This window comes from Rhinopithecus roxellana, chromosome 15, assembly GCF_007565055.1.
Source record: "Rhinopithecus roxellana isolate Shanxi Qingling chromosome 15, ASM756505v1, whole genome shotgun sequence".
NCBI lineage: Eukaryota > Metazoa > Chordata > Mammalia > Primates > Cercopithecidae > Rhinopithecus > Rhinopithecus roxellana.
In genome coordinates this window covers 11,127,047-11,679,817 of record NC_044563.1, presented here as the reverse complement: position 1 = coordinate 11,679,817, position 552,771 = coordinate 11,127,047, and the positions used below count along the sequence as shown (strand labels likewise).

Here is a 552,771-nt window from a genome sequence, read left to right as displayed (position 1 = left end):
TCGGCTCAATGCAACCTCCACCTCCCAAGTATCTGGGATTACAGGCATGTGTCACCACACCCAGCTAATTTTTGTATTTTCAGTAGAGACGGGGTTTCACCACGTTGGCCATGCTGATCTTGAACTCCTGACCTCAGTGATCTGCCCACCTTGGCCTCCCAAAGTGCTGAGATTACAGGCGTGAGCCACTGAGTCCAGCCTAAACTTCCAGTCTTGCTCCTTCTAGACTCCTGACTCACTAGCTAAGCCACTGTCCATGAGTCCATGTACCTTCTTTCCTCAAGCCACTTCTCTCTTCACACAAGGTAGATGACCAGGTGCATTGCTGACCGCCTGCCACTGTCTTTGAGGACCACCCTGGGAGGCTGTGGTGCAGCAGCCACCCGCGTTCAGCTCACAGAAACACGTCCGCTAGGGTGAGACTGCAGCCTATCTCTGCTGGTCACAGGGAAACACCCCAGGATGTGAGCTGAGGGGAGGCCTTGGTGCCACATGGCTAGAGGCAGGGGGTCTGGACCACATAGCTGCCGCCTTGGGGAACTTTGGGAGCCCAGTCCCTGATGTACCACTTGTACCTCATGATGGATGCCTGGCCTTGTGATTTGGTGACTCATCTGCTCATGGTGAAAAGCTGTGTCCACTTGATCACTTGACGTCCCCTGGTCAGATGCTCAGTTTCTCCCAGTGCTTAGGGACACATCCAGAGCCCTTCTCTGCTGCAGATGGCACGGCGTTGTTCCAGCACCCTCGGGGTCTGCGCTGTGGCTTTCCTATTGGGGCCTGCCAGGGACACCACATGGTGACCCTCTCCACTACAGACACCCCGTGTAGCATGGGGCCTGCAGAGTCACGTGTCCCAAGCACAGTTGCTCATAGAACTGCAGCTCCAAGCTAGCAGCCTTCTGTGTCACTCAAGAAACAGGCCAAAACTAGACTCCCAAGTGCTGAGTGTGCCACCTCCAAACTCAAAGAGTCCTGCCAGAAGTCGCGCCTCCTTCCATGTGGTAGGAAGGACAGGTGCAGTAACCACCCTTTACCTTGCAGGAGATAGCCCGGCATGGCCAGACCACTGGCCCCATCAAACCCCCACAGCGTGGCAGCCCCTGAGCCTTCCCATTTACCCCTTATCCTCCTCCCACACATATTCTACCAAAGCTTCCAAGGAACCTGCTGCTTCTTGCTCTGCAGGTCTGGTTAACAAGATGGTGCTCCTCATACTGACCGATGTGGTGGCCTGGAGGCTGCCCCAGTGGGCTGGGTCCCTTCAGACTATGTTGTGATAGAGAACAGGAAAATTGACGTAGCCCTGGGGTAAGGCTGTGAATGTACACAGCTGCATTCTATATCTCCATGATGACCTTACCCAGCTCCAGCGAACATGCTCCTTATTTGCAAGGACAAGGCAGGAGAATCATTTGAGCCCAGGAGTTCAGTAGGGAGACCCCATCTCTACAAAAAGTACAAAAATTAGCCAAGCATGGTGGCATACGCCTGTAGTCCCAGCTACTCAGGAGGCTGAGACAGGAGGATCTATTAAGCCCGGGAGGTCAGGGCTGCAGTGAGCCAGGATTGTGCAGCTGCACTCCAGTAGCCTGGGCAACACAGCGAGATCCTGTCTCTGGAAAAAAAAAAAAAAAGATACACTTGGGGAGACCACTCTGTTAAATTCGTGGTTCCCCAATGCCACAATGCATCAATGCATATGATTTTTGCAGGGGCCACACTGGTGCATTCAATAGAGTTATGACAAAGACCCCTCCTTCTGCATTCTTTTTTTTGTTTTGTTTTGTTTTTTTTGAGATGGAGTCTCACTCTGTCTCCCAGGCTGGAGTGCAGTGGCACGATCTCGGCACTGCAAGCTCCGCCTCCCAGGTTCAGGCCATTCTCCTGCCTCAGCCTCCCGAGTAGCTGGGACTACAGGCGCCCGCCACCTCGCCCAGCTAATTTTTTTTTTTTTTTTTTTTTTTTGTATTTTCAGTAGAGACGGGGTTTCACCATGTTAGCCAGGATGGTCTCAATCTCCTGACCTCGTGATCCACCCGCCTTGGCCTCCCAAAGTGCTGGGATTACAGGCGTGAGCCACCGCGCCTGGCCCCTTCTGCATTCTTAAGTCTCTGAAGATGGCACTAATCTCCATCCTTCCTCCGCAAATTAGATATTGACTGTGTCATCCTCTCTGGGGCAGTGGGGAGGGGGATGCAGGAGAAAGGCAGTTTCAGGGGCTTCCATTGGGCCTAATGCCGCAGCTCACATGCTATAGGTCAAGGAACCAACATGAAGGCTCTCCCACCTGCCAGGAATTTCTACTCCATTTACACATTCAGGAGCTTGGAGAATGACCACATGGTACGTCTCTGGACACACTGGAGGCCTATTGTGAGATGGACCTAGGCCAGGACTCCATTTATTACCTGGTTCCTATTACATCTTTACGGTTAACATGATGGCCTTTGGGTCCCTGGGTGTCAACGTCAATCTGAACCCTATATCCAAAAGTCCCTGAAAGATCTGGGAAATCCCCTGGAGATGCCACACAGCATCCCCTTGCCACACGGCAGTGAGCTGACAGCCTCCATCATGGGTGACAGTGTTTGAGCCAAGGTCATGCTGCCCCAGGCAGCTCCCAGCAGTGACTACCTGCAGCAGGGGTAGGAGGCATTCCTTCCCTACGTGGGACTCCTCTTTGAGCGATCTTCGTTCCAGAGCCTCTGCTGGGCTGGCCAGACTCCCTCCAAGCTGCACTGCAGTCGGAGGCTTTTTCTACCCAATCCTCCTTCCTTCCCCATCTCCTCTCACAGGTGTCAGACCCTCCTCACAGCCTGAAAGTCCCCAGCACCCTTGTGCTCCCTCCTTTACCTGTTACAGGTGCTACCTCCATAAATCCCCTGCTTTTCTAACTCCATCCACCCGATTCCCACAGGACCAGAGCTAGCCACGCCCTCTCCCCAGTGTACAGCTGCCAGAGAAAATGGCTAAGTTCCCTGTTATGTGTTGGATCACGCCCCCACCATTCCCCCCGGTACTGGGGAAATCCTGATCCCTAGGACCGTAAATGAGACCTCATTTGCAAATAGAGTCTTTGCAGATGATCAAGCTAAGATGAGGTTATTAGGATAGGCCCGAATTCATTATGACTGTGTCCTTATAAAAAGGGGAAATTGGAGGTGGGAGGGTCACTTGAGGCCAGAAGTTCAAGGCCAGCCTGGGCAACACAGCAAGATCCCATCTCTAAATTTTTTTTAAAATTTGGCTGTCATGGTGGTGCACACCTATAGTCCAGCTACTCAGCAGGCTGAGATGGGAGGGTCGCTTGAACCCATGAAGTCAAGGCTACAGTAAGCCATGATCACGCCACTGCACTCCATTCTGGAGTATAGACAGTGCGAGACCGTCTTAAAAACAAAATAATGGGTGGGGCAAGGAGAGAATTTGGACACAGAGACAAGTAAGCACATGGCCAGAACATCATGGGAAGATGAAAGCAGAGGGTGATGCATCTCTAAACCAGGGAGCGCCTCCAAGACTGCCAGGGAGCTAGAAGAAAGGCAGCGCAGACACCCCTCATGGCCCTCATAAGGAGCCAGCCCTACTGATGCCTTGATTTTGGACTTCCGGCCTCCAGAACTGTGGGACTGGGCATTTCTTTTTTTTTTTTTTTTTTTTTTTTAGACAGAGTCTCGCTCTGTCACCCAGGCTGGAGTGCAGTGGCACGATCTTGGCTCACTGCAAGCTCTGCCTCCCGGGTTCACGCCATTCTCCTGCCTCAGCCTCCCGAGTAGCTGGGACTACAGGCGCCGCCACCGTGCCTGGCGAATTTGTTGTTGTTGTTGTTGTATTTTTAGTAGAGATGGGTTTTCACCATGTTAAGCCAGGATGGTCTCGATCTCCTGACCTTGTGATCCACCAGCCTCAGCTTCCCAAAGTGCTGCGATTACAGGCGTGAGCCACTGCGCCCGGCCAGGACAATGCATTTCTATTGTTTAAGCCACTCAGTCTGGGGCAGGTTTTGAGAACAAGTTCAGGTCTGGAAACAGCAGGGGATCATTCCTTTCTGTTGGGGCATCCGGCCTTGGCCTTCTGTTCATCCATTCTTGGTTGCTTTTCATTCTATTTGTTGAACAAAACCCTTGCTGGCTGCCTAGACACCTTCCCCCTGGAAACGCTATGTCCTATGAGCCATTTCCATAGGCCGGGCAGGGCAGCTCCCCCATGGCTATCCCAACCCTGCTGTCCATTCTGATCCTCTTGTTTGTGACAGACAGTTAAGTGTTGCCCTTTGACCTGTGCTACTCGGGAATCCAGCCATCCCTGTGGCTATGGGAGAGCTCAGATCCATGGCAGCCCACCCCTGCCAGGCCCAGGCCACTGAGGGCAACCCCCGCAGGGCTGCTCAGCAACGCCCATGTCTCCTTGACAGCTCAGACCTTATCATTTGGATAAAGAGCTGGAACCTCCCAAAGAACTTGGCCAGCTGGTGGGTTTTCCACCCTGTTCCGTGGTGAGCAGGTCTGTGCAAATCTACCTGCAAAGACCAAGGGAACTGAGAGGCTGAAGAAAGAGGCTGATAAATCCAGTTTCTTGTAAAGAAATATTTAATAGGGACTTAGGAACAGAAGTGATGTTCCGGGCAGCCACAAAATGGTAGATCCCCACATCTGCCCTGCAGAAAGTACTTTTATAGCAAGGTTTTAGGGTAAAACGTGTGCAGGTGGCCATGTCTCCGACTTCACTGCAAAACTCATATCTACTTGGGGAGTGGGTCAGCTAAGCATCTTTACAAAGGGTTATGTATTGTACAGGCATTGTTTAAAGAGCTTACTGCAGAGTACCCTGGTATGTGGGGGTGAAACATGCATCATCATATGGCGGTTTTAAGATGGCATCACTCTTGTCATGCTGTTTTCCTGTACAATCTACAACAGAAGAGCCATTCTGGCTTGTCCACTTCTCTGAGACTTTGCATACCTTCCTCCAAGGCTGTTTTGTCATCTCCACTTCATCGTCTATGCACTATCACTTCTTCCAAGCTTTCAAGAACCCTCTCAAGTGCCAGGCACTGTGGCTCACACCTGTAATCCCAGCGCTTTGGGAGGCCGAGGCGGACAGATCACTTGAGGTCAGGAGTTCGAGACCAGACTGGCCACCATGGCAAAACCCCACCTCTACTAAAAAAAAATACATTAGCTGGGCATGGTGGTGCATGTCTGTAATCCCAGGTACTCGGGAGGCTGAGACAGGAGGATCACTTGAACCTGGGAGGTGGAGGTTGCAGAGCCAAGATTGCACCACTTTACTCCAGCCTGGGCGACAGAGAGAGATTCTGTCTCAAAAAGAAAAAGGAAAAAGAACCCTCCCAAGCAACATATCAGAATCATCTTTCCCAGGGCCTTTTTAGGGGTTAGGAGTCTTTCTGTACTAATTAAGTCTCCAGTCTCCAGCTTCTACGCAGCCTCCCTTGATCCAGAACCTTCAGAGTCCACATCTAGGAATATTCTCCAGACCCGGCTGGTCCCTGCTGGCTTGCTCCCGCCACTCCTCTGCTTTCTAATCCCTGGCTTGCTCCCGCCACTCCTCTGCTTTCTAATCCCTCTTGGTCCCTGGCATGCGAAGCACATCCTTGGTCAGGTCATGCTGAGATCTGATCCCAGCTTTGAACCTGGTGGTCAGGAGGGGAGGTGGGGACAGACGCTGGAGAAAGAATGCCTTGTCTTGTAAAGTACCTTCCCTTAGTTTCTGCATGGTCTTTAAGTAAGAGGACCTCTGTCTTCCAACAGAGGGAATGGGCCACTTCTGCAGGCCAGAAGGTACAGGAGAATCTGGTGGTTCAATGTCTCAAGAGTGTCTCCCCAGATAGTCCATCTCAGATATCAGGGACCCCACCCTCCCCCTCAGGGCCCTGACTTTGGAGAAGGGACTTCTCTGGGCTGGAAATTTGGCCTTCTCTGAAGTCCTGCACCTTGTCTTCTGCCCTCTGACCCCTGGCTGTAGAAGAGAAGCATTTCCTTAAATTCTGCCAAGGAATCCTGACTTCACTTTACATTGGTGATCCCTGGCCCTGAACTTGTCATTTTCCCTCTTCTAAGTGTCAGTAGTGTTCAGTGACAGCCTCCCCACTCCACGGCCTTCTCACAGCTATTTTCCCATCTGTCTCTTAACACCAGTGATATTGCACGAGCTGGGCATCCCCATCCACCTGAGTCCTGTCCCAGGTGACCACAGGCGGAACCTGAGCAGCTGCTCTGCCACCTCGTGCCAAGGGCCTCCTGCAACAGACTCCAGTCACCAGGGGCCAGCGGGGCAGCCTCCTGCAGCATCCCGTCTTTGGGGCCAGCTTCCTGGGGCCCCTCCTAGTGCTCCCTGCCTTCAGCTGTCTGAAAGCAGAGCCCAAGACAGGGATTTACTAGGAGAAGGCTCATCGAGACAAGCCCCCCAGGACGTGAGGGCAGAGGGGCGGGGAAGGAGAAGGGGCTCGGTAAAGGCGTGGTGCCAGGGTAAATACAGCTCTGGCAGATCTGCAGGGGGCCCTGGGGTTTTGACTGTACCCCAGAGGTATCGCCATCTAGAGGCAGGCGAGGGAACAGCCTTTTGTACAGCTAGCGGTGGGCTGTGGGCGTCTCCTGAACCTACCAGGGGTTGTGGCTCCATTGGCTGAGGATGCTTCTCCAGGGAAGGAGGCAGGGAGCCCGGGAAGCGGGGTGGGGTCGCGACACCGACAGTAGCTGCCAGACCAGCCATGCTGTGCTCAGCTCCCTCAGGCTGTCACTCATCAATCACCATGTCACTATCTCTGGGGCATGTCAGTCACCATCAACGACGTGTCCCCCAAGTTGCAGAGAATGCAAATCCAGCCCTGCAAGAGGCTCTGTTGGCCCTCTCCACATGGGCTTGAGGTCAGGGGTGGGGGCACGTTCGGACTGCCCTCCAGCCTCTCTGAAGAAGATACACCAAGTTCCGGCTCCAGCTCTCCGGCCTCTTTGGTAGCTGGGCGGGTGGCCATCCAGGAGGCCCATTCTCCATGCCCAGCTTGGCAAGGCTTCTCGGGACGCCGGACTCGCTGCCCCTGTTTTCTTATAACTTCGGCCCAAAGGGACCCAGAGTCTGAGGTTAACACCCTGTCATCCCAGCGTGAGTGGCGCCTGACTCCAGCTCTCGACTCCCCCGCCTCCTATCCCCTGCCTCCCCCGCCTCCTATCCCCTGCACTGGGCTCACCCTGCACTCCCACCTGCAAATCAGCAGAGCAGAGGCCAGCGCTCCCGACACCCAGCACCACCCAGAGCTTGGCAGGGGGAGCTGAATGGCTGGGAGCGCCATCTAGTGGGTGCCAGGGGCGAGTCCCTGAAAGGGAGTGGAGAGCCAGGACTGGGGCAGGGCAGGGTGGTGTCCCAGGGAGGGCTGGGGCCCAGGCACTGGACAGCAGAGGACGTAAAGGGAGAGGCATGGGACAGCGAGGAGCCAGGGTGCTTCTGGGATGCATGAGACCCACCCCGGCCTGCCCCTGCCCTGGTAAGCAGGTGAGTCGGCTCACGCAGGACTCACCACGTCCAGTCTGTCTCCTCTCCAGACTCTTGGGAAAGTGTCACTTAAAATCCATATGGGCTTGGTGTTTACTTCATTCCAAGGAAAGGGGTAAGGAAAAATTCAGAAAAAGGGAGAGGGTCTCCCTGCTCCACAGTGGCAGGCAGGGGCATAGTGACATTTACCCCCTCCCCGCACCTGGCCTTGAACGTGGCAGGAAAGAGAACTGAGCCACCTGTCACCCAGAGGGGGAGGGGGAAGGTCAGAACTCCAGCCTTCCCACAGCAAACACGCCTGCCGAGCAGGAAGCAAGCGGGCTCCAGGCAGTGCAGACATGTGCGCTCAAACGGATGTTAACAGTCTGGAAGAAACTGACCTGGCTGTTAATAGAAGCTCTCTCGTGGGGAAGGGGCAGAAGACAGAGCTTTCACTTCTCAGTTCATACACTTCCCCAAAATGTGGTGGGATCATGAGGAAACTGCACTTTCAGTTTTGACCTCTTTTTGTATTTTTTGAGTTAAAATGCAATTGGGAACAATGGGGCGTTAAGTGCCTTGGTGTGGAAGGCTGCAGCATCACCAGTGAAATGCTGCATCAGACCTGGATAGGATCCACCCTCGACTCAGGGCTGTGCAGACTGGGACCCAGATCCCGCGCTGTGGGAACGGAGCCCTGCTCCACTGTTTACATGTTGTCTCTGGCTGCGGCCTCGCTGTGACAGCAGAGTTGAGGAATTGCCACAGAGACTGTTACGGCCCACAAAGCCTAAAATATTTACTCTCTGGCTCTTTATGGAAAAAGTTTGCCAACTATCAAATTGCAAGAAATACAGGGACCGGGGAGCCTGCTCAACAAAGCTAAGGGGACGTGACTAGCAAAATCCAGACCATGGGCAACCATAGGACAAAGCACCAGTTTCTTCAATACATAATTTGCAACAGCAACCTGCTTACCAGAGGCCAGGAAAGGGAGGGGGAAAGGAGGGGATGAAGAAAGGCTGATGAATGGGTACAAATGCTTAGATAGAAGAAATAACATCTGGTGTTCAATAGATCAGTAGGGTGACATTAATCAATTGCACACCTCAAAATTGCTAGAAAAGAATAATCCTAATGCTCCTGGTGCAAGGAAAAGATAAACATTTAAGAGGATGGACATCCCAATTACCCTGATTTGATTATATGAATGTATCCAATTATCATTCGCATCCCAAAACTAGATACAGCTAGTGTATTTCAACTTTTATAAAGAAAAGAAAATGGGCAGGGTCCGAGGGCTCACGCCTGTAATCCCAGCATTTTGGGAGGCTGAGGTGGGCAGATCACTTGAGGTCAGGAGTTCCAGACCAGCCTGGCCAACATGGTGAAACTCCTTCTCTACTAAAAACACAAAAATTAGCCGGATGTGGTGGTGTGCGCCTGTAATCCCAGCTGCTCTGGAGGCTGAGGCAGGAGAATCACTTGAACCTGGGAGGCAGAGGTTGCAGTGAACAAGACTCCATCGAAAAGAAAAGAAAAGAGAAAAGACAAGACAGAGGGAGCCCATAGATTTAAAAGAGGCTGAGCAGTGACAGATAATAGAAGTGTGGATGGTAAGAAAATAAAGTCTCATTTTTCATGGTAGCAAGTGAGATCTCAAATCCGAGATCAGCAAGTGAAGAAAATCAGTAATTAAGAGTAGAAGCCATTTCACTTAGAAATGGAGGTTTAAGAAAAAGATGAGGCCAGGCACGGTGGCTCATGCCTGTTATCCCAGAACTTTGGGAGGCCGGGGCAGGTGGATTACCTGAGGTCAGGAATTCAAGACCAGCCTGACCAACATGGTGAAACCCCATCTCTACTAAAAATACAAAACCTAGCCAGGCGTGGTGGCGGGCACCTGTATTCTCAGCTACTCAGGAGGCTGAGGCAGGAGAATCGCCTGAACCCGGGAGGCGGAGGTTGCAGTGAGCCGAGATCGCACCATTGCACTCCAGCCTGAGCAACAAGAGCAAAACTCCATCTCCAAAAAAAAAAGAAAGAGAAAGATGAAACATCTACTCAAAAACTGAAAGTGGGTGCCCCTAATGAGGGGGTTTCGGGAATCAGAGAAATGGAGCAGAGAACTCTTTTTTATTTATATAATTTTAAGCCTAGTGGTAGTGTTTGAATTTTTTAACTATGTATGTGTTTAAACAAAATATTTAAATATTAATATTTGAATCCAATAACAACTTAAAATTTTTTAATTGAATTGAATATATGTATAATCTTGGATTAAGGAAAGCCTTTTTAAACATGACCTGAGGCCGGGCACTTTGGAAGGCCAAAGTGGGCAGATCACTTGAGGTCAAGAGTCGAAACCAGCCTGGCCAACCAACATGGTGAAACTCCATCTCTATTAAAAATACAAAAATTAGCCAGGTGTGGTGGTGGGCGTCTGTAATCCCACCTACTCAGGAGGCTGAGGCAGGAGAATCACTTCAACCCACGAGGCGGAGGTTGCAGTGAGCCGTGATTGCACCACTGTACTCCAGCCTAGGCAAAAAAGCAAGACTCCGTCTCAAAAATAAATAAATAAATATAAATAAATCAAAAAATAAACATGACCTGAAAACTAGAAACTAAATAGTTGATCTATGTGGCTGCATGAGAATCTCAAACTTCTCTCTGAGAAAGCTATTATATATTATATATATAATATATATATAAAACTATACAACTATATATATATGTAGTTGAAAGACTACTGACAACTGGAAAAAAGATTTGTAACAGATAATACAGATGAAGGGCTAATAAGATCGGTTTTTTCTCACAAGCAACAGAAACTGACCTTAGTTGACTTAAGCAGAAAAGAAATGAATATCAAGTATCACCACAGACTCTCTGGCTGGCAAGAGAACCAGGCTTGCAGACCTCTCACACAGGAACAGAAATTGTGCTCCAGCTGGTCCAGTAAAGACACCATGGCCATCTTTTTACTGTGTCCTGGGCGCTGCCACGGGTCAGCTGTCATTGCTTTCACTGTCTCTGGAATCAAGTATGCACGGCTTCTGCTACTTCTGGCCAGTAGCTTTCAATTTCATTTCTGAGGCAAGAGCCTCTGAATGGCCGATCCTCAATCGTAGGCCTACAGCCTGCAAGGGAGACTGGAAAAGTGGACCCCTGGCATCTTCCGCTTCCATATCAGAAGTCAGTGAACTCCCCAAACATGGCAGACAAACAGGCACAGGACATGAAGAGGCAACGGACAAAACAAGTGTGGATTTAGCCAATAAATATATAAAATGCTGTTCAGCCGCACTAATATAGCAGCTGCTTGTGGTTGCCTACTCTGAATCAATTCCCACCTTCTTCCTGCTGGCAGACCCTCATGTGGTTTGGATATCAATCCCACCTGCCAGTGACTCAGTGGGAAGCATGCACCCAGTTCTCATCAATGAGCTGGCTAGGCAGGTCTGCCAGGGGACTTCCAGGAAAGACTTCTGTATTAGTCAGCATAGGTTAGCTGCTATAACAAGCATGCTCCAAACCTGTAGTTTAACACAAGTTTATCTCTTGCTCATGCAAGTCCAATACTAATGTCCTTGGTTGGGTGCTTCTCCCATGCAGTTTTCTGGCATTGCAGTGACTTTGAAACCTGAGATCCCTCCATCGTGGAGCCCCGCCATCCTCAACATGTGGCCTTCCAGGTCACAGCACATAGGAATGCCACGGAAGGAGCACATGTTCCTTCTGCTCACATTTGATTGGCTAGAACAGGTCACATGGCCACAGGGACCTAGCCAGCTACAGGAGAAGCTGGGAACTGTAGTTTGTGTCAGGAAGAAAATGAACCAGATTTAGCTGGGCAAGGTGACTCACACCTGTAATCCCAACATTTTGGGTGGCCGAGGCAGGAGGATCACTTGAACCCAGGAGTTCAAGACCAACCTGGGAAACATAGCAAGACCTCATTTCTATTTAAAAAATAAAAAATAAAAAAGATTAGCCAGGCATGATGGAGTACACCTGTAGTCCTAGCCACTCAGGAGGCTGAGGTGGGAGGATGGCTTGAGCCCAGGAGGTCGAAGCCATAGTGAACCAAGATCATGCCACTGCACTCCAGCCTAGGTGACAGAGTGAGACCCTATCTCAAAAAAACCAAAAACAAGAAAAGAAAGAAAGAAAGGATGGAAGAGAGGGAGGGAGAGAGGAAAGGGGAGGGAGGTAGGGGGAGGGAGGGAAAGGAGGGAGGAGGGAGGAAGGAAGGAAGGCCTTCTTGTTCAGGGAAGCGTCAGCCCCTCCCCAGCTCTTCACTTCTTCACGGTCTCCGTAATGCGTCTTGCTTGCGTCTTCCGTCACCCTTCCACTCCCCCCCACCCCCTCACTCCCTCCCGCCTCCGACCGCCCCTCCCGTCCTCTCCCTCCTTCCTTGGCTTCGCCGTGCTGGTGCCTCCTGCCGTCCTCCGGTCCTCTGTCCCGCCCTCCGCATCCACTCCCGCCTCCCTCCCGCCCTCCCTCCCTCCCTCCCTCCTCCCTCCCGCGCTCGCCCGCAACCTTTCGCTCCTCGCTCGCCTCGCGCCCCTCTTGACCACCCTTCCCACATTCCTAAAGCCCGGCTCATCACGAAGCCCTTCCGTCCTTCCGCCCTGCCCTCCCTGCCGCTCCACTCCTCCCTCCCTCCTCCCCAAGAAAAGAAAGAAAGAAAGAAAGAAAAGAAAAGAAAAGAAAAATAAATGAGTCCGATTTAGTGGACACTGAGCGCTGTCCTTGCCACAGTTCCCCTCTGGTAACCACATATTCATTTGGCTCTTCCTTCCACATAAAGGACCCACTCCTTGACTGGGTTCTGATCTTCCTCTCTATGCAAAACTTTTCTTGGCTTTCTGCACCCCACTGGCTCTTTCTGCATCCACCAACTTGGCCACATCTGACACAGGCACTGGGGTCGTGGCTTCTTTGGGGTCCATATAGCTTTTGCCACTGGCCTTCTGCTCCTGCAGCTACAACGTGAGAGTACAAATGGCCCTCCCCAGGCACATCTTGGTGAAGGGTCTCAGTGTGGCCCGGTGGCTTGCCCCCTGCCCATGTCTTCTACTCCCTGCGGGTTTGAGCCAGCTGTCAGGCTTCTGTCACTCCACCTGCATAGAAGCCAAGGAAATCGTTGCTTTGGGCAGGCAGGAAAAGGAACCACCTGGCCGGACCAGGGCCTCCTCTGCACGCAACACACAGCAAGAAGGCTTCCGAGAGCTCGGCACACACACAATTTCCAGAATTAAAAAATCAATCCAGGGCATGAAGGGAGGAAAGATATGCTAGAGAACAAAAGCTGCATTCTGGCAGATCAGATGGAAGAGCTCACTCATGACGTCAGACACAAACACAGAGAAACGAAGGCAAGAATCAAAAGGTAAGAGGCTGAAGAATCAGATCTAGACCCTAAATTGTAAGGAATAGTGTTTCTAAAAGAAGAGAAAGGAACAAAAGGAGATGTAGTAATTTAAGAAATAATAGAGTAGAAGAGAGACGTGAATCTTGTGATCTGAAAGGACTCCAGGCAGCAGCAATGAATAAAAAATACACACCTGGTGAGACGTCTGAGCTCCAGGATAAAGAGAAGTCTTCGGAGCTTCCAGCCAGAAAGGGCCCTGCGACAACAGAGAGGCAGACTTCTCATTTGCATCCCTGGAAGTGAGAAGGGAGAGAACCAATTTGCCAACTAGTGAGAAAAGGCAGCAGACCAGGAAAAGAAACCAAGGGAAACAGACCAGAAAACCCTCTAACAAGTTGAAAATCAAATTGGAACAAAAGTCTCAAAAGAGTGGAAGACAGAACACGAGAAATAGCAGCCAACACCAAAGCGTGTTTGAGTTACATTTCCATGGATGACAATGTGCCTGAGAAATATCATGTAATTAAAGGAGGGATGATTGAAAGGCAGGAAACATACTATAGGACAAAATGTATGGCCAGGTGCGGTGGCTCATGCCTGTAATCCCAACACTCTGGGAGGCCAGGATGGGTGGGTCACCTGAGGTCTGGAGTTCAAGACTAGCCCGGCCAACATGACAAAACCCCGTCTCTACCAAAAATATAAAAATTAGCTGGGCATGGTGGCAGACACCTGTAATCCCAGCTACTCAGGATGCTGATGCAGGAGAATCTCTTGAACCCGGGAGGTGGAGGTTGCAGTGAGTTGAGATTGCACCACTGCACTCCAGCCTGGGCAACAGAGCAAGACTCCATCTCAAAAAACAAAAAGGAGAGAAAATATAATAATAAATGGGCTGAGACTGGAACTAAACATTCTCAGCACATCTGCAAAACTCAGAGGTCGAGTTGGGGGCAGCAGCAAGGGAGTGAGGGAAGGGAAGTAAAAGTTCTAGGCTTCTCTTTTGGGGTGGTGTGGGCAGAGCAGCCAAGTGAAACCTTAGGAGGTTGGGTAGTTTAAATAGTTAACTTGGATAGTAAGAGAGAATTCGAGGTTTAAATAAGGTTATTTAAAAGATGCAAATGTGGAGGGTGGTGAGGACCCAAGGTCCCAGGGCAGAGGCAGCATCCAGCTTCATCTGCTGGGTTAAGCCATGCAGTCCTGGAGTCCATGGTTATGGCAGCTGCATTCTGACTCCTGGTCCAGCAGGGATGGTGTGGCCCTGGGACAGCCTCTGGAATGGTGGTGGGCTGAGTCCTCAGGTTCCCAGCTGTGCCAGAAATAGCAATTCCCTTTCAGGCCAATTCTGAGGTGGCAATCAGTCACTCCTGAAAGCTCAGCGCCACACCTCCTCCTCCAGCTGTTCTAAGCATTGTGTGAGCACCCAATTCCTGGATGAATCTCTCTCTGCTTCCACTGGGTGATTTCTGTTACAAATAGTAACCATAAAATAAGATGAAAAGGATAAAAACAAGTATATCAATTGTCACAATAAATGTGAATGGGTTAAATTCCCCTTTTAACTTGCAAGTTCTAATTGGGGAAGAAAGAAGGAAGGAAAGAAAGAAAGGGAGGGAAGGAGAGAAGAAGGAAGGGAGGGAGAGAAGGAGGGAAGAGAGGGAGGGAGGGACGTATCGAGAAAATCCCATTATATACAACTACTTTGGAAAACCATTTTCTCTCTCTATTACTAAAGCTAGATATACGTCCACCCTATGATCCAGCAGTTCCACTCCTAGGCAAATATCCAAGAGGAATGAGTGCATATTTCCCACCAAAAGACATGTACAAGAATGTTCATAGCAGTGTTACTTAATAGAGCCCCAAACTAGAAACCACCCAAACATCCATCAATGGTGGAACGGATACATAATGATGTATTAATGCAATGGACTACTACAGAACCAGGAAAAAAAGAGCAAACTGCTGCTACACACAGTAATACGGAGGAATCTCACTAACAGTAGAAGAAAATAGGCAGACACGAAAGAGCACATCCTGTGGGATTCGGTGGCGATGAAGTTCCGCAACAGACAGTAGAACATACAATGGCAATAGAAGTCAGAATGAAGCTTCCCTCTGGGAGGGGCATGAGAGGCCTGCCTGGGGGCAAGGCATGTCCTAGGCCTTGATGCGGGTGTTGGCTGCACGGGCATGGGTGTGGTCACCCACAATCAAGTTATCCTCTTAAGAGTGATGCATTTTGCACACTGTGCTAGAGTTGTACCTCAATAAATGTTTCATTCCAGTCATGCCATTTATAGAAAGATAAATCTAAAACAAAATGAAAGGAAATACTGAAAAGGAACTGACTTGCTGGAGAAAATAGAAACCCCTGAAGGAATACCTTTCAAGACCAAATATAACCTCCTTTTGTTACCTGCTCTTTTTCTGCTCTCTGTGGGAGTCAGCAGTGCTTCCTGGGGGCAAGAAGGGGACATCAAAGCCCCCCAGGCCTCCATCCCCGGCCTCCTCCCTGCCTCAACCCATAGAAAACCTGCTTCCCTCCCTCCTGGACAGAAGACAGTCTACATTCCTCCATCGGATATTGAGTAGGCACCCACTGCATGCACCACACTGCACTGCTAGGGCCTTTTCCTCCTACCCCTACGCACAGAAATCCTGGCTTGAATTCTTGCTAATATGTCACTTGGGCTACTGGAACCTCTCCCCCAGAGATGGCTTTCAACAGGGTCCCAGGACCATTCAGGAAGGGTCCTGTCCCCATGAGTCAGCCACTGCAAAAAGGCACTCACCTAAAACAGACTGTTTCCATCCCTGTAGGCATGGGGTGGGGGGGGTTGGGGGGGCCGAAGTCCCAACTCGCCACCTCCTACTGCGTCCACACCCTTGCTGTGGCCTTGTCATGGGCAGTGGATACTTCCCTGCTCCTTGACTTTGAGGTTGTTCATGGGATTTGCTTTGACCAATGGCACATAAGCAAAAGTGACCACCTGCCAGGTGCCAAGAAGCCTCGTATGTTCTACTCTGAAAGAAGCATGCCCCAGCTGAGCCACTTGTCCTAGGAGGATGAGAGACCCATGGAGCTGCACTGCCCCCCTGAGCCACAGACCAGCAGGGAAAAGTGGAGCTGCCTGAGCTGCCCCAGCCAGAAGCCTGCACCAGCCAAGCTCCAACCAATCCACAAAATCATGAGAACAATCACCATTGTTCTAAGCCACTGAGTATGGGGACCATTTGTTACATGATGCTGTTGTCCAGTAGCTAACTGATACATCCCATCACCTGAGAAATGTGTGATTCGGACCACATGAGGGGCACAACACCATGACAACTATTCAGAGGAGGGAGAGATCAATGTGGAAGAATCAAGAAGCTTCCTGAGCCAGGTGCAGTGGCTCATGCCTGTAATCTCAACACTTTGGGAAGCCAAGGCAGGCAGATCACTTGAGCTCAGGAGTTCAAGACCAGCCTGGGCAACATAGTGAGACCCCAACTCTACAAAAAAAAAGTACAAAAAATTAGCCAGGCATAGTGGTGCATGCCTGTAGTCCCAGTTACTCAGGAGGCTGAGATGGGAGGATTGCTTGAGCCCAGGAGATGGAGGCTACAGTGAGCCGAAATTGCGCCATTGCACTCTAGCCTGGGCAACAGAGCAAGACCCATCTCGAAAAACTTTTTTCTAAAACAGCTTCGTGGAGGAGGCCTCCTGTTGCACGTCAGGTGCCATGTAAGAGGCTCGTGCTTATGTGCATCAGCATCCCTGTGGGTAAGAGCCATTGCGCTGGCCCCGCTGAGGTCCCTCATCCTCACATGGCAGCTGAAGCTCAGCCGTCCTCACCAGGGTGCCGACTGCACCCTGCCCCTCCCTCCTGGCCCAGGCCTCTCCTCTGCACACCTTCCTGGCCCTTTCCAGCACTGCAGTTTGAGACCCCTGCAGCCCTGCAGGGAGTGACTATCTGTCCCTTTCAGGGAGGACAGGTTTGGTGCTGGAGAATTCGCAGCTTCCCAAGGCTGTCCACCCACATTCCAGAGAGACAGGATCACTGAAACCATGGAACAGGTGAAATTGCCGAGGAAGCCCCTGGAGACAAGAGAGCCAAGGACAGAACCTACGGGGAGACATCAAGCGGAGGAAGTGAGCCCCAGCCCCCAGGAGAGAGAGAAAACGTTCCAGAGGCCATGAGGAGGCCTCGTTTCCAGATGCTGCGAAGGGACTAGGAGAGGAGCCTCCCCCCAGCGCTGGGCAGCGGGAGAGCAACGTGACCTTTGAGAATTCTGCTTCCCCAGCACAACAGGGCGAGAAGCCGGCTCCAAAGGGCTTTCTTCAAAGACTAGCACAAGCCCCTGAGGGCTCTGCTGATTGGACACATTTCGCAGCCTGGTCCAAGGCCGCTGATGGTGTGTGCCCTCCCAGACAATACCAAAAACATGGTCTCCATTCTCTCCAGAAAAATTGGGCTAAAATTGCGCTGTTTCCTCTTTTTTTCCCTAGGTCACTGTATTCTGCTTCACTCCACATTCTTCTGTATAAAAGAGACCAAAGCTTATGAACAGGGTTGGGAGATGTCCCAAGGAAAAAATACTTCAAAGCACTTTGGTTTCTCTAGCTGTGGAATGGTTGCTCCCTGGCCACCTGGGTCCATCAGTTCCTTTCTGGGAAAGACACAGGGGAATTGGCCAAAATCCTGCTCAGACCCGTCCAGTCCCACCTCTGCCCCAGATACCAGAGCCCCTGGGGCAGCGGGGACATCAGTGGACTCACATTGCCCAATGCAGCCACTGTGCAGAGCCAAATTCGTGTTCCAGAAGTTGTTAAAATATCCTCAGAAAACAACAAAGATGGCCGGGCGTGGTGGCTCACACCTGTCATCCCAGCACTTTGGAAGGCCGAGAGGGTAGATCTCTTGAGGCCAAGAGTTCCAGACCAGCCTGGCCAATATGGTGAAACTCCGTCTCTACTAAAAATACAAAAATTAGCCGGGCATAGTGGCGCATGCCTATGGTCCCAGCTACTTGGGAGGCTGAGGCAAGAGAATTGCTTGAACCCAGGAGGCAGAGGTTGCAGTGAGCCTAGATTGCACCACTGCACTCTGCACTCCAGCCTGGGCGACAGAGCGAGACTCCCTCTCAAAAAAAAAAAAAAAAAGAGGCTAGGTGCAGTTGCTCATGACTGTAATCCCAGCACTTTGGGAGGCCCAGGCAGGCCGATCACTTGAGGCCAGGAGTTCTAGACCAGCCTGGCCAACATGGTGAAACCCCATCTCTACTAAAAATACAAAAATTAGCCGGGTGTGGTGGCGGGCACCTGTAATCCCAGCTACTCGGGAGACTGAGGCAGGAGAATTGCTTGAATGCAGGAGGCAGAGGTTGCGGTGAGCTGAGACCGCACCACTGCACTCCAGCCTAGACAACAGAGCGAGGCTCCGTCTCAAAAAAAAAAAAGAAAGAAAAGAAAAGAAAAACAGAAGAGAAAACAACAAAGGCACTCCCATGTTGTGAAATCACCCCTCCATACCCTGTGGGTGTCCCTGGCCTCCCGCCTCTCCCTGTCTCCTCTCTCCTCTCTTTCCTCTCCTCTCTTTCCCATCCTTCTAACTTTATATCACAAAAGGGCAAAAACAGGGCTCATCTCTAAGGGCAGGGGAGACTGAGAAATGGACCCTTTGGGGGCAGCATTCCCCTCTGGAGGCAGGAGGAACAGGACGGTCCACCTGGCAACACTCACAGGCTAGAGAATTTTGCTCTTTGACAAAAACAGCCCTGCTTGCTCCACAGTGGCCTGGGGCTGAAGGTCCTCACCTGGCATTTGTGTTGCCTTCTGTCAATCACCTCAGGGCCAGGGTGCAGCATTTAGGATGCTCTCAAGAATGCAGAAAAAATGTAACCAAAACAACCAGAGGTGAGGCATGATCAGACATGTCATCAAAGCCACGCTCTTTCTGTCTCTCTGCACAGTCCTCCTGCCGTCAAACCTCTGTGGTCATGTGGTGGTCACCAGCAGCAGCTGGCTGCCTGGCTCCTTGATCACGATTAGTGGGGGAGAGGGTCAGTGGTGTGTAGGTAAGCCAGCTCTTTGGAGTGGGGACGGGTGTGATGAAAGGCTCTAATTTATAGCATGTGCCATGTTCTGTGGTATAAACACTCTCCCCATGGCTGATTTTTTTTTTTTTTTTTTTTTTTTTTTTTTTTTTTGAGACTGAGTATTGCTGTGTTGCCCAGGCTGGAGTGCAGTGGCATAATCTCAGCTCACTGCAACTTCCCCCTCCCCAGTTCAAATGATTCTTCTGTCTCAGCCTCCCGAGTAGTTGGGATTATAGGCGCCCGCCACCACACCCGGCTAATTTTTGTATTTTCAGTACAGACAGGGTTTCACCATGTTGGCCAGGCTGGTCTCAAACTCCTGACCTCAGGTGATCCGCCAGCCTCAGCCTCTCAGGGTGCTGGGATTATGGGTGTGAGCCACTGTGCCTGGCCACCCCATGGCTGATTTCAAGCCACTAATCTGACTACATAGTGGGGAGGAGAGGCACACACTAGATGCCCACACAGCTCTGGCACAGAAATCCCATGGGACAGAGGACAGCATCACATGGATTGTTTACACCCATCAGGGCCCATCCCTGGAGGCTGTGTCAATTCCCTCCAACTTTTTTTTTTTTCTTTTTTTTTTTTTGAGACGGAGTCTCGCTGTGTTGCCCAGGCTGGAGTGCAGTGGCCGGATCTCAGCTCACTGCAAGCTCCGCCTCCCGGGTTCCCACCATTCTCCCGCCTCAGCCTTCGAGTAGCTGGGACTACAGGCGCCCGCCACCGCGCCCGGCTAATTTTTTGTATTTTTAGTAGAGACGGGGTTTCACCGTGTTAGCCAGGAGGGTCTCGATCTCCTGACCTCGTGATCCGCCCACCTCGGCCTCCCAAAGTGCTGGGATTACAGGCTTGAGCCACCGCGCCCGGCCCCTCCAACTTATTTTAACGAGGGCAGGAGGAGGGAGGAGAGGTGTCAGGAGAGGCAGCAGTGAGGGTCACAACCCAGTCCTCTCATCTTCCTTGCATTTCCTTCACAACATTCCTGCCCAGCCGGCCTCTTGCAGTTTCCAGCAACTACCCTAACACTGAGCCCAAAGACCAGACCCCACTCAGGGCAGTGGGCAGTGGCTGATTCCTGGCTTGGAGACAATGAACCATGAGGCTGACAGCCAAGGAGACCTCAGGGATACCTGGAATAGCAAAAGCCAGCATCCCATAGAAGGCCCCAGAAACCCCTTCCAGGGCCTTTGTCATGCCTGTGTGGTGGGCAGCCTGCCTGCCTGACAATAGCCACAGCCATTGTCCAATGCAGTCCCAGCCTGGCCACCCCCAGGCAAACAGGGGACAGCCGGGGACACTCACTCTGCACTAGCTTGGGGTCTCTTGGTCTACCTCTAGAACCCACTGAAGAGGGGAAGACGGTGCAAGGCCGGAGAGAACAGCCCTGCATCCCTGAGCACCTCTGTCCTAGTTCACGACCATGTTGTCAGATGACGCATTTTTCTTACAAGTCCAGAGCTTTGGGAAACCAGACAGAGAGCTTTGTAAGAGGTGGACACACCTACCCGAAGTTGGAGGCTCCTGCACCTGCGCCGGGGAGAGGATGGTGGATCTGAAAGGTGCCCCCTCCGCCGCCCGCTTCCTGGCCCAGAGCCACATGGTAGGCTCTCAGTGATGCTTCCCACATCGTCTGTGCAGAAAACCTGTTTCTCTTTGCTGCCAGCAAAGCTAATTGCTGAGTTAATTGTCAATGTGTTGTTAGGTGAAAAAGAGCAAGTTATAAAACTGTATGTATAGTTTGACATTATTCTCAAAGAAATGTATGTATGTATGTTCGTGTGTGTTCTGCATGTGTATGCATGCATGTGTTCATGTGTATACGTGCATGTGTGTGATGGAGGAGTGTCTCTCTGTGCGAATATAAATGGACATAGAAAACAAGAATAGAGGCCAGGCATGGTGGCTCACACCTGCAATCCCAGCACTTTGGGAGGGCAAGGTGGTTGGATCACCTGAGGTCGGGAATTCGAGACCAGCCTGGCCAACATGGCAAAACCCTGTCTCCACTAAAAATACAAAAATTAGCCGGGTGTGGCGGCACACCCCTGTAATCCCAGCTACTCGGGAGGCTGAACCAGGAGAATCGCTTGAACTCGGGAGAAAGAGGTTGCAGTGAGCCGAGATCATACCACTGTACTCCAGTCTGGGTGACAGAACAAGACTATCTCAAAAAGAAACAATAATAACAAAAAAAAGAATAAAGAAAAGAAAACAAGAATAGAACAGGAGTGCTCACCGGGAACAATTTTGCTCCCCACCCCAGGCGACATTTGGTAATGTCTGGAGACATTTCTGGCTGTCACAGCTCAGGAGGAAGGTGCTTCTGGCATCTAGAGGGTAGAGGCTAGGGATGTTGCTAACCACCCAGCAGTGTACAAGACAGCCCCGCAGCAGAGAACCGGCTGGCCCCAAGTGCCAATGTTGCCAAGGTTGACAGACCCTAATCTAAGCAATTGCCCCAAAGGAAGGAGTCACCCGGGAATCATTAAAAAAGTAAAATCTTAGCCCTTCCCCAGGTCTACTGACTCAGACACTCAGGACGGGGCCAGGAAATCTGTGTCTTTAACAAGCCCTCCAGGTGATTCTAATGCGTGCTCCGGTCGGAGAGCCACTAGTCTAAGAATAGACATCTTTTATCTCTGAATAGGGGCACAGTGACTTTTATGTTTTTCTTTTTCTCTATATTTTCTAACATCTCTGTTTTAGAAATCACTGCATATTACCCTTGTGATCAGAGAAAATATAATCTAAGGTCTTAATGAATCTGTGACAGTGAAGTTTCCTTGTTAACTGGGAAGAGAACAGAAGTTTCCCAGACCAGCATGTTAATCCTGGCTCCATTTAGGAAAATAGCTATGTGACCTTGAATGAGTAAGGTGGGCAGAGCCTCAGCTGCCTTACCTGTGAAATGGGGATTACAATGCTCCCTGCCTCGCAAGGTTCTTGGAGGGATGTGTTGAAATCCCAGGCAAAAGCACCCAGTGCTGCTCTGAGTTCCTGAGAGGTGGCCAGTAGGTCCATCCAAGCCCACCTTGGGCAGAGGTGATCTTGCCCTGATGTGAGCCAGGCTCAGCATGGACAAGGACCTCCCGGGCCCATCCTGGACCCCTCTCCTTCTAACCAGAGCTCACACGGCACAATCATTGTGGGGAATGGTGTTCCCTCCCCACGTTCGTAAGAGCTTGGTTTGCTTAAGCAACACCTCCTAAATGTTCACACATATCCAGCCATTGTTTCTGATGAACGGGACACTGTGTTCAGGGGTATTTCCTCCATGCATCCATTAAACCAGATGCTGTCAGATACTATTACAGAACAAATGAAGTCTGTCCCACACTGGGGAGAATGCCAAAGACAGCACCAGCTCCACTGCCCAGGCAGCGACTGCATTGAGCACTTCTATGAACATGTACGACCGACCACGTCTAGACCAGCCCCACCCAAAGCCAGTCCAGCCAATCACAACTCAGATCTGCCCTGAGTGCCCCAGGTTGGGGTGGGGGACAAGGGGTCCCACACACAATCAGGACTCAGGCACCAGCCTGGAGTAGGACTCCTCCATCCTTTATGCCTTATGGGTCACCCAACAAATTCAGGTGCACAGTTGGAGGTAAATAATAAAACAACGAGGCTGTTCTCATTGCCAGAGCAACTCCCAGCAGGACGGGGCTTGGCAAGGGACGAATGTCTGAATCAGTTCTGCAGTTAGATGGCAGGCGGCACTTTGCATAACCCTGGACAAGTGGCTCGACCTTGCTGGGCCTCCATCCCTACATCTGTGAACCGGGATGAAGGGCAAGCCCATTGAGGGAGCTCTTGCGAGAATCTGTGAGGTCACCGGCCTGCAGCGCCGAGCAGCCCTCAGTCTGTCCTGCACATAGTAAGTGCTCATTAAATGGTGGCTCTCGGCCGGGCACAGTGGCTCACGCCTGTAATCCCAGCACTTTGGGAGGCCAAGGCGGGTGAATCACCTGAGGTCAGGAGTTCAAAACCAGCCTGGCCAACATGGTGAAACCCCGTCTTGACTAAAAATACAAAAATTAGCTGGGTATGGTGGTGCATGCCTGTGGTCCCAGCTACTCAGGAGGCTGAGGCAGGAGAATCGCTTGAACTCAGGAGGCAGAGGTGCAGTGAGCCAAGATCGTGCCACTGCACTCAAGGCTGGGCGACAGAGCAAGACTCCATCTCAATCAATCAATCAATAAATAAAAATAAATAAATACTGGCTCTTAACTGCCCCAGGCAGCTCTCGCACCACGTCCAGGCTCGCTCTGGAGTCACCTCTAATCGTTAGACACAGGGTCTTTGTTCATTTTCCCTCTGAAGGATTTGGAATTCAGGGCACCATCCCCCCACCCTGGGACAAGACAGGGTCCTCAGATTCAATGTTGTCACAGATGAAGGCCCAGGACACAACTCTGAGCAAAGTCATCCTGTCCCTTGGAGCTCCTGGGGAGACAGCTTTACATGCAGCCCTCAGCCCAGAACTAGGCACTCCTCGTGGCCCGAGGAAATTTGGGGTAAGGGGTCTGTCTTTGAGAGGAAGGGGTGAGGATCTACAGGCCCTGGAGAGGGAGCCAGTGTGAGGGTGGAAGCAGCCACCCCACAGGGTCTCACACCCTTTGCCTCCCCTGAGGACCCATTTTAGTGCCTGCCCAAGCATCTGAGCTGGCTTAGAAAGTGACAGCATCTGGCTTTTAGCAAGAGAAAGAAACAGTGATCCTCAGAGGGCCTGATGATTACCTGGTGGTTTCCTTGGAAACCAAGTCTCCTGTTCACCTTCCACCTCTTATCTGTCTTCCTCTTTCTCTCCTACCTTGATCTGGGCCAAGAATCCAAGAAGGGTCAGATCACCACTTTCAAAGCAGAGTAGGCCATCCATGAAAAGGAGAGAATCCCATAATTTCCCCATCTTTCATCTAGGGACCATATCTCAGGGTAACCAAGCAAATAAATGTGAGAGGAATGATGGAATTAAAAATTCATTTTTGTAACTTCTAATAAAGTGATCGATTCAGGCAATGGTTAAAACATGTCAGGGAAAAAAATTGATTGGTGTTCCCAGTTAGTAACGAGCCATCCCTAAATATGGTAACTAATGACAACAATTTCATATTACCTCTCACATTCAGAGTTGACTGAATATGAGCTGACAGGGCTCAGCTGGGCAGATCTCACCTGGGGCCTCTCATACAGTTGGAGTCAAATGGCAGCTGGGACTGGGGTGATTTGAAAACTCAGCTGGACAGGATACCCAGGATGTCTTCAGCAGTCTGGTGTTGGTACCTCGGCTGACACTGCAGGAGGCAGCAGGGGCTGGCAGGTCTCTGTCTTTCTCTCTCTCTCTCTCTCTCTCTCTCTCTCTCTCTCTCTCTCTCTCTCTCTCTCTCTGTCTATCTCTCTCTTTATGTGCCTCTCCCCATGGTTAGCTTGGGTTTCCTCACATCATGGCGGTACAGAATGGTCTCACTCCTTCCATGGCAGCCAGCTTCACCCAGAGTGCCTGTTCTGAAAGACTGGAGACTTTCAGAGGACAAGGCTTCTATGACCCAGCCTCAGAAATCACACAAGGTCACTTCACCACACCCTAGTGGGCAAAAGAGAGTCAGCCAGCCAGCCCAGATTCAGCCCCGGGGAGGAGACTACCTAAGGGTGAGAACACTGGGAGGCACATTCGTTGGGGACCATCTTTGAAGATAAGCTACAAGACAAGGAACTTTACCAAGGACGGGCAGAGCTGTCACCCTCTGAACCCACAGGTCCTTTTGACCATCACAAAAAGAGAAACAAGCCGACCAGACATGCCCCCGATAAGACAATGAGAAGCACCCAGAACTACCCATGTCCTGTTCTTGGGGAAAGAAAAGGTGAACCTCATTCTCATTGAGCCTCTAATACTGACATCCACTTACAGGAAGCATAGGGGAGGGAGGTGAGTCCAACGCCATGAGGAAGCAGACAGAGGAGTCCAGGATGTGAAGCAAACCTAAGGAGAAATAGCCAGGTTTCTACAATAAGTCAATTCCATTAAATTTATAAAAGGAAGGGTGAGGATCAGCCCAAGAGTGGAAGGACCTTAAGAAACTTAAGGACCTGGGCAGGTGCTGTGGCTCATGCCTGTAATCCCAGCACTTTGGAGGCCAAGGCTAGAGGATCACTTGAGCCCAGGAGTTTGAAAACAGCCTGGGCAACATAGCAAGGCCTCATCTTTACAGAAAAATTTAAAATTCCCCAGGTGTGGCAGCACTTGCCTGGCTACAAGTCCCAGCTACTTGTGAGGCTGAGAGAGGAGGATCCCTTGAGGCCAGGAGTTGGAGGTGGCAGTGACCCATGATCGCACCACTGCACTCCAGCCTAGGTGACAGAGCGAGACTCTGTTTCCAAAAAAAATAAATAAATAACAGACCTAATGACCAAACACTGCACGTGAGTCTTTTTGGAATCCAGATTCCAACAGTATAAAAACCCCATTTTAGGGCCAACAGGGACATTTGATTATGGACCGGGTATAAGATGGCCCCAAGGGGTTAATATTGACTTTGTTAGCTGTGATTATGGCTTCGTGGTTACGTAAGAAAATATCTTTTTTTCAGAGGAAGATACAAAGGTGAAGCCACATGATGATTGAGATTTTATTTTAAATACTCCAGCAGAAAGAAACAGGAGAAAGAAAGAGGAGGTAGTGGAGCAATGTGGCCACATCGTTCTCATCATCTAATCTGGGGGACTGATGGGTATATAGGGCTTCATTGTTCCGTTCTCTCCACTCGTGTGTGTGTTTGAAATAGTTTGTAATAAAAAGAAATGTTTTAAAGGGGAGCCTTGGAGAAGAAGCCTTTTATCCCCTACTGCTCCTGACAGCATGGCCTCGCGCTGAAATCATTTGTCACCGTAAAGCTCAGCTGCCCAGACCTCGTCAAGCACAAATGCAGCTTTTCAAAGTCACCTTTCATGAAGCCAGAGGCCACGTTTCTAAGCTGTCGGCGGCCACCCCTCCTATTGTGAACTAGGGTCTCTGCTAAGCGAAATGGCAGATTTTAGCTCCCAAAGAACAGCGGGCCCTCCCGCCGACTCAGGATCACACATCCCCTGGGTCTGTCCCCATTGTGGGGTCGACATCGGCATCAAGCAGACCCTGCAGGCCACACGCTATATCAGGGAAGGCTTAAAGCAGACAGAGGGAAGGAGGTCATATGCATGGCACATACGAGTCCACATGTTCACACCTCCTGAAACACACACTGGTGGGAGAGGGAGAGAGAGAGAAGGTGAAGGTGGCTTTGGGGGATTCATTGGCTGTGGTCAGTCACCTCCTTCAGGCTGGATGTTGCTTCTTCCTCTGTAAAAAGAGGGGGCCAGAACAGTGGTCCCTCACCTCCTGGCTGACCCAGGAGAGACGTCTCAATGTAGATTTGGAACCCTGCCTGTTTTTGAAATTCCCTGGTGATTCCAAGGTTACGGTTGGTTGTAGATCAGCTGTTGGGGGCTCCAGGGCCTAAGTCCACGGAGTCTGGGCCCCGGTGGAGCTCAGATGGGATGACTCAGACCTCTCCTGGGAGAGAAACCAGTGGAGAGGGCCGATTGCCAGCCTGGTGATCAGAAGCCCAGGCCCAGCCCCGGCCAAGCAGAGCCACCATTTCTCAGGGCCTCATCCGCAAACCAGGAGTCGGTCACAAGGCTGGACCAAGGTGCCTACCTCTGACGTTCCGCAAATGGTAGAGGGTGAGAAGTAACATACCGAACCCCTGTTCGCCCCACCGTGGCTGAGCCTCAGTGCCTTTGGGTGGCTGGCTCGGCCTCTGACACCAACACGCGGCAATGCACAGCAACTTTGAGTGAGTTTGATTTCTGATGGTCAGGCCTGAAGCTTATATCTGCTTTCCAAGGAGAGCCCAGGCTGAGCCAGTGTCTCCTCTGGGAGATGTCATCTGAGCCCCGGGTCTCGCCTGAGCACACAAGAGACAGAGCTTTACAAGGGAGACACGTGAGATCAAAGTGTGACAAACGCTGAGGGGACAAATGATGCCTGTGTTTGGCTGCAGCAAGGGTACGGGCCCTGCCTGGGCTGCCCTTGGCCCCAGAAAACCTCGGGACCTACTACATAATCAAACAATGCAACCTAAGTGGACCTGCCAAAATGAACCCAAGTTGCATTCTTTCCCGTAACTAACCAGGCTACAGAATCTAATGTACCGGTCTACCTTCTAGTTGGGTGGTGACTAGGGGACATCCTTGTGCACACACATCTAGATGCACACAGAGTTCAATCGAAAGATGCCAAGCCACACTACAGACAAACCAGGGGCCCTGCCCACCCTCACCTGACTGGGCCCACCTTCTAGGGACTGCCCCTGTCCTTCACCAGGAAGGAGGGAGAGACCATCTACAGACTGGCCGAGACCTGAACCAGCAATCCATATATTGTGTCATACCACGAGCTGGTGACATCACTGGGAGGAAGCTCACAGGAGCCAGAATATTCTTAAAACATTCCTATTTCTAAAATAAAAAATACTCCTTCCTAACAGAAGTTCTTTCAATGTGGCAGGATTATAGGAGATGTTTCTTCTTTTTCTTTTTTCTTTCTTTCTTTTTTTTTGGCTTAACTACATTTTCTACTCTTTCTACAACAATCATGGAGAGCTGTTTCCATAGAGACTTCAGCACTACCATTTGGCGCCAGATAATTCTTTGCTGCAGGGGGGATGCTCTGTGCATCGCGGGGTATTTAGCAGTGTCTGGGCTCTTCCTGTTGGTAGTCAACCGCATGCCCTTGGTGGTGACACCAAAGATGTCTCCAAACATGGCCAAAGGTCCCCAGGGAGGTAAAATCACCCCCAGCTGAAAGCCACTGGCCTGAAGAATGGCTGCTGAGGCCGAGGGTGAATAGCCGGAGGTGGAGGCAGCCGGGAGGGTGAGGACGAGAGTGAGCAGGTACTTAGTGCTTCCCCAGAGCCAGGCACCACACTCCACACTTCCCAGGCATCGCTCATCTGACCCTCACGAGCACTCAGTGGGGAGGGCCTCTCATCGTCCCCATTCTAAGGAGGCCAAAGTCATAAGACTATTAAGAAAGAACATCATGAAAATCAAAAGGAGAGAGATTCAAGGAGGAGTCATCAGCAGCTAAAGTATAAGGAGCTCTTTCAAATAAATATAAAAGGTATACCAGCAAATTAGTAACTTAGGTGAAATGAACAAATCCTAGAACAAGCTTGTCCAGTCTGCAGCCCAACACAAATCTGTAAGCTTTCTGAAAACATTATGAGATTTCTTTGCCATTTTTTTTAGCTCATCAGCTATCGTCAATGCTAGTGTATCTTATGTGTGCCCCAAGACGATGCTGCTTCTTCCAGCATGGATCAGGGAAGCCAAAAGATCGGACACCCCTGTCCTAGAAAGACACAAACTACAGAAACTGACTCTAGAAGAAACAGAAAATCTGAATACATTGATGACAAGTAAAAAGATTGGATTGATAATAAGAAAACTATCCACAAAGAAAAGCCCAGGCCAAGAAGCCTGCATGGGTGAATTCCACCAAACATTTAAGGAATTACTACCAACTCTTCACAAACTCTGCCAAAATGTAAAGAAGAAAGAACACTTACCAACTCAGTTTGAGGCCACTATTACCCTGATACCAAAACTAGACAAAAACATCCTAAGAAATGAGAACTACAGACCAATATTTCTTGTAAATACAGATGTGAAAATTCTCCAGAAAACACTAGCAAAAGAAATCCAGCAACATATAAAAAGTGCCAGGTGTAGTGGCTCATGCCTGTAATTCCAGCACTTTGCGAGGCTGAGACAGGAGAATCTCTTGAACCCAGGAGTTCAAGACCAGACTGGGTAATAGAGTGAGACCCTACCGCTACAAAAAAAATTTAAAAATTAGCCAAGCATTGTGGCACATGCCTGTAGCCCCAGCTACTTGGGAGGCTGAGGTGGGAGATTTGCCTGAGCCGCTAGGTCAAGGTTGCAGTGAGTTGTGATCATGCCAAGGTACTCCAGCCTGGGCAACAGAGCAAGACCCTGACTCAAAAAAAGAAAGAAGAAAAGAAAGGAAAAGAAAAAAGAAAAGAGGCCTGGGGTGGTGGCTCAAGCCTATAATCCTAGCACTTTGGGAGGCCGAGACAGACGGATCACGAGGTCAGGAGATTGAGACCATCCTGGCTAACATGGTGAAATCCCGTCTCTACTAAAAAAAAAAAACAAAAACAAAAACAAACAAACAAACAAAAAAACTAGCCGGGCAAGGTGGCGGCGCCTGTAGTCCCAGCTACTCGGGAGGCTGAGGCAGGAGAATGGCATAAACCCGGGAGGCGGAGCTGAGATCCGGCCACTGCACTCCAGCCTGAGCGACAGAGCAAGACTCTGTCTCAAAAAAAAAAAGAAAGAAAGAAAGAAAAAAAAAAAAAAGTAAAGAAAAGAAAAGAAAAGAAAGGAAGGAAGGAAAGGAAAGAAAGAAAGAGGATTATACATCATAACCACGTGATGAAAGGTTGTTTTAACACCTGAACAAAAATTAATGCAAGTCACCCTTTTAGTAAAATAAAGGACAAAATCCCATTATCATCTCAATAGACACAGAAAAACTCATTGACCAAATTACCACCTCTTTATGAAAAAAGCATTCAACAAACTAAAAATAAAAGGGAGTTTCTTCAACCTAATAAAGGGTATCTATGAAAAATCCACAGCTAACATCATTTTGTTTTTGTTTTTGTTTTTGTTTTTGTTTTTGTTTTTGAGACAGAGTTTCACTCTGTCACCCAGGCTGGAGTGCAGTGGTGCGATCACAGTTCACTGCAGCCTCCACCTGCCACACTCAGGTTATTCTCCCATCTCAGCCTCCCGAGTAGCTGTGACTGCAGGTGAGCACCACCATGCCAGCTTATCTTTTGTATTTTTTGTAGGGACGAGGTTTCACCATGTTGTTAAGCTGACATTTAATGGTGAAAGACTGAAAGCTTTCTCCCTAAGATCAGGAACAAGGCAAGAATGCCTGCTTCCACCACTCCAATTCAATGTTGTACTGGAGTTCTAACCAGGGCAATTAGACAAGAAAATGAAATTTAAATCCCTGGTGGTCTAGTGGTTTGAGAAAAAAAATGAAATAAAAGCCATATATATACAGAAAAAAAGAAATAAAACTATCTCTATTTGCAGATGACATGATCTTGTATATTATTTAAGCCTAAGGAATCCACTAGGCCGGGTGTGGTGGCTCACACTTGTAATCCCAGCACTTTGAGAGGCCAAGGTGGGAGGATTACCTGAAGTCAGGAGTTCAAGACTAGCCTGGCCAACATGGCAAAACCCTGTCTCTACTAAAAATACAAAAATTAGCCAAGCATGGTGACAAGCGTCTAAAATCCCAGCTACTCGGGAGGCTGAGGCAGGAGAATCACTTGAACCTGGGTGCTGAGGTTGCAATGAGCCAAGATCACACCACTTCACTCCAGCCTAGGTGAAAGAGTGAAACTCTGTCTCAAAAAAAAAAAAAGGAATCCACTAAAAAAACGTTACTAGAATTAACAAACAAGTTCAGCACAGTTGCAGGATACATGATCGATATATAAGAACCAACCCAAGCACAGTGGGCCGCGTCTGTAATCCCAGCTGAGGGAGGCTAAGGCAGGATTGCTTGAGGCCAGGAGTTCCAGATCAGCCTGGGTAACAACATAGTGAGACCCCCATCTCTAAAAATAAAAAATATGTATATAAGCCAATTGTATTTCTACATACTTGCAGTGGACATTACAAAATGAAATTTAGAAGCCAGGCATGGTGGCTCATGCCTGTAATCCTAACACTTCTGGAGGCCTAGGCAGATGGATTGCCTGAGTTCAGGAGTTCAAGACCAGCCTGGGCAACATGGTGAAACCCCACCTCTACCAAAATACTAAAAACAAACAAACAAACAAAAAAAGCCAGATGTGGTGGCAGGTGCCTGTAGTCCCAGCTACTTGGGAGGCTAGGGCAGGAGAATTGCCTAAACTTGGGAGGCGGAGGTTGCAGTAAGCTGACATCACACCACAGCACTCCAGCTTATGTGACAGAGTGATACTCAAAAAAAAAAAAAAAAAAAAAGGGAAGAAAGAAAGAAATTTAAAAAGAAGCTTCATTTACAATAGTATCAAAAAGAATTTAAAATTTCAGAATAAATTTAGCAAAAGAAGTACAAAACTTATACATTTCCATACATGTATATCACCTAGAAATCAAGGTGTGAATAGACAGTGACAGGTTGCAATTATTGAGCACCTACTGTGTGCGAAGCCTGTGCTTGGCACCAGATACATATTTTCTAGTGTAATTCTGTAGCACCCCTGGGGTTAGTGTTTTTACAGATCCACTGACTTTCTCAAAAAGCCCTGGGGCCAGATGTGTTTCAGAAATCTGATTTCTTCACATTTTAGAAAGAGAATGTGATGCATACACACTGTGCATTATATAACATCCCCCAGTGGGCCTGGGGCACTACCCTGTGATCAAACATGTTAATATTTTCACAGTGAGATGTATGAATATTCACACTGAGTGGAATAAATAAAGGCCGAGGCAGCTTCTCAGCAGCTCAGGTAATGTTTTGCAGAGCTGAATCTAACCATGTCTGTTTGCTGGGGAGGATCTGCCTTCACCTCCTCCACCGACCCCTCTCTACGCATACTCTGGAAACTTCCGCCACCTCAATTTCCCACTTCCGTCTTTCCATATAAAACCTGTCTTTGGCCGGGAATGGTGGCTCACGCCTGTAATCCCAACACTTTGGGAGGCCGAGGCAGGCAGATCATGAGGTCAGGAGTTTGAGAGCAGCCTGGCCAACACAATGAAACCCCGTCTCTACTAAAAATACAAAAAATTAGCCGGGCACTGTGGCACGCACCTGTAGACCCAGCTACGTGGGAGGCTGAGGCAGGAAAATCGCGTGAACCCAGGAGGTGGAGGTTGCAGTGAGCCGAGATCGCACCATTGGACTCTAGCCTGGGCAACAAGAGTGAAAACTCCATCTCAAAAAGAAAAAGAAAAAGGAGGAAATACCCACTTATCATCTACCTCAGGAAAAAGGCTCTGATCTCCTAACCTGTTCAAGGTTTCGCCTCTTCTGGGAAAACAAAGGGCCAGACGTGGCAGGGCAGATTCTGTTTTGAGTCCGAGACCTGCCATCGATATCCTGTTCCAGAATCTGTGTGCATCCCGTTGCCTGTTATTTCCAAAAACTTCTTCCTTGGATGCTTTGAGAGAATCCCCTCTGAATCCCAGCGTGAGCCTCGTCTACCTATGCTGGGTGCCTCTTCAGAGGCTGCTTAATGCCTTCATTCAACAAATATTTATTAAACAACTATGACATGCCAGGAATTCTTCCAGGCACTAGGACTGCAGCTACGAATAAAACAGACAGCACTTCTGCCCATGTGAGCTTGAATTCTAATGGAGTGAGAGATAGCAAGGAAATAGATGTATGATATAATGTCAGGTGGTGAAAAGCACTGCGAAGAAAAATAAAGCAGAGTCAGTGTATAAAGAATGGGGACGCTTTTTTTTTGAGACAGAGTCTCACTGTCTCATCCAGGCTGGAGTGCAGTGACACAATCTCGGCTCACTGCCACCTCCGCCTCCCGGGGTCAAGAGATTCTCCTGCCTCAGCCTCCCAAGTAGCGGGTATTATAGGCATGTGCCACTACACCCGGCTAATTGTATTTTAGTAGAGATGGGGTTTCACCATGTTGCCCACGGTGGTCTCCAACTCCTGAGCTCGGACAGTCCGCCTGCCTCAGCCTCCCAAAATGTTGGATTACAAGCGTGAGCCATGGCGCCCAACCTAGGGCCCTATATTAGATTGTCACAGATGGCCTGTCTGAAGAGGTGATATTTAAGTGGCAACCTGAACTAAAGGAGAGCAGCAAGCCATGAAGATATCTGACAAACAGAAAAGAACACTCCAATGCCCTAAGTAGGAAATGGGCTTGAGGAAAGGGGAGAAACTGGGGCACAAAAGAGTCAAGCAATTCTGGTATTTAGCCAGAACTTCACCTGTTTCTTGTTGTTTGTTTCTTTGAAACCAGATTTCCACTCCTAGGGAGGAGTGCAGTGGCATGATCATGGCTCATTGCAGCCCTGACCTTCCAGGTTCAAGCAATCCTCCTGCCTCATTTTTTTATTTCTTTGTGGAGTTGAGGTCTCACTATGTTGCCCAAGCTGGTCTCAAACTCCTGGGCTCAAGTGATCCTCCTGCCTCGGCCTCCTAATGTGCTGGGATTACAGGTATGAACCACTGTGCTCGGCCAGGAACTTCAACTGTTAATTGAAGCCAAGTGGCCTTAGAGGGTGTTGCAGATGAGGACTTCAAGGAAAATGGAGAAAGTATGATTGGAAACTGGAGGAGAGAAAATTATTATTGTTATAGAGTCTGAAAGTTTAGCAGCACTGTTATCTGTAGTAATGTGGAAAGTAGAAAATGTACTTAATGGGCTAGGTGATCTTGTTAGGGAGATTTCCAGGTCGAGTATTGGAAGTGCCACTTCACTTCTTCCTGTTTTAGTAAAATGAGATAGAAGAGAAATAAACTAAAGGAAGAACTGTTCAACATAAAGGTGCCAGGACTTTCTGGCTCTGAAAATGCCCATCTTCTATAGATGGCAAACAATGCGAAATTTAAGAAACAGTTTCTGGGGAAAGATCAAATCCAGGACAATATCAGGAAAACATAGGCTGACGACGAAGCTAGAGGAGTGACTATAAACCCTTTTATTATCTCATCAGAAAATGTAAAGGGTGCTTCAGAGAATCATTCATAATAAGGTTCCCAGGAAATTTAAAGATATTCCTCAACAGCCGGGCGCGGTGGCTCAAGCCTGTAATCCCAGCACTTTGGGAGGCCGAGACAGGCGGATCATGAGGTCAGGAGATCGAGACCATCCTGGCTAACACAGTGAAACCCCGTCTCTACTAAAAATACAAAAAACTAGCCAGGCGAGGTGGCAGGCGCCTGTAGTCCCAGCTACTTGGGAGGCTGAGGCAGGAGAATGGCATAAACCCCAGGGGTGGAGTTTACAGTGAGCTGAGATCCGGTCACCGCACTCCAGCCTGGGTGACAGAGCGAGACTCCATCTCAGAAAAAAAAAAGATATTCCTCAGCAGTGTCAGCAGAATGCCAAGGTAGAGACAGGCTTATCTCAAAGAGACTTGTTAAATAGAGCAAACCTCAAAAAGATTCATAGGGGACCCAAAAGGGCTTTACAAGAGTTGTACTGGCAGAAGCACTGCTAGTTTGGACTGAAAGAAACAGGCACAATACAAAATAAAGATAAGACTTTGGATTTCTTTTCTATAGGTAAGAAGAAAGCTGCGACAACCAATCATCTGCTAAGATAAGCCACCTTTCATGAAAAAGAAAAGATGACTCAGCTTCTAGACAAAGCCAGCAGTCCCTAGGGCAGAGCCAAGAGCCAAGGCGAATTATTTCCAGCCCTTAAGTCCTAATGAAGTAACTTCCAATGTGTGGTCTGCTAGATTTAAGAATTGCTGTATACTAATGACTCCTGTATGCCTCCTTTTATTTTTTTCTAAACAGGACTTCACTATGTTGCTCAGGCTGGCCTTGAACTCCTGGGCTTAAGTGGTCCTCCTGCCTCTGCCTCCCGAGTAGCTGGGACTACAGGCATGCACCACCACAACCAGCTCTATGTACCTCTCTTCTCAAATTGGGAATGTCTATAATGGTTATCTTATGCTTCTTACACTGTTGTATGTTGCAGGGTGCGGGGATACAGATAACTGCCTCTTTAGTTCACATGTCTTCAGATCAAGCAAAACTATTCTCAAGAGCTATACTTGAGGAGCCTTATCTGAGAAGCCTCATCTCTACCTGATTTGGGTGATGAGATTCTGGACTTTGAGCTTTAATAAGATGAGACTTTTGGAGGCTGTGGGAGGAGGTAAGAGGATTCACATGTGGAAAGGATATAATTTATTGGGGGCCAGAGGGTGAGCTATGATGGACTGCCTCCTACATGGCCCCATATGATATCCTCTCCTGGTGCTTACACTGTTATTTAGTCCCTTCCGACACTGAATAGAGAAGACCTGTGTAGCCAATATGATATTGTAGAAATGATGGTGTGTGGCTTCTGAAGCTTTAAAGCCACATTGTGGCTTCTGTCTTGTTCTTTCCAAGATTACTTACTCTGGAGGAATTCAGCTGCCATATTGTGAGGACACTCAAGCAGCCCTGTATATAAGCCACATGGTAAGGAACTAAGGCCTCCTGCTAACAGCCAGTCCCAATTCCCCATCTATGTCAGTGACTCATCCTGGAATCAGGGCCTCTTGGCAGTGCAGCCTATAAATGGCTGCAGCTCTGACCAATAACTTGGCTACAATCTCATGAGAAACCTCAAATCTGAGCCATCCTGCTAAGCAAACCACTCCAGAATTACTGCCCCACAGAAACTATGTGAGATAATAAATGTTTATTGTTGCTTTAAGCCACTAAGCTTTTTAATAATTTTTTTTAATACAGACGAGGTCTTGCTCCATTGCCCAGGCTGGTCTCGAACTCCTGAACTCAAGCCATCCTCCCAACTCAGTCTCCCAAAGTGCTGGAATTACAGGTGTGAGCCACCACTCCCAGCCTGTTTTTTAATAATTTGTTGTGCAGCAACAGATAACTAATACAAATGGTCATCCATTCTTTATTTAAATCCTTCCAGGATCAGAGAATTCATCTATTCATTCATTCAACAGTTTAATAACTGTTGGTATCTACTCTGTTCTGGCCAAATAGTCACCACCCTTCCCTGTGGGAGCATGGTACCTCCCTAAGCCCATCAAGTCTGAAGACATACTTGATCATGTGATTTTCCATGGCCAATAAAATGTGAACAGAGGGATGTAAGCCACTTCTGAGCAGAGGCTTTAAAGTCATTTCTCAGTTCTGCTATCACTGTTTTTCCTGTGCCTCAGAAAAAGCAGTTTCATAGCTGATCTTTCAGCCTGAATCCTGGAATGAAAAAAACATAGAACAGGCTCACAGCTACTGTAGGCAATGTGCAACATTAACAAGAACAGCCCTTTTTGTTATAATTATTATAAGCCACTGAGTTTGGTACCTGTTTGTTACTTGGCATAACCAAGCAAAAGCTGACTGATACAGTCACACTGCATCCAGACCTGGTGGGATGACTTTTTTATCTGAGTCTTCTTTATCCTGGCTTTTCTCCTCAGAATGCTTCCTGGTTCCTAACTGTTTCTCAAAAATGTGCCTCCCAGGGTCAACATGATGGAGTCTGATCGGCCCAGGGCATGTTGGCCTTCCTTTCCAAGACCTGAGTGTCAAACACTCATAACATGGCTCCTTGAGACTTGGGAAACTTTGCTGCCTGGCAACCTTACAGTCTGGAACACAGAGCTTCCCACATATAGCTAGAGAAGAATGCCTCCAGGGACCAAAATGACATCATGAGTCCACATTCTAAAGCTTGAGAACTTGACCCTGAGGACAGATTCTAACCTCCTTAGAACCTAATTAGGCTTCCCAACCTGCAATCTAATGAGCTTGGTGATGTGGCTACCAAGTTTACAGCAGATTCGAAGGTATGAATTAAAGAGAAATCAAAATGCCAGGCAACCCAGCAGAATCGAGGAAACAAACAAGAGTTGGCTGAGCGCCAAACGGTGTCAGGCACGACCCATTTCACGACCATCTGTAAAATAGGTATTAATGTGCCCATTTTACAGGAGAGGAAACTGAGGCTCAGAGAGGTCACTAATTTGACAAAGGTCACAAGCTTGTCAGTAAGGATTCAAATGGGCATATGGTAGACACGATATGAACTGCAGTTCCTGGTGCTGATTTTGGCACTGGTGCTGGTTGTAGGGAAAGCAGAGCCAGTGGGGAGGGAGAAAACCATGAGATGGGAGGGTAGGGGGAGATTTTCAGTGGAACAAGGTCCCAGGTGGAGAAGAGATGAGCCCTGGGGTATGGAAGAGTGGGGTACAGGGGAGGAGGGAGCACCTGAGAGCCCAGGGAACCCTGGAAAACCATCCCCACCTCAGAGAGGGACTTCCTTAGGGCAGGCTGTCCCTCGCTGTTCTCCCCAGAAGGCCAAGCCCTAGCCTGGGCAACATGACCTGGCTACTGCACCGCACTTCCTCCCCAGGCTCACACAGCGCCGGGCTCTCACAAGACCATTTGTTGAGCTCTAGGAGTCCGGACCGATTGGCACATACGTATGTGCCAATCAACATCCAGTGCCAGGTTTATTGCTGCCAAGCCAGAATGGAGACTGCTTATGCCTGTGGAATTGAACTTGCCAGTGCCAGCCCAGGCACAAGAGCTAGACAACTGCCCCTGGTGGGGGCTGCCACTTGGAAGAGAGCAGAGGTGCAACTGGCAGACAGGAGGGCCCAAGAGAGCAGCTAGTGATCCCTCACTCGGGACCCTGCTTCTGTCCAAGATTGCCTGAGTCCCATTTCCCCCCGAGGAGGCACAGAGAGAGCCCCAGTCATTCCTTCACCCGTTCTCTCCAGGGGAGGCCAAGAGGCTGCACATTCCCCTCAGGACAGACAAGTGTCCAGCCCAGCACTGCATGTGGGCACAGACAGGAGGAGGGGCTGGGGCACCAGCACTCTCCATGCAGACACCTGACTAAGACCAGGACCACCTGGCATTTTGGAAATCTTGATGAACACCTTCTCAGGGTTTATCTAAATTATTCTTTTAACTTTTATTGTGGTGAAATATGTATAACATAAAATTTGTCATTTTAGCTATTCTTAAGTATACAGTCCAGTGACATTAAGTACCTTGTTGTGTGACCATTACCACCACTCAGCTCCAGAACTTTTTCAACTTCCCAACCAAAACTCCACACTAACCCCCATTTCCCCCTCCCCCAGCCCCTGGCACCCACCATTCCACTCTCTGACTCTATGCATCTCACTCCAGCTACCTCCTATAAGTGGAATCCTACAGTATCTGTCCTTTTGTAACTGACTCGTTGCACTTAGCATGAGATCCTGAATGTCCGTCCATGTGTAGCCTGTGTCTGAATTTCCTTCCTTTTTAACGCTGAGCAATATTCCACTGTATGGATAGACCACATTTTGCTTAGCCATTCATCTGTTGATATGGCTTGGCTGTGTCCCCACCTAAATCTCATCATGAATTGTAGCTCCCATAATTCCCACTTGTGGGAGGGACTCAGTGGGGGAATAGTTGAATCATGGGGGCAGTTTCCTCTGTGCTGTTCTTGTGGTAGTGAATAAGTCTCATGAGATCTGATGGTTTTACAAGAGGAAACCTCTTTTGCTTCATTCTCATTTCTCTCTCTTCCCTGCCACCATGTAAGACATGACTTTGCTCCTCCTTGCCTTCCGCCATGATTGTGAGGCCTCCCCAGCCATGAGGAACTGTGAGTCAATTAAACCTCTTTCCTTTATAAGTTAACCAGTCTTAATTAGCTGGGCGTGGTGGCAGGCACCTGTAATCCCAGCTACTCAGGAGGCTGAGGCAGAAGAATTGCTTGAACCCGGGAGGCAGAGGTTGCAGTGAGCCAAGATTGCGCTGTTGTACTCCAGCCTGGGCAACAAGAGCAAAACTCCATCTCAAAAAAAAAAAAAAAGTTAACCAGTCTCGGGTATGTGTTTATCAGCAGCTTGAAAACTGACTAATACATCTGTCAATGGACATCTGCGTTGTTTCCACCCCTTGACTATTGTGAAGAATGCTGCTAGGAACATGGGTGTACAAATCTCTTCAATGCCTTGTTTTCCATTGTTTTAGGTATATACCCAGAAATGGAATTACTGTATTATATGGTAGTTTTATGTTTAATTATTTAAACATACTATACCACTTTCCAAAGCAAGTTCATCATTTTACACTTTACCCTGCAGGGCACACAGGTACCAATGTCTCCACATCCACGCCAACATGTGCTGTTTTTTTTTTATTGTAGGTGTCTGACTGGGTGTGAAGTGGTATCTGGCTGGGTTTTGATCTGTGTCCTAACTATTAGTGATGCTGGGCATCTTTTCATGTGCTTTCATGTTTTTCTTTGGAGAAATGTCTATTCAAGTCTTTTGCCCATTCTTTCATTTGTTTGTTTTTCATTGTTGAGTTGTAGGAGTTCCTTATACATTTTGGATATTAACTCCCTCTCAGGCTGGGCGCAGTGGCTCACACCTGTAAACCTAGCACTTTGGGAGGCTGAGGTGTGTGGATCACCTGAGATCAGGAGTTCAAGACCAGCCTGGCCAACATGGTGAAACCCCGTCTCTACTAAAATTACAAAAGTTACTTGGGTGTGGTGGCGCTACTCAGGAGTCTGAGGCAAGAGAATCACTTTAACCTGGGAGCCAGAGGTTGCAGTGAGCCAAGATCATGCCACTGCACTCTAGCCTGGGTGACAGAGCAAGACTCTGTCTCAAAAAAAAAAAAAAAAATGGTGTCTGTTGATGCACAAAAGTTTTTAATATTAACGAAGTTCTATTTATCTATTTTCTTCTTTTGTTGCCTGTGCTTTTGGTATCAAAACCAAGAAGTCATTGTGAAATTCAATGTCATGCAGCTTTTCCCCTATGTTTTCTTCTAAGAGTTTTATAGTTTTAGCTCTATGTTTAGGTCTTTGATTCATTTTAAGTTAATTTTTGTCTATGGTGTAAGGTGAGGGTTCAAATTCATTATTTTGCATGTGGATATCCAATTTCTCAGCACCAATTGTTGAGTAAATCATTCTCTGTTTTTCTTTTTTTGAGATGGAATCTTGCTCTGTCACACAGGCCGGAGTGCAGTGGCACTCACTGCAACCTCCACCTCCCGGGTTCAAGCAATCCTCCTACCTCAGCCTCCCGAGTAGCTAGGATTATGGATGTGCAATACCATACCCAGCTAAATTTTGTATTTTTAATAGAGATAGAGTTTCACCATGTTGGCCAGGCTGGTCTAGAACTCCTGACCTTAAGTGATCCACTCACCTTGGCCTCCCAAAGTGCTGGGATTATAGGCATGAGCCACCGTGCCCACCCTCATTCTTTATAATTTACTTAAATACAGATAAACACAAAAGCTATGATTATTGTTCTTACAGAACTATAAGCCAATACAAATTAAACACAAAACAAACGACCAGTAAAATTCAAACAGCACCAAATTAACATAATTGATGATGTCATTTTGCTAAAACTAAGTCCCCCATTACTCAGCAGTGGCCCAGTGGGTTTGGTGGGTTGTTCCACCAGGATTCTCCATTGGAACCATGGCCTGAATGCAGTTGTTCATAGTAGCCTGCCTCTGTTCTGCTGAGACAAACACAAGCACCTGTGACCACAAACCCACATGGCAGTGTGTACTCACAACTGTGACCACGAACCCACATGGCAGTGTGCAGTCACACCTGTGATCATGAGCCCACATGGCAGTGTGCACTCACACATGTGTGACCACGAACCGACATGGCAGTGTGCACTCACATCTGAGATCATGAACCCACATGGCAGTGTGCATTCATACATATGTGACCAGGAACCCACATGGCAATGTGCACTCACACCTGTGATCACGAACTCACATGGCAGTGTGTACTCACAACTATGACCATGAACTCACATGGCAGCATGCACTCACACCTGTGAACATGAACCCACATGGCAGTGTGTACTTACACTTGTGGTCATGAACCCACATGGCAGTGTGCACTCACACATGTGTGACCATGAACCCACATTGTAGTGTGCTCTCACACCTGTGAACATGAACCCACATGGCAGTGTGCACTCACACCTGTGATCATGAATCCACATAGCAGTGTGCACCCACACCTGTGATCATGCACCCACATGGCAGTGTGCACCCACACCTGTGATCATGAACCCACATGGCAGTGTGCACCCACACCTGCGATCATGCACCCACATGGCAGTGTGCACTCACACGCATAACCAGGAACCCACATGGCAGCATGCACCTACACCTGTGATCATGAACCCACATGGTAATGTGCACTCACACATGCGTGACCAGGAACCCACGTGGCAGTGTGCACTCACACCTGTGGACATGAACCCCCATGGCAGTGTGCACTGACACCTCTGACCACAAATCCACATGGCAGTGTGCACTCACACCTCTGATCACCAGCCCACATGGCAGTGTGCACTGACACGTGTGATCACGAACCCATGTGGCAGTGCACACTCATATGTAGTCATCCGGGTGGACCAGCATCAAGCATTTAAGTTATCAGTGACATGAAACTCCCAAAATTATTCTTGTAAGGGAATTGAGGGTATTCAAAATATGCCTGAGGCCCTCGGGGAGCCCAGGTTAGAAAGCTTGAGTTAGGTAGATGTAACACACAGGCCTTCTAGAATGAATTAGGCTCTCGGTGGCTTTTCCACAGAGTTAAAGGGTTCCGTTTACAAATGTAAACAATTGTCCTTCCGGTTACATAGCTACACCCTGCAGGTTATGTGTGCTTAAGACTATTTTTTCAACATCTTGATTCCTGAGCTATTTTTTCAACATTTTGATTCCTGAGCTAACCTCAAATGGGCCACAGTAGTGCTTCCCAGCAAGCATGCTGCACCCCTGGGCCCATGCCCTCCTCCCACCTCCTCCCCTCCCCTCAGACCCCTATCTTCCTCCCCTACTCCCCTTGGAGCTGGTGACCTTGCATCCTTTTAATCCAAGAACTTCCTCCACCCCCACCAGCACACCTGCCCCTCCCCCAGGCTCCAGGGCATTGGGAGGTGGGTCTAGCACGTCTCCCGCTCCAAGAGTTTAATCACGTTTCTCCTCTCCACTCAGGCATCCCGTCAGCTCTCTGTCCTCCCCACTTACATCTTAAACTCTCTTCATCTCTCTTCTTTTTCAAATGCCATCTTATTTCCCTTCTTCCCTTGACAGCAAGGGCCCCAAAGCCCCTCTGAAGAACAGTCTCTCCCATCTTTCCACTCCCACCCTTCCTGTCCTCTCGCAAAGCCCACTCAAGGCAGGCTTGCAGCCCAAACTGCCCTTGTCAAGGTCACCTCGCGCTGCCAAGTCAGCTGTCAGCCTTGTTGTACTCAATCACCAGAGCACGGGACCCAGGTGCTCACCCTCCCTTCCTTGAAACGCTCCCTCCAGGGCCTCCAGGGGCCTTGTGCCACCTGGTCTTCCCCCCACTCCTGCCCCGTCTTCCTCCTCATGGCCCAGCCTCTACTTGAGTGTGCCCGACTCACGCTTGCACCTTGTGGATCACATGAAAGCTCACACCTCTAGCCCAGGCCTCCCCTGAACCCCTGAGTCACAGCCAACCACAGTTGTGTTACAGGAAAGGGGTCCTGATCCAAAGCCCAAGAGAAGGTTCTTGGATCTCATGCAAGAAAGAATTCAGGGCGAGTCCGTAAAGTGAAAGCAAGTTTATTAAGAAAGTAGAGGAATAGGCCAGGTGCAGTGGCTCACACCTATAATCCCAGCATTTTGGGAGACTGAGGTAGGCAGATCACCTGAAGTCAGGGGTTTGAGACCAGCCTGGCCAACATGGTGAAACCCCATCTCTACTGAAAATACAAAAAGTAGGTCGGGAGCAGTGGCTCATGTCTGTAATCCCAGCACTTTGGGAGGCTGAGACGGGCGGATCACCTGAGGTCAGGAGTGTGAGACCAGCCTGACCAACATGTTAAAATCGGTTTCTAATAAAAATACAAAAAATTAGCCAGGCATGGTGGCACGCACCTGTAGTCCCAGATACTCGGGAGGCTGAGGCAGAAGAATCACTTGAACCCAGGTGGCGGAGGTTGCAATGAACCGAGATTGTGCCACTGCACTCCAGCCTGGCCAACAGAGTGAGACTCCATCTCAAAAAACAAGAAAAAAAAAAAAAAAAGAAAAGAAAAAATAGCCAGGCATGGTGGCAGGTGCCTGTAATCCCAGCTACTCAGGAGACTGAGGCAGGAGAATCACTTAAATCTGGGAGATAGATGTTGCAGTGAGCCAAGATTGCGCCACTGCACTCCAGCCCGGGCAACAGAGCGAGACTCCATCTCACAAAACAAAAAAGTAGAGGAATAAAAAAATGGCTACTCTATAGACAGAGCAGCCCCAACAGCTGCTGGTTGCCTATTTTTATGGTTATTTCTTGATGATCTGCTAAATAAGGGGTGGATTATTCATGCCTCCCCTTTTTAGACCATGTAGGGTAACTTCCCAACATTACCATGGCATCTGTAAACTGTCATGGCCCTGATGGGAGTGTAGCAGTGAGGACAACCAGAGGTCACTGTTGTGGTCATCTTGTTTTTGGTGGGTTTTAGCTGGCTTCTTTACTGCAACCTGTTTTATCAGCAAGGTCTTTAGGACCTGTATCTTGTGCTGACCCCTTATCTCATTCTGTGACTTAGAGTGCCTTGACCATCTGGGAATGCAGCTCAGCAGGTTTCAGCCTCATTTTACGTGGCTCCTATTCAAGACGGAGTCGCTCTGCTTCACATGCCTCCAACAGTTGGACGTCTCCACCTGGGGACATCAAACTCAGCCTGTCAAACCAACCTCCTCTCCCACCACATTCCCTGTCTTGTTTCTTCACAGCTCCATCCTTCCTCTGGTTGCTCAGGTTAAGCCCCTTGGTTCCACAAATGGCCAAGAAGCACATGAAAAGATGCTCACCATCATTAGTCATTAGGGACGTACAAATCTAACCCTCAACAAGATACCACCACCCACCCTCCAGGATGGCTATAATTTTAAAAAATCACACACAAACAATGGCAAGTGTTGGCAGGGGATGTGGAGAAAGGGGAACCTTTGTATATGGCTGGTGGGAATGTCAAATGGTACTGCTGCTGTGGAGAACATTTTAGCTGTTCCTCGCAAAGTTAAGCATGGAATTACTATACCGTCCTGCAGTTTTACTCCTGTGTATACATACCCCAAAGAATTGAAAACAGGTGTTCAGGCCAGGCGCAGTGGCTTAAGCCTGTAACCCTAGCACTTTGGGAGGCTGAGGTAGGGCAATCACTTGAGCCTAGAAGTTCGAGACCAGCCTGGGCAACATGGCAAAACCCTGTCTCTACAAAAAATTACAAAACTAGCCAGGTGTGGTGGCACATGTCCACGGTTTCAGCTACTCGAAAGGCTGAAGTAAAAGAATTACTTCAGGGCCAGGCTCGATGGCTCACGCCTGTAATCCCAGCACTTTGGGCGGCTAAGGTGGCCAGATCACCTGAGGTCAAGAGTTCGAGACCAGCCTGACCAACCTAGAGAAACCCCCGTCTCTATTAAAAATACAAAATTAGCCGGGAGTGGTGGCACATGCCCATAATCCCAGCTACTTGGGAGGCTGAAGCAGGAGAATCTCTTGAACCTGGGAGGCGGAGGTTGTGATGAGCCAAAATCATGCCATTGCACTCCAGCCTGGGCAACAGGAATAAAACTCAAAAAAAAAAAAAAAAGAATCACTTGGGTCAGGAGCTGGAGGCAGTGAGCCGAGATGATGCTACCGCACTCCACCCTGTGCATCAGAGAGAGACCCTGTCTCAAAATAAATAAGTAAATAAAGGGGTAAAGAACAGGTGTTCAAACAGAAACTTGTACATAAATGTTCATAGCAGCACTATTCACAGTAGCTAAAGCATGGAAACGACACCAGTCTCCATGGATAGATGAATGACTGAAATGTGGTCTAGCCATACAGTGGAACATTATTCAGCCTTAAAAAGGAAGGAAATTGACACATGCTACCACATAGGTGAACTTTGAAGACGTTATGCTAAGTGATTTACCAGAATAGGTAAATCCATAGAGATAGGAAGCAGATTCGTGGTTGTTGGGGGCTCCGGGAGAGGGAAGGAGTGACTGTGTAATGCATACAAAGTTTTCCTTTCGGGGTGATGGAAATGTTTGAGGATGAGGCAGAGGTGATGATTGAACAACACTGTGAATGTACTAAATACCTCTGAATACACTCTAAAATGGCTAAATTAGTATTATGTGAATTTTACCTGAATAAATAAACCAACCAATCAGCCTTGGCGCCTCCTTGGCTTCTCTCCCACTCCCACACATCCCACCTGTCAGTCAATCCCATCAGCTCTGCACTCAAAATATATACAAATATACCCAGAATCTAGGTTGGATGCGGTGACTGACACCTGTAATCCCAACATTTTAGGAGGCCAAGGCGGGTGGATCACCTGAGGTCAGACCAGCCTGGCCAACATGGTAAAACCCTGTCTCTACTAAAAATACAAAAATTAGCAGAGCATGGTGGCAGGCGCCTATAATCCCAGGTACTTGCGAGTCTGAGGCAGAAGAATTGTTTGAAATCGAGAGGCAGAGGTTGCAGTGAGCCAAGATCACGCCACTGCACTCCAGCCTGGGCGACAGGGCAAGGCTCCGTCTCAAAAACAATAAATAAAATTAAAAACGTTTAAATATATATATATACACGCACACACACACACACACAGAATCTGTCACTTCTCACCACCTCGCTGCCTCCACACCAGTCTTAGCCACTATCACCTCCCAACAGAGGACAACAGGAGCCTGCTGACCAGCCTCCCAATCCAGTTCTGACCCTCAGAGTCCTGCACTCGTTGAGGCAGCCAGGGGTATCCTGTTAAATTGCAAGTCAGGTCCCATCTCCCGCCCTGCCCCTACCCTAAACCTCCCCAAGTAGCATTGCATTATGGTCAAAGCCAAAGTCCTTCCGACAACCCACTAGGCCACTGTGTTCCCCCACCCTGTCCCCACTGTGATCCTGGGTTCCCTCCCTCTGGCCACCCACTGGCCTTGGGCTGCCCCCACACACCTGCTACCCCCAGCTCTTTGTGGGGGCTCCTGTCCTGACATCTGTGGGCTTACTGCTCACTTCCTCATGCCTTTAGGCCTTCTTGGCTGTTCCTTCCTGAAGTTTCAGCTTCCACCCCAGCACTCCCACCCCTTCCTTGATGTAGTATTGCCTGGCATACGGCATATTTTATTCCTTAGGCTTCTATCTATGGACTGACTCCTACCCCAAAATATAAGCTCCATGAGGGTGGGACTTTTCCCTTTTTTGTTCTTTGCTGTGTCCTCATTGTGTGGGACTGTGCCCAGCATAGAGAACATGCCTAAGAAATATCTGACAAATGAATGGATTCCAATTCACTTAAGCCCATGTATTTGTATTTGCTTTGCAGAGGCGGCTGTGTATGTATGCGTGTGTGCGTGTGTGCGTGTGTGCGTGTGTGCGTGTGCGCGTGTGCGCGTGTGCGCGTGTGCGCGTGTGCGTGTGTGCGTGTGTGAGTGTGCGTGTGTGCGTGTGTGCGTGTGTGCGTGTGCGAGTGTGCGAGTGTGTGCGTGTGTGCGAGTGTGTGCGTGTGCGCGTGTGCGCGCGTGTGTGCGTGTGTGCGAGTGTGCGCGTGTGCGCGTGTGCGCGTGTGTGCGAGTGTGTGCGAGTGTGTGCGTGTGCGCGTGTGTGCGTGTGTGCGTGTGTGAGTGTGTGCGTGTGTGCGTGTGTGCGTGTGTGCGTGTGCGTGTGTGAGTGTGCGCGTGTGCGTGTGTGAGTGTGCGCGTGTGCGTGTGTGCGTGTGTGCGTGTGTGAGTGTGTGCGTGTGTGCGTGTGTGCGTGTGTGCGTGCGTGCGTGTGTGCGTGTGTGCGTGTGTGCACGCATGCATGTGTCAGACAGGCGTCCATGGCGATAGGAAACCAATAATGCAAAGACAACTCAGAACATCTGCTGGCATGGAGGCGAGGCTGCATGGAAGGATCCAGATCGGATCGGATGGGAGTGTCCCATTCAGGACACGGGTCACTCAAAACCACACACTTCAGACTTGGGGAATATTCTATGCCAGTCACATCTGTTTACAATACGTGGGGCATCTCCTGTGGAGGAAGTTGGTAGTCTCATCCTGAGATAGGCAGAGCCCAGCGTGGAAGTGAGAGCCTTCATCTGGGATGAGGCAGCAGGAAGCAGGGAGGGGACACACTGGGGGACGTCCCGTGGGGCCAGGCAGTGTCGACCCAGCTCTGGCATAGCCTGAGAGTCCTCACTTCCTCAGATTTCACACCCTGGGCACCTCCACCTCGCCTGCCTCCCCTTGACCCCGACCCCATGACCAGAGCTTTCTTCTGCTTAATGCCCAGGAGTGCTATCTGCATGAACCAAGCTAAGGTGTCAATCTCGTTTCAGAACCACAGCACAGATCCCCATAAAAGTCATCTTTATGGACAGATATTTCATGGCGGCAGCTGGAGAAGGCTCACGTTTCTTAGGCAGCTGGTGCAGAGCCAGGAGAGCTAATCATGAGCTCTGCCAGTCCCAGGATGTAGGCTGTGGCTGGCGGCTTGGCTCTCTTATATCAAACTCTCAAGAGTCACAGGGCAGCAGCATTGGCCCCTCCCAAGTCATTCCAGATGGGATTTAAGGTGGCTTAATGAGCATTCATAAAATACAGCAAGAGAACATAAATTGAAAAGGGTGTGCAAGAAGAAATCAAATAAATGGGAACTACGTGAAATGAGCCAGAGACAGGAGGGAGGGGAAAGAACAGGGGGGAGGGGGAGGAACAGGGAGGGGCCCCCTAAGCCAGCTGGAAAGTGTGGCAAGGACAGAGCAGATTCTTGAGGGGTGCGCAGGAGTTTCCTAGGCCAGGATGGAGAGGAAGGACCTGTAGGCAGAAGATTGGTGTGTGCAAAGGAACCAGAGAGAGAAGGACGCGGGGAGGGGAGGGGGGTGCCGGGAGGAGGGAGAGGAAGCTCCGTGGTTGTGGGGGATAGCGAGGGGGGTGGGGAAACGAACTGTTTCCTGCAAATGCCTCAGCCATACTTGAGAGGATTCCCACTCCCCTGCCCACTCACAAAGTCCTGGTGCCCGTGGCCGGGCTGCCCAGGCCTTCATTCCCTGAGCTCCCAAGAGTGCAGTGATTTATCCAATGTGGAGCTCCGGGAGTCCGGCTGTACCCGGAGGTAGTGGGGTCGGGGCGGAGGGACGGAGGGGCGGAGGGGCGCGAGCACTGCAAGGAAAGGCCAGGGCCTGCTCTCTGCTCTCTCCTCTCTCTGGACCTGCCTGAGCCCTAGGGGCACGGTCTGCACCATCTGCCTGTGAAGAGGAGCGCTTGATTCAGAGTGGCCCGCAGAGACCCTGGGTCCGATGATCCAGAAGTCTGACATGGAGCTTCTGTTAATTAGCCGCAACCCTCCCCTGGGTCCTGGAGTCTGTTCTCAGGTGACCATGGAGGAGGCGATGCTGAGTGATCAACACTTCGGATCTCCAATTGTCAGTGCAATGACCAAGAAGGCCTTGGAGAATGTTAAAGAAACAATTATTCCATGACATTGGTAAAGCATGGCCAGGCCAACTTCATCCAGGACCATGGAGATTGATACAGGGACCACTACAACACGGTCTTGCAGTCCGGGAGCGAGATTAGGCTCCACTCTCAATATAGCACAGGAAAGTAGGAATATATAGCCAAGGAGTGTGGGGGTCAGTGGATGGAAAATTACCAAGGGGTAGGCGAGATTCTGCTTACACCGACCTAACAGGGTTCTTGCTGACACAGGCCAGTGTTCTTTCGCTAAAACTGGATTTTGTGTGTGTGTGTGTGAGATGGAATCTCACTCTGTTGCCCAGGCTGAGGTGCAGCGGCACGATCTCGGCTCACTGCAACCTCCACCTCCCGGGTTCAAGTGATTCTCCTGCCTCAGCCTCCCAAGTAGCTGGGATTACAGGCGCGTACCACCTTGCCTAACTAATTGTTGTATTTTTTTTGGTGGAGACGGGGTTTCACCATGCTACCCAAGCTGGTCTCTGACTTCTGACCTCAAGTGATCCACCTACCTCGGGCTCTTAGAGTGCTGGGATTACAGGTGTGAGCCACCACGCCCAGCCTAGAACTGCCTTTTACAAGGAAGTGCGCAGATGGGCCTGGCAGAAGATTCAGAAGCCTGACAAAAGTTTGGCCAAGCAAAGAATCTTTATCTGTAACTCTCATTCAATGACCAAGACGCCCTTTAGGAGCTCTTGGAAGAGCCTTCATGATGGGGTGAGTATCCTTATATGAAGAGACAGGGGCCAGGTGCAGTGGCTCACACCTGTACTCCCAACACTTTGGGAGGCCATGGTGGGACAATCACTTCAGCCCAGGAGTTCGAGACCAGCCTGGGCAAGGTGGCAAGACCCTATCTCTACGAAAAAAAATTTTTAATTAGCCTGGCGTGGTCATGTGCACCTAGCCATTTGGAGGCTGAGGTAGGCTCACTAGAGGCTGGAGGTTGAGGCAGCAGTGAGCTGTGATCTTGCCACCACTGCACGCAAGCCTGGGCAACAGAACGAGATCCTATCTCAAAAAACAAAAACAAACCTTGGAAGGACTGGCTTTTGGGGCTCTGAGGACTATGAGAAAGGATCAGGGTTTCTGGCCACCCACAGGTCTTGAGTTTGTGCAGGAGGCGACTGGCTTTTATCGCAGTTGCAGCTGATATTGAAGGGTGTGCCACAGCAGATGGAGTGACAGAAAAACAAAGAAGAATTTAGGAAAACACACACAGACACACACACAGAGACACACACAGAGACACATACACAGACACACACACATTCACACACACAGACACACATGCAGACACACACAGAGACACACATTCACACACAGAGACACACAGACACACACAGATACACACACAGAGACACACACAGACATACACTCACACACACACAGATACACACAGAGACACACACACATACACTGACACGCAGATACACAGAGACACAGAGACACACAGAGACACATACAGACACACACAGACACACACACAGAGACACACAGACACACACAGACACATGCTGAGACAGAGACACATACACAGACACACACAGAGACACATACACAGAGACACACACACAGAGACATATACACAGACACACAGATACACACAGACACACACAGAGATGCACACATACACACACACACACGGAGACATGCAAAGACACACACACAGAGACATGCACACACAGACAGACCCACACACAGGCACACACAGACATACACACTCACACACATAGACACAGACACAGAGACACACACATACACAGACAGAAAGACATATACACAGATACACACAGACACACACAGACAGACATATACACAGACAGACACACAGAGACACACAGAGACACACAGACATAGACAGACATATACACAGACACACACACAGACACATTCACACACAGACACACACAGAGACACACAGACACACACAGAGACACATTCACACACACAGACACACACAGAGACACATACACAGACACATACACAGAGACACACACACACAGTGACACAGAGACACACACACAGACACACACAGAGACACACACACACAATGACACACAGACACATACACAGAGACACACACACAGAGACACATTTACAGACAGATACACACAGACACACACACAGACACACAGACACATACACAGAGACACACACAGAGATACAGACACACACAGAGACACAGACACAGAGACATATTCACACACAGATACACACACACAGAGATGCACACATACACAGACACACACAGACACACACACACAGACATGTACACACAGACATGCACACACAGACATGCACATAAACACACAGAGACACAGACACACACATACACACTCACACACATAGACACAGAGACACACACACAGACAGACACACAGACATATACACAGACACACAGTGACACACAGACACATACACACAGACACACGTACTCACACAGAGACAGACACACATATTCACACACACAGACACACACACATATACACACACAGAAACACACACTCCCACACATAGACTCACACACACAGACACAGACACACACAGGGGAAGGGTTTCATCTTAGGATGAGTCAAGGCTTGTCCAGGAGCTCACACTCCACAAGCGCAGCAGGCCCCTCAGCCGAGACCCGGTCCAGGCTCGGTGCGCGGGGCTTTTGTGGGGCCCCGGGCCCTGGGAGTCCACTGCGGAGTTTTGCTCATGCGTTTGCTTTCCCTCGTCACTCAATTTCTGAGCCAGCTCAGCAAACCTGGAGTTTAAATTGCAAGAGCCCCAAGGGTTCAACTCTGACCTTTGGCAGGGACAGGATTTACCCTGAAGCCCATGGGCCCTTCTCCTGAGCCGGCCCTTCCAGAGGCCAGGAATTCCAGGTGGAGCTAGGTTTTGTGACCCCTGAGCCTAATGGAATGGAGGTGGGGAGCTCTTTAGTGAAAGGATGCCAGGCTGGGTGCGGTGGGCCTGTAATCCCAGCACTTTGGGAGGCTGAGGCAGCCGGATCACCTGAGGTCAGGAGTTCGGGACCAGCATGGCCAACATGGAGAAACCTTGTCTCTACTAAAAATACAAAATTAGCCGGGTGTGGTGGCTCATGCCTGTAATCCCAGCTACTTGGGAAGCTGAGGCAGGAGAAACACTTGAACCCAGGAGGCAGAGGTTGTGTTGAGCCGAGATTGCACCATTGCACTCCAGCCTGGGTAACAAGAGCAAAACTCCATCTCAGGAAAAAAAAAAGAATTTTAGGGGAGTAGGGGACACAGAGATTCAGTCCATAGAGGTGTGACAATACATATGAAATATTGCAACCAGAAATGCTCAGCCAAGCCCTAATGTCCCAAGTCTTATTAGGGGTCAATCATAGAGGCATGTGGCACCCACGTGACTGACCTTAACTATTTCATCTCCAGCCCTAGCTTGAGTCAGACTGATACAGCCTGGTCCAGGGCCCCAAGTGAAAAATCACGGGCATTCCCATAAATAACATTGCTAACATAAACTGTCTCAGTGGCCCAAGGCCCCAGGTGAAAAAACACCCTGTCAGGCAGGATATTCCAAGGGTTCAGAGTTTATCTCCCAGGGACCAGGCAAGGGGCAGTCCTCTCTTTGGAATGTGCAGGGTTTGGGCGGCCCAGGCCTGTTGAGTTAACCCCTTACTCCACAGGGCCTCTGCTGTATACATGGCATTATGCAGAGTTAGATTCCAAAGCAGGAGGCAAAAATCACGTGGAATCAGTGACCCTTGAAAAATCCCTCTGGAAGACGCTATTTTGGAGTCCTCATCTCTCAGGAAGTCCAGCACAGCTGGGCTTCCCTCCAGGGCTGCAGCTGGCTTGCACTGAGGCTGCATTATGTGGAAAACGTGGTCTGCAAATCCTCCACTGGCACTCAGCTGTGACATGCTGGCCCTGGGGTCACCCTAGGGAGCCGCATCCCGGAGGGACCTCTCCTGCCCACTCCAGGAGGCCCATTGAGGGGCCTGCCTCCAACAGGAGCTCAGCAATATGTAAATGATTCTTTCTCCTTTTTCCACCAGCTACATTTAATACAATCTGCATAAGCTAAATGTGTATTTGATTCAACTCCTTTCCGGGGAATGAGTCTTCCTCTTGGGGTGAAGTCAAGAATAATGATCACAGTGAACACTCAGTGGGTGCTTGCTTTGTGACGGAGACATTTCTCAGCATTCTGTGGGTTAGCCCATCAAATCCTCACACCCTGCCTCTGAGATAGGGTAATCTATTACATGCATTTTGTGATGACGAGACTGAGATGTGGAGACCTTAAATAATGTGTGCAGGCCAGGTGTGATGGCTCACACCTGTAATCTCAGCACTATGGGAGGCCAAGGCAGGAGGGTCACTTGAGCCCAGGAGTTCAAGATCAGCCCAGGCAACATAGTGAGACTCCTTGTCTAAAAAAAAAAAAAAAAAAAAAAAAATTAGCTGACCGTGGTGGCATGCCCCTATACTATCAGCTACTTGGGAGTCTGAGGTGGGAGAATCACTTGAGCCCAAGAGGTCAAAGCTGCGTGAGCCATGATGGTGCCGCTGAACTCTAGCCTAGGCAACAGAGCAAAACCCTATCTCAAAAAAAGTAAATAAATAAGTAACGTGCCCAAAGTCCCACAGCTAGTTGGTGGAAGGGGCCGCAGTTTTAACCTAGGCAGTCCAGCTCTGGGCTCTGCCTCTCTCTTTTTTTTTTTTTTTTTTTTTTGAGACAGAGTTTCATTTTTTGTTGCCCAGGCTGAAGTGCAATGGTGCGATCTCCGCTCACCGCAACCTCCGCCTGCCGGGTTCAAGTGAGTCTCATGCCTCAACCTCCTGAGTAGCTGGGATTACAGGCATTCACCACCACCCCCGGCTAATTTTGTATTTTTAGTGGAGACGGGGTTTCTCCATGTTGGTCAGGCTGGTCTCGAACTCCTGACCTCAGGTGATCCTCCTACCTCGGCCTCCCAAAGTGCTGGGATTACAGGTGTGAGTCACCGCGACAAGCCGGGCTCTGCCTCTTAACCACTATCTTCTTCTGCCTCTAAAAGGCAAATTAGCAGAATTATTGTAAACCCGAAAGCTAAGAAGGAGATGTGAATGCGTTCCGGCAGGACGCCGTCACTAGCTACTAGCTATGCATACAGACTCAAGCAGAAATGGAATTGGCTCAAAAACAGATCTTACACCCAGAACAGGAGCTGGGAGAAAGTGACTGAAAAATGGCCGGGCGTCGTGGCTCACGCCTGTAATCCCAACACTTTGGGAGGCTGAAGCGAGAGGATCACCTGAGGTCAGGCATTTGAGACCAGCCTAGCCAACATGGTGAAACCCTGTCTCTACTAAAAATACAAAAATTAGCCAGGCGTGGTGGCAGGCACCTGTAGTCCTAGCTACTCGGGAGGCTGAGCCACGAGAATCGCTTGAACCCAGGAGGTGGAGGTTGCAGTGAGCCGAGATAGCGCCACTACACTCCAACTTGGGCGACAGAGTGAGACTTTGTCTCAAAAAGAAAAAAAAAAAGAAGAAAGTGATGGAGAAATTAAGGAAGTCATCCTGGCTGAACCGGAGGAAGAGGAGAATTCCCTTAGGAGAAGGGTTGGGCCCTTAGAGGTCAGGGGAGGCAGGTAGGAATGGGGGCAAGGGATATTTTACCATCCCACCCTCCTAAGTGCCCTGGCAGAGGGAACTAGGAGAAGGAAGCCTTCTTTTGTTGTCACTGGATTGGGGAGGTGACTTGGAGATGAGAAATCTAACAGGGATAACTAGAACACCTCCAGAGTCAGCTGGAATGGACCACCCAGGAGATTCCAGGGCAGGTGCTCCTCAAAAGCCTCCCTCCTCCTGTCATTGTGGCGGGCCCTCCTTTAAGGAGCTGGAGACCCCAGGAGTGGATACAGAAAACTTGGCAGAAGTGAGAACGGTCCAGAAAGATAATCACAGAACAGACTGGACCCTGAATTTCATGGTGACCCTGTGATGTTAGGTGGGGAGGCAGGAGCAGCCTGAGCCCTGAGGCGATGTGCCTGGTCCATCCTAGGAGCTGGGGGTTCAGATCCAAGCAGCACTCTGGGTGCAGTCACGACTGGCTTAGATGTTGCGCAGAGAGAAGGTTTTGGGCTGAGGTTGGGGAGGGCTTTTTGGAACAACAGGTACTTTGGGCAAAATCAGACTCAATGATTTTATCTTTCTCATTATGAGGAATCCACAGGGCAGAATCTGCAATGATCCAGGTCTATATCAGGCATGGTCCCATCAGGAGACAGAAACCATGTGTTGTGTTAACAGAGGAAATTTAATATAAAGAATTATTAACTAGGCACTGGAAAACTAAAAATGCAAAAAAAGAGAACTCTAATGGGAGAAACTTCCAGGAAGTTACACACACACCCAGGGCTGGAGGAATAAATAAGGGACTGAAATTATGAAAACATGGAAGCCTGGAATGCAGACCTCTAAGGAGCAGACAGAGTCAGCAGGTGCTGATGTCTCCAGAGGGGTGTGATGGGGCTGGTCTGCCTGCTGGAAAAACTGCAAACTGGATCCAGCAGCTACTGCAGGAAGGAACTGTCACTGCCATGATGAAGAAGCTGTGTGAGGGTGATGCCCACAGGAAGCAGACAGAAAGGAGCAAGAACCTTCATCTTGTTCTAGCCTCAAAGCTGCTCTTTATTTTTATTTTTATTTTATTTATTTATTTATTTTGAGACAGAGTTTCGCTCTTGTTGCTCAGGCTGGAGTGCAATGGCACAATCTTGCCTCACCACAATCTCCACCTCCCGGGTTCAAGCGATTCTCCTGCCTCAGCCTCCCAAGTAGCTGGGATTGCAGGCATGTGCCACTATGTCCGGCTAATTTGTGTTATTTTTAGTAGAGATGGGGTTTCACCATGTTGGCCATGCTGGTCTCGAACTCCTGACCTCAGGTGATTTGCCCACCTCAGCATCCTAAAGTGCTGAGATTACAGACGTGAGCCACCACGCCCGGCCAAAGTTGTTCTTTCTAACATCCCCTATTGTCAGAGCCCAGCAGGGAAACAGCAGGCAAAGCAGAAATATCGTTTGCAGAATTCCGACTCCATCATCACAACACAGAGTATAGAAGGCTGGGCTGGAAGCTGGAAGACCATAACTTGAAAACTGGCAAATTCTACCCCTTTGGCTACTCTGCATTCGTGCACACCCCTCTGCACATATTTTTGGAGTTCTGTACAACAACCAAAATAACTCTGTGTCGCTACATAACAAGATGAAACTATCCTTCATACAAAGAAAGACATTCTCACTCTGTGTTAGTCTGCTCAGGCTGCCATAACAAAATGCCACAGACTGGGTGGCTTAAACAACAGCAATTTATTTTCTCAGAGTTCTGTAGGCCAGAAGTCCAAGATCAAGGTACTGTCAGGTTGATTTTTGGTGGGATGAAGCCTCTTCCTGGCTTATAGACCTTCTCACCATGTCCTCACGTGGCCTTTCCTCGGTGTGTACAAGGAGAGTGAGGTTGGGGGGAGATCTGAGTCTCTTCCTTTTATTATAAGGACACTAGTTCTATAGGATTCGGGCTCACCCTATGACCTCATTTAACCTTGATCACCTCCCTAAAGACACCATCTTCAAATGTCTTCATTAGGAATTAGGGCTTCGGCCGGGCGCGGTGGCTCAAGCCTGTAATCCCAGCACTTTGGGAGGCCGAGACGGGCGGATCACGAGGTCAAGAGATCGAGACCATCCTGGCTAACACGGTGAAACCCCGTCGCTACTAAAAATGCAAAAAAATTAGCCGGGCGTGGCGGCGAGCGCTTGTAGTCCCACCTACTTGGGAGGCTGAGGCAGGAGAATGGCGTGAACCCAGGAGGCGGAGCTTGCAGTGAGCCGAGATTGCGCCACTGCACTCCAGCCTGGGCGACTGAGCGAGACTCCGTCTCAAAAAAAAAAAAAAAAAGAATTAGAGCTTCGGCATATGAATTTTGGGGAGACACAGCTCAATCCATGACGCACCATCCCCCCAAAATGAGAAGATGCGAAGTTCCAACAGTCACTGGGTTCATCCTGGGAGATAAACACACCATCCGCCTTCGGGACGCATTAGTTCCTCCTGAGTCAGTCACCATCTTTTCTGAAAATTCTACCGAAAGACTAAATCATAAAGTTAAAAATTGTAAAGCTTACATAAAATAATATAATCACATGATGTAATGATAAAATAAAAGGAGGAAGAGGAGGGGAGGAAATATGCCTCACACAGCAGGAACCCCCTTTCCCCTTGGTGTTGGGACCATTAATCCCAGTCAGCAGACTAACCCTGTCTTTTGCCTATTGATCCAGTGACTGAGAACCCCAGAATGACCAGGTGGCCATCTCAACTTTTTTTTTTTATTTTGAGACGGAGTTTCGCTCTTGTTGCCCAGGCTGGAGTGCAATGGCACAATCTCGGCTCACTGCAACCTCCACCTCCTAGGTTCAAGCGATTCTCTTGCCTCAGCTTCTCAAGTAGCTGGGATTACAGGCATGCGCCACCATGCTCGGCTAATTTTGTATTTTTAGTAGAGACGGGGTTTCTCCATGGTGGTCAGGCTGGTCTCAAACTCCCAACCTCAAGTGATCTGCCCACCTCAGCCTCCCAAAGTGCTGGGATTACAGGCGTGAGCCATCGCGCCCAACCCATCTCAACTTTTGATTCAATAAAACAATGGCATTCCCTGGGGGAAGCATTCTCTCCTTGGGAACTAAGATTTCCAAACCAGTGGGGTTCAAAGTTGCTGGGAGGAGAGAAAAAAATCTATGATTAGGATATTAGTTCTAATGAGAGAAGCCACTCTCATTCCATCCCTTGATTCCTGGACCATGTATTCTGACCATGGAGAAGCAACAACAACATAAATTGATCAGTGATTCAAAGCATATATCTGTCTCCTGTAGAACAGAACTCCCTCCTTTCGGGGAGTCGTCTCCCAACTGACGATGACTTACTGAAGTAAGTCTTCGCTGAGCTACTCCCCCATCCCATGAAGCCAGCTGCTTCTGGGTGATGGAATATTTGGTAAGACCAGAGACCCTCATGACCATAAAGCTATTGCCACACTTCTGTTGTCATGAAATGAATTCCTTGATCAGAAGCAATGTTGTACCGTGATGGTAAATAAGACTCACAAAGTCCACGGGTGATGATGCCGGCAGAGGCATTATGAGCAGGGATGGCAAACACATGTCCAAAGTATGAGTCTCTTCCAGTGAAAACAAATCTCCATCCCCTCCATAATAGAAAGGGTTCGAGTAATCAACCTGCTACCAAGCTGCCTGGTCCCCTGGATGCACCATATCAGGGACTCAGTGTCGGTCTCTGCTCTTGGCAGTCTGGGCATTCAGCAGTAGCGTAATCTGGGAGCCCTGGTGCCGGGAAGTATACATTCGCTGCTGAACCCCTGCATAAGCTCCATCTCTGCCACCGTGGCCACGTTGAACGTGGATACAATGAGCAAGCACTGGGCTGGCTGGGGAAAGAGGATAACTGACATCCACAGAGAAATTCTCCTTCACCCTCTCATTATTGTGTCCACCTGGCTCTGAAGAGCTCCTCTGCAGGGGGTGCCCGCATCCACATTGGAAACCAACATCTTTGCATTCTGCGCCCATTCTCAGCACTCCACGTATTTCCTACCCACACTGCATGTCACCATCTTTCAATTCTGTTTTTCCCAAATCCCTGACCATTCAGCTAAGCCAGGGGTTAGCAAACATTTTCTATCAAATTTACAAATGTTTTAGGCTTTGTGGACCATTTGTTCTCTGTTTCAACTATGCAACTCTGCTGTTGTCGCATGAAAGCAGCACAAAAAGCAAATACATGGGCGTGGCTGTGTGCCAAAAACACCTTTTATTTACAAAATCAGAGGGTGGCCAGACTTGACCTGAGGGCTATGGTTTGCCAACTTCTGAGCTAAACCATTAGCAACTGCCCGTGAATGACTGTAGATCCAGATCCTCTGTCAGTCCAAAGTGGGAGCCCTAGAGTCCTGATTGAATATGTCTTTCAATGTCCTTCAGAGCAACCCCTGAATGAGGCTGTCATACCACAGGCACCCACTTCCAGTCAATGCCAGGATATGATGCAAAAATCACCTATAAACCAAACCGAACAAGTCTTCTCAATCACACATCCCTAAGGCCATAGGTGGGGATCAGAGTGTCCAAGGAGTCTGAGCCACCTGCTCCTGCAACTTACCTGTGCCTGAGCACATTCCCGCTTGAGGATAGATTGCTGCTGCACCGGCTGACCTCAGGGCTTGGTGGGTCTGATAACACCCAATTTCCACTGGACACCTTGGATACTGAGGTGTTCAGGGAGATCTCACCTCCAGGACTGGGGCCCTCATTCCCCAACTGCCAAGATGGTTCACAGCTGAGTCACCCTCTGGCCCTGGCCTTCAGCAGCAGGGAGCTGCCAACAGATGTGACCCCACCCTGGAGGAAGCCTACTTCCAATGGCTCGTCAAAGTAGGGGTGCAATGGCTTAGCTCTCTTGCCTGAATCTGGGATATCGCTGAAGAGCTGACCCAGTTCCAGAGCTCCCCAGGGAATTAGCTAGCCCTCTGTTGCCACTTCATCATAGTTCAACATTTCCGTCTTCCCAATTCCATCTCCTTCACTCCCTTATGGGTGTTATGTCCAAGAGTATTTCCCAATAAACCCCTTGCCCACAAATCTTCACCTCCAGGTATGTTTCATGGAAACCCAACCTTCTGAAACAGATGCTCAGGTCATTGATGTCCAGCATTCAGTCCCTACCAGGACACAGCTGTAAGCCAGGAAGTGTTTCTTGTGTTTTGTTTGTTTGTTTGTTTGCTTTAGTTTTTGTTTTTTGAGATGGAGTTTCTTTCTTCTTACCCAGGCTGAAGTGCAATGGCGCAATCTTGACTCACTGCAACCTCCGCCTCTCAGGGTCAAGTGAGTCTCCTACCTCAGCCTCTTGAGTAGCTGGAATTATAGGCATGCGTCACCACACCCTGCTAATTTTTTTGTGTGTTTTTAGTAGAAACGGGGTTTCTTTATGGTGATCAGGTTGGTCTCAAACTCCCAACCTCAAGTGATCCACTCACCTTAGCCTCCCAAAGTGCTGGGATTACAGGCGTGAGCCACCGTGCCCAACCCAGGAACTGTTTCTGTAAAGGAGAATACTCTGTTGCAGAAGAGGGCATGGACTTGAATCAGAACCCTGGAGGCCTGCACAGTGATCCTCTTCCTGACACTTGCCAGCAGCCCATGCTTGACAGCAGCATCCCTGTCCACAAGCACATTCTGAGCATCATCAGTCTGTGGCGTCACAAGGCCCAAAGGAAGAGCACTTGCTGTGCAGGCAGGACTGGCTGCACAGTCTTCTCTTGATTTGGTCCCCACTCAAAACTGGCACCTACTGCATTATTATTATTGAGGGAGTGGGTTTGTTATTGAGGGAGTGAGTTTGCCCCCTCCTGCCCTTTCTCGCTCACTCTTTGCCCTTATTCCATGTTATGACGCAGCAAGAAGGCCCTTGCCATATGCTGGCCCCTTGATCTTAGACTTTCCAGCCTCCAGAACCGTAAGCCAATACATTTCTGAACAAATGGGCTGGAGTAAAACTCTCAAATGTGATGTATGCAAACCTCCATTATTTTTGTGGTAGATGGTCCAGATGCAGCAACATATCCTTCACCTTGAAGGGGATATCTTGACATGCTTCAGGTCATTGGTGCCCCATAAACCTCCCTGAGGTGACAGACCCATGAATTTTTATGGGGTTCATTTCCCCCATCTCATTTTCATTTGTCTTACTAATGTACATGAAAAGTACTTGCTACTTCTTGCTCCTCAGGCCCTGTCTTGGTCCATTTTGTGCTGTTAAAACAGAATCCCACAGACTGGATAATTCATAATGATCAGAAATGTATTGACTTATGATTCTGGAGGCTGGAAAGCCTGAGATCAAGGGACCAGCATCTGGGAAGGGCCTTCTTGCTGCGTCTTAACATGGTAGAAGATCAAAGAGAGAGGGAGAGAGGGCAAGAAAGGGCGAACTCACCCCCTCAATAACAAACCCACTCTCTCAATAATAGCATTAGCCCATTCATGAGGGTGGGGCCCTCATGACCTAAACACCTCTTAAAGGTCTCACCTCCCAATACCATCCCAGTGGCAATTAAATTTCGACATGAGCTTCGGAGGGGATAGACATTGAGATCATAGCAGGCCCAATCAGCATAATGCTTCCCAAGTCATGTTCTGTGGAATGCAGAGAACAAGATCTCTGCCAACTACACTGTGGCAGAAAGTGGAAGGGTTGACGTGGCCCTGAGGCAAGACTGTGAAGGTGACAGATAAAAGCAAACAGATTTTGGTGGTCCTTGAAAACTGCTATAGAGAAAAAATACCTGGATGGGTCAAAAGCTTCATAGCAGGTGCTGGGGTATGCTGTTTTGCACCAGGGAAGATACTGCACCTAGAGCTGCAGCTGCAGCTGGAGTCACCACCTGGCTACGTTTCCAGCAACACACAGTCCTCTAGGACCCAGGACCCTTCCACCTTCTGCACAGATCAAACAGACATGTGAATGGGCTGTGCTAGGAATCACCTCCCTTGCCAACCTCACGTCTTTCCCGGCTGTGTAATCTCAGAGCAGCTGCCCAGGAATTTGCATTGCTCTGACTTCCTAGCTCAGAGGGAGGGGAAACTCCAGGGGCTCCCACATGGCCCTTCTTATCTTCATGGCTCTTTCTTTGCAGGTCAGAGAGCCCAAGTGGAGATTCTGCCTGTTGCCAGAAACGCCTACTCCAACTGTACATTCAGGAACTGGGGAAATAAGCATGGGGTAAGTTCATGGACCTGATGGGTCCACAGTGATTAAAATTTGGGCCCAAAACTCCATTTATCACTGGACCACCATGAGTGCTACCTTAACTGTGGTCTACAGTAAATAAAAGAGAAAAAGGGTCGGGCATGGTGGCTCACACCTGTAATCCCAGCACTTCGGGAGGTCAAAGTGGGCAAATCACTTGAGGTCAGGAGTTTGAGACCAGCCTGGTCAACATGGTGAAACCCTGTCTTTACTAAAAATACAAAAATTAGCTGGGTGTGATAGTGGGCACCTGTCATCCCAGCTACTCAGGAGGCTGAGGCAGGAGAATCACTTGAACCCAGGAGGTGGAGTCTGCAGTGAGCCGAGATCACGCCATTGCACTCCAGCCTTAGCCATAGAGTGAGACTCTGTCTCAAAAAAAAAAAAAAGGGAGAAAAAGAAGAGAGAAAGACTCCACCATTCCACCATACAGCAGACAGTGTAAGACTATGTATCAAAGAAAAGGAAAGGACCAATATGAGGTTTTGTTTGTTTGTTTGTTTGTTTGTTTGTTTGTTTTTGAAATGGAGTTTCGCTCTTTCACCCAGGCTAGAGTGCAGTGGCACGATCTCGGCTCACTGCAACCTCCGCCTTCCGGGTTCAAGTGATTCTCTTGCCTCAGCCTCCCAAGTAGCTGAGATGACAGGTGCCCGCCACCACGCCCGGCTAATTTTTGTATTTTTAGTAGAGATGGGGTTTCACCATGTTGGCCAGGCTGTTCTCGAACTCATGACCTCGCGATCTGCCCACCTCGGCCTCCAAAGTGCTGGGATTACAGGCATGAGCCACCGCGCCCGGCCTTATATGGGTTTTCATGTTTAAAAAACTTAGCTGGGGCTGGGCATGGCGGCTCATATTCGTAATCCCAGCATTTTGGGAGGCCAAGACAAAAGAATTAACATAGTGAAACCCCTCCTCTACAAAAAATGTAAACATTAGGCAGGCATGGTGGTGCACGCTTGTGGTCCCAGCTACTTGGGAGGCTGTAGTGGAAGGATCACCTGAGCCCAGGGAGGTCCAGGTTGTAGTAAGGCAAAGACTGCATCACTGAACTCCATCCTGGGCAACAGAATAAGACCCTGACTCCAAGAAAAAGTAAAAGAAAAAAAAACCTAGCTGGACCCCTGGAAAAGCCTTGTTTTCCATCTGGCTGCTACAACCATTGGGGAATTTTAAGATGCTGATGCAGGCCCCTCCACTGCTCTCACCCCAGATCAATTCATCAGGATCCCTGGAGTGGGGTCTGAGCATCGGTAGACTTGCGATTCCAATGAGCTGCTACGGTTGGGAACCTCGGCTGGGGAGGAATCATGGATGGAAATAAACGCCGGAAGCCTGACCCACTGCTGCAGAGACAGAGTGGCAGAAAGGAGGGCTTCTATTGCCGCTCTAAAAATAAGTCCTAGGAAATTCAAAAGCCCCTGGGAAAAGACACACTGCTGCCCTGGCCCTCTGGGGCACAGGCGTCTGAAGCACTCGCAGCTGCTTTGGATCAGGAATATTCCACGGTGACTCTGCAGCGGAGACACCTCGTGTCTGAGGCCCCTTGGTGGGGGATGCTTAGGCCCCGGGAATTCCTGAGCAACTGCTGAGACTTCACAGCCCAGAGCTAAAAGCCCCCTGCAGATCTCGCTGAGAGGGAGAAGCTTAGAGGGCAGAGCAGGATACTGCCGGAACTGCGGAGAATCAAGGATGCAGCTCTGAGAAGGGCCTGCTGGAGGAGTGGGAAACTCACCAAAATTAAGAGCCTTTGAATAAGCAGGAGGAGCACAAGGTTGGGGAGGGGCGGGGAGCCCTATGTCAGGGCTATGGGAGTGACTTCACTGCAAACGTTAAGTGACCCAAGAAGAAAACTGTCCCCCCCGCTGCTCTCAGAGGAAGCTGTGAGTCTGGGTGGATACGGGCAGCAGGGGACACAGTTTGCCTCTTATTGGGCAATTTCCACCAGTGGAGTTTCAATTCCTGGGTCATGGATTCTCATCTCCTGGTGAAGTGCAACATCAGTCCTCTTGTCGCTGGTGCGTTCTGCCTGCATCCTTGCTCCAGCTAAGCCAGCTCCTCTAGGCCTGTGGCTGCCCACCACAGTGGGCTCTGGGCTGGACTCTGGACCATGCGTTGCTGGGTTTGCTGCTGTGATGATGGAGGTCCTGCTTTTGTCTGTCTGATGTTTATACTTTGTGGGTGCGGAGTGTGATAGGAACATCTCATATGTGCCAGGGACTGGCTCTTTGGAAAAGTCAGTGCAGGTTAGAAACATAGACTGTGGCCGGGCACAGTGGCTCATGCCTGTAATCTCAGCACTTTGGGAGACCAAGGTGGGCAGATCACTTGATTTGAGGTCAGGAGTTCGAGATCAGCCTGGCCAACATGGTGAAACCCCGTCTTTACTAAAAATACAAACATTAGCCAGGCGTGGTGGTGCATGCCTGTAGTCCCGGCTATTCCCGAGACTGAGGTACGGGAATCACTTGAACACTGGAGACAGAGGTTGCAGTGAGCCGAGATCATGCCACTGCACTCCAGGACTGTATCGAGTTCACTCCAAAAGTGGAGAAGAGCCATCCGGGCTGCAACTGCCACCAAGGGAAGCCAGATTGCAGCCAAGTGGGGCCCCTCAGCTAAGGCCGAGCATGATAAGACCCTGCAAAGGAAGGGGTCTTGACTTGAATTCATCTGGACTTTGCCTTAGAAGGAGAAGGGTATTGCATTTTTGGACTTTAATCATGGGGGCTCCTATTTACATTGCAGTGTCTTATGTTGCAGGTTTTGATGTGGTTCTCAATGTTCAAACCCCACTGAGAGTTATATTACACAGTGTTTGACCTAATTTGAGACAGGAAATGGAATAAGAAATGAATTTTCTTCCTAGGGTGTCACACAGCTGTAGCTGTTAGGAATGTCTCTGGATGCAATGAAGAGAAAATCTGCATACCAGAGGCTGAAGCAGTAAGAGGCAGCAGCATGGGTATGGGCCATTCTAGGTTTGGGGAAATAGTTCAGAGATGTTATCCAGGAGCCAAGTCCACTTTTATTGGCCTTTTATTGGGAAGAAAGGAGTGTTCCTCTCATCAAGAAGGAAAGTGTTTCCCAGAAGCACCCCCTCCTCCCCACAGCTATTCATATCTCTTTGGCTAGAACCACATCACACAGCCATCCCCAGTTGCATCAGAGACTGGGAAGGTGAGTATCAGATGGAAATCCTACTGTCAGGACCCAGGTTGAGCATGCTGCCTCCCCACACGAAACCAGGCTTCTGCTGGCAAGAAAGATACAAGATCACCGGCCACTGTGGTTATTGACATGCTGTGGTGTCATCTTCCAAAAACTGACAAGGGCCAGGTGAGGTGGCACACATCTGTAATCCCAACATCTTGGAGGCTGAGGCAAGAGGATCACTTGAGGCCAGGACTTTGACACTAGCCTGGGCGACATAGCAAGACCCCCATCTCTACAAAAAATAAAAATAAAAGATTTAATTAAAAAAAAATAGCTGGGCATAGTGTCATGCACTTGCAGTCCTAGCTACTCAGGAGGCTGAGGCTGAGGAACTCCTGAGCCCTGAGTTCAAGGCTGCAGTGAGCTGATTGCTTCACTGCACTCCCTCCTAGGTGACACAGCTAGACCCAGTCTCTTTTAAAAATGACAACAACAACAACAACAACAAAATTACAAAGAATTCAACAATTTAAAAATACAGCCCAAGGTAACCTACAGAATGGGAAGAAATATTTGCAAATCATGTATCTGGTAAGAGATTAATATCCAGAATATAGAAATAACTCCTGCACTCAATGAAAACACAAAAATCCAGAACTTAGAAAGTGTTCAAAGGGGGCTAGGCATGGTAGTTCATGCCTGTAATCCCAACACTTTGGGAGGCTGAGGCGAGAGGATCACCTGAGGTCAGCAGTTCGAGACCAGCCTGGCCAATACGGCAAAACGCTGTCTCTACTAAAAATACAAAAAAATTAGCTGGGCATGGTGGCAGGCACCTGTAATCCCAATTACTTGGGAGGCGAAGGAAGGAGAATCTCCTGAACCTGGGGAGCAGAAGTTGCAGTGAGTCGAGATCATGCCACTTCACTCCAGCCTGGGCTAAAGAGCGAAGCTCCATCAAAAAAAAAAAAAAAAAAAAAACAGAAAGAAAGTGTGCAAAAGACTTAAATAAAAATTTATCCTGGCTGGGCACAGCCGGGCACAACTACTCAGGAGGCCGAGGCAGAAGAATCACTTGAACCCTGGAGGCAGAGGTTGCAGTGAGCCAAGACTGTGTCACTGCACTCCAGCCTGGGCAACAGAGCAAGACCCTGTCTCTAAAATAGAGAGAGAGGCTGGATGCAGAGACTCACACCTGTAATCCCAGCACTTTGGGGGGCCAAGGCAGGTGGATCACCTGAGGTCAGGAGTTCGAGACGAACCAGACCAACACGGTGAAACCCTGTCTCTACTAAAAATACAAAAATTAGCCAGGTATGATGGCGCACGCCTGTAATCCCAACTACTCGGGAGGCTGAGGCAGGAGAATGACTTGAACCCGGGAGGTGGAGGTTGCAGTGAGCTGAGATCAGGCCACTGCACTCCAGCCTGGGCAACAGAGTGAGACTCCACCTCAAAAAAATAAAAAGAATTAGGGACAGTGTCAAGTCCGTCCACTCTGGCCGCAGTGTCCAACTTCAGGGACAGTAGTGGCTTCTGGAGCACAGAGCCAGAGGCCGCAGTGGGGCCAGGCATGGCACCCTGTGTTCAGTGGTGGCAGCGGCCGATCGCTCCTGTGGCCTGACTTTGCCTTGGGTTCTGGGAGCTGCACCCTGTTTCTGTGGTTCTCCAGCCTTCCAGGTACCTCCAGAATCCCTTCCAGCCCCCAAGGATAAAGTTATGTGCCCCCATCTCATGTGCTCCCTGGAACCACTTCTCTCGCAGCCTCATCAGCTAAAGTCTTTGTCCCCACACCACATGAGCACCCACTGAGGGCAGGGACCAAGCTTCATCTTGTTCACTCCTCTATCCCTGGGCCCAGCTCCAGCCTTACACACAGAGAAAGTTCTCATTGTCAATGAACACCTGGCTCTTCGGAAACAGAAACAGAACCAGAACCAGGAAAAGACTGATCCAAAGTCCACTGCAGAGATTGAGCTCCCCCAGCCCCAACAGGGCCCCGCACTGCAGAGGCCTAGGGAACAACCCCAGAAGGGAAATCAGGAACCGGCCTGGGAATGGAATGTCCTAGATCTGCCTGAGATCAGGACCCTCCTTCCCTTTCCAGCATGCAGTGACCTGCAAGACTCACACAGAGGAGCAAGTCCTGGGACCATTCTCCCTCCTACCAAGAAACCCTAAGAGGCAAAGCTGCAGCAACTGCTTCAGAAGGACAGGCTGAGTGGCCGGGCGTGGTAGCTCAGGCCTATAATCCCAGCACGAGGCGGGTGGATCACCTGAGGTCGGGAGTTCAAGACCAGCCCGGAAACATGGTGAAACTCCGTCTCTACTAAAAATACAAAAATTAGCTGGGCGTGATAGCGGGTGCCTATAATCCCAGTTATATGGGAGCCGAGCCTGAGGCAGGAGAATCACTTGAACCTGGGAGGCGGAGTTTGCAGAGGAGAGATCACACCACTGTACTCTCCAGAGCCTGGGCAATAGAATGAGACTCCATCTCAGGAAAAAAAAAAAAAAAAAAAAAAAAGGACAGGCTGAGCTCCGAGTTCCCTGGCTTCTGAGGAGAGAGCAAGGGGCCTGCCCAGAGCTGAGTGACCCAGGATGATGGGTGCAAGGGAAGATGACCTCCCTGCAAATTAATGAGGCAGCTTTCTGTTCATAAACCACCTCCCATGACAAGCCTGACCTGTTCCCAAGATAATCTGCAGGTTCAGAGCAAGCCAGATCCAGAACAGTTTCCAAACTACATTCCAGGGAACCCCAGTACTCTACAGGTGTTCCTGGGTGTGCCATGGAGAGCCCTGAATTAAACACACATCACAATGCAGGGCTCCCCAGAGCATTTAATGCGCTGAAGCCCTTGATGACTTTCCAAGAGGCAGCACAGTACATGGCTGATGACACCCTTTTGCTGAGCATCTATCATAATCTTATAACCTCCTTGAGCTCCAAGGAACATAGCTTGCAAATGCTGCTGTGGGCAGCACCCCACTACCTTCCACTGAGAAACTGAGGTCCCATCTCTTAAGTCTCACTCTCACCCTCTGCTGGGGGCAGTGGGGAGCCAGCCTGTCCTCCCCTCGTGGGGCTCTGCACACACAGCACACGCCTCCCTCCGGGGAAAGGAGTGCCAGGGAACTTCTGGGCCTGATGAGCCAAAATACAGACTTGGAGTGTGAATTGGCCAAGCCACTGCCTCCTCCCTAGGAGTCCCTTCCTTTGGCACCTGCCGCCTTATCTACGGAGAGGCCACCGTGGCACAGAGCCCCAGGCTCCGTGGGGGACTACTGATCTTCACCCACCTCTGGGCCAAGTCCACTCTCTCTTTTTTTTTTTTTTTATTATTATTTTTTTTTGAGACAGAGTCTTGCTCTGCCACCCAGGCTGCAGTGCAGTGGTGCAATCTCAGCTCACCACAACCCCCGCCCATGGGTTCATGCGATTTTCCTGCCTCAGCTTCCCGAGTAGCTGGGACTATTGGCATGGGCCACCACATTCAGCTAATCTTTGTATTCTTTTAGTAGACATGGGGTTTCACCCTGTTGGCCAGACTGGTCTCGAACTCCTGACCTCAAGTCATCCACCTGCCTTGGCCTCCCAAAGTGCTGGGATTACAGGTGTGAGCCACCACACCCGGCCCCAAGTCTACTCTCATTCTTGCCCTACGTCCTGCGGGCCACAGGACAACCTTCGGTAGTAAGCACTGAAGGTTGGTAAATGAACAACCTCAGCCCCTTGGAAGTCCCAAGAGATCCCAGCTCCTTCCCCTGCCTTGTCACCGCACCTGAAGAATGGTGGTGTGTGGTGGAAGGAGCACAGCCCTGCTCCAGGCTGTCAGCTACCTGCATGCCCCCTCTGCTGGAGCCCTGGGCCTCTCTGCTGGGCCAGTGTCCACATCCCACCCCACAGCCAGGCCAGGCTTCCTTAGAAGCTCCCCATCGCTGAGCCCACTTCCTCTGCCAGTTACACATATCACCCAGATGGGGTGATTTCTTATGGCAGAACACTTCGTGAACTGACACACCATTGAACTGAGCTGATGACTCCCGTGACTATGTATCCTTAGTCCCTGAAATGGTTTGGCTGTGTCCCCACCCAAATCTCATCTTGAACTGCAGTTTCCATAATTCCCACGTGTAGTGGGAGGGACCTGGTAATTGAATCATGGGAGTGGTTACCCCCATGCTGTTCTCGTAATAGTGAGTGAGTTCTCATGAGATCTGATGGTTTTATCAGGGGCTTTCCATCTTTGCTCATTCTTTTCTCTCCTGCTGCCCTGTGAAGAAGGATGTGTTTGCTTTCCCTTCTCCCATGATTTTAAGTTTCCTGAGGCCTCCCCAGCTCTGGGAACTGTGAGTCAATTAAACCTCTTTTCTTTGTAAATTACGCAGTCTTGGGTATGTCTTTATCGGCAGTATGAGAACGGACTAATACAGTACCAATACCTTTTCCTGATTCACTCATGGCACCTGAAGATGGGAGGAAGTAGCACAGACACAGCCATAATTTCCAGCCCCTCTATGAACTGCATGCTGAGCCTTGGACATGAAGATTCTCTTTCTTGGCTCTGGATGGTGTCAAGAAACAAAATGATAAAGGGAGATGCAGCCTGGCTAAAAGAGAGTCCGGCAGTAGGGTGGACTTCAGGGTTACTTCGATCCAGCAGCTCAGCTGTGCCCTCAGGACTTGACTTCTTTCCTCTCTCCTCTGTCATCCATACCCTCAGCTGGACCCTGAGGTACAGTCCCCTTGGGGTGACAGGCTGGCTGCCAGCCACCATTAGGGCTAGGTGCTTCCTCATCTGTGACCAGCAGAAATGGGTGAGCATCTACCCCAGCATCCATGCATTCCAGCAACTGACCTAGAGCAAGCTTGAAGGGACCAGAAAGCACAGTGGGAGGAACAGGAACTGGGTAAGCTACACACACTACACAAAATCACAGATCAAAGCCACTTGGTCCTGGGCCAGGCTCAGAGTCCATGCTCAAACATCAGCTACCACTTTTATTCTATGTAAGCCAATATTTGGCCTAATAATAAGCCCATCTTCCCTTGAGGCTAACAGTTTAAGGGGTGGTGAGATGACATAAGAAGACACCTGGAGGTTAAATTTTGCTCTCATGTAAAAAGAAGTCTGGAGGTAACCAGCCCAGGGTTGATACAGCAGCTTCATGGCCACCAGTGACCCAGGCTTATTCTATCTTGCTCTCTGCCGTCATTAACATGAGGCTCCCAACCTTGGGGCTACCTCATGATCCCAAAATGGCTACTGTAGCTCCAGACATCACATCCACACTTCAGGCAGCAGAGAGTAGAAAGGGGAAAGGGGAAAGGACATGCCTCTCAGCTTAGTCAGCCTCCTTTGGAGAGCTTTCCCAGAAACCATACTCAATAACCTTTGCTAGCATCTTATAGGCCTATTTCTGAAAGGTTAGGAAATGTGGTGTTATAAAAAGCCCATTGACACACCCAGCACTATAGCTTTATAGCTTTTATGTTGCTAAGGAAGCTAAGGAAGACAGGAGTATGGAAAATACCAGCCTCGGCCATACTTTTTGTTGTTGTTGTTGTTGAGACAGAGTCTCGCTCTGCCGCCCAGGCTGGAGTGCAGTGGCACGATCTCGGCTCACTGCAAACTCCACCTCCCGAGTTCAAGTGATTCTCCTGCCTCAGCCTCTAGAGTAGCTGAGATAACAGGCATGCACCACTGTGCCTGGCTACTTTTTGTATTTTTGGTAGAGACAAGATTACACATGTTAGCCAGGCTGGTATCGAACTCCTGGCCTCAAGTGATCCGCCCATCTTGGTCTCCCAAAATACCAGTATTACAGGCATGAGCCACTGCACCTGGCAAGCAATACTTTCTAGAGAGTTGAATAAAACTAAGAGGATAGGGCCCCAAACTAATTTCTCACCTGGATTATTGTGGAGAATAATACAACAGTGATTATGACACCAAAAAAGAGGAGGCAAAGTACCAGGTGTTCTCAGCCCATTCTACACCTAAGATGCAGCACTGTTTTGTGGTGCTTACCTTAACAAATCTGATATCATATTCCACTGCTGACAGCTGGTGGTCTACTGGGACCTCAGAGTCTTCATCTCTTGAGTGTTCACACAATTGATTCCTCCTCTTCCGTCTTTCATTTGTGTTCTTTGCTTTTTCTCCTTGAAACAGTTTAATTTCATGGGCTGCATGATGACGTTTGGGACAATGAGGGACCGTATATTCCGTGGTGGTCCCATAGGATTATAATGGAGGCTGGCTGTGGTGGCTTACGCCTATAATCCCGGCACTTTGGGAAGCTGAGGTGGCCAGATCCCTTCAGGCCAGGAGTTCGATACCAGCCTGGCTAACATGGTTGAGACTTGGGAGGCTGAGGCAGGAGGATTGCTTGAAGCTAGGAGCTTGACTCCAGCCTGGGCAACATAGCAAGAGCCTGTTTGTATTCTTTAAAAAAAAAAGGGGGGGGGGGAGAAAGAAAAGAAAAATAACAAAAATAAAAGATTATAAGGGAGCTGAAAAAATTTTATCATCTAGTGATGTCATAGCCATCATAGCATCATAGTGCAATGTGCCACCTTTCCTATGATTAGATATGTTTAGATACACAAATACCATTATATTCCAATTGCCTCCACTACTCAGCACTTCCTGCCATACAGGTTTGTGGCGTAGGAGCGATCAGCTGTACCATCTAGCTGTGTCGTGGGCTACCCATCCAGGTTTGTGTAAGTGCACTCTGATGGTCACACAATGATGAAATCACCTAACGATGCGTTTCTCAGAACATGTCCCCATGGCTAAGTGACTCATGGCTGTATTCTGGAATCTTGTCATTCCAGACCACAGTCTTCACATTGAGATACCAAATTGTGGATCAGAATGGAAAGCTAGGCTATGATGAGGGACACCACGTTGTCACATAACTGACGTGATTTATTTCACAAAGACAGCAAATGGAGCTGCCATGCTACCTCCAGCAAAGGGAGCCCGGGGCTGGTGTCTGTGGAGCTCCAGGCTCTGCAGAGTCGGAGCGAGAACCAGATCCTTGGGGCAAAGAGAGCTAAAACGGGCAGAGGAAAGCGAAGCACCACACATCTGCTAGAAAGAAATGTTTCTCAGGCAGGAGATAACCTTGAGAGGCAGCATAACCGCTTAACCACTGTGGTTAAGGGCTTAGTTCTGAAGCAGGGAGGCCTGGGCTCTAGGGCCAACACCCGTGGATGCCTTTGTGTGACCTTGGACAATTTATTTTCACTCTGTAAGCCTCATTTTCTTCATCCACAAAATGGAAATAATTGCAGGTGATGATAATGTAGAACCTGTTCGTGAAAGAAAATTGTAGACAGTGCTGGGCCCGGTGCCTGGCTCCTGGTACAGGGAAGGATTCAATAATAACATTAGCCATGACTATTAGGGATCTAACAACAGCAGCAGCAGGGATCCTATGTGTGACCTTCTACCTGTGTGGCACAGGGCCTGTCACATCATGAGTCTCAATAAATGGGCTCAACATCATCGCTACTCTTGTTGTTATTAAAGGAAACAGCCAGAAAGTGCTTCCTCTTTTCACAAGCAACCACAGACACTTTCTCTGGACTTGACTCACTTGGGCAAGAAGAACCTTCCGGGCTGAGCTTCCAAGCCCCAGCCAGGGGAGATGCAGGGCACGGAAGGCCCTGCTGAGGCAGATTGGAGAGCTCAGAGCTGCAGAGTCTGTTTGGCGTCTGCAGCTCTCTCGGTGGAGAAACGCCTGCCCCCGCTAAGCAGTCAGTGCCCGCCTGGCCTGACTGGCTCCCAGGCAGCTTCTCCCCACCTCCCCTCTGTGTCCAGCATGCTCCCAGCAGCCTGCCTTGTGACAGGTCTACAGGGACATCTGTTGGTGAGCAGGCCCTGCCAGACACCTGTTGACCCCCGCTGGGCAGAAAAAATAACACAGAGAGGCTCTGAGGACCGGGGTATGGCATGGTGGGAGTAGGGGATATAGCACATACCCCTTACTCTGTAGAATACCAGCTTTCCACTAAAGTGGGTGATGGCAGGGAATTCTGTCAGAGAATACTGGTTTTTGAGAGCTCCTAGCATAAAATTGGATCTGTGTCCCTATGGAAAATTCCACATTACAGAAAGCGTGGCCCAGGGAGGCAGAAAGCCTCGGCTGGGCATCACAGGAATTCGTTTTGCCAGTTGGCAGCCCTGTGGCTCTGGCTAAGTCCCTTCCCCTCTGTGCCTCGGTCTCCCCATTAGGAAAGTTCAGGAGGTTCATGAGGTCTGTGGCTCCATATCTTGAATATACACCTGGGAAGGTTGTTTTTTGTTTGTTTGTTTGTTTTTGAGACAGAGTCTTGCTCTGCCACCCAGGCTGAAGTGCAGTGGTACAATCATAGCGCACTGTAACTTTGAACTCCTGGCCTCAAGCAATCCTCCCGCCTCAGCCTCCCAAAGTACTGGGATTACAGGAACGAGTCACTGCACATGACCCTGGGAAGCTTTTTCAAAAGCAGATTCCCAGACCCCACTCCCTGAAATTCTGATTCAGCCAGTTACAGGGGGCCCAGAAACCTGCCTGAGGCTCCTCCCAGAGGACCCCACTCCCTGGTTGCCTCTCAACCTGCAGTTTCAGGCATCCCAGAGTGTCCCACTGTCTCCCAGACCCCAGGGAGAATCAGAAAGAGTGGGGGCACCGCGGGGAGCAGGCAGGAGGGAGGAGTCGCAGAGGCCCTGGCCTGGTGACTGCTGTCTTCAAACCTCCCAGAGCAAACTCACAGAGCCGGCCCAGGCCCCGCCCACCTTCGGCCCAGTGCTATGGGGGAAGCTGTCAGATGCCAGCATCGGTGTGAGGTGCACTTATGGCAATTGCCATCCCTGCATTCCCTGCTGAAAAGTCCTGACCTCTGAGGTTTTCAGGAATCTGAAAGGAAAGGCTTCTTTCCATGAAAATGTGCCGAAAGACCACTGCACTCCTGCACGTACGCGCCGTCCTGTGGGAGCCAGCCTGAGTCGGCCTGGCTTGGATGGCAGCAACCTCCATGCCCCACCCATCCCAGGGGCCCTCCTGCCCTCTGCCTAGGAGGTGTTCCAAGTGCTTTACTTGGTGTGCATTACTTGGCCTTATCTTTGCAAAGCCACGAGGCAGCCAACGTTATTGCCCCGTTTCATGGATAAGGTTACTAAGGCACAGAGAGGGTCGGTAATTTGCCCAAGGTCACCTAGCTAAGAATTGATGGAGGCCGGGTGCGGTGGCTCAAGCCTGTAATCCCAGCACTTTGGGAGGCCGAGACGGGCGGATCACGAGGTCAGGAGATCGAGACCATCCTGGCTAACATGGTGAAACCCCGTCTCTACTAAAAAAAAAAATACAAAAAACTAGCCGGGCGAGGTGGCGAGCGCCTGTAGTCCCAGCTACTCCGGAGGCTGAGGCAGGAGAATGGCGTGAACCCGGGAGGCGGAGCTTGCAGTGAGCTGAGATCCGGCCACTGCACTCCAGCCCGGGCGACAGGGCGAGACTCCGTCTCAAAAAAAAAAAAAAAAAAAAAAAAAGAATTGATGGAGATGGGCTTCACACTCCGTCAGGGAAGCTCCTGAGGCTAAGCTTTGAGACCGGCTTCATCTTCTAGCTTAGAGATATATTCACTACTTTTTGCAGTAGAGCCCTTTTCAATGTAACAAAATCTGTCAAATGTAACAGAATCTTACATTTGACCCCAGCATAAAAAACAGATCAAAGCGGCCGGCCAAGTGCGGTGGCTCACGCCTGTAATCCCAGCACTGTGGAAGGCCGAGGTGGGCGGATCACAAGGTCAGGAGATCGAGACCACAGTGAAACCTTGTCTCTACTAAAAATACAAAGAAAATTAGCCGGGCGCGGTGCCGGGCACCTGTAGTCCCAGCTACTCAGGAGGCTGAGGCAGGAGAATGGCGTGAACCCGGGAGGCAGAGCTTGCAGTGAGCCGAGATCGCGCCACTGCACTCCAGCCTGGGGGACAGAGCGAGACTCCGTCTCAAAAAAAAAAAGAAAGAAAGAAACAGATGAAAGCAAAGCCACTCTGGTTAAAGGGGAGGGACTATCCAGCCATCCTGCCTCCCCTTGCCCTGCTCATGGAGGCCTCCTCAGAGCACCAGGGTTCTGCAGAACTGAGTCTAAGAGTCAACAAAGAAGTCATGGCTCAGAGAGGGAGTGTGCCTTGCCCAAGGCCACACAGCCTGCAGGTGGCAGAGCTGTTGTGACACAGGCAGCATCCAGAGAAACACGGGATGTGCGGGGCAGCCTGGGAAATGGGCCCTGCTCACCTAGCCAGCCCACACGGAGCACCTAGATGGGGAGAGGAGAGCACTGATGGTCCGGGTTGACCCCAGGCAGGGGGCTTAACTGGGGTTGCTAGAGAATGGCTGAATCTACAAGTATATTTATTTGTTCACTCAACAAACATCACCTGAGACCTACCATGTGCCAGGTATGATGTGGCACCAAGGATACAATGGTGAATGATGTGGACAGTCTTGTCCCTCCCCACCATGCTCATATCACAGATGGAGAGACTGATAATTAAACAATACAGCAGGCTGGGTGTGGTGGCTTATGCCTGTAATCCCAGCACTTTGGGAGCACTAAGCAGGTGGATCACCTGAGGTCAGGAGTTTGAGACCAGCCTGGCCAACACAGTGAAACCCCATCTCTACTAAAAATACAAAAATTAGCCAGGCGTGGTGGTGGACACCTGTAGTCCCAGCTAGCTGGGAGGCTGAGGCAGCAGAATCCCTTGAACCTGAGAGGTTGCCGTGAGCTGAGATCATGCCAGTGCACTCCCGCCTGGGTGACAGAGTAAGACCCTGTCTCCAAAAGAAGAAAAGACAATGACAGCAACACAGAGGGATGGCTGCTTCGAAGGGAACTGCTGCCTACTGAGGGCACACAGAGTCAAGGCTTGTAGGCTAGTGGAGTGGTCAGGAGGGGCTGCTCTGAGAAACAAGGCCATCCGAGCATTAACGGATGACATGGCATCAGCCTGGCCAAGAGAAGAGGAAAGCGTGCACCACAGAGGGAACGGCACGTGCAAAGAATGAGCACAATGCATTTGAGGACCTGGAAGAGGTTTGATTTGGCCAGAGCAGAGCCCATGGCAGGAGATGGTGAGAAAGGGGACTGGAGAGGTAACAGGGGCCAGGCTGCATGGGTTGTGGAAAGAGGCGCGGGCTTTATCCTGCAGAAGTTGAATGATTAGATATGTGTGGCTCTCATGGTTTTAACTCCCCTGGCTTCTGTATGGAGGACCGTATGGAGGAGGGGTGGGAGATGCTTGGAAGATCGTTCATAGGGAATAGTGGTGTCCAGAGAAGACACGATGGTGATTTGACGTGATGATCACGGGAAGGAGAAGAATGGACGATCTGCCAACATCCATCCCTTTCTTCGCCTCCTCTGCATTGAGGGAGAGAGGTGAGGGGGGTAGGTGATAAGTCTGGCCAATGACATGGCCAGCAGTGATAGACATCACTTCCAGAATATCCCCACACTCTCCTTCACCCCCATCTCCCTGGGATGGTAATGCTCCCAAGGTAAGCCTGGGAGCCTCAGGCCAAGTCCCTAGAGCCTGCATCCGAGAGCCCCTGGCTCCCTTTGCCCCATTGGACTGCAGCAGGAGGGACCTACCACGCCTCTCTGCCCTGAGACAATCCTTATCTCTGGAGGAAGAAGAAGGATGGATGGGGAGGAATCTACAACCACTCCCCCATTAGCGATGCTCATGCATGCGTACATGCCTGATCGTTCTTTGAGCTCTTCGTCTGTTTTTCATTTGTTTGTTTTTTCTCTATTTCCCCCTTTTCCTTAAACCACGGCCCATTCAAACAGGTAGCACTTGCCTTAGGGGAGGCAGGTGTTAGGTAAAAACACCTATGGGTTCTGGGTCACGCCTGTCAACCCAGCACTTTGGGAGGCTGAGGCAAGCGGATCACGAGGTCAGGAGATCGAGACCATCCTGGCCAACATGGTGAAACCCCGTCTCTACTAAAATACAAAAAGTTAGCTGGGCGTGGTGGTGTGCGCCTGTAGTCCCAGCGACTCGGGAGGCTGAGGCAGGGGAATTGCTTGAACCCGGGAGGCAGAGGTCTCAGTAAGCCGAGATCGCACCACTGCACTCTAGCCTGGTGACAGAGACACGGTCTCCAAAAAAAAAAAAAAAAAAAAAAAAAAAAAAAAAAAAACCTATGGGTCTTCTTAACTTTTGTCCTCCAAAATTCTTTGTCTTGGAGAAAAAGGAGAGCCAGGCTTGGGCATCCTGAGAGCAGAGATTCCTGCCTCTACTCAGGAGACTGCCAAGAGAAAGCCTGGGCCCCGGGGAGGAACTATGCTGGGGCCTCTCAACAGGGGGCCCGCTAATGGCTTCCCCAGGGTCTCTTGCCCCAAGCGTGCCATGGAAGGATCTTGCGGGCTTCGGAGGCTGGGGTGTGGACGTGTCAGAAGTTCCTGTGTGCACCCATGATGGGGGCCCCCCGACCCCTACTTGCTGCTCTGGTCCCTCAGAGGTCTCTGCTGCTGTGACAGGGCCCTGAGCAGGGCAGGAGATTCCCCAGGAAGGTTGGAAGCCTCTTGTTCTCTGCCAGTTCAGCCAAGGTCTTGATGTCAGAAACACTGCTGAGTGGTTAAAAACAAGTGACGGGAGGGGGTGGCTCACACCTGTAATCCCAGCACTTTGGGAGGCCAAAGCGGGCAGATCACTTGAGGTCAGGAGTTTGAGACCAGCCTGGCCAACATAGTGAAACCTCATCTCTACTAAAAATACAAAAATTAGTTGCATGTGGTGGTGCACACTTGTAATTCCAGCTACTTGACAGGTTGAGGCAGGAGGATCGCTTGAACCCAGGAGGCGGAGGTTGCAGTGAACTGAGATCGTGCCATTGCACTCTAGTCTGGGCAACAAAGTAAGACTCTGTCTCAAAAAAAAAAAAAAAAGTGATTTTTCTTGCACACCTGAGTCGGTGCCCTGAGCTTCTTACACGTTACACAACAGTTATTAGGGATATCCTCCCTCGGTGACATCTGAGGGCAGCTGCGTAGGGCAGGGTCTTCCCCACAGCAGAGCCGAGCACCCCTCCTGGGAAGGCTCAGCTTTGGGGAGGAAGGGTTTCCCTTTCCAAGCAGGCCAGGGACTCCCCACACACATCCCAGGCCGCGACTGCCCTGGAGATAAAGTCACAAGCCAGCCTCAGAGTTACCTCCCAGCTCCAGTCCCCCCAGCCTAGTCCTGCGGTGCTCCTCCCCACAGCCCTTCTTTCCGCATTCACAGGCGAAGCAAGATTCCTGGAGACGAGTTCCCGCCTGGCCCTGGTTCTGTCACCGCTCCCCTGACAGCCCCCACATGCCCACAGCGTCACCAGCACATCACTCCATGGTCAGTGGGGTCAGTGGCCGCCCGTGCCTGCCCCCGGCTCCCCTCTGCAGCCTCCGGGCCGGCCCACCCAGCGCAGAGAGTCAGGGCTTCCTGGTGGGGTCTGAGTGCCACGTCCCCCCACTACAATACAGCCCCAGTAAGGAACAGGGTCTCCGTGGAGGGGAATCAACTGGAAGAACGAAGTGTTTACTTCAGAGCTTCTACCATGGCGCTGTGTGCTTCCCTCAGAGAGCAACACACACACACTCACACACTCACACACACACACGTTCACACATGTGCATTCACACACTCAAACACACTGACACACACTGACACACACTAACACACACTCATACACACATTCAACACATTGACACACATTCACACACATACACTGACACACACACTGACACACAGACACACACTGACACATTCTTATGCACACTCACACATTCACACACACACTCATGCTCACACACTGTCACATGCTCACACACAATCACACTCAACATAGGCTTTGCTCACTCACACTTATATGTCCACACACGGTCACACATGTTCACACATACACTCCATCACACAAAACACACAGGCTTTGTTCACACACATTCATACACATTCACACTTACACATGCAAACACAATCTTCACAGCACGCACCTGCATACACACCCACACACTTGTGCTTACACAGTTACACTTCCACACTCATCCACATTCTCACACTCACATGCGCTCACGTACACACACTCCCGTACACCCGCACACTCGTGCATTCACACTCACATGCTCCCTAGCATCCCACATTCACTCGTACGTCTTCACACGCTCACATGGACACACAGGTTCTCACACACAATCTCACACTGACACACGTATTTACTCACATACACACATTCACATACATAAGAGTGTGCTCCCACCCCCATCCTGGCCGCTGATGTCGGAAGGGGAAGGCCAGCTGCCCAGGGAAGGGGGACCGGGAGGGAGGGAAGAGCATCGCCCTCTCTTGCCTGGACATGGGTCCCTTCCTGAGCAAGCCTGAGTTGGTCTCAATTTTCCTGGGTTCTCCTAATAACTTTTTGGTAAGCTGCCTTTTGTGGGGGAATCCCAGCACGCCATGCACTTTGCCAAGGGTTTGGCCATGCACCCGTCAGCAATTCCAGCGGCTGTTGTTCTATCCCCACTTCACTCCAGAGGCCACAGAGACTCGAGGCCACGGAGACTGAAGCCCAAGTGGCTTTGGTCACGACTGCACAGCTGAGAGGGGAAGAGCCCTTGTATGAAGCCACTGGGCGGCTCAGCTCTTGGTTCTGCAAAGCTTCTTTGCTGCCCAGCTCTCCTGCCCTCAAGCACGCCCACTCCCTGGGGGGGCCTTCAGCACATCCCTGGAGTCACTGTCTCCCTCCCCCATGCAGACTGTGCCCCGGCCCATGCCCGCAGAGACAAAGGTCAGATCCACAACTTCTGTCCTTCGTTCCCTGTTCATGGTCCACAGCACCCTCCACCACCATCATGGGCCCAGTGGGGCTGCAGGGGGACTGCAGGGCAGGAAAGGGAGAGCATCCGCTCCCGCATCAGCCTCCAGGAGCTCCGCCAAGAAAAATGAGGGCAAGGACACACTCCGCTGGCGAGGCCTGCCATTTCATTTTAAAGTAGACAGTGCTTCCTGGATCTTGCCCGTGCTGCTGCAAGTCATATAAAACGATAGGATCTTTCTGAAGGGCAGTGTGGTCACATATATCAAAGACCTTTAAAATGTGCATGCAGGGGTACATCCTTTAGCCTATTAACTCCACTTCTAGGAAAAGTATCCTAAGGAAATATTTGAACAGGTGAGCAAAGACGGAGGTACAAGGATGTTCACTGAAGCACTGTTTAAAATAGCAAGGAGCTATAGCCAAAAATAGAAACAATCTAAATAAATCATAGCATACCCATACAATGAAGCACTCTACGGCTACAAAGAATAATTGTAAAATATGGTCATTGACATAGAAAGATATTCACAATCTATTTTGTACTTTAGACAGGCTATAATAACCTATTTACATTTTGATGCCGTTTCAACTAAAAATCTGTATCAATAAAGAAAATTCTAGGCCAGGCATGGTGGCTTACACCTGTAATCCCAACACTCTGGGAGTCCGAGGTGGGAGGATCACTTGAGTCCAGGAGTTCGAGACCAGCCTGGACAACATAGTGAGACCCCATCTCTACAAAAAAACAAACAAACAAAAAAATCGAAAAATGAGGTGGGAGAATTGCTTCAGCCCAGGGGGTTGAAGCTGCAATGAACTATGATCATGTCACTGCACTACTGTCTGGGTGACAGAGTGAGACCCTGCCTCAAAAAGAAAAAAAAAGAAAGAAAAACTTAGAAATGAATGTATCAGACCAGGTGAAGTGGCTCACGCTTGTAAGTGGCATTTTGGGAGACCAACGTGGGTGGATCACCTGAGATCAGGAGTTCCAGACCAGCCTGGCCAACGTGGTGAAACCCCGTCCTTACTAATAATACAAAAATTAGCCTGGTGGTACATTGCACACCTGTAATCCCAGCTACCTGGGAAGCTGAGGCAGGAGAATTGCTCAAACCTGGGAGTGGGAGGTTGCAGTGAGCTGAGATTCTGCCACTGTACTCCAGCCTGAGTGACACAGCAAGACTCCATCTCAAAAAAATAATAATAATAATAAATGATGCATCAAAATATTAACTAACACAGATTATCTATGGAGAGTAATGCCATGAGTGATTTTTTGAAATCTCCTTTGTATTTACTGATTTTTTCTAAAATTAACATTTAATTTATATGAATTGTTACTTACACATACAAATTATTATATATTTGTTCGACTACACATAAATATTCCTGGAAAACTACACAATAACACATTAGCTCCCTCTGGCAACAACAGAAGGTTCGTGGCTGAGGTCAGCATGTGGAAGAACATTTTTCACTATGTACTTTTATGGATCCTTTGAATTTTGAATCCTATGAATATGTATATTATATATATATATATATATATTTTTTTTTTTTTTTTTTTTTTTGAGGCAAGCTCTCATCTCACTATGGTGTCCAGGCTGGTCTGGAACTCCTGGGCTCAAGGGATTCTCCCTCCTTGGCCTCCCACAGTGCTGGGATTATAGGAGTGAACCTCCACACTCGGCCAAATTTATCATCTTTTCACAAATACAAATACAAACTAAATTTAAATTTTAAAGCAAAATAAAAGTTTTTTTTTTTTTTGAGATGGAGTCTCACTCTGTTACCCAGGCTGGAGTGCAGTGGCACCATCTCTGCTCACTGTAACCTCCGCCTCCCGGGTTCAAGCGATTCCCCTCCCTCAGCCTCCTGAGTAGACGGGATTACAGGCCGGTGCCACCACACCCAGCTAATTTTTGTATTTTTAGGTAGAGACAGGGTTTTGCCATGACTGGGCTGATCTTGAACTCCTGACCTCAAGTGATCCGCCCGCCTCTGCCTCCCAAAGTGCTGGAATTACAGGCATGAGCCACCACACCTGGCCAAAAATAAAAGATTTAAGGGGCATCTTTGAAATTTCACAAAGCCCGTTTTTGTGCAGCAGTGACCATGGAAGGAGACTGTTTATATCAGAGTCACAAACTCAAATGCCTAGATGGTCCAGAGAGATGAATGCGGGACAGAGCTGGTGTAATAATAGGGAGTGGTGGGGACTGCAGCAACCTGGAAAGCAGAGGCCCTGTCTGTGGTGGTAGCTGATTCTACTCCAGCTGACTAGACCATGCAGGAAGACTGCCCCAGGGCCAGCCCTTCCAGCTCATCAGTAGAAGCCTAACATCTAGGATTCCATATGCTTTTCCTCATTTTAGGCCAGGCGCGGTGGCTAATGCCTGTAGTCCCAACATTTTGGGAAGCAGATCACTTGAGCTCAGGAGTTCAAGACCAGCCTGGACAACTTGGTGAAACCCCATCTCTACAAAAATACAAAATTAGCCAGGCATGGTGGCGCATGCCTGTAATCCCAGCTACTTGGGTGGCTCAGGTTGGAGGATCACTTGGGCCCAGAAGGTTGAAGCTATAGTGAGCCGAGATTGCACCACTACATTCAAGCGTGGACAACATAGTAAAACACTGTCTCAAAAATTTAAAAAAGTGCTGACCCCAAAAATGAGTTTCTATAGGCCAGGCACAGGCCAGTTTGCAATCTCTACATTCATATGGAATATTTTTGTTTACACCCCCAAAGTAGTTTAGGGAGAAGTAACTTGCTTAGAGTCAAACAGTGACTCTAGAACTTTGAGATCCTCAGCCTCCCTAGTAGCTGGGATTACATGCATGCGCCACCATGCCTGGCTAATTTTTTTATTTTTAGTAGCGACAGGCTTTCACCATGTTGGCCAGGCTGGTCTCGAACTCTTGACCTCAGGTGATCCTCCCACCTCGGCCTCCTAAAGTGCTGGGATTACAGGCATGAGCCACTGTGTCTGGCCAGAACTTTAGTTCTAACAGTAGTTATTAATAGTTAACAGCAGGCCAGGAGCGGTGTCTCATGACTGTAATCCCAGCACTTTGGGAGGCCAAGGGGGGAGGATCACCTAAGGTCAGGAGTTTGAGACCAGCCTGACCAACATAGAGAAACCCCATCTCTACTAAAAATACAAAATTAGCCAGGCATGGAGGCGCATGCCTGTAATCCCAGCTACTTGGGAGGCTGAGGCAGAAATGCTTGAACCCAGGAGGGGGAGGTTGTGGTGAGCCAAGATCACGCCATTGCACTCCAGCCTGCGCAACCAGAGCAAAACTCCGTCTCAAAAAAAAAAAAAAGTTGACAGTGATTTGGAGGGAGCGAGAGGTTTACAGGGCTGTCGGACCCTTTCGGGGGCACCAACATTTTATCAGAGCAGGAAGCCCAAGCCTGCTCACTGAGGACATTTGAAGAGTGCAGTGGAAACAGAAGCCCAGTGCAGGAGGGTGAGCTCTCCTGGCTCCCCTGGAAGAGCCAGCCTTCATGTTAGGCAAGGCTGGTCAGCAGCCAAAGTCAAGGTACAGAAGCAGGGAGCCAGACCTAAGACCTTGAGCACTGGTCTCTGGCCTCCCTACCTCCCTGCCTGTGCCCACCGTGTCCCCTTCCACTCTGCCAGTTTACACCCTGGCCAGCCTGCAGCTCAGTCACATCTATCTCCCACCCGCAGGCTCCCTGACCACACAGAGAAGAGGCAGGATTCAAATAAAGGCTGGCTCATTCCTCTAAGTCCCTGCTCTTTCCAGCCCAGCATCCTCCCTTCTCTGGGTTACTGCATCCTCTGAACCCGTTTCTTCACCCCTGAAATGAGGCTAAGTACTCCAGAGGCTGAAGCAGAAGGATCGCTTGAGCCCAAGAGTTTGAGGCTGCAGTGAGCTATGATGGCACCACTGCATTCCAGCTGGGGCAACAGAGCAAGACCCCATCTCTAAAAGCTAAATGAGGCAAAGCATGGTGGCTCACACCTGTAATCCCATCATTTTGGGAGGCTGAGGCGGGCGGATCACCTGAGGTCAGCAGTTTGAGACCAGCCTGCCCAACATGGTGAAACCTCGTCTCTACTAAAAATACAAAATTAGCCAGTTGTGGTGGTGAGTGCCTGTAATCCCACCTACTCGGGAGGCTGAGGCAAGTGAATCACTTGAACCCAGGAGGCAGAGGTTGCAGTGAACTGAGATCACACCCCTGCACTCTAGCCTTGGGCAACAGAGCCAGACTCCGTCTCAAAAAAAAAAAATTCTTTTTTAAATAAAAGCTTTATTAATTAATTAATAGGAAGAAATGAGGCTAAGGATACCTCTTTCATAAGGTGACTATGAGTTACATGGAATGAGAGGTGAAGAAATTGAAGATGAGAGACTATTTTGCATCTACCCAATTAGCAAAGGTTTTGAAATGGTAATACTCAGTGCTTGTGAGTATCTGATGAAATGGGACGCTTTCATTTCCTTCAGTGAGATTCCCACCTAGAGTGCTCAGAAGGGTCCCTACACGTTGGAAGAGATAAGCAAATCTCAATAAATTCCTGGTGACTGAGTGACCACACTCTTACATCTGTTAATTCTCTAGTTCCTCTTTCCAACAAATAGGGAAGGCTGAGGGTGTTAAGTGACTTACTAAAGTCACACACACAGCTGGTAACACAGGAGTCAGAATTAGAGCCTCAGAATTTCTTCTGTCCTCCGAGGTCCTTGTCCTGGGCCCCTTCCTGTTCTCTCAGACCACCAGGATGGGACACAGCTGGCGCCCACATACCCGCCCTTTCCACTCCCCTGGGGCCCCACCTGCCCACAAGGCCTGCCTGGTTCGCCTCTCCTGGGCACCTCTGGGTCCCAGGCCAGATCCCCAGGCCTCCCGGGGACAGGAGGGGAAAGTCCACGTGAGATGATCTCACAGGGTAGTCACAGGGAGAGAAACGATGGGGAGGCGGGGCAGGGTGGGGTCCAGGCAGACCCTGGGGTGGGAGCTGTCAGAACATCCCCATGTGTGGACAAAAGGCCCTGACCTGTGGTGCCAGCAAAGGTGCTCAGGCCACACCGCCCTATGGCTACACACACGCACCCACACACCCCGCAAGGATCACACAGGGAGGAATCTCAGACACTCCCTGAGGGGAATCAAGCTCTGATCCCAGTGAGGGCCCTAATGAGTGGGGCTGCTTCGCTCACTCCCACCTTCACTGACCACCCAGCCGGGTTCAAGGTACTTCCCTCCAGGGCCCACCCCTCCCCTACTCTCCACCCAATGAGCCTCCAGAGGGGAGGCCATGATCCAGATCTAAGCCAATCAGCACACTGCCTCCCTGGCCACAGTGATTGGTTCAGTGTGGGCACATGACCTCAGTGGCTCCAATCAGAGCACAGCTCAGGACTTCCCTTGGGAATCATGAAACCGCTTCCTTCTCCAGATTTCTGTCTGGGGCCCCTGGAGTGCCTGGCCCCTGTCTTGGGTCCATAAGGAGAGTCCTGCAGACTGGACCACCACCAAGAAAACGATAAAAAGCCGAGACTCGGCAGCTGAGTCCCGATCATGTGCTTCAGTCTGGATTAGGTCTTGCCTGAAGCTATCGAGAAGCTGCGTTGTTACAAGAGCCCCTCAAAACCCTGTGTTTTGCTTAAGCAAGTTTGGGTTGGGTTTTGTCTTACAGACAGTCCCCGACTGACTTATGCTTGACACAAATTATTCAACCTACGATGAGTAATCCCATCGTAAGTCAGGAAGCTCCTTACCATTTATGTTTTCTACTGAAAGCCTATCGCTTTGGCACCATGGTAAAGTTGAAAGCCAGTAAATCAAACGATCCTAAGTCGGGCACCGTCTGCTGTGTTGCAGACATTAAATGTATTTTCGGCTTTCAGCATTTTCTATTTAAGTTGGGTTTATCGGGATGTAGTTCAACCCTCAGTCAAGCAGCAGCTGTATTTACGACCAAGAGAATCCTAAATGATACCCAGCAGAGCTGTCCGGACATACACCCAGGATGAGAGTTGCGCCCTCCTGCTCATAGCAAAAGTCAAGGAACAAAGAATATCTTCGTGCCCAGAAGAGTCTGCCTGTCCCTCCCCACTGAGGTCCCAAACTCCATGTCTGCCCAGAATCTCTGCTCTAGACACCCACACGAACGAGAACACACAGATGCCACACACAGCACTGGGTGGACTTTTATTTTAAAGTCAAAGGCACAGCCTGGATGGGCTGAGGCAGTGACCATGGATGCCCAGCCCAGACCCCCAAGGCCCCACCCCCAGCCAGGAGTAGCTGTGCCAAAGGGGAGGGGGTGGGTGAGAAGAGGGCCTCCTCTTTTGGGGGCCACCTATCTCCTTCCTTAGCCCCAACAGGGGAGAAGCAGGTGACATAAAATGAGGCAGAAATGCTTCAGGGGGTCCCCCAGGGCCCCTCCTTCAGTCCCCCCAACACAGGTCTTTGGTGGACGTAATTGCACGGACAGTCCATAAAGTGACAGTTGAGGGGTGCCCCTCCCAGGAACGGGGCCTCAGGGGAGAACAGGGGAGGGGGTCCCAGTTTAGGAGTTAGCACTCCTAACTCAGTGCTTAGAAGTGGGGGAGGGGCCCTTTCCTGTTGGAGCAGTCCCCCTGGAGGGGCCTTCTGCCCAGAAGAGGCAGTGTCGTGGGATAGGGCCCCCCAAACCCCACTCCCCAGCAGGCCCCCCCTTCCCTGCATTTCTATCTGGTAAGACATAAAAAATTCTCTGCTTATAAAAATACTTCTGCTCTTTCTGGGAGTGGGGTGGGGTAGGAGAGGGAAGGACAGTCCCTTGGGGATCAGGTCGGCCGCTGGCAGAGGCCTCCGGGAATGAGCCGAGCTCCCAGGTCACAGCCCCTATAAGGGAAGGGGGTCACAGTGGCGGGGATTAGGAGGGGGGCAGGGGGCCGTTGGCTCGGCGAGGGGCCCCCTTGGCGGCGGTGGGGGCTCGACCCGGGGCGGCTGGTGCGGGGGAGCCGCGGCGGGAGGCGGTGGCGCTCCGCAGCTTCTGCTTCCGCCGCTTGGCCAGGGGTGCGTTCTCCACGCTCTTCAGGAAGAAGCCCTCCCGCTTGCCCCGGTTGAACGCCTGGTAGAAAGGAAGGGGTGATCACGTGCCCCCACCTCCGCCTGACCCCGGCTTCCAGATCTGACTTTGACCCCCATTCCCAGACCCTGCCTCCAGCCGCCTAAGTCAAGGCCTAGGCCGACAGGGCCTTGGCCTCCAGACCGACCAGAGGCCGGATTCGGTTCACCTGACGGAGTCTCGCTCTGGCGCCCAGGCTGGAGTGCAGCTGCGTAATCTCAGCTCACTGCAACCTCCGCCTCCTGGGTTCAAGAGATTCTCCCGACTCAGCCTCTGAGTAGCTGGGATTACAGGCGCGCGCCACCACGCCAGGCTAATTTTTGTATTTTTAGTAGAGACGGGGTTTCACCATGTTGTTCAAGCGGGTCTCGAACTCCTGACCTCCTGATCCGCCCGCCTCAGCCTCCCAAAGCGTTGGGATTACACGCGTGAGCCACCGCGCCCAGCCGCACCTCCCCTTTCTGGGCTCCGATGGCCCCGCCTCCCCAGACCCCACCTCTCGAGGCTCCGCCCACCCCTTCAACGGACCCCGCCCCTTACCATGAAGGTGGCGTTGAGACCGGAGCGCACTGCGGGCCCAGAGGACTCTAGCACGTCGGGCGTCCGGAGCGGGGGCGAGGAGCGCGCGCTGCCGTCCTGCAGCCACGAGCTGTCCCGCAGTCCCTCGAGCTTCAGCCGCTTGGCGGGGTCCACAGTCAGGAGCCCTGGAGGCGGGGCAAGGAAGTGTGGGAGGAGCCTGGCGTAGAGGCTGAGCCCCAGAGAGATGGTAACAGCTCCACTCTCCTCCCCTACCCATCCCCAACCAGGACACCTGACCCAGTGACCATCTCTGTCCAGCGTCCCCCTCCCCAACCATGATCTGTGACCTCCAGCTCCGCACCTCGGACCAGCTCCTTGGCTTCCTCGGATACGCCCTGCCAGGCCTCCCCGTCAAGGGAGAAGCGCCCCTCGCGGATTTTGCACATGATCTCAGCCGCCTGGCTCTGCCCGCCCTGGCCAGAGGCCCCCTGGAAGGGGACCTGCCCCGACAGCATCATGTACTAGGAGGGGTGAAGGGAAGGTGAGACCGGCCCAGGCTGCAGGGCCGAGGCTGACCCCTCAGCTCCCACAGAACCACTCACCCTCCCCATTAGGAGCACGCGTGGTGAACCTTGACTTCTAACCCCCAATACCCGGATGTTCCGACTCTAGCACCAGAGCAACCCTGCCTCTGTATTTGAACCACCCCGATCCCAGCCTCAGACGAAACCCAGCCGCCCCCACCAAGATGACCCCTATCCCCTCCCTCATACTGCTCCACATCAGGAAGACGACAGAGTGACCCTGACCCCGCCTCGAGGACCGCGTCCCATACCAGAATGACGCCCAGGCTCCACAGGTCGCAGGACTCGTCGTAGCCCTGCTGAGCCAGCAGCTCGGGGGCAGCGTACTGCAGCGTGAAGCAGGGCGTCTGCATGGGCACCCCGGGACTCTGCGGCCGCAGCCGCGCGAACCCGAAGTCGATGATCTTCACCGGGGCCCCGGGCGTGTCGTCGGCGTACAGAATGTTCTGCGAGGGCGGCGGGGTGGTGGTCAGAGGCAGCCCTGGACGCCACAGCCCCGCCCCGCCGCCGAGGCCGCTTGCCCACCTCCGGCTTGAGGTCGCGGTGCACCACGCCTGCCTCCTCGTGCATGAAGCTCACGGCCGACACGAGGCTGCGCAGGATCTGGCTCGCTTCCGACTCACTGAAGTGCCGCTTCTTGCGGATGTGCTCCAGCAGCTCCCCACCCCGCAGTAGCTCCAGAACCAGGTACGTGTGCAGCTGCGGGCGGCGTGGCGGGCCACGGTCACTACCTGCCCACGACGGTGGGCCCCCTCCCACCACCCAGGCTCCGTCCCCGGCCCTCAAGCCCTGCCCAAGTTCAAGCACCCCCTCCTCAAAATCCTTTTTCTTTCTTTCTTTTTTTTTTTTTTTTGGAGACAGTCTCGCTTTGTTGCCCAGGCTGGAGTGCAGTGGCACGATCTCGGCTCACTGTAACCTCTGCCTCCCGGGTTCAAGCGATTCTCGTGCCTCAGCCTCCTAAGTAGCTGGGATTACAGGCGCATGCCACCGCGTCCGGCTAATTTTTGTATTTTTCTCGGTGTTCCCAGGCTGGTCTCGAACTCCTGACCTCAAGTGATCCGCCCACGTCCGCCTCCCAAAGTGCTGGGATCACAGGCGTGAGCCATCGCGCCCAGCCAAGGTCCCTTTTCCCCATCCTCAGCTCCGCCTTCCTGTCCTTAGGCCCTACTCCCCTCAAATTCCACTTCCTGCGCCTCCCTGGTCCCTTCGGGCCCCGAATCAAACGCTAGGCCCCTCCCAATTTGCCCCTAGATCCCGCCCATAGTGCCCCCAAGCCCCGCCGTCTGCCCCTTTTCTCTCCGCCCTCCCCAGCCGGAAGCCATCACCTGGTCGTGATGCACCTCGTGCAGATTCACCACGTTGGGATGTGACTGGCACAGGCGCAGGGCAGCCACTTCGCGCTGCGTATTCGCCTCCAGCCTGGGGGACGCAGAAGGAGTTACGGTCGCCGTGCCTCGGCCCCGCCCCCGGGACGGCGCTCTGCCACCCCACCCCCCTACCCACGCCTGGGCCCTCCCACCTGCGACTGAGGATCTTGACTGCGAACTCCTGGCCGCTCTGGCGCTGGCGGCAGCGGCGACACACAGAGAAGCTGCCCTGGCCCAGCGCAGGCTCCCGCAGGTCCAGCTCATACTGCTGGAAGAAGGGCGAGTCCTGGAGGCAGAGGTGAAGGGGGCGTGTCAGAGGTCCCACCTGGTAGCCCCGCGGCCCCGCCACGCCCCATGTCGCAGAGGCTTGGGACCTCACAGAGTTCACGCTGCGGGCACCAGTTGGATCTAGGCCTAGAGTCCCCCCGGCCTAGGCTCCTCCTAAAACCAATTTCCCCCAGCCCAGCCCAGCCCACCTGCATCATAGCGCTCCTGGCCACCGCTGCCCGACCTGGCGGGTCTCCAGCACCAGGCGCTTCCAGCACATCGGTCATCACCGCATTGTTGTGGTCGAAGAGGATGGAGGGTGCCACAAAGGAGTATCCCTGCAGGGCGGGAGTCAGGGGGATGGGCATGGGGGTTGGGGGTGCAGGTGAGGAGACTCTGGTGGGGAACCAGGCAGAGGCAAGACCCTGGACAAGGGGGCAGTGGCGGGTGTTCCAGTTGCATCCTGGTACACATAGGATATGTGGACACATTTTATTCCATCTGGTTTTATAATCAGTTGGAGCCATGTCTGTCCCCACCAGCCTGTGACCCCAACTTTCTCATCAGAGTGACCACCTATTCCTCCCCAGGTGCCAAGGGCTGAAGGTCCTGAAAGGACCATTGAATGTATTCAAAGTGTGGCCTGAATTGACGCTTAGCCTATGACAATCCAACTCTATCCGCTGAGGAAAACAACCTTTATTCCTCCCTTTCAAGCCAGACTTTGGCTTCTTCTGCAAGGGGAGCTACTGAAGAAATGCAAAAAGAAACCAGAGTTAATTCTTTGCTTTTCCTAAAGATCCATGTCCTGGCAATTTGAGAAGCTTTCAAGGGTCATTTTAATTGTGTGTGGTGGCCGGGCGCGGTGGCTCATGCCTGTAATCCCAGCACTTTGGGAGGCTGAGGCAGGTAGATCACCTGAGGTCAGGAGTTTGAGACCAGCCTGACCAACATGGAGAAACCCCATCTCTACTAATAATACAAAAATTAGCCAGGCGTGGTGGCACATGCCTGTAATCTCAGCCACTCAGGAGGCTGAGGCACGTAGAATCGCTTGAACCCGGGAAGTAGAGGTTGCGGTGAGCCAGTATCATGCCATTGCACTCTAGGCTGGGCAACAAGAGTGAAACTCCGTCTCAAAAAAAATGATAATAATAATTATCTGGGTGTGGTGGCACTTGCCTATAGTCCTAGCTGTTGGGCAGGCTGAGGTGGGAGGATCACTCAAGTCCAGGAGTTCAAGATTGCAGTGAGCCATGGTTGCCCAACTGCACTCCAACCTGGGCAACAGAACAAGATCCTGTCTCTAAAAAAATTACTTAATTAATTAATTTTAAAAATAATTTTAAAAATAAACTATGTGTCATTTTCTCCTAAAAATGTAGTGTCCAGATCCGTACGTGGAATATTTTAGGCACTCACTACACATTTTTGAATCATTAAATGAATGAATGAAAGTACCTACCAATTCACAAGAAAGAACTTTCTCATGAGGGCTGTGAGACAATGGAATGGAATGTGGACATTCAAGCACAGAGTTGTCAATTTTAAGAGCTTCAGAGAAGGGACTTATCCAGCCATACTTGGTCTGTCTATTAAACAAACCATACGGGTTTATTTAGTGATAATGATATGATCATTATGGCAACATGATAAACTGCACAGAAGGAGGTGCTGTCCACAGAGGACTGCAGCACAGAGAAAGGGTGACTGACCCCCTGGGCCAGGTGAGCAGACAAAGAGGCCTAAAAGAGATTAGAAGCTTGCCAGATAGACTACTGTAGGGAATGTACTCCAGGTAGCAAGAATAGCATGTGCAAAGGCACAGAGGTGTATTCTGGAACCTCTGAGCAGTTCGATCATGCCCTCCAGAGCATCAAGTAGGAAAATGATGAGAACTGAGGCTAAGGTTCTAAGCAAGGACCACATCATGAAGGGCCTCAATGCCAAGCAAAGGGAGTTTGGACTTGTCCAAAAGGTGTAAGCTTCTAAAATTCAGTGGAGGGGGCTGGGCATGGTGGTTCACGCCTCTAATCCCAGCACTTTGGGAGGCTGAGGCGGGCAGACCACAAGGTCGAAAGATCAAGACCATCCAGGCCAACATGGTGAAACCCTGTCTCTACTAAAAATACAAAAATTAGCTGGGCGTGGTGGTGGGCGCCTGTAGTCCCAACTACTCAGGAGGCTGAGGCAGGAGAATCGCTTGAACCCAGGAGGCGGAGATTGCAGTGAGCCGAGATCCAGCCACTGCACTCTAGCCTGGCGACAGACTGAGACTCCGTCTCAAAAAAATAAAAAATAAATCAGTGGAGGGGACCTGTCCCTCCAGGAGTGTACCATGCTATGCCAAGGGCGTGCAAAGCCACAATATCAACATGTGTCTCCTCCTAGGTGTCCACATAAGCAGGTGAAGATCTCTTTTTTCTTTGTTTTGTTTTTTTTGAGACAGAGTTTTACTCTGTCACCCAGCCTGGAATGCAATGGTGCGATCTCGGCTCACTACAACCTCCGCCTCCCAGGTTCAAGCGATTCTGCCACCTCAGCCTCCCGAGTAGCTGGGATTACATGCACCCACCACCCACATCCAGCTAATTTTTGTATTTTTAGTAGAGGTGGGGTTTCACCATGTTGGCCAGGCTGGTCTTGAACTCCTGACCTGAGGTGATCTGCCCACGTCAGCCTCCCAAAGTGCTGGGATTACAGGTGTGAGCCACCTCACCCAGCTGCAAGTGAATAAATTTAAACAATATTTTTACATAACAATAAAGAGATGATGGAATAGAAGGGAAATTAACAGAAGGTTTAAAGATAAATCATGAACTATCAAACACACATCCTGCCCTGGTGGTCTCTGTGACTGACAACCCTAGGTCCCCTTTACGTGGAGACATCTAGGGGAGACGTTGAGTCCCAATCAGGACACAAGGCCTAGGCAGTGTCCTCGGGTCAGCCAGGGCTGAGGCAGACTGCGACATCTCATCTCTCCTGCATCTGGGTTCCATGAGTTTATCCTCACCTGAAAGATGCGGGGGTCCCCAGGTGGGGGGCTGCCAGGGGGTGAGTAGACAGGCTCCAGCCGAGTGAATTCCTCTGCAAAGTTGCCCACATCCAGCTCTGAGCGGATTTGGGGCCGGAATGGGGCTGGAATCTTCCTGGCAGCCAGAGCAGCCCAATCTAGGCCCTGAGGGAAGGGAATCAGAGATTAGGTGTCAAAGGTCAGGAACGAGAAACTCCCTTCACTCAGCCCACCCTCACTGGGCAGTTCCTCCATGAGGCAAGGGCCCACTGGCATTTGGGGTGGGCAGCTATTCCTCCTCCCTCCCTGGCTTCTTTCTCCCTCTGGTAATACAATCCCTGTTCCTCTTAGAGAACCACCATTCTACCACACTCAGTCAGTTCTGGAACTTTTAATAGAATTGGTGTGAAAAGGTTGGGTGTGGTGGCTCATGCCTATAATCCCAGGATTTTGGGAGGCTGAGGAGGCTGGATCACCTGAGGTCAGGAGTCCAAGACCAGCCTGGTTAACATGGTGAAACCCCATCTCTACTAAAAATACAAAAAAAAAAAAAAATTACTGGGCATGGTGGTGCCCACCTGTAATCCCAGCTACTTGGGAGGCTGAGGCAGGAGAATCACTTGAACTCAGGAAGCAGAGGTTGCAGTGAGCCAAGATAGCGCCACTGCACTCCAGCCTGGGTGACAAGAGTGAAAACCCCATTTCAAAAAAAAAGGAGAGTTGGTGTGAAAAAACAAACAAATCTCTTTCTCCTACTGCACTTAAATCTAAAACGATGTGGCCTGGAACTGCTGGGGACCCTGTCAGGGTTAGATGAAGTCCCCATGCAGAAAAGCAGAACCAAGGGCCATAGTTTCAGCACCTGGACATGCTTAAGTCAGATCACTTTCCCTTGGCCTTTTCACTTATGGGAGCCAAAACATGCCCTTTTATGTTTAAGCTAATGTGGCAGAACCTGTGGATTGCCTGCTCAATATCCATTCTCCCTATCTTCCTTAGTACCATAGCCCCAGCTTTATTCCAGGAACCAATATACACAATTAAAAGAATATTTTACAAATTTGCTTGCAGTTAGGGGTGACCAAAACTTATCAGCAAAAATTATTACATAGGATTCCAGGGAAAGATCCTCAAGAGGGAGGTTGCTAGTTGGCAAGTGCCCGTTTTGCCCCTTCTCCTTCCTCCTGCTCCCTACCTGGGAGACAGCTTAGAGGGCAAGAGCTCCAGCAACCATGTTGGACCATGAAGCAACCCCAGGGATAGAAGCTACTTGCTAAGAATTTAAAAAAAAAAAAAAAAAAAAAAAAAAAAAAAAAAAAATTTTAAAGAAAAAGAAGAGTTTGGATTCCCGAAGACAATGTGGCACTGTGAAGACACCACAGCAGCCCTGGTCTGCTAATCTGGGCTTCTTTTATGTGAGAAGAAAAATAAGTAAGTCACTTATTTATAAGTAAGTATAATAAAAGGTTTAGTTATAAGTAAACCTCTTAGGTCACTCTGTTCATTCTGATCTCTGTTGCTAGCACCAAACTTGATTCCAACGGATATCACCATTTTGAGGTGGACTTTTTGTCACTGTAGCCAAGGTGACTGACTCAAGTTGGAAGGCCCCAGTTCTACCACCAAGGATCTGAGCACTGCTATCACCAAAGAAGCTGTCCAAGAAAAGGCAGAAGGAGGTCAGGTGCGGTGGCTCACGTCTGTAATCCCAGCACTTTGGGAGACCAAGGTGGGTGGATCATGAGGCCAGGAGTTTGAAACCAACCTGGCCAACGTGGTGAATCCCTAACTCTACTAAAAATACAAAAATTAGCTGGCCACGATGGTGTGCATCTGTAATCCCAGCTACTCGGGAGGCTGAGGCAGGAGAATCACTTGAACCAGGGAGGCAGAGGTTGCAGTAAGCCGAGATCATGCCACTGCACTCTCGGCGATAGAGTGAGACTCTGTCTCCAAAAAAGAAAAGAAAAAGAAAAGGCAGAAAGAGGGAAACACCCCTGCCACACATCAGGCCTTGAAGACCTTGGGGCCTCTCCTGTATTACTGGTCAACCCACTCCAGCATCTGGCGCAGCACCCAGCATAGGCGAAGGGTAGGCTTGAGGAATTCACTGAAAGAAACCAACACTGCTCAGATGCTTTCCCCACCCCCAACTCCCCACCCTGTGCAAAGGGACATCTTCACCTCAAAGACATAGATTCCTGTCTAAGAAATCGTCTCAGGCCGGGCGCGGTGGCTCAAGCCTGTAATCCCAGCACTTTGGGAGGCCGAGACGGGCGGATCACAAGGTCAGGAGATCGAGACCATCCTGGCTAATACGGTGAAACCCCGTCTCTACTAAAGAATACAAAAAACTAGCCGGGCGATGAGGCGGGCGCCTGTAGTCCCAGCTACTTGGGAGGCGGAGGCAGGAGAATGGCGTAAACCCGGGAGGCAGAGCTTGCAGTGAGCTGAGATCCGGCCACTGCACTCCAGCCTGGGCGACCGAGCCAGACTCCGTCTCAAAAAAAAAAAAAAAAAAAAAGAAATCATCTCAGGCAGGCCCTCCCAAGGCTTAGAAGGTTCAAAGAGACGGCACTCAAAGTATGAGTAACACAGTACCTGGCCCACAATAAGTGCCCAGAAATGGGTGCTTTTGTTTAGATGTCAGACGAGTGGCAAATCTGATGCCTACACTTAAGCAGAAGACCATTAAGGACAGGCATTCAAGCCACCCAGCCTTGGGTTGAATCTGAGCTCCATCACTTCCTGGACAAAGTACTTAACTGTTTGGAGCCTCAGCTTCCTCATCTGTAAAGATGGGGACAAGAATCAAGGTGGTTATCCCTTGTCCCCAAAGCAGGGCACTGTGGCTCACACCTGTAATCCCAGCACTTTGGGAGGCTGAGGCAGGTGGATCACTTGAGGTCAGGAGTTCAAGACCAGCCTGGCCAAAATGGTGAAACCCCATCTCTACTAAAAATATAAAAATTAGCCACTCGTGGTGACATGTGCCTGTAATCCCAACTACTTGGGAGGCTGAGACAGCAGGATCGCTTGAACTCGTGAAGTGGAGGTTGCAGTAAGCCAAGATCGCACCACTGCACTCCAGCCCCGGAGACAAAGTGAAACTCCATCTAAAAAATAAGAATCAGGTAGTTGTGAGGGTGAAATGTGTTCATGTCTATAAAGGGCCGACACACAGTAGGTGTTCACTGTTACAAAGTTCTGCTGGGCGATGACGCTGGCCAGGCCCAGCCCCTGAGTCAGAGCATTCTCACACGGCCAGATTCACTCTGCACTGTACTCTAACGTGTGTGCTCCTAACAAGTGAGCAAACACCCATGTGTGCTGACCAACCATCCATCTGAATGACAGGCACACAGACTGCACAGGGACAGGGATAAAGAACAAAATGCCTGGGTGGGTGCTAAAAGCCATAAGTGTGGGTTTTAGTACTGATCTGGGCCAGCAGGAGATCTATCTAGAGCCAAGGTCTGTTCCCAGCTCGGCACCATTTACTGTGCCATCTGGGGCAGGTCACCTGCCTTCTCTGGGTCTGTCCAATGAAAGGACCAACCAATCCATTCTCAAATCCCTGAGAGTCCCAACAGCCAATGAACCTAGAATCCTTTCTTTCAGGAATGCATCTGCCAAGTTTCAGTGGGGAGGGATGTGAAGAGAAACCTAGCTTACACACACTTGCTTTCTTTCTCTGGGGGGATTTCCAAATAAAGTGAAACTGGCCAGGCACAACCTCAACCTGGAACAGCAGCCCCACCTGGGTATGCATCAGGGGTGTGGGGCCCTGAGTCAGGAGCCTCACCTGGAAGAAGGGGTGGTTCCGGACTTCCTGTGCCCCCTGGGGCCCCGCGCCCAATCGCTTCTTGGGATCCTTGCAAAGCAGCCGCTGCAGCAGGTCCTGCGCCACGGGCCCGATCCGAGGGGGGAAGGGAGGGGAGCACTTCAGGATCCGTCTGGGAGGATTGGGGGGGCGTCAGGGGCAGCAAGCCCCCCCCCACAGTGCTGCCCAGGCAGGCCCTGCAGCCCCCTGGCCGCCCTCCACGTCCAGCTCTACTCACCGAGACACCTCAGCCTGTGTGTTCCTCTCACCCTCCAGGGTGAAGGGCGAGGCCCCGGTCAGCAGCTCGAAGAGCAAGATACCCAGGCTCCACCAGTCCACAGCCTGTGGGTGGAGCCAGGGTAAGAGCCTGCGTCTCCCCTGCCTCACACCCCCTCTTTCCACCTCCCCCAGCCCCACTTCCCTGCCAACCCACCTTGCCATGCCCCGTCTTGCTACGGATGATTTCCGGGGCCATGTACTCAATGGTGCCGCAGAAGGAGAAGGTCCGCTCTTTCTGGGAGGGCAAGAGGTCCTGTTTAGATGGCCAAGCTTCTCCTGTGCTCCAGCGCCCCACAAGGCCCAGAGTAAGACTCGCTCAACTTGTGAGGTTGGAGAGTTGAGCTGTGGAAACTTCTTGGAGCTATTCACTTCTGCAGCCCCAGAGTGCAGGCCCAGAGCAGGAAAAGGCAGGAAGGAGGATCGAATGGGGCACTGCAGGCAGAGACAACCTCCACTCACCTCCTCCGTCAGGAACTCCTTGCTCAGCCCGAAGTCCGTGAGGACAATGTGGCCCTCAGAGTCCAGCAGCACATTCTCCAGTTTCAGGTCTCGGTAAATGATGCCGAGCTGGTAGGAGCAAGAGGGGTGCTGAGGCCTCCTCCCCCAAACCCTCCCCAGCTCCTGCAGCTCCTGGCCCTGCTCAGGATAAGGAGACCCCCCACCCCAGAGAAGGTCATCTGCCTGTAGAGGGGGGTCTTCAGGGCAGAGCCACTGAATAAAAAAGGCCATTTAAGATATAAAGCAAAGAAGGAGGGCCCCGTGGGACAGGCCCCGAGGTCCCAGGGAGAGGAAAGTCTGCGTGAAGAGCCCCATTTCAAGGAGGCCTTTGGAGCCAGGCCATGAGGTTTCCATTTGAGGAAGTTCTGTGAATGCAGCCCTGAGTTCCCTGAAAAAGGAAAGCCCCTTCGAGGAGGTGCCGGGGAGGGGACCCCATCAGGCAGCGATGAGGCTTCTTGTAAGGGGTCCTGGGGAAGTAGCTCCAGTTCCCACCGAGCTCGCCACTGGCCCCCCAGGAAGCCCAGGGGGAAGCCTGAGGCTGCCCTGCCTGCAGATTCCTTCGAAGGCCCAGACCCAGTTCCCATGGCAACAGCCTGTGACCAGGTCTTCACCCACCTTGTGCAGGTGTTCCAGGGCCAGCACGATCTCACCCCCATACACGCGCACCTCAGCTTCCTTGAAGTACTGGCGCTGGTAGAGGTGGGTGAACATCTCCCCTCCGCTCACATAGTCTGGGAGGTGCAGCGGAAGTTAGGAAGCAGCCCCATCAGGTGGCCTCGCCTGCCCCCAGCCACACCACCCCCGTTGGGATGTGGCGTGCGCTCACCCAGGATGAGGTGCAGCTTGGCATCCGTCTGGAAAGCGTAGTGCAGCGTGACCAGGAAGGGCGCCTGGCGCACCAGCTCCAGCACGGAGCGCTCCGTGCGCGTATGCTCCTGCGTCTTGGCGCGCTGCACCAGCGCCGCCTTGCGCAGCACCTTCATGGCGTACAGCTTCCCCGCGTCGTGCCCGCCCGCCTTCCGCACCAGGAACACCTTGCCGTAGGCTGTGGGAGCAGCGAGTGGGTGGAGGGTAGGCTGTGAGCGGGAGATTGGTGCAGGCTTGGGGGGTGAGGGCGATGCCAACCCAGGAGGGTGTGCAAATTAGGCGAAGGAGCTGGGGCAAGAGGCAGGTGTGCAAAAAGCTGGCAGAGCCTTCTAAGGAAAGGGTGTGCACACCCCAGGAGGGTGCCCAGCAAAACCAGGGAAAGGATGTGCAAACCAGGCTGGAGAGCATGCAACTCCAGGGGGCCTGCTTCGAGGCGTGGGGGCGGGGCATGTGCAAATCTGCGAGAGATCAGATGGATGTGAAAAGATGCCAGTGCAAGGAAGGGAGGCAGAGGTGTGCACCTGGCTGGGGAAGAGATGCGCAAACCAGCGCTGGGGCGTTTGCAAAATGTGGGAGGGGGATCCCATATTGAAAGAAAGGGAGGAGCTATGCAAATAACTTGAGAGGGGTGCAAGTCCCCCTCCCCAAGGTGTTGGCAAATCCAGGGGGGCATGCACGCACAGGACCGTGGAGGGAGGAGTGATGTCAACGTGGAGTGTCCTGGAAGTGGGAATGCAAACCCTGGCAAGGCAGGGCGGGGCAGGCAAGGCAGGCTGTGCCGGGAAAGGGTGGGGGGCCTGCTCAGTGGCCTGGCCCAGGCCCAGGAGTGAGCAGGCAGGAGGTCAGGGGCACCGCGCCTGGGACGCCTGCCCGGTGGATGGGGGTCCTCACCTCCCGTGCCCAGCACCTTGAGCAGCTCGAAGTTCTCCACGCTCACCTTCTCCTCGTGCCCGGTCAGGTTGGCTGTGGGCACAGGGGGTGAATGAACCCAGCCGGTCCATGACCCGTCCCGGCCCGCCCAGGGCAGCCGCAGTCAGGCCCCACACCCACCTTCTGTGATCCGCAGCTCCACGGCGCAGCTCTCATCCTCGTCTTCGTCCCCCATGGCGGGCGGGTCGCTGGGGCCCGCGCGGCTCGGGCTCCGGGCGGCGCCGGTTACATGGCGGCTCCGGCCGGGGCGGGCGCTTCCTGGTGCCGCCTCCGGGGCCGAGGCGGGCGCCGGCACCGCCTCCCGGCTCCCCGCCCTGTGCGGCCTGAGTCAGGCGGCTGGAACGTGACAGCGCCGGGCTGCCGGTGGGCGGCCGGCTGGGGACGCCCTGTCTCCCGAGCCCCCCGGCCAGGCCTTAGGGCCGTGCGCTCCGGGACCTTACTCGACTCTCCGGGGACCTGGAAACACCCTGTGGGAGTCATCCCTGAGCCCGTGGGTAACCTGGAGCCTCTGGGGCATTTGCCCCCAAGACAGGGGTCTGCCTGGGAATGCCGGCTGCAGCCAGTGGCTGGAGGACACCAGGAGTCTGTGCCCCAAGATGGGGGGCGAGGTGTCTGGTGCTGCGCAGGCTGAGAAGGGGTCTGGATCCTGGAAGTCACTCAGCTCTCAGGCAGTGGGGCCTGCCCTACTCCACCTTCCTGGGGGTGGCCACCAGGGTCCCACTCCCCAGCGGACTGGCCTTTGCAAAGAGGAGCCTCATCACCAAGAGGGGGCTGGAGCCAAGCCTGGGACCGCATGGCAAGGAAGAGTGGCCAGTTTTCTGACCCACTCTCTGTAGAGGGGACCTGCAGAAGCACATCAGCCCCGAGCCACCATGCAGAGCCCACCAGGTGCCATGCGCACCTCATGTGTGCTGCCCCTGTTGTCTCCTAACCTGATGCAGTACCCAGCTTAGAGCCCTGAGTAGGCCTCAAGAAGAGATGTCAGTGCCACACGGGGTTGCCCCCTCTCCCCATGAGGCCCAGGGCCCCTGCTGACTGGTCCTCCTGAGCCTCTGCTCCCTCTTCTTCTTCTTGCCTTCCCCTTCCTGACCACCAATGGGGCCACCTAGCAAAGTGGGACAACCATGAGGCCCCAGGCCCTGAGACCAGTGGGGAGGGGCTCTCTGCTCTTCTGCCAGCTGGAGAGGCCAGGATGTCCACCCCACGCCGTGTCCTGTGAAGCCCTGGCTGAGAGGAGGAGGGACTCAGGCTGCTGCAGCTCACACCTGGGAGGCTGGACGAGCCGCCTCTCCCAGCTCTGCATCCCCCAAGTTCAGGCTGCCTCATCTCAGCCCAGGGCAGCCCCACCCTCCCCTGGGTGGCCCCAGGTACCCTGACTCACATCCTGCACCCTAGCCTAATTGCCCCCCTTCTCAGGCATCATGCTAGAGGCCCTGGTTAGAGAGCCAGCGTCCCTCCCACCTCTTGTGGCAGCCCCTGGCATTAAGTGATGCCCCGCCAGGCTGTGAACTGCCCCCCACCCCTTAGCCCAGATCTTAGACTCCAATCCCTGCTGGCTACCCAGGATGTCATCCCCTCTCCACTTCACCAGGACATTCGGGCTTTGGCCAGCCGGACTGGCCAAGCCCCTGGAGAAAGGCCTGTGTCGCCCTGTCCAGGCAGGGGCCTTCTGCCCACAGACCCCCGCCAACCAGGAGGACCAGGGCGGCATGTGTTCCTGGTGCCCCGAGGTACCCAATGCAGCCAACAGACAGAGCAAGACTCAGAAGGCTGCAGTTCAGCTTTATTCTCATGCCCCTCGTGTCCAGCTGAGGCTCAAGATCAGCCCAGGCCACAATCTCCTGGCACTGGGACTCAGCTCCCTGCCTGGACTGGGCAGGGGGCTCTACTCCTGCCAGCCTCCTTCAGCTGGGGGATCCCCCAGAGACCGCTGCCTCAGCGGGAGCCACCTGGAAGAGCCAGAATCCCGGCCTAGAGCCACTCGTGAGGACCAGCTGTCCCCCATGTCCACACACTTGTCCCAGCTCCACCTCCGGGCCCCGGCACTGACCATGGAGGATCTCCAGGCCCAGGCCTCCTTGTCCAAGGACTCCCCTTGGGGGCCCTGGCTCCCTGAGCTCTTGGGCTGCCTGGGGCCCCCGCTGACACTCCAGCGGCAAGCGGGCTGTACTCCCGATCCTGCTGTCCCCATGGTGTCACTGGCTGAGGGACGGGGTGAGGGGACGTTTCTCCGGTTCCTGTACCTCGGGGCCTAGAGGGAAAGGCTCAGCTCAGACCCGCCTCCCTCAGGAGGACTCCCAGAGTCCCAGGAGGCCTACAGGCTCGAGCACCTTCTGCCCACCCCGACCTGCCAATACCCACCGCTTCCAGCTGCACCATGCCTGCTGTTCCCTCAGTGGCTCCCTCTGCCCAGAATGGTGTTCTCAGGTGTGTCCACACGATAAACTCTCCCCTCAAGTCTTTGCTCCAACTTCACCTCCTCTCTGAGGCCCACCCCAGCACCCTAGTTACTAAAACTCCAATTAGCCTGCCCAGAGTTCCTGAGCTCCTGACCCCTCCCCTGCTCTCCTTTCTTCCCAGAGCATTAGCGCCTCCTGATGGTCCATGGGGTCTAGGGCTGAGCTGCCCTGGGTGAGCTGAGCAGGTGAGATGGGGCTGGCCTGTGACGTGCTTCAAAGACCTACTATGTTTTTTGTTTTTTGTTTTTGAGACAGTCTCACTCTGTCACCAAGGCTGGAGTGCAATGGCGTGATCTTGGCTCACTGCACCCTCCGCCTCCCAGGTTCAAGCGATTCTCCTGCCTCAGCCCCCTGAGTAGGTGGGATTACAGGCATGGGACACCATGCCTGACTAATTTTTGTATTTTTAGCAAAGACAGAGTTCCACCATGTTGGCTAGGCTGGTTTCTAACTTCTGGCCTCAAGTGATCTGCCTGCCTTGGCCTCCCAAACTGCCAAAGACTTATTATGAAAAAAATCACATCTGGCCGGGTGCAGTGGCTCACACCTATAATCCCAGCACTTTGGGAGGCCGAAGAGGGCAGATCATCTGAGGTCCCTGCGGTCAAGAGTTCGAGACCAGCCTGACCAACATAGTGAAACCCCGTCTCTACTAAAATAATAATAATACAAAATTAGCCTGGTGTGGTGGCCCATGCCTGTAATCCCAGCTACTCGAGAGGCTGAAGCAGGAGAATCGTTTGAACCTGGGAGGCGGAGGTTGCAGTGAGCCAAAGAGTGAAACTCCATCTCAAAAAAAAAAAAATCATGTCTAATAGCACATTCGTGATTTTTACACTGGCTACATGCTGAAATGGTAATAGTGTAGGCATATTGAGTTAAATGTTATTAAAATCCATTTTTGGCCGGGCGCGGTGGCTCAAGCCTGTAATCCCAGCACTTTGGGAGGCTGAGACGGGCGGATCACGAGGTCAGGAGATCGAGACCATCCTGGCTAACACGGTGAAACCCATCTCTACTAAAATAAATAAAATAAAATAAAATCCATTTTATCTGTCTCTTTTCACTTTTTCTGGTGAGCCTACTGGAAAAGTTAAAATTATGAGGTGGTTCACACCGTATTTCTAGTGGACAGGGCTGTTGTAGATAATAATTATTTTTAGGCAAATTGTTTACTACTATCTGCCTCTTCACACCAGAATGTTCCCTGCTGTGTCCCCTGCCAGCACGTCACCTGGCACTTGGTAAAGGATCATTGTCAAATAACAGAATGGATGAATTCTGCCAGGGGTCCCAGGCAGGACAAAGAACGCTGCTCCTTCCTCAGGCCCCCACTCACCCTCTCGGTTGGCATCTGTTTCGTGCTCCTGGAGGGTCTCAGCGGAGTTCTCCCATCCCACACCAGGTCCTGGGAGGCACAAGGCAACCACTGGACCCAGGGCCAGGGCGGAAGTGGACAGAGCTTGCAGAAGACACAGGGGACAAGAAGGAAGCCTCCTCCCCCAAGGAGCTGGTGGGTCCACAAAGAGTTGGGGGGCTGGCTGGGACAGTGACCCTTGTCCCTCACCTTTGCTGTGGGAGATGGGCGCCCCCAGGGGGCCTGGACGGCGCTGTCGGAATCGTTGCCTAGGGGTGTCCCCAGGGCTGAATGACTCAGAGCTTCGGCCCACAGGGAACCTTGAGCTGAGTTTCCGCCGCTGCCCGCCTGCCAAGGTCTCATCCTGCAGGCAGAGGGAGCTCTGGGCCCGGCGCATGGGTGCCGGGGAAGGGAACCCTGCAAGAGGCACAGGCAGGGAGGGGGTCAGAGGAGGGGAGGGGGGACTGAGGCTCATGCAGGGAGGGGGTCAGAGGAGGGGAGGGGGGCTGAGGCTCATGCAGGGAGGAGGTCAGAGAAGGGGGGCTGAGTCTCATGCAGGAACTGGGTCAGAGGAGGGGAAGGGGGCTGAGGCTCATGCAGGGAGGAGGTCAGAGAAGGGGGGCTGAGGCTCATGCAGGAACTGGGTCAGAGGAGGGGAAGGGGGCTGAGGCTCATGTAGGGAGGGGGTCAGAGGAGCAGGGGCCTGGGTGGAGTGGAGGGGCCAATGGGTGAAGCTGCCCAGGGCCAGGGAGAGGAGGTGCAGAGGGGGGGTAGGAGCCAGGCAAATGAGGGGGCAGCAGGACGCTGGCCCTGTGCTGGCCTTGACACTAACTCACTGCATGACCTTGGGCAAGGAGCTTCCCCTCCCGGGGCCTCAGTCTCCTCATCTGCAGTCTAGGATCAATGACCTCTCCCTAGAGTCCTCTGCACCTCCCAGATCCTGGGCTCCTCTGCGGATGGGGCAGGCTGGGTGGGGGATAGCACAGGCAGGAGAGAGGTGTGGGCCAAGGGTGACCCTGCAGGGCCCAGGGCAAAGAGCCCCTGGTGGCATCAGGGCAGGCTGAGCAGGCCTCAGGGAAGGCCAATGGGGTCATGCATGCAGGCCAGGCAGTGAAGCAGGTGCCAAGGTGGGGGCAGAGGATGTGGGGCAGGGACCATCCTGGCCACCTGACCCCCAGACCCACCTGTCCCATCTGCCTCCCTGCCCTCAGGAAGCTCGGTCTCCGGGGGGCCCCCCAGGCTCTCGGTGCTGCCAGCCCCATCGGCCCCCAGGCGCAGCCCCCCAGGGGGGCCCCCCTCCCGCCGGGGCCGCATCAGCCTCTTCACCTTGTCTGCCAGCCAGCTGCCCTTCCTGGGGGCAAGAGGGCACAAGATGGGATCAGGACAGGGAGGAGGGAGGGAGCAAAGGGTGTCCTGGGGATGGCAAAGGCCAGGTAGACCTTCATGGGGCCTGGACCTGAGCTGGGCCTGGGGTCAGAAGCCAGTTCAGGAGCAGAGGTTAGCAGGATGTCCAGCCTGAGGGAGGTGACAGGGCTGCTCACTTGGTCCGGGGCAGGGGCCCAGGCTCCAGCACGCGGTATTGGTCCATGATCTTCTCCACGAGCTTCTGCTTCTCTCGGCGCAGGGCATTAAGCTGTTCCCTGGCAGGAGTGAGAAGGGAGAGGTGGGTGTGAGGCCCAGGGAAGCCAAGGCAGTAGTAAGGCACAGGCTGCAGCGAGGACGCACTGGTCCCGTGCCACAGATCGGACTGACCTGGAAGGTCAGCTCCAACCCAGTCCCTAGGCCCTCACTGGGATCTCCCCAGGAACGCCCAGAGGGGATGCAGGCCCTACCCTGCTCCCAGTCGGCCCACTCACAGGTACTCCCGCTGCTCGCGGTGCAAGTGGTCCCGGCTCTCCAGGCTGCGCTCCAGGAGCTCCCTGTTCTCCCGGCTCAGGGCCTGCACTTCAGTCAGCAGCTGCCGGTTCTCCTCTTCCTGGGCACTCCGCAGCTGTGTCAATAACTGGCAGGAGGGCAACATGGGTCAGGGGGTGGGACCCAGCTCAGGACCACCTGGGTATAGGCTTCCTGCTCCCCCACACACACCCACACCCCCGCCGGCCCCCCAGCCACACCTCACACTGCGTGGTCAGCCGGCAGGCGCTCAGGTCCAGCTGCTGGTTGGACTCGCGCAGCTGCTGGCTCTGCATCTCCAGCTGTGCCCGCTCCAGCTCCAGCCGCGCCAGCCGGCCCCGTAGCTCCCCGCGTTCACCCTGAAGTTCACCCCGCTCCCGAGACACCTCTGCCAGCAGCAGCTGAGCCCTTGGGAGGCAAGGAGAGCTGTTCTCCAAGGGACCTGGGTCCTCAGTCCAAGTGCTGGCCAGAGGAGTTATGCCAGGGAGGGAAGGCCAGGCAGGACCCCACCCCCCAAACCCACTTTCGGGATGGGGCCATTGAGAGCTGCTAGGGGCTGTGGCAGGGCCCGCACCTGTCATGCTCGCTCTGAAGCCTCCGCAGCTCCTCCTCCAGGCCCCGCTGCCGATGCCCATCCTGCATCAGGCGTTCACGCTCTGCCAGTAGGGCCACCTCCTGTGCCTCCACGCTGGCCCGCTGGGCCTGCAGCTGCTCATGCCTGGGATGGACAAGGGGCTAAGAGGGCTGCGTGAACCTATGGCCACCACAAGCAGCCAGATGGACTATCTGGGCCCAGAGGAGGTCTGTCACCTCCTAAGCATAGGTCCCCCAGGGAAAGCCATTGGGCAGAAAGCCATGCCAGGTGCCCACCACTCCCAACAGGTGAGCCCCACGGGGAGCCCAGCTCAGAAGTGTGGGGAGCACAACAGTGGCAGGGGTATCACAGAGCGGAGATGGAGGTGCTTCCTGATGGGAGTCAGACCTGCCAAGGGGAGTCTTCTCTGCCAGATAGGGGGTGCCAGGGGAGGAGCTGGGCATTTGGTGATGCTCACCTGCCCTGCAGCTCCCGGTGGGCCAACTCCAGTGCCCGCATGTTGGCCTTGAGGTCTCGGTGCCGCACCAGCAGTCCCTCTAGCTCGGCCTCCTGCCGCCGCTGCAGCTGTGCCAGGGCCTCGTGGTCCCGAAGCAGGGCCTGCTGCTGCCCGCGGGTCTCCTCCTGGGACCGCCGCGCTGACCGCACCTCCTCCTCCAGCACCTCCAGCTTCCGATGCAGCTCCTGGCCCTTAATCTCCAGCACAGACTTCTCGGCCTGGGATAGAGGAGGGAAGCAGAAGCTGCTGGGGAGGAACCCCTGGCTGGAAATCGGGTGAAAGGTCAGGGGCTAAGGGCAGAGGGTAGGGCCCAAGACAAGGAGAGAGCTGTGGAGGAGGCAGAGGGCTGGGGGCACAGCAGGCAGCACAAACCCCAGCCAGAGGCTGATGGCGAGCAGGGGAGAGGCGGCAGAGGCTGGCTGGGCCAGGCTGTCCGGGAGGGGCACAGGGCAGAATGGGACTAATGGTTCCCTGTGGAGGGGAGGGCTGGGACGGTGAGAGGGCAGGGGACACGGGTGCAGATGTGGGGGCTGGCGGCAGGTAGGAGGAGACAGCGGCAGGGAGGATGGTGCACAGTGGTGGCTGGGGTCAGAGGACAAGGATACATGAAACTGGAGAAGAGGTGGGGCAGCTGGCTGGGAGCTGGGATAGAAAAAGGCCACAGGACGATCCAAAAGGGGCAGGAGGGGGCAGTACATGGGCAGGGATGGGCACCCGGGTGACCACCCACCTGCAGGCGGCTGCTGTGCTCCTGCGCCCGCTGGCTCTGCAGCAGCAGCTCCTGGGCACGGCCCTGCAGGCTCCCCAGCTGCCCCTCCAGGTGCTGCAGCTGCCCCTGCAAAGCTGCCTTCTCTGCCACCAGTGTTGCATTCTGCCCAGAAGTGGGGGTTAGTGGTAGCCAGGTGGCGGGGGCACCCCCAGTGCCTACCACAGGCCCACGCTCACACGGCACGGGGCACCTCCCCAGGGCTCACACTGCACCAGGCACCCCCTGCCCAGGGCTCACTGTGGCCCACACTCACACTGCGTTCCACCTCAATAAGTCGCACATTCTGGGTCTCCATCAGCTGAGGCTCCACATGCTCTTTGGGCCCCAGCCCCGCCGGGCCCTGGCGCAGCTGCAAGGAGAGTCCCTGGGAAGTCATGCAGGGCAGCGGCTTGGGGATGCCGCAAGGACCTGCGCTTATGGGCCTGTCCTGCCAGCAGCATTTAGCCGGGGACACCCTGCCCCAATCTCATGCCTTCCCTTGGATCCCACAAGTCCCTGCTCCTGGTTCCTGAAGCTCCACCGTCTCCACCCTGCCCTTCTCAACTTTTCTCTGTCTGCGGCAGAGCCTTCTTCTCATAGCACCTCTCCATCCCACTACTCCTCTAAGCCTCTTGGGTTTTCGGTTTTTGTTTTTGTTTTTGTTTTGAGACAGTCTCGCTCTGTAGCCCAGGCTGGAGTACAGTGGTGTGACCTCAGCTCACTGCAACCTCTGCCTCCCGGGTTCAAGCAATTCTCCTGCCTCAGCCTCCCAAGTAGCTGGGACTACAGATGTGGGCCACCTCGCCCAGCTAATTTTTGGGTTTTTTTGTTTTTGTTTTTTGTGGGGTTTTTTTGAGATGGAGTCTCACTCTGTCGCCCGGGCTGGAGTGCAGTGGTACGATCTCGGCTCACTACAACCTCTGCCTCCCAGGTTCAAGCAATTCCCCTGCCTCGGCGTCCCAAGTAGCTGGGACTACAGGCATCCGCCAACATGCCCAGCTAATTGTGTGTGTGTGTGTGTGTGTGTGTGTGTGTGTGTGTGTGTAGTAGAGATGGGGTTTCACGGTGTTCATCAGGATGGTCTCGACCTCCTGACCTCGTGATCCATCTGCCTCGGCCTCCCAAAGTGCTGGGATTACAGGCTTGAGCCACCACGCCTGGCCTGGTTTTTGTATTTTTAGTAGAGATGGGGTTTCACCATATTGATCACACTGGTCTCGAACTCCTGACCTCAGGTGATCCATCCGCCTTGGCCTCCCAAAGTGCTAGGATTACAGGCGTGAGCTGCTGCACGGGGCCTCCTCTAAGCCTGTGTTTCAACCCCACCTTCTCCACAAAACCTCCCCTGATTGACTCACATGCACCTGCTGGGTACCTTGCTGGGTGGCACCCTCCCAAGCCCCTTTATGGCCTCCTCACAGCCCCTGGCACCTAGTTATTGTCACCTGTTTTCTTGCCTCTATCCTCCCTGGACTGCGAGCTCCCTGAGGATGGCGGCCTGGGATTGGGCCCCACCACCCCACCCTCCGTACGGAGCCCACACACAGCCCAGGCAGCAGAAACCATAACTGGCTTCCTTGATGCCAAGCACTGAGCTCCCTAGGCAGTGGGGAACCCTGGGTGAGAGAGGCGGAGCAGTCATCCACAGCAGAAGTTCTGTCCATGTGCAGAATGGGGGAAATGAGACCCCAGGTAAGTCAACACGGCCACCTGACTCCCAGCACAGTGCTCCCTCCAACAGGCCCCACATGGGGAGTGAGGCAAGTAGCTAGCCAAGAATCCAGGGGCAGCACACGCGACCCTGGCGTCTGCTCATGGGATGGAGGGCGGGGTGGCATGGCCCCCAGCTCCCAGGCCAGCAGGCGTCACCTGGAACAGCTCCTCTTCCAGCTGCAGGGCCCTGGTCTTGAGCTCCATCAGCGCCTCCTCCTTGCTGGTCGCCGCTGCCTGCAGCTCAGCTTCCAGCCGCTGCTCCAAGCCCTGGTACCTGCCAGAAGAATCCTTGGTACCCAGCCCCACCCCACACTCACCCCACCACACCCCTGCCTCCCTCACTTTTCCCCTCAGCCCTGTCCCCACCTCTGGTGCTGGCTTTCCTGTTCTCGCAGAAATTCCTGGCGCTCCAGAGCTGCGTGCTCCAGTTCACGCTGCAGATGCTCCAGCCGGGCCCCCAGCTCCTTGCCCCGCACCACAGCTTTCTCCAGCTCCTGAGGGCAGGCAGAGCAGGCTCAGGGCAAGGGGGCAGGGGACAGCCGGAGACAGAGGCCTGAGAGTCAAGAGAGCTGCCTTTCTGTCCTTGACCTGCCATCCTGGGCACGTATCGTTAGCCCTTTGGGCTCTACTTTCCCATCTACAAAATGGGAGCAAAGTCTGGTGCCCTCGAAATTGGGCATGAAAGAGTTGGGGTTCGTAAGCCTGGCAGGGCATGAGGGATACCCCTGGGCCAGGAGTCAGTGACACATGTTGGGCAAGTGCCGTCACCTCTCTGAGCCCATGGTTCTTCATGTGCGCAGTGAAAGGTGGACGCGCCCTGTGGGCTGCCACCCCAGCCATGTGACAGCTAGACAGCTAGAGAGGCTCAGCAGAGGCGGGTCTGGTGAGAGACCTTGGCTACAGGGAAAAGGTCACAGAGGACTGGCGGGACAGGAACTCGGGAGTTGACAGTGGGGCTGGGGGGGGCGCCAGGATGCTGCCAGCCAGGTGACCTGTGGCCTTTGGCAGTTGGGCTGCACCACTTTGGAAGGAGATGGGAGGCCCATTCTGGCCTGTGGGCCCCAGAGGGAGGGAGACCAAACCATTCTGCCACGTGGGGGGCCTGGCAGGATGAAGCTTCAGGGACAGCGCCCATGACCAGTTGCCAGCCAAATCCTGCCTCAGAATACAAGCCTATAAGCCTTGCCACTGAAAACTACCTTCCTGGATTAATAACCATACCTAGGCCTTGCCCGGGGGGCACTGCACCTCCTGACACCCTTGGCCACCACCTCTCCCTGAAAAACTACAAGTCCCATGAGGCACTGCTGCCTGTCTGGCTGGCAGCCACTAGCGAAAGTACTGGGGTAGGAGGCACAGTGACTAGAACCTCCCGCCCAGCCCCTGCCCTAACCTCCTCCGGGCCCTGGCCACAGCCCTCCTAGGGCCCCCTCCCCCCAGCCTGGGAGGCTTCCCCACCCAGTGGACAACCTGAGAGGCTCCTGGTTCCCTGACCTTCCCCTGGCCAGCCACCTTCTCCTGCTCTCACAAAATTCCCCCTTTGTCCCCAGCTTCCCCCACCCTCTCAGTCCTTGGAGCTGGCTCTTCTAGCCCGCCAGCCCTACCCTACCTTCACTGCCTACCTGCTGGCATTCCCTCCCACAGAACAGGTTCATTCTAGGTGCCAGGCATTGCCCCAAGCTCCCTACGCTGATTATCTTACAGGATCCTGTGAGGCAGGTACAATTTTTTTTTTTTTTTTTTTTTTTGAGAAGGAGTCTTGCTCTGTCACCCGGACTGGACTGCAGTGGCACGATCTTGGCTCACTGCAACCTCTCCCTCCTGGGTTCAAGCAATTCTCCTGCCTCAGCCTCCCAAGTAGCTGGGATTACAGGTGTGTGCCACCACACCTGACTAATTTTGTATTTTTAGTAGGGTCGGGTTTTCGCCATGTTGGCCAGGCTTGTCTCAAACTCCTGACCTCTGGTCATCTGCCTGCCTCAGCCTCCCAAAGTGCTGGGATTACAGGTGTGAGCCACCATGCCCAGCCAAAGCAGGTACAATTTTTATTCCAGTTTTACAGGCGAGAAAACTGAGACTCAGAGAGGTTAAGTAACTTGCCCCAAGCCACACAGCTGGAAAGTAGGCAAGTCGCCAGGCCAGACAGCATCTCAGCCACACCCCACAGAGTGGACCCCAGAGACGGTCTCTCACTTTCCCTCACATTCACCAGAACCACCTTACCCTGGGCCTGTCTTGCACAACACCTGACCCCACGTCTACCCATCCTCATAAGGGGTCTCTGAGCAAATTACTCTTCCTCCCTGAATTTCAGGGTCCTTGTCTGTACAGAAATGGGACTGGAAACTGCCTGTGCAGGAGGACTCAGTTCCTACCTGTGTTGCAATCTCACAGGTCCCCTAGCACTGGGGTCCATTGGCCCAAACACCCTTCCTGGCGCCTTTCCACATGCAGACCTGACCATTTTGCTCACTTTGCCCATTGGGGAACCTTCAGTGGCTGCACAGTCCCCCATGGCAAAAGCCCTAGCTCCTTCCTTAGCTTGGAAGGAAGCTGAAGCCATGCCCAAACACTGGAGTGCTAGCTTCCTGGTCACTGCTGTGTGCCCAGAGCCTGGTACAGGGCCAGGCACCAAGAATATGCCCATAAACATGTTTAAATGAATAAGTAAAAGTGTGTCAGCTGGATGTGGTGGCTCACGCCTGTAATCCCAGCACTTTGGGAGGCCAAGGTGGGCGGATCACCTGAGGTCAAGAGATCAAGACCATCCTGGTCAACACGGTGAAACCCTGTCTCTACTAAGAATTTAAAAAATTAGCTGGGCGTGGTGGCGCACACCTGTAGACCCAGCTACTTGGGAGGCTGAGGCAGAAAAGTCTCTTGAACCTGGGAGATGGAGGTTGCGGTGAGCCAAGATCGCGCCTCCAGCCTGGTGACAGAGCGAGACTCCATCTCAAAAAAAAAAAAAAAAAAAGGAAACTAGCTGGGCCAACATGATGAAACCCCGTCTCTACTAAAAATACAAAAATTAGCCAGGCATGGTGGTGTGTGCCTGTAGTCCCAGCTACTCAAGAGGCTGAGGCAGGAGAATCTCTTCAACTTGAGAGGCGGAGGTTGCAATGAGCAGAGATCGCCCCACTGCACTCTAGCCTGGGCAACAGAGTGAGACTCCGTCTCAAACAGAAAAAAGTGTCCAGTCCTTCTCTCACCCCCGCTCCCATGCCGCCCTAGTCAGCTTCCTCTGCCACTTACACCACGACCACTGCCTCCTGATAACCCCAAGCTCCCCTGTCCACCAAGGTGACCCTCCTCAAGCCTAGCCCCACACAGTTCTGCCCTGGCTTTCCCTGCCTGGGGAGGGAGGACTAACACATTCAAAGCTGGCCCTCATCTCCCCTGCCTCTTGAGCCCTGAGCATTCTTCTTTTGTTGTTGTTTCATTGGATGGTGTTTGTTTGTTTGTTTGTTTTGAGACAGCGTCTCGCTCTGTCGCCCAGGCTGGAGTACAGTGGCACAATCTCAGCTCACTGCAACCTCCGCCTCCCGGGTTCAAGCAATTCTCCTGCCTCAGCCTCCCAAGTAACTGAGATTACAGGTGCCTGCCACCACGCCGGGCTGATTTTTGTATTTTTAGTAGAGATGGGGTTTTGCCATGTTGGCCAGGCTGTTATTGAACTCCTGACCTCAAGTCATCCACCCGCCTCAGCCTCCCAAAGTGCTGGGATTACAGGTGTGAGCCACCACACCTGGCCCCTGAGCATCTTTAATGCCTTTGTCTTTGCACATGCCATTCCCTCTGGACAAAATGTCCTCCCCACCTAGTGATATTGTGGTCACTCCTCCTAAAGCCTCCTTGCCTCCACTTGGGCATCAGCTCACCCTCCCATGGGCTCTTGTAGCACTTGGCTCTGAATAAACAGTGCTTGAACACTTACAACACACCCTTGCCGGCATGAACCTTTACAGCTACTGTCTCTCAAGGTCCTCCCTAAGACAGGCCCAGCTGGCCAGGAATAGTACCCCTGTTTTACAGGAGGAGGACTGGAGTGGAGGTGAGTTGACTGCTGCAGCCAGACAGCCAAGATGTGCACTAGGCAATCTCACCCCCTCCCACAGCACCCCCATCACACAGTGGACATGGCTCTGTGCCCCAAGCCAGGCACACCTTTGGAAGGCAGGGTTGGTCTTGGCCTTTCTATCTCCAGCCCCAGCTTGGTGCTGGGCACCCACCGAACAGCTGCTGAAGGAATCAGTAACTCCCAATAGCCTGGAACCCTGTTTCCCAACCGCGGCTGTGAGCCCCAACCTGACCTACCGCCTGGAGGGCCTCCTTCTCCCGGCGCTCCCTCTCAGCCTCCTCCAGGTGCTGGCGGCCCTCGCTCTCCAGCGCCTGCATCCGTTCCTCGGCGGCCTCCGACTGGGCCCGCAGCCTGGACCCCTCACGCTCCCACTGCCTCCGCTCCCGGCCCGCTGATGCCAGCGCCTCCACCAGCGCCTCCCGTTCCTGGGACGCAGCCTCCAGCTCCCGGCCGGCAGCCTCCACTGCCTCCCGCAGCCGGGCTTGCTCCCAGGCCTGGGCCTCTGCCTCCCGGTGGGCCTCGGCCTCTGCTCTTCGCGCTTGGGCCAGCTCCTTGGAGAGGCGGGCAGCCTCCATGTCTTGGGCCTCCAGCTTGCGGGCCTGGGCTTCCAGCTCAGCTCCAAGGGCCTCAGCCTTTCTCCTCAGCTGTGCCACCTCCTTCCTGAGCGCCTCCTGCTCTGCGACACCACTGGCCAGGCTCTCCCCCGTGACTGGGCCCTCCCAGGCCTGGATCTCAAGAGCTCCTTCTGACTTCTGCTGTGGTTTTTGCCAGGCTGGGTTCCCGACCATCCCCTCCAGCCTCTGGTCATGCTCTCTGGCCTCTGTTTGTCCCGTGGCCAGGTCCAGGCCCTGGTTTGGGCCCTCCTGCTCCTCCAGCTGCACAGAGCTGGGCTCCGAAGGCCTTGGCTTGTGCTCAGGGTCCTCCTGTCTCAACCCCCCGGCCTCAGGCACCAACTCACCTTGGGGAGCCTCTCTTCCCTCGGTCTCTCCTCCCAGCAACTGTGGGGCCTGAATTTTGGTCCCTGGACCCTGAGGTGGGGCCACAGAGGCAGGGCTCTGGAGAAAGGATCTACAGCCAGCCTTCTCTGGGGACTCCTGTGTCTCCACAGGAGAGTCTGACTCTTGGGGGGACCAGTCTGAGGCCTGGGGGTCCACAGTAGCTGCCTGAAGGGGACTCTCTGCCTCCTGTGGGTCCGAATCAGGTGCCTGGGGACACTCAGCTGACCCCTTGAGCACTGAGTCTGATGCTGGGGAAGCCAAGTTCAAGGACTGGGGGCCTCCATCCCTTGCCTTCTGAGCCAAGCCCTGGGGACTGTGGTCGGAGGCCACAGGAGTCTGGGGAGCCTCCTCCAGCACCGGAAGCACAGGGTCGTCTCTCGGTACCTCCAGCAGGGGGTGCTGAGGGCATAGGAGAGGGACAGTCAGACGCAGAGAGGGACTAGGGGAAGGGCCAGCCAGGACCATGGGGAGGGGACTCACCTGGCCCCCTGGCTGCCCCTGAAGCACCTGAAGCAGCCCCCGAAGCTCCAGGTTCTCTCTCTCGAGGGTCCGAAGCCGCCCAGCCTCTGCCTCCCTCACCTCATCTTGCAGCGAGGGGGCTGCTCCCGGCAGGGGTGCTGAGGATGACAGATGAGGTCAGGACCCCTCCCTTACTGCCTGGCTCCTCACATACACATCCCAGAGGCTTGGGAAAAGGGAGGAAGTCAGAGGCTCTCCCCAGTACACCTGCTGGAAAGCACAGGCAGCCCCCGCCCCAACCCCTCCGCTGGGGTCCCTCACCCTCCCCAGGGGATCCTGGGGGCGGCTCCAAGCTCCGCTGCAGCTCCAGCTCCAGCTCCACATTCTCCTCAGCCAGCTGGTCCACCTGATGCCGCAGAGAGTCCAGTTCCTGGGGGTGAGGGTAGGGTCAGACAAGCCCTCCACACCATGGCCAGGCCGAGTGTGTAGGTCGGAGGGTCACTAGAGGTCACCAAGAGCAGAAGTGGCAGGAATCACTAGGGACCCCCAGGGAATCAATGGGGCCATGGGGTGATGGGGCAACCCAGCTGGGATCACTCTGGCGACCTCACCGCATGGGCCTCGCCCAGCCGGGTCCGCAGCAGCAGGTTCTCGCGCTGGGTCTCGTGCAGCCGGGCGCAGCGCTCTCGGGCAGCCTCCAGCTGCTCTTCCAGCAGCGCCTTGGAGGCCTCCAGCACCCCTGAGAGCACCCGCTCCTCCTGGTGGGAGAGCAGGGAGAACCGGTAGCCATGCAGCTCCCATGCACTCCAGGGCCTGAGGGTTCCAAACTCCTTCCCCTCGATCTGTCACAGACCCTGCCTCCCTCCCACACCGTGCACCCCATCAGTCTCTAGGCCCCGCCACTCCCTTCCATCTTCTCTCCCAGGTTTCTCCAGGTACTTTCTCCCCCACCCCTGGCCCCGCCCTTTGTGCAGGCCCCGCCCTTCTGTCCATGCCCCGCCCCTCCTCCCCAGGAACCGCCTTCCTTCCAAGGCTGCCTCTCCCCTCCACCTGCCCCATCCTCCGGAGGCCCTTTTCTAGACGCCTCCTCCCTGAATTTGTCCTCACCCATTTCTCCACCCGTGACTGTCCCCTCCAGAGAATCTGCCTGTCTCCTCTCGGGACCCAATCTCGCTCCTCCTCCTGGCCCGCCCCCTTGCGCACGCCCTGCCCCGCGGCCCCGCCTCCGCCTCACCTCCAGCTGGCTCCTGCAGGCCTCAGCCTCCTGCAGCCGCTCTCTGCAGCGCCGCAGCTCCTCCTGCAGGCGGGGCAGGCGGCCGGCCCGTTCCCGCAGAGCCTCTGCCTCCTCGCGGTACAGCTCGGCCCGCTTGGCCTGTCCCGACAGCGCCTGGGCCTGGGCCAGACGGTGTGGAGCTGGGAACAGCCAGCCGCGGGCCAGAGGGATTAGAGACGGGAAGGAGCCGGGTTGGGAGGGAAGCAATAGGACCGGGTGCGAGGAGGTTAGGGAATGCCGCGGTGGCGGGGAGCATATGAGCGCACCTCCTGGCGGAGCCTTCTTATTTCGACCTCCAAACCCTGCACCTCGGCCTGGGAGTCTAGCAGCAACTCGGCCTTCTCTTCCCTGGAGGGAAGGGGAGGCTGGAGAGGGTCTAGGGGCCCACAACTCCCAGCCCTTCCCAAGCCTGGCCCCTCCCGTAGCCAACAGGGCTAGGGTCCCATCCAGGCTTAATCTGCCCCTCTCCACTCATTCCCCTTCCCAGGCTGCGCACACTCACAGCTCCTGCCGCAGACGCCGCAGCTGAGCCTTGGCGTTGGCCAGCTGCAGAGCCAGATGGTGCGAGGGGCCCTCGGCGGGAGCCCTAGAGGGAGCCTCAGGCCTCAAGCCGAGGGGTTCTCGCTCCAGCAGCAGTTCAGCCAGCCGCTGTAGGTCAGGGGTCAAGGGTCAGGACTAACTTATCCAATGCCTCTGCACATCGACCCCCAACCACAATACCAGACATGGGGTTGTGGTCTGGGGTCTTGTGCCATCTGGTTGTGACAGCCCCGATGGCCCAAGACCTCAGACCACAACCCCATGCCTGGGCCCCAAACTTCCATCTCCCTTGCACAACCGGCTCCCTGATGGTCCTCCAGTTTCCCAACCTGAGTCCACGATGCCCCCGCTGCCCCTACCTGGGCCCCCAGGTCACGCTCCCGCGCCAGCCTCGACAGTGTCCCCATCAGGCTCCGGGACAGCATCTCCAGCTCGGCAGGTGTCAGCTCCCCAGGCTCCGGCCCAGACAGTGCCAGCACCACGCCGGTCCCCGGCTGGGTCACCTGGGGCGCAAGGAGAACAGTTCAGTGGAAGACGCGGAGCGGCAAGGGCGTCCCAGGCGCCATACCAGTCTGGGCTGCAGACCCGTCTCAGTACCTCCTGGATGGCAGCGGCCAGCTCACTCTGGACCTCGAGACTGAGGCCCTGGATGTGGCGGATGAAGAGTTCCCGGTGCTCACACTGAGGGGCAACAGGAAGGGGAGCTGGTGCAGGATCTCCCTCCTCTGCCGCCAAAGCTCGACCCTAGCCTTTCCTTCCCACCGCCAGCTCACCTGTACTGACGCTCCCAACAGTAGCCGAAGAACGCCTTCCAGCTGCTCCACCGCTTCTTCTGCAGGGCACATGCCACAAGGGGTTAACTGGGGCGGGGAAGGTAGAGGAGTGTGGGGGCAGAGGCAGGAGGGGGTGGACGGGAAGAGCACCTGAGAGGGGGTCAAACCCCAATGTCTGGAGGTCTGGGGGTGGCGACAGGATCAGCAGCTGGAGCTCCTCCTGGAGGCAGAGGGGCAGACTATATGAGGGGCCTTCCCGAAGGCTTCCCCTCCGGTCTTCACCTTTCCCTCGAGACCCCTTACCTGGTAGAAGTCCCTTAGTCGGCTCCACAGGTGGCTCAGGTTCCACACTCTCCAGGCAGCAGGTCCGTCAAGGCCTCTGAGCATCCGAGGTCCCCCTCGGGAGCTGGGGGCACTATGGGCGGGAGGTGGAATCGAGGACCCGCCTCCCGTCAACAGGCCCCGCCCACTGCCCATCAGGCTCCGCCCACCCACTTCCCCTCCCCTAGGATCCTTCCCCGCCACCTCCCCGGCCCCATGCCCCTTACATGATGCCCAGCACCCGGAGGAGCAGGGCCCCATCGCTGAGGCGCAGGAACCTCTTCTCCAGCCAAAGGGGCGGCTCTTCCTCCTCTTCCTCTTCTTCCCCCTCCGACTCCTCCGCCTCCCCGACCAGCCCGGCCAGTCCTAGCGCCTGTGAGGAGCCCAGAGGGGTCGGCCGACCAGCAGAGTGAACCCTGAGCCCCTCCGACCTGCCCCAGTGAGCCCAAGCACCCCGTCTCACCAGTCCTCTGAGTGCCTCTGGCCCCTCTTCCCTCACTACAGCCTCCCCCGACCAGATCTCCATCCCCCACATTTGAACCCAACCCTCCCCCAGCCAGCCCCAACACCAGCCCCTGGCTGGGGCTCACTTCCCCTCCCCAGCCCGCTGCCACCTGCCCCCTCACCCAGGTAGCCAGACTCCCACTCAGGAAGTCTCTGAGCCTGGGCCCCTTGCCTCCCTCCATGCCCGGGTCAGGGTGCCTGTCTCGCTGTGGCAGCTGCACCTGCCCTGAGAGGAAGAGGAAGTCCCCGAGTGGGGGATCCCGGGGCCAGCCACAGACACCCTGTGCAGCTTCCTCCTTCCGGGTGCCGGCGGGCCTGGGCAGTCTGAGTCCTACCTCAGCCCCCACCTCACCTCCCTGCATCCTCCCAGCATCTCCCCAGGGCTAGCCCAGAAGTCGGCGGTGGAAGGCCCACAGCTCCCCTGGCTCCATGGACAATGGCGGAACAGCGCTTCACCTCTCTGGGCCTTGTTTTCTCAAACTGAAACTGGAGAGGATGACCCCAGCCTGGGGCCTCAAAAGGGCTCTGGGCCTTGCATGGTGAGTCTGGGCACCCACACACCCATCTTCCCAAATGCCAGGCTTCACTCACTACAGCGTCCTTTCTTTTCCCTTCAGTGTTTCTCAAACTTATCCAAACCACATCCCCAGCCTGAGAGGTCTGGTTCAGATGCTCCTCCAAGAAGCCTCCTCTGAACCCCAGACAGAAGGGAGCATCACTCCTGTGACCTCACCCCAGCCCATCCTCTATACACTCGAGACTGTTGTAGCCATAGTAGGTGCTATGAAGGGGAGGGGATCTGACCTTGGCAGGATGATCAGGGAAGGTATCCTGGAGGAGGCATGAGATCAGGGATGGCTGGCTTAACAGAGCAAAGTGGAAAGGAAGGGAGGGTATTCCAGGCAACAGGAACAGAATGTGCAACTGTTCTGAGGCAGCTGGAAGTATGGTCAGCATAAAGATTGGAAATTATGCACGTTTTATCTATTCCAAGATGCTTAATGTTCACATTTTACTTTATTTTTTTTTAAGAGACAGAGTCTCAATCTGTGACTTAAACTGGAGTGCAGTTACAAGATCACAACTCACTGTAACTTCAGCCTCCTGGGCTTAAGCAATCCTCCTACTTCAGCCTCCTGAGCACTGGGACTACAGGTGTGTGCCACCACACCTGGCTAATTATTTTGCTTGTATTTTGTAGAGAGAGTCTCGCTATGTTGGCTGGGCTGGTCTCGAGCTCCTAGGCTCAAGTGATCCTCCCGCCTTGGCCTCCTGAAGTGCTGAGATGACAGGGCGTGAGCTGCCACACACAGTCCCCATTCTACATCTCTGAAGTGAGTTTACCTGGTACAGTTGCTGTCTGGCTAGCTGCAGTCCCAACATTACTGTCAGGACCCACACCTCAAAAGCGCCAGCATCAAATCCTTCAGAATAGTGTCAGCAGCTTGGAAGAAATCCTAGAGCAAGTGGAGCCCTTTTTAGCCCTGGGACCCAAATGGTGGGAATCCCCAGGGGAAGGGAACCAGGCTTGTCAGTGTATCAGTGACACTGCCTTTTGCCTTTTTTTTTTTTTTTTTTTTTGAGATGGGAGTCTCGCTGTCTCCCAGGCTGGAGTGCAGTGGCATGATCTTGGCTCACTGCAAGCTCCGCCTCCCGGGTTCACGCCATTCTCCCGCCTCAGCCTCCCAAGTAGCTAGGACTACAGGCACCCGCTACCATGCCCGGCTGATTTTTTGTATTTTTAGTAGAGACAGGGTTTCACCACGTAAGCCAGGATGGTCTCGATCTCCTGACCTCGTGATCCGCCCACCTTGGCCTCACAAAGTGCCAGAATTACAGGCGTGAGCCACCGCGCATAGCCTTTTTTTTTTTTTTTTTTTTGAGACAGAGTCTTGCTCTGCCTGTCACCCAGGCTGGAGTGCAGTGGTGCAATCAATCTTGGGTCACTGCAACCTCCGTCTCCCAGGTTCAAGTGATTCTCCTGCCTCAGTCACTCAAGTAGCTGGGATTACAGGCACCTGCCACCACACCCAGATACTTTTTTGTATTTTTAATACAGACGGGGGTTTCACCATGTTGGCCAGGCTGGTCTCGAACTCCTGACCTCAGGCAATCTGTCCGCCTCAGCCTCCCAAAGTGCTGGGATTACAGGAGTGAGCCACCATGCCTGGCCTGTCAGTGACACTCCCAAAACAGAGTGAAAAGTCGGCTCCATTTCCTCTGCACAGTTGCAAAACTGGCTTAAGAGTTCCTGGGCCGGGCGCGGTGGCTCAAGCCTGTAATCCCAGCACTTTGGAGGCCGAGACGGGCGGATCACGAGGTCAGGAGATCGAGACCATCCTGGCTAACATGGTGAAACCCCGTCTCTACTAAAAAATACAAAAAACTAGCCGGGCGTGGTGGCGGGCACCTGTAGTCCCAGCTACTCAGGAGGCTGAGGCAGGAGAATGGTGTGAACCCGGGAGGCGGAGCTTGCAGTGAGCTGAGATCCGGCCACTGCACTCCAGCCTGGGCGACAGAGCGAGACTCCGTCTCAAAAAAAAAAAAAAAAAGAGGTCCTGGCTGTTTTATGGCTGTTTTATGGAATGTTTGGAGCAGTACTGCTCTCCGTAGAACTCTCAAGGGCTCAGAGAAGGAGGTGGCAGGGAGACACAGACATCACGACTCTCAGACCAAAAATGATTCACACGAGTCGGACTCTAAATGTGAAGGAGTTTTCTGAACACGGTAACCAATTTATTTTGCTTCTATTATCCTTTTTATGTGTGCATGAGAATTACATATGATGAGAATCTACATTTAAGTCAAACAGAGCTCTTTCGGGAAATATAAAAGAAAAATTCTAGTGATGAAAGAACCTTGGGACATTGTTAACTGGCAGCATTCTTTTCTCTTAGTGACATTTTTATAATCGATGACATCTTAGTTTTTTTTGTTTTTTGTTTTGAGACAGGATCTCTGTTACCCAGGCTGGAGTGCAGTGATGCAATCACAACTCACTGCAGCCTCAACCTCCCTGGCTCAAGGGATCCTCCCACCTCATCCTCCTCAGTATCTGGGACCACAGACATCCACCATCCACCCAACTAATTTTTATATTTTTTGTAAAGATGGGGTTTCACCATGTTGCCCAGGCTGGTCTTGAACTCCTGGTCTCAAGCAATCTGCTTGCCTTGACCTCCCAAAGTGCTGGGATTGCAGGCGTGCACCACCACGTCTGGTCAACATCTTAGATTTGATGAAATATGGCATAATAATGACATCACAACAAACATGGGCTTCCCTTGAGCTAGGCATGGTTATAAGTGCTTTATACTTACTACCTTGTTGGCTCTGGACTAGTCTATGAAATAAGGACTATGGATTATCTCCATTTTATAGAGGAGGAAACAGAGAGGTTAAGTAACTTGCCTAAGGTCACACAGCTTTTAAGTGGCAGAGCCAACTAAAAGAAGGCAGTGGGGCAAGAGTGCAAGGAGCAAGGGGCACCCATGGTCAAGGTGAGCTGGGTTTGACCAGCCCACAGGAAACCGCACAGGATTGGTAGCAGAGGAGCACAGCCAGCTGTTCAGCCCTTTTGAAATTCCTCTGGAAATGGGAGTGATCCTCTCACAGAGTTGTTGCCAGAATTCCAGGCGCTGATGCCCAGCACAAGCCTTCATTAAATGTCCCTGGGGTGATTATTATCATTAATTAATAAATTAATTTTTATTTATTTATTTATTTATTTTGAGATGGAGTCTCGCCCTGTTGCCCAGGCTGGAGTGCAGTGGAGCAATCTCAGCTCACTGCAACCTCTATCTCCTGGGTTCAAGCAATTCTTCTGCCTCAGCTCCCCACAGAGCTGGGATTATAGGCATGCGCCACCGTGCCTGGCTAATTTTTGTATTTTTTTTAGTAGAGACAAGGTTTCATCATGTTGGCCAGGCGGGTCTCAAACTCCCGACCTTAGGTGATCTACCCACCTCAGCCTCCCAAAGTGCTGGGATTACAGGTGTGAGCTACCACACCCAGCCTGATTATTATCTTTAGTATTAATAATATCAAGGATTAAGGCCAGGCGCGGTGGCTCACACCTATAATCCCAGCAGTTTGGGAGGCTGAGGCCGGGGGGATCACCTGAGGTCAAGAGTTCAAGACCAACCTGACCAACATGGAGAAACCCCGTCTCTACTAAAAACACAAAATTAGCCGGGCATGGAGGCGCATGCCTGTAATCCCAGCTACTTGGCAGGCTGAGGCAGAAATGCTTGAACCCAGGAGGGGGAGGTTGTGGTGAGCCGAGATCACGCCATTGCACTCCAGCCTGCGCAACCAGAGCAAAACTCCGTCTCAAAAAAAAAAAAAAAAGGGAGAGAAAGAGATCATGTCCTTTGCAGGACATGGATGGAGCTGGAGGCCATTATTCTTAGCAAACTAATGTAGGAACAGGAAACTAAACATTGCATGTTGTCCCTTATAAGTGGTAGTTAAATGATGAGAACACACGGACACAAAGACGGGAACAACACACACTGGTGCCTACTTGAGGGTGGAGGGTGGGAGGAGGGAGAGGAGCAGGAAAAATAACTATTGGGTACTGGGCTTAATACCTGGGTAACAAAATAATCTGTACAACCAACCCCCGTGACATGAGTTTTTCTATATAACAAAGCTGCACGTGTACCCTTGAACCTAAACATGTAAGTTTTTTTTAATTCTATACCCGGCCAGGCACAGTGGCTCACACCTGTAATCCCTGCACTTTGGGAGGCCGAGGTGGGCGGATCACCTGAGGTCAGGAGTTTGAGACCAGCCTGGCCAATATGGTGAAACCCCGTCTCTACTAAAAATACAAAAATTAGCCAGGCATGGTGGTGATGGGTGCCTATAGTCCCTGGGGAGGCTGAGGCATGAGGATTCCTTGAACTCAGAGGAGGAGACTGCAGTGAGCCGAGATCAGGTCACTATATTCCAGCCTGGGGGACAAGAGCGAAACTCCGTCTCAAAAAAAAAAAAAAAAAGGCCGGGCGCGGTGGCTCAAGCCTGTAATCCCAGCACTTTGGGAGGCCGAGACGGGCGGATCACGAGGTCAGCAGATCGAGACTATCCTGGCGAACACGGTGAAACCCCGTCTCTACTAAAAAATACAAAAAAAACTAGCCGGGCAAGTTGGCGGGCGCCTGTAGTCCCAGCTACTCGGGAGGCTGAGGCAGGAGAATGGCGTAAACCCGGGAGGCGGAGCTTGCAGTGAGCTGAGATCCGGCCACTGCACTCCAGCCTGGGCAACAGAGCGAGACTCCGTCTCAAAAAAAAAAAAAAAAAAACTATACTGAATTAAAAATACTAACCCTTCCTGAATTTTATTACTTTTTTTAATTTTACTTTTTTTTTTTTTTTGGGGGGGGGGGAGACGGAGTCTCACTCACTCTATTGCCCAGGCTGGAGTACAGTGGTGTGATCTCAGCTTACTGCAGTCTCCACCTCTGGGTTCAAGCAATTCTAATGCCTCAGCCTCCCCAGGGACTACAGGCACCCATCACTACCACGCCTGGCTAATTTTTGTATTTTTTGTAGAGATAGGGTTTTCACCATATTGGCCAGGCTGGTCTCAAACTCCTGACCTCAAGTGACTCAGCCTCCCAATGTTCTGCGATTACAGGCATGAGTCACACCTGACCTAACCCTTCCTGAATTTTAATAAATTATTTTATAATATTAAAATAATAATAATATCAAGCATCTGTCCACTCAGCAAAACTTGTTCCTATTTGCATACCCACCTACTCACAGGCATCCCTCAGGAGCACCTGTGCTGTGCGTGCCCAGCAGCTCCCTCAGGGCTAGCCAAGTGTGGTGACAAGGGCTCACCTCCTGGTGACTGAGGGCCTCTGTCTTGCTCAACATCTGAGTCACACCCTTCCTCGGGCCTCTGGGGCAGGGCTGTGTCTCTATTGCTTTCACATTCTGTCACTCCAGACAAGCCTGGCTGAACCTCCATCTGGTTATCTGACTTGACTCAGCTGAGTCAGGCAGAGAGAGTCTGTGGGGAGGAGGGGGAGGCGGGAGAGGGGCTTCATCAGCTCATCAGCTGACACTGAGATCCGGGGATTCCAAGGCTCAATTAGGTGTTCAGGGATGTTCTCAAAAGGGTGGAAGTGATCCCTTTACTTTGGACTTTTCCCTTAAAATTTTTTTTCAGATACATACACATGATCAAAAATGTCAAGAATGAGACCAGGCGTGGTGGCTCATGCCTGTAATCCAAGAATCTTGGGAGGCCGAGGCAGGAGGATCACTTGAGCCTGGAGACCAGCCTGGACAATATAGCAATACTCCATCTGTGCAAAAAGCTAAAAATTAACTGGGCATGGTGGTGCGTGCCTATGGTCCCAGCTACTCGGGAGGCTGAGGTGGGAGGATCCCTTGAGCCAGGAAGGTCAAGGCTGCAGTGAGTTGTGATCACACCACTGCACTCCAGCTTGGGTGACAGAGCAAGATCCTGTCTCAAGAAAAAAACCATGTCAGCCCGGCGCTGTGGCTCACACCTGTAATCCCAGCACTTTGGGAGGCCAAGGTGGGCAGATCACCTGAGGCCAGGAGTTCGAGACCAGCCTGACCAACATAGAGAAATCCTGTCTCTACTAAAAATACAAAAATTAGCCAGGCATGGTGGCGCATGCCTGTACTCCTAGCTACTCGGGAACCTGAGGCAGGAGAATCACTTGAACCCAGGAGGCAGAGGTTGCAGTGAGCCGAGATGGTGCCATTGCATTCCAGCCTGGGCAACAAGAGTGAAACTCCGTCTCAAAAAAGAAAGAAAAAGAAAAACAATGTCAAGAGTACATCGAGGCCGGGTGCCGTGGCTCACGCCTGTAATCCCAGCACTTTGGGAAGCTGAGGCGGGCAGATCACCTAAGGTCAGGAGTTCGAGACCAGTCTGGCCAACATGGAGAAACCCGGTTTCTACTAAAAAATACAAAAATTAGCCAGGCATGATGGCAGGCGCCTACATGTAATCGCAGGCAGGAAGCTGAGGCATGAGAATCGCTTGAACCTGGGAGTTGGAGGTTGCAGTGAGCCGAGATTGCTCCCCTGCACTCCAGCCTGGAGGATAAAGCAAGACTCTGTCTCCAAAAAAAAAAAGTACATAAGAGTATAGAGAAAAAAATTTGTCTCCCATCCCTTCACCAGGTCCCCATCCCCTGTCCAAAGGCAATTTCTTGTGTCCTTCCTGAGGATACAAATGGCTGCATGTGTGAGCCTGTAACAAGTGGCTGCAACCACATATACAGCCACACACCTTCCTTGCTTCACAATATATTTTGCAGTCCATCTCATTTCTGTGCAGAACCTTGACCTTTTTAACAGCTGTGTAGTATTTTACCACCTTGCTATCTCGTCATCATTTAAATAGCCTTCTGCTGACAGATATTTTAAATGTTTGCATATTTTGCTATGACTACAGTGGCATAATGACTGGTTTTCTCAGATATCTCTTCCTTGAAGCTTTTAAGGGGGCTCAGTGTCAGCTGGGCACGGTGGCTCACGCCTGTATCTCAGCACTTTGGGAGGCCGGAGCGGGTGGATCATTTGAGGTCAGGAGTTTGAGACCAGCCTAGGCAACATGGTGAAACCCTGTCTCTACTGAAAATACAAAAATTAGCCGGGCATGTTGGTACACGCCTATAATCCCAGCTACTCTGGAGGCTGAGGCAGAAGAATTGCTTGAATCTGGGAGGCGGAAGTTGCAGTGAGCCAAGATCGTGCCACTGCACTCTAGCCTGGACAACAGAGCGAGACTGTGTCTCAAAAAAAAAAAAAAAAAAAAGGTAGTGTGGGAGGGCTCATTGTCCACTGCTGCCCAGCATGGGGACCCCAGAGGTGGGCAAGAAGCTGAGAAAGACAAACAGAGGGACAGCACAGTCAACCTCTGTTTCCTCCCCAGGGAATCGGCTTCTCCATCCACGCAGGCAGGTCTGGGAAGGACTCCATCTCCCAGTCGTCTTTTAGGCTCTAGTTTTTGGGGTTTTTTTGTTTTATTTTGGTTTTTGAGATGGAGTTTCGCTCTTGTCACCCAGGTTGGAGTGCAATGGCGCGATCGCGGCTCACTGCAACCTCTGCCTCCCAGGTTCAAGTGATTCTCCTGTCTCAGCCTCCCGAGTAGCTGGGATTACATGCATGTGCCACCACACCCGGCTAATTTTTGTATTTTTAGTAGAGACAGGGGTTTCACCATGTTGGCTAGGCTGGTCTGGAGCTCCTGACCTCAGGTGATCCACCCACTTCAGTTTCCCAAAGTGCTGGGATTACAGGTGTGAGCTACCGCTCCTGGCCTGGGTTCGAATATTTTAGCTAGCTCTGGTTCAGTCTCAAAGGCTAGAAGCAAGAGGACTCTGGGATTTGGGTGGAAGGGGAAGCCAGGGAGGCCAGGGCAGGTGGGGGCCCAGATCCAGCAAGAGCCCTGAGCCAACCAGAGTCAGGTCAGAGTGAAGCTTTCTCCCTGCTGGAGGCAGCCCTGGAGCTCCGCCTGGCACCCCAGCGGCCTGGCTAGGGCCCAGCTCTCTAAGTACGTGATTCAGGGCCCCAGGATCAAAAAACAAAAAACAGCCTCCAAAGCCTTCTGGGCAGCTGACCCTCTGGTGCTAGGTCTTCAGGGTACCCCTCCTCCCCACCCAAGTGTCTGAGAAAGGGTCGTCTCCCCACCCACCACTTGAGGGTGAAATAGTGGAGTCAGAGTTAGCAGTAATGCCCAAGGGAGTGGTCCCAAAGAGCTACCCAGGTGGCAGGAAGCAGTGGGAAGCCAGAGCCAGGAAGGGTGGGGCCCAGGGCCATCTGCCCAGTGCCCGTCCAGGTGCCCCGTGACTCAGAGTGCAGCCCGCAGGGCCTAGGGTCACACAACTTTAGAGTGAGGTCCAGCCCCGCCCCCACTACCTGACACCAGGCCGGCTCTCCCTTCCTTTTCTCCCCGGGCACTCCCATGCTCCGGGGGGCACTTGCTGTGTCTCGCCCTATGCCTCCAAGCCATGCTGGGATGCAGGCCCGAATCCTCCTCCAGGGGGCATCCACCCAGCACTCAAGGAGTCATTCAGACACTGCCTGGCTCTGGGCCATGCCCGGCTTAAAGCTCTCCAGTGGCTTCTCCCTGTGCTTTGACTCAGCGACTCACCATGACCTTCAAGGCCCTGAAGAGGGGGCCCCTCACCACCCTGATCTCATCCTTCCTCCTCCCCTCCACTCTGGCCATGCTGGTTCCTCAATCGCTCTGCTCCACTCGGCACCTTTGCATCGACCGCTCGGCCTGGAGCTCAACATATCTGAGTCACACCCTCCCCAACTTCCCACACACATTCACACATGCTCACAAACTCCCACATTCACACATGCTCACACACACGCACATTCACACATGCTCACACACACATTCACACATGGTCACACACATGCACATTCACACATGCTCACACACGCACATTCACACATGCTCACACACCCACATGCACATTCACACATGCTCACACACACGCACATTCACACATGCTCACACTCACATGCACATTCACACATGCTCACACACGCACATTCACACATGCTCACACTCACATGCACATTCACACATGCTTACACACTCCCACATTCACACATGCTCACACGTGCACATTCACACATGCTCACACACACAGTCACACATGTTCACACACTCACACATTCACATATACTCACACACGCACATTCACACATGCTCACACACACACATTCAAACATGCTTACACACTCCCACATCACACATGTTCACACACTCACACATTCACATACTCACACACGCACATTCACATGCTCACACACATTCACATGCTCGCACATTCACACACGCTCATACATTCACACATGCTCACACAGGCACATTCACACATGCTCACATTCACAGATGCTCACACACGCACATTCACACATGCTCACACGCACATTCACGCATGCTCACACACACGCACATTCACGCATGCTCACACACATTCACTCATGGTCACACACATTCACACATGCTCACACACTCGCACATTCACACATACACATATTCACACATGGTCACACACACTCAGACACACTCTCGCACACACACACACCCATACGCTCACACACACTTGCATGGTCACATACACACTTGCTCACTCACACATGCTTGCACGCTCACACACATTCACACACTAACAGTCACACACACAGTCACACACAGTCACACATGCTCACACACACTCTCACATGCTCTCACATGCATTCACACTCAGACTCACACGCACACACACACCACACACACACACACCCTTTCCAAGACTGGCCCCTTATCCCGTAGTGGTCTCTCAACTGTCCATTTCTCAGAAAAGTCCTTTCATGACCTGGCATAGTAGCTCACACCTGTAATCCCAGCACTTTGTGAGGCTTGGGCAAGAGGATCGCTTGAGCCCAGGGGTTCAAGACCAACTTGAGCAACATGGTGAGACCTCATCTCTACAAAAATCCAAAAATTAGCCTCACATGATGGATCACACCTGTCGTCCCAGCAACAAGGGAAGTTGAGGCAGAAGGATCACTTGAGCCCAGGAGTTCAAGGCTGCAGTGAGCTGTGATCACACCACTGCACTCCAGCCTGGGTGACAAAGTAAGACCCTGTCTCAAAAAAAAAAAAAAAAGAAAAAGAAAAGAAAAGAAAGCCGGGTGCGGTGGCTCACGCCTGTAATCCCAGCACTTTGGGAGGCCAAGGCGGGTGGATCACAAGGTCAGGAGATCGAGACCATCCTGGCTAACACAGTGAAACCCTGTCTCTACTAAAAATACAAAACATTAGCCGGGTGTGGTGGCAGGTGCCTGTAGTCCCAGCTACACAGGAGGCTGAGGCAGGAGAATGGCCTGAACTCGGGAGGCAGAGCTTGCAGTGAGCCACGATCGCGCCACTGCACTCCAGCCTGGGCAACAGAGTGAGACTCCATCTCAAAAAAAAAAAAAGAAAAGAAAAGAAAGAGAGAAAAGAACAGTCCTTTCTCTCATAAAGCAGCCCCCATCCTCTTCCCACAGCAGGGTTCCACTCTGTGGCCACCCAGCACCTTCGCATGCTTGCTTTGCCTGCTCCCCTCTCAAGTGGAAGCCATCATAGGCTCACTCATGACTGCAGTGCAGACAGCGCAGTGCTGAGCCCACTGGGTCCATGAGAGCACCACCGTCCACTGCCCGCTGATCTGTGCTGGGCTCCATTCTAAGCACTTCCCACATCTCAATCACTTAATCCCCTCCTCAGCTGTAAAATACAGGAACTATTGGTTATCCCCATTTTACAACGAAAAAATTGATGCCCAGAGAGGTTAAGTCACTTGCTTAAGGCCGCACAGCCAGGAAGTGGTGAAGCCAAGATACTTAAGGCATAATTTTTTTTTTTTTATGTTTTTGAACAAATGAACTCTTATTTCAGAGGCCAGGAAAGTGCAGCTCAGAAGGGAATGGGGGCAAGTGGGGCAGCTGAGGCTGAAATCTCAGTCCTCCTCTGGCGCTAAGAGCTCACGGTCTCCCAGCCCCACTCTACCCACAACCCCACCCCACCCTCCACCCCCTGCTCCCCGCCACCTCCTCCACTCCATTCCTTTGTGTTTTGTTTTGTTTTTGGAGACAGAGTCTTGCTCTTACCCAGGCTGGAGTGCAGTGGCCGGATCTCGGCTCACTGCAACCTCTGCCTCCCGGGTTCAAGCGATTCTTCTGCCTCAGCCTCCCACATAGCTGGGATTACAGGCATGCACCACCACGCCTGGCTAATTTTGTGTTTTTAGTAGAGACAGGGTTTCTCCATGTTGGTCAGACTGGTCTCGAACTCCCAACCTCAGGTGATCCACCTGCCTCGGCCTCCCAAAGTGCTGGGATTACAGGCGTGAGCCATTGCACCTGCCTCCACTCCACTCCTTGTTGCTGTCAGGTGTGACAGCAAGGCTAGAGCCCAGCACCCAATTAGGAAACAAGGTGGAAACCCAGGGCCAAGTCCCGTGGCTGCCGGTTGCCCTCGTAATTAAAGACACACACATTAAAGACAGCTCCGAGGTGTCATTAAACATCCATTAAACTGGCAAAAATAAATCTAAAAGGTAAAACTCAACTCTAGTTGGCAACTGCAGTAGAGAACACAGCACAGGTCACAGGTGGTTCAGAAGCAACAGCCCTTGCACCTGGCTCCCTGTCCCTGCCCTGAATTGCTCCATGTGGGAATTGGACCACAACTGGTCGCTTCATCAAAGATAGATTTGCCAAATTGGCATACAATTCACATGTCATAAAATTCACTCTCTAAAAGCGTACAAGTCAGCATGGTCTCAGAATTTCCTGAGACTAATAAAACCACCCCAGCCCTTAGACCCAGCACTCCGGCGTTTGGGAATAAGCCCTGTAGAAGGAGCCCAAGAGGAAACAAAAATAGAAATGTGTCCACAGCTGGAAGCTGCCCCAGCCAAACACTGGAAATACCCAGCTCTCCACCAAGAGAACCCACGCGAGCTGCAGCTTGCAGGCAATGTCCCATCTCCATCCTCACCACTGCTCAGCCCAGACCTCCTTCATCTTCCTGGCCATGCACGGCATATTCGCTGCTGTGTCCCCAGAGCCTGGCATGGTGCCTGGTGCAGAGATGATTTTCAGCAAAGAGCCATTGAAGAGAAGATACCTACGTGACTGCGAGGAGACAGAGGCGAGCAAGCGGAACCTCTGAACACCTGATTGGGCCACTCATAATGACATGAGAATTGCAATGCTCAGAGGAGAGAAGCAGCTTCTTTTGGTGAGAAGTCACTGAGATTAAAGATCTGTCTTAGGGTCAGGCATAGTGTCTCATGCCTGTAATCCCAGCACTTTGGGAGGCCAAGGCAGGAGGATCACTTGAAGTCAGGAGTTCAAGTCAGCCTGGCCAACATGGCAAAACCCCATCTCTACTAAAAATACAAAAAATTAGCTGGACGTGGTGGCGGGTGCCTGTAATCCCAGGTACTTGAGAGACTGAGGCAGGAGAATCACTTGAACCCAGGAGGAGGAGGTTTCAGTGACCCAAGATTGCACCACTGCACTCCAGCCTGGGCAACAGAGAGAGACTTTGTCGCAAAAAAAAAAAAAAAAAAAAAGACAAAACAAAGATCTGTCTTAGGGCCAGGACTAGTGTCTCATGCCTGTAATCCCAGCACTTTGGGAAGCCAAGGCAGGAGGATCACTTAAGCAGAGGAGTTTGAGACCAGCCCGAGCAACATAGAGAGACTGTCTCTACCAAAAAAAAAATAAAATCAGAAATTATCTGAGCATGGTGGTTCATGCCTGTAGTCCCAGTTACCAGGGAGACTGAGGCAGGAAGATCCCTTGAACCCAGGAGGTAGAGGCTGGTAGTGAGCCAAGATTGTGCCACTGGACTCCAGCCTGGGTGACAGAGTGAGACCTATGTCAAAAAAAAAAAAAAAAAAGGTCCGCCTTTGCCTTAGTGGTGATGGTTGCGTAACTTGAATATGTTAAAAACCACCAACTTGTATACTTTTAAAAACAAAATAGAGACAAGGTCTCATTATATTGCCCAGACTGGTCTCAAACTCCTGGACTCAAGTAAGTACCCCCCTTGCCCTCACAAAGTGCTAGGATTACAGGCATGAGCCACCATGCCTTGCCTTTGTACAATTTTACAGGCTGAATTTTATGTGAATTGTATGTCAATTTGGCAAATCTATCTTTGATGAAGCCTAACCGTGTGGCTCAGTTCCCACAGAAACTAATTCAAGAAAGGGACAGGGAACCAGGAAAGAGGGCTGTTGTCCTCAGCAGTGAAACTTGGGACCCCGAAGGCTAGAGTGTCTTGGGCAGGGGCATCCCAGCGGGGAATATTGTCTGGTAGATGCTGAAGAGGGGAGCAATTGGAGGACCCACAACTGGGAATCAGGGTGACTTTGGTGACCCAGGTTGCAGAGAATGGGAACAGAGGCTTGGAGAGAAGTCACTGGGGAGATGAGGGGACCACACAGGGATCTGGACCAGTTTCATATTAACCATGCCCTTCCAAGGCTGATGGGAAAGGCAGGGAAGTGAACATCTCCTGGGAGGCATGGAGCCTTCAAAGTTTCCTCTTCTCAGAGGTGATCCTCGTGTGGCCCACACTGCTTGCTGTCCACCCAATATCCTTTCTCTCTCTCTCCCTGACTAACAAAACTCATAATTTTTAATTTAGACACATGGCACCCTGGAATGAAGTTGATACTTCTCAGCTTCCCTTGCAGCTAGTATGACCATGTGACTAAGTTCTGTCCAGTGAGATGTAAGTGGAAGGGATATACAGCAGCTTCCAGCAAAAGCTTCTTGACAGACAGCTGGCATGGGCCTTTTATCTTCTGTTCTTCATTTCCTCTTTCCTGCATACTGGACGATGAATGTGATGGCTGGAACTCAAGCAGCCACAGTGGATCATAAGGTAAAGACACATGTTTAAAATGGCAGAGCAGCAAGACAGAAGGAAAAATCACACAGCTAGCATACTAGCTCAACCTGTCTCTAGTGCATACCTGTGAGCTAAGCCTTCGGTTTTGTTGTTGTTGTTGTGTTGTTTTGTTTTGTTTTGAGACAGAGTTTTGCTCTTGTTGCCCAGGCTGGAGTGCAATGGCACAATCTCCGCTCACTGCAACCTCCACCTCCCAGGTTCAAGCAATTCTCCTGTCTCAGCCTCCTGAGTAGCTGGGATTACAAGCATGCACCACCACGCCCTGCTAGTTTTGTATTTTTAGTAGAGGGATTTCTCCATGTTGGTCAGGTTGGTCTCGAACTCCAGACTTAGGGTGATCTGCCCAACTCTGCCTCCCAAAGTGCTGGGATTATAGGTGTGAGCTACCATGCCTGGCCTTCAATTCTTTACTCCTTCCCAAAACATGTGTTGAGTATTATCTGTGTTCCCCACCCTGAGCAGGGCTCCTTACCTGTGTTAAGTAAAAAGACATGGTTCCCAATTCCAGGAGTGAGAGTTGATGATACAAATATAATCACCTGGCAGGCCAGTATGCATGCTCGTTAACACCAAGAATCTGTGCCTTCCCATAGATGTCACCCGAACTTCTCCGGAAGTTATACCCATGCACACATTGCACTCTCTGCTGTCACTTCTCAATGCCTGTGTCACCAAACCCCAACCATGCCCAGTAGAGTGTGTCCCTTTGAGGCTAGCAGCCTCCACTCCCCCTGATCACAGCACCTTCATGGCTGCAGCCCAAGCCTGGTCTAGGCCAGGGACACTAGGACCTCTCCAACCTTTTCTTTGTCTCAGAAACCCAGACTTGACTCCCTTAGGGCCTATTGAAGCCTCCCGATAGGCCAGGCTCGGTGGCTCACACCTATAATCACAGCACTTTGGGAGGCCGAGGCGGGCGGATCACGATGCCAGGAGTTTGAGACCAGCCTGGCCAACATAGTGAAACCCCGTCTCTATTAAAAAATACAAAAATTGGCCGGGCGCGGTGGCTCAAGCCTGTAATCCCAGCACTTTGGGAGGCCGAGACGGGCGGATCACGAGGTCAGGAGATCGAGACCATCCTGGCTAACACGGTGAAACCCCGTCTCTACTAAAAAAATACAAAAAACTAGCCGGGCGATGTGGCGGGCGCCTGCAGTCCCAGCTACTCGGGAGGCTGAGGCAGGAGAATGGCGTAAACCCAGGAGGCGGAGCTTGCAGTGAGCTGAGATCCGGCCACTGCACTCCAGCCTGGGCGGCAGAGCAAGACTCCGTCTCAAAAAAAAAATCAAAAAAAAAAAAGAAAAAAAACTAGCCGGGCGCGGTGGTGGGCGCCTGTAGTCCCAGCTACTCCGGAGGCTGAGGCAGGAGAATGGCGTAAACCCGCGAGGCGGAGCTTGCAGTGAGCTGAGATCCGGCCACTGCACTCCAGCCTGGCCACAGAGCGAGACTCCGTCTCAAAAAAAAAAAAAAAAAAAAAAAAAAAATTAGCTGGGCGTGGTGGCGGGCGCCTGTAGTCCCAGCTACTCAGGAGGCTGAGGCACGAGAATCGCTTGAACCCGGGAAGCGGAGGTCGTAGTGAGCCGAGATCCACTGCACTCCAGCCTGGCCACAGACTGAGACTCTGTCTCTTTCTTTTTTTTTTTGAGACGGAGTCTTGCTCTGTAGCTCAGGCTGAAATGCAATGGCGCCATCTCGGCTCACTGCAAGCTCCGCCTCCCGGGTTCACGCCATTCTCCTGCCTCAGCCTCCCGGACTCTGTCTCAAAAAAAAAAAAAAGAAAAAAGAAAAAAAGAAAACTTCCCCTAGTGACGTCTTCCCAGCTCCTTAACCTGTGAGGCTTCAGGCACCGGACAATGTATGGAGAACCCCTGGGGTCTGCAGACAACAGGTAATAAGCAGGGTCATTATCCCCATGCTACTGATGAGGAAACTGAGACTCGGAGAGGCACGGTCACAGGAATCACGAATGACAGGACTGGGATTTGACCTGTCTTAACTCCCAGCTCCTTCCCTACAGAGAGACAGGCTGCATGGTAGAGAATGGAGATCTTTATCTTTCTTTTTTCTTTCTTTTTTTTTTTTTTTTTTTTTTTTGAGACAGGGTCTCACTCTGTCGCCCAGGCTGAACTGCAATGGCGCAATCTTGGCTCACTGCAAGCTCTGTCTCCCAGGTTCAAGTGATTCTCCTGCCTCAGCCTCCCGAGTAGCTGGGACTACAGGCATGGCGTCACCATGCCTGGCTAATTTTGTTTTTTTAGTAGAGACAGGGTTTCACCACGTTGGTCAGGCTGGTCTTGAACTCCTGACTTCAGGTGATCCGCCCACCTCATCCTCTCAAAGTGCTGGGATTACAGGCGTGAGCCACCATGCCCGGCCTGATTTTTATCTTTCAAATAACCTTTTATTGAGCTTTTCTTTTTTTTTTTTTTTTTGGCAGGGTCTTGCTGTATTACCCAGGCTGGAGTGCAGTGGCATCATCATAGCTCACTGCAGTCTTGGCCTCCTCGGCTCAAGTGATTTTCCCACCTCAGCCTCTGGAGTAGCTAGAACTACAGACATGTGCCACTACACCCGCCTAATTATTTTATTTTTTTGGTAGAGACGGAGTGTCACTAATTTATTTATTTATTTATTTATTTATTTATTTATTTATTTATTTATTTTGAGACAGAGTTTTGTTCTTGTTGCCCAGGCTGGAGTGCAATGGTGCGATCTTGGCTCACCGCAACCTCCGCCTCCTGGGTTCAAGCGATACTCCTGCCTCAGCCTCCCACAAAGCTGGGATTACAGGCATGAGCCACTATGCCTGGCTAATTTTGTATTTTTAGTAGAGACGGGGTTTCTCCATGTTGGTCAGGCTGGTCTCGAACTCCCAACCCCAGGTGATCCACCGACCTCAGCCTCCCAAAGGGCTGGGATTATAGGCTTGAGCCACCACACCTGGCCTATTTTTATTTTTTTAGAGACAAGGTCTCGCTCTGTCACCCAGGCTGGAGGGGCAGTGGCACAATTATAGCTCACTACAGAGTCCAACTCCTGGTGTCAAGCGATCCTCCCGCCTCAGCCTCCTGAGTAGCTAGGACCACAGGCACGCACTACAACTTATTTATTCTTTTTTTTTTTTTTTTTTTGAGACGGAGTCTCGCTCTGTCGCCCGGGCTGGAGTGCAGTGGCCGGATCTCAGCTCACTGCAAGCTCCGCCTCCCGGGTTCACACCATTCTCCTGCCTCAGCCTCCCGAGTAGCTGGGACTACAGGTGCCTGGCACCTCGCCCGGCTAGTTTTTTGTATTTTTTAGTAGAGATGGGGTTTCACTGTGTTAGCCAGGATGGTCTCGATCTCCTGACCTTGTGATCCGCCCATCTCGGCCTCCCAAAGTGCTGGGATTACAGGCTTGAGCCACCGCGCCCAGCAACTTATTTATTTATTCATTTATTTAGTAGGGACGGTGTCTTGCTATGTAGTCCAAGCTGGTCTCAAACTGGCCTAAAGCAATGCTTCCACCTCAGCTGCCAGAGGAACTGGCATTATAGGCCTGAGCCACTGCAACCAGCCAGTTTGTTATTTTAATGTAAATTCTCAATAAACAACTCAAGAACTCTCTTGTCCTTTTAAAATCCATTTCTACTACTGCTAATCCGAGTGTATATTCAGGGCAACTTGAATGTGTGCTCCTGGGATGCAATCCTCAAGCTTGGCCCAAATAAAGTCTCTGCTGATATTAATTTTGCCTAGGCTTCTTCCTATTAGGTCAACACTCTTAAGGCTCATGTGGGGGTCTGTTCAGCTGCGTTTCAAAGGGACTCTAGACCCAGGAAGGCCCAGAACCACTGATGCTGAGTAACACCCTTGGCCTTCTGGGTCTGAGTTGCTATGGCCTTGGGCATGCTAGGACAGGCAAGTGAGTTTCACTGGGGCATGTGCTGGGTGGATGTTTCAGGTTCTTTTCTTTTTTCTTTTTCTTTTTCTTTTTTTTCGAGACAGAGTCTTGCTCTGTCTCCCAGGCTGGCATGCAGTGGCGTGATCTTGGCTCACTGCAACCTCCACCTCCCAGGTTCAAGCAATTATCCTGCCTCAGCCTCCCTCCCCAGTAGCTGGGATTATAGACATGTGCCACCATGCCCGGGTAATTTTTGTATTTTTAGTAGAGATGGGATTTCACCATGTTGGACAGGCTGGTCTTGAACTCCTGACCTAAAATGATCCACCTGCCTTGATCCTAAAGTGCTGGGATTACAGGTGTAAGCCACCGCACCTGGCCTATTATGTTTTTTTAACTTTGGTCTTTTGGCCACCAAGAGCCCAGGAAGGCCACACGCACAGCTCTGCCAGATGCAGCCCAGGTGTCCACTCTGGTCCAGGACACCATGGCCTGGTCTGCCCTTATCCCCAGGCCTGAAGCCGCACCTGTCCACCCTGGAGACAGCTATGCAAGATTCTTTTGCCAGGTGCTGTTTAATCTTGGGCCCTCCAGGGCCTGGAGCAGCTCCCAGGGCCAGTCCTCCCTGCCCCCACCCAAGGACGTCCTCACCCCAGCAAGCTCAGCCACATGCTCAGCAGTCAGGGCCACTGAGGCCACAGCCCCGCCGCGACCCACACCAGGCTGTCCTAGAGGGCCACCCCAGCCCTGGAAGCCCCCTCAACCCTTCCTAGAGGCCCAGCCAGTGGCAATGGACCCTGGAGGGGACACTTCCTCTAGAGGCCTTTCTTGGCCTCAGCCAGCCCAGATAAAAACCCAGGAGCAGAGGAAACAGAGGCAGCGGAGTGACAGAGACGGAGCTGGGCTTCCCTGATAACAGGGAGCTGCCTGGGTAGCACGAGGCTGCAGGAACGAGAAACGGGGTGCACAGCCAGTGGGGTGGGCTATTTGCCACCACCGCCCCCTATTTATTGATGGAGACACTCATTAGCTCACAGGAAGCTCCACGTCTGTTTTCTCATTTGTATGATGAGAGAGAATAAAGAGGTGGTATCAGGGAAAGATAGGGGCTTTGTGCCATGCGTGTCCACGAGGACAACACTGCCGGGGTCCAACCCCACCATTCTTTCAGACTTGAACCCTTCCTGGGTGCACCCTCATCCCAGGGAGAGCTCAGGTCACCTTAGGACCGTCTGATGGACAGGGAGAGGGGCTCTGGCACAGCACTTGCTCAGTCCAGGAGGGCTCCCTGGGGGAAGAGGCTACGTGAGCTGTGGAGGGGAGAAGACGCTGGTGAGGTCTGACCAGTGGTGACTGGGTATGAGGGGCCTTGAGTGGGGAGGCCAGCAGGGTACTCCCGAGTTTAGCAGGAAAGGAGAGGCAGGCAGGTTACCAGGGTGGCTAGAGGTGCAGTCAGCCTCCTTCCCTGCCCCTACCCGGGACCCCTGAAGGGGTGGCAGGTTGTGGGAGAGAACCATGGTGACAGAGGTTGGTGGGCAGTGCGACTCGGGCAGGCTGGACTCCTGCAACCCTGGGCAGGGAGGCCAGCTCCCCTCCTACTGTCTGTTCTCACAGACGTGACCACAAGCACCCAGCCCCTCCACCTTCAGCGAGCGGCTGCCTGGATGCACCCTCCCTCCCAACACGTCCCCACCCCCACCTCCTGGGCATTGCTCTCATCATGGGTCCTGCTCTCTGCTGCCCATCTGGTGCCTCTCCTAGCCTCCCCGCTTGGGGGCTGCACCGGTAGCCCATGGCCAAGGTCACTGTAGGGTGGAAGGCAAGCTGCTCGTCAGCTTCAGGGGCCCCACTGACCTCCAGGCATCCTCTCTTGTCCCCGACATTCCCCCTACTCCCACTACCCATCTTGCTGTGGCAGCATGGGACTGTCCCACCCTCCACCCCTACGGCTATGGGGCTCACCCCTAGGATGATGGGGCTCCGACTCCCACTTGAGTTGCCACTCCCACTGCCTCAAGGGTCATTTGTTCTATGAGGCCCTGCTTTGACCTTCTCCCTGACCTCTCAAGAGTGTGGCCTGCCCAAGTCAGCAGTGGGGGCTGACCCCTGGGGACCACGAAGCAAGAAGTGCCCAGGAACCAGGTACTGATGTGGTTCATGGCAGGGCAGCTCCACATGGTGATGGAATCCGGACTCCCTGTAGGTGGCTGAGAGGCAGCAGCACTCCACACCTCACCTATTCTTGTGAGGGCTGTTACGACACCTGGGGCAGGCAGGCAGCATCGCACAGGACACAGAGGCCCCCTAGACTCCACGCAGCGGGGCCTCACCATCACACATGTGGCTTTCCAGCGCCAAGGGGCAGAGGCCCAGGAGCTGGAGGGCCTGCCATGGCAATGGCCCCCATCCCCACACCCTGCTGGCGTCCCCGCTCAAGGCCCCTCATACCCAGTCACCACTGGTCAGACCTCACCAGCGTCTTCTCCCCTCCACAGCTCACCTAGACTCTTCCCCCAGGGAGCCCTCCTGGACTGAGCAAGTGCTGTGCCAGAGCCCCTCTCCCTGTCCATCAGACGGTCCTAAGGTGACCTGAGCTCTCCCTGGGATGAGGGTGCACCCAGGAGGGGTTCAAGTCTGAAAGAATGGTGGGGCTGGGCCCCGGCAGGAATGCTGGGAGCCAGGGTTCCCACCATGGGGTTTCCAGACAAAATGGCATCAGTCAGCACCCAGAGAGCAGGTAGAAAGGCCACACTGTGTGCCACGCGGTATCGGCCGGGCCTTGCCCTCTGTGCTGCCTCTGTGGGGACTGCTGCTTCCCTTCCTCTTCAGATTGCTGGCTCCCTCTCAATGCTCAGTAACACCTCCCTCGAGGCCGGGTGCGGTGGCTCACACCTGTAATCCCAGTACTTTGGGAGGTGGAGGCGGGTGATCACCTGAGGTCAGGAGTTCAAGACCAGCCTGGCCAACATGGTGAAACCCCATCTCTACCAAAAATACAAAAACTTAGTCCGGCGTGGTGGCAGACACCTGTAATCCCAACTACTGGGGAGTCTGAGGCAGGAAAATCGCTTGAACTTGGGAGGCGGAGGTTGTGGTGAGCCGAGATCATGCCACTGCACTCCAGCCTGGGTGACAGAGTGAAACTGTCTCAAAAAAAAAACATTTCCCTTGAAAGGCCCTCCCTAGTTTCCCCTTAATTAAGCCAGGATCCTCTACATTCTCCCTTTCAGCCCATCTGCACCCTCACCGCTCTCACCCAGTCTGTGATGATGCCAGAATGCCTGGCACTCAGCAAAACAGCCATTCATAACCAAGGAGATGGACACAAACTGCAAGTGTTTATTGCAGAAATCTGGCCAAGGTTCCAACTGCAGGGTCCCGGCACAGGGCTGGGCAGGTGAGATAGGGAGAGGTGGAGGACGCAATCTGGCCCAGGGCCTCAGAGCTGTGAGATGATGCTGGGTGCCAGACTGCAGGTGAGGCCTGTGCCATCTGGTTCCACATTCAGGGCCTTCACTATGCCATCCTGTACCACCATGGAGAACCTGCCGGAAAGAAGGGCCCGGCCAGCTGCATCAGCCTGGGCTTGGAGGCTGGGCATAGAGACAGGCGGTGAAGAGCCAGGGACCCAAGAGAACTCCAGAGAGGACTCCCCGACAGAGGACTCTCCCCACAGAGGACTCTCCCCACAGATGACTCCCACACAGACGACTCTCCCCACAGAGGACTCTCCCCACAGAGGACTCCCACACAGACGACTCTCTCCACAGAGGACTCTCTCCACAGAGGACTCTCCCCACAGAGGACTCACACACAGACGACTCTCTCCACAGAGGACTCCCCCACAGACGACTCTCTCCACAGAGGACTCCCCCACAGACGACTCTCTCCACAGAGGACTCCCCCACAGACGACTCTCTCCACAGACGACTCTCTCCACAGAGGACTCCCCCACAGACGACTCTCCCCACAGACGACTCTCTCCACAGACGACTCTCCCCACAGACGACTCTCTCCACAGAGGACTCCCCCACAGACGACTCTCCCCACAGAGGACTCTCCCCACAGACGACTCTCCCCACAGAGGACTCTCCCCACAGAGGACTCCCCCACAGACGACTCTCTCCACAGAGGACTCTCTCCACAGAGGACTCTCCCACAGAGGACTCTCCCCACAGAGGACTCTCCCACAGAGGACTCTCCCACAGAGGACTCCCCCCACAGAGGACTCTCCAGACAGAGGACTCTCCCCCCAGGGGACTCTCTCCACAGACGACTCTCCCCACAGACGACTCTCCCCACAGAGGACTCTCCCCACAGAGGACTCTCTCCACAGAGGACTCTCCCCACAGGGGACTCTCCCCCCAGGGGACTCTCTCCACAGACGACTCTCCCCACAGACGACTCTCCCCACAGAGGACTCTCCCCACAGGGGACTCTCTCCAAGAGGACTCTCCCCACAGGGGACTTTCCCCCACAGAGGACTCTCCACTTTTACCTCTTGAGACGTCGATTCCCAAAGATGGACACTAACGAATCATCTAGTAATAAGTCTGTCTCCTAAGAAGAGACAGAGAAAAGTATCAGCAATCCCTGAAGACGCCAAGGGCCCCCACTGCTCCCCACACGACCATGTCCCTGTGGTGGTCAGGGGAACACTCACCTTCCCAAAGGCCCCAGTGGGATCAGCCAGGAGCCGAACCTGCAGAGAAAGTAAAGGTCACAAGAAGAATATCCTACCTGGCCCTGACTCCCTGCAGGCCCCACACCTCACCTTGCCTTCCGCCTTGTGGGCTCGGCCCCACTCGCCAGTCACAAAGGCATCATTAACACTCAGACAGGCCAACACCTGGACTCCCTTGGCCTTCAGAGCCTCAGCCTGCTCCACAAACCCTGGTAGGTGGGTCTGGGGAAGGGGAACAAAGGGTTGGCAAAGTGATAACTGCATCTGCCCCCCAGCCCACCCTTCATCTCCAGGCACTCCTCACTGCTCTGCCTCAACACCTCTGATCAGACAATGAGAGCTGTCTAAACCACTCTATTTTCTTTTTGCCTTGGCCACTAGGAAGCTCAGAATGAAACCTAATGCCTTATGGTCCAGACGTGAACTTTCCATGGGCAGAACTATGTCTTAGTTATCTGAGTTCCAAGCACCTTCCAAAGTGCCTGTCATTTAGCAGGACCAACAGGGGTGTTGGATTTAATTGCAATATGTTTTTCTTCAGCATTCCTGGTACTGTTCCCTTTTTGCAGTCTCTATTTTTTTTTTTTTTTTTTTTTTTTTTTTTTTGAGACGTAGTCTCACTGTTTCGCCCAGGCTGGAGTGCAGTAGCACAATCTCCACTCACTGCAACCTCCGCCTCCTGGGTTCAAGCAATTCTCTGCCTCAGCCTCCCCAGTAGCTGGGATTACAGGCACTCGCCACCATGCCCAGCTGATTTTTTTGTATTTTTAGTAGAGACAGGGTTTCATCATCTTGGCCAGGCTGCTTTTGAACTCCTGACCTCGTGATCCACCAGCCTTGGCCTCCCAAAGTGCTGGGATTACAGGCGTGAGCCACTGCGTCCAGCTCTACTTGTTTTCTGATGGCACTGAAATGCGTTTTAGGAGTCCTGTCAGGACTATGTGGAGGACTTAAGAGCAACACAAAAGATCCCAGGTCCTGATCTTCAGAAGGGGAAGGGCCTCACCTTGGAACATCCAGGGGTGAAGGCCCCAGGAACTCCAAACAGCACACCCTTCTTGCCTTTGAACAGCTCTGCCAGGTTCACCTTGTTCCCTGGCTCCCCTTCAAACACCTCCACTGCAGGGATGGCATCTCCCACCTAGAGGGAAGGACTCCAAGGTAAGGGGGGTGAGGGAGCGGGGCAAACCATAGGCAGGAAGGTGAACAGAGAGCCTGGCAGCTGGGCCTGCAAGAGCCAGGGCTGAAACCCAGCAGGATGCTCCAGCCCTGTCAGAGTTTCCAAGGGCCCTCCCTGCCCGCTCACACCGGGTTACCCCATTTCCTCTAGGTTTCAAGATGGCCCTGCTCCTTTTAAGGGGCCATTGGTGACAACAGAGAAAGGGAGGGAAGGCTTCCCCTAGTGTCACAAAGGGTTGCATAACATGCTGTCTGTTACAGGAAAGGAGTGGGATTAAAATGGGCAGGGGCTAGAGGGCTGTATTTGGGGTGAGGAGGTGTCCCTGACAACATGGAGGGAGAGGATCTTGGCCAGGTCTGAGGGTCCCACCCTCAAGAGGAGGAAGAGGGAGGGCAGCAGCAGGTGGAACGCTGGGGGAGGTTGTCCAGGCCCCTACACCCAGGAGCGGTAGAACAAAAGAAGGAATCTTTTGAAGGGGGAAGGATCCGTCCCTGGAGTGCGTGAGGGCTTCATGGGGCCAGAGTGGGTAGGGAGAGAGAGTCTGAGGTGGTGGAGTCTCTGAGGAGCCCAAAGATTGGGAGCAGGATGAAGTAGAAAGGGAATGGGGTCTCACACGGTTTGGGAGGAGAAGGGGGAAGGTCCAAGACCCCGGGGACAGTTCCAGGAGGTGAGTGAAAGAGGAGGCAGAAAGGTGGGAATTCGCCATTGGAGGAGGGAGGTCGGAGCGGGCTGGGGGAAGCCCCGGCGGGGGCGCTAAGGGACAGCTGTTTCAGAAGATAGGGGAAATCAGGCCGGGCGCGGTGGCTCACACCTGTCATGCTAGCACTTCGGGAGGCCGAGGCGGGCGGTTCACCTGAGGTCAGGAGTTCCAGACCAGTCTGAACAACAGGGTGAAACCCCGTCTCTACTAAAAATACAGTAGCCAGCCGTGGTGGCTCCCACCTGTAGTCCCACCTACTCAGGAGGCTGAGGCAGTAGAATCGCTTCAACCCGGGAGGCGGAGGTTGCAATAAGCAGAGATTGCGACACTGCACTCCAGCCTGGGCGACACAGAGACTCCATCTCAAAAAAAAAAAAAAAAAAATGCCTCGGAACTGTCCCGGGAGGTGAGGTCCCCACGATTGGCGAGAAGGGTGGGCAGCCACGAGGGCCTTCTGAAGGGATGAGCGGCGCGGCCGGCGGGGAGGGGTCTGGCAGGCAGGAAATAAAGCGATACTCCCAGACCAGCGCGACGGGGGTTGGCATGGGGGTAGTGGGGGATGTCAGGCCCGGCCGGGCCAGCGGTCACCTTGATCGGGGCCATGGCTGCAGCGGCTCTGCTGAAACTGCGGACCCCGCCAGACGCCCACCCTCCTTCACTTCGCCGTCTTGCTGCTGCTGTCGCTGCCACAGACTGACCGGCGGACCCACCGAGTATATAGCTCGCTGAGCGTCTTAGGACGCACACGACAGCTAGTCCCATACCCGCCCTACGACCACTTCCACTCCGCCCCCTAGCTGGGGCCACCGCAGCAGGCGGGGCACGCCTGGAGGCACTGCTGCGACACCCTGCGTAAGGCGGACCTGGGCCGCCTCCACTGCGCAGGCGCGAGCGGCCACGCGTATAACAGAGCTTTGGGGACCCTCGCCTCATTTGCATCGGGGGCTGGACAGCAGACGCAATTACAAATTGGGCAGAGCTTTCGGCAGTGGGGCAGCTAATTTGCATATAAGAATGAGGTGCCGCTCGGCTTCCACGGGTCTAATTTACAGATAGGGCAGTATTTCTGACCCTTAACCGAAAGCGGGGTACAGAAGACGACGGTGTTAGGCGCCTGTGTAGGAGTAAAACATGTTTATTTTGCATTCAACGAGAGCCCCTGCATTGCAGCTATTTTGCATATTATTTGCATCTTACGACGGATTTGTGCCGAAAAAAAAAAAAAGCTGGGCGTGCGCTGTAGGAACCGCCTGCTGAGACGCTTCCGGTAGTGGCGCGTGACCCGACAGGTCTTTCACTTACCTAGCTCAGCTCCCGCAAGCACAAGAATTTCCAGTAAGTTCGCCACTTCCGGTTCTCCTGGCCATCCAATAGCATCGAGTGGAGCATCCCCGGAAGTGACGAAGCGGAGGACGCCCTCTTTCCGGTTCCGGCCTGGCGAGAGCCCGTTCGGCGATATGAAACTGCTCACCCACAATCTGCTGAGCTCGCATGTGCGGGGGGTGGGGTCCCGTGGCTTCCCCCTGCGCCTTCAGGTACCACGGCGGGCTTCCCTTTTCGGGCGGGATGGTGGGCCGGGGTCCAGTGCTTGCCTAAACTCCTCCGTCCTGCCAGGCCACTGAGGTCCGTATCTGCCCTGTGGAGTTCAACCCCAACTTCGTGGCGCGTATGATACCTAAGGTGGAGTGGGCGGCGTTCCTGGAGGCGGCCGATAATGTGAGGATCGTTACCCCGCCTGAGCATATCCCGGGGAGTGCGGGGCGGGCACACCTCAGCCGGGCTGAGGCGGGAGTTCGGGATGCCCGGAGATAATTTCACCTCTTGCCCACAGTTGCGCCTGATCCAGGTGCCTAAAGGGCCGGTTGAGGGGTATGAGGAGAATGAAGAGTTTCTGAGGACCATGCACCATCTGCTGCTGGAGGTGAGAAGCGGCCCATCACTTCCTTCCTGGGCCACCTGCCTCCCTCACTGAGGCTGCCAGTGCTCAGCCCTGTCCCTCCCGCCCACAGGTGGAAGTGATAGAGGGCACCCTGCAGTGCCCGGAGTCTGGACGTATGTTCCCCATCAGCCGCGGGATCCCCAACATGCTGCTGAGTGAAGAGGAAACTGAGAGTTGATTGTGCCAGGCGCCAGTTTTTCTTGTTATGACTAATATTTTTGTTGATGTATACTCTGTTTCCGAATTCTGCCGTGTGTATCCCCAACCCTTGACCCAATGACACCAAACACACAGTGTTCTTGAGCTCGACATTATATATTTTTTTCTCATTAAAGGTTCAAAACCAAAAGCGGTTTCTCTTTGCAGCAAATATACATTAAAATAGAGTCTCTGTACAGCCAAGGGCTCTGGGCCCTGGCTTGCCCCATGTCCCTGCGCCTCCCTGGCCAAACCCAAAAATAAATATAGTGTTATTGCTCTGCAGGGCATAGAGGCAGTGCTCTCCTACCCCCTGAGGAGGTTGGGTGGGAGCTGATGGGGAAGCCCTGGCCACCCCAGTGGTCAAGGGGCTGGAGCCTGCTTGGAGTTATTGCTTCAAGGGGGGGCACTAATGCCCAATGCAAATGATGAGAGGAGGAGCGAAGGGGTATGGGCCTTTGCTCTCCAAGTCCCACTCTGCTCTGAAGAGGGGGTAGGATTAAGCAGCAGCAAAAGCATCACCCACTGGGAGACTGTGGCCTCCATCCCCTTCCCTCCCTGAGATAGGCTTCTGCCTCCCACACATCCCCTGCAGCCCCCTATGGCTTCCGCAAGGCCCCCTACACTCTGGGGGCACGTTATGGCTTGCAAGGGGCAGCACTGTGCCCAGAGCCTGGACACAACGTTCCCAGCTTCTGACACCCCCTAGGAGGGGGGAGGGGAGGGCGTGGGGCCTGTTCCCAGGGGCTGATGGCATTGCCCTGGCCTTGCCAGCAGGCTGTGGCACTGCCCAGACCCCAGCTCCGCCCCAGCCCTTGGGGCTGACCCCATGCTAGGCAGGTCCTGCCAGAACCCCCACCAGGACCACCCCTTGCCTCAGTCCATCATGGCCTCGAGCATTTCCAAGAAGAGCTTGTGCATGGGCACCTTGCCTTCCAGCTTCACCCCATAGAAATGGGCCAGCACTTTGCCTGCTGTCTGGCGGAGGAGCGGTAGCGTGAGCAGCAGCCTGCCCGCCCTCCGCCGCTCAGCACCCCCTCCGGGGCCAGCCCGGCCGGCTTCGTACTCCAGCAGGGCCTCGTGCAGAGCTTCTCGCAGCTGCTCCACAGCCTCAGCATCTTCGATGTGCACAGAGTCTGCAAGAAGAGAGGAGCGTGGTATTGGCCTGGGCTATCTCTGGCAAGGGCACTTCCCACATCTTGAACACTGATGGATGGGGTCTAAGGAAGAGCCAAATGAGGATTTGTTGATTGGCTGATTGAGCGGCACCACTCTGCTCCAGCACGTGGGCCAGGACCCCACCTTTTCTCTCTCAACTGTGGCCACCTTGTACCCTCCCCACCTTCCCTCCCACTAAACTTGACCTTTCTGCATTGGCATGGCACTAGGGCTCAAAATCCTGTGTGCAGTTTGGAGCCTGCACTTGGCTTGCTTTTTGAGTTTGAGCAAATCATTGTTCTTCCCTAAGCCTCAGTTTTCCTTATCTGCAAAATGGGACTGTGTCACCATCACTGAGTTAAAAACCTGAAGACCTTACGGAGACACCTGTCCGTGCCAGCTCCAGACTCACCTGAATTGGCAAGGGCCAGGGCCTTCAGTAGAACGTACTCCTCTCGCTCCAGCCGCAGGGCCTGCAGCCGTCGCACCAGTTGCAGCAGGGCAGCCCCCAGTTCCCCCAGGCCAGCTGCCCGTGCCCCTTCTTCATCCAGGACTAAGTCCTCAGCAAAGGCCAGCTCATCCTGCAGTGGCAGTGAGCGCTGGGCCACACCCAGCACCAGTACCTCCATCCACACGCTCTGCAGTACTGACATCTGGTCAGACAGCGACAGCGATGAGAAACCTAGGGGGCAGTGGGGAGCGGGCCTGACTGAGCAAGCGCACCAGAGCCGGGCCTGTTCAGGGCAGCCCCAGGTCACCTGGGCCCTTTACCTGGGATGCTCTTGGCCCAGCTGATGGTGACCACAATCTCTCGGTCAAAGAGGTCACAGAGGGTAGCCACGGCTGGGAGGTGCCCATCAGGGCCCGCAGGGTCAGGCATGGCATAGAGCTTCTCAGGCTCAACCACCAGCAGATGAGACACCAGTGCATTCACTGGGGCTGCGGTGACAATTAGAGGACAAGAGTCAAGCCTCAAGGGGTCAAGCATCTTCCCAGAGTCGCTCCCCCTGTGGCCTTCCTCAGTAGCAGCTGGCCAGCGACTTCCCTCCGGGAAGAGCGCTGTCTCCCAGGGAAAGCCTGTGTGTTTGTGGACAGGCTGTGAGTGCTGGAAAATCGTCCCTATTCCACGTCCTACTATTTTTCCCAATGCAGGAAAAGGCATTTTCACACGTCTTGGGGAAATGAGTGAGTGAAGAGACGAAGGGGAAATACAGGTCCCAGTGCCAAAGGTAACTATGATGCCACACATAGGCCTCCCGTGTCCTAGCCCCAGGGACCCACAGTGCTCTCACCTGTCTTCCGGGGGCCGCCAGCGACTGCCAGGGGCCCAGCAGGGAAGGGGCCCGGGAAGGGCAGTGGGTCCACCTCTGGTCGCCGCTTGTACTTCTGCCGCCCACCCCGGACGCGGTCCAGGCGCACTCCTTGAATTGTAGGACAGATAGGACCATGACTGCGGTGCTGTGGGCAGGGTGGGGTTGCTCTCCAGAGTTGTCCTCCCCCAGTCCACTCACCAGAACTCCCAGGCCTCGCGCCCATCCAGCCCGGGCCCCCCACTCCCCCAGCCCTCGCCCAGCCCCTGCCCAGCGCTCACCCTCCTTGAGCATGCCCACCCGCAGGCACTTGGTGAAGCGGCAGGCCTGGCAGGCCTTGCGTCTCCGCTTGGTGATCTCACACTCGTTGGAGGCCGGACAGCTGTACTCGATGCTCCCTGCCAGGAAGAGGCAGGGCTCCAGAAGCGGCCTCCCAGGGTCGGGAGGGGACCCAGCTGACAGGAGAACCCTGACTCTCCCCGGGCAAGCACAGGTCTGGGGGTACGGGGAGGAAAGGGAGAGCAGGCAGCCATAAGCGGGCAGGGAGGGGAGTGGTTGCTGGGCGGGGAGACCCTGCCTGGATGAGGGAGGAGCTGGAACAGGCAGCGGGGCTGCATCTCGGCCCCAAGCCTCATCTCTGGACCACACAGCCTTCATCTGCTGACATCAAAGCCACAAGGACCTCTGCGTTGCTAAATCCAGTTGTCAATTCTCAGTCCTCATGTTACTTGGCCTAAAAGAAGGATCTAAGGCCGTTGATCACCTCCTGCTGAAACACTTAAAACACTTTCTTCTTTTGCTTCTAGGACACCATACACTGTGGTTTTCCTCCCACTGCACCAGTCACTTTGTGGTTTCTGTGCATCTTCCCAAGCTCTTCCATCCAGACTACCAGGGTTGTCCTTGGAGTTCATCTCCAATCCCATGGCGATCTTCTCCAGCTGTGGGGCTCTCATGTTTCTACCTCTAGCCTGGACCTGCTGTGAGCTCCAGACCCATCTCTCCAGCTGCCTCCTTGACATCCTGCATGTCTAGAAGGCATCTCGGACCGAACACAGCCTACGTGGACTCCACGTGTTCACTTGCCCATGAAGAAACCTGGGCAGAATCTCTGGTTCCTAGCCACCGACACATTCTGGTGGGCTTTACCTCCCCCTAGGTCCAGAATCCACCTCCTGCTCCTGGCAACTACTTCCACCTTTGACCCGATAGTCACTGTCACCCCACCCCTCGCTGGCCTCCTGCTCTGTCCCTGCTTGCTCCAGTCTCTTCTCAACACAGCAGCCAAGAGGGTTCTATTAAGCCTCCATCACATCATGTACCTCCTCTTCTCAAAACCCTCCAGGGATTTCCCTTCTCTGAGTCCAAGCCAAAGCAAACCCACGTCCTCCCAGGCCTATGCCCCTGCTCCTTGCCACCTTTTGACCTCTGCTCCTTGTTCTCGCCTCCTCCATGTTCCTCCAACAGGTTCTGAAGTTCACACAGGCTCCCTCACCTCCCTCCGCTCACTGTCACTTTGGAGGTCCTCAGCACTAGTAACGTGGGGCTGGCGGCCCTCCTGGCCTCACAAGGACCAAATGACACAGCTAGACAGCAGGCCAGCGGCACATTTCTCCTCACGGTGCGTTTTCTCCTACCCCCTACTTGGGCTTCTACACTCAGCTCAAGACACCATGGCCGGGCGCAGTGGCTCACACCTGTAATCCCAGCACTTTGGGAGGCCAAGGCAGTCGGATCACCTGAGGTCAGGAGTTCGAGACCAGCCTGGCCAACATGGTAAAACCCTGTCTCTACTAAAAGTACAAAAATTAGCCTGGTGTGGTAGTGGGCACCTGTAATCCCAGCTACTCAAGAGGCTGAGGCAGGAGAATCGCTTGAATCTGGGAGGCAGAGGTTGCAGTGAGCCGAGATCATGCCACTGCACTCCAGCCTGGGTGACACAGCGAGACTCCATCTCAAAAAAAAAAACTAGCTGGGCATGGTGGTGTATGTCTGTAATCCCAGTTACTCGGGAGGCTGAGGCAGGAGAATTGCTTGAACCTGGGAGGTGGAGGGCGCAGTGAGCCGAGATCGTGCCATTGCACTCCAGCCTGGACAACCAGAGCGAAACTCTGTCTCAAACAAAAGGCCAGGCTCCGCAGCGGCTTACGCTTATAATCCCAGCACTTGGGGAGGCCAAGTCAGGTGGATCACAAGGTCAGGAGTTCGAGACCAGCCTGACCAACGTGGTGAAACCCCGTCTCTACTAAAAATACAAAAATTAGCTGGGCGTGGTGGCGTGTGCCTGTGGTCCCAGCTACTTGGGAGGCTGAGGCAGAAGAATCGCTTGAACCCAGGAGGCGGAGGTTGCAGTGAGCTGAGATCGTACCACTGCACTCCAGCCTGGGCAACAGAGCGAGACTCCATCTAAAAAAAAAAAAAAAGAGGCCGGACGCGGTGGCTCACGCCTGTAATCCCAGCACTTTGGGAGGCTGAGGTGGGCGGATCATGAGGTCAGGAGATCGAGACCATCCTGGCTAACATGGTGAAACCCCGTCTCTACTAAAAATACACAAAAATTAGCCGGGCATGGTGGCGGGCGCCTGTAGTCCCAGCTACTCCGGGAGTGTGAGGCAGGAGAATGGCGTGAACCTGGGAGGCGGAGCTTGCAGTGAGCCGAGATCACGCCACTGGACTCCAGCCTGGGTGACAGAGCAAGACTTCGTCTCAGAAAAAAAAAAAAAAAAAAAAAGACAAGCCCTCTGGAGCCTCAGAACCAGCACCTCCCCTTCCTGCACATACCACAGCTGTAATAAGACAAGTCTATGCCACTCACTGTTGCCCAGCTCTCCCCTCTGCCAGGAGGAAAAGTGCCTGAGGGCAGAAACAGCCCTGCTTCAGCCCCAGCTGTGTCCCCAAGGCCTGGAACACTGCCCAGGACAGAAAAGCATAGGTCTGTGCTGAGCAGGGACTCTGGCTACCACATACCTTTATGACCTTGGGCAAGTCCTATACCTAACCCCTTGAACCCTCAGTTTCCCAGCTGTAAAAGTGCCCCAAATTAAAGGGGATAATATAGGCAAAACATCTAGCATGGTTCATAACACCTAAGTGCTCAATATACAATTCCTATTCACAGCCAGCACGCAATAAATATTTGTCAAGAGTCAACATACAGTGAGGGGCCCCAGGGTAGGTAAGAGACATCTGCACTCTGGCCTGCTGGCTCACTGGTCTTCAGAGCGGGAAGGGTGCACAGAGTTTTAGATCAGTGAATTTTGGCCAAGTTAAAACTTGCTGGATTGGCTGGGCGCAGTGGCTCACACCTATAATCCCAGCACTTTTGGAGTCTGAGAAGGACAGATCACCTGAGGTCAGGAGTTTGAGACCAGCTTGGCCAACATGGTGACACCCCATTCCTACTAAAAACACAAAAATTAGCCGGGCATGGTGGCAGGTGCCTGTAATCCCAGCTACTTCGGAGACTGAGGCAGGCCAACGGCTTGAACCCGGGAGGCAGAGGTTACAGTGAGCCACGACCGTGGGCACTCCAGCCTGGACAAGAGCAAAACTCCATCTCAAAAAAAAAAAAAAAAAAAAAACTGGCTGGAATGTCACAATCAGTCATTCGGCGTCTGTCCAAAGTTTGGTGTTACTAGTAATAAGCAGAGGCAGCAGTCTAACATTGAGGAGCTCAGCTCTGGACCTATACTGACCCACGCTCAAATCCTGGTTCTGCCATTTCCTAGTTGTGAGACTTCAACAAAGCTTCAAATACCTCTTAGTCTCAGTTATAACAGTACTGACGCCTTAGAGGGTTGCTGTGGGGACTAACTGAGATCATAAAAGAACACAGTACCTAGCACAAGGTAAGCACTCAAGACTTTTTTTTTTTTTTTGAGACGGACTCTCACCCTGTCGCCCAGGCTGGGAGTGCAGTGACATGATCTTGGCTCACTCCAACCTCCGCCTCCTGGGTTCCAGCGATTCTCCTGCCTCAGCCTCCTGAGTAGCTGGGACTACAGGTACCCACCACCACGCCTGACTAATTTTTATATTTTTAGTAGAGACAGGGTTTCACCATGTTGGCCAGGCTGGTCTCGAACTCCTGACCTTATTATCCTCCCATCTCAGCCTCTGAAAGTGCTGGGATTAAAGGCAGGAGCCACCATGCCTGGCCTTTTTTTTTTTTTTTATTATACGTATTATAGCCCCCCAAGTAACCAATGGTTACATAAAAGCAGAAATAACAGAGATAATAGGTGCTTCCCAGGCAATGCTTACGTCAGCATCTTGCTCATTCCCCCAAATTCTGATAAGCTTTCCTGAGTGAGAAAAAAAATTAGTGACTTTTAAGAGCAGAGATGCCTGCCTTTTTTTTTTTTTTTTTTTTTTTTTTTGAGACGTGAGTCTCACTCTGTTGCCCAGGCTAGAGTGCTGTGGCACAATCTCAGCTCACTGCAACCTCTGCCTCCCAGGTTCAAGCGATTCTCCTGCCTCAGCCTCCCAAGTAGCTGGGATTACAGGCACTCACCACCACACCCGGCTAATTTTTGTATTTTTAGTAGAGACGGGGTTTCACCATGTTGGTCAGGCTAGTCTCGAACTCCTGACCTCATGATCTGCCCGCCTTGGACTCCCAAAGTGCTGGAAGTGCTGGGATTACAGACCATGAGCCACCAAGCCCAACATTTTTTTTTTTTTTGAGACGGAATCTCGCTCTGTCACCCAGGCTGGAGTGCAGTGGTGTGATCTTGGCTCACTGTAACCTCCGCCTCCTGGGTTCAAGCAATTCTCCTGCCTCAGCCTCTCAAGTAGCTGGGATTACAGCTGCGAGCCACCATGCCTAGCTAATTTTTTGCATTTTTAGTAGAGATGGGGTTTCACCACGCTGGCCAGGCTGGTCTCAATCTCCTGACCTCAGGTGATCCACCCACCTTGGCCTCCCAAAGTGCTGGGATTATAGGTGTGAGCAACCATGTCCAGTCTCGCCTGTTAGTCTTTTTAAAGTTGGGTGCTAAACTATGATGCAGCCCCTCTCAAGCACTGATAAAAATCTGCCTTGTTTTGGGAGGCCAAGGTAGGTGGATCATTTGAGGTCAGGAGTTCAAGACCAGCCTGGCTAACATGGTTAAACGTTGTCTCTCCGAAAAATACAAAAATTGGCTGGGCGCGGTGGCTCACGTCTATAATCCCAGCACTTTGGGAGGCCAAGGCAGACGGATCACAAGGTCAGGAGATCGAGACCATCCTGGCTAACATGGTGAAACCCCATCTCTACTACAAATACAAAAAAAAAATTAGCCGGGCGTGGTGGTGGGCGCCTGTAGTCCCAGCTACTCGGGAGGCTGAGGCAGGACAATGGTGTGAACCCGGGAGGCGGAGCTTGCAGTGAGCCGAGATTGTGACACCGCACTCCAGCCTGGGTGATAGAGCAAGACTCTGTCTCAAAAAAAAAAGTACAAAAATTAGCTGGGCGTGGTGGTGCACACCTGTAGTACCAGCTACTCAAGAGGCTGAGGCAGGAGAATCTCTTGAACCCGGAGGCAGAGGTTGCAGTGAGCAGAGATCACGCCACTGTACTCTAGCCTGAGCAACAGAGTGAGACTCTGTCTAAAAAAAAAAAAAAAAAAAAGAAAATTTAAAATCTGCCTTGTGTTGGTGCTGCTTTGGGAAAATTAAGAAAAAGGGGACATGTTCTATGCTGGGGAGAGGTCAGAAGCTGCCAGAAGCAAGAACAAAGCTTAGGAACAGAGGCTGCCTTGGACTCTTTCAGAGCCACTATAGAAGGTGCTGGGCCTAGAGTACCCAGGTGGTACCCTGAGCTCACTCACATCCACTGCAATGCATCAGTACACCCAGTGCGTTTACCATACTTCTCAGGGAAAGGGTGTCTCTGGGAGGTAGAGACCCTGGAAACACCACATTGCCAGCCTCAAGCGGTGCCTCAGCCATCTGGGGGCCTACTGTACCCAGAGGGTGCAGGGCAAAGGGCAGGGGAGTGGGCTGGGGGCTCACCCTGGATGGTCCTCTTGAAGAAGGCTTTGCAGGCCTCACAGGATGCCACACCGTAGTGATAGCCAGAGGCCACGTCCCCACAGACCAGGCAGAGGCGCTTGGGCAGGGAGCTGAGCACCAGCTTCCCACCGCCCTGCTCGCCAGGCCCAGCCCCCTCCCCATCCTCCTCTTCCTTATGGCCTGGGAGGCAGCGGGTGGGAGCTGGACCAGGGGCCAGTGCCACAGGAGGCTCGGTCTCCGTCTCTGAAGAACCCTTTGGGCTGTCGGGGCTGGCCGGCTCTGCCTTGATGTAGAGAGGCTCAATGCCCACCACCTGGCTGGACATGGCGCTGGTCACCTGCAGGGAGAGACCCGTAGGTTCGTAGGGAGGTACTGGGATGGGGGATGGGAGACACCCTGCCACACGGGTTGCCCAACCTCGGGCCTAGGGACAGGCTTCCAGGCCCAGCAAGGGGGGAGGAATGGGGGCAGAGTCCAAGGAAGGACTGCCCAGTAACACTGCCCCCCTCCCAGCTGTTGCCATGGAAACAGAGTCTTCAGGGCCAGTAACTGACAGCCGGTCTCTCCCTTGGGAACCTAGGGGAGGCTTAGAAAGGCCCTACTCCCACCCAGGCCAGGGAGCAGGGTAACCGTAGCCCCCAGGCAACCTTCAACCCCACCTGGAATCCCTAGACAGGAGCAGGATACTTCCCAGTTTTCTCCAGATGTTGGGGGGACCTCTGAGACCCTGCCCTCGTGTGGATATTCTGCATTGGAGAGCGGGCACTGAAGCCCAGACCCAACGCCAGTGGACGTGCTCACACCGAGTTCACACACTCCACTCACGGAGGTGCTCAGGGGCCCCACAAGCCCACGCAGGCTCGCTCTCTGCTGGGGGTTTTCACACTCGCACCAGCCTTCCCAAACCCGTGCTCACTCCTGCTCACACTGTGCTCACATACTTCTCCTGGAGCGCACACCCCATCCGCGAACTCAATCAAGGCTCATGATCACACACACTCTCACTAGGTCCCCACATCCACAAGCACAGGCACGGACTCATGAAAACACCTCCAGAGCTTTTCACACCTGACACGCGGCTGCCCTCCTGCCCCAGCATGCCGATTCCAGGCACACGGCGGGTGCCGCTCCACCTCCTCGAGACCGGCCTGCAGGTCCACTCTTACACTCGCGCTGTCGCAGAGGCCGCCACCTCCCGGGGCGCCGCGTTCCACCCCCCCAACCTGCGCACACCTTTGGGAAGTTGCCTAAAGTTGCTATGCCTCCCCACCCCGCCCGCGGGAGACCTCTACCAGGTTATCAGGAAGTAAGTGGGGAGAGCCAAGAAGGAGGAAGTTCTCCCCCTGACGGTGCGATGACCTTTGACCCAGAGAGGAGGGTGGCCCCAGGCCCCTTCGAGCGCCCCCACGTGGTCTTCAGAGCCCCTTCCCCGACACAGAGCCCTCCCAGTCCACCACCCGGGCCAGCCCCAGGGACTTCGGCAAGTGCGGGATTGAACCCTGCCCCGGGGCGGGCCGGATCGGAGGCCCAATCCTGACCCGGGTCAGGACCCGCAGCCAGAGCCAGATCCTGCCCCAGGCCGGCCCACCAGGACTCGGACGCCGGATCCCGCCTGAACCCTGACCAGTCCAGCCATCGACTGGGTCCCAACCGTGGCCCGGACTGGCTCCAGAGCTGGACCCCGCCTGCAGCCCGCCCCGCCCGCCTCCCTGCCGCGCTCGCACATGGCCCCCGCGCCCCGCCCGCCCACCCCCGCGGCAGCGCTCCCCTCCGCCCCCGGACCTGGGGCTCCGACAGGGCGTTCGGGCAGGCATGGGGGCCGAGCGGCCCGGAGTGCCAGGGTGAGCCGGGGGCCGCGGGCGGCCCCTCCTCCGCCGCCTCCTCGGGCCGTACCGCCCCACCGCGCCGCGTCCCCTCACTCGGCGGCGCCGCCGGCTGCTTGTAGGACACAAAAGGACATCGCGGCCGCTTCCTACTCTGCTTCCTCCAGCTGACAGCGGGGGCGGGGCCGGCCGTGCGCATGCAAAGCAGGGGGCGGGGCCCAGGGTCCTATGCTAATCAGACCAGCGGGGCGGGCGGCGCCTGCGCGCCCGTACGAATCGGGGCGGAGCCGGCAGCGCCAGTGGGCGGACCTTCGCGCAAGTCCCGCCCCGCTGCCCGCCGAGCCACTGCGGCGCACATGCGTACGCGGCCCCTGGGAGGGGCGGGGCCGGAGACGCGGAGAGCTAGGGGATTAGAGTCGGGAGCCAGTGGGGCCAGAAGCGCTCTTTCGTAACGGAGGAGGCGGGGCGCGCTGCGCGCGCGAGGAGTGGGCGAGGCGGTGCAGACTGCAACCGCGGAGCGGAGAGACCACTTACATATGAAAACGCAAGGGCGGGACGAGTGGAGAGGCTGGACCTGCTACCTATGCTTGAGGGGCGGAGCCTAGCGCGCCGTCGCGAGGCAGGTGGTGCTGCCCCCTTCCCCCTACCCCTTCCCCCAAAGCGACACCAACTGGGCACTCGAACCGTAGACCCAGTGGTCCCACAGAGCTGTGGAACTCGGGGTGGGTGAAGCCGACTTAAAACATGCAAGAAGCCCTGGATTGCGAGTCCCGGAAGGTAGGGCCGATAGGGCCCGGACGGAGAAAGCTCAAGGTCACTGCGGTGACCGAATGAAGGTCACGGGGAAGGGCGGGGCCACGTGCGTCCGCCTCACGCAGGCTGCCATGCACTGACTCACGGACCATGCATAGACTCTTTTATTTCTTTAAGACTCAAATTCCACTCGGATGGGTTCGGGCTTGGGTCTGGGGACCGGACAGGTACAGGGCTGGTTTGGGTCGCTGCTCGAGCCCAAGGTGGCGTTTTTAATTCACGTACAGCCTCTTGCTCCGGCGCTTCTTGAGCCCCTCGATGTATCGCTGCAGCTCCTTAGTCAGGAAGTGGTCCCTGCCGATCCCTAACTGGTAGCCTAGGAGGAGGGCAGAGCTCGGCTCAGGGTAGTGAGCAACCGAAAGGTCTCCCCACCAGCGGGCGCCCCATATGTAGTTCGAGGAACCGCAAATGATTCGGGGTAGCAGCAGCGCAGGGCACTCAGGTCTGTGTTAGCCTGGGGAACTTTGCATCTCTAAGGGTGCTGAGTGTTAAGGTCAAGGCTAGGGAAGACGTTGCAGGCCTGAACTAGGGCGGTGGTAGCGAGCAGTTTGGCCACCTTCTGGACCAGCCACCCGCTCTAAGCCATCAGCTGGCCCTTTATCACCACTGGGCTTTCCTACCCCAGCAGCAGGAATTCACCCACATAATCCACTGTCCAAAGGCTCTCCAACCAGAGGGAGTCGAGGCCACACCAAGGCCGTTATCCCACTGGGCAGGTGGAGAAACAGCCACAGAAAAGCCTCCCTCAGCTAGAGAGGGCCTGCACTCAGCCTGGAGCCCAGGCCTCTGCCCATCACCACATGTGCCCCACTGGTTCTTCCTGTGCCCAGTCCCTCAGCTTTTAACTTTTATGGGGCCCTTGGAAAACACTTGTGAGTGCCAAGGGCATCTGACAAGACATAAGGCACCCTGAAACCCCACCCCTTGGGCCCCAGCCCTGCAAAATCCACCAGAATCTGTCGTGGTAGCTCTTGGGGGTTGGCGGGGAGCTCACTCCGGAGGGCTTTGGTGAGGATTTCCAGAGCTTCATTCTCCATGAGTTCCATCAGGGGCAGCGGCAGCTGGAGAAGCAGCAAGAGGCTTAGGTGTCCAGGGGACTTCATCTCTGCCCACAGCTGAAATGCTCCCACCTGCTCCCTGTGGCCCCCAAACCCCCAACCAGCCTACCTGCCCCTCCACCCTACCAACCACCCCCAACTTTCATATCCTATCAGCAACCCCCAACTTGCCTATCCCCTACCCCACTGAAACTCCCAGTCTCCCCAGCCCCTCCAACCCTGCTCTGCTGCTCTGCCCAGTAGGCTCGATGGGGCGTGTGCTTCGCAATATTGAGCGATGACATTGAGGAAGACTTTTCTGGGAGAAGAGAAAAAATGGTCAGTCATCTGCAGACTCCTGGGCCTTCCCTGGAGCAGAGGAGATGGGTAGGCACCGTGTGAGAGGGAATGGCCTTCAGAGACCAGCTCCTGGTGCAACCAAAAGGTCTCCCCACCAGCGGGCGCCACATATGTGGGGTCAGCATGGGACAGAGGTTACAACCCTGGGCTTTAGAGCCCCACCCACCTGGTTCCAGTTCTGACTGCCCCACAATGTGACACTTAGGACTAGTGACTGACACTCTGACCCTTAAGTTCTTCATCAGTAAAATGGGGTAATAAAAATAGCTCTTGGCCGAGTGGTGGGTCATGCCTGTAATCCCAACACTTTGGAAGGCCAAGGTGGGCAGATCACAAGGTCAGGAGTTTAAGACCAGCCTGGCCAATACGATGAAACACCATCTCTACTACAAATACAAAAATTAGCTGGGCATAGTGGCAGGCGCCTGTAATCACAGCTACTCAGGAGGCTGAGGCAGGAGAATTGCTTGAACTGGGGAGGCAGAAGTTGCAGTAAGCCGAGATCACGCCATTGCACTCCAGCATGGGCAACAGAGTGAGACCCCAACTCAAAAGAAAAGAAAAGAAAAGAAAATAGCTCTTTATGCAGGTTGTGCAGTTTGAAGGTGACAATCCAGTTTGAAGGTGACAATCCAGGGGAAGCCCCGTGCCTGGCACACAGCAAGTGCTCAATATGTGACCATTGTTACACTGTTATTGGTTCTGACTCTCTGATGAAGTGGTTTGAGAGGGTGCCAGACAGTGTCCAGCGTGTAGTAGAGGCTTAGAAATTGTAACCAGCAACTGACTAATGGAAAGACATACACCTCCTCAACCAGCGCAAATCGTAAGACAAGGCGGGATGATTCCATTAAAAACCCAGGTCTCGCTGGGCATGGTGGCTCACACTTGTAATCCCAATACTTTGGGAATCCGAGGCAGGAGGATCACTTGAGCCCAGGAGTTTGAGACCAGCCGGGGCAACATGGCGAAATTTTCTCTACAAAAAAATAAAAAATTAGCTGAGCAGAGTGGTGCTGGCCTGTCCTCCCAGCTCGGGGTGGTGGGGGTGGCTGAGGTTGGAGGATCCCTTGAGCCTAGGAGTTTGAGGCTGCAGTGAGCTATGATCACAACACTGCACTCCAGCCTGGGTGACAAAGCAGGACGCCTTCTCTAAAAAACAAACAAAGTCCGGGTGCAGTGACTCAAGCCTGTAATTCCAGCACTTTGGGAGGCCGAGGCTGGCAGATCACTTGAGGTCAGGAGTTTGAGACCAGCCTGGCCAACATGGTGAAACTCCCTCTCTACTAAAAATACAGGCCGGGCGCGGTGGCTCAAGCCTGTAATCCCAGCACTTTGGGAGGCCGAGATGGGCGGATCACAAGGTCAGGAGATCGAGACCATCCTGGCGAACACAGTGAAACCCCGTCTCTACTAAAAATACAAAAAACTAGCCGGGCGAGGTGGCGGGCGCCTGTAGTCCCAGCTACTTGGGAGGCTGAGGCAGGAGAATGGCGGGAACCCGGGAGGCGGAGCTTGCAGTGAGCTGAGATCTGGCCACTGCACTCCAGCCTGGGCGACAGAGCGAGACTCCGCCTCAAAAAAAAAAACAAAAAAAAAAAAAAAAAAACAAAAATTAGCCGCACGTGGTGGCGCACGCCTGTAATCTCAGCTATTCGGGAGGCGGAGGTTGCAGTAAGCAGAGACTGTGCCATTGCACTCCAATCTGGGCGACACAGCGAGGCTCTGTCTGAAAAAAAAAAAAGAAAAATAAAAAAAGGTGCGAAGCGGGAGGATCACTTGAACTGCAGTGAGCTATAATCGCACCACTGCACTCCATCCAGCCTGGGCTACAGAGCGACATCCTGTCTCCAAAACAAAACAAGAAAACCCCGCAGGTCCTACCGCGGGATCTTTGCTCAATTTATTTGGTGCGTCCTTCCCCGGACTCTGCGCGCCACGACTGAAAGGCCTGTTACAACGCCTGCCCGGGAGGGGGCGCTCCAAGAGTGCCTGGCGGATTTAAAGGGCGAAGGATTCGCGCTGGCGCCTCTCCCAGGGAATCCTAGAAACTTGGATCCCATCAGCTTCCCCCAATTTTACAGCTCCAGAAATTGAGTCCCCGGATAGCTTATTGCCCCGCGGGCGCCCACGGCCTGGCGAGGCCACACTGACCGGCCTCGATCTGGGATGCGGTGTCCTTCTCCCCCAGATTGATTTCCATGGAGCTGCCGCTGTGCAACTCTAGCTCCACCAGCGCGTGCTCGTCCAGTTCCTCCGGCTTGTGGCTGGCCTTGTCCCCTTCGTCCAACGAGCGGCTCCCCGGGCTGTACCACCCGCGGGTCTCGCTAATGCTGCGGCCCTCCGCGTCGAAGCCCTCGCAGACCTCGGAGAGCGGCATGTTCAGCTGTGCCTGGGACAGCGTGGTCCTGGTCCACAGGTCCCGAATGTCGCTGTGCACGCTCTCCTTGTCCGAGTCATGGCGGTCGGAAGACTTGAGCGACACCTGTGGGCCACATACAAGGAGGGAGCCAAGGGTCGCAGGTGGCTGGAGCGGGAAGGAAGAGCAGGCTGGGGATCTGAGCCGGGTCCGGGCGGGGATCCCGTAGAGCGTGGGGTTGGTTGGGTGGGGGCTGCGGGAAGCCAAGGCTGAGTAAGAAATCGCGCCAGGGACCCGAGTCGGACCAAAGGTGGGTTGGGAGCGGACAGAGTAAGGGGTCCGGGGAGAGGTCTTACTTTCGAAGGCTTTTCCTCCATGGTTCTGCCCCAACGGACCCAGACGCCACAGGCCTCGGGACGAGAAGGGGGTCAACGCTCCAGGAAGGGGGCAGGGCAGGGCCTCTCGCGCCGGGAGAGTTCAAACGACAGCCCGCCACGCGAGATGCCATCCTCTCTCCCCTGCTTCTCCACCCCCCGCACCCCACCCCCCAAAGTGTGTGCAGAGGCTGGAGACGCACAGCCCATCCCGGCTGATCCCCACGCCGGACCCTACCCAGCCGCCTCCAGGCAGAGACACGGGCCTGAGCCCAGCCGAGAGGGCGGAGAATTGACCGATCTGGGTGCCCGGGGACCCTCGGCCTGGGGGCCACGGGAGGCCAGATGTGCCCCCGCGGTGACCCGAGGAAAGCACTTCCACACTCACTCGCGTCCGGGAGCGTCACGCCCGCAGCGGTGCAGACCGTTTTCATTTATTGATGCAGGCTTTGAGGCACAGTCGTGAGGTGCTGTGAGGGACACGCCCGCCCGGGTCAGCGACACAGAAAGCCGTGGGGGGTCTGGAGATGGATGGAAGTGAGGAAAGGGCCGGGGCCGGGGGACGGCGGAGAGGCAACCGTAGCCTCCTCCCCAGACTTCAGTCTCGTGGAAAGAGGGCTCTTTGGTCAAACAAGCCAAGCATGCCGGGGAAAGCAGGAACGAAGCCCTTGAGAGGCCCGGGCCGGGGATCCTGCCCCTACACCGGCACGTCTTTGTCTCGGGGACGCCCGGGGCCGCGGGGCCGCACGGGCTTCCTGGGGGGATTGGGGCGGCGGCGACCTCGCGGCGCACGGGGCAGCGGGCAGCCGCGCTCGCTCTGCGTGTCCGAGGACTCGTCGATGAAGGCCAGGTTCTCGCTGGGATAATCCAGGGCCGAGGCCGTGGGCGGGGAAGGCGGGTGAGCCTTCTCCGGGGGCGAAGGGGATCGGGGCCTGCCCAGCGGCTGCGCTGGACAGGGCGGTGGAGGCAGCAGTGGCCGCTCCTTCTCTGGCGGCGGGGCAGCGGGCCCGGCTCGCTGGGTCACGCGCGCGGTCACCGTGCCAGTCCAGCTGGCAGCCTGCGCCGTGAGGCCGCCCATCTGCACGGAGAGGGAAAGCAGCCCTCGACTAGAGGTCCTAGACTCCCTCCGCGACCCCCCAGGAACCTGCCCCTTCACCAGCAGGCATCAACCCCCAACCCTCTTTTCTGCCTGGTCCTCTAGCTTCAGCCAGCCCCAAAGATGGAAGGGCTCCTCCGCTGGGTGCTCCCAAAAAGGTGGCAAAATACAAATTGCCCGGCTAAATGTGAATTTCCGAGAAACAACAAATAAATTTTAGTATAACTATATCTCGTGCAATATTTGGGACATGCATATATATATATATATTTTTTTTTTTTTTTTTTTTTTTTTGAGAGGAGTCTAGCTCAGTTATCCAGGCTGGAGTGCAGTGGCAGATCTTGGCTCACTGCAACCTCTGCCTCCCCAGTTCAAGCAGTTCTCCTGCCTCAGCCTTCCAAGTAGCTGGGATTACAGGAGCCTGCCACCACGCCCAGCTAAGTTTTGTATTTTTAGCGGGGTTTTACTGTGTTGGCTAGGCTGGTCTCGAACTCCTGACCTCGTGATCCAACCGCCTCAGCCTCCCAAAGTGCTGGGATTACAAACGTGAGCCACCGCGCCCGGCCAAATTAAAATTTCATTTATTTGAAATTCAAATTTAACTGAGTTTTGTTTTTTTGTTTTGTTTTATTTGTTTGTTTGTTTGTGAGACCAGGGCTTACTCTGTTGCCCAGGCTGGAGTGCAGTGGTACAATCATGACCCACTGCAGCCTCAACCTCCCCTGGCTCAAGTGATCCTCCCATCTCAGCCTCCCGAGTAGCTGGGACTACAGGCACACACCACCATGCAGGGCTAATTTTTGTGTATTTTCTAGAGGCGGGGTCTCACTATGTTGCCCAGGCTGGCTTTCTGCATTTTTATTTGCTAAATCTGGCAATCCTAACCATGAGAGCAGAGGTGGTGAAGTTACCCACAAACATACCCCTCTGTTCCCTGCGAGGCACACACAGAGGCTCACTCAGCCCCTGCCTCAGGAGCCCACACCCTGGATAGGAGACAGCCTGCTCAACCCCCTGCTAGGGAACAGCACATTTGCACCACAGTGCACAGACATACTGCCAACCCTGGGCGCCTACCTCTGCCCGAGTGCGGCGGGACACTACTCGCAGCCAGTTCCCGATGGTGGTGAGCACTGAGGCGAAGTAAGCCAGGCCGAGCAGGATCCAGAACCACACCAGCGGCTGATACGCTGGGGAGTCCTGCCTGGGGTCCGCACCTGGGATACCACCAGGAAAGGCAGAAAAGAGCCGGATTGTGGGGCAAGCCTGTGAGCTCCAGTTCAGTGTCCCCCTCCCAGCTCCTGGAGAGGACCTGCCCTCCCTAGGGCAATGGGTATGTGCTTGAGTGTGTGAGTGCAGGCAGGAAAATGAGTGGTGTGCATGAGTTGAAAGTGTACAAGATCAAAGCATGCAAGAAGGGGCGCTCCTGTGCAAGAATGTGACACATGCGAGGGGTGTGTTTAATACATGTGTGAGCATGCATGGGACTCAAGCATACAAGAATGTGAGTGTGCATAAGGCGCTGGTGTGTGTGCAAGGCTGTGATGGTGCATTCCATGATGGAGGCAGGGGTTAGAGCAACCACATGGGATTTGGAGGGAAAGGCGGGAGTGCAGAGCCCCTGATCAGGAATAAAGTAGATGGGAAAGTGCAGCACAAGAAGGGCAGCCTCACCGGCCACATAGTCACCGAAGCCCACGGTGGTAAGCGTCACTATGACAAAGTAGATGGCCTCCAGCTTGCTCCAGTCCTCCATATAGCAGAACACGAACGTGGGCGTGAGGACAAAGAGCAGGCAGCCGACCAGTAGGAAGAGCATCGCTGACAGCACTCTTACTAGCTCCGGTGGCACGTGCCACTTCTGCGGGGAGGGGCAGTAGACAGGACCCAGGAGACACCAACAATTCCCACTCCCATATTCTCCACTCCCGCCCCCAGGAGCCTGTGGGAGAGGCTTAGGGTCAGCAGGCGGGTGGGGGGGGCATTCATGTGCCAGGGACATGGGGAAGGGTAGCTGGAGGCCAGCACAAGGGCAGGCAGGGCATGGAGCAGCTCACCAAGAAGATGGCTTCAATGTGACCGATACCACGGCGCAGGGAGGAGCCCAGTCGGTCCCCAACCCCTGCCAGTAGGATCCCAAACAGCGGAATCCCCACCAGTGCATAAAAGATGCAGAAGAGGCGCCCAGCATCTGTGTGCAGGGCCACATTGCCATAGCCTGGGCAGAGGGGCAATGCAGGAAGTCTAGGGGCCGCCTGGGACCCCTCCGTCTCCCTGCACCTTCCCCCATGAGGAAGCTCCTTGCCCTTCCCCCACATGCCAATCCCCTCCCCCACCGATGGTGGTGATGATGGTCCCTGAGAAAAAGAAGGCGCTGCCCAGGTCCCAGGCTGAGTGGCTGCTGTTACTGGTCGAGTTGGTTTCTGGGTCCGCACCCCCTCCCAGGGCATCAGCCACCTCCTGCAGGATAAGGTGTAGAAGGAGGAGCTTCAGTTCTTCCCACCTGTCTAGGCCAACTTGTGGCCCCTCCAGTCTCTAGGGTGGCTCCCTCCCTGCTCCTCCCTGTTCTCCCCTTCTCTCTGGTCTCCCAGGAGGCAGTCCCTTACAGCAGAAGATGCAAACTGGGTCTAGTCTACCTGCAGGCAAGTTTGTTTGACCTCTACAATGTCTGAGAAGCATTTTTGGTATCTGGCCCCTAACTTCAGACAACAAATTTCCACTTTTACCATGGTTAGGAGCAGACCTGGGACCAGATTGCCTGGCTTCAAATGTTTATGCTATGGGACCTTGGGCAAGTTAACTCTCTGGCCTCAGCTTCTGCATGTCTCAAGTGGGAATGATAATGACAGCATCTGCCACCCAGATTTTTTGTGAACTTGCAACAAAGTAAGCACTGACTGTTAAGTTCCCAAGCAGTGACCACACCCTGTGTTTCTAGCTTTCCAAACCCACGACTCCCATTGCACCTATGGAAGCTGAATTTGAGTCCCTTTCCTTAGAAAATCTCATGAAAGCTAGGGCCTTTCTCTCCAGGAAGGTTTATGTGCCACAAAATTTTGCTTCCAATTTTTAGAAGGTTTATATGCACACACAAAAACACACACATCTCAACCCTGCCGAAGTCCAAGCCAAACCCTGTGCTGCAGTGTAAATAATATTGATTGAGCACCTCTCAATAAGTATTACTATTTTTTTAAGGCTAGTAAAATGAAGCAGTGGGAGTGAAGAAGGAACCAAGAAATCTGTAACTGGTTGTGATTAATTAGTTGTAAACAACACCACTGTACTCAGACCAGCCAATACATATTATTAAATGAACGTAATGTCCCTATTTAGATGTCTCCCTCTCGCCAGCATGCAGGTCCCACGGGCAGGGACTATTTTGAGAGTGCCTGCCCTAGGTGAGAGGAAGTCAAAGAGACTCTTCCCAAGCAGCAGTGTCAAGGCACAAGAATGGTGTCTGTGGGGCATATCATAAAGCACTTCTTCTCTCCCTGACTGCAGTCCTCATTAGCAAGACTCAGTCCCAACTAATCTTCCTAAAGTGGCTGCTCAGCGCCCTCCATGGCTCCCCACTCCTTGCAGGCCTAAACTCCCCAGCCCAGCATTGAAGCCCTTTTTACAAACTGGTCCCCACCTCCCTTCCCCTAGTCTTGTCCCTGGGACTCCAATTTGGCACCCCATGTTACAGCAACCTTCCCCCCAGATTTTCTGAGATGATTGCATTTCCTGTAATAATTTTTAATAAAAGCAAGAAGTGAAAGAGCTAATTAAAAGTGATTTAATGTGTATTTTGCAACCCTTTTCCAATAAATTCACGACTTAAGGGAAAAATCCTGTGTCATCCTGTGTGTTCTAATTTTGGCTTCAAATGACTAGGCATCTGCTAACTCCAGGTTCTGCAAAATGCTCCGGAACTTTCCAGCTTCCACGCCTTTGCCCATGCTGTCTTTCCACATGGGCATCTCTTGCCCCTCATCTCTACTCTCTACCTCTCTCACCTGGTGTGTTTCAATCACCAGGTCATCCCTCAGGCCGCTGCCATCTCCCTCCTGGTCCCCAGCACCTAGCTTAAGGCCTAGCACAATTGGTGCTTAACAGAAAGAAGGAAACTTCCTTTCCACTGAATCCTACAGTGATCTGTCTGACCATGGATCTCTCCCCTCCCCTAGATGTGATGCCCTCCAAGGCATACCCTGTGTCTGATCCACCCCAGTATCCCCTTGGCGTATAACACTACAGCATCTAGCACACAGTAGGTGCACAATAGCTGCACAACTAATTCAGGGAGTGAATCCTACTGTGAAAGAGAAATAAAGTGGCTGTCACCCACCCTTCTCAGTCCTGCCTCTCCTTTTCTTCCTTTTTCTTATCCAGGAAAAAAGCAGTTCCATTGTGAAGACAAACTAGGTCAGATTCCCTCCCTGCCTCCCTCCCTCTGCCCTGTGGTCTGGCCAGACACATTCTTCTCAGGCCTCTCTGAGCCTCCACTGGCATTCTGGAAGTGTCAGAGACGATGTCAGGTGGTCTGTGTCCTGACCCCACCCCACACACATCTCTGCCCTGAGTCCTGCTGCCTTGAGAATCAGCTGGAACACTGAGGCCTCCGTGCCAGTGGCCCCTCCCTCCACAAAGAACAGGCAGGGAACAAAGGGTACTCTTCAATTTCAAGTAATAGACATTAATTTATTAAAGCTAGATCTTCATTTTTTTGTATGACAGTGACTCTGAAATCAGAGAAAGCAACAGAGGTGCCTGCCTGACTGTACCTCAGAAGGCTGCAGCCCAAAACTTTCTTGAGTCTACGGTTGGCGTCTGACCAGAAGTGCCTCAGGGAACCCTGACGCACCCCCCTTCTCCCCACATGGTAAGCATGCATCCTAGGGGGAAGGGGCACCTGACCTGCCATCCCTGGTGGCATGGATCCTGGAACCCTCCCAAATCACCTGCACATGCTCATATGCACACTTTTCCAGGGGGAGGGGGTGTGCTCACTGTGTTCTTGGGTTTTTCTAAGACACATGACTCCAAAAAAAGTATGGGAACCGGTGTAGGTAGGGTTGCCAGATTTTAGCAAACAAAAATATTGCATGCGATGGAATTGTATTAAAAAGGCATTTGTGGCCGGGCGCGGTGGCTCAAGCCTGTAATCCCCAGCACTTTGGGAGGCCGAGACGGGCGGATCACGAGGTCAGGAGATGGAGACCATCCTGGCTAACATGGTGAAACCCCGTCTCTACTAAAAATACAAAAAACTAGCCGGGCGAGGTGGCGGCGCCTGTAGTCCCAGCTACTCAGGAGGCTGAGGCAGGAGAATGGCGTGAACCCGGGAGGCGGAGCTTGCAGTGAGCTGAGATCTGGCCACTGCACTCCAGCCTGGGTGACAGAGCGAGACTCCGTCTCAAAAACAAAAACAAACAAACAAACAAAAAAAGGCATTTGTGGGCCAGGCGTGGTGCCTCATGCCTCATGCCTGCAATCCCAGCACTTTGGGAGGCCGGGGTGGGTGGATCACTTGAGGTCAGGAGTTTGAGACCAGCCTGGCCAACATGGTGAAATCCCATCTCTACTAAAAATACAAAAATTAGCCAGGCGTGGTGATGCATTGCATCTCTGTAATCCCAGCTGCTTGGGAGGCTGAGGCAGGAGAATCACTTGAATCTGGGAGGCTGAGGTTACTGTGAGCTGAGATCACACCACTGTACTCCAGCCTAGGTGACACAGGGAGACTCCGTCTCAAAAAAAAAAAAAAAAAAAAAAGGGCATTTGTGGTTTAACTGTAATTCACATTTAAATGAGAGTCTTGGATTTTATGTGGCAATCTAAACCGGTGAGTGAGACCTGTGCAAATGTAACATAGCCCTTGTGCTATGGCCATTCATTCATTCATTTTCCCCTCATCCCACCACCATCACACCCTGAAGGACACTATCTAGGTTCACAGTCCTGGGCCAGGCTCTCCAAGGAAAACAAATGACCCCACTGTTGCCCTATTGAAAACACAGAGACCTGGACCCCAGCCTCTGTCCCACAGCCTCCGGCTGCACCCCGTCCTCAGGGATACTGATCTGAAAGCAGCACCGGCACAGGGCCTCACTGGCACGCAGCTAGTGCCAGGGGTGATGGGTGACAGCTGAAGGGCTGAGGCCCACCCACGCACCTTGATGAGGAGGCCCAGCTCCTGGTCGCTCACACACGGATGGGCCCTCAGGAACTTCTCTCGGACCTCCCCCAGCTCCCTCTGGGCCTGCTGCTCGTGGGGCTGCTCCAGGGCCCGGAACACCAGGGCACCAGACACCAAGTAGAGCAAGACCAGCGCCAGCAGGGCCAGGAGCGTGGTGCTGCGCATGGCGCGCCCAGGCGCCGGGCCAGCTCCACTGCCCGCCTGGAGGGGCCGGGCAGGGGGCTCCTGGGGAGCTGTCGTCACTGCGGGCAAAACCAGGGATGCTGGGGTCACTGAGCTGGCCTGACATCCACACCCTTCTCCTCGATCCCCTACACACCCAAAGATCCATAAAGCCCCTAGCCGCACTGTCCACAGATATCCCTCTGACTGAACACACCCAGTCCCCCTCCTATCTCCAGCCTTCCCCTTACCTCCGCTGCCCCTGTCGGGGACCACCGGGTGAGGAAAGAGAGGAGGGCACCGGGAAGGAAAAGGAAGGCGAGTGGGAGGCCGAAAGAGAACCTAAGCCTGGCTGGGGGAAGCGGGGCGAGTGAGGAAATGTGGGGGGTGTGGGGTGGTGTGGGGAACTGGCCCTCGAGGAGGAGGCTGAGGGGGGCTCAGAGACGTCCGAAGGGAAACCCGGAGGAGAGGCCGGACCGCATAGGGCGGGGACAGGGGAATGGTGGGTCCCGGCTCGCCCGCTGCGGCTGCGACAGCATCTCCGCGGCTTCTCCGTCCCCTCTCGCCTCGCCCTGCTTCCCGGCTGGCCCTCCAGGGTGCCCCCGCGCCCCGCCGGGCTTTCGAGGAACCCAGGGGTGAGTCCCGCACCCAGGCGAGGAGGGGTGCGGGGGACGCCCAGTTCCCGGAAAAAGCAGGGCGGGGGTCCGCAAAGGCCACACGGGGGGGGGGGCAGTCCCCGGGACAGCTGTCAGTCCCCCACAGCGGGCGGCGGCGCCCACGCGCACACACGCCCCGGCACGCGCCGCCACGCGCGGGCACAAAGACCCGCGCGCCCACGCTCCACCCCGAGGCTGCAGCGCCGCACCGCCCCGCTGCACGCACGCACCCCACCTGCACACTCCGCAGACGCCCCGGCATCCCCGGCCCCCATGGGCGTGCCGGCCGCGCCAGGGCACCCAGAGCCCACGCACATGTATGCGGACCCTCGCGTGCACACGCCAGACCGCAGGGCAACCGCGCAGCGCCCGCAGCTCGCTCCCACCGCCTCCCCCGCGTCCCCACAGCTACGCCTCGGAGCGTGGCGGGCAGCGGGACTGGCGGCCACACCACTCCCTGAGGTGCCCACGAGTGGGAGGTGGGCACCCCGCCTGGCCAGTCGCCCCCGGGGCGCCCCTGCCCCGGAGTCCTGCCCGCACACCGGAGCCCGCCCCACACTTACTGTCGGCCCTGCTGCGGCTGCGGCTGAGGCCCGGGTTCCAGCACGGCCTCGCCGATGCCGACTGGGCCGCGGAGGCGGCAGGGGCGGAGCGGGCGGCCGCTGGGGCTGGGACCCCCCTGCCGCCGGCAGAAGCCCCCCTCCTCCCGCGGTTAACCCCTCCGGCGCCGCGCTTCCCTCCTTGCAGCGCCCTCGCCGCCGGCGCCGCCCCAAGCCCTTTACCTGCGGCCGCCCGGCTCCCCAATGCTGGCCAGCCCCGGGAGGTGGGTGGCAGAGGAGCCGGAGAGGGGTTGCAGCTGGGGCCAGCCTTCTAGCCTTGGACCGGAGCCCAATGTGGCCAGCGGCAGGGCCCCGACCTGGGCATCAGCTGGCCCACCTCTCTGGACAGGCAACACGCTAATCTGGCATCTCCCAGGCCCATTACTGGATCGGGAAGGGCCCGCAACTCTCCGCCCCTGGGGACAGCCTGGCCCTTGGGCTCAGTACTCATGAGGGAGGGGCTCCGCGGGACAAAGGGGTGGGGGAAACCCGGTGGGGTCACCTGGAATTGGCCGACATGGAGGTTGGGACCCACCTCTGGGGAGTCGCTGCTGGAACGCCTCCTGCCCTCACTCCAGTTTTGGCCTTCTACCTGCTCCCGGGCTATCCCTCCAGGGTGCTCCCAGCCCCAGCTTTTGGTTCTCACTTCCGTGACCAGAAATCAGCCCCAGAAAGGCTGTGGCTGGAGCTGCCTGCAGATCCCAGCATGGCACTGGTGCCAGCATCCGCTCTCCCACTGCCTGAACACCCAGGCCCTGGCTGGTCCTGAACTTGCCCTGCCCTGTTCTCACCCGCTTGACAACCTGTGACCTCTCCAAAGACCCTCTGGTGCCTGCTGGGGTCCTCAGCCCTCATGCTGGATGGCTTTCAGCCTGGGCTTTGAGGCTGACCACCCCCTACTGGTAGGGAACCTGGACAGGTTACCAAACTCTGGAGTGTCCCTGTTCCCACTTACAGAAAAGGGGTGATTAATCATCACTTCGGGGTGCTGTTCTGGGCATTAAGGAGGCCAGTGTTTAGAAATCCTCAAAACAGAGCCTGGCACACACAATAAAGTGCCCCACAAACGTTAGCAGTTTTCCTTTCCACAAAAAGTGATTGTCCAGCTTCAAGCTGATTCTCTGAGTCTCAGATGCCCTCTCTGGAGGCCCTGAGGGTCTGGTGCCCACGATGGTCCCAAGTAAAGGGTTTTGAAGCAGGCCCAGTGATAAGCCAAGGGAACTCTGAAAAGCTGGGACAACCACCTATGTGGCAGGGGACAGACCCTCCAGTAAAGGACTCCTAGCCATCAGACAGACCTGCCAGGACCATGGGAGCAGAGAGCAATGACTATGCTGCTAAGGACAGTGGAGAAGAGGGCCACTGGGAGGGCACAGCTAGGGGACCACCTGTACATCTGGGCAAACCCACACCCTGGTAGGAAGATAGGGGCTGCTCAGTCACCACGCCAACTCCCTGGCAAGCCCTGGACTAACTCCTGGCTCCTAAAGACCAGGTTGGGGTGGTGATAGGTAAACAGGGCCTCCAGAAAGTCTAATCCATTGGGGTTAAGACTCAGTAGCTGCCAGGCATGGTACCTCATGCCTGTAATCCCAGCACTTTGGGAGGCTGAGGTGGGTGGATTGCTTGAGCCCAGGAGTTCGAGACCAGCCTGGGCAACATGGTGAAACCCCACCTCTAAAATAAAAAATTAAAAAATTAGGCAGGCTGAGGCAGGAGGATTGCTTGAGCCTGGTTGGTTGAGGCTGCAGTGGGCCATGATCGTGCCACTACACTCCAGTCTGAGTGACAGACCCTGTCTCGAAGAAAAAAAAAAAAAAACCAAAAAAATCCTCAGTAGCCACATAACCACAGTAATGTGGGGCTGTGGGGCCTAGCAGAGGGGCCACATCCCTTGACCAGGAGACAGAAGGCTTCCTAAAGATAGTGACAGTCGCCAGGCGCGGTGGCTCAAGCCTGTAATCCCAGCACTTTGGGAGGCCGAGACGGGCGGATCACGAGGTCAGGAGATCGAGACCATCCTGGCTAACACGGTGAAACCCCGTCTCTACTAAAAAAATACGAAAAAACTAGCCGGGCGATGTGGCGGGCGCCTGTAGTCCCAACTACTCGGGAGGCTGAGGCAGGAGAATGGCGTGAACCCGGGAGGCGGAGCTTGCAGTGAGCTGAGATCAGGCCACTGCACTCCAGCCTGGGCGACAGAGCGAGACTCCGTCTCAAAAAAAAAAAAAGATAGTGACAGTTGATGCAGGTCTTGAGGAAAGAGTAGGAACTGTTCAAGTGGAGAGGGAGCTGGAGTTAGTGGGGCAATTCTGGGCCAGCAGAGCTTTGAGAACAAAGGCCTGTGTGGTCTCCTTCCCTTGCAAACTGCAGGCCCCTCCTCTCCCAGCCCACCAGCCTTGATGGGGTAAGTGGCCCCTGCCCAGCCTAGCAGCCCACTTCAAGGGCCACTGTCTGTTCAGCCTTAGGCCAAACAGGCAAAAGTGACAGGAACACAAGGCAGATGACAGACAGATGAACAACTGTGGGGCGCAGACACTGTTTATTGAGTGGCAGGCACAGGAGAGGTAGCTGGCTCCAGTGTGGAAGCGGAGGTGGCAGGTCATGCCAGGGTGCTGTGGGCATCTGGCAGCCAGGGCCACGCCCCCATCCTAGGGGGATGGCACAAGCTCACTATGACAGGAGCAGCAAGGAGCTGGCCAGAGGAGGGGGCAGCCACGACCCCCAGGATCCTGGGCAAGAAGTGGCAAACTTGGCACGGGGCCTAGGGTGAGGGGGACTGGGGCCTGGGTATTCTGTGGGGGAGGGAAGGGGATCACGTCTGTGGGGTGGAGTAGAGACTGTGGTGGTGGCCGCCTGGTCCTGGCACCTGGGAGAAGAGCAGAGGAGTGGTCTTCGTCTGGCTGCCCCCATACCAGCCCGGCTCACGCCCGATGGCGCCATACCAGCTCCCAGAGCCTAGACTGCCTGACATACTGCAGCAGAGAAACAGGGTCAGTCTCAAGACAGTGACCAGGGTCACAGTCACAAGAGCTGCAGGAGGAACAGAGGCTTAGAACAGAATCCCTGTGACCTAGACCTTCGGGGCCCAGAGCAAAGTACATCTCTAGGCAAGGGATGGAGGCTTTAGCCATAGGAACCCAGGGGACCTCACCTAGTACAGATGTGGAAGCAAAGGCCATGGCAGGGGTGGAAGGGCAAGACCCGACTCTCTCAATCCCCTATAGCTCGATGGAGCCAAGTGGGTGGAGGGGGGCAGGGGTACTGAGGCAGTGCCACGGCTCCTACCTGGTGCTCTCACCCCGGCTGTGCTCCCAGGAGCAGCCCTCATCTTCACAGTGCCCAGCCCGGTCAAAGAAGTAGGACCGGGAGGCAAAGACCTGCCCATTGAGGATGTGGCTGGTGCTCTGGGGGAGGAAGCCATCATCGATACTTACTCCTGTCCCTCACTGTTCTCCCAGCCCATCCCCAGATGCCAACCCAGGATTCCCTCTCCACTGGCCCCACAGGGGAGGGTGCAGACCCTTACCAGGTCCTGTGGGGGCCGGTGTACCCGGAAGAAGCCCACCAGAAGGGTGGTGGGCAGCAGCTCCCACACGAAGAGGATGAGGCCAAATACCAGGTAGCCTTTGTTCCCCAGGTCATTCACCAGGTCCGCCTGTGGGAAGGCAGGGGCTGGTGCCAGTCTGCAGTCACGCCAAGGGGGCAGTGGGACAGGGCCCAGGCCAGCTGGGGCCAAGGTGCCACAGCTACTAAGGAGGTGGCAGACATGCGTATGCCCACCTGATCAGACACATTGTACCAGTCGTAATCGAAGGTGTCCAGCCGGCTCTGGGGGGCCAAGGCCAGTGCTGTCAGGTTGTAGCAGGCCCGGCTGGCATAGAGCAGGACCATAGCTCCACCCATTGCGGCCGCCTGGCACACACTGGTCCCCTGGCACAGGTAACAACAGAGGACCCTCAGGGAGAGAAGGCTCCCAGCTTCCTCTACACCCTGAGAACCGCTGCCCAGAGATCCCAAAGGACACCTGGGCATCAGTGCTGCGGCCCTACCTTGGCCTCCAGGTAGATGCTAGTGGAGGGGGCCCGCCTGGCGACGAGGCAGAGGCAGGCAGCAAGAGACAGCGCACAGATGACGAACAGGGAGTCGCTCACCAGGACGCGGACAAGCAGCAGGGCCCAGGGCTGTGCCCGGCGTCGATGGGAGAGCACAGCACACAGCACGTTCACCAGCAGAAAGAGCAGTGAGGCCCCCACAAAGGCCCCTCGGACAGCCAGCCTGCAGCCACAGCACAGTCAGCCCGGGCCCTCAACAGCCCTCAGCACTCACCACCTGCCCCACCTCCTGCAGGAAACCCCAATGTCCACAGAACTCAGGGCATCCAGTCTGAGCCCTGTTCCTCCATTCTTACAGATAGAGAAACTGAGGCTCAAAGAGGTCAGAAGGTGACTGACAGCCATGGTACCTCGGAAGGGGCACCAACTGGAGTCAGAAGTCTCCGTCTGAGCCCCAGCTCTGCGACCTTGATCCTGATGCCTTACCTGGCTGGGCCTCAGTTTCTTCATCTCTCAAGGGAGGAGAGTAGCCTCTCAGGGAAATTGTACAAATGAAAGATGGCTGGGAAAGCTCTTTATAAACCGTAAGACACTGTGCAAATGACGAGGGCATTGCGGCCCCAGGTCACCCAGGAGTGCATATGGCTTTGGTGCTTCCATGGGCTGGAGCCTCCAGCTCACCCTCCATGGTGGATGCCACTGGGTTCCTCTCCCTCACACTACCACAACCATTCCTATTCTTGTGCCTTGCAGATCTGCAAAGCCTCTGCTGAGCCATCTGCGCCAGGTGCTTTAATTTTTCCAAGCTCTTCCACAGACATTCCCTGGGTTGTCTTTGTCTCAGCCCTGACAGGTGGGAAGGGATCTACATGGGACTGTCCCCTGCCCCGACCTGGAGGTTGAGCCCACCAGTGTCCCGAGTACTTACAAGCCTCGGCTCATCTCCGGCCGACGCTTCGCCTTGGCCTTGAACACCACCTAGGAGCAGAGATGCCCTTCACTCCTGTGGGTCCTTGAGGCTTGCCACCTCCCACCCCCCACCCGGGACCACAGTTGGTTACCTGGGCAAAGTAGAGGTTCATAAGCGTCAAGGTGAAGAACTGCAGGCAGACGGGGCAGCAGTAGAGAAGCCAGAAGGGCAAGGGCCCCAGGCGGTTGGCGCGGGGAGTATCTCGGAAGTAGAAGGAGAAGAGGGTGGTACGCAAGGCAGCCCAGAGCAGACAGAGGGCCAGGAACACCGTCTGATAGCTGAGACGCTTGTGCCCGTACAGAAGCACCAGCCAGAGCTGGGCATAGACGGAGAAGAAGAGCAGGGCATACAGGGTGGTGTAGGCAGCCGTCAGCCCCAGGGTCACAGCAGGTGGCAGCGCAGGCACCAGCCCGGCAGCAGGCACCAGGCCAGACAGGTTACTCTCCATGTCAGGGAGGGAGGCCTGAATCCCGGAGACAGAGAAGGAGGGGCTGTCGGCAGGGCCAGGGAAATAAATACGGAAGGGTGGGAATTGCAGGATGCAGAGAGGGAGATGGGGCGCTGAGAAGGAAAGAAGTTGTGGCTGACAGGCCCCTCCTCCTCAACAGAGAGACCCTTGCCCTTGGAGAACACTGGCAGCCTGGGCCCCAGGCCCCTCACTCAGGCGCATGGAAGGGCAGTCTCTTCTCTCCAGGGCAGACCGGGTGGGGGTTGGGGGTGTCTCCTCCCTGGGCCTACCCCAGAGCCAGGGATGGGGGGATGCAGAGGCCCAAGGAGAGGAGTCCCTGGCCTCGGTCGCTCGTGTCGTCCTGGCTGGAGGGGGAGAGCCAGCCGATGCCCGTCGGGTCAGGGCAGCGGCCGCTGCAGGGGGCGCCCAATGCCCCGCTCTCCCCCTCCCCAAGCTGGGGGAGGCTCTCTCTCCTCCAATAATGCGGATGGGGAGGGCCTCTGCCTTCTGTCCTCGTAATTCTCGAAAGCTGTCCCCCGCCCCACCCCACCCCACCGCGTCCACTCTCCAGCCTCAAGGGGCGGGAGGAGGCGGATGCCAGGTCCTCAGGCCGCTGATGGGAGAGCCGGCTCAGGTCGTGGGGACCCGGGGCTCCGGCTCCCCGGCTCCCGCTGCTCCGCCCCCTCCTGCGCCTGCGCGGGCGCTGTTCGCTACGCAAATTGCGCAGGGGCCTGGCCGGCTCCGCAGTCCAGCGCCGCACCCGGCGTGAAACCGTACGAGAATTGGCGCGAGCTGCGCCGCTGGCGGGCGCCCGGGGTTACGGGAGGCGGCTGGAGGGCGGCCGAATTGCGGGGGCCGTGCCGCATCAGGGGGTCCCCGGGTGGGCTGTGCCCGGGCGGCCCGCCTTAACTTGTATGGGGGGGCCGCCAGTTCCCACGCTCCTCTCTCCTATACCCAAATCGGGGTTGTGCCACCCAGCCGGGGGCGGCAACGGATTCCCGTCCCTCGGTCTCTGAAGAAAACTTCCGCCCATAGCCAAGATGGCCCCCGGGCCCCGCCCCCGGGCCTGAACCCGCGGAGCCCCGAATCCCCAGCGCGGGCCCGCCCCCCGCCCCGGCGCGCCGGCGGCCCTGCTCACCTGGCCGGCCGCCTGCCAGGCGTGAAGCCCCCACGGACCCTACGGTCCACCCTCACCGGGTCCCCGGCCCTCCTCCCACGCCCGGGCAGCCATCCCAGCCAGGGAGGAGGTTCCTGTCCTTATCTCCAGTGCCCCCGAGGTGGCGCGGGAGGTGTCCCCCGAGGCGGGCGGCGCGAAGCTTCCACGCCTGGGAGGAGGAGCGGGGAGCGGGACTTTCCGACCGGGCACCCAGTCCAGGCGGAACGGTAACAATAGCAACAATAATCGCATCCGACGGCTGAGCTTCAGTTGTGGCTGTGCCAAGCGCCTTCGCCCGCAGTAATCACTCCCTTCACAAAGTTTTCACTGGCTCCTGGGGGAGCTGTCACTATCCCCACTTCACTGGGGGAAACTAAGGTCCAGAGGGGCTGAAGGACTTGTTGGCAGAAGTGGGTCTCCAGGTTTCAAATGGGGACCCCAGAGAATCCCTCTCCTGCTCCCACACACGTCCAAGGTGTGAGGCAGCGAGGATGTGAGCACCAGGGCCGCAGGAGGGAGAAAAAAGGCTGCGGGAGAGGAGCCGTAGGTCCGAAGGGGGGGCGGGGCCGGGCCGGGTTGACCCCGCCTCTGGACCTACCCGAGTGACGTTCCGAGAGGTGATTGGGCCAGGTCGCTGACAGTTCCCGTTGCCTAAGCAACTAGGGCCGGGAGCCCGGGGTGCAGGAGGGAGGCGGCAGGCCCCGGGTTAGGGGCCTCGAGATCGGGCTTGGGGTGAGACCTGTGCGCCGTCACCACGGGTGGGGCGGGGCCTGGGTAGGGGCCTGGGTCCACCAGGGTTCTGAGGGGAGATTGAGGCCCTAAGCCGACAGCATCAGCTCCCTGCCAGGCCAGACCCAGCAGACAGATGAGGGCCCAGGAGGCCTGGCGGGCCTGGGGGCCCTAGGGTGGGAGAGGGAGCCAAGGGTACCTGCCTCTGCCTTCCAGGGCCACCGTTGGCCCCAGCTGTGCCTTGACTACTTAACATCTTGTCCTCATAGCCCAGAGCATGTTCCAGATCCCAGAGTTTGAGCCTAGTGAGCAGGAAGACTCCAGCTCTGCAGAGAGGGGCCTGGGCCCCAGCCCGGCAGGGGACAGGCCCTCAGACTCCGGCAAGCATCATCGCCAGGCCCCAGGCCTCCTGTGGGACGCCAGTCACCAGCAGGAGCAGCCAACCAGCAGCAGCCATCATGGAGGTAAGTACCCCACCACCTCCACCTGCCGGGTCACCTCACCCCCAGCCCACAGTCTCCCTGCATCCCAGTTGTATCCACGGGCGCTGAAGGCTTTGGGTCAGTCCCCAACCTCTCAGAGCCCCAGTTTCCTCTTTTGTAAAACAGAGCAGTTTGGCCGGGCGCGGTGGCTCAAGCCTGTAATCCCAGCACTTTGGGAGGCCGAGACGGGCGGATCACAAGGTCAGGAGATCGAGACCATCCTGGCTAACACGGTGAAACCCCGTCTCTACTAAAAAATATAAAAAACTGGCCGGGCGAGGTGGCGGGCGCTTGTAGTCCCAGCTACTTGGGAGGCTGAGGCAGGAGAATGGCGTAAACCCGGGAGGCGGAGCTTGCAGTGAGCTGAGATCCGGCCACTGCACTCCAGCCTGGGTGACAGAGCGAGACTCCGTCTCAAAAAAAAAAAAAAAACAGAGCAATTAATAACCACCATTGTAGGACTGTTGAGTTAATTAGCAGGAACATATAGGATGCACTTGATTACAGAGCTGGTGCACATTAAAGCTAAAAAATGGTAGCTGCCAGGCATGGTGGATCACACCTGTAATCCCAGCACTTTGGGAGGCCAAGGCAGGAGGATCGCTTGAGCCCAGAAGTTCAAAGCCAGCCTGGGTGACTTAGGGAGACTCCATCTCTTAAAATATATATATATGGCAGCTATTAGTGTGGGGCCAGGACAGAAATCAGTGACAGGCAGGCAGGCAGTGATCTGAAAAGGAAATGGGGCCTACCTGAGGCCATACCTGCCTGGCGTTTCTTTCCTTAGAAGGTGGAGGCTGGAAGACTCCTTGGTGCCCTGCCCCAGGCTACATGCTTTCCCTGGGATTGGGCCTTCCAGCTCCCAGATGTGTTCTTTCTTGCCCCGTGGCTTGCACCCACAGCAGGCGTGTCCTGGCACAAAGGCCAGGGGTAGGTGACCTCAAGGGGCAGACGGTCCTCCCAGACAGCAGGGCTGTGTGGGGTGGGAAGCACGGGCTCCAAGATGGAAGGATAGACACTGGGGTTCAGGGCCCATTTCTCAGTAGGCTCCACCACCCCTGTGCCCAGCACTGGCCTTGGCACCTGGAACAACAACATATATCTTCTGAACACAAAAACCAGGTCAAGCCGGGTGGGGTGGCCCATGTCTGTAGTCCCAGCAACTCAGGAGACTGGCTTGAGCCCAGGAATTCAAGACCAACCTGGGCAACATAGCCAGACCCCATCTCTAAAAATAGAAAACTAGGTCATGTCACTCTGGCACTGAAGCTTAAACGACCTCCTCCCCATTTTCAGGATTAAGAAGGCTTAAGAGGCCTCCTTCCCCTCCCTCTCTTATGCACAAACACACACACTCGATTCTCTCAGATTGGATCCCATAGCTTGCTTTCTTTTGTTGTTGTTGTTGTTTTGTTTGTTTTGAGATAGGGTCTCACTCTATCACCCAGGAGGGAGTACAGAGGTGTGATCTCAGCTCACTGCAGCCTGGAACTTCCGGGCTTAAGCAATCCTCCCACCTTACCCTCCCAAGTAACTGGGAATACAGGTGTGTGGACCACACCTAGTTAATTTATTTATTTTATTTATTTTTTTTTTTTGAGACGGAGTCTGGCTCTGTCGCCCAGGCTGGAGTGCGGTGGCCGGATCTCAGCTCACTGCAAGCTCCGCCTCCCAGGTTTACGCCATTCTCCTGCCTCCGCCTCCCAAGTAGCTGGGACTACAGGCGCCCGCCTCGTCGCCCGGCTAGTTTTTTGTATTCTTTAGTAGAGATGGGGTTTCACGGTGTTAGCCAGGATGGTCTCGATCTCCTGACCTTGTGATCCGCCCGTCTCGGCCTCCCAAAGTGCTGGGATTACAGGCTTGAGCCACCGTGCCCGGCCTAGTTAATTTATTTTTAACTTTTTCTTTTTTTTTGAGACGGAGTCTCACTCTGCCACCCAGGCTGGAGTGCAGTGGTGCAATCTCGGCTCACTGCAACCTCTGCCTTCTGGGTTCCAGCAATTCTCCTGCCTCAGTCTCTCAGGTAGCTGGGACTACAGGCATGTGTCACCATGCCCGGCTAATTTTTTGTATTTTTAGTAGAGATAGGGTTTCACCGTGTTAGCCAGGGTGGTCTCTATCTCCTGACCTCGTGATCCACCCGCCTCAGCCTCCCAAAGTGTTGGAATTACAGGCGTGAGCCACCACGCCCGGCATTTTTCATGTTTTCATTAGAGATGAGGGCAGGGACGGGTCTCCTTTTGTTGCCCAGGCAGGTCTCAAACTCCTGGGCTCCAACAATCCTCCTGCCTCAGCCTCCAGAACAGCTGGGACCACAGGTGCATGCTGCCACACCAGCTCATTTTTTATTTTTTGTAGAGATGGGGTCTTGCTTTGTTGCCCAGCCTGGTCTCGAATTCCTGGGCCCAAGCGATCCTCTCATCTTGGTCTCCCAGAGTGTGGGATTACTGGCGTGAGCCACCATGCTCGGCCTCCACAGCTTTCTTTAACTTCCTGAGCTTGCACTTGGCTGTTTTTCTGCTCACAAACTCCCCCTGCTCTCTGCCCCCCACCACACACACTCAGCATTGACTCGTGTCTCAGAGTGAGTGTTCACCATGTGACACAGGTTGTTCCAGTTGCTAGGGGGACCTCGGTGAACCCAAGCATCAGGAATCCTTGCCTTCGTGGAGCTTACATTCTAGTGACGTGGTGGGTCCATAAGCAAACAAGCACAAAAGTGCATCCTATCATAGATGAGAAGATTTGTATGGGGGCAGCATGTAAGAGTTAAGAGAAGCTGGGCGCGGAGGCTCACACCTGTAATTCCAACACTGTGGGAGGCCGAGGCGGGCGGATCACAAGATCAAGACATGGAGACCATCCTGGCCAACATGGTGAAGCCCCATCTCTACTAAAAATACAAAAATTAGCCAAGCATGGTGGCACGCACCTGTAGTCCCAGCTACTCAGGAGGCTGAGGCAGGATAATCGCTTGAACCCGGGTGGCGGAGGTTGCAGTGAGCCAAGATTGCACCACTGCATTCTAGCCTGGCGACACAGTGAGACTCCGTCTCAAAAAAGAAAAAAAAGAGAGTTAAGAGAATCCAGAGTCACAGGGCTGGGGGAGTGATAGTAGCAGAGGTGGTCAGCACTCACTTGGTGAGAAGCACCACCGGAACCAAGGCCACAGGGATGATGGGAAGAGAGTTCCAGGCAGAGGGAAGGGCAGATGCTAAGGCCCTGAGGGCAACACCTGCTCCCAGCTAGGGTGGGCCTAGGGGAGGGGGTTAGGAAAGAGTCTTTGGAGACCTAAAGTTGGAGGTCATTGTAAGGACTCTGACTTTGCCTTTGGGTGAAAACCTGGAAAGGCTTTGAACAGAGGCAGCGTGGTCAGATTTAGACATTCAGAGAGTCACCAGGGAGGTAGTAAAAAGTAGCTGGCCTCTGGATTTATTTTTAAAGCAGAACTGGCAGGATCTGCTGATGGACTGGATGTGGGGTGTGAGGGAAACAGAGGAACCAGGATGATGCCAAGGAATTTTTTTTTTTTTTTTTTTTTTTGTGAGACTGAGTCTCGATCTGTGGCGCAGGCAGGCTGGGGTGCAGTGGCCGGATCTCGGCTCACTGCAAGCTCCGCCTCCTGGGTTCACGCCATTCTCCTGCCTCAGCCTCCCGAGTAGCTGGGACTACAGGCGCCTGCCACCCCGCCCGGCTGATTTTTTGTATTTTTAATAGAGACAGGGTTTCACCGTGTTAGCCAGGATGGTCTCGATCTCCTGACCTCGTGATCCGCCCATCTCGGCCTCCCAAAGTGCTGGGATTACAGGCTTGAGCCACAGCGCCCGGCCAGATGCCAAGGAATTTTTAAAAAATTATTAGGCTGGGAGTGGTCTGGCCCGGCCCAGACTGTCTTAAAAAAAAAAAAAAAAAAAAAAAAAAAAAAAAAGGGCCGGGCGCGGTGGCTCAAGCTTGTAATCCCAGCACTTTGGGAGGCCGAGACGGGTGGATCACGAGGTCAGAAGATCGAGACCATCCTGGCCAACAAGGTGAAACCCCGTCTCTACTAAAAAAATACAAAAAACTAGCCGGGCGAGGTGGCGGGCTCCTGTAGTCCCAGCTACTCGGGAGGCTGAGGCAGGAGAATGGCGTAAACCCAGGAGGCGGAGCTTGCAGTGAGCTGAGATCCGGCCACTGCACTCCAGCCTGGGCAACAGAGTGAGACTCCGTCTCAAAAAAAAAAAAAAAATTATTGTTGGCTGGGCGCGGTGGCTCATGCCTGTAATCCCAGCACGTCGGGAGGCCGAGGTGGGCGGATCACTTGAGTTCAGGAGTTCAAGAGAGCCTGGCCAACTTGGTGAAACCCTGTCTCTACTACAAATACACAAATTAGCCAGATGTGGTGGTGGACAACTGTAATCCCAGCTACCTGGAAGGCTGAGGCAGGAGAATCACTTGAACCCAGGAGGTGGAGGTTGCAGTGAGCTGAAATTGTGCCACTGCACTCCAGCCTGGGTGACAGAGCAAGATTCCATCTCAAAAAACAAAAAATAAATAAAAATAAAATAAATTATTATTAATTTTAGAGACAAGGTCTTGCTATGTTGGCCAGGCTGGTCTTGAACTCCTGGCCCCAAGTGATCTTGGCCTCCCAAAGTGCTGGGATTACAGGCATAAGCCCCAGTGCCCAGCCAACACCAAGGAATCTGGCTTGAGCATCCAGTAAGATGAAGTTGCTTTTAATAGAGAAGAAACACTGAAGGGTGGGGAAGGATCTGGAAGCCACCCTAGAGGGTGGGCTAGAGGTGGCTTTTTTTTTTTTTTTTTTTGGAATGGAGTCTTGCTGGGATTACAGGCATGTGCCACCATGCCCAGCTAATTTTTCTATTTTTAGTAAAGACAGGGTTTCACCATGTTGACCAGGCTGGTCTCAAACTCCTGACCTCATGATTCACCTGCCTGGGCCTCCCGAAGTGCTGGGATTACAGGCGTGAGCCACCACGCCCGGCCACTAGAGGTGGATTTTAAGCATCTGGTGGGATTTTTAGCAGGGTGCTAGTGGGAGCTAGCCGGGAGTTGGAGTCAGTCAGAGTTGTGCTTGTCTCAGCCCAGTTAGGGGTAGGGGCTTCAGGTGTGTGCAAAGGAAGGAAGGGTAGGTGTGGGGTCCGAGCTGGCTGAGCTTCAGGGAAAGTAGCAAGCCCTGGGAAGCCGCAGCATGATTGGAGTTGGGGTCCCAGGGGCATGATCCACACAGGTCGGGTCAGCTGGTGGGAAGCTTGGGATGGAGTTATTTGATGGTGACAAGGCCTAGGTTATGTCCCTGGGAGTGAGTCTGAGGGGAGAGCGGGACAAGATCGTGGTAGAAGGAGTACCAAGGTGCAGAAAGGAGACGGGGTGCTGGTGGGGCGGCAGAGGACAGGAGTCACATTCGGCACTGGCCAGGGACTTGACCCAGGAGCAGGGCATGGGAGGGACCTGCAAGGTAATAAGGAGCAAAGTGGGCGACACCTCCCCCCAGCCCCAGCTGCAGACCTGCAGGAAAGAGGGCTGTGGGAGAAGACAACTGCTAGGTGAGGACAGAACTGGATTTCTGAACATTTTGATGTAGTTTTCAGTGTCTCCAAAAGCAAGTGATTTCCCAGAAGAGATCAGCAAGTGCCAGTGCCCTGCCAGAGCCACAGGGCATCTGCCCCTCTACCTGCGCAGAGCAGCTCACACTTGGTTTGGTCACTCTTCACAGCCCCTGCCACCAGGCCCCTGCTGGAGGCTGAGGTGCCCCAGGGCAGGGACCGCAGCCACCTTGTGCTGTGACAGCCTACACAGCCCAGTGTCTGAAACAGGTGTGGACAGTGGAGAGGCAGAGAGAAGCAGCCCAGTGCTAGCCCCTGGGCCAGACTGCAGGTTCAAATGTGGCTCTGTCCTTCCTAGCAGGTTGAGCTTGAGCAGGTTAATTAACTCCATCTACCTGAGTTTCCTCATCTGTAAGCGGGAATAGAACTAGTCCGACCTCGCAGGGGTATAGCAAGGACCTGATGACTTAATACAGGAAAAGTGCTTGGAAACAGTGCCTGGCACAGAGGAGGGGCTAAGTGTTTGCTGCTCTTATTATTAGTACTGACATTGTTATTACTTTATATATATTTTTATTATATATATATTTATATATATGTAAATATAGATACAATTTTTTTTTCCCCCGAGATGGAGTCTCGCTCTGTTGCCCAGGCTGGAGTGCAGGGGTGCAATCTCGCCTCGCAGCAACTTCTACTTTCCAAGTTCAGGTGATTTTCTTGCCTCAGCCTCCTGAGTAGCTGAGACTACAGGCGCACACCACCACACCCAGCTAATTTTTTTGTATATTTTATTAGAGATGAGGTTTCGCCACCTTGGCCAGGCTGGTTTCTCACTCCTGACCTCAAGTGATCCTCCTGCCTTGGCCTCCCAAAGTGCTAGCCACCACACCCAGTCAGTAATTTTTTTTTTTTTTTTTTTTTTTGAGACTGAGTTGAGCTATGTCGCCCAGGCTGGAGAGTGCAGTGGCATAATCTCGGCTCACTGCAGCCCCCGCCTCCTGGATTCAAGCAATTCTCCTGCCTCAGCCTCCCAAGTAGCTGGGATTACAGGCGCCCACCACCACACCTGGCTAATTTTTTGTATTTTTTTTTAGTACAGACGGGGTTTCACTGTGTTAGCCAGGATGGTCTGTATCTCCTGACCTCGTGATCCGCCCACCTCGGCCTCCCAAAGTGCTGGAATTACAGGCATGAGCCATCGCGCCCAGCCCAGTATTTTATATATTTATAAAGCCTCGAATTTCTGGGCTCCAGCCATCCTCCCACCTCAGCTTCCTAAGTAGCTGGGACTACAGGTGCACGCCACCATGCCTGGCTAATTTTTTATTTTAATTTTTGTAGAAACAAGGGTCTTTCTATGTTGCTCAGGCTGGTCTCAAACTCCTGGCCTCAAGCAGTCCTTTTGCCTTGGCCTCCCAAAGTGTTGGGATTACAGGCATGAACCACCACATTGGGCCTACATTTTAAAATTGTGGACAAAAATCCAAAGAACTATATTTTGTAACATGTGAACATTCTATGAAATTCAAATTTCCAGGTCCCTAAAGAAAGTGTTAGTGGAGCACAGCAAGGTGCAGTGTATTCATTTACACATTGATTATGGTCTCCTTTCAGCTCTGGCCACAAAACTGAGTGGTTGTCACAGAGACCACGTGGCCCACTGAACCCCCTTTATAGAAAACATTTCCAGCTAACAGGAAAAGGGAAAAGAAAGTGAACAAACATTTACCAGCCGTCCTTAGTAGCTCGTGCCTGTAATCTCAGCACTTCGAGAGGCCGAGGCAGGAAGATCACTTGAGCTCAGGAGTTCAAGACCATCCTGGGCAAGATGGCAAGACCCTGTCTCTAAAAATGTTTTTAAATTAAAAAATTAGGCCGGGCGCAGTGGCTCAAGCCTGTAATCCCAGCACTTTGGGAGGCCGAGATGGGCGGATCACGAGGTCAGGAGATCGAGACCACCCTGGCTAACATGGTGAAACCCCGTCTCTACTAAAAAAAAAATACAAAAAACTAGCCGGGCGAGGTGGCGGGCGCCTGTAGTCCCAGCTACTCGGGAGGCGGAGGCAGGAGAATGGCGTAAACCCGGGAGGCGGAGCTTGCAGTGAGCTGAGATCCAGCGACTGCACTCCAGCCCGGGCGACAGAGCGAGACTCCGTCTAAAAAAAAAAAAAAAAAATTAGCTGGGCATGGTGGTGCCTGTAGTCCAACCTACTCAGGAGGCTGAGGTGGGAAGATTAATTGAGCTTAGGATTTTGAGGCTGCAGTGAGCTGATATCGTGCCACTGCACTCCAGACTGGGTGACAGAGACCCTGTCACTGTTTTTTAAAAAGAAAAAGGAAACATTTGCCAACTTTAGAGTGCTTTCTGATTTTATCAGCTCTGAGCAAGGTTGGGGATTGTTCTCTGCAGGCCTGAAGGGGCTTCTGTCCTGGAAGGGCTAATGTCAAGGCCGAAGCCTGCAGGTGCCAGAGGCTGACAGGCTGCAAGTGTCTGCCCAGGGTGGGGTGGCAGCACTGGCCACCGTGACGTCAGCCTCCCCCGGCAGCAGATTGTGTGTGGTCGGTATGTGGTTGGGGCAGGATCCAAACCCAGCCCTGCCTGATGGCAGGGCTTCACTGCTCCAAACGGTCTAGAACACCACTGTTTTAATTAAGTGTGCAATTCAGCGTGCAAGAGTGTTGTAATTAAGTGTGCCCCTGTTTCCTCATCTGTAAAACAGGGAGAGCTTGGTATTATCCTGCTTAGGAATCTGAGGACTCTGAAAATCCCAGTGCAAGGATGCTCGCGGAAGCATCAGCAGGGATGTCTGCCCCAGCCACTGACTCAGAAGCCCAACTCGCAGAGAATGTAAAGCTGGAGGTGCTATGCTGGGGCCTGGGGCACTTCTAGCCACAGCCACCATCCCCCGCTTCCACACCCCAGCCCCGGGCCAGGCTCTAGATGGATGGCAAGAGTGGGCAGGCCTGGGCACCCACCCACGCTGGCACCCAAGGAGAAGCCACACCCCCTTCCTACCCCAGAGAAGGGAGAGGCTGGCCCAGGCCCTGCCCCAGCCCTCCCCTTCCCCCAGGGAATTCACAGGGTTTTTTTCCCCGTAAATAGGACACTTTTTAAAAATTCAATTTAGGGCTGGGCATGGTGGCTCACGCCTGTAATCCCAGAACTTTGGGGGGCCGAGGCACATGAATCGCCTGAGGTCAGGAGTTCAAGACCAGCCCCACCAACATGGTGAAACCCCATCTCTACTAAAAATACAAAAATTACCCAGGCATGGTGGCAGGCGCCTGTAATCCCAGCTACTCAGGAGGCTGAGGCAGGAGAATCATTTGAACCCGGTGAGCAGAGGTTGCAGTGAGCCAAGATCACATCACTGCACTCCAGCCTGGGTGACAAAGCAAGGCTCCCTCTAAAGAAAAAATACATACATATATATATACACACACACATACACACAAAAAAAAATATATACACACATATGTATACACACACAAATATATATATATATATTTGTACTTACATATATATAATTCAATTTACACAAATGGGTGTCATCTTGATAACAACTGGCTTGGCATTGCTAAGTCCATGAATTTGGTGAGAAACTCCCACCCCATAGGACAGGCTCCTGGCAGAACTGGTGCTAGCAGAACACCCAAGGGAGCCTTCCCCAGCCTAGGCCTCCAAGGCAGCCCACGGTACAGCTGGGAGGAGCCTGGGGCATGACAGCTAAGCACACAGCCCCTGAAGCCACATTGGTTGGGTTGGGATCCCAGCTGTGCTACCTACTAGCTCTGTGACCGTGGGCAACTTACTTAAGCTCTCTGCCTTAGTTTCTTCCTCTGTAAAAAGGCAACCATGAGGAACCTCCCTGATAGGGTGTGGCGAGGATCAAATGAATGAATACACAGGGAGGGCTTCCGACCATCCACCATACCTGGCCAGTGTCTTCTGCTTGTTCCGATCCCTGGGCAGGGGGTGGTGCCCAGGCCAAGTGCCTGGGTGCAAGTCACTCACCTTCCACCTGTGGGGCCTTGTGTCCGGCAAGCGCAGTGGTCCTGTGGCCCCACTCAGAGCTAGTGGAGGAGAACAGCTGCTGTTTTCTGCGTATTTAGGTGGCTAAGCAGGCTGTCCCAGTCACATGGCCTCAGGCAAGTTCCTAACCTCTGCCTCTGTTTCCTCATCTATACAACAGGGAGAGCTGGGTATTCCCCTCACTGGGACTCTCAGAGGCCTCAGGCTGTGAGGGGCAGGTAGGGGGCTCTCCTGCTCTCATTTGTTGTCACGGTGGTCCTGGCAGATAGGAAACTGCCTCCATTTCACAGAAGACACTGGGGCCCCAAAGGGTTGGAGAATGGGCCAAGGTCAGAGCAGGAATTTGACCAGGGCCCAGCCCACGTAGCTGACCTCTGCTCCACATCCACCACCCCACGGAACTGGAAATTACTCTGCAGACGGGCCTGTTCCGTCAGTGTCCCTTCTGTTCCTGGCTCTCCTGCCCCTATCCAAAATCCTTCAGCCTTCCAAAGTGCTGAGATTACAGGCATGAGCCGCCACATCCAGCTCTCATCTGTCATCTTTACTCCTGACCTAGTATGCCTCTCCCTACTGCCACCTCACTCCTCTAGGGTCTTAAGGAATCCCCACCTGACCTGGGGGCAGCTCCGGGCTTTGGCGATGCTCAGAATGGCCAGGCACTCCGATCACACCTTATCTTACCCTAGGCCTTTCCGGATTCCATCCTCTTGTTCCTTTCCTTGCTTTTTTTGTTGTTGTTGTTGAAACAAAGTCTCACTGTGACTCTCAGGCTGGAATGCAATGGCGAGATCTCAGCTCACTGCAACCTCTGCCTCCCAGGTTCAAGCGATTCTTGTGCCTCAACCTCCCTAGTAGCTGGGAATACAGGCCCACGCCACCATGCCTGGCTAATTTCTTTTTTCTTTCTTTTTTTTTTTTTGAGACAGAGTCTTGCTCTGCCACCCAGGCTAGAGTGCAGTGGTACAGTCTCGGCTCACTGCAACCTCTGCCTCCCAGGTTCAAGTGATTCTCCTGCCTCAGCCTCCTAAGTAGCTGGGATTACAGGCTCACGCCACCACACTCGGCTTATTTTTGTATTTTTAATAGAGACGGGGTTTCACCATGTTGGTCAGGCTGGTATTGAACTCCTGACCTCGTGATCCACCTGCCTCAGGGTCCCAAAGTGCTGGGATTACAGGCGTGAGCCACCACACCTGGCCTTTTTTTGTGTGTGTGTGTATTTTTAGTAGAGATGGGATTTTGCCATGTTGGTCAGGCTGATCTCGAATTCCTGGCCTCAAGTGATCCACCTGCCTCAGCCTCCCAAAGTGTTGGGATTACTGGCGTGAGCCACTGCGTCCACTTGCTTGCTTTCTTTTTCTTTTTTTTTTTTTGGCGATGGAGTTTCGTTCTTGTTGCCCAGGCTGGAGTGCAGTGGCTCTATCTCGGATCACTGCAAGCTCCGCCTCCCGGGTTCACGCCATTCTCCTGCCTCAGCCTCCTGAGTAGCTGGGACTACAGGCGCCAGCCACCGTGCTCGGCTAATTTTTTGTATTTTTAGTAGAGACGGGGTTTCACCGTGGTCTCGATCTCCTGACCTTGTGATCCACCCGCCTCGGCCTCCCAAAGTGCTGAGATTACAGGCGTGAGCCACCGCACCCGGCCGTTTGTTTCTTTTTTGTTTTTTGTTTTTGAGATGGAGTTTCACTCTTGTTGCCCAGGCTGGAGCGCAATGGCACGATCTCGGCTCACCGCAACCTCCACCTCCCAGGTTCAAGCGATTCTCCTGCCTCAGCCTCCCTAGTAGCTGGGATTATAGTCATGTGCCACCACGTCCCCCTAATTTTGTATTTTTAGTAAAGACAGGGTTTCTCCATGTTGGTTAGGCTGGTCTTAAACTCCCGACCTCAGGTGATCCGCCCACCTCGGCCTCCCAAAGTGCTGGGATTACAGGCGTGAACCACCGCACCCGGCCAATTTTTTTGTATTTTTAGTAGAGATGGGGTTTCGCCGTGTTAGCTAGGATGGCCTCGATCTCCTGACCTTGTGATCCACCTGCCTCGGCCTCCCAAAGTGCTGGGATTAAAGGCATGAGCCACTGCGCCCAGCCGCCTACCTGCTTTCTTAGTCATGTGTCACATTTATGTGTCCTAGCTGGGACCCCTGGAGGCCCTGCACTGGCCCACAGGCCCTGTATCAGGTCCTCTGAGGGGAGAAGAGACATTCTGATGGTTATCCCCCACTTTCAGTTCCTGGCCTGTAATTTACCATCTCCAAAGAGCCTCCCTGACAGACATACTTTTCCATAAACACCAAGTATGTTTCCTACCTGCCTCTATTTTTTTTTTTTTTTTTTTTTTTTGAGACGGGTGCAGTGGCGTGATCTCGGCTCACTGTAACCTCTGCTGCCCAGGTTCAAGCGATTCTCCTGCCTCAGCCTCCCGAGTAGCTGGGATTACAGGCACCTGCCACCCCGCCTGGCTAATTTTTTTGTATCTTTAGTAGAGACGGGGTTTTACCATCTTGGTCAGGCTGGTCTTGAACTCCTGACCTCGTGATCCCTCCACCTCAGTCTCCCAGTGTTGGGATTACAGGCGTAAGCCGCCACACCCAGCCCCCCACCTGCTTCTCACTCTGTCATTGTGCTCTGCGTGTTTGCTCCGGGGAGTGGTTCCAAGTCTTTATCAGTCTGGGTAGAAGAGTGGAGTTGGCAGCAGTCGGGAGATGGCATGGAGCACAGTTCAAATAGACCATAGTAGGCGGGCCTCTGAATAATAACCCATAGTGTATTTGCAGCCTACAAAGCACTTTCTTTTTTCTTTTGTCATTATTATTATTATTATTATTATTATTAGAGACAGAGTCTCACTCTGCCGCCCAGGCTGGAGTGCAGTGGCACAATCTCGGCTCACTGCAACCTCCACCCACTGGGTTCAAGCGATTCTCCTGCTTCAGCCTCCTGTGGAGCTGGGACTACAGGCGTGAACCACCACACCTAACTAATTTTTGTATTTTTAGTAGAGACAGGGTTTCACCAGAGTTTGAGGCCAGGATGGTCTCGAACTCCTGACCTCAGGTGATCCACTCGCCTTGGCCTCCCAAAGTGCTGGGATTACTGGCATGAGCCACCGCCCATCTGGCCTTCTTTTATTATTATTTTTATTTATTTATTTATTTTTTTGAGACAGAGTCTCGCTCTGTCGCCCAGGCTGGAGTGCAGTGGCGCTATCTCCGCTCACTGCAAGCTCCACCTCCTGGGTTCACACCATTCTCCTGCCTCAGCCTCCTGCAGAGCTGGGACTACAGGCATGCACCACTACGCTCGGCTAATTTTTTTTGTATTTTTAGTAGAGACGGGGTTTCACCATGTTAGCCAGGGTGGTTTCGATCTGACCGTGTGATCCACCCACCTCGACCTCCCAAAGTGCTGGGATTACAGACATGAGCCACCGCGCCCGGCCTATAATTTTTTTAAATTAGTAGAGATGGGGTTTTGCGATGTTGCCTAGGCCAGTCTCAAACTCCTGAACTCAAGCAATCTGCCTGCCTCGGCCTCCCAAAGTGCTGGGATTACAGGCGTGAGGAATCACACCCAGCCACAAAGCACTTTCACATTTTTTTATTTTATGTGACCTTTACACAATCACTGGGAGTCAGGGCTAGGATTATCCCCTCATAAAGGTGAGGACATAGGCTCAGAGAGTCAAAGGCTGAATAGACAAGGGGAGACACAGAGCTCCACTGATAATCACTGGACTCTGGATTCCACCAAGCCTTTGGAACCTTCCAGCCTCAGGCCTCCACAGCTTCACAGAAACTGGGCAAGTCTCACCTCTCTAAGCTTCTGTCTTCTCACCTAAGCACGTTTAGTACTCACCTCCCAGGGTGGTTAGGAGGATAATGAGGGAATGTCTTGGCCTACACGTAAGTGCACCATCAATGGTACCTAAAAACGTCAACAGTTCCAGACACTGTCTCCAAAGAAGGCTCTGGGGGGATGCAGACATGTAGCGGACAGGTTCTTGTTCTCCAGGGGCTTTGCAGGTCCCTTGCAGAGGAGGCGTTCAATCCTGCCAGCTGTGGCAGGAAACTTTCCTATCCAAGGGATTGGCTTCCTCTGATGTAGAATAGACACTATGAAATAGCTACCAACCCAGGGCTTGCCAGGAGGCCCCATGAAGGTCTTGCACTAATGGTATGTCTGTCTTTTTTTTTTTCTTTTGAGACGGATTCTTACTCTGTCACCCAGGCTGGAGTGCAGTGGCACGATCTCAGCTCACTGCAACCTCTGCCTCCCGGGTTCAAGCGATTCTCCTGCCTCAGCCTCCCAAGTAGCTGGGACTACAGGCATGCGCCACTATGCCCAGCTAACTTTTGTGTTTTGAGTAGAGACGGGGTTTCACCATGTTGGCCAGGATGGTCTCGATCCCCTGACCTCATGATGTAACTAGTATTTCTTATGCCCTTATTTTGTGCCGGGCACAGGGCCTCACCCATTATTGGCACTCAGTAAGGATTCGTGGGATTAATGAAAAGTTAATCTGAATCTTCACCAAAGGCCCCAGAGCTTCCCTCGAAGGGACTGGGGCTCCGAGAGGTGGACTGTGATGCGCCCCTGGAAGACCTACGAGTGGGCCTGCAGAGCTGATGGGGAGGGTTCAGGCAGGGCCGGGGACTTAGAGGAGCTGAGATTAACGTCGCCCCCTACCCACTGACCCTCTGCAGGCGCTGGGGCTGTGGAGACCCGGAGTCGCCACAGCTCCTACCCCGCGGGGACGGAGGAGGACGAAGGGATGGAGGAGGAGCCCAGCCCCTTTCGGGGCCGCTCGCGCTCCGCGCCCCCTAACCTCTGGGCAGCACAGCGATATGGCCGCGAGCTCCGGAGGATGAGTGACGAGTTTGTGGACTCCTTTAAGGTGAGCGCCGGTCCCCAGCGTGCCAGGACCTGCAGTCCCAGGCCGCCCCGCGCCGGTCTGTCCCTTCCTTGTCCCAGGGCACGTCCGGATCTGGAGTCCCACGATCCCTCCCCAACGCCGTCCTGTCCCTTCCTAGCTCCATAGCATTCTGGGATTTGTAGTCACAAGACCTCCCCCTAACCCCCCCCGCCCCAGCTCTTCCCTTCCGAGTCCCAGGACATCCCCCGCCTGGTGGTTGGTTGTGGAGGGGTGTGTCGGGGGGGCGGTGTGTGTGTGTGTGTGTGTGTGTGTGTGTGTGTGTGTGTGTGTGTCACAGGGCATGCTGGGACCTGTAGTCTACCTCCCACTCCAGGCCAAAGCTCTTGGATTCCCCGAATTCTTGGAAGACTAGGCATGCTGGTATTTGTGCTCCTTGCTGGCACCTGTGCGCTCTGTCGCCCAGGCTGGAGTGCAGTGGTGCGATCACGCCTCATCGCAGCCTGGAACTCCTGGCCTCAAAGGATCCTCCCGCCTCAACCTCCCAAAGTGCTGGGATTACAGGCGCTCACCACCACTCCCGGCGTTTTGATTCTTGAATTGCGGTCCCATTTCTGGGTGCTAGGTCTCCAGCTCCGGCTTTTCCATTTAGGGCCCTAGGCATCCTCTCTTCCCGTCCCCGGCACGGAGTTCCTGGGATCTAACCAGTTCCCATTCCTGGGGGCCCATGTGTCCTCCCGAGCGTCCCTGACCACCTGGCGTGGAGCCTCCTGGGAGTTGTGGCCTTCATTATTTCCCCCCGATCTCACTTAGAGGAAGGCTCACGGAAGTGGAGAGCCTGGCACCAGCTGCCATGGTAATCTAATTCATGTAACCCTTTTCTCCCCCAACCCGGAAGGGACTTCCTCGCCCGAAGAGCGCGGGTACAGCGACGCAGATGCGGCAAAGCTCCAGCTGGACGCGAGTCTTCCAGTCCTGGTGGGATCGGAACTTGGGCAGGGGAAGCTCCGCCCCCTCCCAGTGACCTTCGCTCCACGCCCCGAAACTCCACCCGCTCTCACGGTCCTGGTCGGCCATCTTGGATATGGGCGGAAGTGCTTCCTCAGGCCTTATGCAAAAAGAGGATCCGTGCTGCCTCTTTCGGTGGGAGGGCCGACCCAGAGTCCCTTCCGGTGCATGTGAAGCCACGGAAGGCTGGGTCCCATCGGAAGTTTTGGGTTTTCCGCCCATAGCCGCCGGAAGTGGCTCGGGGCCCCGCCCTCCGGCCCCGGGCTACCCCCCAAGTGCCTGCGCCAAGTCGTGAACCAGGCTTAACCGTTGTGTCACCCGGACCCGAGTCCCCGCGATGTCCCGCGGGCCGCGCTCACTACTAAATGTTAATAAAGCCCGCGTCTGTGCCGCCGAGGCTTTTCTGTGCGTCGACTGGGGCCCCGCAGGCCGGGGTAGTGCTCTCACGGATACTTTCAAAAGAGGCCGCTGCCTTACGAGGGATATAGGCTTTGCCTGACATCCGCGACAGAGACGGAAGGGGTCGCGGCAGTTCGCGAGACAGGGCTGTGAGGCCCAGGTCTAAGTCCCCAGCACGCGCACTGGGACCGTAGCGCTGCCGGCCGCCGGATCTCGCGCTTTGTAAACCGTGCCGTGGCCCCCCAGGGAGGGTCACTCGCTCCTATTTGGGTCAGCCCTTGCCAGCAGCTGCTGTATGGCCGGCCCGGGGGCCTGGCAGACCGCGCGGGGCGGGAGGGAGCGGCGGAGCCAGGCTGGCAGCTGCCCGGTCGCTGGAAACCGAGGCTTCACGCGGAGACCCGGACAGAGCGGGGGCTCCGTACCAGAAAGATTTATTGGCGCCCCCTGTAATCCGAGCCGATGCTTCGTGCTAGGCACAGAGATCCGTGGCGAGACGGCCCTGCTTGCGGAAGCTCCCGAGGGCCCGAAGTCGGCAGGGCAGTCAGAGGGCTTCAGGGAGGAGGCGGCTAGAGCTGCTATCTGAAGGTGAGGGTTATCCCTCCCGGCGCAGGGACGAGTGGACCCATGGAAGGACAGGGGAGCAGTAGAGGCCAGGCTTCTGAGGGGCTGGAATGTTACACCCGGGAGTTAGCAATTTAGCTGGTGTCCCTCAGTAGACACCAGCTAGAGTCAGGAAGATGGGAGTTGGCTGCGGAGGAGCCTGGATACGGAATACACTGGAGTGAGCAGAACTAGGGGATAGGGCAGGGCCCCACAGCAGAAGTGATGAAGTCTGTGGCCACTGCACTGACCCTGAAGGAGGAGGGCCCTCCTCCGGAGCCTGTTTCCCTGGCCTCCCCACCCCATCTGTTTGCCTGAGGCTGCAGCAAAAACAAAGCAAAGAAGATACTCAATTGGCAGGAGATAAGCCCAGATAAGAGGCCTCCTTCCCCTGGAGGAGGGATGCAGGCGGGCAGCCTAGGAAGAGCCAGGAAGCTGGGAGAGGCCTTGAAGAGGTGCCAAGCCGACCCTGCTGCGAGCCCAGCCCCGCCCTCGAGCCCGCACTGTGGGCTCGCCGCCATTTTTCGCTGGTCTTGAGGCATGGGACAGGTCCAGGCTGGCTGAAGACAGTCCACCACGGAGGGTCCAGGCCCGCCCTGCCTCCAGGTCAGAACATCTTGATTTAGCTGTGGCCTGGCACACGAGAGATGGCTCCGGGCCTCAGTCTCCTCATCTGTAAAATAGGCATAACATCTCCCTCACAGGGATGAGGGGATGCTGGGTGGCCCAGCCCCTGCGTGTCTGTGAATGTCCACTTCCCTTCCCCCAGGGTGACAGGCAGGCCTACTGCCCACCTATCTCTGAAGACCCGGGTCCCCTGGTGTTGGGCAGGTTCTGAGCTGCCCTGCTCCACCCTGGCTGATCCATCACCCGATAGAGTCAACTGCTTGTCGGGGGCCCAGAGCAGCCCGGGCGGAAGATGCTAGGCGTTTGGGTCATATCAGGCCACAGGAAGTGGGGCAGGGAAGGCTTCCTGAAGCAGAGGCCTGAGCCTCAGCGAAGAGAGAACAGGGAGCGCCTCGGAGAGATGAAAGTCGTGGGGATGGGGGAACAGGAACAGGGAAGCTCAGCAGACTCAGCAGGGCAGGCTCAGGTTCAACCCAGCAGTCCTTGGCTGGAGGCGTGCCCTCAACCCCACCAAACGCCCAAAGCCCATTTTACAGACGAGGAAACGTAGGCCCAGAGTCCTCTCACCCCAAATCACACTGCACACAGGGTCCCTGAAATCCACTTTTATTCATGTAAAAACAATCCCCAAAGAATAGAGAAAAAATGTGACACCTACTTCCTGAAGCTCTAGCAGCTCTCCCAGGGAAGGGAGGAGACACTGCTACCTCCAGGTGTGGGTGTCACGGGGAGCAAAGCCCTGACCAGGGCCCTAACCTAAGACTGAGGGCAGGAAGGAGGGGCCCCGGGAGGATGAAGGGAGTTAGCGCAGGTACTTGCCCCAGGTTTAAAAAAATAAAATTTCTAGATAAAAAGTTAAAAAAAAAAAAAAAGCATTAGTGTTGCTGCCTGCCCTCCACCCAGCGCCCACCCTGGCCCTGTGGCCACCTCTTGCTCAGCCAGTTCAGAGCTGTGTGTTCTCCTCCTGGCTCTCCGAGTCAGCGCCCGACAGGTGCCCGCTGCTCCCAGGTGCGTGACCGTTGCTGGCACAGGCCACCAGAAGCCCATCCCCCAGCCCCTCCGGCATCTCGCCCAGCAGGCTCCTGCGGATCTCCTGGGGGAGCCTCGCCCGCTGCTCCTGACACTCCTGGGCCAGCTGGGCCAGCAGCTGTGGGAGGAGGACGGGCATCACAGGCGAGGCCTGGCTGCCTTGCACCCCATCTGCCCGCCTGTTCGCCCATGGCCTCACCTTGGGCTCCTCTTCTGCCAGCTGTTGCAGGACCTGCTGCTGCCCAGCCACAAGACGGTCATGCCGCTGCTTCTGGGCCTCCTCCAGCTACAGGGGTGGGCAAGGGCTCAGCTGAGGGGCCCTGAGGGGCTAGGGCCTTGAGGCTCTAGCTGGGTATAGAAGTCAGGTGGGCGAGGCCAGGCGCAGTGGCTCACACCTGTAATCCCAGCACTTTGGGAGGCCGAGGTGGGCAGATCACCTGAGGTCAGGAGTTCCAGACCAGCCTGGCCAACATGGTGAAACCCCATCTCTACTAAAAATACAAAAATTAGCCAGGCGTGGTGGCGGACGCCTGTAATCCCAGCTACTCGGGAGGCTGAGGCAAGAGAACTGCTTGAACCCAAGAGGCAGAGGTTGCAGTGAGCCAAGATCGCACCACTGCACTCCAGCCTGGGTGACAGAGCGAGACTCCGTCTCAAAGAAAAATAAAAAAAGAAGTCAGGTGGGTGAAGGCTCCCAGGGTGATGTATCAGGGTTGTGAAAGGACCAGGCCCAAGGATACCAAAGCCAGAGGCACTGGTGCAGACAGTTGGCTTTGGGTATGATGCGGGTACCCTGGGGCTGTTGGGCACTCGAGAAAGGCTCTAGAAGAACCTTGAGGGCAACGTGGCACCAGGCCAGGCACGGAGATGGGTGTCTGATGAGTGAAGGAAGGGACGTGGGGTAGGGTGGCCCAGGAGCCCGACTCACCCGACGGATGGAGTTGACTGACTCAGTGATGTGCCGACGGTTAATCTCCGTCAGTTCCCTGCACAGGAGCAATGCAGGATGGCTCGGGGCCCAGACACCCACCCTGCCTCCCCAGTACCCAGATGGCCCCCGGCCCCGGTGCCCTTACGCCTCCTTCTTATGCTTATCCCTCGTCTTGGCCTCCGAGATGCTGTTATGGCGCTTTCTGTCCAGAATCTTCTGCAGTTCCTTCTTCTCCCTTGAGAAGCCGGCAGGGGAAAAGGAGGGGTCAGCGGCAGAAGCACAGACTCTGCCTTCCTTCTGGTATTAGAAGTCCCCAGCCCTTCCCATAGACCATCCTAGGCCTTCACCTCTCGTTCATCTCTTTCAGCCTCTTGAACTGAGTTGTGTTTGCATCAAGGACGACCTCCCTGAGCCGCTGCAGAGCCTATGGACACAGGGAGCCGACAGGTGACGCCGGGCTGATGACCAGTCTATCCAGGAGGCTTTCCCTGGCCACTGCAGGCCCCTACCTGTCTCAGATGCTCCAGCCTCCGCTGGGCCTCTGCGTCCACCTGGGCCTCCCGCAGCTCCAGCAGGCTCTGCACCTGTCTGTTCTGGAACTCCTGATACCGCTTTGCCTCGTCCTCCCCCTCCTTCGTGTCCTCCACATCAGCGGCCCCGCCTCTGTGAGGAGAACCCCTCTGGGTGATGCTTGGGTCCGTCACATGAACTGGGATGGGGAGGGTGTGGGGGGGGGCGCACATCCCGGCAAGAGATGGCAGACACCACCCCATGGGGCCAGGTCTGTTATGTAAACCAGGAGGCCTGTTAGCTCCACACAAGTGATGGGAGCCTGTTTGGGCAACATGCTCCTTATGGGCTTCAAAAGAGATGTCACTCCCTGGGGACCACGGAGGTGCCTGGCGTGGAAAGCCTCCCCCGTCCTTGCACCCAAACCCTCCTCCCTGGGGGTCAAGGAGCGGCTCTTGCCATCTCTCCATGCCCACCGACCCCCATGTTCACTTCAGTGCACCCAGCACACATAGCACACAGGCGGCCCAGACACTCACAGGGCACCTGGCCGCAGCCGGCACCTGCCCTCAGCCTGTGCCTGAGCCAGGCCATCCAGCAGGCGGCGGGTGAGGGTGACTGCCTTCCGCTGATGCTTCTTGCGCAGCTCCCGCAGGTCTCGCTCTTGCCGGCTCTGGAGCTTGACCAGAGCCTTGTGACCTCGGAGCTCATCCAGCGGGGTGGGGGCCACCTCTGGGAGTGGCAGAGCAAAGGTAGGCAGGGGGTGGGGGAAACTGCAAGGCAGCCCCCCGCCTCCAGGTACACCGCCCCCTACCTGAGAGGATGCTGGCGATGAGATCGTCACGCTGCCCTAGGGAGCAGAGGCCCTGTGAGGAGCTGAAGGACAGGGTGGTGGGGCACCTCCCCGCAGCCCACCCCTGACCCAAGCTGCTCCTTACCTGGGCTGCTGAGGGAGGTGCTGGTAGGGGAGGTGGTGGGGCCAGGGGGCCGGCGGGGGGAGGCATCCAGTGGGCTAGGGGTGGGGTTTGGGGACAGCTGAGACCCCAGCTGCTGAGACTGGGTGTCCTGGCACATCTCTTGGCCAGCCTGAGCCTACAGGGAGAAAGGAGAATGCTCTTTCCAGAAATGCTGTTCCCTCCAGACCCTTCTGTCCTCTACCACCTCCCAGGGCCCCTAGCACCCCTGTCAGCTTCCCTTAGTCCAAGCCACTGCTGGGCTGCTCTGTAACAGGAGGCTGTCTGCATGAAAAGAGCTATAAATCAAGCCTTTCTAAACCCCTTTTCCACATGAGCTATGGGGAAGATAACATAATGCCAGCCCACTGCATGCACTCAGGAACACCCAGATTGTTCTGGAAAGGCCTGGCCCAGCCCCAAGCCTCCTCTCCTCCCTGCCTGTGTCCCCCAGCCTTGCCTACAGTCGCTCATTTTCCGTGCTGCTCAGCTCCTGATTAAATCAACAGAGGACTCCACCAACCGCAGAGTGGGTACCAGCCTCTCCGCTAACAGCTCTGGGCAGCCCTAATTGCAGTCATCTCTCCCCGCCTGCCTGCCACAGGCCCCGGGGGGACTGGGTCTGGAAGCACAGGTGAACCTCTGAGCCTGACCCCTCCCCACGGAAGCCACTGCCCTCCTCATGGCTCCCAGGACACCACATATGAACAGCTTCTGTGGCTTCGCACTGCCCTGACAAAGTGAGTGGGACCCCTGTACCCCCACTCTGAGCCTGTATGGAGCTGGAGGAATTCCAGCCCAGGTCTGACCTGAAGGCATCCTGAATGCAAATGGGTGGTTTTCATCTCCTCAAAATCCCAGGGCTGCCAAGCCTATTGCACTAGAGAGACCAGAAGCCTCCTCACATGGCCACAGCAGTCACGTCCAGTGGCCCCCTGGGTCACAGTGAGCCTGAGCCCTGCCGTGCCCCGGCTCACCTCACTCTCCCCAATGAGGGCGGCCAGCTGCCGGGCCCTCTGGTCCATCAGGCTGACGTGCTTAATGGGGTTGATCAGGGCCTCCGCGTAGTCTGCGGGGAGGCAGAAGGCCAGGGTCTCAGAGACAGAGCCCCCAGGCCACCCCCACCCGCCAGCTCTGGTCACAATGAGGAATTCCAGAGCTTGTCCTTGGATCTGGGGATCTGTTCCCCACTCAGTCAGGGCCATCCAGCTCAGCAACTCCCAGGCCCTGGGGATGGCCCTTGTCCCTCACACTCCCTGGCCAGGCCGGCCCTGCCCAACCCCAGCTCACCCTGGTGGTCATCAGGAATGTAGTCCGAGGCTTCAGTGTAGATGAGCAGGGCCGGAAGGCACAGCGGCTGGTTGGCCTCGTTCCGCAGGCAGACGTAGTGGTAACCTGGGTGGGCAGGAAGGCAAGGTTGGCTTGCTGGGCCAGGCGGGGGCCCTACCCACTGCCCGCTGTGCTTCCCAGAGTCCACCAAGGCCTCACCAGAGCGGATGGCAGAGACAGGCAGGATCCGGTGCCCTACAAATTTACCCCCCTCCTCAAAGGCTGCGATGCGAAGTGAAGCCAGCGTAGGCAGCACCACCTGTGGGCCAGACTGGAGCTGAGCCATGGGGCTGACCCTGAGCCACCATGGCTACCAGACCACAGCTAACCACAGCCATCAAAGCCTAACAGAGCAGACCTTCAGACAGGCTGGCCTACTGACCATCAGTCACCATTGCCACTAAGCTGATGGCTGACCCCAACTCCATGGCCTGGCCTAATGGATGACTATAGCCATCAGGACCCTGAGGCAAGATGACAGGCAGCCAGGCCCCTTCAGGGCCCCCACAGACAGTTCTGGTCATCGCCAGTTTAGAAACGGGAGCGAGCCATGAGCAGGAAACCAAGAACGCATGCGCCTAGGTTGGGAGCAGAGGCCGCATCCATGCAGGGCCGTGCAGGGTGCGGAAGAGCGGATATGAGCTTGGGGTTGTGACCTCAGCTCCTGCCTCGGAGACGGGGCAGGCTGCGTTCACTCCTCGAAGGGGACACAAGACCTCTGGCTGACACCCCCAACCCCATCTCACCTTCTCACCCTGGTGTCTTACCCTGAGGAGGGCAGGGAGCCTGACGCTCGGACAGGCAGGTCCTGGGGGACCCATGGTGCCCCCCACTTTCTGATCCCCAGTCGCCAACAGTGTACTTGGTTTTTGTTCTCCCACCTGAGAACCGGGGCGGTCTGTGCTGGATCTGCCCTGTGCCTGAGCAGGTGCGGGGGCCAGGCTCACCTTGGGGAAGTCAAAGGGCTCCTCATCCCACACGGGGTTGAACGAGTTCCCCTGAGAGGTCCGGGTGCGGTACTTGCGCCGCGTGTCAACAGGGAGGCCAAACATGTCCACCTCCACGTAGATGCCCACCTTCCTGTCGGATAGGAACTGCCCCGAGATCACCTGGGGGGTGGGCCAAGGAAGGTGAGGCAGATGCTGAGCGTCCTGCCCCCAGGACATCCCTGGCCTGAGCACCCCCAGGCCCCACCTTGACCCGCAAGGCATTGGCCACGATGCCATCCACGATGACCTCAGTGAAGGGGTCGAAGGATTTGTCAGGCCGCCGCATGAACTCCGGCTTCAGCAGGTACCCGCTGCGCCCGTTGTACTCAAAAACGCCCGCGTTGAGCTGCATCGCCACATCTGGGGTGCCATGGGCCAGTTGAGCAGGGCCAGGGATCAGGCAGGGCGGTGCCATGTAGGGGACGGGAGACCATCAGGTCAGATGGTATCCAAGGTCCAGGGCCAGGGGTGGGCTCAAATGGCATCAGGGTCCGGATCCAGGACAGATCAGACAGGGGAGGGGTCTGGCATCAGCCAAGGGCAGAGGCGGGTGAGTCAGGGGCTGGGTTCCCCTGGGATCTGGGATTAGATAGGGTCAGAGGTCTGTTCAGGCAAGACCAGCAGGATCATGGGTCAGAAGTCAGTAAGACTGAGGGTCGGGATCAAGATGGGGGGTCAGGGCTCACCAAGGGTCTGGAAGTTGAGCGCAACAAGCTGGCACCCTACGTTCCAGAAGAGCTGGGGCATGTAGTTGGAAGAGTCCACACGGGTGCCCTTGGGGTAGATGCGGCTGAGCTGCTGCTTGTTGTATCTGAGGTTGGTGGTCAGGGGCCACACAGGTGCCAAGGCCCACCCCATCAGCCTTCACCTCCAGCCTCAGCCAGGTGCTCCTGTGACCCCCACACCCGGCCTCCATTTCTCAGCCTAGCCATGCCCCCTGAGACTGCCTGGACCTGCCCAAGCCACAGGCCAGGGTGCAGGAGAGCCGCCAGAGGGCCAGCACCCTGTGCAGATGGCACACGTGGGGACAGAACACCGCAGCTGGCCTCCAAGCGCCCCACTCTGGCCTGCCCGCCCACAGCACCTTCAAAGGATACTCCACAAACTCCATGGGACTCTTGGTCAGTTGCTCCATGGCCTTGGTCTCCACGAAGGACGACATCTCGAAGCATTTGTTCCTCTCTTGGGGTGAGCCAAGAGACGGCATCAGACCTGGCAGGGCTGAGCTGGGCAAGCTCCCATGGCTGCCACCCACCCCTACTCACTTCGAGCAGCCTCAAAGGACTTGAACTTGACAGGCTCGATGTAGTTGACAAGCGTGGACATCTCCTCAGTGGCATTCACCTCGCTGCTGGCCGTGCCCTGTGGGCCCCAACCCAGGGTCAGCAGTGCCACTCCCGCCACAGCTGGCCATTCCCTCACTGCCCCCCATGAAGGAGGTGCTGACCCTCTTCCCACCACTATCCACGCACTGCTGGTGGTGCCAACAATCTTCTTCCTGGGGTCTCACTGATGCGCCCTGGACACCACCCGGCTCAAGCAATTTTCCTGCCTCAGCCTCCCAAGTAGCTGGGTTTACAGGCGCCTGCCACCTTGCCTGGCTAATTTATGTATTTTTAGTAGAGATGGGGTTTCACCATGTTGGCCAGGCTGGTCTTGAACCTCCCGACCTCAGGTGACTCGCCCACCTCAGCCTCCCAAAGTGCTGGGATTACAGGTGTGAGCCATCTCGCCCAGCACATATAGTTGTTACAATTATCATTACTTTTACTGAATCATTTGGGAGTAAATTACAGACATCATGACCCTTTACCCATAAATACTTCAGCATATATGGACATTCTCTTATATAACTCCAATACAATAATTAAATCCAGGAAACAAAACATTGACATATTATCTAATATGTAGTTCATCTTTAAATTTCACTAACTGCCCTAGTAATTGTCTTTATAGCAATGTCTTTTTTTTTTTTTTTTTTTTTTTGAGACAGAGTCTCCTTTTGTAGCCCAGGCTACAAAATCATAGCAATGGCGCGATCTCAGCTCACTGCAAGCTCCACCTCCCAGGTTCAAGGGATTCTCGTACCTCAGCCTGCCGAGTAGCTGGGATTACAGGTGTGAGCCCATGGCTCAGACTGATTTTTTCTATACCACTCCTCACAGCTACTCAATGCTCCCCATGACAACGCTCCCCGCTCCTGCACCCCCGGCCCTGCCCTAGGACCTTTGCACATGCTGTCCCCCTTCCTGAGCTCTGCCAGCCCCACCTCCCTGCCCAGGGCTGCCCTCTGCCAGTTCTGTGCCCTAACTCGCACCTCCCAGGCCACATCACCAGGAGAACTGTATGCTTGTTTCCATTCCTGATGACTGAAGACCCCTCCTCCCACCTTCACTCACACCCACACTGAGCCCCAGGAGGCGGGGTGATGTCGGTCTTGGTGGTCAGACCCTCAGCCCCCAGTGGCGGTAATAAACTGCTTGGGAGGTAAATAGATGCTACCTCCCCGACCTGCCCGCCCTCTGGGCCTGACCTCATCTGTGGTCGGCTTTTTGGGGTCTGTCTGCTCCTCCTCTTCCTCATCTTCCTCCTCATCCTCACGGTCAGCAGGTCCAAGAGCATAGGGGCCCCGGTTCAGGCCCTCCTCGCCCAGAGACTTCCGAGGCTCTAGGCTGGGCTTCTCAAGCCCCCCCTCCTCCCCGTTGCTCAGGCCTGGGCAGCTGTCAGAGCTGGGCGACCCTGCAGAGGACAGGGCCACAAGGTCAGGGGTCAGGACCACATAGCTGCTTAGGAAGCCTGGAGGGGTTTTTCCCAGTAAGTACAGGTGACTCAGTGGGGAATTCAAGGGGTACTCTCAGAGAAGTGTGGCTTGGGGAGAAGCCAAGAGGTCAGGGGTCAGACAGTATTAAACCCAGTAGTGGTTGAGAGGGATCATAGGTCAAAGGTAAAGGTCTGGGGTGATATTCAGCAGGGATAGGGTGGTTCAGTAGGGTGAGAAGTCAGGAAGTAGGGTACCACAGCCTTAATAGCCGGGTAAGAGATGACACAGAGGGGTTACAGGTCACGGGTAAGCCAGAGCCATGTCTAAGGAGGGGGCATAGTGAGGTGAATCGTCAGGGGTAAGAGGTCAGAGGTCAGCTGAAATGATAACTAACTGGGCAGGTGGACTCAATGCAGCTCGGTGAAGCATGCACCTGAGGTCAGGGGTCAGAGGCCCCACACCAGCCGACAGGTGGTGAGGAGAGAGGCCAGTTGTGGGAACAGGTGCACAGCGAGGCAGGAGGATGGGCTGGGGGTCTGGGGTGAAGTGTCATGGTGCCGAGAGCATGAGGCCAGAGGCTGGGGTCAGGTCAGGGTGGCGGGCCAGGCTGGGGCCCTACCAAGCTGCGGGGAGGAGGGCTCAGTGGCAGCGGAGCTCTCGCTCAGGGCTGAATTGCTCTGCTCCAGCGGCCGCTTGCGCCCAGCGCTGTCTGGGCCACCTGTGCTGGGTCTGTGCCGCTTCTTGTTCTTCACCAGGATACGGCCCATCAGGTCCTGGGGGCTGGGCAGGGGAACACCTGGGGCCAGCTGGGCAGGCATGGACGAGTCAGGGCCCTGGACCAGGTCCGCAGCACCCTGGCCCGCATACCCCCACCCTCGCTCTGAGCCCCCGTACCGGGTACTTGTCCAGAGGATCGATGAGTAGCGCATCTCCAAAAATGGAGCGGCAGTACTCAGCCATCTTTGCCTGCTGCTTTGCCCTGCGGAGCCGAGGTCAGAGGTCAGAGGTCCCTAGGGGAAGCTGGGGTCTACAGGACAGGTCAGTGGCGGTTCACAGGGTTGGAGGTCCCTGAGCAGTCCAACAGCGCTGAGGTGGGAGGGCTGTCCCTGGGTCCATGGGGTTTCATGCCAGGGGCTCACTCACGAGTCCACGTGGTTCTCGAAGGAGAGGATGACGGGGTAGGGCGAGGTCTTGAAGGCAGTCTCGGCAATGGCCTCCAGCACGTCGCGCAGAGGCACCTCCGTGGTCATGGTGAAGCCATGGGTGATGAAGGGTTCCTCCTCGGGCGGCCGTCCTTTCCACACATCCAGCTCCACACAGCGGCAGCCCCACAGCAGCACCTGGCGGTACATCTCCACCGACGAGGTCCCGGCCAGCTGCCCAGCTGGGGGCAAGGCTCTGTCACCAAGGCCGCCCACCAGCCCAGCTCCTCACCATCCCGGCCCCACGTGGAACCAGGCCATGCTGGATTTGCAGAGGGCTCTCCATCTCTCAGATAGATACCCACCACCTAACCATCCCACCAGCGTGAGCTGAGGGAGTCATCCCTGAGGCTCACTGTAGCTCCTCACTCACTCAACAATCGCCCCCTCTCCTCCCTCCCTCCACCCATCTCAGCCCTGGCACAGCTCACACCACTTCCTGTGTGGAAGACTCCAGGCCTCCCTGCCTCCAATCCAATCTCTCTGTCCTTTTTTTTTTTGAGACCGAATCTCACTCTGTCGCCCAGGCTGGAGTGTGGTGGCACGACCTCGGCTCACTGCAACCTCCGCCTCCCTGGTTCAAGCGATTCTCCTGCCTTAGCCTCCCGAGTAGCTGGGATTACAGGCGCCCACCACTATGCCTCGCTAATTTTGGTATTTTTAGTAGAGACAGGGTTTCACCACGTTGGCCAGGCTGGTCTCAAACTCCTGACCTCAGGTGATCCTGACCTCAGCCTCTCAAAGTGTTGGGATTACAGGCGTGAGTCACTGCACCTGGCCTGAATCCAATCTCTATAGAGTACCTGGCATCATCCTTCTAAGAACATATCATATCAGGTCACATCACCTCTTCTGCTTCACCCTCCAAAAAGCCTCTCCCTCCCACTCAGGATGAATCCAAGTGCCTCTGGGCCCCTGGGCTTAGCCATGCCTTGCTCTGCCTCTCTTAACAGGCACCTATCCCCAGCACTCTGCCCCCTCCAGCTTCCTTTCTGCTTTTTTAAAAAATTATTATTTATTTAATTTTTTTTTGAGAAAGGGTCTCACTCTGTCACCCAGGCTGGAGTGCAGTGGTGCAATCACAGCTTACTCCTGCCTCAACTTTCCCAGAACCAAGGGATACTTCCACCTCAGCCTCCCAAGCAGCTGGGACCACAGGCATGCACCACAATACCCAGCTAATTTTTTTTTTTTTTTTTTTTTTGAGACGGAGTCTCGCTCTGTCGCCCAGGCTGGAGTGCAGTGGCCGGATCTCAGCTCACTGCAAGCTCCGCCTCCCGGGTTTACGCCATTCTCCTGCCTCAGCCTCCCGAGTAGCTGGGACTATAGGCGCCCGCCACCTCGCCCGGCTAGTTTTTTGTATTTTTTAGTAGAGACGAGGTTTCACCATGTTCGCCAGGATGGTCTCCATCTCCTGACCTCGTGATCCGCCCGTCTCGGCCTCCCAAAGTGCTGGGATTACAGGCTTGAGCCACCGCGCCCGGCCAATACCCAGCTAATTTTTAAAAAATTATTTGTAGAGATGGGGTCATGCTATGTTGCCAAGGCTGGTCTCAAAACCTGGGCTCAAGTGATCTACCTGCCTTAGCTCCCCAAAGTTCTGGGATTACAGGCATGAGTCACCACACCCAACCCCCTTCCAGCCTCTCAAAAGCACCCTGCAGGCCGGGCGCGGTGGCTCATGCCTGTAATCCCAGCGCTTTGGGAGGCCGAGGCAGGCAGATCACCTGAGGTTGAGAGTTTGACAGCAGCCTGATCAACATGGAGAAATCCGTCTCTACTAAAAATACAAAATGAGCCGGGCATGGTGGCGCATGTCTGTAATCCCAGCTACTTGGGAGGCTGAGGCAGGAGAATCACTTGAACTTGGGAGGCAGAGGTTGCGGTGAGCCGAGATCGTGCCATTGCACTCCAGCCTGGGCAACAAGAGCGAAACTCCGTCTCAAAACAAAAAAAATGCACCCTGCAGTCTCTCCTGCTGCAGGCCCTAACACAAGCCATTCCAGTCCTTCCCTGGTAAAGCCACCATGAGGCACACTCCCGCAGAGAGGCCCCCCTGCTCAGGGCCGCTGCCTGTTCCCTGCCTGCATCCTCAGCACTGGCCGATGAATGAGCAAATGGGCCAAAAGGACCGTGCCCCAGGAGGAGTGGGGCAATGCAAGGGTTACAGGGCAGAGGCCATGGGCCCCACCCTTGCTCCCCGCTCACCAGTGAGATAGGTGTTATGCGAGGAGTTGATGAAGTAGGCACTCAGCGGCTGGGTCATGTCGGTGCTCAGATCCAGGGCTTCCAGGGGCAGGATGCCATTCTCCTCGCCTCCCAGGTAGCGGCTAAAGCCCTCCATGGACATCTGGTCTGGGGTGGGAGGGGATCAGCAGGGTCAGCTGGGGCCCCACCTGCCCCCACCCACCTGCACCCTGGCCAGCTCACCTCGCTCCAGAAACTGCTGGTTGGGCTCATACTTTTCGATGAGCAGTCGGGCCTGGGAGGGCCGCAGCGGCGGGTACAGCACTTCGTTGAGTCTCGGGTCGCGTTGCTTCTGGTTGATGAAGTCCATGAGCTGCTCCAGTGTCAGGTATGGCTTGCCCTTGGCGCCTCTGGAGGGGGCAGGAAGCCGGGTGAGGATGGAGCCTTGCAGGGCTCCCATCCCCTCACCAAGCCCTTGCCCTGGGCAAAGGAGTCAGAAGGCCTGCCCCTGGGTCTGGCACCCAGTGAGTGGGACTCTGGGTGAGTCATGGCCAACCTCTGGGCCTCAGTTTCCCCCTTCACTCTCCTGACCACTCAGGATTGTCAAGGCAGCAGACTACTGGGCACTAGCAATGGCCAGGGCTGAGGAACTACCAAGTGGTCAGCCCACCACCCCTTGCTTCCAGACCTCACAGCACACCTGAGCCTTGGACCCCATTGCAGAGTGGGCTGATTAAACCAACCCTGGTACAGGGTTAGCCCAGAGCTACCTGTAACTGAGGGGCAGAAATAGCCGCTCTGAGCACAGGCACATCATCGACAGGTTCTCCCCGGGCACCCACCCGCCCCCGGCGCTCCAGGACCCGGCCCACCAGTTTCCCCTCTCCCCATTGAGCTAGAGGCGCGCTAAGCAGAAGCCAAGCACAGAGCATAGGGGCTGGGAGGCAGGCTGGGCCCTGCTCACATCTCCAGCAGGATCTTGTCAATGTCCGGCCGCAGACACAGCTTGTTCAGGAACCGCTCAAAGATTTCCAAGGAAAACTCATCAGGCCGGATGGACTCACTCTGGAGGTCGAGGAGTGTGGGGTGAGAGGCCAGGGGCAGCCAGCCCCGGAAGGGTGGGTGCCCACCATGACACCCCACCCCGCCCCTGCCCCCACCCCACATACCCGGTTGAAATTGAGGCCACAGGATTCCAGCGCAGTCTCCACCCGCTTCTTGTCTGCTGAGAACATCTTCAGGATGCTGATGCGGGCAGGAGGGGTTCAGGGTCAGTGGAAGACAAAGGCTACCAAGGTCAGGACAGAAGGAAGGTGCTGGGGGAAGGGATGCTCACTTCTTGACGGGGATCCGACCATCCTGGTTCACCTGCAGCTTCAGCTTTGTGTATCTGGGGAGGCAGGTGAAGAGGTCACACCCTGAAAACGGCCACGTGAACCCCCCAGCTCCCCCTCAGGTGGCCTGGGGCTCACGCTTTGCGCAGGAAGGTGTTCCGGGAGGCATTCTGAGCCAGGATGTTCATAGCCAGCTTGAACAGCTCCTCGGACCAGACCTGGGGGGCCAGTATACACGGGGAGGCGGTGAATGGGGGACAGAGGGGCTGCCCAGCCACAACCCAGGTCCACAACTATCTCTGGTACACAGAAGGTCACAGAGCAGCCTAGAACACAGCAGGTGTTCGGTAAGTGACGGCCAACTCACAGAATAAGACAGTGACTCCCCGCTTGTCCCCTTGGTGCCAGCCCACCTTGGCTGTGTCATCCTGCACGGCCATGAAGTTCAAGAACACTGTGTTCACCGGGTCTGGCCCAGACACCACCGTCATCAGCTTCTCCTCCAGCCGGGCATCGGGACCCCCAAAGCCCAGAACTTCCCGGATCTTGGGGTCCTGAGTAGGTGACAGCGAAGGGTGAGGAGGGGCTCCCAGGCCTCACAGCCTCGCTGTGGTCTTCACTCCCAGGTTCCATCACTCACCTTGGGCAGGCGGGCGTACCGGCCTGTCCGTGTGTCCCTGATGGAACTGATGTCCAGTGTGTCCACCTCCTGGGGGGAACCAGATACCGGGTTGGGTATGAGAGGCTGTAGGGCGACAGCCAGGAGCCTCCAAGCTCCCTACCCAGGCCAGGGAGTGGCCAGCCCCTGGCTATAGCCCCAGCCTCAGCTCCTGCCCTGAGCACTTCCTGTCTGGGCAGCAGTGGGAGAGGTCAGCCTGCAGCGGGGCCCCACCCCCACGGGCAGGGCAGGGGTCTGGGACAGGGGCCCTTGGCCTGAGCGAGCTGCACCAGCGCCCCCCCTCACCATGTTGGGGCCTGTCCAGTACAAGAAGAAGCCACTGGGGTCCACACGCAGGGTCACCAGGTTCCGACTGGAGGTCTCCTGGGGTCAGCACAGGGCAGCAGGGGTCAGGGAGTGAGGCCTGTGGTGCAGGCCTGGCCCTGGGGGCTCTCCCATCATGCACCCCAGAGTTCCTGCCCGTGAGCTAAGACGAAACCTCATCCAGTCCACAGGTCCTGTGTGGCTGCCTGTGGCCCTCAGAACAAAGCCAAGGTCCTAGGTGTGACGTTCAGTGTCACACCTGGAAGGGCTCCCCAGCCCCCATCCTGGGCTCCGTTTCCCCAGAAGTGCTGAGATCTCTGTGACGGTGACAGCCCCCCTAATTCACCCCACTACGGAATGTTTAAGGCATGAAAGTGAGAAGTCTGACTCCCACTGCCCTTCTGCGTCCCTTGGGATACTACGATGACCCCCCTGGTCTGCCTCAAAGTCCATTATTCACCTTACCGCATCTGCCGGGGTCCTCACAGCCTCAAAGCTCATCCCCATCTTACAGAAGAACAGTCCCCCTAGAAGGCGACTCACCCTACTCTCAGGACAGGGCAGTGAGCTCTTCCTCCCTCAAACAGCCCTGCAGCTGGCAGGGGGCAGGGAAGTGCATGCCAGCACCATTTTCTGAGAAGGGCCCGGTCCCTGGCAAACTCCCAGGGCCACCCCGTGTGACTCAGGACCAGCAGCCAGAGGGGCTGTTCTCCAGGGCTTAGACTCAGCCAGGGCCAGAGTGACCAAGTGGCTACAGGTAGAACTCTCCTATTCCAGGCTCTTCCAGCCAGAAAAGGACCCCACCTCATGTTGGGCACCACCCCTAAACAGCTGCTCAGTGTCTGGTGGACAATACTGTCATTATCAATACATCTCATATACACACGTCGCCCCTACTGCACACCAGGTACAGTTCTATGCACCTAGCACCTTCAAGCACACGAAGGCCTCCTAACCAGCCTAAGAGACGTGCTGTTGTCACTCCCATTTTACAGATGAGGACACTTAGTTACAGGTACACTTCGTAGCCTGCCCGAGGTCATCGGAGCCAGGCCTTGCTTGCAGGCAGTGTGGTTGCAGCGTCCTGTGACCTGGGAAGCAGGGAGCGGAGACTCCCAGCTCCTGGCCTCAGCCACACCCCATTGTGGGGCCTGGGATAAGTCTCTGCTTTCCAGACCTCAGTTTCCTTTTCTGGAGAATGGGGATTGCAGCAGCCCCACCCATGGCAGGCTTTGCTTACAAAGTATGGGTGTTCATCTGGGAACAGAAGGGACAGAAGGCCCCAAAACTTTGCGGATGCATAGGCCTCCCCACTTCAGTGTGCTGACACCCAGCCCCCAGCCCCTCTCGGGATTCCCAACCCTACCTTGGGTCTGAGGCCCCCCAGTGGTGTGCAGAGGAGGGAGAGGAGTCTATGGGTACTGCCCCTAGGGTTTCCCCCCTACCTCTCCCCAGAGGTCTGGCTCTCAAAGGCAGCCCAGGCCCCCTGCTCTCCTGCCCCAAGCCTCTGTCAGCACCCCCACCCCACCCCCAGGGCCCTCTCCCTGTTCCCACTTCCTTATTTGGGTTTATCACAGTGGAAGGAAAAGAAGAAACTTTTCCCTTCAGGCCAGCCTGGGGGGAGGGGTCTCCCCCGGCCTCTGGGGCACCCAAGCACCCCTCCTCACACACCTGCCGCTTCGGGCCACGCCCCCATCTCCTCCCCCCAGCTCCCACGCCTACCCCGGGGCCCCACCCAGCCGGAAAAGAGCCCAGAGTCTTCCAGGCCCGTGCCTGACCGGGAAGGAGCCGCGAGGAAGCTCAGGCCGGCCGGGTGGAGGCCCTGGGGAAGGAGAGGCCCAGGGGGCAGAAGAGGGGACCCAGGATGGGGATGGGCAGCCGAAGGTGGGGACACGGGCATTTGGGAAGCACCAGGGGCAGGACAGGGAAAGGGGGGCCAGGATGTATTGGGGTTCAAGATCCCAAGCCTAAGGAGTGGGAAATAAAGTTGCCAGGGGTGGAGGAACTTGGGGGGCAAGGTCTCCCCTAGGGGGTGACTGGGTGCTCCCACCTGAGCAGGGAGCTGAACTGGGATTCAGAAGCAGGGCGAAGGGGTGCCAACCAGAATAGGGGGAAAAATGATGAATGGACGAGGACTGTTCAGGCAGGGCACCGGGGAGAGTAGGGACGCCCTGGCACACACCCAGAATGAGGATGCCCCAAGCCAGCCTGGAGGTCAGGGTCCTGCAGCCGGGGAGTCTAGTGCTGAGCAGAGGTCTGGGGACCAGGCCAGGATCGGGGAAACAGAATTAGTCTGGCAGGGTGTGGCGGGAAGGGCGAATGAAAACGGGGGAACGGGATTTATTGGGGTTCAAAGTCTCTGCGCCAAGGAGTGGAGCCCAATTTTCCAGAGCTGAGAGACTGGGAGTTGGGGGGACAAAGTCTTCATTACGGAGACGATCGGGGACTTAAGTTTCCGGGGCGCCGCCAGGCTGGGATGAGGGTGGCGCCACGGGCAGGCGAAGCTGGGGTAGGGGTCCCCAGCGACTGGTCGAGCTTGACAGAAAGAGTCCCGGGATCTGGGCGGAGCAGGGGCCCGCGCGCTTACCTCGTCCCATTTGATGAACTTACTCCCGCGCCGCAGGGTCTCCACCACGGTGGGCGGCTCCAGCTGCAGCGCGTGGACGCCGGGCTGGGCGCCCGCCATGGCCGGGCCAGGGGCGGGTCGGGGACCCACGGAGCCCTGACGGGGACTGACGGCGCCGCTGCTCCCACCACCCGGCCCGCTTCGACCCCGCGGCGTCAGTACCCGCTCGCCCGCGCGCCAGTCTGTCCCGGACCGACCAGAGACCCGGCGGGGCCCGGGCGGGGCGGGGCGGGGACGGGGCGGGGCCTTCCTGGCCCCGCCCCCTCCCACCGCGTCGGACCCTCCCGCCCCGCGTCGGCTCCCCCTGGCGGCCGGGGCGGCAACTGCAGCCGGAGCAGGGATTGGGGCAGGGGCACGCCAACCGGTCGGGGGCTTTGCTGCGTGGCTCAGCAGGACCTGATTCTTCAGGCCTATGGTGGAAGGAGGGTGCTGGGGGCCGAAGTGGCTGTTGGGGAGCAGCTGCAGGGACTGGGTGTAGAGGGCGCTGCTTAAGGCGGTCCGGGATCAGCCCACTGAGGTTTCTGAGCGACGGGGGCTGCAATACCAGAGGAGGGCTGGACTTGGGCCGGGGGTCGCCGCAGAGCCCTGTCGCCCACCCTCTTCTGCCGCACTTAGCTGAATGCAGGAAAAGCTTCTCCCGCCCCCCTCTGCCCTGGCTTCGCCTCACCCACTCTTCTGCTGCGCAGTCCCCCCTCCCTGGGAGCACTTAGCCGGCTAATGGGCCTCCCGCCGGCAGGCGCCCCTCCCCCGTCCCTGGCCCAGGGAGGCCGGGCGCCTGCCACCTCCTTTGAGGACCCAAGCATCCTGGTCTTCGAGAGTGGGCCCTAGAACAGCCCCCTTCTTGTTGCCGCAGACTCCCATGACTGGAGCCTGACTGTGAGCCTCTTGGCTGGGAACCGCGGGGGGGACGCTGTTGTCTGCCTAGAGGGGTCAGAAGCTTTGTGGGTGTCCCCAGACAGGAGGGTTGAGGAGGGGCTCTGCAGTGCCTGGCCCACAGCAGGTGCCCTGAAATCTGCGTTCCAGGGATGGGAGCGGGGAAGGCGCATGGGCAATGGGATGGGTGGGGGCTGCAGCCCCTCCCGCAGGGCTTGGCTGGTGGGGGGGGTTCCTGCCTGGGGGCCCCTGTGGGAGCCCCCCCAATACAGAGGCAGTAACAGCAGCAGGTTTAAAGTAGAACTCATCCAGAGGGGCCAGCCAAGTCACCTAGAAACCCAGAAAGAGATGCAGCTGGCTCTGGGGGAGGAGGGGTCAGTGGAGGAGGCGCTCCCCTGCAGGCCCCTTTGCCCCAGGCTCTGAGACCCCCACAAGGAGCCCTGCCTGGCCCTGGCCTTCCTCCACACCCCACCAAGTTCTCCATCAACTCTAACCTAGCAGATCTCCTAGCTCTCAGCCCTGGCCTTGTGGGGTGTGATTACGATCTCCACTTGAGGCCCAGAGAGGGGAAGGGACTTGCCCAAGGTCACACGGCTTCTTAGGAGGATTTCAACCCTCCCACTTCCTGCGGCCCAGGAGCCTCTAGACCTCATTGGGAAAACAGAGCCATGCCAGGTGGAGCTTGGCCTCTGCCCTCACAGGCTGGAGTTCAAGTCAGGCTCTTGCTAGCAGCCTCTTGCTAGTGGCAGAACCTAGTCTCTCTAGGTGCCTCAGTCACCTTGTCCAGAACCTAAAGGTTGTTAGATACATAAGCAAATGGGTGGGAGATGCCAACTTGACATGAGTGGCTGGAAGCTGTGGGGACACCAGGGAGGGAGCAAAGGGCATAGGTCACCTCTGGGGCAGGGGAACCTCCAGCCTGTGCCAGGGCTAGCAAAGCCTGGAGCCAAGGCCTTAGCTTAGGGAGTCTCAGCTGTGGGCCCTAGGCCTTGGGCAAGGGTACTTTAGAGAAGCATTGGGCGGCAGCTCCTTGGGGAAAAAAACAGGATAGGCACCTGTTTCCTGGGCTTAAGCCTCTCTCCTCCCCCAACCCTGTGTCTCTGGAGGCCAGGATAGCCCCCATTACAAGGCTCCTTCCTTCCCAGACACTTCCATCCTTGGTAACGGTAATAGGGTTTCTCAGCAGGCAGTAATGGTGAAGGCAGGAAGCCTTTCCGGACTCTACCCTTGATTAAGGAGCGGTCTTGACCCACAGGACCCTCCCCAGAGCCTCTGCTTCAATGATGCACTCTAATGGAGGGGGGGCTGGGGCCCTGGGAGGGTAGGGCTGAGGAGGCCACAGCCTGAGGCTAGAAGGAGGAGGAGCAGTGGTACACTCCAGTCCCAGTAGGGCTCAGGCAGGAGGGCCCGGGCTGGGCACGGGTCCCAACCACAAGAGGTCAGGACCGCAAGCCCCGTGAAGAGGCTCTGGGCAGGTAAATCACTTGCAAACAGCCTCCCGGCCCATGGGGCAGAGCCAGGATTTGAACCCAGTTCTTCTACCCCAAGACTAAGGTTCTGTGGCCCAGCTTCCAAGCAGGTGGCAGGCCAGCATGCCCACCTGCACCAAGTCGTCTTGGGTGGATAGCCATGGGAACTGGACAGGAATCTGGGTGTGCCTGGGCATGGCACAGGAGGGGGAAAGAGGGAGAGTCAGGAAGAATGCCTGACCTGTGGACATAGCCGGAGACCTTCACACCAACCCTGAGGGAGGACAGACAGAAAGGTCAGTGCTCAGGGTCACAGCATCTTGGGGGCAGAGCTAGGGCTGGAGGTCCTCATGGCCCGCAGGCCCCACCTCCACAGAAGTTGTTGGGCATTAGGGGCTGCTTGAGGGTTTTCCCCTTTAATCCGTGTGCACCCGCAAGGTGCAAACAATGCTTGGATTCAGAGGAAGCTGGCCTGGCCTGGTGGGGTGTGGTGGGAAATTTGGACTGGGGTCAAGTGATCCTCCTGTCAGGCCAGGCTTAGGGCAGGAGGCCAGGCCACAGACGGGCCTCCCGGTGGAGAGGGTGGATCCTGTCTAATCCGCAAGAGCGAGGGTCAGCCCTTCCTCGGGTCCCAGACTGGCTGAAGGGAGGCTGAGGTCAGAGGAGGGGAACAGGAAGGGGAGGGGTCAGCTCACTCTACCCTTCCCTGAACTGAGCCCTGTGAGCCCATCGCCCTTACAATGCCCAGCCTCAGTCTTCTCTTTGTCTCTTCTCTCTGACTGTAGGGCAAAGGAGGAGCCCAACGTCCTGGGTTGGAGTTTGGATGCAGCCCCAGCTGTGTGACCCCAGGGCCAATCCCAATCCATCTCTGAACCCCACCCACTGCAGAGGGCTTCCCCCCACAACATCCAAAGAGTGTCTGTGAGGGGCTGGAGCAGAAACATTGCCTCTCAGATCCAAGACCCTGTTTCGGATGGCACAAGGTGAGCCTGCCTTCCACAGAAACATCCCCCGGAAGCTGCGCAGCCTTACTGGGTGGTGTCTACAGGGAGGCGAGAAGGTTGAGTAGACTTCGTGTCAGGGGGTTTGAGCTACACAGCCTGGGTTCAAAGTCTCATCTCCCGTTTTATCTAGAAGTGCGACTTAATTAACCTCTGTGGTGTAGTAATTGAACTTTCCACGAATTTTCCTATTTAATCTTTGTTACAACCTTCTGAGGAAATGCAGGCACAGAGGAAGCCATTCATTCTTTCAAAATCATTTGTTCAACCAATGCGGCGACCTACTATGAGTGTGACATAGTTCTAGGTGCTGGGGTTCAGCGGGAACCAGATAATTTGCCTAATAGCAGTGGATTTGAAGACCATTCAAGCCCGGTGGCACCAGCAGGCCATGTCCAAGCAGGGCTCAGCCCCGCGGAACTCACAATCTAAAAGTGGGAGACAGACAATAAACGAATGAATGAGGCCATTTAAAGATGCAGAAAATCAAATAGAGGAGGGAACGGGATGCGCCGTCCACTTATAGGAGGTAAGCCAGGGCTATGTGAAGGACCGAGGAGCCGCAGGGCTGGGGTGCGGAAGCCGCGGCACGGCCCCCTCGGCGGAGCCGACTGGGCGGCGGTCCGGACTCACGCTTGTAGGGGCAGCCGCGATTATCGCCTTTATTATTATGAGTCCCGGCCCCCGCACTGCCCAGCTCTTTGCGCCTTAGTTTCCCCCTCTGTGCACACACGGGTCGCGGGGCGCAGAGGAGGCCCCAAACAACTTTGCGCTTCCCGGCCTGGCCGCACAGCGGGGGAGGGGCGGTGCCGGGCGCGGACTCCGTTTCCCACAATCCCGAGCCCCGCGCCATCTTGCCGGTGGGCGGTGGCTGCCCGGGGTCGGCCGTTTGGGCCGGCCGGGTGCCACCGCTCACCCCCCAGCCCCGGCTTCCTCCGTTGGGGGCGTGGGACCTGCTAGTCAGAGTCTAGGGACCCGGACAGCTCCTGCCCGCCTTCTCCACTCCTACTTTCCCGGGAGCCCAGTCCACGTGTCGGTCCGTGCGGAGCAGCCCGTTTGCCCCTCGCTGGCCGAGGGCTGGAGGACCTGAACATCGGGGACCGCAGCGTCTCCTCACCAGACTACCTGTCTGCACATGATGTCCACTCCCCTGCATTCTCAGATGGCTCCTATTCTCAAATGGCCTCAATGAGGATAGAATGAGGAAGGGTCCAATGAGGACTAGGGTCCTGGCGTGAGCGCAAATCGTCGTCCTGAGCGCTTAGAACGCCTGGGTTTGGGACTGGAAGGTTGCATTTGGGGGTGATACGGACAGCTAGGCCACCCCCTGCCGAATAGACCCTCCCCTACCCCTGCCTGGGGGCGGAGTAGGGGAGAGGGGCCCGTAGAGGGGCTGGCCCTTTAAGGGGGTGTGGTCGGGGGGCGGAGGAAGAGCTAGACAGAGAAAGCGCTTCGGCGGCGGCAGCTCGGGCGGCGGCCGCGGGGGACAAAGGGCGGGCGGATCGGCGGGGAGGGGGCGGGGCGCGGCCAGGCCAGGCCCGGGGGCTCCGCATGCTGCAGCTGCCCCCGGGCGCCCCCGCCGCCGCCCTCGCCGCGGAGCCGCGCGGAGCTGAGCCGGCGAGCTAACCCGAGCCAGCCGGCGGGCGTCCCGGAGGCGGCGGCGCAGGGAGGGGCCCAACGCGCGCACGTGGCCCCGGCGGCCGCCATGGCGGACAGCGGCACGGCGGGGGGCGCGGCGTTGGCGGCCCCGGCCCCCGGGCCGGGCAGTGGCGGCCCAGGACCACGCGTCTACTTTCAGAGCCCCCCCGGGGCCGCAGGAGAGGGCCCGGGTGGCGCGGACGATGAGGGCCCAGTGAGGCGCCAAGGGAAGGTCACCGTCAAGTATGACCGCAAGGAACTACGGAAGCGCCTCAACCTAGAGGAGTGGATCCTGGAGCAGCTTACGCGCCTCTACGACTGCCAGGTGTGTTCCCACCCCGCGCCGACACCCCAAAATCGGTCTCGAGCCGGTCTGCCTGGGAGCCCCACTATGAGCTTTCCTGTCACCGGAGTCAAAGGGCGCTCTACTTCCCTGCGCGCTCCCCTCCCCTCTGCACCCCCTGCCCCCAATATATACTCTTTCTTCCCTGACCTAAGTCACTTCTATCTTCTCCGCTGCCTCGGACCCTGGCCCCCATTATGCCACTCCCCAGGTCCTGCTTAGTGTCCTCCAGAAACCTCAAGGGGTGGTCTGGGCCTTGGGCAAGAGGCAAGGGGGCTAGTCTGGGCTGGCAGCGGCAGGAGGTCTCACCGCCTAGTGCCCAGTGGCTTAGACTGTGGTTACACGGCGCTGGTCTGGTAGGTGACTGGGGCTGCGCTGTTCTGTGGGCTAGCCTGGAGCTCCATCTTGGCGTGCGTGCAGGCTAGCCCGCTTTCTGGGCTCTGCTTCTCCACCCCCATGACTCCCTGGTTGTTCAGACGGTGACTCAGGCCCCGGGGGGCAGGGTGGAGGAGTGGGCTTGCCCGGTGCTGCCTGCCTACCCTAGCCCAGCCCTGGAATGCAGCTGACTACAAACAGGATAGGGGCTTCCTGGGGAGGGTGGGGCAGGGTGGTGGGCACCCCCTCCCTCACCAAAGCATGGGCTCTTTGTTTCCTCTTTGCCAGGCCTGGGTCCTTCCCAGTGACCCCTCAGCCTTCACTTCCTCCTCGCTCCCGGGGAGCTGTGACAGGTGTTTGGGGGAGGGGAGGGGGTATGATAAGCTGGGACAGCTGCACCCACCGGTGCTCTGGTGAGATGGGGGGCCCGGATGTTGGGGAGACACATCTGCTGGGTTCCTGGCCCAAGGTCCCCAGCCCTGGTTGTCTGGCCTTGTCTGGCACCCCCGGTGCCCACTGGCAGGGACAGGAAGCTCCCCCCCCACCCCGCTTTGGGCAGTTTGCCTTGGCACGGGCCTGATCTGTTTTCCTCCTCAGAGCAGCTGCCGTTGTGTCTGCTGGGCAGAGGGCCGGGTTCCTCAGAGGTAGGCAGGGGCCTCAACCCCTCTCCAACTCAGGCCCATGTCTCTCCCTCCTCCCCCACCCCCACCCCAGGAAGAAGAGATCCCAGAACTGGAGATTGATGTGGATGAGCTTCTGGACATGGAGAGTGATGATGCCCGGGCTGCCAGGGTCAAGGTGAGGGGGCTGAGGGGCAGCGGGTAGCCTGAGGCACTGCCCTGGGAAAGCGAGGCTGTGGAGCCAGGCCCTCAAGCCTCAGCTCCTGCCTCAGCGGAATGGGGCCAATGCCTAGCTGTGAGGTGGTTGTGGCATCTCCTGTGCCTCCGGGTGGCCCCAGTCCCTTGGAAGTCAGTAAAGGTGAGCTCCAGGCCCCCACTCCCGAGGACTCACTTATCCTTCCTCCCCCATCCCCTGCTAGGAGCTGCTGGTTGACTGTTACAAACCCACAGAGGTAAGAGATTTCCCCGGGTGGGGGGGGGGCGGAGTGGGGTGAGGGGAGCCTGGCTCCTGTCCTCTAGGGGTTTGGTCTCCTTAATGTTTATCCTCCCACCCAGGCCTTCATCTCTGGCCTGCTGGACAAGATCCGGGGCATGCAGAAGCTGAGCACACCCCAGAAGAAGTGAGGGTCCCCGACCCAGGCGAACGGTGGCTCCCACAGGACAATCGCTGCCCCCCGACCTCGTAGCAACAGCAATACCGGGGGACCCTGCGGCCAGGCCTGGTGCCATGAGCAGGGCTCCTCGTGCCCCTGGCCCAGGGGTCTCTTCCCCTGCCCCCTCAGTTTTCCACTTTTGGGGTTTTTTATTGTTATTAAACTGATGGGACTTTTTGTGTTTTTATATTGACTCTGCAGCGCGGGCCCGTTAATAAAGCTAGGAGATGCCTTTGGTGCAGCTAACAGGCTCGGCTGGTCTCTTAGGGGGCACCCTGCTCTGTGACTTCTGCCAGCTCAGCTTCTCCCCAGGTGACCACAGGCCTTCCTGAGGGCCATGTAGCCATGACGATAGCCCAGTGCTAGCTCCCAGACCAGGAGCTGGAAGTGGCTGGGGAGCTGTGGGGAGCAGTGCTATTGCTGCTGGCAGGCAGGAACACTCCTTTTTCTCTGGGCAAGGGCCACCATGTCCATTGAGCCTAGATCCCCAAGGCTCCACAGTCAGGAAAAGAGAAGGTGGTGGGGTATGCCGGAGCTGAGGTCTCTGAGTCTCTCGGGGCCCACAAACACACACAGGCTTACTCCTTGGGCTTTTAAGGTTTTTTTTTGTTTTTTTTTCCCCCGGAACAGTCTGGTCCCTGATGGGGGCCTCTCCCCCTACCCTTCCCCAGTCTGGTTACAGCTCAGATCGTCGCTCGATTTTGAGCAGCTCCACCTCGAACACCAGGGTTGCACCACCTGTAGGGGAGAAGGGGAGTCAAAAGGCCAACCAGGGCCACAGGGAGGTGGGCTGGCTGCAGGTGATGGGGGGCATCAAAAGGTTTACTACCTGGAATCTTTGGGGGAGCTCCCCGCTCTCCATACCCTGTTGAAGATGCACAAAGAAACAGTCAGTGATGGCCAAGCTCCCTTCCAGCTTGGGCAAAGGGAGGGTGTTCTGCCCCTCTCAGCAAGAAGGCCAGAAATGGAGAAGGATAATGCAGATGGGAAGGGGGTGCCAAAGGCCTGGCAAGGGCAGAGTTGGGCCGCTACAGCTGAGTGCTTCAAGGATCTTGCCCTGTACTCACTGCTAGACAGCCAAACTTGGAGAAGGCATGTATTGTCATGAATGGATATGGTGAAGACCAATGAAAGGCTGAAGCAGCTTTCACCCTTCCTAGTCACACACCCCAGCCTGCTCTGCACCCTCAGGAGGGGCCTCTTACCCAGCTCGGACGGGATCACCAGCTTGCGCTTCTCCCCCTCACACATCCTGCAGGAAGACAGATGCTCAGCCCATGGCAGCACCCAGGGCCCCTGTCTTGTATTCTTGGGGCTTGCCTCCCACAGCTTACCTCCTGGGCGGTGGCCATGCATGCCCCCGCTCCCAAGCCCATTCCCCTATGACTCACCCCAGCAGCCCCTGGTCCCAGCCCTTGATGACCTGGCCTGTGCCAAGGGAGAAGACAAAGGGCTGGTTCTGGGGCAGGCTGCTGTCAAACTCTGTCCCATCTTCCAGCTTCCCCTGTGGGACCATGAGAAGGCCAGTGAGGAAGAGGGGACCACCCCTGACAACCCCCTCCCTCAGCTGCTTTCCCCATCAAGCTGGCCCCCACAGCACTGGTGGTCAGTGCTTTTTGTTTTTTTGAGATGGAGTCTCTTGCCATGGCTGGAGTGCGGTGGCATGATCTCGCCTCACTGCAGCCTCTGCCTCCCGGGTTCAACCAATTCTCCCACCTCAGCCTCCCAAGTAGCTGGGATTATAGGCGTCTGCCACCACGCCCGGCTAATTTTGTATTTTCAGTAGAGAAAATTTCATCATGAGGCCAAGCTGGTCTCAAATTCCTGACCTGCCTCGGCCTCCCAAAGTGCTGGGATTACTGGGGTGAGCCACTGTGCCCGGCTGGTCATAGTTCTTTAAGAGGACAGAGCCTTGGGCAGCTCACAGTATACTGTCACTGCCTGCTGGTGCCCACCTGGGCAGTAGGCAAGGGCAAGTCAGAACCATGGAAACTAGCTTAGAGGGGAGAGGGGACTTGCCCAAGGTCATCTACCTGGCTGATGGAGAACCAGACTCCCAAGCACTTTCCGGTCCTCGGAAGCCCCATCCACTCCCAAAAGGCCCGCCCATCCCACTCACCGTGTAGTGCATGTGCAGGACATCCCCTTTACGCGATTTGATGGGACAGTGGTCCACCCGCTTCTTGACCCCGATCTGCAGCTTCCTTTTGCCCTCGGCCCCCGTGGCCGTGGCCACGGCGCTCAGGCAGATGGACAGTACTGTCAGGACCCGGACCCAGCTCAGCCTCATGTTTCTGTGGGCACAGACCCCGACCGACCGACTGAAGGTGGGGGAGGGCAGGGAGAATATGGAACACGGGTAGGTAACAGAAGGGTTCCACCACCACTGTATCTTGCTTGCCCCGGGGAATCCCCTTTGTCCCGGGTCACCGCCCTCTCCCCCGGGCTCCGGGGCCACACTTACCAGTCCAGTGAGAAGGGGGCTTGGCCGAGGACCCCAGCAGCGGGGGGAGGGGGTCAGGGGAGGCCACAGCAGCCAGGGCCCCGCCCCTTTGCTCACCCCCATACCTTCCCTCCCTCCCGGTCCCCACCTCCGCTCTTCAGTTCCCGCCTGTCCCTTTGCGTAAAGTCCAGACCCTATCTGGCTGCACTGCAGTTGCCCCGACTGGGCGGTCCCACTCACGCCACACCCAGCTGCCCCCGGCCCAGCACACCAACACCTCTGCGGCCGCTGCCGGGGGCCGGCCCCGAGGCACCCACACATCCCCGCTGGGTGGCTCCGAGGAGCCCGGGTCCTCGGGAGATATCCCCCAGCCTGGTCCTGTGCCTCCGCCCGGGGCGCCGCCCCAACTCTGAGCCCTTGGGGGTCTCCGGGGCACCCAGACTGGCCCTGTGTCTGCTGGCCGCCGAGCCCGCTCCACCCACACCACCTCTCCCGGTGGAGTTCTCGGCCTACCGCGTCCCCAAGCCCGGCCACCACGGAGACCACCCCCGCGAGGACGCCCGGGGCCATTACTCGGGCCAGGCTCCTCCCTTGACTCCTTGGCACCGCCCTTCGAAGGATGCGGTGCCGCCCCTGTGCCTGCAACCCCGCCTTCGACAGAACTAGACCCTTTTTCCGGAGCCGGAGCCACGCCACTCACCGGCTGAAGCCCCGCCCCCAGCGCCTGCGCTCCGTCCCCCTCTGCTTCCGACCCCGAGGCTCCGCCTTTCACCTCCTCCAGCTCCTCCTTCAAGAGCCAGGCTCCGTCCCCCGACCTTCCTAGCTCCGCCCCCTGCCGCCAGGCTCCGCCTTCCACTGGCACCAGCTCGGAGGTCCCACCCGTCCCGGTTCCACGTCCCGCCCCGAGTCCCAGGGCTCCGCCCCGTGCGGCGTGAGAACCCTCCCCCTGCGGCATCTCCGGACAGCTCCGGCCCCCACCCCCAATTTCCTCGTCACCTAGCTCTCGTTGACACTCGGAGCCCGGTCCGCTCCTGCCCGGCCTGATCCAGCCTGCCCTCTTGCACCCCGGCTCCCCCCAGCCCGGGCTGTGGCCCCCGCTCACCTCCTCGCCGCGCCCCCGGAGTCAACCCCGGTGGTGCTGCCGCCTCTGCGCAGGCGCGTCCTTGTCGCTACCAGGCCGGGCCACGCCGCCCTCCCTCATTGGGCCGTGCGAAACCCGCGGCCACACGCCCGCTGGCGCGGGTCTTTCCCTAGCCCCGCCCCCACAACGCCGCTGCCTGCGTCACTTCCGGCGGAGCGGTAGTCTGTGCGGTTAGGTGAAAGTGACTTCCGAAAAGGCAGGAGGCACTTCCGGCCGAGGTGATAGTAAGGTCAGGCCGGCGTGGGTTCCCGGAGGGGGTCTTGAGGCGCCATTTCAAGTAGCCTCCAGCCTCTCCCACAGCACTCGTTTTCCCAGGCCTCATCATAGCCCACAGCCCTCAGTCGCTGTGGAAAGAGCCTGGGCTTCACAGTGACCCTCAGGTTTGAATTACGGGTCGGCTATGTGCTTGGTGGAATTTGTCATCCAACACAGGCGTGTAACACGGGCTTGATGACACCCAGCCCACGGGATCCCTGCAGGACCGAGATGATGTTCAGTGCCAAGCCCTGGCTTCCAGCCAATGCTCCCGCCCACGTCTCTCTCCCAGGAGCCAGGCTTACCCTCTACCTGTGCAGCTGGGCTGTGACTCATGACTGGAATGATCTGGCTGGGCCTGTTTCCCCACCAGACTTATTTTCAGGCGCCCCAGCAGCCACCAAACATCTGTCAACTGAAGTAATGAACCTGCGGTTGAGAGGCAGCTAAACCTAGGTTGAAGGTTAGGGAGACAGCTGATTGGAGGTCAAATCCCCCGGCCAATTAGCCTTTCTGAGCGTATTTCCTCAATTGTAAAAGGAAGACAATCATGATGCTGACCTCAGAATTAAGGAGGAAGTGAGGAGGTGCATGTGAAGCATTGTGCATGTCTCGTGGGGCTGACTGGGCTCTGGAGGTGGAGGTGGTAGCTCTGGAGCCCTAACCCTCCTCTGCCTCATGCTAATTGACCTGTGGCATGTCTAGTAACATCATGACTGAGAAAATGATTTGAAAGTAGTAATCGCGGCCGGGCGCGGTGGCTCAAGCCTGTAATCCCAGCACTTTGGGAGGCCGAGATGGGCGGATCACGAGGTCAGGAGATCCAGACCATCCTGGCTAACACGGTGAAACCCCGTCTCTACTAAAAAATACAAAAAACTAGCCGGGCGAGGTGGCGGACGCCTGTAGTCCCAGCTACTCGGGAGGCTGAGGCAGGAGAAGCGTAAACCCGGGAGGTGGAGCTTGCAGTGAGCTGAGATCCGGCCACTGCACTCCAGCCGGGGTGACAGAGCAAGACCCCGTCTCAAAAAAAAAAAAAAAAAAAAAAAAGAAAGTAGTAATTGCTGTCAGGAATTGTCTGCTGGTTCAACCCACTCCTGCTTTAGGCCCACTAAAATCATACCCACATGCTCTGACCCAACACCTCAGAGAAAGCCTCCATTAGGGTGGCTGCACCTCCCCTCCCGGTAGCTGCCCAGTTGAGTTAACTCTGCCCCTGAATGTCCTGCCTCAGCAGGCAAAGCACTGGTGCCCAAGGTTGGCCTTTCATCCACCGCAAACCACTCAGCCCTGGGCACTGGAGGCTGCAGGCAGAAGGGTGGGGGCTGGGCTTGGGCTGGGATAGACAAGTCAGGAGAATCTCAGGCAGCAACTAGTGAAGGGAGCTGCAGGGTGTGAGGGAGGTGAGGGTGGAGAAAACCGTGTGGGTTGGGCGGGTGTGGTGGCTCATACCTTTAATCTCAGCACTTTGGGAGGCTGAGGCAGGTGGATCACCTGAGGTCAGGAGTTCCAGACCAGCCTGGCCAACACGGTGAAACCCATCTCTACTAAAAATACAAAACTTAGCTGGGCGTGGTGGTGGGCACCTGTAATCCCAACTACTTGGGAGACTGAGGCAAGAGAATCGCTTGAACCCAGGAGGTGGAGGTTGCAGTGAGGGGAGATCGCACCATTGCACTCCAGCCTGGGCGACAGAGTGAGATTCTGTTAAAAAAAAGAAAAAGAAAAAAGAAAAAAAAAAAAAAAACTGTGTGGGTTGGTTTGAGGGGAGCCTGCCGCCCAAACCAGGCCCACCAGCCCCAGACCTTTGGTGCTTCCCTTTCAGGGAAGTGGGAGTGAAGTTAAGACAGGGCAGGTACCGGGGCTTTAGATTCAAGCTGCAGGGAACAAAAAGCAGCAGATGCTGAAAGTGCTGCCTGGCAGGAAGAACAAGTGTTTTTTTTCTATTATGTAAAGATAGTCTCAAACTTCTCTGAGACCCAAGGACGCCAACCATAGCAATCTTCTGTTCCCTCTATGTGCACATGTGGAAACTGCTGCTCAGAGAGGCAGGGGTAGTGACAAGCAGGTCACTCAGCAGATCTGGGTCCTACCCCAGGCTCTCTGGCCACAGAAAGTCGTCTCCTTCCAGAAAAGAACCCCGGTGAAGAGCAGGAGGGCAGGCTGTTGACTGGGCTCTCCCTGACTCCCATGCCTGGCAATAACATGAAAGTGATGAATACCTAATTCTGGCCCTGCCTGGGATCTGCTGTGGAGCCTTAGTCCTCATTTCTTCCATCTGCACGACGAGGGAGCAAGACAAGCTTTAGATTTAGTGATGCAGACACTCATGCCCAAACCAGCCAGCCTGGACAGTGAAAAACAGTGACACAGGCAGGGACAGCTCCTTCCATCTCTTTTATCAGGGTTGGGGGATCACAGTTCTTGTACCAAAGCCCAAATCCTATTATGCAGAGATTTGGGTCTTCTTAGTGAGGGGAGGAAGAGCCAGTTGTAAGATGCTTACTTGCACAGAGTGGTTAGAAACTGAGACAGTACCTCATTCTCCCCTGAGCTGGTATATGACCCCTCTTGCTGCCTCCCAGTCTCCTCTTCCAACTCTGTCCTGTTTGATGATGGCCTCAGGGAGACAAGGGATGGCAGAAGAACCCTCTGAGAGGCCCAGGTCCTGGAGCAGCTTCTGACTGGGCTGAGGTCTTGGGGGTTTGGCTGTTTTTTACCAGGCTCCTCTTTGTCCCCCCACTGGGATATAGCCTCTCAGGCAAGTCACCCCGCTGAGTCTGAAAAGCCATGTGTCACCTTCGCAGCTTCCGGCACCTGAGGAGGGAGGAAGTGATCTGTTCATGCTGGCTGGAGCGCAGCCCCAGCCCTGGACTCACGTGTGCCTCGGGCCCACTAAGATCACAACCTGAGGGTCCTGCCGCACCACTCGGCCCTGGGCACTGGAGGCTGCAGGGGGAAGGAGGAACCTTCTGTGAAGGCCATCCCCTCCTGACACTCCTCGGGAGCCCCCACTGGCCCGGCCAATATGATGTCACCCCATGGCCTCACTGCAGGAGAGGGGTGGTGAGAAATACATCAGATAAGGGTGCACGAGGGTTCCGCTATGTCCTCTCGAAGCCCATAGGTAGGGAGATGTCTACCACAGGGGCTTCTGGGAAGGCCCGAACTGCAAGCTGGAAAAGCTGTATCCCACATTTCTACCCCAGGCAGATGTCACCTCCTCCAAGAGCTCTTTGACCTCTGAAAGATGAGGCCAGGTGCCCCTCACCACAGCCCTTGACATCCTCTGCTGGCATCGTCCCTCCTGTATCTGACTCCTGAGTTAGAATGTTGGACTTGCTTACACAGCTCCAGGTGCCAGCAGCTGCTTGGTAAATATTTGTTCAACACATTCAACAGTTTCTCCTTTCCTGGCCCTCCTCCTACTGGCAGGCTCACCCTGGACCTGCTCCAGGACAGGACCTTGGTGCCTTCCCAAACAAACACCACCCTACAGACACCTCACCTGCAGGTGTCTGGGTTGAGCTCTAAGCCCCGCCCTTGGCAACGGAGGAAGCTGCGGCGTCGACAGCGGCAGCGGCAGGTCCGGGGGTCAGGGCGCTGGTGGCGCTGGGTGCAGCGTGGGCAGAGGGTCCTGGGGCTGGAGTGGGATGGGTGATGTCAGCTGGGGAGGGTGCTCCGGGGGCAGAGTCCCAGCCCGGAACAGAGCGGGGCTGGGGACGGTGGTGGGGAGTGGCAGCCCTAGGGAGGAGAAGCGACATGTCTGGGGTGGGAAGGAAGAGTCTTCCCTAGAGCTGGGGTCGGGACAGAGAACACAGGCTTGGGGAGCAGAGGAAAAGAGCGGGGGACAGGTGGGAGGAGAAAGAGGGGCAACACCTTCCGGACTCACTCGTACTCCCCCTGCCCCCACTCAGCTGGAGTCCAAAAGACTCACCTGTCCGGCTTCAGAGCACTGTCCTTTTTTTTAGGTCTGAAAAGTAAGAGAGATAGACACAAAGAGGAGGAAGATCAGGAAATCCCAGCATCCTACTCTCTCTCTCTCTCTCTCTCTTTGACGCTGAGTTTCCCTATTTTTTTTTTTTTTTTTTTTTTTTGAGACGGAGTCTTGCTCTGTCGCCCAGGCTGGAGTGCAATGGCCGGATCTCAGCTCACTGCAAGCTCCGCCTCCCGGGATTACGCCATTCTCCTGCCTCAGCCTCCCTAGTAGCTGGGACTACAGGCGCCCGCCACCACACCCGGCTAGTTTTTTGTATTTTTTAGTAGAGACGGGGTTTTACCATGTTAGCCAGGATGGTCTCGATCTCCTGACCTCGTCATCCGCCCGTCTCGGCCTCCCAAAGTGCTGGGATTACAGGCTTGAGCCACCGCGCCCGGCCGAGTTTCCCTATTCTTGCCCAGGCTGGAGTGCAGTGGCACGGTCTCGGCTCACTGCAACCTCCGCCTCCTGGGTTCAACCTATTCTCCTGTCTCAGCCTCCCAAGTAGCTCGGATTACAGGCACCCGCCACCACACCCAGCTAATTTTTGTATTTTTTTTTTTAGTAGAGATGGGGTTTCACCATCTTAGTCAGGCTGGTCTTGAACTCCTTACCTCAGATGATCTGCCTGCCTGGGCCTCCCAAAGTGCTGGGATTATAGGTGTGAGCCACTGACCCAAGCATCCTACTTTGTTGCCCCAGATCCAAGGCCTACCCTTGGCTCTACTCTTAGGAACCTGGTCCCCAGTTCTGTGGACCACCATACCCAGCACCCCCCAAGCCTGGCCTCTGTGAGCTCAGAATTTGGGCCTGGCTGGCACCTGCATTCACACTGGCTGTGTTCTTCCAGGGACATCTCCCCCAGCTGACTGCTCGGGTACCGGATCATGAGGATCTGTGCTCAGGAGAAGAACAGGGGGGACAGTGAGGGAGAGAGAGAAAGGGGATGCTCTAAGGCTGGAGGGAGAAAAGCTCACCCAACAGCCAGGAGGCTGGCCACCAGCCCTCCCCCCAACCGTACCTCCTGTGCCTCAGTCTCCAGGCTGCCCCAGCCCCAGAGCCAGCCAGCATCCACCCTGCCTGCTGCTCCACCTGCCCAGTACCTGCATCCCCTGCCCACTGCCCCACCTGCCCAGTGCCTGCATCCCCTGCCCGCTGCCCCACCTGCCCAGTGCCTGCATCCCCTGCCCGCTGCCCCACCTGCCCAGTGCCTGCATCCCCTGCCCGCTGCCCCATATGCCCAGTACCTGCATCCGGACTTGGTGCTGCCCAGTGGGCACACACTCCAGACCATCGTCAGGGCAGCAGCCACCACAACGCTGCACGGTCACGCAGCTGGGCACCAGCTGTTTGGCCACGGTGCCCATGAGCTCCACAGTCAGGGGCACCACCACCTCCCGGGGCTGGCAGGTAGCGCGAGTATATACATCTATCCATGACACCACTGGGAGCAGACCGGTAGGGGTTAAGTCCTCACTGTTTTTCCTGCAGCTGCTCCCAGCAGCTGTCCCCCCTAGTCCCCAGGTCACAGCTACCCTCCACTAGCCCTCCCCACTCTGCCCTCATAACCTGTCTTCCCCTGCCCTGTTTATCCAGATCCCAGTAACCCCACTGCCTCAATTTCCTCCTCTGTGAAATGGGTAGAATAACAGTTTGCATATTCTAGGGGAGTTATACAAGATGATGGACACCAGGCACCTGGAATCAGGGCCTATGACAAACCCTCTTAGTGCTGGCTAGTGCCGAGTTTTTATGAGTTTTACCTTTCTTCTGGTGGCCAGGGGCATCAGGCTGGGAGACAGGGGCCTGTGGGAGATAAAGACCTGTACCCAAGGTACACTTTAGGAGGGTCTGTCCCTGTCGCCATCCCTGGGGCTTTGCCCTTGCATCAGGAGGCTTCACCACCTCTCTGACATCTTTCCAGATTGCGCTGTTCCTGTGGCCACTGCTCTAGCTTTACCTGTCCTTTCCTGGCCACCCAGGACCTGCCCTGGCCCAAAACACAACAGGTGCTCCAGCGGCCGCGTCAAATCTCCAGGCCGCAGAACCGAGCATGTTTGGGGACTGCATGCAGATCAGGAGCGCACAGTGGGCGCCGAAGTAGGTCCTGTGGGCACTGAGGGAGCCCCGCCCCCGGCGGTGCCCAGGGGACGGGGTGGGGCGGAGGAGTGGCCCCAGACTGGGGCTGGCGGGCCAGCGGGGAGGGGCACCTCCCAGGGGATGCACGCGCCGGGCCCCCGAGACGCCCGCGTCCAAGGCCGGACCCCGCAGATCCCCCCAGCCGAGGCCGCGGGTCGCCTCCTTACTTCCGCCAACCTTGAGAGAGGGCACGGCGGGCTGGCGGGCGCGCTGTCGGGCCGCACGTACCTGGGCGGGGGCCAGCTGCAGGAGCGCGGCGAGCAGCAGGCGGCGGAGCAGGGGGCTCATGGTGCCCGCGGGGGCCGCCCGCCGGGGGCGCCCGCATCGCCCTAGCCCGGCGGGGCGGGAGGCGGTGGCAGCCAGAGCCCCATGGCGCGGGCCCGGGCGCGGCGGGCGGGGGCCGGGCGCGGTGGGCGGCTCCTCCGCGGCCCCCTCCCGAGCCCTGGATGCAGGCAGCGCAGCGCAGAGCAGCAGAGGCGGCCGGAGGAGCCGGGCGGGTGGGTGGCCGGTGGCGGCGGGCGGCGGCGGCGGGGACGGCGGGGGCAGCGGGGGGCCGGGCCCGGGCTGGCGGGCGGGCGGCTCATGTGACCCAGACACGCGCTCCCCACCGGGCCGTGGGGCGGGGGCGGGGCGGCGGGGTGGGGGGGGCGAGGCCGCCGGCGGGGCCCGCCTCCTCCACACACCCCCTCCCGCCTCCCGCCGCGGCAGGGGAAAGGGGACGCACCGCCCAGGGGGCCGGGCTCCCGGGTCGCCGCAGCCACTATCCAGAGGGCGGGGCGCTGCCCCTCGGCGAGGCCGGGGCAGGGGGGCGCCGGGCCTGAAGGAGGGAGCCGCACACTAGCTCTGTGAATCACTTTATTGCGCGCGTTTTGGGAAGCGGGCAGTCCAGGGAAGGAAGCAAGGCGGGAATGCACTGCAGGCTCTATCCAGGTGAGCCCCTCAGGGGCCGGCGCCCGGGGGCACGATCTCCGGGACTTGGGTTGGCTCCGGTGGTGGCGGCTGCTGCTGCCTTTGCCGTTGTCGCTCCTGCTGAAGGCTGGCTCTGTTGGCCCTGGAGGAGAGGGCACTTGGGTGGTTGGGATAGGGATCCCCAAGTGTGGTGCCGGGACAGGGAGCAGGGGCAGAAGAGAGCAGGGACAGACCTGGCCCGCGCCCGCGCCCGCGCTTCGTTGTACATGGCTGTGATGATCCGATCCTTTTCATCCATGAAGTTAAGGTGCATCTGCTTCACCTTCCTGCAATGTGTCACAATTAACCCTGGGACTCGAATTCCTGTTGTCCCTGAAGTCCTGCCCCCTTCCACCCCACTCTAGGGGCCTCACAGCTTTTTAACCCACACAGGGTTAGGGACCTCAGCTTAACCCTGCCTGTGATAGGTAGGGAGGGCTCAGAGTGGCCCTGGCTTGTCTAGGGTCCAATGGCATCCGAAGTCCCTGGCCACTTCGAGGTGTTACAGCAGCTGTGGACATGGGGGTGCTCCTCCCAGAAGACTAGAAAGGGTATGCATCTAACTCCATCACTGAACTAGGCAGGCTGCTAGCAGTGGGCACTGGCCTTTAGGTATCTGCTATCGAAAATCGGCTTCGTGGCTAGGCACGGTGGCTCACGCCAGTAATCCCTGTACTTTGGGAGGTCGAGGTGCGTGGATCATATGAGGTCAGGAGTTTGAGACCAGCCTGGCCAATATGGTGAAGCCCCATCTCTACTAAAAATACAAAACAATTAGCCAGGCATGGTGGTGGGCGCCTGTAGTCCCAGCTACTTGGGAGGCTGAGACAGAAACAGAAGAACTGCTTGAACCCAGGAGGCAAAGGTGAGGTTGCAATGAGCCAAGATCACACCACTGTACTCCAGTCTGGAGGACAGAGTGAGACTCCACCTCAAAAAAAAAAAAAAAAAAAAAAAAAAGCCGGGCGCGGTGGCTCACGCCTGTAATCCCAGCACTTTGGGAGGCCGAGGCGGGCGGATCAGGAGGTCAGGAGATCGAGACCATCCTGGCTAACACAGTGAAACCCCGTCTCTACTGAAAAAAAAAATACAAAAAATTAGCCGGGCGTGGTGGCGGGCGCCTGTAGTCCCAGCTACTGGGGAGGCTGAGGCAGGAGAATGGCATAAACCCGGGAGGCGGAGCTTGTAGTGAGCCGAGATGGCGCCACTGCACTCCAGCCTGGGCGACACAGCGAGACTCCATCTCAAAAAAAAAAAAAAAAAAAAAAAAAAAAATGGCCGGGCGCGGTGGCTCAAGCCTGTAATCCCAGCACTTTGGGAGGCCGAGACGGGCGGATCACGGGGTCAGGAGATCGATACCATCCTGGCTAACACGGTGAAACCCCGTCTCTACTAAAAAATACAGAAAACTAGCCGGGCGAGGTGGCGGGCGCCTGTAGTCCCAGCTACTCGGGAGGCTGAGGCAGTTGAATGGCGTAAACCCGGGAGGCGGAGCTTGCAGTGAGCTGAGATCCGGCCACTGCACTCCAGCCTGGGCGACAGAGCGAAACTCCGTCTCAAAAAAATAAAAATAAAAAAAAAATAAAAAATAAATAAATAAAAAATAAAAAGTGTAAATGACAGCGTTAGCTCTTAGTGCAGCACTGTCTTTACTAAGTAAGGAGAGGCTCCAGAGACCGATTTCAAGCAACTCTTAGCTTGAGAGACACAATAGTACGGGACACGAGGTGCTGTGGAGGACTGGCTGACCACACTGGAATTCACCCACCCTCCTGCCCTCTGCCCATCACCCCGGGGAGAACAGGCATCACCTGAAGGCAATGTAGTGCAGGCCCATGCCTGCCAGCATGAGGAGGAGGCAGTACCCCAGCACTTGCTTGTTTTGTTTGTGTTGCTGCTGCCTCGACTGGGGCCCCTGTGGCCTCACGCTATGAAACTGGGACCAGTACTGTGCGTTGGGGGGTGCCCAGGAGCTGCTGGGAGGCAGAGGAAGGGACATTGTGGAAATGAGCCTCCCCAAGAGACCTGGGGGTGGGGCAAGTTGAGGGCAGGATTACTGTACCTGTGTGTTTGGCAGGCAGACTTGTCATAGGCTGTGGTTCGTGGAGACTTTGGGGGACCACCTGAGCAGAGCTGGTCATCATAGCTTCGGCGGCTCTGCTCACGGCTGAGCACACGGTATGCCTCACTCAGCTCCACAAAGCGGCTGTGCAGGCTTGGGTTCCCAGGGTCCCGGTCCGGGTGCAGCTGGTGTGGGGCAGGACTCCCCTTATCTCCCTTTGCCTGTCCCTCCCCAGGACCCATGCTGATGACATCCACCCACACCAGGGCTCCAGTCATACCCAGAAGCCCTGCCTGGTCAGTGACCCTCACTCAGGCATGCCCACTCCTCAGAAGGCCAGAGAGCATGGACTCCTGCCTCCTCCTGCGTTCAAGCCCTCCCCACCTGCCAGCCCCCTGCATTCACCATATGCCCCGGTCCAGGTTTCTTAAGAGCAGGCAGGCAGGTCAAGAAAACCAAGCCCAGCCCATCAGACAGGACCCCTGGCTCCTGCCCACAGCTTTCCCCTACCCTTGAGCACCCACCACTCCCTATGAGGGCTGAAAAAATGTGGCACCAGCCAGAGATGCAGGTCTACTCCTGGGAATTTGAAGCACACCCCCACTGGCTCAGAGTTCCTGCTCCCCCTCCCCACCTTAGGGGTACTGGTACCTCTTTCGACTTGGAGAAGAAAGCTCGTTTAACTTCCTCAGTGCTGGCACCAGGATGCACCCCCAATAGTTCATAATAATTACTGGGGCTGGACCTGTGGACAGAGTCGCAAACTGCAGGGGCTGAGGGAACCCAGAAGCTAGCTCTGCCCTGCCCTTCCCAGCCCCTCCCTGGGCTACACCCTTCAACTCAGCCACCAGGAGTTGAGAAGGCTGAAACAGATCCCAGGACAAACCTGTCTCCAGATCAGCCCTCCCTGTGGAGTGTTTCAGGCACAGTGCAGGTCAGGATTTCTCAAAGTGGAGTCCAAAAACTTGTTGGAAAAATACTGATTCCTGACCAGGTGTGGTGGCTCACGCCTGTAATTCCAGCACTTTGGGAGGCCGAGGCGGGCGGATCACCTGAGGTCAGGAGTTCAAGACCAGCCTGACTAACATGGAGAAACCCTGTCTCTCCTAAAAATACAAAATTAGCTGGCTGTGGCGGCGCATGCCCCTAATCCCAGCTACTCCGGAGGCTGAGGCAGGAGAATCGCTTGAACCCGGGAGGCGGAGGCTGCAGTGAGCCGAGGTTGTGCCCAGCAGAGATGGTGCCATTTGCACTCCAGCCTGGGCAACAAGAGCGAAACTCCGTCTCCAAAAAAAAAGATAAAAGAAAAAGAAATAAAAAACTGATTCCTGAGCCCTACTCAGTTGATTCCTCCAGTTCAGAATCTCCAGAGCAGAGCCGAGGAATCTGGATTTTTGTACCCGACACCTCCCCATCTCCCACCTCCCACAGAGGGTTATGCACAGTGATGTTTGAAAACCACTAGAGCTGTGGTAAGAGCGTTGGGTTTAACCTGGACTCAAACTCCTCTTCTGCCGCTTAAATCGGTGTATGACCTTGGGGGTCTTCTCTATCTCTGATCCTCAGCAGGGAAGGCGACGGTTACCTGAGACAAACCTGGGAGCCTCCTGACACGGAGTAGAGACCACAACTATCTCAGCACATAGGGCAAACAGAAACCCACTGAACAACCGGCCTGGCCCCCCGCGCCCAACTCACCGCTGCCCGGCGGCCGCTCCGAGGAGCCGGGAGGGAGGGCTGCGGGGCCACAGCCGGCACAGGCGCAGGAGTAGTAGTAAGGGCGGCATGGCGGCAGGCGGGCAACCGGGAAAGGAGGCTACCAAGAGCGCACTGGGACCAGGATGGGGCTAGACTTCAAGCACCCGGGGACAGAGAGAAGAGGCCCGGCCCGGTGTTCTGCGAAGGAAAACTGAAGCAGACCCGGGGAGGGGGCGGTTCTTGCCCAGGACCAGCCCCGCGTGTTCTTGGACCTGCCCTTTTCCCTCACCCGGGCATCCGCAGCCCTTCTCAGCGCTGGCTTCGGGGTCTAGCCAACCAGCCAGGTACTCCGAAACCCCATTCCCACTCAGGGAGCTTGTGGACGGGCGAAGGAGGGGCCACAACCAGGCCCCGCCCCCGCTGCTCAAGGACCCGGGGCCGTCGCCATTTCCTGCGTCTATTCAGGCCCCGCCCTCGCACTCTCATTGGCGTGGATGCCAAGACCACGTCCACCAGGCAGGAAAAAAAATCGGTGGAGACCCCGCCCCTACATGTCTATTGGCCTTTGGGGCCTCCGGTCCCCCAGCCTGCGGACTCGCCGGACAGGCGCGAGCGCCCACCTGGGGACCGGGCGGGACAGAGCCCGCTCTCTGAGGCTTTGCGACGCTTTCGGCCCGGCCACCGTCTCTCCGTTCCGCTGTTGCTCCCCATTGCAGCGAGGCATATCTTAAGAGCTGCTTCGCCCCGGAGCCTCTCAGGAGGCAGCTAAGGGAGCCACAGCTGTTATCCTCTGCTTGTAGAGGAGGACACTGAGGCTGGGCGTTTTTTCCCCCCCAGGTCACTTGTCCTGCCTTACGCACTCAGGGCCCACTGTTCCTCTCTGTCACAGAAATAGCAGATGCCAACGGAATCCAAGAATTAAGTCCTTTATTATCTTCAGAGCGGTGGGAGTAGGGCTGGGGACCCTAGGGCTGCTCCGGTGGGACTTCCCTGAACCCGGTTGTAGAGGATGATGGCGCCTTTGGCAGAGGGGCAGAGTTCAGCCCACATCTCCGCCTCCTGCAATCTCCGCACGTTCTGTGGGGAGACAACAAGACCCAGGCATTCAAGCTTGCCACATCTCCTGCCAGGGCTGTGCCCAGAATTCCTGAGCCTCAGAGACCTCTGCACTGTCCTTAGGGAGGCATGTTAAGGGGCTGAACAGGTTCCTGGACCTTTCCCTTGCACTAAGGGCAAATCTTGTGCCTCTGGAGGGAATTGTGACCCAGCCAACACCTCCCCTACAAGATAATGCATTGCCAGGCCTCTGCAGGCTCCAGCCCTGGCCTCCAAGCAAGATGGTTTGTCACTCTGCACCTGTGTCTCCACAAAGATGATTCCTGTAGACTCGTGGGCCTCGGGTCCCCCACTCAGGTAGTGCTTTCTCACCTGCTCAGAAGTCAGGCTGCACCTGGACAAGAACACAGGGTGGCTTAGTGGGTGACCAGCCCCTGCGGGGTCCCTGTGGAGCCACAGCTGCCTCAGCCCACTCCTCACCACCCACCTCCCCAAGACCCAGGATCATGTACCCAAGCCCACTCACTGGACATAGAACTCGGCACTGGCTCGGCCAGCACTGGTCTCGTTTCGGGCGATGCCCAACAGCAGGGGCTGGCTCAGGGTGAGCAGCGGCAGGTTCACCTGCGGTGGAGGGGGGAGGGGGGAGGTCCCCCCTATCAATCCCACTGCCCACATCCCTGCCCCTCTCAATGAAAAACAGCCTGTTGCCTGTGTACAGCACTTTACAGCCTGTAGATCAAGGGCCTGGCATCACAGAATGTCAGATGATGGGCATGTGTGTTTTACAGGTACACCAAAACCAAAGAGATTGAACACGTTGCCCAAGGTCACCCAAGAGAAGTCAATTTAGTGACTGGGACTCCCACTTACTCCTTTTTCCGTTTTTTTTTTTTTTTTTTTTTTTTGAGATGGAGTCTTGCTCTGTCGTCCAGGCTGGAGTACAGTGGCGCCATCTCAGCTCACTGCAACCTCTGCCTCCCAGGTTAAAGTGATTCTCCTGCCTCAGCCTCCTGAGTAGCTGGGATTACAGGTGCACGCCACCATGCCCGGCTAGTTTTTGTATTTTTAGTAGAGATGGGGTTTCTCCATGTTGCCCAGGCTGGTCTCGAACTCCTGACCTCAGATGATCCACTGGCCTCGGCCTCCCAAAGTGCTGGGATTACAGGTGTGAGCCACCACGCCCTGCCACACTTACTCCTTTTTCAACAAACTTGGGGAGTAGGTAAGATATTTATCATTGTTTCCATTGAAAAGAAGAATCCTTGGCCGGGCAAGGCATGATAATCACTTGAACCCAGGAGGCAAAGTTTGCAGTGAGCCGATATGGCACCACTGCACTCAGCCTGGGCAACAGAGCAAGACTCTGTCTCAAAAAGAAAAAAGAAAAGAAAAGAAGAGGAATCCGCTGGGCACAGTGGCTCACATCTGTAATCCCAGCATTTTCGGAGGTTGAGGCAGGCAGATCACGAGGTCAGGAGATCGAGACCATCCTGGCTAACATGGTGAAACCCTGTCTCTACTAAAAATATGAAAAAAATTAGCCAGGCATGGTGGCGGGCACCTGTAGTCCCAGCTACTCGGGAGGCTGAGGCAAGAGAATGGTGTGAACCTGGGAGGCGGAACTTGCAGTGAGCTGAGATTGTGCTACTGCACTCCAGCCTGGGCGACAAGAGCAAGACTCTAAAAAATAGAAAAGAAAAGAAGAAGAATCCAAGGCAGAGAGTACTGCGGGCTAGAATTCCACTCCTAGTATGCCTAGCTGCAAAGCCAACTTCTTCTATCATTGCTGACCAAATGCCTGCAGGCCTCCCGCCAGCCCAGATCTGTAGAATTCTGGCAAGTCCTAACCCCTCCCTTCATGTCTACCACCCTGTCCAGGTCAACCTCACTCACCTCATCACAGATCTCCTGAAGGACACTGGAAAAGAGCTCACGTACCACCAGCTCCCCAGCGAGGTCCTGGTGCTGGGGGCTGTCACCAGGGCACAGGGCCTGTGAGAGGTCAGGCTCAGCTCCTGCTCCCCACCTCTTCCCCCTGCCCCATCTCAGGACCAGCAAGCCTATACCTGCTGGCCCTAAGGGCCTGATGTGGCACAGTGTAAGAGAGTTAGTGATCCTGAGTCTGGTGTCCTTTTCCTGGCAGACAACCAGAGATCCAGCTTCAAAGGGGACACACAGGGGTCAGGGGTCGGGTAGGGCATCTTCTTCCTGTGTCCAGTTTTTCCCCCCTGTGTTTTCTAGTTTCTCACAGGACTGGGGCAGGGGTCAGTGGGGAGGCAGCTGGACTGCCCTGAGCAAACTTTCAGAGAAACACCAGGCCAATTTTCCCTTTAAGGAATGAGGAACCCAAAGCTGGGAGGATTGGGAGGGTGGAGAGCTGCAGCTCCTTTGAGCTGTCTGGGTCTTTGTGCCCAGCCTGGCATCTCACCTGAGGCTCTGGGTGCCCACCAGGCACATCCACCAGCCCAGGGGCCTCAGCCACCTGCCGGGAGCGGCGCAGGAAGACAAGGAAGTCATCGGCCGTGGCTAGTGCTGCGCCCACCCCCAGTGGGTCCGCCAGATAGGCCTGCGTGTCACCCCAGTCGGTGGCTCCCTGCTGTCGCAGCCAGGCAGCTGAGCTAGACCAGTTGGTGCCCAGGAAGTCTCGGTAGGAAGTAAGGCCCACGCGCAGAAGCAGCTGTGGCCCCCGAGGGCCAATGGGCGCCAGGGTGGCTGAGTGCAGGCGGAACTTGGGGGCGTTGAAGAGCCAGGGTTGGGCCTTTAGCCGGGTCTCCCAGATGGCAGTGATGGCCTCGTCCCCACCTGGCAGTGGGCGTCGGTCGTGGGCGGGGCTCAGCTCGGCCTGTACTTGCTCCCGGGGCAGGCCCCCGCCAGGGCACTGCAGCAGCAGGGTCACCTCAGGATCCATGATCTGGACGGGGCAGCTCTGGGGGAGGATAGAGCCAGGCCTGTCACCCAGGGGGGCCACTACCACTCCTGGGCTGCGCAGCTGGCCCCGTCTGTCGCAGACCTCCTGAGGGTACCCGCAGCCCTTCTCCACCCCCCTGACCACTCCCTGGGCAGTAAAGCTCCAGTTCTTCCCGCAGGAGCCCCGAGTCCCGCAGGGTGTCCGGGACGCCCGGGCATCCCTACCATCCGGAGGTCTTGGGTTCAGGCGCCCCCAAATGCCCATGCCCCTCAAACCCAGGGGTCTGCCTCCGACTCGGGACGCGCGGGGACCCCTTTCCAGGGCCCAGAAGCTCCAGCCTCCAGCCGGAGATCCCCGGCCTCCAGTTCACGCAGGCCCCGCCCCTTCCCCGAAGCGGAAGTGCCCGCCCCCTTCCCCCGCGGCTTTTCATTGGCGGGCCCGCCGCCCGCCCCGCCGGGGTCAAGGAGGGTGGAGGTTTGTCCCCGCAGCCCCGACACTTCCGCCCCATCAGTCTGCACGTCGGCCCTGCCTCCCAGACCACCTTGCGGGGGGGCACCAGTGATCTGGAGTGTGGGGCTCGGCCTCCCTGCGCTGCTGGCTGACGGTGTGACCTTGGGCAAGTCTGGCCTGCTGGGCCTTAGTTTCCCTCTCTGCAGCAGAGCATGGGGGTGGTGAACTTAATGAGCCGTATACTCCCACCCAGCGCTCACTTCCTGAGGCTTTGTGACTTTCTGGGAGGGGTGGGGACGTGGGAGGGGCCTTAAAGCAGTACCCCCTCGTCACTGCTCCCCACAGGTCTTGGCCATGAACTCCTCAGGAGGAGAAAGGCAGGAAGCAGCAGGGTCCAGGGGTAGAAGGGCCCCCAGATCCCGGGAACAGGTGCGCGCCTCCTCCCCACCCCCTCCCACAAGTCCAGGCTCCCTGGGAGTTGCTGGGGGAGGAGTTGAAGGGTCCTACTATTCCTGGAGACCACCTGGCACTCCTTTCTCTCTGGGCTCTCTCTGCAGTGGGTCATTGATGGTTCAGGATGGGCAGCAGGGCAGGGTCACCATGGAGACCAGGGTCCACTGCTGGGTTCTTTCAGGACCGAGACGTGCAGCTGTCCAAGGCTCTGTCCTATGCCCTGCGCCATGGGGCCTTGAAGCTGGGGCTCCCCATGGGAGCTGGTAAGTAGGGGCCTTGGAGGCTGGGGCTTGAGCCCAGAGAGAAACGTGAGCCTGTCTGCGACCCCTCCCCCATGGCTGCCTCCACTGCTCCCTGAGGAAGGCACGGAGGGCACTTCTTCCCCATGCACAGAGGAGAGCAAGGTCTAGAGGCCCTGTCATGTCCACAGCAGACTGAGGAGAGTTCTTGTCTGGGCCAGGCCTGGTGACCGCCCCCTCCAGCCAAGCAGCCAGATCAGCACTTACTCCGAGGGTGTACCCCGGAGGGTATGGGGCAGCTGGTGGTGTGAGTGTGCACTCCAGGCCAGCGCCATGCTGAGCACTCACCTCCCTGCCCCTCTGTGAGGCAGATCCTCATTTTATGTAACTTGAAAAAACTGGGACCCAGAAAGGGGAGACTCAAAAGGTCCTACAGAGGATGCCCAAGTGATCTCCAAGCCCAGGCTTTGTTTCGGTTGCGTGTAGCTCCCTGTTAATCCTGGCCCAGTCCAGAGCAAGGTTGGCTCCTGAGCACCCTGCCTGCCCACAGATGGCTTCGTGCCCCTGGGCGCCCTCCTGCAGTTGCCCCAGTTCCGCAGCTTCTCTGCTGAAGATGTGCAGCGCGTGGTGGACACCAATAGGAAGCAGCGGTTCGCCCTGCAGCAGGGGGATCCCAGCACTGGCCTTCTCATCCGGGCCAACCAGGGCCATTCCCTGCAGGTCAGGGTGAGGGGACAAGTACGAGAGCCAGATGGGAGGGACCCCTGCCTGCGAAGGGGGTCTCACTGCTGCCTATTCAACCAGGTACCTGAGTTGGAGTTGATGCCCCTGGAGACGCCACAGGCCCTGCCCCCGATGCTAGTCCATGGTACATTCTGGAAGCACTGGCCATCCATCCTACTCAAGGGCCTGTCCTGCGGGGGAAGGACGCACATCCACCTGGCCCCAGGACTGCCTGGAGACCCCAGTGTCATCAGTGGTCAGTGCCCTTCCCTCTCATCTAGCTACTCCCACCCACTCTGTCCTCCCAGGTCCCCTCCAGAGGTTGCAACACTTGTCTGAGGCCACCCCATGCCTGGCATGGAGCAGCAACCCTGCAATCCCAGCCCAGGACCCTAGTCTGCCCAGGTTGCTGACTGCCCTCTAGGTGCCCAGTCCCCAGCTTCAGCTGTCTCTGCAGGCATGCGGCCCCATTGTGAAATAGCTGTGTTTATTGATGGACCCCTGGCTCTGGCAGGTGAGTCTGGACAAAGCAGGGGCTGGCCTTGCCTTCAGGGAGGGCATGAGTCACATCTCTGGCTCTGTCAGCAGATGGAATATCCTTCTTCCGCTCTGCCAATGGGGTGATTCTGACTCCAGGGAATACTGATGGCTTCCTGCTTCCCAAGTACTTCAAGGAGGCGCTGCAGCTACGCCCTACCCGTGAGAGCCACCACGCCAGCCCCTATCCCTTGTGCCTGAAGCCTGTGCCTTCTACCCTCACCTCTCTCCTAGCTTCCAACCCCAGACTGACTTAGATCTCCCTTTAACCAACTCTTATCTCTATCAGGAAAGCCCCTTTCCTTGGCTGGTGATGAAGAGACAGAGTGTCAGAGTGGCCCCAAGCACTGCTCCAGAGAAAGGAGAAGGATCCAACAATAAAATATTAATTTATAAAAAAGAAATTTTAAAAAGTGACAAGAGCCGGGCGCGTTGGCTCAAGCCTGTAATCCCAGCACTTTTGGAGGCCGAGATGGGCGGATCACGAGGTCAGGAGATCGAGACCATCCTGGCTAACACGGTGAAACCCCGTCTCTACTAAAAATACAAAAAAAAACTAGCCGGGCGAGGTGGCGGCGCCTGTAGTCCCAGCTACTGGGGAGGCTGAGGCAGGAGAATGGCGTGAACCCGGGAGGCGGAGCTTGCAGTGAGCTGAGAACCGGCCACTGCACTCCAGCCCGGGCGACAGAGCGAGACTCCGTCTCAAAAAAAATTAAAAAAATAAAAAAAGTAACAAGAAAGAAACTCCAGTTTGAGACCATGTTTCATCATCCTGTAGCTACATCCGGTCTTCCTTGTGTGCTAGGGGACTGCAGATAGCTCAGGGGTATCACCCTCAGCCACTTGGACAAGGGAAGGGGGCACCGCAGGAGCTCAGGGACCCCCACCCCCATCCCTGGCCTGGGTGATGACAGCGTCTGGCCCTGCCAGGTCTTTGGCCTGCACAAAGTCAGTGACTGCAGGTGAAATGCCCAGCTGGGTGCCTGCCTGGAGCGGGTGTGGGGCAGTGAGCCCCTGTGGGTGTGGGCTTGGGAGTTGCCGTGACAGGTGGTGAGCAGGGCAGGGGCAGTCAGATAGCCCTCAGAAGGCCTCATGGCCCCCTGTAAGCTGCAGGAAGAGGTCTTCATCCAGCTCCTCCCCACGGGCCCGCTCCCGCGTCGACAGGAAGATGTAACCCCCGATGTACTCGTGTACAACTCGGCAGCTGGCAGACACGCAGCTGAAGGCCACATTGATGTGCTCATCAAACTCGATGGCCACCTGAAGGGCAGACAGTCAGAGGGGCAAATGGGGGTGGGATATGGGAGCAGCCCCTGCCCTACCCTGGCTGGATACAGCTCCGGCCTGGCACCTGTCCCCCATCCATACCCTGGGTCTGGGCCCACCTGCCGGATGTCCCAGTTGACATTCCACTGGCGCATGTTGCTGAAACGCCAGGTCTTGACCACGTCGCCCACAGCCAAGTCGATGCGGATCAGTCGGTTGTTGGCGATGCCCAGGATCTCGTCTTTCCTACTGCCCTTGAACCTGGCCCCCAGCAGGAGAGAATGAGCCAGGGCTCCACCCTGCATGGCCCAAGCCCGCCCAGACAATGTGGCGCTGTGCTGGAGAGCCAGCCTTTCCCAACTGCAGCTCAGCAGCTCTGTGACCCTGAGCAAGCCATTTGGGTTCCCTGGGCCTCAAGTTTCTCATCTGGAAAATGAGGGTTAATTGATAGAATCCCCACAACAGCATTTAGCAGCATCAGGCAAACAGGCCATGCCTTTAAATGGTAACTTTTGGTTTTTGGCATCATCCTCATCAGCTGCTGTCTCGATCCCTTCTTTGCAGTCTTAGGAAACAACTGATCAGAGGGGTCCTCTCCCTGTAATGGCATCCACCTCTATGGCCAACCCAGGCCCAGACAGTGAACTGTCCACAACAGAGCTGCAGCGAGAACTGGTTCTTCTGCTCTCCTGACCTGAACTTCGTCTCTCTTTTTTTTTTTTTTTTTTTTTTTTGAGACGGAGTCTCGCTCTGTCACCCAAGCTGGAGTGCACTGGCCAGATCTCAGCTCACTGCAAGCTCCGCCTCCCGGGTTCACGCCATTCTCCTGCCTCAGCCTCCCGAGTAGCTGGGACTACAGGCGCCCGCCACCTCACCCGGCTAGTTTTTTGTATTTTTTAGTAGAGACGGGGTTTCACCGTGTTAGCCAGGATGGTCTCGATCTCCTGACCTTGTGATCCGCCCGCCTCGGCCTCCCAAAGTGCTGGGATTACAGGCTTGAGCCATCGTGCCCGGCCTTTTTTTTTTTTTTTTGAGACAGTCTCGCTCTGTCACCAGGCTGGAGTGCAGTGGCGTGATCTCGGCTTGCTGCAACCTCCTCCGCCTCCCTAGTTCAAGCGATTCTCCTGTCTCAGCCTCCCTAGAAGATGGGATTACAGGTACGCGCCACCACACCTAGCTAATTTTTGTGTTTTTAGTAGAGACGGAGTTTCTTTTTTTTTTTTTTTTTTTCTTTGAGACGGAGTCTCGCCCTGTCGCCCAGGCTGGAGTGCAGTGGCTTGATCTCAGCTCACTGCAAGTTCCGCCTCCCGGGTTTACGCCATTCTCCTGCCTCAGCCTCCTGAGTAGCTGGGACTACAGGCGCCCGCCACTTCGCCCGGCTAGTTTTTGTTTTTGTATTTTTTAGTAGAGAAGGGGTTTCACCGTGTTAGCCAGGATGGTCTCGATCTCCTGACCTCGTGATCCACCCGTCTTGGCCTCCCAAAGTGGTGGGATTACAGGCTTGAGCCACCGCGCCCGGCAAGACGTAGTTTCACCATGTTGGTCAGGCTGGTCTCGATCTCCTGACCTCATGATCTGCTTGCCTTGGCCTCCCAAAGTGCTGGGATTACAGGGGTGAGCCACTGCGCTGGCTCTTTTATTTATTTGTTTATCTACTTACTTACTTGAGACGGAGTCTCACTCTGTCGCATCCAGGCTGGAGTGCAGTGGCACGATCTTGGCTCACTGCAACCTCCGCATCCTGGGTTCAAGAGATTCTCCTGCCTCAGCCTCCCGAGTAGCTGGGATTATAGGCACCTGCCACCACACCTGGCTAATTTTTGTATTTTTAGTAGGGACTGGGTTTCACCATGTTGGTCAGGCTGGTCTCACACTCCTGACCTCAAATGATCTGACCACCTCGGCCTCCCAAAGTGCAGGTATTACAGACGTGAGCCACCGCGTCCCACCTATTTATTTGTTTTGTTTTGTTTGTTTGTTTGAGGCAGAGTCTCGCTCTGTCACCCAGGGTGGAGTGCAGTGGTGTAGTCTCATTTCACTGCAACCTGTGCCTCCTGGGTTCAAGGGATTCTCCTGCCTCAGCCTCCTGAGTAGGTGGGACTACAGGTTCATGCCACCACACCCAGCTAATTTTTGTATTTTTAGTAGAGACAGGGTTTCACTATGTTGGCCAGGCTGGTCTCAAACTCCTGACATCATGATCCGCCCACCTCGACCTCCCAAAGTGCTGAGATTACAGGTGTGAGCCACCGCACCTGGCCCGGCCTATTTATTTTTGAGACAGAGTCTCGCTTTGTCACCCAGGCTGGAGTGCAGTGGTGTGATCACAGCTCACTGCAATCTTGACCTCCCAGGCTCAAGAGATCCTCCCACCTCAGCCTCCCGAGTAGCTGGGACTACAGGTGACCACCACCGTGCCCAGCTAATTTTTTACAATTTTTTGTAGAGACAGGGGACTTTCTGTGTTGCCCAGGCTGGTCTCAAACTCCTGGGCTCAAGTGATCCTCCTATCTCGACCTCCCAAAGTGCTGAGATTACAGACATGAGCCCCAGCACCTGGCATGAGCTTTGTCTCTTATGTTTTTTGTGGAGGGACAGCATGAGGGGCACACATGGGGCCCTCAGTAGGGCCTGCTTACAAGGAACAAGGGAAGGGAGTCTTCGGGGTGCCTGTCCAGAACCCACTCTTGGGATGTGGGCACACAGCAGCCGGGTGGCAGGTAAGGGCAGAGATGGTGCTGGGCAGGGGGATGGGCTGGGGGCCATACCTGACCATGACATAAGAGATGCCGAAGTCGGGCAGGGACTGCCAGGCCTGGATGAAGCGCAGCTGGGCCTCTGCCAGCGACAACTGGGCCACATTCTGGTGGGCTTCCAGGATCCGTGGAGTGAGCTGCAGGACCATACTGGTGATGGGCTGCCACACACTATTCCCCTCTTCCAAAGTCACCGAACCCCCACCTCCCCATCAGGGTGACAGCATGTGAGCCTGGGAAGGGACAGTGCCCACGGGCCACCAAGGTACAGATTTGCAGTGTGCCAGGCTGCAAGGTGAACATGGGCACCTGGACCGTGACTCCTCCCAGAGGGTGGGTACCAGCCGCGCAATCTCAGGGACGCAGTGGGAGAAGCCCAGTGAGCACGTAGCTTTCCTGAGGAAGGCTCTGTGGAGACCCAGGGGTCGGGGGTCTCCGGGTAAACACTATGCTCATTCCCACCCTGACTCCTCCTGGTACCTGCTTGGCCTTGAACTTTCGCTGGAAACGGGGGGCAACCAGGCCATAGGGGTTGAGGCCTTCAGCAGAGGCATCAGGGCCCTGGGGGTGGTTGCCGGGGCCCCCGCCACCCGTGCGCTGCAGGCTGAGGAAGGCCAGGATGGCCTGCACCTCACTGGCGTAGCTGCTGTCGGCCATGGTGCGGCCTTTGGAGGCCAAGCGGCAGCCAGCCATCCAGCGGGCATACTGCTGCTCCTGGGCGAGAGGGGTGAGGGGGACAGTGCTAGACAAGCTTGATGCTCCTCAGCCCCTGCCCCTACCCCAGCTCCTGCCCAGCTCTGGCCCCTGCCCGGCCCTCACTCACATCCTGGCACCGCAGGTAGATCTCACTCATGCCCTCAGGGGAGGGCACTAGGAGTTTAATGCAGAACTTCTGGCCGGAGACGTTAACATCGGGGACCACCTCACAGCCTGGAGGGAGAGAAGCGGTGGTCTAGGAGGTCGGGAGGGGAAGAGCCGCCTGAGGTCCTCGAGTGCATGCTAGCCCCACACCGTCACCTCAGGACAGAGAGCGTCTTTCCCCATCTCCAGGAGGAAATGGCCAGTGAGAGCATTCACCTGCCTGGCCCACAGGTGGACCCCACCAGCCCTGGCCCTGTGCACTCACCCTTGAGGTTCAGCTGCTGAATGGGGTCCCCAGGGGCCTCATCCTGGCTCTTGTAGTAGGACAGTGTAGTCTCCTTAAACACCACCCAGTGCTGGCGGTAACCCTTCAGGGTCAGCTTCCGGGGCCTTCATGGGGTGTGGGAGTTTGTGAAAGGCCGCCTCGCCCCCTCCCTCCATACGCAGACCAACCCCTCCAGCAGGGCTGCCTACTCTGGCCCCCAACTCACCGGAAGATTCGGAGATGGTCCTTGAGCTCTGGGATGGTGGTGAGGCTGTCCTGTGGGAGGACCAGAGTCAGAGGGGCACCTGGTGCCTCACACTTGTCCCTCCCCAGCCCTTCCCCGAGCCCCTCCTCACCAGCACATCCGTGGGCGCCGACCCCTCCAGCTTCACCTCCAGATTGCTCAGGGCTGCATCCAGGTCATCCAGCCCTGGGTCTGTGCCAGCCGGCTCCCCCACCTCCCCACTCTGGGACAGCTTGTTGATGTGGTACTAGGAGGTCATGAAGCCAGGGAGGGCTGAGTCCAGCAACGTGGTCCCCTAGCAGTACCCCCAGGTCGGGCTTCCCTGGAGGTAGCCCCCACTCAGGAAGGCCCTTCCTGCCCTGGGACTGGCCCACCTCCCAGCTGCCCTGGGGCCCCCAGGCCTGCCTGGTACCTGCAGGGCAGCAAACACCATCATCTCCTCCTCAGTGCAGTCAATCTCCTCCAGTAGCAGGTCCCACCGGGCCTGCTCATACAGCTGCGTCAGCCGCACGGGGTCTGTCTGGAGTGGTGGGAGGGGAGGCTGGGCTGGTCAGGTGCCAGCTGCCCTGGATGCCCTGCACTCAGCCCCTGCCAACCTTGGCCTTCTGCCCTGCCCTCCTTGCTAAGGCAGATTCATTCAGTGGCTGGACATGGGCAGCAGACCTCAACTCCACCCTTACAGCCTGCCAGCCCCCTGCTGCCAGCCCCCCAGGCCTGCACATCTAAATCTTGGCTCAGTTGTGCAGATGTTTACTGTGTGTTGGCATGCTGCCCTGGGTGCAGGGGAGACCGAGTAAACCCATCAATAAGTCAAGTAATTCAAGGCTGCAATAAACACTACCAAGGAAACAGTTTCCACAGCGAAGCTCAGGTTCAATGGAGATGAGAGAATGGAACATGCGGAAGCAGTCAGGGAAGGCTTCCCTGAGGAGGTAACAAGCTGAGTAGAGACAGGAAGGATGACAATGGGCCACTCAAGGGAAGAGTGAAGGAAGAGGATTCCAGAGAAAAGTGACAGGGAGGGCAGAGATTCCAAGAGGGGATCCCAGTTACCCACAGAAAACCAACACTCTCGCTAAAACCCACCCAAAATTGATAGCAAAGGTTTAGGAAGGCACACCCAAAAGGACAAAGGAGAGGCCGGGGCGGTGGCTCTCGCCGGGAATCCCAGCACTTTGGGAGGCCAAGGCAGGCAGATAGCTTGAGCCCAGGAGTTTCAGACCAGCTTGGGCAGCATGGTGAAACCCTATCTCTACTAAAAATACAAAAAATTAGCCACGTGAGGTGGTGCACGCCTGTAGTCCTAGGTACTCAGGAGGCTAAGGTGGGAGAATCACCTGAGCCCAGGAGGTTGAGGCTGCAGCGAGCTGTGATTGCACCACTGCACTCCAGTTTGGGGTATAGAGACCTTGTCTCCAAAAGAAAGAAAAAGAAAACAATTTGAAAGATGGAGAGCAAACTGTAGATGGGAACTGGGTTTTGCAGAGAGAGCTGGAGCCTCACGCCTTTTCGCTCTCCTGTCTGGTAAATCCACCAATGAGACTTGAAAATAGGCAGAAAGCAAGCAGCAAAAAGAACAGAGATCTGAACAGAGGCATCCAGTTTGCATGGTGGACCCCTGGCAGACTCTGATGCGGATCCTCTGAGTGAGATGCAAGGGCGAGCTGAAGAGAGGACTGGACAAAGTCCATGAAAAAAAGCAGGCCCCTCCCCAGCTCCGTGCAGCCAAGTGATGGCAAGCAGGCACCTGGCAGAAGCTGGGCCCACTCTCTGGAGATGCTGAACCAGATGCATCCTTGCATTTGGTACCCCAGACACAGCTGGATGGGGTGGGGGTTGCACTAGGCTGAAAAAAGACTGTTTTTTTTTTTTTTTTTAAGATGGAGTTTTGCTCTTGTTGCCCAGGCTGTAGTACAATGGCATGATCTTGGCTCACCAGAACCTCTGCCTCTCGGGTTCAGGCGATTCTCCTGCCTCAGCCTCCCGAGTAGCTGGGATTACAGGCATGCGCCTCCACACCCAGCTAATTTTGTATTTTTAGTAGAGACAGGGTTTCTCCATGTTGGTCAGGCTAGTCTTGAATTCCCAACCTCAGGTGATCCACCTGCCTTGGCCTCCCAAAGTGCTGGGATTACAGGCGTGAACCACCGTGCCTGGCAAAAACACAAATTTAAAGAAAGCTGGCATTCAGATGAGTGAGACACCCACAACTTTTCCCACTTGTCACCCAAGACATTGGCAGGGAGCCTTCTATCTCCACTTGAAAGATCAGTGGGGTTGCCACTGAGAGGCTGAGCCACCAGAGAAATGCCCGACAAAGAGTGGCAGCCCAGTCCCATCGCCTCCAGGGGGCCACCAAGATGCCAAACCCTACTCACACACTCAGGGTCTCCAATTAGTTTCTTAGAGCTTCACTTTTAAATATGAATAGACAGGCATGGACTACCCACATTTAAGGGAAGCTTCAGGAGTGAACCATAGAGACCAAGACAACAAGAATAAAAGAGCTTGGAGGAAATGAAGGCCGGGCAGGGCGCACAAGAGAACTTCAAACGCGACTCAAAATCCTTATAGAGTACAAAAATTAGCTGGGCATGGTGGCACGCGCCTGTAGGCCCAGCTACTCAGGAGGCTGAGGCAAGAGAGTCGCTTGAACCTGGGAGGTGGAGGTTGCAGTGAGCCAAGATCGTGCCACTGCACTCCAGCCTGGCAACAGAGCAAGACTTCATCTCAAAAAAAAAAAAAATTCCTTATAGAGTCTGGGCCTGGTGGCTCACGCTTGTAATCCCAGCACTTTGGGAGGCTGAGGCGGGCAGATCACGAGGTCAGGAGTTTGAGACCAGCCTGGCCAACACGGTGAAACCCTGTCTCTACTAAAAATACAAAAATAATTAGGCCCGGTATCGTGGTGCATGCCTGTAATCGCAGCTGCTCGGAAGGCTGAGGCAGGAGAATGGCTTGAACCCAGGGGGCAAAGGTTGCAGTGAGCCGAGATTGTGCCATTGCACTCCAGCCTGGGTGACAGAAGAAGACTCTAACTAAAAAAAAAAAAAAAAAAAAAAAAAAAAAAAAAAAAAAAAAAAATCCTTACAGAGCTAAAGCACTGCATTCATAAAACAAGACCAGAATATTCTTTTTTTAAAGGAATGTTAACTGGGTGCAGTGATTCACGCCTGTAATCCTAGCACTTTGGGAGGCTGAGGCGGGCAGATCATTTGAGGTCAGGAGTGTGAGATCAGCCTGACCAACATGGTGAGGTTTCACACCCTGTCTCTACTAAAAATACAAAAAAAATTAGCCGGATGTGGTGGCAGGCGCCTATAATCCCAGCTACTCAGGAGGCTGAGGCAGAAGAATCTCTTGAACCCAGGATGCGGAGGTTGCAGTGAGCCAAGATCGTGCCACTGCACTCCAGCCTGGGAGCGACAGAGTGAGACTCTGTCTCAAAAAAAAAAATCCCAACTTCTCAGGAAGCCGAAGCGGGAGATCACTTGAGACCCAATCTCGGTAACGTAGCAAAACTCCATCTCTAAAAAATTTTTAAAGAATTAGCCAGGCTTGTGGCACATGCCTGTAGTCCCAACTACTCAGGAAGCTAAGGCAGGAAGATCGCTTGAGCCCAGGAGTTCAAGGTTGCAGTGAGCTGTGATCGCACCACTGCACTCTAGTCTGGGTGACAGAGTGAGACCCCATCTCTAAAAATAAAAAAAGAAAGATAAAAATATAAATTTGGTTCTATTAAAATTAAGAGCTGCTGTTTATCAAAAGAAACCATTCAGACAATTAAAAGGCAAAGCACAGAGAGGGAAAATATATTCACAGTGTATTTATCTGGCAATGTGCTCATATCCAGAATATATAAAGAACTCCTACAAATCAATAAGAAAAAAACAAATGACTGAATATGACAATTGTCAAAATATTTGAACAAAAACCTCACAAAGCAGCATTTCCAGACGGCTAATAGCCATATGAAAAGGGACTCAGGCCAGGCGCGATGGCTCATGCCTGTAATCCCAGCACTTTGGGAGGCCGAGGCGGGCGGATCATGAGGTCAGGAGATGGAGACCATCCTGGCTAACACGGTGAAACCCCGTCTCTACTAAAAATACAAAAATTTAGCCGGGCGTGGTGGCGGGCGCCTGTAGTCCCAGCTACTCAGGAGGCTGAGGCAGGAGAAGGGCATAAACCCGGAAGGCGAAGCTTGCAGTGAGCTGAGATCCGGCCACTGCACCCCAGCTTGGGCGACACAGCAAGACTCCGTCTCAAAAAAAAAAAAAAAAAAAAGAAAAAGAAAGCATGGCTGGATGCGGTGGCTCATGCCTGTAATCCCAGTACTTTGGGAGGCTGAGGCAGGCAGATCACGAGGTCAGGAGATTGAGAACATCCTGGTGAACACGGTAAAACCCCATCTCTACTAAATACATCTCTAAAATACAAAAAAAAAATTAGCCAGGTGTGGTGGTGGGAGCCTGTAGTCCCAGCTGCTCCAGAGGCTGAAGCAGGAGAATGGTGTGAACCTGGGAGGCGGGAGGCGAGGAGGAGCTTGCAGTGAGCCGAGATCGTGCCACTGCACTCCAGCCTGGGCGACAGAGCAACACTCTGTCTCAAAAAAAAAAAAAAAAAAAAAAAGAGAAAACGCTATGGCCAGGCGTGATGGCTCATGCCTGTAATCCCAGCACTATGGGAGGCCAAGGCAGGGGGATCACCTGAGGTCAGGAGTTCGAGACCAGCTTGGCCAACACGGTGAAACCCCATCTCTACTCAAAATACAAAAAGAAATTAGCTGGGCACGGTGGCGGCAGGCATCTGTAATCCCAGCTATGTGGGAGGCTGAGGCAGGAGAATCATTTAAACCCAGGAGGCAGAGGTTGCGGTAAGCCGAGATCGCGCCATTGCTCTCCAGCCTGGGCAACAAGAATTAAACTCCCTCTCAAAAAACAACAACAAGAACAAGAACAACAACAACAACAACAACAACAACAACAACAAAAAGCCCTATAAAGGAACACTCAAAAAACAAGAGCTCTTGAAACTTAAAAACATAGTTACAGAAATTAAAAATTCAATAGGTGTGGCCGGGCGCGGTGGCTCAAGCCTGTAATCCCAGCACTTTGGGAGGCCGAGACGGGCGGATCACGAGGTCAGGAGATCGAGACCATCCTGGCTAACACAGTGAAACCCCGTCTCTACTAAAAATACAAAAACTAGCCGGGCGAGGTGGCGGGCGCCTGTAGTCCCAGCTACTCGGGAGGCTGAGGCAGGAGAATGGCGTGAACCCGGGAGGCGGAGCTTGCAGTGAGCTGAGATCGGGCCACTGCACTCCAGGCCGGGCGACAGAGCGAGACTCCGCCTCAAAAAAAAAAAAAAAAAAAAAAAAATTCAATAGGTGTTTTAGAGGATAAGTTGAGGAGGTCTCCAGAGAGTAGAACACGGAAAGAAAAAGAACCGAAAAATAAGAAAGAAAAGAAAAGTTTCGGCCGTGTGTGGCAGCTCACGCCTGTAATCCCAGCACTTTGGGAGGCTGAGGTGGGTGGATCACCTGAGGTCAGGAGCTCGAGATCAGCCTGGCTAACATGGTGAAATCCCGTCTCTACTAAAAATACACAAAATTAGCCAGGCGTGGTGGTGGGCTCCTGTAATCCCAGCTACTAGGGAGGCTGAGGCAGGAGAATTGCTTGAATCTGGGAGGTAGAGGTTGCAGTGAGCCAAGATCACACCATTGCACTCTATCCTGGGCAACAAGAGCGAGACTCCATCTCAACAACAAAAATAAATAAATAAATAAAATTAGCTGGGCGTAGTAGTGTGTGCCTGCAATCCCAGCTACTTGGGAGGCTGAAGCAGGAGATCGCTTGAACCCAGGAGGTGGAGGTTGCACTGAGCTGAGATCGCGCCATTGTACTCCAGCCTGGGCAACAAGAGCAAAACTTGTCTCAAAAAAAAGAAAAGAAAAGAAAAAGGCAATTATGAACTTCAAAAACATTTGAGCAAAAAAGGAAAAAATAATCATAGTTACTCTGTGGCTTAACTAGGAACACTATTTATATGTGTTACTATTTACAGCCGTATCACATTGTTTTAACCAAAGACTATAGATACTACTCACTTAGAAAGATGCAAGGAAATGTGTGTATTGTGTGGGCAGGGAAGAGAATGTAAGACGGTGAAACCTTCTCGCAAAGTCAATAGATAATGTGTGAAATGGCAAAACAAAGAGGTGGAAATATGTCATAGAGAGGAAAACACTAGAATAAAAAGGCACAGCCTGCCCGACGCAGTGGCTCACGCCTGTAATCCCAGCTACTCGGGAGGCTGAGACAGGAAAATTGCTTGAACCCAGGAGGTGGAGGTTGTGGTGATCTGAGATCGTGTGATTGCACTCCAGCCTGGGCAACAAGAGCAAAACTCTGTCTCAAAAAAAATAAAATTAGGCCAGGCTCAGTGGCTCACTCCTATAACCCCAGAACTTTGGGAGTCCGAGGTGGGTGGATCACCTGAATCAGGAGTTCGAGACCAGCCTGACCAATATGGTGAAACTCCATCTCTACTAAAAAAATACAAATATTAGCCAGGCATGGTGGTGGGCGCCCACCTGTAATCCCAGCTACTCAGGAGGCTGAGACAGGAGAATTGCTTGGACCCAGGAGGAGGAGGTTGCAGTGAGCCAAGATCACGCCACTGCACTCTAGCCTGGGCAGCAGAGCAACACTCCACCTCAAAAAAAAAAAAAAAAAAAAAGCCAGGTATAGTACATGCCTATAGTCCCTGCTACTCAAGGAGCCGAGGCTGAAGGATCACATGAACCTGGGAGGTCCAGGCTGCAGTTAGCTAGGATCACACTACTGCCCTCCAGTCTGGGTGGGCGACAGAGCAAGACTCTGTCTCAAAAAATAAAAATAAAAAAATATACAAACAAATAAAGCTTAGGGGAGAGCCATCTGAGCTGGAGATATCAACTGGGAGAGAGTGTGGAGATGGTATTGAAATCCACAAGACTGGAGATGACTGAGAGGGAGGGGAGAGAGCAGAGGCCCAGGGCGGAGGCTGGGCAGAGCCTGGGGCTCGCCAACACCGAGGGGCCATGGAGAGGAGGAGGGAGAGTCACAGAGCCTGGCAGAGTGGCTTGGGGAGAGGCCACCCCCCAAGCAAGTGGACAGGAGGCTTCAGGAGGAAGATATTCCGGAGGAGTGGTCGGGGTGGTATCTATGTCACAAGTAAGTGGTCAAGTAAGAAGCAAGTAGGACATGGCCAGGGGACAGACAGCCTGGAGGCGTGGCCACCTCAGCAGGTGTGCTTCTCATGTGTGGATGGTGACAAAAGATACAGAATAGCTGTGGCCAAGGAGTGAGAGGGAGTCGAACAGCACCCAGAGAAAGCTTGGAAGCAAGAAGTGGGATTCTGCGGCGCAAGTGTTCAAACAACTACGATGTTTTGCAGAGAAGGGGGGCAGAGAGGCGGGGTCTATGGGTAGAAAGAGCAACCTGTGGGCTTCTGGGAAGTTTTGGAGATGGGCAAGAAGCACATTGCATGGAGCACTTTGCATGGAGCATTTTGCCTGGAGCATGTTGGTTGCCAATGAAAGAAGGGAGGAAGAGTGGACAGGGCACAGAGGGGCTACCCTGCAAAGCTTCCTTCCTCACCCACCCCCAGGTCCTGCAGTCCCAAATGCTGCCCCCTCCAGGAAGCCTTCCCAGAGCTCCCAGGCCTGGGCCTCTCCCAGGCTTCTCAGGGGCTCCCCCACACACACTGTCTACGAGGATCTGTGGGTCTTAGCTTCCTCCTTGACGGCTCCCTGGGAAACAGGCACTGAGACTTATTGGTCTCCATCTGCTTCAGCATCTGCCCGGGGCCCAGGATCTGGCCCAATGCTGAGGTGAGTAGATGAGTTTCAGTGTGTGTTTGTGGGGTCAGTAAACAAAGGTGTGGATGGACAAACGAGCAGAAGGACAGGCCACTACAAGTCACTAACATCCCAGAGCCCATACCCCAGGCCCTAGGTCTCCATGTCTCATGGACTTGAGGCCTGCTTTCTCCCTGCCCCGGCCCACCTTGGGATCCAAATCGAAGAAGCTGTAGTACTTGAAGCGCAGCCAGAGTACGTCCCCGGCCTTGATGCCCTGCTGCATGAGACACCGCGACGAGTCCAGCCACCTGGGCCGCAGCAGAGGCAGCAGTCAGGGCTGCGCCAGGTACGGCCCTGGGGTGGGGAGGGGGGCTGGGCTGGGGGGACAAGCACATACAGAGAAAAGGCCTGGAAACGAAGTGTGGATTTGGGGTGGGCACAGACATGGGATAGGGGGTGGATCCTGGGTGGGGGAGCCCCGACACAGGGGGCGTGGCTCCTGGGCCCACCTGCTGTGGAGCTGGGTCTTGTCTGACAGGGAGCTGGGCCGTGGCAGACGCTGGAGCAGGAGGGGGTCAGGTGGTGGCTGGGGCCGGCTCAGCATGTGGTAGCAGGCCTCCGTCTGGGCGCTGTCCGAGAAGTGAGCTGGCATTCCCCGGAACAGTGCAGGTGCCACGCCTGGAGTGCAGGTTGGGGGTCAACCAGGCCAGTCCCCCAGGGTTGGAACTCACAGGCCGGCCCCTTTCCCCATCGCCCCAGGCCCACCCCTACCTGCACTCACCCCCAGCCAGGACGACCTTGCTCAAGTCATAGAGTTCTTCCTCTGGCTCCTTCTCTTTCTTCTTCTTCTCCTTCTTCTCAGGAGCCCGGAGCAGGGACAGCTCCTCGGGGTGCCGGATGCCTGAGGGGACCTGGGGTCTCAGCGGGACGAGGTCCTGCTGCAACTTCCCCACCTCGCCCATGGGCACTTGGGGCAGGTCACAGCCCTGCAGGCAGGGTGGCAACCCAGACAGCAAGGACAGCATCACCAGAGCTGGGCCTGGAAACGGGGGTACCTGCCTCTTTGCATCACCCTCGTGGGCCAGGGGGAATCAGCCAGGCAACTCACTGAGGAGGCGGCAGATGGCAGCCACAGCCTGGAAGAGCGGCTGGGAGAAGCTGGCGCGGAGGCGCAGTGCACGGCGGTTGGGCAGCCGAAGGATGACGGGCCGGTGCTGGGGCCCAAAGAAGAGGCGTGCGTCGGCCAGGATCCCATACTTGTCCAGTGTCCAGTGGGTCTGCAGCAGCCACTGCCTCTTCTGTTCCCACCAAATGGCGTGGTCTGACCAGTCCTGCTTGCGATCTGTGGGGCACGGGGGCACATCTGGGTCCAGCCTTCCTCCCTGCTGCCCCCAACACCCAGCACAACCCCAGGATTCAGAAGCCTGGGGTGACCATTCCCCTGCCCTGCCTAAGCCAAGAGTGGAGCAGCCTGGGCGGGCCTGGGGTCTACTCCATGGTAACAGCAGCAGGGCTCTCTGCAGGCAGCCCCCCTGATTGGCCTTCTAGGCTTGGCTTCTATATCGCTTCCCAGGGGAGCTCTCCAACCCAGAATCTGGGTGCCCCAATCTTAGCACCCCATCTCTTGCATTCCAGCCCACTGGGCTCCCTCCACATGACGCCCCCTCTGTCCTCCCATAATCCATGGTTTAATGGCCTCTGCCTTGCATTCTGGGGAGCTCCCAGAGGCACAGACTACATCCGTCTCACTGCTGTATATCCTCAGGGCCTGGACCTGTGTCTGGCCTGGAGCAGTGGGCACTCAATATTTATAGGTATTAGCTGTGTGACCTTGGACAAGCCACTTAACCTCACGGGGCCTCAGTTTCCCTGTCTGTAAGATATAATAACCATCTTACAAACTGGGACATGGAACAATGCCTCCCATGTGGTAGGTGCAGAGTTTGTGGCAAACTCGTGCACGCACATGACGATCCATGAGTGGGCATTGAAGTAGAGATGTGCGTCTGTCCCTTGTCAGCCAGCTGGGAGCTGGAGACACAGTAATGGAAGGCACAGGTCTCCCTGCCTCCTCCCTCCAGGAGCATGAACAGGCAGGAGGAAGCGTAGGAAAAAGGCTGCCGGAAAGCTGCTCTGGGTGCACAGCCCTTGAGAGTTTGTGAAGCCCTGTTTCCTGAGTTCCTCCCAAGTCCTCCCAGTGAGTTTTCTGATTCCCACTGCATCCCACCCGCCTCAGCCAGCCCCCAACTCCACTGCTGCACACGCCCGGCATCACCACTGCTGCCAAACCAAGAGAAGTGCCTGTCCTGCTGTGCCTCCCCTCCCAGGCTGGGCCCTTCCCTCCTGGGTGCCCGGGCGGGGCCCTGGCTTTGTGCCACTGCTTCCCCTTCTCTTGGCTCCTTGCTCTTCTCCTGTCCCCTCTGGCCCCTCTCCTGACCTGCCCTTTACCTTGTCCTTTCCCCAGGTTCGGCCTGGGACCCTCTTCTCCTGCCTTGGCCATGTCCCCTTACTGGGTCTCCCTATTCTGTGGCTTCAGTTGCCATTTTCTGCCACAGCCCCATGCGTGGCTCTCAGCCCAGTCCCTGCCCCCGGCCCCCAGCCAGAAACCCATGAGCTGCCAGCTGAGGGGCCTGTCCACCGCCTTCCTCCCTTCCAGAACCCTCTGTTCCCCTGGCCAAGTGGCTGACACTGGGACTGTAAGCACCACGACTCCTGGTCCTGGCTTTTGGTGCTCAGCTCAGACTCGCTGTGCACAGAGGCGCCCTCTCCTCTCCAGCTCCCTACGCCACCTCTCAGGGTTGGGGGAGGCGGACTCGCGCCAGAGGCCCAGGCATCCTCCCTTTCTCTTTTTTTTTCTTTTTTTTTTTTGAGACGGAGTCTCGCTCTGTCACCCAGGCTGGAGTGCAGTGACCGGATCTCAGCTCACTGCAAGCTCCGCCTCCCGGGTTTACGCCATTCTCCTGCCTCAGCCTCCCGAGTAGCTGGGACTACAGGCGCCCGCCACCTCGCCCGGCTAGTTTTTTTTGTATTTTTTAGTAGAGACGGGGTTTCACCGGGTTAGCCAGGATGGTCTCGATCTCCTGACCTCGTGATCTGCCCGTCTCGGCCTCCCAAAGTGCTGGGATTACAGGCTTGAGCCACCGCGCCCGGCCCCTCCCTTTCTCTTCTAGCCGCCACATGTGATCAATGCCAATCCCACCTCCAAAATCCACTCTCCTCTCTGTCCTCCTTGCCCGGCCTTAGGAGGCCCTAGTGTCTCTAACCAGGATCACAGCCTCCTCAGGGCCCCACAGCCTCCAGCCCTTCGCCTTGCTGCTGACTTTAGCAGGACAGCCTCCTGCTGAGAACCCTTCGGTGGCCACCTTCCCCTCCAGAAGAAAGTCTAGACCCCTTCTGGAGGCCTTCAGTGCCGTGCAGAGCTTGCCAGGCACCATCCAGCCTCATTTCTGGTCACACTCCCGGCATCCTCACTGGCCAAGAGCCCTAATTCACAGCCCTCCGAGTCCCAGAGCCACCACCTTGCTCCTCCCTGCTGAGGCCACCTCCCAGGACTTCACCTGGGGTTATCCCCATCCTGGGCTTGGAGCAGCCCCCTCCTCAGGCTCCAGGCCCCCAAAATAGCTCCCTCTGTGCGGCAGCCGGCACGCAGCCCCCACGGGTCAGTCTCACCCGTTGCTCCAGGAGGCCAGGGACTGGCCCGGGGTGGCCAGGCTGAGCCTCAGTAGATAGAGCTGATGTGCTTAGGAGTGACAGTATCCCTACCACAGGGAACAAAGAGCTAAAGGGACTTGCCCTGGGGTGCCCAGAAGCGGGTAGCGCAGCGGAGTCTGTCTGACTCCAGGTTAAGGCCTCCTGTGTTACCCTCGTGCCATGCCCTGGGGCCACCCAGATCTTCACCGCCCTCTCTCTGTTCCTCACTTCTACTCTCACAGCTGCTCCGGGCGCTGCCACTGGCAGCTCCCCTTGCGGCCTCAGCCTTGTGGCTGGGCTACTCTGGGCCCTATCCTCTCCATAGTTGGACTGACCTCCTCCTGGGCTGCATGTGGTAGCCTGGCGGGGTCTGAGGAAGCCTCCCTGCCGTCACCCACCCCCCCGGCACTGGCAGCCCAGGCCCAGGCTCTTGGCCGGGACTGTGGTGGGCCTGCCTTCCGGCTCTGCCTATCGGGGTATTCCTGCTGCCCTCTCAGGAAGGGGTAGCCCCCACCGCTGGCATGGAAAGAAGATGAGGAGCCCCTGTGTCACTGGCCCCGTGGCCCTCCATGACTGATGCCACAGGCTGCTCTGCTGTAACTTCCTGTGGGGGCAGGGGCAGGGCCTTCCCACCCAGGCTGGGCCTGTCACCAGTCTGCGGAGAACTTCCGCCAAGTGTAGGGAGTGTGGGGGCAGGCCCTTAGGTCACCTAGACCCCCTCAGGCCTCAGCAATGTGACTTTGGCCTTGGCCCAGGCCAGACCACTCCTTCTGCTCTTATTGGTGGCTGAATGGGGGATCGTTGCTGGGTCTGATCTTTAGCAGACCAGCTGGAGCAGGAGGGAGGGAGGGAAGAGGGTGGGAGGGAGAGAAAGTTGGGGAAATGTCTTTTTTGGAACCAAATGATTAAGCTAATGCCTGAGTCACTGTGACACCATTATCGCGAGCTAAGCAGCAGGGATGGCCCGGAAGTGCCCGGAGACACCCGTGGCGGCCGCCCGTGGTACTGAGTTCAGCAGGTGGGCGGAAGGACACTCACTGATCTGCTCCACAATCTTCAGGAGCACCCCGCCGATGTGTGACTCCCCAGTGACCCGCAGGGTGACCGACTCGGCCTCCGGGTCCTCCTCTCCCACAAACACCCGCAGCTCCCACGACGAGTCGATGTAGTCCCCGGAGGCTGTCTTCATCCCCGCCATGGCTGCGGCTGCTGCTACAGAGAGTGGGAAAGGAGGCAAGGTGGGCAGGCCCTGGTAGGCTCCTGGGTTTGGGCAGAAGAGTTCTGTGGTGCCCTGGACACACCCAGGGGAAAGCCGCTCATGAAGGAGGGCAGGAGCGAGCCCCCAGGCCAGTATGCCCGTGGTACCCTCAGACCATCTCACCAGCGCTGGCGCTTGAGCTATGAGGGCCCTCAGAGACCATGTAGTCCAACCCGCTCCCATCCTACAGACAGGCAGACTGAGGCCGGGTAAGAAGGGGCTCACTCAGGACCACCCTGCTCGATGCCAGCCCACAGCTCACCCCCAGACCCTCAGGGGCAGCTGCCCACTCTGGCCATGACTTCGTACCCAGGCCAGGAAGTAATTCCGATCCTGGCCCACAACTCAATGCCAACATCACAAACCAGCCAAAGCCTCCCCGGGGAGGTGGAAAGTTCAGGCTGCCGCATGGCGAGAGGCAGGCTGGGCAGAGGCTGCAGGAGGATAAGGAAGAGAAGGGCCTGTGGTCCCAGTGAGGCCCGAGCTTACCTTTCCTGGCAAGGGCTGGGGGCTGCAGGTGGGCCTCAGGCTACACGCCTGAGGGCTGTGGGCTTCCTGCCCTCCTTTCTCTTTGGAGCTTCCTTCGGCGCAGCCCTTGCCTGTGCCTTATCACGAGCAGGGCGGGCTCAGCCCCTCCCCAGGGCGGGCTGGCGCTGGGTGCAGGAAGCACGCTGCCAGCCCGCAAAGGGTTCCAGGGGCCCCCACCTTTGTCCCCAGAGAGCACAGGAAGCTAGGGAGAGCCGGGCTTAGCGACTCAACACCATCAAAAACGCCCCCTGCCTCATTTGGAGGGAAGCTCAGTGCAAACTCAACAAGGCCCCTGACTGTTTGTGTTCAGGGCTAGGTCCACCTTTGTGGGAAGCATCTCCCATCCCCAGCCTGTCACATGAGGCGGGGACCTTGGGCTTTGAAACATCACTGGGCTGCCGGAGGGAGAGCTCAGGAGTTGACAGAGTGTATCCAGGTTATTTGGGACTCACAGGTCAAATCAGCTCCAGTTTGACTGTCCCTATCAACCAAAGATCCCTCAAGGCCCCAGAGGGAAACAAGTCCATTTTGCGGTTTTTCCTAGCTCCGCATAGGGCTTTTTTTTTTTTGAGACGGAGTCTCGCTCTGTCGCCCAGGCTGGAGTGCAATGGCCGGATCTCAGCTCACTGCAAGCTCCGCCTCCCAGGTTTAAGCCATTCTCCTGCGTCAGCCTCCCGAGTAGCTGGGACTACAGGCGCCCGCCACCTCGCCCGGCTAGTTTTTTCTATTTTTTAGTAGAGACGGGGTTTCACCGTGTTAGCCAGGATGGTCTCGATCTCCTGACCTCGTGATCCGTCCGTCTCGGCCTCCCAAAGTGCTGGGATTACAGGCTTGAACCACCGCGCCCGGCCAGGGCTACTTTCAAACTCATGAACTCAGACCTGCCAGGTGAATGAGTGAACAGAACTTGGACCTGACCATTCACAACCTCCCGGGCCCTCAGGCCCCCCAGCTCCAAACACACCTCCACTGTGCTCCACTTGGACGTGCCTCCCTGAGTCCCCACAAGGCTCACTCCCATCAAGTCCCTGCTTAGGTGTCACCTCAGGGGTCTCTGGTGGTCTATACCCTCCTGCTCATCACGTCCTAGGATGTGGGCTTCAGTAGAGCAAGGCATATCCGCCACCAGCTCTGCGCACAACAGTGGTCTTTCCAGCGAATACACTGGGGACCGGAGCAAAGAGGGTGGGCAAGCCTGGGGGCAGCAGAGTCCTGCTGATGGAGGAGGCTGCCTGAACGGCGTCACCCAGATGAGGAAGGGGGCGGCCTGCCGGGGATTCCCAGGGGAAAGCAAGCTGATGAAACCAGCAGCAGGAAGTCCAGCCAGCTGCTAGTCTCAGAGACTTCCTAGCCCAAAAAGCAGCACTCTTGGAGCAAATGAGGAAGTTTTACTCCTGCCCCAGAGGCCTCCCCAGTCCAGGAAGACAGCTTTAGAAAACGCAGCTTTTTGCAACCATGGAAAAGTGTAAAATTAAAGCTTAGAACCCTAAATTCTCAGGTGAGAGCCGTGCATTGTAACCATCACCCAGGCCGGGTGCGGTGACTCACGCCTGTAATCCCAGCACTTTGAGAGGTCAAGGCAGGTAGATCATGAGGTCAGGAGATTGAGACCATCCTGGCTAACATGGTGAAACCCTGTCTCTACTAAACATACAAAAAAAAAAAAAAAGAAATTACCCAGGCGAGGTGGCGGACGCCTGTAGTCCCAGCTACTCGGGAGGTTGAGGCAGGAGAATGGCGTCAACCGGGAAGGCGGAGCTTGCAGTGAGCCGAGATTGTGCCACTGCACTCCAGCCTAGGCGACAGAGCGAGACTCCGCCTCAAAAAAAAAAAAAAAGAAAAAAACAAATAAAAACCCATCACCCAGTGGGGTGCGGTGGCTCATGCCTGTAATCCCAGCACTTTGGGAGGTTGAGGCAGGCAGATCGCTTGAGGTCAAGAGTTCGAGACTAGCCTGGCCAATATGGCAAAACAGCTGTCTCCACTAAAACACAATTATTAGCTGGGTGTGGTAGCAGGCTCCTGTAATTCCAGCTACTGGGGAGGCTGAGGTAGGAGAATCACTTGAACCCAGGAGGTGGAGGTTGCAGTGAGCTGAGATCGCACCACTGCACTCTGGCCTGAGACTCTGTCTCAAATAACAAAACAAAAACAAAAACAATCCATGACCCAACTCCTAAATCTTTATTTTTTTTTGAGACAGAGTCTCACTCTGTCGCCTGGGCTGGAGTGCAGTGGCCGGATCTCAGCTCACTGCAAGCTCCACCTCCCGGGTTTACGCCATTCTCCTGCCTCAGCCTCCCGAGTAGCTGGGACTACAGGCGCCCTCTGCCACGCCCGGCTAGTTTTTTTTTTGTATTTTTTTAGTAGAGACGGGATTTCACCGTGTTAGCCAGGATGGTCTCGATCTCCTGACCTCGTGATCCGCCCGTCTCAGCCTTCCAAAGTGCTGAGATCACAGGCTTGAGCCACCGCGCCCGGCCTCCAACTCCTAAATCTAACAGCAACTGACAGTATAGCTGCCCTCCCCCCACAGTGACCTCCAGAGGTCACACGGGAATCCTGTTCTCTGGATCTAGCCAGTTTCTAACTTTGGGACTATAATTTGGAGAACTAACAGCACTGGGGACACCCCAAAGCTTATCTGAACCTCTCATTAATACCACTTGGGGTGGGGAAGCCTCCAGATGTCCCTCCAGCCACTGAGCAACAGCGCCACCTAGCAACCCTCTCAGCAAAGCCACCTGACTCCTCCTAAGCCCACCCCAAAGAGAAGAGCGAGATCAGGTTCCAGGAGCAGCCCCTGCAAGACAAACTCTTGGTTAAAAAAAAAAAAAAACACTCAAGGCCAAAGCAACATATAACCACGCCCAACTGGCTTGTTTTATTGGAGAAGGGCACGCGGAATAAACAACGTGAGACAGGTGGGACCTGAGGCTGGAAGAACCCCCTCCCCTCCCCATACATGCCCACTGCCCCAAATAAAAAATAACCAACTATGGGAGAGCAGCCGAGACAGCAACTGGGGGCAGGGGAAGGAGATACGGAACTCGAGGGCAACGGTGGAGAGACCATGCGTGTGCTGGGAGGGCCCAGAGGCAGCGGTGGCACAAACAGCGCAGGTACGAGTCTCTGTGTCTTCCCCGGGGTTATGTATAAATATAGAGAGATGAGGCCTTCTCTCCCCTGCTCTCCCTTCTGCTCTGTGCTGCTCGCCGCGGTCCCAGCTCCTCTTTCCACATGAGGGCGAAGGGAAGGGGGATGAACAAGTCATCACCGAATTGCAATCAGACCCACATCCATCAGCTTCTGGATCTTCTGTGCTATTACAGGATTCTTTAAGTGTCTACAGAGGAAGAGGCAGTTATTTGAAATGAGACAACCTTTAAAATCTTACTTGCTCTCACAGCAAGCCCCAATTCAACCCCCTCTACAGAAGGCCCCAGCAGGGAGGGGTCCTGGCGAGGCCTGGGGCGCAGAGCTGCAGAGGCCTGCTCCACTTTGCAGAACTTGCCAGTCCTACTCCGAGCCCACGACACAGCTTCCAGCCAAGACCTTTCTCCCAGCTAAATGGGCTTTTCCAAATGACTGCTTAAGCTATCATGACTAACAAACAAGGCCCTTCCAGCTCTCCACCCACTGCCAATCTCCTCAAGTTTAGGAAGAATGACAGAATTCCTCTTCCTCCCAGACCAAGCACACCCCTCCCAGCTGCGTGCACTCATCTGCCTGCTTTTGTTCTCCATTTCCAGCAAGGCCGCCTCTTTGACTCTACATACTCGCTGAGTGCCTGGGGGTCCTTCTGCATCTGTTCCAGGATGAGGCGCATGGCTGGGTCACTCATGATCTGCTGCACCTCGGGGTCGGCCATGGCTCGTCGCTTCACATCTTCGGGGCTGTCGTGCCGGTTGTACTGTGCCATCATACAGCGTTGGTAGCCGTCTGCCGCCTCCTGCAGTCCAGAAGAGACAAAGGGGAAGAGTGTTAGCACCACCCAGCTCACTACTTCAGCAGGTCCAAGATAACAGAGGTAACTGACAAGGGAAGACAGAGCAAGTAAGAGAGAAACAGGGAAATGGAGGTGACAGGGAAGAAATCAGGGACTGAACATGGAAAAGACCCAACACAGAAAAAGGCAGGGCGAGCCCTGGAGCCCCAGAAGCAGCCCCACCTTACAGCTGGAGTCCAGGTCTAGCGCCTTCTGGTACACATCCATGGCTTTGGTGTAGTCCTTCATCGCTTCCAGGGCAGCAGCTTTCCGTGTATAACCCTTGACTACAGACAGGAGAGGTGGTGCGTTATCCAAACGCAGCGCCCAAGGCTGCTCCTTGCACCTCTTCACCTGCACATCAACACTGTTCACACCTGCTGATGCTGGATCCTAAATGCTACAGGTCCCAAGGACACACAGGTAGACAAAGGGCTTGCCCTTTCCTTCTCTAATCTTTTGGCTAGAGACAGGGAACAGGCAGCAGAAAGGCACTTACTGAAGGTCGGCTCCAACTGGATACATTCCTCACAGTCCTAGAATGAAGCAGCAGAAAGATATTAGGCTCACTCCCTTGGACAAGCTCACTACAGGCAGCTCAAGCATGTGAACTTCCAACTAACACCTCATCCAGCACCACACAGAGGTGACGACACCAGAAAAGACAACTCCAGATGATGGATCATCCCACAAAAGACTAACTGCCTAGACTCTGCAAGAGGCTGATGCTATGAAAAACACATAGCGGGGGACAATTCCAGTTTGAGAAACTGAAGAGTACATGACAGCTAGACCAAATGCATGGGCCTTGGTACTGAGAGCTCTGGAATCCAAAACCACTACTGATTAAAAAACAAAACAACGCCGGGTGCGGTGGCTCATGCCTGTAATTCCAGCACTTTGGGAGGCTGAGGTGGGTGGATCAACTGAGGTCAGGAGTTCAAGACCAGCCTGGCCAACATGGTGAAACTCCGTCTCTACTTAAAAAAAAAAAGAAAAAAAGGGCGGCCAGGCGCGGTGGCTCACGCCTGTAATTCCAGCACTTTGGGAGGCCAAGGCGGGTGGATCACCTGAGGTCGGGAGTTCAAGACCAGCCTGACCGAGATGGAGAAACCCCTTCTCTACTAAAAATACAAAATTAGCTGGGCGTGGTGGCACATGCCTATAATCCCAGCTACTAGGGAGGCTGAGGCAGAAGAATTGCTTGAACCTGGGAGGCAGAGGCTGCGGTGAGCTGAGATCGTGCCATTGCGCTCCAGCCTGGGCAACAAGAGTGAAACTCTTTCTCAAAAAAAAAACAAACAAACAACAAAAAAAATTGCTGTGCTGGTGGCTGCACCTGTAATAATCCCAGCTACTTGGGAGGCTGAGGCAGGAGAATCGCTTGAATGTGGGAGGCGGAGGTTGCAGTCAGCCAAGATCACACCATTGCACTCCAGCCTGGGCAACAAGAGTGAAACTCTGTCTCAAAATAAAATAAAATAAAAAACCCCTAGTTTTAAAACATATTTTTGGAGAAGTGGGCAAGTCTGAGTATGGATGGACAGATGGCAGATGGCATCAGGCCTTGGTCTGGTGAGGTTGCGTGTGGTGACAGTGCTGCACTGGACAGGGAGTCTTTTCAGGCAATGCGTGCACAAGACTTGGATGTCTCATTCTAAGTGCCAAATGAATACAATTTCCTTTCACAAACAGTTCAGCAAAAAAGGTCAGTATTTAATTGTCAGATAAAAGTTGAAGATACACCAGATATTCACTATGTATTCTTCTCTCTGAAACATCTTCAAAGTAAGAAATCATGAAGAAGAGAATATTATGCAATACACTGAGCTTACCTGGGCTTAATTCCAACCCTTCCACCAAGAAGCTGGACAGCAGCAGAAATCCCATTCATTCTTTCTCCACGCTCTCATGATTGGGAAAGCACTGCCCACCTCCGAGGTGACGGACAACCTGCTATTCTTTGCCTCACAAATCAATATGCTTTTGACATGACTCTTGTACAATCCTACTAGTAGAAATGATGTCTCTAAGCTGAGACACAGACCCAGAAGACAATGGCACAAAATATAAAAACCAACACAAACGCAGGTATGGCTGTTTCTAGACGGGTCACACTTTGTCACCTTCTCACAATATAGTCCAGGTTTGTCAGCTAGAGAACAGTCAAAAAAAACTGCTGAAAGAGGCAGGGGGCTGATATTCGATAGAATGATGAGAACTCCATTCACAGTGTCAATCGTATTTGACCAAACTTGATATGACTGAGAACAGCAGACCTACCTAGCTGAGCAAAACAGAAAAGCAAGGAAGGATGGTACAGCTGCTGAAAAACATATGGTGGTTCCTCAAAAATTAAACATAGGTCGGGCGCAGTGGCTCATGCCTGTAATCCCAGCACTTTGGGAGTCCAAGGCAGGAGGATCGCTTGAGCCCAGGAGCTTAAGAGCAGCCTGGGAAAACATGGTGAAACACTGTCTCTATAAAAAAATAGAAAAATTGGCCGGGCACGGTGGCTCACGCCTGTAATCCCAGCACTTTGGGAGGCCGAGGCGGGCGGATCACGAGGTCAGGAGATCGAGACCATCCTGGCTAACCTGGTGAAACTCCGTCTCTACTAAAAAATAGTGAGCCAAGATCGCGCCACTGCACTCCAGCCTGGGTGACAGAGCGAGACTCCCTCTCAAAAAAAAAAAAAAAAAAAAAAAAATTAGCAGGGTACAGTGGTGCACACCTGTAGTCCCAGCTACTCAGGAGGCTGAGGTGGGAGGATGGCTTAAGCTGGGGAAGCAGGGGTTGCAGTGAGCTGACATCGTGCCACTGCACTCCAGCCACCCTGGGCGACAGAGCCAGACGTCGTCTTAAAAAAAAAACAAAAAACAAAAGGAGGCCAGGCGCAGTGGTTCACCCTTGTAATCCTAGCACTTTGGAAGGCTGAGGCGGGTGGGTCATCTGAGGTCAGGAATTCAAGGCCAGCCTGGCCAACACAGTGAAACCCCGTCTCCACTAAAATACAAAAAATTAGCCAGGCACGATGGCGGGTGCCTGTAATCCCAGCTACTTGGGAGGATGAGATGGGAGAATTGTTTGAACCCGGGAGATGGTGGCAGCTAGCCGAGATTGTGCCACAGCACTCCAGCCTGGGCAGCTGAGCGAGACTGTCTCAAATAAACAAACAAACAAAAAAAGTAAACACAGACACCACATGGCCCAGCAATTCCACTTCTTAAAAATGGTTAAAAAGGGCCGGGCGCAGTGGCTCAAGCCTGTAATCCCAGCACTTTGGGAGGCCGAGACGGGCAGATCACGAGGTCAGGAGATCGAGACCATCCTGGCTAACACGGTGAAACCCCTTCTCTACTAAAAAATACAAAAACAAAAACTAGCCGGGCGAGGTGGCTGGCGCCTGCAGTCCCAGCTACTCGGGAGGCTGAGGCAGGAGAATGGCGTGAACCCGGGAGGCGGAGCTTGCAGTGAGCTGAGATCTGGCCACTGCACTCTAGCCCGGGCGACAGAGTGAGACTCCGTCTCAAAAAAAAAAAAAAAAAGTTAAAAAGGCAAAAACAAAGAAAAAAGAGGAAGGATACAGGGGTGAAAGGACCCACCTTCCAATGTACTGCCAACCAGTAGTAACTCCATGGGCCAGGACCAGTTGGATACAGGTCCCATATTTTACACACACACACACACACACACACACCACTATAAATCTAGGCAACACAGCAAGACCCCAACTCTACAAACAAATTAAAAATGTAGCGGGATGTGGTGGTATGTGCCTGTGGTCCTAGCTCCTCAGGAGGCCGAGGCAGGACAAAGTGAGACACTGTCTCAAACATCATCATCAACCCAATGTTGACGAAAACACAGAGAGAAAACCCACTCCTCACGTGCAGGCTTATAGTAATGGCCGCCCCCACAGGTCTCCTCACCTTGAGTGCCAGCTGGAACTCCAGGAGCTTGGTATAGCAGGCAGCTCGATTGCTGTATAATTTGGCATCTTTCGGATTCCTTTTGATGGCTTCTGTATAATGCTTCATGGCCTGGGGATAGTCCCCTGGGGAAGAAAAACAAAGTCTATCTTTTAAAAAGCAAAAAGCCCCCACATGTAGCCGGCCATATTACCCCCCAGCCTGGCATGGGAGGCACACGCAGCACCGCTCCCCCGATCCCCGAGCTGCAGGCAGCACCTTTCTGAAAACACTCGTTGCCTTTGTTCTTCTCCTCCAAAGCCAGGTCGGGGTTTATGTAGGCCAGCCGCTCTTGCTCCTTCAGGATTTTCTCTGCCTACAAAACACAATTCTTGGAATAGTAAACACTCATAATCATCTAAATATTAGGACGTTAATTTTCAGAGAATTGCTGACAAGCTTTTATTTTTGAGACGGAGTCTCGCTCTGTCACCCAGGCTGGAGTGCAGTGGCACGACCTCGGTTCACTGCAAGCTCCACCTCCCAGGTTCACGCCATTCTCCTGCCTCAGCCTCCTGAGTAGCTGGGACTACAGGCGCCCGCCTCCACACCTGGCTAGTTTTTTTTTTGTATTTTTTTAGTAGAGACGGGGCTTCACTGTGTTAGCAAGGATGGTCTCGATCTCCTGACCTTGTGATCCGCCCACCTTGGCCTCCCAAAGTGCTGGGATCACAGGCGTGAGCTATTGCTATGGTCCTTGCTATTGCTGGCAAATTTTTAAAAGAAATTTACAGTTTTTTTTTTTTTTTTGAGACGGAGTCTCGCTCTGTCTCCCAGGCTGGAGTGCAGTGGTGGGATCTCAGCTCACTGCAAGCTCCGCCTCCCGGGTTCACGCCATTCTCCTGCCTCAGCCTCCTGAGTACCTAGGACTAGGGGTGCCTGCCACCATGCAAGGCTAATTTTTTGTATTTTTAGTAGAGATGGTGTTTCACCGCATTAGCCAGGATGATCTCGATCTCCTGACCTCATGATCCACCCGCCTAGGCCTCCCAAAGTGCTGGGATTACCATAAAAGAGAATGAATGGCACTGACACAACACTTGGTGCAAAAATAAGCCCTGTATGAAAAGGATACACACCTCACTAGCACAATTCATTTTCTCACCAATCCTTTTGTGAATATAAAGTCACGCCCTACATAATTTATGACAATTGGCCTGATTCACATCATTTTTGTTGTATAAAATAGTCAAAGTGTTATGTTACAAGAACTATTAACACTCTTAATGCACAGGCCCTCAATATTAACACATTTAGGGTTGAAATCTTGGCTAATACAAAAAACTGCAAAAAATAAAACAAAACAAAACCAAAAACCAGATCACTTCCTATATGTTGTCACTGTTAAATGACAGAAAAAGAATCATATAAGATGACCAAAGCCACTACCTAAAAAAAGGTCAGGTTCAGCCAGGCATAGTGGCTCACGCCTATAATTCCAGCACTTTGGGAGGCTGAGGAGGGCGGATCACTAGAGTTCAGGAGTTCAAGACCAACCTGGGCAACACAGTGAGACCCCCTTCTCTACAAATAATTAAAAAATTAGCTGGACGTGGCCAGGTGCAGTGGCCTATAATCCCATACTTTGGGAGATTGAGGTGGATGGATCATGAGGTCAGGAATTTTGAGACCAGCCTGGTCAATATAGTGAAACTTCATCTCTATTAAAAATACAAAAATTAGCTGGACGTGGTGGTGCGCACCTGTAGTCTTAGCTACTCGGGAGGCTGAGGCAGAACTGCTTGAACCTGGGAGGCTGAGGTTGCAGTGAGCAGAGACCGTGCCACTGCACTCCAGGCTGGGTGACAGATCGAGACTCCGTTTCAAAAAATAAAAAAATAAAAAATTAGCTGGATGTAGTGGCACACGGTTGTAATCCTAGCTACTCAGGAGGCTGAGGTGGGAAGATCAATGAAGCCCAGGAGGTTGAGGGTGCAGCGAGCCATAACTGTGCCACTGTACTTCAGCCTAGGCGAAAGAGTGAGACCTTATCTCAAAAAAAAAAAAAAAAAAAAAAGTCAACTTCGTTATTAAATAAAACAGTAAGAAACAATGGCTCAATTATTAGGAAAACAAGAAAATACCCCTATTCCTTTCCTACCCACCTGCTGACATTTCTTGAGCACATCTGGGGTTCGGTGCTCTGCTAGAGACTTGTTATAGAAATGGATGGCATCCTTGTACTTTTCTTCTTTGAAGTATGAGTTGCCAATTCGAGCATACGCTCTGAAAAAGAGAGAGAGACGAAGACTGCTTAGGACTAACAGATAAGGTCAGCTCCTGCAGAAAAACACACCTGCAACTGGAAAGATCCGCATCACTGCCTTCAACACGTTTTGTCTTGTCTGCAGTGACCTTCTTGACAGCCCTTTTTTTTTTTTTTGGAGACGGAGTCTCGCTCTGTCGCCCAGGCTGGAGTGCAGTCATGCGATCTCAGCTCACTGCAAACTCTGCTTCCCAGGTTCACACCATTCTCCTGCCTCAGCCTCCTGAGTAGCTGGGACTACCGGCGCCCGCCACCATGCCCAGCTAATTTTTTGTATTTTTAGTAGAGACGGGGTTTCACTGTGGTCTCCATCTCCTAACCTCATGATCCGCCCGCCTCGGCCTCCTAAAGTGCTGGAATTACAGGCATGAGTCACCGCACCCGGCCTGCCAGCCCTTTCTTAACACAGCAGATTCTATGGCCAGCAGCCCTCCTCCCCATGCAGAGAAACTTAAGTCTTGGACAGGAAACCCTCCACGCTATCAAGGTATTCTGGAAGGTCAAGCCTACTTGGCAATCTGTCGATAGTCTTCTCGGTTTTCTCTCCCCACGTCAATGGCCTTCTCACAAAGCTCCCGGCACTTATTGTAGTCACCCTTTTCGAAGTACACCGCTGCCAGGCAGGATGGTGAAGAAGGAATAGTCAGTCCTTGCTTCTTCCCTCAGATACCCAATAATTCCCTTGCCCCTGGTTTCTGGGCCTCACCTGCTTGATTGGTAATGTAAGTCATGTTGGTGGGGTCCAGCTCCTTGGCTTTGTCGTAATGCTTCAAGGCTGTGTCAAAGTCTTTCTTCTTGTAGGCATCATTCCCCAGCTCTTTTTCTTTCAGTGCCTAGATGAGGTTTAGAAGTGAGTGCTGAGCAAATCTAACTCAGGTGACAAAGACAGCAAGAATCTATGATCTGTCACAAGTTCTGAAATACAGCTAACATGTACAGAACTCTAGCAAGTTCTCCTGAAGGCCTCTTCATCAATCAGCTATAGACAATACAGTCAAGTATCAGCCATTAGAATGAAAACTAATTTCATCTTTGCTTGCTCTGAAACTCCCCCTTTTCCACCTACTCTCCTGGATCTTTGTCAGGAAGCAGAGCGCTTCTTTAGGGGAGAGGAAATCCCTTCAACTTGAAGCAACCGTTGAGGACAGCAGAGTTTTGGACCAGGCTTTATTCTGAGAGGCTGCAGCAGATCTGGTGTCGGTCCTGTGGCTGCCTCAGGATCTTAGTTGTCAGGGAACCATAGCAGAGGGCGTGGTGAGAGGATGAGAAGGGGCTGAGTGGCACGAGTCTTCGGCAAAACTCGCTACCGCCCACAGTGGAGGGCCTTTTTCCAGCTGAGACACCCTAAACAACCAACGCTTACCCATTTCAAGGTGCTAAATTTGGCAACAATCTGCTGTTCCAGTTACAAGGAGGGAAATGAAATTGTTGAGGCGCATGCCTCCTGCTCCAAAAGAGTGCCGCTTAGCGGACGCTCCCAACTGCATACCATGTCCAGCCAGGAAGCAAAGGTCTAAGGATTGATGTGGACATTCTTCTGGATCATGACAAGGATGTGAATTACTCCCAACTTTCTGGTCTTGCTCTGACCAACACTCACACTGGCAGCAATGAAGCTACTGTTGCGACCATGGGAAGGGCAACTCCCGCTGCTCACTCTTGGCTACACATCACTCCTAGGAATTCTCTTGTGAAGCTCATCTTTTTTTTTTTTTTTTGAGATGGAGTCTCGCTCTGTCGCCCAGGCTGGAGTGCAGTGACGAGATCTTGGCTCACTGCAACCTCAGCCTCCCAAGTTCAAGTGATTCTTCTGCCCATCATGACACCTGGCTAATTTTTCTATTTTGAGTGGAGATGAGGTTTCACCATGTTGGCCAGGCTGATCTTGAACTCCTGACCTTAGGTTATCTACCCACCTTGGCCTCCAAAAGTGCTGAGATTACAGGCGTGAGCCACTGTGCCTGGCCTGAAGCTGATCTTTTAACATGCTGACCATTCTAATGAATAATAGTCATAAGCTTAGCACATTTCAAAGCACTCAAAATAGTTACAGCTGGGCACAGTGGCTTGTGACTGTAATCCTAGCTGAAGCAGGAGCATCACTTGACGCCAGGAGTTCAAGACCAACCTGGGAAACACAGCGAGACTCCGTCTCTAAAAAAAACCATAATAATCATGGTCATTCAAGGTTGACAGATGTTCCCATTCAACATAAAGATTTCTAGTTATCTATAAATGAGTGACAGTGAGGAGAAAAAACAAGACCTGCTTCTTATTCTCTGGAAGATCTTCTTCCATTGGCTCTGGCTTGGTCTCCTTTTTGGGAGGGGGTGGTGGTGGAGGTGTTGCAACCTCTTCCTCCTCATCCATACTGCCCAGATCGACCCCAAGGAGGACGCTGAGAGTGGTCATGATCCGGGGATCTTGTAGTTTCCTAGTATTGATTTAAAAAAAGAAAGAAAAATTGCAATTACTTCTCCCCACAATCAGTCTTTTAACTCCCACTATTAAAGTCAGATTCCTGTGTTTAGAAGCTCCTCACCCATCAAAAGATGGCTAGATTTTGCATCACTCATGAGATACAATTGAGGAATGCTCAAACCATCAAAACACCATCTAAAATAGAGTCAACAAAAATAAATAAAATGAAGTCACAGATAGTCGGGCACGGTGGCTCACACCTGTAATCCCAGCACTTTGGGAGGCTGAGGCAGGCAGACCACTTGAGGTCAGGAGTTTGAGACCAGCCTGGCCAAGATGGTGAAACCTGTCGCTACTACTAAACATACAAAAATCAGCCAGGTGTGGTGGTGTACACCTGTAATCCCAGCTACTCAGGAGGCTGAGGCAGGAGAATCTCTTGAACCCAGGAGGTGGATGTTGCAGTGCACCGAAATTACACCACTGCACTCCAGCCTAGGTGACAGAGCGAGACCCCATCTCGAAAAAATAAAATAAATAAATAAATAAATAAATAAATAAATAAATAAAAGTTACAGAGGTCAAGTTTATTCAAGGTTGGCAGATACACAGAGGAATAAGTTGTTTTAGGTATACTTCCATAGCTGATCTCAGGAGCCAGAGGATTGAGACAGAGATGGATACCAGTACAAGATTTAGACACATCTTTACACATGAACTTCAAGCCTGTTTCCACCCTGATATACCAACAGAGACAGTAGGGCCTAAGGAGATTGAAAGGATGGGATTGACACTAGATTACAGTTCTAGGATAGCAGGCAAGAGGTGTATATAGATGACAAGGAACATTCTAGATTACTGTGATATATGCTCCCCTGACCCTTTCTATAATTACAAATAAATGACCACCCGCTACTGCTCTGCAGAGAATAAGCAAAGGCAGAAACTGCAGTTTAGGGCAGGGAACCCTCTGCTGTGAGGTTATGGGAAGAAAAAGCATAACATTCCTCCAGATTTCCAGAACCTCAATGAGCGGCGTCCACTTACGTGCCCAGGTCGGAAGGCTTGTTTCGCAGCTGCTCTATCAGCTCCCGGTAGGTAGAATCACTGAGTAGTGTCCTTGTCCTGGGATCACTCTCCAACTTCTGATACAGATTGGGCATGTTGAAAGGGTTCATGAATTTTCTCTCTGTCCGAGTAAAGGAAAGCACATCACTATGAAATGAGTTCACTAGAATTACTGTGTCCCATACCCTAACAGACTGACATTTCTCAGGGGAAGACTCAAAATTAATCCCATTAATAATAAGAAAGAAAACTGTGCGTGGTACCTACCTGCCAACCTGGCCTCCATATTCTGTAAACCTTCTTTCAGTTGAGGGTTATTTGCCTCGTGTTTTAAGCCCTCCTCATAGGTTCGCTTAGCTTCTTCAAATCGGTTTAAGAACTCTAGAGCTGCTGCCTTTCGTGAATAGCCCTTAAACCACCAAAGAAAGACACAAAATAAAGAACACCCAGAGGTAAATGCAGAAGATAAACTCAAAAAAGAACAATTCTACTTTTTAAAATTTAATTTTATTTTTTTTTGCAACGGAGTCTCGCTCTGTCCCCCAGGCTGGGTGCAGTGGCGCGATCTTGGCTCACTGCAAGCTCCGCCTCCCGGGTTCATGCCATTCTCCTGCCTCAGCCTCCTGAGTAGCTGGGACTACAGGTGCCCGCCATCGTGCCCGGCTATTTTTTGTATTTTTAGTGGAGACGGGGTTTCACCATCTTGATCTCCTGACCTTGTGATCCGCCTGCCTTGGCTTCCCAAAGTGCTGGGATTACAGGCGTGAGCCACCGCGCCCGGCCAATTCTACTTTTAATGGGGGAAAAATGAGTATTCACACGAAGGCCAAAGAGAAAAAAGGAGAGGATTAGGCTACAAAGCCAAGGCTTTTACTTTAAGGATCCATCCAAATAGCAGAGGCACATCCGCCCCACCCCATTCACCTCTGATCAACTGTGGTACCTTTAGCAGCATTTTTTTTCCTTATTTATTTTCTTGGTAAAGACAGGGACTCCTTATGTTGCCCAGGCTGGTCTCAAACCCTTGGGCTCCAGTAATCCTCATGCCTCAACCTCCCAAAGTGCTGGGATTACAGGTGTGAGCTACTGCACCTGGCCTCTTCCTCCTCCTCCTTTTTAGACAGGGTCTTGCTCTGTCATCTGGGCTGGAGTGCAGTGGCACGATCTCAGCTCACTGCAACCACTGCCTGCCAGGCTCAGGTGCTCCTCCTGCCTTAGCCTTCTGAGTAGATGGGACTACAAGCACATGCCACCATGCCTGGCTAATTTTTTTTGCATTTTTAGTACAGACAGGGTTTCACCATGTTGGCCAGGCTGGTCTTGAACTCCTGACCTCAAGTGATCTGCCCACCTCAGCCTCCCAGAGTGTTGGGATTACAGGCATGTGCCACCGCGCCCAGCCCCAACCTCTTCCTTCTTAGTACCAAAAATAAAGGCTGTATTACAACTAATAGCTATCTTAGATTTGATAAAAAATGCTGTTTCTGAGGAGGATACTCAAACAGGGAGGTGAGTAGGTAACTATCAGTCTATCAGGACAGGTGAGCCTCAGGCCACCAAAAGGCATTTCTGGAAAGGTCTGAAGGGCCTCTCTCCCTCCGCTGCCCACAGCTGACCTTGCCCCAGTCAGGCTTTAGGTCGACAGTTTTGCAGCCATCCTCGTAAGCCTTCTGGTAGTCTCCTTTCTTAGCATAGGCAGCAGAACGGTTGCTGTACAGCACGTGGTTGTGGGGATCCAGCTTAATGGCTTCAGAGTAGCACTGTAAGGCATCGTCGATGTTGCCCGCGCTCAGGGCCTTGTTGCCCTTCTCTTTCAGCTCATTGACCTGAGGGGAAAGGAGCACACAGCTTTTCTATGATGAGTCCATTTAATCACAAGCTTTTAAGATAAGACTCATTCTTTTACGGAGTTACCAACAAATAAATAGGTGACTTTACAGATCAGAAAAGAGAATAGTTGTTCATTTATTTAATTTCCCACACCTTCCCTAGGGAGCCAGCAAAGAAAAAACAAGCAGGGGCAAAGAGCCCAGGCTGCACTCCACGCCAGCCCTCATGTGATGAACGAGGGCTCTGCCACTCTTCCGGTCTCTACATGGAGCTCATGAAGCCACTCCAGGACGTATCACATGCTTTCGTGGAAAAGTCAATTCATTTGTCACAGATTTCCAAAGCATCCAAATGATAAATGGAGCACAGGCCTAGTCACCCCTCACAGGAAGAAGGTGGGCGGAGTGGCACTGATACATGCTCCAGTGACCCGAAGGCTGTGGGATGGCAGCGGAGGCTTCTCTTTCTTGGGAGCAGCAAGATGCCTGCCTATGGCATGGTTGCCATCTCCTCCCATCACAGAAGAACTGGTCTCCATTTCCTGGTGTGGCAACATGTCGCCACATGACAGATAAATGTTCACTAATGGGTAACAGTCAAGCTAGCCCCCCAAATTGATTCCTGCCATTCTTAAATATTACTACATTACAAAGGGGATAGAGAATAAAGAAATGCTACTGTGGTTTAAACCTCTCCATTCTCAAACATTTAGAATGCAAAAAGTAGGGATACAGCAGGGTTTTGTTTTGTTTTGTTTTTCGAGACGGGGTCTCACTCTGTCGCCCAGGCTGGAGTACGGTGGTGCCATCTTAGCTCACTGCAACCTCTGCCTCCCAGGTTCAAGTGATTCTCCTGTCTCAGCCTCCCAAGTAGCTGGGACTACAGGGGCCCGCCCCGACGCCTGGCTGATTTTTGTAATTTTAGTAGAGATGGGGTTTCACCATATTGGTCAGGCTGTTTGTCTTAAACTCCTGACCTCAGGTGATCCATCCACCTCAGCCTACCAAAGTGCTGGGATTACAGACATGAGCCACTGCGCCTGGTGGGATACAGCAGTTTGAAAAAGTGAAGCAACTCTGCCTGGCCGCCCCACCGTCTGAGAAGTAAGAAGCCCCTCTGCCCGGCTGCCTGACTGGGAAGAGAGGAGCACCTCTGCCCGCCCGCCTCTGTCTTGGAAATGAGGGACACCTCTGCCTGGCCGCTGCACTGTCTGGAAAGTGAGGAGTTCCTCGGCCCAGCCCCTGCATGGTCTGGGAAGTGAGGAGCGTCTCTGCCCGCCCACCCCACTGTCTGAGAAGTGAAGAGTGCCTCTGCTGGGCTGCTGTGCAACCCTCCAAGTGTGAAGTGACAGCCCTGTGTGTGATCTTTCTGCCCTTCCCAAGTTTGCATTTTCGACATTAAAGTTTACTTTTTAATTAAAAAAAAAAAGAAAAAAGTGAAGCAGGCCTTGGCCCTGTCATAACAGGGTCCTCACTAAAGGGTTTCTCCTCACTGACCTGCCCCACAAAAGGCCAGGCGCCCCACAGCAGCCTACCTGAGGGCAGACAGCCCCTTGAGAAGCTCCTTCATTTATTCATTTTATTATTATTATTTTTTGAGACAGAGTCTTGCTCTGTCCCCAGACTGGAGCGCAGTGGCACGATCTCGGCTTACTGCAACCTCTGCCTCCTGGGTTCAAGCGATTCTCCTGCCTCAGCCTCCTGAGTAGCTGGGATTTACAGGCTCCTGCCACCACGCCTGGCTAATTTTTGTATTTTCAGTAGTGATGCGGCTTCACCATGTTGGCCAGGCTGATCTCAAACTCCTGACCTCATAATCCGCCCATCTCCGCCTCCCAAAGTACTGGGATTACAGGCGTGAGCCACCGCACCCGGCCATATATATACATATATATATATATATTTTAAAGACAGTATCTCACTTTGTTACCCAGCCTGGAGTGCAGTGGCATGATCACAGCTGGCTGTAACCTTCAACTCCTGGGCTCAAGCAATCCTCCTGACTCAGCCTTTTTTCTTTCTTTCGTTCTTTTTTTTTTTGAGACGGAGTTTCACTCTGGTTGCCCAGGCTGGAGTGCAATAGCGCGATCTCACATCACCATAACCTCTGCCTCCCAGGTTCAAGCAATTCTCCTGCCTCAGCCTCCTGAGTAGCTGGGATTACAGGCATGCACCACCACCACATCCACCTAATTTTGTATTTTTAGTAGAGACGGGGGTCTCTCCATGTTGGTCAGGCTGGTCTTGAACTCCTGGCCTCAGGTGATCTGCCCGCCTTGGCCTCCCAAAGTGCTGGGATTACACGTGTGAGCCACTGCGCCCGACCAACTCAGCCTTTTAAGTAGCTGGGACTACAGGTGTATGTCACCACGCCCGACTAAATGTTTTTCTTTTTTTTTTTTTTTTTTTTGATACGGAGTCTTGCTCTGTCACCTGGGCTGGAGTGCAGTGGCCGGATCTCAGCTCACTGCAAGCTCCGCCTCCCGGGTTTATGCCATTCTCCTGCCTCAGCCTCCCGAGTAGCTGGGACTACAGGCACCCACCACCTCGCCCGGCTAGTTTTTTTTTTTTTTTTTTGTATTTTTTTTAGTAGAGACGGGGTTTCACCATGTTAGCCAGGATGGTCTCGATCTCCTGACCTCGTGATCCGCCCGTCTCGGCCTCCCAAAGTGCTGGGATTACAGGCTTGAGCCACCGTGCCCGGCCATGTTTTTCTCTTTCTGTGGTAGAGATGGTGTCTCGCTATATTGCCCAGGCTTGTCTCAAACTCTTGGCCTAAAGCAACCCTCCTGCCTCAGTCTCCCAAAGGTGAGCCACCACACCAGACCAAAATATACCTTTAAGAGGTAAACGTTCTGTGAGACAGTTATGTCACCTAAGTTACTAACTCATTCTATGTATCATCCACTCACAACCCAGTAAATTGATGCAAGAAATAATTTTGTTAAGAGAAATGATTTTAGGCTGTAATCTCAGCACCTTGAGAAGCCAAGGCGGGTGGATCACCTGAGGTCAGGAGTTCGAGACCAGCCTGGCCAACATGGTGAAACTCCGTCTCTACTAAAAATACAAAAATTAGCCTGATGTGGTGCACGCCTGCAGTCCCAGCTACCCAGCAGTCTGAGGCAGGAGAATCACTTGAACCTGGGAGTCGGAGGTTGCAGTGACCTGAGATCGTGCCACTGCATTCTCACCTGGGGGACAGAGTGAGACTCTATCTGGAAAAAAAAAAAAAAGAGAAATGATTTTGGAATCCCGAAATAGATCAGGAACTTCATCAATTAGAGACCTTACAGAGGCACAGGCAGAAGGAACCTGCCAAATTAAGCAAACAAGGGATAAAAAATCCTAGAGCCCAAGTCGGAGGCCAGAACACAAAGGGTTAACAAAACTCAAGTGGGGTCAAGAGGCAGCTGGTGAAATTCCTGCCTATGCTTTAAAAAAGCATTTTTCAAACACAGTACTGATCAGCAGTGGGTCAGGAAATCAATTTTGTAGGTCATGACCAGCATTTTAAGAGACCAAGTGGGACAAAAAATACCAGCACACAGGGCACATAACAGTAAATACTGTTTTGCTGAATGTGTTACATGGCTGTATGCCTGTGTTGGGTTAAATGTAAGAAGTGTATCATTGTGGGATTTATTTGAAAGGCCCCTATTGAAAAAAAAGACAAGCTTGAACATTCGAAATCTGTCCAACTTGTTTTTTTTTGGAGACAGAGTCTCGCTGTCATCCAGGCTGGAGGGCAGTGGAGCAATGTCCACTCGCTGCGACCTCCACCAGCTGGCTTCAAGCAACTGTCCTGCCTCAGTCTCCCACATAGCTGGGACCACAGGTGTGTGCCACGATGCCCACCAAATTTTTTTTTTTTTTTTTGAGAGAGAGTCGGCCGGGTACAGTGGCTCAAGCCTGTAATCCCAGCACTTTGGGAGGCCGAGACGGGCAGATCACGAGGTCAGGAGATCGAGACCATCCTGGCTAATACGGTGAAACCCCGTCTCTACTAAAGAATACAAAAAACTAGCCGGGCGACGAGGCCGGCGCCTGTAATCCCAGCTACTTGGGAGGCGGAGGCAGGAGAATGGCGTGAACCTGGGAGGCGGAGCTTGCAGTGAGCTGAGATCCGGCCACCGCACTCCAGCCTGGGCGACAGAGCGAGACTCCGTCTCAAAAAAAAAAAAAAAAAGAGCGACAGTCTCGCTGTCACCCAGGCTGGAGTGCAGTGGTGCAATCTCGACTCACTGCAAGGTCCACCTCCTGGGTTCAACCGATTCTCCTGCCTCAGCCTCCCAAGTAGCTGGGACTACAGGAGTATGCCACCACGCCCAGCTAATTTTTATATTTTTAAAAAATAGAGACAAGGTTTCACCATATTGGCCAGGCTGGTTTCGAACTCCTGACCTCATGATCCACCCGCCTTGGCCTCCCAAGGTGCTGGGATTACAGGTGTGAGCCACCACCCCTGGGGCGATTTTTAAAAAATTTTTTTTATTTTTACTACAGATGGGGTTTCACAAATCTGGAAGGTTGGTCTCAACCTGACCTCATGATCCACCCACCTCCGCCTCCCAAAGTGCTGGGATTACAAGTGTGAGCCACCGCACCCAGACCAACTTGAGTATTTTCTAAACTGAAATACAAACTTCACAGTTGAAAATGAAAACAAAATCTTGTTTATTTTCAGGAATGGCTTCCAGATGGTGGGCTCAAACACACCTGGGGTTAAATGCCACGTCATCTGTACAGTTGCCATGTCAGTTTGCTGTCCTAAGTCAAATATTCATTCACCATCTATCTACCTGCACATACACTTCTATCATGGGTGGTGGTGATTTAAAAACAAATATTTTAAGACCAGGCAAAGTGACTCACGCTTGTAATTCTAGTGCTAATGCAGTGGGAGGCCAAGGCTGAAGGACAGCTTGAGCCCAGAAATTCGAGACCAGCCTGGGAAACATAGCAAAACCCCCGTCTCTACAAAAAAATTTAAAATTAGCCAGTTGTGGGCCGGGCTCGGTGGCTCAAGCCTGTAATCACAGCACTTTGGGAGGCCGAGACGGGCGGATCACGAGGTCAGGAGATCGAGACCATCCTGGCTAATACGGTGAAACCCCGTCTCTACTTAAAAAATACAAAAAACTAGCTGGGTGAGGTGGCGGGTGCCTGTAGTCCCAGCTACTCGGGAGGCTGAGGCAGGAGAATGGCCTAAACCCGGGAGGCGGAGCTTGCAGTGAGCTGAGATCCGGCCACTGTACTCCAGCCGGGGCGACAGAGCGAGACTCCGTCTCAAAAAAAAAAAAAGAAAAATAGCCAGTTGTGGTGGCGTGTGGTTAGCTACTCAGGAGGCTGAGGCAGGAGGATCGCTTGAGGCCAGGAATTTGATGCTGCAGTGAACTATGATCCCACCAGTGCACTATGATCCCACCAGTGCACTTCAGCCTGGGCCACAGAACCAGACCCTGTCTCTAAAAAATAAAAAATAAATTTGTTACAGCAAAAAGAGGTCCTTTCTCTTTTTTTCAAGACGGAGTCTCACTCTGTCGCCCAGACTAGAGTGTGGTGGCACAATCACAGCTCACTGCAACCTACGCCTCCCGGGGTGAAGCGATTCCCCTGCCTCAGCCTCCCCAGTAGCTGGGATTACTGGCGAGCGCCACCATGCCCCACTAATTTTTGTACTTTTAGTACAGAGGGGGTTTCACCATGTTGGCCAGGCTGGTCTCGAACTCCTGACCTCTGGTGATTTGCCCGTTTTGGCTTCCCAAAGTGCTGGGGATTATACGTGTGAGCCACTGCACCCAGCTGAGATCCTTTCTTAAAAGTAAAAGAGCAATGTCTTATTCCAGAAATTTTTCCCTCACCTATACTACAGCCCATTTAATCCTACATACAACTGAAGTATTACATGCGCACAAAAAGTTTATTAACTTCATTTCCACTCTTTTTAATACAGCAAGGAAGCTCGAGCTTTGCCTAAAGCAGCAAACTGCTACAAGAAACCAAAGGCTAAGCTCTGTAACTCACACCAAAAAAAGGGTGGTAGTCACTAGTCCATCGAGATGTCTTATTTAAGGGGAGTGTGTGGGCGATCTTAGTTTTATGGACCTGAAGTAAGAACCAAATACCAGGTATAGTTTCAGAATTGTCACCCCCAAGTGTTATGGGACCGGAGCGACGAGGGTAGTACTCTCGAGCGGATGATTTCTCAGATGTTGGTAGAGGTTTCTCGGAGGTTGTTTTGTCCTTTTTCTTCCGATGAATCATTACAGCTCAATGACAGCTTCCAATGGAACAAAATCTCTAGGCCTTTCACAACCACAAGCTACCAAGGACATAACCAAGTCACTGAAAGGAAGCAGCAGCCGCTTCAAACTCTGCCCCCCAAATGCTCAAGAGAGGCCCATAACTTCTAGCGGTTAATCTCTGCAAATTGTCTACAACCGTCCCAGTGGAGCCAGAAATCCACCTTTCGGACCCACCTTTCGGAAGTGTCGGTCCTTGGTCACTCGACAATCACACACACGCATACAAAAAGAGGAGGAGGGGCCGCAATACATTTGTAAACCACTGTCAGAGATGGAATTCGTTCCAAGGACTTTTGCGGCACCCTTCCCTTTACTGCATCAGCTACACTCGGTCTGCGGCTCCTCAAATCCCCGCTCAACGCTCTCCCACCCTCACATTCTCAGATGCAGAAGAGTAAGATTTGCCCCAACTGGATCCCAAGCTGCTAAGACCCTGGGTTACTCCCAGTGTATTCCCATCCCCGCTCCCTGGATCCGTCCAAGTTCCTCGTGGCTAAGTCCCGAGCGGTTTCTCCGTCGGCTGTCTCAGATCTCCCGGAGCGCTACCTCGCGGGTGCCGAACCCGGCCCCTGGCCCAACTCCACCCCGCCCTCTGCGGCCCGCACCCTCCCCAGAATAGCCCGCAGCAGCCCCTTTGGGACGCCTTCAGGACCCGGTCGCGGCCCCTCTTCCCGCCGCCGGCCGGACTCACCCAAACTGTGGCCTCCTCCCGGCCCTCCTCGCCCAACCAAGGGGCGATGGGCGCTACCCGCGGCCGGCCTCGCTACACATCCCGCTCCCGCCCGCCGCCCGCGGCCCTCGCCTCCCCGCCGCCGCCCCGTCCGGCCCCAGCACCCAGCTCCGGTCGCCTAGATCCGGCACCCGCCCCGCCCCCTACCGTGGCCGGGCCTCCGCCGGTCCCCGAGCGGTCTCGGGGCCTCAGCCCGCCCCTCCCCCTTCACCTGCTCCATAGCGCAGCGCGGCCCGGAACCCCGTTGAATCGAATCCGTCCGCTCCGCGATCCCAACCGCACGCGCCGCCTTCTGGAACCTACTAGAAGCTGCCGGGACCCCCGGCTCCCGCCCCTTCCTCGCCTGCTAACTGGTCGAGTACTTCTAGGGGGCTCTCTGTGCTGCTCTACTACTGGTTTGAAGTCCAGCCCATCATCTCCACTTCCCTCTCATTGGACAGCGGGGAGTGATTCCCTCAACCCTGCCTCCCCCGCACCTCAGGATTGGACGTCCCTCTATAAACCCACCCATCTCAGGCTGCACGAACGGAGGGAGGAGCGGACTTCTGCGACACAGATTGGTCTTTTGCTCTGCCAATCATAGCCGCGCTGGCGGCCGCGCCCATTGGTTCCGTTCGTTCTGGAAATTTCCACCTCTCCCATTGGGCGGCCGGACTCCATGTCGGAACCGCCTTCAGAATGAGAGCGATTCCAATTGGGCGGAGGGTTGCCAACCCTTTGCGCTGATTGGTTTAAATCGCTGCCTTTCAAAAGGCCGGGTTTCGCCCCGCCCGTGGCTTATGGCAGTCTTGGCCGTAGTCCGGTACTGTAGCTGTGTCTCCGGCGGCTGCAGTGCCTCTGGGTTACTTTCCATCTGGATCCCTAGTGCCGCGAGTTCCAGGCGGTCCCCGGGATCGCCAGCGGCACAGGGCCCCAGCCCTTCGCCCGCTCACCGAGATGGAGGTCCTAGCCGGTGGGCGCTGCCTGGTCCTCGACCGCCAGTTGCGCGAGTTGTTTAGCGCTGCGGCCTCGGCCTGGTCCTCCTGCATTCTGGCTGTTAGGTTCTGAATGTTCCAGAAATGCCACGTGACCGCGAGGGCGCTTGGGCTTGGGCTGGACAGGCAGGGGATCTCATCGCGGCGGGCGCGGCTGTTCCGCTGGGCGTCCTCAGTGGAACCGCACACCCTCTCTGAGTCGTTTGGTCCTGTAGGGCCGAGGGGAATTCGTGCGGTGTTCAGCACGCGGGAAGCACTTAGCGAAAGGGAGCTGTCCCCCAGCCCTCGTGAGTCCGATGTAAAGGAGTGAAAGAGACAAAGAGCTGAATCAGGTAGTTAACCGCTTATGAGCTGGCGAGCTGTGGCCTGGTAGAGCCTCAAATCCCAGCCCCAGAAGTCATAGGCAGGGCAGGCACCCCAAAGCGTGGATGAGATGCACCTGCGGAGTGAAAATGCTGCTATTGCTTCTAGAGTCGGCTGTGGTTCCTGGAACAAAGGAGCCGCATGACTCGGGTCTGGCGATGGTCTTGGGCTCTGCAGTGTCCTCATCCTTCCCCCTCTCTGGGTAATGCCATCTTCCCAGGGTTTAAAGTGTATCCTCTCTGCCAGTAGCTTGTCTCCACAGCCTCACTTTAATCCCACCTGCCCCACCCATTTTGGACACTGAGCCAAGTTGCCGCAGACCTGCAAACCTGGTAATCCCTCACTTGAAAGTGCTGAAGGCTTTAGGGTGGGGTTCAGGGCCTGTGTAATCTAACCGCATACTTTTTTTTTTTTTTTTGAGACGGAGTTGAGTCTCACTGTCTCCCAGGCTGAAGTGCAGTGGCGCCATCACAGCTCGCTGCAGTCTCGACCTCCTGAGCTCAAGCCATCCTCCCACCTCAGCCTCTCAAGTACCAGGGGTTACAGGCAGGCATCACTACGCCTAGCTAATTTTTCTATTTTTTTGTATAGACGGATTTCTTCGTGTTGTCCAGGCTGGTCTTAAACTCTCGCTCTGTCTCAGGCTAGAGTGCAGTGGGTCGATCTCGGCTCCCTGCAACCTCTGCCTCCCCGGTTCAAGCAATTATCCTGCCTCAGTCTCCCAAGTAGCTAGGATTACATGTGTGCGCTACCACGCCCGGCTAATTTTTTAAGTTTTAGTAGAGATGGGGTTTCATCATGTTGACCAGGCTGGTCTCAGACTCCTGACCTCAAGTGATCCGCCCGCCTCGGCCTCCCAAAGTGCTGGGTTTACAGACCCAGCACTGCGCCCAGCGGTTTTGCATTTTTGATAGTGAGGCATGGTGAGAAAAGACTTGAAGAAAGCAAGGGAGTGAGATCCTTGGAAATGTGGGAGAGAACCTTGCAGGCCCATGGAACAGCCAGTGCAAAGGCCCTGGGATGGGCGCTGCCTCGGGGTAGCCAAGATAGCAGGAGGCACAGCTGCCCAGAGGAAGCAGGGGCCAGGTCCTGCAGGGTTAGAGGCCATTGCCACTCCCGAACACATTGGCAGGTTTTGAGCAGAGGAGTGTCATGATCTTACGTTTTCTTAGGATCCCTCTGGCTGCTGTGTGGAGGAAGAGGGGAGAGTGAGAGCAGGGTTACCTCTTAGGAGGCTGTGGCAGTAATTCCAGGGAGCCAGAATGGGAGCAGAGGAGGGGACAGGAATTGGATTCTGGATGCATTTTGGAGGGAGCATGAAGGAAAGCGGGGTCAAGGGTTCCTCTGAGGCCTTGGCCTCCTTTCTTATTCATCTACATCCAGTCTGTCAAGGACACCTTTCATTTCTTCTTGGCACTGTCTCCAGGCCACCACACTGGTGCCCACCTGACCAGCAGTGGCCTTTCCAGGCCTTCCATCTTCTTCCCAGCAGCTTCTCTCCGAGTGGCCAGGTCCCATTTCCCATACACCTTTTTTTAGAGTGTGTTGCACTGCTCCGGGTGCAGGGCTGTAGTAGTGACCAGGGCAGCCCCAGATGAAGCTTCTGCTCACAGGGACCTTTTCTACTGAAAAATGATCCCTAAACTCTCAGCTGTGTGATGTTAAGCAGTTTGCATAACCTCTCTGTACTTCAGTTGCCTCCATCTTCTAATGGGGATTAAAAAGTGTTGACATCATAGTGGTTGTGAGGATTACATGATTTGTTATTTATAAAGCACTTAGAACTTGTCAAGAAAAGGCCCTGTGGATCTCCTGAGGTCAGGAGTTCGAGACCACCCTGGCCAACATGGAGAAACCTCGTCTCTGCTAAAAATACAAAAACTAACCAGGCGTGGTGGTGCACTCCTGTAGTCCCAGCTACTCGGTGGGCTGAGGCAGGAGAACCACTTGAACCCGGGAAGCGAAGGTTGCTGTGAGCCAAGATTATGCCACTGCACTCCAGTCTGGGCAACAGAGCAAGACTCTGTCTCCAAAGAAAAAAAACAGTGCCTGGGCCGGGTGCGGTGGCTCAAGGCTGTAATCCCAGCACTTTGGGAGGCCGAGACGGGCGGATCACGAGGTCAGGAGATCGAGACCATCCTGGCTAATACGGTGAAACCCCGTCTCTACTGAAAAATACAAAAAACTAGCCAGGCGAGGTGGCGGGCACCTGTAGTCCCAGCTACTCGGGAGGCTGAGGCAGGAGAATGGCGTAAACCCGGGAGGCGGAGCTTGCAGTGAGCTGAGATCCGGCCACTGCACTCCAGCCTGGGCGATAGAGCGAGACTCCGTCTCAAAAAAAAAAAAAAAAAAAAAACAGTGCCTGGCTACGGAATAAGAACTACACAGATTTATTAAATCAAAATCAGTGCACAAATGATAATTCTCAAGAGTGAATGCTACAGAGAACACAAAAGGCAAGGCACAGAGAGATGACCTGGGTGGCAGAGAAGGAAAGCACTCCCAGAGGTGAGTGGTTAGTGAAGGCCTGTCAGAGATGGAGCGAGGAGAAGCTTAGGGGGCACAGGGGACCACACAGGCAACAGAGGATGCAAAGGTCCTGAGGCCAGGGCAAATTCAGAATTTTTTTTTTTTTTTAAGATGGAATCTCGCTCTGTCACCCAGGCTGGAGTGCAGCGGCGTGATCTCGGCTCACTGCCACCTCTGCCTCCTGGGTCCAAGCAATTCTCTGCCTCAGCCTCCTGAGTAGCTGGGATTGCAGGCACCCACCACCACGCCCGGCTAATTTTTGTGTTTTTAGTAGAGACAGGGTTTCACGGTCTTGGCCAGGCTGGTCTTGAATTGCTGGCCTCATTATCCACCTGCCTCAGCCTCCCAAAGTGCTGGGATTACAGGTGTGAGCCACCATGCCCGGCCCAGAATTCTCTTTATCTTTTTTGAGGGGGTGGGGGATGGAGTCTCACTCTGTTGTCCAGGTTGGAGTGCAGTAGCACGATCTTGGCTCACTGCAACCTCTGCCTCCCGGGTTCACACGATTCTGCCTCAGCCTCCTGAGTAGCTGGGATTATAGGTGTCCACCACCATGCCCGGCTAATTTTTTTTTGTATTTTAGTAGAGATGGTGTTTTACCATGTTGGCCAGGCTGGTCTCAACCTCATTACCTTTAGTGATCCACCTGCCCCCGCCTGCCAAAGTGCTGGGATTACACAGGTGTGAGCCACCACGCCTGGCCCTGGCCCAGAATTTTCAAGAAATCTAAGGAAGGCTTTTTTGTGCTCTAAGTGTCCTTGACTGTAAGGTGGGGAGGATGAAGTGCCCTTGACTTCCCAAGGTTACTATGCAGAGTGAACAATATAATCCTCCCGGGTTGGACTTGAGTCTTGTCAGACCTGAAGCTTATGACAATTTGAGAGCTCGCTTTGAGAGAAGAAACACACAAAAAATGAAGTGTGCGGCTTTTTTAGAAGGAGCACGAATGGGGTCCCCGATGTTTAAGCTGCTTTAGTGTTACAGTAAAGCCACCTCTCAATACCCAGAAGTGTTAGCTCTTATAACTTCCAGCAACTCAGTTTTTTCCAAGCCTCTTGGTGGACTCAGAGGAGGACAGGGAGGCAGCCACTCTGGCCAGCCAGGGCCCTCCTCCCAGGTCCCTGGAACGCAGGAGCACCAACCACAGCCGCGTCTGGCCTGGGCATCACGTGACGTCCCAGAGTGATTCATGCTGCTATTTCAGTGCTGCTGCAGTCAAGGGTAGGGAGAGGCATGGCGAGGCTGTATCTGGAGTCAACTTGAAGGCCGTAGTTCCTGCAGCAATGGCACTGAAGGTAAAGTGAGGGTGACTGAGTCTCAGCAGAGCAAATTCCTAACTTCAAAGTTTTCTCAATATCAGAAAAACTGGGAGAACTGGATCTCAGCATAGGTGGGGAGTAGGGATTAGGGAAGGGCTGCAGCTCAGAATTTGGGCTCTGTAGACCTGGAATTTTTGTTTGAAACTCCTAAGAACTCTCTTAATTTCCTACTTAACTGAGTGATTCTAACTTGTAGCTCTTCTGCTAAGATAGAATTGGCATCCTCATTAGTGGGGAAAATAAAGTACTGTAGAGTTCTGTCCAATTCCGAGGACTTGTATAGAGCCAGGCACTGTGCCAGATGCTTCAAGGAATAAAATGATAATTATTATATAATAATTATTAATTAGAGAACCCTGGAGCCGAGTCCTGGGCCTTGCTATCCACACCCCGCTCCCTGGGAGATCCAGCCAGTCTTGTAGCTATAAATGCTATCTCAGATGACTCCCATAATTCTGTCCTCAGCACAGATCTTACCCCCCAGTCCCAGACTTATCTATCCAGCTGCCATCTTGACATCTTCGTCTGGATGGGGTGCTCAAATCATAACTCCCAATATCCCTCTCAACCCCGCCTGCCCCTGACTTCCTCTTGCCAGTGGCATCATTATTCTTCCAGCAGCTCAGGCTGAATACTGTGGAAGCATTCTTGACTTGTCTGTTTCACAGCCCACATCCAGTCCATCAGCTAATTCTGTCAGCTGTATGCAGACCTCCGGGACCCCCTCAGGGTGTTGGGGGAAGGACTGTTGCTCCTTGGACTGGTAGATGGCCAGAGTCAGAGGTGACAATGTGCTAAGACACCCTGCAAGGGGCCCCCCCAGCCTGGGCACCCAGGCCATATATAGCCTCTGCAGGATGTGGGGTTGGGTTGGGGGACGGGAGGAGAGACTTCGTATTTCAGGGAGACTGCTGAGGTGAGGCCAACTCAACGGCAGCCATGGCACACGGTAGACCAGAGCCCTTCCCAAGGGTTAAGGACCATGTGAACTGGGAAGGGGATGAGTTCCTCACAGCTGAGTAGGATGGAGGCTTAGAGTCAGAACAAGGTGATCCCAAGACAATGGTTTTCTTTCTTTTTTTTTTCTTTTTTTTTGAGACAGAGTGTCGTTCTGTCACCCAGGCTGGAGTGAAGTGGCGTGATCTCAGCTCTCTGCAACCCCTGCCTCCCAGGTTCCAGCAATTCTTCTGCCTCAGCCTCCCAAGTAGCTGGGATTACAGGTGTGTGCCACCACGCCTGGCTAATTTTTGCGTTTTTAGTAGAGATGGGTTATTGCCATGTTGGTCAGGCTGGTCTCGAACTCCTGACCTCAGGTGATCCACTCGCCTCGGCCTCCCAAAGTGCTGAGATTACAGGCATGAGTCACCGCGCCTAGCCGAGGCAATGGTTTTCAGCCAGGGTGTCCCCAGCTGTCATTTGGCAATGTCTGGAGACATTTTGGGTTGTCATAACTGAGTGTGTGTGTGTGTATGTGTGCACATGCTGTAGTGGCCAGGGATGCTGCTAAATACCCTACAAGGCACAGAATAGCCATCACAATTATTTGGCTCCAAATGTCAATAGAGCTGAGGAAGAGAAATATTAATATAAACACAGCAGTTCTTGCACACCTGAGGTTGAGGTTCGAGGGTGAAACCTGCCTGCTAATGTGGCAGGCAGATTGCAATTGACCGCAGCACATAATATGACACCCAATGGCAAGAGAAGGATGTCGGGGTCACTGAGGGAGACGAAAGATGCTATATATTCGTTGACACCCCTCTCATTGCAAAGTGGGAGGTCTGTGTCCCCTCCCCTTGAATTCCATGGAGTTGGGACTACTCTGACCAATCGAATACAATAGAAATAACATCTTGCAGTTTCCAAGCCTTATAAAACTGGCAGCTTCCACTCCCTGTTTCTTGGGACACACTGTCTTAGAGCCTGTGCTGCCACCGAAGAAGTCTGAGTGCCCTGAGGCCACCATGGTGTGGGGAAGCCTACGCTAGCCTTGTGGCAAGCCAACTGTTCCGCAGCACAGCGTGGGCTCCAGGTAACATGAAGGAAGCTGTCTTGGGCCTTCTAGCTCAGCCCAGTCTCCAGCGAATCCCACTTAGTGACCCTAGTCGAGGCCACATGGAGCAGAAGAATCACCTAGCTGAGCCCTGACCCACAAAATCTTGAGATGGAATTAAATGGCTGTTGTTCCCAGCCAGAAAAGCAAGGTAGCTTAAGGTAGTTTGTTCCACAGCAGTAGGTAACTAGAACAGTCACACCCAAGGGTTTTTTCCTGCACTTTCCCCCTCACCACGTATGGCAGAAATCCTCAGGAATTCTCATGAGCCAATGTCATGCTAGTGCTTGTTCCATCTGCTCCTCTCCAGCCACCCCAGCCTGCTGATCCAAGCACTCTCTGAGATGACTCCTGTGTGTTGACTTCCTCCCATGAGGAAGAAGTTTCCTTCACTACCATGTGCTGGATCCCAGCACAGAACCTGGGGCATTGTCAGTGCTTAGTGTTTGTCAAATAAGCCAATGGAACTGGTCACCCTCCGCTGCCCTGGGGGTCCCTCAGCCTCTCCTAAAAGGTCCCTTGGACCTTCCCTCTGGGCTTCCTCACTCCCTATTCTGCTTATTCTTTTCTGAGCTAAATTGTTGTAGCCCCTCAGATACAAATGGCCCAACCCCACTGTCTCCTTTCCAGCACCTCTGTTGAGAAATACCAAGTTGCAGAGAGTGTGCCTGTGTGGGCGTGGGTGGGATACGTGCCTCTTCTACACCACCTATAGGAAGGTACGCTTAGCAATAGCTATTGAAAACACAAAAGTGATTCCGGTCTTAGGAATGTCTCCCACAGGTGACCCCACCCTGGTGGCACAGGATGTCTCAGGCAGCACCGTCTGGGACAGCAAAAGGACTGGAAACCACTTGAGTCCAACCATGGAGGACACTGGAAAACATGATGCTGCCTCCATAGGATGAGATATTGGCAAGTGTGAAGAAACAACATTTGGGTAGATATTGACATGGCAGTGACATATGGTAGAATAAAAAAAGTTAGTGGTTGTGATATTGTGAATATAATAAGTATGCATATTTGGGTTTCACTTCCAGTTCCTGGCACAGAGCTCCTGAAACACTTGTAATTTCCTGAGTGATGGTGGGAGAGAAGCATCTTTTGTTACTCATAATGAGCCCCTTTCAACCATGAATTTATGCTAATGAGGTGACTCTTGGTGCATAAGGGTGTAGCCAGGGGAAGGGGAACCCAGCAAGTGATTAGAGGGTTCAAACCCTGGGGAGGGGAGATGGGGCGGACATTGAGTTAATCACCAGTGGTCAAGAATTAAACAATTATACCTGTATATTGAAGCTGCCATAACACTCCTAAATGAGGCCGGGTATAGTGGCTCATGCCTGTAATCCCAGCACTTTAGGAGGCTGAGGCAGGTGGATCACCTGAGGTTAGGAGTTCAAGACCAGCCTGGCCAACACGGTGAAACCCCGTCTCTACTAAAAAGACAAAAATGAGCCAGGTGTGGTGGTGCGCACCTGTAGCCCCAGCTGCTCAGGAGGCTGAGACAGGAGAATCACTTGACCTGGGTGGGAGGCAGAGGTTGCAGTGGAGCCAAGATTGCACCCCTGTACTCCAGCCTGGGTGACAGAGCAAAACTCCATCTCAAAACAAAAACAAACAAAAACCTAAATTACAGCATTCGGAGAAGAACACACGGAGATGCTGGGAGGGTGACGTGATCAGAGAGGACTTGGAGATTCTGCATCCTGCCTTCTATACCTTGCCCTATGCATCTCTTCTATCTGGCTGTTCCTGAACTTGTATCCTTCATGATAAACCGGAAATAAGGCTGGGTGCAGTGGCACATGCCTATAGTCCCAGCTACTCAGGAGACTGAGGCTGGAGGATCGCTTGAGCCCAGGAGTTCGAGGCTACAGCAAGCACCATTGCACTCTAGACAGAGACACGCTGTCTCAAAAAAAAAAAAAAAAGGTAAGTAAACTGTTTTCCTGAGTCCTGTGAGCTGTTTCTAGCAAATTATTGAACCTGATGAGGGGGTCATGGAAACCCCAATTCATATGTCAGAATTATGGGGGGCCCAGGACTTGCTCCTGGAGTGTGAAGTGGGGACAGTCTTGTGGGACTGGGCCCTTAACATGTGGGAGCTGATGCCAACTCCAGGTTGATAGTATCAGAATGGATTCAATTGTAGGATACCCAGATGGTGTTGGAGAGTTGGTCGATGTGGAAAAAAAACCCCACACATTTGGTGTCAGAAGTGTTGTGAGTAAAAAAAAAAAAAAAAAAAGCATAGTAGTTGTGGAACAGTGTGTATGGCTAAATCCTATTTTTGTAAAAATAAAATTATGTGTGTATTTCTTCACATATGATTATACATGCATGGAAAAAAAATCTATATACCCAGCCAATGGCTAAAGGAATTACCTCTGTGGACTGGGAACAGGGAGGCGGTGTGCTGTGATAGTTTGCTGGGGCTATCATAACAGAATGCCACAGATGGGGTGGCTTAAACAACAGAAATGTATGTTCTTACAGTTCTGGAGGCTGCAAGCCCAGGTTCGAGGCATCAGCAGGTGTGGTTTCCTCTGAGGCCTCTCCCCGTCACTTGCAGATGGCCGCCTTCTTCCTGCCTCCTCACGTGGTCCCTCCTCTGCACTCCAGCATCCTTGGTGTCTCTTTGTGTGTCTAACTTCACCCCCGCCTTTTTTTTTTTTTTTTTTTTTGACCGAGTCCGCTCAGACTAGAGTGCAGTGGCATGATCTCAGCTCACTGCAACATCCACCTCCTGGATTCAAGCGATTCCCCTGCCTCAGCCTCCCAAGTAGCTGGGATTATAGGTGTGTGCCACCATGCCCGGCTAATTTTTGTATTTTTAATAGAGACGGGTTTTCACCATATTGGCCAGGCTGGTCTCAAACTCCTGACCTCAAGTGGTCCATCCGCCTCAGCCTCCCAAAGTGCTGGGATTACAGGCATGAGTCGCTGCGCCCAGTCCCCAACTTTCCTCTTAAAAGGATATCAGTCAGGCCAGTCACGGTGGCTCAGACCTGTAATCCCAGCACTTTGGGAGATCGAGGCGGGTGGATCACTTGAGGTCAGGAGTTTGAGACCAGCCTGGCCAACATGGTAAAATCCCATCTCTACTAAAAATACAAAAATTAGCCAGGCATGGTGGCAGGCGCCTGTAGTCCCAGTCACTCGGGAGGCCAAGGCAGGAGAATTGCTTGAATCCAGGAGGCGGAGGTTGTAGTGAGCTGAGATCATGCCACTGCACTCCAGTCTGGGCAACAAAGCCAGACTCTTATCTCAAAAAAAAAAAAAAAAAGGACACCAGTCAGACTGGAGACTGGAGTAGAGCTCACCCTAATGGCCTGATTTTAAGTTAATTACCTCTCTTTTTTTTTTTTTTTTTTTTTTTTTGAGACAGAGTCTCGCTCTGTCACCCAAGCTTGAGTGCAGTGGCACGATCTCAGCTCACTACAACCTCTGTCTCCCAGGTTCAAGTGATTCTCCAGCCTCAGCCTCCCAAGTAGCTGGGTTATAGGCGTGTGCCACCACGCCAAGCTAATTTTTGTATTGTTTAGTAGAGACGGGGTTTCTTCATGTTGGTCAGGCTGGCCTCAAACTCCTGACCTCAGGTGATACACCTGCCTCGGTCTCCCAAAGTGCTGGGATTATAGGTGTGAGCCACCGCACCCAGCCTTAATTACCCCTTTAAAGGCCCTGTATGCAAATACAGTCACATTCTGAGGTACTGGGGGTTAGGGCTTCAACATAGGAATTCAGGCAGACACCATTCAGCCCATAACAAGGGCTTTCACTTTTTTTTTTTTTGGTAGAAATGGGGTCTCGCTATGTTGCCCAGGCTAGTCTTGAACTCCTGGGTTCAAGTGATTCTCCAGTCTCAGCCTCCAGATTAGCTGGGGCTACAGATGCACCAGCATGCCCAGCTAATATTTTTACTTTTATCTTTTTTAGACAGAGTTTAGCTCTTTTTGCTTAGGCTGGAGTGCGTGATCTCGGCTCACCACAACCTCCGCCTTCCGGGTTCATGCGATTCTCCTGCCTCAGCCTCCCAAGTAGCTGGGATTACAGGCATGTGCCACCACGCTTGGCTAATTTTGTATTTTTAGTAGAGATGGGGTTTCTCCATGTTGGTCAGGCTGGTCTTGATCTCCCGACTTCAGATGATCCGCTCGCCTCAGCTCCCCAAAGTGCTGGGATTATAGGCGTGAGCCACTGCGCCCAGCCAATATTTTTATTTTTTGTGGAGTCAGGGTCCTACTACGTTTCCCAGGCTGGTCTCGAACTTCCAGGCTCAATCAATCCTCCTGCCCTGGCCTCCCAAAATACTGTGATTCCAAGCCTCAGCCACAGCACCCTGCTGGCTTTTACTTTTTACTTTATTTCTATGTTGTTAAAATTTATTACAATAACCATTACTTTTAAAGGATTTTGTGCACTTCAATCCAAATGTCCCTAAAGCATCTACCTCCTTCCTGGGCCTTCTCTGAAGTCAGAGTAGGGGCAGGTGAAGCCCTCCCTCTGCTGGCTCCAAGGATGAAACCCCCTGGCCCACTAAGGCCATTCCCCTGGGGAGGGTGGCGTGGGATAAGAACATTCAGTATCTGTTTGGCCCTCTCGAGATCACTGAAGCCTTTCCCAGACAGCTGACATGGTCTTCAGATCATTCTGCCAAACATCAGGTAGAGGCTGGGCATGGTGGCTCTCACTTGTAATCCCAGCACTTTGGGAGGGCGATGTGGGTGGATCACTTGAGGTCAGGAGTTGAGAACAGCCTGGCCAATGTTGCAAAACCTCATCTCTACAAAAATACAAAAGTTAGCCGGGCGTGGTGGTGGGTGCCTGTAATCCCAGCTACTCAGGAAGCTAAGGCAGGAGAATTGCTTGAACCTGGGAGGCAGAGGTTGCAGTGGACCAGGATCGCACCACTGCACTCCAGCCTGGCCGACAGACTGAGACTCCATCTCAAAAAAAAAAAAAAAAGTGGAGGGGCATCTTCTGTTTTGCAGGCTCCTGGTTTATAGCTACAAGCTCTGGACATTTAATACCTTGTAATCCATGCTTCCCTTATATACCTCTCAACATAATGACTATACAATATGGCCAATGAAACGGATAGTAAAATGAAACATAGGCAAGTAATAAAGTGAAATATGAAGAGAGTAGTACAACCTGGATGAGGGTGGAATGCAAAATTGTCATCAGACAGAGAAGACGACAGGAGGACCTGAGAGCTGGAGGGATGGACGCTTATCTACCCAAATGAGGCAATAAAAAATAGAAAGATGGCAGGGTAAAAATGGGGGAGAGCTGCCACTTGAAAGACTCTCAGGAAACAGTGATGCATCAGACTTTATCATTAAGTCCCAGAGGAGAGGAGTGGATCTGGGGATCCCTTTAGATATGGTAGAATTCTCCTGGGTCCTGCTCTGGTCTTAAATCTCAGACCAGTAGCAGGAAAACCCTAACTGTACTGTGGTCCTGCATGTCCCTGCAACTTCAGCCCTGCTGTGATAGTGTATCTGCTCCTCTGGATGGCTTTGCCACCTTGAAAGGTGAGACCATGTGGAGCAGAGCCAAGGGGCCTCAGCTGACAGCCAGCACCAACCATCAGTTATGTGAGTGAGACCACCTTGGACCCCCAACCCCAGATGGGTTGTCAGATGACTATAGCTGCAGGTAAAGGAGTGAGACAGTGACACCAGTAGATGAACCGGCCAGCTTAGCCCAAACTGCTGACTTAGAACTGCTGTTATTTTAAGCCAGTAAATTTTCAGTGACTCATTACAAAGCAGTAGATAACCGTGACAGTCTAAGAGGATTTAAGTTCAGAAACAGTATTGAATATTTAAGATAACTGATTTGCCACATTATAAGTTTATTAGTATATAAGAGTTGCTTGGCTGGGCACAGTGACTCATACCTGTAACCCTAACACCTTGGAAGGCTGAAGCAGGAAGAATGCTTGAGCCCAGGAGTTTGAGACCAGCCTGGGCAACACAGTGAGACCCCATCTCTAAAAAAAAAAAAAGAAAAATTAACTGGGTGTGGTGACACACACCTATAGTCCCAGCTGCTCAGGAGGCTGAGGGTGGAGGATCGCTTGAGCCCAGGAGGTCAAAGCTGCGGTGAGCCATGATTGCTCCAGACCCTGTAGACATTGTCCCTGAGAAAAGGAAAAACAAAAAGAGGTACTTAAATGATAAGAAAAAAAAAAAAAAAAAAACCTTGTAAGTCTCTTCTGCTGGGAATTTGAGGTGTTTGAGAGGATCAGCTACTTTAACTCTGTAAAATATAGTTTAAAATCTATTAGAGGATTTAATTACTTAAGTTTGTAATTGGCATTCATTTTTAGAAGAATTTAATCTGTTGAACTTATGAGTTAATTAAATATTTATCAAAGTGAACATAATTGTTCTTTTATAAAAATAATTAGTAGGCTTATACATAGAAAACTAGATTTATGAATTGCTCTTGGATGTTTAAGAAAAACTAGTTTTTAAAATTTATATGTTTAATAAATACAGTATTAATTTAAACACAAGCAGCAGTAGGTAGCTTTTCTTTGCACAAAACCCCCTCTCCAACATTAAAAATCCTCAACTGACAATGCCCTATGCCACAGCCCCAGTGGAAGATTCAGCATTCCACAGACTTCCACACCTCTGCTTCTATGGGTCCCTCTGCCTGGAATGCCCCCAACACATACACACCTTCCATACCTGGCAAAATTTTACTTTTTCCAAAAGATCCAGCTCAAATTCTATGAAGATATCCTCCCTCACCAATGTTCAGAATCCTGCTGCCTGCCCGGGACCACTTGTGCATGTGACCCAGGCCTCCAGTAGACCACGGAGAGGTATTAGCGGGAAACTTCACTATCACAGAGCTGAATCCCAGGAAAAAGAAACAGTAGCACTGGTACACAGTGGGCATCCAGGGTGCTTCAGTAGCCTGGCAGTATAGGACACGGGTTTTGGAGATTTCTGAGCAGATGAATAACATGACATAAATGTTTTTTTAAAGTACATGTTTGTTGGCTGGGCACGGTGGCTCACGCCTGTAATCCCAGCACTTTGGGAGGCTGAGGTGGGTGAATCATCTGAGGTCAGGAGTTCGAGACCAGCGTGACCAATATAGTAAAACCTTTTCTACCAGAAATATAAAAATTAGCGGGGCAGGCCGGGCGCGGTGGCTCAAGCCTGTAATCCCAGCACTTTGGGAGGCCGAGATGGGCGGATCACGAGGTCAGGAGATCGAGACCATCCTGGCTAACACGGTGAAACCTCGTCTCTACTAAAAATACAAAAACCTAGCCGGGCGAGGTGGCGGGCACCTGTAGTCCCAGCTACTCCGGAGGCTGAGGCAGGAGAATGGCATAAACCCGGGAGGCGGAGCTTGCAGTGAGCTGAGATCTGGCCACTGCACTCCAGCCCGGGCGACAGAGCAAGACTCCGTCTCAAAAAAAAAAAAAAAAAAAAAAAAAAAAAAAAAAATTAGCGGGGCATGGTGGCACATGCCTGTAATCCCAGATACTTGGGAGGCGGCTGCTCCTTGAACCTGGGGGAAAGAGGTTGCAGTGAGCTGAGATCATGCCACTGCACTCCAGCCTAGGCGACAGAGCCAGACTCCATCTCTAAATAAATAAATAAACAAATACATGTTATTTATTTATTTATATTTAGAGACAAGGTCTCACTATGTTGCCCAGGCTGACCTCCAGCTCCTGGCCTCAAGTGATCTTCTTGTTTCAGTTTCCCAAGTAATTGGGACTGCAGGTGTGACCCACTACACCTGCCTTATTTTTTTTTGAGAGGGAGTCTCACTCTGTCACCCAGGCTGGAGTGCAGTGGCACGATCTCAGCTCACTGCAACCTCTGCCTCTCAGGTTCAAGCAATTCTCCTGCCTCAGCCTCCTGAGTAGCTGGGACTACAGATATGTGCCACCATGCCCAACTAATTTTTTTTTGTTTTGTTTTGTATCTTTAGTAGAGACGGGGTTTCGCTATGTTGGCCAGGCTGGTCTCAAACTCCTGACTTCAGCTGTTCTACCCGCCTCAGCCTCCTAAAGTGCTGGGATTACAGGCGTGAGCCACTGCACCCAGCCTGAGCACCAAGACTTTCTTATGACTGGGGACCCTGCCTCTACCTCATCATCCTCCCTAGATATTGCCAGGAAGGTTGCACAGGGCAGAATAATGGCTCTCTAAAGATTCCACATCCTAAATCCTACAGCCTGTAAATATGTTACATTTCATGGCAAAGGGGAATGAAGGTTGCAAATCAGCTAAGTAGAGAAATTGACACCGATTGTCTAGGTGGGCTCCATGTAATCACAAGGGTCCCTGAAGATGGAAGAGAAAGGCAGAAGGAGAGTATCAGAGGGAAATGCCACTACAGAAGAATGCTCAGATGCAACCGCGCTGGCTTTGAACATGGAGGAAGAGGTCTCAAGTCAAGGAATGTGAGTGGTCTCTGGGAATCAGAAAAGGCAATGATATAGGCTCTCTGCTAGGGCTTCCAGAAAGGAACATGGTCCCATGTTCCCCTTGATTGTAGCCCAGTGATACTCACATCATACTTCTGTCCTACAGAACTTTAAGATACTACATGTGTGTCGTTGAAGCCAGTGAATTTGCAGTAATGGTACAGCAGCAATGGAGAAGTAATATACTGCATCACCCACACGCCACATTTCACCAATCAGTGACATCTGCATAACCACTTTCCAGACCACAGATGGGAACCAAACAGACCTGGACCCAAGTTGGGGCTGGGATCCTGACTGTTCTGACCTTGGGCCAGTCATCTCTCTGCCTGGAGGTGGTGAGAGCTGAGGATATAACGGGCTAATGGAGGTAGTGGGAATGGACATAGAGGGCTTAGCTCAATATAGCTGGGACTTCGTGCATGTAGGTGTCGGCTGTCCTGGTTGCAGTCAGCAAGGTCCTTCTTTTACTCTGAGTTACTGGAGGGGCCACAACTGGTGAGGTGACCTGGAGCCTGACTCCTACATCCTGAACCATGTCTTGCTAATGTTTTCAGGAGAGGGTGCAGGCCTTGCTGGTGGTCCTGGAATGCTGGGGGCCATAGGCTCTTCCTTCCTGGCCTCTGGCCTCCCCTTTGCCCTCACTCCCAGGACTGATGACTGCGTACCCAGGTGCTGGCAAGTCTATGCTGTCTTGGACAGATTTAATGTCTGAAGTCCAAGGCTGAGCCCATGTTACCATCCCAGTGGTTCCATCTGCATCCATGGCAGGTCAGGGATCCTCCTACGGCCATCCAGGGTTATTGCCATACTCAGAGCCAGAGGCCTGGAGCACAGGAGCAGGTTTGCAACCAGCCAGACTCTCTTATTCCTAGCTGACAGCTCAAGAAGCTCGAGTCTCAAGAGGCTAGGGTACCCCAGGGTAGCAACACTAGTACTAGAACCTTCTCCGAAACCCTGGCTCGTTCCTTCCTGGTATTAAAATATATTAATTATTATTATTACTTTTGAGATAGGGTCTCACTGTGTTGTCCAGGCTGTAGTGCAGTGGTGCCATCATAGCTCTCTGCAGCCTTGAACCCTTGGGCTCAAGTGTTTGCCTGCCACAGCCTCCAGAGTAGCTGGGACTAGAGGTGAGTGTCTACAACCATACCAGGGTAATTTTTTTTTGTGGGGGCGGGTAGAGATGAAGGGGTCTCACTGTATTGCCCAGGCTGGTCTTGAACTCCTGGCCTCTGATAATCCTCTTGCCTCAGCCTCCCAAAGTGCTGGGATTACAGGTGTGAGGCACCTATTCATTATTAGATTCATTATATTATTATAATAGCCCAGCCTGTATTCATTATATTTATCATAAAGTAATATTAATAGTACATAAAAATACATAAAAGTACTTAAAAATCCATCCTCGTGTTTTTTTTTTTTTTTTTTTTTTTTTGAGATAGAGTCTCATTCTGTCACCCAGGCTGCAGTGCAATGGTGCCATCTTGGCTCACTACAACCTCCACCTTCCAAGTGCAGGTGATTCTCCTGCCTCAGCCTCCCGAGGCGGGTAATATATTTTAATTACAGGCATGCACCACCACACCTGGATAATTTTTGTGTTTTTAGTAGAGATGGGGTTTCGCCATGTTGGCCAGGCTGTCCTTGAACTCCTGACCTCGTGATCCACCCGCCTCAGCCTCTCCAAAGTGCTGGGATTACAGGCATGAGCCACCGCGCCCAGCCGGTTTTTGTAAAAAGAAAAGAAAAAAAACATCACCCCAATCCTTCCACCCTTGAAGGCCACTTGAAGCCCAACCCAGCTGTTCTAGATTCTGCTCCAGCTGAGCCTTGGCCCCGGGGCTGTTAGGAGGCAGAGGCTCTGGGGAGAAGTCCCCAAACCGGATTTACCCGTTCGTCGCAACTGTCCCTAGGACGGCGGGCTGGGGTGTGGAGGCGGTGCCCTGCTGACCCTTGGGGAGATAAGCCCGGGTCGCCCAGGCTGCAAAACGCTCGGCACCGCGGAAGCCGCGCCAGGCTCTCCCAGCTCGGTAGGCAGCGGCCGGAGCGCCTGCTTCCTTGCGGAGCAGAGCGGCAGAGGGGCCCGGGGCTGCGTGGAAGGTCCGGGGGCTTCAGCCCGTGCGGGGAAAGCCGAGGCGCAGCCAACCAGAAAGCTAGAGGCTGCCGAGGCCACGCGGAGTGGAGGCACCTGGCGGCCACTGGAGAAGTGGGAGGGGCTCGGGCGTGGCTCCACCCGCGACACTGGGAGCCCAGGCGGGCGCGCACGTGTGTATACGGGTGCGTGGGCCCATCCGGCGGCCCGGACTACAAGTTCCAGGGTGCCCAGCGGCGCTCCCGGGTTTTCTGGCTGCGCCGCCCGCTGCCTCCGAGCAGGTCGCCGCTGGCTGGCAGTCGCCACCCGGTCCCAGAGTAAATAAGGGAGAGACACTCCCGAGCGCCGTAAATAGAGTCCAAGTGGGCGGAGAGCCGTCCCGCGCCGCCCGCTCATGTCTCTGCAGAGCCGACTGTCCGGCCGCCTGGTACAGCTGCGCGCGGCGGGGCAGCTGCTGGTCCCCCCGCGCCCCCGGCCCGGCCACTTGGCGGGTGCCACGCGGACCCGCAGCAGCACGTGCTGTCCCCCAGCGTTCCTGGGCGTGTTCGGCCGCAGCGCCCGGACCTCGGCGGGAGTTGGGGCGTGGGGGGCGGCGGCGGTGGGGCGGACAGCCGGGGTGCGCACTTGGGCCCCCCTGGCCATGGCGGCGAAGGTGGACCTGAGCACCTCCACCGACTGGAAGGAGGCGAAATGTAAGTGTAAGCACGAGGGGGCGCGAGGGAGAGGGCGGGCTCACGTGGGGCTTCCCGGCTGGGCAGCCCCCATCAAGCGAGCAGCCCCTTCCACCCGAGAGACCTGGGGAAGTTGAGGCCTCATCTGCCCTGGAACGGACCCCTCCTCCCCATTCACAGCCACCCCCGCCCCCTGTGTGTTCCCAGCCCCACAGAACAATTCACTCCAGACCGGGTCCAAGTGTCCACGCAGGGGGCAGCGTGAGGAAGGCGACCTTCCTTACCCCACTGGAATGGGTCACAGGGCACCCCAGAGATTGTGCAGGACCTACCACCTTCCTCCCCTGTGCAGGAGGAAAACTGAGGCCGAGTGTTGCAGCTGGTTTCCCCAAGGTCACTCAGGGAGCTGGTGGCAAAGTGGAGGTTATGATCCCGGACTCTCCAAACTTTTGAGCTGAGGGAACAGCTCCGGGGCTGGCGTCCCACCTGGTGGGGCATGTAACCCCACAGAGTGACCTCCCTGGCCTGGCCTGTCCTGCCTCCACCCCACCCCAAGCCCGCACTCTGATGCCTTTCTGGGCACGTGGTATGGTGCCCTTTTCCCCTTCTCCCTGGCCTCTGGCCACTTGTTAGCAGTTTGCTCATGCCAGGAACAGAGGTTAGACGAGCAGGTCAGGGCAGAGGTGGGGTCTTGTGCCTGTGACAACTGATGACACCCCCCAAGAATCACACCACTTCCTCTTTCTCCTGGAGGGGGCATGAGTCCAGGGCCTGGGAAGGGAGAGAACCCAAGCTGCCGCTACTGAGTCCCAAATAGCTCTGCCGGGCACCCAGCTGTCCCTGCCTTTCAGGGTCTGCCTCCTGGGATCCTGTGACTCTTCCCAGCTGGATCCCCTTTCAAAAGTGCAGGGAAGTGGCTCATTGGCTGGGCCTCTATGGTGGAGTAGGTATGGCCTCTGGGCTGGGCGGATAGGATGGAGGGTCCTGCAGTGTTAGGGGTGAAGAGAAGATGGCTTTCTCGGGACCAGAGGTGGAAATCAAAATGATTTACTCCTGACATGAATTGCGTGGCCTGGGCCAGGATCTAAAAGTGATGGCAGAAAGCACCGACTTTAGTCTGTGAGCCAATGGAGAACTTGTCAGGGACTTGACTCTTGCCCCAGAAGAGCAGGAGGAGTTGGGGGCTGGCAGAGACCCCTGGAGGGGGAGCCACTGTCCCCACAGAGACCCTGCTCCCCTGAGCACTCTCTCAGAGAACAACGACTCAGGAGGTTGGGAAAGAGCTAGGGAGACAAGGCGCCCAGGCACCTGCTTGAGGGCTGCCGCTCTTTCCAGGATCCAGCCCCCACAACCCTACTCCTTGGTGCCAAGAAAGCAGCCAGACCTCGTGATTGGGCTGGGGTTCCTGGGCTGCTGTGCTGTCGCTGGGGTCTCCCTCTTTGCTTCGAGCTGGGATTTCCAATCATGCAGCGAACTTTTATTGAACGCCCTCTAGGTGGCCAGGCTGAGGACTCAGACGTGTGTCAGATAGGCAAGGGCCCTGCCCTCATGGAGCTTGTAATCTGGTGTGAAGATTACAAAGCATCTATTGTAAAGAATGTGTTCTAGCAGCTGAGACAAGGCCTGGTAACCTCAGTGCTGTGAAGACACCATAGTAGATGGGGCCACCTGAGCTGGGGAGGTCAGAGGAGGCATCTCGGGGTGGTGGGCTGAGAAGAGGCATCCAGCTGGGGAATGATATTCCAGACCCGTTATTGAGTGACAGTGGGCCAGGCCCAAGGAGTGGGACCGGTCTGGGGGCTCTGCCTGCTACTAAAGTCACAGTTAGAGGGACGCTTTTGGGGGTGAGACATGGAGATCCCCCAATAGTTATCTATTGCTGTGTAACAAAATAACCCGAACCTTAGTGGCTTAAAACAGCAAACCTGCATTCTCTCCGTCTCTGAGGGTCAGGAAACGGAGAGACGCTTAGCTGGGTGGTTCTAGCTCAGGGTCTCCCTCCTCTGAGGCCGGGTGGGACTTGGTTAGGGTCGGAGGATTCACTTTGGGGCCTCTCCATGGGGCTGCTTGAGTGTCTTATGGAATAGATGTCCTAAGCCTTTTCCCCCAGAGCATGTGCTTCACGAGAGGGATCGTGAGGAGACCCCGATGGAGCCACAGTGCTTTCTTTGTGACCTTGTCTTCAGAGTCTCTCCCGCTTTATTCTAGGGGTTAGAATTGAGTCAGGGAGTCTGGCTGTACTCTGGGAGAGGGGAATTAGGCTCTACCTCTTGAAAGAAAGAATCTTAAATAATTTGCAGGTGTGTTTTTATTTTCTTAAAAAAATTTTTTTTTGAGACAGTTTTGCTCTTTTTGCCCAGGCTGGAGTACAGTGGTGTGTTGTCACTGCAACCTCCACCTCCTGGGTTCAAGTGAGTCTCCTGCCTCAGCCTCCTGAGTAGCTGGGATTAGAGGCGCCCGCCAGCATACCTAGCTAATTATTGTTGTTGTTGTTTTGTTTGTTTGTTTGTTTGTTTTGAGATGAAGACATCTGTTGACCGGGTTGGAGTGCAGTGGTGCCATCTCAGCTCACTGCAACCTCCACCTCTGGGGTTCAAGCGATTCTGCTGCCTCAGCCTCCCCAGTAGCTGGGATTACAGGCGTGTGCCATCATGCCTGGCTAATTTTTTTGTATTTTTAGTAGAGATGGGATTTCACTGTGTTAGCCAGGATGGTCTCAATCTCTGGACCTCATGATCTGCTCGCCTCGCCTCTCAAAGTGCTGGTGTTACAGGTGTGAGCCATTGCACCTGGCCAATTTTCTTAAATTTCTGTTTAAATTTTTTTTTTGAGATGAAGTCTCGCTCTGTCGCCCAGGCTGGAGTTCAGTGGTGCGATCTCGGCTCACTGCAAGTTCCGCCTCCCGGGTTCCCACCATTCTCCCGCCTCAGCCTCCCGAGTAGCTGGGACTACAGGTGCCCACCACCACACCCGGCTAATTTTTTGTATTTTTTAGTAGAGATGGGGGTTTCACCATGTTAGCCAGGATGGTCTCGATCTCCTGACCCCGTGATCCGCCTGCCTCGGCCTCCCAAAGTGCTGGGATTACAGGCGTGAGCCACCGTGCCCGGCCAAAATTTTTTTAATTAATTTAATTTTTTTTTTGAGACAGGGTCTCACTCTGTTGCTCAGGCTGAAGTGCAATGGTGTAATCATAGCTCACTACACCCTTAAACTCCTGGGCTCAGCGGTCCTCCTGCCTCAGCCACCTGAGTAGTTGGAACTATAGGCGCACATCACCTTGTGCAACTAATTTTTTTTTCTTTCGAGACAAGGTCTGTTGCCCAGGCTGGAGTGCAGTTGTGAGATCTCTGCTCACTGCATCCTCAACCTCCTGGGCTCAAGCAATCCTCCCACCTCAGTCTCCCAAGTAGCTGGAACTACAGGCATATGCCACCACGCCCCAGCTAATTTTTTGTATTTTTTTGTAGAGACAGAGTTTTGACATGTTGCCCAGGCTGGTCTCAAACTCCTAAGCTCAAGCAGTCTACCCACCTCAGCCTCCCAAAGTGCTGAGATTACAGGTGTGAGCCACCGGCAGCTAATGTTTTAAAAACTTTGTTGTAGAGACTGGGTCTCACCATGTTGCCCAGGCTGGTCTCAAACTCCTGGCCTCAAGTGATCCGCCCACCTCAGCCTCCCAAAATGCTGGGATTACAGGTGTGAGCCACTGTGCCTGGACAAGTATATTTTTTAAGCCATCACATTATGGGAGATCTGGGGGGCTGCCTCAGCTGGACTCTGCCTCTGATTAGGGTCTGAGCCATGGCCCTTGAAGACCCCTACGCTTTTCATGGTTACGTTCTAATCACACTTTCAGCCAAGTTACATTTGACAGCCAAGTGCCGCAAGTGTAGAGATCTTCAGTGCACAGCATATGCAACTGTGCAGCCACTACATGGGTCAAAAGGTAGAGCATTGCCATCACCCCAGAAGTCGCCTCTTTTCACTTGGTACCGTCTGGAGCTAATCACTCTTGTGATATCTTTTCATTTTGTCTCTTTTTGAAGTCCGGCCCATTTTACTCAATATCCGGCTAGTTCGTCCATGTTATTGGATGTGGCAATGATTCGCTCTTTTTTATTGCTGTATAGTGTTCCAGCATATGAATGTACCACAGCTTGTTTCCCACTGTTTTGTTGTTTTGTTTGGTTTTGTTTTTTTGAGATGTAGTCTTGCTCTGTCGCCCAGGCTGGAGTGTAGTGGCGTGATCCCAGCTCACTGCAACCCCTCTGCTTCCTGGATTCAAGCGATTCTCCTGCCATGTTGTCCAGGTTGGTCTCAAAATCCTGACCTCAGGTGATCTACCTGCCTCGGCCTCCCAAAGTGCTGAGATTACAACCATGAGCCACCATATCCAGCCCCTCCCTACTCTTTCGTTGATAGCATTTGGGTTTCTTGTGAATGAAGCTGTGCTATACTTTTTTTTTTTTTTTGAGGCAAGATCTCATTCTCTTGCCCAGGCTGAAGAGCAGTGGTGCAATCACAGCTCACTGCAGCTTGCAACTCCTGGGCTCAAACCATCCTCCCACCTCAGCCTCCTGAGTAGCTGGGACTATAGGCATGTTCTACCACGCCTGGCTAATGTTTTTAAAAATGTTTTGCAGAGACAGGGTCTCCTTGTTATCCCAGGCTGGTCTTGAACTCCTGGGCTCAAGTGATCCTCCCACCTCTGCCTGCAAATGTGCTAAGCACTGAGATTACAGATGTGTGCCGCTGTGTCTGGCTTCCTGAATATTCTCTCCATGTCTTTGATGGACATGTGCTCTCATTTCAGGGCTGTAGCTAGATAGGCCTCCAAATACTTGTCTGCCTGAGAGGATCCTCTCTCAAAGCCTGGCACACAGTAACCAAACTCACAAGAGACTGACGTATAGGTCAGAAGGCACAATGTGCGGTTCGTGGTGGGGAAATATAATGGCAGTGTGTCTGAAAACTCAGGTGTGCCTGGGCAGAACCTCCTGTCCCTATGGGAAAGCCTCATGGAAGCCAAATTGTAATCTTAGGATTGCTCAGAGCATGCATTCTCATCCAGGGCTGGTTGAGTGATTTTGGAAGCCTTGCCCTGGGCAAGGTAGGCAAGCTTCCCTGCTTGAGAAGGGTCAGTCCCCCCACAAGGATCCCCTTCCCCAGGCATTTGCTCAGTATTTCCATCTATATGCAGTGCTGAGTGCCTGCTCTGGACCCATGTAAGGATGCCTAGCCCGCGGCCCAGCTTGTCCTCTAAGCTGATGACCAAATTCAGCTTCCCCCGGACACTCCTTTTCTTTACCTCGAAGCTGATGCTTATTTCCATGGGCCCATTCTCCCTCCGGGTATGTACATACCTTCAGGCTGGATCTTCCTGGCTGGGAGACTTTCAGTCTTTTGGGGAGACTTCAGCAGTGTCTGATTTTACTAGCCAGGTGTTACTTTTTCTAATTTATATATATATATATATATATATATATATATATATATATATATATATATATATATGTATATATTTATTTATTTTTTGAGACCCAGTTTCACTCTTGTTGCCCAGGCTGGAGTACAATGGCACGATCTCGGCTCCACCTCCCAGGTTTAGGCGATTCTCTTGCCTCAGCCTCCCAAGTAGCTGGGATTACAGGCATGCGCCACCATGCCTGGCTAATTTTGTATTTTCGGTAGAGATGGGGTTTCTCCATGTTGATCAGGTTGGTCTTGAACTCCTGATCTCAGGTGATCCTTGCCTGCCTCGGCCTCCCAAAGTGCTGGGATTACAGGAGTGAGCCACCACTCCTGGCCTGTTTATTTATTTATTTATTTGAGATGGTCTCACTTTGTTGCCTAGGCTGGAGTGCAGTGATGGTATCTTGGCTCACTGTAGCCTCTGCCACCCAGACTCCAGCAATCCTCCCACCTCAGCCTCCCAAGTAGCTGGGATTACAGGTATGTGCCACCACACCCGGCTAATTCTTGTATTATTATTATTTTTTTCTGAGTTGGGAGTCTCACCCTGTCGCCTAGGCTGGAGTACAGTGGTGTGATCTCGGCTCACTGCAACCTCCGCCTCCCGGGTTCAAGCGATTCTCCTGCCTCAGCCTCCTGAGTAGCTGGGTTTATAGGCCTGTGCCACCACACTGGCTAATTTTTGTATTTTTAGTAGAGACAGAGTTTCACCATGTTGGTCAGGCTGGTCTCGAACTCCTGACCTCTTGATCCGCCTGCCTCAGCCTCTCAAAGTGCTGGGATTACAGGCGTGAGCCACTGCACCCGGCCTAATTTTTCTATTTTTTGTAGAGACGGGGTTTTGCCAAGTTGGCCAGGCTGGTCTTGAACTCATGAACTCAAGCAATCCACCCACCTCAGCCTCCCAAAGTGCTGGGATTACAGGCGTGAGTCACTGCGCCCGCCCTACTTTCTCTAATTTGATACCCTCAGTTTTGAGGCACTTCGTTATCCCCCTGGGAGTGCCTTTTCATCAGAAGATTGTGGAAACACCCTCCCTGGAAAGGCAGTTGAGCATGAGGGACTTAAGGTTAGGCCCTTGTCGGTATCTGGTGCTGTGTCATCACAGAAGGGGCCTGGCTTTGGCTCCTTGTTCCAACAACCGTTGCAGGCAGAGCTGTGAGCCACAAAGAGCAGGGACATTGTTGTCGTCAGACCTGGGGACGTGCTGCTGCTTCCTCGCTCTCCAAGCCTCAGTTTCCTCATCTATAAAATGGGACCAGTGGCACCTGCTTGGAGGTTGTGCTGGGATCACATTAGAAACCACTTTGGGCCAGGCATGGTGGCTCACGCCTGTAATCCCAGCACTTCGGGGGCCAAGCTGGGAGGATTGCTAGAGTCCAGGAGTTCGAGACCAGCCTGGGCATACCAAGACCTTATCTCTCCTAAAAATAAAATAAAATAAAGAAAAGGAAAGAAACCATTTTATATACCATGGCCCAGAATGGGTCCCAGCGGCCCCCCTTCCTTGTCACCCCTTAGACCCTCAGGTCTGTCTCCTGTCTCTGCTCTGTGCTGGCCATGGTGACACTGGGCTCTTGTAGGCTTGTCTCATGTGCTGGGGCCCTGAGCCTGCACAGCCTAAGCCATCCTCTCCTTGGTGACTCAAGGTAGGGCTGCTACACTCCAGCCTCACACCACACTGTGCAGAAGCCAGGGCTAATTTCAGCCCCCATGGGATTTCATCCAGAGTGGAGGGCTTATCTGATTTGAATGCAGCACTGGCAAATTTTCCAGGTACCCCTGGGAGTCGGGGGACTTCTCCCACCTGTCTCCTGGGGACACAGCCTTGCCAGTGCTCTGGTGTGGGCGGAGACAAGGGGGCAAGGGAGAGGAGAGAGGCTCCAAGGTGCCGCGTGCTCTGTCTCCCTTTGCTTGAGCTGTGGGCTTTGACAAGACCCTGTTCTTGCAGGCCGGTGAGCACAGGTGATTAATGCCCCTGCCACCGAGTCTAAATGCTGCTGCGTTCTGGGAGCCCAGCCTTTATCAGCCCTGCCCACCTGGCATTCTCTCTGAGAGGAGCTCTGCCTTGGCGCCCCGGCCTGCCCTCACCTCTCTGAACACCATCTTGAAAAGTGCCATAAAGACACTTCTTAAAACACATCATTGAATTCCCGTTGGCCTGCTGCACTTTATGGTTCTGGCGGAGCCTGCTTCCTCCTGCTCGGCTTTCGTGCCTGGGAGCCGCTGGAAGCTTCGTCCGGGGTCACGCCTCTCCATCAAAATTTACTGCAGACATCTTTTTACAACACCTGTCTCACTGAGCTGTGAAATACTCTCGCCTCTTCAAAAATGAAAGAAAATGAAAATGCATGTTTTACATCTTTTATAAAAAATAAAATAAAACTCACTTGTGCTTTAAGTCTGCATTTGTCCTTCTTACAGGAGGAGGTGGGAAATGTTAGAAATTCATGGGCAAGGCCGGGCGCGGTGGCTCACGCTTGTAATCCCAGCACTTTCCGAGGCTGAAGCGGGTGGATCATCTGGAGTCAGGAGTTCAAGACCAGCCTGGGCAACATGGTGAAACCCCGTCTCTACTAAATATACAAAAAATTAGCTGGGCATGGTGGTGCATGTCTGTAATCCTAGCTACTCAGGAGGTTGAGGCATGAGAATCGCTTGAACCCAGGAGGCGGAGGTTGCAGTGAGCCTCAATCGCACGACTGCACTCCAGCCTGGGTGAGAGAGTGAGACTCTGTCTCAAAAAAATAAAAACACAGAAATGCGTGGGGCATGTTCCCAGCTTAAGGCCCCTGTTTCTTCTCCGGGGGAATGAAGAGGGGTCCGGTGGGCAAGGACTGCCGACAGAGGACATGGAGGTGAGAACGCCGAATGGGCGCACTTGGCCTTTTCTTTCCCCGTAAATCAGAAACCAGTGCAGTGTGTAGCTCTTTGGGGATCAGCCAGGCCACAGCCTTGTTCTGGTGGTGAGGAGAGACATGTGTCTGGCATGCTGGCCTTCTGAGGTATGCACTTGGGCTCCATAGACTAGAAGGGACAGGCTGACAGATGTCCTCAAGGTCGGCACCCAGCCGGCTGGGGCAGAGCCAGCATGCTGTCTCTGGGAAGTGGAGCCATCCTGTGGGCTTTGCTGGAGAGAAGGGGCTGTGTGGGCTGTGGGTCACTCAGACCAGGCCACCATGCTTAGGGAGGACAGTGTGGGAGGAAGCCCAGGTTCCTCTCACTTGTGTGTGACCGGGGGCAGGTCACTGTGCCTCTTCTCTAGAACATGGTGGTGGCATCTGCCAGATGATATCTGCTAGGGCACCTGAGGTGTCTCTGGTCACCCAGGTCTAGTACCATGGGATGCCTAGGGCCTGCCCAGCCGGAGACACTTCAGCAAGGCCTCTGGGGTCCATCTGGGTCCTAGCCCACCAGTCCCGGCAGCATCACGGTGGGTTACCTGACTTTCTGGCCACAGGCCCAGCCGTCTGGGAGTGCCCACAGAGTGGCATGCCAAGCCTCGCAGTGAGGAGGTCACAGTTACACAAGGTGACAAATATGGGCACTCAAATTATTTATTTAGAGACAAGGTCTCTGTTGCCCAGTCTGGAGTGCAGTGGCACAATCACAGCTCACTGCAGCCTTGACCTCCCAGACTGAAGCGATCCTCCCGCCTCAGCCTCCTGGGCAGTGGGGACCACAGACACACGCTCAGCTGATTTTTTTTTTTTTTTTTTTTTTTTTTTTGAGATGGAGTTTTGCTCTTGTTGCCCAGGCTGGAATGCAATGGTGTGATCTCAGCTTACCGCAACCTCTGCCTCCCAGGTTCAAGTGATTCTCCTGCCTCAGCCTCCTGAGTAGCTGGGATTACAGGCATGTGCCACCATGCCCGGCTAATTTTGTGTTTTTAGTAGAGACGGGGTTTCACCATGTTGACCAGGCTGGTCTCAAACTCCTGACATCAGGTGATCCGCCTGCCTCAGCCTCCCAAAGTGCTGGGATTACAGGTGTGAGCCACCATGCCAGGCCACTCGGCTGATTTTTTTGTATTTTTTGGTAGAGATGGGGTTTCTTCATGTTGTCCAGGCTGGTCTCGAACTCCTGGGCTCAAGCGATTGGCCTGCCTTGGCCTCCCCAAGTGCTGGGGACCTAAATACTTAGGCAAGGTCCTCTGGCTGCTATGTTCCCAAGTTGGAAAAAAAAGTTCCCCACAATTTTGTCCTGTTTGCTTTGTTCTCTTTGGGCCTTATTTTGCCACCAGGAAGGAGTGAATGTGCCTGGTGTGTAGACTGCACTTTGCAGTTCACAGCCACCTTCTCCTTTGACCCTCCCGGCAAGCCTGGGTGTTAGCAAAGGAAGGTCTGCCTTGTCCCTATTCTAGAGATGGGAAAACCGAGGCTCCAGACCGAGCATGGTGTTGGGAGGTCATGAGCCCAAACCTGGCGGGACCTGTAACAGAAGAAAAGGCACAGCCTGGGTTTAGGCCGGCTGCCACCAGCATCTGTCACAGCTCTTGCAGGCAGGCTCTGTGGGAGTCAGAGGCTCAGAAGAGAGTGGAGGGACAGCTCCGGAGGTTGCTCGCTTAAAGAGGGTCTTGAATCTGTGCAACTGATTAGAAGACGTAGGGAGGAAAGCAGCAAGGACACTTCCTGTCCACAGGGAAGGCAGGAGGGGCCGTGGCATGGGGTGTGGTGACCTTGACCTTGTTGGGGGGAGGGACCAGACTGGGTGGACTGAAGGGAGCATGGAAGGGAGGAAGTGGAGACAGCAGAGGAGGGGGCAGCTGCAGGGGTGTGGAATGCGGGCGTCGAGGGTGGGGACAGGGATTGTTTGAGGGCAGGCAGGACGGCCTGGTGGAGGGGGACCTGCAGCAGTGAGTCCTCTGGGAGGTGGGCCTGGCAGGTGGCAGCACTGACAGGAGGGACCTTCATGCCCAGTGACCTGAAGGAGGGAGGACAAGGTGCGGGCAGGTGGTGGAGGTGCCCGGCTCAGTGGGGGAGGACAACAGCTGGAGGAAGAGTGGGGGCAGCTGGGGAGAAGGAGGAAGGGGGAGTCCACTGCCAAAGCAGCAGCTGAGTGGCCAGGCTGACAGAGCCCCCATGGGGGAGGTGAAAAATTTAGAGGCAGCCTCTGCTTGGTGGTGGGATTTCCTCCAGTGATTTACAGCCCCTGGGACCAACCAGAGAAATTGGGATCACTTCCTCCCTGAAGCTTTCCTGGCCTCCCCTCTTCTCGGTCAGGCTCCAGGACCTCACCTTGGTGAAGGTGAGGATGCTTGATAAATATTTATTAACTGACTTATTGACATTCGAGCTGCCGATGAGAGGTGCAGAGCCCGGATGGAGTGGCCTCTCCTCCCTGGCCTGTTCTTTGCCCTCGGTAGGTGGTACCGGCTTCCAGCAGCTCAGCCCTTTGCCACGTGCCAGGCTAGCCTGGTCCACTTCCTGTGAAATGCAGGAGGTAGCTTCCCACAGCCTTATTATACAGAAGAGGCCAGCAGAGGCTTGGGAATGCTCCTTGCAGATACCAGCGTCCGCTACCCCCACACAAAGAAAGGATTCTTCAGATGGGAGCCCCTGGCCTGCTCCTCAGGTCCTGCTGGGGCCATGTGCCCAGCAGGGAGGCTGGCCTCTTGAAAAGGGGGGGCAGGGAATGGGCTGTGAGAAGCAAGGGACACTAGTGATGGAGGGGCCAGCAGAGGTACCCTTGGCCCCTTAGAAAGAACACACATGGCGGCCGGGCGCGGGGGCTCACGCCTGTAATCCCAGCACTTTGGGAGGCCAAGGCGGGCGGATCACGAGGTCAGGAGATCGAGACCATCCTAGCTAACACGGTGAAACCCCGTCTCTACTAAAAATGCAAAAAAGTAGCCGGGCGTGGTGGTGGGCGCCTGTAGTCCCAGCTACTTGGGAGGCTGAGGCAGGAGAATGGCGTGAACCTGGGAGGCGGAGCTTGCAGTGAGATTGCACCACTACACTCCAGCCTGGGCGACTGAGCAAGACTCCGTCTCAAAAAAAAAAAAAAAAGAAAAAAACCATCTCTACTAAAAATGCAAAAAATTAGCTGGACGTGGTGGCAGGCGCCTGTAGTCCCAGCTACTTGGGAGGCTGAGGCAGGAGAATCCTGGGAGGGGAGGTTGCAGTGAGCCGCGATCACGCCCTGGACTCTAGCCTGGGCGACAGAGGGAGACTCCGTCTCAAAAAAAAAAAAAAAAAAAAAAAAAAGAAGGCACATGGTACACTAATGGGAAGTATCTAGTGAAAGCATTTTTTTTTTTTTTTGGCAGAGTCTTGCTGTGTTGCCTAGGCTGGAGTACAGTGGCATGATCTCGGCTCACTGCAACCTCAGCCTCTCGGGTTCAAGCGATTCTCCTGCCTCTGCCTACCAAGTAGCTGTTATTACAGGTGCCCACAACCACGCCCAGCTATTTTTTGTAATTTTAGTAGAGACAGGGTTTCACTGTGTTGGCCAGGCTGGTCTCGAACTCCTGACCTCAGGTGATCCACCCACCTTACTGGGATTACAGGCGTGAGCCACTGCGCCTGGCCATGTGAAAGCATTTTCAATCTGGTTATAGCGCTCCTGGGATGAAGTCAGTTCCCTACCTCTATTAACCCACAAACAATTTTATTCTTCTACGACCTTTACATACTGTTCCTGCTGCCAAACACCCTTTCTGGCCCTGGCTACTTCTCACGCCTCTTCCGAGTCTCCCTTAAGCCTCCCCTGCCGCCCTGCCTGGTCAGGGTTCCAGGGAACTCCTCTGCCAGTCCCTGAGTGTCTCATAGCGCATCTCAGAATTGGAATTGCTTGACTAAAATGCCTGGACCAGCTTCTGTCTCCCTGGCTGGGTTGTAGATTCACGAGGCCCAGGGCCAGGTCAGCCTGCTCAGTGCATCTCTGGCACTGAATGCAGGACCTACTTGTGCCCAAGCGTGTTTATGGAAGAGGGGGCAGAAGTGGCTGCCAGGAAAGGTGGCTCTGGCTTGAGCAGCAGTTGAGGCTGACCAGGGGTGGGCGTAGCCTTTTGTGATGACCCCAGCTTTGCATCCAGCAGGGACTCTGGACTGGGCCCCTTGCATGAGTTCTGTCATCTAATGCTCTCAGCATCCTTGGGCTCTTATCACCACTGCCAGCAGCTGTCAGATGAGGAGATGGAGGCCTGAATGGTGAAGTGACTCTGGTGGAGAAAACACCCTGCTGTGTGAGGGTGGCCTCCCAATCTCCCTAAGCATTTGTGGAGGGACCTACCTGTCCCCCTCACCATCATGTGCATAGAAACTTCCAGGCTGCAATCCTTCCTTTCTCACCACCTCCTCTAATTGCTCTCCCACCTCTACATACTTCTTGATGCTTTTTGGGTTTCTCAATTGTAGCCTTTGCTGTTTGCTGTGGGGGCTGCCCCATACTGGGAGCCTGTGGTCTAGGGAGCCAGGCAGGGCAGAGAGCCTGGGTGTGCAGGTGGCCTCGGGCCAGCAGGGGGAGCCCGCGAGCTGCGAGCCTGGCCCGGCGCGGTCGGGGCGGGCCTTTCTGAGACGGGTTCCAGGTTTCTGTGCCTGGTGCCACCCCCAAGGGAAGGCGGAGCCCATGGGAGAGTGCCCAGGCAAGGGGGAGCCGGCCAGGGTAGACCCAGAGTCTGTGAGCAGGTGGGGGGTGCCTGGCTCCTCTCTCAAGTCCCTGCTGTGTGAGGGTGGCCTCCCACCCTTCCTGAGCCTCGGTTTCCTCATCTGTAAAATGGGGGTGATTCCAGCCCCATTGGTCATGCTGGGAGCCCTCAGCCGCTGCTGGGAGGATGTTGGGGACAGGTACCAGGTCCACTTGGTCCTGCAGCTCCTGGAGGAGGACAGCTGTCCCGCTGCCTCCATGCAGTGACAGTGAGGGCAGAACTGACTGGCGGTGGGACTGACGGATAATGTCACCGGCTGAGTGCTGCCAACCGGCTTGGCTTTAGTGTGTGGGAGGAAGCTCGGAGCTGTTCCTCAGGGGACGTCTTCACCCCCGTTCTAATCAGGGAGAAATGGGGGACCCAAAGAGATGTGGACTCTGCTGGAAAGTGGCAGAGCTGAATTCTGAACCCAGGTCTGCGATGCCTGAGCCGGTCCCTCAGCTTCCCCAGACCTCAGTTTCCCTCCCTGAACAAAGAGAGCAGGACAAGATACTCTAGGGGCCTCTGAGGCTCCCCCAGCATGCCCGCCCTGTGTGCCCAGGGAAGGATGGACAGGAAGGGCTGGTTTGCATTCTTGGACGAGGCAGGAAGGGAGATATGGGAGTGTGAGTAACTGGCCAGCTCCTCTGCCCCCACCCTGACCCTCCTTCCTGCCTCTGCAGCCTTTCTGAAGGGCCTGAGTGACAAGCAGCGGGAGGAACATTACTTCTGCAAGGACTTTGTCAGGCTGAAGAAGATCCCGACGTGGAAGGAGATGGCGAAAGGTAGGCCCTGCTCGGACGAGGCCCTGGTGGGCAGGCTCCAGACCCGTGGCTTGGGAGAATCGTGCAGACAAGAAGAGCGAGTCCAGCAGCGTGTATCGAGTGCTTGCTGCAGGCAGGCGCTCTGCGTGTATCACCTCATTCAGTTATTTTGTTTTATTTTTTGAGACGGAGTTTCACTCTTTTTGCCCAGGCTGGAGTGCAATGGTGCGATCTTGGCTCACTGCAACCTCCGCCTCCCGGCTTCAAGTAATTCTCCCGCCTCAGCCTCCCGAGTAGCTGGGATTACAGGCATGTACCACCACGTCCGGCTAATTTTGTATTTTCAGTAGAGATGGGGTTTTACCATGTTGTCCAGGCTGGTCTTGAACTCCTGACCTCAAGTGATCTGCCCACCTCGGCCTCCCAAAGTGCTGGGATTAAAGGCGTGAGCCACCAAGCCCTGCCACCTCATTCAATTATTTATTTATTTATTTAATTTAGTTTAGTTTTTTGTTTTTTTTGTTTTTGTTTTTTGTTTTTTGTTTTTTGTTTTTTTTGAGATGGAGTCTCGCTCTGTTCCCCAGGCTGGAGTGCAGTGGCGTGATCTCGGCTCACTGCAAGCTCCGCCTCCCGGGATCACGCCATTCTCCTGCCTCAGCCTCCTGAGTAGCTGGGACTACAGGTGCCCGCCACCGCGCCCGGCTAATTTTTGTTTTGTATTTTTAGTAGAGACGAGGTTTCACCGTGGTCTCGATCTCCTGACCTTGTGATCCGCCCGCCTCGGCCTCCCAAAGTGCTGGGATTACAGGCGTAGTTTAGTTTTTGAGATGGAGTCTCACTCTGTCACTGAGACAAGTGCAGTGGCGTGATCTCGGCCTTCTGCAACCTCCGCTTCCTCGGTTCAAGCAATTCTCCTGCCTCAGCCTCCTGAGTAGCTGCGATTATAGACATGCACCACCATGCCTGGATAATTTTTGTGTTTTCAGTAGAGATGGGGTTTCACCATGTTGGCCAGGCTGGTCTCGAACTCCTGACCTCAAGTGATCTGCCCTCCACGGCCTACCAAAGTGCTGGGATTATAGGCGTGAGCCACTGTGCCTGGCCACTTCATTCAATTACTAACACAACAAGTGCAATTTTTATCCCCATTATATGGTAGGGAACAGAGCCCTAGGTTAGGTGAGCCACTTGCCTGAGATTACTTGCTTGTGGGGAGCTGGGGTTTGAAGTGCGATTTGGTTGCTTACGGTAGGGTGTGTTGGTGAGACAGCAGGCCTGGTGACGCATAAACCTGGGCAAGTCCCTGACCCACCTAATCCTCAGTTTCTACCTCTGTGAAATGGGATGGATGATATTAGCACTGTACCTGCTGGTGGCCTTGCTGTCAAGATGCAAGGAGTCCCCGCATGATGCTGGCACACAGTAGGTGCTCCTCAGCGTGGGTTCCTGGTACTGGGTCAGCAGTCATCATGCTGCAGGATGCCTCTGGAGGTGGAGGGAGGTCGATAGGGAAGGCCCTGGCCCCTGGGCCCTGGCTGGGTCCCTCTGCAGTGGGCAGCCTTGCTGTGACCTCCCCGGCCCCTACTTGTTCCAGGGGTGGCTGTGAAGGTGGAGGAGCCCAGGTATAAAAAGGACAAGCAGCTCAATGAGAAGATCTCCCTGTTCCGCGGCGACATCACCAAGCTGGAGGTGGATGCCATCGTCAACGCCGGTGAGTGGCTGGCCTGAACCAGAGCCCTGGTGGCCACCCCGTTGCCTTTGCTCTACTCTGCTGTGCCAGGCCTGGGTGGACGCCACCTGGCTCCAGTGAGGCTCGGGTTGCTGGCAAGGACGGTCTGCTGGCGCCATGGTAGCCCAGCACGTCGGCCACTCGGACTCCTCTTCCCTTGAAACCCTGACCTGCTGTGTCGGGGGCGCCTTGCTCCACTGAGACCCATTAGTGGCCGGGGAAGGAGGAGAGCTGGGCTGGAACTGGGCTTCCCTGCCAGGAAGGCAGAGGCCACAGCAGGGAGGTCTGACCTTGGGGGGCCACAGAGGCCCCAACCACCACCTGCCTTCCTCTGCCTTTGGCCTGCCCTGCCCTCCCTTCAGACCTGGGCAGGTGAAGGAGCTTGTCGAGGGATAGTGGGGGCAGAGAGGTCCCCTGCGGTCCCCTGGCAGCTTTCCAGTGCCTGGAAACGGGAGCTGCTCAGCTTCCTGCGCTCGCCTCTTGCTGGCTTGGCAGTTTGTTGTGATGAGTGTGGGAGCCGGCTGCTGCTTTGTGGGAGGGAGGAAGGGGGCTGCTTCTCCACGCAGGCAGTGGTTGTCTGGCAAGGTCAAAGGTGCCAGGAAAGGACTTTGGCATGGGGTGTCAAGGGCACCAGCAGGTGGCTTGTGGAACAGGTCGAGTGCCGGCTGAACCCCGGCCCTCACCCGCCTGCTCACTCGCTCCTTTGCTTACCCGGCATCTGCACCAAGCATCGGAGGAAGGGGGGGGCCCTTTTTCAGACCCTGAATTTGGGGGGCAGATCCTCTCATCTTGGACTCCAGTTCATGGGAAAACCCTGCCGTGCCAGCCCCTCCCCAGCCTGTGCAGGCCCAGGGCACCCCCAGGAGCTTCTCGACTCTCCTTCGTCTCCACTTTGGGCTTGTAGTGGTCGTGCTTGGCCCCAGCGCTGTCCCCCAGTGACTCTGGGGCTTGGTGGCGCTGATGCTGTGAGCATTTCCGTTGATCTCTCTGAGTTACGGGCTCTAGGATCCGGAGAGGGAAGGTCACTCAGCTGCCCTGGGCCTGGTCCATGGTGTCTGAGTTGTGTTTCCTGAAGCAACCTTGCTCTGTGCGTCTTCCCACCATTGACTGCAAAGCTGGATAGTCATATGGGGCTGCCTTGCCCACACATTACCTGTCTAGGCACACAGGTGACAAGTTACACGTAGGCAGGAGTTTCTGCTCAGAGTGGCTGGCTGAGGGGAGCAGGGGGAGCTAGAGTCACCTTGGGCTTCTGCAGGTGGTTCTGGTGTGTTTCTCTAGGGCCACTAGGAAGAGGACTGCTAGTCCATCTGGGGACACATGGCTAAGACAAAGCCACATCTGGGTTGGCAGATGTTACAGCGGCCTGGGGGAAGGGTGTTCTTGCTGCCTGTGCCCAGGAGGGGCTGGCCTGGAGCAGACGGGCAGAGCCTTGGGGCTGTGGCTGAGAGGGCAGTCAGGCAGGACAGTGGGTACTCCAGCCCTGCCAGTCACTGGCAAGCGTGTGAGAGGTACCCCAGCGGTATCTTCTTGCTGAGCGGCAAAGTGGCCAGAGGGAAAATGAGGTATCTTGTGAACTCTGTCCCCCTTGATTGGTGATTGGCTGCAACATGGGTCAGGAGAAAGGGTTCAGGGAACAAGGTGGGGTGTTGACGGGTGCAGATGGAACAGGGGACACTCTGGAGGCTGCACCTGGGCTGTGGGCATGATTAACGCCACTTCCTAAGTGCTCTTGGGAGTCGCCAGGCTTTGGATGCAGCAGCTCCATCAGAAGTGCTTTAGTGCCAGCTCCATTTGCACCAGGGCCAGGGCTGGGGCAGTGCTGGCTGAGTTTCTCTGGGGACTCCCCTTCTCCATGTCCTTGCCTAGGCCTCTGTTTCCTCCTCTGCACAATGAGGATGGCAAAGAAAGCACCCATCAGGTTGCTGGGGGCACTTGGAGCTGATGCACGTGACGTGCAAGTGGTGCTCACTCGTCACCAGGCGGGAATCGGGGCTCAGCACCTCGCATTGGTGCTGAAACTGGTGTCATCAGCGCCATTCTGGGCATCACCCCTGTCCTGGGGGTGCTGAGGGACATGGTACCTCCTGCAGATGATCAGCTTTCGCCTCCCCCTGCTTGCCTCAGTTTACCCACACTCCTCTTGGTGTGTTTTCCTGGGATCTTTTTGTTCTAGAATCTCACAGCCAGTAGGACCCAGTACCCACCTGGAATCCCAGGGAATGGCGGAGGCAGGGTCTGGACACAGGCTTCCCACACAGAGCCTGAGTCTCCTTCGGCCGTCCAGGACTTTGTGGAACCCCAGCGTTCAAAGTGGCTTTGGCACTGGTCAGGCCTCCAGGGTCCTGGGTGGCCTTGGCTCCCACCCCAGCCCCTTTGCCCACCAGGGGGCAGCAGAGATCGCAGTTCCCAGGAGCCCATAAATCAGCCTGTTTATTAGTGGAATAAAAGTCGTCCACAACGGCAGGGCTTTTCGGGGCTGCATAAATCTGCGTCTGTGCCTCGTGAAACCCATATGTGCTTAATTCATATGTAAAGTTTCAAGCAGGAAGAGAATATGTGTCCATTAAATTCTATTTGACTTGATTATAATCATTAGCCATGAATAATTACTTCTCAGTGCCTACCGCGGAGCCACCACAATAAGCAAGAGGAGAGAGCAATTATCTTGGGGTGGGGATTTTTAAATTTATATTTTTGAAGCCAGGAGCAGTGCTGGCCCCGCGGGTGTCAGTGGCCCATGGAGAACGCCGCGGGTCACACTGGGCTGGGAGCTTGAGGTCTGGCCGCCCGCCGGAGCTTCTGGATTTTGTTGTGGGGGGCGGTTCTCTTTGTTCCTGCTGCCATATGGGAGGGGCTGTCGCTGCCTGGGCTTGGGTCCAGCTGCAGGGATGTGGAGGGGAAGGGTGCAGTGGGAGCTAGGAGAGGGCTGTGAGGGAAAGGGGGGCGGGGGGAGCTCCCAACCCCCCACCTTCTTCCATCCTGAGAAGCTGTGGGCTTGAAGGGGTCTCCAGCCAGGCTGTGGGCATCTCTCCTGCCACTCAGCAGGGTCCTGGGGATCCTTGGAGAGGGCAGTTGCCAGGTGTCCCCCTGCCTGCCCCCCTCACTTCTTCCCCTCCCTGAAGAGGCATCTGCCTGTGACCTCCCTCAGGCGTTTAAGAAACAACCCTGGGCGGGGGTGGGGGTGGGGGGGCGGCAGTAGCTCACTTCCTGTAATCCCAGCACGGTGGGAGGCCGAGACAAGAGGATCACTTGAGCTCAGGAGTTTGAGACCAGCCTGACCGACATAGTGAAACCCTGTCTCTACAAAAAAAATTTTAAAAAATTAGGGATGGTGGTGTGTGCCTATAGTCCCAGCTACTCAGGAGGCTGAGGCAGGAGGATTTCTTGAACCTGGGAGGTTGAGGCCGCTGAGCCACGGTTGTGCCACTGCACTCCAGCCTGGGTGACAGAGTGAGACCCTATCTCAAACAAACAAACAAACAAAATATATATATATATATATATATATATATATATATATATATATATATATAATAGAAAACAGAACATCAGATTCTGGGCCAGGTGCGGTGGCTCACGCCTGTAATCCCCGAACTTTGGGAGGCTGAGGCAGGCTTGAGGTCAGGAGTTTCGAGACTAACCTGGCCAACATGGCAAACTCCCATCTCTACTAAAAACGCAAAATTAGCCAGGCATGGTGGCACGCACCTGTAATTCCAGCTACTTGGGAGGATAAGGTAGGAGAATCACTTGAACCCAGGAGGCTGAGGCAGGAGGATTGCTTGAACCTGGGAGGTCAAGGCTGCAGTAAGCCATGATTGTGCTACTGCCCTCCAGCCTGGGCAACAGAGTAAGACTCCATCTCAAAAAAAAAAAAAAAAAAGAAAAGAAAAAGAAAAGAAAAGAAAAGAAAATCAGACTCTGAGGCTGCATGCAGTGGCTCACTCCTGTAATCCCAGCACTTCGAGAAGCTGAGGCAGGAAAATTGCTTGAGCCCAGGAGTTTGACACCAACTTGAGCAACACAGTGGCAGCCTATCTCTACAAAAATAAAATTTTTTTTTAATTAGCCGGGTGTGGTGGTGCATGCCTGTAGTCCCGGCTACTTGGGAGGCTGAGGTGGGAGGATCGCTTGAGCCTGGGAGGTTGAGGCTGCAGTGAGCTGTGACTGCGCCACTGCACTCCAGCCTGGGCAACAGAGTGAGACCCTGTCTCAAAAAACAAATAAAAATAAGAAAATCAGATTCGGTTTCCCTACTGATCTCCTGGCATTTGAAATTCAGGACTGGTTTCCACTCTTACATTATTGGGCTATGAGATGTGATTGGGATGTGTGTGATGGTGTGTGTGTGAGGTCAGGAGTTCAGCCTTGTGTTTGTGATGTGTGTGGTGTGTGTGTGTGTGATGTAGCATGTTTGTGTCTGTGCTTGTGTGATGCATGGGGTGTGTGTGATAGAGTGTGTGTGTGAGGTCAGGAGTTTGGCCTATGTGTGGGGGGGTGTGCATATGCATTTGTGTGATGTGTGTGATGCATGTGTGTGATACATGTGTGTCTGTGCTTGTGTGATGCGTGGGGTGTGGGTGATGGAGTGTGCGTGTGGTATGATGTATGTTTGTATGGGATGTGGTGAGAGTGAGGTAGGAGGTTGGGCAGAAGCATAGACGTGGGATGCCTGGCTGGCGGGTGGCAGGGCTTGAAGTTACAGGGACAGGACAAACCCCCACACCCTCAGGCACAGTGCAGGCCTCCCTGGGCCCTGTCCCAGCGGGCTGCCAGCCGAGGCCGCTTGCTGGGGCAGCACCCGGGAGAGTCTCAGGCTGCTGCCATCTGTACTGGCCATGGCTCCTGCCCACAGGAGTATGGCACATCTGTCTCAATGAAATTGGGCTGCCGTGTGCAGGAGATAAGCCAGGGAGCCCCCTCAGGCCCCCTCTTCTGGAGGAGGAGGTTCTCAGAGCCGGTGCCTGCCTCTCCAGCCCTGCCTATGACCTGTGTCTGGAGATAGCGCAGGTCTCAGAGTCTCCACTAGGGGGTGCTGTGGCTTCCAGGGTGTTTATGTCTCCTTTTTACCACAGGGGTGCAGTGACCTTGACTAGGCCACCTCCCTGCCCTTGAGTTTCCTGGTGCACCAGGCCTGTGTATGTGGATTTTTTGTTCCTGACAGCAGAGTCCTAGGCAGGACATGTCCGGGCTCAAAGAAAGATCCCCATTTTTCGCCAGGCATGGTGGCTCACGCCTGTAATCCCAGCACTCTGGGAGAGAGAGGCGGGCAGATCACTTGAGATCAGGAGTTTGAGACCAGCCTGGCCAACATGGTGAAACCCAGTCTCTACTAAAAATACAAAAATTAGCCGGACACAGTGGCACGCACCTGTAGTCCTAGCTGCTCAGGAGGCTGAGGCAGAAGAATCACTTGAACCCGGGAGGCAGAGGTTGCAGTGAGCTGAGATTGCTCCACTGCACTCCATCCTGGTTGCTGGGTGACAGAGCGAGATTCCATCTCAAAAAAAGAGAAAGATCCCCATTCTTGGCCAGCCCAGGGGTCTGGCTGCCTGGCTTTGGTCTTCAGGTCATAAGAGGACAGGGCAGAGAAGGATGAAAGGCTTTGTGCAAAGATGGAAGGGATCTTTTGCTTCAACGCCAGCCCGGAGCGGTGAGCAGGCCATGTGCACCGTGGCCAGGAGCAGGTCGGGATCCCAGCGCCCCTGCTGGCCACGCCATGGCCTCTGCTTCCTCATCTGAGAAATGGCATCAGCATCAGTCCCACCGCAGGGCAGGGGTGAGGAGGACAGGAGTTCAGGCCTGTCCAGCCCTGGGCCCGGGACGTGGCATGTGGAGAGTCCCCAGGAAATGACTACTGGGAAGTCAGGAGTGAGAGCAACTAAGCAGAATATAATGTGACAAAGCGCCAGGAGCAAGGTCTGAACAAAGTGCCACGCAACGCCGCAGGGACCAATTAATTCTGCAAGGAGGTGGCGGGAGGCGAGGCGGGTCGGCGAGCCTTTGAGGGGCCCGGGCATGCGGCAGGGACGGGTGGGAAGCCACGTTTCACAGCGACAAGCTGACCTCGTGGGGAGATTTTTAAGCTGCTTATTTATTTAAAATAAGTCATGAAGTGGCGCTCTGTCTCCTTAAGTCTTGGGGCTTTGATTTGTGAGAGTCTGCTGGCCGCTTATCACTGCCCTCCTCCCAAGCACAGGCAGCCCCTGCCTCATCCTCTCCTGCTGCCTGGAGGGCCCAGCAGAGCCTGGCCTTGTGAGAAGGAGCAGGCCAGGACCTGAGTGGCCACCTGAGCAGCCACCCGCCCCTGCGCCTGGCCGTCCCCGGGCGCCGCTTGGAGTCAGTGATTTAGAGACCGCCTTGATGGACTACCAAGCAGGGGGCCCGGAGGGATGCGGACTGCCTTGTGGGAAGTGATCTGACGCTAAACTGTCGCCGTAAATCGCTTTATCTGTCAGTTCAGATTTAAATGTGTTTGCTGAGGCTTGCTGGCCGCCACGACAGCAGAAACCTCTCCGCAGTGGGCAGGGGAGGTGGCCGGGCCAGCAACGAGCCCAGGGCCGGCTGCACAGCAGACTTTGCAGCTGGAACCTCTTAGCTACACGGGCCTGGCCCTGGGCTCCCTCCTCCTCAGGGGAAGCCAAGTGCAGGTGGGGCCGGGCCACTTTCCAGTGCTCTGGCCACTCTGGATATGTGCAGTGCTCTCAGAGGCCCAAGAGGCAGGCAGAACTGTTACCCCATTTTCGGGGATCAAATAACACGCCCCACCTCGGCAGGTGACTGAGCCAGAATTAGAACACAGACACTTTCATCCATGCAACAAACACAGATGATACGGCTGCTGTGCACCACACCGTGGACTGGGCCTGGGCTGCAAAGGACACAGTCTCTAATTCCAGATAAGGGGTGACACATGTGAATGGAAAAGGACATGCAGCGCATGAGAGACAGGAGTCTGGCCTGCAGGGGAGGGAAGCAGTGGGGAAGGCTGCCTGGAGGAGAGGGTGCTTGGGTTGGATGGGGTGCTAAGTCAGAAGTTGGGGCAAGAGCATTCTTTGGGGAGAAAGCACAGACAGGGTGGGGCCAGGTGGATGGAACACTGTGGGGAGGCTCTGAGGGGTCTGGAGTGAGCCACAGCCCCGGCCTGAGTTGGGGGTGCTCGGTCAGATCACTTGGGCTGCTGAGTGGAAAAATGGGGGCAGGGAGCATAAAATAATAAGGACAGGGAGGCCCAGAGCGTGGGGTGGGAGGTGTCTCCCTCTAGGTCTAGGCTGTATTCATACCCTATGCAGTTAACCTCTCTCGCACTATTTCAGTCTCATTGTGCTAATGGTGAAATAGAGGCTCAGAGGCGTGAAGCAACTTGTTTAAAGTCACACAGCTAAATGGTAGTAGAGCTGGGATGGGAGGTTTACCAAGCTCCAGAGCCCCCAGGAAATTGTGTGTGTGTGTGTGTGTGTGTGTGTGTGTGTGTGTGTCGGGGTTGGGGGAAGGGAATACCTCCTCTCTGTTCTCTTTTTCCTGGTTGATGAATTTGAGTTCTGAGAGTGGGTGTGTCCTGTGTGTCCTCACAGCCAGGAAACTGAGAGGTGGGGCAGAAGTTTACCATGGGCAGGGGGAGGGGTTGTTGTAAAAAAGATGGAACTAACATCTGAATCTGGGCTCCTGGGTCCCCTGAGGCCTCCTGGTGGGCTCCAGCTCCCTCAGCCTGCCTGGCCTCCTGTGTCCCAAGCCCCCTCAAGTCTCCGGCATGCCCCACAGAACCCCTGCTCTGGACTGAGGGTGGCCTGTCACCTGCCGCTTGGTATTGAGTGTTCCCATTGCTCGGCACGCTGCACACGTTGCCTCATGTCTGAGTCAGGCACTGACATTTCCCCCATTATACGGATGAGGACACTGAGGCACCCATGGGTCATGGCGCTGGGTAAAAGGCAGGGCTGGGAATCAGATTTGGGGTTTAAGAGAGAGGCCATCAGGTCCTTCTTTCTTTCCTTCCTTCCTTTCCTTTCTTTCCTTCCTTTCCTCCCTCCCACCCTCCCTTCCTTCCTTTTTTTTCTGACAGGGTCACACTGTTTCCCAGGCTGGAGTATAGTGGTGCAATCAGGGCTCACTGCAGCCTCGACCTCCTGAGCTCAAGTGTTCCTCCCATCTCAGCCTCCTGAGTAGCAGGGACCACAGGCATGCCACCACTCCCAGCTAATTTTTTTATTTTTTGTAGAGACGAGGTCTCGCCATGTTGCCCAGGCTGATTTTAAACTCCCAGGCTCAAGCAATCCACCTGCCTCAGCCTCCCAAAGTGCTGGGACTACAGCTGTGAGCCACCATGCCCAGCTCAGGTTTGCTTTTTCGCCAGCTCCCTCTGGGTCGTCTGGAAGTGAGGGGCAGAGTTGCTCAGGGGGGGCAGTCAGGATGCCTGGGGTCCAAGAGGCCCCCTCCCCACATTAGAAAGCCCAGAACACCTAGACATGGCCAGGAGCTAATTTCCACTACTGTAGGAAGAGGGCGGCTCATCCCCACAAGGTTGAGCAGTGGTTGCATAAATTCATAAATGATGGATCCCTCCTGAATTATTGAGATGCCCTCATGGGCTCGCAGGGCCTGGTCCAGTGAGTGGAGCACTGGCCGGGGGGCGGTACTCGGAAAGGACCTTCCAGGGTCCTTCCACCCTAAGGTCTTCCGCCGAGTCCCCTGCTTCTTACCCGAGTTCTTCTGTCATTTCCACAGGGAATGTGAGAGTAGACTGCGGACCCAGTAACTCTCTGTCCTGGGTTTCAGTAGATTTCTTTTGTGAATTTTTTTGTAGAGGTAGGGTTTCCCTGTGTTGCCCAGGCTGATCTCAAACTCCCGAGCTCAAGTCATCCTCTTGCCTCGGCCTCCCACCATGGTGGGATTACAGGTGTGAGCCACCATGCCTGACCTGATGTTTGTTGAATGGATAAGTGACTCCATGCCCTTGAGAGTTGGTCAGATGGTGGAAGGGGCTGCATGAACCATTGACACTCTCTAAGTCCCCTCTTCCTGCCTAGCCCAGCCCCCTACCCGACCCCTCTGGGCCTGAAGTGGCTGATTCATTTTACAGATTAGTACGGTGGTGGACTTTTCTGGGTCCTCATGAGGTTCCTGGCTCCTTTCGAGGTGCTGGAGGTACAAGGCCCAGTGTAACCCAGTGCCTGCCCTCCTGGCATTTGGAGTCCTGTAGAGGAGGACAGGGGAGGATCTGAAGCCCAGAGGGGGACGGTGACCTGCTCAGGGTCACACGGCAGGAAGGTGGCAAAGCAGAACTGCAAACCCAGGGGCCTTTTCTACCCCTCATGGCAGACGTGTAGTTAGAAAACCGCAGCTTGGAGTCTGCCGTCCACCCATGGGATGGCCACCCTGCCTCCCACCCTGTGCCCAGTGTCCCGAGCACGTCCTCTCTGGCTCCTTCCCGTCCTTGAGGCCTCAGCACCCGCACCTGTGCCCCTGCCTGTGTCCCCTGTGTGCTGTCCACCCGAGCGCTGAGCCGAGGAGGCCGGAGCTTGTGGGAATGTGTGTGTTTTGAAATTAATGGGGACCATTAAGTTGGCCAAGCATGAAAAGGGCTGGATCTGCAGCCCTTGGCTCGCTCTCCTGGAATGATCCGCCAGTTCCTTGGCAAGGCGCAGCTGAGCTGGTTTCAGGGCTCCCCAGGAGGCTGCGGCTTGCCTGCCTGTTTAACGGGTGGGTACTCTGTGTGCCTAGGACATCAAGGGGTCTGGCTGCAGCAGCACGCGATGGCCACAGTGCCCCTGCTCTCAGGCTCTGTGCAGATGGGAGTGTCTGTGGGTGCGTTGACTTGAATCTTTTCCCTAGACCTCTAGAGTGGGCTCAGACACACTCCAGACCGTGACCCTGGGGCTCCCCGGGTGAGTCCTGGCCCAGCCAGGTGAGCTTGGCATGGCCTCCAGGACATAACAGGATTACCAGTCAAGGACCCAGGCCCTGTCTCCTCACCTCCCCCACCACGAAGAGCTCCATCTAGTGTGGATTCTCCATGTGGATATTTTCTTCTTCTTCTTTTTTTTTTTTGAGATGGAGTCTCGCTCTGTCGCCCAGGCTGGAGTGCAGTGGCCGGATCTCAGCTCGGATCTCAGCTCACTGCAAGTTCCGCCTCCCAGGTTTGTGCCTTTCTCCTGCCTCAGCCTCCCCAGTAGCTGGGACTACAGACACCCGCCACCTCGCCTGGCTAGTTTTTTTTTTTTTTGTATTTTTTAGTAGAGACGGAGTTTCACCTTGTTAGCCAGGATGGTCTCGATCTCCTGACCTCGTGATCCGCCCGTCTCGGCCTCCCAAAGTGCTGGGATTACAGGCTTGAGCCACCGCGCCCAGCCTCATGTGGACATTTTCTTTTTTTTTTTTTTTTTTTTTGAGACGGAGTCTTGCTCTGCCACCCAGGCTGGAGTGCAGTGGCCGGATCTCAGCTCACTGCAAGCTCCGCCTCCCGGGTTTACGCCATGCTCCTGCCTTAGCCTCCCAAGTAGCTGGGACTACAGGTGCCCGCCTCGTCGCCCAGCTAGTTTTTTGTATTTTTAAGTAGAGACAGGGTTTCACCGTATTAGCCAGGATGGTCTCGATCTCCTGACCTCGTGATCCGCCCGTCTCGGCCTCCCAAAGTGCTGGGATTACAGGCTTGAGCCACCGCGCCCGGCCCCGACATTTTCTTAAAGATAGAGTCTTGCTCTGCCACCTGGGCTGGAGTGCATTGGTGTGACCACAACTCACTGCAGCCTTGACCTCCTGGGCTCAAGCAATCCTCCTGCCTTGGCCTCCCGAGTAGCTGGGACCACAGGCTCATGCAACCACGCCCAGCTAATTTTTGCATTTTTGGTAGAGGCGGATTTATACCATATTGCCCAGGCTGGTCTCAAACTCCTGGGCTCAAGCGATCCTCTTGCCTAGACCTCCCAAAGTGCAAGGATTACAGGCGTGAGCCACTGTGCCTGGCCATATGGGACGTCTTGTAACTGGAAGTTAGAGTCCTGGGTACAAGTCCTGGCTTCACCGTGTACCAGCTGTGTGACCTTGGGCAAATCACTTAACCTCTCTGAGCCTGTTTTCTTGTCTGTAAAACAGGGATAAGAGTGCATGGAGACCCAGCCTCAGCACTGTGGGTTTGAGAGGAGACCGCTTGTGTAGGATGCTCAGTATAGTGCCTGGCACAGAGCGAGCACCCAAGAGATGCCACCCCTTGTTCTTGTTGCTGTAGCTGCTGCTCTGGGAGGGCTGCTGAGACCCGCTGAACCGGGCATCCCATTAGCCAGCACTTGCCCTGCACCCAGCGCTTGGTGGGGCTGGGAACAGGGGAATGGTCCCTCTATCCTGAATGGGCTGAAGGAACCTTCCCATATTCGTGGTAGGGAATCGAGTCACCCGCTGGACCTGGCATGGCCAAGGGGACGGCCCTCTCCTGACCGCCAGAGTCTCTTGGATGGGTTTCCTGACCATGAGGGTGCAGGACAGGTGGGCTGGGCCCCTCTCTCCCCACTGCTAGCAGGGTGGTCTGTGCCTGCTCTGCCTTCCATTGGGAAGGCTGTGTGTTCACATGGAAACGGCTTGTGCAGCGGGGCCCCCACGAGGCGGGCTAGGACAGGGGATGTCCCCAGGGAAGCTGGGTGACTGAATGGCCCTGTCAGGGCCTGGATGCTATCTGCTGAGGCCTAAGCTGCCAGAGAAGGCCCCTGAAGGCCTCCCCTGCAGCCGCCACCCTCCTCAGGTCTTCATGTGTTTCAGATGCTCACCTTTTGAACTCCACTGTGGTGGTGCCATTATGGCCCCCAGCTTTCTGCCACTGGGGTCGGTGGTGAGGTCCAGGCTGGGGTGGAGGGCACTGGCATGCTTGGTTGGCAGCTTTGGAGGTCCCAGAGGCCAGGGCAGTGGCTGTTTACCCGACAGACGCGGCTAAGATCTGGTTCCACCACTATGTCGGGCAAGCTCCTGCCTCTTTAGGCCTTGGGGTTTCCCCATCTGTCCCTTATGGGGGCATTAATAGGAAAAAAATTCATTACTGCCTGGAAGGCCCAGCACACTGGAGGGGCTCATAAATGGTAGCGATTGTTATTAGCAGTGAGGGATCTCACTTCGCCACCCACAGGACCCCGAGCCCCTCGAGGGCAGGGGCAGCTCCATGGACTCTGGGTCTCCATCCCTGGACAGGGCACTTCTGCAGTGGGGGCAGCCCAAGCATGCCTGCCCCTGGAAGGACATACAGGAATTCACGATGGCTCACGGCTAAGGAGCCTTACGGGGAAGCAGGCTGCCCTGGTAGGCACGGCTCTGCGGGGATCTCCTGCTTTGTGCACTCCTGGCAAGGGCAGGGACGCGGCTGTTTATATCTGCGCCAGGTGTCAGGAGATGGAAGCCAGGGAGGACAGGAGGACGTGGGAGCATGGAGAGCATGTGGGCTGCAGACCTGGGGGAGGATGAGCACCAGGATGGAGCTTGTCCTGACAGTGGTGCGGGAGGCAGTGAGCAGAGGCGGGGCTGAGAGGTCGCTGGCGGCTTCCTCCTCTAAGGCATGGCTGGCATTCCCTTTGGTTCATTAAAACCCATCAGTGGGCCTGGCATGGTGGGTCACGCCTGTAATCCCAGCACTTTGGAAGGCCAAGGTGAGTGGATCACCTGAGGTCAGGAGTTCAAGACCAGCCCGGCCAACATAGTGAAACCTCGTCTCTACAAAAATACAATAATTAGCCAGGCATGATGGTGGGTGCCTGTAATCCCAGCTACTCGGGAGGCTGAGGCAGGAGAATTGCTTGAACCTGGGAGGCAGAGGTTGTAGTGAGCTGAGATGGCACCACCACACTCCAGCCTGGGCGACAGAGCAACACTCTGTCTTAAAAAAAAAAAATTCCCATCAGTGGCACCCACCTCCCAGCGGCAACAAGTGGCCCTTGAACGCCCATTCCCCACTCTCCTCTCCGTTTCTGCCTCCTCCCCCTCTTTGGACATTGTAATTGCAGTAAAAACCGGAGGCGAGCAGCGTCGCAGGTGGGGAGAGAGGCCCGGCTGTCAGCCATTCCTCTGCCAGCAGGACCCGCGGCTGTTTTATTATTGCCGCCTGGCTGTATTTCAGGTACGGATTAAACATCATCAAACGCCTCGTCCCTTTTGAAAAGCAAGAGCTACCTTGCTGAGGATGTTGAGGAGAAACAGGAACATTAAAATCTATGAAGCAAATGGCCCAGAATTGACATTTGTGACGAGAGCTCTGCAGCTTCAATTGTCAAAAGAGCTAAATCCCCTCTGGCAGCTGGCGGGGAGCTTTCCCCGTGAGGGTCACAGGAAGGTGGGGTACGTTTGCCCGGGAGGAGACCAGGCAGCGCCAGGGAGGGGATTCTGTGGGTCAGCTGACTGCCTCTCAGGGCCTCCCTAGCCTTGGCCTCCACCGAGCCTCCTCTTCTTCCTAACGAGGAGGCAGGAGCCTTCCGGTGCGCATGGGACAGGACTGGGATCAAGTCCTGCTGTGGCCACTTGCTAGCTCTTGTGACCTTGGCCAGGATACACCTCTCCCCTGAATCTCAGTTTCCTCATCTGTAAACCCAGGAGAGTGATGTCCCCTCTGAAGGCGGAGGATGGTGCATGCAAACACTTGACAAGTCATTGGAATTCAGTAAACGGTGACTACTGTCACCCAGGAAATGGGCGTGTGAGCTGGCATTAATTTTTACAAAAAACATTTACTTATTTCCACTGAAAAATAGGAACAGTAAAATTGAGAACCATTAAAACAGAAACAAAAAGAACCAAGCCACAGCAGGGGATGCTGAGCTGGGTATCTCCTAAGAACTGTGCTCCTGGTCCCACCTGGAACTCTGTGGCCTGGATGCCCTCAGCACATGCTTTCCAGGTCACCAGCCTCTTGCCTGGTTCCTGGTCACGGCCTGCTCTCCGCCCTGGCATCTGCCACTGGATGCTGGTATGTGGCCTTCCGAGGAACTACGGCTCAAAGCTGCCCTTGCAGTTTACACTCTTGATGGCTACTTGGGGGTATCTTGGCTCCTGGTATCCTTTCCTGACCCGGCCCAGATGACACCTCAAAACTAGGCTGAGTAAATCTGTTGCAACTGAATATGAAATGCAGCTTTGAGCTTCCCAGCAGCCACTGCAAAATTTGTAACAAGATTTTAGGATCCTTAACTCCAAGCTTAGAAGTCAATTTAAATTTCGGCTGAATGCCTCCTTTTCTTTCTCCTCTTGGCCTTTTTTCTTCATTTTTCCTCTCTAATATCCTCACCAACTGTTCTTTATCTCCCCAAGGATGGTTTATCCCTTGCTCCAGAGCCCGTCCCAAAGTGCTCGCCCCTCACATGGCTGTGCCTCAGCTCGGGAGACCCCCCCCCCCCCGCCACTGCCCTCCTATTTGCCGCTATTGACTCCCTTGTGTCATGCTCACAGCAGCTGGCCTCTGGGCCTCTTGTCTTGCCCAGGCCCACTGGGTCTGCTGTTGCTGTTTCTCTCAGATGAGCCTGTGACTAATAAGGGTTGCCTCCGGGGGGCTGGCAAAATCTTTCCCTCCTTAATATCGGAGTTTAAAAATGTGTCACCATCGATTTGAAGAAAAGCCTTGTTCCTGCTGAGAAAAGCGGCCTGGAGATTCGTCTCGCCTTAGGAATCACACAGGCAGCTGCATAAATTCAGCACTACAGAGAGCTCTCCATGCAAATGCCGAGATACCCACTCTAGCCCCGCACCAGCCCTCCCCACTGCTCCCGGGGGCTGGCACCCCCATTTCCTCATGCACCTGTCCCTTCAGGGGAGGGGCTCCCTGGTTGGAAGATTCCCATCTCCCGATTCTCTCCACCTCTTTTCAGAGGCTGAGCCCGTGGCTAATTCCACGTCATGATGTGTTCTAATCTCGGAGGAGAAGGAAGATGAGTGACTTCCAGGCCTGGGGCTTCTGGAAGCCATCCGGGTCCCTTACAGGGCGGGTGGGGGGTCCTGACCCTCCTTAGTGGGTCTACCCTGAAGGCAGGAATGTTACCCCCGCAGGCCTTGTCTCCTGGCCTTGTTGCATCCTTGCCTGGAAAGGACTGTTGGGGTCCTTTGGTGCATCCCCCTGCCTCCAGGCAGTCCCCTCCCCTCTGGACGTTGCCCTCATACTGGACCCAGCTTTGCAGCTGCCAACGCGTCCCACTCTCATCCAGCAACTCTCCCAGCCCAGAATAACCATCACAGTCATGGCCTGGGAGGCGGCTGTGGGTCCCACTTCTCAGGTTGGGAAGCTGTGCTATAGAGACCATAAGTGACTTGTCTGGGATCCAGGAAACTTGAATGAATGAGGAGGTGTGGGCACGCGGTGACCACTCTAGGTGTGGTTCTGGTTAGTGAACTTGGTGACAGCCCAGGATGGGGGTGTCTGGAGAACTTGAGGGAGGGCTGAGCTTTCTGGTCCCTGATGGATCCCCTCCCACTCTGCCATCGAGGTCACGGTGGCCACCTCTGTGGCAGTATCCTTTGCGTTCCCCAGAGGGCTCACCTGAGCGTGGTGGGGAGCAGGACGGTGGGTTTGACTACCTAGGACATCCACCGGGCTGCCCGCAGCATGGGCCGTCCCCTGCGCTGGCTGCAGCAGGGGTGACTTGGACCAGCTGGGAAGCTGCTTCAGGGGTCCTTGCAGGGAGCTTAGTGGGGGAACGGGAGAGAGGGCAGGCACGGGGCGCCAATGAGGCTTCCCTGGTTCTTGGGGAACCACACAGCCATGGGCAGGGGCATCAGGGAAGAGGGTAAGCAGGCAGTTTGCAGTCTCTCTGGCTGCCGTGGGCCCTCGGAACATGTGCTGGGTGGCCATTTACCACCTGGTGCAGGAAAGGCTGCAGGCTGGCCCTGCGCTGCTCCCCTCCAGCTGCAGACAGGGCCCCTAGAGGACTCCTGGCAGCCGTTACTCCGGGAAAGGAGGGGCTTTATTTCTCCTCCTCCCTAAATGTTATTGCCTTTATAGGCTTTGGAAATCAGTTTTACGGCCTGCGTGTTTGTCCGCTGAAATGTGGGATGCTCTGGAGGGAAAATAAAATGCAGGGATGGTTCTGGCCCTGAAAGGTCAGGTGGCCGAGGGCAAGCAGCAAGGGCTCAGGTGTCTCCCACAGGCCGGGGTTGCTCTTTCGGGACCGTCGTAGCTGGAAAGGGGGCAGGGAAGGTGTGTGCCAGGACCGGGAGGGAGCCTGGAATTCTGGTGGGAGGGCCGACCTGCAGCTTCAGGACCTGTCCCGTTTGTCATATGGTCCCCGCCAGACTGACCTAAGATGGCGAGAGTCATTCTGTTCTCCGCGATGCCCGGGTATGCCAGCTGGCTCCCCTCAGGTGCCACCTGGGGCACCTTGCCAGCCACTGGCAGTGTAGACTTCTCAGTGTAAGTGAAAAATAAGCCCTCTGGGTTTTGCCAGTCAGGATGCAGGCCTGGCAGGGGCTCTCACCTGCAGGAGATGCCTCATCTTTCAGCAGAGTTGGCTGATTGAGAGCCAGGCAGGGGGCAGAGATTCAGCAGGAGCACTCAGCAACCCACACAAATTTTCCTGCCTTCCCTGGGACCGAGGACCCTGGAGGGAGACTCTGAGGGCCCTGCCCTAGGAGAAGGCTGCTTCTCTACTCCTCTCTTAATATGCGAAGAGCTCCTACAAATCAATAAGAAAAATGGGCAAAAGATGTGGACAGGCAATTCCCGGTAGGAGAAAAACAAATGGGCAGTAAACAAGTGAAAAGATGCAGAACTTCGCTAGTAATCAAGAAAAAGCTAATTGAAATAAGAGACATCCTTCTTCACCCACCGGAGAGGCGGGTGCTGGAAGTAGTGGTATGCACAGGTGTGGTGCAGCAGGGGAGGCTGGCCTTCCTTAGGTGCTGTCCCCCACCCCTACATCTCACACCAAACCGGCACTTAGTAGGTGCCTGGAAATACTTGTTTCATGCCAGATAAACAGGGCTCATCTCGGCTCACAGAAAGTCTCAGCGGGGCTGCTGCTGCCACTGCCTTTGTATCTTTTGCTTTCCCTCCTCCCTGTGGGTTCAGCTTCCAGTCTTACCCCTACCCCCCAGCCCCCTTGCCCTTGGGGTCCCCACGCTTCCTTGGCAGAGACTGGGGTCTCTCTGGGCTTGGCCTCTCACTGGGGGAATGCTGCTTCCTGCTTCAGGGTTTCAACTCTCTCTGCAACCTCACGGCCGGTGCCAGGGGTGCACTGCAAAGCTCAGGGTGGGGTGGAGTGACTGTGATGGACATGGGGACCTCCAGAGCTGGGCGGCCCTGGCTGTTATCTTGGTTTCTTTGGAATCCCCTGGAATCCTCCACTGTGGGAAGCTCTAGTAGTGACCTCAGCCTTCTTGCCCTGATAGCCACCTCCATCATCCGGCCCCAGAACTTCTGCCTTTTCTCATTCATTCATTCCCTCTACTACCCTATCCACTCTAGCCGGGCTGGGTGACTTTGGGCATTATAGCTGCATGTTCTGTCTCTGCTCCTGGCCTTTGCCTGGGCACTTACCTCTGCCAGGAGCACCCTCTCTTCCATTTCCTTGGCTGACTCTGACCATCCTCCAGGTCCCAGCTGAGAAACCCTACCCTCCAGGAATATCCCCAGACCTGGGTTTGCCATCGCTCCCATGTGCTCCGTAACACATTCATTCATTCATTTCATTAATTCCTGCAGCAGGTGCTGGGGCTGCAAGGGGGAGCAAGGGAGATGTAGCCCGGGCAGCTGGGGTGCCCTAGGGTCCTGCAAGTCACCTGTCATGACCAGATCCCAGGGGAAAACCTGTCTGACAGTCAGGGACGGGGCAGGAGCCCTGGGGCAGCCCACTCTGGGAGTGGCTCAGCTTGCTGCACTGGGAAGGGAGGCTGGGGTGGGTGGTAGGGCCATGCCCATGGGGTCCAGGTTCAGATGTCTTTCTCTGCCTGCTCCACCTGCGTCCACTGCTTCCAGAGTACAGGGGAGCTACCTTTCAGGAGGAGATCAAGGGAGAGAACGCGAGCCATACTTCATACGAAGCCCGCAGCCCCGGGCATCTGGCTCAGCCTCCTGCCCTCTCAGTTTGCATGTGCCTCCCTGTGCAAGGCAGCTAGCAGGAGAGCTCCAGCATGGGATCCCCAGCAGTTTCCTCTCTCAGCTCCCTCTGTCCCTGTCCCCCATCTTTTGAGGCATAGCCCGGCCTATTCTGTGCCCCTGGCTTCCTGCCAGTCTTCTTTCCAGTTCCCCAAGCCGAGGTAGATGCAACCTTCCTTTCTGCATTCAAAGGGAACAAAGTGATTAAGACCCAGTCCCTGCTCATTGTGTAGCGGGGCAGCAGGGGCATAGCATGGGGGCTCCGTGCATCTGTGCAGGAATCCAAGGTGCTGGGGGCTGCTCAGGGACGGCTTCCTGCGGGAGGTCTTCCTGGGGAGGTCTAGTTCCCCCCAGGGCACTCTGTCTGGGGCTTATGGGTGTGCATTTCCCTCCAGCTCACTGACCCTCAGCCTGGTCTCTTCATGAGGCCTCATGGGGCCAGGACTCGGGGCATTGGGGGGAACCTGGACAGACCTGGTTCCAGAGCTAACTCTGTCACCATGGCCTTGGGCAAGCTGCTTAGATCTGGGCCTTGGTTTGCTCATTTTAAAATGGGAGTAAACCAGCCTGCCGCGCCTCTCTGCCGTGAAGATGAAGCTCAGTGACAGATGCCTGGCGCCTGGCACCACTGGCCCCCACTGCCTTGCCTCTCGCAGATGGGCACCCCTTCAGGAAATCCCCCCTAATTATGAAGTTACAGATCTGGATAGTCACATGGGGAAGAGCCACATTCATTAGGAGACCCGGGCACACAGCCTGGACTGTGCCAAGCATCTCTCCGTGCCAGCTTCCTGGGGATCGCGGGCTCAATAGAGCACATCCCTGCATCTTCCTGGTGGCAGGTTCCATCTGCCAGACCCCGAGGAGCCGCTGACTGGGGAGGGCCTGCTCCGGACCCACCCATCCCTGGCTACTGCCCCGAAACCCTTCACCCTGGGTTTAGAATCTCTGCTTTAAAGAGGACTCCAATCCCTTTCTCCTCCCCCCACCCCCGCCCCACCCCCAACGACCAGTCCATTCACCAGGGCCCTGATCCAGGAGAAAGCTAATTAAAGAATTTCTGCTCTTGGCTCAGCCTGGACATAGAAGATTCCCCTTGGTCTTCCTGGAGTATCTGAAAACAGGTGGAGAAAGGGGGCGTCAGATAAGCCCCGGGAGCCTCCATAATAGGCTTAATCCCCCCAAAGCCAGCAGGTATCAAACAGCTCTCCTCCTGGCACCACTGAGAAAGGGCTTGAGAGTTTGGAGGATGCGGGGCTGTTCCCAACCCCTTGGGTCCCAGACTGTAGGTCACCTTGTCCCCAGCTCCCCATGAATGGGAGACTGTGTTCCCCATGAGTTTAGACGGAGTATCAGCCGTTTCTGCATAGTTCACCAGAGCGGGGGAAGGTGCAGAGACCTGGCCCCAGCAGCTCCGGCGTGGGGAGGCCCCACTTCCAGGGCTGCCAGCAGTCACTGTGATGACTGGCAGGTAGCAGGTGCTCAGTCAATGCGCCCCTCCCTCCTGCTCACTTCCCTCCTGTTCCCCCTGCCCCCCTCCTCAGCTTCTTTTCTTTCAAGAGCCTGTTTGCCTCTAGGAGATTTTCATCAACCAACCACAAATATTTACTCAACACTTAGGGCAGGCAGCACATGAGCTCCACAGGGCAGGGGGCTCTCGGTCCCATTTGCTGCATGTTCCCCATCTGAATAGGGCCTGGCATGCAGTAGGTGCCCAATAAAGGCTTTGTTGGCAGTCACATCCTGAGACAGGGTAGTCTGTGCTCCCAGAGAACTTACACTCCTGCTGCCTTCAGAAAACATCCTGAGGGGCTGGGCGCAGTGGCTAACTCCTGTAATCCCAGCACTTTGGGAGGCTGAGGCGGGCGGATCATTGAGGTTGGGAGTTCAAAACCAGCCTGGCCAACATGGAGAAACCCTATCTCTAGTAAAAATACAAAAATTAGCCGGTCGTGGTGGCACACGCCTGTATACCCAGCTACTTGGGAAGCTGAGGCAGGAGAATCGCTTGAACCTGGGAGGCGGAAGCTGCCGAGATCACTCACTGTACACCAGCCTGGGCGACAGAGCGAGACTCCATCAAAAAAAAAAAAGAAAATGAGGCCTGGCGCGGTGGCTCACGCCTGTAATCCCAGCACTTTGGGAGGCCGAGGCGGGCAGATCACGAGGTCAGGAGATTGAGACCATCCTGGCTAATATGGTGAAACCCCGTCTCTACTAAAAATACAAAAAATTAGCCGGGCGTGGTGACGGGCGCCTGTAGTCCCAGCTACTTGGGAGGCGGAGCTTGCAGTGAGCCGAGATGGCGCCACTGCACTCCAGCCTGGGCGACAGAGCAAGACTCCGTCTCAAAAAAAAAAAAACGTCCCGAGGGTCTTTGAGGGATCACAGAGTCCCCACACGTGGGTGGGGTGAGGGTCTTAAAGCCTGCCCTCCCCGTCACTCTGAGCTATGGCCAAGCTGGGTGTAACACTGGAGAGAGCCAGGGTGTCCTCACTCGCTTCAGGCAGCTGGCCCCCATTTCCCTCTGCAGTGCCTGGGGCGGGGGTGACAGGCAGCATTTAGACCTGCAGCTCCCTGCGCAGGGACCTCTCGGGGCACTCGCCTGCATCACAAGAATAAAAATGATAAAAACCTGCCACTGAATTCTGGGTGGCAGTAAATTACTTAACACCTGAAACAGGTTGAAATGTGGCCACCGTGGTTTTAATAAGCCCATCTCCGATGCAGTGCTTCCTCGAGGGGCCAGCCGGGTCTCTTCTCGAGGCATAATTTCATCTCGTCCCAGGCTTGGCAGCATTGCAAATAAGATTTCACTTCCCCTGTAAAATCTCCGACGGGGGGAGTGCAGGATTTCATTTGTGCTGTCAGTTAGCACTCCAGAGAGCCTGTTTACTTTGCCGCAGGAGGAGAAGGTCCTCTGGAGGTGCTGGACAGGGTGGCAGGTGGGGAGGCGGGCAAGTAGCAGCATGTGTGGTGGGTCCTGGAAGCACGCCTTATTTGGGGTGCCTGAAAGTGGATGAGCCAATGTCAGACCCACAGAGGCAGAATTTCAGGGCCGGCTGGGAGCCCTCCCATGCGTCCGGGACCCTCCTAGGCTGGGTGATAAGACTCAGCCACAGAACTTGGGTGTGGGGGTGTGGCCTGGGGTGTTAGACCCCTCCCGGGTTTGGACGCCCCTTCTCCAGGATGCTCGGTGAGGCCAGGGACTTCTCCTGGGAAGTAGGGGCAGGAGAAGGGAAGCTTCCAGAACCCAGTGGTAGCCAGGTAAGGGCAGTTTCCAGGTACAGGAAAGCAGCCATGGAGGGGTAAGTTATCACCCACTCTTTCTCCCATTTGAGCAGGAACTTTTAGTCCTGAGTCTGACAAAACAGATGAAGTCAGATACACAAAGCTGGAGCCCTGGGACTTGAGGTGCCGCAGGGCAGCCATTCGGGGGTATTACCCACACGTGCCCCTGATCTCAGTGATAATGCAAGTCCTGAGAGATTTGTGGGGAAAGAAAGGGCCCAAAGTGGCTTGGCTGGAGGGTGGCACGGTGGGGGCTGTAGCAGTGGTGGGGGGCAGGTTTCTCGGGGGACCACCCCATCTCCTGGCATCCAGCTGAAGACATGGTGTCAGGGCTCTTTGGGGCCAGCAGGTCCCCTGCAGGGCCTTTGAGGCACTGGCCAGCCCTGCTTGCTCTCCTGTAAGGACGGGAGGCTCACTGCCCCTCCAACCACCCAGTCCTCTTCAGAACAGGTTATGTTTAGAGGGTTTTCCTTCCGTTCCTGAAACACAGGTCCTGGCAGTTCCGTCCTGTGCGGCCCAAACCTGGCTGGGCCCCCAACTCCCCTGGGGTACATATTAAAATCTGAGATGTCCCCCACACCCACCCCCCATCCTGAAGCCTAAGGCTGCAGCCAGCCTGTCATCCTCTTCAGCAGGCCGTGGACCTGGGAGAGCTGGGGGTGGTTTGGGGAACAGGCCCCACCCTGTATGGATGCCTCTCTGTGCTGGACCTAGGTGCACTTTGCTGCCTGGCTCCGAAGGTCCTGCCAAGAACCTGGGCCTCCCTGCAAGAAGTGCCAACCAGCTCAGCACCTGGTTCCATCCCTGGGGGCCAAGAATGCGGGAGAAACCCCCCAGGAGACTGAGCTGGGGGTGGGGGAGGCCTACACTCCCCAGACAAACTGTAGGCAACACGGCCTCCCATGCCCTCTCACAGAGGCTCCGTCACAGCCGTGGGGTCGGTGCGGATGTTTTCTGAGCTGGGCACTCCCAGTGGCTTTACCTGTGTCGGCCCACCTCACCCTCCCAACAGCAGTCGGAGATGGAGCTGTTATCATGTACACACGGACTTGGAAACTGAGGCACAGAGAGGATGAGTAGCACAGGTGGTAACTGGCGGAGCCCACGGGTCTAACCCAGTACCCAGGGACTCCAAGGCCCTGCCCCAGGAGGGCAATGGTGTTAATCCAGTGGTTCCCAAAGGCCTGTGACTGGGAACCCTTTCTGGGCAACACCTCTTTTAGCTCCAGGGACTGAGGAACACAGTATGAGAACACAGCCCTTCTTCCCTGGCTTCAAGGGCTCCACAGGAGTCCCCAGATTTGTGGCGCTGCCACATATGGGGAGGGTGAGGTAAAGCCGGGAGCAGGACTTCCTGGGGGAAGGGTGGGTTCCCTGGGGTTGGCAAGGGCTGTGGTGCTTGGAGAGTCATCCTCCTTGTACTCACATGGATCCACGGAGCAATTGGCCGATTGATTTACTGTTTATTGACTCACTCTTCATTCCTGTTTATGGGGCCTCCTGGTGCCAGAGCAGTGCCCTCTGGGGATCTGGAGGTGTGGAGGGTAAGACCTGCCAGTCTGGGCCCACCCGAGTGAGGTGCTGGAAGGGGTCACCTGTGCAGGTGAGAAAGGACAGCAGAGGCACGGGGCCCAGGGTGGGACAGCCAAGGAAACTAGCTCAGCATAGACCTGGAGTCTGAGCCACACTGGGCCTGGGGGGCGTCAGGTATGGTGGGCAGAGGGTGGGGCTGCACTGGGGCTGGAGTCTGAGGGGGACAACGGGGAGATGGGGGGACACAGGGCCTTCCTGAGTGGGGCGCAGAAGCGGACCTGCCCTCCTGTCTGCCTCAGGCAGGCGGCGTGCCAGGCCTTCCCTGTTACCTCCTAGTCTTCCTCATCCATGGAAGCGTCCTCTGTGGAAACCTGGTTCCCCACAGAGCCTCCCTAGCCCCACCCAGGCTAGGCCCCCACTCAGCCACGGAGATTCCTCCCTACTCCTCCATGAGGTAGGAATATACCAGCCCCAGCGCATAGTAGGCCCTCAGTCAGTATCTCCTGGCTGGCTGACTGACTGACTGTGTTCCAGAAAGAGCCCTCGGCAGTCCCAGAGAATGAGTCTCAGGTGAGGGAGTGGGCACCCTTCTTGGGCACCCACTGTGCGCTGGGTCTGAGGGGGAAGTTGGAAGAACAGCCTGGGTCCTTTCCCGGGTGGTCACACTGTGTGTGCCACATCTTAGAGTGTTCTCTCTTGGGCTGCTCCTGCCCTGGCAGGACAGGAGGTGAGGATGGAGGAGGAGGGTGGCGCATAGAGCACCTGTGGGGCCCGCGTAACCCCACCCAGGGCCACCCGCCACCAAGAATTAACTTTGCTTCTTTGGAATATAAGGAAAAACCCGTTAACTGTATCCAGACATGAAATCAGATCTCAGGCAGAAGTAATGAGTTCTTGTTTTATGTTAAATTTGGCAGAAACTGCTATTGTTCTCATGGAAATTTTGTTCCTTCCTGTCCCCCTCCCTTTGGGGTGTGAGAGAGGCAGATGAGGCTCCAGAGCTGAGTGTAATGGGCTCACCTAGGGGATGGGGGCGTTTGGGGTGGTGGCATAAGTTCATGTCCCCAAACACCCGGACAGTCCCACTTTTATCCGGGAGCCACTTGGTTGCTGGAGCCTCTTCCAGGATAACCCACAGCTCCTGCTGACACGTACTTCTCCACATAGAGACCCTCTCAGAATCTGCGTTCAGCTCTGGGTCCCCTCATGGTGACTCAGGTGTCAGTAGACCTCTGGGGCCTGTGGGTGGGGGACAGAGGGCCCTTCTTCCTGCAGCAGAATCATTTTGGTTGGGACAGTGCTAGAGGGTACAGTCTCTATCCTGCCCAGCCACCGCCTCTGAGCCAGGGCACCCCAAGAACAGAGCTGACCCTCGAGGGCAAGGCCCGGGGAGGGGTGTGGGCCGCTGAGACCGCATGTGCCCCGGACACCTGGCCCCTGGGTGTCCCCGTTGGGGTGCCAAGCTGAGAGTCAGCAGCAGAGATGACTGTGAAAGTTCAATCTTTCTATTTATTTCAAGAAAGAACAAGGCAAGTGGACTTGGACATTTTCTATGAAAACAGACAAACAGAAAATATGACCAAGTAGTTAATCACATTCATCTCAACATTGAAATTTCAAGGCACCTACAAGAAGGAGGCCAAAGGGCGGTTCGCAGTGCACTTTGGTTTGTGTTGTTGTCGTGGTGGCGGGTGTTTGGGCTGGGTCACCATCCAGTCGCATGGCAGTGGGCAGTAGCTGGGGTGGTCAGGCCTGTCACTCAGGCCCCTGAGACCGCTTCCAAGAGAAAGAAAGGAGACAGTGCTGCACCCGGGCGACTGATTCTGCAGGTGAGGAAGGCTGGGGGGCTTGGGAAGTGGGGGTACTGGCTCAGGGGCCCCTTGGACATCAGACGGGATCTTGGTCACAGGCTTGGGAGAGATCAGGCCTGCTCCCCAGACCCAGGCTTCCTACCTTCTGTAGAGCAGAAGAAGGACCCACCCCATTTGCTAGGGGCTGGCCAAGGACCCCTCCCTGGTCTCCTCCTCCTCTTCAGACCACCGGGAAGGGGACGACGCTGTGTGCCACTCCAGAATGCTTGACGACGCTACATGAGATACAAATAACCTGTTAACATCTGGAAAGGGAATTACTGTTGGTGGCTCTTAAGACATTCCTCTGCCATGTTTATAGGGGGTGCGGACTCTTTTAGACAACTTTCATCTTTGGCCTCCCTGTTCACACTTGCCTCCTGGCTCTAGCCAGCAGAATCCCACAAGTGCCCCTCTCTCTGGCTAGCCTATTTCGACGCCATGTACCCACTCTACCCTCCATCATCTCTCTCCCCACTTCTCTCCCTCTTGGATGACAAGCCAGGAACACTGCGCTGTGTGGCTTCCTCCCCACGGCTCTCAGCCTCTCCTTATGAGCAGGAAGGCACCAGGCAGGTTCCTCGGAACCCCCTGGCGGCTTGCCTTGGGTGCCCAGGTGGGCTGCTGGCGGTGTGGAGGTGTGTTGTGTTGAGAAACAGTCTTAGGCTAGTTTCGGGGTTTTGCGGGGGTGTCTTCTCACCTGCGTACTTGGAACTTTTGAAAATGGGACTAGCCCGAGGAGGGGTGGGCTCAGAACATTGCAAGCCTGCGTTCCATATAGGGAAGGTGAGAGAGGCCTGGAGCCGCCTGGCTCCAGGGAGATGAGCCGGTGGCGGCCCCGTATCCTCCATGGCTTTGATTGTCAGTTTGTGGTGCGTTTGTTTTTTCCCATCTACAGAGGAAGCCTGAAGAGTTCCTCCAGGTGGGTGGCTCCTGGTGCAGGGATTCTGCAGGGGAGGCAGGCAAGGCAGCAGGTGTCGCCTGGGATCTGGATTTCTTGCAGCGCCTCTGTGGGGCCCTCCCCCCGGTCTCTCCCCTTTGTCATCCACTGGAGGCAAGTCTTGGAGAAGGGAAACTGAGTTACCCACGCAGGTGGGGGCAGCCACCGGATCTCTCAGAGTGGCTACATTTCTCCATCTGGCTCATAGCTGGCAATGCGTGGATCCGAGGCGGGGTGTAGCGAGGTGCTTCCGAGAGGTAAAGCTGCCGAGATAAGCCCTTCTCTGTGCCAGCTGCTGGCGGGGCAGGTGCAGGACGAGAGAAGCCCATTTGTTGCCAACACTCATGCCTGGGACATTCTCACTGAGTGGGCAGATGGCAAGTGGGGAGGAAGTGAGAGGAGGAGGCGGCCTCATTCCATTGGTGGCGGAGAAAGGATTGAGTATCCCTGTGTGCCAGGCACTGTGCTGGGCCCCAGTGACCCTCGGAAGGGCAAGGTGCTGACTCGGACCATTTACTTTGATGAGATTTAGGGCTGGTGGCAGCAAAGACTTTCCTTCAAGGACTGTCTGGTCTTAGGCTTTGGGCTTTCAGGTGTGGGGAGGCGGGGGGCCAGGGCACTGTGCCCACTCAGATGGCCACAGTGTTTTGGGGGCTGGCTTTGTTAGGATGTGGGGGCAGTCATCCCACCCACAGGGTGTCCTATGCCCTCAGCACCCCCACATTCTCTCCTGGCACAGGCCGGGCATTTCAGTGACAAGGGGTGGGAGGGGACAGTGACAATGATCTCAAAGAGCCAGGCCCTGGCCAGGGTCTCTAGCAGGTACCAGAAGCAGGAGCTGTCCCAGGCAGGGGTCTCCAAGGGAGACGTGGAGAAAAGACGAGGCTTTGGCCCTGTGTGATGGCTCACACCTGTAATCCTAGCACTTTGGGAGGCTGAGGCGGGCGGATCACCTGAGGCTGGGAGTTCGAGACCAGTCTGACCAACATGGAGAAACCCTATCTCTACTAAAAATACAAAATTAGCCAGGGTGGTGGCACATGCCTGTAATCCCAGCTACTCAGGAGGCTGAGGCAGGAGAATCGCTTGAACCCGGGAGGCAGGGGTTGTGGTGAGCCGAGATTGCACCATTGCACTCCAGCCTGGGCAACAAGAGCAAAATTCCATCTAAAAAAAAAAAAAGACTAGGCTTTGCTCTGTGGCTTTGGGGGTCTCCAGGCACACCTGCACATCTATTTATGGTGAGAAAGGGGGCCTGACCCCCCATTTTGGAATTTCCAAAACCAGGGAGAACCCACAGATTAAAAATGCCGAGGGAGGGGGAAGAGCAAAGGAAGGGGATGGAGAGCAAAAAGAATCTGAGTTTTTAAAAAGAAGCAAATATGGGTATTTCAGGCACCTACTTGGAACATTTCAAAAGAAACGGTAAATACTTAAAACCACAGAGTGAAAAGTGCCCCAGGCGCCGTCCACCGGCGGTGATGGATGGATGGATACAGTGGCAGCAGCAGCATAGAGCGTGTTGGACTGCACGGGAGGCAGCCCTGGCTTAAGAGACAGGCCCAGGATGCAGTCCGGGCTTCGGAGCCGCAGGGCCTGGGAGGCGCTCTCCGTCAGCCCCTCCGGCGAGCCACAGGTGCTGAGTTTAGACTCTGGAAAGTGGGTGGCGCACATCTGTACTTTCTTGGTGCCTCTTGGACACTGAGGATAGGTATTTTGCAGCCTCTCTGCTGGCACAAGCGGCTTCTTGGTGGGGCTGGTCTGGCTACAGGACTGCCCTGACTTGGGGTTTTCAGGGGATTCCAGTGACTTTGAGCAACACAGTGAACATCTCTTGATATCTGCTCCCTTTCAGTGTCCTGGGGGATGAGAAAGCAAGGGTGGGAACCAGGATCTTCTAGTCAAAGCACCAGACCTTGGGAGGAAAGTATCTGCCACGTCCCTGTCTAGCGCTTGAATGCTCCCAGTGACGGAGAGCTCACTGCCGGCTTCCTTTACTGGGCTAGAGTTTCTCTTCCCTGACCTTCAGTTTTCCCTTTACCCACTCCCCTTTTACTGGCCACAAGGAGTGGACTGGAGACAGACCCACCCAGAACAGAAAGGAAGTAGAAAAGCCCATGACTCTAGAGTCCTACTCTCTAAGGCCTGGATGGGCCACTTGTTGCAGAGGCCTGAGCCCCTTTCCCTAAGGCAGTGCTGGAGCCTCAAGCCTGAGTACTCTGACCCATTTGGTGTTGGTCTTCAGAGACCCTCGCTCCCCAGAGAGTCAAGCCAGGGCAGATGCCCCCACCTCACACCCACCTCCCCCACCGGCCCCCGCCACCCATCGAGGCCCAGGAAGTCCCTGCTTTGGAGATAGCCACTTGGGGCAGGTTCATAAACCACGAAAAATCCCCCTTTCCCTTCACCTCCAAGGAGTTTAACCTCTCCTAATCAATTTAGCAGACTCCCTTGGTTGTAAACGGTAACAATTTGCATTTTTGAGCCTTTTTATCCCTCCTTAAGATAAAAACATGCCTCCTCTCTGCACTCAGGAAGGCCGATGCACTCAGGAAGGCCGATGCAAGGCTGCGAATCGCTTGTGAGTGCTCGCCCTGGCGCCCACCCAGGGGCAGGCAGCAGCCGCTGTCACCTGCGCCTATCGAGTATGAGGAGGCACGCAGATGCTCGCCACTGACCCTGGCTGTGTCCTGGCCCTGAGAGCAGAGTCTGGCCCTTGGGGGCACAGGTCCCTGCGCCCGGCCCCTCCTGCCAGCACCGCCCCTGCTCTCCCTGTTGCCCTCCCCGTCCCTTCGCTCCCTCTCTGCCACATCCAATTCTCCTTGTTGTATTTTTCATAAGTGCGAGGCTCAGAAGCCCCTGCCTCCTCCCTGGCATGTTCAGCAGGAAGCAGGTTTCTGAAGTGGGCTGGCTTTGGGATTTGAGCTGCCATTTTCAAGGGGGAGAGTCTGCTCTTTCTCCTCCTCTCCTGGCTCCTTGGCTCCAGGGCTGGAGGTAAGGAGGGAGGCACAGGTTCGGAGGCAGACTTGGGTCCTGGCATGTCCTCCGCTCAGGCCCTGACCAGCCCCTCCGACCCTTTAGGGATCCCTCACGTGACTTGGGCCAGCTAGAACCTTTCAGCGCCAGCACTGGGGAGGGGCCCCCACTCGGCCTCTGGAGCACCAGTTTCCTGAGTGACATTGGACCCCGCCCTAGCACACCCCCACTTTACTGAAAGGGAAACAGAGGCCGTATTCTCACCAAACCCTCTTTCCCTGCACCTCTTGGAAAACATCTCCTTGACCCCCTCCTCGGCTCTCTGCCTGGCTTTGTTCAGACAGGGCTGGGCTGGGCTCAGAGGGAGGGTTTCCTGGACCCCCAGGGGAAGGAGGAGACCGGGTGCCTGCATAGAGGGAGGGAGAAGAGGCACAAAGCAGGTGTGGGCTTTGGGAGAGTCAGGTTGGGCCCCTCCCAGCTGCTGCCATCTTCCCAGGTGCTGTCCCCTCCCCTGCCAGCGTCACCCAGAGCCAGGAAGGTGCAATGCCCCAGCTCTTGGCTCCAGACCTGCATCCCGGTCCTGGGTCAGGGAGACCCCTGGCTGCTGCATGTACCATGTTAGCATGGAGGTGGTCTAGCAAGCCCCAGCCTATTTAGAGAAGATGGAGGCTGTGGCGGGAGGCCGTGGGGAGGGGGAAGGAGAAAAGGGAAGAAAAGCAGCTTTTGATGCACATCATGTCTGCGGAATTGAGTATGACTAATTAATAGATTTTATTTTTAGTAATCTCTTAAGCATTCCATACGTTGGGCCCCACGCCTGAGCTGAGCTTACAAGAGGCCTTATTCGCAAAATGCAAATGATTCCTGGCCTGCTGGTGCCTTCTCTCTCTCCTTCCTTGCCTTTTCTTTCCTTTCCTTTTTTTTTTTCTTTCTTTTAAGGGGAAATTTAAAGGAAAATTGCCATGTAATAGAAAAGACATTCCAATCACTACATCTAATTACCACGAAGGGTAAACCACTTAACCAAAGAAGTGTCGTAGGCTTTTTTTTATCTTTAACTTTAAACCTGCCTTAAATGCTACAAAACGTACTCATCAGTGCTGAGGCCACTGAGGTTGTTCTGGTTACTTAGAGGCTGAGGGTCAGCCCGGCCGCGGACGTTCCCTCGGAAATGTCGGCTGTGCACCGGAGCCCGGGAGAATTTAGACAGGCCCGGGGGAAGGCGGGGTGTCCTGAAACACCTCCTATCTTGTGGTGTGAGACCAGCTGGGAGGAGCTGGGCCAAGAGGGGATGGGGTTTCAGAACGGACCTAGCTTCTGGCCCCCTCCCTGGCTGAGGGGGCTGTGACACAGAGGATATTTGGGGGCTTGCTCTGGGAAAGCCCCGAAAGGACCCTGGGAAGGTGTCAGGATTGCTGAGGGGCAGAAGAGATGAGAAAGTCAGCTCTAGAGCTGGGTCCCAGGGCCCTGACTGGGTGGAGCTTCCACCTTCATCCGCACTTAGAGCTCCAGGGGGCGGGTGATCCCTGCAGTGAGGCAGGCAGGGTCTGGTAAGAGGGGCCGAGCCCCACACTCGCCCAGTTAGTGCAAGAACCAGGAGCAGGAGACTCGCGTGGTCCTGGGGCCCAAGGAGCTCCTCTCGGGCAGCTGCCAGGGATCCTGCCTGCCTGGGCCCACTCTGCAATGCGGGGGAGGAAGGCTCATCACCTAGGCCTTGTCTCGGAGGGCATGGCTGGGCACAGGCTGGCTCCCAGCTCTGCCTGCTCTCTAGCACTGAGTCCGCCGCACTCCTGCCCCAGCCAAACGGGACCTTCCCAGGCAGCTCTCACAGTCCGGGCCACCTACTGTTCCCAGATGCCTTCCTAAACACTAAGGGCATGACCTGACCTGTCTAGGGTAAGGAGAGGAGACAAGGGGACCTAGGTGAGGTGGGAACAGTGTGCTGGCAGCACCGTGTTGCAGATGGGTGGCACTTGGGGGAAGGCAGTGATCAGAGTGGTGCCCTTCAGGGAGGGGGGGCTCATTTTAGAATCAGCAGAGACCTGGGACTTCTGTCCCCCATGCCAACGTGGCACACCTCGGGCACTCTCTCCTCCCAGACAACCCAGGTGGGCCCTTCTGCTCGTCTCAGGGCGGGGGGAGGCCATGGTCCACAGGGAGGGCCTACTTTTTTTTTTTTTTGAGATGGAGTCTCACTCTTTGCCCAGGCTAGAATGCAGTAGCACAATCTCGGCTCACTGCAACCTCTGCCTCCCTGGTTCAAGTGATTCTTCTGCCTCAGCCTCCCGAGTAGCTGGGTAACAGGCGCCTGCCACCACGCTTGGCTAATTTTTGCATTTTTAGAGAGACGGGCTTTCACCATGTTGGCCAGGCTGGTCTCAAACTCCTGACCTCAGAAGATTGCCTCAGCCTCCCAAAGTGCTGGGATTACAGGCGTGAGCCACCGCGCCCGGCCTGGGGCTTTTACACAGACCTGACATTAAGGCCTGGGGAAGTTTCTCTCTTGACCTTATTGTGTGAGAAAATGATTCAGGCAGGAAAAGGAAAAACACGTCTAGTTTTGAGTGAAAGGTGCCCACGCTGCTTGGCTGTTCCCCAGGGCTGAGGAGTGGACCTGTTCTGTGGGCTAGCTCCCCCTGGGCTGTGCTGGGAACCTGCACCCCTCCTTCCACTTTCTACGTGGCTGTTGTGTCCGCTCCTTTCAGCCTCATCTCCTCACTGAAGGCGCCGGCAGGGCCTTTTAACGTAACCCCTGCCCCGCTGCTGCTTCTGCCTTTGCTTTCGCACGGCGGCGCAGGCCGTTTGAAAAGAGCATCACCAGGCGCTCCCAGCCCTCTCATCCTCCTGCCCTCGGACCAGCATCTCCTCTTTGACGTTCCTTTTCCTCGGCGCAGAACAAGCAGCACAGTGACAGATAGTGACCCGGGCTCCCCGAGTACTGGGACGCAGACTCCACTCTTTCCCCCTCTCCGATTCGCTGTCATTATTTCATCATCGTTTTAATCTCATGGCTCACCACACTGCACTGTCAGTTGATAAATCAATGATAGTGACATGGATTCCAGAGAGAGGAAATAAAATCTTAACTCTTCTGAGGGCCCCAGCTAGGGCCCTTTTGGAGGCTGGCATTTTTAGAAAGAGATCTGGCCTCTCCCTCTCAAGAAACAGAGTCCGAGGGGTGGGCCCAACTGAGTTTTCTACGTTCAGGGAGGGACTGCTGTCACCCAGGGCTTTTTTGAGAATTTTTGTGTCTCTTTCTGGGCTTTGTTTGAGCAGCCATGGAAACCAATAGGTCTAATCAGCTGATATTAAAAAAAAAAAAAAAAAATCCCTGCGCTTATTACCCGTCCTAGGAGGGAACATTCAGCACATGGTAAATGCTCCGAAAGTAGCTGTTAAGGTGATTGCACGTGGTGGGGGAGGGAGATGAGGACACTGGAATCAAATAAAGCTTTTATCTAGATCAGAAAGGAGAGCAGCCCGGCGCTGGCCAAGCTGAGCTAGGGTGGAACTGGAAGCCCCTGCTGCGATGCCTCCCTAAGCCACCCGTCTGAGACATACACACCTCAGCCTTTAGGAACAGCAGTAGACCCCGAGACCAAGTCTCCTCCCCCACCTCACTCCCATCCCCAACACACCGTCTACTTACTCAATGATCTCTAGGAGAAAGCAACACTTTCGCAATTCTATTGTCTCAGGAAATGGTAAGAACTGACCCAAGGAGAACGGTAAGGACCGTGCATGTGGCTCTGTCTACCCATCTGTACTTAGAGAAACCGCGACAGGGATAGACAGGCAGACAGATGCACCTCCAGGTGGCGGGGAAAGCTACGGCTTCCGCCGGGGCTTCTACAGGAAAGCGTGGTGCATGGAACTGAAGAGGGCTTCAGCCTAGGGAAAAACAAGTTTGTTTGTTTTTTAATCAACTACATGATTGTTCAAAGAATGCAGTGAAAGACGCCATGTTTCTGCAAATCTGCAAGGGAAATGGTATAGAATGAGCCAGGGGAGAGATTTCAGGACCATATCTCCAGGGCAAAAGATCTTTTCTTCCCTCTCTCCTTTGTGAGGAGCCTGAAAACCTTCCATCACGTTGCCAGCGAGTGGCCAGCAGCGGGAGAGCTGCGTGGGAGCTTTGAGAGCCGGCTGCTTCTCCCTGGCGGTTCCTTTGTGACGGCCCTGAACAGAGCATGAGGTGTCCACAGATGTTGTACAGGTAGTATCCTTCCAGTTCAGGGGGAAAAAAAAAAACCAAAAAACCCAACCCAGCCCTTTCTGTGATATTATTTTTAGTCCTTCCCTCCCCAACTGGCATAACTCAGTATAAATTATGTCTTCAACAATGTCGAATTCCCCCTCCTGCCTTCTATTCTTTAAAAAAAAAATTGTCACGGTTGTGTTCTACAAAATCGTCAGCCCTCCCCAAACTTTGCTTTCTGCGGGGGAAAGTCATCCGTGGAATTTCTCTTTCTTGCTCTCTCGGGTTGCAGCAGGCTGGGCAAAGCCACGTGGCCACGCCAGGGCAGCTGGGGCTGGGGCTGGGGCGGGGCAGCCCAGGTGGGCGGGCATCATGTGTAGGAGTAGTCTATGTCGGGGATGCCGCCGTCCCGGTAGCCCCGCGTGGTGCCGTAGCCAATGGTGTGCGTGGCCTTGCAGAGGCTGCTGCCGTTGGAGGGGAAGATGGTGTGGACCACGTACTCTTCTTTGGCGCGGTACGGGTTGATGGGCAGCATCTGCAGGCCGGGCCCACGGATTTCCAGGATGGAGTTGTCCTTCTTGGTCCCCGACTCCATATAGTCATCCTTTTTCCTGCTGCCCCGGTTGTAGGCCCTCTCCCGGGTCAGCAGTTCGCCAGCTTGGTGCACGTACCAGCAGATGGCCCCCAGGACCAGGAAGAGGAAGACCAGAGCCATGGCCCCACCGATGATGCCCGCCAGGGGCAGGCCCGCCATGGGGCCGGTGTTCTGCTCCTGGTTGAGCGTGGTGGTAGGGCTGTAGCTGTCGGCTGTCTCTGCCTTGGCACACACGGGTGTCTCGTCAGCTACATAGGCATTACTGGTCTCCATGGTGACCATGCAGATAATGTAGGTGGACTTGGGCTCCAGGGCCGTCAGCAGGTACTCTGTCTTGTCCCCCTGCACCAAGGTCTCTGTGATGGAGCCCACGGCCGGGCTGTGGCCCAGGCGCAGCCAGCTGAGCCGGAAGGAGGAGGCGGGGAGCGTGGCCTTCCACGTGATGCGGATGGAGTCTGCTGTCAGGGCCTTCACGTGGATGGCCAGGGTCTTGGCGCCATCACCCGTGGCCATGGGGTAGTCAATGTTGGAGTCGGGGATGCGCAGCCCCGGCCTTTTGGCCTTGAGGGTAAACAGGGAACCCTGGGGCGTGGTGGCGGAGGCATGGTTGCTGGCCGTGGTCTTGGCGGCCGCGTTGGCCACGCCACCCTGCGACCCCGTCTCAAAACACTCGTCCATCTCGCTAGTGATGTCCTTGATGGCCATGCCCCGGACCTTCTCAGGACCCTGGCACATGAGGCCCCGCACGTTGACCACGGCCGCCCGTGCCTTCACCCAGTCCCGCAGCCACATGAGGTTGCAGCCACAGAACCAGGGGTTGTTTCTGAGCAGCAGCTGGGCCAGGTTCCCCAGGTCGTCGAACAGGCCACGGGGCAGCGTGGTCAGGTTGTTGTTGGACAGGTCCAGCCGCTCCAGTTCACGCATCTTGGCCAGCGTGTTGTAGGGGATGTGGCTGATGGCGTTGTCCTGCAGGTAGAGCTTCTGCAGGTGGGCGCTAGGCAGGTTGAGGGGTGGTGCGGCCAGTGAGTTGCGCACCAGCGAGAGCTCTGTGAGGTTCTGTAGGCGGCTGAAGGTATCGTCCGCGATGCGCTGGTTGGCCAGCAAGTTACCGTCCAGCACCAGGCGCCGCAGGCTGTTGAGGCCCTTGAAAGCATGCAGCGGGATCGTGGAGATGCGGTTGTCGTCCAGTCGCAGCTCCTCCAGCGTGTGTGGCAGCCCCGAGGGGATGCTGCTCAGGTGGTTCCGGCTCAGGAAGAGCAGCTTGAGCTGTTTGCTGTCGGCGAAGGCGTCCTCCTCAATGCTGACGGTGGACACAGAGTTGTCATCCAGGTGCAGCTTCTCCAGCAGTGGGATGCGGGCCAGCGAGTCCCTGGCAATGGTGCGCACGTTGTTGTCCTGCAGGTGCAGCTCCCGGAGGGAGCGGGGCAGGTTGATGGGGAACTCGTCCAGGTCATTCTCGTACAGGTAGATGACCTGCACGTTGACCTTGGTCTTGAGGTTCTGCGGGATGCCGGCATTGTTGATCTGGTTGTTCTGCAGGTAGAGGGTGGTGGCGTCATCAGGGATGTCTGCGGGGATGGAGGTGAGTCCCCGGTCGTTGCAGTAGATGAAGCCGTTGTCACAGCGGCACACCGAGGGGCAGGTGGTACTGTCGATGACCTCCGTCAGGAAGGCGATGAGCCCGTAGCAGAGGAACAGCCAGTCCCGCAGGTCCATGGTGGCTGTGGTCATCACGACGGTGGCCGTGACAGTGGCAGTGGTCGTGGTGGTGGCGGTGGGGTGTGCCACCACCATGGTGGATGGCTAGGGGTGTCCAGCCCCACCTGGCCTGGAGCCTGAATACCTGCAAGGAGCACAGGACGGGGTCAGTGAGAGGGAGGTGGCGACAGCGACCCCAGGAGCGAATCATGCACCCCCTCCCACCTGCCAGCCTGCACCAAGGGGTGGCCGAAGGCAGGTCCTGCGAGGTGAGGTCAAGCTGGAGGAACAGCCTTTGTGCCAGGTTTATGCCACAGGTGATTGCTCCCGGATTCTAACAACATCTGGCTAACGTTAAATCATATCGGGAGCCAAGAGGTTGCCCATTAATGAGACGCACGCTGCCACAGCCCTCCTGAAATGTGATCCGGAGCCTCGGGGAGGTTAATTTAGTGAGAGCCATGCGGCAGGTTTGGTTTCTTCTCTCAAGACTTCACACAAAGCCAGTCTTTATGGCCAGTGCGAAAGGTACCAGTCAATGTGGATGGGATGGATTTAGGGCGTGTTTTATGGATTCACAGCCGCTGTTTCCCTGGCACTGCACGAGGAGCACGCATTGCTATCTGGCTCGGACCCAGGGTTCAAAAGGAAAGCTTGTTTCTGGAAGGCCCAGGAGCTCAAAAGGGGGGCGTCGCCAGAACCTGCGAGAATGAAGCTGTCAGTGCCATCACTGGCGAGGAGTGCAGAGCAGGGAGCTTCATTGTCTGGTGTTAAAACAACATGTCCTATTGTCACTCGTACATTCTACAGACAGAAGAATGAGGTGTCAACAGAATCACTTTCTCATGTATTTACAGAAATCTCTTTTCATCAGAGGTGCCTCCCTGGCCCTGGGTTTCGAGTTGTGTGGGAAATTGTCCCACACCTTGCCCCTTTCTCAAATCATAAACAGACTGTGTTTTTTGTTTTTTGTTTCCTGGAACAGCTTAAAGTTTAAAGGAATGAGACAAATAAAAGGAGGGAGGCATTTGTACTCTGAGGGAATTGGCTGCAAGGTGTAATTTCAGTTTTCACAAATGGAAAAATTGCAGCATAGATTTTTCTTATATTATTTTACTGTTCATAGTGGTAAAAAATCAATTAAAGAGAAATTATCTTTCAGTCTCAGTGAGGAAGGTGTCTTCATGTAGCCAGCAAAAGTCTGCTGTAAAACGCTGGGTTCACGGAGGCTTTTCAATGATGGGACAAGATGGCCTCTCAGAGCCTGAAGCCCCAGCCTGGGAGGGCAGCCCTGGTGTACAGAGCAGAGCCGGCACCTGCTCACTGAGCCAGCAAGGACCTTACTTTTATGCCCCAGGGACTGAACACCTGTTTCTCAACCAGGCAAAACTTTCTGTCTTCTCTGTCCTTCTGTATTCCTGGCTGCTTTTTCTTTCCATCGCGCAAGTTACTCTTGCAGGACCCAGCTCAAATGTTACCTCCTCTACTAGGTTTTCCTGGGGCCCCAGATAAAGCTTCCTTCTGTTCTGCCCATCCATCTGTCCACCCACCCATCCACCTACCATCCATTCATCCATCTGTCCATCATCCATCCATCCATCCATCCACCCACCCACCTAACCATCCATCCATCCATGCATCCATGCATCCACCTGTCCATTCATCCATCCATCCATTCCGGCATGCACCTGTCCATCCATCCATCCATGCATCCATCCATGCATCCGCCTATCCATCCATCCATCCATCCATCCATCCATCCATCCATGCATCCACCTGTCTATCCATCCATCCATGCATCCACCTGTCCATCCATCCATCCATGCACCCACCTGTCCATCCATCCATCCATCCATCCTTCCATCCATCCATCCATCCATCCTTCCATCCATCCATCCATCCATCCACCTGTCCATCCATCCATCCATCCGTCCATCCATCCATCCATCCATCATGCATCCAACAGAGCTTTATTGAGAATCTACCATATTCCAGGCCCTGTTGTAGCCACTTGGGATTCCATTCTGATGGGATAGATGGTAGCTCAAACTATAATAAAGACTTTGCTGAGAACTTTCCTAATATTTAAGTCACTTAACCCTCCCAGCAAACATGGGGTCAGTGCCCTTAATCCCATTTAACAGATGAGAAAACTGAAGCTCAGAGATGTTAACTTACTCAAGACTACTTGAGAACCAGGTAGGAGGAACCCAGGCCATCTGGGGAGGAGGCCAGATTCTTGGCAGTCTTGAGGCTGCAGCACTCTGTGGGTTACAGGTCACACTGTTTGGTGACTGGTGTTTTCATGTCAGCAAACTGCAAGGGCAGGGACTGTGGCCAAGTGTGGCTTTACATCAGTGACCACCCGACGACAGAATGGGCCCCGCCATGGTGAATGCCTCTGCCACTCACCCCTGCACACTCAAACGCTCCCTTTGCACTTACAGGGTCTCTGCCCAGGCAGCCACCACAGTCATCAAGGTGGCTGCCAAGGCCCTGTGCAATACTATGTGGCACCCCCGTTGGCTTTGTCCACTCCATTCCCCTCTCACTGACTGCAGCAGCCAGGCAACCCCTGGTATCCCCAAGGCCCTGGCACATGCTGTGCTGTCTGCCCAGACAGCTCATCCCCAGATCCATGCCTGCATCTCCTTCTGGTGAGGCCTTTCCTGGGCACCCTATCAAGAATTATAACTCCCAGGTACTCCTCTCGGTTCCTTGCTTACCTATAGTATTTACCACCAACTAACACGCTACATGTTTTTTTTGTTTTGTTTTGTTTTGTCTTGTTTTGTGTTTTGAGATGGAGTCTCGCTCTGTCACCAGGTGTGAGTGCAATGGAGCCATCTTGGGTCACTACAACCTCCGCCTCCCGGGTTCAAGTGATCCTCCTGCTTCAGCCTCCTGAGTAGCTGGCACTACAGGTGCCTACCACCATGCCTAGCTAATTTTTTGTATTTTTAGTAGAGACGGGGTCTCACCATGTTGGCCAGGATGGTCTTGGTCTCTTGACCTCGTGATCCACCTCCCTGGGCCTCTCAAAGTGCTGGGATTACAGGTGTGAGCCACCGCGCCGGCCCTTTTTTGTTTTCATTGTCTGTGTCCCCACTAGAAGGTGCGCTCTACAAGGGCAGGGATTCGCACTCATGGTGTTTCCCACGTGGCAGATGCTCACTAAAGATTTCAAAGGAGAAACTGTGATGCACTTGTTCTGTAGATGAGGGGACGGAGGCACAGAGACCTGCCCATGGTCCCCTGGCAGGAGGAGGTGGGGTCTGGATTCCACCCCAGGGCTGTGTGGCTGCAGGACCCCAGTGCTTGACTCCAGATTGCTGAGGGCTATGAGTCCCTGGTCAGCCCAGACACAGTCCTGCGGCCCAGGCTGAGCATTCTCAGACCTTCACGGAGGTACCCACTCTCCTGTGAGCCTCCTGCTTCCTTTGCCCAGTGCCATCCCAGGTTGCCCTGGCCCTTATCTGACCACCTCACCTTTCATTACATTGGGAACTGGGAAGGACACTGGCCCAGATCGTGGGAGAGGATGTGCTTGAAGGCCAGGACAGCATGCAGAGCTAGACACATCAGCCTCCAGAGGATAAAGAAAAGCCTAGGCGGTGGGGTGACCTCTCTGGCCAGACCTCACCCACTCCCCTTCACAGGCAAGGGTGCAGAGGTTGCCACCTACACACAGGTCCACAGCCCGCATTTCACAGCCCAGCAGCCTGAGACTCAGAGACATGAGGGGCCCAGCCAAGGTCACAGTCAGCCCAGATTTCCCACTGCACATCTGTCCCTTCTGCACCGAGCCAGGCCCAGGAAGGTTATGGAGCAGGCAGGTAGCACAGGGCAGGTGCTAGAGACAGGAAGACACAGGCCTGCTCACAGGTCACCTTGCCTCCGTCTCCAGGGTCAAGTCTGAGTCTAGGAGCACCTCTGCCAGGGGCCCCCCAGCATCTGGCTGGAGGATTACCCCCCTCCCTGGTCTGTTGGCTGATGACTCCTGGCACAAGGGATACAGGTGGCCTTTGTACTTGGCTGTTCCTGAGCAGTGCCCTAAGTAGGGGGCAAACTTGTTAAGGCAAAAGCCAAGGCAAACCACTGCATTCCCTGGCATGGACATCTGTTCCCAGTGCCCGCTCAGCTCATGGCCACAGTCCTCAGCCTCCAGAGGCCTCAGCATCATAATAGAGTCTAAATTGCACCTTTCAGAGATGCTTGATAGATAACCAAGAAGCATTTGGGAGGCAGGGACCCAAGGCCTTTCTGCTCCACTGTCTGTGGGCCTCATCCATCTTGGCCAGAGGCACCCCTGCCACCCCCCGCCCCCCAAGGCCAGCCTGAGGCTGAGCCCTCTGGCTCCAGGAAAATAAGGCGGGGCCTGGGGGTGTCGAGGAAGATAGCACACCTCACCAGAGGAGTCTTTAATTGCCTGGCTGCCTTTTTATTCCCTTGTTGTGTGTTTCATAGTTTATGTGGCCATCAAATTAAACTGGTAAATCGCCCATCTTTTATGGAATTGCTTGTCGTCCTTGTGTGGATCCCTCAGACTTCAGCGTCGTATGAGTTACGACCTGCCAGCTCCATGACTGACAGCCGGATCCTTGGCGGGCCACAGGGGTGGGGAGGGGAGCAGTGGGATGGCGCTCAGGCTGTAGGTGTCCAGAACTCCCCCACTTAGCTGGGGGCCCTGGGGCATTATTCTTCGCATTATTCTTGGCTCCATCAGTCCTTGGCCCCTGCCAGCCTCCAGGACAGAGAGGCCTGGGTTCAAGTCCTGCCTCTGCCACTTTCAGGTCATGTGATTTCTTTTTTGAGACAGGGTCTCACTTTGTCACCCAGTCTGGAATGCAGTGGCTCAATCATGGCTCATTGCAGCCTCAACCTCCCCGGGCTCAGGTGATGCTCCTATCTCAGCCTCCCGTGGAGCTGGGACCACAGGCGTGCACCACCACATCTGGCTAATTTTTGTATTTTTTGCAGAGATGGGGTTTTGCTATGTTGCCCAGGCTGGTCTTGAACTCCTAGGTTCAAGCAATCCGCCCACTTCAGCCTCCCAAAGTGCTGACATTATAGGCGTGAGCCACCACGCTGGGCCTCAGGCTATGTGATTTTGAGCAAGCTGCTTGCCCTCTCTGAGCTTCGATTTCCTCATCTATAAATGTGGTCATAATAGGGGCCCTTACATGGGAACTTACAATTCAGGGTTCGCTGACATTTTATGTGCAGAGTACCCCCTGCTGAGTGCGATCTGGATGCCCCTGACGCATCCAGTTTAAAAGCTGCCCCAAATCTCTGCCTCCCCAGACATGCGGCCTAGCTTCTGCAGTAGCTGCTTGTCTCTGTCCTCCATGCTCCAGTGGCCCGCTCTCTACTCCCCTGCTCCTGGCTGTGCCTTCAGGACAGGCTGACCCCTTATCAGCCTCTGTGAAATTGAGATGTTGCCCCCCCCGCCCACCTCAAACTGTGTGGGTGCCATCCTGCCTCTCCTCCAAGCCATGCTGGCAGCCTTGACCCTATGTCTGGGCCGCACAGAGCTGGTGGATGGGGCCAGCAACCATCCCCTCCTATGGGGCCGTGTCAGCCTCCTATGGGAGACCCTCCAAGCTGGGGGCAGGGTGGAGGGGTTGGGAGAGGTAAGAGGGTTTTAAATGGGCCTTTGTCATCAGGTCACCTAGTGGCCAGAAATAGTTTCTTACCTCCTCCACGCCACACTCACTCCTACCCCTGAGAAGTCCTGAGGCTTCTGTCCCTCCCCTCTCCGCCCCCTCTGCAGCCCTCCCCAGAAGCTGCGCTCACGGTACATTAGACCCTTTGTGGAACTCCTGCCCAGTGTCACGAGTGGGGAGAAGACAGCAGCTTCCCAGGTTTCCCAGGTCTAGGGGAGCAGTAGGGAAGCTGAGTGTGGTGTCTGCACCCAACTGCAAAGCCTTTACAAGCCAGTGACACCGAGCTTCTTCCCCACCACTTGTGGTGGCTTACGGCCGACTGTCTGCTGCTCACCCTTTGCCGGGGACCCTGCTGCTGGCTCCTGGCCCTCATGGAACCTGGGGATGCTATTTTCTATTCATAGGCATGTCCCAGGAGCTTCCGGAAGCCAGCAAGGAAACAGCTCACATCCCTGTCTGGCCTCGCTCCCGTGTGTCCTCTTTCACCTGCCCCATCCCTGGGATGGGGGCATCTCAGGCAGGGCCAGGTCAGGAGAGGAAGTGTCCTGCATGTAAACTCTGTATGTAGGAAAAACAAGCACATGCTCACCTGTATGGATGCTGGTCACGTCTCCCCCACCCCCACTCGCCCCTCAGCCTCCTTCCTGCCCACCTGCCTGCCACTGTCCTTAGGAATCTGGCTGCCCGTGTAGCCTGGCACTGGTGTGTGGCTGCTGCAGACCCTGGGGTCCTCTGGCTTTTCCCTACTTCCCAGCCCCCAGGCAGGGTCTCTTGCAGGAGTCTTTCCCCTGCCAGTCCCTTCCTTCAGCAATAATTCATGTGTTTCCCCTAAACCTTGCCAGGCCTTCAAGTCCTCACTGAGAATGCTGTGCAGGTAGACTGTGGGCAGAAGCAGTTTCTCAGCCCCAGAGCAGGAAGGGCCAGTGGGACCCCAGTCCCACCTCCCACTAGACAGGAAGCCCCACCAAGGCACAGTCATCTCCCGCTCTGTGACGGGGCTTCAGCAAACCTTTGTTTAAATTAATGAGAGACCCCACCTTCCTGGGGGCTCAACTGCAAACAAGACAGCGGGGAGAGGGCCAGGAGGTAGACAGGGCAGGCCGCTGCCTCCTGGTGCTCAGGGAGACCCAGGGAGAGCTCCCCTCCTTCTTCCCAGGAAGCCCCTTTCCTGCGAAGGCAAGTAGCCCAGTGGCCTGCCTGGCTCAACCCAGCTGCTCAGCCTACTGTGGGGTGGCCTTGGGTCTCAAGTGTTTTTTTGAGACAGAGTTTCGCTCTTGTTGCCCAGACTGGAATGCAATGGTACGATCTTGGCTCACCACAACCTCCATCTCCTGGGTTCAGGCGATTCTCTTGCCTCAGCCTCCCGAGTAGCTGGGACTACAGGCATGCGCCACCAAACCCAGCTAATTTTGTATTTTTAGTAGAGATGGGGTTTCTCCATGTTGGTCAGGCTGGTCTCAAACTCCCGACCTCAGGTGATCCGCCCGCCTCGACCTCCCAAAGTGATAGGATTACAGGGGTCTCAAGTCTTTATCTGCAAAATGTGACCATAAACTGTCTACTTCCCTGGGCTCTTGTGGAGATAAAATAAGGTTTCTTTCGATGCTTAGCAGAGTCGTATTCAGAATGAGGGAACTATTACTGTTACTAGCAATGAGCCGTGCTTCCCCGAGCCCCAGACGTGAACTGCAAGAAGAGGGAAGCCTTGAGTTGTGTGAATGGGGCTTTTCCAAGCCCTAGTTCAGGCAGATGCCCCAGGGACTGCAGGCCCACCAGAGGCATCTCCTTAGGGCAAGGGCTACATGCCATGGCCCTCAAGGGCTCTCTAACTCCAGCTCCCACCAGGGCAGGGTGCCAGCCAGCCACACCCATCACCCTAAACAACTTTGCTCCTGGATCCCGTCCACTGGTATCATTTAGAGCTTGTGATGCATGGGGGCTGGGGTGGGGATTCTTTTAAGACCTAAAGTTAATTATTTTTCTAATTTCATGCTGCATGCATTATGCATCAGCTGTTATCACTAGCGGTAATTGCAGACAGGTATGCAAATCCACTATAAATGCACCTAACTGCATAGGCCGTCTGGGAGGTGCTGGTGCCAGGCGGCGGGATGTCCTGAACTTCCGAGAATGTAAATAGCTTTAAAAAAAACAAGACTTAGGCCAGGCGCAGTGGCTCAAGCCTGTAATCCCAGCACTTTGGGAGGCCGAGGCGGGCGGATCACAAGGTCAGGAGATCGAGACCATCCTGGCTAACACGGTGAAACCCCGTCTCTACTAAAAAATACAAAAAACTAGCCGGGCGAGATGGCAGGTGCATGTAGTCCCAGCTACTCGGGAGGCTGAGGCAGGAGAATGGCGTGAACCCGGGAGGCGGAGCTTGCAGTGAGCTGAGATCTGGCCACTGCACTCCAGCCTGGGCGACAGAGTGAGACTCCGTCTCAAAAAAAAAAAAAAAAGAAGACTTTAGAATTGTGTCTTAGGAGGTTAATTATATTGATAATAGTGTTCGATATTAAACCATTCAAGGCCAGGAGGGGGTGGGGGGATGAAAGGAGACCACGTATAATTTTGTTCTTTTCTCTCTTGGTGTTATTTAATAAGATGCGCCTACACCTGATGTTTCTGTCTGTCTGTGTCCATTTTTAGTAAAGCTGCCTAAACTGAGACTTAATTCTTTTAGGAAAGGGAAAAAGGAAGCCCAGTGGGCTGGGCGAGGTGGTTCCTTGTAATCCCAGCACTTTGGGAGGCTGAGGCAGGTGGATCGCCTGAGGTCAGGAGTTCAAAACCAGCCTGGTCAACATGGTGAAACCCCGTCTCTACTAAAAATACAAAAATTAGCTGGGTGTGGTGGTGCGTGCCTGTAGTCCCAGCTACTTGGGAGGCTGAGGCAGGAGATTCACTTGAACCTGGGAGGTGGAGGTTGCAGTGAGCTGAGATTGTGCCACTGCACTCCAGCCTGGGTGACAGAGTGAAACCTATCTCAAAAAAAATAAATAAACAAAAGAAAGTCCAGTGGAGTTTCAGAGTGAAGGAGAGGGGCTAAAGGTCTTTATTTTGGGGGGCGAGGAAAAGGAAGAGCGGTAGCACCAGCAGGGCTGGGAACAGTCCCCAAGAACAGGGCTGAGGCTGCGGGCTCTGCGCTGCTTCCCTCCTCAGCCTCCTTTAGGATCCTGGGCCGCAGCAGAGGGCCTGGATAGGAGCAGTATGACTAGGAAAGGCTGGTGATGGGCGACACTCACTTATCCTAGATCAGAGGCTTGGCACTGGGCTCTGAGGGCAGGGCCTCTCAGGCTGAGAACAACCCTGACAAGGTGGGAGGCAGGTCCTGCTCCATCATCAGTTTACGGATTGCCTCCTCCCCCTGGAATGTAAACTCCTACAGTTAGGACATGGTCTGCCTTGTGCCTGGCATGGAGCCTGGCACAGAAAGTGCTCAGTAAACATCTGATGAATGAATGAACAGGGCCACCAAAAGGGAGGCCCCTGAACCTAGACCCAGGGCCGGGTGGTGGTAGAGAAGAGGGAGGCTGGCCTTCCTACAGCCCACCCCAGGATGCCATGGTGACCCAGGGGGCCCTCACCACAGCAGGCCAAAGAGGCAAAGGGAAGGGTCTGGATTGTGCCACAGATGGCAGAGGGGTGGCCACAAACCCAGGCCTCAGACTTGATATCCGGAGCTCTCCCCTTCCCAGGTCTCCTACCACCTGTCTCAGCTGCCCAGTGGGACCTCTGTGGCCCCAAAGGGAGACTCTTGGCCGTCCCTACTCACCCCCACTGATATGGATGCTGGCCTGGCACTTCCCAACCGCGTGTCTGTCTCCAGCTATCAGAGGTGAGCCTCACTTTACTACAGAGGCCTTTTCCCCTCCCGCCCACCCCACAGATACACACACCATGGAACTCGCCACTCAGGACCCTGGAATCATGAGATAAAGGACCTCAGCGATTGTCTGCTTTTTGCAGATGAGGAAAATCTGAGGCCCCGCATGGATGAGACAGGCTCAGGGTGGAGACAGAGCCCTACAGCAGCTTGGGCAGCCTCCCCGCCCATCTCCTGGGGCCTTGGTGCCCAACTCTAACCCTTTCCCAGGGGTTTGGCACAGGGAGGAGGCTGGGGTACAGTGTCCCAACTCCAGCAGGGTCTCACGGGGGCTGCTCTTCTCCACCAGCGGGTCCGCAACCCCTCACGCCTGTGGGCTCACTCACACCTGTGGGCTCACTCACGCCTGTGGGGCCACTCACGCCTGTGGGGCCACTCACGCCTGTGGGCTCACTCACGCCTGTGGGGCCACTCACGCCTGTGGGCTCACTCACGCCTGTGGGGCCACTCACGCCTGTGGGCTCACTCACGCCTGTGGGGCCACTCACGCCTGTGGGCTCACTCATGCCTGTGGGGCCACTCACGCCTGTGGGGTCATGCCTGTTAGCGCTAGCAGTAGCTAGCAGGGCTGGGTACCTGAGTGTTGGGCACGTCAGAATGCTCTCGCCAGCTGGCCACAGCCTGTGTGGAGGGGAGAGGCTGCATCCCCAATGCAGAAAGGGGAGGCATGCAGGGAGGGGCAGACTTGTCCAAGGTCACATGCTCACAACCAGAGGGCCAGGCCCCAACCCAGGTCTGTCTGCCCAGAGCATTTGTTCCCTTGCCTCCCTTTGCACAGAGCCACTGAGTAGATCTTCCATGGCAGCAGGCCTGGGGGGCAGCAGCTGCTCCCCTCCAGCTTCGCTACAACCTAGGAATGACCCCCAAGCCCTCCTCAGGACTGGAGGGGCAGTAGGGACCAGGGCTGGGCACTGGGAGAGGAGCAGCTGGGAGTAGAAGGGCTGCAGGGCAGGGAGGGGCCCAGCTGAGGCTCAGGCGTGTTCGCGGCCCCGCTGCTGGGCTAGCGCACTTTTATAATAAATAACAGCAAATAGCCCATCCGCAGGGCATCTTTCACGCCAGTGGCTAATAACACGGCTATTAATGCCCCCGCAGACGGCGTGCATGCTGTGCCGCTCTGATGAATGTCCCAGGCCCTGGTGCAATCATAAATCAACCCCTCTCCTGAGGAAGAGCATGGGAAGTGTCTTTTTCCATCTTGGTAATGAAGTGGGGCTTCCCTGTCCTGCCCAGGGCACGGCGGCTTAAAGTTGCCTGGGATTTGTGTTTTCTGAGGCGAGGTACAGCCTCTCCCTCTGGCCTCCGGGGATCCCTGGAGGAGTCAGCCCCATCTCAGTGGGAGGGAGCACTCACCACCTGCTGTGGGACCCTTGGGGCACTCACTGCCCTTCTCTGGGCCTCAGCTGGCTCCTGTAACCAACAAAGAGGCTGAACTGGAAGCCAGCGCAGACGATGCCCAAGAGCCAATAGGAGCAGGACTTTGGGCAGTAGCTTTGGATCAACCCCACCCTGGGTCGCCGGCCAGACAGCAGGGGCGGGCCCTGATGTAGACTTGTGGACTCCCTCCCGTTCAAGGGCAGCAGGCACCAGGGCAAGTAGCCTAGGTTACCAGAGCTCCTGCCCACCCCCCACCAGGCCTCACTGCCACCACCGTTAGGGAGGAGGCTCAAAATGAGATTCCCCCATCCCGCTGCAGGGCCATTTACTCCAGGAGAGGCCACGCCATTACATCCCGGGTCCAGCTGCTAGGTAGAGCCCAGCAGCACAGGGACCACCAGGTGGCAAATGATGCTTATGCCGGCAAGCAGAAGCCACCAGCTGCGTGAACTGCGTGAGTGGGTGGATGGGATGGAGCTGCAGACCCATGGAGACCCGTGGAGCTCTGGCCGGGAAAGGGGGCCTTTGGAGGGTGGGACCCAGCTGTCTGGGCGCGAGGAACCCTGGGCCACCCTGGAGCCCTTCTGAATTCACGTCCCTCTTCCCTCGTCCTTGGGCCTTACCTCCTTCGTCACTGCAGCCCAGGAGCCCTCTGGGTCCGACGAGTTGCTGGTCTGAAGGCCCCCGCCAAAGTCACGAAGCTGCAGCTCGGGACACCGTGAGCTCAGATGGCGCTCACATTCCCGGCCCCGTGGTCCTACCAGGCCTTGCACCACTAGGGACACAGACCTCAGACCTGGGGTGACTGGGCAGTGTTGGGGCACCCCAGGGCACAGAGAGGGGATCCGGTGCCTCGGTCTTCTGGTCTCCTGGCGTTCAGATGAGGCTGCAGGCCACAGTCAGCAGCATCCTTGGCACCCTAAGCCGCAGGCGCAGCTGGCTTCTCCCTGCAGAGTGAGGGTCCTGCGCACGGGGGTACAGGGACACCCCTCTGGGCCCCAGGACTCCTGAGGGTGGCCTGAGGGGGTTCCGACTCCCTGTTCATCGGGCATGCCCTGTGGCCTGGCACCCAGCCCCGAGGAGGGTGGCCTCTGCTGCTTGCTACCTCCACGGCCCTTTTCAACTCTTGCCCTTTTGTCTGCAGGCCGCCACCTCTTCTGAAAGGCCTCTGCGTGGCTTTTGGCTTTTACCCCCTTTTGGTTTACCAAGGCTTTTTTTTTTTTTCTAAATCCCTTTAAGTCACTTGGCAGAGTGGGCTGGGTGCAGAGAGCATTCTTGCATGACAGAGCTGAGAGGGAGCCACTCTCCAAAGGCTCCGTATTCCTGCCACTCAGGCTGCGTCTCCGGGGGAAAGGAGGGGGTCCATTACCCCGCTGAGGAGTTCAGATGCTCATGGTGGGGCTGGAGCTGCTGACACGTACAGCTGAGCTGTCAGGCCCCCACATGCCCTTCTTTGGGAAGATGCTTGGGGGGCGAGGGCCTCAGTCCCGCTTGGCTGCTCCTGTTTGTAGAGGTTTCCTTGCTGGGAAGGTAGGAAGGGTGGGTTATTCCCCCTTCACCCCCTGGTCTTGTCTTTCCAAAAAGGAATCCATCTTCTCGCCCACTGCCTGCTTCCTTATCTGCCAAAAACAATACCAGTGATTAAGCCCAGAGACATGAGGGACCGCATTGGGACAGCATCCATCAGGGCCACTGGGCTGCAGCCCCCTTTGCTTTGGATCCTGGTTTTTTTTTTTTTTTTCTTTTTTGAGATGGAGTGGCTGGAGTGCAGTGGCGCGATCTCGGCTCACTGCAACCTCTGCCTCACGGGTTCACGCGATTCCCCTGCCTCAGCCTCCTGAGTAGCTGGGACTACAGGCGCAAGCCACCACACCTGGCTAATTTTTTTTTGTATTTTAGAAGAGGTGGGGTTTCACCATGTTGGCCAGGATGATCTCAATCTCCTGACCTCATGATCTGCCTGCCTCGGCCTCCCAAAGTGATGGGATTACAGGCGTGAACCACCGCACCCAGCCTGGATTCTGTTTTTTTTTTTTTTAAATGCCAGTTGCCCATGAGCCGGGGAAGGGTCTGGGGTTATTCTCCCCATCTCCTGCCTCTTTCCAAATCCTGACAACAGTTGGCTATTCATAGTGCCCAGCCTTGCAGCTACCTGATTTCCCTCCCTGGGGGTGGAAGGACTGGAAAGAGAAAAAGGAAGTTTTTTGAGCTCCTGGCCGTGCAGGGCCACCCGCCCAGCCCAGAGCTGGCTCCAGTTCCCCCAGCACCTGCTCTTCTTGCTAAATGTCATTCAAAAGCTCCAACTGGACCGCCATGGCCTGGGCTTCCAGAACAAGCACTGCCTTTCCCCACCATGGGAAGCAGAACCATCAGGGAACTGGGGAAGTTGGGTCTCCATGTTCCTGGCCTCTGTCTGGTGCCCACCCCATTTCCTAGGTGGGGGGTCAATCCTCAACACCAGCAACTGCCCTCCCCTTCCGCACAGACGGAGGGCAGGACAGGCTCTTCCAGAATCCAAAACAAACCCCGAGCCCTCCTCAGCACCTCTCATTAGTGCGGCATGTGGAAAGGCCGTGGTGCTCTGGTGTCCGTATTCCCCCTGCAGGAGCCCCTCTTTGGAAAAGGGCTTTTATTACACATCTGAGAGTGCTCGCTCTGGTTTGAAATCAGATCCAGATGGGCTCAGCTGCATCTGGGCACTTTTCTTTGTCGGGCCTAAGGTGGCTGATTTGAGAAATGCTTGTTGGAGGCTGTTACAAATAAAAACAGGGGTATTGGGGTTCATGTTTTAATAAGCCCAGCACCCAGATAGGGGGTGGCTGCCCATGGGACTCACAGCCTGGCAGGGAAGGCATTCGGGAAGGGTGTGTGCCAGCTGGGTGGTGTGCAGGCCGAGTCTGATGGGGTGGACAGGGTGGCGGGGGGAGTTTTCTTGGGACAAGTTGCCCTAGGAGAAAGGAGGTTTCAGAGCCAGCAAGCCCTATGGGACATCGATTCTGAATGGCCAGTGCCTGGTGAATACTACAGGTGGGGCACAGGCCCTGGAAGGGGTGCGGTGGGGCTTACGCAGGAGGGAAGATGAGGACAGAGTCCCTGCGTGCGGGGAGGGAAGGCGGCCGGCTCCAGCACAAGCCCTTATTGCTATTACCACCCGCGTGATTTCATCCAATTATAAATTGTAATTTCTCCATGAAAGCGAGAGATGGAGAAAGTCCAATGAGGTCATCTGCCTCCCTGGCCGGGGCGCAGAAATTGTTTTATACCGGTGGGGGTGGGGCAGGGGCAGCAAGCTTCGGCATTTTGAGAGGATGACGGCCGTGTCCTGGGAGCCCAGAGGCTCCAGCCAGCCGTGGCCGCTGCCTCCCGATAAAGAGAGAAACCACTGAGCTCTGCTTTTGAAATTAAGAACCCAAAAAGGAGGCAGGTTCATCCCACCAGTGTGTTCGCCTCAGACCCTTCCCATAGCTTCTCAGCTTTATCCTGAGAGTGTCCCATAGCTCTCAGGATAGAGGCAATGCTGCTACAGTAGTCTCCAAGGGCCCTGCCCAGTCCACCCGCCGTGTCTGCCACTACTGCCCACTAATGCCCTGAGCTGGCTCCAGCCTGGCCCTTCACTGTACGGTTCCCCTTCTGTAAGAATCCGTGCAGACGTCATCCGTCCCTTCCTGCAATGGGCCACCCTCCCCTTGGCTTGTGTGGTCCTGTGAACCATGACAGCAATGACATAGCATGAAAAGAATTGTCTCCCTAGCTTCAAGGGAGGACCTGAGGCTGGATCCCCCAGCGTCTGGCTCAGTGCCTTGCACACAGTTGGTGCTTGATAAATGCACCCAGCGAACTTCCCATTTGCTTCCTCATTTAGAAAACCAAGGCACTAAGTGAGGCTCTTGGTGCCCGTCCAGCTTTGTATGTCCTCAGTCCGCCTTCCCTGCTGCAGCCCCCACCCCTACCTTCCCTGGGGCCTGCAAAGCCTCCTGGAACCCCAGTGCTGGGATACTGGGCTCCTCGGCATCTGTGCCCTCGATGAGTGGGGCCTCTCAGGCTTCTGGGGTGTGTATTGCTTTTCCAAGTGAGTCTGGCTGGCAGTGGTTGGGAGGTGTGAGCTCTCCAGCAGCACTGTGGCTCTTCCCTTGTGTGGGTGCATAATGATGATCATTAGTAGCCACCTGCATTCACTGAACCAAAGGAGGCCCAAGAATAAATATGTAAATGCATGCGCCTGGCAGACACCTCCCGCCAGAGCCACAGCGCCCCCAGTGGCCACCCTCCTGGCTCGAGTGAGTGGAGACCACGCCGTGTGAAGTTAGTGGTTACACTCATCCCCTTGGCCTCCCCTGTTCCCACAGGCTCCAGGTCTGGTCTCCGTGCTCAAAACCAATAAACCATTTTTTGAGTCAACATCTTCCATTTTGAGTAAAAGTACTTTGAGATGCTTACACAATTCTACTTTTGTTATCATCAATAACATCACCACTGTATTAAAAGAAATTTGAAAGGAGGGAAAGAACGCCAAGTCCCCAGTCTCACATCTCTGCATCACCCTCTGCATTTTGGCGGATTCTGCCCATACATATATCCCAGGGGACAATGCACCTTGTCCTTTCCCCGTAATTTCTGCCTTGCCATCTTCCCTGAGCTTGGGAAGACAGCATGGCTAGCAGGTCAGGGAGGACCACCTCCATTGTGTGGACTGAGAAGAGGGAGCGAGACTTGTCCAGGGTTATACAACCTGAAGCAGAGTCAGGGCCTCAAACTCCAGGCCAATTTCCTTCTTGCTACACTACTCCAAGACAGCGCAAGAGAAACAGACCATCCAGCAAACACTGCACTGAGGGGCCCTGGGCTTCTCCTGAGGCTCTCTTGTGCACCCCTCCATCCATACATCCCTCAATCCTTCCATCTCTCCCTCCATTCCTCAATCCCGTCATCTCTCAATCCCTCCATCTCACCATTTCTCTATTCATTCATCCATCCATCCATCCATCTATCCATTCATCTCTCCATCCATCCATCCTTCCTTCTCATTTCTCCATTCACCGATCCATCTCTCCATCTGTCAACCCATCCATTCATCTCTCCATCCATCCTTCCATCTGTCTCTCCATTCATCCTTGCATCTCTTCATCCATCCATCCCTCCTTCAATCTATCCATTCATCTCTCCATCCATCCTCCCATCTCTCCATCCTTCCATCTCTGTATTCGTCCTTCCATCCCTCCATCTCTCCATCAATTCACCTCTATCCATCCATCCATCTCTCCATCTTTTCATCCATCCATCCATTTCTCCATCTGTCTCTCCATCTGTCCATTCATCTATCCATCTCTCCTTCTCCACCTATCCATTTCTCCATCTTTCCATCTACCCATCTCTCCATCCAGCAAACATATTCTGAGTCTAATCATGCTCCAGGCATTGTACAAGACATTGGGGATCCAAAGAGATGCCCCCATTCTCCAGGAGCTCACAGTCCAGTGGGGAGGGCACTGGTTTTCAGAGGGCTACAATCTGAGGCGCACACAGGGCAGTGTGGGAGCTAAGAGCTTTGAGGAAGATGATGCTATGCTGTGGTTCTGGGGTACTCCCATGGCATAGCAATCACATGTGAGCTCAGTGGCCATCCAGAGGGGGGCAGGTCTAGCTGGGTTTTCTCTTGACCACCTGCCTATCTTCCAGAGCCACTGCTCACCCTTGGCCCTCAGGCCTTCCTCCCGAAGTAGAAACGATCCTCAAGTCCTCAGCTTTACAGTTCATAGCTGCCTTAAAGATCAGAGCTCTCTGATATTAATTCCTATATTAGCAATTAGCCCTCCTGTTTCATTTCAACCTTTGGCTCTTAGGGATGGATTTTTATGTATGTGTCATTAATCAGATGACTGGTATGTGCTGCTAGAAACCCAGGTGGGCTTTATGGCTGGTGACTTAGCGAAGTGGTGTTTTAAATGAACAACATGCCTGCCCCCTCCCTGGGCAGAGCTGCCCTGTGGCAAAGAGGGCAGAGTTTAGATCATTGTAAGCAGGTCAGAGCTGGTGCGAGCTAGGAGACCCAGGATTTTCTTTCATTTTGGACTTCCAGGCTGAGGTCAGCATCTGTATCTGACCTTTATAGATGAAAAGACTCTTTGTGACTCAAACTGGAGTTTGTTCCATGGCTGCTGACTTCCCCCTACCAGGATGGCTGTCCACAGAGCCTGTTCCTTTCTTTCCCATTGCAGAGAGCGGTCTGGGGGCTGCTTATTCCCTCTCTCCCGAGGGCACTGGAGACAGAAGGCTGCGGGCAGGGAGAGCATTGCTGTCTGGGGGCTAGGACCGCTCCTGTAATGGGCTCAGCATGTAGGGAGTGGGACGGGAAGAACATTTCAGGCTGAGGGAACATCCTGTGTGAAGGCTGGAGGTGGGAGGGCTTAGTACAACGAGAGGTCAGTGTCCCAGAGCTCTGAGTGAGTGGAGGGCCGTGATCCGAGCTGAAGCGGGGCCCGGAGCCTGGCCCTGGGGGTGCTCTGAATGCTGCGCTGAGGGGCCTGGTCTTCGTATGAGGGCAGCGGGGAGGCCGTGAGGGTGCCCAGGCATGGAGGAGTGTGACCAGACTTGCAGTTTAGAAAGAGCGTTCTCACTGCTGCATGGAGACCTGGAAGGTACCCAGGTGCACAGGAGAGGACCAGTGAAAAGCTGGAACCGCACCCTCAGGAAAAGGGGCAAGGGACCTGGGCTGGGGACCTCACGCAGTGAGGGGTTGAAGGGAAGGGGCCAACTTGGGAGTCCCCCGGGCTTTACTCCCTGAAGACAGGCCTGGGTGCTGAGTGGGTTCCCACCTCCTCCTCACTGGAGGGCAGCTGAGTGCTCCTGGGAGCACCACCAAAAGAGCCATGGACAGCCGGCTTGCTGTGGGTTCCGAGCCTGGTCCTGATCTGCAGCCTGCAGCCCTGGGCCTTAGCAGGAGCAGGAAGGCCTCTGGAGGCTGTGCCTTCTGCTCTGTGAGAGGGGCCCACCCCATTCCCTGCCCACTCTCTCATGGCCCCCAGGCTTGGCACCACTGCATGGCACCCGAGTAGCAGGGTGAGAAGAGGCGGAGGCGAGAGCCTGCTTGTGTGGTGCGAACCCTCCCAGCCTCCGCTCAGCTAATTAAACCATCTCCTGACAAAACCCAGACTTTCAGGGTATTTGCGAGAGTGCGAGCCAGGCTGTGGGTGGCTTCAGGAGTCTGTTCCGCCCGGCCAGCAGGCCTGGGCCTTTGCCAGCGCCCACCCTCAAGATGGCCATCAGAGAAACTCAGCAGGCAGTGCCCAAAGCAGGGCCCTCCAGGGGTGCGGGGCCCACTCGCCCTGGATGGAGCTTCTCTTGCCACGGGGACATCGCCCCTTCTTTATTCTCTTCCTTCCTTCCCTTCACACGTGGGCAGCTGTGGCCAGAGGTGGCCTGGGAGTTCACCCATCCCCTGGTGCTGAGTTGGCAGAGAAGCCCAGCAGGCCAAACTGGGCACAGATCGTAGCCACCTGCCGCTCCCTACCTGCCCCACTGGACCCAGCAGTCCCTCCCTGCACTGTCTGGGGGGTCTGGAGGCCCAGTTCTGCCAGGCTCAGAGTGCTGCAGAGGGGAGGGTTCCCTAGCTGAAGCTGCTGCCCTCACAGTGTAGCTGAGCAACAGGGGACCTAGAAACGGCTGCCAGTGGGCACTGCCGTCCCTGGGCAGCAGGGAGACAGGAGCAGGCAGGCGCCTGAAGAGTCCTCATCCGCCTGGAGTGCTCTTGTGCCTTTGAAATCTCCTCCCAGCAAGGGCAGGCAGGAACTCCTGGGCCCAGACGCTGAGAGAGTGGGTGAGGGGGGGACCAGCAAGGGCGGCTCACACCCAGCTCACTGAGGGACAGGCATTGGCTCTCAGCTCTGCCGGGGGAGGCCCTCGAGGGGACGCAGCCGGCAGTGTGCTTGGAGGGGATGGGGACACGGCAGCCCCACACAGGCCTGCTCTCTCGCTCTCAGGGAGGCGCACTGCAGCCAGAACCTGTCCCTTCACAGAGCAACTCTAGGCACAAAAGGGGACAGGGCAGGGTGCGGTGGCTCACGCCTGTAATCCCAGCACTTTGGGAGGCCGAGGCAGGCGGATCCCTTGAGGTCAGGAGTTTGAGACCAGGCTGGCCAACATGTTGATACCCCCGTCTCTACTAAAAATAAAAAAATTAGCTGGACGTGGTGGCAGATGCCTGTAATTCCAGCTACTTGGGGGGCTGAGGCAAGAGAATCGCTTGAACCCGGGAGGTGGAGGTTGCAGTGAGCCGAGATCGTGCCACTGCATTTTAACCTAGACAGCACAGAGAGACTCAGTCTTAAAAAAAAAAAAAAAGGAGGGGAGAGGAATGACCGCTTGCCTGCCTGCTCTACCTAGCAGACCTCACTGTGATGCATCGCCCGTGCCCATTAGGGCCTGTGTCCAGCCTAGAGGAAGCTCAGGGGGTGATGAACCTGGCGCCACCAGCCAAGGCCGGAACCTCTTCTTTCAGGAAATTGGCCTGCTTTTGTAGGCAGAACAGTGGCTGTTCGACCCCCTGCCTGTCTGTCACAGTGCTCTTGGCTGCCCCTTGGCCGAGGCAGGTGGTGGAGCCGGCAGGCAGCCCTGGTCTGCTCCTGGCCTCCAGGGTCTGGGCACTCTCACAGCGTCTCCTGGCAGCCTGGCTGTGAAATGGGCCCCACGCTGGAGCTCTCGAGCGGCAGTTTGAAGCAGCACTGTGCTGACTGCACCACAACACATCCTGCAGGCTCATGGGCCCCTGGGGGGTGGGGGGACCACTGCTGGAGACTTCCCAGGGAGAAAGCTGAGGAACTGTCAGGGAACCCAGGCTCTGCCCAAGGGGCATCAGCTCCCTCCCTCGGCTACCCCTTCCCCAGAAACTCCCCCGAGCCTCGCACTCCACCATTCAGGTCTCAACCCCTGACTTGGAGCCCCTCCTGGCCTATTTCAGGAGCCCCCTGCCCACCTCCTTCCAGGGCTCTGTGCTAGTGCTGGGGGTCTAGTGTGCACCCTTAGGAACTGGCAGCACCTCCCTCCGCCTACTGCATCTAGAAACCCAGCCCTCCTTCTCAGACCTCCACCGTGAGCTGGGGATTCCAGGCCACATATGCCATCATCCGAGTTACTCAGGTGCAGCTGGGGGAAGCTGCCTTTCCTTCCAGAAGCATCCACTAGCAACCTCAGTTCACTACTTCCCTCCCACCAGCTCTGCCAGCCTCCAGCCCCCAGGGACAGGTGCCCTCTCACTCAGCTCCCAGCTCTCTGGTTTCCCTGCACCAGCAAGAGCTTATGCCAGGGGATTTTTTCCCTCTGTGTTGGAAATCTCCCACCCTTCCCCTCCTTCCCGTAAACATGCTCTCTGGCCGAGAGCAATGCTGTGCGCTCGGCCCAGGCGGCCAGACTTTGTTAATATTTACAGCGAGTGGCTCAGGAAGCTATTAGCTTCCTTTTCTTGTTGTTAATTGAAAGAGGAGAAAATGGTTGTAACACTTCAAAAGAACTTAAAGCGCAGCCTGAGAGACTAGCTGAATTGGGAGGAATGGGGGAAAAGAGAGAGACTATTTTAAATAAATAAAGCAAGCCAGCCAGCCCACACCTCACACGAGAGTGGAATGTCGTTCCTTCCCCATCTTTGCAGACGCCTGGCTTTCCTCTGAGGTTTCCTTAGTGCCTCTCATTGTATATTTTCCTTTTCATTCGGGAGCCTGCCTTAAGGAGAGAAGGAGGAAGAGAAAGGATTCGCAGCACACTTTTGTTAATAACGAGGCTCTTTGAAGCTGCAGCTAACGAGGCCCCTGGTACCTTCACTCCCGGAGCGCACGGGGCTGGGAGACCTGTGGCTACCTCCCCTTCTGGGACGCAGGCCACTCCTGGGCCCCCCAACCTGGATGTGACCTCTGGGAAGTGCTTCGGCCTCCGTGCCCCTGTGAACCCCAGGCACAGCCAAAGATGCCGTGGTCGTGGGGTGGGGGGTGATTTTCTGAATCTTGGTAGATAGGGGCCAGCATTGAGAGGCCTCTGACCTCTGTGGCCAGCCTCCCTGAACCACTTTTCCCAAAGACAAATGATCCCGCCCACAGCAGCCGCACATTGAGCTTCCGGAGTCTGCCTCATGACGTATGCGACCAAATGGCTCTGCCAGTCACCCTGTGGTTAGGCAGGGGCAGGAAAGGATGACTCAGGAGGCCTTCACTCCAGGAGCCTGCCATTCACTTCTAACTGACAACTGTTTCTTCTTCCAGGAAGCTTCCCTGACCCTTCCTTGTCCCCAGCCTGCTTAACTTTGTTTTTTGGGATTTTTTTTTTTTTTTTTTTAGATGGAGTCTCTGTCGCCCAGGCTGGAGCGCAGTGGCATGATCTCAGCTCACTGCAGCCTCTGCCTCCCAGGTTCAAAGCAATTCTCTGCCTCAGCCTCCTGAGTAGCTGGGATTACAGGCGCCCGCCACCATGCCTGGCTAACTTTTTTTGTATTTTGAGTAGAGACGGGTTTCACCATCTTCCAGGTTGGTTTTGAACTCCTGACCTCGTGCTCCACCGGGCTCAGCCTCCCAAAGTGCTGAGATTACAGGCCTGAGCCACTGTGCCCAGCCTAAGTTTTATATTTTTAATAGAGATGGGATTTCACCATGTTGGCCAGGCCACCATGTTGGTCAGGTCTCAAACTCCTGACCTCAGATGATCTGCCTGGCTTGGCTTCCCAAAGTGCTGGGATTACAGGCGTGAGCCACCGCGCCCAGCCCCAGCCTGCTTAACTTTGGCCTCTCAGGCTCCCCTGGTACCCTGCCCTCTATCAGCCAGCAACTCTGCTTCTGCAGAGCAAGGTGGCTTACTGTACCAGACACAGAGGGACACCTTGCCCCCAGCTTCTGGTTGCTGCACAGACTGCATTAATGGAGGAATCAATGGCATATTGAAGGAGGTGATTGCTACACCACCTCCTCCCTCTTTCCACCCTGGTCATGCCAGACTAGAACACTGTTTTGTTCTGGGCTCTTAGAGACGCACAGGCACACTACAGAGCAGGCCTAGTGGGTGGGGAGTGGCCTTGGCCATGACCAAGAGGGGGTGGGGCTTGTTCAGCCAGTCCAGGGAAGAGGGCAGTCTCCTGTCCTTGGCAGAGAAGGAAAACAGACCTGTTCTGGGAGGCCCAAGAACTGGAAGGACTAGGAGGGAAGCACTGGGAGGGATGGAGTTAAGAAAGAAATCTATACCAGGTGGAGATGCCCAAAGGTGGGCCAGGCTGCCCCCACCAGGGGCATCCATACCTAGTCTCCATGGCCACTGGCAGAGATGCCAGGCAGTGGTGAGCACGCCAGGTGGAGGCCTGGCTTCCCGGCTCACTCAGCCCTTGCCCTCTCCACCGGGGAGTATAATTATCTTTTCCCAATGGGCCGTGAGCTCTTAAGGGTAAGGACTGTGTCCTCAGCAGTGACAACCAGCAGCTGACTCAATTGAGTTCTAGATGGCCCAGGCACACAGAGCTGAGATGTTGATGTGGATAATAATAATACTAACAACAACAGTAGTGGCCGCCTGGTGTTGTGTCCCAGGCAGACACTATTCACACGTTGCCTCACTGAATGCACAGGCACTGTTATTACCATTCCAATTTTCCACTTGAGAAAACAGATATTCAGGAGCCTGCCCAGGGTCCCACAGGGGGTCTGCTCCAGGGCCTGGATGCAAACTCAGTCCTCTCTCCACTCTGGGTCCTCAAGGCCACACCAGCCACTACTGTGTGGCCAGGGACTAAAGGTCAGCTCGCACAGCAGGAGGCTGCAAGCCGAGCTCCCTCTGCAGGGTCATAGGGCACATTAGCAAATTAAAGGCTCTGAGAAGTCCTGCAGCAAAGATGCCGATTGGAGTTTGTTCACTCCAGCAGTTGCCAACTGACTTTGTCTTTGGTGACACCTGTTAACCTCCCAGCATTCGTGTCTTCTTCAAACCATGCTTGGGGAGATGCTGTGGGTGTTCATGCACCCGTTTACTCAGGCTTTTGGTAAGGGGCTGCTGTGTGCCAGGCAGGGGCCTGGTGCTGGTGACATGCAGTGGTGAGGACAGGCCTGTCCCTGCCCTGTGCCTCCCTGGTGCCCAGATGGTGGCTAGCACACAGTGGCACACATGCCTGCAGCCAGTGAGGGCTGAATGAGAGTGGGAGTGGATGGGGCAGAGGAGCCGGGCTGGGCCATGGGAAGCCACTGTCATGGCCACATGCGGTCTCTGAGCCGCCCCTCATCTCCTCCCATCGTGTATGCTGTGTCAGGACCTCTGGCCACACCCAACCTCAACCTCTCCAGCGGCATATAGGCCCCTGGGAGGCCCCACCAGCCCTCCACTGGCAGGGTCAGAGCCCGCTCTCCCCACCCCAGGACCCCTGCCAGGCCCAGCACCTCTTCCCTTCCCTTTAGGCCCTGTGTCTCTGGCCTTGACATTCTGATCACATCCACTGGCCTGCCTGGAATACTAATTCTCCCCAGATGAAACCATCCGTGTTTAATTTTTTTAAGAGGCAGACAGAAAGACAAGAACAGGGGAGACGTTAGTGGGTAGGAATTGGAGCCCTCTTTGGAGCCCTGAGACTGTGCAGTGACTCCAGCCACTCGGGATGCCACGGCGACCCTAACACAGGCCAAGCTTGGAGGCCAGGAAGGACAGTGGCCTTTTGAATACACCAGAGTGTGCTATGGTCCTGGCTTGGGTGGGAGGATTGTTTTTTGGGACCCTCAGGAGCTGAGATCACATGGAGATAGAGGGCTGGCAGCCCCGCTGTCCTCCGTGCCACCTGAGAGCCCAGAGTGACCCCACCGCCCTCAGTATGCTTCCTGCAGCCCCAGAGAGAGGCCTCGGGACACAGAGAAGAGTGGCCAGATGGTGGGATTGACCCAGCAGCTGCTCTGGTGCTCCTGCCTTTGGCTGTTCTGGGCCTCAGCAGCCTCCTGGGGGACTGGGGTAGTGGCCCACTGTCAGGAGGGCAGTTGTGGGAAGAACTAGTAAGCCTTGCTGGAGGGGAGAGGACGGTGCTAACGGCCGGCGTCCAGGTGGGGCGTTGGGACCCCTCATGCAACTTCAGCAGCTGCGCCCCTTGGGCCAAGTGTCTTCTGAACATCAGTCTCCTTATCTGTCAGATGGGGGGGACGGTGGCGGCAACATCCTAGGCTGTGGTGAGGACTCCAGGAGGTGCTGTACGAATGCCCAAAGGACTGGCCCAGCTCTCCCTGGGCATGCACCTCAGCTACTGTTCTAACCTACCAGCCCGACCCCACCCCAGCCTTACCCCTGCAGGCTCCTCCCCCACATCCACCTCCCTGGCACCAGCACAGCCCTGGGGCAAAAGCTACGATGGTGCCACCCGCCCCCCAACCTCCCAGCCTTGCATCCTCATGTCCCTGGAGGAATGAATGAGATTGTAATGGCAGGAAACTTGACAGAAAATGAAACGTGATGAAATCAGCTACGTGAATGATGAAATCCAAATCCCAGCCTTCTTCTGAGGTGGGGTGAATGCTGTCCCATGCTCCGTGGGCTGCAGACCCCACAGTGGAGCCTGCCATTGCCCCTTCCCTTGCCCCAGGAGCTGGAGTCTTAGGCCCCCTCCCATCCCTCTTCTATCCTCCTCCCATGCCCCCTCCCCATCCTCTCTTCCCTTCTTCTCCCTTCCCTCCTCCCCTCCTCCTCCCATGTCCCTCCTCATCCTCTCTTCCTTCCTCCTCCGTCTTCTTCCTCCTCTCCCTCCTCCCATTCCTCCTCCCCTCCCCCTCCCATGCCCCCTCCCCATCCTCTCTTCTCTCCTCCTCCCCTCTCTCCTCCCCTCCCTCCTCCCATGTCCCTCTTCATCTTCTCTTCCCTCCTCCGTCTTCTTCCTCCCCTCCCTCCTCCCCTACTCCTCCCATGCCCCCTCCCCATCCTCTTCCCTCCTTCTCAGCCTCCTCCTCTTCATCCTCCTCTCCTCTTCCCATGTCCCTCTCCATCCTCCCCTCCCTCCTCCCCCTTCTCCTAGGTATAGCCAGCAGTCAGTGACCAACTGACCCAGAGGTCAGAGGTCAGTGCTGCAGATTTGTCAGTGGTCCCTGCAGAGCAGACCAAACTGAGACCACCCTGGCTGGCCCTCCCCCTGCCCTCTCCTGCTTTACTTCTTCCTTCAGGGCTCCCTGGAAGTGCAGGGCTGGACCCAACTCAGGCTCTGCTTCTGCAGAGCCCCAGAGACAAACCCCAAGTGCCTGGTGGAGAGACACCGCCACCCCTGCCCCCATTTTAGTCTCAGGACATCCCCGCCTCAGAGAAGGGGTCTGTTGGTGGCTGGGACAAAGCCTGGCACCGCGCAGTACTCCAGCTGGGACCCCTCCTGCGGCGATGGCTGGCCACAGCCTCCACTTCCTACCTCATCCTGCAGCCTCCCGGCCCAGCCACCTGTGAGCAGGCAGAGCCGGTCGAGGGAGGGCTGGGGGAAGCAAATGTGGTTATTTGGCCTCCTCCTCCTCCTCCACTTCGGGGGCTGCCTCATCAATTATTATCGACCCACCACTGCCCGGGCTGGAGGCGAGCTGAGGAAATAAAGCACTGGGCTCAGTAATGGTGCCCTGCTGCCTGAGTTTACTCATTTGTGGCTTTCCTACCCACTAAGAAACGAGACGATAAATAACTGCTGACTATTAGGTCCCAGACGGGAAAAGCACCGCACGATGCGTTTCCTGAGGATGAGCAGAGGCTGGAGACCCACACGCCCGTTGGCCTTTCCCACACCCTCTCACCCTGTGGACTCAGGCTGTTCAGGGCCTGAAACCTGGGGCCTGGGAAGACAGGCAGAGGATGAGTCCCCAGCCCTGTGGGGAGAGGGTGCATATCTTCCCCTCCCCCAGCCCCATTCTGGAAAGTTCTGGGCTCAGGATGGCGCGGCTGTTGAGTCCAGTCACAGGCTTTGTGTTTCCCTTTTGTTACTTGGATGGAGGCCCTTGTCATAAGTGCTGAAAGAATGAAGACTCCACCTCATCCAACCCTCTCACTTTACAGGGCATGGGGGGCAAACTGAGGCTCAGAGAGGTGAATGCCCTGCCCAGGGTCACACAGGGCAGAGCTGGTCTCAGCTCCAGCACCATCATCCTCCTCATTCTTTCCCTGGGGGCAGGACACCTACGAGCGGGCATAGAGACTCGCATCAGGGGCCCTTACCCTCCTCAGCCCTGCCCCCGCGGAACTGGCAGCTTCCCTGATGGCACCATCTCAGGGCCTCTCACCCTCCCTCAAGAGCCCCACTTTGTCCAGGCCCTGAGCCGGCTTCTCTCAAGGCATCACCTTCACCCTAGGAGTGGGGCCAGGTGGGGATCGGGGAGTTCCTTGCTCTGAGAAGTCTCCCCAAGTTTTCAGCCACTTTCTCTGGTCCGTGGCTGCCGACCTGGCAGCTGGGAAGGAGGGTGCATGGATAAGAGAAGGAGGCTGGAGAAAGCCCCGGGGGAGTCAGGGGAAGGGGCTGGACCCACACCCGTGTTGAATCCCACCCCTGCTCCGTGAGGCGATGACTCTTCCATGCTACGGATGGGGAATCTGGGCTCAGAGATGGTGGGCCTCCTGCCCCAGGTCTAGGGGACTTGCGGGCCCTGTTTTGACCGGGACTTTCTGAGTTTGGGTACGAATCCCTGGCACACTGGGACACTTGGCCGCCCTACCCCAGTCTCACAGCTGGTAAACAGCAGCACCAAGCCCTGCTCTCCCACCCAGAGCCCGGGGTCCTCACCTCTGTAGCGCAATGCCAGCCCCTCAGCAGAGCACCTTGCTCCATCAGATCACTCCCCGACCCGCCCTGTGCCTGCAAGGCTGCTGGTCACCAGTGGGCTCCTGGGCCCCTGCCTTCCAGCTGGGTTCACAGAGGAGCCAGAGCAGCAGGTCAGAGGGAGGGAGGGCAGCTGGGGGGCATGAGTCCCTGAGGCGTCCCTCTCTTGTCAGTGGCCCTCCCAGTGGCTTCGGTGGCTCTCTCTGAGTCTGGTAACCTCTGCTTCCTCCTCAGCCTCCATGGTGACAGCTGTTGGTTTCCTAACCCCACCCATGACTTTGAACGGTGCCTTCGATACACCCGATTCTGCCTGCAATCCTGCCTAGTGCCCCTGCCAAGTAATAACAGAACAGTCGCTCCCACCCACCAAGAGCCCACCGTGTGCCAGGCTCTGTTCAGTCTTACTGTCTGCCGTCGCTCATCTCGTGCTCTTAGTGACCTGGGGAAACACATGATTATCCCCATTTTAGTCTCGGGACGTGGTGGAGAGACACTGCCACCCCTGCCCCCATTTTAGTCTTGGGACGCCCCCGCCTCAGAGATGGGGTCTGTTGGTGGCTGGGGACAAGGCTGGGGCTGCGCAGTGCTCCAGCTGGGGCCCCTCCTGTGGTGATGGCTGACCACAGCCTCCACTTCCTACCTCATCCCGCAGCTTCCTGGCCCAGCCACCTGTGAGCAGGCAGAGCCAGTCGAGGGAGGGCCAGGGCAGCTGAGACCCAGATAGGTCGAGTGACTTGCCATGGGTCACACAGCCAATAAGGGTGGCCTGGTTGTGTGTGCTGATGGAAAAACAAAACCCGGGGAGGAGGAGGAGAGACCTGCTCCAGGCCAGGAGAAACAAATTGTAAAGGGCGGTGCCACCTGCCCGTGAGAGGAGAGTCAGCTTCTGCCATCCTGGTTGAGCAGGAGGAGGCCAGGCAGCCAGCTCCTGAGCACCTGCCCTGCCCGGGCCCGTGGCCACACCTCTAGGGTTCACAGGGAGGGCGCTTGTGCCGGCCTTCCACAGGAAAGGACCCCGAGGCTCCCAGACAGTCGTGCCCAAGGCCCCACTGCCCCCTGGTCTGTGCTGCCCCTCCCTGGCCCCACCTGGCCACCCAGCCTAGTGACTCGAGGTCCCCCCATCTCCTGGCTACGGCTCCCCTGGGTGCTTGCCTGGTCCGTCCTGAGGGGAGGCAGCAACTTTTACCAACCTCCCCACCCTACACCCCTGGAGGAGTCTGGCTGCTCTGGGTCCCTGCGGGATTCAACTTTATTTTTGCAGAGCACTTCCTGAGTAACAGAACCCCTGGGGCCCTGGGGTGGAGAGAGCGGGGCCAAGTGCCTATGGGAAGAGCCAGGGGAGGCCCAGAGAGCCAGTGACAGGGCCACCAGGGCCTCCACAGCTGGGGTGTTTGCACACCACAGCCCCCCTCGAGGCCCTCCCAGCTCTGGCCCCTCGAACCGCTGAGGAGGCCCGGCCTCCCCTTCTGACACAATCCAGGCCTCTCTACCTCTGCCCTGTCGCAGAAAGAAGGAGCTAAGCCCTGTGTACCTGCTGCCTTCATCTCCTGAAACAGCCCCCAGGAGAGTGGTCTGTGGACCCCAAAGTGCAGAGAAGCCGGCCCTGGGCAGGTGTCCAGCCTCTGGTCATTCGGACACACACAGCGTGCTCTGTGTCCTGGGTGGACAGGGTGGGGACTGCAAGGGCCAGGCCAGGCATGCAGCATCATGAGATCATCACAGGAGAGCGAATATAAGGACAAGGACCGTGGCTGCATGTCCTGCACGGTGGCTGGGGCCGCGGGCAAGGCCAGCCTTGCAGGCCGCAGCGAGTGAAGCTGCAGGATGCTGGTACCAGCTGCGCCCATTTCCCGGGGACTGCATCCCTGCCTCCAAGCCCAGAGCTCCAGCAAGGGGTGGTGACTGTGGAGAGGTGTGGCCAACTGGACTCTGCCCAGTCTGGTTCCCAGAGAACCCAGCTTTCTTGGGAGGCAGATGCACCCCAGAGTCCCCTCGGGCTGGGGAAAACCGGCCTGTGGTCAGGGCTGGGCAGGACCTACAGCCAAGGCAGGGGTGGCAGGGTTAGGTTGAGGTCTGGGTGGTGCACCCTGTTCCCACATCCGAGGTGACAGGAGCAGGTTGATTTCCCTGCACTGAGGGCACGGAGCTGGGGCGGGGGTCCCAGGAGAGCAGTGGGGGCGCTGCGCAGGTGCACTTCTGCCAGACCCAAGAATGAGACCTCACTGAACTGTGCCGTCATTTATTTTAATGCCTCTGTGGCCCACATTTGGGTGCAGGTGAAATATAGCCCCACATCATTTACTGGTGGGGATGTGAATTGTGCTTTGCTGTGGGAGGATAAACACATCAGTGGGCGGTGTAGGTCCCTGTGGCAGCTGCTCAGGGTGGCCGCGTGGCTGCTGTGTGGGTGGAGGCCGGGGAGGGGTCCTCTCCCTGCGTCGAAAGGCTTCTCTTCATACCCCACCATCAAGGAGAGAGGCAGTGACAGCTCCTGCCGGGACAGGGAAGGGCTAGCAGGCTGCCTGCTACCTCCCCTCCCAGCTCCATCCCCAGCCTCCACCCCCAGCACTGCCTATGGAAGTCACGGGCTAGGTGGAGGAGTGGATAAGGGCCACTCCACAGCTGCTTGGGTGATCTGGGTGTGTCCACATCTCTGTCTGTACTGCAAGCACGAGAATCTTCCTTCCTCATGCCCTTCTCCTCTCTCTTCCCTGAACATACAATGTGCGTCCCTGGAGCCTCAGACAGAAGTGGGGCTGCAGGAGCCGGAAAAAGCACCCCCAGCCGCAGAACCACACGTGCAAAGGCCCGGAGGCAGCAGGAAGGCTGACTTTGTGGATGTCCTGAGAGAACTGAGCCTGGGGCAGCACGGTCAGCTAGGGGACCTCAGGGAAGGGCCTGGACTTCCTCCTGAGGGCATGGGGAGAGTAGAGGGACAGGTTTGGACTTGAGAGTAGAAAGCTGGGGGTAGGGAGGGAATGTTCCATCCTCTGAGATTGGGGGTAGTCACAAAGGCACCATATGCACATGTAAAATTCCCAGGTCTTAGAGCTGCATACCCCAGGCTATGCAGGTGACCCACACTTCCTCCTAAAAACACAATTCAACAAAGGAAGCCTTTCTCTGGCCCTGAATGCAGGGCCTGGGGCAGGGTGGGCTCTGAGCTAAGCCCCTCCTCCCCACCCCAGCCCTGGGGGACCCCACTGTTGAGTCCTGGCTTCCTCTGAATGGCTGTGTGTGCGTAGCCCCCCACCCCACCAGTGCTGAGTGCTCATGGCCTGGCACAGCCAACTCAGCTCATACCCCCACAGGGCTCCGGAGAGAGGGAGGGAGGGCAGAGACAGGCTGTAGCCACCTCCACCCCCACCCTCCCTCCCTGAGCCTCCTTTAAGGCTGCAAGGCCACTAACCATCTGCTTGAGGCAGGAGCTGGGGGCGCAGGAAGGGCACCTGAGCCACCCCTTCTGAGGGGGTGGGATGGCCCCTGAGAAGAGCTCCCTTTCCTCACTGCCCCAGGACTTTATCTGCATCATCTCTTATTCCTCCTGCATCCCTGCTGGGGATGCTGTTATTCCCCCACTTGCCTAGCTGAGGAAACTGAGGCCTGAGAAGTTAAGGTTGCTGGGAAAGTGAGAGCCCACCCATGCCCCCCCTGGGGCCCTGGCCTAGGCCTTCAGGCCCCCAATGGACAACACTGAACTTCCTCCTGGGACAGCCTGCAGGTTGCCCCAGGCCTGTCTGTGGGTGACTGTCCCCCCTTCCCAAGGCAGGTAGGCCCAGCCTCCCCGCAGGCACGTGGGGCAAAGGAACAAGGCTGTCGCTGTGCTGGTCCACGCTGTGGCCCGGAGTGGACCCGGCGGGCGGCAGGGGACATACTTAGTGGAAGATTTATAAGCTGGCTTAAAATTTAATTTGGGTGGGCAATCCCAGTCAGCCAAGCCGGCCGCCCCAGACATATGGCCTGGTCCCGGCAGTCCCGTGGTTGGGCCTGGCCCCCCTGCCAGTCTCCCCGCCTCTTCCGTCCCCGGAAGGCAGGCAGCCCGCCGCCCGCAGAGAACTATTAGCATGAATTCGATTTGGGGCAGTAGCAGTGGGCGCTGAGCCTTGTTTGCACTTCAGTTCAAAATTGAACAGGACAGAATCGGCTTTGGCCAGGAGCCACCTCCATGGTGCCCAGGGACAGCGCTGCTCTCCAAGGAGCCCCACTAAGCCTTGCAGCTCCCCACCTGTCCACTCGGGCATGCCCCTCCAAGCTGCCCTCTGACCTCAGGCCCCATCCTCTGCCCAGCACCCCCAATCCTCCCTGGTGCCCCACTGCCTGGGCTTGTAGTGATACGTTGGGGGATCTATGCAATGACTGAACCTTTCTGAGCCTCAGTTTCTTCATCTGTAAAATGGGGATAATAGGACCCATTGTTATCATAATAACACAGAGTTAGAACTGTGTCTGCACGTGGCCTCCCCATAGGCAGAAACCCTCGCTGTGGGAGGGCAGCACCAAGGCTGGCTGGAGGGAGCAGGGGGACTGCAGAGTCCCCACATGCACAGGTCTCCGCATGAGTCTTGTGGTCTTGTGCCCTGCCCAGGCTGGGACATTACCTCTTTGGACTTTGCGGCTACGGTTCTTGGTTGCCCAGTCTGGGCTGGTGGGCAAGGGAGAATGCTGGGGTCGCCAAGGCACGGGGTGTGGCCTAGGGCTGAGCCGAAGCAGCACGGGCACGCGGACAGCCCTGCTCCCTCCTGGCTGGCCCTGCCTGACCTACCCATCACTCTTTCACCCCACTGCCATACGCTGGGTCCCTTCTAGGTGCTTTCCTAAGTAGGTACTGTCCACCCATCTTACAGAGAAAGAAAGTGAGGCTCAGAGAGGCAAAGAAACTGCCTAGGGCCTGTAGCAGCGATGACTCAAGCCCAGGCCCCTTGACCCCAAGGCTCACTGTCCTCCCACCCCCACTGCCTCTTCGCTGCTGCCCACAGTACAGGGAGGAGGCTTTGCAGGGAAAGGTAGGGAGCTCAGGCAGTAGGGGCAGAGCAGGAAATGCATGTGGGCAGAGCACGTGCCAGGGGCTCCTCGAGGCTCGGGGACGCATCCGCCACTCTCACACTTGTGCTTCTGCTGCCTCTGGCCAGGATCCAGGCCTGGAAATAGCCATGTCACCTTCAGAGGCTGAGTCCCTGTCACTGCTTTGCCCCAGGCCTGGGAGGGGGCTGAGAGGAGGGGGAGGCAGCATCCTCCAGGACTGCAGAAGGCGTGCGTGCCATGCACTCATGCACAGGTATATCTGCATGCACACCTGTGCACACGCTGTCAGATGCACACACAGGCCCGTGTGCAGGATGTCCACGCTATGGACACCTCAGTCTCTGCCTCACCACCAGCTCCGCCTCCTGAGGGACCAGTGAAAGTTAGGCCTGAACCCGGTTGTGTAAATGGCACTCTGCATGTCAGCCCACAGCAGCGCCGGGCTGCCACACATGTGCCCCTGCCCGCCGGGCCGGTCGCATACCCGCCTGCACACTGCTCACACTCGCCCAGCACCCCCCAGGTCAGCGCCCCCCACCGGCCCTGGCAGATCTGTTGGTCTATCGATGCCGACCCCTGCTGACTCATCCCTTGACCTTGGGAATTTGGAGCTGGGGCCCTTCAGGAGTCACCGAACCCCCATTCCACACACTAGCAGAAGACTCAGTCTGGCGAGTTCCATTCCTATTCTGATACCAGGTCCTAGCTCTGACCCAGCGTCGGCATCTCACTGCAGCCTCTCATTACTCACTTGCATGCTTATTTATTTATTCCCAGCTTGTTCTCGAAAGGATTTGTGGCAGCTTACAGAAATACAACATAATACGAGAGGATCAAGAGGAGGGAGGGAGATGGGATGGAAAAAAGCCAGACATCCAAAGCGGACAGGCTGGGGTTCAAATCCCGCCATGTTTTTATGTTATTTTTTGGAGACAGAGTCTCACTGTGTTGCCCAGGCTGATGTACAGTGGTGCAATCTCAGCTCATGGCAACCTCCACCTCCTGGGTCCAAGAGATTCTCCTGCCTCAGCCTCTGGAGTAGCTGGGACTATAGGTGACCACCACCATGCACCGCTATTTTTTTTGTATTTTAGTAGAGATGGGGTTTCACCATGTTGCCCAGGCTGGTCTCAAACTCTTGAGCTCAGGCAGTCCACCCACCTCGGCCTCCCAAAGTGCTGGGATTACAGGCATGAGCCACGGCACCCGGCTCCATTTACGTATTATACCACTGTTTACTCATTCATCTTTGGTCTGTGGAGTCACTTTGCCCGCCTGAGCCTCAGTTTCCTCACCTGTGAAATAGGGAGGATGATACCCACTGTGTGGGTTGCTAATGGGATATGAGAAAACGCCAGGGAAGACTAAGCCAGCACTTGGCACACGGGAGGTGCCAATGGCACATGGCAGCTGCTGCGACGAGGAAGGAAGGCAGAGAGAGGTCAGGGCAGGGACAGATGAGGGCAGAGAGGCAGGGGCCCTGGGCTGGAGCGGGCACAGCACTGCCTACCTCTGTGTGTGGCGCCGTCTGGGTCGCGGTGGAGTCTGAGCTGAGGAAAGCAGGCAAAATGGGAACAGATGGTTTTCCGGGGTCCCAAATCCAAGGCCCAGGAATCCCCTCCAAGTCCTCTCGGAGGAGGACGCTCCACATTCCTTGTGTGAGACCCAGGGGCCTGCAGGGTGGAGCAGGACGGGGGTCTGGGGCTCCAGGCTGGGGGTCCCCACCCTCCCACCTGGTGCCTGCACTCAGAGGTTCGGTCTTCAGCCCAGGGACCACTGAGCTTCACCTGAATCCGAACCCCACTTCTACCTGGAGCTCTGACTCCCATGGCCACCACCATCAGGCACCGAGCCTTGTTTCACCCAGGACCAGCTCTTGGCTCCAGCCTGGCCCTCAGTCCCTCAGCCCAGCCCCCAGCTGCCCCCAAGCTCCTCATCTGCCTGCCCCTCACCTTAGGGTGCCCCCACTTCAGGCTCCCTCCCAGCCATCAATCACTCCAGCCACGCTCCTGGCCCCCATCCTGCCTTCCATGTTCCCCCCGATTCATCCTCTACCCAGCATCCCCGCTGGCTGCTCAGAGCAGGAAGCAGGATTCTCTCCATCCCCCAGTCTCAGCCACCCTCTGCTAAGCAGTGACCCAGTGCTGCCGAGAGCATCAATATTTAAGGGATGTTTCAGGCCTGCTCCTGGCTGTGGCCTCCCTCCTGGGGGGCTCCAGGCACAGCCACAGGAGGGCCTGGGGAGATGGGCACAGCCCCATCTGTTCTCGCCACGGCCCCTCTGCCCCAGCCCAGGACGCTGCAGCTCGCACACTTTTCAACCCTGTCATGGGATCCGGTGCCCGCTTTGTAAATGGCTGATTTATTGACACAGCTGTGGGGATGGCATGTCCATTTAGAACACAGCAGGTGGAATGGGGCACTCCAAGGCTGGGAGTCCAGAGGGCTGCAGGATGCTGCCAAGCCCCAGCCCCACCAGCAAGCAGCCACTGGAACCGTGGCCTCAGTCTTCATGTCTGTGAATTGGGGAGAATGGACCCAGACCTCTCCCTGGCAGCTCCAGGAGGCAGTGAAGGGGGGCTGTCAGGCTTGGCTCTGGACCTAGAGTTGGGATGCTGTGTGGCCAGCCCCCAAGCAGGAACAGGCTTCAACCGCACGCCCTCACATGCATGGTTCAAGCAGAGAAGCATGTCTAGGGCGCCGACTGAATACCAGACAGAGTCTACACCCAGAGTGGTCCCCTCCCTCACCTCACTGCCCGTCCTTGGCCTGTGCCTTCAGCAGCTGCTCTGATAATACCCATGATATGTGTGGTTTGCAGTGGGGGGGAGGGGTGAGAGGGGTGGAGGGGTGTGACACTGATGTTCACAGAACCCCACGTACCAGGCAAGGCCTGTCCTGAGCCCTTACTGGCACTCTGCCAATCCCTGTATGAGGGTCACAGCTGGGACAGGCCCCAGGACCACAGTGCTGCTGTAACATCCCTGAGCACACCCAGCACTCTAGACACCTCAGGATATGCGAGTTCATGGTCACTGATTTCAAAATATGAAGCATAGGCCGGGCGCGGTGGTTCACTCCTGTAATCCCAGCACTTTGGGAGGCCGAGCTGGGCGGATCACCTGAGGTCAGGAGTTCGAGACCAGCCTGGCTAACAGGGTGAAACCCCATCTCTACTAAAACTACAAAAATTAGCTGGGCGTGGTGGTAGACACCTGTAATCCCAGCTACTCCAAAGGCTGAGGCAGAAGAATTACTTGAACCCGGGAGGCGGAGGTTGCAGTGAGCTGAGATCACGCCACTGCACTCCAACCTAGGGGACACAGCAAGACTTTGTTTCAAAATAAATAAAATAAGAAGTGTAGCCTTTGGGGGAAGATGGCAGAATGTTCCCTCATTAAACAGATTTCAACAATGTCACATAATTCCAACAGAGTGGAGGGACTTCAGGAGCAGTGGGGATCCCCTCAAGGTCTGCCTGCAGCCTGAGTCCTCAGTGCCAGAAACAGCCACTGATAGCTGCTCAGGGCACCTCTCCCCTCCCCATCACCCCAAGAGTTCTCCTGTCACTAAGCCCGAGGACACTGCTGGTCCTCTCTGAGCACCACTGGCTCTAAAAGTCACCCCCAGATCCAGCCAGGGGCCTGTCCCCTCCACACGTCCTCCTTCCCTAGTCTTGGGTCTGAGAGGTCCTCAGTAGTTGAGGTCTGTGTAGTGGACGCAGGGAGGGGAGGCTCCCCGGGGCCATCTAGGATGGAGACACGGGAAAGGGCCATGTTTCCGCATTATAAACGTAACCCTCCCTTGCTGAATGCCTATGTGTCGGGCACTGTACTGCGTCGGGCACTGTACTGGGTGTCTTGTGTTCAACCCTCGTCGCCTCCCTTTGACTTAGGTGCTTATTTTTGTCCCCACTTGACAAATGATAAACCTGACGCTTCTTTTTAGGGGATGAAAATGTTCTGGAATTACATAGGAATCATGGTTGCACAACCTTGTAAATACACACAAGAAACCCACTGAACTCTACACGCTGAAGGGGTGACTTTTATGGTATGTGAGTTATATCTCAATGTTTAAAGATGAATTTGAACTAAGCTTATAAAGAAAAATATTCAGCCAGGCACAGTGGCTCACGTCTGTAATCCCAGCACTTTGGGAGGCTGAGGCAGGCGGATCACTTGAGGTCAGGAGTTTGAGACCAGCCTGGCCAACATGTTGATAGCCCTGTCTCTACTAAAAATACAAAAATTAGCCAGGCGTGGTGGTGCGCACCTGTGATCCCCGCTAATTGGGAGGCTGAGACGGAAGAATCGCTTGGTCCTGGGAGGCGGAGGTTGCAGTGAGCAGGGATGGTGCCATTGCACTCCAGCCTGGGTGACAGAGTGAGACTCCGTCTCAAAACTAAAATAAAATTCCAGGCTCGGAGAGGGGAAGCAACTTGTTCAAGATCTCAAGTGAATAACACAGCTGAGGCCTGATCTCAGGTCACTTTGTCTTTTCCTGTGATACAACCCTGCTTCCCTCATTTACAACTGAAGACAAGCTTCTATCTTGGTACTCCCTCACTCCGGAGCTGTCGCTGGCTCCCTGTGGCTCCTTCCTGGGGTCCAAGTGGTCCCCAGGCCCAGCTATACCTCCAAATGGAAGTGCCGCCTTCTCCCTCCTTACCTCCACTCCACATTTCCCTGAGTGTGCGCCCCACTCTCTCCCTGCACCCAATCCCCAGTCCTGCCTGTCCCCAACAACACCTCCTCCACCTCCTCTAGGGGTCTTGGATCCCACAGGCTTTGAGTGAGGGGCCTCTGGACCCAACTCTGCCTCCGTCTAGTCCATCTCCCACCCCACGTCCAGGACCCTGGACTCCTCTCTGTGCCCGTGATGGCTGCGGTCTCTCTCACCTCCAAGCCTTTGCACTTGCTGGTGCCTCTGCTTAGGGCACAGTTCCTATCCCTACCCCATTCCTGCCCCTGCGTGCCCAGCTGACTCTGTGTTCATTCCTTGGATCTTGGCTTCAACATTCACTGTCTTCTGCACACTCCCCCTCCCCAATGACCCCTTCTGTCCTATCATCTTTTGCTCCAAATCTGTCTACCTTTAAGCGTAACCTCCCAGAGGGCAGACCCCTGTCTGTCTCATTCCCAGAGGCATCTGCAGCACCAGCTGCACACAGCACAGGTGGGAGCCCCTGTGACCCCTCAAGCCACATGCCAGAGCAGGAAGGGGCTGTGGGGCTCCCTGGACACCCTCTTCCCTCATCCCACACACAGTTGTCAGCAAGTCCTTTCTAAATCCTATGAATCCAACCACCTCCCTCCGTCCACCGCCTCTACTGTACCATCTCTTGTCAGGAGACAGCAGCACCTCCCCGCTGCCCCCGGTCTGTCCGCACAGCAGCTCAGCAAGCCCCTGGGAACCCAGTCCCATCACCACCCTCCCCTCAGAACAAATCCATATTCCTTTCAGAGTCTACAGACCTCTGTCCCTGCATTCACCACCCTTAACCACACTGGCATAAAGATATGTCCTGGAACCTGCCAAACCCCCACTCTGAGTTCTCACTGTCCCCTCTGCCGGGACAGTCTCCACCGCCAGCTCTGTGTCCTCAAGCTGGCCCCTGCCCCCCACAACCCCTGCTCAGAGAGGCCTCCCCCGCTGCAGTCACCCGCCTTTCGGGTTTCCTCATGGCCTGTCTCCCCAGTTTGGGGTGCCCTCCCTGAGGGCAGAGCCTGGCTCCCCCTTCACTGCTGGGGCACCTTGAAGGTCGGTGAAGAGCACATATTTGTAGGACAAGGATGCCGGAGCCATGATCACCTCGGGAGAGGGCCAAGCAGTCCTGCGGCCACCCCCCGTGGGACCCTGTGGGGCACAGGGCCACGCTCACACCACTGCCCACCCAGACAGCTCCCCTCCCGGGTATCCCTCCGATGCTGCAAGGGGAGGCCGGGGAGAAATAACCAGATTAGCCTAAGCGGCTCCTCTTGTTTCCTGGCGTAATTGGATTGAAGCCATGTTTTGGTGCAGCTGCATTTAATATTGTAATTCTGCAGCCGCTCAGCCCCCTGAGAGCAGCCGCTGAATGCAGACGGGCCAGGGACTGGGAAGGGAGGTAGGCCTGCAGGGGGGGGTCCAGGCTCGAGAAGAGGCGAGGGACGGGGCCTCATGCCTGGGACCTGTGCTGAGAGCACACCTGTCCACCTCCATCCTGGAGGGCATGTCCTACTGGGCATGGCCATGGCCAGTTCTTTCTGCATCTCCAAGCCAGGCACGGAGCTGGGCACAAGGAAGGTTGAGGGTGGGAGGAAGGAAAGGAGCTCTGCCTGCAGCCCCGAGCCGGCAGGTATGCAGGGCAGCGTGACCGTGAAAGGGAAGGCACTCCCAGAGCCGCCGTGGCTCCCTGCACCCTGATGCCTGAGTCTTGGACACGGGGAGAGCGTCCTGGGCCCCCACCGAGGAGGAGGCAGGGGAAAGAAGGCCAGGCTGAGCATAGGCCCATCAGGGCTTAGCTGGCTGCAGGCCGCAGTCCCCAGAGGGTCTAAGGGCCTAAACGTATCTGCTATTGCCACCAATCGGGGGCCCTGGGCTCCTGAAGCCCACCCATAGCCAAAGGAGGCTCCTCGCCCAAATGTCGGAGCAGCAGCCGGAGGCCCAGCCACAGCCCAGTCCAGCCACGGGTTGGGGACTCCTCCCTCGGCAATGCAGTGAGGGACAGTGACCTCCTGAGACCTGTTTGAATGCCGGTGCCCCCAGAGACCAAGGGGGCGCGGCAGGTGGGGGCGTGCCAGCGTGTGCCTCTGAGCCTCCGTCTGTGAGTTCTGTTAGTGTGTGCCTGTCAGGCTGTGTCTAGGCAGAACGTGTGCGCATGTGCACTGGGAGTGAGGGAGCCCCCCGACGCCCACCCATCACCTTCCCACATGCGGCCTGCAGCCCAGTCTGTCTCCACAAATGCCCATCAGTACCTGGGTCCTGAGGCCAGGCTGATGGGTCTTTAAAAACCAAGAAGCTGGGGGGAAATATCCAAGGACGGGCACAGCTAGGGAGGGACAGAGGGCAGGGCAGCCCTGTGACAGGGGCCTCCACTTCCCAGACATTGCTTCTGGAAGCACAGCCCCGGAGAGATGGTGCTGGCCTCCCCGACCCCCTGGATGCAAACATTTCCAGCAGGCCGGCTGGGGTACGTGTTGGGCAGATGAATCACTGGGTCCCTGTGGCTGGTGCCTTTCCAGGTAGCTCCTCCTGGAGGCTCAGACCCAGTTCTGAAGACCTCGGCTGCAGAACAGTTTCTCCCCCATCAGGGAGAAGGGGTTCAGGCTGGACTGAGGTGGAGGGCACTGGGCTGAGGTCTGTGGGGTCTGGGGTCTGTGGACCCCCCTACCCTGCCCTATCTCCCTCCCTCCCTCCCATCTGCTCCCCACAGCTCAAGGGCCTAGCGACAGCTCCCATCCATCACTCAGCCCTATTTTTAGGAGGTGATAACCCAGTTGTGAAAATTCTCTCCATGCTGATCCCTTCCACATGAGGAAGTCTTAGCCCCAAGCCGATGAGTGGCTGTGGGAGCTTGGGAAGGCAAGGGATGGAGGCAGGAAGAGGCTTGCAGGAGGGCCAGGGGGCTGCTCACAGAGTAGGAGGGACGGGAGCCCAGAGCCTGGGTCCCACCTTAGCTCTGCCAGCAACAACATGCTCATCCCAGTGTTGGCCTGGATCAAACCTCCGGCTCCTGAAAACATGGAGGACCAACCTCTTTCCGAGCTGTATGTTCTTAGGCGATTTCATCTCTCTTTGTGCCTCAGCTTCCTGCTCTGGAAAATGGGGATAATTATAGTATCTGCCCAATAAGGCTGTTGTGAGGATGACGTGAGCCAACACTGGCCGAGAACTTAGAGAAGCAACTATGTCTCCAGACCCTAGTGCCAGCACAGGGCCCAGCACAGATGAGACATCCATCCATCCATCCATCCATCCATCCATCCATCCATCCATCCAGTACAGTTGACCACCTATGATGTGCCAAGCACTGCTGTGGGCACTGGAGACTATCAGGGTCTCCAGGCTGCTCTGGGCACCAGGGAGCCTCCAGACCTGTCCCTGTCCCTAACACCAAGTCAGAGTGTAGCATATGGGGTCTTTTGACCCACGGAGTGGAGGGTCATGGGAGCACCTGGTAAGGGTCGGAGGGTCTTGCTAAGGAAGCAGGACCCTGCATGGTGAGATGGAGGGGCAGGAACACAGCAAGGGAAGGGTGATGGGTTGGGAGCTGGGAAGGTCACTGGGGTCAGGGCAGGGGCAGGTGACTGGCAGGGCCAGCCTGTGCTTTAGGGAGAGGCCTCTGGCTGCAGGCTGGATCCTCCAGGAGGCTGTGGGAAGGAGGGATCGAGATTTCGACTTGGAACCAGGGCTTCCTTCACCCCAGCCTGAGGTAGCAGTGTGTCAAGAAGACAGGGCCAGGCTGGGCGTGGTGGCTCATGCCTGTAATCCCAGCACTTTGGGAAGCTGAGAGGGGGTGAATCACTTGAGGTCAGGAGTTCGAGACCAGCCTGACCAACATGGTGAAACCCCGTCTCTACTAAAAAAAATACAAAATTAGCAGGGCGTGGTGGCTCACACCTATAATTCTAGCTACTTGGGAGGCTGAGGCAGGAGAATCACTTGAACCTGGGAGGTGGAGGCTGCAGTGAGCTGAGTTGTGCCACTGCGCTCGAGCCTGGGCAAGAAGAGTACAACACTATCTCAAAAAAAAAAAAAAAAAAGAAGCCAGGGCCAGATTCAGGGTCCCCCTTCTTCTTGGTCAGAGCTGTGTAGGTTGTCACTCCACATCAGGATGGAATGGGACAAGGATTTGGCTGCTGAGGGGAGGAGGGCAGCAGGCCGGATCATCCCTCCACCTCCGCCTGTTCCTTCGGTTTGAGCCCGGCTGGGGCTCTGCCACCTGCTAGTTGGGCAGCTTTGGGCAAGGTACTTAGCCTCTCTGAGCTTCGGTTGTTTCCATCTGTAAAATGGAAACAATATTGGACTGCAATGAAGAAATGATAGGTATAAATGAAGAAATGATGGGTATAAAGTGTCGAGCTTGGGATGGTGCTCAGGGAACGGCTTAGACCCAGAAAGATGGGTTCTGTCTAAACAGGGTGATGGGACGTCACCTGGAGGGAGGGGCCAAAGGTCAGCCAGGCAGGTCCCAGCCTATCTAGACATGGTCCAGGAGTCCCTGAGAGGCTGGAACTGGCATGTGATTCAGAATGGTCCAGGCTCATGGCCTCAGACCCTCACGCGCTGCTCTGTGGGGTCAGCCTCACCAACCGCTTTCTCCAAGTGAGAGAAAGAGGCCCAGAGAGACCAAGGTGCTTCCTGAAGCCACAGTGGAGCCCAGGCCTGCCCCAAAGCCAGAGCCCCCTGTCCCCACATAGGTGGCTAGGGTGGGGTCTTGAATTCCTGGACCTCCCTTTTCAACCCTGAGGAGAGGGGTACAGTGGTCAGGAGCCCAGTTTGATTTGATGGGAAGTGACCCCTTTGGCCCCAGGGTGGTACCTCCCTGACCCTGCAGGAGGCTCCTAGATGGAAAGGGGGTGTTCAGGATCCCAGAGCGAGGCCAGAGATCACCAGGCAGGCCACAGGCTTCCCCACCCTAAGCCCCAGGAACTGGGGAGTGACTCCATTCAATAATCTGCTTGTTTCATGAGAAGCCCAGAGCCTGGTCACCCCTGGGCCTCTGGGGCAGCAGCTCAGGGACCCACAGGGCAGTTTGACGGTTATCTGGCTCCTGGGAGAAAGGCGGTCCCACTACCTGGACATGCTATAAGGGCACAGCCCTCCTTGGGGAAAGCCCAGTTCAGCAGTGGGAAAAGGGCTGCCACGGAGGGCCTGCGGGGACACGGAGGTGACATCGGAATTGCTTCTCCACACGTTATTTGCTGCGTGACCCTGGGTGAGAAACTGAACCTCTCTGAGCTCTGTTCCTCATCTATAACATGACAGGTCCTCCCTCCCACGGCTGTTCCTAGGGTCACATGGGATCCTGTAGGTGGACCACACCCCTGGAGCTCAGCACAGGAAGCTGCTATTAGAAACTGCAGAGGTGAGAGGGCAGTGGTCAGGAAATCCTCCCAGAGCGGGGCCTTGCAGATTGCATAGGAGCTCGGCAGCTAGGAAAGGTGGGGAAACCTTCCTCATGAGCCTCACACCCTGGGAAAGAGGAAAGAACTCCACGAACTGCATTCTGGGGCCTTGGGGAAGCCCTTCCTTTCTCTGTGCCTCAGTTTCCCCATCATAAAAGGAGACCATTGCCCTGAGCCAGCTTCCTGTCTACTTGTGACATTCTAGATGACTTGCCTTGAAGGGAGGCAAGGCCAGAGTAGGGAGGGAGTATTCCCCCTACCCCCATCCCCAGCTGGCTGGGCTGACAGTGGCCCTGGAGCAGACATGCTGGGGACTCAGGGCCTGGCCAGACGCCTCTCCCTTGTGCCTGGACCTCCAAAGCACCCCCGGGGGCTCAGGGCCCCAGCCTCCCTCCCTGACCCTCAGCCCAACCAACCCTCCAACCCCAGAGCCACTAAGTGGCTGGGCTGGATCCAGGTCCCCAACTGCATCTCTGCCCCTGCAAGGCCCTGGGGGCTCTGGACCCCCCTCCCCAACACAGGGCTGGACGCGGCTGCTGGGTTTCTCAGTGGGAAGCTCCAGTGTTTACCCTGCCGAGGCCCAGCTTTTACTCCCCAAGGAGTGTGTTTGGGAGGCGAGAACCCACGCGCACACACGCTCTCGCATGCCATCTGATGCGCCAGACCGCACAGGCTCCTGGCCCAGACGCAGATGTGCACCCCCAGCACGGCTCTGGCCTGCGCCTGCCGTACCTGGGCCAGGCTGGTGGCCTCAGCACAGCAGGCAACTGGCACTAATTTTGAATTAGTAAGTTAATTAGTAAGTGCCAAAGAGGACCTCAGCTAATCCTTCCACCAACCTCCAGTTTCATGCTGTCCACCTGACAGGTGCCCAAACTAAGGCTCAAGGGAGTTAAGAGTAGAAGCCAGGGCCAGGTGCAGTGGCTCACGCCTGTAATCGCAGCACTTTGGGAGGCCAAGGTGGGCGGATCACGAGGTCAGGAGATAGAGACCATCCTGGCTAACATGGTGAAACCCCGTCTCTACTAAAAATACAAAAAATTAGCCAGGCATGGTGGTGGGTGCCTGTAGTCCCAGCAACTCGGGAGGCTGAGGCAGGAGAATGATGTGAACCCAGGAGGTGGAGCTTGGCAGTGAGCCGACATTGCGCCACTGCACTCCAGCCTGGGCAACAGAGTGAGACTCGCCTCAAAAAAACAAAACAAAACAAGAGTAGAAGCCAGAAGTTGCAAGTGGGGTTCGAAGACAGATCTCTGGGACCCCCAAGTCTGTTCTGGGCTGCCTCAGAGCGAAGCCAGGATGGGCATGGGGGGAGTGGGAGTCTGCTGAGGGCACAGGACACTGCTGGGTGACAACCCGTTGATCACAGCCAGCTCCATCAGCATACAGCGGGTACCCAGAAGTGTCCCTGAAGAAACCGATGGCCGGATGAGGGGGTAAACTGAGGCAGAAGCAGGCAGCCCTGGGAGTCTGTGCCTGGTACCCTGTGGCCCTCAGAAACCCACAGTGGGGGTCTCTGGCCCCCTCCGCAGCCTCTCTGCATGTGGCTGGGCACCCTGGAGCAGGGACAAGTGGCTCTGTGCCATCAGGAGCTGGGCCTGTAAGCTTTGCCTCTGGCTGCCTGTGGGTGGGTCCCAACCCCTCTCTGGGCTACAGGACCCTTCAGGAGACTGGGCAGTTAGAACAGATCAGAGGGTTCCACTTGAGAACCTGACTCTTTTGAGAAAAAATAAAGCCCCTGCCCCACACTTAGGTTCATGTGAGAGTCAGGGCTCACAGATCCTTAGACGCTTAGGTTGGGGACTACTGAGCCACATGCAGGGTGGAGCCGCAACACAAAGCAAGAAAGAGATCAACCCCAGATTCCAAAAGCAGTTGCTTCTTAATGTATTTCTAGTGCTTTAAGACGTTAACTCCCCTAATCCCCAGAACAGCCCAATAACCAGGGCATGCGGGGCGATGGGGGCTTTGTTATCCCCATGTGATGTTTATGGAGACCAAGGCCCCAGCAAACATGCCCAAGGCCACATGTCAGGATACAGCGCGACTGCTATGTTATTAGTTTCTGTGGTGGGTTCACAGGTGCCTGGTTTGTCATCATGCTCGTAACTTATGAAATGCCACATGTACGTTTCATATTTATCAATGTTATGTAATTATTTTTGTTTTTTTAAAAAAAATGAGCCGGATCAGCTGACCTTCTAATTTTGGCTTCTGGGATTCCTTCATTGCTGGCTTCCACAGCCTCTGCCAGAGGCAACCCCCAAAGGCTCGCCCTGGTGCAGCCACAGGCTGCTCCAGTTCCGGGGCCTGGCTCCCCGAGGCCAGCATCACCCATGTACCTGTGGGTTGGGTGCAGAACCAGCTCCCCCGTCCCACAGCAGCTGAGGATGAAGCAGACCCTGCTCCCGGCCCCCACATCCCCCCAGGCCCAGCCACGGCTCCCACTCACTCCCACCCCTGGCTGCCAGCCGGGGCAGGGCCCAGCGGTTATGAGTTCAGCAGTCGATTCGATTCGGGCTCACATCATCTTGTCTGCCGGGAGGATTTAGTGCGCGCGGCGGTCAATAGTGCGTTTGTTTTGCTATCGACCTGCTGGAGCGGCTCAGGAGCCGGCCTGTCCCCCTCGGCAGCTGAGGCCTTTCCAGGCTGCAGAGCCGGGACCTGGAAGTGTCACTGGGCAGACTGGGGGGTGCTTCTTGAGGTGCCTTCCCAGGGCTCTCACCACTACCGCCCCCAGCCTACAACCTGGCCTGGGTGAGCCTCGATGCCCTTAAAGATCCATCCCCACAAGCCCTGAGGAGGACGGGGCAGACCAGTCTCCTGCCATCTGTGACTCTAGGGCCTCCTGCTTGACAAAGGGCCTTGGTCTCATGACCACCCCATAACCACCAAGCTGGGGGGCTCTGTGGTTCCCACTTCACAAATGGGGAAACTGAGGTCTGGAGCGGCGATGCGACAGAACTTGTAGTGGAAAGAGCAGTCATTTGGGGAAGGAAACTAAGGGGCAAGGTTTCCCAGCCTGCCCAGTGGGCCCCTGCTCTGGGATGGGCCCCAGGATGACTCCTGGGAGAGCTGGCCCAGGGGATGCTTTCCTTGGCCTCAGCCCAGCCCCAGCCCTGGCCATACCAGTTAAGGGGAAGGGTAGACACTGGGTCTCCGTCGGTGAGTTTCACTTATTCATTCAACAAACATTGCTAGAGAGCTGCTCTGCGCTGGGCCCAGAGATTGAGACCACAGGTCTGGGATCCCAGCTGGAATCAGGGAGCACCTGACTACCCTACACGGGCCTGTGCTGGGTGGGAACCCTGTGGGTTCCCTGAGAGAGAGAGGTACCTGACAGGGTCTTAGGGAGGAAGGCTGGGAGGGTGGCTTGCAGCTGGGGGAAACCAGGGGCCTTACAGGAGGTTTTTTTGAGGGGGCTCTGGGGAAGGATGAATAGAATTTTGACAACAAAGGCAAAAAGCCACCCCAGGTGGAGGTCCCAGCAGGGACAAAGGCCTGGTGTCCCCAACAGGTGCGCAGAAAAGAATAAAGAGATGAGTCTGGCCACTCTGTGAACCGTGGAGGTCTGAGGATTGAATGGGCAAATCCTTCAGAGCCTGGAATAAAGACAGCCCCTCCTTGGTCTACTTAACCAAGCCCTAGAAGACGTGGACCCATGGGTACCCCTTCCCCAAGTGTCCCGGAGGGGGCCCCCCACTCACTTCTCCTTCCTCTTCTCCCCACTTCCAAAACGAGAAAGAGCAAAAACTATTACTGTTCACGCCTCATCTCCCACCAAAGTTATTAAATTTCATTCCACGAACAAATAAATCCATTTTTATTGCAGCGGGAGGAGCAGGCAACGGTTTTGCTGTTTTACCTTTTTTATTTTTTCAAGTCTTGTTAAATCTGCCCCGATCAGCTGGGAGGCCCCTGAGGCCCCGGCCCCGCGTTAGTTATGGTGCTTTCTCCTCCTTAGGGAAGGGTGCCTCTCCGGGGGAGCGGGGAGGGTGAGGCTGGATCCCACCTGACTTGCTCCGAGCTCTCGGCAGCCTTCCCATGGCCTGCATGCCTGCAAGGAGGGTCCAAAAGCTTCCCACCAGCTCCTATTTGTTTGGCGTTATATCCCTCGCATTCCCTCCCCGAGGCCTCTCCTGGAGAGGTGGGGCTGGCTCTATTTCCTAGGAGAGGAAGCTCAAGCTCAGAAGGATCAGTGGAGTTCTGAGTCACAGCTCCGGGGCCCCGTGGAAGGTGAGGAGGCTCTCATTCCTTCCCCAAGGCTGGGCTGAGGACTGGCAGCCCAGGTAGGGCTCTGATCAGCAAACCCAGACGCCCCACTTGGTGCAGCAGGGATTCACCTCACATCTCTGTCACCCAACAAGCTGTGTGACCCTGAGCACACGACCTGGCCTCTCCGGGCCTCAGTTTCCGCATCTGTGTAAGGGGTATAATAGTGATAACAGCATCCATCTCTCAGGCCGTCCTGAGGATTAAGAGGCTGCAGGGAGTGCTTGGCACAGAACCTGGTCTGGTAGACACCTCTCACCATCCCCGCCAGTCCTCCAGCTTCCTGGCCCCCTGCTCTGCCCCCTGCAGAGGGACATAGATCCCACTGGGGGCAAGTCAGGCTCAGGGTGGCATGCGCCTTCACAGTTGAGGTCTGGGAGGGGTGCCCAAGATAAATCCTCGTGTCGGCTATTTTTTCTCCCTGAACCATTTACTAAACACTTAATGACTGTTGATAAGAAGCCTGTTGCATCTGCTGCCTCTGCAGTGGCCAGTAGCTTGCGGAGGTTTCCTGGCGAAGCATTTAGGTGACACAGCTGAAGCATTTAGGTGACACAGGCCCGGGGGTGTCACCAGCCCCGCCACTGCCTGCATACAATAGCACAGCTCTGCCTGTGCCCCTTCAGGGAGGCCGTGGAGGGGCTGCCTCCTCATGCCCAGGATGGGGTCAGTCCACTGCAGGAGGCATCAACAGCCCTGGCCCCCTCTACACCTGGCCCCACAGCTAGGGGCACCACATGGGCAGGGAGAACCCCTCCCTCCCCACAAAGGCTTCCTGTGGCTGTGCTCGCCCCTCCCCCACCCCAGAGCCAGAGGCTAAAGGGACCAGACCGGCCAGCAGCTTGTCCTTGGGGAGTGGGCTGCAAGACCCCCAGGGTCGCTGAGCCAGATGGCGGGGAGAAGGTCTGGCTCCTGGGGCTTTGGGAGAGACTCCAAGAAAGAGACTTCACTCCTCTGGCAGCCTCCTGTGCCCTGAAGGCTCTTCGGCTGACAGCCATGCCTCATCCAGGCCTGGCAGCACCTTCCCCTGCGGTTCAGAGCTGTCCCTGGTGTCAGGTGGAACTGAGGTTCCAGGTGAAGGCGCCCACCTCGGCCCCCCAGCCGCACACAGCGGCCCTCCTGCTCTGCTCCCCCCACCTCCCCCTCGGCCCCTGCAATCAAAGATTGGGAAAAGGGCTGGCCACCCTCACCCTCACACCCCTAACCAGTTCTCAGGGCCCCATCTCCTGCCCCATCCTGCCCCACCCCCACCTGCTACTGCTTCTGGGGGAATCCCTCTTCTTTTCTGTCCCAAGCTGATTAGTGAGTGGTGCTCTCAGGACAGGCAGCTCTAGATAATGTTCCCAGTGCTGTCTGTTGGCACCTGGGCCACTCTGGGGTGGGGGTTCACATGGGTGCCCATCTCCCGCCAAGCCCCCACACTTCTGTGAACCTCCAGGGAACCCGAGGCTGACTCAACCAGGGTGGGAGGGCTGCTCAGGGGGACGGGCCCACGAAGGATGGGGGGGCATGCCCATGGGGGTGCCGCCAGGTTCTGAGCCCATTACTTGAGCACCCAGGCTGGCAGCTGGCCCAGCTGCAGCTTCTCTGCCTTCAGCTGGGAGAGACAGACGTGAGATCAGGACCCTTGGTGCAGGCTGGAGGGGGTGGAGACAAAAGCCACTCTGTACATGGAACCCTACCTATTCTGCCTGGGCCTCCCTGGCTTCAGTTTATCTGCCAATCAAATGGGAATGCGGGGCTCTGTAAGAGTCAATCGGCAGTAAATATGTGCAAGGGAGATAACCATCGTTATTCTAGGACCTCATGCTTATGGAGGGCTCCAATCTGTGCCAGCCCTTGCCGTCCCCAGTCTCTTTTATTCCTTGCTAGCAGCCGGTGAGGTCAATGCAGTAGATACCTCCATTTTACAACTACTAGGGCGTGCAGGGAGCTGGGCCTGAGCCTGCCAGGGCCTGGTAGGCATGACTGTCTCCAAAGGCGGAAGAGTGGGACAGGTGGGTGCTGGGTGGGGTCGGGGTGGCCGTGCCACCAGCTCCCCAGTGCCTGGGACTGAAGGGGTTTCTGGCACCGCTTGGAGGTGCCACGTCACCTGAACAGAAGGCAGAACCGTTGCCAACACTCCCGAAGCGTGAGTCCTGCCAATTCGAACGCCGTATCTTAATGCCATTAATTTACATTTTGATTCAACTTTCTTAATTTTACTTCAACTTCGCTCGGCTCCGGTTTGAGAATCATTTTAATGTATTTATCTGTGAGGCAATTTGTTAAATAACCCCCAAGACTCGGCGGTTTTCCGTTCTGAGCTTTTATTACAAGGCTGTTTTAAATTAAATTAGTTGTCAGGGTCCCTGAGTGCATTGTGACGGGGATGGGTTCACCGCCAGCCCCCTCCTAAAAGCCAAGCGAACCTCTGGCTAAATGGACGGCAGCAGGAAGTGGGCCGCTCAGCTCCTCCCCAGCCCTCTCGTCACCATTTCAGGAATGTGGAGGTGGCACAGCCACCCCTCAGTCAGGGAAAACAAACAGCTCTGGGGCCATCCCCAGTTCATAAGCTGGGGGTGGCAGCCTGCGGTGCCTCGCGAGGGGCACGTCCACGATCACTACAGGGGGTAGCTCCAGGCACCCCAGCCCTCCAGCTGCCTGCTTGGGGACCCTGTGTGTGCACAGGAGCCCACGGGCACGTTGGTGCGTCACCCACCTAGGTACAGGAGGGAGGCAAGCCTGGGTCCTGGTCCCTGCTTTGGGTCCCTGAGCCCCAGGGAGAAGGGCTGGGGAGTTGGGGAGGTGCGTTCTGTCCCTGTCCCCAACCTATCTCCTCCCTTCTGTTATCTGAGCCGGGCGTCTGTGCTGGCTGTCACCTGGGCCAGGGGCATGATTTGTGAGCTGAAAGGCACAGGTATTGAATCTATATTTCATTTTCACGTCAGCAGCTGCTATTTTGCCCGATAATGGATTCCCCCCTCACCATCCTCCAGGAGAGGCTGAGCAGTGGGGAGGAGGCCATGTCCTGTTAATGATGCTCCTTCCCTCCCTCTCATGCCTCACAGGCGGGAGTGGGTGCCATGCAAGGCCTCTTCTCACCCCTCCCGTCTGCCATCCCGTCTGCCATCTCCTTGGAGCCGCACGTGCCTACAGGTGGGTGTGGCCGGCCTCCCACCCCCACCAGCCCTGCCTGCTTGGCCCTGGCCTGTGGGGTAATGAGAATGCCTTCCATTCTGCCAGGCCTTAGTTTACCCAAATGAGCCAAGACATTGGGCATGGGGAGTCCCTGAGCCCCTCATCCAGTCTCCCCAGGGGCTGCCCAGCGTGAGGGCATAGGCTCGGGATGCCGACTAGGCTCTGTGTGACCCTCTGCAGCGCACTGGGGCGGGCAGAACCGGGGCTGGGGCGTGGGCTCTGGAGCTATAGCCTAAGCCTGAATCCTGGCTCTTTGGCTTCCAGCAGCCTGACCTTGGCCATCTGCTTCACAGTCTGCGCCTCAATTTGCTTCTCTGTCTAATGGAGTTCTCGTAGGATAGTTGTTAGGATTAAGTTGATCAAAGTACTCAAAGGGCCTGGAAGGTAGGAAGGAAGCCTCATGCCTGGGGGCTCTCATTGTATTCCCACCTTGCAGGCAGACATCTCAGAAGGAGCATGATTATTTACATTCATCTTATTTATTTATTTATTTATTTATTTATTTTTTGAAGATAGGGTCTTGCTTTGTTGCCCAGGCTGGAGGCTGGAATGCAGTGGCTATTCACAGGCAGGATCGTACTGCACTGTAGCCTTGACCTCCCAGGCTCAAGTGATCCTCCTGCCTCAGCCTCCGGAGTAGCTGGGACTACAGGTGCGTGCCACCGCACCCCACTAATTGTTTTAAAATTTTTGTAGAGATAGCGGGGGTCTTGCTTTGTTGCCCAGGCTGGTCTGAAGCTCCTGGCTTCTAGTGATCTTACCACCTCGGCCTCCTAAAGTACCTGGCCTGAATTCATCTTTTTTTTTTTTTTTTTTTTGAGACAGAGTCTCGCTCTGTCACCAAGGCTAGAGTGCAGTGGTGCAGTCTTGGCTCACTGCAACCTCCACCTCCTGGGTTCTAGATTCTCCTGCCTTAGCCTCCCACGTAGCTGGGATTACAGGTGTCCACCACCATGCCCAGCTAATCGCTGTATTTATAGTAAAGAAAGGGTTTTGGCCGGGTGCAGTGGCTCACGCCTGTAATCCCAGCACTTTGGGAGGCTGAGATGGGCGGATCACGAGGTCAGGAGATCGAGACCATCCTGGCTAACACAGTGAAACCCCGTCTCTACTAAAAAAATACAAAAAACTAGCCGGGCGAGGTGGCGGGCGCCCGTAGTCCCAGCTACTTCGGAGGCTGAGGCAGGAGAATGGTGTAAACCCAGGAGGCGGAGCTTGCAGTGAGCTGAGATCTGGCCACTGCACTCCAGCCTGGGTGACAGAGCGAGACAACGTCTCAAAAAAAAAAAAAAAGAAAGGGTTTCACCATGTTGGCCAGGCTGCTCTTGAGCTCCTGACCTCAGGTGATCTGTCCGCCTTGGCCCCCAAAGTGCTGGGATTACAGGCGTGAGCCACCGCGCCTGGCCTAATTCATCTTTATAGCCCCTTGGCAAGCTTCTTTTTGTCTATCAAGACCCATCCAAAGGTCACCTCCCCTGGGAAGCCTTCCTTAGGCAGGATTAGTTGTGCTCTTCTCCCTGCCACCCACTCTGCACTGGGGTGAATGGTGGTTGCGTTCTCCCGCCTGCCTGGCTGTGCATGGAGAGAAGGGGAGTCTCCTTGTTCATCTTTTACGTCCTCTGTAGCTCAGGACAAGCACACACCCTGCCAGGCTCTCTGGAGCCTCAGTAAATGTTCTGTTTTGGAGAGGAGGTAGGGAGGGAACTCTTTGTACATGACAAATCTGTGATGACCTGGCTTAAAACCCTCCAAGGCCCCAGCCGCCCTCAGAACAAAGCCAGGCCTCCTGCACGTTGAGGCAGCTGATGCCTGCCCGCCACCTGTCGGATCCTGTCCACCCGCCGCCTCACTGCTCCGATCACTCAGCACTCCACCCACTCTTCATCTCTGGGCCTCTTTGACCCCAGGCCTCTTCCTGAAACTGTCCTGCACCCGTTTCCTGGGCCATCTCTACCTCACTCCAGGCCCACGTGCAGCCCATTCTCCTCTGGGAAGTCTCCCCGAGGCTCAGGTGCCTGTGCTGGGCCCTGCTGGACTTCTTCACCCCTGCTCATGTCCCTAGCACCAGCACTGCCCACCTCTGGCTTGTTCCCCCAGCTAGCCTGTGCTCTGGAGTGGAGGGACAGACTCTATCTCAGTCACCATGGTGGCCCTCCTGCCTGCTGCCTTGCCTGGCACGTCATAGGTGGGCTCTGGAAGCACTCATCAAATGAATGAATGAATGAATGAGGTCCTTGTGAAACTCTAGCCTCTTGGCCACTGGGTGCCCAGGTTTTAGTTGGCAGCCTCCCTTCTGCTAGCCTTTGCCGGATGGTGGGTCTAGGCCTGGCTGCCTGCTGGGGGGCTGGCAAGGAGGTGAGAGGAGAACTCAGGGAGGGCCCCCCTCCCTCTATCTCAGTGCCGTTTAACATCCTGCCAGAGGCCCCTACTCTGCATCCTGCTCTGATGCTGTCAGGATACATTCTGGGTTTTAACAGGGCCAGGAAAGAAAGCCAGCTCCGTGTCAGCCAGCAGGCAGGACTCTGGCAAGAACCACGCCAGGCACATACGTACATATGCACCCTGCCTGTGCACCCATCCAAGGCAGGCCTGAGGTCTCCGGTTCTTTGGTCAAGAGAAAACAGAGATTGCCTGCCCAGTGCCGAGAGGAGCTGGAGTCCCGCACCGGCCCTGAGCTTGCTCCGTCCTCCATCTAATGCCTGTGGCCCCATAGGATCTACCTGGACAGGCAGGCCCCTCCTCTGATGAGACGTCACTCCCCTACCTGCCGCCTGAACAGGGCTGCACGTGGAGACTGCAGTGTGGCTTGGTTGCTTTTTGTCCCCAACCCTAGGCTGTGCAGTTTGGGATTTTTTTTCCCCTACACTGATGTTTTATTCATGTAAACCCAGCCTGCATCTGTCCTCAGAAGACAAGAGAGAGAAGATGCTGAAAGAGAGAGTGGGAGAGACTGAGGGGCTCGGAGAGATAGGGGGCGCAGAGAGAGAGACCTCGGGTTTGTGTGGGTGTCGCTGTTCAAAGCCGGCTAACCTACAAAGATCCAGTGAAGATGTGTTCTCTCCTGCGGCTGCCTGACAAGAGGAGCCGTCCCTCGGATGCAATTCATTGTCACCTCTTAGTCTATCACCGGTTCCTTTCAAACCTCTCCACAGCTCACTGGGGAGGGCCCGGCTGGTCCCCCTCCGCCACCCTCTCTGGGGCCGAGGAGGAAGCGGGAGGCATTGTCTGTGCTAATTGCATTGTTAGAGTGAAGGTGCTCCTGTTCGGCTGTCTCATTTGGGGCCTGTATTAAGCATGATTGCTGGCTGACAGCCGGGCGAGGACCGCGTGGCTGCCCAAGGACGGGGGAGTAGGTTTCAGCACCCGCTGAGGTGTGTCCCTTGACACCCCCAGGCTTCTGCCCATCCAGCACACACTCCCACGTCACCCAAACCCCACTCCTCCAGAAGTGGTTTCATTCCTGCGTGAGCAGGGACACCAGGGAAGAGGCTGCATTGAAGACTGCTGGCTGCTGGGCAGTCATGGAGGCTTTTGGGGGCACCTGGGACTTTGCCAGGATGCCCTTCCCCACACCTTGATGACTGTTCATCCTTCAAGAAAAGTACAATTCGGCCGGGCGCAGTGGCTCAAGCCTGTAATCCCAGCACTTTGGGAGGCAGAGATGGGCAGATCACGAGGTCAGGAGATCGAGGCCATCCTGGCTAACACGTTGAAACCCTGTCTCTACTAAAAAAAATATACAAAAAACTAGCCGGGCGACGTGGCGGGCTCCTGTAGTCCCAGCTACTCAGGAGGCTGAGGCAGGAGAATGGCGTAAGCCTGGGAGGCGTAAGCTGAGATCCGGCCATTGCACTCCAGCCTAGGCGACAGAGCCAGACTCCGTCTCAAAAAAAAAAAAAAAAAAAAAGAAAAGAAAAGTACAATTTGCCATCCCTGGAAGTCCTCCCCTCCCTCCATCGCTCCTTGGGCTTCCCTGACGTCTGGTATGGGTCTCTGCTGGATTTTCAGTTGACGCGTGTGTGGCACCTCCCCGCACCCAGCAATCCTCTAGGTGTTTTACAACTGTTAACTCATTTGGCCAATATGAACCCTAGGAAGAGGGCACTAGTATTGCTCTCCATTGTTCAGATGAGGAAACTGAGGTACAGAGAGGGTAAGCAACCTCTCTGTGTACCCTAAGCAGGGCACACACAGCCGTAACGCACCCAGCTCCTGCATCTGTGCCTTTGATCACCATAGGGTGGCCTCTCCGCTGCCCGTGTTGCTCTCTGAAGTCTCCACTTGTATGGAGACTAAACTAGAACGACTATCACCAGGCATAGTGCTTTTGCTCGAGTCATCTCACTGAATCCCTCACAGCTTGGAAGATGGGCCAGCAGCCCTGTCCCCTTGCAGCTGTGGTGTCCCAGCCCCGGGCCATGCTGGAGCATGGGGGTGGCTTAGGTGTTTGTGGGGAACAAAGGGTCATACTGAGTGCAGGGCTGGGAAGGACTGGCCTGGGACGCAGACGCGGGGCCAGGGTGGAGGTGCCCGCGCTGAGTTCTGTTCCTGCCGTGTGAGCTGTGTGGGCAGGCACCCGCTAAAGCCAGGCACCCCAGCCCTGCCTGGCCTGGTTCTGGGGTGGGCATCTGGGGCCTTGGCCTGGGTCAGGCTGCACGGGGAAGGAGGGGCACACTGGAAGCCTTTAGCACTCTGGCTTCCCTGAGAAACCTCGCTGCAGAGCAGGAGACTGAGGCAGGGCCATGCGCCTTTGCTGCTGCATCCCCAGCACCCAAGACAGCGCCTGTACATAGTGGTGTTCAGGAAACAGAGACTGAGCTTGTACAAGAGTCTCACAGTCACCTCTGTTTGGGTGCCAGAGTGCAGCCAGATTGGCTGAAATCGGTGATGCTTCCTTCAGCCCTGTGTGGGGCGGGGCTTCCACCTATGCCCAGCTGGTCCCAGGGTATGGGCAGAGGGCTAGGCAGACAGAAGACCTCCAGGTGTGGGAGAGCCTCTGCATGTGACTGAGCCAGCCACAGACACAGGACTCCCTCTGGGACACACCCAAGGCTCATCACTCACTGATTCATGCATTTACTGAGCACCTACTGTGTGCCAAGTACTATGCAAGGCACAGGGGCTACTCCAAGAAGCAAAGGGGAGGTGGAACCCTCATAATGTGGCAGGACCAGCCCCCTGTGGGTGCTCAGTGAGAGGAATCCCTGTCTGGGGAAGTCCAGGAAGGCTTAATGGAGGAGAGGGGCATGTCAGCACAGCTAACCAGACATCCCTCAGGCAGAGAAGGGGCAAGGGCATGCCAGACAGAGGCTTGGGACAGGACAGAATCTCAGGACAGGATTTGTTTGGAAAAGTAACTAACAAAAGCAAGTAGAAAGGGGCAGGGGGGTGGGAGGGCGTGGTAGTGGCAGAGGCCCAGGAATTTGAGTCTAGCCTAGGCAACATCACAAGACTCCATCTCTACCAAAAAAAAAAAAAAAAAAGCCGGGCGCGGTGGCTCAAGCCTGTAATCCCAGCACTTTGGGAGGCCGAGACGGGCGGATCACGAGGTCAGGAGATCGAGACCATCCTGGCTAACACGGTGAAACCCCGTCTCTACTAAAAAAATACAAAAAAAACTAGCCGGGCGAGGTGGTGGGCGTCTGTAGTCCCAGCTACTCCGGAGGCTGAGGCAGGAGAATAGCGTGAACCCGGGAGGCGGAGCTTGCAGTGAGCTGAGATCCGGCCACTGCACCCCAGCCTGGGCGACAGAGCGAGACTCCGTCTCAAAAAAAAAAAAAAAAAAAAAAAAAAGCCAGCATGGTGGTACACGCCTGTGGTCCCGCTTCTTGAGAGGCTGAGGTGGGAGGATGGCTTGAGCCCAGGAAGTTGAGGCTGCAGTGAGCTGTGATTGCGCCATTGCACTCCAGCCTGGGTGACAGAGTGAGAACCTGTCTCGAAAAAAAAAAAAGTTTCATTTACTCCTCTAAAAATTAAACTTGGACCTTGATAGTATAATATCAAAAGTGCCCTGGCTGCCTAACTTGGAGCCAGAGAGAGGCATGCAGACTCGGACCCCATCTACAGATAACCCAATGCAGCAAATCGGTGGTGGTGCTCAGGACCCTGAATTGTGAACAAGGCCAGGTGATCGCAGTGCAGAGCTGGGGAGGGGCTGCCTGGGGGGACTGCGGGGTCAGAGGCAGGGGACTTGGAAAGCCCACTCCGCTTTTGGGCGCAGGAGGCACCCCAAGGTCCTGGGAGACCGACCTGGGGTCTGGGCAGGCCAAGGCCATTCCTCTTGCCTAGCAGAGGGCCCTCACCTCCAGGCTGCGGGCTGGGGGCGGAGGCTCAGCGTGAAGGAAGGGCAGACGGCGGCAAAGTCGGCGCGCGGAGCATCCATCTGCCCTGACAGCCAGCAATTACACCGCGTGATCGCCAGATTACTCCAAATGCATTTATTACAGGGGTTAGAAGCGGGGGACTTATTTACTGGCAAATCCATACTCATTACAAGACTCAGCCTAGCCTAGACTGAAAACAGCTCAACTGAAACAAATAATTACCAAAGTCCTTCCAGCGCGAGGCTCTCAGGTGGTTGGGAGTGGGGGGAACGCCAAGCTCTTTCCATCAAGACAAGGGAGGAGGAGGCCGCGGGTGAGGATGCCTGGGTCAGGGAAGGTCGACGCCGGCCCGCGCGGTCGCCTGGCCGCCCGGGAGCCCCGCCGTCGCCCCGATGCGCATGCCCGCCAAGGTCATGAATATGCAAAGAGCCTCGGGGGCGGGGCTGACACGCCTGTCCTGGAGGGCTTTGGCCCAGTTCACACCCGCTGGCTCCGGGACGCGGGCGACCCGGGGGCTGCAGGACTCAGAGACTGGGCATTCGAGAGGTAGAAATGAGAGCCTCGCATTTTCCGGTGAAAATACATTGGGCTCGGCACAGAGCACAGCCCCGAAGTTGCTGAATGAATGAACAAATGAACTAAAAAAAAGGGCAGACAGGCCTTGCCCCAGATCACAGCGTCGGGAGGAGAACCCAGTTTCACCAGTTCTAATCCTCAGGCTGGGGACGCATGGGAGGCCACTGCCCTACGTATCCCCAGGCTGGGGTCTGCTCTGGGTACCCCTCACCGCACACACAGCTCCGACCTCGGAGCTGCCAGGCATCTGTGAAGGCCTGGAGTCGCGGGCTGCCCTGACAGGGCCCCCAGGCCCCACATGCCTCTCGCACCCGCCTGGGACTCTAGGGATCCGGAAACAAAATCGATCCGAGGCCTTCTAGGTCTGGCAGAAAGGCTGGTGTTCTGCTGGACTCCTGCCCCCCATTTTACAGATGAGGAAACTGAGGCTCAGGTCGGCCTGCGGGCGGAGGAAGAGCTTCCGCCGCTCCCGGAGCTCTGGGGCCTCCTGGGCGCCCGCGTGGGGAGCTGTCAGGCCGCTTGAAATGTGGGCCCGGCCTTTCTGCCCGCTGGGCAGATGTTGGCACCGCGGTCCGTGCCTTAAATATTCATTCACTTGACAGAACACTAATTAAACAAAGTAAGGTGCATTATTACTTGATTAAATTTTTTATTGGCAGCTTAATTGGTCTGTTAGTTGCCCCTTAGGGAGTTGTTCGCTGTTCCCCCCTGCCGTGTGGGAGGGGGGCCTCTGGATGTCCCACACCACCTTTCCCAGCCCGCAGTGCCACAGGCTGCCCCAGCCTCCCAATAACCCCCAAGCACCCCAGCTGCTCAGGAGGTTGTGGTTGCCAGCCTACCCTAGCCCCTTCGGCCTTCAAGGTCTAGACCCTATTGGATCAGTAGCAATCAATCAGTGCCTAGGGGCAGGCCTCTCGGGGTCAGAACCCTTGGAAGACCCAAAATGAGTAACTGAGACACTCAGGAGAGGGAATAGACCCGCACTCTGAGGGGAAGACCTGCATTTGCCTCAGCTGGAAATAGCTGAGTGACCTGCCCCTCTCTGTGCCTAGGCCTTAGTTTCCCCATCTGCACCACTGCAGGGCTGGGCCTTTCTGGCCCACCATCCATCCAAGAGTCCAGGTTCCCCGAGACCCCTGCGGAGGCACATACACCTTCCTGCCCACGGCCTCTGAGCTGCCTGTTCCCCTGATGAGAATGGAAGTACCCTGCAGGCAGGGATGGCCTGTGGGGCCTGGGTACCCAGGGTCAGCCTGTGGAGGGGGATGGGATGCCCTCTCAGAACAGGTGGGCCCAGCCTTCCCTGTCCAGCCTCCAACCCTGGGGGGTGCATCTCTTCCCACCCCCATTACAGGGAGCAGGGCAGCCTGCTGGGCTGTGAGCCTCTTGGGATAAGCCCGCAATGCCTCCCATGTGGTTAACTACACACATCCACCTTCAGGGGAGCCAGGACCTGCAAGACCCTCTTTGCAGGGCAGCACCTCTCACTGGTTTCTCATCCCCCTACGCCCGGCAGGACGAATCTGGAGCCAGCCTTTGCCACTTTTAGACAGGCTGCCCCTCCCCACTGCTCCCCAAGTCTGTCCTCTGGGGGAAACACAGAAGAGGAAAAGAAGGACCAGGGGCTGTTCCATCCTTTCAGCACTGGGCAGATCTCCATGTAAGCCTCAGTTTCCCCCAGTGCAAATTGGGTGCTCATCCTCACTCCATCCAAAGAGCGTCAGGCACTCCTCAGCCCATTCAGCAGACAGGGAGCCCCTGTTTTGAAGGTGGGGGCAAAGGGGGAAATGGGGCCCCCCCAGGGTGGCCTGGGTCCATGTGTCACTCACCCCCATCTCCAGCTCTGCCCAGGTGTGGCCCAGGCCAGAGTGAAGATGGAAGCTCCCCTATCACTGGTCCTACCCCCCTTGCCAGCCGCCCTCTCCATGCCCTCCCACCCTCCAGAGAGGATCCAGGCCCTGGCCGATGACAGAGGAATCGTCTGGCCACCCCAGAAGCTGCCGCTGGCAAGCAGGAGGCGAGGTAATTGGCATCGCCGGCCAGGGAGCAGGAAATGAGTGGTTGCAGCCGGCGTGGAGCGGGAAGCTGTTCAGTGTCATGGGCCTTATCTGGGAACAGGCTGCCCAATTACAGGGCCGTGCCCGCTGCACCGGGCAGCTGCCGGCTCCTCCACCACCCCCTCTTCAGTGTCCTCGTGGCATCTCCCAGGCCTGGGCATCTGCTGCCCCTTCCGAAAGGCATGAGGCAGCTGCCTGGGAAAAGGCCTGACCTGCTCTTCGCCCACCCAGGTGGCAGCTACAGGTGCCCCCTCGTCAGGCCTGGCATACAGGGGACCCCCCCCCCACAGCTCTTCTCATCTGCAGGTGATTGTCCGGGCGGAGCCCTGCCTGGGCTGCCTCCTCTAAGCATCCCTTTGGGTGGGGGCTGAGATGGGCACCAAGGGCACAGCAGAGCTGAGAGTGGTCCCCAACTGCTCATCCGAGAGCACCATTGGGGCAGGAGCAGGTCACCCTGCTCAGATGCCCACCTCTCTACCAGCCCCAGAAAGAGAGGATTAGTCATTTCGTGGGTGGACAGCATTCCACCGTCTATCCCAGAAACGTAGTCGCTGGGGGCTGCAGTAAGGTGTCATGGATTAGGAAAATAGGCCTGTAATAGGTTCCCATTGTTCCTAGCGCAGCCCAGTGTCGCAGATTACATTGCACATTACTCGGTGGCTCACAGACGGTGGCAGGCCAGCTGTCCGAGGAGGCTGAGCACAAGGTGGGGTGGCAGTGGCAGAATTGTCTTGGGAGCCCAGGGGTGGCACAGTGGAAAGAAAACTGCCTTTGGGGTTGGACCCACATGAGTTCAAATCCTGTGACCTCACGAATTCATGCCTCAGTTTCTGCATCTGTAAAGTGGGGGTGCTGCTACCTGCTGGACCCCCGAACACGCATAGCACTGAGTACAGAGCAAGCGCTCGACAAGTGGCTGTCCCCTTTCCTCCTCCTGGGCCTTGTCAGGCAACCCTTTGTGGGAGGGTCTCCCTCAGGTCTGTCGACAGGTAGAGTAGGGGAGCAGACACCCTGGGGACCCTGTAGCCCCCTCTCCTGACCTTGACCTTCAAGGGGTCCAGGCCCTTGGACATAGGTCTTGCTTGGGCAGTGACCAGCCAGATGGCCTCAGGATGCCAGTTCCTCTCTCATCTGTAAAATGGGCGTGGCAACTGTTTGGCCTGGAGAGCTGGGCTTGCCTCCATGCCAGCCTTCCTGGCTGGCTGGGGCTTCCTGAGGGGAGGAACTGGGTCTGGCCCCTCTCTGTCCTCGGAACTGGCATGAGCTGGCACCATGTGGGTCACTCCCCATGAAGTTTTACATCTGCGTCGGTAGGTGAAACTGTTCACCAAGCAGGAGCTGTGCACATACAGGGCAAATGAGGGGTGCCTGCGGCCTGAGCAGAGGGACCCCACCTGCTCTCAGTCTGCAGGGAGGAACCACCAATGGGCTGTCCCGTCCCCTGTCCTTTCTCCCAGCCTTATAAACACGGGGCTGGCTGTGGCCCAAAGTGGCACAGGGGAACCCGGGTCCAGCAAACACTCAGGGAGCCAATGAACACACAGGAAGCCCTGTTTCGTGAGAGCTGGTGTGATACAGGCAGGTCTGCAGGGAGGCCCGAAGCCTGGGAGCCTAGGGCATGCTTGCTTAGGGGGGTGACACAGGCGCAGAAACTGAAATGAAGGCCAGCGCTGTCCCCAGGCTGGGTGGGGAAGCTGGGGGCAAAGGAGGGTCTATCCTGTGGCAGTGAGCCTGATGGGTGCAGACCAGCTCCGACCCTGGTACCTTGGGTCTAGGGAGTATAGATGAGTTTAGAAGACAGAGTGGGGGTCATCCCGGGGGTGGGACAGGCCTTCCACCAGCCAGACCCCTTCCTTCAGCCCAGGGTTCACACTACCCCACCCCACACCAAGGGGTCCCCAGGATGGGACTCACGCCCCTGCCGGGTTCTCAGCTGTCCCCTATGAGTGATGCTGGTGGGCACAGCCCCGGGCAGTGCCTGTCCCCATGACCTGTCAGCCATGTTTCTCCATCACAACCAACACTGGCTGCTGCCATCCAGACTCAGGGCCGGCCACCCTGGCCGCAGCCTCTGGGGCGTGAGGTTTGGGCCGGGCCCCCGGCTGTTGCCTACAGATGGAGACCCAGGCTCTGTCTCTTCGTCCGTCTGTCTTCTCTCTAGTAGAGCCTCCTGTTCCTGCAGCTGCTCCTCCTTCCTCCCCACCCTCCTCCCCACAGGCAGCTTGGTTGGGCTGTGGGTGTGAATTTCCACTAGGAGAGGGGACCTGTTCGTTCTGGCACTGAAGCAGAGCCTGAGCGGGGGTGGGGGGTAGCGGGAGGAGCAGGAAGCAAAGCGGGGAGGGGCTGCGGCAGGGACCCTGGAGACAGGCTGAGGCCCAGCTCCCTCAGCCTCTCCTGCGGGCCCGCCTGCTGCAGCTCCTCCAGGAAAGCCAAATGGACAAAGACACCCAGGCATTTTTGCCTGCACAGCCCAGAAGATGGGAGCAAAGTGGGTGGGAGTCCCAACTGCCGGGGCTGCATATTGCCAGCGGGTGGAGCGGACTCCAAGCTCCCTTCCTCCTCCTGTCTTTATACAGCCTCCTGCCAACCCTGGCCCACAGGGCGGACAAACTATGCTCCCATTCTGTGAACAGGAGGCCTGAGGCCTAGAGAACCGACAGTGTGTCCCTCCCGGGAGCTCCCCAGGCACTGACACGGCTGTCGGCTGCAGGCAGCATGGCATCTGTCCCCAGCCTGCTGTGCCCTGCCTGCCAGCAGCCCTAGAGGGACAATAGCAGACCCAAGAGTCACCGGCCTGGCCTGGCACTAAGAATGGTACCCAGAAAGAAGCTGAATCCCACCAACCAGTGTCCTCTGTATGAGAGGGGAAACTGAGGCAGTGCAGAGGAGCAGGGAATCCCCCTGCCACTCCCTCCCATGGCCCATCATCCATCCATCCATCCATCTGTCTGTCCACCCATCCATCCATCCAAGGCTATTTATTACTGATCTAACATGCAGGCCCCGGGAAATAGAAGCAAGAGATGAGATCCCTGCCTCTGCTGGGCTCGCTGCCCTCCAAGGGGTCCCCAGGATGGGACTCACGGCCCTGCCGGGTTCTCAGCTGTCCCCTATGAGTGATGCTGGTGGGCACAGCCCCGGGCAGTGCCTGTCCCCCATGACCTGTCAGCCATGTTTCTCCATCACAACCAACATTGGCTGCTGCCATCCAGACTCAGGGCCGGCCACCCTGGCCGTAGCCTCTGGGGCGTGAGGTCGTGGAGGGACAGAGAAAGTCTGCTTGTGCTCCTTGCTGGAAAGGATGCCAGTGAAAGGTTCCCCAGCTCCTCTTTAGCCCCCTAGTGGGACAGGGGAGCCACTTAGGATGGGGATAAGCAGACCCTGGGCTCCAGAAGCTACCTGCTCCGCCACTAGCTTCCGTCCTGGCCTGTGCAAAGCACTCATCCCCCATGGTTTCTTGTGAATGAAGGGCAACTCCACCCACCCAGAAACCGGGTTGCTTCCAGCTGGTATTTAAAGAGGTGTCTCTGAGTGTGATGATGGCATTTGTTCCTGTCTCCCGCCCACTGCATGGTGTCCCGCTCAAGGCAAATTCGAGGCAAAGCTATTGGCTGCCCCTCACCCTGCTCCTGGCCCAGAGGAGCACCTCCTGCAGGCTGGGCTCCATGCCAGGCCCTGTGCTGGGCATGGTGGATCTAGGGATAACTAAAGCCCAAGGCTGCTCTCAGGACACACAGGTTGGTGGTGATGAGGGTCACCTTCTGGACCAGGCTGGGGGAATCTGGGAAGGCTTCCTGGAGGAAGGGCTGTCAGCATAGGAAAGAAAGCAAAAGACTGGCAGAGTCTGGATGGTCGTTGGGTAGGAAAGGGCTGGTAGGAGATCCTGAGCCATCCTGAGAAATTCAGCGGTGAAGGGCAGGGGAGAAAGAGGCCGGTCACCAAGACAGAAAGAGGAGTGCGGGCATTTGTCATGGGAGATGCTAGAATTCCCTTAAAAGCTGGCTGGAAAGTACCACCCAAGGAAGGGGTGGCCACTCGAGGAGACAAAATGAGTGACACAGGAGGACCCGTCGAGGCAGGAAAGGGCTGGCCAGGCGGGGGTTCAGGCAGGAACAAGAAAGTTTGTTGATTTGGCAGCGAGATAGAGGGGAATGTCTGTCTTCTTCCTAAAGCAGGAGGTAAGGCTGTCTCTCTCCTCAGCAAGCACTCCACCCACTTTAAAGATGAGGAAACGGAGGCCCAGGAACCGTGGCTTGCCCTGGTAGATGGACCAGCCTGGGGCCCGCTGGCTAGCTGCCACTCTGCACCCCATCAGGCACCTCTGAGCAGAGAGAAGATGCAAGGGGTGAGGGCTGCTGAGGGCGCCACACAGCGAACCCAGCACCCACTTTGTTGATATTTACTGGAAACACCCTGGATTTATAGTGTGGTGTTTGCAGAAGAGCTCAAAACCTATCAGGCTGGCTGCCGAAAGCACTCAGTCTCCTGGAGAAGTGGCCACTTCCTTCCTTTGCAAACTTGTTAATAATCCCTGTTGTCAGGCAGTTCCCCCTCTGTCTAACCTAAATCTCTCCTGTCATGACTTGAGCCAACTGTCTCCTGAAGCAGGCTGCGGTCTGTCCTCTCAACCCCAGGGAGACCTAAAGACGTCCCCAGGGAGGTTGGGGCCTCCTTTCCGCTTCTCTGCCCTGACCCTGGCTAGCTGTGGGGCTCCTCGCTCCTGCCTGGTAGGAGAACTCAGGGACCATGGAGCTGGGCTCCTCATCCCCATTCACAGGTGGAGGTGACAGCTGCTTGCTGCCACCAGGGCCAGGGCCTCACTTTCTGAACCACGCCAGAGCGAGGAGTCAACTAGATTGCAGTGCAGAGCGCCCAGCACGGTGCTGGAGCCCAGGAACGGCTCCATGCCATGCAAGGATGACTCCTGGCCAGCAGAGGTGGTGGGGGGATGACAGGGAAGGAACTGGAGATGTGGCCTCGCATCTTAGCCCTGCCCCTAGCTCCCATGTGACCTTGAGCACTCCCCTCCCCATCTGTGGGCAGGCAAGGGGCTCAGGATGCTGCTATAGGGCTCAACCCCACTGGGCTAGAAGCAACCAAGGCCCAGCAGCCCCAGAGAGGGGAAGGCAAGGGAAGGAGAAAGTAGGGGCTCCAGGCCCCCCAGGCCCCTTCCCCCAGGCAGTCACACCTGCTGAGGACCCACTGAGCCAGCTGCCCCCTCTAGATCCCCAGGGTAGGGGCCCCACATCCCTCCCGTTTCCTGCTCCCACTCTGGGCCTTGTGTGCTGTGGTGTCTGGGTCCAGGGTTGTCCCTATAGCCTCAGACCAGCCTTGCCTCCCCAACCCAGGCCTGGGTTCCTGGCCATACTCCCATGGGGGCCACAGACATCCCTGGCCCAGCCTGATCCTGCACCTCAGTGCCCCGGAGGGAGGGCTGGCCTCTAAGTCCAGATCTGCAGGAAACCATGGGCTGTGACAGCCCCAGTTAACAGAGCCCAGCCTGCTTAATCTGCTTCATTAAAGGCACTAATTAATTGGCTTAATTAAAAGAGTAACCTCAAAGCCAGGAACACTACCTCCTAACGAGGCCCAAGGTGTACTGAGGCAGCCAGCCTAGCAGCTGAAGAGGGGTGCCTCACCCTACCCTGCTTCCCAGCATGCCTGCCCCAGGGCCACAAGCCCAGCCCCAGCTCTCAGCCTAGGGCCTGCATCAGCCTGGGGACTGCACCTTCTTGGTCCCTGCACACCCCTCAGGCAGGCCTAGCGTGCTGGAGGGAATCGGAAGCCCCACATTCAGAGGCTGCAGTGTACTGTTTGGCTGCGGTTGAGAGCCCGGGGTATAAGCGACCGAATGTAATTAGACCCAAGCACAGGCAGGTTGCAGCCAGGGGTGGGGAAAGAGAGATGGCCGTGACCGTGAGGCCAACGCTGGCCATACTGTGCCTATCTGGAGGGTAGCTGGGTGGAGTAGTGGTAGGCTCTGGCAGAGGCATAATTAAGGCTGCTGGCACCACAGCAGAACCCCACCTGAGCAAAGGGCCCCCTGGACCACCAGCTTCCATGATCACAAAGTTCTGCTGTCGGGAGAACCAGACTTACATCACAACTCCACCCCTAGGAGCTGGGAGGTTGTAGCAGGCTACTTGGCTTCTCTAAGCGCCATTTCCTCATTTGCAAAACACTATCAGGGATGCCCAGGTTGGTTGCCTTTCCAGGTGGACCCTCCCCGGACTCAGCAGGAGACAGGGCTGGGATTGATTAGCCATGTCTGCCAAGGGCAGCAGGTGAGAAGTAGAAACTCAGATACCGTCCTGCTCCTGACCATCCTGCCAACCTCAGGAGGGCTAAGTCTGCATGTCAACATTTAAACCTTCCCACGAGCTAGGCCCAGGCCTGTCCCTGTAGTCCTAGCAACTGGGGAGAGAGACTGAGGTAGAAGATCGCTTGAGGCCAGGAATTTGAGTCTAGCCTGAGCAACCTAGTGAGACCCCCATTTCTTTAAAAATAAAAAAAATTAAAAACTCTTTCCAGGGTCACACAGCTTCTCACATTGTTTCAAGGCCTCACAGCTCAGAAAGTTCCCACCCCCCGACAATGCTTCTTTGGGCTTCCTGCCACCCGTCTAGATTTAGAACTGAGCATCCCTGGTTTGGCACCGGGGCTCTGGGTGCCTTGTTGGAAGCCATCCTCTGGCCCCAAGGCCACTCTTTCTCACTACAAGGAGGAGGGCCAGGGCTTCCTCCAAGGGATTGGCTCCAATGCAGGGACTCTGCCTTCCTCCTTCCCAAAATGCCCCCATAGATGCCAGCCAAGTTCATTAGCAAGCCCCCAGCTCTCACCTGGACCCCCTCTCATTCAAGCAGGAATGGCATAAACACCTAACTCTGGCCGGGCACCAGTGGCCTTGGAATATCCAGTCTCTACCTCTCTTGCAGCCGCCCAGAGAGGAAAGGCAGGGCCCCATGATGGGATGGGCATGGCCCCCGATATCCAGAGGATCCCAGCTAGGCCCTGATGTCCCTAGGGGTGGACAGGCAATGAAGCCCTGGGCAATGGGCACCCTCAGAAGTTGTCCTGAGAGGGACTGGGCCGCAGGGCTATCTGGCCAGCCCACTGTTCAGGGAGGAGCTCACCAACCTGGGCCCCTGCCCCTACAACCTCCGGGCCGTGAGCTCGGAGAGGGCTGATGTACACACTGCCACCCACTCCACAGAGCCCACCACCCGCTCCACGCAGGAATGGCAGTGGTGGCACAAGGCCGTCTGATAGACCTGGACAGATTTAGTCTCTGCACAAACAGCTGTTAGCCTGCCCGGCCGACATCTCTGCCCAGGAGCCAGGAGCGAGGCTTCCGAGAGGGTGCCCCCACCCCACAACAGTGAGAGTCAATCAGTGCCACCCTGGGGAGGGTGGGGCCACCATCGCTGTCACCACTGAGTGTCAGGCCAAGCCGCCAGAGTCCCCACTGCCTCCCCAGCTCGCAACCACATGCACCCACCCCACCACCACATCAGCACCCACAGGGCCGTCAAGGCTGGTGTCTGCCCAGAGCTACTTCAGAAGAGGGACTAGCCCCTCCCCTCCCCTGATTGGGCACCTACATGGGGTAAGGCTGCTGCCCACATCATTCTGTCTTAGCACCCCTGGCCCCATGTCACAGATGACAAAACTGAGGCCTAGCGAGGTGGCTAGGTGAGTGGTCACGGGGCCTCAAACCTGGGGCTTTGGGGGCTGCACCCACAGGCAGCATCCTGGAGTGAACCTCTCCCCCAGATGGGTGGGGCACAATACTTGAGCCCCAACCCTTGGAATTCACCAGGCTGTCCCCCTGGGCAAGGCTGGTCCAGAGGATTCAGGAGTGGGGCTCAGGGGACAGGCCTGGCTGCCTGCAACAGGAAGGTCTTGGAGGGTCAAGAAAAGCAAGGCTGTGGCTGGGCGCGGTGGCTCAGGCCTGTAATCCCAGCACTTTGGGAAGCCTAGGTAGGTGGATCAACTGAGGTCAGGAGTTTGAGACCAGCCTGGCCAGCATGGCAGAACCCCATCTCAACTAGAAATACAAAAATTAGTGGGGCATTATGGCACGCGCCTATAATCTCAGCTACTCAGGAGGCTGAGGTAGGAAAATTGCTTGAACCTGGGAGGCAGAGGTTGCAGTGAGCCATGATCGCGCCACTGCACTCCAGCCTGGGTGACAAGAGCAAAAGTCAGCTGGGCCATGATCACCAGCTGGGTCATGATCACCGCTGGACAGCCCTCACTGTGTGCCAGGCTTGTCCTCAGTGCTGTGAGGGAGGGCTGTCCTCACCAGGTGACCCTTGGGAACAGAAGCAACAGAGAGGGTACGGGGGCTGAAGCGTCCATGGCCACACAGCCAGGAAGGGGCAGAGTGGGAACAGTGCCCGGGCATCTGGGTTCCCACCACTGTCACACTGAGGGCTGGCCAAGGGCCTGGCCCCAGGACCCCTACGTATCCAGCTGCCCCAGGTGACCTGCACATTTCAGAAGGGTCAGTGGGAAGAGCACTAAACTCAGTCAAGCTCTGGGCCTCGTGGTAGCTGTGAGTCCTGGGGAGCCACGCATCTCTCAGGGTCTCAGGTCCCTCCTCCTGTGGGGATGGGTCATCGGCCTTCCCTGTGTCCCCAGGCTGCGGTCCAGGGAGGGAGGGAGGGGTGGGAGCGGCAGGGTGAGGACGGAGCCTTTACCCGGCTTCCCTGGGGGGTATAAGGACCGAGGGCCTGGTTTCCCAGCCTCTGGAGAGATCTCGAGGGAAGAGCAGGCCATCATCCTCATCATCACTTTACCAGACCATTTCTTATTAATATTAATAGCATTAATTATTTATAATCAGGCATCGAGGCCTGGGCTGGTCCTGTGCGATCTCTAGGTCAAGAGGACTCTGAGAGAGGTTTGGCCTCCTCCCCAGGGCCACAGCGTCTTGGTCTGGGACATAGCCTTTCTAGAACAGAGCTGGGGCATGGTGGGGGGTGGGTCACATCTCAGCCAGGTCTCAGCCCTAGCAATAAGGGAGTCTGCAGAGACAACTCACTTGTGGGTGCCCCACAGGCCTGGCGCCCATTTCACAGATGGAGAAACTGATCCCCCTCAGGATGAGAAGGCAAGTTCAGCGGCAGGACACTGGGCTCTGGGGTGTGCAGCCTGCCCCGCAGATCACTGAGCTGTCTGTGTGCACCCCCAGCCCACACCCTTCAGCAGGCACCTCCAACCCTGAACCATCAGGATGCCTGTGTGGGAGTCAGCAGGTCCTGCAGGACAGGAAGCTGATAGAACCAGCTGAGCTAGGAGACCAAGCCTGCTTGGGGAGGCTGACCTTGGAGGTGTGGCCTGGGAAAAGCGCCTCAGTTTCCTCGTACCTCCCCCATAAGGTTGTGAGGATGAAGCGAGTCATGCTGGTAATGCTCAGACTGGGCCTGGTGCACAGGAAGTGCTCAGGGGGCCTGCTGACCTCACTGCCCAGGACCAGCCATGGGCACCACTGTGAACAGCACAGCCTTTGGGTATCGGCAGGACTCTGTTCAATCCCCAAGGCATTGGGGATCCTGGGCCAGTCCCTTTTCCCCTCTCTGTGCCTCAGTTTCCCACTACATAGTGGGGTGTTAACAAACACAGTGGTCTCTGGGGGTCCTTCCAGGAGTGGGACTATGAACGGGGTGGCTCAGCCCTGAAGTCCCCCAGACCCCTCAGGGGCTCTGTCACTTTTCCTCCACTGTTCCCCACTCCAGTGAACGTGATACCTCACCCACAAAGTGCAGGCAACGGCCCCACCACCTGAAAGACAAATATGTGATCTGCCCATCACCCACACTCAGGGCGGGAGGCAGTCGGCAGCCCATTCTGTCTCTCTGAGCATCAGTTTCTGGCTCTAAAATGGGATGACAGGCTCTCCCTCACACCAGACTGCTTGGAGGGTCTGGCGAGCTGGCTGGGAGCTCTGTGGGGACAGGGCAAGGATGGCTTTGGGTGTGCCCCATAGGATGGCCCTGGTGCCTGGCCCACCTCGGGTGCTTGGCGGGGACAGCAACCCCTGGGGCTCAGAATGGGTTCTGGAGTGGGATCCAGCTCCGCCCTTAGAGTTATGGGATCTGGGTCGAATTTCCTAACTCTGCAGAGCCTTGGTTTTCTCATCTCTAAAATGGAGCAAATAACTGCAGGTACCTTGTAGGGCTGCTTTGAGGAATCGGTGATAATGCATAAAGTGCTTAGCGGCAGGAACAGTAAGAATTCTGCTGGGGCCGCAGTCCCTGCTGCCATGACTGTTATTAACCATCCTGCTTGACTTCTGCACCTCTCCAAGCCGGAGTCAGGCCAAGGGCCAGCCCCCTCCATGGTTGAATCTGGGAGCTGGAGGGGCTCCTGGGTCCCTGGCAACCACAGCCTGGCAACACAGACCACACCAGTCCCAGGCCAACGGAGGGTCCAGGGCAGCCCCTCCCCAGGGGGCTCCCAGCCTCCACAGACAAGGGCCTCTGTCCTGCTGACCCCGGGTCAGGGCAGGGACAGTGCACTGGCACAAAGGCTGGGCTCTGTCTGCACCTCCCATGGGGGCAGCTGCCCATGGCGGACTCTCCTGCCACAATGAGGCCTTTGAGTAGCTGCCGGCGGGAGCTGAGCTCTCCTCGAAGGCCCCCGGCTCTCACAAGCCCTGTCTGTCTGAGAGGCCAGTGGGCCAGAGAGGCAGCTGTCGTGGGGGCAGGGCCCCCGCCTGGTCCTGCTCCTGGGCCCACTGCCTTCTGCTGGCCAGGGCAGGCTGCAGGCCTGAGAGTCAGTTTGGGCCTCAGATGGGCAGGGCCTGCCAGCATCCTCACTCTGAAGTGGTGGCTCAGGCCCAGCACACAGGGCAGTGGGAAAGCCCCTGTCCACCATCAGGGTCCCAGGAAGTTGCTGCAGGGCTGGGGCCTCCCTACTTCCTTCCCCCCCTTTTTTTTTTTTTTTTTTTTTTGAGATGGAGTTTCACTCATGTCACCCAGGATGGAGTGCAATGGCACGATCTCAGCTCACTGCAACCTCTACCTCCTGGGTTCAAGCGATTCTCCTGCGTCAGCCTCCCGAGTTGCTGGGACTACAGGCATCTGCCACCACGCCCAGCTAATTTTTGTATTTTTAGTAGAGACGGGGTTCCACCATGTTGGCCAGGGTGGTCTCGAACTCCTGACCTCAGGTGATCCACCCGCCTCAGCCTCCCAAAGTGCTGGGATTACACGCATGAGCCACTGTGCCAGGCCTTCCTTCCCTCTCTTAACCTCAGTTTCCTCATCTGTAAAATGGAGCCTCTGAGTACATCTGGGTACTGTAAAGATTAAATGTGACCGTCCATGAACGCCAGGCAGGTGACAAGGGCTCAGGGAAAGCCAAGCTGGTCACTCCTGCACGTGTTCACGGCTGCTGGGGGTGAAACGGAACAGGGCAGGGACCCCATGGCATGGACCTGGCTTCATCTCCTCCGATTGCTGGGTGACCATGGCCCAGTGTCTGAACCTCCCGGAGTCTCAGGTTTCCCCTTCTTAAAATGGGCTCACACTACCCACTCCCAGGGCTGTTGTACAAAGAAAGCCATTTATCAACGAATCTCAGGCCGGGAAGGCTTGCTGGGAGGAGTTGAGGAATCTGACTGCTTCCACCGTTCAGCAGCACCTCTCTGGGGCAGGGGAGGGGAGTGGGGGGCACCACAGGCAGGTAGAGGCAGGCAGTGCCACCTGCACCGCCTTTCATGAGGCAGCCAGTGCCGGGGAGTGAGGGTGGCCTTCCCGACACAGGGAACAGCACATCGAAGAGTCAGAGGTGTGAGCATGCTAGCCGGGGGAGGCACTGGGGCGAGGCTGGTGCATCAGCCAGGGCCATGCTGGGAAGGTCTGAAATGCCAGGTTAAGGGCACTGGACTTGACTTCTCAGGAACTAGGGAGCCACTGATTGTCTCAGAGCTAGTGCGTGACTTGACTGAATTCAAGTTTTTTTAAATGTCTGGCAGTGTCTGGCTAGAAGATGGGGAGAGGCAGGGATGGGGAAGACTTTGCGTCACACCGTGAATTCCTGCCTCCACAGCTTAAAGAATGGGCCAGGCCAGGCACAGTGGCTCACACTTGTAATCCCAGCACTTTGGGAGCCTGAGGTGGGCGGATCACCAAAGGTCAGGAGTTCAAGGCTAGCCTGGCCAACATGGTGAAACCCTGCCTCTATTAAAAATGCAAAATTAGCTGGGCATAGTGGCACATGCCTGTAGTCCCAGCTACTTGAGAGGGTACAAGATCATGCCACTGCACTCCAGCCTGAGCGACGAGAGCAAAATTCCATCTCAAAAAGAAAAAAGGAACGGGCCAGTCAGGAGTGTGCATGAAGCCAGCTTGGGCTGGAGCACAGCGCAGGGTCCCAGACAAAGGCCAGCACTGTCTGGGGTCCAGGGCAAGGGTAGGACCCAGCTCCCTCCTATCCCCTTGGGCAGCATCGCACCCCAGCATAGGGGACACTTTGGGATCCCAGGGCCAGCCTGGCTCCACCCTGCCTTTGTCACCTCTGTAAGCCTGTTTCCTCTCTGTGTCCCACCAGACTCCTGTGACAACCAAGTTAGCTACTAGAAGGTTCTACAGGAAGTGGCACCTGTTCCCTCTTCTGGGGCTTCCTCACTTTGGAAGAGAGGCGCTGGGGACCCAGTGGGAGTCGGCTGCTCCAGGGGACAGAGGCTCAGGAGGCCAGAGGCAGCACCCATGCTAAAAGAAGCTGGGTTTCCATCCTACCCCTGCCGCTTAGAACCTGTGTGACCCTGGCTGCCTGTAACTCAGTTTCCTCATGTGTAAAAAAGGAATAATAAGAGTATCACTGCCCACTGATGGGGATTAAATGAGATACAGTACTGTACGTGACATGCTTAGCACACTGCAGGTCCACAGTGAGTGCTCAGTCATGCTAGCCAGCATCACTGCTGTTACTGTTTTAAGAGATGGGGTCTCACTATGTTGCCTAGGCTGGTCTCAAACTCCTGGCCTCAAGCCATCCTCCTGCCTCAGCCTCCCAAGATGCTGGGATTACAGGTGTGAGCCACCATGCCTGCCTGTTATTACTATTATTGTTAGTTCTGAATTCCTTCTCATCCCCCAGAAAAGTGAGGTCTCTTTCAGGTTTTTGGTATCCAGGGGTACAGTGGCTTATGCAACCACATGGCTGGCCAGCAGCAGGGATGTGTGCCTGCCCTTGAGACCCCAGGAGCTGTCTGTCCGATCTGCACCCTCAGGACCCAGCAAGGCGGCTACCTCCCAAACCCCATGAGCAGGGTGGGCCGGAGCTTCCACATCAGGGCTGGAAGCAGGGCAGCCAGAGGCCTACCCCAGCTGACCCCCACTGGTCCCTCAGCAGATCCTCACCCCTCCCACCTACCAAATTGGGTCCCATAAGTGACCCAGAGGCTGGGATAGGGGTGGTAGAGCCCCATCTCCAGCTGCCCTGTGACAGGGCCCACGCTGCAGAAACCAGGCTGAGTAAATGATGACGTTTCCTCCTCTCTGGCGCTCTTCGCCCCTTTCCCTTCCACAAATAAATTATCAACATGCCCAGGTCCCGGCGGAGCAGAGCATAACGCGGGGAACAATGAAAAAGCTTTTAATAGGATTCCAGGAGCTGCTGCCACTCGCTCACGGGCCCTAATGGAGATTGCTCCGTGACCGCAGGCCGCCAGCACCCTCGAGGGCCCCCTCACCCACCGCCCGCCCCGCTCCTCCTGAGGGCACCAGCAGGCAGTGAGGCCTGGCTGGGCCACCTGCTGACGTCACAGGCCAGCGTCTGGGCTGGAGAGAAGTGCTCGGCAGAGGCAGAAGCACATGCCACCCACCACACGCACCGAGGCTGCTCCCCCTCAGCCGGCACAGGCCTGACCACTCGCAACACCTCTGCCAAGGCTGCTCCCCTCCAGGAATAATGCCCTTCCGCCTGGCTCCAAGGCACAAATGACACCTCCCCTGTGAGGCCTTCCCTGATTCCTCCCTAACACATGTGTTAAATGACATCACCTATTGTCAGTACCAGCCCCAGGCCCAGCACACAGTGGGGCCTCAGGAAATGAAGGCAAATCCAGGCAGGGAAGAGGAAGCATGAGGCTCTTAGACCACAGGAGACAGCCCAGAGGTCCCCGGCAGGTCCCCAGCTTGGGGAGGGGTCTGGTGAGGGGGGAGCATGACAGATACCAAAGCTCAGGGCCTGGTGACCTAGGGCAGTTACCTGCTGTCTCCATGCCTCAGTTTCCCATCCTCCTTTGTAAAGGACCCAAGTTCGCCCTAATGAATGTGGTTCCCCTTCCTCTGTGTGACCTTGGGCAAGTCACTTCACCACTCAGTTCCTCAGTTTACCCCGGGGTAAAATCAGGATAATAATAGTGCCTACTTCAGAAGTTGCTGGGGGATCAGGAGCAATGGCTCACACCTGTAATCAGGAGGCCAAGGCAGGAGGATCACTTGAGGCCAGGAGTTCAAGGCCAGCCTGGGCAACATAAGGAAACCCTATCTCTGCCAAATTAAAAAATTAGCCAGTGTTGTGGTGCGCACCTGTAGTCCAAGCTACTCAGCCTGCTGAGGTGGGAGGATCACTTGAGCCCAAAAATTCGAGGCTGCAGTGAGCTATGATTGCGCCACTGCACTCCAGCCTGGTCAACAGAGCAAGACTCTATCTCAAAAAAAAAAGTTGGCCGGGCGCGGTGGCTCAAGCCTGTAATCCTAGCACTTTGGGAGGCCGAGACGGGCGGATCACGAGGTCAGGAGATCAAGACCATCCTGGCTAACACGGTGAAACCCCGTCTCTACTAAAAACTACAAAAAACTAGCCGGGCGAGGTGGCAGGCGCCTGTAGTCCCAGCTACTCGGGAGGCTGAGGCGGGAGAATGGCGTGAGCCTGGGAGGCGGAGCTTGCAGTGAGCTGAGATCCAGCCACTGCACTCCAGCCTGGGTGACAGAGCGAGACTCCGTCTCAAAAAAAAAAAAAAAGTTGTTGGGGGAACTGCCAACCATCAGGTACATAGTAAGTGTGATATAAATGTCAGCTACTACTGCTGCGTCGATTACTCTCATGTGTTGGGGGCTGGGGGGTTATGAGCATATGCTTTAAGATGCCATGTCCTGGGCTGGGCACAGTGGCTCACACCTGTAATCACAGCACTTGGGGAGGCTGAGGCGGGTGGATCACTTGAGGGTCGGGAGTTCGAGACCAGCCTGGCCAACATGGTGAAACCCCATCTCTACTAAAAATACAAAAATTAGTTGGGCGTGGTGGCACACGCCTGTAATCCCAGCTACTTGGGAGACTGAGGCAGGAGAATAGCTTGAACCTGGCAGACGGAGGTGGCGGTGCGCCCAGATCGTACCATCGCACTCCAGTCTGGGCAACAAGAATGAAACTCCGTCTAAAAAAAAAAAACAAAAAAAAAGATGCCATGTCCTGGCTACACGACCTTGGTCCAATCACTTTATCTGCCTGAGCCTGTTTTCTCTTCTGTGCAATGGGGCTGTTGTAAAGCCTCAGTGGGATTCTGCAAGGGAGAATCCTTAGCATGATGCTCTGTGAAATACGCATCGTATGCAGTAAACACTCAATGATGGCTACAGTGACCTCTCTGCCACCCTCAGTGAGCAGGTGACATTTGAGCCCCACGCTTTCCTTTTCCATGATTTGACCTCTAGCCCCTCCCACACCTGCTGCCTCCTAACCCTTGCTGCTCTCCTGAGCCCTCCAGAGCTCAGCTCTCCCCAGCTCCCCCAGGAGTCACCCACACTCCAATTTGCCCTTTTGTCACAACCAGGCAGTTAGCGTCCACTGCTCCCTGATGCATTCCACCTGCTACTGCACGGGCCCCAGATGCCAGGGCTCGGCAGTGTCGCACAAGCCTTCCTGCCAGACAGGGTGGGGTCCTGAGGGCGGAAAGCTAGCCTGTACAGCCCCTCTCCAGCCCCTGAGCTCCTCGGAGCCCTGAGCAGTGTCATTATCCCAGCACGTTTCTGGTGGGGCCTGTCCAATGATCCAAAGTTAACTACTGGTTCCCACAAAGGCCTTCTGTGGACACAGTCACATGGAGTCTTCCTGCTAACCCTGGGATGTGTGCCATCGTCCCGTTTCACAGGTGTGGAGACTGAGGCACAGAGAGGGGACGTGAGGCATCCAGGGTGCTCAGATGATAAGTAACAAAGGTGGGCTTCGAGCCTGAGTCTGTCGACTCGAGCCTGGCATTTTCATTTCACAGCCCTGCTGCCCCAGGCTATGTCCTGACTACCACATGGCATTGGACAGGGCGTGTCTCCACTCTGTGCCCCAGTCTCCCTGCTCTCACAGTGGGAAGAAGATAAACCAGGCAGAGCTGGTCAAGCCAAAAGCCCCTGGAAACTGGGTTGTGGCACTGCCCAGTCCCTCTGGCTAGCCCAAGCCTAGTGGGGGTCTTAGGGCTCAGAGCCATGGTGCTGCTCTGAGTGGCAGCTACTAGGGACCTAGTGGTCCAACTCCTTGTCCAGAAGTAGTGGGGAAACTGAGACATGGAGGGCCCCACTGTCACTGGGGGGTCAGGAGAGTGTTATATGGTCTATCTCCCTGGGACCAGTGGACAGCCTAGGAGGCATGCAGCCCCAGTGAGGCAGGGAAGGGCTTCCAAGACCCCCACAGGCCTGGGCACCAGGCCAGCCCCCCATTGGCTGGCCAGGGGTGCGGCCCTACCCAGTGCCCACCTGACTGCTGGCTCCCTGGGGTGAAAGGTAGGCTGCAGGGCTGGCTGTCACAGGGCCTCCGCTATTGGAACAGGGCTTAGGGGAGGGGCTGTCACTCCCACTTCTCATTCCTTCACACACACCCATTCCCCAGAGAGGGGCCCAGGCCTGGGCAACAGATGGCGACTGTCTGGGGGCAGGAAGGGCAGGGGACTGCACGGGAAGGGTGAGGCAGCCACTCCAGCCCCTTCCTCGCAGCAGCTTCCAGAGGTGGGGGTGAGATGTGGGCTTCATTCACCTCAGAGTCTGGCTCAGGCTGGCTGAGGGAAGGCAGGGGAGGAAGGTGGGTTAGGTGTGAGCATGTGTGTGCAAGAGTGTGTGCATGAAGGTGCATGTGCGCCCACCAGAGGTGTGAGCGTGATGCAAATCTGTCTCCCCCTCCCGCCTGGTCCCACTGGACTGGGCTGCCACCACCTCCCCTGTGGCCGGCTCCAGGCCTGGCCCACCGTGGCCGCTGCCTGAGAGAGTGAGTAGGTGAAGAAGGAAGGGTAGGCCCCTAACTGCCCCCCACTGAACCTAAGTCCCCACTCAGGGTGGGGCAGCCCAGCCCAAGCTAGGAGCCCAGGGGCTCTCAGCCCACCGAATCTCACTCCTGTGCTTTAACTGGGTGGGGCACTCTCAGCCTTGAGGTCAAAGTCCCGTGACCCTCTGTGACTTGCTGTGTCCCCAGGGCCAGACGCCCACTCCCTAACAGCCAGATTCCCTGAACCAAAGCCAGGCCCCCTCTTGTCCGACCAGAGAGAAGTGGAATTGTATCCAAGACCCAAGATGCTATGTCGCTTGAGAGACAGCTCAGTCCCTCAGATTTTGTCCCTAGGAATCCTGATGGGCAGGCTGGACCCTCCACTGCTGCCACGCCAGCTCCCGAGGCAGTCATTCAGTCCCGGCTACGCCCCTTTTTCCATTCATTCATCCGTTGACTCGCTCTGCCCTACACCAAGCCCCTGCCATGTGCCGGGCCCAGCACCAGGCCCTGGGGCTGCTACAAGGAACCCCATAGACAGATCCCTGCCCTCAGCCATCCCTGCCTCTAGCCAGGCCTCTGACCCCCTCATCCCCAGCCCTGCCACCACTCGGAACCAGCCAGGCGTCCCCCCACACACCCTCCAGAGCAGCCCCGGGCACCCTCCACACCTGCCTCAGCTCTCCTCTCCTCAGCAGCCTCTGGCAGACCTCCCCCAGGAAAAGCCCATCCTGGCTCCGGCACCCGGCAACATTTTTGAGGACATTTTCCCGAGCAGCATTTCCCAGGCGTCACAGGGGTGGGGGGCTGAGGGGCGACAGGGACGGTTCAACAAGAGCAATTTGCTTCTGGAGATAAATGCTGGCTCCTCGCGGAAGGCATTCCCTCCTTTCTTTTCTCTCTTCCTCTCTCGCTCACGCTCTCTCTCCCTCTTTTTTTTTTTTTTTTCTTACAGTTTGCTAAATCTGTTGTAATCTGGTGCCAATGATTAATTCAGGCAGAAGGAGGGAAAGGGGCGTGAAAAAAATACTGCCACAGAGCTGCCTCTGGAGAGCAACGCGGGCAGGAATGGCCAGGACTAGCGTCCCATGACCCCAGTTTTAATCCCAGTTTCAATTAAGTATAAGCCATACCCAACCAGCCCAGCCACTGCTTCCCTGCCAGCCAGACCAGAGACCCCTGGCTGCCCACGAGGATGCCCCTTGAAGCAGAGCCTGCTGCACCTGGGGCCTGGCCGGGCGTCAGATGCCTGGGTCCTGGCATCCTGGGAGGCAGTGTCCCCTAGTGGCTAGCTGAGCCCCATACAGCCGGGTCCGGGGCCCTTGAGGACATAGCCCCTTCACTCCCTTCTCCCTCTGGCCTGCACCCCAGCCCCGCTTCCCTGCACTGGGAACATTCAGGGCTGGGGAGGGTTTCTGTGGACTCTCCTTCATCACTAATAGCTCTCGGTCCACCCAGGGCTACCGCCCCCATCATAAACAAGCCCACATTTGTCTCACAGCCCATCAGATGTGCTGGAGCAACCTGTCTACACAGGTGAACACACAGCTCTCAGGAAAAGGGAACCTGGCATCCTGGGCCTAGGAAGCCCACTCTTCCAGAGGCCCGCCTACAAGGACAGGCAGAGTGTCCCTGAGGCAGACCCAGGAATCCTGAGAGAGCCGGAGATGGATGGGCCGAAGAGACCCAGGGAGACAACCCACCAGCCCCCGCCCCGGCCAGGTGCCTCGAGCCCCTCTGCCCTCCTGCCCAGGGGTCTCCATGCAGCCCTCTCCATCCATCCTGTCCTCCAGGCCCTTGTTTCTGTCCCTGCCCTTCCCCGGCTCCAGCTCACTCTTCACATCTTAACTCAAGCACCCCCTTCCCTGGGAAGTCCCCCTCAATCCCACCCCCCAGCAGACCCCTCTGTTACTTGATCTCACCACTTTGCACCTTCAGAGCCAAGGCTTCATGGGGAAGAGGTAGACCTGACTAATGTCTGACACCACATCTGACTGGAAGCGCCCTGAGGGCAAGACACCCACTGCTTTTGCTCCCCACTTTTGTCCCAGAGCCCAGCACTGTGCCTGGCAATAACTAATGCTCAATGATTATCTCAAGAATAAATGAATAAATGAATGAATGAATGAATGAGCGGGAAAGGAGGGAAGGAGTGAGGGAAGGGAAAACAGAAGAGCCAGGGAGCCAGGGGTGCCAGGGGAGCACTGGTGGGCCAGCCCATTTATCCTCCATGACTTCAGCCCCAAACTCCCACCCATCCTCCTCCCTGCCCTCTCCCCAACCCTCACTAGCCCCCAGCTCTGCAGGGTGTCAGTTTAAAACCCAGGGCTACAGAAATCCAGCAAACAACCTCCACAAAGCAAGGAGAGGCCCCCAAACCCTGACATCATCTGCAGAGCCGCTGGCCCGGGGGAGCGGCAGTGCTCTGGGGGCCTCGAGGGATGGTAAACAGGCAGACACAGGCCTGCACAAACACAGCCTGCTCCGTGGAACCCTCTCGGTGGCTCCAGCTGCTGCCAGAGAACTCTAGGCAGGCTTTCCGGGGGAGGAGGGCAAAACAGGGGCGCTATCCTTTCCCCATCTCCTTCCAGTCATCCAGTCTGCCCCACACCGCAGCCCTGGCCCTCTCAGGGTGAGTGTCCCATGGCAGAGGACAGAATGCAGCTGCCTTGTGGGCCAGCCAGAGCCTGAACTTTGTTTCCAGGAGAACAACACAGGTTCTGAGGAGGACCCCCCTACCTCAAACACACTCGGGGGGGGCAGCAGCCAGGGCCTGGGGCCTGGGCCTCCCAGAGGCTGGTGCTCTCCTCTGCCAGTAAGCATGGAAAGCTACTCCCTGGGGCAGTCACCACCCACCCCACTGGAGGCAGTTAGCACCCTCACCTCACCACACCCACACCCTTCTTGTCCACCCATGCTCGCTTGCCCGTATGCCTCACACACCCCAGTCTATAAGGGGCCTCAGCAAAAGCCCTCCAGCCCCCCCTTGCTCTGGGGCATTTCCCACTGCCCCTTGGGCTGGGTACCAGAGTGAATGGCCTCTGCCTGCAGGGGATGAGGGCCACATCCATCCTCCCTGCCACCCCAAGGCCTGAAGAAGCTGAAAGCCCTTGGCCCACAGTGAATGAGGGGTGCAGACCAGGCAGGGGCCCCACATTGCTAGGCATGAACTCTGTGCTAGAAACCTCATATGCATCCTCTCAAAGTGGGTGTCTCTCCAAGGTAGGTACTGCTGTTACCCCACCCTACAGATGAGGAAGGCGGGTCACGCGGAAGGTCAGCAGGCCAGGTAGAGAAACCCTCCCCAAGCACCGAAAGTCCTTAGAACCCTGGGATGGCATTCTAGTGTGCCAGGAACACGATCAGCAGGGATGACTAGGTAGCTGATATCATTTCCAGACTCTAGAGCAGAAGGGCCAGCACAGCCAGACCCACACAGCCCCAGACAGGCCCCATCTCTGAGATCAGGCCATGTCCAGCCCTGATTCTGGGGATGTCTGGCTGGCTGGGGAGGGGCTGCTAGCCCCCTGACTGGGCAGAGGTGGCTGTGCCCAGCTGACCCCAGAGGCCTCATCCTCCCCCTGCACCAGAGCAGCCACTTGACAGCTGCCACTGCACTGGCCTCTGGGCTCTACACCCACCTCTCAGTCCTTCAACACCTGCAGGGTCAGGGCCACCTGGAGCCCCAGTCCTCTCAGCTAACTTTGAAGCGAGCACAGACGCCACCTGCTCATGTGTGCACCACCCTTCCCTGTGCCCACACGCAGAACTCCCAGACATCCTCTCTGTGGGGCAACTGCTGTAACCCCCTGCTCAGGCAAGGAAGCCGTCCGAGAGGGGAGGCTGCAGGCCCAGGGTCACCCAGTGGATGCGACACAGGCTCAGCCACCAGGCATCAATCTCTACAGAGCTGAGTCTGTACGGCCCTGGCAGTGGGTGACCAGTGGGGTGGCAGCACCCCCTCCCCATCACCTTAGAAACAGGCTGGGCAGATCTCCCAGGGGCTTCCATGGGAGACCTCGGAAGTGCGGAGGAGGGGACACGGGGCGCTGCCACTGAGGGCTAGCGTGAGGATGAAGTCCAATGACAGCACACTGACTGGGGGCGGGAAAATCCGACCCCCCGACCCTCTAAAGTCCCTGTAGGTACCCTCAGCCCTTGAGAATCCTCCAGTCCAGGAGCAGGACTACTAACAATATTTGTCAAATGCACTTACAAAGCAGCCCCCCAGCTCAGGCGGTGGAACTATCAACCCCATTTTACCAACAAGGGAAACTGAGGCACAGGGAGGTGGAGGGATCAATAAATGGTAGAGTGCGGACGCATAGACCCAGGTCTAGGTGAAGTCCAGCAGGCCACAGCTGCCTCCAGGGTGTGGGCTATGGAGCCTCCATGATGGGGTCAGGGTGCTTTTTACTGAAAAGCGTCCAGTCTTTGTGTCTGGGTAAGAACATGGGACCGGGGCCACACATGTAGCCCATGTATGTGCGCACACACACACACACCCTGTGCCCATGGTTGACCCTTCAGCCAGATGTGACAGCCCTCAGCTCTTCCTGACCCTCACACCTACCAGGGCCCCTCACTGCTGGCCCTGCTGGTCAGCGTCCCCTCCCAGGCACTGGCCCCGTCAGCTCAGGCCATTTCCATTTTAAACCTTCTGAGGAAGCCCTGAGCAGTCGCCCACGGAGTCAGCACCAGCTGACAGGTGATGTCTGCGCCTCTCCTCCCGGGGCTGGCGGAAGAGATGCAGTAGCTTTCAACTCCAGAAACTGGAGCCTGGAGCCCCCGAGTGCGGCTGCCTCCCCCACAGCCGCTGGGCAGAGACGGGGTGCCCCAGCCACCTCCCTCCACAGTGGCAACCTCCTTCCAAACTCCTGAGCCACCTGGGGAAGGGGATGTGGAGGGGCTGGTTTCTATCCAACCGGAGGGCATAGGGGCTTCGGTGAGGCAGGGCTGTTCTCAGTCCCCCTCACCTCCGTTCCCAGCCTTGGCTGTATTTATTCACATCAGAGCTCTGGTTTGGGCCTCGGGGGCCTGACACACCCCAGCTGGGCTGTATTCTCTCAAAACTGCCCACCCTGGAGGGCCTCGAAGGCCTCCTGGCGCCACCGGGAAGGCTGTGGCAGCTCCCTGGTGTCCCTGCTCCACAACTTTCTCCTCCTCGGGGAGCTCTGATCAGCCACGGTTCCCTGCAGCTGGGCGACAACACTCCTCAGCCTTCCTCCCCGGGGCCTCCAGTGCCCGCGAGGAGGGGCGTGCGCCGCCGAGTCGGGCCGCCTCCTTGTCTTGAGAGCTGGGGGATGGGGGGTGCCCGCCGCCCCCCGCCCGGGCACCGTGGTCTCACCGTTCCAGCCGCCAGGTGCACGGCCCCAGCCCCCGCCCGGCTCAGGGCTGACGGTCCACAGCGTGCACAGGGAGGGAAGTTGGAGGCTGCTCCTGCCCCCCTTGAAGTCGTTTTAAAAATAAAACCTCGCTCCAACCGTGACTCACGCGGCTGGTGGGGACGAGAGCGCGGCGCCCGGGCCGGCCGGCTGTCCCTGGCCGCGCGCCCTCCTCCGGTTCCCGAGTGCGGGAGCTGGGACCCACATGACCGGCCTGACGCCCCCCACGGGTCAGGCCCCCTCCCTGAGGGCGCAACGAGGGCTTGGACTAGAGCTCCAGCTGAGCCCCCGCCCTTTCCAGCCTCGGCTCAGGAGAGCAGAGCTGCCGGCCGCGCACCCCGCGTCTCCCCGCGGCGGGGCCAGCGCCACCGCCAACGGCGCGTGGCTCTTGACTCAGGGACCCCCACCCCAAATCCCAAAGGCTGGGCGTCCCGTCTTCCGCCGCTCTGGGGCAAAGCCAGGCTGCCTGATCCCGTGGCGCCTCGGTGCCCCCGGGCCCCCGGCCCCCGCCCCGCCGTTCCCGGCGTCCTGTCCCGGACGCGCGGACCCCGACCCCCGCCCGGTGCAGCCAGCCCTACCTGCGCAGCGGCCGGGGAGGCGGGTCTCCTCGGGAAACTTTGCGGTGACGGCTGAAGCCTCAGGGGTTATTCCAAGGAGCGGGCGGGAACCAGAGCCGCAGGGCGCCCAGTGGGGGCCGGGAGAGGAGCCCCCGCCGCGCAGCAGAGCACGGTGGCGGGCCCGGAGCTGGGGGCGCGCGGCGGCGCATCTGCCCGGCTCGGGCGCCCGGCGGAGCCGCGGGAGGAGTGCGGGGGGTGCGTCCAGCGGCGGGGTGCGTGTGCCCGGGCGGGTGCGCTCGGCGGGGCGGGGGCCAGCGGCGGTGCCCGCGCGAGCGGCGGCTGCGAGCAGGGCGCGGGGAACCAGGCTGTGCGGCCGCCTCTCCCCTCGCGGCGGCGGCGGGGGCCGTGCGTGCAGGCGCGGAGCGGGGAGGGAGGGGAGGAGGGGGAGGCAGCGGGCGGGGAGGAGGCGGCGGGGGCGGGGGCGCCGCGCTGCGCACTGGCCGGCAGGACCCGGCGCGGGAGGCTGCGCCGCCGCGCGGGGACTCTGGCCCAGCCGGGGAGAGGCGGCCTCCGTGCCCCCCTCCCCCGCCCTCAGCTAAACTGTCTGGGGGGAGAGCGGGTGGAGGAGCCGACCCCTCTGGGGAGTGGGGGGAGGGAGGGGAGGCTCCCAAAGCCAGCCTCCAGAGCGGAGGAAGAAAGGGGTTCTCGCTCACGCGCCGCCTCCCCAACACCCTCCTCTCTGCACCCACTCATTCATCCATCCCTCCAGCCATCCATTCATTCATTCATTCATCCGTCCACCCATGCATTCATTCACAAACAGGTACCCACCGCCTACTCTGCATGCCAAGGTAACCCCTTCCTCCCTGCCTGGAGCCCCTTCCCTGGTCAGACCCTCTCATGCGCTGCATGCTGTAAACACCCAGGCGCTCCCCAGCAGTACCTCTCCCACCTGTTAAGGGGGCAGCACCAGGGTCCCATGCCAGCGCCCCCTCCCGTCCCCAGCTGACCGTGACCTTGGCCAAGTTGCTGAACCTCTCCCAGTCTGTGTCCTGGATTGTGAAATGGGAGCGTTACTACCTAGCTCCAAAGGTTACTGTGAGGGATGAAGAAGACCTTGAATGGGAGGGTGGCTGGCCCAGTGTCTGGCACCCATTAGAGACTGGGAAGATGTTCGTGCCTATGGTGTGGCATCTGGGTGGGGTAAGGGAGTGTTTAAACCAGATAGCCTCCTCTTAGCCTCAAAGTCCCAGTGCTTTTGGCATTCGCTGGGACACTAAGTAAGGGACTCTCCCATATACCCAGCCTGGCCTGACCTGGTCAGACCTCATCACCTTGTCAGTGGCTGCTCTGAGTCCCAAGCCTGCCCAGAGCCCCCACCAGGGCCCCAATGCTCCTGATCCACCCTCAGACCGCCTGCAGTCTGGCTAGGACCCCCTCTGCCGGCCCTGCTCTTTGCTGTCCATCGAGGCCTGGAGGCTACCTCCCCCTGGGATGCCCTCCCAGATCCCCCTGGGGAGGGTCCCCCCACAGAGCACCTCTCCCCCTCCTTTCCCTGTGCAAACCCAGCCCTCTTGCGCCCAGCCCAGGGACAGACTGGGGCCTGGCCTGACGCTACCGCCTCTGTGGGCTCTGCACGCGCCTGTCTTTGCCCTTCCTACCTCTCCCTCACTTCACCCTTCCAGATTTCCCTCCCCTTAACTCCCTTTCTTCCTTCTCCCGATTTCTACTCAATTCACCAAACAGCTATTTTTTCCTCCCAATTTTTATTTATTGCCCAAACAGCATTATACCAACAATAAAAGAAAGAAAAATCACCCACAATGCCACCGCCCTGTGGCGTCAACAGCTTCCGTTCCTCTGCTCCCTTCCAGGCTTGTCCATGCAGAGACGGCTGTAATTTTTACAGAGCTGTGGTTTCCGTTCCGCCTCCCCAGACCCCCAGATGGACGTGTGGCCCTGGGGCTCCCTCATTTCTCCGTCACGGCACTTGGCGTGTGGCTCAGGAATTATGTTCAAGCCTTCCTCCTCTTTTGGACCAAATGTCTTGAAGGAGAGACCCCTTTCTATCCCTGCCACCCCCACGCCAAACCACAGAGCTGGCACAGAGCGCAGACACTCAATGCCTCACAGTGGAATGGATTGTATGATTGTAGCTCTGTTTGACATGTTGCACTTAGATATCAAAATGTTACCGTCGAGCCAGCCATGGTGGCTCACACCTGTAATCCCAGAGCTTTGGGGGGCTATGGTGGGATGATTGCTTGAGGCCAGGAGTTTGAGACCAAAAAATAAGATACAAAAAAATATATATTTTTTTGAGATGGTGTTTCACTCTTGTCACCCAGGCTGGAGTGCAATGGCACAATCTCGGCTCACGGCAACCTCTGCCTCCCAGGTTCAAACAATTCTCCTGTCTCAGCCTCCCGAGTAGCTGGAACTACAGGAATGCGCCACTAAGCCTGGCTAATTTTTGTATTTTTAGCAGAGATGGAGTTTCACCATGTTGGCCAGGCTGGTCTCAAGCTCCTGACCTCAGGTGATCTGCCCACCTGTCCTTGATCAGCCAGGACAAGAGCACCCCTACAGCCCTGCTCCAGTGCCTGCCTCCATCCTCGTCCTCACTCCTCCCCTCAGCATGCTCCTGCCCCCAGGCCCTGAAACAAGGGTCTTACTTCTCTGCACCCTTCCACCTCTCCAGTCCTAACCAACTCCTCTTCATCAGCCCAGGGCCTGGCCAACCTGTCATCAGAGAGGCCTCCCTAACTCCCACATCCCCACCACCCACCCACCTTCCCTTTTTTTTTTTTAAAGAGATAGGATCTACTATGTTGCCCAGGCTGGATTCGAACTCATGAGCTCAAGCGATGCTCCCACTTCAGCCTCCCAAGTAGCTGGAATTGCAGGTGCACACCACCATGCCCAGCTTCTAACCCCACCTTCCCGATCAGGTCACCTTCTTCTGTCTCCCTCCTCCGCTTCTGTTTTGTAGCACTCAGCTCGTTGGTGATTGCTTACGATTTCTATGACTGTGTTTTGCATCTACCAGCCAACATGTCCACATCTCTAAGATCCGGGTGTGGCTGATTTTTTCTCTGGTGGTGTGTTTGCTTCCTGGGCAGTACATATAATAGTAGCGTGACTTAGAATCACAGGCACCTGTGTCCAGTGATGTGTGTTTTGTTAGTATTCATCTCTCCACCAGACTGTGGGCACCTTGAGGGCACAGCCGGGCCTATTTGGGTTCCTGCGTGTCCCCAGCCCCTGCTACAGTGTCCAGAATGTGAGGACAGTATGGTCAGGCATTGGTGAATGTGGCGAATGAATGAATGGACAGAACATTAAACAGCAGTGAGCATCAGGCTGACAGAGCCCTTCAAGGTAACAATGACAGAGCTGTCCCAAGGCCAACCATGATTCATAAAACTGGGAATTGCCCAGAGATGATGGCTCCTGGGGTTCTGGGGGGCCAGATGCACATCCAGCTACTGGAGAGTGGGTAGAGTCTGGGTGTGAGTTTGGGGGGTGATGGGGACATGACGGGGGAGATCAGGTCTAACCAGCTGCCCCTAGGTAGGTAGGGAGACAGACTCCACAGAGGGTGGGAACGCAGGCCTGGGCAGAGGCAGGACTATGTCACCCAGGGGGTGGCGGTTCCACTTGTCAGCTGGTCAGCCCCCAGTCCCAGCAGGACTGAGGCGGTTGGGGGCCAGGCTTCTCTCATGGGCCCCTCTTTCCATTGGGAGTTTCCTCTGCTCCCCACCAGTGACATCACCTCCCCTGCCCCCATCCCTTCCAGACACTCAGGGCTGCCTCTCCCAGCTCCCTGCCCTCTCAGCCGTCATTCCCAGCAGAGGATATGCTTTTTGCGGTGATTTAGACCTTCCTTTACTCCAGCTGTCATTCACCTGTTACACTCTTCCCAAGTTCAGGAAGGAGATGTGAACTGTGTCCTGAAAGACGGCCCTGTGGAGACACCAGCCTCGGCCAGGACAGGGAGGGCTGTGTGATGAGCAGCTCGTGGGCATGGGTCCACGAGGAGGGTGGGGGCGAGGCCAGCTCTGCAGGGTGGGCTGGGAAGGGCCTCCAGGAGAGAGACTGGGTCTTCTGGTCGGTGCAGAGTCTGTGGCAGGTGGAAGCAGTTGGGGGCTGGAGCCTGGGACAGTGAGGAAGGGGATACCATTGGGAGCGAGAGGTGGGGCCTGATCCAAAGGGAGGGCAGCAGCCCCAAGACATTGGGGAGCCAGGGGACAGGGTCCCTATGACTGCCCGAGGTCGGGGATGCAGGAGGCTCTGAGATCGGTGCCTCAGAGACCTCTACTGGGGATCCCCCAACCCTGTCACTGTGCCTCTTCTGCCAGCCGCCAGATTCCCGTTTCAGGGGCTTCAAGCTCTGCAGCCCCCTCATCTCTCCTCCCGTTCCTCTGCCCCAGTGTGAGCTGCTTTATGGCCTTAGCCTCCTCCACAGCGCAAAGGCTCTTGAGGCCCAGCGTCCACATCCCAGCACCTGGCTGAACCAACCACAGCAGGTGGCCACTCCCCACTTCACTGGGAACTCAAGAGGCTCCTGGCCCTTCCCCTTGGGTTGTCTCTGTCCCCCAACAGACCCCAATAGAGCTAAGGCCACTGATAGTGCCCTGGGGCGGGGAAGTCAGGATGGGAGAGTCTGAGGTGGGGTGCCCTGAACCCAAGGTCCCTCTCCCAGAGTCCTCGGGCTGCAGAGCTGGGGTTGAGGAAACAGATGGCATCTTCTGGGACCCCTCACCTGCCCTCACCTGCTGGCCTAGGTGCTCCAGAGGCAGGGAAGTAAGGAGAAAGAGTGTCCTAAGCCCAGGGTCTCCCTCCCTGAGTCCTGGGGGGCACAGCTGTGGTCCAGGGCTGGGGCCGGTGCCCCCAGCAGCCAGGCCTGGCAGGTTCTGAGCTGGGAACACCAGCGCCGCTGAGGCTGGGCACTGGGAGGAGCTGTGGGAGGAGGGGGAGGGGAAGAGGACCAGCGCCAGCGGCAGGGGGCGGGGCGCAATGGGGTTGCCCAGCAACCAGCACGCTGCGCTGCTGAGGAGGGATTCTTAAAGAGCTGAGCAGAAAGGCTGGGGCGTGGAGTGGAGGGGTTGAGGCTGGGCCTCGCATACCAATGGCTGCCACACTGACCTCCTCCTGCTTCCTGCTCCTTCCTCCTACCTCCTGCCTCCCACCTCCCACCTCCCTCCACCCTTCTCCCTCCTCCCTCTCCCTCCTCCCTCTGCAGCACGGAACCCAAGCTGGGAGGGCAGGGGAACAGAGAGGAGGAGGCCCCCAGGCCAGGGGGGCCCTAAGGTAGGCAGGCAGGCAGGCAGGGACCGGGCTAGGGTCCTCTCGTGTCCCCACAGGACAAGGCCTCTGAGGGGTAATAACACAGGACAAGGGGCACCCTCGGCTCCAGACCCTCAGCACAGGCCCTGGCACTGGTGATAGTAGGGAACTAGAAGGCCTGGTCCCCACCCCACCCAGCCCTTCCCATGCACCTCCCAGGCACTCCCCACTGGGGAAGCACTAGTTTTAGAGTCAGACAGAACTGCTTCTTCCACCAACCCAGCCCCGCATCCTGAGAGTCCTGGGCAGCCTCGGAGAGTGAGCAGCCACTGGCTGCACAGAGGTGGCAGGTGCCCGGCAGGCAGAGGATGGTGCTTCCTGGTGTCTGTCTTAAGATTCCCTGTGTAGCAAGTGGCTGCTGCCTTTCCTCTGTCCGTACTGAGAAGGGAACGGTTTTGGCCTTGGCGCAACACTTCATATTCTAAAAAGCAGTGACAATTCAGCTGTGCCACCTTATTCCAGTTCCTTTCCTTCTAGGGCCATGGTTTCAAATCTGTTTTGGGGGAGGGGAACATAGGTCAAGGGCACCTTGCTGGGGGCCCCGAGAGGATACTTCCATGGAAATTGTAGGAAATTGTAGGCCAAGTGTAGTGTTTACAGGCAGAGTCTGGGGAAGTGTGCAGAGCAGTCACTGGGGGCCAGAGGGAGGCGGTAACCTCAGAGGTTAAGACCTGGGCCTCTGGGTGGACTAGACATGAATGAGCCCCCTCCCAGCTTCCTGCAGAGGGTGGTGAAAGGCAGCATGGGCAGGAGGGTGGGAGGGCTACAGCTGCCACTGTGTCTTCACAGACGATGTGCTCTTCCATTGACTGGATTGAGGCACAGTTCTGAGCCGATCCCATCCTTGTTCCGGTCCTATCTCCATGATCTTCTCTTTGGTCCCATGGGCTGGGTCATGCAGCCTCTCCCAGCCCTCCCTTAACCCATTCTCAGCCACCATCATTCCCGCAGCCCCTGCCTCCAGGCCCACCCCTTCAATCCGCTCCCTTCCCCAGCTCTAAAGAGGGTCTTTCTAAACGGCAAGACCAACCCTGCTGCTCCCAGCTTCAGCACCCGCCATGACACCCCATGACTGTGGGAGAAGGATCAGGGAGGGCCCCGTGGGCCTAGCCACCTCCTCTGCCCTCGTCTCAGCCACACTCCCCTCTGCAAAGCCCCTTCCCCACTGCTCACCCTCTGTGACATACGTGGCCTCATCAATGTCTGTTGAATGAATGAATAGTCCTAAGAGGAGATCTTAGGTGCCATGCCATGCTGGCCTTTGGGATCCAGGAATGTACAAAGCAGAGGAGGTCGTCTCCCCACAGGCTGCCATGCTGTTAATAAACCAGCAAACACATCAGAGGATGAGGTCATTATGGGCCCAGGGTGTGGGCTCCAGAGGAAATAAAGAGGCTGATAAGAGGAATGGGGCTGAAGGCCCTTTAACTTTAAAGCGGCCCTTTAAGGCGGCCCCTTAGAAGAAGTGACATTTTCGGCCGGGCGCGGTGGCTCATGCCTGTAATCCCAGCACTTTGGGAGGCCGAGACGGGCAGATCACAAGGTCAGGAGATCGAGACCATCCTGGCTAACACGGTGAAACCCCGTCTCTACTAAAAATACAAAAAAAACAATTAGCCGGGCGCGGTGGCGGGCGCCTGTAGTCCCAGCTACTCGGGAGGCTGAGGCAGGAGAATGGCGGGAACCCAGGAGGCGGAGCTTGCAGTGAGCTGAGATCTGGTCACTGCACTCCAGCCTGGGCGACAGAGCGAGACTCCGTCTCAAAAAAAAAAAAAAAAAAGAAGAGGTGACATTTTCATTGAGTCCTGAAGGATAAGAAAGAGCTCTGCTTGGGAAGAGCTGGAAGAAGAGTGTGCCAGGCAGAGGGACCTGTATGTGCAAAGGCCCTGGGTCATGAAAGAGCCAGCCCTATTGAAGGAAGAGAAAGGAGGCCAGGAAATTGTGGGGGAGGGGTGTCGGATACAGCCATGCCTCCATGGAGGGAAGCATGGATTTTATTCTAAGTATAATCGGAAGCTATTGGAGAATTTTAAGCAGGGAAGTGACATGATCTAATTTATATTTTAAAGCGATCATCTGAACAACCACTTTGCAGAGCAATTTGGCAATAACTAGTAAAGTTAAGATTATGCGCACTCCACAACCCAGCAGCCTGCTCCTAAGCGTGGACCCAAGAGAAATTTTGGTGCATGTGTGCATGGGGTGTGTAAAGATGCTACTGCCACAGTGTTTGCATGAGACAAAACCAAGCATGCTTGACTGTGGGTCAGTGGGAGAATGGGTGGCTTGGCATGGGATAGTTCCACTATGGAACATTAAACACCAGTGAAAAGGGGCCCACGAGGCTGAGCGCAGTATCTCACACCTGTAATCCCAGCCCTTAGGGAGGCTGAGGCAGGAGGCTCACTTGAGTCCAGGAGTTCAAGAGCAGCCTGGGCAACATAGGGAGATCCCGTCTCTGTGAAATTTTTGTTTGTTTGTTTTCCAGAGACAAAGTCTTGCTCTCTCTCCCAGAGCTGGAGTGCAATGACACGATCTTGGCTCACTGCAACCTCCGCCTCCCAGGTTCAAGCAGTTCTCCTGCCTTACCCTCCCGAGTAGCTGGGATTACAGCTGTACACCACCACACCCAGCTAATTTTTGTATTTTTAGTAGAGACGGGTTTTCACCATGTTGGCCAGGCTGGTCTCGAACTCCTGACCTTGTGATCTGCCTGCTTCAGCCTCCCAAAGTGCTGGGATTACAGGCATGAGTTACCGCACCTGGTCTGAAAATTTTAAAATTAGCCAGGAGTGGTGGTGTGTGTCTGTAGTCCTAGCTACTTGGGAGGCTGAGGCAGAAGGATCTCTTGAGCCCAGGAGGTCAAGACTGCAGTGAGCTACGATCCCACCATTGCACTCACTCCAGTCTGGGCAACAGAGCGAGACGATCTGAAAAAAAGAAAAAAGAGGTGCGGGGCCCATGAGAGCAGTGTGGGCCTGCCCAGATAAATCTCACAAGCATTGGAATGAATGATAACAGCAAACTGGGAGCTCCTGTTTATACAAAACTCAAAGACACTGAACCTGTCTTACCTTATTGAGGGGCATGCATAGTAAAACTCTAAAGAAAATGCATGCAAATCCAGAATAGTGGATAGCTCTGCAGCTTCCACTGTTTTGAGGTTGATTTCATGCATGCAGGAAATGCATGGAAAAGGCTCACCAGTTGCTGGGAGAGGAAGGCATGGAGGGGTGAGGGGCAGCTGAGGAGCCGCCGAAGTAGGAGACTACAGCAGCCAGGCCTCCTGGGATGGGGATCTGGGAGTCAGGGGGAGCCCAGGCTGGCCTGGCTGTTCAGAGCTGGTGCTCACTCTTTCCTCCTGCAAACCCCTGTTTTGTTTTCTACTAAAATAGCCCCGGCTAGGTGCAGTGGCTCACACCTGTAATCTGAGTACTTTGACTTGAAGTCAGGAGTTCAAGACTAGCCTGGCCAACATGGTGAAACCCAGTCCCTACTAAAAATACAAAAATCAGATGGGTGTGGTGTTATGTGCCTATAGACCCAGCTACTCAGGAGGCTGAGGCCTGGCAGAATCTCTTGAACCTGGGAGGTGGAAGTTGCAGTGAGCCCAGATAGCGCCACTGCACTCCAGCCTGGGCGACACAGTGAGACTCTGTCTCAAAAAAAATTAGGCCGGGCGCGGTGGCTCAAGCCTGTAATCCCAGCACTTTGGGAGGCCGAGACGGGCGGATCACAAGATCAGGAGATCGAGACCATCCTGGCGAACACAGTGAAACCCCGTCTCTACTAAAAATACAAAAATCTAGCCGGGCGAGGTGGCGGGCGCCTGTAGTCCCAGCTACTCGGGAGGCTGAGGCAGGAGAATGGTGGGAACCCAGGAGGCGGAGCTTGCAGTGAGCTGAGATCCGGCCACTGCACTCCAGCCTGGGAGACAGAGCAAGACTCCGCCTCAAAAAAAAAAAAAAAAAAAAAGAAATTAAAAAATTAAAGAACAATAAAATAGCTTCTGGTTTTGTCCTTTTAGAAGAAAGCTGAATCACAGAGAGGCAAGGGGCTTTCTGGGGTCACCCAGCAAGCTGGGTGCAGAGGAACCCATGACCCTTCCTACTGGGCAGTCGGGCCTGCCCAGCTGGGGCTGGGCCTTGACCTTTCCTAGGGGTCAAGGCTGCCTTCAAGACCCACCCGCTGAGCGGTCCATGGCCATTCTAAGGCCCCCCAACTCCTCCCTCATCTTCTCTGATGCCCTCCGCCTTCCCACCCGCCAAGGCTCCCTTGATCCCCAGCCCCTCATTCCTGCAAGGATGGAGACTGCCCGGCTGGCTGGGGCCCAAGCCATCTCCTGGTAATTGAGTTTCAGGGATGCTTATGGTTATGCTAATGTGGGATGCTGAGTGCCTACCCCATGGCGCCCGGGGGAGGGGAGGCCCAGGCAGCAGCTGGGGGTCCAGCAGCACAGCAGCTCAGTCCTCCCATGGAAGCCAGACAGCCCATTCAGACTGAGCTCCCCACTCCCCAGCTGCATGACCTTGGGCAAGTCACTCAGCCTCTGTGACCCTCTATTTTCTCATCTGTAAAGTGGGAAAAATCATAGGACCCCCTCAATGGGCTCTTGTCGGGAGGGCGAAATGAAAGAAGCCACTGGAAATACTTGGCCCAATACATAGCACAGAGAACTTGCTTGATAAATGTGTCATCAGCTATTTTTTGTTTCGTTTTAAAGTCTGGAAGGTCCTCCAGGGCCACGGGAATGGGGCGAGCCGAATCTGCGCCCTGAGCGAGCCGCTGACTTGCGTTTCTCTTGTTTTTGTGTTGCATGCTCATGGTATTCCATTTGGTGGAATGAACATGAATTTCTTACTTAGCAAAATACTAGTAAGTGAAAGGTGCCTGGGGACAGGGCTTGGAGAGGGGGTGTTGAGGGGGACCTCCATGTTGCCAGGGGTTTAGGGGCCAGCTTGGGGTGAGACTGGCCAGGAGATTGGGTCTCCAGGGGCCCAGGCAGCCAGGCAAAGACAGAAACCAAGAAACCCAGGCAGGAAGCAGACAAGAGAGGCCCAGGCCAGCTGGAACCGCAGCCACATCACCTACTTTGAGCTTTAAACAGTGAACTGCGAGGCTTTTATGGGGAGAGGCGTGGGGGTGGGATGCCTTGATTAGACCAGGAAGAGGGGCTGTAGAGTGGAGTGGACGTGGGTGAACGGGCAGGGGGCATCTGGAGGTGTGTGGGAGTGAAGGAGACCGCCCTGAGGTAAAGGCAAGTCGGGGGAAGGAGGGCCTGGAATGGGCACGGTGAGAAGAAGGAGACCGAGGGGAATCTAGTGGGAGGCACAGCTGGATGCCACCCCTAGCAGCTTTGAGCAGCTCGCAGGCTCCTGTCAGAGAAGACATGGTGAGGGGCTTAGCCCTGGACCAGCGGGGTTCAAATCTTTCTCCCTGACTTACCAAGGATGCTGGGACCTTCCGCCCGCAGGAACCAGCTCCCCCAGCTTTGGGGCCCAGTGGCACAGTGAAGCCCTATGAGGCTGTAGGTTTTACAGGCATTTCTAACTTTATCATCTATGCCTCACAAGGGCCTCAGTTAAATGATCACCCCACCATATGGATGAGGTGGGGCAGCTGACCCGAGATCACAGCTGGGGGTTTCAGGACCAGGGCCGGCAAAGCATAAGGATGTTGGCTCCTCCCACTGAAGCCTGTGGCCTTGGGCAAGTCATTTCTCTTCTCTGGGCCTCAGTTTCCCCATGTGTAAGTGGGGCAGGAGGGTGTGTGCACACATGCAAAGATGATGGTCAAAGATCCATGTGGAGGTCGGGCGTGGTGGCTCACAACTGTAATCCCAGCACTTTGGGAGGCCAAGGCAGACGGATCACTTGAGATCAGGAATTTGAGACCAGCCTGGCCAACATGGTGACACCCGTTTGTACTAAAAATAGAAAAATTAGCCCGGCATGGTGGCACACGCCTGTGGTCCCAGCTCCTTGGGAGGCTGAGGCAGAAGACTGTCTTGAACCCAGGAGGTAGAGGTTGCAGTGAGCTGAGATCGCACTACTGTGCTCCAGCCTGGACAACAGAGCAAGACTCCATCTCAAAAAAAAAAAAAAATTCCATGTGGAAGCTTGCTGGGGATGCGCTTGGTGCCCACAAATGGGGGCCCTCACCCTCCAGTGAGGCCCCTGCTCCCCTGGCCCCTGGGGAATGTCCAGGAAGCCTCCCACCTTCCACCTGGGCCGCCCCCCCTCAGAGGACAGTGACCTTGGCCTGGGGGGACAGAGCTTGTCAAACAAGCAACTGCTCTCACAGCTTGAGATGCCTTTGAAGTCTCTTATTTTATCTTCAAAATCCAGCACATTTCACATTTTATTCCATCTGCGGGGTGTTTCTAATCTAAAACATGTTTTAAACGACTCGCCCTCAAGTCACACGGATACCCACCGCTGGCCTGCGGGAAATGGGGCATCGATTTCTCAAGAACAAAACCCGCTCCCCTAAGCCCCCTGTGGGGCCAGGCCTGCCAGCTGGTCAGATGGTGGGACAGTTGGCAGTCACGGAGCCCCTTGGAGGTGCCAGGCTCTGTGCTGATGGCGGGGATCTGGGCTCGGGGAGGGCGAGGAGGATGCTGGGGAATGCACTTTGTGGGAGCACCAAGGAGGCTTGCAATCCCCAGGGGAAGTCTGAGAGGCATCCCGGAGGCAGGGGTCACCTGGACACTGCAGTAGCCAGGAGGCCCCTCCTGCCACCTCCTGTGCCCCCAGTCCCTTCCCTGTGTGGTTCATCCGTCCTCTGTCTAAACCCCCCAGCAGCTCCCATTTCTCACTAAGGCTCTCAAGGCCCCCAAGGGGCTGCTCCTGCCAGACCCCCCCACTTCTGTCCTCCCTCCCTGCTCCTCACTCAGCCCCCAAGGCCTCAAGGCCTTTGCTCCTCGTCCCCCACCCCTGCCTGGCTGTGCTGCTCACAGCAGCTCCAGGGTTCAACAGGCCCCGCCTGCCCCTCCAGACCCACTGCCTGCTGCCACCCCCACCCCTTGCATTTCCTTCGAGGCTTCTGGCACTTACAGGGATTCTTATGCAAGTTGATTCTTGTGCTGTCTTTCTTGACGATCTCCCGGCCAGCTGATGCACCATGTGCCAGCAGGGCTGTGCCCATCCGTGTCCCAGCACCCGGCACACGGTGGGGCTGGCTGCACACTTGTCAGAGGACAGAAGGCTGAGATCCGGCTCACAAGGGGGAGGGGAGAATGAAGGTCAGGCCAGGACACTGGGTGACTTAGGGGAGCAGCCCCCAGCCCCCCACTCCTGGCCGGGGCCCCTCCAGGCAGCTGAGGCCACGGTGAGGCGCAGAGCAGCAAGCAGGGGGAGTGGAGGCGGCCTCCAGGGACTTGCAGGTGGGCCGTGCCCGCCTCAAAGTCACCGCTGTGCCTGCTCGCCCGGCCTCTCCCTGGCCCAGGAACCTGCTCAGCGCTTTCCTCGGGTCACTGCATCTCCTCTGATGTCCCGGCCCCCGCACAGCGCCCCTCACCACCCTCAGCAGCCCCCCTCCCTGGACTGGAGGATTTCGTCCCTGTCAGGGAACAGCAGAGGCAGCTCCTGCACCTGAGCACCTTCGTGGCTCGGGCCTCCTGCCACTGCCCTTGGAGCAGCCCCTGTCGCCTACACAGCTCCCGGCCCAGGTCCTGCCTCCCGAGGGCCCCCGGCCTCGGCCCTGGGAGGGGCTTCTCTGCATGGCCCATGATAGAGAGCTGAAGCTTGTGAGTCAGGCAGGCAGACCCAGCTCAAATTCAGCTGAGTGACTCTGGGAACCATCTGTAATGCCCATGGGCTCCTTTAGGAACTCATTAGTGGGCACCTGCGGTGAGCCAGGCACTGTGCTGAGAGCTGGAGAAGAACCGTGGGGGAGACACCTGAGGGCAGGAGTGGGGGTATCAAGATAGGCACCTGGGGGCCGGGCGTGTGACTCACGCTTGTAATCCTAGCACTTTGGGAGACAGAGGTGGGTGGATCATCTGAGCTCAGGAGTTCAAGACCAGCCTGGCCAACATGGTGAAACCCCGTCTCTAAAAATAAAAAAAAAAATGAGCCAGGTGTGGTGGCTTGCACCTAGACTTTCAGCTACTCGGGAGGCTGAAGTGGGAGAATCGCCTGAACCCCGGAGGCGGAGGTTGCCGTGAACTGAGATCCAACCACAGCACTCCAGCCTGAGCAACAGTGAGGCTTCATTTCCAAAAAAACATAGGGAGGGGATTCTGGAGGCAGTGATAATGACTCGTGGCCCCCCAGGACAGCATCACTGGGGCCCAGGAGACCTGAGGAGGTGGGGGATGATGAGGGCCTCCTCCAGGTAGAGGTGCCATGGCAGAGTCTATGCAAAGGGCCTGGGGCTGCAGAGCATGGGGCAAGTTTGAGGACCATGTGTACGGCAGAGGGAGAGGAGGAGGGGAGGAGATGGTCTATGGGGCCTGGAGATCTGCAAGGAGCCAGTCTTTATCCTAAGAGCAAAGGGATTTCTCATTTCTCACTAAGGCTCCCAAGGCCCCCAAGGCTCCCCACCGCTGGGTGCGGCGGGTTTCATGGGGCAGCTAAGGCAAAATAGGAGATTTTACCTCCTCTCCAAATGTACATTGTGAGAGGATCACTTTCCATAGCTCGGCGTCCTCATCTGTGAAACGGGTTTGTAATCACGTCTTCCAAACAGGGAAAGGATTGAGTGAACTGTGCGCACACCAAGCTCACCCAGCCTGGGCCCAGGCTTTCCACCTGGTTGGTCCCTTTCCTCCATCACAAATAAATTATATTTTATGACTTGGTTAGCGTCAAGACAAATGTATTAATATTTTATCTGATAACATTGTCTTTGACCTAAAAGTTCATTGTTTTCTTCTGATTTTAAAAGAACTACAACATCTTTGTGGGCCCCTAAAAGTGTCATGGGCCTAAGCACGTGCCTGCTGTGCCCAGCGGGGAGGCTGGTCCTGCCTGGGCCCTGGGAGACTGGCAGCGCTCTCTCAGTGAGGTGTTGGCTGGTAGGGTGCCGTCCTCATGCACGTCCCTGTGCCCCTCCCTCCATGCCTTCTTATCCCTCAAGCCTCAGCTCAAATGCCACCTCCTCTGAGAAGCCTTCCCAGTCTGCAGACTTCAGCAGATCCCACACGCCCCCGTTCCCCTCGCCACACCTGGGGCAGCTCTCAATTCTGCTCCCAGCTACGCCTCCGGTCAGGACTGGAAGCTTCCAAGGCCCAGGGACTACATACTGTTCTTTTCTCTGTGCCTGCTGCCCAGCACAACCCTGGCACCCAGTTGGCACTGAATTCAAATGTTTTGTGTGGAGTATGGAGGAAGGGCTGGGTGCCACCTGTGCCTCAGGCCTCCTGTGACCTGTCATGACAGTTTCCAAACACTCAGGTCTGGCCCTCTCCCTTTCGCTGGGCAGCGGCCACCTGCCAGCCTCTAACTAGACTGGGAGCTGGGCACAAACTGGGGAGCTACTACGCCCTGCCCTCAGGGACAGCAAGTGCTGGGGTAGATAGAGGAGGGCCGGGAGGAGGGGTGTGTGGGAGATGGAGACTGAGGCTTCCAGGCCCCCAGTCCCCAGGGACCGCCAGCAGGGGACAGAGGACTTGGCAGTGACTGGCATTGAGGGGTGCCACCCCAAGGTCACAGGCACAGCACTGGGGTGGGAGCCAGTTAATCAAATCCCAGGGAGCATGGTGCAGGCACATCCTCGGGTGGGGGGAACCCGATGGGGCCGGGCTGCCTCCGCCTGCAGACTCCAAGAGCAGACCGCAGACCAGGGTGCCTCACAGCCTCCAGGGTGTGCTTGCTGCCGGGAGGCCCCACCCCCACCCAAAGCCAAAGCAAACTGTGCCCCTCCAAGCTCCCAGGGCCAGGCTCGGGTCCCCCACTCAGCCCCACACAGCATTCAAAGACCACTGTTTGCTGGGAGCAGGTCTGGGTCCCTTGGGTGGGGCTGGGTCATGAGCCCCAGCTTGGACTCGCAGTCCAGTGCCCATCCCCCACCTCACGCGGCCACCGCCTGCCTGAAGTCACCATGCCTTCAGCAACAAGAGCCCTTCGAGACGGGCATGCTGGGGGTCAAGAAAAGGAGCTGTAACAACCAGTGCTCCCGGGCCCAGCTCCGTCTTCCCCAGTCCCCGGATACTCCGTGAGCCTCAGTTTCCTCCTCTGAAACTGGGTTGATGACTTGTATAAGGACCAGAACCTCCCAGCAAACTGAGGTGGGTATGGGATGCAGTAGAGAAGGGACTTAGAGGCTCAAGCCGGTGCCAGGGACTAGCTGAAATGAGAAGGGCCGGCCACAGGCCAAGATGTTGGGGTGCACACAGGCCTGAGGAGCAGGGAGACCCGAGAGGCCCTGCCCTGGGCTGGGCGGGCTGGGTGGCCACACCCGGAAGGCTGTCTCTTGGCGTCGGCTGGCACAGCCGCCCTAGACTCCTCTCTGCAAGCCTCCAGGCCATTCCCCTGCATAGCCTGGTCCAGCTGTCTGGCCTTGGAGGCAGCTTTATGGAGGCACCATGTGGCCGGGTGTCCAGGCCCAGGGGAGACCACCAGAACGGGGGCCCAGGGAAAAGAGGAGCTGAGGAACTGGGTCCCAGGCACCAGGTCGGCCACCTGCCCCCCGGAGCCCTCACCTGTGGAATGTCAGGCACGGGGGCTGGAGAAGGGGACACAGAAGACTGGCCTCCCCGGGCGCCCACTGGGTGTGGGTCAGGCCTGGGACCAGGTCCTCTGTACAACCGAGTCTGAGCCCCCAGCACTAGGCCGCAGCCACTCTCTCCCACCTGTGGCAAATCACATCTCCTGGCCTGGCCTCCCCCACCTCCACCCAGTGAAGTCTTCTCTCTGCCCCCAGTTCACCCCTCCTCAGGCTCTGGCCAGGTTACTATCAGGTCAGTTCACCCCACTCACCTTGCTGGGTGCAGTGCAGGCCACACACAGTGGAGTTTGGGGGTGCCAGGTGGGCAGGGGGATAGCATCACCTTCCCACAGGGGCCCGCAGAACGGCAGGTCAGCACCCCTCCCCTACCACCCCTTCGAGGCTCGCTGCCAACCTATTTGGCACGGTGCCGTCTTTGAGCAGGAGCCAGCTCATTTGTGGCCGGTGTTAATTAAGAGAGAGAGGTGATGGGGGGATGTGGGGAGGGGCCAAGGAGGGCAGCTGCCAACCGCTGCCAGGACTGCCCAGGCTGAGGGGCCTGGAGCTGGACCGAGACCTGAGATGCCCCTCCTCCCTCACTAGCTCTGGGGTGGCGCTGCCCAGACGCCCAGCCCTCGCCTCTGCAGCTGGACCTGCTGGGGTGGGGAGTGGGTGGAGGCTGCATCTCGGGCTTGCAGGGTGCTCTGCCTGGTTTTGAGAAGGCAGGCCCCACCCCTGGCCAGGGAAAGGCAGTCCCTCTGACCGACCCTCAGGCAGTGTCCCTGGGGTCAGCTGGCTTTGTGGCTTGGCTTTGGAGTCAGAAAGACTCTGTTCCAGTTCTGCTGCTGCCACCCCATGACTCAAGCTCCCTGAACCTCAGTCTCCTTCTCTGAGAAGGGAACCATCACACCTCCCTTGTGGCTTTGTTATGATAATAAATGGGCCCATCTGTGCCCAGCACCCAGTCTACACCCAGCAAATAGTCTTGGTCAGCAGAAATGTACATTCGTGCCCAGGCACAGTGGCTCACACCTGTAATCCCAGCACTTTGGGAGGCCATGGCAAGTGGATCACTTGAGGTCAGGAGTTTGAGACCAGCTTGACCAACTTGGTGAAACCCCATCTCTACCAAAAATACAAAAAATTAGCCAGGTGTGGTGGCACGTGCCTGTCATCCCAGCTACTCAGGAGACTGAGGCAGGAGAATCGCTTGAACCTGGGAGGTGGAGGTTACAGTGAGCCAAGATGGTGCCACTGCACTCCAGTCTGGGCCACAGAGCCAGACTCCGTCTCAAAAAAAAAAAAAAAAGAAAGAAAAAAATGTGCATTCATGGGCACAGGCCCCACCCAGAGTCACTGGGGGGCCCACCCCTCTGCAGCCTGTCCGGGGCCAGCCTGGGCAGCCCATTGTGGTCCCGCTCCCTGCTCTCCCTCCGGCTCCGACTACGGCTCATGCTCCCACTGCCTTGCTGGCACCACTCAGCTCACCTCCCCCTCACTTCCCGCGGCCCCCACCCCTGCTCTGGGAGCGCCCAGCCGCTCCTCGCCTCTCCATCTTAATTAGCTGCTTGTATTAATCTCGCAAGTAACGTGGCAACTTGCAGCCTTGGGTTTTCGGGCTGTGGAATTAATTATTCCCCAAGCGAAGAGCTGTCAGCTCTGGGAGACCAGCCACTCGGAGCCACCCGACACCACTTAGCAGCATCCATGCCATCCTCATGGCATCTTGGGCCCACAGCCTGGCTGGCCCAGTTTGGCTCTGTGTCCCCCCATCCTTTCTACAGAAAGGGTTGCAATGGACTGGGCAGATGGGGTGGGTAGCAAAGCCGTGTGCAGAGCTGAAGGCCCCACCTGGGAGCCAGTACTCCTCAGTAGAGGGGCGAGCACAGCTGGCCTCTCACCTGGGCAGCATCTGGGCCTGGGCAGCACCTGCCTGGCCTCGCCTGCTGCTTTCCCTGATGAGCTCTGACAGTTACCACGGACACAGGCTGCGGGCGGGAGCCAGAGCCCAGGCTGGGGGCGGGAGCTGGAGCCCAGGCTGGGGGCAGTGTTGGCATACACAGCTCTGGCATTCCTGCAGAGAGGGGCTCCCAGCCTCACTTTGCCCCCATGTCAGCTGCATGGTGGCGGGGGGCAGCCAGCCGGACATACTGAGATGGACAGGGCTGTGCAGGAAGGTGGCAGCCACAAAGCTGTCAGTCCAGCTCTGCCTGGCAGTGCCACCCCTAGTCCAAGGAGGGGGCGGGGACCCAGGCCTTCCTGCAGTGGGGCTCAGAGCTGAGGACCCCTCTCTATTGGCCTTCACACCAGCCGGTGAGGTGGGGCTATTCTCCCACATGGGGAAACTGAGGCACAAGGCCACATGGCCTGTCACCCCACTGTTGACCGGCTTTGGCTTCAGTGGAGGTGGTCCAGGCCCTTACCCGGCGTGCCTTGTCCCTCTTGCGGTTGGGTGCCCTGCCCCCACCCCCGCCCCATCTGCGCCCCCCGCGCTGCCCCGAGTTCTCAGTCCTCCAGCTCTGGCCCTGGGCAGCGCTTAGCCCAGTTGCAAAGGTGCAGCTGCTTCCTAGTGGCTTCAAGGCTGTGCCCTGCCGGAACTGTGAGCCCTGGGGACAGGTCCTTTCCTCCCCACATCTCTGCACCAGGCCTGGCGCTGACCGGCCTTAGGAGATACTGTGGGCAAAAGAGCAAAGGAATGAAAGGGCCATGGCAGGGGCCATCTGCCTCTCTGGACCACCCATGCACTTGCGTACAGGTGAGCGGGCAGGCCCTGGTAACCTTCCTGTGTCCCCAGCCCTACCACCCTACAAACCCTAGGCCCATGAGGAACCTCCTCCCTCTCCATCATCATCTACCACTGCCCCAGAGGGCTCAAGTCTGAAGACCCAGCTGGCAGCCCACTCCCATCTTGACCTCATCCTCCCCTCAAGGCTGATACTCCCATCGCAGCCCCTTCCCCACTGATCTGCCTTTGTCTCTCTCTCTCTTGCAGCCAACAGCTCCCTCCTTGGAGGCGGTGGCGGTGAGTGGACCTTCTGTCTTGGTGGGGGTGGGGGTGCGGTGTGGCATCTCCCCTGCCGAGTCTGTTCCTCCCCTACCCCTCACCCCCCGCGCCCAGCTCATTGCCATCCACCTTCCCCGCTGTCCTCACAGGGTGCCTCCCTCCCCAGAGCTGGAGACCTGGATGGCAGGCCTGGCACCCTTACCACCAGGCAACCCAGGCCAGCTCCCCACCCCTCTGAAGGCAGGCCTCCTGCTCTGTAGGGGGGCGGGGGCCACAAGTGTGGTGGAAAAAACCCAGCCCTGACCTTGATCACCCTGTGACCTTGGGCAGCTCTGTCCCTCTTGACCTCAGTTTCCCCACCTGTGAGGGCAAAATTATCATCTCTGCCCTGCCCTTGGACCTTGGGCTCTGCAGCCAGGACAGGGAGAGACCTGTCAGCTCTCAGCCCTGGGATGTCTCTGTGTTTGCCATTGTTAATGACCACAATGGAGCAGGGGTTCTGGCAGGGCCAGGCAGGCAAGCAGGAGGTCAGAGGTCAGGGTGGACCTGGCCGCAAGTGATACAGGCCAGGTCACAGGTACCAAGCGGGGGTGTCCCTGTACCCCCAGCACCTGCCTCCATGGCCAGCCCACCCAGAGCAGACCACATCAGCCCCTTAGCCCAGTCCCTCAGCCCCCCAGCTGGCCGGGCTGCCCGCTGTCTGCACAGGCAGCAGGATGATTGGTGAGCCAGGGGCCAGGGGTTAATGCGCCGTCGGATAAATCCTGGGGGCCATGTTTACAGCAGTAGTGGCGGGGCCCAGGCCAGGTTTTAAAAGGGGGAAAAATAAAAGGGGCATGAAGGTCAGGAATAAATAAGAGCAGCGTTAAGAGCTGTCAGTGACCAGCCAGGATGCAGAATGGGGGTCTGTTTGTGGCTGAAATGTTTTCCCTCCTCCCCATTCTCCTCTAGCTGTCCCCATGGAGGTCACAGCTCCCTGGAGGCCTCACAGAATAAGGGGCTTTGCTGGGGACTGTGGTCCTGAAAACAGGCCACCTAGGACCCTCTTCCGAAGCCTGTCCTTTTGGTGGACACTTTGCAGACCTGACACCTGCGTGTCCCACCCACAGCACCCTGCCCTTCCTCTGTTCATTCATTACCCTTGTGTGCCGGGCCCTGAGCTGGGTGCTGGGACAGGTACTGCCGGGCACAGATGGGCCTGGCCTCTGTCCCGTGAGCTCCCAGTGCAGACGAGAGCACCACCAAGACACAGGGTGATCTGTGGTGTGGGCTTGGGGGTGGGAGTGGCACCGTAGGAGCTTGATGAGGAGTGCCTGTCCCTGCTTGGGCATCAGGAAGGCTTCTAGAAGGAGGTGGTGCCTCCACTGCAATGTGAGGATGCATAGGCGTGAGCCCAGTGAAGAGTGCTGGGAAGGGTGTCCCGGGCAGAGGGAACAGCGCAGGCAAAGGCCTGGAAGTGGAGGAGAGGGAGGGGAATTTAGGGAGGCTCTGACACAGGAATGGCTGGAGCCCAGCCAAGAGGCGCAGAGACGGGAGATGGCCCAGGAGTCCAGAGAGCCTGTGAGGAGCGAGATCGTTAGTTATTCAGTTCAGGAAGATAAAGGATCACAAAGCGGGTGGGCCTTTCAGTCCCACACCAGCTCATCAAGTCTCTTCTGCCATAACCCTGCCAGGGTTCTCATCTCACTCAGGGCCTGGGCCAAGTTCCTTAGCATGGTTCGTCAGGTCCCCAGTCACCTCTCACAGTCACCTCCACGCTGCCACCCTCCCCACTTTGCTCCGGCCACCCTGGCCTCCCTGGACAGGCGCCGCCCACTCCTGCCTCCGGGCCTTCGCCCTGGCAGTTCCTTCTGCCTGCAGTGCCCTTGCTCCAGTTGTCCACGCGGCTGCTCCATTCACTCTGACAGGCCTTCACTTGAATGTCGTCTCTCAGGAGGGCCCACCCTGGCTCCTAGCTGAAATTGCGGCTGCCTCCCCTGCCCCATGCTGGCACTCCCTCGGCCCCCGCCCTGCTCTGGTTTTAATTTTTCTGAGCACCTGTCTCCTTCTAACGTGCTGTATGATTTACTTATATATGGTGTTCCTTGTCTTCTACCCCCTGAAAATGAAAGACTATCTTCTGCACCCAGAACCGGGGCTGGCACTTACAACAAGTGCTCAATAAATGTTTGTAATCCCAGCCTGTAATCTCAGCACTTTGGGAGGCTGAGGCAGGAGGATTGCTTGAGCCCAGGAACTTGGGAGCAGCCTGGGGAACATAGTAAGACTCCATCTCTCCAAAAAAAAAAAAAAAAAAGAAAGAAATCAACCAACTATGGTAGCACGTGTGCCTATAGTCATAGCTTGGGAGGCTGAGGTAGGAGGATCACTTGAGACCGGGTGGTTAAGGCTTCAGTGAGCTGTGATTGTGCCACTGCACTCCAGCCAGGGTGACAGAGTTAGACCCTGTCTCAAAAAACAAGGAACAAGGAGCCAGGCATGGTGGCTCATGCCTGTAATCCCAGCACTTTGGGAGGCCGAGGCAGGTGGATCACCTCAGGTCAGGAGTTAGAGACCAGCCTGGCCAAGATGATGAAACCCTGTCTTTACTAAAAACATAAAAATTAAGGCTGGGAGTGGTGGCTCATGCCTGTAATTCCAGTTCTTTGGGAGGCTGAGGTGGGCAGATCACGAGGTCAGGAGTTCAAGACCAGCTTGGCCAACATGGTAAAACCCTAAAATACAAAAATTAGCTTTTTCTACTAAAAATACAAAAATTAGCTGGGCATGGTGGTACACACCTGTAATCCCAGCTACTCAGGAGGCTGAGGCAGGAGAATTGCTTGAACTCCATAGGCAGAGGCTACAGTGAGCCAAGATCGCACCACTGCACTCCAGCTTGGGTGACAGAGTGAGACCCTGTCTCAAAAAAAAAAAAAAAAAAAAAAAAAAAAAAAAAAAAAAAAAAAAAGTTTATTGAATGAATGAACTACAGGAAAAGGTGGGTGATCTGTGGTGTGGGCGTGGGGTAGGAGTGGCACCGTAGGAGCTTGATGAGGAGTGCCTGTCCCTGCTTGGGCATCAGGAAGGCTTCTAGAAGGAGGTGGCACCTCCACTGCAATCCGAGGGACTCTATGCATTAAGCAGCGGCCTTACCCAAGGGCAACCAGTGGAAACCACAGATGTTTTGGCAAATCAGGAGTGGCTCACAGATGGCCAGTAACCTCACTCTAGGAAGTGGAGGGGCGCTGCCCTGGCCACTCAGGGGCACGGTGGAAGCCTCTCTGGTTCCCCTTCCAGCATTTAGGGGTGAGGAGCGGCTGGCACAGGCCTCTCACACAACCCGACTGATGCAGAGATGGACGGGGCGGGTGCCCCTGGAGGAAGTGGGCCCAGAGTCCAGCCTTTTAACATGGGCTGAGATTTATGGAGCCGCCGCTAGTGCTTGCTGGGCCTGTCACTCTGCTAATGTGATTGGAACACAGTGGAGGTGGCGGGGAGGGGGCTGTGGTAGGGATGAGGCTGGGGCTGGAATGGAGCCCAGCCTGGGCCCCGGAGGTGCTCTGCCCTCCCCTGTACCCCTGCTACTCCCACCATCCTCTGAGTTCATCCAGCCCTAGTCCCCTACCTGCCCAAGTTAGACCCCACCTGACTCTGCCCAGACACACCCGTCTTCCCCTGGAGTCCTTGGACATCCCTCCTACATGAGTTCAGGCCTCTACCCACGCCCCTCCCATGACCACCCACCCATTGTTCGAACAAGCACAAGGGCCATCCTGCCTGCCCTGGCCACTCTGCCCAGAACCCTGACACCACTGCTCCATGTCTTTGTCCCACAGCCCTGGTTCCCTGCTTGTGTTTTGTGTTTGTTCTTCATTGCCTGCTTCCCCACCATTCCAGTGGCCATTCCGGAGTCCATTCCGTACTCTCCCTGAGGGCAGGATTATGGGAGATTCTGAGCCCCTAGAAGAGCTTCCTGCTCTGAAGTAAATAATTAACATCTGTGGCGCAGTGAGTGTCACCCTTTGTGTGCCCTGGGAGCTGGGGACACAGCTGTCAGTCTGGCACCCTCCTCCCATCCCCTCACCCTGGGGGGGACTGCCAGCCTGCCAGTCCCTCAATGGAGAGGGGCAGTAGGCAACACCCTGGCCAATACCCCAACCAGCATCCTAGCCAACACCCCAACCAACATGCCAGCCAACACCCCAACCAACACACCAGCCAATACGTCAACCAACATACCAGCCAACACCCCAACACACCAGGCAATACCCCAACCAACACCCCAACCAACACACCAACCAACACTCCAGCCAACATGCCAGCCAACACCCCAACCAACACCCCAACCAACATGCCAACCAATACTCCAACACCCCAACCAACACCCCAGCCAACATGCCAGCCAACACCCCAACCAACATGCCAACCAATATGCCAGTCAACACCCCAGCAACATGCCAGCCAACAACCCAGCAACATGCCAACCAACATGCCAGCCAACACCCCAACACACCAGCCAACACCCCAGTCAACACCCCAACCAACATGCCAGCCAACACCCCAACTAACACCCCAACTAACACTCCAAGCAACACCCCAAGCCAACCAACACCCCAACCAACATGCCAACCAATACCCCAACACCCCAGCCAACACACCAGCCAACACCCCAACCAACACATCAACCAACATGCCAGCCAACACCCCAGCCAACACACCAACCAACATGCCAGTCAACACCCCAGCCAACACCCCAGCAACATGCCAACCAACATGCCAGCCAACACCCCAACCAACATGCCAGGCAATACCCCAACCAACACCCCAACCAACATGCCAACCAACACTCCAACACGCCAGCCAACACCCCAACCAACACCCCAGCCAACATGCCAACCAACACCCCAGCCAACACCCCAGCCAACACACCAGCCAACACCCCAGCCAACACAACACCCCAACACACCAACCAATATGCCAGTCAACACCCCAGCCAACACCCCAGCAACATGTCAACCAACATGCCAGCCAACACCCCAACCAACATGCCAGCCAACACCCCAGCCAACACCCCAACCAACATGCCAGCCAACACCCCAACTAACACCCCAACCAACACTCCAAGCAACACCCCAACCAACATGCCAGCCAACACCCCAACCAACATGCCAGCCAATACCCCAACCAACACACCAGCCAACGCCCTGGCCAATGCCCCAGCCAACACTCCAACTAACACCCTAACTAACACCCCAGCCAACACTCCAACCAATATCCCAGCCAACACCCCAAACACCCCAACAAACATGCCAGCCAACACCCTAACCAACATACCAGCCAACACCCCAACCAACATGCCAGCCAACACCCTGTGCAACACCCCAGCCAACACCCCAACAAACACGCCAGCCAACACCCCAGCCAGTGCCCTGGGCAACACCCTAACCAACATGCCAACCAACACCCCAACCAACAGCCCAGCCAATACCCCAGCCAACACTCCAACCAATACCCCAACCAACACCCTGGGTAACACCTCAGTCAACACCCCAGCTAACACCCCAACCAACACCCCAGCCAACCCCCCAGCCCATACCTCAGCCAACACCCTGGTGTAGGTGGTGGCGTGGAGTTCCTGCCAGGAGGGGCAGGCACAACTGGGGCTCAGAAGATGGGACTGGGCCTGGCCTGCAGGGCTTTGGGGTCCAAGCCCACTGTTTTTACAGCAAATGTGTGGTGATTCATAGCAAGAGAGGGCTGCAGCCTCATGGGAGCAGAGACGGGAGTCTCCCGGGCACCCCCAGTGCAGTGAAAGCCCCAGGGGCTGCTGGGGCTAAAGGGACTTAACCTGGAGGGCACAGGAATACTGTGCCTGCCTCACTCTGGGCCTGAACCCCCACCCACCAGGCCCTGGGGCCGAACTAGATGGTGCTGGCAATGCAGTGAGTCCCGGGGAAGTCCCCTTACTCCCCCTACTGCCCATTCCTCCCTGGGGCTGTCTCTGAGTTGAGGGGGCTATGCCAAATGCTGGGACTCAGCCTTCAGGGAGACCCAGTTTAGTAGGAGGCTTCCCAGCAGAGGGAGCATTTGACTTGGGTCCCGAAGGCTAAATAGGAGTTCTGCAGGTAGAGCAGGATGGAGGACCCCCAGGGAGAGGGCCTGTGTCAGCTTCAGGGAGGCTTGATGGGCTTGGGGCAGCCACCAGCCTTCCCGACAGACCCTTTGGCCTGGTGACTGCCAGGGCCCCTCCTCTCTCCCACCTCCCTCCTAGAAAGCTTTTACTGGCTCAATAAAAACATTTTTTAAAACACTCTCCTATTGTATGGTAAGAAGGCAGGCAGGTCCTAAATCAGGATGGGAATCGACAGGGCCCTGACGCGTGTCTCTCCTGTTTATTAGGACTGAAATGTTTACTCGGCGATAAGGAGCCCGCTTTCTCGGGGAGATTTGTGCGCTCTTTTTCAATTACCCCTCGTCTTTCTCTGCCACTTTTGCACTAAAGGGATAATAAATGTATCGGAGCGTTTCAATTATTCATCTAAATCATGACTGCGCCTGCCACGGCCAAGCTTTAGTGACAGATTAATTCAGGGCCGCCTTCCTCTGGCTGCGTGGCCGCCATCTCTACTCCAGCCTGGCCAGCGCCCCAAAGGGTCAGCTCCTGGGGTGGGTGAGAGGGAGTCAAGCAGATCCCCGGCAGGCGGTCAGGACAGGATGGAACCCCATCCCCACCCTCCCCACATTCTGTCTGGGGCCTTCCTGAGGTCAGCAACCCCACCCAAACTGCACGAGTGGGCCTGCCTGTGTGGGTGCAGCTGCCCCTGCCCCATGCCGTCGGCCCTGAGCACCCCTGCACCCTGTGCCCACAGGGCAAGCCCGTGTGTGTGTGTGTGTGTGTGTGTGTGTGTGTGTGTGTGTGTGTGTGTGTGTGTGTGTGTGTGTGTGTGTGTGTGTGTGTGTCCCCTACACCGGGCCCAGCTCCTTCCCACCCAAGAGAAGCTAGGGTGGCTGGGCTTCCCTGGCTGTCTTCCCGTGGCACTTTGCTGGGCATTGCACACGCTGCTCCCGGGTCCGAGTGCTCCTCCGCCTTCCTGTCGCAACCCTCCCACCTAGTTTCGCCTTCCCATGTCAGGGCAGCCCCTCCGACACCCCCTCCACTGCTCTGTTTAGTGAAGGCCTGCCATGTGGACAACACTCCCTGTCCCGTGCCCGCACCCCAACCCTGGGCGCCTGTGTGTGCGTGGAGCACACCTCTCACCTCACCCCAGGCCCCACCGCAGACTCCCTCACCGGCTCAGAAGCCGCCACCCAGGGGCCGTCCCTCCTCACACACATGCTGGGACCTTGGGGGCCAGCCGAGCACTCTCCCCTACAACCCTGACTCTCTCCATCAGGTCTTTCTCTTGCCACTTCCCTCTCTCCCTCGTTTTCTCCATTTCTCCCTCCACACTTTGCCTCTCTCTGGCTCCCTCTCCCTTCTCCTGTCGTTCTTCCTCTCTGGCTCTGACTGGCTCTCTGTTCGTAGACGGGGAGGCCCGGGAGGATTCGCCTAGGCCTCTAAGTATTCAGCGCTCGACTCCGGCCCGGCTCGCAAGCGCTCAGCGCCCTGCTCCGGCGCTATCTCCTATCGCCCGGCCGCTGCTAATCCGTGATTGGTTCCCGCCGCCGCTAGGAAAAGGCTCAGCTCCGGCCGCTCCGATTAGCCGTGGCCTTGCTCCACGAGCAGATAACGTGACCTCCGTGACCTGTGGCCAGCCTCAGCCCTCTGGAGGCGGGACTGTGTGCGGCCCTCCCCTCCCCAGCAGGGCTGAGCTCAGAAGAAGCAGGCAGCCCAAGGGGCTTGGCAGTCCCCGCACCTGTCCCTGTGCCGGTCTCATGGGTGTTGTGTGTGCAGGGTGGGCGTGCCAGGACCCTCTGGCATGGGGCTGTCTGGCAAAGGGCAGGGGTAGGGCTGTGCTTCAGCATAGAAGGGAAGGGCGTGCCAGAAAGAGGGAACAGAAGAGGGCCCAGAGGCCGAACCAGAACACATCCCTCCACTGCTGGAAACTTCCCCCTGAGCTGCAACCAATTCCCGATTGCTCGATTCCTGGCACCGCCCAGGAGGTCCTGTAGAGGCAGCGCCCCCTCCCAGCCTCACCTGCTGGCCTGTTCCCGCCACATGGCTCTGCCCTTCCTGAGTTCTCCGACCTGACTCTCATCCGGGACTCTCCTCCCCATCTCCTTCCAAAGCCAGTTCTTTCTCATTACTCAGGGCTCTGCTCAAATGCCACATCCTGGGAGGGGCCACCTCATCCTTTGAACAGCCTGCTCCTCCCTCCTCCCTCTAGTCCAGCTCAATTTTCCCCTTCTCCTTTTTCACCACTGCCACAACTTAGAGCTGCGTGTCCTGTCCCTAGAACTGCGGCCACAGGACTCCTGGCCCTTGCACAGGGCTGGCACGTGGCACGCCACCCCCCAGCCCTCGTCCACATTTTTTGAATGGTGCAGAATTTGGAGCCAGTAGGAGGGGCACGGGAGGTAGCGAATTCATCTGAGGGGGAGGCTGCAGGGAGCCCCAGAGAGTAGAGTCCTTGAAAGCTTTGTTGGAGTTGAGGATTTTTTTCCATGTATCCTTGGGAGCCATGGGAGGTTTTATGACAGGTGGCGCATGCCCTTCCCCAGGGAAAGGCCCCCAGGCCTTCCTGCCACCCCTGCCTGACCCCAGTTGATGATGATGGTGCCAACAGCAGCCAGGCATTCTCAGTACTCATGACATGGCCACCAGCGCCGTTTGAACCTCTCCCTGCAGAATCTCACACACCCTCACCCAGCCCTATGGGAGGCATCATTAGTGTCTCCATTTTGCAGATGAAGAAACTGAGGCACTAAATCCCTGGAGCTGAACCTCACTTCCCACCCCACCCCGCAGCTGGCCCCCTGTGTAAGAGGGATGCTGGGACTTGGGCCCCTGTCCCATGGCCACAGCTTTGACCAGGCAGGGCTATGGAGCTCCTGCTCTGCCCCCAGCAGGCACGATGCCACCAAGCCCCTGCATGCAGCTGCCACAGGGATTTTTAATAACGGGAGTGATTTTTGCATGATGAATGAGGCACTGCCGTTGTGTACATAATGAAGCCCTAATGTTTTCAAATCCCCATTTAAGGAGCTGATCTCACCCCGTAATGAATTTCAGATCACATCACAGAGCTGCTGTCCATCCATCTTCTCCCTGGGGCACCCACCCGCCTTGGTACCGAGAGGGTGGGGCCTGGTGAGGATGGGCTCTGCACCCCACTGGGCTGAGCCCAAGCCTAGCACAGAGCCGGGGCTGGCTAGGGTTTGTTGATTAAATGGGTGACCAGGAGGGTGTGGGCAGAGGCAAAGATGGTTCGGCAATGGGATATCACTCAGGTTCTTGGCCTGAGAGTTGAATAGAAGCCAGAGGTAGAGAATGAGGAGTGGGCTGGGAGAGAAGAGAGTGCAGGACCCTTGGGTGGGTCACTTATCCAGGCTTTGTGGCTAAACCTTCCCTCTGCAGTGTTTGAAGCCTGGGGCAGCAGGTCAGATGTCTGCCCTTGATGCAGTTGGTACCCTCTCAGAGACTCAGTTTCCCCATTTCCCGGGGAGCCTGGCCCCTTTCTGCCTTAGCATCTGGTATTTCTGTAGCCCTCCTCCAGAAAGGGAAACCAGCACGGGCTGCACCAAGACTCGGCTGCCAGTGCCCTCCAGGTTGTGCCTAGCTGTCCAGGCGGGAGTGTTCCCTGGACCCCAGACCCCTGGTCCTTCCTGGGCTGGAAGGGAAGCACACCCCTCCCCCAACCCCCAGTTCACATCTCTGCCTCCCCAAGGCCCTCTGTCCCCAGCCCCTCCTGCCTGCCTTCTCAGGGGCGTCTCTACCCTGGCAGTGCGGCCTGTCCCTGGGGTACAAGGCCCCCAAGAGCATGACGGGGCAAAGGAATCCCCTGCCTGTGAAGTCCGTGGCTGAGCCTCAGCCTCCCATCTGTAAAAAGGGGATCCCCCCACACAGCCCCTGAAAGCTCATTTCAGAGGCGTGAGGTTGAGCTAGAGAGGTATGAGACTCAGCACCTGAGAGGTAGGGCCAGACGCTGTAGTCACACGGCAGGCTGGAGACCCAGCCAGCCCAGGCCCCACTCACCCTCACAACCAGGCCCTGCTTCCTGCTCACCTCCCTACCCTTGGGGCCCACAAGAGTCTAGGAAGGTGGGGAGCAGGGGTGAGAGCTGCCTAGGCAAGGCCTTACACTTTGCTGTGTGGCTCTGGGAAAGTGGCTTTGCCTCTCAGAGCCCATCACTACTTCCGTAAGATGAGGGTTAATAATGTGGGTCTTGGTCAGGCGCAGTGGCTCACACCTATAATCCCAGCACTTTGGGAGGCCGAGGTGGGTGGATCATGAGGTCAGGAGTTCGAGACCATCCTGACCAACATGGCAAAACCCCATCTCTACTAAAAATACAAAAATTAGCCATGCATCATGGCACGCGCCTGTAATCCCAGCTACTCAGGAGGCTGAAGCAGGAGAATTGCTTGAACCCAGGAGGCAGAGGTTGCAGTGAGCCAAGATCATGCCATTGCATTCCAGCCTGGGCAATGAGCAAAAACCTATCTCGAAAAATAAATAAATAAATAAATAAAATACTGTAGATCTTAGTTTCTGCCCCTCCTCTCACTGTTGGGCCTTGGACAAGTTGCTTAACCCCCCTGGCCCTCAGTCTTCCATTCCCCTTGACACCTCCCAGCATATCTCAGTGCTCCCCACCACTCTTTTTTCTTTTTTTTGAGATGAGGTCTCACTATGTTGTCCAGGCTGGTCTCAAACTCCTGAGCTCAAGCGACCCTCCCACCTCAGCCTCCCAAAGTGCTGAGATTACAGGCATGAGCCCCCCCTCCCAGCCCCCACCACTCTCTTGAGGCCAGAGCTCTGGGACTCAGAGAGGTTAAGTGACTTGCCCCAAATCACCAGCAATCTCATGGCCAGGAATTCTGGGAAGAGAAATCCTAAAGAGGGCACACCATAGGCCAGCCCCATGGGATGGTAGGGGGAATGGGGGAGCATAGCGAGACCAGGGGCAGGTCCAGACCTGCGGGTTGGGGTGCCCTGCCCTCAGCAGGAGCACAGCTGCCCTCCTGGTCCCCCGGGCCATAGGCCTCCTCATGTTCCTGTAAATAATTAATTAGCCCCTGCCTGCTTGTTTGTTTAGCATGAGGAATGCTCTCCCACTGAGACGCATTTATTGCTGAATAAATTTAAATATCTAATCTTCCCTTCATGAATATTACAGCACCCTAAATAGCGGCCAACTCATCCTAAGCGCTTTGGTGGATGGCCCCACTGGAGCCCGCCTGCCTTCCGCCTCTGCTGGCTCTGAGGGCAGCCTGGCTCCAGCCCCGGCCTGCCCACTCCTGGTGCCCTCCACTGCCCCAGGAATGCCCAGGGCCACGGGCAATCACTCGGCCCAGCCCTCCTTCCTTCCTCAACATCCTTCCATGGGAGGCGCACAGAGGCCGGGCTGAATGCAGGCCACGGAGGCTGGCAGGCAGGGCTTTACCACAGCAAAGCAGGGAGATGCCTAAGATGGGGTGGAGGGCCAAGGGCTGCTCAGAGGCCAGGGCTTGGGGCAGAGAGAGGTTCCCCCGGGCTCAGGTGAGGGCAGATGGGGCCTCAGCGGCATTTGAGGAGTGGCCTGAGGAACGAGAGCTCACGAAGGAGATGGGAGAGCCCACTGGATGGAGGGAGCTGTCAGCGCTGGGGGCAGCCAAACCATCCAGAAAGACAGTGGCCTCAGAACACTGTGCAACAAGAGGCCACCAGGGCAGCCCCGCTGCTGGGAGAGGATGTACTGATGTGGGGAGACACTGCCTCCCCAAGAGCATGGACCGGGGGCCATTTGAACCAGTCAGCCAGAGTGGTTCAGGGCGAGGCCCTTTCATGGTCCCAGAGGAAGCAGAGCCACCGAGGTTGGGAGCCCAACCTTCTAGCTGTGTGGGCAAGTTTCCCTCTCTGTGCCTCGGTTTCTTCTTCTATAAACAGGAAAAATAAGACAGCGGCTATAAATCACCACGCAGGTGCTTACCCAACGAGAGGGCTGACAAAGGCCATGGGGGGTGAGTAATACCAGCTACTTACGAGGCTGAGGCAAGGCAACATAGCAAGAGCCTGTCTCAAAAAAAAAAAAAAAACCAGACCAGCATGTGTAATCCCGGCATTTTGGGAGGCCAAGATGGGTGGATCACTTGAGGTCAGGAGTTCGAGACCAGCCTGGGCAACATGGTGAAACCCCGTCTCTACGGAAAATACAAAAAATTAGCTGGGCATAGTGGTGCGCGCCTGTAATCCCAGCTACTCAGGAGCTGAGGCATAAGAATCACTTGAACCCAGGAGGCAGAGGTTGCAGTGAGCCAAGATTGTGCCACTGCACTTCAACCTGGATGACATAGTGAGACAGAGGGCTGATGTGAAGGAGCCAGATCAGGGGAGCTTAGACGCAGAGGAGGGAAGAGGGAAGGGCCTGCAGGGAGGAGGCAGAGGCGTGTTAGGGGCTGTCTTCTGGCCACAGGTGGAGGAATGCTTCATCTTTGACCTGGTGGAGAAACATCTCAGGGGGGCCCCGCCACCCAGGTGGGCTCTGTCTCCCCAGGAAAGACCCCAGGTTTTCTGCTGACTTGGGGTGAGGGTTGAGCTGGAGCCTGGAGGTTGGTTTCGGTGGCTGAGGGCCCTGGAGAGGAGACTGAGGGTTGGTCAGCTCCTGTGAACTAGGAATACCCCACCTCCCACCAGGTAGTCTCTGGGACCAGGGCTGCTGGTCTTTTCCAGCTGCCTTGGGGTGGGGTGGGAAGAGGGAAGAGGGAAGGAAGGGCATCTCCCCTGAATGGGACACCGGGAAGCTTGAGTCTCTGGGACCTAGCTTAGCCCCAGGTAAGAACCAGGACAGGGCCTGGAGGGCAGAGCTAAGGGGGCTCTGGGGGTGTGTGTGGGAGGGGTCCTTTGGGCCTATGGCTAAGGACAACAGGGTGCGGGGGTTCCCCTCTGCACTCACAGGGGAGAGAGCAAGAAGTCTGGTGTGTGGACAGGGAGGGACACGCAGGCAAGAGGGGCCCGGCTGCACTCTAGCTTGTTGGGGTGAGGGTGGGGCAGCAGTGGGCTGACAGTGACCTGTCCCTCATCTCTGCTTTAGGGGAGCCCCTCCCCTAAAGCCCCTGGGGCCCCTGCAGAGCCATCACCTGGCCCAGGCCCTGTTCTGGAACTGCTGGCAGTGAGGAGGGGGCATCCGGCCTGAGCCCTCTGCTGGCATTGATTCCAGCTCCCTCCATCTCCCTCGTGCCCCCAGGTCAGCCCCAAAGGCCTGGCGGCAGGCCCGTCCACTTCCGCAGGAAACATTAAATCCCTGAAACACTCAGCTCCACTTCCGCACGGCCCCCACAGCTGGCCGAGGTCGCCTGCAGGGGGGTTAGCCCCCAGAGACCGTGAGCACCCGGGTGCCAGGTGGCTGAGGCCTTCAGGGCAGGGTCCGGGAGGCTCCTAGGAGAGCCAGCTCAGACAGGTCCCTGGGCTCACCCCCACACACTGTGAACACCCTGTGTGCACCCACCTCCCATCACACTGATGTACACATACCCGAACATGCCCACAGTCATACTGTTGTTAATAACAGGATACACTCACATCACCTCCATTCTTGCCAAATACTGCCTTAAGCACATTACAAAGTTAGTTAACTCAATCCTTGCAACAGCCCAATGAGCTCTGAGGTGGGTACTGTTATCCCATTTTCCAGATGAAGCAACTGAGACTCAGAGAAGTTAAATGATATGTGAGGGGTCATACATCTGTGGCTGCAGAGCCGGGATTTGAACTCAGGCTGCCCAGCTCCACAGCCCAGCCACAGCACCCCATTCGGAACACTCACTGCCCAGCACTGGGAGCTCCAGCCTGGAGGCCTGCTCTGGGCCCTGCCTTCTTGCTGCATCTCAGCCTCCCACTGGGCTACAGTTGCCTTCCTCCCTGCAGAGGAGAGGAGCAGGTGGGAGGGATCCAGGCCTGAGCCATTCTCAGAGTTCCCCTAACCTCTCTGCCCACCCATCTCTGGGGCACTCTGGGAAATTGCCTGGTGCCAGCTCTGAGTAAAGTTGCAGAATGAGGTTTAATTGTGCCCCTAGGGCACAAGAGAAAACAGCAAAAGAAAGGGGCGTGAGCCAGCTGGCATCCCTGGAGCTGTGCTGAGACTGAGGTGATGAAGGAGAAGGGGGCCTTAGTTTGTCCATCTGTAAAATGGGGAATGATGGGCCTCTCTTGATGCCCGCCTGTGAGCACCAGGCAGCTGGTGCCTGAGGAGCTCCTGGTGGGGGCGATCAGAGCTGCCAAAGATGGGCCGTGTCCTCCCGGCCAGCGCGGCGTTTTCCTCTGTGGGAGGGTCGCTGTCCCGGTATTCCACATGAGACAGTGGACGCCAGAGAGGGGAAGGGGCAGGATCTTACAGCCGATGAGGGGTGAGCCCGGGCTGGACCCAGGCCTGCCTGAGGCCGCGCCTCTCCTGCGGGTGCCCTGGCGAGGTTGAGCTGCTGGAGCGGTTCCTCCACGTCTCCCGCTGCGCCCGGGTTGTTTATCTGAGCCCTGGTCCCCAGAGTCGCTCGCGAGGCCCTGGAGCCGCCCTCGGATAAACAAGCCCAGGCGGGGCCGCAATTAAGCCGGATGCGCTAACGAGGCGGCTCATTAACCAGCAGGGGTTTGTGCGCCAGGAGACCCGGGCCCGGGCGTCGGGCTCACCTGCCCGCGCGGCTGGAAGACCCAGGCTCCAGCACTAGATCTGATCACCTTGTAACAAGGTAGCCTCTGTTTCCTCATCCGCAAAATGGGTCCTAGGGTTTGCCGCCGCCCCGTGGTGGGGCGCCGCCTGGGGAGGTGGGCCTTGGGATCGCACCGACGCTGAGGCCCGGGCGGAGGCAGCGACTGGTCGCAGGCCCTGCGGTACGCCCGGGACAAGGCTAGGGAGGGGCGTCGGGGAGGAAGGTGAAGCTTCCCCGTCACCTCGGCTCGGGCGGCGGTTCCTGCCCCGGCGGCCCCAGCCTCCCGGAGCCGCCCTGCCTGGGCCCTGGCTGCGCGGTCTGGAAGGGACAGGGTGGGCCGGGTGCGCCCCCTGCCGGCCTCCTTGTGCCACTTCCCGCCAGGCCCAGGGCCGTCCTGCTGTGCGCCTCGGTTTCCCCAGATGTGAAACCCTTCGGGCGGGGGTGGAGGCAGCGGCCGGAGGCCACGGGGTTGGGGCGCGGCGCCGCGTGGGTCCTCGCACCAACGAGGGGCTTCTCGGGACTAGGGGTGCTCAGCCCGGGGCCGCAGCCGCCTTCTTTGTCAGGCCAGCTCAGTCCCGCCCGCCCTCCCCGCAGTGGACGGCTGCATTCACCGGGCCGCCGGTCCCCTGCTTACCGACGAGTGCCGGACCCTGCAGAGCTGTGAGACTGGCAAGGCCAAGATCACCGGCGGCTATCGGCTCCCGGCCAAGTGTGAGTCCCCGACGCGCCCCTAGCTGCGGGGCGCAGACAGGGCGCCTGTGTGTCACTGGGACATCAGGGGTGCGGCCCCCACAGGAGTGCTGGGGACCTCCTCAGGGGGCCCTTCTTAACCTTAAGGGCCAAGACCCGGCCCCCACCCCACACCCCCCAGGAAGCAGATGGGGGACACCGTGCGTGGAGGTTGGGGAGGAAGCTGGGGGGCAACGCCTTCGTGCCCACACTCGCGCTCGGGTCTCAGCCGTACCCATACAGATACGGGGAGGGGGCGCTGTGCGCGTGCGGATTCAGGCTCGAGGGGGACCACAGGGGTGGGGGCCTTCGCGGAGGAGGCTCAGCGCTTGGGGGGAAAGGTGTTTCCTGCCCCCTTCTGCCCAGGCCGGCAGGGGAAGGCGAGGGAGCTGAGGGTCGCGTAGACCCCCGCCGGTCTGACCCCGTCGCCCCCCGTAGACGTCATCCACACGGTGGGACCCATCGCCTACGGAGAGCCCAGCGCTAGCCAGGCTGCCGAGCTCCGCAGCTGCTACCTGAGCAGCCTGGACCTGCTGCTGGAGCACCGGCTCCGCTCGGCGGTAAGGGGCGGCCCGTGGGGGAGGGCGGGAGGCGGGGCGCAGTGACCATGTTCCAACCCCCTCTCACCCCTCCCCGCCCAGGCGTTCCCCTGCATCTCCACCGGCGTGTTTGGTGAGTCTGGAAGAAGTGCTAGGGCCAGGAGTGGGAGGGGCCGGGGCGGACGGGGAGTGGGCGGGGCCTGGTGCAGACAGGGGGCGGGGCCAGAGCCCGAGACTCACTCCCGCCATGCCCGCCTCAGGCTACCCCTGTGAGGCGGCGGCCGAGGTCGTGCTGGCAACGCTACGAGAGTGGCTGGAGCAGCACAAGGACAAGGTGAGTCCTGGGCCCGGGCGAGGGTGGGGTCCGCATCCCGGCCAGAGTGACCAGCCCCCGTCATCGCCCAGGGAGTCAGGGTGCAGAGCGCAGGGCCAGGCCCGCCCTCTTCTTCCCTGTTTCTCCTTCGCGAGGGCGCCTGGCGGTGGCGAGATGGGGGTGATGATGGCACACAGCCCTGAGCCTCTGTGAAGGGCGTGGGGCCAGGCAGGTGAAAGCCTGCACCGGGGCGGGCAGTCACAGGATCCTGGGTCCAGGCGTGGCGGCCCGGCCCCGGCTGAGCAGCCCCTGGCGCAGGTGGACCGGCTGATCATCTGCGTGTTCCTCGAGAAGGACGAGGATATCTACCGGAGCCGGCTCCCCCACTACTTCCCCGTGGGTACGTGCCCCGCGCCGCCCCACGGCCCGCCCCTGCCCCGGTCCACCCTGGGGGCGGGCTCTCACTGTCCTCTGCCTTCCAGCCTGAGGCTCCCGCAGCCCACCCTGACCGGGACTGGTAAGCTGGGCCTCGCCCCATGCGGCGGCCCCGGCCCTAGACTAACCCGCTCACTAACCCCCGCTCACCCCCAAGCAGGGCGGGAAACCACGGGGCAGCCTGGGAGGTCGGGGACGCCCACACACACCTCTGACTCTGCTCTGCCCTCAGACCCGCCTTCGGGACCCCGCTCCCAGCTCTGAGAGGTCGCCAAAGCCTGCAGCTTGGCCTGGGCCCGGCCAGCCCTTCTTTCCCTCCGCGCCCCGCCCCTGAGGAGCCTAATAAAGGTCACGCTGTGGCAGCTCCTACTGTCCGAGCTCTGACTGGGGGGAAGGAGGCGGTCCAGGTGCTGGATGGAGCCCCTGGCCAGATACTTTAGCTGAAAGGGGCTGGCAGGAGCTCTCGGTGAGCCAGGCGGGCGGAGGCACAGGCGGACGGCAGAGGCGGCAGCAGCAGTTCACATTTATTGAGGGCCTGCCCCCAAGGAGCTCACAGCCTGGGGGCTGAGACCCCGAATGTGCAGGGGGCGGGGAAGAAAAGAGGTGAAGGCAAAAAAGGCAGGCAATGCAGAGACACCATGGCCCAAGCAGAGGGGGTGCAAGGCAGGCACAGGCAGGGGGCCTGGGGGCAGATGGGGGGGTGGAGAACCGACAGCCCTGCCTAGACCTGAGGACTGTGGACCCCACACGTTTGAAGGCTGCCCTCCTCCACCAGGCTGGCACTGCCCGGGCACCCTGTGGGAGGCCCAGCTCCTCCACCTGCCCTGAGCCAGGTCCAGCCTCACAAAGGCCCCTCCACCCAGGACTCCCGACCATGCAGACCCCTGGTAGAGGGCAGGAAGCTGGGGTCTGGGACCCAGCCGGGACGTGGAGATGAGGCCTGTGAGGGAGCAGATGAAGTGTGGGTGGCCCTGGGACCCTGGGCAAGTCCCCAAGGAACTTCCAGGATCCCATATAAGCCCCTGAGCCAGCTAAGTGAAGGGGGGCCTTAGGGAAGGAAGCAGAACCCAAGGAAGCAGGAGGAGCCTCCAAGAGGCCTGGCCCCTCAAACCTGCTCCTGTTGGGGAAGCTCAGGCGTGGATGGGTGAAAAGCAGGGGGACCCACCTGGGGGGAGGGGGCAGCAGACAGAGCAGCCAGGCGGGCAGCAGAGCAGGGACACGCACACACGGCTCACCACCAGCACCCCCTTTAATAAAACATGGGGGGTCGTGTGACAGGAAGAAGGGGGTGAAATAGGACCATTTACAACCACAGAAAAACCTCTGTACATGTCTAGCGCCTGGCAGAGGGGGGCAGCAGGGCAGCAGCGGGCCGGAGCAGCCCTATTTGTAGAGGATATCGTAGTGTCCAGGCCGGTAGAGAAGGTAGACCTTGGGCTCGGAGCCCTCAGGGAAGATGTGCGGGTTGGTGGTGCCGCCCTCGCCGCGGTCCATGTACTCCACCTGGATGGACACACTGAGGGCCTGGGCCAGCGCGATGATGTGGATGTGGTCGCTCTCCTTGCACATGGGCTCCACCTCCTGTGGCACAGGTGCGGATCAGGCCCCGGTCTCCGCACCCCGCCCCAGGCCCTGTGGACCCACTGCACTCCCCAGGCCAAGAGAAAAGGGGAGGGGGATGGCACCTGCTGGCAGAACTCCTTGACAGTCCGCCCACCCTCGATGAAGTGCTCGAAGAACTTGCTCTCGCGCTGCAGGTAGCCCGAGGTGAGCAGCCGCAGGTAGACCACGAGGTAGTCAGAGGTGCTCTGGTCATTGAAGGAGGCCAGCAGGTCGGCGACAGAGGTCTGCTTCTCTACCTGCTCAATCAGGTCCATGAACTGCAGCCACGGAGGGAGAAAGGGCAAGATGAGGGGGAGGAGATGGGTGGTCCTCACCAGGGGAACCCCTCCACCCTGGCCCAGCCCAAGACAGGTGCCAGGGCTCACCGTGTTGTGGAAATCCTCAATTGTGAATTCAGTGAAGCCCTGGGACACCAGGTCCTCCTTGCTCTTGGCAGACACAGCCTTGAACCTGGGGGTGGGAGGGAAAGGCGGGCCCAGCATGGGCTCCTTGACCAGCCCAGACGCCAGGGCCCAGACAGCACCACCCCGCCTGGCAAGGCCAGAGTCCAGCCCATCGCCTGCCCTCAGGTGGAGCTGCACCTCCTACTCGCCCAGGGAGGAGGGAGACACCCACCTGCCTCAGTGCCCACCCTTCTCACCGCTGCAACTCCTTGCTGTCATCCAGCAGCGCCTCCAAGTGGGAGAATCCGAAAGCCCGATAGAAACAGTTGCCGTCAGGCCTGGTCTTGCGGATGTACGAGTACTTTTTGTGGAGGTCCTGCAGAGACAGCCCCACCCTGACAGGTTAACATCAGGCCAGAACTGGGGCTGGCCCAGGAAATGTCCCCCAGCAAAGGTCACACTACAAAAGATGGCAAATGAGCTCCCAGCAGCCACCTGCCACCCTGGGCCCCTGAAACAGGCTGCTGAATGTGGTAATGGGAGCAGCCCACTGCCCAGAGTCCTCCCAAAAAGCAGCAGGAAGCTGGGCACTTAAGGACAAACTAGCTGCATGGGTCACTAAAGTGCTGCGGGGCCTGTACAACAACGGGTGAGTGAATCTGTCCTTGACCAATGCGTCTTCTCCAGTCTTTCAGCCCAAGAGAACTTCAGCGCAAGCAAGTCAGGGCCAGGGTGGAGTGCTGGGCTCCACACCTCAGCCAGGCAGCTGGGGCCCTCTGCACAGCCCAGCTCAGCCCCACTCCCGCCACGCTGAGAAGAGTTCCCCCACCTCCAGGCCTTGCCCACAGCCCTCCTGGGGCTAGAAACAGCCTCCCTCCTCTACTTGTTTTTTTGAGACGGAGTTTTGATCCTGTTGCCCAGGCTGCAGTGCAGTGGCGCAACCTTAGCTCACTGCAACCTCCACCTCCCGGGTTCAAACGATTCTCCTGCCTCAGCCTTCCAAGTAGCAGGGATTACAGGTGCCCACCCACCATGCACACTTCACCTGGCAAGCACACTTCACTCCCCTGGCCTGGGGACCCTACCCATCTTGCTCCCACCCCCAGCTGATGACCTTGTCTTTTTTCCTCAGCCCCCACCAGCACATCTGCCCTTGGCCTCCTCCCACAATCCTCAGAGGATTTGTTCCAGCTGCCACCTAAGCTGCCTCTCCACTCCACACTAGCCCACCCCCACCCTCAGGTTCAAGCACATCATTCCAAGCTGGGTGCCATGGCTCACGCCTGTAATCCCAACACTTTGGGAGGCCAAGGTGGGAGGACTGCTTAAGCCCAGGAGTTCGAGACCAGCCTGGGCAACACAGTGAGACCCCCGTCTGTCTCTAAAAAAAAAAAAAAAAGGTGGCTAGGCATGGTGGCTCACACCTGTAATCCCAGCACTTTGGGAGACCAAGGTGGGTGGATCACCTGAGGTCGGGAGTTCGAGACCAGCCTGACCAACATGGCGAAACTCCATCTCTACTAAAAATACAAAATTAGCTGGGCATGGTGGTGCATGCCTGCAATCCCAGCTACTCGGGAGGCTGAAGCAGGAGAATCACTTGAAACCAGGAAGCAGAGGATGCAGTGAGCAGAGATTGTGCCATCGCACTCCAGCCTGGGCGACAGAGCAAAACTCCATCTTGAAAAAATAAGTTAGTTGCACATGGTGGTGCATCCTGTGGCCCCAGCTACTCGAGAGGCTGAGGTCGGAGGACTGTGTGGGCCCAGGAGGTCGAGGCTGCAGTGAGCTGTGATGGCACCACTGCACTCTAGCCTGGGTGACAGAGTGAGACCCTATCTCAAAAAAAAGAAGCATCAACCCAGTAAATTTCCCGATCATCAATTTTTCCCTCCCTACTGGTTTAGACCCAACAGCATATACACATTCGGCTACTTCTTTAAAAGGAAGGGAATCTTGGACTTTACGTTTCTATCTGGCTACCCTTCAATTTCTCTACTTTCTTTACAGGAAAACTCCTAATGAAGCTGTCCTTGCTGCCTCCACCTCTTTTCACCCTCGGGAGGCTTTTGCTTTAGCCAAGGTCAGCTGAACGCCCTCAATAAGAGGGGCAAACCCACCCCCCACCCGCACTGGCCCCTTAGCAGAACTGAGGCCACTGGCCATGGCCCTGCCTAGATGTCTCCTTTCCTGGGCTGGCGCCCCCACCCTGTCCTTGTCGTCCTCCTGCCTCCAAGGCCACTCCTCATCTCTCTAAGTTCTGAGGATCAGGGAAGCCACCAAACCATACAGCACCCTTCAAGACATGGTGTGTCACCTGCAAGAAAACAGTCACTGAGGCCGGGGTGGTGGCTCACGCCTATAATCCCAGCACTTTGGGAGGCCGAGGCAGGCAGGTATCAAGGTCAAGAGATCGAGACCATCCTGGCCAACATGGTGAAACCCCGTCTCTACTCAAAATACAAAAATTAGCTGGGCATGGTGGCACATGCCTGTAGTCCTAGCTACCTGGGAGGCTGAGGCAGGAGAATCACTTGCAAGTGTCGCCTGGCGACAGAGCGAAACTCCGTTCCAAAAAAGAAAAAAGGAAAACAGTCACTGCACACTTAGCCACTGTGCCTGCCATGTGACCACAGGCGTGAGGGCTGTCTCCGGTGTGCCTGCCCTGCCCTGCTCAGGCCTGGGACAGCTTCCACTTTTCCTTTTTTCTGGGCTGGAGTGCAGTGGCAAGACCACGGCTCACTGCAGCATCAACTTACCGAGCTCAAGCGATTCTCCCACCTCAGATTTCAGCGTAGCTGGAACTACAGGTGTGCACCGCCGCGCCCATTTAATTGTTGTATTTTTTGTAGAGACAGGATTTCGCCACATTGCCCAGGCTGGTCTCAAACTCCTGGGCTCAAGTAATCTGACTGCCACAGCCTCCCAAAGTGCTGCACCCGGCCAGCTTCCTCTTTTAAACTACACTCACTCCCATGGCTAGGTACAGTGGCTCACACCTGTAATCCCAGTTTTGGGAGGCCAAGGTGGGAGGATCAAGTTGAAGGCCAGCCTGGGCAACACAAGACCTCGTCTCTACAAAAACTTAAATTATACTTGCTCTCTTAACGACGTCAGTCTCAAGCAATTTTTTTTTTTTTTTTTTTTTTTTTTTTTGAGACAGTTTCGCTCTGCTGTCCAGGCTGGAGTGCAGTAGCGCGATCTCGGTTCACTGCAACCTCCGCCTCCTGGGTTCAAGCAATTCTCCTACCTCAGCCTCCAGAGTAGCTGGGATTACAGGCATGTGCCACTATACCTGGCTAATTTTTTTGTATTTTTAGTAGAGACGGCGTTTCACCATGTTGGCCAGGCTGGTTTTGAACTTCTGACCTCACTCCCTAGCCAAGGGCTTCTCAAGGATTTAAATAGCCCCAAGTGTGAATCTCAACTTGCAACTCCAACTGCGATCCTCATATTTACCAGCCTCAGCACACCTCCTCTGAACTGTCCAACAGGTATTTCCACTGAGTGCAGCTGAGATCAACCTCTGAACAACTGCTCCTCCCCAAGGCTGCCCCACCTCAGTCACCCACAGCACCCAAAGCCTTGTAGTCACTGCGGACTCCATCACCATATCCATCCCTTCAATGTCTGGTATCCAACTGCTTCTCACTCCTCACCACCACCACCCGCTGCCCGCCTCCAGCAGATTTTACTGCACAAGCCTCCTGGCAGTGTCCCTGCCTCCACCTCACCCTCTGGAGTCTATTCTCACCCCAGCATGAGAATGGCCAGGGTCGGCTTAGCGTGATGGCTCAGGCCTGTAATCCCAGCACTTTGGGAGGTCAAAGTGGGTGGATCATTTGAGATCAGGAGTTCAAGACCAGCCTAGCCAATATGGTGAAACCCCGCCTCTACTAAAAATACAAAAATTAGCCGGGCATGGTGGTGGGCATCTGTAATCCCAACTACTCAGGAGGCTGAGGCAGGAGAATCGCTTGAACCCGGGAGGTGGAGATTGCATTGAGCCGAGATGGTGCCAGTGCACTCCAGCCTGGGTGACAGGGCAACACTCTGTCTCAAAAAAAAAAAGTGACCAGAGTCACCTGCTAGATGCACCCCATCTTCCTCAGAGTCCTTTCTCTTGCCACAACACCCCCCGCCACGGCCCTGCTCAGTTCCCCAGCCCCAACCCCTCATTCTGCACCAGCCACACTGGCCTCCATGCTGGCCTCAAACCATCCAGGTGCCCTCTTGCCTCAGGCCTAGGCAGGCACTGCTCTCGGACACCTGGGACTTGCTCCCCGGCCTTTTTCTGTTCATTACTCAAATACCACCTCATCAGCAAGGCCTTCACCAAGCCCTGTTTAAAATGGCAAATGCTCCCACTCCCAATCCCCCCCCCCCTTTTTTTTTTTTGAGGAGTTTTGCTCTGTTCACTTTAGACTGGAGTGCAGTGGTAAAATCTCAGCTCATTGCAACCTCTACCTCCCAGGTTCAAGGGATTCTCCTGCCTCAGCCTAAGCAGCTGGGATTACAGGAATGCACCACCACACCTGGCTAATTTCGTAATTTTAGTAGAGACGAGGTTTCACCATGTTGGTCAGGCTGGTCTTGAACTCCTGACCTCAGGGGATCCACCTGCCTCAGCCTCCCAGAGTGCTGGGATTACAGGCATGAGCCATGGTGCCCAGCCCCAATCCCCATTTCCTTTTTATTTTTCTCCACAGCACTCACCGCCTTCTGATACCCCACATGTCCCAGAGCCCTCTTTGGCTTATCATGTCTTTCCACCCTGAACTGTAAGCTTTGTGAGGGCAGGACTTTTTCGGTTTAGTCATCACTCTATCTTCAGTACCTAAAACAGCACGTGGACCACAGTCCGTGCTCAATAAATGTTAAATGAGTAGCACACCAGGACCACAAAGAGCCCAAATCATTGCTGCTACTGTAACAGCCACCATGGCCATTCTGAGCCCACACTCTGTGCCAGGCACTTGGCACAGGGCGAATAAACATCATCCTAATTGATCCTCACAAGAGCCATTTATAGAGAGGGGAGCTCTCTGTAACCAGGCCTGCTTGGGCTCTGCTGCCACAGCTGTCTCTGCCCAGGGAGAAAAGGTGGGCTCAGGCACAGCACAGAATGCAGGTGCTGGGGGACAGAGAGAGGCCTCTTAGACAGCATGCTCTGGACATCCAAATGTTTGATGACTCCGTGGGAAGAACCTGGGGCCCAGCCTGTCCACTTTACCAGGGTGGTCTAGTACAACCGGCCGGCCTTGGCATGGGTGTCCCGCTGGAGGACAGTGACATAAGAGGAATGAATGAATGAAGCTCACCCCCTGTATGGGGAGAGGAGGGGATTTGCAACCCGCTGCTTACAACCCGTGGTAACATCTCCTTCAACCCTCACACTTGCCCGGTGAGGAAGACAATGTCCCCGCCCAGAGAGAAGAGAAGGGGATCCAAGAGCTTCAGGGTGTTGCCCGAGATCACACAGCTCAAAGTGGTGAGGTCAGGACTGGAACCCAGGCCCATCGGGCTCCAAAGCCAGTGCCTTCATCTCTCCACAGGCACCCTGAGGAAATCCAGCTCCCTAAGGAGGGGGTCTCAGTAGATCACAGGGCACAGAACTCACACAGCTGGATCTGGCCTGCAAGTGTGTTTGGCCCACACATTTAAAATTTGAATTAGCTGCCAACTATTAGATGTCAGGAGCTGTGGTTACCTCTGGCTTCTCTAGGAAAAACAGATCTGGAGACAATGGCGTTACAGGTATGGACACTCCCATTTCCCCCAGGGGTCTCTGCTCTCTATTATTGTCTGGCTGATACTGAGCTGTGCTGCCCTCCTTGTTCACCACCTGACTTCCTGGCCACCTTCAATCACCTGGGTTACCTACCTGGCCATGGAGGCCTCCCCTACAGATAGAGGATTCTAAGCATCTGTGATCTTTCAGGGGAAGAGAAACACTTACTAAACATCTACACTGAGCCTACCAGATACTATTTCCACACACCCAATTGTCACATTTTTTTTTTTTTTTTTTTTAAAGAGACAAGTCTCACTGTCACCCAGGCTGGAGTGCAGTGGTACAATCGTGGCTCAACTTCTTGGGCTCAAGTGATCCTCCAACCTCAGCCTCTTGAGCACTACAGGCATGTGCTACCATGCCCAGTAATTTTTTGATTTAGAGAGACAAGGTCTCACTGCGTTGCCTGGGCTGGTCTTGAACTCCTGGGTTCAAGTGATCCTCTGGCCTCAGCCTAGCAAAGTGCTAGGATTCCAGGCTCAAGCCACCATGCCTGGCCCCATTTCACATGTCAACCTCCCAGCTCACAGACCTGGAAAGTGGGTGGTGAAGTTTGCCTCCGTTTGAATGATGCAGCAGGGCCCTTCCAGGAAATCTGTGGCCCCTTGACCCCACTGCTGCCTGCCTCTCCACAAAGATCCAGGAGGCAGGCTATGGGAAACAGCCTTCCCGCAACCATTCTGCCCCACTGAGCACCAGCCTGTTCAGCCCCCGTATAGGCACCGAGATCATCAGCTCCTGCCCAGCCTGCACCTCCCTCAATCTCACAATCATCCTACGGGAAGATGCTTTTTTTCTTTTTTCTTGAGATGGAGTCTTACTCTGTCGCTCAGGCTGAAGTACAGTACGGGATCTCTGCTCACTGCAACCACCACCTCCCAGGTGCAAGCAATTCTCCTGCCTCAGTCTTCCCAATAGCTGGAACTATAGGCGCTCACCACCACTCCCAGTTAATTTTTGTATTTTTAGTACAGATGGGGTTTCGCCATGTTGACCAGGATGGTCTCGAACTCCTGACCTCAGGTGATCTGCCCACCTCAACCTCCCAAAGTGCTGGGATTACAGGCATGAGCCACCGTGCCCGGCCAAAAGATGCTTTTATTGTCCCTGTTTTATAGATGAGAACACCCATTTTAGAGACACTAAAGGACTTGCCAAGGATACAGCTGTTGAGTAGCAGAGTCTAGATTTGAATCAATGTCTTTTTTTTGTTGTTGTTTTCTTTGAGACAGTCTTCTTCTGTTGCCCAGGCTGGAGTGCAGTGCTGCAATCTTGGCTCACTGCAAACTCCGCCTCCCAGGTTCAAGCAATTCTCTGCCTCAGCCCTGTGAGTAGCTCGGATTACAGGCGCCCACCGCCACGCCCGGCTAATTTTTGTATTTTTAGTAGAGATGGGGTTTCACCATGTCGGCCAGGCTGGTCTCAAACTCCTGACATCAGGGGATCCGCCCACCTCGGCCTCCCAAAGCGCTGGGATTACAGGTGTGAGCCACCGTGCCCGGCCCCCCCCTTTTTTTTTTTTTCCTGAGATGAAGTTTTGCTCTTGTCACCCAGGTTGGAGTGCAATGGTGCAATCTTGGCTCCCTATAACCTCCGCCTCCAAGGTTCAAGCAATTCTCCTGCCTCAGCCCGGGTGTAGCTGGGATTACAGGCGCCTGCCACCATGCCCAGCTAATTTTTGTATTTCTAGTAGAGATGGGGTTTCACCATGTCGGCCAGGCTGGTCTCCAACCCTGACCTCAGGGGATCCGCCCACCTCGGCCTCCCAAAGCGCTGAGATTACAGGTGTGAGCCACCGTGCCCGGTCCCCCCCTTTTTTTTTTTTTCCTGAGATGAAGTTTTGCTCTCATTGCCCAGGCTGGAGTGCAATGGTGCGATCTTGGCTCCCTATAACCTCCACCTACTGGGTTCAAGCATTGAATCAATGTGTTTTTGAGGCCCCAGCCTGCGCACTTCAAGAACCAGCAAGGCCGGGCGCGGTGGCTCACACCTGTAATCCCACCACTTTGGGAGGCCGAAGTAGGCGGATCACAAGGTCAGGAGATCAAGACCATCCTGGTTAACAAGGTGAAACCCCATCTCTACTAAAAAATACAAAAAATTAGCTGGGTGGCCGGGCGCGGTGGCTCAAGCCTGTAATCCCAGCACTTTGGGAGGCCGAGACGGGCGGATCACGAGGTCAGGAGATCGAGACCATCCTGGCTAACACGGTGAAACCCCGTCTCTACTAAAAAATACAAAAAACTAGCCGGGCGACGTGGCGGCTCCTGTAGTCCCAGCTATCCGGGAGGCTGAGACAGGAGAATGGCGTGAACCCGGGAGGCGGAGCTTGCAGTGAGCTGAGATCCGGCCATAGCACTCCAGCCTGGGCAACAGAGCGAGACTCCGTCTCAAAAAAAAAAAAAAAAAAAAAATTAGCTGGGTGTGGTGGCGGGCGCCTGTAGTCCCAGCTACTCGGGAGGCTGAGGCAGGAGAATGGCATGAACCCTGGAGACAGAGCTTGCAGTGAGCCAAGATCGCGCCACTACACTCCAGCCTGGGCGACAGAGCAAGACCCCCATCTCAAAAAAAAAAGAAAGAACCAGTAACGAGAGGTGTCCTCCAACACCCCATTCCCTCAGGTGACAGACCCAGCAGGAAGCACGTCTGAAGCAGGCACCCTCCTGCCCCATCCCCAGGGTGCTTCCCACCCACTCTGGCCAGGCTCCCACCTTGATCTTCTGTTGATAGATGTTGTCATCTTCAGCATACTCCTTGTATAGGACCGAGAGCTCCAGCCGCTCTGACACCAGAGGGTTCTGCACAGCAATCTGGAGGAGGCAGGGATCTGTCATGTCCCAGCAGGGAGACGGAGTGACCCATGCCTAACAGCCAGAATAACTACAAAAGGGCTGGGCTGGTCACCCAGTGACATAGCAACCCCCAGAAAAGCACCAGTACCTAGCATAGCCTAGGAAGGAGGGAGCTTCCAAAGTAGAGACAGACAACAGGCCTCAAGCCCAGCCTATGCATTTCCACAATGGGGCTGCTGGCCACTGACTCCCTTGCCCACTGCAGCCCCTCACCTCTTGCTGAATTCGGTCCTGCTGAGCCATGATGGCTTCATCATAGGCCAGACAGTTAACACCTGGGAAAAGGAAAAAAGCCAAGGATTACAGGGGGTCCTGGCCGTCTCCACTGCAGGCAGTTGGGCCAGGGACAACAGCAGCCCAGGGGCAGGAGGACAGGCTTAGAATCTGGAAACAGGTGGGTTACATTCTGCTCCACTTCCACTGTGTCATCTTGGCAAAGTCCCTTCCCCTTCTGGGTTTTCATTTCCTCATCTTTAAAATGAAGGGGCACAGGTGCACCGTGGTACCCCTAAGGTGCACTCTTCCAGCTCTGACACCCTCTTCCTCCCGTTAACATCACTTCCCAGCAGCCTGGGCATGTTCTGGGGCCAGGCGTGGTCTCTTGCAGAAAGTAGGACGAGGAGGCAGAGTCCTGGGCTGGAGGAGAGCTTCCTGTGAGCCTGCACTTTACTCCATCACCGCCTTCATCCTCTTGTGGTGCTGGATATTGTTAATGGTGCCCATTTTACAATTAACAAAATAAATGCAGAGAGGTGAAGCAATCTGCCCAAGGTCACAACTAGCAAAGACCTGTGGTCAAACCCAGGTTTGTCTAATTCCAGGCTGACCTCTTCAGCACAATACCTATCCTTGGCTACCACATGGCTGAGACCTTTCCTCAACTGTAAAATGGGGCGAGTACCCCCACCTTTCTTAGAGGCATACCAGCACGTGCTCTAGGATTATTAGTCAGCTGGGCAGCTCCACCCTGTCAACCCCACGGTGAGCAGCTATCAGTGAGTAGCCACGACACCTGAATTTGAGTCCTGGCTCTCTCTCAATGTCATCGTGAACAAGTCCCTTCCAGGACCCAGTTTTCCCACTTCTCGTTCCCACAAGTGTTCGGTGAGAATGAGGTGTGTGTGCTGAATGACTTTTAAGGTCAACCCTTTTGGGGCTCGCCATCCCAAATTCTTGGCTGGGCGTCGACCTACCCTTTTCGCACTGCTTTGCAAAAGAGCTGTCCCTGCCACCCAATGACCTAAGCGGTCCCCAGGGCCCAACTCACAGGCGGGAAAAGACAGTGGGACCACTTTTTAAAGGCCCATCTCCTCAGGAGACTAACAATGCCTAGGCAGGTGGAAAGGGGCTGCAAGGCCAGAAGAGGCGGCTCTACCAGAAAAAGTCGCAGGCCTCAGGGACAGATCCCGCGGCCCCTCACATCCCAGGGCCGCCTGCGACATCCCGAACGGCCCGCCCGGACCTTTGTGCTCCGTAGCCCAGCGAAACTTGAGGCCGTCAAGGCGTGGGTCGCCGCTGGAGCAGGCCGGGGGGCTCGGCCCTGGCCTAGGCCTCAGCCTGATTGCGAGGACCGGGGCGGGAGGGCTCGGGGCCCCTGGAGCCAGGAGTCCAGGGGCCGGGCAGAGGGCGGGGCGGCCCAGGCCCCGCCCCGGGCGCGCACGATGGAGAAGGGCCGCCGGCCTTGGCCCGCCTCGCCCGTCCTCCCTCCCGGCCGGGGGTCGCTGCGGTGGCTCCTTCCATTGTGAGGGGGAGGGGAGGCAGCGGAGGTGGAGGAAGGGACCCCCCGCGCACCTCGACCGCAGGGCCCGCAGCCCTGCCTCCCCTCCCTCCTCGGGAGCAGCTGGCCCGGCATCGCCCCCACTAGCCTGGGCCGGACATCCCTCCTTGGATCTGTACCTTCGGAGTCGCTGCCCAGCGGCTCCTGCTTCTGCTGCTGAGGTTCCTCCGCCGCCATCTTTAAACAGCGCCGCACTGCCGACCGCTTCCGGGTTGCCAATTGCCCTCCTCCCGGAAGTGAGCCCCTCCTCGTGGCCCCGCCTTGGCAACGGCCCTAGCAACGGGATCCCCTTAGGCGTTGTCAAGGAATCGGCTTCCACTCCAGTGGCAGGTGCTGGCACGCCAGGCCCACCGACCTGAGACCTGTAGGAGAGGCCGGCCGCCCCGGGTCCGCATCTCCACCCCACACAGTGGTTTGGCTTCATCTTCCCAGCCTCCCAAAGTTCCCAGTGGTGATTGCAGAGCCTCCTGGAGCCAATTCCGTTTTCTTTTCCCTGGAGTTTGAACCGCGGATCGTGTTATTGAGAGAAGTAGGAAGGTGAAATTAAAATCACCAATGGCAGCATTCCTGCTACGGGCTTCGGCACGCACAGCATGCGACCATTGCTGCAGTGCGGAGCGGCATCTGGCCCAGGAGACAGGAAGTCGGCCAACGCCGGGGCGCCCGCGGAGCCCCACATCGTGGCCCCACGGAGCCTGGGTTCTCTGCCGGCTTTGGTGAGCTGCTTCCGCCAGGGAGACGGCGTCCCTTGGTGTCAAGTCCAAAGCCTCAGGACCTAACTTTGGGCTCTGTGTCCTGGTTGTGACAAAGCAGGGCCTTTAAAAAAAAGAAAGAAAGAAGGAAGAAAAGAAAGGGTCTCACTATGTTGCAGAGGGTAAGCTCGAACTCCTGGGCACAAGCGATCTTCGGGCCCTGCCTGAAGAGTAGCTGAGATTCCAGCCACGAGCCACCACTGAAGCAGGGTCTTTATAAAAGCAAAGACTTCACAAAAAAGGAAAATAATGGTTGCCAAGAGTCAAGTAGAGGTGCTGGAGGGAAGTGGATGTAGCTATGAAAGGGAAAGTCTGGATTCTTGCGAAGGTGGAAATGCGCAATACCCTGACTGTGTCAGTATTCTGGTGTAGGCTTTACTACATTTTTGCAAGATGTTAGTGGGGGCAGGGGAGACTGAGTAAAGGATACATGGAATCTTTATAATTTATTTAAGTTCCCTGTGAATTATCTAAAAATTACGTTTAATTTTTGTTTGGGTTTTTTTTTTTTTTTTTTTTTTTTTTGAGACGGAGTCTCGCTCTGTCACCCAAGCTGGAGTGCACTGGCCAGATCTCAGCTCACTGCAAGCTCCGCCTCCCGGGTTCACGCCATTCTCCTGCCTCAGCCTCCCGAGTAGCTGGGACTACAGGCGCCCGCCACCTCGCCCGGCTAGTTTTTTGTATTTTTTAGTAGAGACGGGGTTTCACCGTGTTAGCCAGGACGGTCTCGATCTCCTGACCTTGTGATCCGCCCGCCTCGGCCTCCCAAAGTGCTGGGATTACAGGCTTGAGCCACCGCGCCCGGCCGTTTGGTTTTTTTTTTTAAGACAGTCTCGCTGTCGCCCAGGCTTTAGTGCAGTGGCGCGATCTCAGCTCACTGCAACCTCCACCTCCCCAGTTCAAGCAATTCTCCTGCCTCAGCCTCCCGAGTAGCTGGGACCCACGCCCGGCTAATTTTTTGTATTTTTAGTAGAGACGGGGTTTCACCATGTTGGCCAGGATGGTCTCAATCTCCTGACCTCGCAATCCGCCCACCTTGGTCTCCCAAAGTTCTGGGATTACAGGCGTGAGCCACCGCGCCCAGCCACGTTTAATTTTTCAAATGGCAAAGATGGCTGGGTCTGGTGGGTTATGCCTGTAATCCCAGCGTTTTGGGAGGCCAAGGTGGGAGAATTGCTTGAGCCCAGGAGTTGGAGACCAGCCTGGGCAACACAGGGAGACCCACCCCTGCATCTCTACAAAAAATATTTTTAAAAAAAGAAAAAAAAAATGGCCGGGTCTTTTTATCACCAGCATCCTTTAGCACTTAAGGAGGCTGCCTCAGTCCATCCCAAACAGCCTCATCGGGTCCTGCAAGGACAGGAGTGGAGTATGACCAAACGGTTTCATTAGTTGGCGCCAGTTCTGGAGCAGATGCAGCTGGTACCTGGGTTCACCAAACTCAGCCCACCCTGACCTTCTCACAGCAAGGTTTCTCACACAAGCAAGATGTAAAATGCCACATCTTACACATTATGCAGCAACATTACACATTACTATTTATTGGGTCATTAGACCTTTGGGGTTGCTTCCAAACTCAAGAAAACAAAAGGTCCCTCCATGTGGACCCCATGGCTGTCAAACTGTTCATTCCTTTTCCCTTTTCCCTTTTTGAACCATGAAATCCATAACCGCCAGTCAGACCCGCAACAGCAGGAGAGAAATGGTACCAAATGAAGGGCAAAGATTTTGATAACAAAGATATTTATTTCTATTTGGCTTTTTAAAATCTTCAAAATAGTTCTATCCCTTCCCCCCTTACCTGGACTAGGGGGTCCATGCAGTGGAGCTGGGATTGGGACTAACGACAGGACAGGGAACAGCTGCTCTGGAGAGTGGAAGGGACGCCCTGTGGTGGCTCAGTGCTGGCCTGCAGCCAGGCTGCCAGTGCTGCCAGTGCCAAGTGAATGCCTCCTCCTACTGAAGGCTGTGGGTCTTTTTTTTTTTTTTGAGACAGAGTCTCGCTGTTGCCCAGGCTGGAGTGCAATGGCGCCACCTCGGCTTACTGCAAACTGCGCCTCCTGGGTTCAAGCAATTCTCTTGCCTCAGCCTCCCTCATAGCTGGAATTACAGGCGTGCTCTATCACACCCGACTAATGTTTGTGTTTTTGGTAGAGACAAGCTTTCACCATGTTGGCCAGGCCGGTCTGGAACTCTCGACCTCAAATGATCCACCCACCTCGGCCTCCCAAAGTGCTGGGATCACAGGCATGACCCACTGTGCCCGGCCAAGGCTGTGGGTCTTGAAAAACAGACTTGCACTCTTCATATACAAAGGGCATCTAAGTGAGAACACCCTCTCCCAATTATAGCCCAGCTTTATCAGGAGCGGAAGGACACAGTCCGAGGCTCCTAAGCCTTACCCTCCTAGTCAGGCAGAAGGGGAAGGAAATGGCCAGAGGGAAGCTTTGGCTCTTAGTCCAGCCCAATGATGGTCAACTTTTACCCAGGTCTCTTTCTGTTTGTTTGTTTTTTTTGAGATGGGGTTTCGCTCTTGTTGCCCAGGCTGGAGTGCAATAGCGTGATCTCGGCTCACCGCAACTTCTGCCTCCCGGGTTCAAGCGATTATCCTGCTTCAGCCTCCCAAGTAGCTGGGATTACAGGCATGCAGCACCATGCCCAGCTAATTTTGTATTTTCAGTAGAGACGAGATTTTTCCATGTTGTTCAGGCTGGTCTTGAACTCCTGACCTCAGATGATCCGCCCACCTCGGCCTCCCAAAGTGATGAGATTACAGGTATGAGCCACCACATCCGGCATTGCCCAGCTCTTTTCAATGACGGTTTATTTGGTGGTCAATAACTGTTCTCTTGGCCAGGCACAGTGGCTCACTCCTGTATCCCAGCATTTTAGGAGGCCAAGGTGGGCAGATCACCTGAGGTCAGGAGTTCACGACCAGCCTGGCCAACATGGCTAAACCTCGTCTCTACCAAAAATATAAAAATTAGCTGGCTGTGGTGGTGCATGCCTGTAATCCCAGCTACTCAGAAGGCTGAGGAACAAGAATAGCTTGAACCTGGGAGGCAGAGGTTGCAGTGAGCTGAGATCAAGCCAGTGTACTCTAGTCTGTGTGACTGAATGAGACTCCATCTAAAAATAATAATAATAAATAAGTAGCCGGGCGCGGTAGCTCAAGCCTGTAATCCCAGCACTTTGGGAGGCCGAGACGAGCAGATCACAAGGTCAGGAGATTGAGACCATCCTGGCTAACACGGTGAAACCCCGTCTCTACTAAAAAATACAAAAAACTAGCCGGGCGAGGTGGTGGACGTCTGTAGTCCCAGCTACTTGGGAGGCTGAGGCAGGAGAATGGCGTAAACCCGGGAGGCGGAACTTGCAGTGAGCTGAGATCCGGCCACTGCACTCCAGCCTGGGCGACAGAGCGAGACTCCGTCTCAAAAAAAAATAAAATAAAATAGAATAAATAAATAAATAAGTAAATAACTGTTCTCTTATCCCCATTCCATCTGTCCTGTTAATTTTACCGTGTGAGGATTTTGGTTCTCTATCCTGAAGCATCTAAACCCACCTGCAGGCCGAGCACGGTGGCTCACACCTGTAATCCCAGCACTTTGGGAGGCTGAGATGGGTGGATCACCTGAGGTCAGGAGTTCGAGACCAGCCTGGCCAACGTGGTGAAACCCTGTCTCTACTAAAAATACAAAAAATTAGCCGGGTGTGGTGGCAGGCACCTGTAATCCCAGGTGCTGGGAAGGCTGAGGCAGGAGAATCGCTTGAACCCGGGGGATGCAGGTTGCAGTGGGCCGAGATCATGCCACTTCACTCCAGCCTGGGTGAAAGAGTGAGACTCCGCCTCAAAAAATAAAATAAATCCTTGGCCAGGCACGGTGGCTCACACCTGTAATCCCAGCACTTTGGGAGGCCGAGGCAGGTGGATAATGAGCTCAGGAGTTTGAGACCAGCCTGGTCAAGATGGTGAAACCCCATCTCTACTAAAAACACAAAAATTAGCCAGGCACGGTGGCAGGCGCCTATAATCCCAGCTACTCAGGAGACAGAGGCAGGAGAATCACTTGAACCCAGGTGGCAGAGGTTGCAGTGAGCCGTGACTGCACCACTGCACTCCAGCTTGGGCAACAGAGTGAAATTGTCTTAAAATAAATTAATTAATTAAATTAAATTAGGCCGGGTGCGGTGGCTCAAGCCTGTAATCCCAGCACTTTGGGAGGCCGAGACGGGCGGATCACGAGGTCAGGAGATCGAAACCATCCTGGCTAACACGGTGAAACCCCGTCTCTACTAAAAAATACAAAAAACTAGCCGGGCGACGTGGCGGCGCCTGTAGTCCCAGCTACCTGGGAGGCTGAGACAGGAGAATGGCGTGAACCCGGGAGGCGGAGCTTGCAGTGAGCTGAGATCCGGCCATAGCACTCCAGCCTGGGTGACAGAGCGAGACTCCGTATCAAAAAAAAAAAAAATAAATAAATAAATAAATAAATTAATTAAATTAAATTAAATAAATAAAACCCACCTGCAGATTTGCCAGGAGCCCCTGGCACAGCCCCAGACATTTTTCTCTGCTCCCCAATTTGCCACCCTGGAAATGGTCCCATGCTGCTGGTCCTGGCTGTCAAGGGCCTGTAATGACACAGGCAGCACAGGCGCTTGGTTGAGGCTGCATGTCAGAGACAGTCACAGAGGTGACAGGCAGCAGCCAGAGTGCCAACATGGCACAGACGCCTCCTCACAGCAACCTGCCAGACTGGTACCTGCCCAGGCCCCACATCCATGTCCATGGGATTCCATCAGGTGGAGGGAGAGGAGGAGACCCCATAGTTGGACTCAGGGACTGTGAAACCTCAGCCTTAGAGGAAGTTTACACAACAGCCCAGAGGCCCCAAAGGGCCACATGGCTCCAGACCCACCCGATCTCTTCTGCCTCTGCCTCTTAGGGAAGGGAGCCAGGCTGAATGGACTAAGACAACAGGGGCATGGCATGGGCCCTGGAACAGCCACAGTCCTCACAGGAAGGCATGGCCAGCCAAAAGCCTTGAAGGGTGGGCCACCCATGGGGGTTAGGCGACCATTCTCGGTGCAGACTTGGGAGTCGGGCAGCTGCCCAGACAGCAGAAGTAGGGGCATGCTTGGCCCCCACATGAACCTTCCATCATACCCACAAGAGTCCCCAGACAGCAGCCCTGAAATCGTGGTCTAGGGAGGCTTTGATGGCAGCAAAGGCTGATGCGGCAGAGCAGTGTCTATACCTCAGGGCCATCAGTTGAGCTGTGAGTGACCTGCAGGATTCAGACCTTCTAAGGCCGAAAGCAAGCAGAGAGGCAGAGGCAATGCAGACAGAGCCCCTCCTAAGCAATTCACAGCGCCCCAGTCCTCGCTGGGGCACCCACTGTAAGTGCTGTATGTTCACTTCACTTTCCGCCTGCAGAGGGTCCCAGCAGCTGGTCCCAGCCCCTCCCCAGGGCCTCACAGCACCACATAACGCATTACTTTCCTTATTGCTTCGGTAACAAGTCACCACAAACCTAGTGGCTTAAAACAACACAAATTTATTCTCTTTCAGTTTTTTGGTTTGTTTGTTTGTTTTGAGACAGAGTCTCGCTCTGTCCCCCAGGCTGGAGTGCAGTGGTGCGATCTTGGCTCACCACAAGCCCTGCCTCTCAGTGCATGCCATTCTCCTGCCTCAGTCTCCTGAGTAGCTGGGACTACTCGTCTCAAAAAAAAAAAGGAAACTCAAGATAATGGGCTGGGCGCCGGGTCTCACGCCTGTGATTCCAGCACTTTGGGAGTTCAAGGTAGGAGGATCACCTGAAGTTAGGAGCTGGAGACCGGCCTGGCCAACATGGTGAAACCCTGTCTCTACTAAAAATACAAAAATTAGCCAGGTGTGGTGGCGGGTGCCTATAGTCCCACCTACTCAGGAGGCTGAGGCAGCAGAATCGCTTGAACCTGGGAGGCGGAGGCTGCAGTGAGCCAAGATCATGCCACAGCACTCCAGCCTGGGCAACAGAGCTAGATTCCATCTCAAAAGAAAAAAGAAAAGAAGAAGGCCGGGCGTGGTGGCTCATGCCTATTCCAGCACTTTGGGAGGCCGAAGCGGGTGGATCACCTGAGATCGGGAGTTCAAGACCAGCCTGACCAACATGGAGAAACCCCATCTCTACTAAAACACAAAATTAGCTGGGCGTGGGTCCCAGCTACTCAGGAGGCTGAGGCAGGAGAATCCCATGAACTCGGGAGGCAGAGGTTGCAATGACCCGAGGTCACACCATTTCACCCCAGCCTGGGCAACAACAGCGAAACTCCATCTCGAAAAAAAAAAAAAAAAAAGAAAAAGAAAAACTCAAGATAATACTTTTTCCAGTGCCACGTCCTTGCTGTGTGCAGCCCCGTGGCTATGAGACCAGCACCTCATCTGTGCCCACAGCCAGAGGAAAGCAGCCCTGAGCCAACCAAGGGCCAGGCCACTGAGGGCCCTCTACTCAGGAAGTGCAGGCCTGGGGAGAATGCCCCGGCCTCCCACACCGGCCTCCCACACCGCAGTGGCTGGCTGTGGTTGGTCCCCAGGGCCAAGGAGCTGCCAGCTAGGCCAGGAGATGGGCCTGAGAGGACAGGCAGGGGGCGCTCAGGTCCCTCCTCCACAGGGACTAATGTAAGCAGAAAAGCCTCCCAGAACCATGCACAGAACAAGGGGTGGTCTTGTGTGGGAGATGGCCATGAGACCCCTCCATCCAGAAACAAGGGAGTTGTTGAGGTACCAGTATGTGGCAGGTGGATTCTCCTAGGTCAGCACCCCATCCTGGCTCCAGATCCAACACGGACTCACTTCTCCCTGGCTGATGCTCCCACCGGGCACACCTGCAGCATTCTGAACCCCACCATGGGCAACACGTCCAGGCAGCTTCTCCCCGGCCCTCCAACCAGGCCCTGTCCCTTCAGCCTTAGATACAAAGTCTGGCTTGTGTGGAAGGAAAGGAGCCACCTAGGAGGCAGAGGACAATTTCCTAACGCTCGGGAAACAGCTATAGCAGAAGCTAAACCCACTACAGTATCGGGCACTGGGCCCCACAGGCTTCCCTGGGTATCACGCAGAAAAGCCAAGCAAGACCAGACTATGGCAGGAGAGTCGGGTCCACCCTCAGCTCTGTCAACATAAATCAGGAAACAGCCTGCAGAACAGGAGCTGGGAAGACCTGTGTTCAGACACCCAGGGCCTGAGGCCAACCATAGCCCTCCCCTCTCACCTGACATCTTTGCCCACTGTTCCGGGCACAGGCGTCCTGGCAGCCTCAGCTCCACAGGGGAGACTGAACCTGTGTCTGTTCAGAAATCAGCCGAGTGACCCCAGCAAAGAGGATGCAAAGGAAAGGTAAAGCCATGTCTTCCTCGAGGCTGGAACCCGGCAGGTCTAAGTGTTTCTTCCAGCTGCTGGCAATCAGGACTCCAGCTCAGCGCAGTGTTTCTGAACATCGCCCCTGCTGAGGTACTTCCTGCCCCTCACACACCAGGAGAATCACTGAGGACTCCTGGGGACAGAGGAATGGTAGATTCCCCAAGTCAAACAGGGGAGGAGAAAGGGAAGCTGGCAGATAGAACAAGGAAGGCCAATTAGTCCACAACCATGTATGGAAAGTATTGCAAGGAAAGGGGCCCCGGAGTTGACATTTAAAAAGCAAGCTGCAGCTGGCAGCGGTGGCTCACACCTGTAATCCCAGCACTTTGGGAGGCCGAGGCGGGCAGATATTGAGGTCAAGATATCCAGACCATCCTGGCCAACACGGTGAAACTCCGTCTGTACTAAAAATACAAAAATTAGCTGGGCGTAGTGGCACACGCCTGTAGTCCTAGCTACTCGGGAGGCTGAGGCAGGAGAATCACTTGAATCCAGGAGGCAGAGGTTGCAGTGAGCTGAGATCACGCCACTGCACTCCAGCCTGGCAACAAAGCAAGACTCTGCCTTAAAAAAAAAAAAAAAAAAAAAAAAAGCAAGCAGCCAGGCGCAGTGGCTCACGCCTGTAGTCCCAGCACTTTGAAAGGCTGAGGTAGGAGGATCACTTGAGCCCAGGAGTTCGAGATCAGCCTAGCCAACATTAAGACCCCATCACAATAACTTTTTTTTTTTTTTTTTTTTTTTGAGACAGGGTCTTGCTGTGTCGCCCAGGCTGGACTGCAGTGGCGCAATCTCTGCTCCCTGCAACTTCCGCCTCCTGGGTTCAAGCGATTCTCCTGCCTCAACCTCCCCAGTAGCTGAGATTACAGGCGTACACCACTATGCCCGGCTAATTTTTTTTTTTGTATTTTTAGTGGAGACAGCATTTCACCATCTTGGCTAGCTGGCCTCAAACTCCTGACCTCAGGTGATCCACCCACCTCAGCCTCCCAAAGTGCTGGGATTACAGACGTGAGCCACCGTGCCCAGCCAAGAAAATGTTTTAAGAAACTAGCCAGGCGGCCGGGCGCGGTGGCTCAAGCCTGTAATCCCAGCACTTTGGGAGGCCGAGACAGGCGGATCACGAGGTCAGGAGATCGAGACCATCCTGGCTAACATGGTGAAACCCCGTCTCTACTAAATATACAAAAAAAAAAAAAAAACTAGCCGGGCGAGGTGGCGGGCGCCTGTAGTCCCAGCTACTCAGGAGGCTGAGGCAGGAGAATGGCATGAACCCGGGAGGCGGAGCTTGCAGTGAGCTGAGATCCGGCCACTGCACTCCAGCCTGGGCAACAGAGCGAGACTCCGTCTCAAAAAAAAAAAAAAGAAACTAGCCAGGCATGGCTGGAAGTAGTGGCTCATGCCTGTAATCCCAGTACTTTGGGAGGCCGAGGTGGGTGGATCACGAGGTCAGAAGTTTGAGACCAGCCTGAACAACAGGGTGAAACCCTGTCTCTACTAAAAAAATAAAAATTAAAAAAAAATACCATTAACCGGGCATGGTGGCACATGCCTGGAATCCCAGCTACTCAGGAGGCTGAGGCAGGAGAATCACTTGAACCCAGGAGGCGGAGGTTGCAGTGAGCCAAGATCGCTCCAGTACACTCCAGCCTGGGCAACATAGCCAGACTCAGTCTCAAAAAAAGAAGAGGAAGAAACTAGCCAAGCATGGTGGTAGCACATGCCTATAGTCCCAGCTACTGGGGTATGACCTGTGGTGGGAGGATCACTTGAGCCTGGGAGGTCAAGACTGCAGTCAAAAGTCAAGGTTACAGAGCTGTGATTGCACCACTGCAGTCCAGCCTCAAAACAAAAAAAAGAAAAAAGAAAAAAAGGGCTGGGAGCAGTCTCTCACACCTGTTAATCCCAGCACTTGCGGAGGACGAGGAGGGTGGATCATAAGGTCGAGTTTGAGACCAGCCTGGCCAACATGGTGAAATACCATCTCTACTAAGAATACAAAAATTAGCCAGGTATGGTGGCATGCCCTGTAATCCCAGCTACTCAGGAGGCTGAGGCAGGAGAATTGCTTGAACACCAGAGGCAGAGGTTGCAATGAACCGAGATCACACCACTGCACTCCAGCCTGGATAACACAGCAAAAGACTCTGTCTTTAAAAAAAAAAAAGGCAAGATTGCTGGGCACTGTGGCTATAAGCACTTTGGGAGGCTGAGGCAGGCAGATCACTTGAGGTCAGGAGGAGTTCGAGAGCAGCCTGGCCAACATGGTGAAACCTCGTCTCTACTAAAAATACAAAAACATTTAGCCGGGCATGGTGGTGTGCACCTGTAATGCCTCAGGAGGCTGAGGCAGGAGAACTGCTTGAACCTGAGAGGTGGAGGTTGCAGTGAACCGAGATCACACCACTGCACTCCAACCTGGGCAATAGAGCGGGACTCAGTCTCAAAAAAAAAAAAAAAAAAAAGCCAGGATTCTGCAAAGTCCCTACCCCCAATTAGGAAGGGCACCAGCACCTAAGAAATGAAGTCCACCAAAAAAGAAGACTAGAGAAGGTTGGCCCGTTAGAGGAAAGGCTTCTAGCTGAAGATCCAGCCCCAATGGGACAGACACACACACACACAGACACACACACGCCCCCACTGGGCTTTGCACAAACAAGGGAGCTGGAGGGGATGAGCCAGAAAAACTGCCCAATGACAAAAGGCTTTGTCTTCTCAGGAAGCCAGGCACCATTTAAAGGCACAGACGCACACAAGGAGACCAGCTAAGGCAGGCACACACAACCCACCACAGGGCAGTCAGCCGGGTGCTCTTCTCCACACCCCCACCCAGTGCCAGTGGAGGCATGAGCCCAGGGAGGAGGGAAGGCACAATGAATTTCTGAAGTAAAGTTTAAATAGATTTTATTGTTACAAGGGGGATCCCACCAAGCAGGGTCAATGACCCCCTGGGGGTCACCACGGAGACATCAAGAGGTCATGATTGCAGAAGAGGTGACTGGAATTGAACGACATGATCCAGGGGAGGCTGGCCAGAAATGCAGTAACATGACCAGGATAGGCCGGTGGGGCTGGTCAGGTCACAGTGTGAGGAGCAGAATCGCCCCCTTCACTCCGGCCTCTTGTAGTCCTCCAGGTGTGACAGGATCCAGCCCGCTGGCAGGAGGAAGGTTACAAAGCAGGAGGTAAGCGCAATGGCCTTTTCCTACACAAAGCACAAGAAAGAAGGCACCTCGGAGTCAGTATTCCCCTAGGCTCTCTAAGTCCTAGCAGTTCCCAGGCAACAGAAAGCCCCCCTCAGGGAGCCAGGACTCAGAGGCAAGTGGGAGGCCCCTCATCCTCACATTAAAGGAATCTACGCTCCAGGGAGCACACAGAGCAGATCCAAGGCTCCACAAACCCTTGAGGTAAAGGGTCAGTTATAAGGAGGGGAAGGAATGAGAGGAAAGAGAGACAGCTGGGGTTAGGGTTCAAGGAGAAATCCACCACCAGATCACAAAGTAAGGGAAAGGAAGCCGGATTTATTGAAACCTGTTTTTTTTTTTTTGGAGACAGAGTCTTACTCTGTCACCCAGGCTAGAGTGCAGTGGCATGATTTCGGTTCACTGCAGACTCCGCCTCCTGGGTTCAAGCAATTCTCCTGCCTCAGCCTCCCAAGTAGCTGGGATTACAGGCGCCTGCCACCGCGCCTAAATTTTGTATTTTTTAGTAGAGACAGGGTTTCACCGTGTTGGCCAGGCTGGTCTCGATCTCCTGACCTCATGATCCACCCGCCTTGGCCTCCCAAAGTGCTGGGATTACAGGCATGAGCCACTGTGCCCGGCCTGAAACCTGTTTTAAAGCTGGTCTGGGGCGGGCATGGTGGCTCACGCCTGTAATCCCAGCAATTTGGAAAGCCAAGGCGGGCGGATCACAAGATCAGGAGTTAGAGACCAGCCTGGCCAACACGGTGAAACCCCGTCTCTACTAAAACTACAAAAAATTAGCCGGTAGTGGTGGTGGGCGCCCGTAATCTCAGCTACTCGGGAGGCTGAGGCAGGAGAATCGCTTGAACCCGGGAGGCGGAGGTTGCAGTGAGCCAAGATCGCACCACTGCACTCCAACCTGGACGACAGAGAGAGGCTCCGTCTCAAAACAAACAAACAAAAAAAGCAAAGCTTGTTTGTTAACACCCAGGATCCTTGCATGGGCCAGTAACTCCAAAACTGTACGTATGATTCCTTGCCTTAAAACCCCCTCCCAGGCCGGGTGCGGTGGCTCACGCCTTTAGTAAGCCCAGCACTTTCGGAGGTTGAGGGAGGTGGATCAAGAGATAGAGACCATCCTGGCCAACATGGTGAAACCCCGTCTCTACTACATATACAAAATTCAGCTGGGCACGGTGGCGCGTGCCTGTAGTCCCAGCTATTCGGGAGGCTGAGGCAGGAGAATCGCTTGAACCCGGGAGGCGGAGGTTGCAGTGAGCCGAGATCGCGCCAATGCACTCCAGTCTGGCAACAGAGCGAGACCCCGTCTCAAAATAAATAAATAAAATAAAATGCCACTAACAACCATTATCGTTGCTGACAGCGTCAGGCATCCCCCAATGAACCAATAAGAAAATGGGCTCGAGGCAGTGCAGCTAGGAGGCGATAGGGGAGGGAGGGCCTGACAGGGCCTGACCCGAGATCCTGGGGCTGTGGGGAAAGACCTAACGCCGACAGCCCCGACTGTCGCCCGGGCACTGTCCCCGTCGTTCGCGCCCTCCAGACATGCCCAAACCGGCAATGCTGCTCCCCGCTACGCTGCGGGGCGCGGGGTGCGGGGCATTCTTAGGACAGCCTGAGGTCAGCAAGGCAGAAGGGGCAAGCCCACGGCGCCTCCCGTGCTCTTCCCGGCCAGTTCCTCACCATGATCCCAAGCTCCTCCTCCGGCGGCATCGAATGGATCTTGGCGCGCGGAACTGGGAGCCGCCGGGCCGAGCCTGTCAAGCCCCGCAGCAGCAGGGACGTCAGGACGGACATGATGACACGGAGTACACCACAAAAAGCGGTCAGCCGTAGCCCAAGGTCAGCAAGCCAAAATGGCTGCGCCGGCCGGAAGTTCCGGCATTGGGGAGGCCGGGAAAGGGCGGCCCGGAAGTCTCTCGGAAATGACGCAAGAACACACCTCCTACCGCCCTTGGCAGTTTTTGGCGCGTTCCTCGAAACAGCCAATTGACACCTTCCTACCGCTATGGGCGGAGCACAAAAGGGCTCTTCTTCTGGTTCTGTTCCTCCTCCAAGGCGTATACTTGTGAGTGACATCTCGGTTCACCCAATCATGTACGCGAGAAGCCTAAACTGTTCTTGACTCCTCCCTCCATTCATACTGTTAAATTTCTCTCTATTCAGGCCGGGTGTGGTGGCACACGCCTCTAATCTCAGCACTTCTGGGTAGGCCGAGGCGGGCGGATCACCAGAGATCAGGATGTTCGAGACCAGCCTGGCCAACAAGGTGAAACCCCGTCTCTACTAAAAAACAAAAGTACGGGCTGGGCGCGGTGGCTCACTCCTGTAATCCCAGTACTTTGGGAGGCCGAGGCAGGCAGATCATCTGAGGTCGGAGTTTGAGACCAGTCTTACCAACATGGTGAAACCCCGTCTCTACTAAAAATACAAAAATTGGCCGGGCGCAGTGGCTCATGCATGTAATCCCAACACTTTGGGAGGCCGAGGTCGGTGGATCACCTGAAGTCAACAATTCGAGACCAGCCTGGCCAATATGGCGAAACCCCCTATCTATTAAAAATACAAAAATTAGCTGGCATGGTGGCGGGCGCCTGTAATTCCAGCTCGGGAGGCTGAGTCAGGAGAATTGCTGAACCCAGGAGGCGGAGGTTGCAGTGAACCAAGACTGAGCCATTGCACTCCAGCTTGGGCCACAAGAGTGAAATTCCGGCCGGGCGCGGTGGCTCAAGCCTGTAATCCCAGCACTTTGGGAGGCCGAGACGGGCGGATAACGAGGTCAGGAGATCGAGACCATCCTGGCTAACATGGTGAAACCCCGTCTCTACTAAAAATACAAAAAACTAGCCGGGCGACCTGGCGGGCGCCTGTAGTCCCAGCTACTCAGGAGGCTGAGGCAGGAGAATGGCGGGAACCCGGGAGGCGGAGCTTGCAGTGAGCTGAGATCCGGCCACTGCACTCCAGCCTGGGCGGCAGAGCGAGACTCCGTCTCAAAAAAAAAAAAAAAAAAAAAAAAAAAGAGTGAAATTCCGTCTCAAAAACAAAAAACAACAATAAAAAAAGTTTGAGAGCAGCCTGGCCAACATGGTGAAACCCCGTCTCTACTAAGAATACAAAGAGAGCAAGACTCTGTCTCAAAAAAAAAAAAAAAAGTCTCTATTCAGAGTCCCCTCTCCACCAGGCCTCCATCATTCCTGACACTGACTAGTAACCAAACTCCTCTCAATTACTCTCAATTACTATTACACTCTTCAATTCCAGTTACCATGCTGGAGCAGCCAACTTCCCTTTCTTCCAACCCTCTCTCTCTCCCTCCCCCATCCTTTCCTTCTTGGTTTTTTAAACCTTAATCTGACCAAGTCATATACTTTCAGTGGCTCCCCATTGCTTCCTAGGCAAAATCCCAATTCCTGAGTGTCACTGTCCAACCTCAACTCTCAAAACTCTTCGATATTCCACACCTTTGACTCTGCTCTCTGATTTCCACCACCAAGCCTTTTGTTGCATTCAAAATGCACTCTGCATTTTGTTGTTGTTGTTGAGACAAGGTCTAGCTCTAAGTCCAGGCTGGAATGGAGTGGAGTGTGATCTCAGCTTAGTGCAGCCTTGCAACCTCCACCTCCTAGGCTCAAGCCATCCTCCCACCTCACCCTCCAGAGTAGCTGGGATTACAGGCGTCCACCACCATGCCTGGCTTTTTTTGTTTGTTTGTTTGTTGTTTGTTGTTTTTTTTTTTGAGACAGAGCCTTGCTCTGTCGCCCAGGCTGGAAGGCAGTGGTGCAATCTTGGCTCACTGCAATCTCCACCTCCCGGATTCAAACAATTCTCCTGCCTCAGCCTCCTGAGTAGCTGGGATTACAGGCATCTGCCACCATGCCCAGCTATTTTTTGTATTTTCAGTAGAGACAGTGTTTCACCATGTTGGCCAGGCTGGTCTTGAACTCCTGACTTCAGGCGATCCACCCACGTTGGTCTCCCAAGGTGCTGGGATTACAGGTGTGAGCCACCGTGCCCAGCCTTGTTTTTTTTTTTTTTTTGAGACAGGGTCTCACTCTGTCACCCGGGCTGGAGTGCAGTGGTGCAATCTCAGCTCACTGCAACCTCCACCTCCCGGGTTCAAGCGATTCTCCTGCCTCAGCCTCCCTAGTAGCAAGGACTACAGGTGCCTGCCACTGCGTGCAGCTAATTTTTGTATTTTTAGTAGAGACGGGGTTTCACTATGTTGGCCAAGGTGGTCTAGAACTCCTGACCTCAGGTGATCCGACTGCCCCTGCCTCCCAAAGTGCTGGGATTACAGGCGTGAGCCACAGGGCCCAGCCTAATTTTTGTAGAAATGGAGGGGGGTCTTGCTATGTTAGCCAAGCTGGTCTTAAACTCGTAAGCTGAAGCGATCCGCCCAGATCAGCCTCCCAAAGTGCTGGGATTACAGGCATGTGCCACCACGCCTGGCCTTGCCTCTGAACTTTGGGTTTTGTTTTGTTTTGAGACATGCTGTCACCCAGGCTGGAGTGCAATGGTGCAATCTCGGCTCACTGCAACCTCCACCTCACTGGTTCAAGCGATTCTCCTGCCTCAGCCTCCCAAGCATCTGGAATTACACACCCGGCTAATTTTTGCATTTTTAATAGAGACAGGGTTTCACCATGTTGGCCAGCCTGGTCTTGAACTCCTGGCCTCATGTCATCTGCCCGCCTCAGCCTCCCAAAGTGCTGGGATTACAGGCATGAGCCACTGTGCCCGGCCTTGCTTCTGCATTTTATGTTCATTTTTTCAGCTCCTATCCAGGCTGCCTTTTTCACCAAGCTAACTCCTGCTTCCTGGCTTCCAGTTAATGATACCACTTACTTTATTCAGTGAATACTTGTTAGCCTTTACTGTGTGTTAGGAACTATTGTAGACACCAGTATAAACGAGGTGGATAAAGTTTCTTGTCACAAAGCTGACATTTTGAAGGTAAAAAACAGACAATAAATGGGCACTTAATTAGAAACGATTGTGTAAGTGTCGCGGTGAAAATAAAACGATGATGTGCTAGGAAGATATGTGGGGCGGGACTACTCAGGATGCCTTCACTGGCCACCCCAAGCCTGTGTCTCCTCTCTGTCCAGCAACACCTGTGACAGCCCTGCCCCACATGATGGGTCTCCATCAAGACTAGGGGCCACCTGAGGGCAGAGCCTGTGTTGGTTCACCACTGTTTCCAACCAGACACTCTGAATGTTTCTAAACTGCAGGAGGCTGACAGTATTGAACTTAGGTAGAAGGCAGACGAGGAAAGGGAGTGTGGGACCAGCCACTGGGCCAGGTCTTAATGGTACAACCTCATTCCAGGTTTACAATAATGTCACGAAAGAGATAATACCATTATTTCAATTATTTTATTTTGAGACAGTGTCTTGCTCTGTTGCCTAGGCTGGAGTGCAGTGTCATGACCACAGCTCACTGCATCCTCGACCTCCCAGGCTCAAGTGATCCTCTTGCCTCAGTTTCCTGAGTAGTTGCGACTATAGGCACACACCACCATACCTGGCTAACTTTTTAGTTTCTGTAGAGACAGAGTCCCACTATGTTGCCCAGGCTGGTCTTGAACTCCCGGGCTGAAGCAATCCTCCCACCATGGCCTCCCAAAATGCTGGGATTACAGGCGAGAGCCACTGCACCTGGCCTATTTCAAATTTTTTTTTTTTTTTTTTTTTTTTTTTTTTTTTTTTGAGACGGAGTCTTGCTCTGCCACCCAGGCTGGAGTGCAGTGGCTGGATCTCAGCTCACTGCAAGCTCTGTCTCCCGGGTTTTTTACGCCATTCTCCTGCCTCAGCCTCCCGAGTAGCTGGGACTACAGGCGCCCGCCTCGTCGCCCGGCTAGTTTTTTGTATTTTTAAGTAGAGACAGGGTTTCACCGTATTAGCCAGGATGGTCTCGATCTCCTGACCTCGTGATCCGCCCGTCTCGGCCTCCCAAAGTGCTGGGATTACAGGCTTGAGCCACCGTGCCCGGCCTCAAATTTTTTACAAATGAGGAAACAGGCCTGAAGAGTCAGGTGACTTGATCAAGATCATGAAGCTACAAGGCTGCCTTGCCAGGATTACAGGGCGGGTCTGTTGCCTCCAAAACCCATGCTTTTAGCCACCAGACATGCTGCTGCAGAGGTGGACTTTCCAGAAGTTCCAGTTTTGACACTGAGGTTAATAACCAAAGTCTGTGGCAGGGGGTGGCGATGGGGTGGCAAGAGATTGAGAAACCTCAGCCCATGGGTGGTGGGGGCGGATGTCACCTCAAGGTGGCAATGAACTCGGAGTGCCCTAGAAGGGGAGCTGTGTCTGAGCTTTCTCTGGAGGGATGTGTTCCCAGGCCCCAAGCTCATCCCTCTTCATTGCCCCCTCATCTTCCCCACCCCATTCTAGTTTGTTGTTTGTTTTTGGCTTACGACAACACAAATTTATATTCTTACAGTTCTAAAGCTCAGAAATATAAAAATCAAGATGTCAGAAGGCCAGTATTTCTTGTCGGGGCTCCAGGGCAGAATCCATTACCTTTTTTAATTTCTAGAAGCCACTTGTATCTCTTGGTTTGTAATCCCTTCAAAAAATATGGAACGCCGGCCGGGCGCGGTGGCTCAAGCCTGTAATCCCAGCACTTTGGGAGGCCGAGATGGGCGGATCACAAGGTCAGGAGATCGAGACCATCCTGGCTAATACGGTGAAACCCCGTCTCTACTAAAGAATACAAAAAACTAGCCGGGCGACGAGGTGGGCGCCTGTAGTCCCAGCTACTTGGGAGGCGGAGGCAGGAGAATGGCGTGAACCTGGGAGGCGGAGCTTGCAGTGAGCTGAGATCCGGCCACCGTACTCCAGCCTGGGCGACAGAGCCAGACTCCGTCTCAAAAAAAAAAAAAAAAAAAAATATGGAACGCTTCACGAATTTGCGTGTCATACTTGCACAGGGGCCATGCTAATCTTCTCTGTATCGTTCCAATTTTAGTGTATGTGCTGCTGAAGTGAGCACTGTTTTTTTTTTTGTTTTTATTTGTTTGTTTGTTTGTTTGTTTTCAGAGTCTCGCTCTGTAGCCCAGGTGGCGTGCTGTGGTATGATCTCAGCTCACTGCAAACTCTGCCTCCCAGGTTCAAGTGATTCTCCTGCCTCAGCCTCACCAATAGCTGGGATTACAGGCACACGCCACCACGCCTAGCTAATGTTTGTATTTTTAGTAGAGACACGGTTTCACTATGTTGGCCAGGCTGGTCTCAAAACTCCTGACCTTGACCAGGCACGGTGGCTCATGCCTGTAATCCCAGCACTTTGGGAGGCCAAGGCATGCGGATCACGAGGTCAGGAGATGGAGACCATCCTGGCTAACACGGTGAAACCCCGTCTCTACTAAAAATATTTAAAAAAATTAGCCGGGCATGGTGCTGTGTGCCTGTAGTTCCAGCTACTTGGGAGGCTGAGGCAGGAGAATGGCGTGAACCCGGGAGGCAGAGCTTGCAGTGAGCCAAGATTGAGCCACTGCACTCCAGCCTGGGCAGCAGAGCAAGACCCTGTCTCAAGAAAAAAAAAAACCTCCTGACCTCAAGTGATCCACCTGCCTCGGCCTCCCAAAGAGCTGTGATTACGGGCGTGAGCCACCATGCCCGGCCCCATTCTTAGCAATCTCAGCCCAACCCCACCCACAACCACTAGGGCCCTGTTCTTGCCCTGCGCTGAGTCCTAGCAAACAGCCTGGGATAGATGCTTCTAAACTTCCTCCCCAATCCCCAGGGGCACAGGGTTAAGAGACCCAGGCCCCAGCTGGCTGCTGCTGGGAGAAGGAAGAGGCAAGGACCTCCCTGCTGCCCTCCTGGGCTTGTCTGGCACTGGGAAACAAAGGAATAACTCCCCAATTAGAGCAGTCAGGTGTAGGCAAGAGAAAAATGGCTTCCCTCCACCCCTCTAGGTTCTTTGGCTGGACTATGAACTAAATTGACTTAAGACAGATCAACAGGTGAAAAACCATTTCTTTTTTTTTTTTTTTGAGACCGAGTCTCGCTGTCGCCCAGGCTGGAGTGCAGTGGCCGGATCTCAGCTCACTGCAAGCTCCGCCTCCCGGGTTTATGCCATTCTCCTGCCTCAGCCTCCCGAGTAGCTGGAACTACAGGCGCCCGCCACCTCGCCCGGCTAGCTTTTTGTATTTTTTTTAGTAGAGACGGGGTTTCACGTGTTAGCCAGGATGGCCTCGAACTCCTGACCTCGTGATCCGCCTGCTTCAGCCTCCCAAAGTGCTGGGATTACAGGCTTGAGCCACCGCGCCCGGCCGAAAAACCATTTCTAATTAGATGCATACTATGATGGTTAGTACTGAGTGTCAATTTGATTAGATTGAAGGATACTGATCCTGGGTGTGTCTGTGAGGGTGTTGCCAATGGAGATTAACATTTGAGTCTGTGCTGGGGAAGGCAGACCCACCCTTAATCTGGGTGGGCACCATCTAATCACCTGCTAGTGGGGCTAGCATATAAAGCAGGCAGAAAAATGTGAAAAGATAAGCCTGGCCTGGCCTCCCAGCCTACAACTTTCTCCCATGCTGGATGCTTCCTGCCCTCAAACATCAAATTCCAAGTTCTTCGGTTTTGGGACTCGGACTGGCTCTCCTTGCTCCTCAGCTTGCAGGCAGCCTATTGTGGGACCTTGTGATCATGTAAGTTAATACTTAATAAACTCCCCTTTGTATACATATATCCTATTAGTTCTGTCCCTCTAGAGAACCCTAATACACATACACAAGGGAGTAACACAAAACATGTAGCTCGAAGGGTCAAATGACTGAAGCTTATATAGCATCCTGAGCTACAGAAAGAAACAGGGGATGGGAGTTCTGAGAGGTTATGAGGGTGAGGGGAGGATGTGTATGGTGAAAAAAGGCTGTCTTATTACACAGATGAAGGCTCCAGTGATCAGAGTTGTTTGGGCCGGGCCTGGTGGCTCACACCTGTAATCCCAGCACTTTAGGAGGCCGAGGTGGGCAGATCACGAGGTCCAGAGATTGAGACCATCTTGGCCAACATGGTGAAACTCGTCTGTACTGAAAATACAAAAAAATCAGCTAGCTGGGTGTGGCGGCGGGCACCTATAGTCCCGGCTACTCGGTAGGCCAAGGCAGGAGAATCACGTGAAACCAGGAGGCAGAGGTTGCAGTAAACTGAGATTGCATCACTGCAGTCCAGCCTGGTGACAGAGCATGACTCTGTCTCAAAAAAAAAAAAAAAAAGTTGTCTGGAGCAGCCCTCTTCCTGATATAAGATACTCTTACCAATGTAAGACTAGTAATATAATTTCTATTATGCATGTAAATTACAAAATAGCAACCTAAAAGGAAGAAGCTGAAACAAAATTAACATAAGCAGAGAGCTTATTTGGGCCAAGTTTGATGATTATAACCTGGCAGCATAGAATCAAGTTATCCTGAATATACACTCTGATTAGCAGCAGTTGTAACTGGATTTTTTTTTTTTTTTTTTTTTTTTTGAGACAGTCTCGCTCTGTCACCCAGGCTGGAGTGCAGTGGCACCATGTCAACTCATTGCAACCTCCGCCTCCTGGGTTTAAGTGATTTTCCTGCTTCAGCCTCCCGAATAGCTTGGATTACAGGCGCCTACCACCACACCCAGCTAATTTTTGTATTTTTACTTTTTATTTTTTAATTGTATGTATTTACTTTTTTTTTTTTTGAGACAGAGTCTCGTTCTGTCGCCCAGGCTGGAGTACAGTGGCGAGATCTCGACTCACTGTAAGCTCTGCCTCCCAGGTTCACACCATTCTCCTGCCTCAGCCTCCCCAGTAGCTGGGACTACAGGCACCCGCCACCATACCCGACTCATTTTTTTGTATTTTTTAGTGGAGATGGGGTTTCACCGTGTTAACCAGGATGGTCTCAATCTCCTGACCTCGTGATCAGCCTGGTTTAGCCTCCCAAAGTGCTGGGATTACAGGCATGAGCCACCGCACCCAGCCAATTTTTGTATTTTTAGTAGAGATGGGGTTTCCCATGTTGGTCAGGCTGGTCTTGAACTCCTGACCTCAAGTGATCTGCCTGCCTCAGCCTCCCAAAGTGCTGGGATTACAGGCGTGAGCCACCGTGCCTGCCCTGTAAGTGGATTTTTAAAAGCAAAAAAGGAAGACAGGGAGCCAGGAGGATCACTTGAAACCAGGAGTTCAAGACCAGACTGCGCAACGAAGTAAAACCCGTCTCTACAAAAAAATAAAAATGGTGTGACATGCGAGTGCCTGTAGTCCCAGCTACTTGGGAGGCTGAGGTAGGAGGATTGCTTGAGCCTGGGAGATAGAGGCTGCTGTAAGCCATGATCATGCCACTGCGTGAGTGACAGTGAGACCCTATCTCAAAAAATAATAATAGGCCGGGCGCGGTGGCTCAAGCCTGTAATCCCAGCACTTTGGGAGGCCGAGGCGGGTGGATCACGAGGTCAGGAGATCGACACCATCCTGGCTAACATGGTGAAACCCTGTCTCTACTAAAAAATACAAAAAACTAGCCGGGCGAGGTGGTGGGCGCCTGTAGTCCCAGCTACTCGGGAGGCTGAGGCAGGAGAATGGCATGAACCTGGGAGGCGGAGCTTACACTGAGCCGAGATCCGGTCACTGCAGTCCAGCCTGGGCGACAGAGCGAGACTCCGTCTCAAAAAAAATAAAATAAAATAAATAAATAAATTAATAATAATAATAATAATAATAAAGTAACAAAACGGGGGACAGGGAGTGAGCCCATACAATTGTCAGAGGTGTTTGAACCAGAGAGATGCCATCTTGAGTAGGGGCTGGGTAAAACAAAGCTGAGACCCACCGGCTGCACTCTCAATAGTTTAGGCATTCTTTTTTTTTTTTTTTTTTTCGAGACAGAGTCTTGCTCTGTCGCCCAGACTGGAGAGCAGTGCCACGATCTTGGCTCACCGCAACCTCTGCCTCCCAGGTTCAAGCGATTCCCCTCCCTCAGCCTACCGAGTAGCTGGGATTACAGGCGCATGCCACCATGCCTGGCTAAATTTTTTTGTATTCACCATGTTGGCCAGACTGGTCTTGAACTCCTGACCTCAGGGAATCCGCCTACCTCGCCCTCCCAAAGTGCTGGAATTACAAGCGTGAACCACTGTGCCCAGCCTAAATTCATTATTATTATTATTATTATTATTATTATTTTGAGATGGAATCTTGCTCTGTCACCCAGGCTGGAGTGCAGTGGCGCCATCTCAGCTCACTGCAACCTCTGCCTCCCAGGTTCAAGCGGTTCTCCTGCCTCAGTTTCCTGAGTAGCTGGGATTACAGGCACGTGCCACCATGCCCAGCTAATTTTTGTATTTTTAATAGAGACGGTATTTCACCATGTTGGTCAGGTTGGTCTCAAACTCCTGGCCTCAAGCAATCTACCTGCCTTGGCCTTCAAAGTGCTGGTATTACAGGCATGAGCCACCACACCCAGCCTAAATTGATTGGTTATGGAGTCTCACTCTGTCACCCAGGCTGGATTTCAATGGTGCAATCTCAGCTCACTGCAACCTCTGCCTCCCAGATTCAAGCAATTCTCCTGCCTCATCCTCCCGAGTAGCTGGGATTACAGGCACACAGCACCACACCCAGCTAATTTTTGTATTTTTAGTAGAGACGGGGTTTCACCATGTTGGTCAGGCTGGTCTCAAACTTCTGACCTCGTGATCTGCCCACCTCAGCCTCCCAAAGTGCTGGGATTACAGGCGTGAGCCACTGCACCCAGCCTACTTTCTTTTCTTAAACAATTTGCTTTCGCTTTATGCTATGGACTTGCCCCAAATTACTTCTTGCAGGAGGTCTAAGAACCCTCTCTTGGGGTCTGGATTGGGACTCCTTTTCTGTAACACAATGTTGTTTGTAAGGAATTACTGGTTTATAGAAATGAAGCTGATTAGTGTTACATTATAGGGTAAGGGTTATAGTGTCTGGCGTGGCACTGTTAGGTTAATTTGTAGCTACTTGTGGCAATAGTAAGCAGTTTCAAGAGATGAACACATAGCTCAAAAGAGAGTAAGATGTAATTACTGTCTCATGTTAATATCTCTCTGGGCCTAATAATTAAAAAGATTTACATTCCTTAGGCTGGGAGTGCTGGCTCATACCTGTAATCCCAGCAATTCAAGTCAGGAGTTCAAGACCAGTCTGGCCAATATGGTGAAACTCCATCTCCACTAAAAATACAAAAATTAGCCAGGTGTGGTGGCGGGCGCCTGTAGTCCCAGTTACCCGGGAGGCTGAAGCAGGAGAATCGCTTGAACCTGGGAGGCGGAGGCTGCAGTGAGCTGAGATCACGCCACTGCACTCCAGCCTGGGCAACAGAGTGAGACTCCATCTTAGATAGATAGATAGATAGTTAGATAGATAGATAGATAGATAGATAGATAGATAGATAGATAGATAGATAGGATTGATTTACTTTCCTCAGATAAAAATACTTTTCTTTTCAAAAAGGTTAGCTTTTTGCCGGGCATGGTGGCTCACACCTGTAATACCAGCACTTTGGGAGGCCAAGGTGGGCAGATCACCTGAGGTCAGGAGTTCGAGACCAGCCTGGCCAACATGGTGAAACCCCATCTCTACTAAAAATACAAAAATTAGCTGGGCATGGTGGCAGGCACCTGCAATCCCAGCTATTCAGGAGGCTGAGGCAGGAGAATTGCTTGAATCTGGGAGGCGGAGGTTGTAGTGAGCCAAGATCACGCCATTGCACTCCCGCCTGGGCAATGAGCAAAAAACTGTCTCAAAAAAAAAAAAAAAAAAAAAAAAAATTAAAACATGAAAAAGGTTAGCTTTTCAGAGCTTCTCCTATATCTGCAGTTTCTCTGAATAACCAGCTCAAAATATGTCGAAGTAGTATATTTCAGGGTGGGATATTCTGTTCTCCTACAGTTGCATTTTGGGGTGGTGTGTCCCGAGCCCCAACACAGGCAAGGGACCTGGAGATACCCTAGGAGGTGATGGGGACTTTCTGGCGCTGGGAAACTGAACTTTTTGTTTGTGCTGTGCTCCACGGCTTTCCTCAGGCCTCTGTGATGCGTTTCTCTGCGAACCCCTATCAGAGTGGAGTAAAGAGAGGCTGGCAGACAGGTTCCATAACGCAGCTGAGTCTGCTAGTGCCAGGCAGGGCTTGCACCTAGGTCTTGGATTAAGTATTGGATTAATACCAAGGTCTCTGCTCTTTCCCCATCCCTCCCAGCAACCAACTCTTACCAGAATCCAGGCACAGTCCTTCAACAAGAGAGCAGTGAGACTGTGTGGCGCATTTACACAATGAAACGTGACAGAGTAGTGAAAATGAACGAACTCCAGCTGTAGCATGGATGGATCCCACAGACGATGTGGAGGGAAGAGGCCAGACCTGAAAGAATACAGACTGCATGCTTCTATTTATACAAAGCCCAACAGCAGGCAGGTCTGAACCATGAGGTGGGAGTCAGGTGGTGGGGACCCCAGGGGAAGAAGGAAGACAGGGGGCCGAGAAGAGGCATGACTGGCTTCTGGGCTCTGGCCACCCTGTTCACTTAGTGATGAGTCCATCGTGAGTGGTGGGACTTGATTTGTGCACTTTTCTGTACGTATGTTACACTTCAATTAAAAACTTTAAAAATTTTGACAAGGCCAGATGCAGTGGCTCATACCTGTAATCCCAACGCTTTGGGAGGCCCAGGTGGAAGGACCATTTGAGATCAGGAGTTCGAGACCAGCCTGGGCAACATGGCAAGACCCTCATCTGTACTAAAAACAAACAATTGGCGGGGCGCGGTGGCTCATGCCTGTAATCCCAGCACTTTGGGAGGCCAAGGCGGGCAGATCACGAGGTCAGGAGATTGAGACCATCCTGGCTAACATGGTGAATCCCCGTCTCTACTGAAAATACAAAAATTTAGCCGGGCGTGGTGGCGGGCGCCTGTAGTCCCAGCTACTCAGGAGGCTGAGGCAGGAGAATGGCGTGAACCTGGGAGGCGGAGCTTGCAGTGAGCCAAGACTGCGCCACTGCATTCCAGCCTGGGCAACAGAGGGAGACTCCATCTCAAAAAAAAAAAAAAGAAAAAAGAAAAAAATTAGCCAGGCATGGTGGCACGAACCTGTAGTCCTAGCTACTAGGGAGGCTGAGGCAGGAGCATTGCTTGAGCCCAGGAGGGTGAGGCTGCACTGAGCTATGATGGTGCCTCTGCACGCCAGCCTGGATGACAGAGCGAGACCCTGTCTCAAAAAAATAAGGCCAGGCCGGGTGTGGTGACTCACGCCTGTAATCCTAGCACTTTTGGAGGCTGAGGCAGGTGGATCACGAGGTCAGGAGATCGAGACCATCCTGGCTAACATGGTGAATCCCCGCCTCTACTGAAAATACAAAAATTTAGCCGGGCGTGGTGGCGGGCGCCTGTAGTCCCAGCTACTCAGGAGGCTGAGGCAGGAGAATGGCGTGAACCTGGGAGGCGGAGCTTGCAGTGAGCCAAGACTGCGCCACTGCATTCCAGCCTGGGCAACAGAGGGAGACTCCATCTCAAAAAAAAAAAAAAAGAAAGAAAAAAATTAGCCAGGCATGGTGGCACGAACCTGTAGTCCTAGCTACTAGGGAGGCTGAGGCAGGAGCATTGCTTGAGCCCAGGAGGGTGAGGCTGCACTGAGCTATGATGGTGCCTCTGCACGCCAGCCTGGATGACATAGCGAGACCCTGTCTCAAAAAAATAAGGCCAGGCCGGGCGTGGTGACTCACGCCTGTAATCCTAGCACTTTTGGAGGCTGAGGCAGGTGGATCACAAGGTCAGGAGTTCAAGACCAGCCTGGCCAAGATGGTGAAACTATGTCTCTACTAAAAACACAAAAATTAGCCAGGCACAGTGGCAGGCTACTCAGGAGGCTGAGGCAGGAGAATCACTTGAACCCGGGGAACAGAGGCTGCAGTGAGCCAAGATCGTGCCACTGCACTCCAGCCTGGGCAACAGAGTGAGACTCGGTCTCAAAACAAGTAATAAATTTAAAAAATAAGGCCAGGCGCAGTGGCTCATGCCTGTAATCCCAGCACTTCAGGAGGCCAAGGCAGGAAGATCACATGAAGTCAGGAGTTCGAGACCAGCCTGACCAACATGGTGAAACCCCATTTCTTTTCTTTTTCTTTTTTTTTTGAGGTGGAGTCTCGCTCTGTCGCCCAGTTTGGAGTGCAGTGGCGTTCACTGCAAGCTCACTGCAAGCTCCGCCTCCTGGGTTCACACCATTCTTCTGCCTCAGCCTCCTGAGTAGCTGGGACTACAGGCGCCCACTGCCACACCTGGCTTTTTTGTATTTTTAGTAGAGATGGGGTTTCACCATGTTAGCCAGGATGGTCTCGATCTCTTGACCTCATGATCCGCCCACCTCGGCCTCCCAAAGTGCTGGGATTACAGGCGTGAGCCACCGCGTCCGGCCTTGTGAAACCCCATTTCTACTACAAATACAAAAATTAGCCGGGCATAGTGGCACACACCTGTAGTCCCAGCTACTCGGGAGGCTGAGGCAGGAGAATCCCTTCAACCTGGGAGGCAGAGGTTCCAGTGAGCCGAGAACGCACCACTGCACTCCAACCTGGGTGACAGAGCAAGACTCCATCTCAAAATAAAAAAAATAAAATAAGCAAGGAGAAGGGGGTTTGTTGGTCCAATGAGGGAGGTGTGCCCCGTGTGGTGACAGACTGTGACAGGAACCTTCCACAGGGCAAGGACCCCCTCTGACCCTGGAAAGTTGCTATGCTGCCTGCAAAGACAGGGAGCTCAGTTCCCCCACCTGGGACTGCCCCCACGCTCCAACTGCATGCTAGGGAGTCCCTCCCTCCCAAGGAGTGAGGCCTAAGTCTCTTGAGCCCTTGGTCTCTCTGATCCTAGGGCTCAACCTGTTCCCCCCTGAGCGGGGCACTAGGGATAGATCCCAAGCCTTGGGGATGGGTAGGGGAGCTGGTCCAGGCCTCCTGTCACTGATTGTCATACCAGGTGCCCCACCTCAGAGGAGAACCCCAGACCCACTGCTTACACACAGGCTGGACAAACGCTGGGTCTCCCCACCCCAGACCTGGCCCTCTCTTCATAAAAGGCTCTGGTCCAGCAGCTGCTCTGGTCCAAATATGGAACTGCGAGGCCTGGGGAGGAAGCTGCAGCCCAGTCCTGAGGGGCCAGCAGGTAAAAACCCTCAGCTGCTCCTCCCCTACACACTTTCTTTCTTTTTTTTTTTTTTTGTTGTTGTTGTTTTTTTGAGACGGAGTCTAGCTCTGTCGCCCAGGTTGGAGTGCAGTGGCCGGATCTCAGCTCACTACAAGCTCCGCCTCCCGGGTTTACGCCATTCTCCTGCCTCAGCCTCCCGAGTAGCTGGGACTACAGGCGCCCGCCACCTCGCCCGGCTAGTTTTTTTTTGTATTTTTTAGTAGAGACGGGGTTTCACCGTGTTAGCCAGGATGGTCTCGATCTCCTGACCTCGAGATCCGCCCGTCTCGGCCTCCCAAAGTGCTGGGATTACAGGCTTGAGCCACCGTGCCCGGCCCCCTATACACTTTCTAGAGCTTGCCACCTCCCAAAGCATCTGAGCTGGAGCTGGTGAGAACCTGAGTTGTGGGTCTCCAGTTTCCCTACCTGGCCTGGTCTCTCCTCCTGGCACATCAGGTGGGTGCCAGGCACTGAGCCTTGGGGCTGGCCAGAGGGAGGGCTGCAGGGTGAGGGTGCAAAGAAGCCAGCCCTGTGCTCTCAGAGGCCAGCTGGGGCCTCTTCATCTGCCTGTGGGGAAGGACTCTTGGGGTAAGGGCAGCAGTAGGAGACTCTGGTGAAGCTGCAGGAACGGCTCAGTGCCCAGAGGAGGAAGGTGAACAAGGGCCTGGGGGAAGGAGGTACAGGCCTAACACTGGGGTGCTGGGTACCTCGAGAATGTACCTTTCCCTCCATGGGCCTTAGTTTCCCCATCTGCAAAATGGGGTGCTAATACAAAGTCCAGGAGAAGGTAGAGGGAGAGATGGCATCATTGGAAGAGCTAGTTTGGGAAACCTAACCAGGCAGCAGTCAAGGGAGGGGGCGGGCAGAGACAAGGGTCCCAGAGGAGTGTTTGCTCTTCCTGGGGCACAGCTGTTGCCAGGCTTCCAGGGGGCAGGCCCAGACACAGCTGTCAGGGTGGGGTGGGGGTGGAGGGGTTGCTCTCTAGGCAATCACAGCTGTCCTGGCTGGGGCGCCCCAGGGTTCCAGCAGCAGGAGGGAAGGGTGCAAGCTGAGGGCTGGGTGGGCCTGCTGAGAGCCTGTGATGGTTAACCCCTTCCGGAACACAGACCACAGCCAGCGGCCCTGTGTGATGAGGGCGAGATCACCGCATTTGCACCCGTGTGGGACCGTGGCTCCAGCTTGGTGAAGACTGGCTTCTCAGGCCACATTTCCCTCCATCATGGACTGGCCCCCAGCCTCACCCCTACCAGAATGTGAACCACATCCAGGCCCCTCTGCCTTCTGAGCCCCTAGCCTGGGCTCACAGCTCCAGTACTCATAGGCCTCTCTTGCCTCTAGACCCCTGATCAGCTTAGGGCAGGTCCCCACTCCTTTTCATTGTTCCTGTACACCAGTCTCACTGCCGGGACACTCAGAGGGCCCTAGCCCAATCGCCCCATCCCTGGACCCCTCCAGCCATATACCCCACCTTTCCCCATCCCATATATCCAACATTCCAGAGAGGGGCCGCCACAATAGTGGTCCCCCGACATCTTCCATGTGTGACACCCGTGTGGCCCACCTGCCAGGCATCGAGCTAGGCATGGGGGCAGTTCCACAACATGCCCAACTTCAAGGGCATGTGCTGTTCCACTTGGCGGCTTGAGACCTCACTACGATCCTCAGTGGACATGGCTGCCTAGTCCTTTGTCACCACTGAGGGGCTCAGGGCTGGGGAGCTGGACAGCAGCCACTAGCGTCCAGGCCACCTGTTGGTCTCAACTGCTGCAACAGAGCCATCCTGTACCAGAGCAGGACCCCAGAGAGGCGCAGGGCCTGGCTTTCAACTGCCAGGGAAGCCACAGCTGGCTCTCACCCTGCTCCCGATCTCCCAGCTGTGGCCTACCAAGCCCTGCTCTGAGTCAAACAGAATCCACCCCTTAGGAGGCTCCCTGCCTGGTCCCATTTCTCAGGGCCTCCTCCCTCCAGCACTGGGGTGGCCTGCACTAAGCACCAGCGCCACATGGTGTGACCTCAGCCCCAGTCCTGCCAGTCTGTAGGGACTATTAAATGTTCACCTTAATAGAATTAACACTCCACAGCAGGGCCAGGCTTGGGAGCTCACATCTGTAATCCCAACACTTTGGGAGGCTGAGGCGGGAGGATCACCTGAGCTCAGGAGTTTGAGACCAGCCTGGCTAACATGGTGAAACCTTGTCTCTACTAAAAATACAAAAAATTAGCTGAGTGTGATGGCATATGCCTGTAGTCTCAGCTACTCGGGAGGCTGAGGTGGGAGGATCAGTTAAGCCCAGGAGGTTGAGGCTGCAGTGAGCTGATTGTGCCACTGCACTTCAGCCTGGGTGACAGGGAGATCCTGTCTCAAAAACAAAAAAAAAACAAAAAAAAAAAAAACAAAAAAAAACCCCACAGCATACTCCTAAAGCCCCAATACAGGTTATCTTTGCTCACTTCAGCACAATCAGAATTCAGGAACGTAGATGGACTTCACAGAAACCAATGTCCTGTCCAGGGCAGCACTGCCTAATACCCTGGCATTGCAGGGCAGAAGCAGGAGACACCACCCTTGCCCCCAGCACCAGGAATAGCAAAGTGGGGTGGGAGGGGCCTCTGGGGCCCATAGCTGCAGCTCAGGAAGAAGCTGGGCCTCTCACGGGCACCGTGGGACAGGGCAGCATAGGGAAGGAAGGGACCTAGTCAAGCACACGGCTGTGGGTGTCCTTGGCTTGCTCCTTTCTTTCCTAAGCTGCAGGTTACCTAACTGTGAAACAGGGTAACACCTCCTACACTGTGTTCAAATCTTGGCTCTGCCATTTACTACTGGGACCATGAGCAAGTTCCTTGTCACTCTCAATTTAACTTTTTTTTTTTTTTTTTGAGAGTCTTGCTTTGTCACCCAGGCTGGAGTGCAGTGGGGCAATCTCAGCTCACTGCAGCCTCTGCTTTCCAAGTAGCTGTGATTACAGGCACACACCACCACACCAAGTTAATTTTTTTTTCTTTTTTTTTGAGACGGAGTCTCGCTTCTTCACCCAGGCTGGAGTGCAAAGGCACAATCTCGGCTCACTGCAACCTCTGCCTGCCGGGTTCAAGCGATTCTCCACCACGTGCCATCACGCCTGGCTAATTTTTGTATTTTTAGTAGAGACGGGGTTTCACCATGTTGGCCAAGATGGTCTCAATCTCTTGACCTCGTGATCTGCCTGCCTCGGCCTCCCAAAGTGTTGGGATTACAGGTGTGAGCCACCACGCCCGACCTAATTTTTTTTTGAGACAGAGTCTCACTCTGTCACCAGGCTGGAGTGCAATGGCGTGATCTTGGCTCACTACAACCTCCGCCTCCCAGGTTCAAGCGATTCTCCTGCCTCAGCCTCCTAAGTAGCTGGGATTACAGACATGTGCCACCACGCCCAGCTAATTTTTATATTTTTAGTAGAGACAGGATTTCACCCTGTTGGCCACGATGGTCTTGATCTCTTGACCTCATGATCCACCCACCTCGGCCTCCCAAAGTGCTGGGATTACAGGCATGAGACACAATGACTTTTTTTTTTTTTTAAGAACAGGGTCTTGGCCGGGCGCGGTGGCTCAAGCCTGTAATCCCAGCACTTTGGGAGGCCAAGACGGGCGGATCACGAGGTCAGGAGATCGAGACCATCCTGGCGAACACGGTGAAACCCCGTCTCTACTAAAAAATACAAAAAACTAGCCGGGCGAGGTGGCGGGCACCTGTAGTCCCAGCTACTCGGGAGGCTGAGGCAGGAGAATGGCGTAAACCCGGGAGGCGGAGCTGGCAGTGAGCTGAGATCTGGCCACTGCACTCCAAACACTCCAGCCTGGGTGACAGAGCGAGACTCCGTCTCAAAAAAAAAAAAAAAAAAAAAAAGAACAGGGTCTTGTTTGCTCTGTCACTCGGGCTGGAGTGCAGTGGCACAATCATGGCTCACTGCAGCCTCAGACTCCTAGACTCAGGCAATCCTCCTGCCTCAGCCTCCCAAGTAGCTGGGATTTTAAGTGCCTGCCGCCAGGCCCAACTAATCAAAAAAATTTTTTTTTTTAGAGACAGGGTCTCACTATGTTGCCCAGGCTGGTCTCAAACTCCTAGCCTCAAGCAATCCTCACGCCTGTTTCCCAAAGTGCTGGGGCTACAGGCGTGAGCCATGGCACTGGCAATTTATCCTTAGACTGGGAGTTACACCACCACATTAGTTCACCAGGCTCCGCAGCAACACTTCCCCTCTCCCCAGACCTCGTCTGTCCTCAGGGATATAGAACAACCTCTGTTGCACTTGGGGAGAGAGTATTCTAGCAAAAACCAGAAAAGCCTGCCCTCTAGTTTGAACTACCTTCAAAGCTGGCGGCAGAAACCATCTTGTGAATGGCGTCCCTCCCCCTGGGGACACAGTCCCTTTCAGTCCAGTCCAGGCTCTGGACTGTCTATTGCTCGGTGGTGGTGCCTCTTGCCCCGCCTGCCCACCGAAGCTGTGGCAGCAGCATGGGGCAGCCCCAGGAGTCACACCACACCTCACTGAAGCAGTCGCTGTAGAGGGCCCAGGCCACTGTGAAGGTGGAGGAAGAGGAATGGGTGCAGACCTCAACTCTCCCTGCACACAGCCAGCAGGGATGAAGGAATGGCCCCAAGCTCTCCAACTGTAGCCATTTACCCTTCAGCAAGGGGATGGCCATTCCAAGAAGTTTCTGCCTGGGATGAAAACACAGCCTTCAAGGAACAAATAACTTGGGGGGCAGAATTCTGTCACATGGGAAACTGGCCGTGTGATTCGCCAGGCAAATTGCTCTCCCTTCCCAAGGGCTGTGCTGCCTTTCTTTGGGCCTCAAACATAAGACAGCTGCACAAATCTCAAAGATAAGAAAGCTGCCTGCAGGTGCGCCCCCGCCCACAGGGGAGAAGCCACAACATGCCACGGCTGGGACCCGCGGAACAGGTATGACCCCAGCTCCTCTTTCCCCAGGTGTTTGCTCTGCTAGGGCACGAACACTCCATGTGGATCAGGGTCTCCTGCCCCCTACTCCAACAGATACAGACCGCCAAGCACAGCACAGTGGGGCAGCCCTCCACAGTCCACAGAAAGTACTGAGCTCCAGCTCCCCTGCTTGGGGAACAACCTGCATTGCTCCATCTGTCACATTAGGGGGTCACAGCCTCCACCAACTCATAACTCTCCTGCCCCAGCAGGCCTGACAGGAGCTACCCTTCCTTGGAGCCTCTGTCTTCTGTGAATGGACGGAAGAGGGCAGGAATCTTAAGAGACAAAGAATATTTTGAGTAACCCAATAAAGTCAGAGGAAAGAAGCACTCTCGTCTATTCACCTCCCACACACGGGGACTGAAATTTACATTTGGACACAGATGTCAAATGTCACAAGGCTGGCTTGGGACTTTCTTTCCAGGATGCAAAGCAGGCGCCCTTCAGAACACCTTTGACCTCTATTTAGAACTTCTGGGAAGTGGCACAAACACATACATTTGGTCTCTGTTCCCAACTCTGGCTGCTTGCCTCAGACAGCCTGAGGTTTTCTCTGGCATGGGGCCTCTTCACAGGGCAAGGCATGGGGCTATCATAGCCACGCACCTTCTGATGTTCGGGCCCAATGTTGGGACAGGCTCAGGGTCCAAAGCTTCCCAGATTCACACTGCCCATGGTGCCCCAGCATCAGGAAGCCATCTCAGCAGCTGAACAAAGTGTCTTTTATTTGTGACATACAAATACAACCAATGCAAAAAGAGATCACTTTTTCCCTTTGATTCCAGTGATAACAAGCTGCTAAAGAAAAATATATATATATCAAGAAGGAGTTTATCTTCCGAATTTCTTCTAAAAAAAAAAAGGATTAAAAATAACCATTCACATGTCCTATACATACTTGACACCAACAAAAATAACCTGCCATAGGGTGGATGTAACTAAAATTAAAAAAAAAAAATCTTAACATGCTCCAAACAAACAAACAAACAAACAAAAAGCCTGGTACAAGAGGCCTGCTATGTGTTTGTTTTTGTTTTTGTTTTGAGATGGAGTCTCGCTCTGTCACCTAGGCTGGAGTGCAATGGCATGATCTCAGCTCACCGCAACCTCCGCCTCCCGGATTCAAGTGAGTCTCCTGCCTCAGTCTCCCGAGTTACTGGGATTACAGGCCACAACCACGCCCGGCTAATTTTTGTATTTTTTAGTAGAGATGGGGTTTTGCCATGTTGACCAGGCTGGTCTTGAACTCCTGACCTCAGGTGACCCCGCCTGCCTCAGCCTCCCAAAGTGCTGGGATTACAGGTGTAAGCCACCGCGCCCAGCCATGCCTGCTACGTTTCTCAAAACCAAGACCTGGGGGAAGTGGAGAAAGACAGATGTTTTGGAAATGAATGGGCTCAACACCAACGAGAGTGATTGCGGGTCTCAGACAGTGCCTCTCCCACCCTAGTCCCAAGCTCCTGAGGAACCCTTCGGGACATGGCCTGCAGAGACTGGGGTGAGCAGGGTATGGCACCAAGCACCCATTGACCAGTTGATGCCACGCATCCAGTGACTGGAAAGAGACAATGTACACTGAACTCACTTTACAAGGGATGAACACGGGGGGTTCCTTTTGGTCCCCTTGAGTGAGAGGTATCAGGAATCCATGATCTAAGACAATAAATATTTATCATCTGTGCCCTTTGAGAGACAGGGACCAGAGAAAAATCTCTTCCTAAAGATGCTCCTGTGGTTTCATGATTCTTAGGAGTCTACCAAACCCCTCCAGCAATGTCATCTCTCCCTGGGATGAAACCCATCAGGAGACAGCAGGGTGAGGCAGAGGCAGACTTATTCCAGTGTAAAGTCGCAAGGCCCTCTCTAAGGAGTACCCGGTCCCACTGCTGCCCATGAGGAGTGGTGCAGAGTGCTCAGCAGAGGGGCCAGGCTGGGTGAGGGAGTCCCTCTGTATACAGGCTCCTGCACCAGCAGGAATCCAGGTGAGAAGCAAGGACCACTCTGGGGAGATCTGCCAAGACAGACTGCCGGAGTCGGGCAGAGGGTAGGATGTGAGCAGATGCTGAGGTCAGAGGGACCAACAGACCTCCGTGAGATCAACTTCACAAAGGCTGGAACCTTTACGATACTCCCCAAAGCAGAGCTCAGGGATATCCACAGGAAGCTGTTAGGTGCTTTTTCCTTGATAAGGATTTGGTTTTTCTTCCCTGTAAGAGGAACAAGGTCTAGAGATCAGGATGAGCATTAGTTCTGAGCCTGCCTTTCTATCCTATGAGAGAAGAGGAAGGCTTTCTCCTTCCCCTGCTCCAGCCTGTTACCACAGGGTGACACCAGAGAGAAAAGCAGCTGTTTTGGCCACTGAGAGGCATTCCTGCTGCAGCCTGAGCTATGGCCCGGCTGGGCCACGGCAGTGGCACTAGTGCCTCACTGAGGCAGTGAGGGGCAAAGCTGAGGAGTGCAGGCAGAGGGGCCTGCTGCTGGCTGGGGGCTCTCTGAAGAGGGAGGGTGACTGCAGGGAGGGGTGCCCTACCCTTAGAGAGCTATCAGCACCAAGAGATGAGAAGAAATGGGAGTTAACTATATGAGAAACGAGAAGTCCTTCTGGGGAAGATGAGGGGCTCCCTGATGTTATTCTCCCCTTGAGACTAAGAACAGAGGTATTTGGGGGTAGACGTGAGAGGCAGAGGAGAAAGAACGGTGAGGGCTGGCAGACAAGAACAAGCAAAACCTCTGGCTTTCTTCTATGAATCAAAAGCTCAGGTCACTGCCACGAGACCAGGAGGTTAAGCTTAGAATGCAGCAATGTCCAGGAGCCTAGAGAAGCAATCATCCCCATGGCGGGTCCCACAGAACACCTCGTTCCTGGTCCTTTCAGCCTCTCTCTCACTGACAGTGATGGAGAGAGGCAGTCTTCCTCCCAGAGTCAGCTGGTCTCAACATGAGCCCACTCCATGAATCCATAAAAACAGCTGGAAAGAGCTTTCTTCACTTCCCTGCATCTTGGCACAAAAGATCTTCCCACAGTCTCCATAAGAGCATTCCATCTGCGAAAGTGTGAGTCTCTCTGAAGCCTCCCTCTATGCCCAGATCTTACACCCTATGTGCTCCTCTTTGGGGATCAGCAAACCCCAGACCCAGGACTCCAGAACTTTCATAAAGGTGGGCATAAACATTCCATTTGTCCAAGTGTATGTGTAAGGGGAGGGGAGGTTTCCAGGACTCTAGGAGCTGCAGAGGTGGGAGAACCTCCACTGCAGGCCCCAGGAGCCAAGTGAGGAGGCAGCCACTGTGGAGGATGAGCTTCACTGCCAGGCCCCACCCACTCTTCCCTCTCTCTTTCATTCCCTCCTAGCACTCTGGTCTCCTAGGAGAGGAGGAGCAGCTCATACCACTTCTCCCCAGGGTTCTGTGCTCTCAGGGTGCAGCCTGGTACGTGCAGGGCTGGGGAGGCCACAGCTCCGAGGACACCTGGCAAACGGTGAGACCAGGAAAGAGGAGAGGCCTTAGGAGAGAGCATTGTGACTTGAAAGTGGCTCTGAGAGTTCAGTGGCAGCAGCCACCACAGTGCCCACCCGCGTGGGAGTGCTGGCTGTCCCCAAACTTGGTCCTCCGGCTCAGGATCTCATAGGAGCAATCCTCCCCACAGCAACCGGACATGCTGGGGGAAGAGTCATCAATTTCAAATCTGCAAGGCAGGCAGGAGAAAAGGGTTGGTGGCAGGCAGCTGAGTGCCTTCCTCCCTGGCCTGAGAACTCTTCCACCAGCCACAGTGATGAGACCCTTAGGACAAGGGTGCAGGAGGTGGACAGCTGACCAAGTCAGAGAGCACTGCCATACCGTCTCCCCAGACCTGAACCCCCATGACCACTGGACCATGAGCTCAGGCATCAGGATGAGTGTGGGCCAGGACCAGAAAAATGGCCCTGGGAAGGCCCACCTACCACCCAGAAGGGCCCACACCCAGCTCCTTACTGCAACGCTTCTCTGAAGAACTGGTAGGCGCCATGATTGTGTTTAAATACTGTTAACATAACCTTCTTCATCTGTGTGCTAGAAGAAAGCAGAGCAAACACCTTTTAGAAAGAGAAACATGGCCAGGCGAGGTAGTATGCACCTGTAATCCCAGCACTTTGGGGCACCAAGGCGGGGGGATCACTTGAGCCTGGATGGTAGAGGCTGCAGTGAGATATGATCACACCATGGCACTCCAACCTGGGTGCCAGAGTGAGACCCTGTCTCCAGAAGAAAAGAAAAAGAAAGAAAAAGAAAAGAAAACAGAGACTAAGGTCGTGCTTCCTTTCCTTTCTGTCTTTGTCTGTTACCCCTTTTCACCCGCACAAGTGCTCCTAAATTTGGCCTCTAGCCTCTAGAGGTCTTGGACCCCCTCGGCACTCACTGCTTCCCCCAATCACAGGCTGATGAGACTGCACAGGCATCAGCCCTGACCAGATGGGCTTCTTCCAGAGCAGGGATCTTTCCCACTTCTTCTCTGTAGCACCGTTACTTAGGCACAGAACGTGACACAGATTAGGAACTCAAAAGATGCTCGCTGGCCAGGTGTGGTGGCTCACACCTGTAATCCCAGCACTTTGGGAGGCTGAGGTGGGCAGATCACCTGAGGTCAGGAGTTCAAGACCATCCTGGCTAACATGGTGAAACCCCATGTCTACCAAAAATACAAAAATTAGCTGGGCATGGTGGCACATGCCTGTAATCCCAGCCACTTGGGAGGCTGAGGCAGGAGAATTGAACCCGGGAGGTGAAGGCTGAACCCAGGAGGTGAAGGTTGCAGTGAGCCAAGATCGCGTCATTGCACTCCAGCCTGCAACAAGAGTGAAACTCTGTCTCAAAAAAAAAAAAAAAAAAAAAAGATGTTTGCTGTGCTGAGCTAAACATGCAAAATCTGGAGTCATAACAAGGCAGGGAGCATCTTACTGAGAGGGTTCTAAAACACCTTTCTCCCAAAACATGCCTATGAGCTTCCCCCTCCAATGAGACTCAAAGAATAGCAAGTGCCTTAGCGGTGGCTCCTTCCAGTTGAGTGCTATATGGGTCTCCTAAGAAGGGAGGCCTTACCTGTTGGCCATGAGCTGTAGGATCTGTATAAGGAACTTCCCCAGGCCTTTCCGCCGCACCTTGCTTTCCAATTGCACTTCATAGCTAGGTGAAGAAAGGAGAGGTGAGCGTGCAGGATGGGGCATGAAGAGGCTGTAAGGTCTGGCAGAGGAGCTTGCAGTCCTTGGCAGCCCATAGACCTAGGTAGGTCCAGGGCCTTTGTCACCTGGCTGGAGTGCCTGTACCATCACCAGGGTCTCTCTCCCCTACCTCCCCCAAGCCATGGCTCCTACCAGTACAGGACTTCATCCCCACACTCCACGTCAAACCGGAAGTGAGAAAAGGCAACAGGGACGGAGCTGTTTTCCCATGCGATGAGGTACCAGGCTCGGTCATCTGTCATTTCCTCCCGTTTCTCTCGGTCCTTCCAGCCCCACTCACTCTGCTCATACCTGGGGAATTTGGGAGCAGTCAGACGGGAAAGCTGGGAGAGGAACTAGGCTCCCCTGGTCGGGACACGCTTACATGATTTGCATATTCGTTTTGGTCAGGTCGAAGGCCCAATCCACGGTGGCTGGCTCCAGTCCAGACACTCGCTTACATTCAATGGAGACATTCAACCTGAGAAGATGACAGGAGGTGTACGGAAATGGTTACAGCTCTCCTGCCAGGGCACTGCTGTTCCTCCCTTAAAGTCTACAGGGAGGAGGGCCCAGTCGCAGTTACTCTACAGAGAAAAGCCTACCCTGTATCTTCCCCAGCATGACTAGAGAAGGTGCAGGGGCCGGGCGCGGTGGCTCAAGCCTGTAATCCCAGCACTTTGGGAGGCCGAGACGGGCGGATCACGAGGTCAGGAGATGGAGACCATCCTGGCTAATACAGTGAAACCCCGTCTCTACTAAAAATACAAAAAAAACTAGCCGGGCGAGGTGGCGGGCGCCTGTAGTCCCAGCTACTCAGGAGGCTGAGGCGGGAGAATGGCGCAAACCCGGGAGGCGGAGCTTGCAGTGAGCTGAGATCCGGCCACTGCACTCCAGTCCGGGCGACAGAGCGAGACTCCGCCTCAAAAAAAAAAAAAAAAAAAAAAAGAGAAGGTGCAGGAACCAAGTCTTTCAGGCTGAGATTAACAACTGTGGCCACACTGCCCACCCCCCAACCACAAGGCCCATTTCCTGCCTCTCCAAGCTGCCTAATCCGCCTCAGCAATTTGTAAACTTCTTGTCCCTCTCTGCTCCCTCTTTATTCTTTTCCTACCTTTTCTGTCTCTTCTGTACTTTGTTATAAACACTCATGTCTTCTGTTATTTACTTCCTGCCCTTAGACATTTTTCCTGTTGCTGTAATTTCTGAACTGACTCCTCACTGGGCTCCCACGGGACCCCATTCCTTTTATCTACCAATTGCGCCTTCAAAACCACTGGGTGACCCTAGGTCCTTCAAGAAGACTACGGCTCAACACGCCCCACCCCACCCCAGGAGTCCTGCCTGCCTCATCTGGGGAATAGGGAGGGATACTCTCAGCTGATCAACAGGTTGAGGCCGGCACAGTGGCTCACACCTGTAATCCCAGCAATTCAGGGAGGCCAAAGCATATGGATCACCTGAGGTCAGGAGTTCAAGACCAGCCTGACCAACACAGTGAAATCCCATCTCAACTAAAACTATAAAAAAATTAGCCAGGCATGGTGGTGGGTGCCTGTAATCCCAGCTACTCGAGAGGCTGAGGCAGGAGAATCGCTTGAACCTAGGAGGCGGAGGTTGCAGTGAGCCAAAGTCATGCCATTTCACTCCAGCCTGGGCAATGAGAGCGAAACTCTGTCTCAAAACAAACAAACAAACAAAAACGGGGTGAAGCAGACTCCAGCCCAACACTGTTTTTCTAAACCCACAAATGCTGTAGGTGTTAAGATATCTGTTTCTAAATGAAATTTAAGTAACAGTTAAACTCCTTGACCAATCTGTGAAATCACATTCTTTAGATAGCACTACATTCTGAAAGGACTAGAGACAGCAAACCCTAAGCCTTTAAAGAGCTCCCGTATCAATCTCTCAGTGACCTTTGATACAATCCCCAGAGGATATGCCCACTGGAATCCCATCACTTCTACTGACTGGCACGCCACATTTGCTCAGCCTTGTAAATTCAGAACTTCCTGCCCCTAAAGCATCTTCCTTTCTTTATCAACCACTTAGCCATCACAGCTGCCCAAACATAGCACTGCGTCTGTCTTAACTATAAAATGCCCAGAGCTGGCTGGCAATGCCTGTTTTGGAGCTATTCCACATTTCTGGAAGTCAATGGAAATATGGAATATGAAAACACTATGAAGCCGGGCGCAGTGACTCACGCCTGTAATCCCAGCACTTCGGGAGGCCGAGGCGGGCGGATCACCTGAGGTCAGGAGTTAGAGACCAGCTTGGCCAACATAGTGAAATCCCGTCTCTAATAAAAACACAAAAAATTAGCCGGCATGGTGGCGGGCACCTGTAATGCCAGCTACTCTGGAGGCTGAGGCAGGAGAATTGCTTGTACCCGGGAAGCAGAGGTTGCAGTGAGCTGAGATCACGCCATTGCACTCCAGCCTGGGGGACAGTGCAAGACTGTCTCAAAAAAAAAACCAAAAACACGATGAGATATCACAATATGGGATCTCTAAAGTATGTCAAAAGCCTTTCCAGGCTGGGCGCAGTGGCTCACGCCTATTATTCCAGCACTTCGGGGAACTGAGATGGGTGGATCACGAGATCGGTGGATCACCTGAGGTCAGGAGTTTGAGACCAGCCTGGTCAACATGGTGAAACCCCCATCTTTACTAAAAATACAAAAATTAGCAGGGCATGATGGCATGTGCGTGTAGTCCCAGCTACTCGGGAGGCTGAGGCAGGAGAATCGCTTGAACCCAGGAGGTGGAGGCTGCAGTGAGCCGAGATTACGCCACTGCACTAAGCCTAGGCACAGAGCAAGACTCTGTCTCAAAAACAAAACAAAACAAAACAAAACTCACACCAGCTGCTACTTACTGAGCTGCATATATTCTTTTTCTTCCTTAAAAAAAAAACTTGCAAATTTGGCATCATCATCCTATTAGGTAAGAAAATGAGGCTTGAGGAATATGAGTGACTTCTCCAAGTAGAGTTAGTAAGACGTCCAGCTACAATTCAACCCCCCAGCACAGAGAAACCAGAGCCCCTGTTTATCCCCAAGCCAAGATGTTACATTCTGGAAGCACAACTCATCAATAGCATCTCAGGTAAGGCAGATTATGCTTCCTTTTTTTTTTTTTGAGACGGAGTCTCGCTCTGTCGCCCAGGCTGGAGTGCAGTGGCCAGATCTCAGCTCACTGCAAGCTCCGCCTCCCGGGTTTACGCCATTCTCCTGCCTCAGCCTCCCGAGTAGCTGGGACTATAGGCGCCCGCCACCTCGCCCGGCTAGTTTTTTGTATTTTTTAGTAGAGACGGGGTTTCACCGTGTTAGCCAGGATGGTCTCGATCTCCTGACCTCATGATCCGCCCGTCTCGGCCTCCCAAAGTGCTGGGATTACAGGCTTGAGCCACCGCGCCCGGCCCTATGCTTCCTATTTAGAAACCAAAAGGACAAAAAAAAGTGAGGGAGCCTTCAGTCCAGAGCCTATAGGTAACTAGATCAGTAATAATAACAGCAAACAGGGTGAGGGTTAAAAATTTACCTACTGGGTACACGATCACTATTTGGATGATGGGTACACTAGATGCCCAACTCCACCATTACACAAAATATTTGCACGTGTACCTTGCGAATCTAAAATAAAATTGTAAAATAAAATAAAATAAAATAACAGCAAACACTTATCTAGCTTTTATTATGCTCCAGGAACTAATACTTTACATCTTATTCTCCTGATAACTCCATGAGAAAGGTGCTATTATTAGAACCATTTTTGGTTTTTAGGTTTTTGTTTCGTTTTGAGACAGAGTCTTGCTGTCACCCAGGCTAGAGTGCAATGGTGCTACCATGGCTCACTGCAGCCTCCATCTCCCAGGCTCAAGCAATTCTCCCACATCAGCCTTTTCAGTAGCTGGGACTACAGGCATGTGCCACCATGCCCAGCTAATTAAAAAATATTTTTGTTTTGTAGAGACAGGGTCTTCCTATGTCGCCAGGACTGGTCTTGGACTCTTGGGCACAAACAATCCTCCCAACCTCTGCCTCCCAAAGTGCTGGGATTACAGGTATGAGCCACCACACCTGCCCCAGGCCCATTTTTAACTAGAAAATTGAGGAACAGAGAGATTAGGTAATTTGTTCAGAGTCAGTTGGGCACAGCATTTTAGGAGGCCGAGGATCACTTGAGGACAGCAGTTTGAGACCAGCCTGGACAACGTAGGCGAGACCCCTTCTCTACCAAAAAATATTTTTCTTTTTAAAGAAAAAGAAAAGTAATTTGTTCAGGGCCAATTAGCCAGTAAGTGGCTTTTAATAATTATACTATATACTCAGGGAAAGAGCACTAGATTGGAAATTAAAAGCCCCCTCAGCTGTCAGGTGAAAACCCCATAAACTCAGAAAGCTCATTTGACTCTCTGGACCTCAGTTTCCCATGCATTAAATGTGAGTGTCAGCCTACATAATTTTCCAAATTTGTTTCAGCTCAATGATTCTTTGCATAGAGAGAATAATCAGTCCTGAAGAGACATGAGGCCGGGTGCGGTGGCTCACACCTGTAATCCCAGCACTTTGGGAGGCTAAGGCAGGCGGATCAGTTGAGGTCAGGAGTTCGAGACCAGCCTGGCCAACATGGTGAAACCCTGTCTCTACTAAAAACACAAAAATTAGCTGGGCGCAGTGGCTCACGCCTATAATCCCAACACTGAGAGGCTGAGACAGATGGACCACGAGGTTAGGAGTTCAAGAGCAGCCTGGCCAAGATGGTGAAACCTTGAGTCTTACTAAAAATACAAAAATTAGCTGGACATGGTGGCAGGCGCCTGTAATACCAGCTATTCGGGAGGCGGAGACAGAGAATTGCTTGAACCCGGGAGGCAGAGGTTGCAGTGACCCGAGATCGTACCACCGCACTCCAGTCTGAGTGACAGAGCAAGACTCTGTCTCAAAACAACAACAACAAAAAAAAACCCACAAAAATTAGTGAGGTGTGGTGGCGCGCACCTATAATCCCAGGTACTCAGGAGGCTAAGGCAGGAGAATCAGCTGAATGCAGAAGGCGGAGGTTGCAGTGAGCCAAGATTGCGCCACTGTACTCCAGCCTGGGTGACTGGGCAAGACTCTATCTCAAAAAAGAAAACTTTATCTAAAGAGACATCGGTCTGAGATTAAGTGCAATCTTTGCTCATTTATGGATTCTTCTGCCACCCTACCTGGGGGATTTTATATCAACAGAGGGAACGAGCCACAGTTTCTGCTTTTTCTTTTTGTTTTGTTTTGAGATGGAGTTTTGCTCTTTTTGCCCAAGCTGGAGTGCGATGGCGCTACCTCAGCTCACTGCAACCTCTGCCTCCCGGGTTCAAGTGATTCTCCTGCCTCAGCCTCCCAAGTAGCTGGGATTACAGGTGCCCGTCACCACGCCCGGCTAATTTTTTTTTTATTTTTAGTAGAAATGAGGATTCACTATGTTAGCCAGGCTGGTCTCGAACTCCTGACCTCAGGTGATCCAGCCGCCTTGGCCTCCCAAAGTGCTGGGATTACAGGCGTGAGCCACCACGCCCAGCCCTGTTTTTTCATAAATATGAAAAAACATTTCTATGAAGAATGAGAAAATTTGTGTCTGAGGAAGCCTACTCTGGAAAGGAAATTCCTGAAGACGCTCAAGGAGACAGCAGTTGGTAATGCTCAATGTAACTCACCCGTTTCTATCATATTTCTTGAACACTGGGAAAGCCTCCAGAGGGTCTCCGAGCTGTGGAGGGAAAGAAAAGAGGAATGGCACAGACAAGTGTGGCGGAGGTGCAGGCCCTGTCCCAAGAGCTGTTGTCTTGGAGTGGGATGCTGTGGGGATCCACAACGGGAGACTAGCTTCAGCCCCAGGAGCAGCCTCCCAGAACCCTCCATTTGCCTAGCTCTGAAGTCACATGTGCAAGGAAGGCTTTGGTGGGGAGGCCCATGAGAGTTAAGTTTGCCATCACCTGACAGGGCAAGAGGAGACTTAACTGGCCTGTGGGCATACTACCTGCTCACAGCACAGCTAACCCAAAGAAGAGAGGCTACCTGATCTGCCACACACATCTTAAAAGAAGCCTCCACTGACTTCACCTGGTTACAACTCCAGATGGAAAATCAAGTCCCTGAGCCACATCCTTAAAATGAGTGTTTACCATGAGTGGGTTAAAAGAATGATCAAAAAATGGGATACTAAATGGAGGCAGAGGCTGAGCGCTGTGGATCACGTCTGTAATCCTAGCACTCTGGGAGGCCAAGGTGAGTGACACGCTTGAGCTCAGGAGTTCAAGACCATCCTGGCCAACAAGGTCAAACCCCATCTCTATAAAAATTACCCGGGTGTGGTGGCAAGCACCTATAAGCCCAGCTAATTGAGAGGCTGAGGTGGGAGGATCGCTTGGGCCCAGGCAGCAGAGGCTGCAAGGTTGAAGTGAGCCGAGATCGCACCACTGCATTCCAGCCTGGATGACAGAGGGAGACCCTGTCTCTCAAAAAAGAAAACACAATTATCTAGACCCTCCTCTATCCATAAGGAAGAAGTCCCACAGGGAGGCAGCCGCTTCACTGGAATCCACATTTTCCCAAACACCTGGGTCAACTGCCAGCGCCAACTCCCAGCACACAGATATGAGTTCAGTTCCCTGCACAGCAAGGAGGCAGTGTGGGTGGGTAGTGTCACAATTCTGCCACAGGGTGGCGACAAAACAAGTCAAATTATAAACCAAGTTGAAGTCCCAGGAGGCAGGGACTGGGAAGAAAGGGAGAATCACCCTGTTGGCAGCGTCCACTTTGGCACAAACGGCATCCATGGCTGCTCGCTCCTCCAACCGCTTCTGCTTCTTCTCCTTGGCTTTGCTTGACTTTCTCTGCAACGGAGGAAAGCAACATTAGCTGGAAGGGCTGTGGCCAATAAAACACTGACTTTCCCTTTAAGGAACCGAAGGGCCCTGCATCCACAGACCTGGCCCAGTGGCGAGAAATTTCCCGCCTCATCTGCCACACGTTCGGAGGGGCGGGAAAGACCCAAGCAGGTCATTTTGTAGTGGGGAGTCCTCAGAAGTGACCAGACTTCTCAGCTTCCCTTCAGGAAGAGCAGTGGCCTTCCCGACACAGACACTGTGGGGATGCTGCGAAACAGCTGACAATGCCTGCAGCAGGCACTTAGTAAATATGCACTCACCCGCTCCCTCCAACACCCAACTTTAGGCACACTGAAGACCGCTTGAGGGGAGACGGCATCTGAGGTAGCCGCTGACGGCTGTTCCTAAGTATGTTTATTCAAAGCCTTTTCAGTGTCTTCCAGCGTTGGGTGACAAAGATCTGGTTGGCCACAGCTCCTGTGGGAGCTGGGTCTCATTTCAAGTGGGGGACACCATGTTCTGACTCAAGGACATCAGAGCCATTCCCAGAAGCCCTGCTCAGTTTAGGCCAACGAGTGGCAGGCACACTACACACCCAGTGACAGGGCAGAGGGCAGGGGCCCAAGGGGTTCACCTCAGGACAAAGATGACATATGGCCAGCAAGACGAAGCTACAGGCACACAGGCAGCAGCGGGGCAGCAGAGGAGCAGCAAAGTGGGGATTCTGCTGGCATAGAACAGCGAATGGCAAATTGCCATAACTGCTTCTAGATTAGGTCCGGTTTTTAGGCCGATGTGAGATTCTCTCAGGCCTAAGACCTGCTCACCCTATTGTGAAAAGCCGGGTAACACAGGGCAAGAGCCAGGCTCTGACACCTGGCAGGCCTCATCTAAAGCCTCCGTTTTTTTTTTTTTTTTTTTTTTTTGAGATGGAGTCTCACTCTATCGCCCAAGCTGGAATGCAGTGGTGAGATCTCGGCTCATGGCAGCCTCCGCCTCCTGGGTTCAGGCGATTCTCCTGCCTCAGCCTCCCGAGTAGCTGGGATTATAGGCACATGCCACCACCATGTCCAGCTAATTTTTGTATTTTTAGTAGTGACAGGATTTCACCAAGTTGGCAGGGCTGGTCACTAACTCCTGACCTCAAGTAATCTGCCCGCCTTGGCCTCACAAAGTGCTGGGATTACAGGCATGAGCCACCGCTCCAGGGCTGTCTAAAGCCTCTTCCTGCTCTCCACCCACTGGAGTGCTAGGAAGAGGCACAGCACTTCTCCGAGCCTCCCCCGGCTTGATGACTGGGGGTTTTAATGAGGGTTAATATGGCATGTGTTCAATAAAAGACTTCTCATTCTCTCTCCCCAGGACAACCAGAGAGCACAGGCATGCAAAGCGCATGCACCACCCAGCTGGTCCCCAGAAGGCACCCCAAAGGCACTGGTAAGTTGGCTCTGTTTTTTACCAATAGAGCAGCCTCTTTTGACACCCCCCCCATACACCCCTCTTTCCCCTGAGCTCTCTGGAGAGGTCTGACAACCCTCAATTGCATCTAGCCCTGACACAGACTGGCCCCAGGAAAGGACACTCAGAGCGATGAACTTTCTGCATGAGTTGAAAAACCAGCTGCCGGGGAAGTTCTCAGAATCAATTCTACCCATGATTTTCCAAGGAATAACACTGCTTACCTCCTACTTTAATCAACCAAGAAGCAAAAGAGTTCAGATACCAGGAACTCACAGGGATTGCTCTTACAGCTGCAAACTCTACCAACACCAGCTATTAATTATCTCATGGCTGAGCGCTGTGTGGAATACAGGCAAGATCTCACATCTTACCTCCCCAGAGGAAGGAACAAACCAGAGAATGGGCTGTCTTCACAGGGCTGGACTCCTGGGACAGAACTCCCTTCCCTCTACCATGGATGGGTTTAGAGCATTCATCTTTTTCTCTGGAAATTTGGGTTTCAAGACGACACTGAGATACAGCTTGCAAAGTACCTTTACAAACATTATGTTTCTTTTTTTTTCTTTAGTTTATTTTTTTAGAGATAGGGGGAGTCTCACTGTATTGCCCAGGCTGGTCTCAAACTCCTGGGCTCAGGCGATCCTCCTGTCTTGGCCTCCCAAAGTGCTGGGATTACAGGTGTGAGCCACCACACCCAGCCTAGGTTGTGTTTCAATGACCAGGGCAGAAACTATCACTTCCCTTCACACAGTAGGAAACTGAGGCTTGAAGAGACAATGTGACTACTCAGTTCTGCAGTGAATAAAGGGCAGAGGGGAGACTCAATCCCAGGGATGGGCTGCAGATCATGTTTGTTCCACCGGCCACACTGTCCCCTACTAATGCACCTATGTCCTGCATAATGGACTTCCATTCCGTCATCAACAAAGATTCTTGCACCCTGCTACGATAAGGCCTGGGCGTCAGAAGCCCTCAGCAACTACTCGGCAACTCCTTTCTCATTGCCTGGCTGGTCTGGTAACAGTGTGCCAACACAGTGCCGCTACAGGCCCTACCCTCTGCACTGAGGCAGAGGTGAGGGACAGAGAAGCCTCGGATGGAAGGTGTCCAGGGCTGCACCACGGGGCAGAAGAGCATAAGCTTTGGCGTCAATCAGACTGGGCCTATGCTCTTCCTGACACCCCCAGAATGACTTGTGAAAGCAACTCCATCTCCATGAAGATGGGGGTGCAAATGCTGGCCTTTTGGAGCTGTAAGGGCAGGTTAGAAGCAGCACACCTTGAGAGCAGGCACAAGCTCCCTGACTCCACCCTACACGCTTGCTCTCTTACACAGGGCTCAAGGATCAAAGGTGTTGCAGGGCAAGGGTAACGCCCAGAATCCAGAAAGCACTGAAGCCTGGGTTCCCTCCATCTCATTTCTAAGCATGAGCAGTAATTCCCAAGCACAAGCAGCAGGAGGGCCAGCCGGGCCTCTAGATTTGTGGGCTCATTCATGCAGACCTGGCAATCCTCAGAGCAAGGCCTGGGGCTGCCATGGCCTGAGACTGCGGTAACTCAAGAACCCCAAGCTCTGCTGCCTGCCCACGGGGCAGGAGGCAGGGTGCAGTCAGCTGGGCCAGACAGGCAGGGAGGGGCCGCACTAAGAAAAGTGGTCTCCTGTTCCAATGAGCTCTGCCCCTGCCTTGTGGAGGTAAGGCTGTCCTACAGGGACACAGGAAAATGCTCCTAATTAAAATGGGTAATAAGCACAGTGAACAGTAAAGCTCATTGTGGTTAAGTGTCTTTTCCAAGGGAGCTTTGTATAGAAAAAGAGAGTGCAGGATTTTGAGTCAAAAGACCTGGATTTCTCAGCTTTCACTTACTAGCTGCGTGACTTCAGGCAAGCTACTTAAGCTCTTTTCGGTAAGCTGCTCAAAATTTCTGACTCAGTTTTCTTTTCCATAAAATGGGGCTCGCAATGCCTACACCAACAATCGCAACAATCGCAGGAGGGGACTTCTGTTTACAAGAACCTCCCTCAGACCTTCTGCTAGTGCTTTAATAAAGGTACTGATCCAGGCAGTGGCTCATGCCTGTAATCCTAGCACTTTGAGAGGCAGAGGCAGGCGGATCACGAGGTCAGGAGATCGAGACCATCCTGGCTAACACGGTGAAACCCTGTCTCTACGAAAAATACAAAAAAATTAGCTGGGCGAGGTGGCGGGTGCCTGTAGTCCCAGCTACTCCCGAGGCTGAGGCAGGAGAATGGCGTGAACCCGGGAGGCGGAGCTTGCAGTGAGCCGAGATCACACCATTGCACTCCAGCCTGGGCAACAGAGTGAGACTCCATCTCAAAAAATAAATAAAATAAAATAAAAGTGATTGATTTTACTCTTCACAACCCAGCATGGTAGGTGTGACTACTTCTTTGATGAGAAATCTGAGGCACAGAGAGTTTACGGAACTTGGAGGGTCACAGAGCCAGTGAGGAGAGTTCTCAAAGTGGTCTCTTCCTTCCACTCCCTCTGACTCTCCCCATGAGGTGAGGGTAGATCCACTTTATCCGCCTATATTCACCCAGTGCTCACCAAACAGCAGGTACTCAGTTCATATCTGCTGAATGAATCATCCAAGATCCAAATCCACATGTGAACCCTAAAATCACGCTCCTTCCACCATGTCACAATTGCATTTATATGGCATTTTTTGTTTTAAAGTGTTACATAAATGTTTTCATGTGCAGTGCAAAACTCCTTCCCTTACTATCCCCATTGAAAAAATAACTCCACACACAGTTCTATGACTGGAAGGGGTCATAAAGACAAATGAAAAAAAACCACCCAATCCGGGCATGGTGGCTCATGCCTATAACCCCAGCACATTGGGAGGCCAAGGTGGGTGGATCACCTGAGGTCAGGAGTTCAAGACCAGCCTAGCCAACAAGATGAAACCCCATCTCTACTAAAAATAGAAAAAAGTAGCCAGGCATGGTGGTTGATACCTGTATTTCCAGCTACTCGGGAGGCTGAGGCAGGAGAATCACTTGAACCCGGGAGGCAGAGATTGCAGTGAGCTGAGATTATACCACTACACTCACGCCTGGGCAAAGAGCACAACTCCATTTAAAAAACAAAAAAGGAAAAGAAAAGAAACATCCAGATGGGAGGAGGAGGCACCTTTCAGAAAAGGAATTTGGCATCTTTTAGATTTTCAGTATCAATGTCTCCATCCCATATACTATCCATTATCCAAAAAGAACCTGTTTTTGATGAAGCAAGAGAAATATAAATTCTAATTCCTGAAAGACGACACGTGTGGCAACTAGGACACATGTGTGGCAACTGAAGAGAAAGCCTCCATCTGAAGCCTCACTCAGCCTGAGGCCAGGCTCTGCCACACGGTGACCCACAGTTGTGGAATGAGGGTGATGAGACGGTTCTAGCTGTGTTTCAGGGAGAATTCAAGTCTCTCTGTTACTGTGAATTTTAGGCCAGAAGAGACTTTGTAGGGTCTCATGTGAGAAACACATCTGTAAAGTATAAGATTGAGGCCCTAAAGGACACAAGGATTGCAGAATCTCTGGGGCATATTTCTTTTCTCCCTCACCCTGTCTTATGGTGTTGAGGGCCTGCTATTTCCACCCAACCAACAAGGAAGTGTTGAACTAGAACGGCATGTTACACTTCGTGTTTTCTGCTTAATCTGCAGTGGCCGCTTCTGGTTAGACAGTTACTAAGCGACACCAGGGACAGAGGTTTCATTTAGTTTCAACAATGGCTGCGTCTAGGACCTTCCACCAAAATTTAGGTTAAATATGCCTAAGGTCTCTAGACTTGGTTTTCTACATATGAAGTACATAATATCCAAAATTATTTGTTAAAACACGATGACTGTTTTGACATGGAGTAGACAACTATTTCTGTCTAATAAGTTGATTTATTCAGTCGATAACTAGTGGAGTGAGGGGGAAAAAAAACTAGGTTAACAACAGTAGGGACAACCCAATGGGTTAAAAATAGCACAAATCTATTTTAGATCAGTAAAGTGAAGGCTGAGGATACAGGCAAAAATAACAGCCACTACTTAGGAGACACCTCCTTAGCAATCTACATCCATTATCTCACTAAATATTCACTACTACCCTAAAGGGGAGGTGTTGGCATCCCAATTACAGAGGTGAGGAAATTCAAACACATAAAGGCCAACTCACTGGCACAATATTATACGCCAGCAGCGAACACGGGGCTGGAATTGAGGTACCTCGGACGCCAAAGTCAGGGTTCCCTTAAGGTGATGGAAATTCCATGTAAATACTAACATAGGCCTGCGTGGTGGCTCACACCTCTAATCCCAGCAGTTTGGGAGGCCTAGGCGGGTGGACCATCTGAGGTCTGGAGTTCGAGACCAGTCTGGCCAACATGGTGAAACCCTGTCTCTACTAAAAATACAAAAATTACCCGGGCATGGTGGGGGGCCCCTGTAATCCCAGCTGCTGGGCAGACTGAGGCAGAAGAACCGCTTGAACCCAGGAGAAGGAGGCTGCAGTGGGCCGAGACCGCGCCACAGAACTCCAGCGTGGGCGACAAGAGCAAAACTCCAAGTCAAAAAAAAAAAAAAAGAAAAAAACGAATGCAGCCAATACTAGGAAGGGCGTTATCTTTTCAGGAGGGTGACTGATACTGCTGTAATTGAGACTTAGTACGGTGAACGTGTTTCTTAGCACAGAAACTTGCAAATAACTTCTGCCATGCCCTATATCCCTGGAAAGTGAACTAAAATGCACCTCCAGGCTGCCGGCACGGAACAGGTGGTCAATATCCATCCGCAGCTGGGCCGCCGCCCCCGCCTCCCCGCATCTTCCCCTCTCACCTGCACAGCCCTCCCCTTGCAAAAACACCTGCTCTACCAAAACTCGTAACAACCCTTTGGTCATAAGAACCATTCCACTGCAACCAGAAGCGGTGACGGCAGGAGTCTATGGGAAAGGAAGGCTGTGTTTATCAGGAGCAGCAGGAACCTGGTGGAGAGGCTTCGAAAGAGTGTAGGGGAACTGGCTTCGCTGAGACTGGAGTAGCGGGAAGCGCAGTGGACTGGGATTCGGGAGGCCCAAGTTGGGGTCTGACGCCCCCGCCAGTGTGACCTTGGCTAGGCGCCTTCTTTCCTCTGGGCCTCAATTCCCTCCAAGCCAGGGTTGACCACGGATGTGAAAAGCGACGAAGCTGGTGACAGCCAGGTGATGAGTGACCCCGAGAGAGCGGGAGGCTAACCCCAGGGTCCACGCGGGGGACGGGGGTGGGGAGGCCGGTAACGGGTCCGCGAGGCAGGAAGGGGCGGACGTGATGCTGGGGGCGCCGAGGGGGTGGGGCCCCGGACAAGGGGCTCTCCAGAGGATTCCCGGGCTAGGCCTAGCGTGGGGACCCTTAGAATAGGGGAGTCAGGTCATGTTGGGGTCAGGGGTCACGTGAGGCTGGAGGGGGTCGGGGTCACGTGAGGGGGTTTAAGAACAAAGGGGGCGAGGGTAGCGAGGAGCGCCCCTGGACCTCCCATCTCCTCTCTCTGCCTCACTCACCCCCATAGCGGCGGCGGCGACCCTCAACTCCTTCTTCACACACTTGCCGGCAGGGAGGCGGCAACGGCGGAGGCGGCAACAGCGGCGGCTGCAGAGCGGCGGACCGCGCACGGCGCATGCGCCTCGCAGCTCCCCCGCGCGCCCTGGTACCGCGCCGGCGCAGAACCGGTGTAGGGGGATTGGGGAGCCGGCGCGCAGGTGGAGCGCCTGCTAGGCGGGCCGAGGGTCAGGGACCAGAAGGAGGCGGGAACGCGGAGGAGCGTCGCGCCAGGAATGACGTTCGGCCAGGACCCGCCCCCTCGCTGGGCTGCGTCTGTAGCTATGGCAACGGCGGCGCCAAGCCTAGCTGCTGACCCAGGCCGTGAGCAGCGAGCGAGCCGCTGGGAGCCGGGTGGGCGGCAGCACCTCTCCTGCAGCCAGCGACTTCTTGGCCAAGCGCGTAGCAGCCGGCGGCACAGCCACCTTCCCAGACGGCCAATCGCGTCTTGACCTCTGAAGTACCTGCCCCTCCAGAGCCCCAGCGCGCGTAGCGGAAGTCTTTGGAAACTTTCCCACCTTCCAGATCTTGACTCTTGAAATTCCTTTTCTAACCAGAGTCCTGTTGTTCATTCATTCGTCTTCTAACCATTCATTCCCCATCCATTCATTCACGTTCTCAATAAAAATTAACTCGCGGCTGGGCACGGTGGCTCACGCGTGTAATCCCAGCACTTCTGGAGGCCGAGGTGGGTGGATCTCTTGAGGTCAGGAGTTCGAGACCAGCCTGGCCAACATGGTGAAATCCCGTCTCTACTAAAAATACAAAATAGCCGGGCGTGATGGCGTGCACCTATAATTCCAGCTACTCGGGAGGCTAAGGCAGGAGAATAACTTGAACCCAGGAGGCGGAGGTTGTAGTGAGCCAAGATCACGCCACTGCATTCCAGCCTGGGCGACAGAGCAAGACTGTCTCAAAAAATAAATAACTCGCATCTAGGAGGTGCTGAGCCCAGGGGGCACAGAGGGGAGCGAGGTGCCATCTCAGCGCCACACCTCAGGGTTTAGAGGGGAAACTGTCACGTAAGCACTGTTTAGGAGGGAGTGGATGGTGCTGTTAGAGTGAACACCAGGCATCCTGGACAGTTTTAATTTCAGCCCATCCCCAGCACACCAGAGTAACGCCAACATGATCCGAATCCAAACCGCCGGGGGGCGCTTCGGCAGTGTGCACACCCCTGCAACCTACCCCAGAATCTCCAGGGGTGGAGCCAGAGTCTTCACTTCCTAGTGCTCCCCAGGTAGGGTCTTAGACACGAAAATCAGTGAAATGCCGCACAACACTTAAGCTTCATGGACTTTTTCAGGTTTTGCCCATTATTCCATCTTTTTTTTTTTTTTTTTTTTTTTAAGAGACAGGGTCTCGCGGTCGCCCAGGCCGGGGTGCAGTGATGCAATCACAGCAATCACAGCTCACTGCAGCCTCGACCTCCTGGGCTCAAGCGATCCTACCGCCTCAGCCTCCTGAGTAGCTGGGACTACAGGCATGCACTACCACACGCAGCTCAATTTTTATTTATTTATTTTTTGTTGAGATGGGGTCTCACTGTGTTACCCAGGCTGGTCTCAAACTCCTGGGCCCAAGTGATCCGCCCACTTTGGCCTCCCAAAGTGCTAGGATTACAGGCGTCAGCCACTGTGCTTAGCCTCATTATTCCAACTTTAGTGCTCAGTTCAGTGGTAGCCTCAGCAACATTTATCCAGTGCCTAGTGTATGCTAGGCATTGTTCCAAGCAGCAAGGAAAGCAACAATAAGAAACAGAATAGGTACCACCCTTGTATCCTGGAAGGAGGAAACCGATAATAGATGAAATAAATAGGTAACAAATAAATAATATACATAGTAAGTTAAATGAGACAGGCTCTAGAAGGAAGAAAAAGCAGGGAGAGAGGACAGGGAAGGTCAAGATTTATAGTTTTGGCCTGGCACAGTGGCTCACACCTGTAATCCCAACACTTTAGGAGGCTGAGATGGGTGTATTGCTTGAGCTCACGACTTTGAGACCAGCCTGGGCAACAGAGTGAGACCCTGTCTCTACAAAAAAATTAAAAAAGAAAAAAAAATTAGCCAGGCATGGTGGTTTGCACTTGTGGTCCCAGCTATGCGGGAGGCTGAGGTTAGAGGATTGTTTGAGCCCGGGAGGTGAAGGTTGCAGGGAGCCTATAGCACCACTGAACTCCAGCCTGGGTAACAGAGCCAGACTTGGTCTCAAAAAATAAATAAATAAATAAAAGCTGGGCACGGTGGCTCACGCCTGTAATTCCAGCACTTTGGGAGGCCGAGGTGGGTGGATCACGAGGTCAGGAGATGGAGGCCATCCTGGCTAACACCATGAAACCCCATCTCTACTAAAACTAGTCAGGCGTAGTGGCAGGCACCTGTAGTCCCAGCTACTCAGGGAGGCTGAGGCAGGAGAATGGCGTGAACCCAGGCGGTGGAGCTTGCAGTGAGCCAGGATCGGGCCACTGCACTCCAGCCTGGGCAACAGAGCGAGACTCTGTCTCAAAAAATAAAAATAATAAAAATAATAAATAAAAAGGCCGGGCATGGTGGCTTACGCCTGTAATCGCAGCACTTTGGGAGGCCAAGGCGGGAGGATCACTTGAGGTCAGGAGTTCAAGACCAGCCTGACCAACACAGAGAAACCCTGTCTCTACTAAAAACACAAAATTAGCGAGGCGTGGTGGCACATGCCCGTAATCCCAGCTACTCGGGAGGCTGAAGCAGCAGAATCACTTGAATTAGGGAGGCGGAGGTTGCAGTGAGCCAAGATCGCGCTATTGCACTCCAGCCTGGGCAACAAGAAGGAAAATCCATCTCCAAAAAAAAAAAAAAAGGCTTATAGTTTTAAATATGAGGTGATACTTGAGTCAAGATCTGAAGGTTAGGGAGCAAGTAATGAGAATGTCTGGGGGAAGGGCACTGCAGACAGAGGTGGGGCCTAGAACCACCCTGGCTTCTGGGTTGAGATGAGAATGTAGGGACAAAGTCAAGGAAGGACAGTCCAGGCTGGGCAAGATGGTGGCAGGATTATAAATCCCTGCACTTTGGGAGGCTGAGACGTGCAGATCACTTGAGGTCAGGAGTTTGAAACCAGCCTAGCCAACATAGTGAAACCCCAGCTCTACTAAAAATACAAAAACTAGCCATACATGATGGCGGGTGCCTATAATCCCAGTTACTCGGGAGGCTGAGGCAGGAGAATTGCTTGAACCCAGAGCCGAGATCGGGCCACTGCACTCCAGCCTGGGTGACAGAGCAAGACTCTGTCTCAAAAAAAAAAAAAAAAAGGAAGGACAGTCCAGAGGCCACTGCTATAATCAAGGCAACAGATGAAGCCGCCATGGCTGAGCAGCGGCGGAGGTGGGAGAAGGACATCGAAGGTAGAGCCTACAGGACTTACAGATTGAGTGTGGGGTGTGAGGGAAGGAGCGGAGCCAAGATACCTTCGTGGTTTTTAGCCTGAGCTGCTGGAAAAATGGAGAGGTGAAAGGAGCTGGCTTGAGTACAGGGAAGATCGGGATTCTGTTTTGGCCATGTCAGGTCGGAGTGCTTTTTAGACGTTCTGGTGGAGATGTGGGGTAGTCAGAGTCGAGCTCAGGAGTGGGGTCCACGCTGGAGATAGAAGTTTCAGCACAGTCGGCACATAGATAATATTTAAAGCTGTGAGACTGCCCAGGCATGGTGGCTCACACCTGTAATCCCAACACTTAGGGAGGCTGAGGCAGACAGATTATTTGAGGTCAGGAGTTTGAAACCAGCCTGACCAACATGGTGAAACCTTGTCTCTACTAAAGTACAAAAAAAAAAACCTTAGCTGGCCATGGTGGCAGGTGCCTGCAATCTCAGCTCCTCAGGAGACTGAGGCAGGAGAATCCCTTGAACCCAGGAGGTGGAGGTTGCAATGAGCTGAGATGGCGTCACTGCACTCCAGCCTGGGTGACAGAACGAGACTCCCTCTCAAAAAAAAAAAGATAATAATAATAATAGGCCGGGCGCGGTGGCTCAAGCCTGTAATCCCAGCACTTTGGGAGGCCGAGACGGGCGGATCACGAGGTCAGGAGATCGAGACCATCCTGGCTAACACGGTGAAACCCCGTCTCTACTAAAAAAAATACAAAAAAACTAGCCGGGCGAGGTGGCGGGCGCCTGTAGTCCCAGTTACTCGGGAGGCTGAGGCAGGAGAATGGCGTAAACCCGGGAGACGGAGCTTGCAGTGAGCTGAGATCCGGCCACTGCACTCCAGCCTGGGTGACAGAGCGAGACTCCGTCTCAAAAAAATAATAATAATAATAAATAATAATAATAATAATAATAATAATAAATAGAAAAGACAAAATCAAATTTGATTTTTTTAAATAAAATTAATAAAGCTGTGAGACTGAGGCCGAGCATGGTGGCTCATGCCTGTAATTCCAGCACTTTGGGAGGCCGAGGTAGGCGGGTCCCTTGAGTTCAGGAGTTCAAGACCAGCTTGTGCAACATAGCGAGACCCTGTCTTTACTACAAAAAAAAAATGCTGTGAGACTGGATGAGGCTGTGGAGGGAATGCAGTTAGACTGGAATGAGTGAATCTTTGGCCTGAGAGCCCTATTGTGTGGTCAGGAAATTTGTTGTGGTTGCCAGCCCTCTAGGGACCAGGAGAGGGAGCTGAGTGTGAGAGGAGGGTAGCCAGGTGGGAAGAGGGGATATCCGAGCTTATCCTTGAAGAATGAAGAGGAGGCAAGGAAATTTTCTTTTCTTTTTTTTAAGACAGAGTCTCGCTCTGACGCCCAGGCTGGAGTGCAGTGGTGCAATATTGGCTCACTGCAACCTCCGCCTCCCAGGTTCAAGCGATTCTCCTGCCTCAGCCTCCTGTGTAGCTGGGACTATAGGCATATGCCACTGTGTCCGGCTAATTTTTGTATCTTTAGTAGAGACAGGGTTTCACCATGTTGGTCAGCCTGGTCTCGAACTCCTGACAGCCTCCCAAAGGGCTGGGATTACAGGCGTGAGCCACCACACCTAGCCTAGGCAAGGAAATTTCAACTTACAGAAAAGGATTTGCAGAGCCAGGGAGGTGTGAGGGAGTGGGTAAGGTGGGAGATGAGACTCCACCCCCGCCTCTGCACAGTCCCCACAGTGTTTTGGTTTTTCTGGTCTCCTTACCTACAGGGAACTTCATGGTCAGCTGTTTCAGTGCACAGATGACTGCCACCACCATCCCCTGTGCCCTGTCCCTTCTGCCACACCCCACTCTTGGGTTTGCTCCCTGCTCCCCCAGCCTGCTGGAATTTGCTGGAAACCAGGCAAGGCCTGGGAGGTGAGCCCAGTAGTCCTTGGGGGAGGTGACATCATCCAGGCCACCCAAGAGGCCTGAAAAGGCCCAGTGCCCTATTTCTGCCCCAGTCCTTCTGTCTGAGGCCCGCCGTGATTATGGGCCATCTCCCCAGCTCAGGGCTTTCTTGTTCTTATGGGGTGGTGGACAGAGCCTGCTCTGGAGTTGGACCAACCTGTGTTTAAATCTCCTTTCTGGCTGGGTTCGGTGGCTCAAGCCTGTAATCCCAGCACTTTGGGAGGCCGAGATGGGCAGATCATGAGGTCAGGAGATCAAGACCATCTGGCTAACACGGTGAAACCCCGTCTCTACTAAAAAATACAAAAAAACTAGCCAGGCGAGGTGGCAGGCGCCTGTAGTACCAGCTACTTGGGAGGCTGAGGCAGGAGAATGGCGTGAACCCGGGAGGCGGAGCTTGCAGTGAGCTGAGATCTGGCCACTGCACTCCAGCCTGGGTGACAGAGCGAGACCCCATCTGAAAAAAAAAAAAAAAAAAAAAAATCTCCTTTCTGCTACTTGTTGGCCTTGTGACTTTAGGCAAGGTGCCTACTATCTCTGAGACTCAGTTTCCTTGTTTGTAAAGTGAAACCACCAGTAGCAATCATCTTCATCTTTAGTAAAATCTTCCAGGGGTGGTTGTGAGAATTAAATAAGATGGGATGGATGGCAAGGCCTAGGGCAGGAACGGAACCCCCTACCCCCATACAAAAGCGTATCAAAGTGGCTGGGCACGTGGCTCACAACTGTAATCCCAGCACTCTGGGAGGCTGAGGCAGATGGATTACCTGAGGTCAGGAGTTTGAGACCAGCCTGGGCAACATGGTGAAACCCCATCTCTACCAAAAATAAGAAAGTTAGGCCAGGCGCAGTGGTTCACGCCTGTAATCCCACCACTTTGGGAGGCTGAGGAGGATGGATCACCAGGGTGGATTCGAGACCAGCCTGGCCAATATGGTGAAACCTCATTTCTACTAAAAATACAAAAACTAGCTGGGCGTGGTGGTGGGTGCCTATAGTCCCAGCTACTCGGGAGGCTGAAGCAGGAGAATCACTTGAACCCATAAGGTGGAGCTTGCAGTGGGCCAAGACTGATCCACTGCACTCCACCCGGGGCAATAGAGGGAGATTCCATCTCAAAAAAAAAAAAAAAAAGTGAAACCCCGTCTCTACTAACAATAACAAAAATTAGCCAGGCCTGGTGGTGGGCATCTGTAATCCCGGCTATTCAGGAGGCTGAGGCAGAGAATTGCTTGAACCTGGGAGGCAGAGGTTGCAGTGAGCAGAGATCGTACCACCACACTCCAGCCTGGGCAACAGAGCGAGACTCCATCTCAAAAAAAAAAAAAAAAAATTAGCCAGGCGTAGTGACGCACACCTGTAATCCCAGCTACTTGGGAGGCTGAGGCAGGAGAATCGCTTGGACCCTGCAGGTGGAGGTTGCAGTGAGCTGATATTGCACCACTGCATGCCAGCCTGGGCAACAGAGCAAGACTCTATCTCAATCTCAAAAAAAAAAAAGTATATGTCCCCTTCTCCCCTCCTTGGCATTGCATCCCTCCCGCCACATCCACATTGACCAGGCTTTCTACGCTGCCTCATTTACCCTTCCCTCCAACCCCCACGCATGGGGCTGAAGCGCCCCTTCTCCACGCTCGGCCCTGACCTCTCTGGACAGGGACTCTGTCTCCCTCATCTCTCCCAGGCCCCTGGACTCCCCGGCTCCTCCCTCCTCCTCCGCCTCCTCTTCCTCCCTATTCCTCAGACACAGCCACTCCCCAACCTCCAGGCTTTGCCCTCTTTTCACTCTATGGCCCTCAGCTGCTCCCAAATATTCATTCACTCCTTCATTCAGCCAAGGCACGGGGGCCGCCATGTGCTCCGTTTTGCCTTCTGTGCAGAGGAACAGCTTGGGAGACAGCTCCTGCCAGAGAGGGAGAGCACATTTGGGGGGGCCAGTCATCGCACTGTGTGATGAGTGGGCAGCTGAGAGTTCCCGGACTTCCCCAGAAGAATCTGAATTTACACTTCTCCTCCTGCCACCCAAGGTCAGGTCCACCTAGAGTGTCAAACGTTAAGGCCCCTCAGGGTCCCTCCCGGCTATGAACCTCTCTCCCCAGGCCTTCTTCACTTGTGCTCCTCCTTGGCTCCTGCCTGCCCTAGGGGGCCTCGCTTCCCTACTCAAAAGCTTGTGGCTAATTACAAAAATTAGCCAGGCGTGGTGGCTCACGCCTATAATCCCAGTACTTTAGGAGGCTGAGGCAGGTGATCACTTGAGGTCAGGAGTTTGAGACCACCTGGCCAACATGGCAAAACCCCGCCTCTACCAAAAATACACAAAATTAGCCAGGAGGGGTGGCGCACGCTTGTAATCCCAGCTACTCGGGAGGCTGAGGCAGGAGAATCACTTGAACCCAGGAGGCGGAGGTTGCAGTGAGCAGAGATCTCGCCACTGCACTGCAGCCTGGGTGACAAAAACAAAAACAAAACAAACAAACAAAAAAGCTTGTGGAGGCAGCAGCCTACCCCGTCTCCCTCCTTGGCTTCTCATTCCACTCACTCCTCAACCCCTGCAGCTTGGCTGCTGTCTCCTGCAACCTACGCCTCCCTCGCGGTGCCTCCAGCAGTTTTGCTAACTCCAACTGTGCTTCCCTGTCTCAGCCTCATCTTTCCGGCCCTTCCTGCAACATGTAGCTCTGTTATTCCCTCCCTCTTCCTGGAAACACTGTTCTTCCCTTGGCTCCTGTGACACCACACGCCCCTGTTTTTCTAAAACCCACATCTGGTTGGTCAGTTAAAGGCCCTCTGCGGCTCGAAACTCTGTACGGTTGTTCCACCCCTGCCCACTTGGCCAGGGCCCTGCTCCATCCTGTGCTCCCAGCAGTGGGGGACTGTGTCTTTCTGCTGTTAGGGTTGCCAGATTCCATAAGTGGGACAAACTGAAACTCACTGTTTATCTGAAATTTATTTTATATATATATTTTTTAAGACAGGGTCTCACTGTTGTGGCCCAGGCTGGAGTGCAGTGGCATGATCTCAACTCACTGCAACCTCCGCCGCCTCCTGGGTTTAAGTGATTCTCCTGCCTCAGCCTCCCAAGTAGGCAGTATTACAGCTGCACACCACCACACCCGACTACCATTTATCTGAAATTTAAATTTAACTGGCCAGGCACAGTGGCTCACGCCTGTAATCCCAGCACTTTGGGAGGCTGAGGCATGTGGATCACATGAGGTTAGGAGTTCAAGACAAGCCTGGCCAACATGGTGAAACCCCATCTCTGCTAAAAATATACAAATTAGCTGGGCGTGGTGGTGGGCATCTGTAATTCCAGCTACTCAGGAGGCTGAGGCAGTAGAATCACTTGAACCTGGGAGGAAAAAAATAAATAAAATAAAATAATAAAAATAAATAAAATAAAATAATTTGAGACAGTCTTGTTCTGTCACCAGGCTGGAGTGCAGTGGCACCATCTTGGCCCACTGCAACCTCTGCCTGCCAAGTTCAAGCGATTCTCCTGCCTCAGCCTCCCGAGTAGCTGGGATTACAGGCGTGCACCACCACACCCGGCTAATTTTTGTATTTTTAGTAGAGACGAGGTTTCACCATGTTGATCAGGCTGGTCTCAAACTCCAGATCTCAAGTGATGCACTTGCCTTGGCCTTCCAAAGTGCTGAGATTACAGGCGTGCCCAGCCGTCTTGTATTTTTATGTGCTAAATTTGGCACCAGCTTGGTGCCTGGCATAGAGCAGGCACTCAGTAAATGTTAGCTGAAGGACTATGGGCAGTGATGGCAGAAGGCACAGGTGCTGTGGGGCACAAAAGAAGCAAGGTCCCTAGAGGAGGTGACACCTGAGCCCTGCAGATGGAAATATTAGGTCATGTACCAACAGCCCCTCCATGGAGATATCTCCCACAGTGGGTTGAATAGAATCCCCCCAGATTATATGTTCAAGTCCTAACCGCCCCCCTACCCTGTATCTGTGAATGTGACCTTAATTAGAAATAGAGTCTTTGCAGATGTAATTAACTTAAAGCTCTTGGGATGAGATCATCCTGGATTTAGGGTGGGTCCTAAATCCAATGACTGGTGTCCTTAGAAGAGAAAGCAGAGGGAGATTTGAGATACAGCGGGAAGACAGCCATGTGAAGCCAGAGCCGGAGACTGGAACGAGGCAGCTAGGAGTCAAGGACTGCCAAGGAGAGAGGCACGCAGTGGGTTTTCCCTCAGAGCCTAGAAAAGGAACCAGCTCTGCCAACACCTTGGTTTTGAGCTTCTGGGAGAACTGGGACAAAATGAATTGCTGTTGTTTTAAGCCATCTGGTTTGTGATACTTCATTAGGGCAGCCCTGGAAAACGAACACACTGCCAAGGCTTTATGTTTCCCCGAATCTCTGTTTCTTCCTTCAGGACCTCTGCCCCAGAACCCTCTGTAGGACAGACCTCTTGTGTAGCCAGCCACCAACATGGTCTCGGTAATCTTTTGTTGTTGTTGTTGTTGTTGTTGTTGAGACAGAGTCTCCTGTTGCCCAGGCTGGAGTGCAGTGGCACAGTCTTGGCTCACTGCAAGCTCCGCCTCCCGGGTTCACGCCATTCTCCTGCCTCAGCCTCCTGAGTAGCTGGGACTACAGGCACCCGCCACCATGCCCAGGTAATTTTTTGTATTTTTAGTAGACACAGGGTTTTACCGTGTTAGCCAGGATGGTCTCGATCTCCCGACGTCGTGATTCACCCACCTTAGCCTCCTAAAGTGCTGGGATTACAGACGTGAGACACCGCACCCAGCCTGTTGTTGTTTTTTTAAGAGAGAATCTTGCTCTGTTGCCCAGGCTGGAGTGCAATGGGGTGATCTCAGCTCACTGCAACTTCCGCCTCCCGGATTCAAGTGATTCTCCTGCCTCAGCCTCCCGAGTAGCTGGGATCGCAGGCATGTGCCATCATGCCCAGCTAATTTTTCTTTTTGTATTTGTAGTAGAGACGGGGTTTCACCATGTTGGCTAGGCTGGTTTCAAACTCCTGATTTTAGGTGATCCACCCACCTCAGCTTCCCAAAATTCTGGGATTACAGGCATGAGCTTGAGCTACCCCACCTGGCCTTTTTTTTTTTTTTTTTTTTTTGAGATGGAGTCTCGCTCTGTCACCAGGCTGGAGTGCAGTGGCACGATCTCGGCTCACTGCAACCTCCGCCTCCTGGGTTCAAGCAATTCTCCTGCCTCCTGAGTAGCTGGGACTACATGCATGCACCACCACGCCCAGCTAATTTTTGTATTTTTTCTTTTTTTTTTGAGACGGAGTCTTGCTCTGTTGCCCAGGCTGGAGTGCAGTGGTCCGCTCTGGGCTCACTGTAAGCTCCGCCTCCCTGGTTCATGCCATTCTTCTGCCTCAGCCTCCCGAGTAACTGGGACTACAGGCGCCTGCCACCATGTCTGGCTAATTTTTTGTATTTTTAGTATAGACGGGGTTTCACCATGTTAGCCAGGATGGTCTCGATCTCTTGACCTCGTGATCCACTTGCCTTAGCCTCCCAAAGTGCTGGGATTACAGGTGTGAGCCACCACGCCTGGCCAATTTTTGTATTTTTTGCACAGACAGGATTTCACCATGTTGGTCAGGATGGTCTTGATCTCTTGACCTCATGATCTGCCCACCACAGCCTCCCAAAGTACTGGCATTACAGGTGAGAGCCACCGTGCCCGGTCCCCTTTTTTTAAATTATTATTTTTTGAGACAGGGTCTAGCTTTGTTGCCCAGCCTAGAGTGCAGTGTCTTGATCTTAGCTCACTGTGACATCCACCTCCTGGGCTCACGTGATCCTCCTGCCTCAGCCTCCTGAGTAGCTGGGATTACAGGCATGTGCCACAATACCTAGCTAATGTGTGTGTGTATATGTGTGTGTGTGTATGTTTTGGTAGAGATGGGGTTTCACCATGCTGCCCAGGTTTGTCTCAAACTCCTGGGCTCAAGTGATCCTCCTGCCTTGGCCTTCCAAAGTGTTAGGATTACAGGCATGAGCCACTGTACCCGGCCTCAAATTTCCCCTTCTTATAAGGACACCACTCATATTAGGGCCCACCCTGAAGATCGCACTTTAACTGGATTACCTCTTTAAAGACCCTATCTCCAAATAAGGTCACATTCTGAGGCACTGAGGGCTGGGACTTCCATACAGGAATTGTGGGGAGGACATAAGTCAGCCTGTAAAACGACAGGGTCTCTCGCCCACGTTGAGTGCAGTGGTGTGATCTCGGCTCACTGCAGCCTCCACCTCCCAGAGCCAAGTGATCCTCCTGCCTCAGCCTCCCAAGTAGGGACCACAGGTGTGCACCACCACACCCAGCTAATTAAGAAAAAATTTTTCCTTTTTCTTTTTTTTTTTTTTTGAGACAGGGTCTGGCTCTGTCACCTGGGCTGGAGTGCAGTAGCGCAATCTCAGCTCACCGCAGCCTCGACCTCCCAGGCTCAAGCAATCCTCCCACCTCAACGCCCCAAGTAGCTGGGACTACAGGCTCACACCACCATGCCCAGATAATTTTTGTATTTTTTTGTAGAGATGGGGTTTCACCACAAGAGACGAGGCCTCCTCTCTTGTGAATGGGATTAGGTGTCCTAATAAAAAACTTGATAGCCTGTAATCCCAGCACTTTGGGAGGCCGATACGGGCGGATCACTAGGTCAGGAGATTGAGACCATCCTGGCTAACACGGTGAAACCCCGTCTCTACTAAAAAATACAAAAAACTAGCTGGGCGAGGTGGCAGGCGCCTGTAGCCCCAGCTACTCAGGAGGCTGAGGCAGGAGAATGGTGTAAACCCGGGAGGCGGAGCTTGCAGTGAGCTGAGATCTGGCCATTGCACTCCAGCCTGGGTGACAGAGCCAGACTCTGTCTCAAAAAAGAAAAAACTTGATGGAGGGAGTTGCCCTCTCTTGCCCTTCTGCCTTCTGTCACTGGAGGATGCAAAAGGAAGGTCCTCACCAGATGGCAGAGCCATGCTCTTGAACTTCCCAGTCTCTGTTCTTTTTTCTTTTTTGAGATGGAGTCAGTCTTGCTCTGTCACCCAGGTTGGAGTGCAGTGGCATGATCTCGGCTCCGTGCAACCTCCGCCTCCTGGGTTCAAGTGATTCTTCTGCCTCAGCCTCCCAAGTAGCTGGGACTACAGGTGCCCGCCACCATGCCTGGCTCGTTTTTGTATTTTCAGTAGAGATGGAGTTTCACCATGTTGGCCAGGCTGGCCTCAAACTCCTGACTTCATGATCTGCCTGCCTTGGCCTCCCAAAGGGCTGGGATTACAGGCATGAGCCACCATGCCTGGCGCCTCTGTTCTTTATAACCCAGTCTCAGGTGTTCTGTTACAGCAGCACAATGGACTAAGACAATGGCAGAGCCCCACCTCTGCTCGGGTGATGGGTGGGGGTCACGGCAGGTGTGCTGGAGTACAAGTACCATGGGTCCAATCCAAGCCTGGGAATCATATTCTTCTTTGCCAGGGATTGGTTTAAGGGGCATAGGCCTGCTCTGGGATTCCTAGAAAGGGTTGTTCTTCCTGATAACATGACAAATGCCAAGGAGAAAGCACCTGCTCCCTGCCCCTCCTTTCCCACTCTGGAAATTGTCCTCAGAGGATGGGATGCTTGGAGCAACTGCAGCCACCTAGTGATCATGAGGAGAAATCTGATACATGGAAGGGACGATGCTGAGAAAGGAGAAGCACCTGAGACATTGATGACCACTGAGCCTCTCAGTGGTGACACTGACCTCCTGACTCCTTAGGAAACATAAAATGCCTGCTTTGCCCAAATCATCACTGAGTGGCTGTTCCTCTACTTGCAGCCACATGCATCTTAACTGAAAGGGAGGGGACACAGGATTTTGAAAATATGTCTCCGTATCACCCAGCTTGGCACTGGCTCTCAGCTTTGCCACCATCAAGCTGTGTGATCTTAGGCAGGTGACCTGAAGCCTCAGCCTTTCATCTGGAAAATACGGCTGCTGTGGGGGAAAAATGGGATAACCCAGGTAAGGCATTTTGCACATGGTAGTTGGTATATATATGCATTCATTTCATTTGTTTATTCCTCCACTAATTTATTTAACAATCGTATTTAAACACCTACTATGTACTTGCACTAATAGGGTTTGGGAATGTAGTTGTGAAAAACTAACTAATAAGCCCTTGAAATTGGCTCTTACTTCTACTATTATTGCAAGACTTTGCCTTCAAGGAGCAGGTTTTGATATGTTGGTAAAATGAAGATAGGTTTGGCAGAAGTGATCTTCTTGGACCTAGCAGTGTGGGTATCTGGAGTGAGAGGAGCTGGGAGCAGTTAGGGAGGGGAGGAGCAGTTAGGAAGGGAGCTGGGGGTAGTTAGGGAGGGGAGGAGCAGTTAGGAAGGGAGCTGGGGACAGTTAGGGAGCTGGGAGCAGTTAGGAAGGGTTTTCCTGGGGAGGTGGTGCTTGGGACACCTGAGGCTGATTCTCCCAGCAACCATTTGTTAAGCACCTACTGTGTACCAGCTGCTGTGGAACTGTGTAAGTTGCTAGGGTAAGACAGGTCCCCCACCCTCTGGGCTCACAGCCTCCAGTAGGCGATAAACAGGTACATGGGCCCAGGTCATACGTATAATCCCAGAACTTTGGGAGGCTAAGGCGGGCAGAATCACTTGAGCCCAGGAGTTCAACACCAGACTGGGCAGCATAGCAAGACCCCATCTCTATAAAAAATAAAAAGTTAATTGGGTATGGTGGCACACACCTGTAGTCCCAGCTACCCAAGAGGCTGAGGTGAGAGGAATGCTTGAGCCAGGCAGATTGAGGCTGCAGTGAGCCGTGATCTTGCCACTGTACTCCAGCCTGGGTGACTCAGTGAGACCCTGCCTCAAGAAAAATACAAAAAACGAAAAACAAAAGCAAGTAGGTGGTTCCATTAGATTGTAATCAGTGTTGAGATGGGGAGGGGCAGATGTCCTACAGAAGGTGATATCTGAGCTTCATTTCAAAAGGTAAATAAGAACTAGATAGCAAGAGGCCAGGCACAGTGTCTCATGCCTGTAATCCCAGCACTTTGGGAGGCCAAGGTGGGTGGATCACATGAGGTCAGGAGTATGAGACCAGCTTGGCCAACATGGTGAAACCCTGTCTCTACTGAAAATACAAAAATTACCCAGGCATAGTGGCATGCGCCTGTAGTCCCAGCTACTCCAGAGACTGAGGTAGGAGAATCATTTGAAGCTAGGAGGCAGAGGTTGCAGTGAGCCAAGATTGTGCCACTGTACTCCAGCCTGGGCAACAGAGTGAGACTCTGTCTCAAAAAACAAACAAACAAACAAACAAAAACCCACGAAAACAAAACAACAACAAAAAAACAGGCCGGGCACCGTGGCTCACATCTGTAATCCCAGCACTTTGGGAGGCCGAGGCGGGTGAATCATGAGGTCAGGAGTTCAAGACCAGCCTGGCCAAGATGATGAAACCCTCCACTAAAACGACAAAAAATTAGCCGGCGTGGTGGCGGGCACCTGTAATCCCAGCTACTCGGAGGCTGAGGCAGAGAATTGCTTGAACCGGGGAGGCAGAGGTTGCCGTGAGCCAAGATCACGTCACTGCACTCCAGCCTGGGCGACAGAGCGAGACTTCGTCTCAAACAAACAAACAAAACAAAAAAAGAGATAATTAGACAGCAAGGAAAGGAGGAGCTTTGTTCCAGGTACTGCATATATAAAGACTTGAAGGCAGGAGAGGGGACTCGGCATCCTGGCCATTTCTGGTTGCTGAGTATGCCAATAGCTAAGGCATATCATTAAGTGGGATAGTGTTGAGAGGTATATTGTTTCTGAGGCTTTGATTGCAAGTGACAGAAAACAGAAATCAACCAGGCTTAAACAATAAGGAAAAAAAATGTATTGGCCTACTCCTTACATAACTAAAAGGTCCAGAGGTTCAGGTCAGGTGTGGTGGCTCACGCCTGTAATCCCAGCATTTTGGGAGGCTGAGGAGGGCAGATCGCCTGAGGTCAGGAGTTCAAGATCAGCCTGGCTAACATGGTGAAACCCTGTCTCTACTAAAAATACAAAAAAATTAGCCAGGCATGGTGGTGGGCGCCTGTAATCCCAGTTATTCGGGAGGCTAAGGCAGGAGAATTGCTTGAATCTGGGAGGCAGAGGTTGCAGTGAGCCGAGATCAGGCCATTGCACTCCAGCCTGGGTGACAGAGCAAAACTGCATCTCAAAAATAAAAAATAAAAGGTCCAGAGGTTCAGTGGCTTCAAGTGAGGTTGGTTGGGTGACTTTTTTCTCCTCCACCTCTAGTTTCAAGCGATTCTCATGCCTCAGACTCCCATCTTTTCTTTTTTCTTGAGACAGGGTCTTACTCTATTGCCCAGGCTGGAGTGCAGTGGCACACTCACGGCTCCTGGGTTCAAGCAATCCTCCCACCTCAGCCTCCCTAGTACCTGGGACCACAGGCACGTGCCACCACACCTGGCTAATTTTTTTTTTTTTTTTTTTTTTGCAGAGGTAGAGGTCTTGTCATGTTGCTCAAGGTGGTCATGAACTCCCAGCTTCAAGCGATTCACCCACCTCTGCCTACCAAGGTGCTGGGATTACAGTGTGAGCCACTGCACCTGGCCTTGGGTGGCTGTTTCCATCCCCTCGTGGTATTCTCCACAGTGCTGGCTCTCCCCGAAGGTTAAAGATGGCAGCCAACACTCCTGCGCTCAGCTTCCTGGTCTTTGTCTTATATTTACAACATGCTGATTGGACCAGCTTTGGTTTCTAGTTCATTTCTTTTTTTTTTTTTTTTTTTTTTTTTTGAGACGGAGTCTCGCTCTGTCGCGCAGGCTGGAGTGCGGTGGCCGGATCTCAGCTCACTGCAAGCTCCGCCTCCCGGGTTCACGTCATTCTCCTGCCTCAGCCTCCCGAGTAGCTGGGACTACAGGCGCCCGCCACCTCGCCCGGCTAATTTTTTGTATTTTTTAGTAGAGACGGGGTTTCACCGTGTTAGCCAGGATGGTCTCGATCTCCTGACCTCGTGATCTGCCCGTCTCGGCCTCCCAAAGTGCTGGGATTACAGGCTTGAGCCACCGCGCCCAGCCTCTAGTTCATTTCTGAAGCATTCATGGTATCCAGGGCCTTGGGAAAGGCTGGCATCAGCATGTGATCAAAGCCATAGCACCACATGGATCCCCAAACAAAAAAGGGGAAGGGGGATGGATGTCAGGGGACAAGATTTTGAAGGAGATAAGTCATGCTAAGGAGCTTGATCTTAATCCAAGGATAATGAGAAGCAGAGGATTGACTTGATCAGATTGGGTTTTAGAAAGATCACCCTGGAGGCTGCGCTCAGTGACTCACGCCTGTAATCCCAGCACTTTGGGAAGCTGAGGCGGGTGGATCGCCTCCTGGAACTCCTGAGGTCAGGAGTTCGAGACCAGCCTGGCCAACACAGTGAAACCCCGTCTCTACTAAAAATACAAAAAAATTAGCCGGGCGTGGTGGCAGGTGCCTGTAATCCCAGTTGCTTGGGAGCCTGAGGCAGGAGAATCACTTGAATCCAGGAGGCGGAAGTTGCAGTGAGCCGAGATTGCGCCATTACACTCCAGCCTGGGCAACAAGAGCGAAACCCCATCTCAAAAAAAAAAAAAAAAAAATCACCTTGGCTTGGCATAGTAGCATGCGCCTGCAATCACAGCTACTCAGGAGGCTGAGACAGGAGGGCAGCTTGAGTCCAGGAGTCCAAGACCAGCTTGGGCATTATAGGGAGACTGTATCTCAAAAAGTAAAAAAGAAAGATCACCCTGGCTGTCAAATAAAGAACAGATTAGAGGAAGGCAAGAGAAGAGGCAGAGAGTCTGGTGGGGTACTCTTTTGGAATAGGATGAAGCCCAGGACAGGCAGTGGGAGAGGGGATTTCACAAGAGTTGGAGACGGATGGATCAGGAAGTAAAGGAGAGGGAAGAGCAGAGGACCACTCCCAGGTTTCTATTTGAATCTCAGTGGGGAGAGAGATAAAGGGTCTGTGATCCCAGAACTTTGGGAGGCCTAGGTAGGCGGATCACTTCAGGTCAGGATTATAAGACCAGCCTGCCCAGCATGGTGAAACCCCCAATTCTTCGGATGTGGTGGCACATGCCTATAATCCCAGCTACTCAGGAGACTGAGGCAGGAGAATCGCTTTAACCTGGGAGGTGGAGGTGGCAGTGAGCCAAGATCGTGCCACCGGACTCCAGCCCAGGCAACAAAGTGAGACTCCTCAAAAAATAAAATAAAATAGACTGGGCATGGTGGCTCACGCCTGTAATCCCAGGACTTTGGGAGGCGAGGTGGGCAGATCACCAGAGGTTGGGAGTTCGAGACCAGCCTGCCTAACATGGATAAACCCTGTTTCTACTAAAAATACAAAATTAGCCAGGTGTGGTGGCGCGTGCTTGTAATCCCAACTACTCGGGAGGCTGAGGCAGGAGAATCGCTTGAACCCGGGAGGCAGAGGTTGTGGTGAGCCAAGATCGTGCCATTGCACTCCAGCCTGGGCAACAAGAGTGAAACTCCATCTCAATAAATAAATAAAATAAAAGGAAGAGGGATAGGGAAGGGGCAGGCTGGGCACATGGTGGTGAAGATTGGTGACGGTTCAGAGAGAGTTTTGGACAGGCCTAGGAGACAGCAAGTGATACTGAGTCCGGAGGGCAATTGGTGGGATATGGGGGTTCAGAGCCTGGGGTCAGGGCTAGGGAAGGAGGGGGTTATCCACAGCCCAGGATTTGATATATCTGAGCCTGGGGAATTGAGGGAGTGGATCGAGCCCAGAGGAACCACATGAAAGATTTGAAGGCCAGCCAGGAAGGGAGCCAAGGAGGAGCTCACGTCCTGGAGCTAGAGGTGGCCCTGTCTGTCCAGTCCTGCCCAGAGATGGAGTGAGAACATACCCGCCAAAGGTCCTTTGGGTTTAGAGATAACAAAGTCACTGGTGACCTTGGAGGAACGGTTTCTGTGGAGTGGTGGAGCTGGGGAGTGAGTGGGAGGTGAGGACAGGGATGGACGGGTGTGAACATCTCTTTTAAGAAGCACTGTTTTTTTTTTTTTTTTTTTTTTTTTTTTTTTTTTTTTTTTTTTTTTTTTTTCAGGCAGCAATACTGCTAGCTGAAAGGGGCAACTAAGGTGAACATGGGATGAGGGAGGGGTGGAAGTGGGGTACGGGAAGTGTGGGGGGTGTGTTTAGGATGAATGGACTTAGGCAGGTTCATGTGATGAGGGGGAAGACAAACATGAGTAAGGAGAGGAAAATGAAAATCAAGGTGCTCAGGATTGGGGTGTGTGTGTGTGGTGAGGCTGGCACTGGGGGTGATGCAAAGCCTTGGAGTGAGGTTGGCCTTGAAGGGGGAAGATCCATCTATGCTACAGGGAGGGGAAGGAGCAGACAAAGGCTATGAAGGGGGTTCCTCCCAGATGGCCTCAGTTCTCTCTGAAAGTGGGAGGCAAGGTCCTATGCTAACAGCCATATGGTGGGTGGAGTGGTGGAGGGGGACTGTGGAGAGACAGAAAGGGTATTCACTGCTCAGCCAGGAGCCCTAGATGTACCCTGGCAGAGCAGAGCTCACCTGCAGAACCCAGCAGCCCTGAGGGAAGGGCTGGGCATGGGGCATGCAGATGGGTGAGCTAGGCCAGGGTTTGCAGAGTGGGTGGAGCATCCTGGGGCACCAGGTGAGGCTCAGAGAAGGGTGAGCCACCTGTTTGGCTGGATCATACATGGGCTAAAAACCCCTTGAGTACTGGGCTGTGAGACCTTTGCCTGGAAGGCAATAGGGAACCATGGAAGGCTGAGCAGGAATGGGACATAATCGAAGCTGTATTTAAAAATTTGTATTTAGTGGCCTGGCACAGTGGCTCACACTTGTAATCCCAACACTTTGGGAGCCGAGGCAGGTGAATCGCTTGAGATCAGGAGTTCCAGACCCGCCTGGCCAAAATGGCAAAACCCTATCTCTACCAAAAACATAAAAATTAGCCAGGCATGGTGGTGCATGTTTGTAATCCCCGCTACTCAGGAGGCTGAGGCAAAAGAATTGCTTAACCCTGGGAGGCAGAGGTTGCAGTGAGCCAAGCCCAAACCACTGCATTCCAGCCTGGGCGACAGAGCAAGACTAGGTCTAAAAAAAAAAAAAAAAAATTGTATTAAGTGATGTGTGTATAGTGTATACTGGATTAGAGAGGTCAGACTGAAGGCAGTCTGGAACTACTTCATGTCAGTATCTGGAACTGCTGACATGTCTAAAGGGAGTATCTTAGTCCATTTTGTGTTGCTGTAACAGAATACCCGAGACTGGGTAGTTTATAAACAAAGAAGTTTATTTGTCTCACAGTTTGGGAGGCTGGGAAGTCCAAGAGCATGGTGCTGGCATCTGGTGAGGGCCTTCTTGCTGCATCCTCACATGGCAGAAGGAGCTTACATGCGGGGTGGGATTGGGGGGCCAAACTCATCTTTTATCTAGAACCCACTCCCTCAATAACTAACCCACTCTTGAGATAATGGCATTAATCTATTCCTGAGGGCAGCACCTCATGCCCAAAGGTCCCACCTCTCAACACTGTTATATTAGGGATTAAGTTTCCAACACATGGACTTTGTGGGAAATGTTCAACCCATAGTTGAGAAGATGTGAAGTGTCCAATGTCATGGAACAGCTTCTTGCTCCAGAGGTCAGACCCGGGAGCTCAAGGTGGGGCTGGCCCAGAACTGGTCCACTGGGCATGGGATGCCTCATGGAGCAGTGAGCCATGGGCAGAGGGGGCCCTGCTGGGGGTGCTCAAGAGGGGAGCATGGCTTCAGCTGGAAACCAGCATTGATGTTGTTACTCCATTCCATGTGAGATGTCCTTGGATCCTCCTATCAGTCGATGAGGTCAGGATCATCTTTCCCTTTTAGAGATGAAGGACTGAGGCTCAGAGAAGCCAAGTAATTCACCTAAGGCCACATAGCAAGCAAGAAGCAGAGCCAGGACTCAGCCTAAGTCTGAGCTCCTGCCACTTCTCTAGGGACCTCTGCTCCACCTGAGTGCACTGGAAGGTTATGGGTGGTTCTGGGGCAGGGCTTGCTGGGGGTGGATTTAAGGCTCAATGACTACAGTGGCCCAGGGGGACCATGATCCAGGCACTTCCCCAGGTTGCCCAGGGTGCCAGGCTCAGCCTCTCTGGGAGGACATCTGTGCCCAGACTGAGGTGGGATCCCCTTGGTCCATGCGGTCACCGCCAGAGGGCGCAGCTGTTGTCCAGGTGAGGGCAAGGGGAGGCCCCCGCCACCCCATCCCAGTTTCCGGAGAAACCAAGCAGGCTCCCCCTCATGGAGTCGGGGAGCTCCTGTCACCTCTTATCTCAACCCGAGGTCTTGCTGACCCTTCCCCAAGGATGTCAGATTTGCTCAGGGAGTCAGATTTCCTCCGCGTGGGTGTCTGAAGCCTGGAGTCTCCTTGCTGACCCTGTGCCTAGTCTGCTACATCCTCCTCCAAGTGCCACTCCCAGATGTGCTTGTCTTGCCTCCCTCTGCCACCTCCTTGCATGGCCCCGGTGCCGGGGTGGTGCCAAGCGCCAAGTTGCCACCTCTGTCACCTCTCTCAGCTTCTTCACAACCCTGAGGGGGTGAGGTGGGGTGGGGGAAAGAGTGCCAGCTAGACCACGGGGGTCACCGACAGCCCCAGAAAAGGGGAGGGCAGCACCCTGGACCACACAGCCTGCCCAGGGCCCCAGTGGGCGGCAGGGGAGGGAGGAACTGAATTCCTGTCTGGGCAGGACTGAGAGGGTGGGGGCCCCAGAGGGAGCTGCCGTGGTCCTTCCACTCTAGCCCACCTCCTCCATTTCCCCAGGGTCACCTCCCGCCAGGCTCCCAGTCGATGGGAGCTCCTCCCCCCAACCCCCTACTTGCTCTGCCAGGTTTTGGCTCGGATCCCACCACACTCCCTCCCCGACCCCAGGGCCCTCCCGCTGCCTCCCTCCCTCCCCAAGTTTAGCCCCTTGGCTGTGGCCACTAAGGGCCTGGCTAGGGTCCCAGGCACCACACCACAGCGGCCAGGCTCGCTGGGCTGGAGCTCGGGACAGTCCCAGTCTGTCTGGCAGGACTGGCGGGCTCGGGATTGGCTGGAGCTGCCCCCGCCTGTGGGAGGAGGGAGCTGCAAGGGGAGGCCGCGTGGCTTGCCCAAGGTCACCCTCCCTTTCCCTCCCAGCATCCTTGTTCGACCTTTGTCCTTTCGGCCTCACCTTGAGGAAGGAGGAAACAAGAAACCCAGCAGGCAGAGCGCAGAGAAGCCCGATGAAGGCAAAGGGCTCCTGACACACTTATTCATTCAGCAAACACTGAGTGCCTACTGTATGCCAGGCCCCCAGAGCACAGCAGCAAACAGAGCCCCTGCCCTCAAGGTGTCACAGCCCAGCCAGAGACAGGCAAGGAAACCACCACAGGCATCATATAGACTTCTGTCTCTGAGCTGTGTGTGTGGCAAGGGCGCAGAGTGGGACTCGGCCTGGCTAGGGCCGGCTTCCCTGGGGACCGGAGAGGTGAGGAGCCTTTTCTGGCCCAGGCAAGGGATGCAGCTTCTGGCGGAGGCCTGTGTAGGGGCTGTGCAAGGCCTCAGTTTCCTCATCTGGAACAATGTAGGAAATAAATGTGCCCTGATCACGCTTGCTTCCAGGCGGCCTGCGTCCTGGCCTGCAGCCCTCGAAAAGAAGGCGCTGTCGCTTCCACTGGAAGGGTGAGCCCGAGCTCATCAGCGAAAATGGTGGGGAGGGCATTCCCGGGAGCTCCGGCTCACACCAAGCTCGGAGGTAGCTCGGGGAGGTGAGGGCCCCGGGTTCTCGGCCGCGCTGCCCAGCTTCCTTGGCCCCTTCCGCTGCCTCAGGCTGCAGGAGAGGAGGGGCTGGTCCCCAGGCTGCCTCTCCTTCCCTCCCCTCCCACACCCCCATGCTCCTGGCCACGTGGCACCTCTGTGCCCCAGGCCTGGGGGAGGACGATTTCTGACCTGGGGACAAGTGGAGCCAGGGAAAGGTGGGTGGGATCTGGGATACCGCGGAGCCCGGATCCGGTGGCGCAGCCCCGCCCCGCAGCCCCGGGGGTGCTGTCTCTTTAAGAGCCTTCAGGCTGCTGGGAGCAGATGGCCAGGCCGGCCGGGGCCCCTTGTCCTTTGTGTGGCTTCGCACAAAAGAGGGGGCCAGCTGAGGAGGGGGCGGCTGTAGCAGGTGGGAGGGGTGGGGCCTTGCCCCTCCCCCTCCTAACCTTGCACCCTTGCCCCTCGATGAGTGGGTTGTTCGCTAGGAATGCGCCTTCCCTCTAGACCCTGTGGCCCCCACAGTCGCCCCAAAACTCCTAGGACACACTTCCTGTGTCGTGGTCCACCTCCTAGGCAGAAGCCTCATTGCATCCGGGCCTAGGGACTCTCCCAACCCCCGCCCCAAGGAATAAACCTCCCCTCCCTGTCCCCACCTCCAGAGCAGAGTCTTCCTTTGGCCCAGAGTGCATGGCTCTAGATAGAAATAAAGAGAATGAGGTTCTTAGGGGGCGGGGAAGAGGGATGCTGGGGCCGGAGGGAATCCAGTGGCTGGGGATCCCTGCTAGAGAGACTGGGGGTACCTGGGGCAGCCCTGGAGTAGGGAGGCAAGAAATAAGCAGGATGCTGAGCCTGGGGGTGAGGGTGAGGAGGCCAGGCCCGGGTCCCCAGGTTTGAGTCTGGAAAGGAGGCAAGGGGGGATGGGGGTCTCAACTGAGGCCCTGCCTAATAGGGGGCGGGGGCAAGATGGAAGACAGCACGGTAGGAGAGGCTGGTGTGCAGCAATGGTTGCCTGCCAGGCAGGAGGGGAGAGAGATGAGAGCCTCTCCAAAGGGTGGAGGTGCTGGGGACAGGGATGGCGCCCTGCCACTCAGGAGGGGTCGGCCTGAGAAGACTCTCTTAGTCTTGGAGCAGACCTCCTTAGCTCAGACCGGCCCCTGGTCCATTCATTCTCCTCCTTTGTCCAGACCTCCCCACCCTGGGGCTTGGTGCCCAATCCATGATTTAAGAGGAGGATAGAGGCTCCGTAGCCCTGGCCCGAGGTGTGGCGGGCAACGTGGCCGCTGGCTGGGTGGCCCCATGTGGCTGGACAGCGCAGCAGCCGGGTGGGGTTGAGCCTGGCTTTCCCTGGTTGTCCGCAGGAGCCCCCAGGAACGAGCGGCCCCAGCCGGGTCGTGGCCCGACCGCAAGACCCCGGCCGCTCGGCCGCAGGCAGCGGGTGGGGGCAGGGATCCCTGGCTGGGCCCTGGGCTGCTTCTAAATTTAGGAATCTGATTACAGAGTGGCCGAGGAAGGGAAGGGAGAGAAGGGCGCGAGTGCGGGCTCGGCTCA

At 55.0% G+C, this 552,771-nt stretch overlaps 24 protein-coding genes, 1 long non-coding RNA gene and 1 other non-coding gene across 55 annotated transcripts; 5 read left to right on the top strand and 21 right to left on the bottom strand.

The window, feature by feature from the left end:
* Positions 1–85,300: 85,300 nt before the first annotated feature.
* RPS6KA4 (ribosomal protein S6 kinase A4) lies at positions 85,301–99,739 on the bottom strand. Of its 2 annotated transcripts, none has more exons than XM_010377194.2 (17): positions 98,501–99,739; positions 98,342–98,413; positions 97,410–97,628; positions 97,199–97,314; positions 96,545–96,652; positions 96,240–96,320; positions 96,045–96,148; positions 95,789–95,939; positions 91,984–92,148; positions 89,177–89,305; positions 88,853–88,986; positions 88,659–88,752; positions 87,859–88,032; positions 87,585–87,779; positions 87,111–87,270; positions 86,771–86,934; positions 85,301–86,233 (listed from the first exon to the last, which is right to left on the bottom strand). In XM_010377194.2, the coding sequence occupies exons 1-17, from the start codon at positions 98,553–98,555 to the stop codon at positions 86,036–86,038; spliced, it is 2,319 nt and encodes a 772-aa protein (XP_010375496.1). In that variant the 5' UTR covers positions 98,556–99,739; the 3' UTR covers positions 85,301–86,035. The 2 variants fall into 2 exon arrangements, with proteins under 2 accessions (XP_010375496.1, XP_010375501.1); XM_010377199.2 differs by having other exon boundaries at positions 98,388–98,413; positions 98,501–98,624.
* A 403-nt stretch (positions 99,740–100,142) lies between these two features.
* On the bottom strand, positions 100,143–116,846 carry CCDC88B (coiled-coil domain containing 88B). Its single transcript, XM_010377185.2, has 27 exons — positions 116,710–116,846; positions 116,311–116,456; positions 116,066–116,177; positions 115,913–115,982; positions 115,763–115,821; positions 115,587–115,670; positions 115,349–115,492; positions 114,952–115,097; positions 114,716–114,797; positions 114,411–114,569; positions 113,788–113,934; positions 113,498–113,606; positions 113,198–113,334; positions 111,956–113,116; positions 108,008–108,135; positions 107,798–107,915; positions 106,203–106,298; positions 105,911–106,051; positions 105,142–105,398; positions 104,664–104,807; positions 104,311–104,497; positions 104,053–104,198; positions 103,738–103,836; positions 103,381–103,547; positions 102,407–102,613; positions 102,179–102,247; positions 100,143–100,631 (listed from the first exon to the last, which is right to left on the bottom strand). The coding sequence occupies exons 1-27, from the start codon at positions 116,767–116,769 to the stop codon at positions 100,576–100,578; spliced, it is 4,431 nt and encodes a 1,476-aa protein (XP_010375487.1). The 5' UTR covers positions 116,770–116,846; the 3' UTR covers positions 100,143–100,575.
* Positions 116,847–138,261: 21,415 nt separating this feature from the next.
* On the bottom strand, positions 138,262–142,394 carry PRDX5 (peroxiredoxin 5). The gene is made up of 6 exons (XM_010377175.2): positions 142,095–142,394; positions 140,633–140,767; positions 139,717–139,848; positions 139,606–139,644; positions 139,441–139,502; positions 138,262–138,487 (listed from the first exon to the last, which is right to left on the bottom strand). The coding sequence occupies exons 1-6, from the start codon at positions 142,266–142,268 to the stop codon at positions 138,382–138,384; spliced, it is 648 nt and encodes a 215-aa protein (XP_010375477.1). The 5' UTR covers positions 142,269–142,394; the 3' UTR covers positions 138,262–138,381.
* A 10-nt stretch (positions 142,395–142,404) lies between these two features.
* On the top strand, positions 142,405–143,794 carry TRMT112 (tRNA methyltransferase subunit 11-2). The gene is made up of 4 exons (XM_010377149.2): positions 142,405–143,041; positions 143,121–143,222; positions 143,338–143,427; positions 143,516–143,794. The coding sequence occupies exons 1-4, from the start codon at positions 142,964–142,966 to the stop codon at positions 143,621–143,623; spliced, it is 378 nt and encodes a 125-aa protein (XP_010375451.1). The 5' UTR covers positions 142,405–142,963; the 3' UTR covers positions 143,624–143,794.
* ESRRA (estrogen related receptor alpha) lies at positions 143,745–154,098 on the bottom strand. Of its 2 annotated transcripts, none has more exons than XM_030918862.1 (7): positions 153,891–154,098; positions 152,109–152,445; positions 146,393–146,509; positions 146,094–146,222; positions 145,573–145,740; positions 145,214–145,483; positions 143,745–144,779 (listed from the first exon to the last, which is right to left on the bottom strand). In XM_030918862.1, the coding sequence occupies exons 2-7, from the start codon at positions 152,431–152,433 to the stop codon at positions 144,520–144,522; spliced, it is 1,269 nt and encodes a 422-aa protein (XP_030774722.1). In that variant the 5' UTR covers positions 152,434–152,445; positions 153,891–154,098; the 3' UTR covers positions 143,745–144,519. The 2 variants fall into 2 exon arrangements, with proteins under 2 accessions (XP_030774722.1, XP_010375466.1); XM_010377164.2 differs by lacking the exon at positions 153,891–154,098 and adding an exon at positions 153,177–153,457.
* A 732-nt stretch (positions 154,099–154,830) lies between these two features.
* Positions 154,831–159,132, bottom strand: CATSPERZ (catsper channel auxiliary subunit zeta). The gene is made up of 5 exons (XM_010377138.2): positions 158,857–159,132; positions 158,296–158,626; positions 156,021–156,100; positions 155,739–155,805; positions 154,831–155,060 (listed from the first exon to the last, which is right to left on the bottom strand). The coding sequence occupies exons 1-5, from the start codon at positions 158,875–158,877 to the stop codon at positions 154,957–154,959; spliced, it is 603 nt and encodes a 200-aa protein (XP_010375440.1). The 5' UTR covers positions 158,878–159,132; the 3' UTR covers positions 154,831–154,956.
* Positions 159,133–159,267: 135 nt separating this feature from the next.
* KCNK4 (potassium two pore domain channel subfamily K member 4) lies at positions 159,268–168,019 on the bottom strand. 2 transcript variants are annotated; one of them, XM_010377128.2, is made up of 7 exons: positions 167,203–167,317; positions 166,131–166,396; positions 162,307–162,430; positions 162,028–162,188; positions 161,645–161,831; positions 161,048–161,187; positions 159,268–159,952 (listed from the first exon to the last, which is right to left on the bottom strand). In XM_010377128.2, the coding sequence occupies exons 2-7, from the start codon at positions 166,317–166,319 to the stop codon at positions 159,572–159,574; spliced, it is 1,182 nt and encodes a 393-aa protein (XP_010375430.1). In that variant the 5' UTR covers positions 166,320–166,396; positions 167,203–167,317; the 3' UTR covers positions 159,268–159,571. The 2 variants fall into 2 exon arrangements, with proteins under 2 accessions (XP_010375430.1, XP_010375421.1); XM_010377119.2 differs by lacking the exon at positions 167,203–167,317 and adding an exon at positions 167,755–168,019 and having other exon boundaries at positions 159,293–159,952.
* A 2,070-nt stretch (positions 168,020–170,089) lies between these two features.
* Positions 170,090–173,722, bottom strand: GPR137 (G protein-coupled receptor 137). 2 transcript variants are annotated; one of them, XM_010377106.2, is made up of 7 exons: positions 172,688–173,722; positions 172,555–172,604; positions 171,624–171,849; positions 171,355–171,504; positions 171,101–171,229; positions 170,860–170,978; positions 170,090–170,546 (listed from the first exon to the last, which is right to left on the bottom strand). In XM_010377106.2, the coding sequence occupies exons 1-7, from the start codon at positions 173,042–173,044 to the stop codon at positions 170,387–170,389; spliced, it is 1,191 nt and encodes a 396-aa protein (XP_010375408.1). In that variant the 5' UTR covers positions 173,045–173,722; the 3' UTR covers positions 170,090–170,386. The 2 variants fall into 2 exon arrangements, with proteins under 2 accessions (XP_010375408.1, XP_010375398.1); XM_010377096.2 differs by having other exon boundaries at positions 170,095–170,440.
* Positions 173,723–174,202: 480 nt separating this feature from the next.
* BAD (BCL2 associated agonist of cell death) lies at positions 174,203–191,274 on the top strand. 2 transcript variants are annotated; one of them, XM_030917697.1, is made up of 4 exons: positions 174,203–174,427; positions 175,199–175,393; positions 189,704–189,894; positions 190,769–191,274. In XM_030917697.1, the coding sequence occupies exons 2-4, from the start codon at positions 175,207–175,209 to the stop codon at positions 190,892–190,894; spliced, it is 504 nt and encodes a 167-aa protein (XP_030773557.1). In that variant the 5' UTR covers positions 174,203–174,427; positions 175,199–175,206; the 3' UTR covers positions 190,895–191,274. The 2 variants fall into 2 exon arrangements, with proteins under 2 accessions (XP_030773557.1, XP_010375394.1); XM_010377092.2 differs by lacking the exon at positions 174,203–174,427 and adding an exon at positions 174,835–174,932.
* Positions 191,275–193,094: 1,820 nt separating this feature from the next.
* On the bottom strand, positions 193,095–209,572 carry PLCB3 (phospholipase C beta 3). The gene is made up of 31 exons (XM_010377075.1): positions 209,299–209,572; positions 206,694–206,771; positions 206,370–206,438; positions 206,143–206,283; positions 205,868–205,947; positions 205,732–205,785; positions 205,565–205,640; positions 205,360–205,460; positions 204,639–204,805; positions 204,417–204,563; positions 202,150–202,390; positions 201,901–201,985; positions 201,626–201,812; positions 200,779–200,984; positions 199,511–199,607; positions 199,343–199,427; positions 198,932–199,056; positions 198,451–198,605; positions 198,204–198,365; positions 197,416–197,515; positions 197,218–197,322; positions 196,905–196,996; positions 195,913–196,066; positions 195,789–195,824; positions 195,514–195,706; positions 194,974–195,127; positions 194,812–194,888; positions 194,610–194,699; positions 194,462–194,519; positions 193,733–193,819; positions 193,095–193,651 (listed from the first exon to the last, which is right to left on the bottom strand). Exons 1-31 carry the CDS (start codon positions 209,395–209,397, stop codon positions 193,448–193,450), a joined length of 3,705 nt encoding a protein of 1,234 aa, XP_010375377.1. The 5' UTR covers positions 209,398–209,572; the 3' UTR covers positions 193,095–193,447.
* Positions 209,573–212,846: 3,274 nt separating this feature from the next.
* Positions 212,847–214,005, bottom strand: LOC115893532. Its single transcript, XR_004053564.1, has 2 exons — positions 213,798–214,005; positions 212,847–213,108 (listed from the first exon to the last, which is right to left on the bottom strand). It is a non-coding gene; the product is annotated as an uncharacterized LOC115893532 (long non-coding RNA).
* Positions 213,573–216,553, top strand: PPP1R14B (protein phosphatase 1 regulatory inhibitor subunit 14B). Its single transcript, XM_030917696.1, is given in 5 exon segments — positions 213,573–214,360; positions 214,362–214,643; positions 215,751–215,834; positions 216,076–216,108; positions 216,212–216,553. Coding segments are annotated over 5 exon segments (597 nt in total). The 5' UTR covers positions 213,573–214,231; the 3' UTR covers positions 216,281–216,553.
* A 341-nt stretch (positions 216,554–216,894) lies between these two features.
* On the bottom strand, positions 216,895–220,010 carry FKBP2 (FKBP prolyl isomerase 2). 7 transcript variants are annotated; one of them, XM_010377023.2, is made up of 6 exons: positions 219,855–220,010; positions 218,429–218,603; positions 217,701–217,813; positions 217,515–217,561; positions 217,139–217,174; positions 216,895–217,047 (listed from the first exon to the last, which is right to left on the bottom strand). In XM_010377023.2, the coding sequence occupies exons 2-6, from the start codon at positions 218,597–218,599 to the stop codon at positions 216,986–216,988; spliced, it is 429 nt and encodes a 142-aa protein (XP_010375325.1). In that variant the 5' UTR covers positions 218,600–218,603; positions 219,855–220,010; the 3' UTR covers positions 216,895–216,985. The 7 variants fall into 7 exon arrangements, with proteins under 7 accessions (XP_010375325.1, XP_010375332.1, XP_010375362.1 ...); XM_010377030.2 differs by having other exon boundaries at positions 218,429–218,630; positions 219,855–220,006; XM_010377060.2 differs by lacking the exon at positions 219,855–220,010 and adding an exon at positions 219,749–219,849.
* LOC115893676 (serine/threonine-protein phosphatase 1 regulatory subunit 10) lies at positions 218,874–219,738 on the bottom strand. The gene has a single exon (XM_030918936.1). The coding sequence runs from the start codon at positions 219,705–219,707 to the stop codon at positions 218,910–218,912; it is 798 nt and encodes a 265-aa protein (XP_030774796.1). The 5' UTR covers positions 219,708–219,738; the 3' UTR covers positions 218,874–218,909.
* Positions 220,011–222,526: 2,516 nt separating the features above from the next.
* VEGFB (vascular endothelial growth factor B) lies at positions 222,527–226,914 on the bottom strand. 4 transcript variants are annotated; one of them, XM_030917453.1, is made up of 7 exons: positions 226,495–226,914; positions 225,891–225,950; positions 225,375–225,571; positions 224,949–225,022; positions 224,086–224,121; positions 223,657–223,791; positions 222,527–222,965 (listed from the first exon to the last, which is right to left on the bottom strand). In XM_030917453.1, exons 1-7 carry the CDS (start codon positions 226,589–226,591, stop codon positions 222,944–222,946), a joined length of 621 nt encoding a protein of 206 aa, XP_030773313.1. In that variant the 5' UTR covers positions 226,592–226,914; the 3' UTR covers positions 222,527–222,943. The 4 variants fall into 4 exon arrangements, with proteins under 4 accessions (XP_030773313.1, XP_010375315.1, XP_030773312.1 ...); XM_010377013.2 differs by having other exon boundaries at positions 225,891–225,933; positions 226,495–226,909; XM_030917452.1 differs by having other exon boundaries at positions 223,657–223,892; positions 226,495–226,908.
* Positions 226,915–227,108: 194 nt separating this feature from the next.
* On the bottom strand, positions 227,109–231,761 carry DNAJC4 (DnaJ heat shock protein family (Hsp40) member C4). 4 transcript variants are annotated; one of them, XM_010376980.2, is made up of 6 exons: positions 230,975–231,761; positions 229,928–230,021; positions 229,277–229,461; positions 229,026–229,190; positions 227,409–227,501; positions 227,109–227,317 (listed from the first exon to the last, which is right to left on the bottom strand). In XM_010376980.2, exons 1-6 carry the CDS (start codon positions 231,061–231,063, stop codon positions 227,206–227,208), a joined length of 738 nt encoding a protein of 245 aa, XP_010375282.1. In that variant the 5' UTR covers positions 231,064–231,761; the 3' UTR covers positions 227,109–227,205. The 4 variants fall into 4 exon arrangements, with proteins under 4 accessions (XP_010375282.1, XP_010375291.1, XP_010375265.1 ...); XM_010376989.2 differs by having other exon boundaries at positions 229,026–229,187; XM_010376963.2 differs by having other exon boundaries at positions 227,109–227,501.
* A 123-nt stretch (positions 231,762–231,884) lies between these two features.
* NUDT22 (nudix hydrolase 22) lies at positions 231,885–235,323 on the bottom strand. 2 transcript variants are annotated; one of them, XM_010376954.2, is made up of 6 exons: positions 235,166–235,323; positions 234,462–234,959; positions 233,927–234,025; positions 232,557–232,654; positions 232,331–232,424; positions 231,885–232,051 (listed from the first exon to the last, which is right to left on the bottom strand). In XM_010376954.2, exons 1-6 carry the CDS (start codon positions 235,166–235,168, stop codon positions 231,911–231,913), a joined length of 933 nt encoding a protein of 310 aa, XP_010375256.1. In that variant the 5' UTR covers positions 235,169–235,323; the 3' UTR covers positions 231,885–231,910. The 2 variants fall into 2 exon arrangements, with proteins under 2 accessions (XP_010375256.1, XP_030773305.1); XM_030917445.1 differs by lacking the exon at positions 233,927–234,025.
* A 21-nt stretch (positions 235,324–235,344) lies between these two features.
* Positions 235,345–237,823, top strand: TRPT1 (tRNA phosphotransferase 1). Of its 7 annotated transcripts, XM_010376936.2 has the most exons (8): positions 235,345–235,557; positions 235,737–235,820; positions 236,026–236,107; positions 236,634–236,803; positions 236,888–237,062; positions 237,264–237,320; positions 237,395–237,505; positions 237,633–237,823. In XM_010376936.2, exons 2-8 carry the CDS (start codon positions 235,746–235,748, stop codon positions 237,722–237,724), a joined length of 762 nt encoding a protein of 253 aa, XP_010375238.1. In that variant the 5' UTR covers positions 235,345–235,557; positions 235,737–235,745; the 3' UTR covers positions 237,725–237,823. The 7 variants fall into 7 exon arrangements, with proteins under 7 accessions (XP_010375238.1, XP_010375229.1, XP_030773308.1 ...); XM_010376927.2 differs by having other exon boundaries at positions 237,395–237,773; XM_030917446.1 differs by having other exon boundaries at positions 235,406–235,545; positions 237,395–237,773.
* Positions 237,824–238,085: 262 nt separating this feature from the next.
* FERMT3 (fermitin family member 3) lies at positions 238,086–256,174 on the bottom strand. 2 transcript variants are annotated; one of them, XM_010376901.2, is made up of 15 exons: positions 256,019–256,174; positions 255,310–255,483; positions 251,690–251,923; positions 251,363–251,482; positions 251,091–251,259; positions 250,787–250,889; positions 243,148–243,255; positions 242,848–242,982; positions 242,718–242,767; positions 242,492–242,616; positions 242,189–242,295; positions 241,846–242,079; positions 241,378–241,502; positions 238,729–238,870; positions 238,086–238,603 (listed from the first exon to the last, which is right to left on the bottom strand). In XM_010376901.2, exons 2-15 carry the CDS (start codon positions 255,467–255,469, stop codon positions 238,424–238,426), a joined length of 1,992 nt encoding a protein of 663 aa, XP_010375203.1. In that variant the 5' UTR covers positions 255,470–255,483; positions 256,019–256,174; the 3' UTR covers positions 238,086–238,423. The 2 variants fall into 2 exon arrangements, with proteins under 2 accessions (XP_010375203.1, XP_030773304.1); XM_030917444.1 differs by having other exon boundaries at positions 255,310–255,480; positions 256,019–256,169.
* A 2,737-nt stretch (positions 256,175–258,911) lies between these two features.
* On the bottom strand, positions 258,912–279,003 carry STIP1 (stress induced phosphoprotein 1). The gene is made up of 14 exons (XM_010376891.2): positions 278,850–279,003; positions 271,388–271,597; positions 270,039–270,180; positions 269,751–269,892; positions 268,548–268,716; positions 266,989–267,115; positions 266,793–266,895; positions 266,122–266,242; positions 264,236–264,332; positions 263,978–264,102; positions 260,545–260,581; positions 260,229–260,332; positions 259,837–260,009; positions 258,912–259,403 (listed from the first exon to the last, which is right to left on the bottom strand). The coding sequence occupies exons 1-14, from the start codon at positions 278,856–278,858 to the stop codon at positions 259,331–259,333; spliced, it is 1,632 nt and encodes a 543-aa protein (XP_010375193.1). The 5' UTR covers positions 278,859–279,003; the 3' UTR covers positions 258,912–259,330.
* Positions 279,004–296,688: 17,685 nt separating this feature from the next.
* On the top strand, positions 296,689–465,367 carry MACROD1 (mono-ADP ribosylhydrolase 1). 4 transcript variants are annotated; one of them, XM_010376866.2, is made up of 11 exons: positions 296,704–297,139; positions 310,904–311,005; positions 312,579–312,695; positions 448,215–448,244; positions 463,584–463,700; positions 464,157–464,278; positions 464,360–464,390; positions 464,518–464,591; positions 464,889–464,970; positions 465,053–465,087; positions 465,238–465,367. In XM_010376866.2, the coding sequence occupies exons 1-10, from the start codon at positions 296,842–296,844 to the stop codon at positions 465,055–465,057; spliced, it is 978 nt and encodes a 325-aa protein (XP_010375168.2). In that variant the 5' UTR covers positions 296,704–296,841; the 3' UTR covers positions 465,058–465,087; positions 465,238–465,367. The 4 variants fall into 4 exon arrangements, with proteins under 4 accessions (XP_010375175.2, XP_030773183.1, XP_010375159.2 ...); XM_010376857.2 differs by lacking the exon at positions 465,053–465,087 and having other exon boundaries at positions 296,701–297,139; XM_010376873.2 differs by lacking the exons at positions 463,584–463,700; positions 465,053–465,087 and having other exon boundaries at positions 296,689–297,139.
* FLRT1 (fibronectin leucine rich transmembrane protein 1) lies at positions 345,256–360,062 on the bottom strand. Its single transcript, XM_010376848.2, has 2 exons — positions 359,393–360,062; positions 345,256–347,988 (listed from the first exon to the last, which is right to left on the bottom strand). Exon 2 carries the CDS (start codon positions 347,937–347,939, stop codon positions 345,921–345,923), a length of 2,019 nt encoding a protein of 672 aa, XP_010375150.1. The 5' UTR covers positions 347,940–347,988; positions 359,393–360,062; the 3' UTR covers positions 345,256–345,920.
* Positions 465,368–465,508: 141 nt separating the features above from the next.
* On the bottom strand, positions 465,509–478,250 carry OTUB1 (OTU deubiquitinase, ubiquitin aldehyde binding 1). Its single transcript, XM_010376836.2, has 7 exons — positions 477,554–478,250; positions 475,871–475,932; positions 475,517–475,615; positions 467,269–467,387; positions 466,994–467,078; positions 466,691–466,885; positions 465,509–466,586 (listed from the first exon to the last, which is right to left on the bottom strand). The coding sequence occupies exons 1-7, from the start codon at positions 477,609–477,611 to the stop codon at positions 466,389–466,391; spliced, it is 816 nt and encodes a 271-aa protein (XP_010375138.1). The 5' UTR covers positions 477,612–478,250; the 3' UTR covers positions 465,509–466,388.
* A 10,228-nt stretch (positions 478,251–488,478) lies between these two features.
* Positions 488,479–490,706, bottom strand: LOC104672955 (cytochrome c oxidase subunit 8A, mitochondrial). The gene is made up of 2 exons (XM_010376827.2): positions 490,481–490,706; positions 488,479–488,796 (listed from the first exon to the last, which is right to left on the bottom strand). The coding sequence occupies exons 1-2, from the start codon at positions 490,592–490,594 to the stop codon at positions 488,701–488,703; spliced, it is 210 nt and encodes a 69-aa protein (XP_010375129.1). The 5' UTR covers positions 490,595–490,706; the 3' UTR covers positions 488,479–488,700.
* A 4,986-nt stretch (positions 490,707–495,692) lies between these two features.
* On the bottom strand, positions 495,693–495,799 carry LOC115893694. Its single transcript, XR_004053757.1, has one exon. It is a non-coding gene; the product is annotated as a U6 spliceosomal RNA (small nuclear RNA).
* A 14,888-nt stretch (positions 495,800–510,687) lies between these two features.
* NAA40 (N(alpha)-acetyltransferase 40, NatD catalytic subunit) lies at positions 510,688–529,464 on the bottom strand. 2 transcript variants are annotated; one of them, XM_010376816.2, is made up of 8 exons: positions 529,067–529,464; positions 521,966–522,061; positions 520,883–520,935; positions 515,568–515,663; positions 515,336–515,494; positions 515,064–515,147; positions 513,960–514,037; positions 510,688–513,672 (listed from the first exon to the last, which is right to left on the bottom strand). In XM_010376816.2, exons 1-8 carry the CDS (start codon positions 529,070–529,072, stop codon positions 513,531–513,533), a joined length of 714 nt encoding a protein of 237 aa, XP_010375118.1. In that variant the 5' UTR covers positions 529,073–529,464; the 3' UTR covers positions 510,688–513,530. The 2 variants fall into 2 exon arrangements, with proteins under 2 accessions (XP_010375118.1, XP_030774575.1); XM_030918715.1 differs by lacking the exon at positions 520,883–520,935.
* Positions 529,465–552,771: the final 23,307 nt, after the last annotated feature.

Bases quoted from the DNA above. Each gene is read 5' to 3' on its own strand.
- RPS6KA4 (XM_010377194.2), bottom strand. From the start codon at position 98,555: ATGGGGGACGAAGACGAGGATGAGAGCTGCGCCGTGGAGCTGCGGATC. The intron at 97,629-98,341 runs GTGAGGACCCCC...CTGCTCCCACAG, and splicing joins CAAGGTGCTGGGCACGGGAG to CCTACGGCAAGGTGTTCCTG. The intron at 86,935-87,110 runs GTGCGGAGCTGG...CCCCGCCTCCAG, and splicing joins AGCCAAGGAGCTGGTCCGAG to GGCTCCTGACTGTGGACCCC.
- CCDC88B (XM_010377185.2), bottom strand. From the start codon at position 116,769: ATGGAGGGAGGCAAGGGGCCCAGGCTCAGAGACTTCCTGAGTGGGAGT. The intron at 106,052-106,202 runs GTGAGTGTGGGC...ACTTCTGGGCAG, and splicing joins TTATTGAGGTGGAACGCAGT to AATGCAACACTGGTGGCAGA. The intron at 104,199-104,310 runs GTGTGGCTGGGG...CCCTCCTGCCAG, and splicing joins GGCTGACCACGCAGTGTGAG to TTATTGACACAGCTGCGGAG.
- PRDX5 (XM_010377175.2), bottom strand. From the start codon at position 142,268: ATGGGACTAGCTGTCGTGTGCGTCCTAAGACGCTCAGCGAGCTATATA. The intron at 139,503-139,605 runs GTGAGTGTTCCC...GTCTCTTCTTAG, and splicing joins CCACTGGGGCCTTTGGGAAG to GAGACAGACTTATTACTAGA. The intron at 138,488-139,440 runs GTAAAAGTGGAG...TCTTTCCGGCAG, and splicing joins GGGAATCGACGTCTCAAGAG to GTTCTCCATGGTGGTACAGG.
- TRMT112 (XM_010377149.2), top strand. From the start codon at position 142,964: ATGAAACTGCTCACCCACAATCTGCTGAGCTCGCATGTGCGGGGGGTG. The intron at 143,042-143,120 runs GTACCACGGCGG...CCGTCCTGCCAG, and splicing joins GCTTCCCCCTGCGCCTTCAG to GCCACTGAGGTCCGTATCTG. The intron at 143,428-143,515 runs GTGAGAAGCGGC...TCCCGCCCACAG, and splicing joins TGCACCATCTGCTGCTGGAG to GTGGAAGTGATAGAGGGCAC.
- ESRRA (XM_030918862.1), bottom strand. From the start codon at position 152,433: ATGTCCAGCCAGGTGGTGGGCATTGAGCCTCTCTACATCAAGGCAGAG. The intron at 146,223-146,392 runs GTGAGCGCTGGG...CTACAATTCAAG, and splicing joins GGTGGGCATGCTCAAGGAGG to GAGTGCGCCTGGACCGCGTC. The intron at 144,780-145,213 runs GTGAGTCTGGAG...CTCTTCTTGCAG, and splicing joins CCTGGCCCTTGCCAATTCAG to ACTCTGTGCACATCGAAGAT.
- CATSPERZ (XM_010377138.2), bottom strand. From the start codon at position 158,877: ATGGAGGAAAAGCCTTCGAAA. The intron at 155,806-156,020 runs GTTGGAGGGGCT...CTGCTTCTCCAG, and splicing joins GGGCAGAGCAGCAGAGCAGG to CTGCCGCTGCCCCTGATGGA. The intron at 155,061-155,738 runs GTGAGCTCCCCG...CCCTCCTCCTAG, and splicing joins CCTCACCAAAGCCCTCCGGA to GCTACCAGTTAGGGATCGGC.
- KCNK4 (XM_010377119.2), bottom strand. From the start codon at position 166,319: ATGCGCAGCACCACGCTCCTGGCCCTGCTGGCGCTGGTCTTGCTCTAC. The intron at 162,431-166,130 runs GTGCGTGGGTGG...CTTATCCTGCAG, and splicing joins AGCTGGGCCTCCTCATCAAG to GAGGTGGCTGATGCCCTGGG. The intron at 159,953-161,047 runs GTAGGCGCCCAG...CTCTCCGTGCAG, and splicing joins CCCGCCGCACTCGGGCAGAG to ATGGGCGGCCTCACGGCGCA.
- GPR137 (XM_010377096.2), bottom strand. From the start codon at position 173,044: ATGGAGAGTAACCTGTCTGGCCTGGTGCCTGCTGCCGGGCTGGTGCCT. The intron at 171,850-172,554 runs GTAAGTACTCGG...CTGTGGCTGCAG, and splicing joins CCGGAGATGAGCCGAGGCTT to GCTGGCTGTCCGAGGGGCCT. The intron at 170,441-170,859 runs GTAGGAGCCGTG...CTCTTCTCCCAG, and splicing joins AGCCGGGGTGAGAGCACCAG to GTGCCAGGACCAGGCGGCCA.
- BAD (XM_030917697.1), top strand. From the start codon at position 175,207: ATGTTCCAGATCCCAGAGTTTGAGCCTAGTGAGCAGGAAGACTCCAGC. The intron at 175,394-189,703 runs GTAAGTACCCCA...GACCCTCTGCAG, and splicing joins CAGCAGCAGCCATCATGGAG to GCGCTGGGGCTGTGGAGACC. The intron at 189,895-190,768 runs GTGAGCGCCGGT...CCAACCCGGAAG, and splicing joins AGTTTGTGGACTCCTTTAAG to GGACTTCCTCGCCCGAAGAG.
- PLCB3 (XM_010377075.1), bottom strand. From the start codon at position 209,397: ATGGCGGGCGCCCAGCCCGGCGTCCACGCGCTGCAGCTGGAGCCGCCC. The intron at 201,986-202,149 runs GTGAGTGAGCCC...TCGGCTCCGCAG, and splicing joins TTCGAGAACCACGTGGACTC to GGCAAAGCAGCAGGCAAAGA. The intron at 194,520-194,609 runs GTAAGGGCACCG...GCTCCTGTGCAG, and splicing joins GATAAGCATAAGAAGGAGGC to GGAACTGACGGAGATTAACC.
- FKBP2 (XM_010377023.2), bottom strand. From the start codon at position 218,599: ATGAGGCTGAGCTGGGTCCGGGTCCTGACAGTACTGTCCATCTGCCTG. The intron at 217,814-218,428 runs GTGAGTGGGATG...ATGGTCCCACAG, and splicing joins TCCTGCACATGCACTACACG to GGGAAGCTGGAAGATGGGAC. The intron at 217,562-217,700 runs GTGAGTCATAGG...GTCTTCCTGCAG, and splicing joins TGGGACCAGGGGCTGCTGGG to GATGTGTGAGGGGGAGAAGC.
- LOC115893676 (XM_030918936.1), bottom strand. From the start codon at position 219,707: ATGCCGCAGGGGGAGGGTTCTCACGCCGCACGGGGCGGAGCCCTGGGA.
- VEGFB (XM_030917452.1), bottom strand. From the start codon at position 226,591: ATGCGGGCGCCCCCGGCGGGCGGCCCCCGCGGGCACCATGAGCCCCCT. The intron at 225,572-225,890 runs GTAAAACTCATA...GTCTGCTCCCAG, and splicing joins CCCTGGCCACCAGAAGAAAG to TGGTGTCATGGATAGATGTA. The intron at 224,122-224,948 runs GTGCCAGCCAGG...CTTACTTTTCAG, and splicing joins CACAGCCAGTGTGAATGCAG to ACCTAAAAAAAAGGACAGTG.
- DNAJC4 (XM_010376963.2), bottom strand. From the start codon at position 231,063: ATGCCGCCCTTACTACTACTCCTGCGCCTGTGCCGGCTGTGGCCCCGC. The intron at 229,462-229,927 runs GTACCAGTACCC...GCCCCACACCAG, and splicing joins TCTTCTCCAAGTCGAAAGAG to CTGCACCCGGACCGGGACCC. The intron at 227,502-229,025 runs GTGATGCCTGTT...GACACATTGCAG, and splicing joins CTGCACTACATTGCCTTCAG to GAAGGTGAAGCAGATGCACC.
- NUDT22 (XM_010376954.2), bottom strand. The intron at 232,655-233,926 runs GTGAGTGAGGTT...CCTCCACCGCAG, and splicing joins TTCAGGAGATCTGTGATGAG to GTGAACCTGCCGCTGCTCAC. The intron at 232,425-232,556 runs GTGAGTGGGCTT...GTTCTTGTCCAG, and splicing joins AGTGCCGAGTTCTATGTCCA to GTGCAGCCTGACTTCTGAGC.
- TRPT1 (XM_010376927.2), top strand. From the start codon at position 235,746: ATGAACTCCTCAGGAGGAGAAAGGCAGGAAGCAGCAGGGTCCAGGGGT. The intron at 235,821-236,025 runs GTGCGCGCCTCC...GGGTTCTTTCAG, and splicing joins CCCCCAGATCCCGGGAACAG to GACCGAGACGTGCAGCTGTC. The intron at 236,804-236,887 runs GTCAGGGTGAGG...CTATTCAACCAG, and splicing joins ACCAGGGCCATTCCCTGCAG to GTACCTGAGTTGGAGTTGAT.
- FERMT3 (XM_010376901.2), bottom strand. From the start codon at position 255,469: ATGGCGGGGATGAAGACAGCCTCCGGGGACTACATCGACTCGTCGTGG. The intron at 238,871-241,377 runs GTATGGCCCCCA...GCTGGGGGCCAG, and splicing joins ATCTCTTATGTCATGGTCAG to GTTCAAGGGCAGTAGGAAAG. The intron at 238,604-238,728 runs GTGGGCCCAGAC...TCTGCCCTTCAG, and splicing joins TCAACTGGGACATCCGGCAG to GTGGCCATCGAGTTTGATGA.
- STIP1 (XM_010376891.2), bottom strand. The intron at 268,717-269,750 runs GTAAGTGGACGC...AATCAATACTAG, and splicing joins AAGCCTTCCGACCTGGGCAC to GAAACTACAAGATCCCCGGA. The intron at 266,896-266,988 runs GTGAGGCCCAGA...CCTGCCTGGCAG, and splicing joins TTACATTACCAATCAAGCAG to CGGTGTACTTCGAAAAGGGT.
- MACROD1 (XM_010376857.2), top strand. From the start codon at position 296,842: ATGTCTCTGCAGAGCCGACTGTCCGGCCGCCTGGTACAGCTGCGCGCG. The intron at 297,140-310,903 runs GTAAGTGTAAGC...CTGCCTCTGCAG, and splicing joins CGACTGGAAGGAGGCGAAAT to CCTTTCTGAAGGGCCTGAGT. The intron at 311,006-312,578 runs GTAGGCCCTGCT...TACTTGTTCCAG, and splicing joins GTGGAAGGAGATGGCGAAAG to GGGTGGCTGTGAAGGTGGAG.
- FLRT1 (XM_010376848.2), bottom strand. From the start codon at position 347,939: ATGGTGGTGGCACACCCCACCGCCACCACCACGACCACTGCCACTGTC.
- OTUB1 (XM_010376836.2), bottom strand. From the start codon at position 477,611: ATGGCGGCGGAGGAACCTCAGCAGCAGAAGCAGGAGCCGCTGGGCAGC. The intron at 466,886-466,993 runs GTGAGCCCTGGC...CCGTGGCTGCAG, and splicing joins TTGAGGATTTCCACAACACG to TTCATGGACCTGATTGAGCA. The intron at 466,587-466,690 runs GTGCCATCCCCC...CCTGTGCCACAG, and splicing joins TCAAGGAGTTCTGCCAGCAG to GAGGTGGAGCCCATGTGCAA.
- LOC104672955 (XM_010376827.2), bottom strand. From the start codon at position 490,594: ATGTCCGTCCTGACGTCCCTGCTGCTGCGGGGCTTGACAGGCTCGGCC. The intron at 488,797-490,480 runs GTGAGGAACTGG...TGCTTTGTGTAG, and splicing joins AGGAGGAGCTTGGGATCATG to GAAAAGGCCATTGCGCTTAC.
- NAA40 (XM_010376816.2), bottom strand. The intron at 520,936-521,965 runs GTGATTCTCCCT...TTCCCTCCACAG, and splicing joins AAGTGGACGCTGCCAACAGG to CTCGGAGACCCTCTGGAGGC. The intron at 515,148-515,335 runs GTAGGAGCCATG...TTCTTCACCTAG, and splicing joins GGGGATGAAGTCCTGTACTG to CTATGAAGTGCAATTGGAAA.